Source organism: Lissotriton helveticus, chromosome 7 (assembly GCF_964261635.1).
Source record: "Lissotriton helveticus chromosome 7, aLisHel1.1, whole genome shotgun sequence".
In the NCBI taxonomy this organism is placed as follows: domain Eukaryota; kingdom Metazoa; phylum Chordata; class Amphibia; order Caudata; family Salamandridae; genus Lissotriton; species Lissotriton helveticus.
This window is the reverse complement of record NC_136068.1, coordinates 441,795,803-442,248,069: the sequence shown is the minus strand read 5'-3', so window position 1 is coordinate 442,248,069 and position 452,267 is coordinate 441,795,803. Positions and strand designations below refer to the sequence as shown.

General features: G+C 43.7%; 1 protein-coding gene across 1 annotated transcript; it reads right to left on the bottom strand.

The window, feature by feature from the left end:
* Nucleotides 1–16,887: 16,887 nt before the first annotated feature.
* On the bottom strand, nucleotides 16,888–370,508 carry LOC144769109 (sulfotransferase 1 family member D1-like). The gene is made up of 5 exons (XM_078653111.1): nucleotides 370,346–370,508; nucleotides 257,142–257,267; nucleotides 17,576–17,673; nucleotides 17,212–17,338; nucleotides 16,888–16,925 (listed from the first exon to the last, which is right to left on the bottom strand). The coding sequence occupies exons 1-5, from the start codon at nucleotides 370,494–370,496 to the stop codon at nucleotides 16,888–16,890; spliced, it is 540 nt and encodes a 179-aa protein (XP_078509237.1). The 5' UTR covers nucleotides 370,497–370,508.
* Between the last annotated feature and the right edge of the window lie 81,759 nt (nucleotides 370,509–452,267).

Below are 452,267 nucleotides of genomic sequence, written 5' to 3'. Positions count from 1 at the left end.
TTTCAATCCGTTATTTTTTGCTGAAAAGCAACCGCTATTAATAAATCAACAATTTTAAAGTTAGCTAGGCCATCCCATACTGGTGAAAGGCTGCCTAAAAAGATGGTGGTTGTCGAGAATGGGATATGTGTGCCCTGGCGCAATCCCCTGCCAAGATCAAAGAAAGGTGATACGAGACCATTGGCACAAATGGCAGCCTGAGGATTAGAATATAATAGGGATATTAAGGAAATAAAATTGGGGCCAAAGCCGAACCATTTAATAGTATAAAATAAATAGCGCCATTCCACTCTATCAAATGCCTTTTCTGCATCAAGTGCTATAGCTGCTAAGGGGTGATTCAGATGTGGAGCTTTAGATAAAATGTTAAAGAGGAGTCTAGTGTTGTTCTGTATGACTCGCCCTTTCACAAAGCCAGATTGTTCCTTGCCCAATACTTGTGGAAGATAAGGATCTAAGCGAAGAGCTAATGCTTTAGAACATTTTTTATAGTCTATATTGACAAGCGATATAGGTCTAAAATTCTTGCAGTATTTAAGATCCTATCCCTCTTTGGGAATTAAGCAAATGTGAGCATCTGAAAAAGAGCCTTCAGATGTCCCCAAAGAATAAAAAGAATCTATTAAAAGGTGTATTTTGGGCATTAATAAGTCGGAGAAGTGGAGATAGAATTCGACTGTGAAGCCATCAGGCCCAGGTGCTTTGTCTTTTTTAAGGTGATGTAATGCATTTAGGAGTTATGATTGCGTGACTTCGCTTTCTAAGAGTGAGAGTTCGGTGGGGAGTTGTTGGGGTGTGTACACACCCTTGCGGTAATGTATAGATGTGTAGAAATGAACACGTGTGTCCACAAGACCAAAACGTCAACACGTCGCAATGCACATCTGACGCTACTTTGGCCCACAACACTAGCCTTTGTTAACCACTGGCAAGGTCTACAGTCTGAGCACACATGCAAAAAATGGACATGAATGTCGCACGTGGACATGGTCCATAGACTACACATCAAAAATTGTACAGCATTCCGGACATGCCCTGACACACTCGTACAACTAAGAAGATTACATGTGTGCGGAGACATGCAGTGTGTGTACATACGCCATCTTTGGACGCCTTCCACCAACACAGCAGATGACCGATTACACAGCAAATATGCATGACATATGCTGTATGGTCAATGACCATCCCGGTTGCACCCCGCTAAATGCATGTGCGCACTACCGCGGCGGTGCATCATTTGAAATCTATCACTCACTGGCGCCGCTATGGTGGTGCACGCCTTCTGCAGTGGCGGTGCAGGCAAACACATACATTTGATGATGCAATCTGAAATGGCAGTTGAAACAACCCCGTACAGTGTTATTGCCTCACCCACCACCAGTCCAGGCCGGTCACCCACCGCCAGTCCAGGTCGGTCACCCACTGCCAGTCCTGGCCGGTCACCAACCGCCAGTCCAGGCCGGTCACCCACCGCCAGTCTAGGCCGTTCACCCATCACCAGGACTGGGCGGTCACCCACTGCCAGTCCAGGCACTGCCCAGTAGTGGCGGTGGGTGACCGGCCAGGACTGATGGTGGGTGACCGGCCTGGACTGGCGGTGGGTGACTGGCCTGGACTGGCGGTGGGTGACCGGCCTGGACTGGCGGTGGGTGACCGCCCAGTCCTGGCGGTGGGTGACCGGCCTGGACTGGCGGTGGGTGACCGGCCTGGACTGGCGGTGGGTGACTGGCCTGGACTGGCGGTGGGTGACCGGCCTGGACTGGTGGTGGGTGACCGGCCTGGACTGGCGGTGGGTGAGGCAATAACACTGTAAGGGGTTGTTTCAACTGCCATTTCAGATTGCATCATCAAATGTATGTGTTTGCCTGCACCGCCACCGCGGAAGGCGTGCACCGCCATAGCGGCGCCAGTGAGTGATTGATTTCAAATGATGCACTGTCGCGGTAGCGCGCACATGCGGTTGCCAGTGTGTGAACGTGACGGTCCGTGCATATGTAGTCAATGAGAACAGGTTACGCGTTGCGCGTAAGCGCATTCAAAAATTGCGGAAGACGTGCTCCGCCACAACAATGTGAGTCATTGGCTCTTTTTGAATGAAGCATCCAGGGAAAACCAATTGCTGCAGACGTGTGCCACTGGAATGAGGTCAGGGCCCTATATATATGTGAAGATCTCCTGCACACATTCACTGCTTCCAGCCACTGCTGCCTGCGACCGTCACCTCGACCTGCTGCTCCTGAGCTATCCAACAACTGCTGCCTGTGACCGTCACCTCGACCTGCTGCTCCTGAGCTATCCAACAACTGCTGCCTGCGACCGTCACCTCGACCTGCTGCTCCTGAGCTATCCAACAACTGCTGCCTGCGACCGTCACCTCGACCTGCTGCTCCTGAGCTATCCAACAACTGCTGCCTGCGACCGTCACCTCGTCCTGCTGCTCCTGAGCTATCCAACAACTACTGCTGTACTGCCACAGTTGTGAACATTGCCATGCAGGGAGTGCGAGAGACCCGGTCTCGTCCCTTCACCGCAGCGGAGCTGGATGTCCTTGTGGACGGTGTGCTCAGCCACTATGAGAGGCTCTACGGTGCCCCCGGACAGGTGGTAAGTGAAGTGTGCAACATGTTGGTGGACATGAGGTGGTCACTGACTCCTTGCTTCTGCAAGCTTGGAGGTGTGCTGTGGGACCTTCACATGTGTAGTACTGCGCATGGCTGCATGAAGATACGTGTTTATGCAATGTATATGATTGTCAAACAGTCCACTGACGTTCCCTTCTTGTCTCCCATCCTGGTAGGTGAAGCTGCACCTTCGCAAGGCCGTGTGGAAGACCATAGCACGTGATGTACGGGCAGTGGGGGTGTGCAATAGACGACACACACACTGCCACAGGCGCTGGGACGACATATCCAGGCTCAGCAAGAACGTTGCAGAGATGACACTGGGGATCATTCCGAGAACAGGCCGCCTTGAACGACGCACCATGACACCTCTAATGCACCGCATAATTGCTGTGACGCATCCTGACCTGTCCGCCTGGCTGAGAGGGGATCAACAGCAAACTAGCGGTAATCAGAATAGTATGTGTCTGTAACTTGTGTGAGTGAATGCATGTATCCGTGCTCAGACACAGTAGTGACATCCGTGGTGCGTATCTTTAGCATATATTGCATGTTGGTGGCATTAGGGGAGTGAGCGGTAGCACCCATGTCCGCCAGGTGAACATGCCAGTTGATTTGTATTTGAGGGTTTCAGGACATGCCGTTGAGGTCTGGTGTCCCATGGCATGACATGTGTGTTGGTCTGCATGCACTTGCCCTGTGTGTATGATGTACAGGTTTCACATACACCCACGGATCTATGATGTGTGGATGTGTGGTAGGGGTGGTTCGTGTACAGGATGGGTGCTACATTTCAATCGACTGTACGGAACGGTGTGACTTTGAAACCTTCAGTACGTGAGTGTGTCACTTAGGTTCATATCTCTTTCCTCTCTCTTCCAGCTTTGGCCGAGGGCACTGAGACAGAGACGACGGAGATGAGTGGTGGCAATGCATCCGGATCCGAGATGACACACACGCAGACTGACACTGAAGAGGGCAGCCACGGAGAGGGGGACAAAACCGTCCCTGAGGACTCACATGTGGAGACACCATCGCCCTCATCCTCAGAAAGTGTTGGTGAGTCAGCACTGTTGTCACAGACAAGGAGTGGGCAATCAACACCTTATGTCGGGACACAGCACACAGGGCCCACACTGCCATCCACTGCAACATGTACTGCTCGTGCTCGCCAGAGGAGGGGGAGCAGAGTTGCCTTTGGTGCAGGAACCGCTGCCCCTGCACCTGTGACACAAAGTGCACTTTGTGCAGAGGCTGTTGATCTGCTGCGACAGCTGTGTGTAGGGCAGACCAACATGATCAATGCATTCCAAGACCACGATAGGAAGTTGGGGCTGATGGTGGTATTCATGGAGGGGATGCATGGCGATGTTGCTGGTCTCCACAGAACAGTTCAGTTATTGGCAAACACTGTGTCCTCAGCCATTGTACAGTCGCATAGACAGGGTGCTACTTCTGTACCACCATCCACACCCTTGATGATACAGGGGAGAGTGAGTCATCAGACCAGGCCTCTTATTCAGGTTATTACACTAGGAGCAGCCACAGGCAGCAAGGCAGGGCACGGAGGGCACAGACACCATCCCCTATGACTGTGATATCTTTCTCCGAAGACGACGTGAGCAACACTGGAGTTGACACACAGGATCATCAAGGGGTGTTGGTGGAAATGAATTCACATGCTACACAGGCATCCCCCACAAAAGGGACTCCCAAGCCAAGGCCACATCCCAAGAGCAGGGACACTCCCAAGGACAAGGACAGTACCAAGGAAAGGGCACCTCCCAAGAGCAGGGACACTCCCAAGGACAAGGACAGTACCAAGGAAAGGGCACCTCCCAAGAGCAGGGACACTCCCAAGGACAAGGACAGTACCAAGGAAAGGGCACCTCCCAAGAGCAGGGACACTCCCAAGGACAAGGACAGTACCAAGGAAAGGGCAACTCTCAAGAGCAGGGACACTCCCAAGGGCAAGGTAGCTTCAAAGGAGAGGGACACTACAATGGACAAGTCTGCACCCAGAGACAGGGCACCGGCAAGGGATCAGGGACATTCCAGGGACAGGACACCTCCTACGTCCAAGGCACATCCCATGGGCAAGGGTTCTCCCATGGACACAAGCACCATCAAGGACAGGCATATATCACCCCTGGCTCCACTGAGGATGATGTTTAAGGAACGTACAACACATGTGTCAGCAGTGGAGTCCCCCCATACCTCTACTCCCATCCACGCCCCGCAGAAGCAGAGGATGGGGTACACTGTTGTTGCATCCCCCATTACACATGATGCAGAGGGCAGAAGGCAGGCCCACAGAAAACGGCAGGCAGGGTCCAGCACGTCCCCAGAGAGCAGACCACCACAAGCACATGATACACCTTTGATGTCTGATGATGCCACTCCACTTACCAGTCCAGTCATGTCCGGGGTGCCCCTACGTTTCACAAAGAAACGGAGACACACACCAGTGAGACCTGACCTCCCCAATGTCGCTCCAGTACAGCTGTCCCCAGCTCCCAGAGCCACCCTGCCTCCTGGCCCATACAGCCCTGTGGCTCATCATTTCAGTGGCCCTAGTGGCTCATCTGCAGTTCACTCTCATGTGTCAGATAGTGGCACTGTGTCTATTGTTCGCTGTCATGCATCATGTAGTAGCACTGTGTCAGTTGTGCTCTCTACTGTTTGATTTGAAAACATCAATTGTCTTGTTAAGTGTCCTAATTCTATTAATTATTAAAATACATAATTTTTTCTTAACTTCAAAAGCCTGATCAACAATCTTCTCTACACTTTTCTTTTTCTTATAAAAAGCAGCTCTCTGTTTACCTTTCCTAATGTTTTTTAACAAATATAAAACCACCCTATTGCGAAACATTCGTTTACGAATGTCTCTAAACTGATTCTGCCTTCTATTCCTATACATATTATTCTCTCCTGCTCCAGTTGTAGGATTCTTTGAGGGTCTCTCCTTCCTTTTCAAATTTACTCTCTCATTCTCTTTTTCTACATGCTGTCCAACATTTTTTTTTGATCTACATATGTTCCGTAAGAAAGACTTAGTTGTCTTACCAGGAGCTTTGTTCCTGTTAATTGGAGTATTTGTTGTGGAAGAGTGCTGTAATTCCATTGCTGTTTTTGTTTTTTTGCGGTTATCATGTTTTCTTCTCCTTTGCCTTGAGGGCATCTTTCCTTACTCTTGAAATCTTGATTTCAATCTGTGTTAAAGAAAAAAATAGCACATTATAGACCACTATTACCAAACAACAAAGCAATGACAAAAAGCAAACGGCCTATTCAGGGTTACAGATCAGGTGAGGATTCTCCAGGGGTGCAGAAGAGGTGAGGCCTGTATTGAAGAGTGTAGTGGAAGACAGCTCTGTCCACAGGTACAAAGAAGATGAGACCTGTGTCTAAGAGTGCAGTAGGGGATAGGCTTCATGAAGTCTAGTCCACTGCACTCTTACACACAGCCTTCACCACCTATGCTTCCCAGGAAAGGCCTCTCTCCCACTACAGTCTTGAACATAGACCTCACCTCCTCTGTCCCTCTGGACATGCCTCACCTCACCTGCACAATCTACTTCCTAATCTGAAGTAACACAGGTGACATTATTGTGAAAGGATGAAATATATGTATTTAATCATGCAGACATTATTTATTCCTTCTCAAAAATCTAAAACTCATTGATTTGCACCAAAATCGTTTTTTAAATAACATTTTAGACACACACTGCAGGTCCTATGTACAAGCATTCAGTGTCCATGAGTACAGTGGAGAGGACTGACCTCCTCTCACCCTTGGACAAGCCTTACCTCATCTGTGTCCTCTGGACAGGCCTCAATGTATTGAGTATAAATGATGAAACTGGGTGCAGATGAGGTGACGCATGTCCAAGGTTGTAAATAAGCTGAGGCCTGTCTAAGGATACAGATTAGTTGAAGTCTATTCAGGGTTGCAGATGAGGTGAGGATTGTCTAGGGGTGCAGGAGAGGTGAGGTCTGTATTGAAGAGTGTAGTGGAAGAGAGGTCTGTCCACGGGTACAAAGAAGGTGAGACCTGTGTTTAAGAGTGCAGTGTGGGATAGGCTTCATAAAGTCTAGTCCACTGCACTCTTAAACACAGGCCTCACCACCTATACTCCCCAGGAAAAGCCTCTCTCCCACTACAGTCTTGAACACAGACCTCACCTCCTCTGTCCCTCTGGACATGTCTCACCCCAACTGCACAATCTACTTCCTAATCTGAGGTAACACAGGTGACATTATTGTGAAAGGTTGAAATATATTTATTTAATCATGCAGACACTATTTATTCCTTCTCAAAAATCTAAAATCCATTCATTTTCCCCAAAATCGTTTTTGACATCACATTTAAGAAACACAGCACAGCACCTATGTACAAGCATTCCATGTCACTACTAAAAGTTCACAATTTTACAAAATACAATTCCTCTATGCAAACAAACTCAATGTGCTTCCTACACTGAGTTAACACAGGTAACATCATTGTAAAGAGTCAAATTGACGCCTGTGTCTAAGAGTGCAGTCAGGGATAGGCTTCATAAAGCCTAGTCCACTGCACTCTTAGACACAAGCCTCACCACCTCTGCTCCCCAGGAAAGCCCTCTCTCCCACTACAGTCTTGAACAAAGGCCTCACCTCCTCCGTACCTCTGGACATGCCTCACCTCATCTACACAATCTACTTCCTAATGTGAGGTAACACAGGTAACATCATTGTGAAAGGGGCAAATGTATTTCTTTAAGCATGCAGACACTCTTTATTCCTTCTCAAAAATGTAAAAGCCATTCATTTTCCCCAAAATCGTTTTTCACATCACATTTAAGAAACACAGCACAGCTCCTATGAACAAGCATTCCATGTCACTACTGAACACTTCACAATTTTACAAAATACAAATCCTCTATGCAAAAAAACTCGGGGCCAGATGTAGGTCGGTCGGTAACGGACGAAAATCGGTATTTTCGTCTGTTACCGACCGGTATTGCAGAAATGGTATGTAGGGCACTGAATTTTACAGAATCGGTAAATTTACCGATCGGTAAATTTACCGATTCTGTAAAATTCCGAATCGGTATTTTTACCGATTCGGTAAATTTGATTTGTAGGGGACTCTTCTGAGTCCCACAAGCCTTACCGAATTGGTATTTTACCATCAAATCCATTTTGATCGTAAAACACCGATTCCGGTGTGCATGCACATGTGTGCATGCACACCTATGCCATATGACAGGCAGACCTGCCCTTAGGGCAGGTATGCCTGCCACATGGCACCCGAGCCTCTTTTGGGGGGGCCAGAGGGTGTCAAAGTGACACCCCCTGCACCCTTGTGTAATTCGGTATTTACCGATTCGGTAAATACCGAATCGGTAATGCCCATTCATTCCTATGGGCTTCAAAGCCCATAGGAATGAATGGGCATTACCGATCGGTATTTACTGAATCGGTAAATACCGATTTTCCTCCGAATCGGTATTCCAGCACATCTGGAATACCTACATACCCACCCCTCTGATTTACCGATTCATAATTACTGAATCGGTAAAATTCGGTAATTATGAATCGGTAAATCAATCCTACCTACATCGGGCCCTTAATGTGCTTCCTACACTGACTTAACACAGGTAACATAATTGTGAACAGGTCAAATTTACTTCTTTAAGCATGCAGACACTATTTATTCCTACTCAAAAATGTAAAAGCCATTCATTTTCCCCAAAATCGTTTTTGACATCACATTTAAGAAACACAGCACAGCACCTATGTACAAGCATTCCATGTCACTACTAAAACTTCACAATTTTACAAAATACAATTCCTCTATGCAAAGAAACCCAATGTGCTTCCTACACTGAGTTAACACAGGTAACATCATTCTGAAAAGGTCAAATGCATTTCTTTCAGCATGCAGACACTATTTATTCCTGCTCAAAAATGTAAAAGCCATTCATTTTCCCCATATCGTTTTTGACATCACATTTAAGAAACACAGCACAGGTCCTATGTACAAGCATTCCATGTCATTACTGAAACCTCACTATTTTACAAAATACAATTCCTCTATGCAAACAAACTCAATATGCTTCCTACACTGAGTTAACACAGGTAACATCATTGTAAAGAGTCAAATTGACGCCTGTGTCTAAGAGTGCAGTTGGGGATAGGCTTCATGAAGCTTAGTCCACTGCACTCTTAGACACAAGCCTCACCACCTACGCTCCCCAGGAAAGCCCTCTCTCCCACTACAGTCTTGAACAAAGGCCTCACCTCCTGTGTACCTCTGGACATGCCTCACCTCATCTGCACAATCTACTTCCTAATCTGAGGTAACACAGGTGACATCATTGTGAAAGGGGCAAATTTATGTCTTTAAGCATGCAAACACTCTTTATTCCTTCTCAAAAATGTAAAAGCCATTCATTTTCCCCAAAATCGTTTTTGACATCACATTTAAGAAACGCAGCACAGGTCCTATGTACAAGCATTCCATGTCACTACTGAAACTTCACAATTTTACAAAATACAATTCCTCTATGCAAAGAAACTCAATGTGCTTCCTACACTGAGTTAACACAGGTAACATCATTGTAAAGAGTCAAATGTATTTCTTTTAACATGCACACATTATTTATTCCTTCTAAAAAATGTAAAAGCCATTCATTTTTCCCAAAATCGTTTTTGACATCACATTTAAAAAACACAGCACAGGTCCTATGTACAAGCATTCCATGTCACTACTAAAACTTCACAATTTTACAAAATTAAATTCCTCTATGCAGTAAAAACTTTTTACCAAGCATTATCAAAAAGCATGACACAAAGCAACATTTGCTTCCAAATCTTCTCCATAGAGTATACAAGTCTCTATGTATATTAAATGAATCATTACTCACCTTTACAAATGCTTTAGGAGATTGAGAACAGTGTCAGACACACACACCAATATTTCTTTAGCAGAGCAAAAGGTATGTACTCCAGGCACTGCAACCATGAATGGCACAGAGAACCTCTAATTCTACACACATATTGCACATGATAACCAATCAAAACTCTTCCCTCTCTATTTTCAAACCAACACCCTTCCCCCCCTCAGCCTTTTCTACCTGTTACCATAGCAACCCCCTCCTCACTAAGCTCTCAGGGTTAAAAGTTTATTCTACAATGTTGCAAATGAACTAAGCAAGGATGTTTGACCTCTCAATACACCAGCTTATCCGCTGTAATCTTTCTTTAAATGACTTTTTCTTAACCATTCAAATTGCTTCTTTCACAGAACAGAACCATGCACCCTAACTTCCAGTTTTCAACTATCTGAATCCACCAATCATTGCTTGTGATTGAAGAGCACTGAAACTCGACAGTTTTTTTTTCCAAACTCATACTGTTCCAACTGCCATTTCATTCCCACACTTCATCTGACTGCACCAGAACCTCCTCTTACCATGTATTCTGTATGGATTATTAGACATAGCTACATCCACTGGGCTCAAAGGTATGCAGCTACCAGAAATTTTCACAACCTTGACTTACCAAATGTAGACATAAAATGGATTGGCCAAAGAGGATTGAGATGTCATCAATTGATACCATTGGTGAAAACCTTTTTGCATCTGCCACACCCTAACCTCATAATTCTGCACAGTGGTGGAAATGACTTAGGCACTTTGACTGGGGTAGGTCTAGAAATGCTTTTAAAGGACACCTTTGAGCAATTGATGGCACTTTTTCCTCAAACTGCCTTGGTATATTCCAATATATGCCAAATACAGAAATGGAAGTGGTCCAGCCAATTTTGTCCACAATTTGAGAAAGCACGGAAACATGTGAATAAATCTGTTTCTGCTTACATGAGAGACTATGGAATGGGTTCAATATACAACAACAACTAGCGTTACAACATGCAAGATATCTACAGAGGAGATGGTGTGCACTTCTCAGATGAGGGGAATAGAATATTCCTCCTGAATATAAGACTGTGCATTGGAACCTACTTGTAGGTACCTAAATCAGCCACAGAACCCAAAAGCTCTTTTCAGAGCTACCCTACCTCTGATCACTCCAAATGATTATCTTTTTCTAAATTTTTTCACTGTTTTTCACTAAAGTACGCTCCCCGGTACGCTTCCCGGTGCGCGTACCGGGCGCTCCCCCCACGAAAAATAGAAAAAAATTTGGTTTTTTTGGGCCTATATGGGTCTCCTAAGCCCCCCTCAGAAAACCTAGGGGGTCAGGGAGTGTCTACCGTGCCCCCTTTTACCCATTCCCAACGTTGTTTGTCCTCCATCTTGTGTCTCAATTCTTCCGAAACACAAGATGGAGGATTCCCGTAGCGCACCGGGAAGCGCTCCCAAAATTTTTTAAAAGTTAATTTACATGAAAACCACTGGAGACACTTTCATCAAATATAGAATAGGCCCTACTACATACCAATCCCTACCATTGTCCCAAATTTGGTGGAATTCCATTGAGCCATTTGAGCTGTAGCATTGTCTAAATATCCTGACGTAAATTACATGTCAAAAACACATCTGAAGTGTTAGAATTTACAACCAATTAAAATGTTACTTTCATTTCCTACTTTTTTTTCCTGACATTTGATTGGTTATGTACATGAATATAAATGAAAAATGAGAGGGAAACACGGCCATTTTGACTACAACTACCTGAGGTACATCTTGAAAGGATTTTCGCATTTTTTCTTCTTCACCTCTCTGTAAAGTAAGTTGATAATTTGTAAGGGGCACTTTAAGTTAATTTGTAAAAACGTTTTCTGATAGTTATTTACTGTCCCTCTGCTATAGTTATAGATAGAGATAGGCTCCTCTGTTATATTTATGATTGACTTAGGCTTCTCTGCTATAATTATGAATTTACTTACGCTTCTTCACAGGCACTTTTTTATATTTCTACTTCCTGCCTGTTACCATACACTGCCCATAGTTAACTTCACTGTTAAAAAATCAGAACTACCTGTCTGAACTTAAACCCAACAGTGCCCTAACTCTACTGATATAGTTATTTTTTATGCAATTTACAGCAAGAAAATGGAAGATACACCACAGACCAACAATATTTCTTTCGAAATAACTGATGAGCAGATTCATTTCGAAATAACTGATGAAGAGATTGTTGAAGAAGATTTATTTGACTTCCTGGATGAGTCTCTTGACCAACAATTCATAGACTGTTTAGATAATATGGAATCATGCAGTACAAATTTGGAGGAGATTTTGGGTAATGAAATGTTGCAAGTGTTATTAAATTATGAAAATTCAGAATAATAAATTAATATTTAATAATTAAAAATTGTTTGAGACATTATTCATTTTTATATCTAATTCATGAAGCACTACCAAAATGATTATGTTTATATTATAGTATAAAGTGAAACTTACAGTATACTGTGCAATTTTAAAACATCATAAGGGTGTGTGTGTGTGTGTGTGTGTTGGGGGGTGTGAGGTGGGTGTGTGGGGTGTGTGGGTGTGGGTGTGGATGTGTAAGGTGTCGGTGTGGGGTGTTTGGGTGTGGGTGGAGGTGTGCGTGTGTAAGGTATGTGTGGGGAGTGTGTGGCTGTGGTGGTGTGGGGTTGTGTGCGTGTGGGTGTGTATGGGACGTACTTGTAGGTACCTAAAACAGCCACAGAACCCAAAAGCTCTTTTCAGAGCTACCCTACCTCTAATCACTCAAAATGATTTTTTTACACTACTATTTTCACTATTTTTCACCAAAGTATGCTCCCCAGTACGCTCCCCGGTGCGCGTACCGGGCGCTCCCCCCGCGAAAATCGAAAAAAAAATATTTTTTTTTTCACCCGCGGGACCCTTTTATGGCACCCACATCAAACCTAGGGGGTCAGGGGGGGTCTACCCTGCCCCCTTTTGGTTATTTCCCCCTTTGTTTTTGCCACCTCTTGTGTCTCGATCCTACCGAGACACAAGATCACGGCCGCTCCGGACTGTTTGGAATGTTTACAGACACCCGAGAGCCAATCAGCTTTCCGCGCGCGAACTCACATTACGCGCCGGGTGCGCTCCCCGGTACGCGTACCGGGGCGCGCTTACAGATATATATATTTTTTTTAACCTAAATTACTCAAAATCCACTGGAGCACATATCTTGAGACATAGCAAAGGCACATCGGGCTACCAGTCCCTACAATTTTGCCAAGTTTGGTGAAAATCCATTCAGCCGTTCGAACTAAAAGTGAGTCCGACCGCCCTATGGAAATTAACATGGGGAAAACACGTTTTGGGACCCCCCTTTTATCTCGGCCCCCGCTTGACGGATCCCCCCCAAACTTTCAGGGAAGGACCGGAGTGCCGCGAGGCACAGTTGAGCAAAATTTCAGGCAGATTCCTCAACCGGCGCAAAAGTTATTCCCAATAGAATGTTGCGATTTCCCTATGGAAAACAATCCTAACTATAACTACCTACTGGCGACCGCCAGTAGGTAATATATGGCAGGGGATCCTGCTGAAATACGTTACAGCCCTTCATGAATAAATAATTGTTGGAAACTGACCTTCAGTTTGCTGTGTCATCTTTCTGGCTGAGAAAAGTTGGAGACCGGAAGTGGTAGAGGCTATATATATATATATATATATATATTACCTACTGGCGGTCGCCAGTAGGTATATATAGTTAGGACCTAGTTACCATAGGAAATTCCGAACATTCTATTGGGAATAACCTTGGCGCCGATTGAGGGATCTGTTTGTAATTTTCCTTAAATTTGCCTCGCTCCGCTCCACTCCTTCCCTGAAAGTTTCGGGGAGATTCGTCAAGCGGGGGCCGAGAAAAGAGGGGGTCCCAAAACGTGTTTTCCCTATGTTAATTTCCATAGGGACATTCTGACACGGCTACAGCTCGAACGGCTGAACGGAATTACACCAGATTTGGCAAAATGGTATGGACTGGTATGCAGCAGTGCCTTTTGTATGTTTGGTGTAAATCCCTCCAGTAGTTTTTGAGAAAATTGAATTTGAAATTTTTCAAATGGCCTTTTCTATGGGACCTTTAGACACGGCTACAGCCTGAACGGCTGAACGGAATTACATCAAGCATGTCAAAATGGTAGGGACAGGTATGCAGTAGTGCCTTTTCTATATTTGGTGAAAATCCCTCCAGTAGTTGTTGAGAAAATTGAATTTGAGCAAATTATATATCTATATGCGCTCACCGTACGCGCATCGTACGCGTACGGTACGCGTACCGTACTCGTACGTGCGCGTACCCTTACGTGCGTGAGCGAGTTTCTGATTGGCTGGCAGTCGACTGTCAACATTCTAAATTGTCCAAACCAGGAAGTGTTGGCCACCATCTTGTTTTTCAGGAGAACAGAGGCACAAGAGAGCCAAAAACAAGAGTGGAAAACACGAAAAGGGGGCAGGGTAGAGACCCCCCAACCCTCTAGCCCTTCTCAGGGGGTCCCAAAAGGACCCCCAATGGCAAAAAAAAAATCGAAAAAATCGCGGGGTACGTGCACCGTACGCATACGGTACGCGTACCGTGCGCGTATCCCCGCGACCCCCTGACCCCCTGAGAAGGGCTAGGGGGTCAAGGGGTCTCTACCCTGCCCCCTTGTCACGTTGTCCACTTGTTTTGTGCTCTCTTGTGCCTCACTTCTCCTGAGAAACAAGATGGCTGCTCAGGTGGTCCCAGAAGGATAATAACATATATAAACGTTATCCGCTAATAGAATTAGCATTTACAAAACCTTTGAAATTTATTTAAAAAAAATATAGGTTTCACGCCTGATATAGTTAGGAATTAGCATTTAAAAAACCTTGCAAATTCACTGAAAAAAACATAGGTTTCAGGCCTTATATAGTTAGGAAATAGCATTTAAAAAACCTTGCAAATTCACTTAAAAAACCATAGGTTTCAGGCCTTATATAGTTAGGAATTAGCATTTAAAAAACCTTGCAAATTCACTTAAAAAACCATAGGTTTCAGGCCTTATATAGTTAAGAATTAGCAATTCAAAAACCTTGCAAATTCACTTAAAAAACCATAGGTTTCAGGCCTTATATAGTTAGGAATTAGCATTTAAAAAAACATTGAAATTGCTCCTATATAGTTAGTTGTACTAACTATTTTTCGCGCACCCGCAATCCACTGCTGATGATGTCACGTATTACATCATTCATGACATGGTCAGTGACATCACTGATGACATCACTGATGACATCTCAAATGACATCACTGATGACATCTCATTTGACATCACTGATCACATCACTGATGATATCATTCATGTGATAATACGACGCACCTCCTCACACTCTAATATAACCTTTGATACACCCAGTGTTAAATACAGACTACCATTCTTGAAACCATTGACACACCAATACCAGTTACTACATACGCACTCACTGATTCCTAGGTCTACACACACATTCACTCATTCACCCATAGAATCACTCATACATACAGTCACTCATCAATACAACACTATCATATGAACTCATACATTGCCACTCATCCATGGAGTTACTCACACACCTAGTCAGTCATGCAAAGAATCAATCACACTTCCATTTCCTCAACAATACAGTTATACACACAACACCTTACTTATTCAAACATATAATAACACATACTTTCTCTCTTATACAATCACTGATACAAGTACACAATGATCCATACAGCCACTCGCACATTCACTGGCTCTCATGTATAGTCATTTATATATGCCAACTCTCACATGCACTGTGTTTTACATATGTACTTACTTGGACATGTAGCACTGAGATATCCATTCACTCACCAACACACCCATGCACACAGTTAACCGCCCATGTAGCTGTTTCTACATGCACTCTTGAACTCATACACCTAGTGAATCAACTGCTCACACATCTATGCACAGAGTCACACACCTCCCAGCCACCCACACACACACTCAGTCTCCCATTCAAATACTTGGGCAACCAATCAATAACCCATACAGCCATTCATATAGCTACTGATCAACACATGCAGCAGCTTACACAACAACAGACATACTGATGCACACATTCAGACAGTTTAGTCACTAACCCATGCATTTAGTAAGACACATTTAATCACTCACTCATACAGTCAGTCACGCACCTACTAAATCCTTCATCCAGACACTTATACATCCACTCATTCTTCAATATGTAAAACATATTTAAACTTTACAGAAATACACAGTCACTGGATGATGTCATCAGTGATGTCATCAGTGATGTCAAATGAGATGTCAACAGTGATGTCATCAGTGATGTCATTTGAGATGTCATCAGTGATGTCATCAGTGATGTCACTGACCGTGTCATGAATGATGTAATATGTGACATCATCAGCAGTGGATTGCGGGTGCGCGAAATATAGTTAGTACAACTAACTATATAGGAGCAATTTCAATGGTTTTTTAAATGCTAATTCCTAACTATATAAGGCCTGAAACCTATGGTTTTTTAAGTGAATATATATATATAGCAATACATTTAAATTTAAAATATTTGAACATACGTATATAACATGTAATATATATGTGTATATTTACTTTTCATTTTCATTTATTTTATAATTGTATATATGAAAAGGTACAAATAAATATATATATATTTATATTTATTAGTACCTTTTCATATATACAATTATAATATAAATGAAAATGAATAGTTTATTAATTGTTTTAAAGTAAATATACACATATATATATTACATTTTATATACGTATGTTCAAATATTTTAAACTACATTTCTTTGCTATATTTGTTAAAATATATATAAAATCTCATTTATTTTTTAAGTTCATTTTATTATTTAATATATTTAATATTACTTTGTATACATTTATTGAAATTGATATTTTGTGCAACTATATTTTTACATTGATATTTTTTCTATATATTTGTTCTTACCATTATAAATATAGGGTGTCGATATTTTTGACATTGATATTTATAATTCAATATTTGTGTATAGGGATATTTTGGGGGTCAACATTCTATCAGTGACCCGGCCTCCTGCTAGCCAAGCACCTTGTGGCAATGAGATGGGCCCATGGTCCAACCCCCACAGTGGAAGACTGGCATGCAAATATGCTCTACTGTAAATCCCAGTCTAATACATACAATGACCTACTCCCACCCCAGTGCCGACCCAGAATCTGCTGGGACCCATATCAACTATACCTAATAAGCAAGGAGACAGGTGAAGAGGACGGGCGCGCCGACTGCGACTGATTGATATACACTCCCTTAGTTTAGGCCAGCAGAGATACGTAGAGGTTCCTACAAATAGCTATACAAAAACATATCTGCTCAGGATTGTTACTGAATGATGGGTTCCTTTGCTACTGCTATAATACTATATTGTTATGACTACTACACACTGTGAAGCATGTATTAGGATATGGTTGGCCCCGCAATCCCAGGTCACAGTCTATTGTCTAAATTTGATTGTTATATATCTATACTTACACTGGAGGATGTGACAGTAACACCCGGTTGTACTGTATGCTCATTGCATTGGTTTAAAATTTTTTTTTTTTTAAAACAGGCTCCATCAGGAGGCTGCAAGGACTTACCTTCTCCTGTCATGTATTTTTCCAGAAACTCATCCCAGCTCCCAGGATCTGGATGCACAAAAGTCATCTTATAGAAGTAGTAATAGGAGACTGCCACATCCTTTGTATTTCGTGCAACATAGATAATCTGCAGCAAGCAGAAAAGGAAGAGGTGTGTAACTTAACCGCAAATTGTTTAAACTGACACTTCAAGGAGATGCAAACACACAACAAAGAGCCTTCAGTAGGAAGCCCCCACTTAAAGTCCTTCCAGCTGCAAAGGTGGCGGTTTGGTATTGCTTGCTATCCCTATCGCAATCTCCCAAGTTACATACATCCTAACATTACAATCCCTACACATCTCTATCACCCCAGGGCATGGTACCTTGCAATTGTTCTCCCAGAAGGTCTTAGGAAGCAGCTTGACGGGCAGATGGGTCTTAATGATCCTGGGAGATTGGGATTTGACCAGAAGCTCTATTCCTGTGAAAGGAATGCAACAAAGTACAAAAAAGGTTAGTGTGTAAATGTGCTTGCTACAAGATCTTAGGGTAATATTCAGGTTACATGTTTTAGTCCCACTAAGATATATTTTTTGTATTACCGTTCTGTTTCACTAGAATGATAAATAATATGAGGCTTAGCAGCCCAGTGATAGCATCACTAATGGCATATCAAATGGTATCATTGATGACATCAATGAGAAGATCACAAATTACATCACCATTGACTTGCCATTATGAGCAACTACAATGGCATCATGCAGACAGTTTGCTCATGAAGCAAGCCTATTAAACAATTGGAGGTCACATAGTATTTCTCTGAGAAATCCAAAATAACCCAACAGTTCGTATATTTAATACTGGAGAGTAGGATTGAGATCCTAGATTGAGCAAGAAGAATGTAGTTCTTGCATAACATTGATCAAGTGGACTCTGTCAACATCTGTGTATTGAAGGATGATAATTTCCAAAACTGTTTGAATTAGTGTAACCTCAGAGTGTGATAGAAGGATATAATATTTACATACTACGCATCATGCACATGTACCATGACTGTGAAAGATGCAATGCAACTGTTACAATGCAAAGCATATGCTTGATGAACTTCCATATATGATACAAGCGGAGTTGCACTATATAAGCAATGCACTGTCCCACTCTGTGCATTGGTGAAGAGTACAGATCAGAACAGTGCTTGTACTCACCTACTTTGTGAGCAGTGTATTAATGAAAGGCAGACTTGCTGTTTAAAGTCACCAGTCAGCCTTTCACTGCAGGTGGAAACCTAGTCTCTCATTTAAAGTGGGGCGGGGATTTTTATGCAGGTGGGTGCAGTGAGCAACTTTATTATCCTGCTTTGTGGACCACGAGAGGCCCTAGGACCAAATTTCCCCTTCCAAGGGGTGAACCTCCAGGGGAGGGGCTATGGACGTACATACTATGCACCACCTCATATGTTGCGCACTATCACTGGCCCTCTGTACTATTTCTTTGCATTTTGGGCCTCTGGATAGTTTCTTTACCTTTTGATGATGTCCGTAATATGGCAAGGAAGAAAAGTCAAGGCATTATCTTGGTTGCATCCTGTTCGAGGTAATATTAAAAAATCTATACCTATTGGAACTTCGCTTTTAGAGGCAATATGTATTATTCTGATATACAGTGGCAATGAGCAGTGTGTTCTGCCTCCAGTGGGAGTGACAAAACTCTAAATGAAGTGCGACATGAAGCAATCCACAGAATACGGTACTAGCTTTGACAACTTCATGTATATTAAGAAATTGAACCCTACACAATAATGTGTACATAAGCCAGCCACAATTACCCTTGTGTGCATATGTATGCATAAAATAGTATATATATATAGAGAGATCCCCTATCGGGGATGAAAGCGTGTGCCTAAACTATGAGCTGAGTGCTGTAAACTGATGTGCTGTGGGCGCTGTCGCATACTGTACGAAGCAAAGTATTTACCCCTACTGGTGTGAAAGTTCTGTTTTGCCCACTGTGCGATGGTGCTGAGGTGAGGTGCCGGTACACTTGGGGATGAAAGCGTGCGTCTAAACCGTGAGCTGAGTGCTGTAAACTGATGTGCTCTGGGTACAATAGCATACTGGCTGAAGCAAAGTATTTACCCCTACCGGTGTGAAAGTGCTGTTTTGCCCACTGTGAGATGTTGTTGAGGTGAGGGGTCGGTATGAAAGCGGGTACCTAAACGGTGAGCTGAGTGCTCTGTAGCATACTGGCTGAAGTGAAGTATTTACCCTTACCGGTGTGAAAGTGGTGTTTTACCTAGAGTGAGATGGTGCTGAGGTGAGGTTTAGGTAAACTCGGGGATGAAACCATGCGCCTAAACTGTGAGCTGAGTGCTGTAAACTGATGTGCTCCGGGCGCTGTAGCATACTGGCCGCTGTAGCATAGATGTGCAGGTGGTGTTACTATGCGTTTAGAGTATAGCGGGAGTGGGAAGCAAACTACTCACTGGTATAGGTTTGAAGACTCTGGGATGAAACTGTGAGTCTAAGTCGTGAGCTGATTGCTGTAAAGTGATGTCCTGTGGGCGCTGTAGGATACTGGTCGCTGTAGCATACCTGTGTAAGTAGTGTTAGTATGCGTTTATACTATACAGGGAGTGGGAAGCGAACTACTCACCCCTACCGGTCTAAAGACTCTAATGCAGTGTTTTAGCAAGCAGGAATAAGGAAATAATTGTGAAGAAAATAATGCAGAATGTTTCAATGCCACAGAAGACAAGTGGTGAAATGAGGTGTGTATAAGAAAGTAGCTGTGTGTAATAAAGGAATGGAGTTTGACAATTATATAGAAAGTGTCTTTATTTAAGTGCCATAATTGGACCCACTGGTACAAGAGCTAGGGCATCCAGCTGATGCAAACTTGAACCGCTTCTGCTGTATTCAAACGTAAGCTCCTGCATTAGTGAATTCCATATTACATGTTACAGTTCCATGTGACATAGACAATTCCTATTAGACTTGAATGACTCTAAATTCTATAAGGAAAATAAAGGTGGGATACGTTTATAACATGTATCCTTTAAGAAAAGAAAGAAAAAAAAGAAATTGCAAAATGTAATCATCAAACTTTTTAGGTAATCTGGTACTGCTTTTTTGTAACACAAAATTATCAACAGTAAAACAGTCAGCAATGTGTTGTGTAGCAGATTCAATGTGGTGCATGTCAGAATTGGTGCTAGTTCCACCCACATTGGAAGTTTGAGGAGGAATAGAAAGATTGCGTTTCTGAGAAGCACATTTGGTACCTTTCTAGTCAAACCATACATTATTGTCTTCAGCTGTTTCGAAAAAAACATTCTTGTGCAGAGAGCTAAGGCATCAAGCTGAGGCAAACTCCAACCACTTCTGCTGTATTCAAATCGAAGCTCCTGCATCAGTGAATTCCACATTATATGTTACAGTTCCATGTGAAAAAATAAATGTCGGAATTTGTAAAGCGCACAGCTACCTCCACCGGAGGTGTCCCGGCGCTGTCCGTATACCGCTTAGGAACCCTTCCTGGCTTTCCTGGGAAATGTCCACTCCTGGGCACCCCCCAGGTGCAGCCAGGCATCCCAGCGCTTTTGGGGCCGTTGTGGAGACTAAGCAAGCTATTGCCCAGAGTTGCAGCGTGGGACCCATGATCAGAACAGGCACTGAGGCAAGAATATCCAGTCAGGGGAATTAATGAGCCGGAGACCCGCCGAGGCAGGAATCGAACCCTGGTCCCTGGCCAGAGCTCTGCATCAAGGTCTGCCTGCTCTAATCATTGAGCCACACTTCTCCACAACATGAACATGAACAATAGCTATTAGACATGAATGACTAAATTGTATAATGCAAATAAAGGTAGGATACGATTACCACATTGTGCCAACCAGTTCCAAAACAAAGCCGCGTTTTTTCATTTTTATCGTCAGGTTGTGAGCAGAGGCTGAGTATGGGTAAGTTTGTGTGAAAAGGCTTCGTGGATAACAGGCAAGCAGAGAGGAGTGTGCACAAAGAATAGACGTGGTTTCTAAATGGGTGTAAGGTTTAAGCTAATTTAGCAAGTAAATATCGTATTTGCATAGGTCGTACATCACCCATCCCTGGTTAGAGTGGAGACGTAAGGGGCAATAATGAAGACAGAGTTAAAATGTTTGAGTATACTTAGAAAGTTATTATATCAAAGTAGTAGAATTGATGTGTATTATAAAAAATTTAAAGGAAAAAGTAAAAAATGATGAAAAAAATGTATCCAAGAATAATCAGCCGCGGTCGGTAGGGGAGTTCCTTCCGGGGCGGTGATGTGGGGAGGGGCAGGGTGGGGTTAGTAATGTATGGATAATGGAGGTTTGCAGGTAAGTAAACATTTAACTAAATCAAATGAATTTCGTTGCGCGCACTGCATTGCATTTGGGTATGCAGTGCACGCAACGGAATTAATTTGATTTATTTATATGTTTACTTACCTGCAAACCTCCATTATCCATACATTACTAACCCCCACCCTGCCCCTCGCCTTCCCCACGTCACCACCCTGGCAGGTACTCCCCTACCGACCGCGGCTGAGAATATTGTGAGTTTCTTACAAGTCTTGGAGAATTGCAGTCCAGAAGTTCTTCAGCGGCTTGAGATACGTGATGTTCCAAGAGGCTATTGTTGTCATCGCGTGAGAAAAGTGAAGCGATCCAATTCATATCCTCGAAGGCACAGTAATGTTCCTCGAATGTTGGAGCAGCAATTTGAATTGGCAGGCAATCTGCAATGTTGTGAAAGGTCGCACGTTGCGGGAGATCTTTCGCGGCTGCGCAGAAATCCCATTCTGCCATGATACCTTTTTGCATTGCATTCGCCATTGTTCCACTGCCAATCACGTTCATGGTTTTCAAGATACTGCATTACCTGCTGGATATTGGGAGCGATTGTTGTGATGTTGGCAAGGCATAGATCCATTCGCCAGTCGAATGGGCAAGTTTTGCAATAAAAAGATGGTTAAACGCAAATTGCATATGTGTAAATAAATGTTATGTTGTAGCTGGTTTTCCGATGATCGATAGAGGTTGGTAGCCAAAAAGTTTTTCAATTTTTTTACAGTATTGATGTAGCTTGGTGTAGAGGCGTTTTCTGTCGGACAGAAAGCTGTGTGAATGTTGGTCTGATTGTGGAAGTTGGCATCCTTTTAAGAAAGGATGCAAGATTGGGGGCTGTAAGCTTAAAAGCACAGTGTAGTTGGACATTCTTGGAATAATGAATGATTGCCATTGTGGTTGCACTTTTTACCTGTGAGAAAAACTTCTGTATGCTCTTTAAGACGCGATATGTAAATGGGAAAAACCACTGCTCGTGAATAAATATGCTACCTTATATAATCACATATAACATGACAAACAACTTGTAAACCTAGGAAACACAACAACAGTACGTATTGTGGGGACCGTGGCTAGCTATATACACAAGGCAAACATGGCATGGCACCTCTGCCATGCAATGCAGAATGCGGGGACAGATGGGAGCAAAGTATGTGGAAAGGTGGCAAGTGATTCTCGATTACAAAAGTATACAAAGCAAAGTGTTGAGGGGATGTGTCGGACAGACTTGAGTATGTAGAGCACAGAAATGTATATGTCAACATACACTGATGGTCTTTTGAGTGAAGTGGACAGTGGACGCAAACATGATAGTACAGTCAGTAGGGAAGATTATGGAAATGTAGCACGTACGTGCTTCCTCCCCCCCCAAATGTTTAGGAAAGTGGGCTGGCTCGGCGTACGCAAGGCTAGCGTAGGGGTATGAATAAAAGGCACGTTTCTCTGGGTGTTGTCCTCTTCGGATTGGCGAACGTGTCTGATAAGTCTGCGCAGCTTCCACCACCACGAGGCTGATGCCATGAGTGAAGGTGGCTGGGTGAATTATGCTCTCAACGGGCTGGTATCCAGAAACCGTCATGGCCTCTGCGACGCACATATGTTCCACAGTTCACTTTTCGACACCGCCGTATGTGAAAGAGGGCCCACCATGTGCCGGCAGAAGCTCCTGGGCCGAGGTCTGTGAGCTTGGGAGTCTCCTGAGATTAACGCTGGCTACCGCGAGAGAGGCACACAGCGCCCAGCCTGGGGCCTAGGAGTGTGGAGTGCTCTATGTACTGCTAACACAGTCATCCAACAGGAACCAACAGTGGAACAGTGTATTGAAATCATAGTGGTCGATGCTAGAACTGTATCTGAGAGTGGGGATGGATGTACTGCCTTTGACCAGCTGCAACCAATTCTAGGTCCCAACGGTGGAATGGTGTCTTGATCCCACAATGGAAGATGTACGATATTACCTGTTGCTTGGTTTTCACAGAACTGCCTACGGTGAGGTGCTTCAGACTCTGTGCTTGTGTAGCGAACTGTTGCATATGATTATTGTGCTTGGTTGACACCAGCCGGTGCAGTGCAGTACACTGCCGAATAGCAGGTCCGAACAGTGAAACGGGGTCTTGATTCTATGATTGAGGATGTCAGAAGCTAAAGTCTGTGATGATTTCTGTGTATCCCCTCCGATCAGGTGCAACCAACTCTAGGTCCCAACAGTGGAACTGTGTCTTGATCCCATAATGGATGTTGTTAGAACTGCATATGAGAGTGGAGATAAAGGTACTTCTTTCGACCAGGTGCAACCTACTCTAGGTCCCAACAGTGGAACGGTGTCTTGATCCCACATTGGACGATGTTAGAACTGCATCTGAGAGTGGAGATAAAGGTACTCCCTTCACCAGGTGCAACCAACTCTAGGTCCCAACAGTGGAACGGTGCCTTGATCCCACAATGGACGATGTTAGAACTGCATCTGAGAGTGGAGATGAAGGAACTCCCTTCGACCAGGTGCAACCAACTCTAGGTCCCAACAGTGGAACGTTGTCTTGATCCCACAATGGAAGATGTGTGATATTACATTGTGCTTCGTTTTTCTTAGAACTCCCTCCTTTGAGGTGCATCAGACTTTATCTCTGACGTAGCTAACTGCTGCACATGATGATTGTGCTTGGTTGACACCAGTTGGTGGAGTACATCGCGGTACAGCAGGTCCGAACAGTGAAACAGGGTCTTGATTCTATGATTAAGGATGTCATAAGTTAAAGTCTGTGTTGATTTCTGTGTACCCCCTCCGATCAGGTGCAATCAACTCTGTGCTTTCAAATCCAACGGCACATGGCTGCGAGTCGTTAATGACCAGTGCCTCTGGCTTACACTGCGGTTAGCAGGGTTCACAATTTAGATTGAGTGGTGATTTTTTCATTACAGAATCCAGTAGTCAAGTAACTACAACATCTATTGAAATATACACAATATTGTTTTAGTATACTTGCTTGAAGAACTTTTTTTAGATGAGCTATAGGTTTAGTAAAGTGATCATATTCATCTTGCAAGTCAAAAGTAACAGTGAATAATGTTGACTGTGGACAGATGAAATTGCAATTCAAATTGTATTGATTTATTTATTGCTGAGTTTTCTGTAATTTATGTTATTGTATTTTGTGAAGAGGCAGTGAGAAAAAGTATTCATGGTTGTGTGTATGAGTACTGCCTTTAATTAACAATGCAGACAGTAGTGTTCACAATTCAGATCGAGTTGCTATTGTAGATGACGCAGTCCTGTAAGAAAAGACATTGCTGTAGTGCGCTCTGTCTGCACCACTCATACGCATCATTGCAGGCTCCGCATACGGTCTTTGTGGCTTCATGCATTGAAGACTGTAGAGCTCAAGTCAATGCCACATGGCAGTGGGCCCTTGCTGTATGCTCTCTCTGGCTATACTGCAGACTTCATTGTTCACATTTGAATTTGAGTCGGTATTGTAGATGACGAACTCCTGTAGGGAAAGCCATTGCTCCAGTGCGCTCTGTCTGCACCACTCATACGAATCATTGCAGGCTCCGCACACGCTTTTTTGTTGCTTCACGAATTGCAAACTGTGGAGCTCAAGTCAATGCCACGTGGCTGTGGGCCTTTGATGACCACTCTGTCTGGCCTACACTGCAGACAGCAGTGTTCACAATTGAGATCGAGTCGCTATTGTAGATGAGGTAGTCCTGATGGGAAAGGCATTGCTCCAGTGCATACTGTCTGCACCATGGATACGTATCATTGCAGGCTCAGCACATGCTTTTTTGTTGCTTTGCTCGTCACCTTACATGGCTGTGGGACCTTGATGACTGCTCTCTGTGGCCTACACTGCAGACAGCAGTGTTCACAATTCAGATTGAGTCGCTAGTGCAGATGATGCAGTGTTGATGGCAACAGATATTGCTCCTAGTACGGCCCACCTGCAGCACGCATCATCGCTGGCTGTGCACATGCTGAATGCTTTTGATGTGGCTATCTGAGTGCACTAGAACTGATGGAGCATTTATGATATAATATTTTTGTGTATTATTTTAGATCTTTTGATTGTGTCTCAGTATACTACAAGTTGTGGTTCTTTTACGATAGAATTTTTTCTGTATTATTTCACATCTACTGTACCTACCTTGGTGCAGCACACATTATCGATTCTTTTAATATTGAATCTCTGTGTGTGTTCCAATTATTACTGTTGTAGTTGATGGTAGCTGCAACTATTCCCTGAGGGCTGCTTTACACTCACCCCACATGAATCCAGCACAGACGTCACTGGATATGTGACCCTGGTAATAAAAAGGTGTTGAGCGCACGTGCCTGTACCCACTTCACTATCTATCTGTGTCGTTGTGTTCATTATCTATGCATGAAACTGCCCCTGGGCCGTACCACATTACATTGTGCTGTGGACAGCATATGCAACCATGTCACCTCTGGTAGTTGAGAAAACTTTGGTTATGTAACTTTCAGGTGTATAGCTACCACAGGTGGAAGGCTACTTTACAAACCATGAATATTGATGAAGATCATCGTTGCATGTTCTGTGTAGTGTAAGATATATGTACATAGCAAAACGTTTTTTTAAAAACTCTCTAAGCAGAAGAGGTGTGTCTCATCAAATGCAGTAGAGAGATTGACTAAAATGGGTGGCGTTTTCCAACTGTTACAATGGGAAATGTTATGAACTAATGAAATGCTTTTTTTTTTATGGTCACATGGCAATCGCGCACCCAGCGCGTAAGGAGACCACACCCGACGTGATTTTGAGAAAATATATTTACTATAATATAAGTTTATTACAGTTAGAAATATATAAGTGTTTAATATATTTTTAATTATCGCTTGTTCTCATATACACTTTAAAGTCATTTACATATAGTTTTGAGACAAAAAAAATAAGGGAATGGTGTAGAGGGCGCGACACTGTACATCTATGATGTAACACAGGGCGTGGCAGCGTGCACTTGCTGCATACGCAACGCGCAGCGGGCGCAACCCTATACATACATGGCGTAATGCGCAGCTTGCTAATGCGTACCGTTGCATATCAAAGTAGTAGCTGGCGTGACCTCATATGTATATGTTGTTACGCAGGATGCGGTGCCACAAACCCGGCGGATATGAAATGCGTATAATTTAAATGTGGTAGATAGGATTTGCATGCTGATCGGCCTGGTAGACTACCGGTACAGGACTGTAGTTTTCTAAAAGAATAAAAAAATATATATAAACATATTTTTTGAGGACGATTTAAAACATTACATAATTTTTAAAGTTAAACAAAGGATAATAGAATTGCAAAATATTAAAAAATTATTAGAAAAAATATAGGTGTTTATAAATATTACAAAATGAAATTAACAATTAAAATAACCTTCGAAATTCCCTGAAAAAAACATAGGTTTTACAGACGTTACAGTTAGGAATTAGCATTTAAAAAACCTTAGAAATTCACTGAAAAAAACCATAGGTTTCAGGGATGTTATGATTAGTTGGACTTTTGACTCATATAAAACCAGAGCCATTCGCCAGTTTTAGTTAGTTGAGCTAACTATAACTCGGAAGCCCGCAATGCACTGCTGATGACGTCACATATTATATCACTCATGACATGGTCAGGGTCATCACTGATGACATCAGTGATGACATCTCAAATGAAATCACTGATGACATCACTGATGACATCATCCACGTGATAATCTGATGCATATACTGATGCTCTAATATAAACTTTGATACACCCACTCTAAAATACAGACTGCTATTTTTGAAACCATACACACAACAATGCCAGATACTAAATACCACCGACTATTTCCTAGGTCTATACACACATCCCGTGACTTATACATACAGCTACTCAAAAACACAGTACTATAATATGTACTCATACACACATACATACAGTCACACTCTACCACTCATCCTTAGAGTTACTCACACACGTAGTCAGTCATGCAAAGAAGAATTACATACTCATTTACTCATGTATACAGTTGTACACACCAACTGAGTTATTTATGCACACACCACATCACTTATTTATGCAGATACTAACACATACTTACTGTCTATACAATCACTGATAAAAGCAGACACTCATTTATACACCCACTCTTCAAATAACTTACTCTCACGTATAGTAATTTATATACTCCAACACTCACATATATTGCCTTAAAACGTATGTAGTTACTCACACATATAACACTGATACATTGATTCACTCACCAACACACCCATACACACAATTACTCACCCATACTCACCCATACGGGCTTTCCCAGATGCACTTTTGAATCTAAAGAAGCAGTGAATCACCCACTGAGGCATCTGTGCACAGAGTCACCCCCCCCCACTGACCCACACACTCAGGCACCCATACAGATACTCACACAACAAATCAATAACCCATATACACAGTTATGTAGCTACTCACCTACCCATGCAGCCACTTACACACCAACTGAGAGACTAATACAGAGTTTCACACAGTTTAGTCACTAACCCATGTATTCAGTAAGACATGTTCAATCACTCACTTATACAGTCAGTCACACGCCTACTAAATAATCCATTCAGGCACTTGTAAATCAACTCATTCTTCAATACACCTTGGCATCGATATATATGAAAAAAAATTAAAATTTACAGAAACACACATTCACTGGATATTGTAATCAGTGATGTCATCAGTGATGTCATTTGAGATGTCATCAGTGATGTACGTGACCAAGTCATGAGTGATGTAATATGTGACGTCATCAGCAGTGCAGTGAATACATATATATATATATATATTCACTGAAAAAACCATAGGTTATAGACCATATATAGTTAGGAATTAGCATTTACAAAACCTTGAAAATTCACTGAAAAAACCATAGGTTATAGACCATATATAGTTAGGAATTAGCATTTAAAAAACCTTATTTTACTCACACAAAACCATTGAAATTCCATATATAGTTAGTTGCACTAACTATACATCGCGCACCCGCAATCCACTGCTGATCATGTCACATATTACATCATTCATGACATGGTCAGTGACATCACTGATGACATCACTGATGACATCTCAAATGACATCACTGATGACATCTCAAATGACATCACTGATGACATCATCTAGTGTCTGTGTGTTTTTGTAAAGTTTAAATATGTTTTACATATTGAAGAATGAGTGGATGTATAAGTGTCTGGATGAAGGATTTAGTAGGTGCGTGACTGACTGTATGAGTGAGTGATTAAATGTGTCTCACTGAATGCATGGGTTAGTGACTAAACTGTCTTAATTTGTGCATCATTATGTCTGTTGTTCTGTAAACTGCTGCATGTGTTGATCATTAGCTATACGAGAGGCTATATGTGTTATTAATTGGTTGCCCAAGTATTTCTATGGGAGATTGAGTTTGTGTAGGGGTGGCTGGAAGGTGTGTGACTCTATGCATAGATGTGTGAGCAGTTTATTCACTAGGTGTATGAGTTCAAGAGTGCATGTGGAAACAGCTACATGGGCAGTTGACTGTGTGCATGAGTGTATTGATGAGTGAATGGATATCTCAATGCTACATGTCATAGTAAGTACATATGTAAAACACAGTACATGTGAGAGTTGGCATATATAAATAACTGTGCATGAGAGCCACTGAATGAGTGAGTAGTTGTATCGATCATTGTGAACTTGTATCAGGGATTGTATAAGAGAGTAAATATGTGTTAGTATATGTTTCAATAAGTAAGGTGTGTTTAACTGTATAGTTGAAGAAATGGAGGTGAGATTGTTTCTTTGCATGACTGACTGGGTGTGTGAGTAACTCCATGGATGAGTGGCAGTGTGTGAGTGTCTGTATACACTGAGTGTATCTAAGGTTATATTAGAGTCTGAAGAGGTTTATCGTATTAGCACAAGAATGATGTCAAATGAGATGTCATCAGTGATGTCATCAGTGATGTCATTTGAGATGTCATCAGTGATGTCATCAGTGATGTCACTGACCATGTCATGAATGATGTAATATGTGACATGATCAGCAGTGGATTGCGGGTGCGCGATATATAGTTAGTGCAACTAACTATATAAGGAATTTCAATGGTTTTGTGTGAGTAAAATAAGGTTTTTTAAATGCTAATTCCTAACTATATATGGTCTATAACCTATGGTTTTTTCAGTGAATTTTCAAGGTTTTGTAAATGCTAATTCCTAACTATATATGGTCTATAACCTATGGTTTTTTCAGTGAATTTCAATGGTTTTTTAATAGCAAATATCATAAGCTGTCGAATGTCAAGTATGTGGTAAGTGAAAACATTTTCGTGTTTATGCACACTGATCTGCTTTGAATGGTGCCCCCCCCCCTCATTTCTATTAGGAGTACTCTCTCTTTGCAGATAGTGAAAGGTAGTTAACGCAGGCCTTTGCCCCCATTGTAATCCGTCGTGCCTGCTTCTCTCTCCATTTGATTGATTGTTATCCAAGTATTTACTGTTTTAGAATTAGTTCTCTTTGGTTCATTCTCTATTTACAAACAAACACAGAGTCGCAATACTCTGTTTAGTCTTTGCAGATAACGAAAAATCGTGTAAAAAAAAGAGAAAAGGAATCGAGCAAAATCAGTAGGCCACTAATGGGATCTCTTTTTGACCTCGCTAAAATAGAAACATTAGGAACAACCCCTCATGACAAATACAAAACTAGTGAGATGAACTGAACTCCACACAATGATGGCTGCAAAACAGCTCGGCTCCGCCACCCACCCCGCCCAAAATAACGATAAAGAACGGCTGCCATGATTGGTTGCGGAATGACCACGACGGAGCTACGAAATGGTGCTGCTCTCATGCTAACCCCAGCTTCAGTCTGAAACATCCAGAAACACTGTAGACTACCAATTCGATCAGTTCCGGTAGCGCCCCAATGTAACCCGGTAGAGAAGAACTAGCCCTCCCCTCTTTGACTGATGGTTCTTGTTGCCTGTCCCTTCTGTTGTCATTTAACAGAACTATTTAGCCTGCTGAAAGGGGTTGTGTTCCGACCGCTGGTTGGTGGAGACATTTTGACTATATTCTGTACCTGCGTTGTCGCGTAATGCGTCATATGACGCGCCGCGTTAGCGCATCCGAAAGTCATCCGGGGCGCGCAGCGCGTAACGTAAGCATAACAAGTCATGTGTCTTGTTAATAAAACTTTTCATTGGTTCATTTTACTTTTCTTATTGTAATGATGAAAGGCTTGGTCATATGACCTAAAAATTACGCTTTTCATTACTTCCGAACATTATTTTTTCTTAAATATATGTTATAATGTTCCAGGCTAATGTACTTTCCCGGAAATTTTACAACTGTCCTGCAAGTAAAATATATTCTTTTTTCGAGAAAAAGAGCGTTTCTTCGTCCCATGACGGAGCCGTTGAGCAAAAGAGGGTCGACTTGCTGTCTTAGTCGCCGATACGCCTGAATATGAGATTCTTATCGATCACTTTATGTTGCAGGAATAGAAAACACAACAGCCCTTGACCATTTATCTTTACTGCGTTCCTTCGTATTATACCTTTTACCCTTCATGTAATTGGTCTGCTTTATTTCACTTGCCTTTTAATGATTCTAAAACAGTCACTATTATTAAAAACTTTACCAATGTATATACTACTACCATGTTTTCTTTTAAAAACCTTTATTGTGAAAATTTCATTATACAAATACGAGCCTATAACCACGTGGGCCTGCCACAGAGCAAACTGTAATCGTATATGATGAATAGACATTTACACTGTAGAGGAACGTAACGGGCGGGCCATTAGGTTGCAAGAACTAAGGTGTCTAACAGTTACGGAATCGGTGGACGTACATTTTATAATTAAAATACGACAGGGCCAGTTACAATAAAATTATCTAGATATACATTTGCGGGCAAGTACCATGGGTGACGTTAATTCGAACTTTCAACAGTACAGTAATCAATAACACATCAGAACTTAATATCAATAGGGATGTCGAAATATTCAATCAATTCTCGTCCCCGCCCGCCATGTGCTTCAAAACTGCATACGTATCTCGTGATTTCAAGGTTCTGCAACCAGTACACAACAAGGAGTTACGAGTCCCATTTATTCCGGCGCCATTTTGGGCGAGGACGGGCAGGTCCAGGATATAGTCAAAATGTCTCTACCAACCATCGACTATGATGATGTTCATATGCTGTATTTATTAGAGTAACACTCATCTGTCCACATGAAATTAATTTGCCACAATCTAAACATGTCATTTTAATCTTTCCAAAGTTCTTCTAAATATTTGGGACCGTTTCCCTTGCCTCTGAAGCTCTCAGTGCCACTTCTTTGATGAATGTACTAGCAGGTCAGGGGTTCTCCTCCAAATCTCTCTTTTATGCAGCACTATAATTAATTGGTGCCACCTCTCCATATGACGATGCATGGTATAGTTACCACAACTATATTTTTTTTCGGTTCCTCTGGAGAGTTCATCGTGGCAGATGAAGCGTGTAACGTACCGGGCATTTACCTTTTTTTGCATGTACAGGAAAGGAAAAAAAAATCGAGCGTCCGAGTTCTAAGGTGTCCCAGGGCCATTTTAGTGGACCAGGCCCAAATCCAAAGAACAGGCCGCCATTTTGAGAGTCCTCTTGCAGCCGCCTGTCGCTGTAGCATCAAGAGCAGCCGAAACTCAGCTGAATGGCAACTGAAACGGTAAAGGGGCGCCCCACTACAGCAGACGAGCCTCCACCTAGGAAGGCCCATTCACGCCGGCTCCCCCCCCCTTCGGGCACCCCACGCCGTTATTCGGAGCAGTATTGTAGGATGGCCACACCAGTGCGGCAACTTGCTAGACATCACCTCGGTGGTAACCGAATCTCAACGCCTTGTGGTGTCTCCTATTCAGAAAACATTGTTATGCTGCCTTCGACCTATTCGCCGCAAGTGCGCACACAACTCAACTGCATAGCTTGCTAGACACCACCTCGGTGCCATCCGGATCTTGGAATGTCAGCACCTTTTGGTGTCTTCTCTTCAGAAAATATTGTTGCGCTGCCTTTGGCCCCATTCGCACATCGGTCCGCTACTGACGCCATCTCACAGGCTAATGGGGCGCCCCACGCCGAGTTTCAGCATTGTAGAATAACCACACCAGTACAGCAACTTGCTAGACATCACCTCGGTGCCATCCGGATCTCGGCGCCCCACTGCAGATGAAGTGCCTCTCAACTATGAAACCACCACGGTGACATCCGGATCTTGGCGCGTTGTGCTGCCTTCGGCCTATTCGCACATCGGTCCGCTACTGACGCCATCTCACAGGCTAATGGGGCGACCCACGCCGAGTTTCAGCATTGTAGGATGACCACACCAGTACAGCAACTTGCTAGACATCACCTCGGTGCCATCCGGATCTCGGCGCCCCACTGCAGATGAAGTGCCTCTCAACTATGAAACCACCACGGTGACATCCGGATCTTGGCGCGTTGTGCTGCCTTCGGCCTATTCGCACATCGGTCCGCTACTGATGCCATCTCACAGGCTAATGGGGCGACCCACGCCGAGTTTCAGCATTGTAGGATGACCACACCAGTACAGCAACTTGCTAGACATCACCTCAGTGCCATCCGAATCTTGGCATCTCAACGCCTAGTGGTATCTTCCATACAAAAAATATTGTTACGCTGCCTTTGGCCCCATTCGCACATCAGTCCGCAACTTAGACATCACCTCGGTGCCATCCGAATCTTGGCATCTCAGCGCCTTATGGTGTCAGTCAGAAAATATTGTTGCGCTGCCTTTGGCCCCATTCGCACATCGGTCCGCTACTGACGCCATCTCACAGGCCAACGGGGCTCCCCACGCCGACTTTCAACATTGTAGGATGGCCACAGAAGTGCGACAACTTACTAGACACCACCTCGGTGCCATCCGGATCTTGGCGCGTTGTGCTGCCTTCGGCCTATTCGCACATCAGTCCGCTACTGACGCAAACTCACAGGCCAACGGGGCGCCCCACGCCGACTTTCAGCATTGTAGGATGGCCACACCAGTGCTGCAACTTGCTGGACACCACCTCGGTGCCATCCGGATCTTGGCGCGTTGTATTGCCTTCGGCCTATTCGCACGTCGGTCCGCTACTGACGCCGCCTCACGTGCCAACGTATTTTCTCCGCATTTTATACCCTATGCCGCATAACAGGTCATGTGACTTGTTTATAAAACTTTTCATTGGTTCATTTTACTTTTGGTTTCCTAATGATGGAAGGCTTGATCATATGACCTAAAAACAACACTTTTCATTGGATGAAAACTTTTTTTTTCCCCCAAACGATGAAAGCCCCACCTTGTTTCTGGATGTTTCAGACTAAACTGGCGTCAGCATGAGAGCACCACCATCTCGTAGCTCCGTCGTGGTCATTCCGCGAGCAATCATGGCAGCCGCTCCCCACCAGAAGCCTGCAGGAGTCGGGGCCCCTAAAACTTTTGATGAATTCTCAAGGCGGAGGGGACGCTTTCGAGAATGGGGTCCAAGACCTAGCAGACAAGCGTCCGATTTCCAAGGTGTCCCAGGGCCATTTGAGTGGACCACGCCCAAAAAGGAAAGAGCCTGCCGCCATTTTGAGAGTCCTGTGGCAGCCGCCTATCGCTGCACCGCAAGAGTGGGCGCAACTCAGCTGAATGGCGGATTTTGACACAGTGGACCAAAAGCGGACGGAATGGCAACTGAAACGGTAAAGGGGCGCCCCACTAAAACAGATGAGACTCCACCTGGAGAGGCCCGTTCACGCCGCCTCCCCCGGGGCGCCCCACGCCGTTATTCGGAGCAGCATTGTAGGATACCAAAACCAGTGCGGCAACTTACTGGACATCCCCTTGGTGCCATCGTTCTGCTGCCTTGGAACTATTCGCACAACAGTTTGCTACTGATGACCCACCCCCCGCGACGCCCCACGCCGTTATTTGCTGGGTGGCAACTTACTAGACATCACTTTCGTGTCATCTAGATTTCGGCGCGTTCTGCTGCCTTGGAACTATTCGCACAACAGTTTGCTACTGATGACCCACCCCCCGCGACGCCCCACGCCGGAAATCTGGACGTTGTGCTGCGTTGGGACTATTCGCACAGCCGACCGCTACTTCGTTGTTTTTCCCTAAAAATGTTTATATATTATTACTATTTTTGTTTTCTTGTATATATTTATAAATTATTAAAGTTTTATAATCTTACTACTTTGTCGGAGTGCTATATATTTTTAATGTGACACATAATTGTAAAAACTTTGATGTACAAAGAGTCATCCCTGGAATCTTCCGCTTCACGCTCGGTCCCCTCCCAATCACAATACAGGATGGTTTTCAGATAATAGCAACGCTTCTGCTGTGACGGATCTCATCGAGTGTGGGCCTTGATCTACTATAACTCCTTTGAAGAGGGGTGATTCTTTACAGCTGTGGCCATAAACTACATCTGCAGGGCTAGCTGATAGCCTAGGACCGGCCTGGACAATCGGACACAGAGGAAAAGGAGTGTCAGAGGGTGCGGTAGTGAATAGGGCGAAAGGGAGGTGTCGGGCGGGCACAGGGTGTGATTCTCAGGGAAGAGCAGCGCAGATGGGGGGAGGTTTATTACCCATGCATAAGACAGAGAGCGGGGGTGACCACTGCCTGGGTGAGATGCTTGCGAGGGTGGGGAGCCATGCTAAGGATCGACAGCGTGCACAGAGTGGGTCTGGTCAAGGCATCTAAAATGGCTGCCGTGCACGACAAAAGTGTGGCATTTGAAAAAAGACAAGATGGCGCACACAATGTTTTTCAACAATTCCTGATTTCCTTCGAATCGAACGTTAACAGACGTTGGGGCATATTACCAAAGTTAAGCGATATTTATCCCTAACGATGCATTGCAAAGATTTTTTTACCGTCAGAAATTATCGCAGATAAACCTTGCTATTATCAAGGTTTATCGCAAATACGATAAAAAACGACCGCAATGCATTAATATCGCTGAAAACTCAGCGATATTCATGCATTACCGAGCTAATGCTCTTAGCCATGTTATCCACCTCCCATTGGATAACATGGCTAAGAACTGCTCAGGGCAGCTGTTACTTTTTGGAGATATTCGCGCTTATCTCGAATATTTCCAAAAGTTGATAGTAGGAGATAGCGATGTTAGCGACTGTTTCCAGTCGCTAACATCTTGGCATGCCCACTTTGCATGTCATTAGTGATAAATATCACTCACATGCAAAGTGGGACCCAAGATGGTCGCTATCTCCTACTAGCCGTCGCTAACTGGTGTTAGCAACAGCTAGGTAATACAGATATAATTTTATCTCCGCGAAGCGGAGCGCTGTTACAGATATATATCTTGTTTTTGAACGTTAATTTCTCAAAATGCACTGAAGCACATATATTGAGACATAGCAAAGGCACATCGGGCTACCAGTCCCTAGGAGATAGCGATGTTAGCGACTGTTTCCAGTCGCTAACATCTTGGCATGCCCACTTTGCATGTCATTAGTGATAAATATCACTCACATGCAAAGTGGGACCCAAGATGGTCGCTATCTCCTACTAGCCGTCGCTAACTGGTGTTAGCAACAGCTAGGTAATACAGATATAATTTTATCTCCGCGAAGCGGAGCGCTGTTACAGATATATATCTTGTTTTTGAACGTTAATTTCTCAAAATGCACTGAAGCACATATATTGAGACATAGCAAAGGCACATCGGGCTACCAGTCCCTAATATTTTACCAAGTTTCGTGCAAATCCATTCAGCCGTTCGATTATTATTATTATTTTTTTTTTTTGCCCCGCGGGGCCCTTTTAAAACCTCCACATCAAACCTAGGGGGTCAGCGAGGATCTACTATGCCCCCTTATGGTCATTTGCCCCTTTGCTTTGGCCTCCTCTTGTATCTCGATCCTACAGAGAGACAAGATGGCGGCCGCTACGTACTGTTTGGAATGTTTACAGACACCGGAGAGCCAATCAGCTTCGCTTCGCAAAGCTCCGTAACGCGAAAAGTACGCGAAGCGGTGCGCTGTTACAGATATATATCTTTTTTTGAACGTTAATTTCTCAAAATCCACTGAAGCACATATATTGAGACCTAGCAAAGGCACATCGGGCTACCAGTCCCTACAATTTTGCCAAGTTTCGTGCAAATCCATTCAGCCGTTCGATTATTATTATTATTTTTTTTTTTTGCCCCGCGGGGCCCTTTTAAAACCTCCACATCAAACCTAGGGGGTCAGCGAGGATCTACTATTCCCCCTTATGGTCATTTGCCCCTTCGCTTTGGCCTCCTCTTGTCTCACGATCCTACCGAGAGACAAGATGGCGGCCGCTACGGACTGTTTGGAATGTTGACAGACGCCGGAGAACCAATCAGCTTCGCTTCACAAAGCTCCGTTGCGCGAAAAGTACGCGTCCTGGGCCGCTGCCAGGTCCGCTGTTACAGATATATATCTTTTTTTAAACGTTAATTTCTCAAAATCCACTGGAGCACATATATTGAGACCTACAAAAGGCACATCGGGCTACCAGTCCCTACAATTTTGCCAAGTTTCGTGCAAATCCATTCAGCCGTTCGGGCTAAAAGTGAGGCCAACCGCCCTATGGAAATTAACATGGGAAAAACGCGTTTTGGGACCCCCCTTTTTTCTCGGCCCCCCCTTGACGAACCCCCCCAAAAGTTCCAGGGGCTGCTCAGAAACAAAATGTGCCATTTTCCTGAAAATTTCAGCCAATTCCGTCCACAAACGCCAAAGTTATTAGACATAGAATTTTCAAAAATCCCATAGAGAAAAAATCCTAACTATATATACCTACTGGCGACCGCCAGTAGGTAATATATATTTATTTTTTTCAACTGTACTGACTCAGCAGGGATGTACTAGCCCATTCAGGGCGTAAATTCAATTCAGGAGAATTTCCTGTAGGTGTTAATACTGTTATCTCAATACTATGAGATGAATACTACACCCATACTGTAACAAGAAGAGTATAATTGTGTTTGACGAAACTGAAGTATGCATGCACTGTAGAGACATTAATTCATTGCTTACCTAATGTTTTTAAATTGCACTGAGCACTTTATGTATTTATAACGCCATGAAATGTATACATTTTTGCGAAATTTGCACATTGTAAGATGGCCGCCACGGCTTGTATCTTGAAAATGGCAAACCGTCATTGATTTTCATGACGAGTCGGCTTTAAATGGCGTTTTGTATCTTTAGCACGGGTGAACACTGACGAAGCCTTTTGGTGAAACGCGTCTGTTGTGGGGGTAGGGGCCTGAATTAAACAACTTTGGAAACTGATGGTATGGCGTGCTGGTATTCTGTCTAGCTAGATTGGAGTGGACTGTTTTTGGGATTCGTAAGCGGCTCACCACCGCGAACTAAGCACCCGGGACGAAGAGGAGCGACGGCGGTGAGAACTCTGTTGCACAAATTTTGATGGCCGTTTGCCCCGAAGCGAGGAATATTCAATGGTAACGAGGAGCAGAATGGAGTGCTCAATCGTGAAGAAAACCGGAAAGTGAATTCGAGCGCCGCGGAACCCCTGGGCAACGGCGAAGGACTTGGACGTATCTGCTGGGATACGGCGGACGAACCGAGACACCCGCTTTTGACCTAGGTGAGTGAAGCGACGACGAAAAGTACGTTGATTTGTGAATGCGCTTCTGTCCCGATTCCACATACCAATGTGAACATTTCATAGCCCCTCAAGTGTGTACAAAATCGCAAACACCGCCTCCGAGAAAAGAACTGTGTGCTGTGCATGCTGAGAGCATATTAGAAACAAATACGAAACACAATGTCAAACATAGGAGATTTGATGCTTGAGAGACAATCTGCGGCAGAAATAATGTTCAAAACAAACAAAGAAAAACAAGCCAAAGCTGGGAAAGAAACCACAACTCCGGCACCGATGAGCAATTTAAGAATATTATTTCAAAGACTCGAGAAATTAATGGAAAGAGAAGTTAGAAAGTGGTGGGAAGTCACTTCCCTGCAACGCTATGTGGACTGCGATCATGTTCCAAGGGGCCTCCGCATATTTACAGTGCCATCCTATGAAAAGCTAAACCCAGCCCTGCTAAAGGAATGGGCTGAGTATACAGCAGAAAGCGCCAAAGGAATGGTGAAAATGTTAATAAAATATGCCTGGATAGACAGAGATGACTGTCTAAAAGAGATAGCAGACCTAGAACTAATAATCGCGAATGAAAAAGATACCAAAACTAGTGAAGATCTAAGAGCCACAATGATGAAAAGAGTCAAAGAATATGAACTAGGCATTAGAAAAAGGAAACAAAATAAATTCTTAAGAGACGAACAAGATTACTTGTCTGGTAGAATTTTGACTTTTGCCCGTAAGTTTGATGCGACCAGGAAACGCTTGGCACAAGGGGCTCCTGCAGTTAACAACGGAGATACTTCGGAATCTGATCTTTCGGATGAAGAACGAACAGGGGCACATGGGAGTAGTAAGAGAACCAGCGATGTACAAGACGAAAATGTTTTTTCGACGAGTTTCAAGTAATAAAAGAAACCAGACAGAGGCCACAACAACGCAACCACCCTCCAAATCAAAGAGGAAAACGAGGAGGGGCAAGAGGGGGAAATGTGGCTACCGCCTCACCAAGGGTAACGAGGAGTGCTTCCAGACGCATGAATTGGTAGAAGATAAAACCATCATCAATCTCTCTTCAAGAACACTATCGAGAGATGAGGAAAGGATACTCAAGAAAGGCTTGAGCTTCTGCCCTACCAACGATTTTAATTTGGTGGATACCAAAATCGACCTCTTTAAATTTATCAGGAAACTCAAATTCCAGAAAATCTTCGCCTTACATCCCACAGATCCAAACAATGGGAGTGATCAAATGCACAATGAAGTGGACGATAGTGTCACACTTACCCAATTTGTGGAGACACTGAATGACACTGCCCAAAACATGGTGAATGGCCAAGACACGGACGCACAAACTTTATCAAGTGCAGGGAAACAAATAAGGGATCCAAGCAATATGAAAAAGAAATCGAGGAAACTTCCTAAAACACAATACGACGCAATTGACGTTTTCAATGATGCAGTGCTTATGGACCTTGAAAAATTGGCAAAAGAAAAACTGGATGTGAAAAATCAAACATAACTAGAAAAGAATGGGAAGCGATAAAATCTTTAAGTAGTGATGAAACTATTGAAATCAAACCCTCCGATAAAGGTGGAAACATCGTTATTTTTTCTAAAGAGAACTATCAGGAGGAGGCCCTGAAACAACTGAGGGATAAAGACTGCTATATAACAATTAGCAGGCAGGAATACAACAAAAGCATTTTGGACTTCAACAAATTATTGGCAATTTGGAGGGAGAAAGGGATGCTGAGCATGGACGAACTGTTGTATTTACAATGTGATTCACCTATCCTTCCAACATTCTACCACTTGCCAAAAGTCCATAAGGACCCAAAGAGACCTCCAGGAAGGCCGATCGTCTCGGCGATTGGCAGTTTGCTGGAGAATGCCTCAAGATTTATCGATGGGTATATCGCACCAATTGTCAAAGAACTTCCTTCCTATGTGAGGGATACACAGGACTTCCTTCGATTAATAGACAACATTGCTTGGGAACCGGGTTTTCTTTTAATAACTTTGGACGTTGTCAACCTCTATACCTGTATTGCCCATGAGAAAGGTATTGCTGCAGTAAAATGGTTCCTTGATCGGAAACACGGTCAATATCGGGACCATAATGAAATGCTAATACAATTAACAACTTTCTGCCTCAACAATAACATATTTTTGTTTGCAGGCCAGCTATATAGACAGGTTAGAGGAACATCTATGGGCTCGTGCTTCTCTCCCAGCTACGCAAATCTCTTTGTCGGCTGGTGGGAGAAGCACGAGGCTTGGGGGGAGGCCAACGAACACTGGACTGATAATATTCTTCTATGGACAAGATACATAGATGATCTGTTTGTGGTTTGGCGCGGCAGTAGATCCTCGGCTGAGGATTATATTGCCGCACTCAACAACAACATTTGGAACCTCAAATTCACCTGTGAAATCAGTAACATCAGTGTATATTACCTGGACCTGGAGGTTTATGTAGACAATGGGAAGATACAGACCAAGTTATATAGAAAACCGACGGCCGGTAATGCTGTTTTACATGCAGCGAGCCAGCATCCCAAATGTCTCATAGGTAGCATACCTTATGGTGAATTCCTTCGCCTGAAAAGAAACTGCTCGGACGAGGAGGAGTACGTTCGGGCAAAGGAAGAAGCTAAAACAAGGTTCCAGATTAGAGGATATTCTCGGAACGTATTAACAAGTGCAGAAGAGAAATCCAAAAAGATCCAAAGGGACCAACTACTAATGACCAAACAGGTGTCGAAAAATGAGGATAATCCCAGAATGATTACCACATTTAATTCTAAATCAGGTAGGATAATGCACATTTTCCAAAAGAACTGGCATATCCTCAAAACAGATCAAATAATGAGCAAAGTCCTTCCAGAAAGACCCATTTTAACATACAAACGGAGTCAATCCCTGGGGGACCATCTTGTCCATAGCCATTTTGTGTCAAACAAAAGGAAGTCTGTCCAAATATCAAAATCTAAAGGATTCTTTCCATGTCGAGCCTGCAAGGCCTGTAAGAATAGCAAGATAATAAAAACTTACCCAGGTAAAACTGATGAAAATGAACCCGAGAGATGTATTAAAAAACTACTCAACTGTAATTCTGAGTACACCATCTACTGCCTCACTTGTCCCTGTGGGAAACGCTATATAGGCAGCACTATAAAGCCTACAAAAATGCGGATCCTTGAACATCTACGGGCAATAGTGAACAGAGATAAGGCTTACCCTGTAGCGAGACACTTCGCTGAGTTCCACAAAAGCGACAGGGACCTGTTAAGCTTTTATTGTATTGATCAGGTGGAACGCAGTGAAAGGGGTGGTGATAGAGAAAGAAGACTTTGTACTTTGGAGTCCAAATACATCATCGGGTTAAAAACCACAGTTCCCTGGGGTTTGAATAACAATGAGGAAATGTGGGTACATCTGGAATAACAACTAGATACTGTGTAACATCATACTATCTCCACACTTCTGAAACAGGCCTTGCTGTTACGCACTCTCATACACACTCTCTCATTTATATACTCTTCTTTTGGTTTTTGCCCATTCAGGGCTAAATCAACTGTACTGATTCAGCAGGGATGTACTAGCCCATTCAGGGCGTAAATTCAATTCAGGAGAATTTCCTGTAGGTGTTAATACTGTTATCTCAATACTATGAGATGAATACTACACCCATACTGTAACAAGAAGAGTATAATTGTGTTTGACGAAACTGAAGTATGCATGCACTGTAGAGACATTAATTCATTGCTTACCTAATGTTTTTAAATTGCACTGAGCACTTTATGTATTTATAACGCCATGAAATGTATACATTTTTGCGAAATTTGCACATTGTAAGATGGCCGCCACGGCTTGTATCTTGAAAATGGCAAACCGTCATTGATTTTCATGACGAGTCGGCTTTAAATGGCGTTTTGTATCTTTAGCACGGGTGAACACTGACGAAGCCTTTTGGCGAAACGCGTCTGTTGTGGGGGTAGGGGCCTGAATTAAACAACTTTGGAAACTGATGGTATGGCGTGCTGGTATTCTGTCTAGCTAGATTGGAGTGGACTGTTTTTGGGATATATATATATATATATATATATATATATATATATATATATATATATATATATATATATATATATATATATATATATATATATATATATATATATATATATATATGTATTCACTGCACTGCTGATGACGTCACATATTACATCACTCATGACTTGGTCACGTACATCACTGATGACATCTCAAATGACATCACTGATTACAATATCCAGTGAATGTGTGTTTCTGTATATATATATATATATATTACCTTCTGGCGGTCGCCAGTAGGTAGTTATAGTTAGGATTGTTTTCTATAGGAAATCCGCAACATTCTATTGGGAATAACTTTTGCACCGGTTGAGGAATCTGCCTGTAATTTTCCTTAAATTTGCCTCGCTGCGCTCCGCTCCTTCCCTGAAGTTTGGGGGGGATTCGTCAAGCGGGGGCCAAGATAAAAGGGGGGTCCCAAAACGTGTTTTCCCCATGTTAATTTCCATAGGGCGGTTGGACTCACTTTTAGCCCGAACGGCTGAATGGATTTCCACAAAACTTGGCAAAATTGTAGGGACTGGTAGCCCGATGTGCCTTTGCTATGTCTCAAGATATGTGCTCCAGTGGATTTTGAGTAATTTAGGTTCAAAAAAATATATATATCTGGGCGGAGCCTAACCACACATCTGATCTGATTGGCTGTCAGCACTTCATCCAAGAAGTGTTGGCAGCCATCTTGGGACCAATATACATGATAGCACCTCATTAAAAAGCATTGTAGTTAATAGAGGGTTTTAGCACTTTAGTTACATTATAAATCATTTGTTGATGGTACCATACTCATTTTAGGAATTGTGGTGTGTTCTAAGGTGATTTTACCATGTGAAAAAGCCTTCTGCTGTGATATCATGAATCATGTTTGAAAGAAAACTAATATCTCATGAGTTTCCCACAGTGGTTTAGAAGGGGATCTACAAGCTAAACTGAAAGCATATTTTCTGTAAATTCACATTATCTTTCTCAGTCATGTGAGAATGAAGTCTGACATTCTCAGTAAAACATGTACATCCAACAAGGACAGAGACTGTTAGTTGATTCCTTTGTGTTCTACTGCAGCCTCCTAGAGTGTTCTAAAGAACAACTAGAGCGCTAACAGTCCTACTTATTACAAAGGGATAGCACACCTGAAGCCATCGTGATGGGAATAAAGTGGTAACTCTTAAAACATTTCATTTAAAAAGGAACAAAATGAGGGGGTATATTATGCCATAGAAAGTATTATTAGTGCTGCAGAAAGAAAAATTAGGGCACATTTTGAGTGACTTCTTAAATCCTCTGCTATTTCATTAAAAAATTCTGACATGCAGTCTCCCAAGATGGCCACCAGAGACAAAAGAGCCCAAATGTAGCCCAAATATCACCCAAATGTAGCCCAAGTATAGCCCAATGACAGAATGTTCCAGAGTGTTCTAAAGAACAACTAGAGCGCTAACAGTCCTACTTATTACAAAGGTATGGCACACCTGAAGCCATCTTGATTGGAATAAAGTGGTAACTCTTAAAACATTTAATTTAAAAAGGAACAAAATGAGGGGATATATTTTGCCATAGAAAGTATGATTAGTGCTTCAGAAAGAAAAATTAGGGATCATTTTGAGTGACTTCTCAAATCCTCTTCTATTTCATGAAAGAAATTCTGACATGCAGAGTGAAACATGCACTTTGAATACCAGCAGCAGACTTCCCTGGTGAGCAGTAGCTTTACTACAGTGATCTAATGAGCAACTAGAGTGCTAACATTCAGAATTTATGGCAAATGTGTGACACATCTGAATGCCTTCTTGATGGAACCAAAGTAAACAAGCATTGAAAATGCAATAGATCTCGTCCTCGTTTAAGTTAAAGCCATTCTGTTTGTAATGAGGTGGCTTTTCAGCTTTGCTTTTATTAGTGTTTTTTAAACTTTCATGTAAATAACATGCATCTGTATGCATATATGTATATGTATGCATGCATTTATATTTGTATTTATATAGATATACAGATTATATATGTTTATATATGTATGTATATATATATATACATACACATACATATATATAAATGCATACGCATATATATGCATATATATATATGTATATGTGTGCGTGTAGAGAGAGGTAGAGAGGTAGAGGTGTAGAGGTAGAGAGGTAGAGAGGTAGCGGTAGAGAGGTAGAGACTAGTAGAGAGAGAAGTAGAGAGAGGTAGAGAAGTAGAGAGTAGAGAGTGAGTAATAGAGAGTAGAGAGTGAGTAGTAGAGAGTAGTAGAGAGCAGTAGAGCGAGTAGCAGAGAGTGAGTAGTAGAGAGTAGTAGAGTGAATAGTAGAGTGAGTAGTAGTGTAGTAGAGAGTGAGTAGTAGAGAGTGAGTAGTAGAGAGTAGTAGAGAGTAAGTAGTGGAGAGAGTAGTAGAGAGCAGTAGAGAGTGAGTAGTAGAGAGTAGTAAAGAGTGAGTAGTAGAGAGTAGTAGAGAATAGTAGAGAGTAGTAGAGAGTGAGTAGTAGAGAGTGAGAGAGAGAATAGTAGAGAGTGATTAGTAGAGACTAGTAGAGAGAGAGTAGTAGAGAGTGAGTAGTAGAGAGAGAGTAGTAGAGAGTGAGTAGTAGAGAGTAGTAGAGAGTGAGAAGTAGAGAGTGAGTAGTAGAGAGTAGTAGAGAGTGAGTAGTAAAGAGTGAGTAGTAGAGAGAGAGTAGTAGAGAGTGAGTAGTAGAGAGTAGTAGATAGTGAGTAGTAGGGAGTGAGTAGCAGAGAGAGAGTAGTAGAGAGTAGTAGAGTAGTAGAGAATGAGTAGTAGAGAGTGGGTATTTGAGAGTAGTGGAGTAGGAGAGAGTAAGTAGTAGAGAGTAGTGGAGAATATTCCAAAGTTTGGCACAGCACCACTTAAACAATAAGTCCAATCAAATCATATCACTTAGAGTCCTTATTGAAGTGCTGAATCTTGGTGTATATTCAAATGCTTTTATTTTCCTTAAGTTTATGTACCACAGCCAGCCGAAACGTTTCGTTCTGTACAACAGAACTTCTTCAGGGCGTTCTTATTTCCTTCAAGTTATGTCGGTATCCTGTTGTCATATAACTAGATATTTCTTCCAAATGTTAGACGAGACGTAAGTACATTCTTATTCAAAGTGACTAGGTATCAATTTTACCCACACAATTCGGGCAGACTTGAGTAATTTATATTTGATATTTGATATTTGTGGGTATTTATAAAGCGCGGACAATCGCTCCGGAGGGAGCATCTTGGCGCTGAGCTTGCGTGCAGTAAATGAATGGAAGATGATACGCGGTGAAAAAAAAAACTGGGAACTAGATGGCTGCCAATACAGAGGTGTCAGGTTGTTGGTACACCCATGTCTTGAGGAGTTTTCTAAAAAGGCTCTCCTTTTCAATTAGTCTAAGGTTGACTGGTAAGTTGTTCCATGCCCTAGCTGCCAGAACATTAAAAGTTTTCCCACCCTTGGTTTTGTACTTAAATCTAGGAATCGTGATGAGATTAGTCCCAGAGGATCTCAAACATCGCGAGGGATTGTAGCGCATGAGGCGATTAGTGAGGTAGAGGGGACCAGTGTTTCTCAGGGATTTGAAAACAGTGAGAAGAAGTTTAAAAAGAATTCTTTTATGTAGTGGTAACCAGTGCAGAGATTTTAGTGCTGCTGAAGCTGATGACCTTTTAGGGAGTTTAAGGACCAATCTAGCAGCTGCATGTTGTATGCTCTGCAGTTTTCTCAGGGTGGACTTTTTCACTCCAGCCATTAATCCATTGCAGTAATCAAGTCGGGAGAGTATTAATGCTACCGCAACTGATTTTCTAGCTGCAACGGGGAGGAAATCAAAGAATTTTTTTAAGGATTTGATAAGTCCAAAACAGCGTCCAGCCGTGATCCTGACGTGGTCATCGAAGGAGAGGGATGAATCGAATTGCATGCCTAGGTTACGTGCTGATGATACTGCACTGGGTGGGGCTTCAGATCCTATGGGCCACCAATCTTTCGGACAGAAAGATAGATCTTTGCCTAGCGGTATAATTTCGGTCTTGGCACTATTGCATCTTAAATGGTTTTTATTCAACCACTGAAATACATCAGAGAGGCAATTTTGAAATCGTGAGTCTACATCCGTACACTTTTTGTCGATAGTGACGACAAGTTGTGTGTCGTCAGCGTATGACGTGACGAGGATCCCATGAGATTCTATCACAGCGAGCAGGGGTGCCATGTAGATGTTAAAAAAGAGAGGACTTAATATGGACCCCTGGGGCACTCCTGATGTGATGGGTTTTTCGCTGGATAGATAGGGACCCAAGGACACAGTCTGGGACCTATTAGATAGGAAAGATGTGATCCAAGCCAAGACTGTGTCTGTCACACCGATCTCTCGCATTCTATCAAGCAGGATGGCATGCGAGATAGTATCGAACGCTGCTTATTTATAGCATCCTCAAAGTCAGTCTTTCAAAAATTCCAAAGTATAGGACATGATAATCCAAATCCAAATGTTTCTCAAGAAAAGTCATTTTCAATCGTTCGGAATATCGGTGTTTGGGCAGATATGACCCAGGGACCCCCAGTATGCAAGGGGAATTAGTCCCCCCTCTGCAAACGCGCCAGTGGCCTGCGTTGCAGAGAGGTGTAAAAAGGGGCATAGCCTCATTACACCTCTGTGTAATGCAGTCCCCTGGCGCATACTGGAGGTTCCAGGTGGGCTAGTTGGCCCCCAGGGACCCCTAGTATGCAAGGGGAATTAGTTCCCCCTCTTCAAACATGTACGGGGGCTGCGTTGCGGAGAGGTGTAAAAAAGGGTGTGGCCTCATTACACCTCTCTGCAATGCAGCCCCCTGGCGCATACTGGAGGCTCCTGGTGGGCTAGTTGGCCCCCAGGGACCCCCAGTATGCAAGGGGAATTAGTTCCCCCTCTGCAAACGCGGCAGGGGGCTGCGTTGCAGAGAGGTGTAACAAGGGACATAGCCTCATTACACCTCTGCAATGCAGCCCCCTGGCGCATACTGGAGGTTCCAGGTGGGCTAGTTGGCCCCCAGGGGCCCCCAGTATGCATGGGGAATTAGTTCCCCCTCTTCAAACATGCACGGGGGCTGCGTTGCAGAGAGGTGTAAAAAGGGGCGTGGCTTCATTACACCTCTCTGCAATGCAGTCCCCTGGCGCATACTGGAGATTCCTGGTGGGCTTTCAGGTCTTATATAGTTAGGAATTAGCATTAAAAAAACCTTTGAAATTCACTGAAAAAAACATAGGTTTCAGGCCTTATATAGTTAGGAATTAGCATTTAAAAAACCTATGAAATTCACTGAAAAAACCATAGGTTTCACACCAGTTATAGTTAGGAATTAGCATTTAAAAAAACCTATTAAATTAACTGAAAAAACCATAGGTTTGACACCGGTTATAGTTAGCTGGAAATTCTACTGACATAAAACCATTGAAATTCCCATGTTATAGTTAGTTGGACTCACTATAACTTGCGCGCCTGCAATGCACTGCTGATGACGTCACATATTACATCACTCATGACATGGTCAGTGACATCACTCATGACATCACTGATGACATCATCCTTGTGACAGAGTGACAGACCTCCTTTCAGTGTAATGTAACCCTTGAAACACATATTCAAAAATAGAAACTAACATTTTCAAAAAAATAGAGATACCCATACCAGTTACAACAACCAATTCAGTAATACCACCATCTATATACACATCCACTCATTCACCAACAGTTCTATATAGTCACTCATACATATATTCACTCATCATATGTAGTGAAACACCTATACATCCTGTTACACACCGACAGTCACCCAAAAGTTACTCACACACATAATCACACATGCAAATAAACTATTGAACATCCATTTATTTGCATATACAGCTATACACACACTACCACCTTACTTCTAAGGAAACTTACACATACTTACTCTCTTAAACAATCACGTATAGAAACACATACTTATTTAAACAAGAACTCTTTCAATCTCTCACTCTCACATATACTCACTTATATACATCAATACTCACATATACTAGATTAAAACATATGTAGTTATTGATAAAGACACTAGTGAGACAGTCATTCACTCACTAACACACACATATACACACTCATCCACCCATACAGTCCTGCACATATGCTGTCTTCAAAACACATACAAACAGTGAGTCAGTCATTGATGCATCTATGTGCTAAGTAACACCCCCACCAAACCATACCAGTAACTCATACTGATACTAAAAAAAACATCTAATAACCCATATACATACACACGTAGCTACTCACCAACCCATGCAGCCACTTATACACAAAGTGAAACACTGATACAAACATTTAAATATTTAAACAATACTCGCTAATATATGTATTCACTAAGATACACTTAATAAGCCAGTTAACCAATCAATTTTTTTTTTTAAAACATCCATTAAGACACTTATTTAAACATTTATTCTTCCATCGACCTTTACATATACATATATAAAACATATTTATTTTTCAGAAAGACACACATTCACTGGATGGTGTCATCAGTGATGTCATGAGTGATGTCACTGACCATGTCATGAGTGATGTAATATGTGATGTCATCAGCAGTGCATTGCAGGCGCGCAAGTTATAGTGAGTCCAACTAACTATAACATGGGAATTTCAATGGTTTTATGTCAGTAAAATTTCCAGCTAACTATAACTGGTGTCAAACCTATGGTTTTTTCAGTGAATATATATATATATATATATATATATTCACAGAAAAAACCATAGGTTATAGACCATATATAGTTAGGAATTAGCATTTACAAAACCTTGAAAATTCACTGAAAAAACCACAGGTTATAGACCATATATAGTTAGGAATTAGCATTTAGAAAACCTTATTTTACTCACACAAAACCATTGAAATTCCATATATAGTTAGTTGCACTAACTATATATCGTGCACCCGCAATCCACTGCTGATGATGTCACATATTACATCATTCATGACATGGTCAGTGACATCACTGATGACATCACTGATGACATCTCAAATGACATCACTGATGACATCACTGATAACAACATCCAGTGATTTTTTGTTTCTATAAAGTTTAAATATGTCTTACATATTGAAGAATGAGTGGATGTGTAAGTGTCTGGACGAAGGATTTAGTAGGTGCATGACTGACTGTATGAGTGAGTGATTAAATGTGTCTCACTGACTGCATGGGTTAGTGACTAAACTGTCTTAATTTGTGCATCATTATGTCTGTTGTTCTGTAAACTGCTGCATGTGTTGATCAGTAGCTATATGAGTAACTATATGGGTTATTGATTGATTGCCCAAGTATTTGTATGGGAGACTGAGTGTGTGTGTGGCTAGCTGGGAGGTGTGTGACTCTGTGCAGATCAATCTGTACTTGTATCAATGATTGTATAAGAAGGTAAGTATGTGTTAGTATATGTTTGAAAATGTAAGGTGCTCTATGTTTAACTGTATAGACAAGAAAATGGAAGTGTCATTGATTCTTTACAGGACTGACTAGGTGTGTGAGTAACTCCATGGATGAGTGGCAGACTGTGAGTGTCTGTATAGGTGTATGAGTGCATATGATAGTGTTGTAAAGATGAGTGATTGTATGTATGAATGATTGTATGGGTGAATGAGTGAAGGTGTGTGTAGACGTAGCAATCAGTGAGTGCGTATGTAGTAACTAGTATTGGTGTGTCAATGGTTTCAAAAATTATACTCTCTTTTTAACACTGGGTGAAACAGAGGTTATATTAAAATGTGAGGAGATGCATTGTATTGTCACATGAATGATATCATCAGTGATGTGGTCATTGATGTCAAATGAGATGTCATCAGTGATGTCATCAGTGATGTCATTTGAGATGTCATCAGTGATGTCATCAGTGATGTCACTGACCATGTCATGAATGATGTAATATGTGACATCATCAGCAGTGGATTGCGGGTGCACGATATATAGTTAGTGCAACTAACTATATATGGAATTTCAATGGTTTTGTGTGAGTAAAATAAGGTTTTCTAAATGCTAATTCCTAACTATATATGGTCTATAACCTGTGGTTTTTTCAGTGAATTTTCAAGGTTTTGTAAATGCTAATTCCTAACTATATATGGTCTATAACCTATGGTTTTTTCTGTGAATTTCATTGGTTTTTTAACAGCTAATATCTGTAGCTGTAAAATGTATTCTTCTTTAAATCCAAAAATATATTTTATATGTTTATGAATAAATTTTTTTTTAAATATTTTTTTTTCTTCGTTCCCGCTTCGCGAATCGGGAAGCTTCCCGTTAGCTGACCTTGATGCCGCGAAATAGACCGCGAGCCGGTAAACGTTTCTTTACCGCAAGTGCCGCGTTAGAAAACAACATCGTGACGCCTCCCGTCCGCATGACGTTTCACGTTGTCGCGTGATACGTCATATGACGTGCTACGTTAGCGAACTGGTACGCGAAGCGAGTCGCAAAGCGCAGGTTTCTGGAAGCAAACCGGGAGGCCCTGCAAAGCGCTTAACGTAAACACAGCAAGTCATGTGACTTGGTAATAACACTTTTCATTGGTTCATTTCACTTTTGGTTTCCTAATGATGTAAGACTAGGTCATATAATCTAAAATGAACACTTTTGATTGGTTGAGAACTCTTGTTTTTCCCAAATGATGAAAATCCCTCCTTCTTTCCTCACTCTGACTTTCATCATTGTGAGAGAAAGACCCTTTGTGATCACTGAGCAATGGCTTCTTTAGTAGCTTCAGCTGGTGCTTCCCCACCACCTCCACCACATCCAAGGAAGAGTGGACCACCTGCTCAAGTTATAATTCAACAAGAAGAAGAAGAAGAGGAACAGGACGACGAGCACGAAGAGAGGCAGTTTTTGCCTGAGCAGCCCAGGACGTCTCACCGGAAAGAAAACTTCATTTGGCAATTTTTTAAAATTCCCAAAGGTCAGAAAAAAGTAAATGCAAGATACGTAACTTGCCTTATATGTCAAGATAGACTGTCCAGAGGAACCGAGAAAAAATACAGTTTCGGAAACTACACAATGCATCGCCATATGACTAGGTGGCATCCTAACAACTACAGTGCTGCACAGTTTCGGAACGACCTAGATAATCTCCCTATTATGGCCAGAAGATCTGTTGTACCGGAAGTAACGGGACCAGAGGGCAGGGAGATGGTGCCAAATATACAAATGAAATTTGGTGAAGTAAAACACACCTGCGTATTTTGCGATGGATTCATTTCCTACTGAGAAAAAAGCATCACTCTGATCAACAGAGCTATTGACTATCATATGCAAGTTTGTACGAAACGCCCAAAATAATAAATACTTCTTTTTTTGTTTTGTTGCTCCTGTTGAGCCCTTTACAATGAATCGTTTTCATTGCCCCCTCCAAGAAAAACCCAAAAAAATATAAAACTTCAGAAAAATTCAAAAAAAGTAAAAAAATGTTCCGAAAAATAATAAAAAAAATATAAAACAACAAAAACAATTAAAAAAAAAGTTCTTTTCAGAACTACCTCCCCGTTATTAAAAAATTGGTACAATATTTGGAACTGTGCCAACCTCTATTTCTCTTAGTTCGCTTCCCAGTTCGCTCGCCGGTACGCGAACTAGAAGCGAACCAAAAACAGTAAGTATAAGGGAAGGAAACAGACACTTATGTTAAAAGAAAGACAGCTATAGGGGAGTAAACTAGAGATACTATTACCCGTAATCCACTGCTGATGATGTCACATATTACATCATTCATGACATGCTCAGTGACATCATCAGCAGAGGATTGCGGGTTTTTTGGCAACGTGCCTTATCCACGGTTTAATAACGCTGCCTTTTGCTTTATATAAGTTTTCAAATTGTATGAAATATATACCAATAGGTCGTTATGAACCTTTAGGTAGTGCTTTTCTTCATGAGGTCTGGTCGCTTCCATACACATACAGATGTTTCAAAGATGATCAAGAAGTTTATCTGAATGGAGAGGAATGCACTGAGACGCCAGATCATTCACTAATGTGTAGGCACATACAGTTACACGGTTCATGCAACAAACACCGACCAAATATGGCTTGCGTGTTGCAAGGCACGCCAGTTCCTGCTATCATCCCCACGTTCAAGTTGTTGGAAAATGGTAGTTATTTGATGCTCAATAATGAAGATTGTTCTGAGTTAATTGAAAAGGGTCTGCACCTCTGTACGGGTGTTCGCTATGTGAAGCACGAAAGTTTCACGGGCCGAACTCAAGGCCACCTCTCTCTGAGACAAAAGAGCTCTTATTCTTGCCATGCCGTTGAAATCTGTCCCAAGGTTGGTATTTGTGGCCAGATTGAAAACTCCCTATGTTCATGTGTGGGAGGAAATAGAACATTTCTGCAGCAAATAACCCGTTCACTTACTGTTACGATAAAAGGAATACTTTTAATTCAGATTTGCCTTTCAATTTCAGCAAGATGGTTCCGACTATCTTTAACGCATCCTCCACAAAGACCCTGGCGCACTTTTTTAAAGTTGTTACCAGTGGTCTCGTGACTTCATTTGAGAAAATCTTTGGAGTCATCCCTGCTTCCTTTCATTCCATTTTCTCCACTCCGGTTCGTGGATTGGCATTTTTACTTGCATTACCAGCGGACGCTCTTGTGCTTTTTTACATTTTTAAATATGGATGTCCCTCCTATGCAACCTCCCACCCTGCAGCTGCTGACACTGTTCCGCAATCGCATGCTAGAATATTATGGCACAATGCCGTTGGCGATATTAAGCACGGCATATGGATTATCTTTTCGATTCTCCTACTTCACCTGTGTCCAGCCTGTATTTCACTGCCTGACCTGTGATTTCGATTGGGCCATTGATTTGTGTCTCTGCGGACCGGTTTCTCCTGACGTCGACTTTAATCAGCTGATGACTCCTATCATTACTCACGAGTTGGTTTGTCCTGGCGAAAGGATTATGGCTGTGGCATTGATGCATGGACTACTTGGTCCCTGGAATTTACTGGCGGCAGCACAGTCTTTCTTGGAACAGAGCTTTCTTGAAAACCCACCGAGCTGTCCTCTGATGGTGATAGAGGATCCGGTGCTGGGAGAGCACGTATGTTCTTTTCCGCTTTTAAATTGGATGGCTGAACTGTTTTCGGATGAAGACGGTGACTTCCTATTGGAGGCTGTTGCAGCTTATTTTGCATACACAGTTATGTCATAGACCTTTTTCATGTTTGATATGCTGAGTACTAGCATTTCATTGACAATTCATTGACTTATTTGTCAAGTTTTTATTATTTACCTTGCCTATTGGCTTAAGACTCGATAAAGTACTTGGCTGTTTTATTTTTCTTTAGCATTAAATTTTCCTAGTTTTTAATGCTTTACCTTGCGGACCGTCCACATATAAACTTGCAATCTGCTCTCATGAGATGGCACTTCTATTATCTTATTCAGTTCGTTTCCGGATCATGGGGAGGTGTCATCTAGGTCCTGGATATCTTTACACTGTGTTAAGTTAGCATGGGCTCATTACCGGTTTAAACGCCATTTTTCCTTTTTTGCAACTTCTGCACACGACACTTAGTTGTTGCTTTAGCTTTCCACCTAGTAGTTCATCGTGGTTTACATGAGAATAATATGTTATTGCTCTACTATCTGCTTTGCTTGTTAAACTATATCTGTACAGCGAGTGCTAAAGTTTCAAGAACAACACGATACAGAATTGTTATGAGGTCTGATCTCCACGACTTCATACTCATAACATAAGTGCAACTTCTGCCAATTCTGGGCATGAGGCGAGTTTTATATTGCTTTGCCGAACACACATACACAACAGTTGATGCGGTTCACATGAAGAGAGAGCTGGTGTATGCTGATGTGATTCCTTCAAATCTAAGACACTAAAGTATGGGCACGCCCTAAACCAACACAAAGAGACCTTCTTAGCAAATAATATAATATGTGTATTAGGGAGGGTGAGATATAAGCAGCCGCGGGCCGTGGAGGGAGTTACGGTGAGGCAGGGAGGCGGGGAGGGGGAGAAGCAGGGTGGAGCCCTCTCTACCTTGCCCCTCCCCCTCCCCGCCTCCCTGCCCCACCGTAACTCCCTCCACGGCCCGCGGCTGCTTATAAGTGTTGCTAACTCTTATTCATTTACAGCATGTTAACATACTGTCACCATTCGCTTTTTATGTACTAGTAACTATGCTGGTAATTTTGCTACTGATAATATGTGTACTTCTATTATCTAAGATACTACGCCTGAGAAGACGGCATTAGTAAATAAACATTTCAAATACACATGTGTTCTTCTTAACTCCATGTTCTGGTTTCTAAGAAATATATAACGACCGACTGTTCATGAGTTCCACGTATCCTGAGGTACTATAAGTTCATATTCTGGATTGTCTAAACATTGAGAGTTTGTTATATCCAATGTGACACTGTACCTAGCTTGCTAAGGAGTTTTTGATTACTAACGTGAGTTTTGGGACACCCTAATTCGCCGAGGTTCCAATCCTCTGTCCACAGTTCTGTGTGAGAACAGAAACCCTGCGACAGGGGCACCCCCGACCCTTGCTGGAGCTTCATCACACTTGCGATACAACTCCAGCAATGCGCCACCTTTACGGCACAGATACATCACGCATCTGTGCTGTTTTTGCCCCATGATGCGCCGCATTGTAAATGCAGCACACCATAGGTGACGGAACAGCGGCACAGAATGACTAACACATCCCTGGTGATGCGCCAGTCATCATAAATGTATCCCTATGCTTCTTATCTTGTTAGAGATGAACCGCCATATGTATCATCAAAGTTTTTTGCATTTCCTAAATAGCGAACTTTAAGGAATAAATAGCGATTCTTTACCATTCCTAGTTTGCGATTAGCTATTTGCTAATTACAAATTACCCATTCATTTCCTTCATTTCCATAGGGCGGTTGGACTCACTTTTAGCTCGAACGGCTGAATGGATTTCCACGAAACTTGGCAAAATTGTAGGGACTGGTAGCCCGATGTGCCTTTGCTATGTCTCAAGATATATGCTCCAGTGGTTTTTACGAAAATTAACTTTGAAAAATATATATTGGGCTACATTGGCCTATATATATGTTGGAGCCCAAATGTAGCCCAATGTAGCCCAATGAAGCCCAATGTAGCCCAATGTAGCCCAAAGATGGCCGCCAGACACACAAAAAAACAAATGTAGCCCAAATATCAGCCAGATGTAGCCCAACTATAGCCCAGTGACAGAATGACCAATCAGCTTCGCAAACCTCCGTTACGCGAAGCGGAGCGCTGTTACAGATATATATCTTTTTTTGAACGTTAATTTCTCAAAATCCACTGGAGCACATATATTGAGACCTAGCAAAGGCACATCGGGCTACCAGTCCCTAATATTTTGCCAAGTTTCGTGCAAATCCATTCAGCCGTTCGATTATTATTATTATTTTTTTTTTTTGCCCCGCGGGGCCCTTTTAAAACCTCCACATCAAACCTAGGGGGTCAGCGAGGATCTACTATGCCCCCTTATAGTTATTTCCCCCTTTGTTTTGACCTCCTCTTGTCTCTCGATCCTACCGAGAGACAAGATGGCGGCCGCTACGGACTTTTTGGAATGTTGACAGACGCCGGAGAACCAATCAGCTTCGCTTCACAAAGCTCCGTTGCGCGTAAAGTACGCGAACCGGAGCGCTGCCTGGTCCGCTGTTACAGATATATATCTTTTTTTAAACGTTAATTTCTCAAAATCCACTGGAGCACATATATTGAGACCTACAAAAGGCACATCGGGCTACCAGTCCCTACAATTTTGCCAAGTTTCGTGCAAATCCATTCAGCCGTTCGGGCTAAAAGTGAGGCCAACCGCCCTATGGAAAACTCAATGTTAAAAACACGTTTTGGGACCCCCCTTTTTTCTCGGCCCCCCCTTGACGAACCCCCCCCCCAAATTTTCAAGGGCTGCTCAGAAACAAAATGTGCCATTTTCCTGAAAATTTCAGCCAATTCCGTCCACAAACGCCAAAGTTATTAGACATAGAATTTTCAAAAAACCCATAGAGAAAAAATCCTAACTATATATACCTACTGGCGACCGCCAGTAGGTAATATATATATTCACTGAAAAAACCATAGGTTATAAACCATATATAGTTAGGAATTAGCATTTACAAAACCTTGAAAATTCACTGAAAAAACCATAGGTTATAGACCATATATAGTTAGGAATTAGCATTTAAAAAACCTTATTTTACTCACACAAAACCAATGAAATTCCATATATAGTTAGTTGCACTAACTATATATCACGCACCCGCAATCCACTGCTGATCATGTCACATATTACATCATTCATGACATGGTCAGTGACATCACTGATGACATCACTGATGACATCTCAAATGACATCACTGATGACATCACTGATGACATCTCAAATGACATCACTGATGACATCACTGATGACATCATACAGTGACTGTATTTTTCTGTAAAGTTAAAATATGTCTTACATATTTAAGAATGAGTGGATGTATAAGTATCTGGATGAAGGATTTAGTAGGTGCATGACTGACTGTATGAGTGAGTGGTTAAATGTGTCTCACTGAGTGCATGGGTTAGTGACTAAACTGTCTTAATTTGTGCATCATTATGTCTGTTGTTCTGTAAACTGCTGCATGTGTTGATCAGTAGCTATATGAGTAACTATATGGGTTATTGATTGGTTGCCCAAGCATTTGTATGGGAGACTGAGTGTGTGTGTGGGTGGCTGGGAGGTGTATGACTCTGTGCATAGATGTATGGGTTCAAAAGTGCATGTGGAAACAGCTGTATGGGCGGTTGACTGTGTGCATGACTGTATTGGTGAGTGAATGGATATCTCAGTGCTACATGTCAAAGTAAGTACATATGTAAAATACAGTACATGTGAGAGTTGACATATATAAATAACTGTGCATAAGAGCCAGTGAATGTGTGAGTGGCTGTATGGATCATTGTGCTCTTGTATCCAGGATTGTATAAGTGAGTAAATATGTTTTAGTATATGTTTGAATAAGTAAGATGTGTATAACTGTATAGTTGTGAAAATGGAGGTGTGATTGATTCTTTGCATGACTGACTAGGTGTGTAAGTAACTCCATGGATGAGTGACAGTCTGTGAGTGTCTGTTTACACTGAGTGTATCTAAGGTTATATTAGAGTCTGAAGAGGTTCATCGTATTATCACATGAATGATGTCATCAGTGATGTGATCAGTAATGTCAAATGAGATGTCATCAGTGATGTCATCAGTGATGTAATTTGAGATGTCATCAGTGATGTCATCAGTGATGTCATTTGAGATGTCATCAGTGATGTCATCAGTGATGTCATTTGAGATGTCATCAGTGATGTCATCAGTGATGTCATTTGAGATGTCATCAGTGATGTCATCAGTGATGTCACTGACCATGTCATGAATGATGTAATATGTGACATGATCAGCAGTGGATTGCGGGTGCGTGATATATAGTTAGTACAACTAACTATATATGGAATTTCATTGGTTTTGTGTAAGTAAAATAAGGTTTTTTAAATGCTAATTCCTAACTATATATGGTCTATAACCTATGGTGGTTTTTTCAGTGAATTTTCAAGGTTTTGTAAATGCTAATTCCTAACTATATATGGTTTATAACCTATGGTTTTTTCAGTGATTTTCAATGGTTTTTTAATAGCAAATATCTATAGCTGTAAAATGTATTCTTATTTAAATCCAAAAATATATTTTATATGTTTATTAATAATTTTTTTTAAATATTTTTTTTGTTTCGCTCCCGGTCCGCGAACCGGGAAGCTTCCCGTTAGCTCAATTTGATGCCGCGACCCGGTCCGCGAACCGGTAAAAAATCAACTTAGTGACGGTGTCGCGTTGCCGCGTAATGCGTCTTATGACGTACTGCGTTAGCGCACCCGGAAGTGCCCCGGGGCGCGGACCGAGGCGCGAAGCTCAGCGACCCGGAAGCTAACCGGGGCGCGTTGCGAAAGCGCGACGTATCGCGTTGCCGCGTAATGCGTCTTGTGACGTACCGCGTTAGCGCACCCGGAAGTGTCCCGGGGCGCGGACCGAGGCGCGAAGCTCAGCGACCCGGAAGCTAACCGGGGCGCGTTCCGCAGCGCGTAACATGAGCGTGAGAGGTCATGTGACTTGTTAATAAAACTTTTCATTGGTTCATTTCACTTTTGGTTTCATAATGATGTAAGGCTAGGTCAGGTGACCTAAAAATAACACTTTTCATTGGTTGAGAAGTATTGTTTTTCCCAAATGATGAAAACCCCTCCTTCTTTCCTCACTCTGACTTTCATCATTGTGAGAGGAAGACCTATTTTGCTTGTTGGAAAATGGCTTCATTGGTAGCTTCAGCTGGTGGACCCCCACCACCACCTCCACCTCCTCATGGGAAGAGAGGACCACCTCCCCAGGTCATTACCAACACTGAGGAGGAAGATGAAGAAATGGATGAGGAGGGAGAAGAACCACAGTTCTTAGAAGAGTTGCCCCGGGTTTCCAGAAAGAAAGCCAGTTTCATCTGGCAGTTTTATTCGATCCCTCCTGGCCAAAAAAAAGTCAATGCGAGGTATGTCACCTGCCGCATATGCAAAGAACAATTGTCCAGAGGGACGGGCAAAAAATATAGCTATGGAAATCACACAATGCACAGGCACATGACAAGGAAGCATCCACTAAATTACAGCCGGGCGGAAATAAGGGATATGCAAGACAATCCAAGACCAACTCCTGTGGCCAGACCAACAATACCGATTTCTCTAACACCAGAAGAGGCACGGGAAACTGTGCCAAATATTCAAGAAAATTTTGGGCACATGATTCACTTATGTATGCACTGTCGTGCATTATTAGCTTGTGGCAACATGAGCATCAATGCACTCAACCTGGCGTATGAACACCATGATTGCCCTAACCGCCCCCAGTAATTTTTTTTTGCTCCTGTTGAGCCCTTTTCAACGCCTGTTTTTTGTTGTTTACCCCCCCCCCAAAAAAAACCCAAAAAAATATAAAATCGTTCAAAAAATACAAAAAAAACAACAAAAAAATATATATATATATATATAAAACAACAAAAATATTTTAAAAAAAGTTCTTTTCAGAACTACCTTCCCTTTCAAAAAAAATTGCTAGAATGTTTAGCACTCTGGCAAGCTCTATTTCTTTTGGTTCGCTCCCGGGTTAGCTTCCCGGTACGCGGACCGGGAGCTAACCAAAAAAAAAAAAAAAAGTGTAAGTATAAGGAAAGTAAACAGAGAGTGATGTTAAAAGAAAGACAGCTATAGGGAGTAAAGAAGAGATACTGTTTAATAGATCTATTTACCGAAGAAAAGACAGAAGAGGGTATAATTGTGAAAAACAAAATAGATAACGAAGTGAAAGAAAAAAAAAGAGAGTATAACATTAACAAAGAAGAGTTTCTTGGAGAATGTGAGTGAATTTTTAAATAAGATTAAAACATGAGGAATAACAGAGAGAAAAAATAGAAAACAGAAAACAAAAAATAACAGAAAAAGATTAATTGAAACAGCAAAGAAATGTAAGTAACATAGAGCCATATCATCAACATAGGCAATAAAAGTTTTGCAGCTTTTATTGGCAGAAATGTGTCGCTAAAGCTGCTTTTGTGGCAGAAAACTGCAGCTAAAACCACTTTTGCACCAGTTTTCTGCCAATAAAAAGAGCAATAATTTTATTGGCTGTGTTCATAATATTCCCCTTAGTGTGCTTCAACTACACAGAGAAAGCATTATGAACAAGTAGTGATAGAGTGATCAGTCAAAGACACTAAGAGTAATAGAGACGGAGTGAGTGAACAAGAGTGAGGAACTATGAGAAGAGAGGGACTGAGAAAAAGAGTGGAAGGAGTTGAGTAAGTAGGTAATAGAGAAAGGAATGAGGGAAGTAGCAAAGGCAGGAAACTGAGGGTTAAAGAAATGAAGCAGTGGAACTAATAGTAGTTAAATGTGATAGAAATGTAACGAAAAGAGTACAAAATATTTACCTTATAATTGTCGTTAAATTACTCACTTTTTGTTTTTATACTTTCAATCTGTGAAAGAGAGAACAAACATTTGAAAAATATTAAAACATGTATTTAAAAATTAGAAAAGACAAGGGAAAAGATTGAAGGACAAACAGTTTTTCAACAACTTTGACACTTACAGAAGCTTCTGCTTCTCCAGGCCCCCTACACAGTCCTAAAGATATACATTTTAAACTAACAGTATCTTGATGCAGATGAAGTGAGGCCTATCTTAAAACATGGTGCATCTTTTGCATTGCTGTTGTTTCAGAAAAGTGTCGCAAGACACTACAATTTTAAATAATTGCTTCAGGATGCCAATAAGATGTCTACTATCCAGAGGTTTGTTTGAGGTGAGGCCTACTCAGGGTTGCAGATGAGATTTACACTTGTTGAAGAGTACAGAGGAGATAATACATGTGAAGGTCTACCAATGAAGTGAGTCATGTCCACTGCACTCTTCAACAAAGTCCAAACCTCCTATGTTTCCCTGGACAGACCTAAACTTGATCTGCACAATATGATTCGTAATGATAGGAAACACAGGTGATGTAATTGAAATACGTGCAATTTATTTTGCTCATTTCACAATCACATCACTTGTGTTTCCTTTGCTTAGGTATCTCATTGTGCAGATGTAGTCTAGCATATGAAAGAATACGCAGAAGTGCAGCACTGCATGCAACAACTTTGACACTTACAGAAGCCTCACCTTCTCCATGCCTCCTACACAGTTCTACATATACATCATAAATGCAAACAGTACAGAATTAATTATACATGTTAAATCGTTTATTTTTGCTGTTCTCAGAATGTATCAAAATTCACTAAAAACAGTGACTTGAAGGTATTCATCATATAACAGCGGGGAAAAAAAAACACAATCAAAATGATTGTGTTTAAAAAACCCATACAACATAAGAAATCAAAATTCAGAACTCCTTAAAGTTAACTTACTTTCCATGACGTCCAAGGATGTCCTATGAACAGCTTACACTCTTTTGTGCTGTTATTACTTTCAGCCCGCCACTTTCTGAAAGAAAATCTCCATCGTTTTTAAAAACACGTTACATGCAATAAATGACTTCTTGCTCTCTACCACAAGTTTCCACAAGGCCAAATCTGGTCAGAGCCATTTATAACTCTTGGATTTCTTGTAAGCCAATCCCGTCATTTGGCATTTCCGCAACTTTCAGAATTAAAATGTTGAAGATCATTTTCACAATCCTGGAATAGTAATATCTTCCCCTTCTTGCTCAGTCATGTTCTACATTTCCTATGACACTGATACTGCTTACTATGAAGCAGACTTACACTACCTCTATGACTACTACAATTATTTAATTCTCTACATCACTTTTAATCACAAAGCAATGTAAAACAGTAGACAGCATTGCAGACTTACATTCCCTCTACTCCTTGTTTTGATTGGCTGCTTCAATTAGCTTATAAAAAGAAACAGTTTTTCTGAACTCATTCAAAGTGCACGTATTTCTCCATGACGTCCAGTCCTATGGTATGAAGTTATGTCTCTGAACTACACTTATCCTCAAGGCCAAATTGTGTAGGAGCCATTAGAACTTCTTGAAATTCCACAGAGCACATCCCGAGATTATTTCCCTAAAATGTTGGTTTTAAAAACACCAGGTAAGAGTTTTTAAGGTCATACGGCAATTTTTTTTTTGAAAATTAAAACAGAATCATTGCAGAATGACCAGCCATTTCTAGACTTTAAATAAGCTGTGTAATGTCCTGATGTTATTGAAGGGCCGTCATGATATATAATTGCTGCAGTTACAAAAGTCCTTCCTGATATTGACAACTGCGAAGCTACAAAATTTTTAATTAAAGTTGTCAATTTTGTTCCATCAGGCCTACATCGTTGGAACATTAAAATGACATACTGGCCATATGTTCGTATAAATAATGTGGACATCATTTCAGATTTACATTGGCTACACTCCATGTTGTGATCAGCTGCTTTTACTAGCTTATTAAAGGAGACTGATTTACTGTCTGGCAAAGTTAAATATATAAATCTTTCTGAGTCTACACTAGTAGTACTTGATACCATACAGTTCTCGCAGTCATGCTGCCATTGATAAGAAAGCCCAAACAGCTGATCTACATCTACACCTTCAGCATGTAATACATCAAGCATATACATTAAAAACTCCTGACAATCTTGCTGAATATTTTGAGAGAATTGTGTTTGGCCTGAACATCTGTCTAACAGATTTCGAATTTCAGACACACTTTCTATGTTTCTTCTATCAGTGCTACATTTCTCTAACACAGAATTTAACAAACTGCAAAATCTTTGATCAGAATTGACCACAATCTCTTCTTTTACATTTTCTAGAGAAAACAAAACATTAACCACTACATTAGCATAGCAGTTGACACCAGAACTGTTTTCAAATTGAAAACCAACAACATCTTCAACAGAATCCTTTTTGTTTCTGCTTGTAATTTTAGGTTCATCGACTTTTCGTCTTTTTGCTACAACCTCCCCAGTATTGGTCACATTTCTTCGTTTCCGGCCTACCACACGTTTCTCAAACAAAGGATACTGAGGCAAATGTGGCGCATACTCTCTTCTTAACCTATTGTATTCCTTAACACAATCTAGATCAGCACAAATGTTTGTGACATCACACTCAATCAAGTACAATCCCGATAAAGTTCTAACTCGTGACAATGCCACATATGCCATACCCTCCTTGAACACAGAACTGCCAATATTCACCAATGCACTGTCTACACTTAAACCTTGCGATTTATGGATTGTCACCGCATATGCCAAGCAAACAGGAAACTGCTTACGGCGAACATATAAGTCTTTTACAAGCAAAAATCTAGCAGAGCAACGACCAATTAGCTGTACTTCCTCAATGCCATCAAATTTAATTTTTAAAAATTCAATTCCATCTCTATTTCTGTATTTTACAAGATCAACAACATTACCCATTGATCCATTTACCAGACCTCTTTCAACATGTAAATTCCTTCTTAAAATTATACGGCAGTTCAAGCACACATTCAGAGTCTTTTCAAAACCTGCAGTTTTAGATATACTCCTCTCTAATGAATCCAATTTTGTTTTCAGATTCTCAGACAAAATAATTGTTGATCCCATATGCTCTACTCTGTCAATAGCTTCCAGTTTCACAATCTCTTGCTTTTCTAAATGCAACATTTTGTTGTTGAATTTGGCACATTCTGCAAGAGTTGGCATCAAACATATTCCAGATTTCTTATCAGTAATTTTCTGAAAAATATTCTCAGGCACAACATCTTGTTCTGGATATAAATTTGACAGTAATCATGCATGTAAAGCTTCTTTCCCATGCTCGGTCACTTTTCCAATTCTAACATCTTGTTGAATAGTCTTGTAAACTTCATCCTTCGCCTGACGCATATTTTCATGCAGTTCAGCATAATTGAAGTTTAACCATATATTGACGTTGCCAATGCTGCCTAGGCACTTCCTGGTATCTTCATGCGTGAGCATTTTGAACACAGGTTGCCCTTTCACTGGTGTCAGCTGCAGAAGATCTCCGAAAACAATGATGTGTTTGCCACCAAATAACACATCATACTCTGTTTTGAGAACTTCTTGCATTCTCAAATGCACAAAGGCAAGCATGACATTGGAAAGCATGCTTACTTCGTCAATGATAAGAAGTTTCATTTTCCTCAAGATTCTTGAAACTTCAAAACAAGCATCTCCAGATAGCTTGTGATATTGTAATTTGTTGTCATGCTCCACTGGCAGCATCAGTAAACGATGTAAAGTAATCCCTTTAATGTTATGTGCTGCCAGTCCAGTTGGAGCGGTGACAACACAAGACAGCGATGACTCTGTCCTTTCCTGCAAATAGCATGAAATTGCTTTAATGAGGAAACTTTTTCCAGTTCCCGCTTCTCCACTCACGTACAGTCGGACAGGCTTCAACGACGTACATGAGCACTCTTTCTTGTCATGACTTAATCCATGATCAATTTGCATGGTAACTTCGTCATATATTTTCCTCTGCTCAACGTTGAGTTGTCTTTCCAACTCTTCTAAGTTAACCGCATCCTCCTGAGCATGTGCCATGGCTCTTTCCACTTCATTCATGGCAGTGGCAGCTTCATTTTCGATAACAGGTCCTCCTAGTGGATCCTGACTCAATGAAGCAGAACTCTGACTGTCCTGAGAACTGTCTCTGGCAATCTCGGCTGCAATCGTTGCTTCCTGCTCAATTTCCGCATTCAACATTTCTACATATTTGGGAAAAGCAGGACATTCTATGGTCTCCTTGGCGGCATTGAAAGAGTCTTCGTAACAGAGGAAATCTCCAAGCAGTTCCTCTTCTGCACGCCAAGGCTTGAAAAGTTGCAAAAGTGCTAAATAGAAAAACTCCTTTTTTTCAGGAGATTCGCCACTCAATTTTCGATGGTTTACCAAGTGGCATTTTCTTTGCTTGACCAGACATCCCTCACTTCCTATTACAGCATACACTCCTTTCTCAGTATCTTCTTTGATGTTCCTCTTGAATATGTAATTTTGAAGAACCTCATACAGACAAACATTGTCGAGGTGACTGCTTCTATTTGGATAATATGTATCCAACATGTTGGTCTTCAAAATGTCGGTACTGTTTGGCTCCTTTTCCGCCAAATACTCAATTTCCCGCACAGGTTTCAGAACTCGATTACGCGTTGCAGCAAGACCAAGACTCGCCCAAACGATACTCCTGGACTTGGCATAGAGACTTGCTGAAGACAACCGGTCAGAGCATTCGTAAGCTCCAATTTCTCGATGCGACAACATCTTCAGACTGAAACTGTACAACTTCTTGCTGAGGCTCTTTTCATGGGAAATGTCCTCCCACATATCCTTCAATTCTGTCTTCTCTTTTTTGGTGATGTAAGACGTCACATACCGAGCCACAGCCATACAGTTATCAGCCACAAACTGTATATCCATGTTAGCATTCCACATGGACAAAATCACCGGGTTGTAGTCGTTGATGTACTTGGACTCTTCGTTCCTCTTCAAATTGTATGTGTTTTTAGGTGATTTCTTCATCACATTATGTCGCAGCGAAGACATCAAACTGTTTACTCTTCCTTTAGAAATCACCGGTCGTGGAAAACCGAAACGACATTTGGTGTAGAACTTGTCCTTGTTTCGGAATTTACGACGGCAGTACTTTCCACATCGATGGCTTTGGAAACGCAGAACTTTTTCTCTTAGGCTTTTCTTCTCCTTTGCGTTTGGAACAGCACACGTAGAATACTATTGGATGAAACTCATCACTGAGTCTTCTGGATCCGTTCCAAATTTAGGTGCATCCTTGATCCACAGCAACATATGTATATGAGGAGCACCTCTTGCTTGGTACTCCTTTCTCCAGAAGAAATCCAACACCTCTCCAAGAGGTGGATTCTTCTTATTCATGATGAAAGACATCATAGCTTCAAATCTATGATTGAAGTACCTACATACATTGACTGGATCCAAAGAGCACAGTTCTCCGGGTGTCTTGAATTCGATGCTATCTACGTTAGCATTTGCCTCTCGTAGAAATTCAAGTAAGTCTTCCCAGCCATACTCGGCACAGCTCAGAGTGAGGAACCATGTGGGAGTACCTAAGTTCCTCAGCGTACATTTTAAATCACCATGACGACGGTACCAGTACTCATTAGTACCACGCTGACACGCCATGAGATTAATCAGGTGAGAATCCAAAATACTGTCTTGGACATTGACTTTATCCATAAAGTCACTTGCCAAGATGTTTTGCATGTGTATACCACTTTTCAAGATGTGGTTCACTGCATATGACAGTCCAGATAGATCGCTTTCAAACAGGAGATGAAACAAATAGGGAATGCATTGTCGAAACCTAGCATCTCCTGCATACAATCGCAAAGTCCGGTATTCAGAAGCAGGAATTTGATGAGGTCGCTCATCATATCTTCCTCCCTGACCTGTTGGAAAAAGCTGTGGGAAACACCGAGCTTCCAAACTTTCCTCCCAAACACTAATGGGACTCCCTTTGGCTTGTTTCATTTGAAACAACTCAATAGCATTCCCCATGACTTCCTTGGAATGCAAAGGATGAACACTATAATGTTCATATATTTCTTCACTAGTAGAGGGTTCTACTTTCTCAATTTGACCAGTACACAAATCGCTATCCTCTTCCTCACTTACTTCCTCTTCTGCAACATATACATTCTTATAGTATTTATTATTTTTTTTCAAATACAATGTTGCCTTTTTAACTTTCCTAACATCTACTAAATCTTGCCATATTTTCTTATTCTTTGTCGGAACCCCATTAACTAAGATAACCAGAGGTTCCTCTTCCACTTTTTCTACTCCAATTGTGTTAATGTTTTTCTTCAAATCTAGAGGCAAATAAACAACTCTTCCCTTTAATCCTCTCTGTAAATCTGATGGAGGCAATTTCCCTGTCTTTGGCTCCATTCTTACAATAGCCTGAAAGGGATGGATACTTTGAATCAAAATAGATTCATAAGTATTTAAATCCTTCAATTCAGAAGGAATCTCAACCAATTCCAGATTATTATGAACTGCTCTAGCAGGCATCTGGTTTTGATTTAATTTGCAACAACAATAACTACACACACGTTGATCCAATCCCAAATCAAAACAATTTTCTACCATCAAGTATGTTGCGAAATCCTTCCATTCACTATTATCTTCCCTTTCACTTTTTGCATATAAATCCACTAACTTAGTCTGATTCTTATAATAAGTGCGTCGACAACACACACAAGTGAAATTAGGCCTCTCACTTGATTTCACCTCAAACGTCGCAATTTCCCTCTGGAAATTATCTGTACTGGAAACCTGTACACTATCTTCCACATGACATTCTTCTTCTTGCTCAATTTCAACATTCTCCTCTTTACTTCCAAAGTAACAAAACTCAATTTCTTCACATATATTCTTCACATCTATTTCAGAACCATGCAAAAGAGCAGCGCATAATTGTTTAAGCATAATTGCTGGACTCTTAGCATAATACAACATTCTAACTAATTTCCTCACTTTATTATGATGCACTGCTAGCATCCTGAAATGATGAAAAACACTCTGGCATACTCTCCTGGAAAGACAAGCCAGTGAATGACCATGCAAACCTGTCACTTCTCTTACTCTGCAAGGATCTAATTCTTGCAACAACCTTATTTTCTGCTTCAAACTTTTCTTATTAAATGACCGTACAAAATCACAAAGCAAATTGATGGAATCCTGTCGCACACTGCAAATACTACTACACTTCCAGGTGTACACAGGACCCTTAGCACGTCTTCCTAAAGCCTCATTACCTAACACCTCTTCTGCCTCTGTTGTCACAAGTTTTTCTTTTTCAACTGGACAACCATCTTTCACTTCATAAGCACGACCACTGGTGTCAACTGCATGCACCAAATCATTATCCTGGAAATAACTCTCCTCATTAAAAAATGCCTCACAGCTTGAACTATGCATCCATTCTCCAGAAAAAACTTCACAAAAATTACTACGATTAACTATTCTCTTCCATCTACTATTTCTTTTGAAATCATAAATTGCCTTGTTTAGCTTCCTAATTCTATTGATTATCAAAATAAATAACTTACGTTTAATTTCAAATGCCTGATCAATAACTTTCTCAACTTTTTTTTTTCTCTTATAAAAAAACAGTTTCTGTTGACCTTTCTTAATATTTTTTAACAAATTGCCAATTATCCTGTTGCGGAACATTCGTTTACGAATCTCCCTAAACTGTTGTTTCCTTCTACTATCATGCACAGAGTTATCTCTTGCTCTAGCAGTAACATTTTTGATTGGCCTTTCCTTTCCATTTGAATTCCTTCTCGTTTTATGGACTGAAACATTTTCTGTAGTAATATTTTTTTTACTACACATATTTCTTATGAAATATTTTGTGCTCTTACCCGGTGCTTTCTTCGTGACTTGACAAATCTTTTTGTTAGAGGACTGCTGCTTATTTTCTTTCACCTGCTGTCTTTGACGTTTTGCAGCCTTTCTCTGTCTTTCTATTGTTGGCATGGTGAAATCTTGAAATGATCTGCAGTTGAATCTGTGGTAAAATATAATAAAAAATGTTATTAACCATTATTACCAAACAGTAAAACAATAACAGTGATCAAAAACTTAACACACTACTTGACATTTTAAATAGAAGATTTTTTAGTCCTTGAAAATTTACAATACAGAAATAGCAGAAAAGAAATGACATTTATATTTATGTTACCTGTGCTATTTTATATGTGAATCTGATCTAATTTTATGAGCATATTTTAATATTTTATTGAAGACACTACACATAACCTGCTTTTGAAGGTGTCTTTATTTTTAAATTAAACGGTTTACCTTTTAACTTTTTATTAATTATAAATTTTAAAAATAAATGTTTATATTTCCATAGGCTCAAGCAGGTCAGCTTCCCATCCTATGTCATATAATTCGGACAAATCTGCATCCTCATCACGCTCTTCTTCATCCTCAGGATTTAAATCATCCAAGGGATCAACATCCACTGATGTTTCAATTACAAGTTCAATGATGAGGTCAAAATCAACTGATTGCAGATTGTCGCTCATGTTGAGGTTGTCTTTATCTTTAAAGAAAGATAACAACAATGAGATGTTGCAGAGTAAGAGACAAATCTCAGAGATTATAATAGTAAAATTGTTTAACAAGAGTAATATTTTGCAGCTATTATTTAGCCATGTCCAGCAATGCTGAGCAGGTGAAGACTATGTCTAAATTTTCAGTGAACAGGACTCATCTCTTCTTAACCTTGGATAAGCCTCACCGACTCTGTGTGTCCTGCACATACTTAAATGTAAAGGGGCAGATTTATGTTAAATGGCACATCCCCAGGCATGCACCAGTTAACGTGCACCACTACTCTGCCACCCATGGTGTGCCGTATTTACAATCAGATAGGAGAAAGCTTCGTCAAAACCCTGCGCCTGCTTTAAGCAGGCATAGGTCTTGACGCAACATTGTGGAGATGGGGCACCCCTGAGCCTTGCTTGAGCTGCATCGCACTTGCGATACAACTCCAGCAATCACTACCTTTACAGCACAGATACGTCACGCATCTGTGCCATTTTTGCCCCATGATGCCCCGTATTCTAAATGCAGCACACCATGGGTGGCGGAACAGCGGCGCAGGATGACTGACACATCCCTGGTGATGCACCAGTCATCATAAATCTATCCCTAAGCTTCTTATCTTGTTACAGATGAACCGCCATATGTAGCATGAAACTATTTTGCATTTCCTAAATAGCGAATTTTAAGGAATAAATAGCAATTCTTTACCATTTCTAATTTGCAATGAGCAAATTGCTAATTGCAAGTTACCCATTCATTTCCATGGGCTAGGAGGCTCATAGGAATGAAGGTTTAATTTGCGATTAGCAATTTGCTCATCACAAATTAGGAATTTTTCCAAGGGTGCAGGGGTGTCTCAAGAACACCCTGCTGCACCCCTGAAAAAGAAATTTGGGGGCATATGGCACACATACATGCCCTAAGGGCATGTGTTGGCGTCATATGGCACCTTTTGTTTTTTTGAAAAAAAGCTTTTTGAAAAGAATTCACAAATTACCACCAATTTACCACAATAGTTTCCAAATCCTTAATGTCATTTTTTACATATTTTTTGTTTGATACATTGCATTTAAGTAGTCACAAAATTTGCAAATCCTTCAGTGCAATTGCAAAATAAGGAATAGCAAATTTTGCTACTCCTTATTTTGCATCAAACTTGTTTGATACATACCATTTGTCTAATTAACATTCGCAAAGGCCGAAATTCGTAGAATTTTGATCTTTGCGAATGCTAATTAGCTTGATGCATATGGCCCCAAGTGAGGCCTGTCTTGCGACATGGTGCATCTTTTGCATCACTGCTGCATCGGTTTCATGTGGTACGTTTTTTTTACACCATGACATATCTGCCTAAATGCATCAATTTGTAATGTTGTCGCCTCATAGCAAATCTTTTGCACCGCCGCTGCATCATAAAAGTGACGCACAGTGGCACAAAAGAGGCATACACCTATCATAAATCTGTCCCTAGCATTTTAAAAGATTAATCCAGGATGACGATAAGGTGTGGCCTATCCAGAGGTTTGTTTAAGGTGAGGCCTACTCAGGATTGCAGATTAAAGTTACGCTTGATGAAGAATACAGAGGAGATAATACATGTAAAGGCCTACCAATGAAGTAAGTAATGTGCACTTTATTGCGCCAGTCATCATAAATGTATCCCTAAGCTTCTTATCTTGTTACAGATGAACCACCATATGTACCATCAAAGTATTTTGCATTTCCTAAATAGCAAATTTTAAGGAATAAATAGCAATTCTTTACCATTCCTAATTTGCAATGAGCAAATTGCTAATTGCAAATTAGCACCGCCGCTGCATCATAAAAGTGACGCACAGTGGCACAAAAGAGGCATACACCTATCATAAATCTGTCCCTAGCATTTTAAATGATTAATCCAGGATGACAATAAGGTGTGGCCTATCCAAAGGTTTGTTTAAGGTGAGGCCTACTCAGGATTGCAGATTAAAGTTACGCTTGATGAAGAATACAGAGGAGATAATACATGTAAAGGCCTACCAATGAAGTAAGTAATGTCCACTTTATTGCGCCAGTCATCATAAATGTATCCCTAAGCTTCTTATCTTGTTACAGATGAACCACCATATGTACCATCAAACTATTTTGCATTTCCTAAATAGCAAATTTTAAGGAATAAATAGCAATTCTTTACCATTCCTAATTTGCAATGAGCAAATTGCTAATTGCAAGTTACCCATTCACTTCCATGGGCTAGGAGGCTCATAGGAACGAAGGTTGCAATTTGCGATTAGCAATTAGCTCATCACAAAATAGGAATTTTTTCAAGCGTGCAGGGGTATCTCAAGAACACCCTGCTACACCCCTGAAAAAGAAATTTGGGGGCATATGGCACACATACATGCCCTAAGGACATGTATAGGCGTCATATGGCACCTTTTGTTTTTTGGAAAAAAATGCTTTTTGAAAAGAATTCGCAAATTACCACAAACTAGAAGTTGGTGGTAGTTTCCAAATCCTTAATATCATTTTTTACATATTTTTTGTTTGATACATTGCATTTAAGGAATCGCAAAATTTGCAAATCCTTCAGTGCAATCGCAAAATAAGGAATAGCAAATTTTGAATTAAGGACATTTTAAGTAATTTCCACATGTGCAGTGTTTTCAAATTATGATTTGAAAATCGTTTTTGGGGAAAAGTAATGGTTTGCAAATTTATGACAAGGACATAATGGTGTATGCTTCTCTATAAGGCATTTCAGTGTCTCTGATGTCATTTTTCCCATATTACATTATAAGACCTTTCCCCATGGAGCACATTCCTTGTAAATATGCTCCCACCTGTGCATGGTGAATTTAGATTTTGGCTGTTTGAGTCACATACCCATGTTAAAAGTCACCCCAAAAAATTGCAAACGCTTTAAAAAAACACATTCATGTGTCTTAAGGACATTTTAAGTCATTTCCCCGTGGACAGTGTTTTGTAAGTGGCGCAAAAGAGGCATACACCTATCATAAATCTGTCCCTAGCATTTTAAATGATTAATTCAGGATGACGATAAGGTGTGGCCTATCCAGAGGTTTGTTTAAGGTGAGGCCTACTCAGGATTGCAGATTAAAGTTACGCTTGATGAAGAATACAGAGGACATAATACATGTAAAGCTCTACCAATGAAGTAAGTGATGTCCACTTCATTGCGCCAGTCATCATAAATGTATCCCTAAGCTTCTTATCTTGTTAGACATCAACCGCCATATGTATCATATAACTATTTTGCATTTCCAAAATAGCGAATTTTAAGGAATAAATAGCGATTCTTTACCATTCCTAATTTGCGATGAGCAAATTGCTAATGGCAAATTACCCATTCATTTCCATGGAGCAGGAGGCCCATAGGAATGAAGGTGCAATTTGCGATTAGCAATTAGCTCATCGCAAATTAGGAATTTTTCCAAAGGTGCAGGGGTGTCTCAAGAACACCCTGCTGCACCCCTGAAAACGAAATTTGTGGACATATGGCGCACATAAATTTTAACAACATTCCTTTACCTCAAAAACGATTTTCAATTCATAATTTGAAAACACTGCCCACAGGGAAATTACTTAAAATGTCCTTAAGACACATGAAAGTGTTTTTTTATTGCCTTTCCAGCATGGTTGGGTCACTTTTAACATGGCTATGTAACACAAACATTTAAAATCTAAATTTCCCATGCACAGGTCGGAGCATATTTACAAGCAACTTGCGCCACAGAGAAAGGTCTTACATTAAAATGGGAAAAATAACATCAGGGACAGTCAATTGCCGTATAAAGAAGCATACACCATTATGTCCTTGTCATAAATTTAAAAACAATTCCTTTTCCCCAAAAACGATTTTCAAATCATAATTTCAAAACACTGCACATGGGAAAATTACTTAAAATGTCCTTAAGACACATAAAAGCGTTTTTTGATTGCCTTTGCAGCATGTTTGTATCACTTTTAACATGGCTATGTAACACAAACATTCAAAATCTAAATTTTCCATGCACATGTGGGAGCATATTTACAAGCAATTTGCGCCACATAATTCATAATTTTCTCCTAAAAGCACACTATTCTCTATCTAAATTAAAGAAATATTTTCTCACCTTAGCAAATACTTTGAGTTTGAAAACAGTCTCAGAAACACACCAATTTGTCTTCAGCAGAGCAAAAGGTATGCACTCCAGAGTCTGCAGCTATCAAAAGCACAGAAATGCTGTAATTCTTCACACATATCTCTCATGTCACCCAATCAAAACTCTTCCCTCACTTTTTTTCAAATGAAAACCCTTCCCCCCTCTGCCCTTTCTGCCTTTTCTGCATGGCAACCACCTCTTGGAAGACTTCTGGTGTTTGCAAGTTCACACAACTTTGTTGCAATTGAACTCTGAACTCTCAGTGCACCTGCATATCCAGTGCATTCTTTCATTTAATGATTTTTTATTGACCATTCAAAATACATCTTTCAAAGAACACATCCGTGCACCCTAACTTTCTGTTTTCAGCAATCAAAATCCACCAATCACTGTTACTGCTTCATGAACACAGAAACTCCACAGTTTTTTTCATTTTAAACTCTCATTTTTTCAACTGCCATTTCATTGCCACACTTCATCTGACTGCAGGAGAACCTTCTCTCACCATGTTTTCTGTCTGGATTGTTGGACATAGTTATATTCACTGGGCTCAAAGGTACGTTGAAAACAGGAAATTACCTAACCTCAATTTACAAGATGTGGAAATTAAGTGGTTTGGCCACAGAGGATTAAAATGTCACCAATTGATACCATTGGTGAAAACCTTTATGCATTTGCCCAAACCTGACCTGTTAATTGTGCACTGTGGAGGTAATGACTTGGGCACTTTGACTGGTGTAGGTCTGGAAATGCTTTTAAAGGACACCTTTGAGCAATTAATGGCACTTTTTCCTCAGACTGCCTTGGTATATTCAAATATATGCCAAAGACAGAAATGGAGGTGGTCAAACCAATTTTGTCCACAAATTGAGAAGTCGAGGAAGCATGTAAACAAATCTGTTTCAGCTTACATGAGAGACCATGGAATGGGCTCCCTGTACAACAATAACTTGCGTTACTACATGCAAGATATCTACAGAGGAGATGGAGTTCACTTCTCAGATGAGGGCAACAGAGTTTTCACTCTGAATTTAAGAATGTGCATTGGTACCTACTTATAAGTACCTAAATGTACCATAAACCCAAAAGCTCTTCTCAGAGCTACCCTACATCTGATCACTCACAATTATTATTTTACTCTAACATTTTTCACTAATTTCCAACAAAGTACGCTCCCTGGGGCGCTACCCGGTACGCGAACCGGGAGCTAACCTCGCGAATTTTTTTTTAAAAATGTTTTTTTTTCGCACATATAAGCCTCCTCAGCCACCCTCAGAAAACCTAGGGGGTCAAGATAACTCTACCGTGCCCCCTTCTACCCATTCTGAACATTATTTGCCCTCCATCTTGTATCTTAATTCGACCGAAACACAAAATGGTTGACTCCCGGAACGCTTAGGGTTCGCGAACCGGGGCGCTCAACGGTTCGCGTACCGGGTCGCTCTCTGGGAAGCGCACCATCAAAAAAGGTGGGAAAGTAGTTCACAGAAAAGCCACTGGAGGCAATTTCACCAAATATAGATTAGCTCATACTACATACCAATCCCTACCATTTTCACAAATTTGATTGGAATTCCATTTAGTCATTTAGCCTGTAGACCTCTCTAAATACCGTGAGGTAAATTACTTCACAAAACACATCTGAAGTGTTGGAATTGACAACCAATTAAAATGTTACTTTCATTTTCTACTTTTTTTACCTGACATTTCATTGGTTATATACCTGAATATATATAAAGGAAGAGAAGAAAACACCGCCATTTTGACTACTACTTCTTGCTGTACATTTCAATAGTATTTTCACTAATTCCTTCAACTTCTTTCTAAAGGTAAGTTTTTATTTTTAAAACTGAAGTATATTGTGCACTATAAGTTAATATGGTAAACTTTTTCTGATAGATATATACTATCCCTCTGTAGTAGTTATAGATTTAGAGAGACTTCTCTGTTATAGTTATGGATGGAGTTAGGCTTCTCTTGTATAATTATGAATTTACTTACGTTAAATCACATACACTTTTTTATATTCCTACTTCCACTCTGATACTATACACTGCCCAAAGATAAATTCACTGATAAAAAATGCCTATCTAAAATTATTCCCAACATTGCCCTATCTCTACTAATATATATTTTTTTAATCCAAATTTCAGGCAAAATGGAAGGCGAAAACCAAGTTTCTTTTGAAATGGACCTGCAAGAGAGCAGCCAAGAATTGATTGATACAATTGATCAAATTGACATTGAATTTTTCGATGAAACTTGGGACAATGAACTACTGCAATGTGTACAAGCAGTAGATAACCTCCTTGCAAATGAGGACATTTTACACCCTCAGAGACTACAATGTATATTCCATGATAATTATGAAATTTCTGACAATGAAATGTTAGAAAGTTTAATAAATTATGAAACACAATCACAATAAAAAAAAATGCTTAAAAAATAAAGAAAATAAAAAATAATCAACAAAAACAACAATCAATTAACATACAGCATTTGAAAAGTCTATCATTCATTTTTCATTGCAGTACGCTGCCCAGAACGCTTCCCGGTTCGCGGACCGGGCGCTCCCCACGCAAAAAAAACAAAAACATTTTTTTGTTTTTTTTGCCCCGCGGGGCCCTTTTAAAACCTCCACATTAAACCTAGGGGGTCAGGGAGGATCTAGTATGCCCCCTTATGGTCATTTTCGCCTTTGTTTTGGCCTCCTCTTGTCTCTCAATCCTACCGAGAGACAAGATGGCGGCCGCTCCGGACTGTTTAGAATGTTGACAGACACCGGAGAGCCAATCAGCTTAGCTACGCGAAGTTCCGGTACGCTTAAGGTCCGCGGACCGGAGCGCTGCCCGGAGCGCGCTTACAGATATATATCTTTTTTTAAACGTTAATTTCTCAAAATCCACTGGAGCACATATATTGAGACCTAGAAAAGGCACATCGGGCTACCAGTCCCTACAATTTTGCCAAGTTTCATGCAAATCCATTCAGCCGTTCGGGCTAAAAGTGAGGCCAACCGCCCTATGGAAAACTCAATGTTAAAAACACGTTTTGGGACCCCCCCTTTTTTCTCGGCCCCCCCTTGACGAAACCCCCCCCCAATTTCCAAGGGCTGCTCAGAAACAAAATGTTCAATTTTCCAGAACATTTCAGCCAATTCCGTCCACAAACGCCAAAGTTATTAGATATAGAATTTTCAAAAATCCCATAGGGAAAAAATCCTAACTATATATACCTACTGGCGACCGCCAGTAGGTAATGTATATATATATATATTGACAACCAAAGCCTCCTGCGCATCCGCCGCTTTCCCCAGCATGCGCAGGAACACCAAGCACGGACCAAATTTTCACGGTGGAATTATTTATTCACCAGTCGGTTCATAACGTTTCGGCACCCCTTGTGCCTTACTCACATGACAGCGAACTCTTGTGAGGGTGAACAATTTAAAGTGACAGTGCTCATTCAGGATTGGACGCTGGAGCAATTTTGTTCAAGGACATAGATAACGGACTCATGTTAAACTCCAACAATGTCTAATACAAAGTCATGCTTGTAGATTTTCATTTACAAGGGCTAGAATTTGTAATTTACACTTAAAATTCTCTTAGTATAAATTATGGCAGATTCCTGTAAAATACAAGACTATTTTGTATTATCAAATTCCATGTTGAAAACATTGACAGTCTTAATATACATAAAACAATACTGGTAAAATACCAAAACATGTATTGTCCAAATATCTAATAATGAATATAGATGTTCATTCATCTACTACAATTGCATTGTATTTCTTTCAAAGTCCATTCCTGTTCCAATTCTTGTGCAGTTACCTTGTGTTCCATGTCCAGCAGATCTACCTGCTTATATAATTATGGACATGTTTTTAAAGTGCAAATCTAATATTAAAGTGCATGGTGCAAAAAATACTTTTTTATTTTATTATTATTTTATATTAACATCGCCATTCATGATTCATCAAACCACTAACCATATTAAGATAACTGAGCCCAGTTAAACTTAACCTAGTTAATTGAATATATCATTTTCCATTTCAGATGTTATTAAGACACATATTTATTTCTCTCATAATACGTTCATTAGCTGTACCTTAAAATTAATAGGCCAGCCTTTCGCTATTGAATTTAATCAAATCATTCAAATACCACTGAGACAAATAGAGGAATAAATATGAAAGGGGACACGATTCGATCAAATATGTGCAAATAGGCAAGGAAATAAATAAGAAAGGATATAAACTAGAACACAGAAAAACCACTCTAGCATTTTAGTCTTCATTGCGGTACAGTTCACAAGGTTCAGTAATCATATCTCTCTGGAGTGTTAGACTGGTATGTTCCCCAGCTCAAGCTTGACTATATATATATTTATATTTATATATATATATTCAATTCACAAGTTCCGGTTGTAGAAATCCTGAGCTGTCAATGGTGGTCCGAGTTAGGAGACCGAATCTCCTCATAAATTCGCCACAGATTTCCATTAGTACCAGGAAAATACTCGGACACATAGGTTACTTGCAGTGAAAGTTTATTCGGCAAGTGAAGAAAACGACGCGTTTCACCTTTACGGCTTGCTCACGCTCGTTACCATCGTGCACTCTACCATTTTTAAAAGCATGTCAATTACATTGTAAGGACATTACCTCGTGTAAAACATAAACACCATTGGCAGCCATTTTGAAATGTCCGTCTTCCCATTATTTATCATGGAGAAAAAGGTACAAACCCTTGTATTATGCACTTATAAACACAATTCAATAGTAGGATTTTGTTGCATTAATAAAATAACATTAATACATTCATTATTACGGAGAAAATGGAAAAACTATGTCTGCAGGAGGAGGCGGAGGGCAAGGGCAAGGACAGGATCAGGCAAGCAATGCTCAGCCGAAAAGGAGAGGCAGGGGTCAATGGCACAAGAAGAAATAAGCAGCCATGCACAACAGACAATCATCAACCTTACACCTATGACCTTAACTACTAAAGAGGAAAACATCCTGAGGTTGGGACTATCATATGCTCCAAAAAAAAGTTGAACTATGCTGCCACTCGCACTGACTTCTATAAAGCAACACGCAAACTTAAACTGAAGAAATTACACATTTGAATCCTTCTTTAACACAGGAATTAGACACATTGTGGACCAATGAGGGTAATGACACTGTGAATCAAAATATGGATATCAGTGACATCAATGTATCTGAAGGAGTACCATGTCCTCCTATGGTAACAACGACGATAGTAAATGTGAAGCCCCTCACTCCATTCAAACCTTCGTCAACTTTCTGCCCAATTATGCCACGGGACTCCATTGACATGTTCCATGAGAACATTGTAAGTGACCTAAAGGAGCTATATGGAAAGATCAGCAAGGCGAAATACAGATATGACCAACAAACGAGTGATTATGAATCATTGGTTAAAAAATTCAAAGAAAACAACAATATAATTATCCGCCCCAGTGACAAAGGCGGTAACATCGTGCTTCAAACCAAGATTGAATATGACAAAGAGGCATTCCATCAGTTGAACAACAGAGAACATTATGAAAGACTAAAAGGGGATGAAGTAAAAAGTATGCAACAGGAATACCATAAACTTTTGCGGAAATGGAAATCGGCAAAACTACTAGCTGAACCTGAATATAAATATCTGAAAACGGATTTTCCAATAATACCATCTATGTACTTTATCCCCAAAGTTCATAAGGACGGAAACAACCCCCCTGGCAGACCTATCATCTCGGCCAGGGGAGGTCTATTGGAAAGACCGTCCATATACATTGATTACTTTCTCCAAAGTCATGTGAAGGGACTGGACTCCTACGTCAAGGATACGGGGGATTTTTTGTCCAAACTTGCCAATATACAGGTATGAGAGGGGGATTGGCTAATTGCCCTCAACGTTACTTCTCTCTATACTAGTATTCACCATGCAGATGGCATTGCAGCAATACAATACTATCTAGAGAGAAGGGAACCTGAGTTCTATGAACATAATCTAATGTTGATTCGAATGCTCCAATTCTGCCTTGAACACAATGTTTTAATGTTCAGTAATTTACTGTACAGGCAACTGCAGGGAGTAGCTATGGGGGCCAGTTTCTCCCCAAGCTTCGCTTGTTTGCACCTGGGAGCTTGGGAGGAACTGGTCCTCCATGCACATTTTCAGCAGGAAATGAAGAATCATGTCATCAGTTGGCATAGATTCATTGATGATCTATTTGTGGTGTGGAGGGGGAGCAGGGAGGAGGCTCTGGGATTTATAGATCGTCTTAACGATAACAATCTCAATATACACTTCACAGGGGAGCTGAGCCAGCAACAGGTCCCATTTTTGGACACCTTAGTGTATATACAAAATAACAAGCTGGAAACGAAGTTGTACCGCAAGCGAACAGCTGGCAATACAACACTCCATGCTGGTAGTTCACACCCCCGCCACCTGATTATGAGCATACCATACGGTGAAATGCTGCGACTCCGCAGACTGTGCAGCACTGAGAGTGATCTAATGGAAGCACAAAATGCCAGTGCCACAACATTCCGGGAGCGAGGCTACTCACAGAAAGTCATTGATGAAGCAATTCACAAAACTAGCAATCTAGATCGTCAGGACCTGTTAGTAAAACATAGCCCTCCCACTGTTATAGTAACTAATGTAGCAGCTACAGGATCCGCACCCAATCCTCACTTAGGAACCTTCAGAATTATCACGGGCTTCTCATCTCAGCACAGGGAGGTGAGAAGAATTATCAAAAAAAGTTGGCCCATAGTACTGAAGGACAGCATCATAGGGCATACATTGCCTAAACGGGCCTCAATAACATACAGCAGGGCACCCAATATGAGGGACAGATTGGTGGAAACAGGACCTGAAGTTCTAACGAAAACAGCATGGTATCACACTAGAGGAGGCTTTCACAAGTGTAAAACATGCAAGGCATGCACACATGGGATGAATCGTATGAGTTATCAGGACAGATTTGGTAACAGGGAGCACACAATTACTAAAACTCTAACATGTAAGACAGAGTTTGCTGTATATATGTTAGAGTGCTCCTGCCCACTCCAATATGTGGGCAGTACCAAGCTGCCTGTCCATAAGAGAATCCTGCAGCACTTGAGGGCCATAACATCACAGGATAATACTTATCCTGTGGCGCGTCATTTTAGGACCCACCACAATAGTAACAATAAAGACCTGAAGTACTATGTGGTGGACTCCATTTTACCTAGCACGACAGAGATGCCAACCTCAGAAATCTTGAGACAAAATACATTCTATAGCTTAACAGCAAACAGCCCAATGGATTAAATGTAACTGAAGATCTTTATACTTGTCTGCATTAGATAGACTCGGGTACCAGATACACAATAGTGAGGTGATCTATAATAACATCTAGGTCAGGATTCAAGTGTCAGTTTGGTTTTTATCTTATTTATTTATTAATATTTGATATTGATTAACCAAATATTGTAAGATATGTTTTATTAATATAAATGAGGATATAGTTAGTCTTTATTATTGGTCAACAATGAATGACATTTGATGATAAATGGTTCCGGTCAAACACTCATGGAATTAACAGGAACTTTGTTTCTGTTTCTTCAACAGAATCTATCATACGCAGATAAGAAAGAAAGAAGAAGAAATGAAACTCTGATGTTTACGAGGTGGTTTCTCTAAAGTATTAATCAATTAGACTTTCTAACTAATAGTGGGAGCAAGGATTTTGTACCTATGAGTCTTAAGGGCTATCTGTATTTTACAAGAACTAAAAATCGAACGAAGCCTATTAAAATGTATACCCGCAATGTTTTGATCTATTTAGGGATTATATCTGTGCCCCCCCCCATTTTTCACGATTATCAATCAACTAGGGGGGCAAATTGTCCAGTGTTATTTAAGCTATGGCACTCATACATGTAATGTTATTACTATTGTGAAGATGGTTTTAACTGGGTGCAAACAAAATCAAGTTTGTTAACTATAGCAATCATTGATTGTGTAAAGGAAGTACATACATGAGATGATCGTCTTTTCTAATATACAGACTGGGCTCAGTCAAGTATTTTAGAAATATGGTTTTGAGGAGCATATATGTGATTATTTTATGCACAATGCACTTTTTTATCACGATACTGCACTAATATAAATATACATATGCGCTATGTGCTGGTGGCTCTATACAATGTAATCAAATGGTTTGTTATAGAGATATTACGAGTGGCTAAACCAAAAACGAAAGCGAAGACATAATTATGAAGTCATTATATATTATGCAAGCATTTATGATAGTATTTGTATTTGTTGTTATTATTGCTTCTAAAGCGGCAGGCATGTTTATGAATGGACATCATGCATCAATTTAAACAAATGTATTTAACTTATGATTGAAGGGTATTGTACTGAAGGATTTTCAATGAAATGTATTTGACATGCAACAATACTAGGTCTGCTTTCTATCTCTATTGGAAAGAGTCCAATCACAGCACAGCACTGGCACTTTAAATAATTCACTCTCACTAATGTTTGCTGTCATGTGAGCAAGGCACCTGTGTGCCGAAACGTTATGAAGCCGACAAGCGAATAAAAGATATCTGAGCACCGCAAAATCTGGTCCGTGCATTGTATTCCTGGCGCATGCTGTGGCAAGCCGTAATCGCGCTGGAAAACTTTGGTTTGGAATATTTATATTTATATATATATATTCAATTCACAAGTTCCGGTTGTAGAAATCCCGAGCTGTCAATGGTGGTCCGAGTTAGGAGACCGGATCTCCTCCATAAATTCGCTACAGATTTCCATTAGTACCAGGAAAATACTCGGACACATAGGTTACTTGCAGTGAAAGTTTATTCGGCAAGTGAAGAAAACGACACGTTTCACCTTTACGGCTTGCTCACGCTCGTTACCATCGTGCACTCCGCCATTTTTAAAAGCATGTCAATTACATTGTAAGGACATTACCCCGTGTAAAACATAAACACCATTGGCAGCCATTTTGAAATGTCCGTCTTCCCATTATTTATCATGGAGAAAAAGGTACAAACCCTTGTATTATGCACTTATAAACACAATTCAATAGTAGGATTTTGTTGCATTAATAAAATAACATTAATACATTCATCATATTACGAAATTCAACTTATCTCATTTGATAAATTTGCATAACGTAAATATCGTTATACGATCAAAAAAGGCATAAGTGCGCAATTTAAATAATTGTCACTGCTGGTAAAGATGATATAATTGTGAAACCTGTATACATTGTCTTTGTTCAAGTTGAAATAACTTTATCGATACAACCACAACCAGCAGTGATACACCATAGGTCTGTACTTGGGTAGCCGTTTCATAGCACAAACATGTGAACCAACACATTTAATTAAGCTTAAGTGGGCAATATTACATTATTTTGTAATTAGTTTAGCCCCAGTGGGCATAAATGTCCATCATGAATAGGTTAATAGTCAAAGCTCCAAAAATCAGGGGAACGGAAGGACTTGTTACTGGAATTAGCTTAGCCCCAGTGGGCATAAATGTCCATCATGAATAGGTTAATAGTCAAAGCTCCAAAAATCAGGGGAACGGAAGGACTTGTCACTGGATCCAATGGAAAGCAGAAGAAAAATGCACCAATCTGTAAAAAACAAATTTTAAAATGTATAAAAAAAGACTGCTACATTGTATCAATGTCTTATTACATTATTCATATAGATAAATTGCCAGTTCCTCACTCATATTTAATCCATCGGGGATAGAGTGTCCAAATCAATAATATATCGGGATTCCAATTTCCTCAAGGATAATTCCCGATTGCCTCCCCTTACACCTAGGGATACAGAATCAATTACCACCATACGAATCAATGTTTCATCTTGCCTGTGTTTCTCAAAAAAATGCCGGGCTATCGGGTACTGTTTGTTGTTGTTGCGAATTGCCTGTAGGTGTTCCAACACCCGTTTTTAGCCTCATGTTTAGTACTACCTATGTACCATTTATTACATGGACAAATTATGACATAAATACTGAAAGGTGTATTGCAGGTAAATTTTTTCCAGATGACAAACTCTCTTTTGGTGTTGGGGTATTGACAATTTAGTGCAATCAATGCTGTTCCTACATGCTTTGCAATTTTTACAACACTGAAAGCCTGTGCATCCCCTGGTATCATTTACATGATCAGTTACATGGTTATGACTCAACTAGTCCCTTAACGATCTCCCCTTCTTGAAGGTGATTTGTGGATTGTTACTCAGAGTTCGTTTTAAATGGTCATCGGTTAGCAACACATGCCAGTGTTTTTTCATTATCTTTCTGACCTCACTGGCTTGTCCTGAAAAAGTAGTGATAAATCTAATCACTTCTGAGCCATCTGGCTTCTTTGTGGGATGCAACAATTCATTACGTGTTTTTAATTTTACTTTGGAGACTGCCTCAGCTATAGTTTTTTTTACTATAACCTCGCTCCAAAAATCTCTGACACATGATGGTTTTCTCGTTAAAATAGGAAGCTGTAGTACTACAATTGCGTTTTGCACGAAGAAGTTCCCCTAAGGAATACTGTGGATTAAATTCCGGGGATGACTGCTGTTGGCGCTCAAAATACTATTGCCTGCTGTACTTTTGCGAAACAATTTCGTATTGAGTTGTTTATTCTCTACCTCCAACAGTACGTCCAGAAATTCCATTTTGTCTCGACTGATGTGTTCAGTGAATTTCAAGTTGAAAGAGTTAATATTCAACTTATCAATAAAGATTTTCATAGATGTCTCATCCCCACACCATATAAAAAAGATGTCGTCAATATATCTCAGCCACAGTGCCACATTGTTGAATTCCGCCATTTTCAAGGAAACCTCCCACCAGCCCATGAATAAATTCGCGTAGCTGGGGGCGAAGCAGGTTCCCATGGCTGTGCCCTGTGACTGTCAATATAGTGTATCGTCAAAGATGAAAACATTCTTTTTGAGACATATCTCTATCATTGACACAATCATTTGTGAATGATAGAAATACGAAATGGATCTGTACTTCAAAAAATGTTTGATAGCAAGTAATCCCTGGTCGTGTTGTATACACGTATATAGACTACTAACATCGAGAGACACTAAGGTATATTCCTCCTCCCAGTGTATCCCATCAATTATTGTCAGAAAATGAGTAGTATCACGTCGATACAATGGTAAAGCAATCACATAGGGTCTGAGGTAATAGTCTATAAATTTGGAGATATTTTCCAATAATGATCCAATAGAGGACACGATAGGGCATCCAGGAGGATTCTCCCTGTCCTTATGCAGCTTGGGCAATAAATAAAGGACTGGAATTCTGGGATAGGCACAGTAAAGATAGTTAAATTCTTCCCATTCCATCAAACCTTTTTCTCTCCATTCGACAAGTGTTTCTCTGTACATAATCTTGGCCTTTAAAACCTCCCCCATATCCGTTTTGCAATAGCAGGCAGGATCACTGAGCTGTTTAAGACCTTCATCAAGGTACTTTCGTTTGTCTAAAACCACCACGTTTCCGCCTTTGTCTGATTGTCTTATGACAATGGTGGAATATGATTTTAATTCATCAATACATACAATCTGATCAGGGGTAAGGTTTTTACGGTTACTGGGTATCTTATTGTATCTAATCTTCCGGAGATCCTGTAAGACTCCTTTTTCGAAAACCTCAATGGCCTCACACTGTACATTAGGTAGAAAGACGGATTTAGTTTGAATTTGCTACCTGGGTTACCCCCAAGCTCCTCTCCCCAGGCTCCCCAATCTGGCGTAGATGTCACATCCCCAATATCCACATCAACAGCATGCAACATTTCAATATCCATTGAATTCAAAACACTTGGTTCTTCTCTATTACTTAGAATTCCTGATCCTTGTGGTTTAGTACAAAACCACTTTTTCAGTTTTAATTTCCTTGAAAACAGGAACAGATCGATTCTGGTCTGTGCAAAGTTCAAATTAAGTGATGGACAAAATGTAAGGCCTAAAGAAAGTGTCTCAATTTCCTCCTGAGATAGAGATCGTTGTGATAAATTAACAACAGTCATATTAGTTGTTTCTTGACCCTTGTTGCCATTCCCACTGGGGCTTTGTCTCCGTTTGCTCCTCCTCTTTTTTGCTTGTTTGTTGTGCCTATTCCTCCTCTCCTTCCTCGACCTCGACCTCTCGGGGTTCCCCTCTCCTGGTGCAACTTTGTCCTGTTTTGACTGATCATCTGGAAATGTAATAAAAAATTAGTTGATCTCTTTTGTCGATCACTCATGATTTCTTGATTGATTCCAGATGTGTATGCATCAGATAGGTTCCCATCGGAGACGTCACTCTCACTCACTTCTCCAATCGCTTGACATATATTTGTTGTCAGATTTGCTGTTCCCACCTTCTTTTCAAACATATGATCATACTTTTTTTGAAAAGTTAAGGTACGCCCAGACTGATAGTCTTTATAGTCTCTTAAAAATGTTCTTTGTTTTTTTTGCCGTGATTTCTTCCTCTAATTTTTCCATTTTCATCAATAAATTCTTGAAATAATCTTCCAATGCATCTTTAGTCATTAGAGCACTTATTTCTGTTGTTACTCTCTCAACTGCTTGAAGTAATTTTGCCCGACCTTTTATTGCATATTTCACAAGTATTTGCATCATGACTATAGAGCAAGATGAAGAATTATTTGACCATTCCTCGAGCATATCAGCATCTGGGTCTTCGTAGGTCGGTATGGTGTAAATGCGGAGACCTCTAGGTACACGTTTAACATCTATGCACCGTTGAAGAGACTCTGCCTCCCACCACTTTGTTAGTTCTTTACGATATAATTTCTCCAGAGTATTCAGTAAGGTCTGTACATTGATTCCTGCATTGATATTCGATACTGTCGCCGGTTCATCCCCACTCGATCCTGGCTGAGCGAAGAACAGCTTGTCAGCAGTCTGCTTTCGACGAGCTTCTAATCCACTTTCCATATTTACACAATTCCTGCCGTAAACCTGTGTGTGTATGCAGATCTTATCGTCTGCTGTCATATACACGCTCCTCTGCCCCTATGGCCAACTGCCCTGTGTGAAGCTGCACAAACATGGAAACAACCAAGGCCATTACCGACACGGCAAAAAGTGCTCCTCCCAGCTCCCCAGGTCTGCTCCTTACCCGCGTCTTCACGGCTTTGGCGTCTCCACGCAGTCCGTTCCACACCGCAGCGATATTTCACACAGTATACACCGGTGCCTGTCAGATTGCTCTTATTCCCAGTAAAATCCAAACATGTGCAATGGTCATATGTTACAATCTCCAATACACCGATGTGGTATGCCAATCCGGGGATCAGCTCGATTCCACCGTTTACATTCAATTCACAAGTCCCGGTTGTAGAAATCCCGAGCTGTCAATGGCGGTCCGAGTTAGGAGACTGGATCTCCTCCATAAATTCGCCACAGATTTCCATTAGTACCAGGAAAATACTCGGACACCCAGGTTACTTGCAGTGAAAGTTTATTCGGCAAGTGAAGAAAACGACGCCTTTCACCTTTACGGCTTGCTCACGCTCGTTACCATCGTGCACTCCACCATTTTTAAAAGCATGTCAATTACATTGTAAGGACATTACCCCATGTAAAACATAAACACCATTGGCAGCCATTTTGAAATGTCCGTCTTCCCATTATTTATCATGGAGAAAAAGGTACAAACCCTTGTATTATGCACTTATAAAAGACAATTCAATAGTAGGATTTTGATGCATTAATAAAATAACATTAATACATTCATCATATTACTAAATTCAACTTATCTCATTTGATAAATTTGCATAGATTTGCATAACGTAAATATCGATAAAGTTGTTTCAACTTGAACAAAGACAATGTATACATGTTTCACAATTATATCATCTTTACCAGCAGTGACAATTATTTAAATTGCGCACTTATGCCTTTTTTGATCGTATAACGATATTTACGTTATGCAAATTTATCAAATGAGATAAGTTGAATTTCGTAATATGATGAATGTATTAATGTTATTTTATTAATGCAACAAAATCCTACTATTGAATTGTGTTTATAAGTGCATAATACAAGGGTTTATACCTTTTTCTCCATGATAAATAATGGGAAGACGGACATTTAAAAATGGCTGCCAATGGTGTTTATGTTTTACACGGGGTAATGTCCTTACAATGTAATTGACATGCTTTTAAAAATGGTGGAGTGCACGATGGTAACGAGCGTGAGCAAGCCGTAAAGGTGAAACGCATCGTTTTCTTCACTTGCCGAATAAACTTTCACTGCAAGTAACCTGGGTGTCCAAGTATTTTCCTGGTACTAATGGAAACTGTGGCGAATATATATGTATATATATATATATATATGTATATATATATATTCACTGAAAAAACCATAGGTTATAGACCATATATAGTTAGGAATTAGCATTTACAAAACCTTGAAAATTCACTGAAAAAACCATAGGTTATAGACCATATATAGTTAGGAATTAGCATTTAAAAAACCTTAGTTTACTCACACAAAACCATTGAAATTCCATATATAGTTAGTTGCACTAACTATATATCGCGCACCCGCAATCCACTGCTGATGATGTCACATATTACATCATTCATGACATGGTCAGTGACATCACTGATGACATCACTGATGACATCTCAAATGACATCACTGATGACATCACTGATGACATCATCCAGTGACTGTGTGTTTCTGTAAAGTTTAAATATGTTTTACATATTGAAGAATGAGTAGATGTATAAGTGTCTGGACGAAGGATTTAGTAGGTGCATGACTGAATGTATGAGTGAGTGATTAAATGTGTCTCACTGAGTGCATGGGTTAGTGACTAAACTGTCTTAATTTGTGCATCATTATGTCTGTTGTTCTGTAAACTTCTGCATGTGTTGATCAGTAGCTATATGATTAACTATATGGGTTATTGATTGATTGTCCAAGTATTTGTATGGGAGACTGAGTGTGTGTGTGGCTGGCTGGGAGGTGTGTGACTCTGTGCAGATCAATGTGTACTTGTATCAATGATTGTATAAGAAAGTAAGTATGTGTTAGTATATGTTTGAAAATGTAAGGTGCTCTATGTTTAACTGTATAGACAAGAAAATGGAAGTGTGATTGATTCTTTACAGGACTGACTAGGTGTGTGAGTAACTCCATGGATGAGTGGCAGAGTGTGAGTGTCTGTATAGGTGTATGAGTGCATATGATAGTGTTGTAAAGATGAGTGATTGTATGTATGAATGATTGTATGGGTGAATGAGTGAATGTGTGTGTAGACGTAGGAATCAGTGAGTGCGTATGTAGTAACTAGTATTGGTGTGTCAATGGTTTCAAAAATTATACTCTGTATTTAACACTGGGTGAAACAGAGGTTATATTAAAATGTGAGGAGATGCATTGTATTGTCACATGAATGATATCATCAGTGATGTGGTCATTGATGTCAAATGAGATGTCATCAGTGATGTCATCAGTGATGTCATTTGAGATGTCATCAGTGATGTCATCAGTGATGTCACTGACCATGTCATGAATGATGTAATATGTGACATCATCAGCAGTGGATTGCGGGTGCGCGATATATAGTTAGTGCAACTAACTATATATGGAATTTCAATGGTTTTGTGTGAGTAAAATAAGGTTTTTTAAATGCTAATTCCTAACTATATATGGTCTATAACCTATGGTTTTTTCAGTGAATTTTCAAGGTTTTGTAAATGCTAATTCCTAACTATATATGGTCTATAACCTATGGTTTTTTCAGTGAATTTCAATGGTTTTTTAATAGCAAATATCATAAGCTGTCGAATGTCAAGTACGTGGTAAGTGAAAACATTTTCGTGTTTATGCACACTGATCTGCTTTGAATGGTGCCCCCCCCTCATTTCTATTAGGAGTACTCTCTCTTTGCAGATAGTGAAAGGTAGTTAACGCAGGCCTTTGCCCCCGTTGTAATACGTCGTGCCTGCTTCTCTCTCCATTTTATTGATTTTTATCCAAGCATTTACTGTTTTAGAATTGGTTCTCTTTGGTTCATTCTCTATTTACAAACAAACACAGAGTCGCAATACTCTGTTTAGTCTTTGCAGATAACGAAAAATCGTGTAAAAAAAAAGAAAAGGAATCGAGCAAAATCAGTAGGCCACTAATGGGATCTCTTTTTGACCTCGCTAAAATAGAAACATTAGGAACAACCCCTCATGACAAATACAAAACTAGTGAGATGAACTGAACTCCACACAATGATGGCTGCAAAACAGCTCGGCTCCGCCACCCACCCCGCCCAAAATAACGATAAAGAGCGGCTGCCATGATTGGTTGCGGAATGGCCACGACGGGGCTACGAAATGGTGGTGCTCTCATGCTAACCCCAGCTTCAGTCTGAAACATCCAGAAACACTGTAGACTACCAATTCGATCAGTTCCGGTAGCGCCCCAATGTAACCCGGTAGAGAAGAACTAGCCCTCCCCTCTTTGACTGATGGTTCTTGTTGCCTGTCCCTTCTGTTGTCATTTAACAGAACTATTTAGCCTGCTGAAAGGGGTTGTGTTCCGACCGCTGGTTGGTGGAGACATTTTGACTATATTCTGGACCTGCGTTGTCGCGTAATGCGTCATATGACGCGCCGCGTTAGCGCATCCGGAAGTCATCCGGGGCGCGACGCGCAGCGCGTAACGTAAGCATAACAAGTCATGTGACTTGTTAATAAAACTTTTCATTGGTTCATTTTACTTTTCTTATTCTAATGATGAAAGGCTTGGTCATATGACCTAAAAATTACGCTTTTTATTACTTCCGAACATTATTTTTTCTTAAATATATGTTATAATGTTCCAGGCTAATGTACTTTCCCGGAAAATTTACAACTGTCCTGCAAGTAAAATATATTCTTTTTTCGAGAAAAAGAGCGTTTCTTCGTCCCATGACGGAGCCGTTGAGCAAAAGAGGGTCGACCTGCTGTCTTAGTCGCCGATACGCCTGAATATGAGATTCTTATCGATCACTTTATGTTGCAGGAGTAGAAAACACAACAGCCCTTGACCATTTATCTTTACTGCGTTCCTGCGTATTATACCTTTTACCCTTCATGTAATTGGTCTGCTTTATTTCACTTGCCTTTTAATGATTCTAAAACAGTGACTATTATTAAAAACTTTACCAATGTATATACTACTACCATGTTTTCTTTTAAAAACCTTTATTGTGAAAATTTCATTATACAAATACGAGCCTATAACCACGTGGGCCGGCCACGGAGCAAACTGTAATCGTATATGATGAGTAGACATTTACACTGTTGAGGAACGTAACGGGCGGGCCATTAGGTTGCAAGAACTAAGGTGTCTAACAGTTGCGGAATCGGTGGACGTACATTTTATAATTAAAATACGACAGGGCCAGTTACAATAAAATTATCTAGATATACATTTGCGGGCAAGTACCATGGGTGACGTTAATTCGAACTTTCAATAGTACAGTAATCAATAACACATCAGAACTTAATATCAATAGGGATGTCGAAATATTCAATCAATTCTCGTCCCCGCCCGCCATATGCTTCAAAACTGCATACGTATCTCGTGATTTCAAGGTTCTGCAACCAGTACACAACAAGGAGTTACGAGTCCCATTTATTCCGGCGCCATTTTGGGCGAGGACGGGCAGGTCCAGGATATAGTCAAAATGTCTCTACCAACCATCGACTATGATGATGTTCATATGCTGTATTTATTAGAGTAACACTCATCTGTCCACATGAAATTAATTTGCCACAATCTAAACATGTCATTTTAATCTTTCCAAAGTTCTAAATATTTGGGACCATTTCCCTTGCCTCTGATGCTGTCAGTGCCACTTCTTTGATGAATGTACTGGCAGGTCGGGGGTTCTCCTCCAAATCTCTCTTTTATGCAGCACTATAATTAATTGGTGCCACCTCTCCATATGACGATGCATGGTATAGTTACCATAACTATATATTTTTTTGGTTCCTCTGGAGAGTACATCGTGGCAGATGAAGCGTGTACCGTACCGGGAATTTACCTTTTTTTGCATGTACAGGAAAGGAAAAAAAAAATCGAGCGTCCGAGTTCTAAAGTGTCCCAGGGCCATTTTCGTAGACCAGGCCCAAATCCAAAGAACAGGCCGCCATTTTGAGAGTCCTGTTGCAGCCGCCTGTCGCTGTAGCATCAAGAGCGGCCGAAACTCAGCTGAATGGCAACTGAAACGGTAAAGGGGCGCCCCACTACAGCAGACGAGCCTCCACCTAGGAAGGCCCGTTCACGCCGCCTCCCCCCCCCCCCCTTCGGGCACCCCACGCCGTTATTCGGAGCAGTATTGTAGGATGGCCACACCAGTGCGGCAACTTGCTAGACATCACCTCGGTGGTAACCGAATCTCAGCGCCTTGTGGTGTCTTCTCTTCAGAAAATATTCTTGCGCTACCTTTGCCCCATTCGCACATCGGTCCGCTACTGACGCCATCTCACAGGCTAATGGGGCGCCCCACGCGAGTTTCAGCATTGTAGGATGACCACACCAGTACAGCAACTTGCTAGACATCACCTCGGTGCCATCCGGATCTCGGCGCCCCACTGCAGATGAAGTGCCTCTCAACTATGAAACCACCACGGTGCCATCCGGATCTTGGCGCCTTGTGCTGGTTCCGGCCTATTCACACATCGGTCCGCTACTGACGCCACCTCACAGGCCAACGGGGCGCCCCACGCCGAGTTTCAGCATTGTAGGATGGCCACACCAGTACAGCAACTTGCTAGACATCACCTCGGTGCCATCCGGATCTTGGCATCTCAACGCCTAGTGGTATCTTCCATACAGAAAATATTGTTGCGCTGCCTTTGGCCCCATACGCACATCGGTCCGCTACTGACACCATCTCACAGGCCAACAGGGCGCCCCACGCCGACTTTTACCATTGTAGGATGGCCACACCAGTGCCACAACTTGCTAGACACCACCTCGGTGCCATCCGGATCTTGGCATCTGAGCGCCTTGTGGTGTCTTCTATTCAGAAAATATTGTTGCGCTGCCTTTGGCCCCATTCGCACATCGGTCCGCTACTGACGCCATCTCACAGGCCAACGGGGCGCCCCACGCCGACTTTCAACATTGTAGGATGGCCACACCAGTGCGACAACTTGCTAGACACCACCTCGGTGCCATCCGGATCTTGGCGCGTTGTGCTGCCTTCGGCCTATTCGCACATCGGTCCGCTACTGACGCAAACTCACAGGCCAACAGGGCGCCCCACGCCGACTTTCAGCATTGTAGGATGGCCACACCAGTGCTGCAACTTGCTGGACACCACCTCGGTGCCATCGGGATTTTGGCGCGTTGTGTTGCCTTCGGCCTATTCGCACATCGGTCCGCTACTGACGCCGCCTCACGTGCCAACGTATTTTCTCCGCATTTTATACCCTATGCCGCATAACAGGTCATGTGACTTGTTTATAAAACTTTTCATTGGTTCATTTTACTTTTGGTTTCCTAATGATGGAAGGCTTGATCATATGACCTAAAAACAACACTTTTCATTGGATGAAAACTTATTTTTTTTCCCCAAACGATGAAAGCCCCACCTTGTTTCTGGATGTTTCAGACTGAAGCTGGCATCACCATGAAAGCACCACCATCTCGTGGCTCCGTCGTAGTCATTCCGCGAGCAATCATGGCAGCCGCTCCCCACCAGAAGCCTGCAGGAGTCGGGGGCCCCCAAAACTTTTGATGAATCCTCAAGGCGGAGGGGACGCTTTCGAGAATGGGGTCCAAGACCTAGCAGACAAGCGTCCGATTTCCAAGGTGTCCCAGGGCCATTTCAGTGGACCAGGCCCAAAAAGGAAACAGCCTGCCGCCATTTTGAGAGTCCTGTGACAGCCGCCTATCGCTGCACCGCAAGAGTGGGCGCAACTCAGCTGAATTGCGGCTTTTGACACAGTGGACCAAAAGCGGACGGAATGGCAACTGAAACGGTAAAGGGGCGCCCCACTACAACAGACGAGACTCCACCTGGAGAGGCCCGTTCACGCTGCCTCCCCCGGGGCGCCCCACGCCGTTATTCGGAGCAGCATTGTAGGATACCAAAACCAGTGCGGCAACTTACTGGACATCACCTTGGTGCCATCGTTCTGCTGCCTTGGAACTATTCGCACAACAGTTTGCTACTGATGACTCACCCCCCGCGACGCCCCACGCCGGATGCCGAAATCAGTGAAATCTGGACGTTGTGCTGCGTTGGGACTATTCGCACAGCCGACCGCTACTTCGTTGTTTTTCCCTAAAAATGTTTATATGTTATTACTGTTTTTGTTTTCTTGTATATATTTATAAGTTATTAAAGTTTTATAATCTTACTACTTTGTTGGAGTGCTATATATTTTTAATGTGACACATAATTGTAAAAACTTTGATGTACAAAGAGTCATCCCTGGAATCTTCCGCTTCAGGCTCGGTCCCCTCCCCAATCACAATACAGGATGGTTTTCAGATAATAGGAACGCGTCTGCTGTGACGGATCTCATCGAGTGTGGGCCTTGATCTACTATAACTCCTTTGAAGAGGGGTGATTCTTTACAGCTGGGGCCATAAACTACATCTGCAGGGCTAGCTGATACCCTAGGACCGGCCTGGACAATCGGACACAGAGGAAAAGGAGTGTCAGAGGGTGCGGTAGTGAATAGGGCGAAAGGGAGGTGTCGGGCGGGCACAGGGTGTGATTCTCAGTGAAGAGCAGCGCAGATGGGGGGTGGTTTATTATCCATGCATAAGACAGAGAGCGGGGGTGACCACTGCCTGGGGGAGATGCTTGCGAGGGTGGGGAGCCATGCTAAGGATCGACAGCGTGCAGAGAGTGGGTCTGGTCAAGGCATCTAAAATGACTGCCGTGCACGACAAAAGTGTGGCATTTGAAAAAAGGCAAGATGGCGCAGACAATGTTTTTCAACACTTCCTGATTTCCTTTGAATCGAACGTTAACAGACGTTGGGGCATATTACCAAAGTTAAGCGATATTTATCCCTAACGATGCTTAGCAACGAATTTTTTACCGCTAAGCATCTTCAGAAATTATCGCAGATAAACCTTGCTATTATCAAGGTTTATCGCAAATACGATAAAAAACGACCGCAATGCATTAATATCGCTGAAAACTCAGCGATATTCATGCATTACCGAGCTAATGCTCTTAGCCATGTTATCCACCTCCCATTGGATAACATGGCTAAGAACTGCTCAGGGCAGGTGGTAGCTTTTGGAGATATTCGCGCTTATCGCGAATATTTCCAAAAGTTGGTAATAGGAGATAGCGATGTTAGCGACTGTTTCCAGTCGCTAACATCTTGGCATGCCCACTTTGCATGTCATTAGTGATAAATATCACTCACATGCAAAGTGGGGCCCAAGATGGTCGCTATCTCCTACTAGCCGTCGCTAACTGGTGTTAGCAACAGCTAGGTAATACAGGGATAATTTTATCTCCGCGAAGCGGAGCGCTGTTACAGATATATATCTTGTTTTTGAACGTTAATTTCTCAAAATCCACTGAAGCACATATATTGAGACCTAGCAAAGGCACATCGAGCTACCAGTCCCTACAATTTTGCCAAGTTTCGTGCAAATCCATTCAGCCGTTCGATTATTATTATTTTTATTTTTTTTGCCCCGCGGGGCCCTTTTAAAACCTCCACATCAAACCTAAGAGGTCAAGGAGGATCTACTATGCCCCCTTATGGTCATTTGCCCCTTCGCTTTGGCCTCCTCTTGTCTCTCGATCCTACCGAGAGACAAGATGGCGGCCGCTACGGACTGTTTGCAATGTTTACAGACGCCGGAGAACCAATCAGCTTCGCAAACCTCCGTTACGCGAAGCGGAGCGCTGTTACAGATATATATCTTTTTTGGAACGGTAATTTCTCAAAATCCACTGGAGCACATATATTGAGACCTAGCAAAGGCACATCGGGCTACCAGTCCCTAATATTTTACCAAGTTTCGTGCAAATCCATTCAGCCGTTCGATTATTATTATTATTATTTTTTTTGCCCCGCGGGGCCCTTTTAAAACCTCCACATCAAACCTAGAGGGTCAGGGAGGATCTACTATGCCCCCTTATGGTCATTTGCCCCTTCGCTTTGGCCTCCGCTTGTCTCTCGATCCTACCGAGAGACAAGATGGCGGCCGCTACGGACTGTTTGGAATGTTCACAGACGCCAGAGAACCAATCAGCTTCGCTTCACAAAGCTCCGTAACGCGTAAAGTCCGCGAACCGGAGCGCTGCCCGGTCCGCTGTTACAGATATATATCTTTTTTTGAACGTTAATTTCTCAAAATCCACTGAAGCACATATATTGAGACCTAGCAAAGGCACATCGGGCTACCAGTCCCTACAATTTTGCCAAGTTTCGTGCAAATCCATTCAGCCGTTCGGGCTAAAAGTGAGGCCAACCGCCCTATGGAAAACTCAATGTTAAAAACACGTTTTGGGACCCCCCTTTTTTCTCGGCCCCCCCTTGACGAACCCCCCCCAAATTTTCAAGGGCTGCTCAGAAACAAAATGTGCCATTTTCCTGAAAATTTCAGCCAATTCCGTCCACAAACGCCAAAGTTATTAGACATAGAATTTTCAAAAATCCCATAGAGAAAAAATCCTAACTATATATACCTACTGGCGACCGCCAGTAGGTAATATATATCCATCACAAAAGTTTTCCCCCAAAGAAAGAGCGAGCACACAAGTGAGTTCTGTATAGGGAATTCATTTATTGAAGGCTGCTGAAATGACGGGTGAAACAGATCACAGCTCCAAATTAAAACAAAAGCCTGACGCGTTTCGCGCCTGAAGCACTTTTTTGAAGGCAATGTTCAAAAGGTCAGCACCGCCACAGGTGCAACTTGAATTTAATATCTGAAGTCCTTCCCCAGCGGGCGTGGCCAAACGCACGGCCTCCTGGACTCTGTAGTTGCACTAAGTATTGCTACAGTGAGCTGGCGCGCTGTCTCTGTAATGAAATACTGAATCCATACCCCAGTGGGTTGCTGTGTTATTTCACTTCCTTCACACAGCTCGTGACTGCCTCCAGAATCCAACACTTGTCTCCCAATTGCACATGCCAGGTGACATGCACAGAGACTGCATCACAGCGGGGCTCTTTCACGGCCGGGACCAGCCGTAATTAATACATCACAAAAGTTTTCCCCCCAACGAAAGAGCCAGCACACAAGTGAGTTCTGTATAGGGAATTCATTTACTGAAGGCTGCTGAAATGACGGGTGAAACAGATCACAGCTCCAAATTAAAACAAAAGCCTGACGCGTTTCGTGCCTGAAGCACTTTCTCGAAGGCAATGTTCAAAAGGTCAGCACCGCCACAGGTGCAACTTGAATTTAATATCTGAAGTCCTTCCCCAGTGGGCGCGGCCTCCTGGACTCTGTAGTTGCACTAAGTATTGCTACAGTGAGCTGGCGCGCTGTCTCTGTAATGAAATACTGAATCCATACCCCAGTGGGTTGCTGTGTTATTTCACTTCCTTCACACAGCTCGTGACTGCCTCCAGAATCCAACACTTGTCTCCCAATACTTAGTGCAACTGCAGAGTCCAGGAGGCCGTGCGCTCGGCCACGCCCACTGGGGAAGGACTTCAGATATTAAATTCAAGTTGCACCTGTGGCGGTGCTGACCTTTTGAACAGCCTTCAGTAAATGAATTCCCTATACAGAACTCACTTGTGTGCTGGCTCTTTCGTTGGGGGAAAACGTTTGTGATGGATATATATATATATATATATATATATATATATATATATATTGTTCAAAAAAACAAACATGCCAGTGGCTGCCTCCAACAGAAGTTTTGATGGCTTTCACCTGTGAACAAGGTTGTGAGGACCAAAATGCATCAGAACTGCCAAAACGCTTTGAAATTATAAAGGACATCCAAATTCTGTAAAATCATTAAATTATTACTTCAAATTCTGTAAAGGAGGAGATTTGTAGGATATATATATATATATTATATATATATATATATATATATATATATATATATATATATATATATATATATATATATATATTACCTACTGGCGGTCGCCAGTAGGGATATAGAGTTAGGACCTAGTTACCATAGGAAATTGCGAACATTCTATTGGGAATAACTTTGGCGCCGATTGAGGGATCTGCCTGTAATTTTCCTTAATTTGCCTCGCTGCGCTCCGCTCCTTCCCTGAAAGTTTCGGGGGGATTCGTCAAGCGGGAGCCGAGAAAAAAGGGGGGTCCCAAAACGTGTTTTCCCCATGTTCATTTCCATAGGGACATTCTGACAAGGCTACAGCTCGAACGGCTGAACGGAATTACACCAGATTTGGCAAAATGGTAGGGACTGGTATGCAGCAGTGCCTTTTGTATGTCTGGTGTAAATCCCTCCAGTAGTTTTTGAGAATATTGAATGTGAAATTGAGACCAATGCAATTTTCCATAGGACCTTTAGACACAGCTACAGCCTGAACGGCTGAATGGAATTACTGCAAACTTGGCAAAATGGTAGAGCCTGGTACGCAGAAGTGCTTTTTGTATAGTTGGTGAAAATCCCTTCAGTAATTGTTGAGAAAATCGACTTTTTTCAAATTATATATCTATAGGCAGGACACAGTGCGCTCATGGGCTTGCACCGTCCTTGCATTGTCCTTGCACGTGCGCGGACCTTAGCGTGCGCGCACGGAATTCTGATTGGCTGTTGGACGTCTGTCAACATTCCATTCAGTCGAAATGAGGAAGTGTTGTCTGCCATCTTGTTTTTGTACCACTATACCAAAGAGACGTGCCTAAACTGATACAAAAATTCGACGTAAAATTTACTCGACAAGGGAGAAAAAACTCATTTCAACCTGAAATGTTGCTAATCAATAGCGATTTATTCATTCAATTTAACGTGATTATTTTTACAAATTTTTTTTTACATTTTATATACAAATACTACACCATTATTCAATGTAACAATAGTCATTCATACTTGTCAGACATATCACAATCATTCAACATCAAACATCCATATGTACATAAATCTGGTAAATAAAGATTTAGAAAGAATACCACAGGGAAACTTATTAGTGGAGGGGGAAAAAAAAGGAAAAGAAAAAAGACAAAGGTTGCTCAAACAGTCAACATGTGTGATATAATGTACATATATACACCTGGAGTTAGATCTCAATCGACTTGATTGATGAAACACAATGTGTGTGAACAAATTAAAGCACAGGATCAGTGCTTCGGAGACGCCGAGACGGGCGACCAGGAAATTTGGACATTAGGTAAGTCCAGTCTCTAGAGGGATTAGTTGTTGATAATCCCCGTTTTTTACACCTCGTTAATAACCTCCAGGCTCCCTTTGCAGGAGTCAACCAAATGAATGAAGCTTCCGCTCCAACATATCCGTGACGTCCTTCAATTGAAGTGAAGGCGCTGCCCCTCTGCAGGTACTCACTCGGATTTATCCGACTGTTGTTTTAGGTTTAACTCGGCAAGTTGCTTGAAATCCCTGACCAGTCGGCCTTGTGATTTAATTTACAGGGAACCCGTGAATCATTGTTTGACGGCTTTGAACATATGTGGTTTCTGATACATCCTTTGTCCCTTATAGGGCAGCAAGTTTGATTTCGCCCGTTTCAACATAGCAGTGAAACCCACTTCCTGATTCCCCGGTATTTGTGGGTTCGTCTGGACTCAGAGAGGTGAGGGACAGTCCAGTTTTCCTCGTATCCGTATGTCATTCTGTGCCGTAACGGAAGGTAATGTCCAATTCCCTTGCCTTCCAGTGTGAAAACGCCCATCCAAAGGTAGAGCGCCACCCGTTGCGCATCAATATTAGAGACGTCTTACATCTCTACACCCTTCAAGTGGCCTTGTAGACCAGTGGGGTAAGCTGTTTGAGGAATGGTGGTTCACTCTTTAGTGTCTTAAAGGGTCCCATAATAATGTTCTTACATAGAGAAATTTCTTTCTTTTCAGATACTTCATTGGCCCTGATGAGAGTCCCCCCTTCCAACTACTGATTGGGACTCGAAACGCGTAGGCCTATGTACAAAGTGTTGCTCTCACTAAATTTATAAAGTTGAGAAACCCTGTGCTTTAATTTGTTCACACACATTGTGTTTCATCAATCAAGTCGATTGAGATCTAACTCCAGGTGTATATATGTACATTATATCACACATGTTGACCGTTTGAGCAACCTTTGTCTTTTTTCTTTTCCTTTTTTTTCCCCCTCCACTAATAAGTTTCCCTGTGGTATTCTTTCTAAATCTTTATTTACCAGATTTATGTACATATGGATGTTTGATGTTGAATGATTGTGATATGTCTGACAAGTATGAATGACTATTGTTACATTGAATAATGGTGTAGTATTTGTATATAAAATGTAAAAAAAAAATTGTAAAAATAATCACGTTAAATTGAATGAATAAATCGCTATTGATTAGCAACATCTCAGGTTGAAATGAGTTTTTTCTCCCTTGTCGAGTAAATTTTACGTCGAATTTTTGTATCAGTTTAGGCACGTCTCTTTGGTATAGTGTTATAGGTGCTCAGCCTAACTGATTAGAGCCAACTCTTTATTGTTTATTTCATCTTGTTTTTGTGGCAGATGATAGTGGTTGTAAACAGAAGTGTAATAGTTGACAAGGAGGCATGGTAGAGATTCCTGAGCCCCCTAGGTTTTGTCATGGTGTCTGTAAAGGACCCCGAAGGTTGAAAAAAATGTTTAAAAAAAATTTACATCGCCGGGTCCGCGCACCGTGCGCGGACTGTGGCTCAAAAAGACAAAAAAGAAATACATTAAAATAACAAGTTTCAGTGTTTAGATGTTGGTTGAATGCAACATTGAGTGATGACTCTTTCACCTTTGGGTTTAGGTAGGTGTTTTGTGGAGAGTTAGTATGGTAATTGGTAGAGAGCATTGGGGGTAGGTTGAAGATTATGTGAGTTTGAATGTTTTGATAATTTGAACCAATTAAAATGTTACTTTGGTTTTGATTTTGTGTGTGATGAAATGTGATTGGCTGGGTATTTGAATGTGTATGAAAAATGAGAGGGAAACACAGCCATTTTGAGATTTTAGTGATTGAGGTATACCTCTGAGGTGTGAGATTGAGACAGAATTTACTGTACAACAGTTTTCTAGAAGGTGAGTTGTTAATTTTTAAGGAGAACTCTGTTGTTCACTTTAAGTTAATAGGAAAAATGTTTTCTGTTAGTTATTTAATGTTTTTCTGTTATACTTATGGACTGAGTAGGGCAACATCAGATGCAGTGCTTTATATTTCTAATTCTTGCTTGATACTATACATTGTCCAGGGAAACACGGCCATTTTGTGACTATAGTGTCTGAGGTACTTTTGTGTGGACATTTTGGTGTTCAATTTCTGGTGTGAGATTTACACAGTGGTAACTCTTCTTATAGAATTTAATAGTTTTTCTCTGCCCTATCTCACTCTTACCCTGCAACATCTCACTGTCTTTCTCTTTCTTTTAATAGTACACTTACATCAATAATGGTTGAAAATGAAGAGTCATTTGACATCGTTATAGACATTTTTGTGACTGTTATTGAGGATGTTCCTGTTGATTAGAGTAATCCTGAAGGAGAGCTTTATGATGGAGGAGATGGCATGGACGATTTCTATGATGAATCCTTGGATTCAGATTTAATGGAAGCTTTGGAGTTCATTGAGTTTGAGGATTCTTTTTGGGAGATTTTCAATATTGACATTGCTGATGATGCAATCTTAGACGATCATTTAAATTTTGGAAATTCCCAACAATAAATTAAAATTTAGTAAATAAATATTGTATGCGAATTTATACTTAACTAAATGTAATTTATGAGGTAGTAGCAAACTGATAATTTTTTGTGTTACATAGTAAGTTTACTCATAAATACTTCTGTTCTTCCCAAAAATGTTCTTAAATGTGTATTTGACATCTCTTCTTCATGTCCTGCATCCTTTCTCTCACTGTCTGTCTCTGATGCAGAAGATTGCAACATAAGTAAGTTTAAAGAACAGCAAATGTGTCTCACCAGAGCAGGAAATCATGCAGTAAGCGCTGTTTCTCTTTCTTTTAATAGTACACTAACATAAAATGATGAATGAAAATGAGGAGTCTACCAACATCTTCTTTGAAATAACAGCAACGTTTATTGAGGCAACTTATTCTGAGGGGTATATTGAACCTATAGATGAAGCAAATCATGAAGAACATGAAAGAGATACCATGGCAGATTTTTTTTATGAAACACTAGATATGGAATTAATGGAATGTGTAGACGTTGTAGAGTTTGACGAATCATTTTCAGACACTTTGATGGATGAAATTTCTGATGAAGAAATCCTACAAATTCTTTTATATTTTGAAAATTCTGATAAATAAATTTTAATTTAGTAAAGAAAAATTGTTTTGAAAATTATACTTATTTAAATGTAATTTATGAGGTAGTAGCAAAGTGATACAATTTTGTGTTCTTCATGTCCTGTATCCTTTCTGTCACCGACTGTCTCTGATGCACTAGTTTACAACATAAGTAAGTATATAGAACAGCAAGTGTGTTTCACCAGAGTAGGAACTCATGACCCCCTACGCCAATTCTGACCACACATTGAGAAAGGTAGGAATCATGTGAACAAATCTGTTTCTGTTTTCCTGAAAAACTACAGTATGGATTCCAAAACTTTATTTCGATTTCATATAGAAACCATAAAAGTATGCATAGACAATTTTAAAAGGGCAATAAAATTAATCAACCATAAAATCACAATACATGTTTACATAATTTTTCTTAAAACCAAATTCCATCAATATCTATTTCTAATCACCAAAGCTGGTCTAATAAAGTTTAAAACGGCATTACATATACGTGCAGTTGACAGGGATAACAAGCAATCATACGCTTCTTTATAATAACGCGTTTCAAACGATAACCCAAAATACTCAGATTCCCCCTTGTTCACCCGCTGTTATGGTGATTCGATGCTCGGGGACAAGGGTAAAAGTCATGCAGGTCCCAGATACGGATGGAGCCATCGCCACGTTTGGGCTGGGTAGATTGCAAGTAGGGGGCAATGTTCCTGTGTTTAAACTTAACCAAAATCAAGTCCCCTGGAACATTTTTGGGCAGAAGACCAAGCCACCTTCTTACGCTCAGTATCCCACCGTCTAGCGCAGAAGGTAATGGTCTATTGTTTTTGAGCCAAAAGATGGCTTTGTTCAGTAGGTCCTGATGAAGTTCACGTTTTCCTGGTCTGAGTGCGGGGACCCCAGAGAGAACAGTGATGTATGGGGCTGCTTCGGGGGGTAAATCAATGCGATGCTTTCTTTTTAGTGCGATCACAGGAGCTCTATGTGGGGGATGATCGAGATTAAGGATATCATTGCGACCACTTTGGATAGGTGGTATAACAGGGGAGTCACAAGTTTGCAGTATCGTGGGGGCATTGATCATAGACCTTTCCTGAGTGTTGGTGGGGGTAGGGCTTATAGGATTAACAGGGTTTCCGGTTTGTGGGTATGACCGAACAATAGTTTTCTCGATCCTGCTCAGTCTGTCCCCCAAATCATTAATTTTGACTACCAGTGGAGATAGAGCAGTGTATAACAGTCGCTCGATTTGGGCCAGTAGGGTCGATTGTAGAGGAGATCGAGTCTCAGCCTTATCCGATGGTAATGAGGCAGGGTTCGGGCCAGATACAGAGGGGCTGCAGTTGTTAGATGGAGAGAGAGTTGTATTGGGGGTTGCCTGGGGAGTACAAATTACTTGATCAGTGACTCTGGTCACTATGGGAGTGATTGGTGCATCCGGGATATAGTTTGTGCCACAGAGGGCATTCAGCTCTTCCCAGATGGACATTATAATTTGGAGATAAAATCCTGGTGGCAAAGGTAGACAACTCCAAGCGGTAGAGATATAAGATAGAACCTGGCTTTACCTTCTCCAATGATGATGCCAAGTGTGGTGGCCCGTCCCGTCCTCCTCGTGCCTCTGAGGGCCACAGAGGGCCCGCCCTTTGCCCGGGCTTAGCCCCGGGTGCTCTCCCGCACGCGATCCCGCGACGCGGGGGCTCGCGCTGTCCTTTAGCGCACCTCCGGGGGGCGGGACCGGAAGCACGCCTTCCAAGGCGCTAGGGGTATTGGGGGATGAAGTCCCCGATCTGCCGTCTCGTCGCGTCCGGACAGCAGGGAGCCTGGGAGCCTGGGAAGTGCTGGAAGAGGGCAGCGCTGAGGCTGCGGAAGTCTGGAGCCCTGCCTGAATGGCCCCCCACAGGTCAGTGAGCGTCTGGCCAAAGTTCCCCGCTCCCCCGGGGCTCGCGCTGTCCTTTAGCGCACCTCCGGGGGGCGGGACCGGAAGCACGCCTTCCAAGGCGCTAGGGGTATTGGGGGATGAAGTCCCCGATCTGCCGTCTCGTCGCGTCCGGACAGCAGGGAGCCTGGGAAGTGCTGGAAGAGGGCAGCGCTGAGGCTGCGGAAGTCTGGAGCCCTGCCTGAATGGCCCCCCACAGGTCAGTGAGCGTCTGGATACAATATACCACAATAACTTGCATTACAACATACAAGGTATCTACAGAGGAGACGATGTCCATTTCCATTTAGTTTTTTTTTTTTATTCCAATAGGTCCGCGCACCGTGAGTGCTCGGTAAATGCACGGTGCGCGAACCCTATCGCCACCATTTTGTGGTTTCAGAAGAGAGTGAAAAATATAACTTAAAAACGTGGGAAGGGGGTAGTGTAGAGTGGCCCTGACCCCTTATGCCTTCTCAGGGGGTTGTTCAAGGACTCCTAAGGTTAAAAATAATGTGTTTTTTTAAAAATAACAGAAAACACGATAGGTCCGCGCACGGGGAGTGCTCGGTGCGCGGACCTCGGTAAAAATGAATACAAAAAATGAAGTTCAAAATTATATTTGAGTGTTTACATGTTAGTTGGCTCTAAAAAGAGCCGTTGTGTTCATTGTGTTTTTTTTGGTACGTACAAGTAAGTACCAATGCAGAGTCTGATGTTACAGAGATAGACTCTGTTCCCTTCATCAGTGAAATGTACACCATCTGTCCTATAGATGCCTTGCATGTTGTAACGCAAGTTGTTGTGGTATATACAACCCATTCCATAGTCTCTTATGTATGCAGAAACAGATTTATTTACATGTTTCCTTGCTTTCTCAATCTGTGGACAAAATTGATTGGACCAATTCCATTTTTGTCTTTGGCATATATTGGAATAGACAAAGGCAGTTTGAGGAAAAAGTGACATCAATTGTCCAAAGATGTCCTTCAATAACATTTCCAGACCAACCCCAGTCAAAGTGCATAAGTCATTTCCACCACAGTGCACAATTATAAGGTCAGGATGTGGGAGATGCATGAAGGATTACACCAATGGTATCAATTGGTGACATCTCAATCCTCTCTGGCCAATCCATAAAATATCCACATTTGGTAAATCAAGGTTTAAAATTCCTCTGTTTGTTGCATACCTTTTAGACCAGAATACAAAACTGTATCCTACAAACCATACTGAAGGCATCTTCAAGGCAGGTCTGGTTGTACTCAGATGAGGGCTGTAAATGAAATGGTAGTTGGAAAGCTTGCATTGTAGAAAAAAAGAGGAGGACATTCACTGCACTTGAAGCTTAAGAAATGATTGGTGCTTTCTGAAAATGGAAAAGAGCATATTAGGGTGCATAGTTTTGTTTTTTAAAAGAAGCAATTCTATTGGTTCAGAAAAGGTAATTGGAAGGAACATTGCACATAATTAGCTGTTATTTTGAAAGCTCTAACAACCTTGGTGGATTCATTTGCAACAAAGTATAATGAACTTTTAAACTCTGTTCTTCCTTAGGTGGGAGTTACCATGGTGACAGGTTGAATGAGCACTAGGGGATGGGTGAATATTATGTGAGTTTGAAATTGTGGGAATGTAGAACGAATTGAAATGTTAGTTTAGTTTTGAAATAGTGTGGGAAGAGATTTCATTGGTTAAGACCTGAAATATGTGTGAAGAATGAGTGGGAAAGTGTGCCATTTCTGGTTTCAGTGTCTGAGGTGCATTTCAGAGATTCTGCTTAAGAAAATCTGCTTTGTGTTTGACACTGTTCTCTATTTTCCAAAGCGATTTTAAAGGTGAGTAATATAGAGAGAGTGCTGTTTGCAGTATTGGGAAGCATAACAAGCATAGTGGGCTTCATTCCTGTTGTATTTTGAAAATGAGTCAGTTTCTGCATTGTAGTGTAGTGTTCATTTAAATGGGTTGTGCTCTGTGTGTAAAATGATTTACCATGCTAAATGGTTTTTGATAACATGTGTGGCTTAAAGATTTTTGACAAGGATCACAGTGAGTGTCTGTGTGAATTAAGGAATTATTTTTTTACCTTTTTCCATAATGTTAGCTGTGTGTGGTTACAGTTTGTATTTTTTAGTTTATACGGTAGACTTCTTTTTAAATTGTTTTTTATGCTTGGATTCAATTCTGGTATAGAGATTATGTAATGGTTTCATTGGACTTGTAAATATGCTCCTTTTTTAGAAGCACCTTGTGCAACCTTTAACATGGGTGGAAGCAGTGAATGTATGGAGAGGTATAGGAATGGCAGATAGAAAACCATATGAAATGGTGTGCGAGATGCATAAAGGATTTCACTAATGGCATCAATTGAGATGGAATATAAGATAAAGAGGGGCATATTTACAAGCCACTTGCACAATGTTTGACATTAATGCTGGTATAAAGATAGTGTAATGGTTTCATTGGCATATTTACAAGCCGCTTGCGCAATGTTTGACAATAATGCTGGTATAGAGATAGTGTAATGGTTTCATTGGCATATTTACAAGCCGCTTGCGCAATGTTTGACATTAATGCTGGTATAGAGATAGTGTAATGGTTTCATTGGCATATTTACAAGCCCCTTGCGCAATGTTTGACATTAATGCTGGTGTAGAGATAGTGTAATGTTTTCATTGGCATATTTACAAGCCCCTTGCGCAATGTTTGACATTAATGCTGGTGCAGAGATAGTGTAATGGTTTCATTGGCATATTTACAAGCCCCTTGTGCAATTTTTGACATTAATGCTGGTATAGAGATAGTGTAATGGTTTCATTGGCATATTTACAAGGTCCTTGCGCAATGTTTGACATTAATGCTGGTATAGAGATAGTGTAATGTTTTCATTGGCATATTTACAAGCCGCTTGCGCAATGTTTGACATTAATGCTGGTATAGAGATAGTGTAATGGTTTCATTGGCATATTTACAAGCCCCTTGCGCAATGTTTGACATTAATGCTGGTATAGAGATAGTGTCATGTTTTCATTGGCATATTTACAAGCCCCTTGCGCAATGTTTGACATTAATGCTGGTATAGAGATAGTGTCATGTTTTCATTGGCATATTTACAAGCCTCTTGTGCAATGTTTGACATTAATGCTGGTATAGAGATAGTGTAATGGATTCATTGGCATATTTACAAGCCGCTTGCGCAATGTTTGACATTAATGCTGGTATAGAGATAGTGTAATGGTTTCATTGGCATATTTACAAGCCCCTTGCGCAATGTTTGACATTATGAGTCAGTTTCTGCATTGTAGTGTAGTGTTCATTTAAATGGGTTGTGCTCTGTGTGTAAAATGATTTACCATGCTAAATGGTTTTTGATAACATGTGTGGCTTAAAGATTTTTGACAAGGATCACAGTGAGTGTCTGTGTGAATTAAGGAATTATTTTTTTACCTTTTTCCATAATGTTAGCTGTGTGTGGTTACAGTTTGTATTTTTTAGTTTATAAGGTAGACTTCTTTTTAAATTGTTTTTTATGCTTGGATTCAATTCTGGTATAGAGATTATGTAATGGTTTCATTGGACTTGTAAATATGCTCCTTTTTTAGAAGCACCTTGTGCAACCTTTAACATGGGTGGAAGCAGTGAATGTATGGAGAGGTATAGGAATGGCAGATAGAAAACCATATGAAATGGTGTGCGAGATGCATAAAGGATTTCACTAATGGCATCAATCGAGATGGAATATAAGATAAAGAGGGGCATATTTACAAGCCGCTTGCACAATGTTTGACATTAATGCTGGTATAGAGATAGTGTAATGGTTTCATTGGCATATTTACAAGCCGCTTGCGCAATGTTTGACAATAATGCTGGTATAGAGATAGTGTAATGGTTTCATTGGCATATTTACAAGCCGCTTGCGCAATGTTTGACATTAATGCTGGTATAGAGATAGTGTAATGGTTTCATTGGCATATTTACAAGCCCCTTGCGCAATGTTTGACATTAATGCTGGTGTAGAGATAGTGTAATGTTTTCATTGGCATATTTACAAGCCCCTTGCGCAATGTTTGACATTAATGCTGGTGCAGAGATAGTGTAATGGTTTCATTGGCATATTTACAAGCCCCTTGTGCAATTTTTGACATTAATGCTGGTATAGAGATAGTGTAATGTTTTCATTGGCATATTTACAAGCCCCTTGCGCAATGTTTGACATAATGCTGGTATAGAGATAGTGTAATGGTTTCATTGGCATATTTACAAGCCGCTTGCGCAATGTTTGACATTAATGCTGGTATAGAGATAGTGTAATGTTTTCATTGGCATATTTACAAGCCCCTTGTGCAATGATTGACATTGAAGCTGGTATAGAGATAGTCTAATGGTTTCATTGGCATATTTACAAGCCCCTTGCACAATGTAGACACTCGTTATAGTTAGGTATTAGCATTTACACAGCTCTCACAGCCCACACAGCTCTCACAGCTCACACAGCCCTCACAGCCCACACAGCTCACATCCCACACAGCTCTCACATCTCTCACAGCCCATACAGCTCTCACAGCTCTTACAGCTCTCACAGCCCATACAGCTCTCACAGCCCACACAGCTGTCACAGCCCACACAGCTCTCACAGCCCACACAGCTCTCGCAGCCCACACAGCTCTCACAGCCCACACAACCCACTCTCACAGCCCACACAGCTCTCACAGCCCGCAAGCTCTCACAGCCCACACAGCTCTCACAGCTCTCGCAGCCCACACAGCCCACACAGCTCTCACAGCCCACACAGCTCTCACAGCTCACACAGCCCTCACAGCCCACACAGCTCACATCCCACACAGCTCTCACAGCCCTCACAGCTCTCACAACTCTCACAGCCCACACAGCTCTCACAGCACACACAGCTCTCACAGCCCACACAGCTCTCACAGGCCTCACAGCCCACACAGCTCTCACAGCTCTCACAGCCCACACTCTCACAGCCCACACAGCTCTCACAGCCCGCACAGCTCTCACAGCCCACACAGCTCTCACAGCTCTCACAGCCCACACAGTCCACACAGCTCTCACAGCCCACACAGCTCTCTCAGCCCACACAGCTCACAGCCCACACAGCTCTCACAGCTCTCAGAGCTCTCACAGCCCATACAGCTCTCACAGCCCACACAGCTCTCACAGCCCAAACAGCTCTCACAGCCCACACAGCTCTCACAGGCATCACAGCCCTCACAGCCCACACAGCTCTCACAGCTCACACAGGTCTCACAGCCCACACAGCCCACACAGCTCTCACAGCCCACACAGCTCTGACAGCCCACAGAGCTCTCACAGCTCTCACAGCCCACACAGCTCACAGCCTTCACAGCTCAGAGCGCACACAGCTCTCACAGCCCACACAGCTCTCACAGCTCACACAGCCCACACAGCTCTCACAGCCCACACAGCTCTCACAGCCCAGAAAGCTCTCACAGCTCTCACAGCCCACACAGTCCACACTCTCACAGCCCACACAGCTCTCACAGCCCACACAGCTCTCACAGCCCACACAGCTCTCACAGCCCACACAGCTCTCACAGCCCTCACAGCCCTCACAGCCCTCACAGCCATCACAGCCCTCACAGCCCAATCAGCCCAATCAACTCTCACAGCCCACAGAGCTCTCACAGCTCACACAGCCCACACAGCTCTCACAGCCCAAACTCTCACAGCCCACACAGCTCTCACAGCACACACAGCCCACACAGCCCACACAGCTCTCAGAGCCCACACAGCTCTCACAGCCCACACAGCTCTCACAGCCCACACAGCCCTCACAGCTCACACAGCCCTCACAGCCCACACAGCTCGCACAGCCCACACAGCTCTCACAGCCCACACAGCCCTCACAGCCCTCACAGCCCTCACAGCCCGCACAGCTCTCACAGCCCACACAGCTCTCACAGCCCACACACCTCTCACAGTTCTCACAGCTCTCACAGCCCACACAGCTCTTACAGCCCACACAGCCCACACAGCTCTCACAGCTCACACAGCTCTCACAGCCCACACAGCTCTCACAGCTCTCACAGCCCACACAGCCCACACTCTCACAGCCCACACAGCTCCCACAGCCCGCACAGCTCTCACAGCCATCACAGCTCTCACAGCTCTCACAGACCACACAGCCCACACAGCTCTCACAGCCCACTCAGCTCTCACAGCTCGCACACGGCGTTCCCTGAATTCGGCCTTCAACTTTAAAAATAAAGTCACATGAACAATTACAATCCAGTTCACGGACAGCAACTTTTTTCAGCAAGCCCTTAAAAAAAATTTCTATATATTTTTTCCCCGGGACACTGATCTTCTGCTTAAAGTAAGAAACTATTCCTAGAGAACTAAGATTTCTATTTTAGATACTTTATATAGACTTTAGCTGCCCGCTGGTATGTTCACAAATATTTTATTATGTGATGAAATGGTCTCGACCTTCCTTTCTGTATAGCTATATTAAGAGCCCTTTCATGTGTATTTCTCATATACCAAAAAGCAATAATGCATAACAATGCGTGTTTAATTTTGCATTTAATTCATAGCTTAAGTGCATACAATATATATGACTGCAATTTTTCAGTATATTTGAAAATTTCAAAATGCATTTATGTATTTTGGGGTGGTAAGGTATACACTATACTCTATAGTATGTTGTACTATGTTATACTATGCATAGATTAGTAGATATGACCATAGTTAGCGTGGAGTGGGTGTCGTGTATTTCTATAGGTTCTGAATCGATCCCCCTATTCCTGACCCTATTCTGGTTAAACTACCTAGCTAGTTAACTAACAGTCAGCCCATGAGGCAAGAAATCCCCCATGATGCAGATACCGTTATCTGACGCAGTCACACTACGGCACAGGAACGTGTTATCTGATTAGGTCATAACGCTTGAGATCTAATTAGACAAGCGACATTCCTCCAGCCCCTGATAAGGCATACGACGCTCTCATAACAAATCAAACCTATGACAACCTGGATAATCCGTGCGGCCATTGTTTTGATTTCACAGAGAACTTTAGTAAAGAATGTGCTAACGAGCAAGTCGTATGACATCTTTATTGACGTACCTATGTCCATCCTTACGTCAATCCCGGCACCTTTAAGGTATAAATATTGCCGACCTTGCCCTATGCAAACACACGCGTGGTGACAAGACGGAGCAGCCATACTTGCCGAAGCCGAGAGCAGAAGCAGACCCCGCTGGCAGCAGCCCCGCCTTCCTGACGCGCTGAGAGACGCGCTGCTATCTCAAGCCGAGAGACCCAGCACCGGCGCTTCCGGGTAGCCCTCGCAGGCAGCCTGGAATATCGAGAGCAGAGAAAGAGATACCATTCCTCATTCATCCTAAATTCCAGGTACAGAACTGAATAACCCCTCACAGAGAATTCTTTAGTTATTCACTTGGCAAAAACAAACTTAACTTAAACTGTAACTTTCTATTCCCGCCCACGCATTAGACTTAGGTCAGGTACACGGGGTAGGCGTATTTAGAAACACCAGTTGAGTACGTTTAGTCAAATGTATATGTGTATGTAAATATATTTTAATCATTTTAAACATCATATGGCTCAGAAACCATATCAATGTTTTTACAGTATTATTCTATACTATTGATTTTAATGTATGCACTTTACTTAACTATAAGTATTGCAATAATATCGATCCATTTCTCTTGTACGAGAAAAGAGACTGATCAATAAATAACATCTTTTATTGAACACGCCCGTCTCTTCCTTTTCTCTACATTCTGATGAGACTAAGAATGCACGTACTGACTGAGTAAAATAATTGCCTTGTGCTCACACGACTCTTGAGATTGACTCTTGATTAGGGGAGAGCAAAGTTGTCATGTTCTATGGTTGTCAGAAACTAAATCCCTTCTTGTCTAATCAGGGGAGTTAATCCTTCCTTGAACATTCGAGAAAGTTTCTAGCGAACTCTGAGCTTAGCTGGCAAACCCAAAAATTAAGTCTAGTATCGACAGTAGTAGACCTAGTTAACGTCTGGTCTAGGCCTTTACTATTGTAGGTACTATTCCAATGCGCAGAGCCTATTGGGAAAATAGGAACTACACTACACCCTCACAGCCCACACAGCTCACATCCCACACAGCTCTCACAGCTCTCACAGCCCATACAGCTCTCACAGCCCACACAGCTCTCACAGCCCACACAGCTCTCACAGCCCACACAGCTCTCACAGCCCTCACAGGCCTCACAGCCCTCACAGCCCACACAGCCCTCACAGCCCACACAGCTCTCACAGCCCACACAGCTCTCACAGCCCACACAGCCCAAACAGCTCTCACAGTCCACACAGCTCTCACAGCCCACACAGCTCTCACAGCTCTCAAAGGCCTCACAGCCCTCACAGCCCACACAGCTCTCACAGCCCACACAGGTCTCACAGCCCACACAGCTCTCACAGCCCACACAGCTCTCACAGCCCACAGAGCTCTCACAGCTCTCTCAGCCCACACAGCTCACAGCCTTCACAGCTCACAGCGCACACAGCTCTCACAGCCCACACAGCTCTCACAGCTCACACAGCCCACACAGCTCTCACAGCCCACACAGCTCTCACAGCCCACAAAGCTCTCACAGCTCTCACAGCCCACACTCTCACAGCCCACACAGCTCTCACAGCCCACACAGCTCTCACAGCCCACACAGCTCTCACAGCCCACACAGCTCTCACAGCCAACACAGCTCTCACAGCCCACACAGCTCTCACAGCCCTCACAGCCCTCACAGCCCTCACAGCCCAATCAGCTCTCACAGCCCACAGAGCTCTCACAGCTCACACAGCCCACACAGCTCTCACAGCCCACACTCTCACAGCCCACACAGCTCACACAGCTCTCACAGCCCACACAGCTCTCAGAGCCCACACAGCTCTCACAGCCCACACAGCTCTCACAGCCCACACAGCCCTCACAGCTCACACAGCCCTCACAGCCCACACAGCTCGCACAGCCCACACAGCCCACACAGCTCTCACAGCCCACACAGCCCTCACAGCCCTCACAGCCCGCACAGCTCTCACAGCCCGCACAGCTCTCACAGCCCACACACCTCTCACAGTTCTCACAGCTCTCACAGCCCACACAGCTCTCACAGCCCACACAGCCCACACAGCTCCCACAGCCCACACAGCTCTCACAGCCCACACAGCTCTCACAGCTCTCACAGCCCACACAGCCCACACTCTCACAGCCCACACAGCTCCCACAGCCCGCACAGCTCTCACAGCCATCACAGCTCTCACAGCTCTCACAGACCACACAGCCCACACAGCTCTCACAGCCCACACAGCTCTCACAGCTCACACAGCCCTCACAGCCCACACAGCTCACATCCCACACAGCTCTCACAGCTCTCACAGCCCATACAGCTCTCACAGCCCACACAGCTCTCACAGCCCACACAGCTCTCACAGCCCACACAGCTCTCACAGGCCTCACAGCCCTCACAGCCCACACAGCCCTCACAGCCCACACAGCTCTCACAGCCCACACAGCTCGCACAGCCCACACAGCCCACACAGCTCTCACAGCCCACACAGCCCTCACAGCCCTCACAGCCCTCACAGCTCTCACAGCCCACACAGCTCTCACAGCCCACACACCTCTCACAGTTCTCACAGCTCTCACAGCCCACACAGCTCTCACAGCCCACACAGCTCTCACAGCCCACACAGCTCTCACAGCTCTCACAGCCCACACTCTCACAGCCCACACAGCTCCCACAGCCCGCACAGCTCTCACAGCCATCACAGCTCTCACAGCTCTCACAGACCACACAGCCCACACAGCTCTCACAGCCCACACAGCTCTCACAGCTCACACAGCCCTCACAGCCCACACAGCTCACATCCCACACAGCTCTCACAGCCCATACAGCTCTCACAGCCCACACAGCTCTCACAGCCCACACAGCTCTCACAGCCCACACAGCTCTCACAGGCCTCACAGCCCTCACAGCCCACACAGCCCTCACAGCCCACACAGCTCTCACAGCCCACACAGCTCTCACAGCCCACACAGCCCAAACAGCTCTCACAGTCCACACAGCTCTCACAGCCCACAGAGCTCTCACAGCTCTCACAGCTCTCACAGGCCACACAGCTCACCGCCCACACAGCTCACAGCCCACACAGCTCTCACAGCCCACACAGCTCTCACAGCTCACACAGCCCACACAGCTCTCACAGCCCACACAGCTCTCACAGCCGACACAGCTCTCACAGCTCTCACAGCCCACACAGCCCACGCTCTCACAGCCCACACAGCTCTCACAGCCTACACAGCTCTCACAGCCGACACAGCTCTCACAGCCCACACAGCTCTCACAGCCCACACAGCCCTCACAGCTCACACAGCCCTCACAGCCCACACAGCTCGCACAGCCCACACAGCTCACACAGCCCACACAGCTCTCACAGCCCACACAGCCCTCACAGCCCTCACAGCCTACACAGCTCACATCCCACACAGCTCTCACAGCTCTCACAGCCCATACAGCTCTCACAGCCCACACAGCTCTCACAGCCCACGCAGCTCACAGCCCTCACAGCCCACACTCACAGCCCACACAGCTCTCACAGCCCACACAGCCCACACTCCCACAGCCCACACAGCTCTCACAGCCCATACAGCACTCACAGCTCACACAGCCCACACAGCTCATGTCCCACACAGCTCTCACTGCTCTCACAGCCCATACAGCTCTCACAGCTCTCACAGCCCATACAGCTCTCACAGCCCATACAGCTGTCACAGCCCACACAGCTCTCACAGCCCACACAGCTCTCACAGCTCTCACAGCCCGCACAGCCCACACTCTCACAGCCCACACAGCTCTCACAGCCCGCACAGCTCACAGCCCACACAGCTCTCACAGCTCTCACAGCCCACACAGCTCTCACAGCCCACACAGCTCTCACAGCTACCACAGCCCTCACAGCCCACACAGCTCACATCCCACACAGCTCTCACAGCCCACACAGCTCTCACAGCCCACACAGCTCTCACAGCCCACACAGCTCTCACAGCCCACACAGCTCTCACAGCTCACACAGCTCTCACAGCCCACACAGCCCACACAGCTCTGGCAAAGATAATACCAGCAGTGAACAAGCACTGGCAAAGACAATAACGGCAGCAAACAAACACTGGCAAAGACAATAACGGCAGCAAAGAAACTTTGGCGCCGATTGAGAGATCTGCCTTTAATTTTCCTTAGATTTGCTTCGCTCCTACCCTGAAAGTTTTGGGGGGATTTGTCAAGCGGTGGCCGAGAAAAAAGGGGGGTCCCAAAACGTGTTTTCCGGTGCGCGTACCCTCGCGATTTTTCGAAAAAAAAAATTTACAAGACAAGAATATGAAATGCTTTGAGAGATCCGTAAAGCATTTTACTAATGGCATAAATTGAGATAGAATACATAAAAAAGAGAGGCATATTTACAAGCCCCTTGCGCAATGTTTGACATGGGTGCAAGCAGAAAATGCATGCAGAGTAATAAAATTGGCACACAGACAAGAATATGAAATGCTGTGAGAGATGCGTAAAGGATTTTACTCATGGCATGAATTGAGATAGAATATACAAAATAGAGAGGCATATCTACAAGCCCCTTGCGCAATGTTTAACATTATTGCTGGTATAGAGATAGTATAATGGTTTCATTGGCATATTTACAAGCCCCTTGTGCAATTTTTAACATTAATGCTGGTATAGAGATAGTGTAATGCCAATTTTATTACTCTGTATGCATTTTCTGCTTGCATCCATGTTAAACATTGCGCAAGGGACTTCTAAATATGCCCCTCTTTTTGTATATTCTATCTCAATTGATGCCATTAGTAAAATCCTTTATGCATCTCTCACGGCATTTCATATTGTTTTCTATCTGCTATTCCTATCCCTCTGTATACATTTACTGCTTGCCTCCATGTACAGGAATTTATATAGCGCAAATCACCGAGCGGTTTCTAAGCGCTTGCTTAGGGAACCCGTCCTGGTATTCCCCTGTGAGATAACCCCGGTAGGGTATCCGCAAGGTGAAAGCCAGGCATCCCGCCGCGAGGGGCCATTGTGGAGATAAAGCAAGCTATTGCCCAGAGTAACAGAGTGTGAACCCGTGAATCAAGTTGGCACCGGAGCGAGAATTGTCGAGTCCATGGACATTTTAGGACTCAAGACCCCGCCGAGCCGGGAATTGAACCCTGGTCCCTGGCTGACGTCTGCTTCCAGGTCTGCCTCCTCTAACCAGTGAGCCACACTTCTCCATGTTAAAGGTAGCGCAAAGCGCTTGTAAAAAAGGAGCATATTTACAAGCCCAATGAAACCATTAGCACTATCTCTATACCAGCATTGAATTCAAGCATGAGAAACACTTTAAAAAGAAGTCTACCGTATAAGGTAAAAGATACAAACTGTGAGCACACACAGCTAACATTAAGGAAAAAGCTGAAAATATAATTCCTTAATTCACATACACACTCAGTATGATGCTTGTCAAAAATCTTAAAGCCAGTCATTTCAACAAAAAACATTTAGCATGGTAAATCGTTTTAGGCACAGAGAGTGAGATGACACATACACACAAACAGACAGATGGTGTAGGCAGAGATTGAGATGACACACACATACAAACAGAGAGATGGTGGAAGGAGAGAGTGAGATGAGGCATGCAAAGAGGGAGATAGTGCAGGCAAAGAGTGATATGAGACACACAAAGAGAGATGTGAACTAGTGTTTATAATGTTTAGTTTATGAATTTGCTATGTGTTATGTTAGCAGAGGTCTATAATATGTCATATTTTTCTTTTCAACAGATTGTAAATATCTACAGAGTCATAATAGATTATGCCTACGAAAGACCGCCAAAAGAGACATTATAAGAAAGTTTTATCGACCAAGAGGACTCAATTAGAAGATTCATGCAAAGGACAATCTTCAGAGAAAAGAAAAAATTCTCCTGGTAAGCAAACCAAGGAATTTTTAAGGAAATTGTTAAAATGCAGAAAAAGTCAAGAAAGTGTTTCTACGAATAAAAAAAACAAGTTGTAACTAGAAAGAAAAAGCAGAGGTCACCAAAAAATGGTATAATGGTACAAGGAGATAATAGTGTGTCTGGTAATCGTAGGAGAAATCCGTTTATTGACATTCGTAGACGAATGTTTCGTAACCGAGTAGTTTTGAATTTATTAAAAAATCTTAAGAAATATAATAGGAAAACAACTTTTTACAAGAAAAAGAAAAGAATAGAAAAGTTTGTTGATCAGGCTTTTGAAGTGAAGAGAAAGCTGCATATTTTAGTAATCAATAGAGTTCGTAGACTAGATAAGGCAATCAATGATTTGAAATCAAAATGTAAGTGGAAAAGATTAATCAATCGAACTAATTTGTGTGATATTTTTTTGGGAGAATGGAAGCATAGTTCAAGTAGTGAGCCCTTTTTTAATGAAGAGAGTTACTTTCAGGATAATGATTTGGTGCATGCAGTTGACACCAGTGGTCGAGCATATGAGGTGAAGGATGGTTGTCCAGTTGAAAAAGAAAAAATTGTGCCTAGAAATGCAGATGAGGTGTTAGCTGATGAAGTTTTAGGGAGACGTGCTAAGGGTCCGATGTATACTTGGAATTGTAGTAGTATTTGTAGTGTGCGACAGGACTCTATTAATTTGTTTTGCAATTTCTTACGTACATATAGTAAGAAAAGTCTAAAACAAAAGTTTAAGATGGTACAAGACTTAGATCCTTGCAGAGTGAGGGAAAAAACAGGTTTGCATGGTCATTCATTGGCTTGTCTTTCTAGAAAAGTATGTCAGAGTTCCATTTTAGGATGTTAGGAGTGCATCAAACTAAAGTGAGGAAAATAGTGAGAAGGTTGTATTATGCAAAAAGTCCAGCACTTAGGCTAAAACAGTTAAACAGTGTTCTTTTGCATGGTTCTGAATTAGATGTGAAGAAGATTTGTGAAGAAATAGAGTTTTGTTACTTTGGTGAAAAAGAGGACACTGCCGTAAATGATACAGTAATAGAAAGTTTAAGGTCATTTCAAGTGAAAGGCCAAATTTTTCTTGTGTGTGTTGTCGACGAACTCATTATAAGAATCAGACTCGGTTAGTTGATTTATATGTTAAAAGTGAAATGGAAAATAATAATGAATGGAAGGATTTTGCAACATATTTGTTGGTTGAGAATTGTTTTGATTTGGGTTCTGATCTGCGTATTTGTAAATATTGTTATAATAAATTAAATGAAAACAGAATGCCTTCTAGAGCTGTACATAATAATCTTGAGTTGGTAAAGATTCCGTCTGAATTGATGGGTTTAAATACCTATGAGTGTATTCTGATTCAATGTGTGCATCCTTTTCAGGCTATTGTTTGCTTGGAGCCTAAGACAGGGATATTGCCTTCTTCAGATTTACAGAGAGGATTAAAGGGAAGAGTTGTTTATTTGCCTTTAGATTTAAAGAAAAATATTGACACTATTGGCGTAGAAAAAGTGGAAGAGGAACCTCTAGTTATTCTAGTTAATGGCGTTCCTACAAAGAGTAAGAAAATCTGGCAAGAATTAGTGGATGTTAGGAAAGTCAAAAAGGCAACGTATTTAGTAAAAAACAATCAGTACTACAAAAATGTATATGTAGGAGAAGAGGAAACAGCTGTAAAAGAGGACAGTGATTCATCAGCTGGACAGATTGAAAAAGTAGATGTGCCTAGAAGTGAACAGATTTATGAGCATTATAGTGTTCATCCTCTGCATTCCAAAGAAGTAATGGGGAATGCTATTGAGTTGTTCCAAATGAAAGAAGCCAAAGGAAGTCCCATAAGTGTATGGGAAGAAAGCTTGGAAGCTCGTTGTTTTCCTCAATTGTTTCCAACAGGTCAAGGTGGAAGATATGATGACCGACCTGTTCGAATTCCTGCGTCGGAATACCGAACTTTAAGATTATATGCAGAAGATCCAAGATTTCGTCAATGCATTCCATATTTGTTTCATCTTCTGTTTGAGAGTGACTTCTCTGGACTATCTTATGCTGTGAACCATATACTGAAATCTGGAGTACATCTTCAAAATGTTTCGGCAAGGGACTTTATGGATAAAGTCCAAGTGGAAGACAGTATTTTGGAGTCTCACCTAATCAATCTCATGGCATGTCAGCGTGGTACGAATGAGTATTGGTACCGTCGTCATGGGGATTTGAAATGTATGCTAAGAAACTTAGGAACTCCTACATGGTTCCTCACTCTTAGCTGTGCTGAGTATGCCTGGGAAGACTTAATTGAATTTCTTCGAGAGGCAAATGGAAACATAGAAAATATAGAATTCAAGACACATGGAGAACTGTGCTCTTTGGATCTAGTTAATGTTTGTAGGTATTTTAATCATCGATTTGAAGCTATGATGTCTTTCATCACAAACAAAAAAATCCTCCACTTGGAGAGGTTTTGGATTTCTTTTGGAGAAAGGAGTATCAAGCAAGAGGTGCTCCTCACATACATATGCTGCTATGGATCAAAGATGCTCCCAAATTTGGAACAGATTCAGATGACACAGTGATGAGTTTCATTGAACAATATTCCACATGTGTTGTTTCGAAACGTACAGAAGAAGACAATTTACGACATCAAGTCTTATGCTTTCAAACCAATCACTGTGGAAAGTACTGTAGTCGAAAGTTCAAATCCAAGGAGAAGTTCTACACAAAATGTTGTTTTGGATTTCCACGACCAGTAATATGTATAGGAAGAGTGAACAATTTTACGTCTTCACTGTGACATACTGTGACAAGAAAATCACCGAAAAATACGTACAACTTGAAAAGAAATGAAGAGTCCAAATACATAAATGACTACAACCCAGTCATTTTGTCCATGTGGAATGCTAACATGGATATTCAATATGTTGCTGACAACTCTATTGCTGTGGCTCGATATGTAACGTCTTACATCACAAAATCAGAAAAGACGGAACTGAAGGAAATGTGGGAGGATATTTCACATGAAAAGAGCCTAAGTAAGAAATTATACAGTTACAGTCTGAAGATGTTGTCGCATCGAGAAATTGGAGCATATAAATGTTCAGATCGGTTATCATCAGCAAGTCTGTACGCCAAATCGAGATCCATCATATGGGTAAGTCTAGGTCTTGCTGCAACACGAAACCGAGTTTTGAAGTCTGCACAAGAAATTGAATATTTGGCGGAGTTTCAACCAAATAGTACAGATATTTTGAAGACAAACATGTTGGATACATATTATCCAAATAGAAGTAGTCATCTTGAGAACGTTTGTCTCTATGAAGTACTGCAAAGCTATACTTTTAAGAGGAATATGACAGAAGATATCAATAAAGGAGTATATGCTTTAATTGGATGTGAAGGATGTCTGGTGAAACAAAAAGTCGAGAAATTACAACCCCAAAACCATTTCAATAATCTTTCGTTCCGAGACAGGGAAATCGTCAAGAAACTCCAAAATGACCCTACTCGCATTATAAAACCAGCGGACAAAGGTGGCGGGATAGTCATTATGAACAAAAGCGACTACGACACAGAATGCCGCAGACTTTTAAGCGACACTCGTAACTACAAGAAATTACAGAGAGATCCATCTAAAGATCTACAAAAAAAGATCATAGAACTAGTGCAAGAGGCTTCTGATGCAGAATACATCTCTAAGCAAGAGGCTGAATATCTCAACACACGTGATGCGAAGGTACCCTACTTCTACATCATGCCCAAGGTGCACAAAGGGGTCACCCCACCACCGGGCAGACCTATAGTGTCAGGGATAAAATCCCTCCTAGAACCGCTGTCACGGTTCTGTGATCACTACCTGAACCCGTTAGTCCAGAAAACTCGATCCTACATCCAAGACACAAAGCATCTCCTTAACATCATCAAAGATGTTAGTTTCGACAGCGAAAAACACCTTTTGGTTGGATTGGACGTGGAGAGTCTTTATACGAGCCTCCCCCAGGATGCCACACTGAAGGTACTCCACGATGTCCTGATGGAGATTGACTGGCAACACCACACACCTCGTCACTTCATTCTGGACTGCGCCACTCTGGCATTAAAAGAGAACTATTTCAAATATGAGGACACATTCTTTCTACAAACTAATGGTACCTCGATGGGCAGTGTCTTTGCGCCGAGCGTGGCGGGGCTATATGTCCACCATTTTGAACAGACCAACATCGAAGCCCCCACGAACCCCTACTCAGCGAATATAACAATTTGGCGTCGATATATTGACGATATTCTCATTGTCTGGGAGGGCAATGAGGAGACACTGAAAGATTTCCTCACGTGGATCAATAACCTTGATCCATTCCTCAAGTTCACCTGCACTAGCAGCCCTACGGAACTAGCGTTCCTAGACCTCAACATAAGAGCTGATCAAGGGGGTTTGACGACAACCACTCATTACAAACCAACATCCAGGAACTCCTTGTTACGCTTTGACAGTTTCCACCCCAGACCCTTGAGGGAGAATCTGCCTTTTGGGCAGTTCCTGCGCATACGCCGGAACTGCAGCAACCTCCGTGACTTCAAACACCAGTCCAAAGCCTTGGTCCACAAGTTGGAAGACCGTGGTTACCCAACTAGAATCATTTCGAAATCCTGCAAGCGAGCACGCAACCAGAACAGGGAGGCCCTCCTTGAAACTGTTGTCAGACCACCAGAAACTCCCTTGATGACATGCGTCACCACCTACAATACCGCCTCAAACCAGGTCTCCAGTATAATTCGCAAAAATTGGAAGATCATCAATTCGGGCACAAGGAACTGGGATCCCCCCCGGTTCGCATACAAGAGAGCACAAAATCTGAGGGACCAGCTGGTTTCCACGAGACCCAGAAAAACACAACCTACAGGCCAGACAATTTTGAACACATGGGGTCTACCTGAACTAACAGGCCACCAACCGTGTTACAATTGCAGCGTCTGCCACCTGACTACCCCTTCCAAAACATTGTCACTTGAAATTGGTAAAACCTGGACACAAAGGCAATTTACTAATTGTAACTCGTCTAACTTAATATACCTCATCACCTGTCGCTGCGGTCTGAGATACATCGGTATGACTACCAGAAAAGTCAGAACCAGGATGACCGAGCACAGGAGCACAATGCGCTGTGGCAAAAATATCAGCAAGCTAACCCAACACTTCATCGTGCAAAATCACACTCCTAACGACTTCACCTGGACAGTCATCGAACAATTCGCACCTTCGTGTTGCGATGAGAAAACTCTGCTCTCTAAAGAGCAACGCTGGATTTATCGCCTTTCTACCCATACAGAGGGGCTCAATGATTCTATCCCGTGGAATGCTCTAGCAAGATAAACACTTCTATGTAAGTGGTCCGTGTCCCTGTCTGCGCTCAGACTCGTGGTCTGTCCCTACTCTGTAGTTGCCCCTTTTTGCCCAGATGCCTCCATTCGCTATTGTTGCTTTTTTAACTTCATTGGTCCCTCACGGGCCTTTTTAATTCCCCCGCATGGCGCACGCACTAGAGTGCACATGTTAATAACAGTGCTGTACCACTCCGGGTACCGAGGCACATGCGCGAATGAATAGTGCTAACGCCTCCCATCGCGCATGCGCTACAACCGCCCATTGCACATGCGCAGCGCTAGTGCCGCTAGCTACCAGCGCATGCGCACTACTAGCCAGCGCGACCGCACCCTCTCCCCTCTCCAGGTGATACCAATTGAACCGGCTACTTAAGCCCTTACCTGATCCATGCACAGTTCACTCGGGACACTGGAGCAGGACGATAGGTCGCAGGAGCACGCTGATCGGAAATACCGTGAGTAAACGAGTGATCTCTACACGACGCTCTGGGTAAGCAGCATTTTCTCCCCACAGGTACCATCCTAACTATGACCTTTTACAACGTTTAGGGTCTCCTCTCCCTCCCTGCCAAGTGACCCATGAGGCTTTAACAGCAAGTAGCAAGTGTGAGGAATTATGTACCATACTTACCTGTACCTCACGCTATGCTTGTTTCGCTGTGTAGCCCACCACTGCCACCGCGTTTAATATTCTACCGCCATAGTTCACCTTAGCCATGGCAACCACTCATGGCCAAGTTCTTTGCCGCTCTAGGTCGCTCACGCACACTAGAAGTCGGCCATATGTTGTGTTTTGGTATATACCATTCTCATTGGTTCTCCTTGTATGTCTGTATTGTCTTTGTGTTTTATGTACAGTAAAGTAGAGGGAATCCCCCTCTTACACGTACGGCACCTTAGCGAGTGCAACACTTTTTTACCACACACTGTCACTTAATATAGTTTAGCATCACTCACACATACTCATTGGTCCTGAGGAAAGCCAGTTTTAATCAAAAGGCCTGGCTGAAACATGTAGACCACAAGGACGTAGGAACTCTTAATACACTCCACAACGTCCACAGCCTTTTTATCTTGCTAACAGGGGCCCAGGTATTAAATTTACCTTTTACCCTCGGGAACTGGGACCACCTGTATAGCTTTTAACCTTTCACTCTCATTCTCACTAGCACTGCACACTCAGCAAGAATACCAGCTCCTCAGTAATCTGGAGTCGCAGCACACCCGGGACACATTCGGTGTCACTGTGGTGGGCCCGATGATGAAGCATGACACCAACTAGGTTGGTGTGTGAGGGCTTCATGTCCAAACCTAAGGGTTTGCCCGCAGATATACCTTCTGAGTTCCACTAAATACAACGTAGCTAGTCCTATATTGATATTTCTAGAAACAAAAAAAAGGACATTTGATTAATCATCATAAATAGAGTTGCGAATCTCCTGATAAAAGGGAATTTTACTATTTAGCTCTTTTGCAACTCTTTTTAAGCCATGGCGTTCAGAAGAGGAACTACTTGGAGATTTTCTCAGTTTTGAAGATTGTTTCAATGCAACTAAGGGTACCATAGAACGTCCTGTTTTTTCAAATTATCTGCAAATGTTGAACGATGAAATACAGCAAGAAGCTATCATTGCAGCAGAGATTGCTAGAGACAGTTCTCAAGACAGTCAGAGTTCTGCTTCGTTGAGTCAGGATCCACTAGGAGGACCAATTATCCAAAATGAAGCTGCCACTGCCATGGAAGAGGTGGAAAGAGCCATGGAACAAGCTCAGGAGGATGTAGTTAATTTAGAAGATTTGGAAAATCAACTAAACGTGGAGCAGAAAAAAATATATGATGAAGTCACAGAACAGATTGAGCATGGTTTACGTCATGATAAAAAAGAGTGCTCATGTATGTCATTTGAACCTGTCCGACTGTATGTGAGTGGAGAAGCCGGAACGGGGAAAAATTTTCTGATTAAATCAATTGCAAGTTATCTGCAGAAAAGAACAGAGTCATCACTGTCTTGTGTTGTTACTGCTCCAACTGGGTTGGCAGCACATAACATTAAAGGGATTACTTTACATCATTTATTGATGCTGCCAGTAGAGCATGATAATAAATTACAATACCACAAGCTATCTGGAGAAGCTTGTTGTGAAGTTGGTAGAGTCCTGAAGAAAATTAAACTTCTTATCATTGATGAGGTAAGCATGGTTTCAAATGTGATGCTTGCTTTTGTGCATTTAAGAATGCAACAATCAATCAATCAATCAATCAAGGACATTTATAGAGCGCACTACTTACCCGGAGGGTCTCAAGGCGCTTGGGGGGGGGGGGTGCTGCTACTGCTCGAACAGCCAGGTCTTGAGTTTCTTCCTGAAGGAGAGGTGGTCTTGGGTCAGGCGCAGGTCGGTCGGGAGGGAGTTCCAGGTCTTGGCGGCCAGGTGGGAGAAGGACCTTCCTCCTGTTTTCGTTCTTCGGATGCGGGGGACGGCGGCGAGGGCGTGACTGGCTGATCGGAGGTGGCGTTTGGGAGCATAGAAGTTGATGCGGTTGTTGAGGTAGCTCGGGCCTTGATCGTGTAGGGCTTTGTGTGCGTGGGTGAGGAGACGGAAGGTGATTCTCTTGTTGACGGGGAGCCAGTGCAGGTCTCTCAGATGTCCGGAGATGTGGCTGCGTCGGGGGATGTCGAGGATGAGTCTGGCTGAGGCGTTCTGGATCCGCTGGAGTCTCTTCTGGAGCTTGGCGGTGGTTCCGGCGTAGAGGGCGTTGCCGTAGTCCAGTCGGCTGGTGACGAGGGCCTGGGTGACCGTCTTCCTGGTCTCGGTGGGGATCCACCGGAAGATCTTCCGTAGCATGCGCAGGATGTTGAAGCATGACGAGGAGACGGCGTTGACTTGTCTGGTCATGGAGAGGGAGGAGTCCAGGATGAAGCCCAGGTTGCGTGCGTGGTCTGTCGGTGTGGGTGCGGTGCCCAGGGCGGGGGGCCACCAGGAGTCGTCCCAGGCGGAGGGCGAGGAGCCCAGGATGAGGACTTCCGTCTTGTCTGAGTTCAGTTTCAGGCGGCTGGTCGTCATCCACTCGGCTACATCTTTCATCCCTTCGTGAAGGTTGGCTCTGGAAGCGGCGGGGTCGTTGGTCAGGGAGAGGATCAGCTGGGTGTCATCGGCGTAGGAGATGATGTTCAGGTTGTGTTGGCGTGCGATGGGCGCGAGGGGGCTCATGTAGACGTTGAAGAGGGTGGGGCTCAGCGAGGATCCTTGATCCTGATTGACAAATTCTTAAAACAGAGTATTTGTCTTTGGAGATCTACTGCAGCTAACTCCAGTGAAAGGACAACCAGTGTTTAAGATGCTTACGCATGAAGATACAAGAAAGTGCCTATGAAGCATTGGAAATGTGAATATCTGGTTATATTTTATATATGCAGAACTGCTTCAAAACATGCGACAGGCAAAGGATGAAGATTATAAAAATATTCTGCAAGATGTAAGAATTGTAAAAGTGACTGAACATGGCAAAGAAGCTTTACAGTCACGATTAATTTCAAATTTGTTTCAAAAGGAAAATATTCTCCCAGAGATTATTTATCAGAAAGTTGCTGAAAACAAAACTGTAATATGCTTGATGCCAAGTCTTCGAGAATGTTCAGTCTTCAACAACAAAATGTTAGAGTTAGAACATCAAGAGATTGTGAAACTGGAAGCTATTGATAAAATAGAGCACAAAGGAGTTACTATTGTTTTGTCAGAAAAGTTTAAATCAAAGTTGGATTCTTTAGAGAAGACAATTTCTAAAACTGCTGGTTTTGAAAAGACTCTATATGTATGTTTAAATTGTCGTATAATTTTACGACGGAATTTAAATGGGGAAAGAGGTTTAGTAAATGGAGCAATGGGTCATGTTGTTGATTTTGTGAATTACCGAAATAGAGATGGAATTGAATTTATAAAAATTAAATTTGATGGTATTAAAGAAGTACAACAAATCAGTCGTTGTTCTGCCCGATTTTTGCTTGTGAAAGATTTATAAGTCCGCAGAAAACAGTTTCCTGTTTCTTTGGCATATATGGTGATTATTCATAAATCTCAAGGTTAAGTGTAGATAGTGCTTTGGTGAATATTGGAAGTTCTGTCTTCAAGGCGGGTATGGCATATGTTGCTTTATCTCGAGTCAGAACTTTATCTGGAATGTACTTGATTGATTTTGATGAGACAAAGATTAGTGCAGATCTAAATTCTGTAAAGGAATATAATAGGTTAAGAAGAGAGTATGCTCCAAATTTACCTCAATATCCTCTATTTGAAAAGCGTGTAAAGAAGAAATGAGAAAAATTGTAGCAAGGCTGTAGCAAAAAAAAAGAAAACTAGATGAACCAGTAATTGTAAGCAGAAACAAAGAGGATTCTGTTGAAGATATTGTTGGATTTCAGTTTGAGAACAGTTCTTGTGTCAACTGCTATGCTAATGTAGTGGTTAATGTTGTTTTCTTTCTCCAAAGTTTGCAAGTACAGATTGTTGAAAATCGGGATCAATGTTTTTGTTGTTTGTTGAATACTGTGTTTGAGAAATGTAGCAGTGATAGAACAAATATAGAAAGTGTTTCTGATATTCGAAATGATTTAGACATATGTTCTGGTATAACTCAATTTTCTCAGGATATTCAGCAAGATTGTCAGGAATTTCTAATGTACATGCATGTTGTATTGCAAGAGGAAGGTATAGATGTTGAAAATATTTTTGGCCTTTCTTATAAATGGCAACATGTCTGCGATAATTGTTCCTTTTCAAGTAGTACAACAGTAGATACCGAAAGATTTATATGTTTAACTTTACCAGACTGCAAATCAGTGTCTTTTAATAATCTAGTTAGAGCAGCTGATCAAAACATGGTTTGTACCCAATGTAACTGTGCAATGCTATCAACATTATTTATACAAAGTTATGGACAGTACGTAATTTTAATGTTCCAACGATGTAGACCTGATGGAACTAAATTAACAACTTTAATTAAATTTTTGTGGCTTCTCAATTATCAATTTCAGGAAGAACCTTTGTAACAGTAGCAATTATTTTCCATGATGGTCCTTCAACAACATCTGGACATTATACAGCTTATTTAAAATGTCAAAACGGTTGGACTTATTGTAATGATACTGTTTTGACTTTCAAAAAACGTTTGCCTTAAAAAAAATTTACCTAGTGTTTTTACAACCTAAATTTTAGGGAAAGTAATTGGCCTAGAAAGATTGGAGCAATTAATAAAAGTTAGTCATCAGGATGTTTAAGGTTTTATGGACATGATACACATCCTTGGGTGGAGATATAAATATTGTTAGGTGTTACGAAAGACGTTGGAGCTTTTCATGCAGAAGGTCGGGAAATGGAAGGTCAAGAGTATTATTAAGTACTAGCAGCCCGTCCCGACGTTGTCCGGGAGCAATCATGGCTCAGGGCCCCCGCCCGCCCTGACGTTGGGTAACCTGCCCACCTCACTGGTCACGTCACTTTTTCCTGCTGTAATGCCCCGTTTGGTACCTGCTCACGTCACTGACCACGTCACTTTTTCGTCCTGTAATGCCCCATTTGCTAGATGCTCCACTTTGTATGCTTTTGTCCCCTGCACACGTTTCTTTTTCCTCCTGTTAACCTGCCCACGTCACGGGCTGCGTCACTTTTTCCTCCTGTAATGCTCCATTTCACTTTTTCGTCCTGTAATGGCCCGTTTCCTCCCTGCTCCACTTTGTACGCTTTTGTCACCTGCACACGTTTCTTTTTCCTCCTGTTACTTTTTCCTGCACATGTTTGTTTTTCCTCCGGTACCTGTGGCTCGCTCACCGCTCCTCCCGTTTCTTTTTCCTCCTGTTAACCTGCCCATGTTACTTTTTCCTGCACACGTTTGTTTTTCCTCCTTTACCGGTGGCTCGCTCACCGCTCCTCCCCGCCGCCGCTCCTCCCTCACGTTGCTGACTGGTAACTTGGCGCCCTACTTCATCCGCCGCTGACCGCTCTTCCCCACCTCCGCTCCTCACTGTTTGCCCGCCGATCCTCTCCGCCCGTCCGCCGGTCATGTCCGCTGCTCCCCTGATCTCCGCCACTCCTCGTCGCGCTCCTGGGCCCCTCTCACCGCGCTCCTGACATGAGCATGCACGTCACGGCCGGCGCTACTTCAGAGGGACTACTTTTTTTTTACTGTAAATATTTTCAATAACGTTTTTTTTTTATTTATATAGCCTATAACCATCTACACACCCTGACGATTCCAACGGTGTATCGGGTGTGTGGATTGATGCTGTGGTTCTCGAGTTTACCCGCCTCAAAGGCTGAAAGTTCTTCCTTTATTATAGTAGTATTGATTTTCCAAAACAAGGAATTTTTACGTACTATTTGGCCATGTGGGAAAGTACATCAATGAAAAATGAGTTTCTCTGGTAAATGTTGATAATATATGTTTTTACATAATTTTGTAATGATACTCAATTGATTTTCAAACAACGTTTTCCTTTTGACTTAACAAATTCTTATCTAGTGTTTTTAGAACCCAAATTTTAGTGAAAATAATTAGACAATGAAGATTGGAGCAGTTAATAAAAGTAAGTGTTCAAAATTAATTTGTGTGTGAAAGTGCTCAAGATAATTAGTAAACTGGTAGTTGTCACAGAGGTAGTATAAGTGTATCACATAGTGAGTGATATCAGTATTATAGGAAATGTTTATCAAGAGTAAGTCAGAGGTTTAAATATAATTTTTGTTAGATGATGAAATAGATGTTGGACTTTTCATTCCGAAAGTCGGGTAAATGGAAGTTTAAAACTACTAATAAGTAATTTCCAAAAAGAGGACTTTCTGTATACCATTTGACCATGTGGAAAGGTATGTAAATGAAGATTACGTATTTTGGGTAAATGTGGTTAATATATGTTTCTATATCACCTTAGTTTGAGAGTATAATAATGAGATACTGTATCTTAGAAATTGCTGTTTGGAAGAAAACATTTAAGATATGCTTTTTCTAAGTTTTATGGGTTTTTTAAACACAATCATTTTGATTGCGTTTTTTTTTGCCCGCTGTGATATGATGAGTAGTATTGAACTCACTGTTTTTAGTGAAAATCAATATATTCTGAGAACAGCAAAAATAAACCATATAACATGTTGTACAAGTTAATTTGCATTTTGTATTGTGAAATATATATTATAACTGATTTCTTTACTCTCTTCTACAGATATTACATTTATAAGGTAAGTACGACTAATAAAAAATGCATTTTCATTACTTTTTTATTTCTGTTTCTCTCTATCCTTCCCTTACTGCCTCTCTCTTAACCTCACTGCTTTCATTCCTTCAGTTTCTCACTCACTTTCTCTTATGTTCACTCCCTTTAACTCATCCACATTTTGTCACCTACTTTTTTTGCTCTTTCACTCAGTCCCCTTCTCTCACTCTTTCCTTCTCTCCCTCTATTCCCTCACTCTTTTACTTTTCTTGTCTCATGCTCACTCACCATTATTCATCCTCTATCACCTCTGTTTCGTCAAACTTACTGTCATTCTTTTACCCTACGACACCCCTGTCCCTTTATTTTGCTTCCCTTACTTATCCTCATTCCCTATACTTCACTTCCCTTCTTCTTAGTCTTCTCACCCACTCATGTTAAGTCAGTCCCTCTGTTTCACTCCCCTTCACCTCTCTTTCCTTCCTTTGCTCACTCACTAATTCCTCTTCTGTCACTCACCTAACTGCACTTCAAACACACCTTCATAAAACTCCCTGTGTCCTCTTACTTGCTCTGTACTCTTCCATCACTCACTCTCTCTTAGACTCACTGTTGTTAACGCACCTCACTAATTCCCCTTCCCTCTCCCTCATTTTCCTGTATGTATTATAACTGATTTGTTTTTTCGTTTCCACAGATATTTCATTTATAAGGTAAGTACGACTAACCAAAAAAACGTTTTTATTTTCTCTTTTTGTCTATCCTTCCATCGCTCCCTGTCTCTTAGTGTGACTCTCTTCATCACCTCATTCTGTCACTCCTTTTCCCTCACATACACTACCTCATTTTCCTTTTTTTATCCCTCACTGAGTGTCCTTCTATCACTCCTTCATTCACTCTCTGTGTGTAGTCAATCACTCACTCCCATTGTCTCACACTCACTCGACTTTATCCACCCTCTATCATTTGTCTTTCTTCAACTTCACTGTCCTTCTCTCACTCACCTCTCCCTTGTTTCGTTAGGCTGCTTCGCTCAGTACCCTTTATTTCTATCCTTCATTCCCCTTCTCCTTTCTTGTTTCCCTCACTTACCTTTTCTCAGTTCATCTGATTTACTCCCCTTCACCTCTCTTTCCTTCTTTTGCTCCCTTACTCATTAACCTTTCCTCACTCACCTTACTCCACTTCACTTACTCCTTCTGTCACTCCCTTTGAACTCTGACATCCTCACTTCTCTTTCTTCACTGTCTCTCTGTTAGCCTTACTTCCTCTGTCCCTTCACTGTCTCACTGCCCTTCCCTTACACTCACTCTCTTTAACTCACCCACATTCCATCACTTGTCTTTCTTTGCTCCCTCACTCAGTCCCCTTCTCTCACTCTTTCCTTCACTCCCTCTGTGTCCTCAGTCCCCTTGTCTCACGCTCATTTGCCATCTCTCTTTTGACTGTACTATGTCTTCCTTTGGCTGTTCCATGTTTCTCTCTGTGTGTGCCATCTTACCCTTTGTCTGCACAATATATACTTGTGCCTGTGTCATCTTACTCTCTGCTTGCACCATCTCACCTTCTACTTGTTCTATCTCACACTCTGCCTGCACCATTTTACCCTCTACCTGTGGCATCTGTCCCTCGGCGTGTGCCATCTAACTTTCCCATCTTTTAATCTTCTTCCTTCTTTCTTGTATTGTGAAATATACATTGTATGCATTACAATTTATTTTTTTTCTTGTGTTTCACAGATATTACATTTAAAAAAAAATCCTTAACTTTTTTATATCTTAGAAGGTAAGTATAACAAATAAAAAACTTTTTTCGCAATAGTGTCTAAGTTTTTATTATTTATAAGGTAAGTATGAGAAAGAAAAATAAGTTTGTTATCACTCTGTTATTGTGACAGAATAACTGCCTCACTCTTTCTCAGTCCCTTGCTCTCTCTCTCTCTACATATCTCTCCCTGACACTTAATCTTGTATGTTTTCTCTTTCTACCACTCCTCCTCTTTAACTCAGTCAGTTTCCCTCTTTCTTTATTTTTTTGTGTTTGATCTTATTTTCCTTCCTTCACTCTGTTATCCATTTCTTACCTGTTAGTGAGCCTTCATTTATTGGCACTCCACTTTCCCCAGTGAACTTCCTTGGTAAATCTAGATGTAGGTGGCACTGAAAACAGTTCCACAGGCCCTTAAGTATTCGTTTGTTACCAACAAATACTATTCGGTGGTTAATAACGAATTCCTGTGTACATGCACATCTGTGCATGTACATTTGTGCCATGTGGCACACATACAAGCCGTAAGAGCATGTATGTGTGTGACATGGCACACAAGTTAGAATCAGGGGTGCAACAGGGTGTCAAAGTGATAACCTGTCCCCCTTGACAATTCAGTTATTTTACCAAATCGGTATTTACTGGTTCGGTAATTGCCATTGATTCCTATTGGCCTCAAGGCCCATAGGAATCAATGGCAATTACCGAATCGGTAAATACCGATTCAGTAAAATGACTGAATTATATAGATTTGGTAATTTCAAAAGAGAAATTAACTACATCCCATTTACCTACTCTTAAATGTTGAACAGGTATGATTTGGTATTTAAGAGTAGGTAAATGGAGATTACATACATGTGGCCCATTAAGTTGTAACATATTTATATACATATGTTACATTTCAGTGCTTTGGAAGTACTACAGTATACTATAGGTAAACACCCTATAGATTTATGCTGTACCACATCCTTATAGTTTTGCACTTTTACATTTACTATAACAAACTTTTACATACAAACATAGAAATATTGTTCTTTTTTTGACCAGTAGAGGTAGTTCTAAAAAGAACTGGTTTTTTTTGTATTTTTTTGGGTTGCTAGAAAAACGGTGTAAAAAATGGACTTTATAACCAAAACAATTGTTCAACATGAACTAACCATAAAAAATAAAGAAAACAATTATTTGGTGCACTTGTGGCTCCTGTTTTTCTGCAAAATAACTTCTACGGACTGTTGTCCAAAGGCAACTAATTTATTGCACTGTATGCACTGCATCATTAGATTTTTCAATTCCGGCTGGATATTGGCAATCGTGGAAGCTGGCATTGGTGGTGCTGTTGAAGTACTAGGAGCAGAGCCCTGCTCTTCAGATCTACGCACCACAGCTCTAGCCCAATTGTTGGGGTGCATATTCTTAACATGGCGTTCCATGCTATAGGTTCCAAAAGAGTATTTTTATTTGGATTGCCTCTTGACAATACTGTGTCAAGATTTTGCATGTGACATGCGGTGCATTGACTTTCTTCAAACCTTCTGGGAATGAAAAAAACTTCCAGACTACGGACTCTTTTTTAGATGGATGGGGGTCCTCTTCCACAAATTCTTCTGAAGAAGAATGTTCTGATTCCTACGTTCAGCCATTTCCAAACAAGCCAGGGGCTGTTGAAAGTAGATGTTGCTTCTCTGAAAGCCAAAGAAGAATGATGAACATGGGAGGGGTCTGTCTACAATTGGAGTAGGAAGTTTTATAAACCAATAAAATGTCTTGTTTTCAGGTCACATGGTTGAACGTAATCTTACGGAGCGTTTACGTAAGCTTGTGTAAGCTTACGGTGCGTTTACGTATTATTTACGGAGCGGTTACGTCATCTTACGATGCGCTTACGTAATACGCACCCTCGCGAGATTTATAATTGCTTTAATAAAGTTATATATGGTCTTTAAAAGTTTAAATTAACATGTTCTTTATTATCCCAGATAATGTGTACCTTTACATGTGCAATGAATACGTAGATATAACGATTTAAAGTTTATAAAACTTTCGGGGGTAAGAGCTTGAAGCTTTTACCTTGCGCGGACGGAGCTCTTACGTTGCGTGCACGTGCGACGCACCCTCGTGAGATTTGTTACTACTTTAAAAAGTAATATACTGTTGTTAAAAGATTTAAAAAACCATTTTCTACATTAAAGCAAATATTGTCTACCTTTAAAATCAACGTTAAAAACGTAGATATTATGTTTTAGAAATTTAAAAAAATTGTCGGGGTAAGAGCTCAGAGCGTTTACGGTGTGCTTTCGGAGCACTAGCGGTGCGCGGACCCTGTAATCATATAAAAAAAAAACTTGAAAATAAAAATATATATATTTACTGAAAAAACTATAGGTTTGAAGCCTTACATAGTTAGGTATTAGCAATTAAAAAACCTTGCAAATTCACTGAAAAACCCATAGGTTTCAGGTCATATATAGTTAGATATTAGCATTTAAAAAACCTTGGAAATTCACTGAAAAAAACATAGGTTTCAGGTCATATATAGTTAGGAATTAGCATTTAAAAAACCGTGCAAATTCACTGAAAAAAACCATATGTTTCAGGTCATATATAGTTAGGTATTAGCATTTAAAAAACCATTGAAATTGCTCCTATATAGTTAGTTGGACTAACTATATTTCACGCACCCGCAATCCACTGTTGATGATGTCACATATTACATCATTCATGACATGGTCAGTGACATCACTGATGACATCACTGATGACATCTCAAATGACATCACTGATGACATCACGGATGACATCTCATCAGCATCGCTCTCATCGTCATTACTTTTTTTTCACATTCCATTTTGTTCCTCTTGGACACTTTCCTATTCTATTTTTTTAGCTTTAAAAATAAAAAAAGTTGTTCAAAAAATACAAAAAAAATAGAAAGCTAAAAACACAAAAAACTGTTTTTTTTAGAACTACCTACACTGCTCAAAGAAAGAACTATATTTCAATGTTAGTCTGTAAAAGTTTGTCAGAATGAATGTGTAGTTCGTAAATGAATGAATGAATACATTACTGCTGTATGGTGAATGTGAAACTGCACAACTAAAAGGAAGTGCTACAGCATAAATCTATAAGGTATTTATAGTATAGTGTAGTACTTCCGAAGCACTTGAATGCAACATATCCTTATAAATATGTTACAAGTCTATGCTTCAAATTACACTGCTAGTGAAACTACCTGGGTGAATTTGTATGTGTTAGGAACGGATTTACAACGCCCTTGTACCTCTTTTACACATCTGTTGCGTCACTTTTGTGATGCAGCGGTGGTGCAAAAGATGTGCCATAGTGTGTGGTATTCACAATGACATGCATATGAAAGGTGCATCACATTCTAAAACCCTTCACCAGAAGGAGGCTTTCCTGCGCAGGGGGGGGGGTGGAGGTGTTCTGGTGCAGGAACGCCTCCTAAAAGTGACTAAGTGAAATTTATAAGATTTCATTCAGTCACTTTTATGCTTATGCTGCATCAAAACCCTGCATCTGCTTGAAACAGGTGTAAGGATTGACACATCATTGCAAGCATACGGCCCCAAGAGCACTGCTGGAGCTGCATTATGTTTCCAACGCACGTCAAGCAATGTGCCACCTTCACAACAGAAATACATCACATATCTGTACCGTTTTTGCCCCATAATACACCACAATGTAAATACAGTGCTTCCATGGTCGTGATGTCACAGTGCACTATAACTGGCATATCTCTGGGAATGTACCACTTATTGTACATCTGATGATTACTGTTTGAATGTAGTGAATGGATTACTACACACTGATTAATGAGTCACTGCAAACTATAACAGGAATGACAGAGTGTTTCGTGCAAGTGTAAGGATACAGACTGTGGAATTGAACATATAAAAGATAAATTTGCAGGTGCATACAACAGTGCATGCATAGTCTATAGAAGATTCAAGCAGTCCATGCCCTAAGGCCCACTTTGCACCAACAGTACTTACTGACTGAATTATTACAATTCAACAGGCAGAGTGTGTGGCTGAATGCATCGCAGCTTTACTTTTACAACAATGTATAGATAAACACATACTACTATATGGTTCACTACAATACTGAAACAGTAGTATGATAGTGTTTGCTGGAAGTGTAAGGATACGCATGAGGAATTGAAGGTACAAAAGATACGTTTGCTGGTGCATAGAACAGTGCATGCAAAGTCTATAGAGGTTTGAAACAGTCTATGGGCTAAGGCCTGTTTTAATCCATGAGTATCTAGATAGTGAGTGGATCATTACAGTTCTGCAAAGAAAGTCCTCACTAAATTTATAACAGCTTCAGTTTTACCACAGTACAATGGAAAAGAACATACTGCTGACTGGCTCACTACAATACTAAAACAGCAGTGTCAGAGTGTTTGGTGCAAGTCTAAGGATACAGACTGGGGAATTGAAGGTATAAAACACAAGTTTGCAGGTGCATAGAAGACTACATGTGTACTCCATAGGGATTTTAAGCAATCCATACCCTCAGGTCCACTTTGCATATTTTAAATCAATACAAAAATGTAAAGAATGTATAACTTAATCTATAAGTGCTTCACTTTTAGTACAATTAATACATTAGTAGCTAGTGCTCAAACCTTTATTATTTTTAAACAATACATGTATTCTTCTAACATCTCATAATTTAACAGACCTTCTAAAATAAGTTCATCAGGGATTTCATACACATCAATTTACTCGTTAGCAGTTTCGGAATTAATTTGTTCTAAAATTTCAACATAATTTAATGCTTCCAGAAAATCTGCATCAAACTTTCGTCTTCGAAATCATAGCTCATGTCTGCAGCACTAATTTCCCCTTCTTCACTCTCATTCCCTGTGATAGATACGATTAGTTCTTCAATTACACTCAAGGTAATATCCAAAATCTCCTCAATATGAGGCTGTTCTCTTTCATAATTTTTCCTTTAAGTTTTTGCTCCTTGTATAAAAATATAAACAGTTCATTTTATCAGTTTTTGTAATATATAATACAAAACTAGCGTTTTCACCTATTTTGGCCTACAAAAAATATTATATAAATGCCATAGTTTAATAACATTCCATTAGTAGAGTTTTACTCCTTTACAAAGTTATATAAATATAATTACAGGATATCCTGTTCTTAGGTTGTCTTACATTTTGAAACCAGTCACTTCTTATGACTATAGGAAAAGGCTCAGGCTGTTATAGTAAAATACAGTACTAATAAATGTAGAATATGTCTATTCACCTTGCCAATTCCAAAATACTAAATCTGTTTTAGTAAAATTCAAGAGATTCTATTGATTGTCCAGAATAACACTGTGTATCTGTCTATATTTAGATATCATTATCACACTACTTTTTGAATAATTCATCTGTTTTCATATAAATAAACACTTGAAGACCTATCCAGTACTCACCTTTTAACATAATTAGAAAGTAGTAATTCCTTATGTAAGTCAAAAATACTCACAACAACAGGTATAGAACACTGATACTGTCAGGAACAGTAAGCCCAGAAACTCTTACCGAATACTTGCACATGAACAGATTACGCCACTTCCCAACTCCCCCTCCAGGATCCTCCAGAGAAAACCTACGGGAGAAGGCGAATGGGAAAAAATAATAAAGAAGAAGAGACTGGCTCGCGACTTCTGCATTTCCTCCTTGGCACCTTCTCTCTGGCTGTCTTGTTTTACTCACAGACAATCCCTTGACATAGATACATAACGGAAACTAACAAAGGACAATTATTTAATAACCTACCCTACTCCATCTCTATTCCTTATCTATAATTACTCTAACGCTACTAATTACCTACCCCTTGTCTTTCGAAGTAGCCTCTCCTCTACTGTTTATCTGCAACCTTGTAGCTTGTCGTTCTTTATTTTTATTACTGCTGATAACCTATAATTACATAACATTCATTAACCTAGGCCTCTCAGTTTATTGTCTAATTTTTATATTATTAATTTCCTTGTGTTCTTCTACCAACCTTTCTTTATGCATTTGCTTGTTATCTATTCTGTCAATCCTTGAATATCTTATATTTTTCAGTAATGTTCCTTCTCAATTCTAGTTGCGGGCTCGATAACTAAGGTTAGTTTAACCGGGAACCTTCTTTAACTCTCTCAGAAATATTTGTGCTTTCTCTTCATGAATATGTATGGAGCAATTAAAACAGATCTGAACTTGGTAACGTCTTAGGTGAAGTGCGCACTTGTTAGGGAGCGCGCGCCTCACCAAGTATACCCCACAGGTGTGTGGTAAATGACTAGACCGCCACAGCATCTTTCCTCAAGACGGCCATCTTTGAATTCCTCTGTTGCACTAAAGCACTCCAAGTCTGTTTCCTTGCGGATTCTTCATCTCTCCTGCACCAGCTAGGGTTTAGATAAGTCATTATCATATCAACTGATTAATTAGGGGTTCTAACAGGAACACTCAGTATATAATTTTTTTAAATGTCTGTCTTTAAAAAATACAAACCATCTTTACACACTTATGTTCTCCAATCCTTGTTTTGTTACTTCAGCTCGGTTGAAGCACATTCCAGCGACCATTTTTAACAGTTATTTGTACTTACCTTAAGAACAATAAATAAATAAAAATTATATATTATAAAATTACCATCTGTGGAAGACACAAAAAAATACAGTTACAATATATCTTTTACAATAAAAAATAATTTGTAAAGTATTACATTTTTTGCTGTTCTCTGAATATATTGAATTTCACTAGAAACAGTGAGTTCAATAGCACTCATCACATAACAGCGGGCAAAAAAACGACAATCAATAAGATTATCTTAAAAAAAAACATTCAACATTCTCAATAACAATTTAAGAAATAGAAATAAAAAATATCTTAAATGTTTTTTTCTAAGAGCAATTTCTTACTTAAATTTGACACATCTCAAACAATCATAAAATAACAAAGCATACACTGTAAATAATGTTACTTACAAATATATGCTGACAAAATATACAACAAAAACTCGTTATTGCTTTCACATACTATTCCGCACGGCCAAATAGTATGCGTCAACTTCTTACTTTGCAAATTGTTCAATAGTAATCCTGAGCATCTGCCTCCCAGCCTTCTGATCCAAAACCACCGACATCATTTGCTCCGTCCGCCAGTGCTCACCCCTCAACCCGACGCTCTTCAACATCTACATGGCCACCCTCACACAAGTAGCCCACCATCACAATCTCAACAACATCTCCTACGCCAACAACACCCAGCTCATCCTCTTCCTTACCAAGAAGCCACATACCACCAAAAGCAACCTCCACGACACAATGAAGGACGTCTCCCACTACATAAAGAGCAGCTCTCTAAACATGAACTCGCACAAAATGAAGGTACTCATCCTCAGACCCACCCCCTCAGCCTCGGATGACTCCTGCTAGCTGACTACACTGTGGACAGTACCAACACCTACCAACCATGTCCATAACCTAGGATTCATCCTCAACTCCTCCCTCTCCATATGTAAGCAAGTCTACACCATCTCCTCAAGGTCACGAGGGAGTTGTTTCATAGTGTTAACACCATCTCCTCGTACTGCTATAACACACGCCACATACTCCGCAACATTTACAAGTGGATCCTAACCAAAAGAAGATGAACAGTGACACAGGCCCTCATCAGCAGCAGACTACACTGTGACAAAACACTCTACACAGGAATTTCAGCCAAACACCTGCAACAACTACAACAAATCCAAAACACCTCCTCCTGAGTGATCATCAATGTACCCTGCTGCAGCCACATCACCCACCACCTGAGGCACCTACACTGCCTCAATATCAACAAGACAAACACCTTCACGCTCCTCACCCTCACTTACAAAATACTCTACAACACCAGAATAATCTGCCTTAACAGCAGTAATCCCGAAAGGCCAAATTTTGATCTTAAAATTTTGGCTTTAAAAATATTAGGTAAGAATTTGGTAACTCTTTCGGCAAACGTTGCTTAAAAACTAATTGACTATCATTACAATGTATCCAACCTTTCAGACATTTTAAATGAACAGTGTAATGTCCAGATGTTGTAGAGGGTCCATCATGAAAAATAATTGCAACAGCTACAAAAGTTCTTCCTGATATTGAAACTTGACCAGCTACAAACATTTTTATTAAAGTTTCCAATTTTCTTCCATCAGCTCTACAACGTTGCAGCATTAAAATTACATACTGTCCATATCTTTGTTTAAACAATGTTGATGACATTTCTGATTTACATTGGCTACACTCCATGTTTTGACTTGCTCCTCTAATTAGATTGTTAAAAGACACTGATTCACAGTCAGGTAAAGTCAAATACATGAATCTTTCAGTGTCTATGTTAGTGCTACATGTAAACAAACAATTTTGACAGTCATGTTGCCATTTATAAGAAAGGCCATAAAGGTTTTCAATATCTATACCTTCATCTTCTAGTACACCAAGCATAAACATTAAAAATTCCTGACAATCTTGCTGAATAGTCTGCGTAAATTGACTGGAACCAGAACATATGTCCAAAACATTTCGAATATCAGAAACACTTTGTATTTTACTTTTATCATTACTACATTTCTCATAAACAGAATACAATGAACAGAATCTTTTGTCCCGATTTTCAACAATTTGCTGTTGCAAACTTTCAAGAACAAAAACAACATTAACAACTACATTAGCATAGCAGTTGACACCACAACTATTTTCAAACTGATAACCAACATTCTCTTCAACACTGTCCTTTTTCTTTTTGCTTGCAGGCGCAACTTCATCTTGTTTTTTTTCTTTCTCTACATTTTCACTACGGATATTCTGAAATCTTTATTTTCTACCTACCACACACTTTTCAAATACTGGATATTGACCTAAATTAGGTGCATATTCTCTTCTCAACCTATTACACTCTTTCACACAATTTACATCTGCACTAACCTTTGTTTCATCAAAATCAATCAAGTACAATCCAGATAAAGTTCTGACTTGAGACAAAGCAACATATGCCATACCCTCTTTAAACACGTAACTTCCAATATTCATTAAAGCACTATCTACACTTAAACCTTGAGATTTATGAATGGTCACCGCATACGCCAAAGAAACGGGAAACTGTTTTCTGTGAACATACAAATCTTTTACAAGCAAAAACCGAGCTGAACAATGACTAAATTGTTGTACATCTTCAATTTGATCAAATTTGATTTTCAAAAATTCAATACCATTTATATTTACTTAATTAATGAAATCAACAACATTACCCATTGGTTCATTTACTAAACCTTTTTCCACATTCAAATTACGTCATAAAATTACCCTACAGTTTACGCATGCATACAAATTCTTTTCTAAACCAGCAGTTTTACTTATCGATTTCTCTAAAGAATCCAATATCCTCTTCAACTTTTCACTCAAAATAATAGTAATTCCTTCATGTTCTATTTTATCAATAGCTTCCAATTTTAAAATGTCTTCATTTTCCAACTTTAACATTTCTTCATTGAATTTAGAACATTCACGTAGTGTTGGCATTAAGCAGATAACAGATTTGTTTTCTGCAATTCTCATGTATATTTTCTCTCGGACAACATTTTCATTTAGAAACAAATTCGAAAGTAAACGTCTCTGTAAAGCTTGTTTGCCATGTCCAGTCATTTTTCCAATTCTTATATCTTGAAGAATAGTTCCATAATCAACATCATTTGCCTGTCGCATATTTGTAATAAGTTCCTTATACTCAAAATATGTCCAAATGTTTATATTTCCAATGCTCCCCAAAGACTTTCTGGTATCTTCATGTACCAGTGTTTTAAACACTGGTTGTCCTTTTACAGGAGTAAGTTGTAGAAGATCTCCAAAAACTATGACGTGTTTTCCTCCAAATAATACGTCATACTCTGTTTTAAGAATTTGCTGCATTCTTAAATGCACAAAAGCAAACATTAAGTTTGATACCATGCTTACCTCATCAATAATAAGAAGTTTCATTTTCCTCAAAACTCTTGAAACTTCACAACAAGCTTCTCCAAATAGCTTGTGGTATTCCAATTTGTTTTCATGCTCTACTGGTAGCATTAATAAACGATGTAAAGTAATTCCTTCAATATTGTGGACTGCTAATCCAGTTGGAGCAGTGACAACACAAGACAAATGTGACTCAGTTGTTTTCTGTAGAAAACTTCTGATTACTTTAATTAAAAACTTTTGCCTGTTCCAGCTTGTCCACTCACATACATTCGGATAGGTTCAAATGATGAGCAAGAGCACCCTTTCTTCTCATGAAGTAATCCATGGTCAATCTGTTCTCTCACTTGCTCATATATTTCTTTCTGCTCAAGATTTAGTTGTTCTTCCAAGTTTCTTAAGTTTGTAACATCTTCTTGCGCTTGATACATTGCTGTTTCCACCTCTTCCATAGCAGTTGCTGCTTCATTTTGAACAAATGGTTCTCCTAGTGGGTCCTGACTCAACGGAGCAGAAGTTTGACTCACTTGAGAACTGTCTCTAGCAATCTCAGCTGCAATTGTAGCTTCTTGCTCAATTTGGTCATTCAACATTTTCACATAATTAACAAAAACAGGACATTCTATAGTATCTTTAGTTGCGTTGAAGGAATCTTCATAGCTCTCGAAATCTCCAAGTAATTCTAATTCTGAACGCCATGGCTTGAAAAGTTGCAAAAGAGCTAAATAGTAAAATTCCCTTTTGTCAGGTGTTTCTCAACTCAGTTTACGGTGATTAATCAAATGTCCTTTTCTTTGTTTCGCCAGACATCCTTCGGAACCAATCACGGCATATATACCATTATTGATGTTTTCTGTAATATTCCATTTAAAAATATAGTTTTGCAGCACTTCATAGAGACAAATGTTCTCAAGATGATGACTTTTATTTGCATAATATGTATCCAACATATTTGTTTTCACAACATCTGTACTTTCTGGCTCTTTTTCAGCTAAATATTCAATTTCTTGTACAGATTTAAGAACTTGGTTTCATGTTGCAGCAAGACCTAGACTCACCCAAATGATTCTTCTAGATTTAGAGTATAGACTTGCAGATGATAAGCGATCCGAGCATTCATACACTCCAATTTCTCGATGAATAACATCTTCAAACTGTAAGTATATAATTTCTTACTTAGACTCTTCTCATGGGAAATCTCTTCCCACATTTCCTTCAATTCCGTCTTTTCTGACTTTGTTATGTACTAAGTTACATATCGAGCAACAGCAATGGAATTATCTGCAACATATTGAATATCCATATTAGCATTCCACATGGACAAAATGGGTTATAGTCATTTATGTATTTTGACTGTTCATTTCATCTTAAGTTGTAGGTATTTTTTGGAGACTTTCTTGTGATAGTATGTCGCAAAGATGACATAAAACTGTTCACTCTTCCTCTCGATATTACTGGACGATGGCTTTGGAATCGTAAGACTTGTTGTCTTAAATCCTTATCTTGTGTACTTTTGGGTATATCACATGGATCACTGACATAATATAGAATGACAAAATATAGACTTACCAAAATATAGTCACCAAAATATAGAATGCCAGAATATCGAATTCCTATCTACAAACAGGTAAGTACAAAAATATCAAATCCAAAATATAGTCTGTAAAAAATATAGTCAGTCAAAATATCGAATTTTTTTAAATGTCTTAAAAGTAATTTAAAATTAATGAAATAATAAATATAATTAACTAAAACATACTTAAAAATACTCAAATAACCTTAAAATTAAGATATAATTAATTTAAGTTATTAATAAAAAATGTACAATATTTTACCGTAGGATAGCAGGAGGGTAACATTTAATATTACCACTCCAGTGAGTGCAACAGTAGGGAAAGCGTTGGATAGCGTAGGGGTAAAAAATACTATTCCCACTCCAGTGAGTGCAACAGTAGGGAAAGCGTTGGATAGCGTTGGGGTAAAAAATACTATTCCCACTCCAGAGAGTGCAACAGTAGGGAAAGCTTTGGATAGCGTAGGGGTAAAAATTACTATTCCAACTCCAGAGAGTGCAACAGTAGGGAAAGTGTTGGATAGCGGGAGGGTAAACATTACTATTCCCACTCCAGATAGTGCAACAGTAGGGAAAGCGTTGGATATTGTAGGGGTAAAAATTACTATTCCCACTTCAGAGAGTGCAACAGTAGGGAAAGCATTGGATAGCGTAGGGGTAAAAAATACTATTCCCACTCCAGTGAGTGTAACAGTAGGGAAAGCGTTGGATAGCGTAAGGGTAAAATTACTATTCCCACTCCAGAGAGTGCAACAGTAGGGAAAGCGTTGGATAGCGGGAGGGTAAAAATTACTATTTCAACTCCAGAGAGTACAACAGTAGGGAAAGTGTTGGATAGCGTAGGGGTAAAAAATACTATTCCCACTCCAGTGAGTGCAACAGTAGGGAAAGCGTTGGATAGCGGGAGGGTGACAATTACTATTCCAACTCCAGAGCGTGCAACAGTAGGGAAAGCGTTGGATAGCGTAGGGGTAGAAATTACTATTCCCACTCCAGAGAGTGCAACAGTAGGGAAAGCGTTGGATATTGGAAGGGTAAAAATTGCTATTTCCACTCCAGAGAGTACAACAGTAGGGAAAGCATTGGATAGCGTAGGGGTAAAAATTACTATTCCCACTCCAGAGAGTGCAACAGTAGGGAAAGCGTTGGATAGCGGGAGGGTATAAAATACTATTCCCACTCCAGAGAGTGCAACAGTAGGGAAAGCGTTGGATAGCGGGAGTGTGAAAATTACTATTCCCACTCCAGATAGTGCAACAGTAGGGAAAGCTTTGGATAGCGTAGGGGTAAAAATTACTATTCCCACTCCAGAGAGTGCAACAGTAGGGAAAGCGTTGGATAGCGTAGGGGTAAAAAATACTATTCCCACTCCAGAGAGTGCAACAGTAGGGAAAGCGTTGGATAGCGGGAGGGTGAAAATTACTATTCCCACTCCAGTGAGTTTAACAGTAGGGAAAGTAATGATTTAATATATTATTAAAAATAAATTAAATATCAATACCAATAAAACATTAATTGAAATGAATAACCAATTTAATATTATGTAATAATTAATTAGAAATACAACTACATATTAGTTATTAAAAATTAATAACCTATTCATAATTATTTAACAACTAATTAATTTTCAATAACAAAAACTAATTAATAATAAAATTAATACCAATTAAAAATTAACAGTAAATTAATTATCAATACACAAAAAGTATTTTTAATATGTAATTAATTACAATTACATAACTTCCCACCCTATTCCCCTATAAACCCACATCCCACTACAGAAAATACATTAATACAATTATCATAATTATCAAATATTTAATTAATACAAAATAATTACCAATTAATAAAAAATAATTGCCAATTAATAGAAATTAATTACCAATTAAAAATTAATTAACAATAAATTTAAAATCAATACCAATAAATGAGAAAAATTATTTACTTAATTACAATTAAATTACTTCCCACCCTATTCCCCTATAAACCCACAACCCGCTACAAAAAATAAATTTAGAAAATTAACATAATTAACAATTAATCAATGAATACAAATTAATTGGCAATTAATAAAAATGAATTACCAATTAAAAAATAACAATAAATTCAAAATGAATACCAATAAATAAATAAAAATATTTAATTAATTACAATTAAATTACTTCCCACCCTATTCCCCTATAAACCCACAACCCGCTACAGAACTAGAAAGCAACATTTAATTAAAAATTAATAATAATTGCTGAAAATTAATATTTAATTTAATATAATTAAATTACTTCCCACCCTATTCCCCTATAAACCCACAACCCGCTACAGAATTAAATTACGCAAAAATTAAATAACATAAAATTCATTACTTAAAATACATTAAACATACATTACAAAAATTAATATACACTTTTCACACATATACTAACATACAAAATACTTTTAAAAAATTGATATTATTAAAAAATCGATATATTTAATGCCTATATTGTATACTTCGATATTTTGACTTCTATATTTTGAAAATCGATATTACTTACCTTAAATTCGATATTTTTAACCACTATATTGTGTCCATTCGATATTTTGTCCATTCTATATTTTTACTTCGATATTATGTCCATTCTATATTTTGGAATCGGTATTATGACTGTTTACCATATCACATGTAGCATATTCGTCAATAAAAGACAACACAGTATCATCTGGGTCTGTTCCAAATTTGGGAGCATCTTTGATCCATATTAGCATGTGTATGTGAGGAGCACCTCTTGCTTGATACTCCTTTCTCCAAAAGAAGTCCAGAACCTCTCCAAGAGGAGGATTTTTTTTCTTGGTGATAAAAGACATCATAGCTTCAAATCTATAATTGAAATACCTGCATACATTAACATGATCTAAAGAGCACAATTCTCCAGGTGTCTTGTATTCAATATTTAGTATATTTGCCTCTCGAAGAAATTGAAGTAAATCATCCCAAGCATATTCAGCACAGCTTAGAGTAAGGAACCATGTAGGAGTTCCTAAGTTCCTTAGCATACATTCAGTTCTCCATGATGACGGTACAGTACTCATTAGTACCACGCTGACATGCCATGAGATTAATCAGCTGAGATTCCAAAACATTATCTTTCTGCAGTACTTTATCCATAAATTCCTTTGCTGAAACATTTTGCAGATCTACACCTATTTTCAATATATGATTAACTGCATCGGAAAGTCCAGACAAATCACTCTCAAACAAAAGATGAAACAAATACGGAATACATTGTCGAAATCTTGCATCTTCTGCATATAATCTTGATGTCCGGTATTCAGATGCACGAATCTGCACAGGTTGGTCATCATATCGTCCTCTTTTTCCTATGGGAAACAACTGAGGGAAACAACGAGCTTCCAAGCATTTTTCCCATACACTAATGGGACTTCCTTTTGCTTCTTTCACTTGGAATAACTCTATAGTATTCCCCATAACTTCTTTAGAATGCATTGGATGAACACTGTAATGTCCGTAGATTTCTTCAGTTCTGGACACATCCACTTTTTCAATTCGTCCAGATGGCAAGTCACTATCTTCTTCTACAGTTATTTCTTCTTCTCTCACATACACATTTCTGTAATATTGATTATTTTTTTCCAGATACAATGTTGCCTTTTTCACTTTCCTAACATCCACTAATTCTTGCCAGATTTTCTTACTCTTAGTAGGAACACAATTAACAAGAATAACTAAAGGTTCATTCTCTACATTTTCTACACCAATTGTTTCAATATTTTTCTTTAAATCTAGAGGCAAATATACAACTCTTCCCTTTGTAATCAGAAGGAGGCAATTTTCCTGTCTTAGGCTCCATACGAACAATAGCCTGAAATGGATGCACACATTGAATAAGAATAGACTCATAGGTATTTAAATTCATCAGTTCAGAAAGAATATTTACCAACTCAAGATTATTATGCACAGCTCTAGCAGGCATTTTGTTCTCGTCTACTTTGTTATAACAATATTTACAAATACGCTGATCAGAACCCAAATTAAAACAATTCTCTACCAACAAATAAGTTGCAAAATCCTTCCACTCATTATTATTTTCCTTTTCACTTTTTAAATACAAATCAACAGTCCTGATCTGATTTTCATAATGAGTTCGTCGACAACGGACACAACAATAATTTGGCCTTTCACCTGAAATCACCTTAAACTTTGTAATTTCTTGCTCAAAATTTTCTGTACTACAATGTTGTACATTCTCTTCTACATTTCCTTCTATTAATATCTCAATTTCTGCACTGTCTTCCTCAGGACAAAAGTAACTAACCTCAATTTCATCACAAATGTTCTTTACATTTGATACAGATCCATGGAAAAGAGCACTGTTCAACTTTTTTAACAGTAGAGCTGGACTTTTTGCATAATACAATCTTCTGACTAATTTCCCCATTTCAGAATGATGTACTGCTAACATCCTGAAATTGTGAAAAACACTTCAACATACTTTTTTTGAAACACAAGCCAGAGAATGACCTTGCAAACCAGTATTTTCTCCCACTCTGCAAGGGTCTAGTCCTTGCAACATCTTAATCTGTTGTTTAACACTTTTCTTAGTATAGTTACATAAGAAATTACGTAAAAAATCAATAGATTCTTGCCATACACTACAAATACTACTACAATTCCAACTGTACACTGGAGCTTTAGGACATCTCCCTAAAACTTCATCAGCTAACACCTCTTCTGCATTTCTAGGAACAATTTTCTCTTTCTCAATAGGACAACCATTTCTAACCTCATAAGCACGACCACTACTGTCAACTGCATGCAACAAATCATTACTCTAAAGATAACTTTCTTCATTAAAAAAGGGCTCAGAACTTGAACTATATTTCCATTCACCCCAAAAAAACTCACAAAAATGACTTCTGTTAATTACTCTTCTCCACTTACTTTTGGCCTTCATTAACCCTTTAGGTGCTGCCGTCGGCCAACGGTCGTCACGGGCACTACCTCCCCAGTGCTGCGTGCGACCGCTGGACGTCCAGTTCAGCACTGGATAATGGACAGCGCAGCACTGGGGAGGTTTGTTTACGAGCTCCTAAGGTGCTAAATGGATTGGCTTATCTAGTGCTCGAATTCTATTGCTTACCAAAATAAATAATTTTGTTTTCAATTCGAAAGCTTTCTCAACTACATTTTCTATAAATTTCTTCTTCTTATAAAATGCTGTTTTTTTTTACAACCCTTAATTTCTTTAATTAAATTTAACAGAACTCTATTATAAAACATTTTTTTCCTAATTTCCATAAATTGGTTTTTCCTCCTTTTACTGTACACTATTTTTTCTGCAGTTGACTTTCCATGATTGTTCTCTTTATTCTTCTTTTTCTTTTTCGTTGCAGATACACTAATACCATTTCTCACTTTGTGCACAATACTCTTAGTCCTGAATATTTTCCTCAGAAAAGTGTTCCTTCTCTTACCAGGACTTTTTTTTCTTTTTCTTAACACATGGATCTTCATGTAAATCTTGTGGATGACTTCTCTTCAAATAAACACCTTTCTTTCGTTCTTTCCTATTCTGAGACTTCGTAGGCATGATACAGTTTTTTCAGTATTGATAAACAGAATCTATTATAAAAAATACATATAACATTACAAAAATAAATATATGAAATATTCTATAATATTATTTATAAGAACAGAGGGAGGATTATGAGTACAAACGTAAGTCTATGAAAATAAAAGTACTTACAACAAGATAGGAAGGAGTATGAAACAAGGAAAAATATATAACGAAATAGGGGAGTATAAACAGACATTGCAATATAACAGGATAAAAGAAGTATGAATAAACTGGAAAGTATGAATAGGTAAGGAAGAGTATGAAAAGAAAGATAGAAATATGAGGAGAGAAGAAAGTGTATAAGAAGAAAAAAAGAGAGTAAGAGCACAGAGAGGGCACTATAAGAAGAGAGAGAAAGACTCTAAAGAAAAAAGAAGGAATATGTAAACAGACGCGCAACTATAAGAACAAAAAAGGAATACTAGCAAAGGACAGTGTGTATAAGGAGAGTGAGAACAGTACCAGAAGAGAGCACGGAGAATGTGAGAAAAAGTGGAGCATAAGAAAAAAAGGAGTGTACAAGAACAGAGGATACAGTCTGAGGAGAAAAGAAGGAGTATACACAGATGGAGGATTATAAAGAGTGAAAAGTGTATGACCAAAGAGACAGAAGTATGACAAGAGAAACAAATATAAAAAGAGAGGTCAGTATGAAAAAAGGAAGAATAGGAGGAAAGTGCTGCAGAGTATATGCAGGGAGTCAAGGAGGAGTAAGAGAAGAGAGAAAACAATATGAACAGATTTAAGAAGTATAAACATAGAGGACAGAAAATAGAAAAGAAATATGAAGAAAGAGAGGAAAATATGAACACAGAGAGAAGGAGTATAGGACAATAGGAAATATGAGAAAAACTTAGTAGTATGAGGAGACATGGAGAAGTAAGAAAAGAGAGAGGAGAATATGAAAATTGGGAGGAGTATAAGAACACGGGGAAAATGAGGAGAGGAATATGACAATAAGAAAAGACGGCAAAATTAGTAGAGAGTGCAAAGTATAAGAAAAGAGAGGAGAAATGTGAGTACAGAGAGAAGAGTATTAGAACAAAAAGAAAAGAATGAGAAAACAATAGGGAGTACCTGCAAAGAACAGCGAGAATAAGAACAAACAGAGAATATAAGAACAGAAGAGTATATATGAAGAAAGAGGAAGGAATGTAAAAAGACTCAGAGACAAAAATGTGGAGAAAAGACAAATATAAAGGAAGACTGACCGTATAAGGAGAGAGGGAGTAATATGAGAAGACAGTAACAACTATGACAACAGTGGTGAATATAAAGACAAGAGAGAATATATACAGGAGGACAAATATGCAAAAAGAGTATGAAAAAAATATATAAAAAGAGAGCAGAGTATAAGAAAAAGAAGATAGTATAATGAGAGAGGAAGGAGTAAGACGAGAGAGGAGGGAGTATGACAAGAGAGTGTAGAAAATATGCAAAAAGGGTAGAATATAGGGACATATTATCAAGGGCCGGTCTTAAAATTATCACTGTTTTATCTCCCGGAAACTGCTGATAAAACGGCGATAATGGACTTTATAATACGCCTTTGTTAATTCCCATAGAAGCCCATGTTAACACCAAAACATGGGCTTCTATGGGAATTAACAAGGGAGTATTATCAAGCCCATTTCGCCATTTTATCGGCAATTTCCTGCCGATAAAACGGCGATAATTTTAACACGGGTCCTCGATAATATGCCCCATAATTCCTTAATGTACACAGATGCACAGTGTGATATTACCCAAAAAATTCTACGACCATGCATTTTACCCAAACACATTTACTACTGTAAAACGTTTAAAAAGGGGCGAATATACAGGCATGTTATCAAGACAGGAGATAAAATTATCGCCGCTTTATCGGCAGAAAACTGCTGATAAAGCGGCGATAATGGGCTTGATAATATCCTCTATGGAATTCCAATCGAAGCCCGATAAAGCGGCGATAATTTTATTGTCTGTCTTGATAATATGCCCCATAATTTCTTAATGTACAAACATGCACCACATATATTCCCATACAACTTATCAACTCACCTTTCAAATTGATTTGTAGATTAAGAATGCCACTCACACAGTAGATATTCTTATACAGAATCTCTCTAGTTCAGTGTTTGCAGCAGAACCACGAAAATGGAAAATTTTCCCTCTCATTTTACACATACATACATATAAACAACCAATTAAAATCCTTCACTCATTAATTCAAAACGAAACACACATTTCTATTGCTTTAACATTTCAAACCTTTCCAACTGACATAACTTTCCACCCTACCCCCAACAAATCATGCAAAAGTCAGCTGTCAACAGAGGTCAAAAGTTCAGCACTGTATAAAACACTGCTCCTCAACAAATTTAGACTATGCATAAGCACTTACTTATAAGTACCAATAAAGAGAAAAGGTCTCATTACAAGCAACCAACACATAAACTTGATAGATATCTGTGAAATATATATTTTTAATTGATTTTTTCTTGCTTACGTACGCTTATGAAACGACTTTCAGAATTCGCACAGTACGCGTACACTAAATATACCGTAAAAAAAAAAAGTAGCATCTATCACAAATTTTTTACAATCCCCGGGGACCCCATCCCCCGTGACTCAAATATAACGTTCAGGACCATGGGGGGAGACCCAAAACACCCACGTCCCAGCCGGCTCCCTGCGTCCTTCGGGAGCCGGCATTGCTTTTTGTCAGAGAGACCAGTTACATGCTGCTCTCTCAGATGAAAAGCAATCTGCTTTCCTACTTGAAAGAGAACTCTTGCCCTACCATAGCAAACAGCAGTGTCCCAGGGATAGGCACCCCGTAACACTACAGGAGCCGGCCCTAGGAGGAGGTGGTCCCCAGGGCCATCAAAGGCTCAACAAAGGCCATCAAAGATTTTGACCTTGGGGACCATTGTAAACCCCCCTAAGCAGTCCTAGGACGGCAGGAAGTCCTATAGCAAATAGCAAACTTTTCCTGTCAATCTACACACTCAATCTACACACACTTATACAATTAAATAAAAAATCATATTTATTCCCTCATTAAATCAAAACGAAACACACTTTTATATTGCTTGAACTTTTCCACCCTTTCCAAATGACAAAACTTTCAACCCTTCCCCCATTCCACAATCTGCCAGTTACCATAGAAACACTTCACGGAACACCTAACTCAGCACACAGGTGAAAAGTTCATCATACATTGTTGCAAATTAAAACAGCAAGTCTGCTTGACTTGAGAATATACCAGCATATCTTATGTAACGTTGTTTTCTATCAGTTTTTCTTAACTAATAAAAATCAGGCTTTTAAAAAACAGAAACATGCATCCTAGCTTAGTGTAGAATGTTCTCGAACAACCAATCATTTCTTTTCTTTTTTCAAAACTGCATGTTGTCCACCATTTTAGAAAAATCTTACTTTTCACCTTCAGAGTGCATCCAGACCTCTCTTCAAGATGTTTACAGTGTGGATTGTGGGGCACAGCTATATTTTCTGGAGCCAAAGGTATGCACTACAGAAAGGAATTCACATAGACCTATGTTTACCAATTGTAGACATTAAATGTATTGGACAGAGAGGATTAAAGTGGCACCAATTAATGCCATTGGTGAAATCCTTTTTACATCTCCAACACCCTGGCCTCATAATTGTGCACTGTGGTGGCAATGACCTAGGCACTTTGACAGGGGTAGGTCTGGAAATGCTTATGAAGGACACCTTTGCACAATTCATGACACTTTTCCCCAAAACTTCCTTTGTCTATTCTAATATATGCCAAAGGCAGAAATGGAAGAGGTCCAACCACTATTGTCCAAAGATTGAAAAATCTAGGAAACATGTGAATAAATCTGTTTCTGCCTTTCTGCGAGACTATAGAATGGGGTCCATATACCACAACAATCTGAATTTCAATATGCATGACATCTATAGGAGAGACGGTGTACATTTTACAGATGAGGGAAACAGAGTCTTCCTCTTGAACTTTAGACTCTGCATTGGTACTTACTTGTAGGTACTAAAGTCTCCCAATAAACACAAGGGCTCTTTTTAGAGCCACCCAACATCTAAACACATACACTTCATAAATATCGGAAAAATATTCTTCTTTTTCTTCCTTCAGTACGCTTATTGGAGGACTTCCAATCTTCGCACCGTATGTCATCCATACGTGCTTGGTACGCGTACAATAAATCTACCATAAACAAAATAGCCTTTATCACTAATTTTTTATAATCCCCGAAGACCCTATCCTCGGGCCTCAAATGTAACGTTGCAGACCATGGAAAGAGCCTCAAGACCTCCACGCTCCCAGCCGGCTCCCCACTTCCTGCGGGAGCCGGCATTGCTTTTCGTCACAGAGACCAGCTTACATGCTTGCATTCTACTTTCAAAGATGATTTCAACAGTTATACATTTTATAAAATAATATAGTACTGCACGCTAAAGGAGAAAAGTCAGGACAATTATGATAGAATAGAAAATAGAAAGAAAAATACTTCTACACTCAACAAACTCGTAAACAGAGTACACACTTTAATTTAAAAACACCCTACCACAACTAGTTTTTGAAACGCATTATTCAATCAAATGTGTCACAAAATAAGCTACATACATGGTGACTGTATCGTAACGTCACATAGAAAAAAGAAAGCCACTCTTACGCTACCAGGAAAACACAACAACAGTACAAGCCCAAATTTCCATTGTAGTGATTTCTTAGTTGCAAGTCTAGTTGTCAGATCGACACACACACTCCCTCATGGCTGGTAGACACCCACACCACACCCTTTCAGCATATCCGTCACTACACACGTGACCCTATGTATAAGAAAGACGGAGCGCACGTGTTGTACGCCATTTTAGAGTTTCTCCCAAAGCACAGAAGAAGGGGCCCACTACTACATGCGTGGCTTCTTTGGTCACTGAGTTAGTGGTGCTCGAAGCACTGAGCGGGTGAAGAACCTGCGATGATGATGATGGGAGCATGAGTATGTCGTTAGCCATAGAGATATCAAGACTCGGCACCATATATGAGACTTCTTTGTTGGAGATCGGAACTACATCATGAAGAAGGTGTCTTTTCCACGCAAAGGTGAGCAGTGAGACTTGAGTATGCATCGGAAGGAGTCAAAGGGTTGTAGCTGACTACATACAAAAATGCGACTTACTATTTTAGACGAACGCATTCCTACATAATGTATTAATTTACATGTTTATTTTTTTTTTCCCCAATAGCAGTAACGTTTTTATAATCGCTGAAAGCTCCGAAATATATTCACAATACAAACAAATCGTAAAAATGTGACAATGACCGTCCATAAAAGCGCAATATTATCTAACTCCAAATTAATATAGCAACAATTACCAATCATAACATCTTTCTTTTAATATCTTTTAGATATACAGCTTCATGATGGATTATGTAACAAGCACAACGGCAATAGCACAAGGTGAGCAAAGAAGCTTGTTTCTGAAACAACGACAAGTTATCTGTGAAACGAGAGAATGTGTAGTATGCAGCAGGCGCGCAAAAAACACACATTGGGCTAACGGGGCTTCAGCTAGGATGAGATAGCTTCCTGGGCCCACACACCGTCGCACCCTAGTACGTCACAGCTCTTTTAAAGACATTTTGCTTGTTAATGAGGCTTTGATATCCCCCCGCTTACAGCCCCTGCAGCTCCACTCCTCTTTTTGCTTGAACTTAAGCCCCCTCCCCGAAAGTTTTTCTAGCCCCCCCCTCGATATTTTTGACTGTGGTTGCGCCTCTGGCTTCAGGTACCACCTTCCCTGTCGTGTGTGTCTCTCCCACGTTTAATGTCCTTTTTTTCTCTTTCTCTTTCTTACTCTCTCACGTCGTTTCTCTTTCTTTTTTAAAGTTTTGGACGCTGCTATCTCCACTCTGCTGTATACAACCTTATCTGAATTGAAATTATTAACTCTCTTGATTACAGTGAAGGCTTCTTCCACACGTAGAGCACCATCTTTCAATCACGCCAATGGCACTAGGTGACAAAGAATTTTGTTTCCGAAACAACAACAACTTATCTGTGAAAGGAGAGAGTGGGTAGTGTGCAACAGCTTGACTGGGCAGAAATGTATAATTACCTCCGAGCAGTGACAACAGATAGATTACAACAGTCTGAGAAACCGATCTACAAGCTTATTGCGCCACTTTTGTGTCACTTTTAACATAGGAAAAGTGGCGCAAGCAGCTGGTAAATCTGTGTCTCACTTTTCAAGAAAAAATCTCAACTCCAGACTCGGTGAGACACTTTTAATCTTCTTTTCTTTCTCTTTCTCTCTCTCGCTCTCTGTGACATCATTTCTCTTTCTCTTTTAAACTTATAGACACTGCTGTCTGCTTTGACGTGAAGAACAACAGTTGAACTCAAGTTGTGAATTCCACTGGCCGCAGTGTTTAAAGAAGGGTAAGCACAGAGGCCTAGATATACAATGCCTTCATTACAATGCATTAGAAATAAGTCAGCATATTTACAATCCCGTTGTGCCACTTTTGTGTCAGTAACGCAGTAGGCACTTCCATATACACACCACTTGAACACAGCACTATAACAGAACTGAAATGTACTATGCACACTACACACGTAAAACCGTAGTGTTACCTTTATTTGTAAAAGGAGAGAGTGGGTAGTGTGCACCAGCTTCACTGTGTTGAAATGTATAGTTACCTCCTAGCAGTTGCAACAGATAGGTTACAAGAGTCTGACACACAGATCTACAAACTTATTACGCCACTTTTGTGTCACTTTTAACATGGAAAAGTGACGCAAGGAGCTTGTAAATCTACGTCTGACTTTTCAAAAAAAAACTCAACTCCAGACTCTGCGAGACAGTTTTAATGTTGTTTTCTCTCTCTTTCTTTCTTTCTCTCTCACTCTCTGTGACATCATTTCTCTTTCTCTTTTAAACTTATAGACACTGCTGTCTGCGTTGACTTGTAGAACAACAGCTAAAGTGAAGTTGTGAATATCACTGGCCGCAGTCTTTGGCCGCAGTGTTTATACAATGGTAAGCACAGAGGCCTAGATATACAATGCCTTCATTGCAATATATTAGAAATAAGTCGGCATATTTACAATCCCGTTGTGCCCCTTTTGTATCAGTAACGCAGTAGGCACTTTCATATACACACCACTTGAACGCGGCACTATAACAGAAGTGAAATGTACCAAGCACACTGCACACGTAAAATCGTAGTGTTACCTTGACTTGACTTGTAATGCTTCAGCTCATTTACTCACATCTACATAATACTAAACTCTAATTTTTGGTTTTTGTTTTGCAGATTACCAATCGTACGTCTTTTGGAGTCCACTTCACAATTTGTTTATAATATTGTTAAGTTTCATATACAGTTATTGTTTTAATAAAACTTAATAAAAAAACTACATACTTCTTTTTGTTTGTGGGGGGGTGACGGTCCACAATAAAAATAATATTTATAATGTTGAAGTACTATAATAAGATATTCAAGAGTAGAATTGAAAAGTACTGAGTTATATTTTCTCTGGATAGACTACAACATGGTAAAGAAATCAAATTAATGCGAAACAATGTGTTCCACATTTACAAACCTCTTGCGACATTTTCCCATGCAAACCTACCCCCCTACAAAATTAAATGTGTGGGCCTCAATGACGCCCCTCACACCACGGAAACAATCACCCCACAAAGATTTCTATATTGTGTGAGAGGGGCTGCGTGCCCTCTGCCTGGTGCCCTGGAGTCCGCCACACCCAGACCCGGTTGCTGCAGTGTCCTGGGGGAAACAGCCATTACAACGCGGTCATAACCACGCGTGATCGTCACCACGAAGCCATTAGCACGCATATGGCTTTACCATGCATGCCTTTACCACGCATGCTTTTAAGACTAGTAAACATATTCCAAGCATGATAAACGCATAATCATAATAATGTCTTTGTGTTAACGAACACCCGTTGTATTGGCTGTGGCTTATGTGCTTTAAATTAGTTTTTAGGTATACGTGTGACCAAGTCTGATAACATCAGAGGACAAGGACAAACACCGTGGTGTCTGTGGCAGGAAATCTCATCGATCACAGAGAAGATAAGCGGAGGGTAAAATGAAAGTAACAGATATAATACAAATAACGGAGGAAAACTACTAAAATGGCACTGCACGGAGTATGTAATCAACGTTTGGCGCCTCGACACTACATTTCAAATAAATATGGATACAATATGTTTATTAATATATTACAAAAGTATATCAGCGGATGACACACACGGCCCGGGAAAAGAAAGCGGCAAATGTAATACCTGAAATGATGAGAGGTTTGCTTGGCGAACTTGAAGGAAAAAAAACGTGGGCTTGGAAACGAGGCTGCGCATGCGTAGAGAGTACAACTGGTGCACAACCCTGAAAGTTTTACATACTATCAAAGAAATATAGCTCTTTTTTTGACCACTAAACTTAGTTCTCAAAAAGAACTCTTTTTATTTAGCCCCAATGATCCCAGATGGCTCCCCGCGTCCTTCGTGAACCCGCATTGCTTTATCAGAGACAGCAGCTTATATACTGCTCTCTCTGACGAAAAACAATCTGCTTTCTTACTTGAAAGAGAGAACAGATTAACTTGCTCTCTTTTGCAATAGGAAAGCGGTTTGCTGCGGTAAAGTGGAAGCGGCGACGATACCGCCCTACCATACCAAACAGCAGTGTCCCGGGAGTACGCACCCCTAGGCCCTGGAAGATGGTGGTCCCCAGGGCCATCAAGGGTTCCAGTAAGGGAGCCGTGCGACCCCCTCCCAACATTAAAAAACCTCGGGGAGTGCAGGTACCCGGGGCTGGAAGGTCATTTTACATATTACTGCCCCAAGAAGGTGGCGGTCCCCGCGACGTGTATGGGGAGAGAGGGAGGGAGAGCTGAAAACATACTGTAAAAAAAAAAAAATTAAAAAGCCCCGACGGGGTGCCGGTCCCCGAGACTGAGGGGAGGAGGACCGTAACCCCCCGCATACTTCAAAATAAAACCACAGAGGGGTGGCGTTTCCCGGTACTCGGGCCACCTTACAAGCCCCCCATTATGGAAAAATATTGCCCCCGGAATTTGTCCCCCCTGGACCTAATGAATAAAACAGACTTGTAGTTTTTTTCCCATTTTCCACCGCGTACGAGTATGATACGCGTACCCGGCAATTTTTTTATTTAAAAAAAAAATGTTGGGCCTAAAGATCCATGTATGACCCCCCGAGCAAGCCTAGAAGGTCAGGATGTTTCTACCCTTCCCCCTTTCCTTATTTCTCAACTTTGTTTTACTGTTTTCTTGTGACTCGGTTCTAGCGACGAACAAGATGGCTGCCAACACTTCCTGGTTTGGAGTGTTGACAGACAGCTAACAGCCAATCAGCATGCAGCTCGTGCTCGTAATTGAACGGATTTCCGTACGCGTACAGTACTTCGTCTCTAGATATCGCTATGATTTTACTTTTAATTTTCTCAAAAACTACTGAACGGATTTACACCATTTAACAAAAAGCACAATCTGCGAACCAAATTCTACCTCTCTGCCAAATTTGGTGTAATTCCCTACAGCCGTTCGGGCTGTAGCCCTGGCTAATTGCATGGGGAAAACATGTTTTGGGACCCCCCCTTTTTATCTCGGCCCCCACTTGACGAATCACCCTCAAACTTTCAGAGAAGGAGCGGAACCGAGCAGGCCATTTTCTTAGAGAAATTTGCAAAGATTTGTCCACCTGTGCCAAAGTTATTCCAAATAGAATGTTGTGGATTTCCTATGGAAACTAGGTCCTAACTATTACTATATATATAGTACTCAACTCCGAATAGCAGTGGGTCCGACACTGTACGGGTACCATCCAAAGTGGTTTAATTGTTTTTTAAAGCACAAATTCAGTGAGCTGTGAAACGCCATGGCAGAAGCATTTCAGCAATTAGATTTCTTCAGTGCTGGTTTCACAGTGGGGATCATTACACCTGGGGATTCGTTAAATACGATGTCCATTACTCTCATTGGAGCACAGTTCTAGCCCCACCTATGTGTTAAAAGATGTAGTAGCCCAACCACAGGCTAAACAGGTACATACATATATATATATTCACAGAAAAAACCATAGATTTCAGGAGTTATATAGTTAGGAATTAGTTTTTAAAAAACCTTTGAAATTCACTCAAAAAACTATACGTTTTAGTGGTGTTATAGTTAGCTGGACATTTTACTCATACAAAACCAATGAAATTGCTCCTATATAGTTAGTTGTACTAACTATATTTCGCGCACCCCCAATCCACTGCTGATGATGTCACATATTAGATCATTCATGACATGGTCAGTGACATCACTGATGACATCTCAGATTAAATCACTGATGACATCACTGATGACATCATCCAGTGAATGTGGTTTGCTTCGTTATTTAAATATGCATTATATATATAGCAATTTACATTGAAGAATGAGTGGATATATATAAATAAATATTTGGATGGAGGATTTAGTAGCAGTGTAATTGACTGTTTACTTGACCAATTTATAATGTCTCACTAAATATAGTGGATAGTGACTAAACTGTGTGAATATCTGTATCACTTTGTCAGTTGTTGTGTGTAGGAGAGTAGGGTCTGCAATCCTATGATCACCCAGATTTTTGCTTTTTGCTTCACTGGTTTACGACTTTCCCTGGCTGTGGGCCTGCTAATCAGACCGACAGCCTAGCTGTTCTCTCTAATCCAAATTGTACCCAGGTACTGAATTGGCACTGGGCCCTCTCAAGTCCCTGTAACCAGGGCTGAGGTGCACCCAGAAGTCTCCCAGGGGCTGCAGCATGTATTATGCCACCCCTGGACTGACTAACTAAATCTGACACAACTGGCTGCACGACAGCTGGGGCAAGGAGGTGTAAACACCCTTTGCTTTAGATATAGTATTCCTATATCTAAACCTAAATGGACACACAGATCTCCTATCAGTCACTCCTATGGCAGGCCTTAACAATCCTGAAGGCAGAGTGCTTGGAATCGTGTGAGATAGTGCTCTGGCATGAGCTGAGCCTGTCTGCGGCTTTCGGGATCTATCCCTTAGCCGTTTCCATGATATCGCATACCATATACTCTTAAGTGCATTATAATCCTCGCGGTTATATGCCAACTCTGGTATCGCTTTATCAAAACATGTCGAGTAAGGTGTCATACGAATTGGAATACTAACCCCTCGCCAATTCTGGCGACGGGGTTAGCATTCCACCCTTCTAGAGGGACACGACATGGAGGTAACCTGTAACCCCGTCTGCCCTCCTGCTGCTGGGAGTCCTCCCAGAGCAGGAGGCAAGGACAAAGGGTTTCCTGCCAGGGGCGGTGCCAGCACCGTCCCAGACAGGGTTTTGTGTATTCCAGGTAGGCAGGGCTACAGAGGAAGGTGACTCCAAGTGGCACCCCGGTGCTCACTATGCATAGGCCGGCTTGAACCAGTTCCAGGGGCACACCAGCCCCTGAGCTGGGGAAAGCCCGCCAAAGGAGAGGGGTGTAACCACCCCCCTCCTGGTCCCACCCATAGGGCAGGACTTAGTCGCGTGCCAGCCCCCTTTTCCAAGATAAAGGTCGGAGCAGGCCCCCTTCCAAATTAGATCATCTTTGGAATCAAGACACGACTTTCTACAAAAGGACATCAAGATTTCTTCTTCAAGATTCTCCCTTGTGACTAAGGAGTAGTCACCCTGCATCCGCAGGCACCATCTTAAGAACACTGCGGTCTGCTGCAAGTCCTTCCTCCGGAATCTGACTGCCCAGCTCGACGAGAACTGGCTTCCCTGGCACCTCTGACCTCTACCCACCTCTACAGCCAAGCTGAGAACCGTGGGTGCGACGAGACCTCGAGGGACCGGCCATCTTCAAGACTGCACGACTTCTTTCCAGCACGACCGCCGAGGGATCCTCTGGTGAGTGCTTTGGGGTCCGAGAAGCCCCGAACTGAGCAGCCCCAGCACCGAAGTTCAGCCTCCCAGCATCTCCACGATCTGCGTGGGGCCCTTCTGCTTTTTGCTGCTCACCGCGTTGTTTGGCTACTAGCCCGCTGGCTTGTGGCCTTCTTAACGACGCCCGATGACATCACTGTTGCTGGTCTGGTTGCTCCAGACTGGCCCTTGCTCCCTTCCAAGAGAGGAGCACCCCGGACCCTCCTGGTCCACTCCAGACGCATTTTAGGTCCACCGCGTGGGCTTGAATTTGCCAAGACTTGTTGCCCCAATCCTGGGTCCAGCGACGTCGAGAGCATCATCCATCGTGGGACAGCTCGTACCTCCATCCTGGTCGCCGACAACGCCTCCTGGTCCGTGAGACTACAGAGCCCAGCGTCGCCCACTCACCTAGTCGAGGTGACTACCATCCGGTGCCCTCCTGGTGCCACCTGACTACTGGCTAGTAGTCACGAACTTGGTCCCCTCTGCTTTCAGGTGTCATCTATCTTCGATCCAGGCTTGGATCACCCGAACAATCTTCACTGGTCGCCTGCCAGCAACTCCTTTCCTTCAGGCTCCTGGTTCGTCAACGGAGAATCCCGACGTCTTTTCAGACCTATGCAGCTGCAGCCCCTGGGCTAGGTAACTTCGGCATTTCGGTGCCTCAGCATAGCCTCACTATCCAAGGGTCCAGATCCACTTTCGTTTTTGACCTACCTAGTCGGGTTCGCCCGAGAACCCTAACTTTGTCTTTACTAGCTTCCATAGACTTTGTCCCGCATCCCGCGTGAGAGTGCACACTCTGCACCCGAGTTCCCTAGGCCTCCTGCTAGAAATCTAAAGGTTCAGTAGTCCAGCCCTAGCGATCCCAAAGCCTCTGAGAATCGTTACTTACCTGCTAGTAATTCGCATTCCACTTTTGTAGTATATGGTTTTTCGTGCCCCTCGGGCATTTGTGTAAATTGTGCGACTTGAAGTATTTTTATAAGAGTTTTGTTGTGTGCTTAGCTCCCTGTCTCATAAAGAGCCAGGGTAGTCTTGTTATAAATAAATACACTGTTTATTTTCATAACAACTTGTGTGGTGTCCTTTCACTGGGTGTTCAAGGGGTAATGTGATGGTAAAACAGCTGGCTTAACACGCCCTCTAGAGTCTTAGCCTTAGACTGCTCGTATCCATGCTACTAGGATAGCTGGTCTATAAGGTTGACTTACAACCAATCATCAATAAGGGTTGTTTGGACTGATACATAGTGATCACTAGAATAGTGAGCACTGCATATCAGGCCAAATCAAATTAATGCGAAACAATGTGTTCCACATTTACAAACCTCTTGCGACATTTTCCCATGCAAACCTACCCCCCTACAAAATTAAATGTGTGGGCCTCAATGACGCCCCTCACACCACGGAAACAATCACCCCACAAAGATTTCTATATTGTGTGAGAGGGGCTGCGTGCCCTCTGCCTGGTGCCCTGGAGTCCGCCACGCCCAGACCCGGTTGCTGCAGTGTCCTGGGGGAAACAGCCATTACAACGCGGTCATAACCACGCGTGATCGTCACCACGAAGCCATTAGCACGCATATGGCTTTACCATGCATGCCTTTACCACGCATGCTTTTAAGACTAGTAAACATATTCCAAGCATGATAAACGCATAATCATAATAATGTCTTTGTGTTAACGAACACCCGTTGTATTGGCTGTGGCTTATGTGCTTTAAATTAGTTTTTAGGTATACGTGTGACCAAGTCTGATAACATCAGAGGACAAGGACAAACACCGTGGTGTCTGTGGCAGGAAATCTCATTGATCACAGAGAAGATAAGCGGAGGGTAAAATGAAAGTAACAGATATAATACAAATAACGGAGGAAAACTACTAAAATGGCACTGCACGGAGTATGTAATCAACGTTTGGCGCCTCGACACTACATTTCAAATAAATATGGATACAATATGTTTATTAATATATTACAAAAGTATATCAGCGGATGACACACACGGCCCGGGAAAAGAAAGCGGCAAATGTAATACCTGAAATGATGAGAGGTTTGCTTGGCGAACTTGAAGGAAAAAAAATGTGGGCTTGGAAACGAGGCTGCGCATGCGTAGAGAGTACAACTGGTGCACAAAAAAAACCCTGAAAGTTTTACATACTACCAAAGAAATATAGCTCTTTTTTTGACCACTAAACTTAGTTCTCAAAAAGAACTCTTTTTATTTAGCCCCAATGATCCCAGATGGCTCCCCGCGTCCTTCGTGAGCCCGCATTGCTTTATCAGAGACAGCAGCTTATATACTGCTCTCTCTGACGAAAAACAATCTGCTTTCTTACTTGAAAGAGAGAACAGATTAACTTGCTCTCTTTTTCAAATAGGAAAGCGGTTTGCTGCGGTAAAGTGGAAGCGGCGACGATACCGCCCTACCATACCAAACAGCAGTGTCCCGGGAGTACGCACCCCTAGGCCCTGGAAGATGGTGGTCCCCAGGGCCATCAAGGGTTCCAGTAAGGGAGCCGTATGACCCCCTCCCAACATTAAAAAACCTCGGGGAGTGCAGGTACCCGGGGCTGGAAGGTCATTTTACATATTACTGCCCCAAGAAGGTGGCGGTCCCCGCGACGTGTATGGGGAGAGAGGGAGGGAGAGCTGAAAACATGCTGTAAAAAAAAAAAAAATTAAAAAGCCCCGACGGGGTGCCGGTCCCCGAGACTGAGGGGAGGAGGACCGTAACCCCCCGCATACTTCAAAATAAAACCACAGAGGGGTGGCGTTTCCCGGTACTCGGGCCACCTTACAAGCCCCCCATTATGGAAAAATATTGCCCCCGGAATTTGTCCCCCCAGGACCTAATGAATAAAACAGACTTGTAGTTTTTTTCCCATTTTCCACCGCGTACGAGTATGATACGCGTACCCGGCAATTTTTTTATTTAAAAAAAAAAATGTTGGGCCTAAAGATCCATGTATGACCCCCCGAGCAAGCCTAGAGGGTCAGGATGTTTCTACCCTTCCCCCTTTCGTTATTTCTCAACTTTGTTTTACTGTTTTCTTGTGACTCGGTTCTAGCGACGAACAAGATGGCTGCCAACACTTCCTGGTTTGGAGTGTTGACAGACAGCTAACAGCCAATCAGCATGCAGCTCGTGCTCGTAATTGAACGGATTTCCGTACGCGTACAGTACTTCGTCTCTAGATATCGATATGATTTTACTTTTAATTTTCTCAAAAACTACTGAACGGATTTACACCATTTAACAAAAAGCACAATCTGCGAACCAAATTCTACCTCTCTGCCAAATTTGGTGTCATTCCTTACAGCCGTTCGGGCTGTAGCCCTGGCTAATTGCATGGGGAAAACATGTTTTGGGACCCCCTTTTTATCTCGGCCCCCACTTGACGAATCACCCTCAAACTTTCAGAGAAGGAGCGGAACCGAGCAGGCCATTTTCTTAGAGAAATTTGCAAAGATTTGTCCACCTGTGCCAAAGTTATTCCAAATAGAATGTTGTGGATTTCCTATGGAAACTAGGTCCTAACTATTCCTATATATATAGTACTCAACTCCGAATAGCAGTGGGTCCGACACTGTACGGGTACCATCCAAAGTGGTTTAATTGTTTTTTAAAGCACAAATTCAGTGAGCTGTGAAACGCCATGGCAGAAGCGTTTCAGCAATTGGATTTCTTCAGTGCTGGTTTCACAGTGGGGATCATTACACCTGGGGATTAGTTAAATACGATGTCCATTACTCTCATTGGAGCACAGTTCTAGCCCCACCTATGTGTTAAAAGATGTAGTAGCCCAACCACAGGCTAAACAGGTACATACATATATATATATTCACAGAAAAAACCATAGATTTCAGGAGTTATATAGTTAGGAATTAGTTTTTAAAAAACCTTTGAAATTCACTCAAAAAACTATACGTTTTAGTGGTGTTATAGTTAGCTGGACATTTTACTCATACAAAACCAATGAAATTGCTCCTATATAGTTAGTTGTACTAACTATATTTCGCGCACCCCCAATCCACTGCTGATGATGTCACATATTAGATCATTCATGACATGGTCAGTGACATCACTGATGACATCTCAGATTAAATCACTGATGACATCACTGATGACATCATCCAGTGAATGTGGTTTGCTTCGTTATTTAAATATGCATTATATATATAGCAATTTACATTGAAGAATGAGTGGATATATATAAATAAATATTTCGATGGAGGATTTAGTAGCAGTGTAATTGACTGTTTACTTGACCAATTTATAATGTCTCACTAAATATAGTGGATAGTGACTAAACTGTGTGAATATCTGCATCACTTTGTCAGTTGTTGTGTAAACGGATTCCACAGTTGGTTACTAGCTATGTGAAAGTCTATATTAGTTATTGATTAGTTAACTGAGTATTTGTATCGGAGTGTGAAAGTGTGTGTGGTTCGGTGTGGGGTGTGTGACTGTCCAAAGATGTGTGAATAGTTGATTCAGTAGATATATGAAGTTAAAACTACATGTTCTAACAGTTTGGGTGAGGGAATCTCTTTATGGGTGTGGTGATGAGCAAATATATTTCTCAAAGGTACAGGTCCAACAAACTAGAAAAATAAAAGGCAGTGTATGTGTCAGTTGTTGTATATAAATAAGTATACATAAGACACAATGATTGTGTGAGTGACTGTATGGATAACTGTATACTTGTAATAATGATTTTATAATTCACTAAGTATGACTTACTATCTAAATGAATAGAAGAAGTGGTGTTTTGTATAAGTGTTTTGCTAAGTAAATATGTAAGTATGATCCATTGTTTGCATAAGTGAGTAGGATGACTTCATATGTGAATAGGATGCGTGCTGTTGTTTAATGTCGATATAGATGTATAAGTATTTTTGATAGTGTTCTATTGTTCATTGACAGCATGTATGAGTGAATCCATAGGTAAGTGATTAGATGTGTGTATACATCTATGAATCACTGAGTGGATTTTTAGATACTTGTATTGCTGTGACAATGGATTTAAATATGATACTCTGTATTTTACAAACAGTGATGAAAAATTGTAATAGTGTATGAAAAGGTGTATGTGATGGTCACGTGGATGATGTCATCAGTGATGTCATCAGTGATGTCATTTGAGATGTCATCAGTGATGTCACTGACCATGTCATGAATGATCTAATATGTGACATCATCAGCAGTGGATTGCGGGTGCACGAAATATAGTTAGTACAACTAACTATATAGGAGCAATTTCATTGGTTTTGTATGAGTTAAATGTCCAGCTAACTATAACACCACTAAAACGTATAGTTTTTTGAGTGAATTTCAAAGGTTTTTTAAAAACTAATTCCTAACTATATAACTCCTGAAATCTATGGTTTTTTCAGTGAATTTCAAAGGTTTTTTTAAATGCTAATTCCTAACTATATAAGGCCTGAAACCTATGGTTTTTTCAGTGAATTTCAAAGGTTTTATAAATGCTGATTCCTAACTATATAAGGCCTGAAACCTATGTTTTTTTCAGTGAATTTCAAAGGTTCTTTAAATGCTAATTCCTAACTATATAAGGCCTGAAACCTATGGTTTTTTCAGTGTTTTTTAAAAAAAAATTGATTGGTTAACTGGCTTATTAAGTGTATCTTAGTGAATACATATATTAGCGAGTAATGTTTAAATATTTAAATATATGCATGAGTGATGTAATATGTGACGTCATCAGCAGTGCATTGCAGACGTGCAAGTTATAGTGAGTCCAACTAACTAGAACGTGGGAATTTCAATGGTTTTATGCGAGTAAAATTTCCAGCTAACTATAGCTGGTGTGAAACCTATGGTTTTTTCAGTGAATTTCAAAGGTTTTTTAAATGCTAATTCCTAACTATAACTGGAGTGTAACCTATGGTTTTTTCAGTGAATATATATATATATATATACAATTTCTATGGCAAAATGAAACCCCTCATTTTGTTCCTTCGCAAATTAAATGTTTTAAGTGTTAACACTTTATTCCAATCAAGATGACTTCAGGTGTGCCATACTTTTGTCATAAGTAAGACTGTTAGCGCTCTAGTTGTTCTTTAGAACACTCTGGGACATTCTCTCATTGGGCTATAGTTGGGCTACATCTGGCTGATATTTGGGCTACATTTGTTTTTTTTGTCTCTGGTGGCCATCTTTGGGCTACATTGGGCTACATTGGGCTACATTTGGGCTCTAACATATATATAGCCCAATGTAGCCCAATATATATTTTTTCAAAGTTAATTTTTGTGAAAACCACTGGAGCACATATCTTGAGACATAGCAAAGGCACATTGGGCTACCAGTCCCTACAATTTTGCCAAGTTTGGTGGAAAACCATTCAACCGTTCGGGCTAAAAGTGAGTCCAACCGTCCTATGGAAATTAACATGGGGAAAACACGTTTTGGGACCCCCCTTTTATCTCGGCCCCCGCTTGACGAATCCCCCCCAAACTTTCAGGGAGATTCCTCAACCGGCGCCAAAGTTATTCCCAATAGAATGTTGCGATTTCCCTATGGAAAACAATCCTAACTATATATACCTACTGGCTATTGCCAGTAGGTAATTTATATATATATATATATATATATATATTCACTGAAAAAACCATAGGTTTCACACCAGTTATAGTTAGCTGGAAGTTTTACTCGCATAAAACCATTGAAATTCCCATGTTATAGTTAGTTGGACTAATATGTGACATCATCAGCAGTGGATTGCTGGTGCGCGAAATATAGTTAGTACAACTAACTATATAGGAGCAATTTCATTGGTTTTTTAAATGCTTATTCCTAACTATATAAGGCCTGAAACCTATGTTTTTTTCATTGAATACATATATATATATATATATATATATATTCACTGAAAAAACCATAGGTTATAGACCATATATAGTTAGGAATTAGCATTTACAAAACCTTGAAAATTCACTGAAAAAACCATAGGTTATAGACCATATATAGTTAGGAATTAGCATTTAAAAAACCTTATTTTACTCACACAAAACCATTGAAATTCCATATATAGTTAGTTGCAGTAACTATATATCGCGCACCCGCAATCCACTGCTGATCATGTCACATATTACATCATTCATGACATGGTCAGTGACATCACTGATGACATCATCTAGTGTCTGTGTGTTTTTGTAAAGTTTAAATATGTTTTACATATTGAAGAATGAGTGGATGTATGGAAGACTGAGTGTGTGTGTGGCTGGCTGGGAGGTGTGTGACTGTGCATATCAATGTGTACTTGTATCAGTGATTGTATAAGAGAGTAAGTATGTGTTAGTTTATGTGTGAAAAGTATGGTGTTCTGTGTTTAACTGTATAGATGAGGAAATCGAAGTGTGATTGATTCTTCACAGGACTGACTAGGTGTATGAGTGCATATGATAGTGTTGTAATAATGAGTGACTGTATTTATGAGTGATTGTATGGGTGAATGAGTGAATGTGTGTGTAGACGTAGGAATCAGTGAGTGCGTATGTAGTAACTGGTATTGGTGTGTCATGATGTCATCACTGATGTCATTTGAGATGTCATCAGTGATGTCATCAGTGATGTCATTTGAGATGTCATCAGTGATGTCATCAGTGATGTCACTGACCATGTCATGAATGATGTAATATGTGACATGATCAGCAGTGGATTGCGGGTGCGCGATATATAGTTACTGCAACTAACTATATATGGAATTTCAATGGTTTTGTGTGAGTAAAATAAGGTTTTTTAAATGCTAATTCCTAACTATATATGGTCTATAACCTATGGTTTTTTCAGTGAATTTTCAAGGTTTTGTAAATGCTAATTCCTAACTATATATGGTCTATAACCTATGGTTTTTTCAGTGAATTTCATAGGTTTTTTAATAGCAAATCTTTATAAAAATAATACATTTTAAATCTAATTTTATATTTTATAATTTTTTTATTTTTTTTTAATATTATTTTTAGTGCGCTCCCGGGGCGCGGACAGGTGAACGCACGGGTAAGCGCAATCTGGCGGCGCGCCCCGAGGCGCGTACTAATGCGCGTCCCGGAAGCGCTATTGTCGAGAACGAAAACAACATCGTGACGTATCGCGTAGCCGCCACGCCTTGCGTCATAAGACACGTATCGCGTAGCCGCGAGATGCGTCTTATGACGCACCGCGTAAGCGCACCCGGAAGCGCATACGATCGCGCAACGTAAGCGCCCCGATGCGCTTACGATACACGCCCGGGACGCGCCCCGGGCGCGTAGCGTAAGCGCGTCAAACCATGTGACTTTAAAATAACACTTTTCATTGGTTCAGAACTTTTTTTTTTCCAAATTGTGTGAAACCCACCCATTTCTCTCACTATTGCTTTGTACTTGGAGAGAGCAAGAGCTGTTGTGTCTACTCTATCTCCTACTTTTCTGATCTCCAGCAATGGCTGCAAGAGAGTCATCCAGCAGTGATTCAGAGGGATTTTTGGATGAGGACCCTCCTCAGCAAAAGAAAAAAACCCATTTCATTTGGAAATTTTACGACATCCCAGAAGGACAGAAAAAAGTGAACGCTCCCAAAGTAACATGCAAAATATGTGGGAGTAGTTTATCCAGAGGCAATCCTCTGAAAAAATATAGTTTTGGCAATGCCAATTTGATCCGGCATGTCAAAAGAAGACACCCTAACAACTTTGCCAGGGAGAGTGTCAGAGAGCTGGCACGGAATGTACCAACAGATGGCGGCAGCACCTCCACTGGTGGAGCAACACCTTCGGGACCACCCCGTGGAAGAATGATCCCTAACATTCAGCCGGTGTTTGCGGGCATCAAATTTTTGTGCGCAGAGTGTGACGAACTGCTCTGCTATGGGGAGCAGAGTGTTGAACTGATTGCTCTAAAGAAACAGCAACACCGCTGCTCTTCCAGTCCCTAAATTTTCAATTTTTTTTGCTCCTGTTGAGCAGTTTTGCAATCCTTGTTTTTGTTTTTCCCTTGAAAAAAATACAAAAAAAATATAAAATTGTTTTAAAAAGTCTAAAAAAATATAAAACAAAAAAAACAAAAAAAAAATATATATAAAACAACAAAATGAAAAAAAAAGTTCTTTTCAGAACTACCTCCAATTTTTAAAAAGAAGCTTTATTTTTTTTAAAGTCTGTCATTTTTAATCTCCATGGTACGCTCCCCCGTACGCTCCCCGGTGCGCGTACCGGGCGCTCACCCCCGCGAAAATCGATTTTTTTTTTATTTATTTTTTTCACCCGCGGGAGCCTTTTATGGCCCCCACATGAAACCTAGGGGGTCAGGGGGTGTGTACCCTGCTCCCTCTTGCTCATTTCCCCCTTTGATTTTTGCCACCTCTTGTGTCTCAATCCTACCGAGACACAAGATGGCGGCCGCTGCGGACTGTTTCGAATGTTTATAGACACCCGAGAACCAATCAGCTTGCCGTGCGCAAGTCGCGTGGCGCGCCTGGAGCGCTCTCCCGTACGCGTATCCGGGAGCGCTCCAGGCGCGGATCTAGATATATATCTTTTTTTGAACGTTAATTTCTCAAAATCCACTGGAGCACATACATTGAGACCTACAAAAGGCACATCGGGCTACCAGTCCCTACAAATTTGCCAAGTTTCGTGCAAATCCATTCAGCCGTTCGGGCTAAAAATGAGGCTAACCGCCCTATGGAAAACTCAATGTTAAAAACACGTTTTGGGACCCCCCTTTTTTCTCGGCCCCCCCTGGACCAACTCCCCCCAAATTTCCAGTGGCTGCTCAGAAACAAAATGTTCCATTTTGCTGAAAATTTCAGCCAATTCCGTCCACAAACGCCAAAGTTATTAGACATAGAATTTTCAAAAATCCCATAGGGAAAAAATCCTAACTATATATACCTACTGGCGACCGCCAGTAGGTAATATATATATATATATATATATATATATATATATATATATATATATATATATATATATATATATATATATATATATATCCAAAAGAACATCCTACTCCCACAAATTAAGAAGAGGCACGCACTCGAGGTAAGTGGGAATAAGGCTCTTTATTTTTCAGGTCTCCCTCGACCCTGCAGTAGGAGAGATACGCGTTTAGGCTGCGCAGCAGCCTTTATCAATCTAATTGGCGCCAACAACAATCCGTGTTTAAATAACCACCCTGGCATAAACATAGAAAATAGACTTTACTATTGAAACAAACCGTAAATTGCAGCCTGCGTAGCCCATCATAAAATAAATGCAAAGTGCAATCAGACAATCTGTGTAAATATCGGCATAGTGCATATTAGGCATATTAACTCCAAAGATAGAACATATTCAGTCTATTGACTACACAGAAACAACGTGTCACTTTTTCTGGGTGGAAGTATTACATGTAAAACATTGTGGCACCAATACTCTCTACATCATCATGCCTTCAAAAATTAAAAGTAAAATAGAAATACAGGATATGTATTAAAACGTGCTGCATATATCGTTTACATTTGTAAAAGGCGACATCATAACCTGCGATACAACAGGATAGAAATCAGAAATAGCATGCAAGTGCATGTTGAATTCAAAACCACAAGAAAACAACTCAGTATTGATGGCAGTGTCTTCACTTCGGGGCTCTTATTTCACACATTGTGTCTTTATCCGACATGAATGCCAGCCTCCGGGTAATTACTGCTTCATTCAACAGTACTACTAGGCCCACAATCCTCTTGGATGGCCATGCAAATACCTGAGTCCGTATACAGAATCTGTGCGCCAGTTGAATATCATATGACCCTTGTGTATGTTGTGCCCTTAGCAAAAATAGTAATTACGTCTTTGCTACAATTGTATCTTTGGGAAGTCTATGAATGTCAATAAAGATAATATATATATATATATATTCACTGAAAAAACCATAGGTTATAGACCATATATAGTTAGGAATTAGCATTTAAAAAACCTTATTTTACTCACACAAAACCATTGAAATTCCATATATAGTTAGTTGCACTAACTATATATTGCGCACCCGCAATCCACTGCTGATCATGTCACATATTACATCATTCATGACATGGTCAGTGACATCACTGATGACATCACTGATGACATCTCAAATGACATCACTGATGACATCACTGATGACATCATCCAGTGACTGTGTGTTTCTGTAAAGTTTAAATATGTTTTAGATATTGAAGAATGAGTAGATGTATAACTGTCTGGACGAAGGATTTAGTAGGTGCATGACTGAATGTATGAGTGAGTGATTAAATGTGTCTCACTGAGTTCATGGGTTAGTGACTAAACTGTCTTAATTTGTGCATCATTATGTCTGTTGTTCTGTAAACTACTGCATGTGTTGATCAGTAGCTATATGATTAACTATATGGGTTATTGATTGATTGTCCAAGTATTTGTATGGGAGACTGAGTGTGTGTGTGGCTGGCTGGGAGGTGTGTGACTCTGTGCAGATCAATGTGTACTTGTATCAATGATTGTATAAGAAAGTAAGTATGTGTTACTATATGTTTGAAAATGTAAGGTGCTCTATGTTTAACTGTATAGACAAGAAAATGGAAGTGTGATTGATTCTTTACAGGACTGACTAGGTGTGTGAGTAACTCCATGGATGAGTGGCAGAGTGTGAGTGTCTGTATAGGTGTATGAGTGCATATGATAGTGTTGTAAAGATGAGTGATTGTATGTATGAATGATTGTATGGGTGAATGAGTGAATGTGTGTGTAGACGTAGGAATCAGTGAGTACGTATGTAGTAACTAGTATTGGTGTGTCAATGGTTTCAAAAATTATACTCTGTATTTAACACTGGGTGAAACAGAGGTTATATTAAAATGTGAGGAGATGCATTGTATTGTCACATGAATGATATCATCAGTGATGTGGTCATTGATGTCAAATGAGATGTCATCAGTGATGTCATCAGTGATGTCATTTGAGATGTCATCAGTGATGTCATCAGTGATGTCACTGACCATGTCATGAATGATGTAATATGTGACATGATCAGCAGTGGATTGCGGGTGCGCAATATATAGTTAGTGCAACTAACTATATATGGAATTTCAATGGTTTTGTGTGAGTAAAATAAGGTTTTTTAAATGCTAATTCCTAACTATATATGGTCTATAACCTATGGTTTTTTCAGTGAATTTTCAAGGTTTTGTAAATGCTAATTCCTAACTATATATGGTCTATAACCTATGGTTTTTTAAGTGAATTTCAATGGTTTTTTAATAGCAAATATCATAAGCTGTCGAATGTCAAGTACGTGGTAAGTGAAAACATTTTCGTGTTTATGCACACTGATCTGCTTTGAATGGTGCCCCCCCCCCTCATTTCTATTAGGAGTACTCTCTCTTTGCAGATAGTGAAAGGTAGTTAACGCAGGCCTTTGCCCCCGTTGTAATCCGTCGTGCCTGCTTCTCTCTCCATTTGATTGATTGTTATCCAAGTATTTACTGTTTTAGAATTAGTTCTCTTTGGTTCATTCTCTATTTACAAACAAACACAGAGTCGCAATACTCTGTTTAGTCTTTGCAGATAACGAAAAATCGTGTAAAAAAAAAGAAAAGGAATCGAGCAAAATCAGTAGGCCACTAATGGGATCTCTTTTTGACCTCGCTAAAATAGAAACATTAGGAACAACCCCTCATGACAAATACAAAACTAGTGAGATGAACTGAACTCCACACAATGATGGCTGCAAAACAGCTCGGCTCCGCCACCCACCCCGCCCAAAATAACGATAAAGAGCGGCTGCCATGATTGGTTGCGGAATGGCCACAACGGAGCTACGAAATGGTGCTGCTCTCATGCTAACCCCAGCTTCGGTCTGAAACATCCAGAAACACTGTAGACTACCAATTCGATCAGTTCCGGTAGCGCCCCAATGTAACCCGGTAGAGAAGAACTAGCCCTCCCCTCTTTGACTGATGGTTCTTGTTGCCTGTCCCTTCTGTTGTCATTTAACAGAACTATTTAGCCTGCTGAAAGGGGTTGTGTTTCGACCGCTGGTTGGTGGAGACATTTTGACTATATTCTGGACCTGCGTTGTCGCGTAATGCGTCATATGACGCGCCGCGTTAGCGCATCCGGAAGTCATCCGGGGCGCGCAGCGCGTAACGTAAGCATAACAAGTCATGTGACTTGTTAATAAAACTTTTCATTGGTTCATTTTACTTTTCTTATTCTAATGATGAAAGCCTTGGTCATATCACCTAAAAATTACGCTTTTAATTACTTCCGAACATTATTTTCTCTTAAATATATGTTATAATGTTCCAGGCTAATGTACTTTCCCGGAAATTTTACAACTGTCCTGCAAGTAAAATATATTCTTTTTTCGAGAAAAAGAGCGTTTCTTCGTCCCATGACGGAGCCGTTGAGCAAAAGAGGGTCGACCTGCTGTCTTAGTCGCCGATACGCCTGAATATGAGATTCTTATCGATCACTTTATGTTGCAGGAATAGAAAACACAACAGCCCTTGACCATTTATCTTTACTGCGTTCCTTCGTATTATACCTTTTACCCTTCATGTAATTGGTCTGCTTTATTTCACTTGCCTTTTACTGATTCTAAAACAGTGACTATTATTAAAAACTTTACCAATGTATACACTACTACCATGTTTTCTTTTAAAAACCTTTATTGTGAAAATTTCATTATACAAATACGAGCCTATAACCACGTGGGCCTGCCACGGAGCAAACTGTAATCGTATATGATGAATAGACATTTACACTGTAGAGGAACGTAACGGGCGGGCCATTAGGTTGCAAAAACTAAGGTGTCTAACAGCTACGGAATCGGTGGACGTACATTTTATAATTAAAATACGACAGGGCCAGTTACAATAAAATTATCTAGATATACATTTGCGGGCAAGTACCATGGGTGACGTTAATTCGAATTTTCAACAGTACAGTAATCAATAACACATCAGAACTTAATATCAATAGGGATGTCGAAATATTCAATCAATTCTCGTCCCCGCCCGCCATGTGCTTCAAAACTGCATACGTATCTCGTGATATCAAGGTTGTGCAACCAGTACACAACAAGGAGTTACGAGTCCCATTTATTCCGGCGCCATTTTGGGCGAGGACGGGCAGGTCCAGGATATAGTCAAAATGTCTCTACCAACCATCGACTATGATGATGTTCATATGCTGTATTTATTAGAGTAACACTCATCTGCCCACATGAAATTAATTTACCACAATCTAAACATGTCATTTTAATCTTTCCAAAGTTCTTCTAAATATTTGGGACCGTTTCCCTTGCCTCTGAAGCTCTCAGTGCCACTTCTTTAATGAATGTACTAGCAGGTCAGGGGTTCTCCTCCAAATCTCTCTTTTATGCAGCACTATAATTAATTGGTGCCACCTCTCCATATGACGATGCATGGTATAGTTACCACAACTATATATTTTTTCGGTTCCTCTGGAGAGTTCATCGTGGCAGATGAAGCGTGTAACATACCGGGCATTTACCTTTTTTTGCATGTACAGGAAAGGAAAAAAAAATCGAGCGTTCGAGTTCTTAGGTGTCCCAGGGCCATTTTAGTGGACCAGGCCCAAATCCAAAGAACAGCTATCTCACAGGCTAATGGGGCGACCCACGCCGAGTTTCAGCATTGTAGGATGACCACACAAGTACAGCAACTTGCTAGACATCACCTCGGTGCCATCCGGATCTCGGCGCCCCACTGCAGATGAAGTGCCTCTCAACTATGAAACCACCACGGTGACATCCGGATCTTGGCGCGTTGTGCTGCCTTCGGCCTATTCGCACATCGGTCCGCTACTGACGCCATCTCACAGGCTAATGGGGTGACCCACGCCGAGTTTCAGCATTGTAGGATGACCACACCAACTTGCTAGACATCACCTCGGTGCCATCCGAATCTTGGCATCTCAACGCCTAGTGGTATCTTCCATACAGAAAATATTGTTACGCTGCCTTTGGCCCCATTCGCACATCAGTCCGCAACTTAGACATCACCTCGATGCCATCCGGATCTTGCCATCTCAGCGCCTTGTGGTGTCAGTCAGAAAATATTGTTGCGCTGCCTTTGGCCCCATTCGCACATCAGTCCGCTACTGACACCATCTCACAGGCCAATAGGGCGCCCCACGCCGACTTTTACCATTGTACGATGGCCACACCAGTGGCACAACTTGCTAGACATCACCTCGGTGCCATCCGAATCTTGGCATCTCAACGCCTAGTGGTATCTTCCATACAGAAAATCTTGTTACGCTACCTTTGGCCCCATTCGCACATCGGTCCGCAACTTAGACATCACCTCGGTGCCATCCGGATCTTGGCATCTCAGCGCCTTGTGGTGTATTCTCTTCAGAAAATTTTGTTGAGCTGCCTTTGGCCCCATTCGCACATCGGTCCGCAACTTACACATCACCTCGGTGCCATCCGGATCTTGGCATCTCAGCGCCTTGTGGTGTCTTCTACTCCGAAAATATAGTAGAAAATATTGTTGCGCTGCCTTTGGCCCCATTCACACATCAGTCCGCTACTGACACCATCTCACAGGCCAACAGGGCGCCCCACGCCGACTTTTACCATTGTACGATGGCCACACCAGTGCCACAACTTGCTAGACACCACCTCGGTGCCATCCGGATCTTGGCATCTCAGCGCCTTGTGGTGTCTTCTACTCCGGAAATATAGTAGAAAATATTGTTGCGCTGCCTTCGGCCCCATTCACACATCGGTCCGCTACTGACGCCATCTCACAGGCCAACGGGGCGCCCCACGCCGACTTTCAGCATTGTAGGATGGCCACACCAGTGCGGCAGCTTACTAGACACCACCTCGGTGCCATCCGGATCTTGGCGCGTTGTGCTGCCTTCGGCCTATTCGCACATCGGTCCGCTACTGACGCAAACTCACAGGCCAACGGGGCGCCCCACGCCGACTTTCAGCATTGTTGGATGGCCACACCAGTGCGGCAACTTACTAGACACCGCCTCGGTGCCATCCGGATCTTGGCGCGTTGTGCTGCCTTCGGCCTATTCGCACATCAGTCCGCTACTGACGCAAACTCACAGGCCAACGGGGCGCCCCACGCCGACTTTCAGCATTGTAGGATGGCCACACCAGTGCTGCAACTTGCTGGACACCACCTCGGTGCCATCCGGATCTTGGCGCGTTGTGTTGCCTTCGGCCTATTCGCACATCGGTCCGCTACTGACGCCGCCTCACGTGCCAACGTATTTTCTCCGCATTTTATACCCTATGCCGCATAACAGGTCATGTGACTTGTTTATAAAACTTTTCATTGGTTCATTTTACTTTTGGTTTCCTAATGATGGAAGGCATGATCATGTGACCTAAAAACAACACTTTTCATAGGATGAAAACTTTTTTTTTTTCCCAAACGATGAAAGCCCCACCTTGTTTCTGGATGTTTCAGACTGAAACTGGCGTCAGCATGAGAGCACCACCATCTCGTAGCTCCGTCGTGGTCATTCCGCGAGCAATCATGGCAGCCGCTCCCCACCAGAAGCCTGCAGGAGTCGGAGCCCCCAAAACTTTTGATGAATTCTCAAGGCGGAGGGGACGCTTTCGAGAATGGGGTCCAAGACCTAGCAGACAAGCGTCCGATTTCCAAGGTGTCCCAGGGCCAATTCAGTGGACCAGGCCCAAAAAGGAAACAGCCTGCCGCCATTTTGAGAGTCCTGTGACAGCCGCCTATCGCTGCACCGCAAGAGTGGGCGCAACTCAGCTGAATTGCGGCTTTTGACACAGTGGACCAAAAACGGACGGAATGGCAACTGAAACGGTAAAGGGGCGCCCCACTACAACAGATGACACTCCACCTGGAGAGGCCCGTTCACGCCGCCTCCCCCGGGGCGCTCCACGCCGTTATTCGGAGCAGCATTGTAGGATACCAAAACCAGTGCGGCAACTTACTGGACATCACCTTGGTGCCATCGTTCTGCTGCCTTGGAACTATTCGCGCAACAGTTTGCTACTGATGACCCACCCCCCGCGACGCCCCATGCCGTTATTTGCTGGGTGGCAACTTACTAGACATCACTTTCGTGTCATCTAGATTTCGGCGCGTTCTGCTGCCTTGGAACTATTCGCACAACAGTTTGCTACTGATGACCCACCCCCCGCGACGCCCCACGCCGGAAATCTGGACGTTGTGCTGCGTTGGGACTATTCGCACAGCCGACCGCTACTTCGTTGTTTTTCCCTAAAAATGTTTATATGTTATTACTATTTTTGTTTTCTTGTATATATTTATAAATTATTAAAGTTTTATAATCTTACTACTTTGTCGGAGTGCTATATATTTTTAATGTGACACATAATTGTAAAAACTTTGATGTACAAACAGTCATCCCTGGAATCTTCCGCTTCAGGCTCGGTCCCCTCCCCAATCACAATACAGGATGGTTTTCAGATAATAGCAACGCTTCTGCTGTGACGGATCTCATCGAGTGTGGGCCTTGATCTACTATAACTCCTTTGAAGAGGGGTGATTCTTTACAGCTGTGGCCATAAACTACATCTGCAGGGCTAGCTGATAGCCTAGGACCGGCCTGGACAATCGGACACAGAGGAAAAGGAGTGTCAGAGGGTGCGGTAGTGAATAGGGCGAAAGGGAGGTGTCGGGCGGGCACAGGGTGTGATTCTCAGGGAACAGCAGCGCAGATGGGGGAGGTTTATTACCCATGCATAAGACAGAGAGCGGGGGTGACCACTGCCTGGGGGAGATGCTTGCGAGGGTGGGGAGCCATGCTAAGGATCGACAGCGTGCACAGAGTGGGTCTGGTCAAGGCATCTAAAATGGCTGCCGTGCACGACAAAAGTGTGGCATTTGAAAAAAGACAAGATGGCGCAGACAATGTTTTTCAACACTTCCTGATTTCCTTCGAATCGAACGTTAACAGACGTTGGGGCATATTACCAAAGTTAAGCGATATTTATCCCTAACGATGCTTAGCAACGATTTTTTTACCGTCAGAAATTATCGCAGATAAACCTTGCTATTATCAAGGTTTATCGGAAATACGATAAAAAACGACCGCAATGCATTAATATCGCTGAAAACTCAGCGATATTCATGCATTACCGAGCTAATGCTCTTAGCCATGTTATCCACCTCCCATTGGATAACATGGCTAAGAACTGCTCAGGGCAGGTGGTAGCTTTTGGAGATATTCGCCCTTATCTCGAATATTTCCAAAAGTTGATAATAGGAGATAGCGATGTTAGCGACTGTTTCCAGTCGCTAACATCTTGGCATGCCCACTTTGCATGTCATTAGTGATAAATATCACTCACATGCAAAGTGGGGCCCAAGATGGTCGCTATCTTCTACTAGCCGTCGCTAACTGGTGTTAGCAACAGCTAGGTAATACACATATAATTTTATCTCCGCGAAGCGGAGCGCTGTTACAGATATATATCTTGTTTCTGAACGTTAATTTCTCAAAATGCACTGAAGCACATATATTGAGACCTAGCAAAGGCACATCGGGCTACCAGTCCCTACAATTTTGCCAAGTTTCGTGCAAATCCATTCAGCTGTTCGATCCTACCGAGAGACAAGATGGCGGCCGCTACGGACTGTTTGGAATGTTTACAGACACCGGAGAGCCAATCAGCTTCGCTTCGCAAAGCTCCGTAACGCGAAAAGTACGCGAAGCGGTGCGCTGTTACAGATATATACCTTTTTTTGAACGTTAATTTCTCAAAATCCACTGGAGCACATATATTGAGATCTAGCAAAGGCACATCGGGCTACCAGTCCCTACAATTTTGCCAAGTTTCGTGCAAATCCATTCAGCTGTTCGATTATTATTATGTTTATTTTTTTTTGCCCCGCGGGGCCCTTTTAAAACCTCCACATCAAACCTAGGGGGTGAGCGACAATGTACTATGCCCCCTTATGGTCATTTGCCCCTTCGCTTTGGCCTCCTCTTGTCTCTCGATCCTACCGAGAGACAAGATGGCGGCCGCTACGGACTGTTTGGAATGTTGACAGACGCCGGAGAACCAATCAGCTTCGCTTCACAAAGCTCCGTTGCGCGAAAAGTACGCGTAGCGGAGCGCTGCCCAGTCCGCTGCTACAGATATATATCTTTTTTTTAACATTAATTTCTCAAAATCCACTGAAGCACATATATTGAGACCTACAAAAGGCACATCGGGCTACCAGTCCCTACAATTTTGCCAAGTTTCGTGCAAATCCATTCAGCCGTTCGGGCTAAAAGTGAGGCCAACCGCCCTATGGAAATTAACATGGGAAAAACGCGTTTTGGGACCCCCCTTTTTTCTCGGCCCCCCCTTGACGAACCCCCCCAAAATTTTCAGGGGCTGCTCAGAAACAAAATGTGCCATTTTCCTGAAAATTTCAGCCAATTCCGTCCACAAACGCCAAAGTTATTAGACATAGAATTTTCAAAAACCCATAGAGAAAAAATCCTAACTATATATACCTACTGGCGACCGCCAGTAGGTAATATATATATATATATATATATATATATATATATATATATATATATATATATATATATGTATTCACTGAAAAAACCATAGGTTATAGATCATATATAGTTAGGAATTAGCATTTACAAAACCTTGAAAATTCACTGAAAAAACCATAGGTTATAGACCATATATAGTTAGGAATTAGCATTTAAAAAACCTTATTTTACTCACACAAAACCATTGAAATTCCATATATAGTTAGTTGCACTAACTATATATCGCGCACCCGCAATCCACTGCTGATGATGTCACATATTACATCATTCATGACATGGTCAGTGATATCACTGATGACATCACTGATGACATCTCAAATGACATCACTGATGACATCACTGATAACAACATCCAGTGATTTTATGTTTCTGTAAAGTTTAAATATGTCTTACATATTGAAGAATGAGTGGATGTATAAGTGTCTGGACGAAGGATTTAGTAGGTGCATGACTGACTGTATGAGTGAGTGATTAAATGTGTCTCACTGAGTGCATGGGTTAGTGACTAAACTGTCTTAATTTGTGCATCATTATGTCTGTTGTTCTGTAAACTGTTGCATGTGTTGATCAATAGCTATATGAGTAACTATATGGGTTATTGATTGATTGTCCAAGTATTTGTATGGGAGACTGAGTGTGTGTGTGGCTGGCTGGGAGGTGTGTGACTCTGTGCAGATCAATGTGTACTTATATCAATGATTGTATAACAAGGTAAGTATGTGTTAGTATATGTTTGAAAATATAAGGTGCTCTATGTTTAACTGTATAGACAAGAAAATGGAAGTGTGATTGATTCTTTACAGGACTGACTAGGTGTGTGAGTAACTCCATGGATGAGTGGCAGAGTGTGAGTGTCTGTATAGGTGTATGAGTGCATATGATAGTGTTGTAAAGATGAGTGATTGTATGTATGAATGATTGTATGGGTGAATGAGTGAATGTGTGTGTAGACGTAGGAATCAGTGAGTACATATGTAGTAACTAGTATTGGTGTGTCAATGGTTTCAAAAATTATACTCTGTATTTAACACTGGGTGAAACAGAGGTTATATTAAAATATGAGGAGATGCATTGTATTGTCACATGAATGATATCATCAGTGATGTGGTCATTGATGTCAAATGAGATGTCATCAGTGATGTCATCAGTGATGTCATTTGAGATGTCATCAGTGATGTCATCAGTGATGTCACTGACCATGTCATGAATGATGTAATATGTGACATCATCAGCAGTGGATTGCGGGTGCGCGATATATAGTTAGTGCAACTAACTATATATGGAATTTCAATGGTTTTGTGTGAGTAAAATAAGGTTTTTTAAATGCTAATTCCTAACTATATATGGTCTATAACCTATGTTTTTTTCAGTGAATTTTCAAGGTTTTGTAAATGCTAATTCCTAACTATATATGATCTATAACCTATGGTTTTTTCAGTGAATTTCAATGGTTTTTTAATAGCAAATATCATAAGCTGTCGAATGTCAAGTACGTGGTAAGTGAAAACATTTTCGTGTTTATGCACACTGATCTGCTTTGAATGGTGCCCCCCCCCCTCATTTCTATTAGGAGTACTCTCTCTTTGCACATAGTTAAGGGTAGTTAACGCAGGCCTTTGCCCCCGTTGTAATACGTCGTGCCTCTTTCTCTCTCCATTTGATTGATTGTTATCCAAGTATTTACTGTTTTAGAATTGGTTCTCTTTGGTTCATTCTCTATTTACAAACAAACACAGAGTCGCAATACTCTGTTTAGTCTTTGCAGATAAAGAAAAATCGTGTAAAAAAAAAAGAAAAGGAATCGAGCAAAATCAGTAGGCCACTAACGGGATCTCTTTTTGACCTCGCTAAAATAGAAACATTAGGAACAACCCCTCATGACAAATACAAAACTAGTGAAATGAACTGAACTCCACACAATGATGGCTGCAAAACAGCTCGGCTCCGCCACCCACCCCGCCCAAAATAACGATAAAGAGCGGCTGCCATGATTGGTTGCGGAATGGCCACGACGGAGCTACGAAATGGTACTGCTCTCATGCTAACCCCAGCTTCAGTCTGAAACATCCAGAAACACTGTAGACTACCAATTCGATCAGTTCCGGTAGCGCCCCAATGTAACCCGGTAGAGAAGAACTAGCCCTCCCCTCTTTGACTGATGGTTCTTGTTGCCTGTCCCTTCTGTTGTCATTTAACAGAACTATTTAGCCTGCTGAAAGGGGTTGTGTTCCGACCGCTGGTTGGTGGAGACATTTTGACTATATTCTGGACCTGCGTTGTCGCGTAATGCGTCATATGACGCGCCGCGTTAGCGCATCCGGAAGTCATCCGGGGCGCGCAGCGCGTAACGTAAGCATAACAAGTCATGTGACTTGTTAATAAAACTTTTCATTGGTTCATTTTACTTTTCTTATTCTAATGATGAAAGGCTTGGTCATATGACCTACAAATTACGCTTTTTATTACTTCCGAACATTATTTTTTCTTAAATATATGTTATAATGTTCCAGGCTAATGTACTTTCCCGGAAAATTTACAACTGTCCTGCAAGTAAAATATATTCTTTTTTCGAGAAAAAGAGCGTTTCTTCGTCCCATGACGGAGCCGTTGAGCAAAAGAGGGTCGACCTGCTGTCTTAGTCACCGATATGCCTGAATATGAGATTCTTATCGATCACTTTATGTTGCAGGAATAGAAAACACAACAGCCCTTGACCATTTATCTTTACTGCGTTCCTTCGTATTATACCTTTTACCCTTCATGTAATTGGTCTGCTTTATTTCACTTGCCTTTTAATGATTCTAAAACAGTGACTATTATTAAAAACTTTACCAATGTATATACTACTACCATGTTTTCTTTTAAAAACCTTTATTGTGAAAATTTCATTATACAAATACGAGCCTATAACCACGTGGGCCGGCCACGGAGCAAACTGTAATCGTATATGATGAGTAGACATTTACACTGTAGAGGAACGTAACGGGCGGGCCATTAGGTTGCAAGAACTAAGGTGTCTAACAGTTACGGAATCGGTGGACGTACATTTTATAATTAAAATACGACAGGGCCAGTTACAATAAAATTATCTAGATATACATTTGCGGGCAAGTACCATGGGTGACGTTAATTCGAACTTTCAATAGTAGAGTAATCAATAACACATCAGAACTTAATATCAATAGGGATGTCGAAATATTCAATCAATTCTCGTCCCCGCCCGCCATGTGCTTCAAAACTGCATACGTATCTCGTGATTTCAAGGTTCTGCAACCAGTACACAACAAGGAGTTACGAGTCCCATTTATTCCGGCGCCATTTTGGGCGAGGACGGGCAGGTCCAGGATATAGTCAAAATGTCTCTACCAACCATCGACTATGATGATGTTCATATGCTGTATTTATTAGAGTAACACTCATCTGTCCACATGAAATTAATTTGCCACAATCTAAACATGTCATTTTAATCTTTCCAAAGTTCTTCTAAATATTTGGGACCGTTTCCCTTGCCTCTGATGCTGTCAGTGCCACTTCTTTGATGAATGTACTAGCAGGTCAGGGGTTCTCCTCCAAATCTCTCTTTTATGCAGCACTATAATTAATTGGTGCCACCTCTCCATATGACGATGCATGGTATAGTTACCATAACTATATTTTTTTTCGGTTCCTCTGGAGAGTTCATCGTGGCAGATGAAGCGTGTAACGTACCGGGCATTTACCTTTTTTTGCATGTACAGGAAAGGAAAAAAAAATCGAGCGTCCGAGTTCTAAGGTGTCCCAGGGCCATTTTAGTGGACCAGGCCCAAATCCAAAGAACAGGCCGCCATTTTGAGAGTCCTGTTGCAGCCGCCTGTCGCTGTAGCATCAAGAGCAGCCGAAACTCAGCTGAATGGCAACTGAAATGGTAAAGGGGCGCCCCACTACAGCAGACGAGCCTCCACCTAGGAAGGCCCGTTCACGCCGCCTCCCCCCCCCCCCCCTTCGGGCACCCCACGCCGTTATTTGGAGCAGTATTGTAGGATGGCCACACCAGTGCGGCAACTTGCTAGACATCACCTCGGTGGTAACCGAATCTCAACGCCTTGTGGTGTCTTCTATTCAGAAAACATTGTTATGCTGCCTTCGACCTATTCGCCGCAAGTGCGCACACAACTCAACTGCATAGCTTGCTAGACACCACCTCGGTGCCATCCGGATCTTGGAATCTCAGCGCCTTTTGGTGTCTTCTCTTCAGAAAATATTGTTGCGCTGCCTTTGGCCCCATTCGCACATCGGTCCGCTACTGACGCCATCTCACAGGCTAATGGGGCGCCCCACGCCGACTTTCAGCATTGTAGGATGACCACACCAGTACAGCAACTTGCTAGACATCACCTCGGTGCCATCCGGATCTCGGCACCCCACTGCAGATGAAGTGCCTCTCAACTATGAAACCACCACGGTGACATCCGGATCTTGGCGCGTTGTGCTGCCTTCGGCCTATTCGCACATCGGTCCGCTACTGACGCCATCTCACAGGCTAATGGGGCGCCCCACGCCGACTTTCAGCATTGTAGGATGACCACACCAGTACAGCAACTTGCTGGACACCACCTCGGTGCCATTCGGATCTTGGCGCATTGTATTGCCTTCGGCCTATTCGCACATCGGTCCGCTACTGACGCCGCCTCACGTGCCAACGTATTTTCTCCGCATTTTATACCCTATGCCGCATAACAGGTCATGTGACTTGTTTATAAAACTTTTCATTGGTTCATTTTACTTTTGGTTTCCTAATGATGGAAGGCTTGATCATATGACCTAAAAACAACACTTTTCATTGGATGAAAACTTTTTTTTTTTCCCAAACGATGAAAGCCCCACCTTGTTTCTGGATGTTTCAGACTGAAGCTGGCTTCAGCATGAGAGCACCACCATCTCGTAGCTCCGTCGTGGTCATTCCGCGAGCAATCATGGCAACCGCTCCCCACCAGAAGCCTACAGGAGTCGGGGGCCCCCAAAACTTTTGATAAATCCTCAAGGCGGAGGGGACGCTTTCGAGAATGGGGTCCAAGACCTAGCAGACAAGCGTCCGATTTCCAAGGTGTCCCAGGGCCATTTCAGTGGACCAGGCCCAAAAAGGAAAGAGCCTGTCGCCATTTTGAGAGTCCTGTGACAGCCGCCTATCGCTGCACCGCAAGAGTGGGCGCAACTCAGCTGAATTGCGGCTTTTGACACAGTGGACCAAAAACGGACGGAATGGCAACTGAAACGGTAAAGGGGCGCCCCACTACAACAGATGACACTCCACCTGGAGAGGCCCGTTCACGCCGCCTCCCCCGGGGCGCCCCACGCCGTTATTCGGAGCAGCATTGTAGGATACCAAAACCAGTGCGGCAACTTACTGGACATCACCTTGGTGCCATCGTTCTGCTGCCTTGGAACTATTCGCACAACAGTTTGCTACTGATGACCCACCCCCCGCGACGCCCCACGCCAGAAATCTGGACGTTGTGCTGCGTTGGGACTATTCGCACAGCCGACCGCTACTTCGTTGTTTTTCCCTAAAAATGTTTATATGTTATTACTGTTTTTGTTTTCTTGTATATATTTATAAGTTATTAAAGTTTTATAATCTTACTACTTTGTTGGAGTGCTATATATTTTTAATGTGACACATAATTGTAAAAACTTTGATGTACAAAGAGTCATCCCTGGAATCTTCCGCTTCAGGCTCGGTCCCCTCCCCAATCACAATACAGGATGGTTTTCAGATAATAGGAACGCGTCTGCTGTGACGGATCTCATCGAGTGTGGGCCTTGATCTACTATAACTCCTTTGAAGAGGGGTGATTCTTTACAGCTGGGGCCATAAACTACATCTGCAGGGCTAGCTGATACCCTAGGACCGGCCTGGACAATCGGACACAGAGGAAAAGGAGTGTCAGAGGGTGCGGTAGTGAATAGGGCGAAAGGGAGGTGTCGGGCGGGCACAGGGTGTGATTCTCAGGGAAGAGCAGCGCAGATGGGGGGTGGTTTATTACCCATGCATAAGACAGAGAGCGGGGGTGACCACTGCCTGGGGGAGATGCTTGCGAGGGTGGGGAGTCATGCTAAGGATCGACAGAGTGCACAGAGTGGGTCTGGTCAAGGCATCTAAAATGACTGCCGTGCACGACAAAAGTGTGGCATTTGAAAAAAGGCAAGATGGCGCAGACAATGTTTTTCAACACTTCCTGATTTCCTTCGAATCGAACGTTAACAGACGTTGGGGCATATTACCAAAGTTAAGCGATATTTATCCCTAACGATGCTTAGCAACGATTTTTTTACCGCTAAGCATCGTCAGAAATTATCGCAGATAAACCTTGCTATTATCAAGGTTTATCGCAAATACGATAAAAAACGACCGCAATGCATTAATATCGCTGAAAACTCAGCGATATTCATGCATTACCGAGCTAATGCTCTTAGCCATGTTATCCACCTCCCATTGGATAACATGCCTTAGAACTGCTCAGGGCAGGTGCTAGCTTTTGGAGATATTCGCGCTTATCGCGAATATTTCCCAAAGTTGATAATAGGAGATAGCGATGTTAGCGACTGTTTCCAGTCGCTAACATCTTGGCATGCCCACTTTGCATGTCATTAGTGATAAATATCACTCACATGCAAAGTGGGGCCCAAGATGGTCGCTATCTCCTACTAGCCGTCGCTAACTGGTGTTAGCAACAGCTAGGTAATACAGATATAATTTTATCTCCGCGAAGCGGAGCGCTGTTACAGATATATATCTTTTTTTGAACGTTAATTTCTCAAAATCCACTGGAGCACATATATTGAGACCTAGCAAAGGCACATCGGACTACCAGTCCCTACAATTTTGCCAAGTTTCGTGCAAATCCATTCAGCCGTTCGATTATTATTATTATTTTTTTTATAGCCTCGCGGGGCCCTTTTAAAACCTCCACATCAAACCTAAGAGGTCAAGGAGGATCTACTATGCCCCCTTATGGTCATTTGCCCCTTCGCTTTGGCCTCCTCTTGTCTCTCGATCCTACCGAGAGACAAGATGGCGGCCGCTACGGACTGTTTGCAATGTTTACAGATGCCGGAGAACCAATCAGCTTCGCAAACCTCCGTTACGCGAAGCGGAGCGCTGTTACAGATATATATCTTTTTTTGAACGTTAATTTCTCAAAATCCACTGGAGCACATATATTGAGACCTAGCAAAGGCACATCGGGCTACCAGTCCCTAATATTTTACCAAGTTTCGTGCAAATCCATTCAGCCTTTCGATTATTATTATTATCTTTTTTTTTTTGCCCCGCGGGGCCCTTTTAAAACCTCCACATCAAACCTAGGGGGTCAGCGAGGATCTACTATGCCCCCTTATGGTCATTTGCCCCTTCGCTTTGGCCTCCTCTTGTCTCTCGATCCTACCGAGAGACAAGATGGCGGCCGCTACGGACTGTTTGGAATGTTTACAGACGCCGGAGAACCAATCAGCTTCGCTTCACAAAGCTCCGTTGCGCGAAAAGTACGCGAACTGGAGCGCTGCCCGGTCCGCTGTTACAGATATATATCTTTTTTTGAACGTTAATTTCTCAAAATCCACTGAAGCACATATATTGAGACCTACAAAAGGCACATCGGGCTACCAGTCCCTACAATTTTGCCAAGTTTTGTGCAAATCCATTCAGCCGTTCGGGCTAAAAGTGAGGCCAACCGCCCTATGGAAAACTCAATGTTAAAAACACGTTTTGGGACTCCCCTTTTTTCTCGGCCCCCCCTTGACGACCCCCCCCCAAATTTTCAAGGGCTGCTCAGAAACAAAATGTGCCATTTTCCTGAAAATTTCAGCCAATTCCGTCCACAAACGCCAAAGTTATTAGACATAGAATTTTCAAAAATCCCATAGAGAAAAAATCCTAACTATATATACCTACTGGCGACCGCCAGTAGGTAATGTATGTATGTATGTATATATATATATATATATATATATATAGTTCACCAAAATGGCCTCGCGCTTCAGAAGGGCTCACAGCGCTCCGCTCTACCATCCGGTCTGTTTGCCTTGCAGATGCACGCATATGAGGCTTCCATTCACATTTCTCCACGTCCGACTCGTTTCAAGGCAGGTACGCCCCTTAATCATGGACTAGCTGTGCAAGGGGCAATGAAAGACTCACTTATTTTCATTCAGACCGGATGGTAGAGCGGAGCGCTGTGAGCCCTTCCGAAGCGCGAGGTCTTTTTGGTGAACTATTTTTGCACGGCAATCCTTAGCCGTGGGAAGGAGCTTCATTCTTACTCGTGACGGATGTCATCAAAGGAGTGAGAAGGCTGCAGAGTGGAACTAATCGCTTTGTAAGTAGCGCGCTGCTCAGGGGGAAACAAGCACGTGGATGAGACATTCCTCCCTACTTAAGGGTTAAACAAAAGCATTATAAGTACAAGGGAAGATAAACCTACTGAAGGAAAATAATGCACTCACTTACTAGGAACTCTAACTACCAGCATTCTGCTTGTTGTAAGCATGCCACGCCCACTGAAGGGCGGATTCATTCAATAAAATGCAGAATGAAAATAATTGAGTCTTTCATTGCCCCTTGCACAGCTAGTCCATGATTAAGGGGCGTACCTGCCTTGACACGCGTCGGACGTGGAGAAATGTGAATGGAAGCCTCATATGCGTGCATCTGCAAGGCAAACAGACCGGATGGTAGAGCGGAGCGCTGTCAGCCCTTCTGAAGCGCGAGGGCTTTTTGGTGAACTGTATATATATATATATATATATATATATATATATATATATATATATATATATATATATAATATATATATATATATTCACTGAAAAAACCATAGGTTATAGACCATATATAGTTAGGAATTAGCATTTAAAAAACCTTATTTTACTCACACAAAACCATTGAAATTCCATATATAGTTAGTTGCACTAACTATATATCGCGCACCTGCAATCCACTGCTGATGATGTCACATATTACATCATTCATGACATGGTCAGTGACATCACTGATGACATCACTGATGACATCTCAAATGACATCACTGATGACATCTCACTTGACATCAATGATCACATCACTGATGATATCATTCATGTGACAATACAATGCATCTCCTCACATTTTAATATAACCTCTGTTTCACCCAGTGTTAAAAACAGAGTATAATTTTTGAAACCATTGACACACCAATACTAGTTACTACATACGTACTCACTGATTCCTACGTCTACACACACATTCACTCATTCACCCATACAATCATTCATACATACAATCACTCATGTTTACAACACAATCATATGCACTCATACACCTATACAGACACTCACACTCTGCCACTCATCCATGGAGTTACTCACACACCTAGTCAGTCCTGTAAAGAATCAATCACACTTCCATTTTCTACTCTATACAGTTAAACATAGAGCACCTTACGTTTTCAACCATATACTAACACATACTTACTCTCTTATACAATCATTGATACAAGTACACATTGATCTGTACAGAGTCACACACCTCCCATCCAGCCACACACACACTCAGTCTCCCATGCAAATACTTGGGCAATCAATCAATAACCCATATAGTTAATCATATAGCTACTGATCAAAACATGCAGCAGTTTACAGAACAACAGACATAATGATGCACAAATTAAGACACTTTAGTCACTAACCCATGCACTCAGTGAGACACATTTAATCACTCACTCATGCATTCAGTCATGCACCTACTAAATCCTTTGTCCAGACACTTATACTTCCACTCATTCTTCAATATGTAAGACACATTTTAACTTTACAGAAACATACAGTCACTGGATGTTGTCATCAGTGATGTCATCAGTGATGTCATTTGAGATGTCATCAGTGATGTCATCAGTGATGTCACTGACCATGTCATGAATGATGTAATATGTGACATCATCAGCAGTGGATTGCAGGTGCGCGATATATAGTTAGTGCAACTAACTATATATGGAATTTCAATGGTTTTGTGTGAGTAAAATAAGGTTTTTTAAATGCTAATTCCTAACTATATATGGTCTATAACCTATGGTTTTTTCAGTGAATTTTCAAGGTTTTGTAAATGCTAATTCCTAACTATATATGGTCTATAACCTATGGTTTTTTCAGTGAATTTCAATGGTTTTTTAATAGCAAATATCATAAGCTGTCGAATGTCAAGTACGTGGTAAGTGAAAACATTTTCGTGTTTATGCACACTGATCTGCTTTGAATGGTGCCCCCCCCCCTCATTTCTATTAGGAGTACTCTCTCTTTGCAGATAGTGAAAGGTAGTTAACGCAGGTCTTTGCCCCCATTGTAATCCGTCGTGCCTGCTTCTCTCTCCATTTGATTCATTGTTATCCAAGTATTTACTGTTTTAGAATTAGTTCTCTTTGGTTCATTCTCTATTTACAAACAAACACAGAGTCGCAATACTCTGTTTAGTCTTTGCAGATAACGAAAAATCGTGTAAAAAAAAAGAAAAGGAATCGAGCAAAATCAGTAGGCCACTAATGGGATCTCTTTTTGACCTCGCTAAAATAGAAACATTAGGAACAACCCCTCATGACAAATACAAAACTAGTGAGATGAACTGAACTCCACACAATGATGGCTGCAAAACAGCTCTGCTCCGCCACCCACCCCGCCCAAAATAACGATAAAGAACGGCTGCCATGATTGGTTGCGGAATGACCACGACGGAGCTACGAAATGGTGCTGCTCTCATGCTAACCCCAGCTTCGGTCTGAAACATCCAGAAACACTGTAGACTACCAATTCGATCAGTTCCGATACCGCCCCAATGTAACCCGGTAGAGAAGAACTAGCCCTCCCCTCTTTGACTAATAGTTCTTGTTGCCTGTCCCTTCTGTTGTCATTTAACAGAACTATTTAGCCTGCTGAAAGGGGTTGTGTTCCGACCGCTGGTTGGTGGAGACATTTTGACTATATTCTGTACCTGCGTTGTCGCGTAATGCGTCATATGACGCGCCGCGTTAGCGCATCCGGAAGTCATCCGGGGCGCGCAGCGCGTAACGTAAGCATAACAAGTCATGTGACTTGTTAATAAAACTTTTCATTGGTTCATTTTACTTTTCTTATTGTAATGATGAAAGGCTTGGTCATATGACCTAAAAATTACGCTTTTCATTACTTCCGAACATTATTTTTTCTTAAATATATGTTATAATGTTCCAGGCTAATGTACTTTCCCGGAAATTTTACAACTGTCCTGCAAGTAAAATATATTCTTTTTTCGAGAAAAAGAGCGTTTCTTCGTCCCATGACGGAGCCGTTGAGCAAAAGAGGGTCGACCTGCTGTCTTAGTCGCCGATACGCCTGAATATGAGATTCTTATCGATCACTTTATGTTGCAGGAATAGAAAACACAACAGCCCTTGACCATTTATCTTTACTGCGTTCCTTCGTATTATACCTTTTACCCTTCATGTAATTGGTCTGCTTTATTTCACTTGCCTTTTAATGATTCTAAAACAGTCACTATTATTAAAAACTTTACCAATGTATATACTACTACCATGTTTTCTTTTAAAAACCTTTATTGTGAAAATTTCATTATAAAAATACGAGCCTATAACCACGTGGGCCTGCCACGGAGCAAACTGTAATCGTATATGATAAATAGACATTTACACTGTAGAGGAACATAACGGGCGGGCCATTAGGTTGCAAGAACTAAGGTGTCTAACAGTTACGGAATCGGTGGACGTACATTTTATAATTAAAATACGACAGGGCCAGTTACAATAAAATTATCTAGATATACATTTGCGGGCAAGTACCATGGGTGACGTTAATTCGAACTTTCAACAGTACAGTAATCAATAACACATCAGAACTTAATATCAATAGGGATGTCGAAATATTCAATCAATTCTCGTCCCCGCCCGCCATATGCTTCAAAACTGCATACGTATCTCGTGATTTCAAGGTTCTGCAACCAGTACACAACAAGGAGTTACGAGTCCCATTTATTCCGGCGCCATTTTGGGCGAGGACGGGCAGGTCCAGGATATAGTCAAAATGTCTCTACCAACCATCGACTATGATGATGTTCATATGCTGTATTTATTAGAGTAACACTCAGATGTCCACATGAAATAAATTTGCCACAATCTAAACATGTCATTTTAATCTTTCCAAAGTTCTTCTAAATATTTGGGACCGTTTCCCTTGCCTCTGAAGCTCTCAGTGCCACTTCTTTGATGAATGTACTAGCAGGTCAGGGGTTCTCCTCCAAATCTCTCTTTTATGCAGCACTATAATTAATTGGTGCCACCTCTCCATATGACGATGCATGGTATAGTTACCACAACTATATTTTTTTTCGGTTCCTCTAGAGAGTTCATCGTGGCAGATGAAGCGTGTAACGTACCGGGCATTTACCTTTTTTTGCATGTACAGGAAAGGAAAAAAAAATCGAGCGTCCGAGTTCTAAGGTGTCCCAGGGCCATTTTAGTGGACCAGGCCCAAATCCAAAGAACAGGCCGCCATTTTGAGAGTCCTGTTGCAGCCGCCTGTCGCTGTAGCATCAAGAGCAGCCGAAACTCAGCTGAATGGCAACTGAAACGGTAAAGGGGCGCCCCACTACAGCAGACGAGCCAGGCCCAAATCCAAAGAACTGCTATCTCACAGGCTAATGGGGCGACCCACGCCGAGTTTCAGCATTGTAGGATGACCACACAAGTACAGCAACTTGCTAGACATCACCTCGGTGCCATCCGGATCTCGGCGCCCCACTGCAGATGAAGTGCCTCTCAACTATGAAACCACCACGGTGACATCCGGATCTTGGCGCGTTGTGCTGCCTTCGGCCTATTCGCACATCGGTCCGCTACTGACGCCATCTCACAGGCTAATGGGGCGACCCACGCCGAGTTTCAGCATTGTAGGATGACCACACCAGTACAGCAACTTGCTAGACATCACCTCGGTGCCATCCGGATCTCGGCGCCCCACTGCAGATGAAGTGCCTCTCAACTATGAAACCACCACGGTGACATCCGGATCTTGGCGCGTTGTGCTGCCTTCGGCCTATTCGCACATCGGTCCGCTACTGACGCCATCTCACAGGCTAATGGGGCGACCCACGCCGAGTTTCAGCATTGTAGGATGACCACACCAGTACAGCAACTTGCTAGACATCACCTCGGTGCCATCCGGATCTCGGCGCCCCACTGCAGATGAAGTGCCTCTCAACTATGAAACCACCACGGTGACATCCGGATCTTGGCGCGTTGTGCTGCCTTCGGCCTATTCGCACATCGGTCCGCTACTGACGCCATCTCACAGGCTAATGGGGTGACCCACGCCGAGTTTCAGCATTGTAGGATGACCACACCAACTTGCTAGACATCACCTCAGTGCCATCCGAATCTTGGCATCTCAACGCCTAGTGGTATCTTGCATACAAAAAATATTGTTACGCTGCCTTTGGCCCCATTCGCACATCAGTCCGCAACTTAGACATCACCTCGGTGCCATCCGGATCTTGGCATCTCAGCGCCTTGTGGTGTCAGTCAGAAAATATTGTTGTGCTGCCTTCGGCCTATTCGCACATCGGTCCGCTACTGACGCCATCTCACAGGCCAACAGGGCGCCCCACGCCGACTTTCAGCATTGTAGGATGGCCACACCAGTACCACAACTTGCAAGACACCACCTCGGTGCCATCCGGATCTTGGCATCTCAGCGCCTTGTGGTCTCTTCTACACCGGAAATATAGTAGAAAATATTGTTGCGCTGCCTTTGGCCCCATTCACACATCAGTCCGCTACTGACACCATCTCACAGGCCAACGGGGCGCCCCACGCCGACTTTCAACATTGTAGGATGGCCACAGAAGTGCGACAACTTACTAGACACCACCTCGGTGCCATCCGGATCTTGGCGCGTTGTGCTGCCTTCGGCCTATTCGCACATCGGTCCGCTACTGACGCAAACTCACAGGCCAACGGGGCGCCCCACGCCGACTTTCAGCATTGTAGGATGGCCACACCAGTGCGGCAACTTCCTACACACCACCTCGGTGCCATCCGGATCTTGGCGCGTAGTTAAGCTGCAGCAGCTGCAAATAAGCTTCAGACAGTGTTACAACCGCTGCTCAGAACTCTCAACTATGACACCACCTCGATGCCATCCGGATCTTGGCGCGTTGTATTGCCTTCGGCCTATTCGCACATCGGTCCGCTACTGACGCCGCCTCACGTGCCAACGTATTTTCTCCGCATTTTATACCCTATGCCGCATAACAGGTCATGTGACTTGTTTATAAAACTTTTCATTGGTTCATTTTACTTTTGGTTTCCTAATGATGGAAGGCTTGATCATATGACCTAAAAACAACACTTTTCATTGGATGAAAACTTTTTTTCCCCCCCAAACGATGAAAGCCCCACCTTGTTTCTGGATGTTTCAGACTGAAGCTGGCGTCACCATGAGAGCACCACCATCTCGTAGCTCCGTCGTGGTCATTCCGCGAGCAATCATGGCAGCCGCTCCCCACCAGAAGCCTGCAGGAGTCGGGGACCCCAAAACTTTTGATGAATTCTCAAGGCGGAGGGGACGCTTTCGAGAATGGGGTCCAAGACCTAGCAGACAAGCGTCCGATTTCCAAGGTGTCCCAGGGCCATTTCAGTGGACCAGGCCCAAAAAGGAAACAGCCTGCCGCCATTTTGAGAGTCCTGTGGCAGCCGCCTATCGCTGCACCGCAAGAGTGGGCGCAACTCAGCTGAATGGCGGATTTTGACACAGTGGACCAAAAGCGGACGGAATGGCAACTGAAACGGTAAAGGGGCGCCCCACTACAACAGACGAGACTCCACCTGGAGAGGCCCGTTCACGCCGCCTCCCCCGGGGCGCTCCACGCCGTTATTCGGAGCAGCATTGTAGGATACCAAAACCAGTGCGGCAACTTACTGGACATCACCTTGGTGCCATCGTTCTGCTGCCTTGGAACTATTCGCACAACAGTTTGCTACTGATGACCCACCCCCCGCGACGCCCCACGCCGTTATTTGCTGGGTGGCAACTTACTAGACATCACTTTTGTGTCATCTTGATTTCGGCGCGTTCTGCTGCCTTGGAACTATTCGCACAACAGTTTGCTACTGATCACCCACCCCCCGCGACGCCCCACGCCGGAAATCTGGACGTTGTGCTGCGTTGGGACTATTCGCACAGCCGACCGCTACTTCGTTGTTTTTCTCTAAAAATGTTTATATGTTATTACTATTTTTGTTTTCTTGTATATATTTATAAATTATTAAAGTTTTATAATCTTACTACTTTGTCGGAGTGCTATATATTTTTAATGTGACACATAATTGTAAAAACTTTGATGTACAAAGAGTCATCCCTGGAATCTTCCGCTTCAGGCTCGGTCCCCTCCCCAATCACAATACAGGATGGTTTTCAGATAATAGCAACGCTTCTGCTGTGACGGATCTCATCGAGTGTGGGCCTTGATCTACTATAACTCCTTTGAAGAGGGGTGATTCTTTACAGCTGTGGCCATAAACTACATCTGCAGGGCTAGCTGATACCCTAGGACCAGCCTGGACAATCGGACACAGAGGAAAAGGAGTGTCAGAGGGTGCGGTAGTGAATAGGGCGAAAGGGAGGTGTCGGGCGGGCACAGGGTGTGATTCTCAGGGAAGAACAGCGCAGATGGGGGGAGGTTTATTACCCATGCATAAAACAGAGAGCGGGGGTGACCACTGCCTGGGGGAGATGCTTGCGAGGGTGGGGAGCCATGCTAAGGATCGACAGCGTTCACAGAGTGGATCTGGTCAAGGCATCTAAAATGGCTGCCGTGCACGACAAAAGTGTGGCATTTGAAAAAAGACAAGATGGCGCACACAATGTTTTTCAACAATTCCTGATTTCCTTCGAATCGAACGTTAACAGACGTTGGGGCATATTACCAAAGTTAAGCGATATTTATCCCTAACGATGCATTGCAAAGATTTTTTTACCGTCAGAAATTATCGCAGATAAACCTTGCTATTATCAAGGTTTATCGCAAATACGATAAAAAACGAGCGCAATGCATTAATGTCGCTGAAAACTCCGCGATATTCATGCATTACCGAGCTAATGCTCTTAGCCATGTTATCCACCTCCCATTGGATAACATGGCTAAGAACTGCTCAGGGCAGCTGTTACTTTTTGGAGATATTCGCGCTTATCTCGAATATTTCCAAAAGTTGATAATAGGAGATAGCGATGTTAGCGACTGTTTCCAGTCGCTAACATCTTGGCATGCCCACTTTGCATGTCATTAGTGATAAATATCACTCACATGCAAAGTGGGACCCAAGATGGTCGCTATCTCCTACTAGCCGTCGCTAACTGGTGTTAGCAACAGCTAGGTAATACACATATAATTTTATCTCCGCGAAGCGGAGCGCTGTTACAGATATATATCTTGTTTTTGAACGTTAATTTCTCAAAATGCACTGAAGCACATATATTGAGACATAGCAAAGGCACATCGGGCTACCAGTCCCTAATATTTTGCCAAGTTTCGTGCAAATCCATTCAGCCGTTCGATTATTGACATTTAGATACGTCTACAGCCTGAATGGCTGAACGGAATTACACCAAACTTGGCAAAATGGTACATCAAACCTAAGAGGTCAGGGAGGATCTACTATGCCCCCTTATGGTCATTTGCCCCTTCGCTTTGGCCTCCTCTTGTCTCTCGATCCTACCGAGAGACAAGATGGCGGCCGCTACGTACTGTTTGGAATGTTTACAGACACCGGAGAGCCAATCAGCTTCGCTTCGCAAAGCTCCGTAACGCGAAAAGTACGCGAAGCGGTGCGCTGTTACAGATATATATCTTTTTTTGAACGTTAATTTCTCAAAATCCACTGAAGCACATATATTGAGACCTAGCAAAGGCACATCGGGCTACCAGTCCCTACAATTTTGCCAAGTTTCGTGCAAATCCATTCAGCCGTTCGATTATTATTATTATTATTTTTTTTTGCCCCGCGGGGCCCTTTTAAAACCTCCACATCAAACCTAGGGGGTCAGCGAGGATCTACTATGCCCCCTTATAGTTATTTCCCCCTTTGTTTTGACCTCCTCTTGTCTCTCGATCCTACCGAGAGACAAGATGGCGGCCGCTACGGACTGTTTGGAATGTTGACAGACGCCGGAGAACCAATCAGCTTCGCTTCACAAAGCTCCGTTGCGCGAAAAGTACGCGTAGCGGAGCGCTAACCGGTCCGCTGTTACAGATATATATCTTTTTTTAAACGTTAATTTCTCAAAATCCACTGGAGCACATATATTGAGACCTACAAAAGGCACATCGGGCTACCAGTCCCTACAATTTTGCCAAGTTTCGTGCAAATCCATTCAGCCGTTCGGGCTAAAAGTGAGGCCAACCGCCCTATGGAAAACTCAATGTTAAAAACACGTTTTGGGACCCCCCTTTTTTCTCGGCCCCCACTGGACGAACCCCCCCCAAATTTTCAAGGGCTGCTCAGAAACAAAATGTGCCATTTTCCTGAAAATTTCAGCCAATTCCGTCCACAAACGCCAAAGTTATTAGACATAGAATTTTCAAAAAACCCATAGAGAAAAAATCCTAACTATATATACCTACTGGCGACCGCCAGTAGGTAATATTATATATATATATATATGTAGAGCGAGAGGGAGAGAAATTACAGAGTGGCAGTAGTTATAATTAAGATTTTGAGAGATAAGTATCCTCAGATTTCTGCTCACTAATAATGTTGTCACCGTTTGATGAATCAAAACACAAATACCTTAGGTAGGGTCAGAGGCAATATTTAGAGACCTGCCTGGATGCCTTGCCCCAACCAACAATACTCACATACCTAGAGTAACCAAGGGTCTATAACAGTATACTGAGCACTATAAAATCTAGAGAGAAAGCACAACAATGAGACAATTGCTGCAAAAGAAAGAAAAAATAATCAATACATTTCCGGATTCCCATCACTCACCAACCTGGTGACATGCTTCATCAACTGGGTCTCCTCATAAAGTCACTCTAGTGACACTAAGCGCTACAACCCTATCATAGTGATCGGGGAGCCAGAGGATGTTTTCATATAGCAGTTCTAACTTGCTAACCTACCAGATGAGACCAATTGAATGTATGGGAACTAAGGGCCCGATGTAGGTCGGTCGGTAACGGCCGAAAATCGGTATTTTCGGCCGTTACCGACCGGTATTTAGTAAATGGTATGTAGGGCCCAGAATTTTACAGATTCGGTAAATTTACCGATCGGTAAATTTACCGAATCTGTAAAATACCGAATCGGTATTTATACCTATTCGGTATTTTTGATATGTAGGTGGGACTCTTCTGAGTCCCACAAGCCTTACAGAATCGGTATTTTACCATGAAATCCAACTTCATGGTAAAAAACCGATTCCGGTGTGCATGCACATGTGTGCATGCACACCTGTGCCATATGACAGGCAGACCTGCCCTTAGGGCAGGTATGCCTGCCACATGGCCCCCGAATCTTTTTTGGGGGTGCTAGAGGGTGTCAAAGTGACACCCCCTGCACCCTTGTCAAAATCGGTATTTACCGATTCGGTAAATACCGACCGGTAATGCCCCATTCATTCCTATGGGCTTCAAAGCCCATAGGAATGAATGGGGCATTACCGGTCGGTATTTACCGAATCGGTAAATACCGATTTTTACCGATTCGGTAAAAGGAACATCTGGATGTTCCTACATATCCACCCCTTAGATTTACCGATTTTTAATTACCGATTCGGTAGGATTCGGTAATTAAAAATCGGTAAATCTATTTTACCTACATCTGGGCCCTAGTGCAGTGCATAAGTGATAAGTGAAGTTAAAATTGAGTTGCGAGAGACCCTATATTTATTATTGTCTCCCGCAATTCAAATTAAAAACAGTGCAAAAAGACAGTTTAAACACATAGCTTTCTATAGTTACAAAGTGGTCAACATGTTTCGACACACTCAGACACTGTTCTGTCTAGTGCCTTCGTCAGGACCCACCGAATAATTGCTACTGCAAAAGTGAAAAAATATTATATACAAACTAGTACAACAGAAATTGTTGGAAACGATACAACTAAATCAACTCTTATATTGGGTGTACATTCCTTCCTCGGCAAGAACCATATATCTGAAGGTATCTGCAAGAATAAAGAACAATGTGCATCTCATTGAGTGTTAATCAACAGAAAATAAAGTGTTACCAGAACTCCTTAGATGGTGGCATAAACATTACCAACTATCGTACTCCAACAATGGATCTAAGCCTTTTATTCTTACCTAGAAATTGCAAGGAGGCTACCTCACCTCACCTGGCAACCGCTCATTAAAAAAGGGGAGGCACCCCTCTAGAAAGGAAAGAACAAAACCTCAATTGATTTGATCCTCTACCTTTCCTAATAACCCACATCTTTATCATTATGCTCCAATCAACATAGATGGTGTTCTCGAATTTGAAAATATTCTATGGGAAGAGTTATTATTGGAATTAGGAAAATCATTTAACAGTGAAGCTTCATCATTATTTGCAGTGAGTCTTAAAGACTTGCATTTTGCAACCCTCCTTACATTCCATACTCTACCATCCTGAGTAATAACACTGTTCCTACAAACTTTAACAACTTTAATAGGATGACTGAACTTGGAAGAGCCTTTCACCAAGAAACCTGTTTTTTTTATCCAACAGCAAAGTCGGGAACTTTAACATTCATTTTGAAGTCAAACAACATTTTCATCTTGTCTTGCTTGCGTTCCACACGTTTGGCAACCAGATTCACATCAACACTGTCATCCACCTTAATAACTCATTTGATCCACCATGGACAAATTTCTGAAATAGGTTCTCTGCCCTTAAAAAGCCTGAAAGGACTTACCCCAGTCACCGTGTGGGGAGTGATGCAATACATCTACAACTTCTTTCTTACAACATCCCTCCAAGACTCACTGGACCTAACAGCTGATTGAATACCATCTTTAAGAACACGGTTAAACCGTTCCACTTGGCTATTTTCCCTCACCTTATATAGGGATGTGGTCACATGTTTGGTATTACACATATAGAGAAAACTTTACATCTCTTGTGACGTGAGTTGCACCCCATTGTCCGTTACAAGAACCTCGGGGACCCCTCACATGCAAAAACTTATTTGAAAAAAGTGATGATGACTTGACTAGAGGCATTAGCTATGAACTTAACCTCTGGCCACTTAGAGTGGTAGTCCAGCCATTTGAAGGTAAATGTTTAAAAGGGACCTTAAATATCAAAACGCCACTTTTTGCCACGGACAGTCAGGCCAAGAGACCGGTTTAAAAGGAGCAGAGGAGACTTGAAGCATTTTATCACTGCTGATGCATTCGGGACATTCTCTAACCACCCTATCTACCATTTTGTCAAGCCCAGGACACCAAAAATTGACTCGGATGAGCTGTTTCATTGAGGAAATACCCAAATGTCCTTGGTGGGAAGTAGTAAAATCTTGATCTGCATATAGAGGCAGGAGGAATGATCTTTCCTCCTTTGAAAAGCAAACCACCAAGGTCTTCAATCTCACCAGAGACACAACAAAAAGGAGCAATCTCAGCAGAAGTAGACCTTTCTGTGGGCCAGCCATTTTTAATGCATTCAATGATCCGTTGACACACAACATCATTATTCATCTCTGTCATCCACTCAGTCTCACATAAACACAAAAACTCCTGAGATACAAAATCCTTGACAGTAGCAACAATGTCCATTTCTTGTTCACTACAAGAACCACACTCATCCGAACATGGCAATCTAGAAAGAAAATCAGCCGTGACATTGCTCCAGCAGGGAACATACACAACCTCAAAATCATATTCCTATAATCTGGATGTGAGGCGGGCTATTCGGGCAGTAGAGTTACATCCTCCCCCTGGAGATAATATGCCAACAAGGAGCTTCTGATCGGTTCTGAGCATAAATCTGTTTCCCCCACACATAGTTACAAAAGTGTTCGATGGCCCAGATGCATGCCAACAACTCTCCCTCAATCACAGCATATCTCCTCTCAGTAACAGAAAGAGTCCTAGAAGCAAAAGCCACACACCACTCTTCCTTCCCCGAACACTGGCTAATAACTCTTCCAAGCCCATAAAGACTGGCATCCACAGTGATAATACATCTCTTATTAAGGCAGAAAGACTTCAGAGTGGGAGCATTAAGACTCTCATTTTTGATCTGTCTGAAAGCTGTCTTTTGTTTATCTGACCAGTAAAACTCAGTAGACTTTCTGATCAACTCCCTGAGGGGCTCCATCTTGGAAGCAAAGTTCTGTATGAATTTACTATAATATTCACACAGGCCAGCAAAAGAGAGAAGTTTCTCTTTATTGTCAGGAGCTGGTGCATTGATGATGGCATCAACCAAAGATTTCTTGGGCACCACACCACCACCAGACAGCGTATGGCCTAGATACTCAACCGATTTACATTTTTTTTTACATTGGCCAGCTTTGAGTGTCAAACCACAGTTACCTAAGCTAATAAAAACTTCCATTACATGATGGAAGTGGTCGTCCTCATTTTTGGAGAAAATTAGGATATCATCCTGGAAGCATTTAACAAAATTTCTGATATCTTTAAAAATTTGGTACATAGCCCTCTGAAACACAGATGCGGCCGCGGCAAGGCCAAAAGGCATCCTCATGAATTGAAAAAGGCCATGGGGTGTGATAAAAGCAGTATAGTGTTTGAAATCCTCAGTGAGTTCAATTTGATGGTAGGTCACCGAAGGTCAAGGGTAGAAAAATGCAGGCACCATCCAACATGCATACCATCTCACTAATAGTAGGAAGAGGGTGGCAATCACCAACCAAATTAGCATTCAAGGCCCTCAAATCAACTCATAACCTAATACTCTTATCCGATTTTTGGGCTAAAACGATGGGAGAAACCCACTCAAAAGACTCAATTTCCTCAATAATGCCACTCTCAACCATCTCCTCCATCATGTTCTTTAACTCAGTCCTAATGCTAATGGGAACTCCTCTTAATTTTTCACAGGAACAGAACCTTTTTTTTACTTTGATCCTATTACTGAAACCAATAAGTTTGCCATGATCCTCGGAGCATACATTAGGAAACAAATTTGTAAAATCAGTACTGGCAGAAGATAAAGTAGGAACAGAAAGAGGTTCTTTGTTCCTGGGGTTCAACACAATACCCAATTAGGCTTGGTCACACCAGCCTAACACATTAACACCTTTGAAAGCTACGTATAACTTGATGGTAGCAGAATTACTCTTGAATTCAATGAATACTTCCTTGAAACCCATAAAATCAATGTTGGAGCCATCAAAATTCTGTACCACAATATCAGGTTTGCATAATAAATTGAAGTCAATTAATTCTCCCAAGGACTCTAAGCAATAATCTTTTGTGATTATAGTCCAAGGCGATCCTGAGTCAGCCATTAATTCCAACTCCCCCCCATAATCTATACACTACATTTAGGAGAACACATTTTTTCAGCCTCGGAAACATCAAAGGAATCTTGGATCGAAACAACAATACCAGACTCTAAATCGCCTTGAGAATAATCACAAGAGGTAAAATCACAAGAGACACAAGAAACTTTCCCTTTGGAGAATTTGGAAGAAGATGGAATAGACTTCTTTGAGTTCGGGGTTCCCTTCATAGTAGTCTTACACATTTTTGAGAAATGTCCCAAACGTACGAATTTACTCTACTCTTTACCAACAGCAGGACAACGTGATAAAGAAGCTACATGGTCAGGATTGCCACATCTATAACAGTAAAATTGTTTGGTACTAGAGTCACTTCTGTCATTGGAGTAACTCTTTGAAGTGCCAGGGTTAAGTGTGTTGACTTCACTGGACGTGGGAGATTTGGTTTCTTTGTTAAGTGACTTCATCCACTTATCGGACTGCTCTAAGGCCTTGGCTGTGCTGATGGCAGTCTCCAAATTTGGGTCGCCCATTATCCATAGTTGCTCCTGTACCTTCTTATTTCTTATGTGAACGATGATTTGGTCCCTGATCATTTCATCAGTTATTAAACTTAAATTGCAATGTAAAGACAACACGCGTAGGGCGGTGTGAAATTCATCAAAGCTCTCTCCCTCTTCTTGAGCCCTAGTATAAAATGTAAAACTATTATGGGCAACACTTGTCGTTGGTTTAAATTTACCCTCCATACGGAAAATGGCTTCATCATACACATTGTGATCACCTCCTGATCTGACAGGAGGAAGAGTCCTATAAACTACCGGTCCCTCAGAACCTAAGCGTGAAGAAAGATATTCTTTTCCTCTCAGCCGACATGCGTTCTCCATCAATAGCCTTTAAGTAGGTGATAAATTCCTCTTTCCATCTTGTCCATGGAATGGGAGGTTCTCCTTTTGTTTGTAAAAATTTAGAGGGTGGATCAAACTGCATTATGATGTGACTGTAGTAAAATAATGGGAAAAAAATATACAGTTTATAAAAGAACGTACAAGAAAGGAAAAAGAAATGAAAAAAAGAGAAAGAAAGAGAGAAAGAAAGAAGGAAAAGAAATGTAAGTCACAGGTAAATAATCCTCACAGTAAACATTAATGAGGAGGAAAAATAAGCGTGTGTCTGTCACTCCTGTAAAATAAACAATGAGTAAATAAAGTACAAGGTGTTCCTGTCACCGAAAGGAGGAAGGCTGTAAAGCTTAGGATTGTAAAATACACAAAGTAAATAAAGTACAAGGTGTGCCTGTCACCGAAAGAAAGCAGGCTGTAGAGCATACGATATGACAAGGTGTGCCTGTCACCAAAAATGAACAGGCTGTCCTACCTGTAGAAAGAATGAAAGAACGAGGATATGCTCACTACCGTAATGGGAAAATACGGAAGAGCATTCAATGAGCACTTGAATCTTCGGGTGAAACAGACACAGTAATGTTTCCGTTTCTGAAGATAGACTTGCTCCAAAATGGCCTCTGACGTAACAAAGCACAACGTAGCCAACGAGGAGCAGAAGTAGCGTTGAAGAGCGTGAGCAGGAGCTGCTAGGCAATGGTGAGAAATGAGGAAATAAAACACCACCGATAGAATGCAGGCAGCTCGTCAGCAGAAATCGCCAGGGAACAGTAGAGGTAAACGTCACAGCTAGTATCCAGGCAGCGAGTCAGCCGTAGTAGCCAGGCACAGTTGTTGGCCGTTGGGGTGCAGAAAATGTGCCAAACAGGATCAAAATGCGTTGGAAATACAGCGAGAGAGCCAGAAATCTGCTGTTTTCAGCCTTGAACGCAGGAACAATGTTTGTAGCACGCAGAGAGGCTCAAACAGGCAAAGAAGTCGAGAACGAGGAAGCAGGTCCGGAAGACGTTGCAGCACCTGTGCCTCATAGGAAGATGTAGCATTCAGCCAATTTGTAAAGATGAGGCTTCAAACGGTGAGTAAAAATCCAAGATTTATTTGAAGAGAGGCACAGTACATGCATAACCAAGCAATGCTAAAGCAGTAACTGACAAACCAAGAGCTCTAGAACATGGAATCTAAATTGTACAACGCAGGTACAGAGTTCCCTGTTCCAGGCTAGGAAGGGGCAGAAAACAGGGAAAGAGGAGAGAGAATGCAACATACTCTTTTTTAAAAGCATAGGAAGGAATGAGGCAGTTTAGCAAAGTCTGAATTGTTAGGGAAACGTATTTATATTGCTTTATATATTTTTTAGAAAGTTCAAGATGCATATATATATATATATATATATATATATCCATACTAATATAATAAAGAGAGAGCCCAAACCTTAGAGGCGGGTAATCTCAGGAACCACAGCACCAATCAAAAACCCAATACAGCGTTGGAAAGGGCAGTTGCAGCAGAAGGACATAGGCTATGCAGACGCCCACCATATACATTTAAAAGGTAAAAGAACCGTGCCAGCAAAGTAGTCCCTGGTATGCGTGTCTATGTTGTGCTGTGGGCGTGTGCTGGGGGAGTGACAAACGCTGGGGGCGTGTGGTACGTTCCGCCCTTCATGCCATGTCTCATATCGTGTGCTAATCCCACACTGCTCCCTTTAAATACACCTGCACCCCATAATCATAACCCACCCTTACTCCTTAAAATACCCCAACACCCTTAAACAATAACCTATCTTAACGCTATAAATATACCCTGTACCCCAAAACCCAAACCTATCCCTAAACCCTAAAAATACTCCTGTACCCCAAAACCCAAACCTAGCCCTGAACCCTATAAATACCCCTGTACCTCAAAACCCAAACCTACCCCTGAACCCTAAAAATACCCCTGTACCCCAAAACCCAAACCTAGCCCTGAACCCTAAAAATACCACTGTACCCCAAAACCCAAACCTACCCCTGAACCCTAAAATACCCCTGTACCCCAAAACCCAAACCTAGCCCTGAACCCTTAAAATATCCCTGTACCCCAAAACCCAAACCTACCCCTGAACCCTAAAAATACCCCTGTACCCCAAAACCCAAACTTAGCCCTGAACCCTAAAAATAACCCTGTACCCCAAAAGCCAAACCTACCCCTGAACCCTAAAATACCCCTGTACCCCAAAACCCAAACCTAGCCCTGAACCCTAAAAATAACCCTGTACCCCAAAACCCAAACCTATCCCTGAACCGTTAAAATACCCCTGTACCCCAAAACCCAAACCTACCCCTGAACCCTAAAAATACACCTATACCCCAAAACCCAAACCTAGCTCTGAACCCTAAAAATACCCCTGTACTCCAAAACCCATACCTATCCCTAAACCCTAAAACTACCCCTGTACCCCATAACACAAAACTGTATCTGAACCCTTAAAATACCCAAATACCCCAAAACATATACCTCAGTACGCCAAAACATATACCCCTATACCCATACTGACCTTATCCAAACATTAAAAAAAACATGCTTTTACCATTCATGTATTTACAACGAATTTCGTTGTAAATGTATGCGTGGTAAAAGCATATAAAATGTAATGCCATGCGTTATAATGGCATTGCGGAGTCATGGTACTTTCGTAATGAAAGTATGCGGAGTGATGGTATGCGGAAAGAAAGTTGTGGAATAATGGGTGTTTACCCTCCCCTGGTAAGTACATTGGTGGCACGGCGGCCCACATCTCCAGCAACATACTCATATTTTTTCACCACCCATTTGAAAAATGCACAGGTCTCTCTCATTGATGGCCAGCACCGACATACACTTTTAGACACACCTCCCGCCACAAGTTCTAGAATTACGAACTTTAGAGCTGGGGAGCTACGTTCGAATCTCGGCATCAGCTCAACATCCTGTGATTCCAGGCAAATCGCTTTGTCTCCCCGTGTCGACCACAAATGAATGTGTTCTTCGGTAATGTAAATTGTGCTCATGCCATGTTGTCGAGTTCGCGCTATATAATATTGCAAGGAAAAATAAAGTAGGGAAACTCGAGTTCACACACTACTGAACGCGCACTCGTAAGTGCATCAGCAGTGCACTGTGAATCGGAGCGTTTCACAGGCCTGTCACAGATAGGAAATGCTATCAAAACGAAATCCTACAAAACAATATACTACTGGCCGTCAGCAATTCATACCCAGACAACGTCGGGACGGCTGCTAGTATATATATATATATATCTATATATATAAAAACAAAAGTATGTCCGTTTGACCTTTATGCATTACTACACCATTCATCCGATCGACATGAAACTTTGGGAAGTTGTTGAGTACACTCCCGCGAAGGTTTCTGGCAAAAAAAACTTTTTTTTTAATATTGGCCCCCCCGTCCTCCAGGGCCCTCATAATCTTTCCAATACTGAACGTTTACAGTTTCCGGTGCGACTCGCTTTTGCAATGACCATCAACAAAGCACAAGGACAATCGCTGCAAGTATGTGGACTAGATTTGGAGAATCCGTGCTTCTCACATGGACAACTGTATGTGGCCAGCTCACGCGTCGGAAAAACTTCTGATTTATTTGTGTACGCACCAGACGGAAAAACAAAAATACTGTATATCCACAAGTACTCGAATAAATAAACAGAATTAAAACAACACTTTAAAATGTTTTCCATATTAAAATGAATAAGTTTCAATAAAAATGACACAATGTAAATTGAATGTTATCATAACAAGTTTCCTTAAATTTCCTTTCTTCTGAGATCGCAGCAATGCGCGACGGGTAAGCTAGTATATATATATATATCAAACAGCGACCACTCCGTGCAAGAAGAGATCAGAGGACTCAGCAAAGCTTTTTTGGAAGATTCTTTAATGATAATTGCAGGGCATAATGCATTTCGGCGTGTGTGCCTTCGTCAGACGCCCTTCGCAAAGACCAGGATTACATCTCGCCTTCGTTTGTATTGTTGCGGTCCTCCCCTGGGCGGAAGTCAGCTAACTCCATCAAATTGATTGCAGCTGTAGTGAAGTAAATGAAAACTACAGCTCCCATCATGCAGTGGTCCGGTAAGTACCCACGGTAGAGTCCGTGCTTGATGGGCGCTGAAATACCAAGCAAAGGAGGGGGTAATAGTCTTTGATGAATCCTGTAATAATTGATTAGAGCCTTCCTTGGGTCCCCACACGTTCTGCCACATTTATACATGTATATATATATATATATATATATATATATATATATATATATATATTACCTACTGGCGGTCGCCAGTAGGTATATATAGTTAGGATTTTTTCTCTATGGGTTTTTTGAAAATTCTATGTCTAATAACTTTGGCGTTTGTGGACGGAATTGGCTGAAATTTTCAGGAAAATGGCACATTTTGTTTCTGAGCAGCCCTTGAAAATTTGGGGGGGGTTCGTCAAGGGGGGGCCGAGAAAAAAGGGGGGTCCCAAAACGTGTTTTTAACATTGAGTTTTCCATAGGGCGGTTGGCCTCACTTTTAGCCCAAACGGCTGAATGGATTTGCACGAAACTTGGCAAAATTGTAGGGACTGGTAGCCCGATGTGCCTTTTGTAGGTCTCAATATATGTGCTCCAGTGGATTTTGAGAAATTAACGTTTAAAAAAAGATATATATCTGTAACAGCGGACCAGGCAGCGCTCCGGTTCGCGTACTTTACGCGCAACGGAGCTTTGTGAAGCGAAGCTGATTGGTTCTCCGGCGTCTGTCAACATTCCAAAAAGTCCGTAGCGGCCGCCATCTTGTCTCTCGGTAGGATCGAGAGACAAGAGGAGGTCAAAACAAAGGGGGAAATAACTATAAGGGGGCATAGTAGATCCTCGCTGACCCCCTAGGTTTGATGTGGAGGTTTTAAAAGGGCCCCGCGGGGCAAAAAAAAAAAATAATAATAATAATCGAACGGCTGAATGGATTTGCACGAAACTTGGCAAAATATTAGGGACTGGTAGCCCGATGTGCCTTTGCTAGGTCTCAATATATGTGCTCCAGTGGATTTTGAGAAATTAACGTTCAAAAAAAGATATATATCTGTAACAGCGCTCCGCTTCGCGTAACGGAGGTTTGCGAAGCTGATTGGTCATTCTGTCACTGGGCTATAGTTGGGCTACATCTGGCTGATATTTGGGCTACATTTGTTTTTTTGTGTGTCTGGCGGCCATCTTTGGGCTACATTGGGCTACATTGGGCTTCATTGGGCTACATTGGGCTACATTTGGGCTCCAACATATATATAGGCCAATGTAGCCCAATATATATTTTTCAAAGTTAATTTTCGTAAAAACCACTGGAGCATATATCTTGAGACATAGCAAAGGCACATCGGGCTACCAGTCCCTACAATTTTGCCAAGTTTCGTGGAAATCCATTCAGCCGTTCGAGCTAAAAGTGAGTCCAACCGCCCTATGGAAATGAAGGAAATGAATGGGTAATTTGTAATTAGCAAATAGCTAATCGCAAACTAGGAATGGTAAAGAATCGCTATTTATTCCTTAAAGTTCGCTATTTAGGAAATGCAAAAAACTTTGATGATACATATGGCGGTTCATCTCTAACAAGATAAGAAGCATAGGGATACATTTATGATGACTGGCGCATCACCAGGGATGTGTTAGTCATTCTGTGCCGCTGTTCCGTCACCTATGGTGTGCTGCATTTACAATGCGGCGCATCATGGGGCAAAAACAGCACAGATGCGTGATGTATCTGTGCCGTAAAGGTGGCGCATTGCTGGAGTTGTATCGCAAGTGTGATGAAGCTCCAGCAAGGGTCGGGGGTGCCCCTGTCGCAGGGTTTCTGTTCTCACACAGAACTGTGGACAGAGGATTGGAACCTCGGCGAATTAGGGTGTCCCAAAACTCACGTTAGTAATCAAAAACTCCTTAGCAAGCTAGGTACAGTGTCACATTGGATATAACAAACTCTCAATGTTTAGACAATCCAGAATATGAACTTATAGTACCTCAGGATACGTGGAACTCATGAACAGTCGGTCGTTATATATTTCTTAGAAACCAGAACATGGAGTTAAGAAGAACACATGTGTATTTGAAATGTTTATTTACTAATGCCGTCTTCTCAGGCGTAGTATCTTAGATAATAGAAGTACACATATTATCAGTAGCAAAATTACCAGCATAGTTACTAGTACATAAAAAGCGAATGGTGACAGTATGTTAACATGCTGTAAATGAATAAGAGTTAGCAACACTTATAAGCAGCCGCGGGCCGTGGAGGGAGTTACGGTGGGGCAGGGAGGCGGGGAGGGGGAGGGGCAAGGTAGAGAGGGCTCCACCCTGCTTCTCCCCCTCCCCGCCTCCCTGCCTCACCGTAACTCCCTCCACGGCCCGCGGCTGCTTATATCTCACCCTCCCTAATACACATATTATATTATTTGCTAAGAAGGTCTCTTTGTGTTGGTTTAGGGCGTGCCCATACTTTAGTGTCTTAGATTTGAAGGAATCACATCAGCATACACCAGCTCTCTCTTCATGTGAACCGCATCAACTGTTGTGTATGTGTGTTCGGCAAAGCAATATAAAACCCGCCTCATGCCCAGAATTGGCAGAAGTTGCACTTATGTTATGAGTATGAAGTCGTGGAGATCAGACCTCATAACAATTCTGTATCGTGTTGTTCTTGAAACTTTAGCACTCGCTGTACAGATATAGTTTAACAAGCAAAGCAGATAGTAGAGCAATAACATATTATTCTCATGTAAACCACGATGAACTACTAGGTGGAAAGCTAAAGCAACAACTAAGTGTCGTGTGCAGAAGTTGCAAAAAAGGAAAAATGGCGTTTAAACCGGTAATGAGCCCATGCTAACTTAACACGGTGTAAAGATATCCAGGACCTAGATGACACCTCCCCATGATCCGGAAACGAACTGAATAAGATAATAGAAGTGCCATCTCATGAGAGCAGATTGCAAGTTTATATGTGGACGGTCCGCAAGGTAAAGCATTAAAAACTAGGAAAATTTAATGCTAAAGAAAAATAAAACAGCCAAGTACTTTATCGAGTCTTAAGCCAATAGGCAAGGTAAATAATAAAAACTTGACAAATAAGTCAATGAATTGTCAATGAAATGCTAGTACTCAGCATATCAAACATGAAAAAGGTCTATGACATAACTGTGTATGCAAAATAAGCTGCAACAGCCTCCAATAGGAAGTCACCGTCTTCATCCGAAAACAGTTCAGCCATCCAATTTAAAAGCGGAAAAGAACATACGTGCTCTCCCAGCACCGGATCCTCTATCACCATCAGAGGACAGCTCGGTGGGTTTTCAAGAAAGCTCTGTTCCAAGAAAGACTGTGCTGCCGCCAGTAAATTCCAGGGACCAAGTAGTCCATGCATCAATGCCACAGCCATAATCCTTTCGCCAGGACAAACCAACTCGTGAGTAATGATAGGAGTCATCAGCTGATTAAAGTCGACGTCAGGAGAAACCGGTCCGCAGAGACACAAATCAATGGCCCAATCGAAATCACAGGTCAGGCAGTGAAATACAGGCTGGACACAGGTGAAGTAGGAGAATCGAAAAGATAATCCATATGCCGTGCTTAATATCGCCAACGGCATTGTGCCATAATATTCTAGCATGCGATTGCGGAACAGTGTCAGCAGCTGCAGGGTGGGAGGTTGCATAGGAGGGACATCCATATTTAAAAATGTAAAAAAGCACAAGAGCGTCCGCTGGTAATGCACGTAAAAATGCCAATCCACGAACCGGAGTGGAGAAAATGGAATGAAAGGAAGCAGGGATGACTCCAAAGATTTTCTCAAATGAAGTCACGAGACCACTGGTAACAACTTTAAAAAAGTGCGCCAGGGTCTTTGTGGAGGATGCGTTAAAGATAGTCGGAACCATCTTGCTGAAATTGAAAGGCAAATCTGAATTAAAAGTATTCCTTTTATCGTAACAGTAAGTGAACGGGTTATTTGCTGCAGAAATGTTCTATTTTCTCCCACACATGAACATAGGGAGTTTTCAATCTGGCCACAAATACCAACCTTGGGACAGATTTCAACGGCATGGCAAGAATAAGAGCTCTTTTGTCTCAGAGAGAGGTGGCCTTGAGTTCGGCCCGTGAAACTTTCGTGCTTCACATAGCGAACACCCGTACAGAGGTGCAGACCCTTTTCAATTAACTCAGAACAATCTTCATTATTGAGCATCAAATAACTACCATTTTCCAACAACTTGAACGTGGGGATGATAGCAGGAACTGGCGTGCCTTGCAACACGCAAGCCATATTTGGTCGGTGTTTGTTGCATGAACCGTGTAACTGTATGTGCCTACACATTAGTGAATGATCTGGCGTCTCAGTGCATTCCTCTCCATTCAGATAAACTTCTTGATCATCTTTGAAACATCTGTATGTGTATGGAAGCGACCAGACCTCATGAAGAAAAGCACTACCTAAAGGTTCATAACGACCTATTGGTATATATTTCATACAATTTGAAAACTTATATAAAGCAAAAGGCAGCGTTATTAAACCGTGGATAAGGCACGTTGCCAAAAAACCCGCAATCCTCTGCTGATGATGTCACTGAGCATGTCATGAATGATGTAATATGTGACATCATCAGCAGTGGATTACGGGTAATAGTATCTCTAGTTTACTCCCCTATAGCTGTCTTTCTTTTAACATAAGTGTCTGTTTCCTTCCCTTATACTTACTGTTTTTGGTTCGCTTCTAGTTCGCGTACCGGCGAGCGAACTGGGAAGCGAACTAAGAGAAATAGAGGTTGGCACAGTTCCAAATATTGTACCAATTTTTTAATAACGGGGAGGTAGTTCTGAAAAGAACTTTTTTTTTTTATTGTTTTTGTTGTTTTATATTTTTTTTATTATTTTTCGGAACATTTTTTTACTTTTTTTGAATTTTTCTGAAGTTTAATATTTTTTTGGGTTTTTCTTGGAGGGGGCAATGAAAACGATTCATTGTAAAGGGCTCAACAGGAGCAACAAAACAAAAAAAGAAGTATTTATTATTTTGGGCGTTTCGTACAAACTTGCATATGATAGTCAATAGCTCTGTTGATCAGAGTGATGCTTTTTTCTCCGTAGGAAATGAATCCATCGCAAAATACGCAGGTGTGTTTTACATCACCAAATCTCATTTGTATATTTGGCACCATCTCCCTGCCCTCTGGTCCCGTTACTTCCGGTACAACAGATCTTCTGGCCATAATAGGGAGATTATCTAGGTCGTTCCGAAACTGTGCAGCACTGTAGTTGTTAGGATGCCACCTAGTCATATGGCGATGCATTGTGTAGTTTCCGAAACTGTATTTTTTGTCGGTCCCTCTGGACAGTCTATCTTGACATATAAGGCAAGTTACGTATCTTGCATTTACTTTTTTCTGACCTTTGGGAATTTTAAAAAATTGCCAAATGAAGTTTTCTTTCCGGTGAGACGTCCTGGGCTGCTCAGGCAAAAACTGCCTCTCTTCGTGCTCGTCGTCCTGTTCCTCTTCTTCTTCTTCTTGTTGAATTATAACTTGAGCAGGTGGTCCACTCTTCCTTGGATATGGTGGAGGTGGTGGGGAAGCACCAGCTGAAGCTACTAAAGAAGCCATTGCTCAGTGATCACAAAGGGTCTTTCTCTCACAATGATGAAAGTCAGAGTGAGGAAAGAAGGAGGGATTTTCATCATTTGGGAAAAACAAGAGTTCTCAACCAATCAAAAGTGTTCATTTTAGATTATATGACCTAGTCTTACATCATTAGGAAACCAAAAGTGAAATGAACCAATGAAAAGTGTTATTACCAAGTCACATGACTTGCTGTGTTTACGTTAAGCGCTTTGCAGGGCCTCCCGGTTTGCTTCCAGAAACCTGCGCTTTGCGACTCGCTTCGCGTACCAGTTCGCTAACGTAGCACGTCATATGACGTATCACGCGACAACGTGAAACGTCATGCGGACGGGAGGCGTCACGATGTTGTTTTCTAACGCGGCACTTGCGGTAAAGAAACGTTTACCGGCTCGCGGTCTATTTCGCGGCATCAAGGTCAGCTAACGGGAAGCTTCCCGATTCGCGAAGCGGGAACGAAGAAAAAAAAATATTTAAAAAAAAAATTATTCATAAACATATAAAATATATTTTTGGATTTAAAGAAGAATACATTTTACAGCTACAAATATTAGCTGTTAAAAAACCAACGAAATTCACAGAAAAAACCATAGGTTATAGACCATATATAGTTAGGAATTAGCATTTACAAAACCTTGAAAATTCACTGAAAAAACCACAGGTTATAGACCATATATAGTTAGGAATTAGCATTTAGAAAACCTTATTTTACTCACACAAAACCATTGAAATTCCATATATAGTTAGTTGCACTAACTATATATCGTGCACCCGCAATCCACTGCTGATGATGTCACATATTACATCATTCATGACATGGTCAGTGACATCACTGATGACATCACTGATGACATCTCAAATGACATCACTGATGACATCACTGATGACATCTCATTTGACATCAATGACCACATCACTGATGATATCATTCATGTGACAATACAATGCATCTCCTCACATTTTAATATAACCTCTGTTTCACCCAGTGTTAAAAAGAGAGTATAATTTTTGAAACCATTGACACACCAATACTAGTTACTACATACGCACTCACTGATTGCTACGTCTACACACACCTTCACTCATTCACCCATACAATCATTCATACATACAATCACTCATCTTTACAACACTATCATATGCACTCATACACCTATACAGACACTCACAGTCTGCCACTCATCCATGGAGTTACTCACACACCTAGTCAGTCCTGTAAAGAATCAATGACACTTCCATTTTCTTGTCTATACAGTTAAACATAGAGCACCTTACATTTTCAAACATATACTAACACATACTTACCTTCTTATACAATCATTGATACAAGTACAGATTGATCTGCACAGAGTCACACACCTCCCAGCTAGCCACACACACACTCAGTCTCCCATACAAATACTTGGGCAATCAATCAATAACCCATATAGTTACTCATATAGCTACTGATCAACACATGCAGCAGTTTACAGAACAACAGACATAATGATGCACAAATTAAGACAGTTTAGTCACTAACCCATGCAGTCAGTGAGACACATTTAATCACTCACTCATACAGTCAGTCATGCACCTACTAAATCCTTCGTCCAGACACTTACACATCCACTCATTCTTCAATATGTAAGACATATTTAAACTTTATAGAAACAAAAAATCACTGGATGTTGTTATCAGTGATGTCATCAGTGATGTCATTTGAGATGTCATCAGTGATGTCATCAGTGATGTCACTGACCATGTCATGAATGATGTAATATGTGACATCATCAGCAGTGGATTGCGGGTGCACGATATATAGTTAGTGCAACTAACTATATATGGAATTTCAATGGTTTTGTGTGAGTAAAATAAGGTTTTCTAAATGCTAATTCCTAACTATATATGGTCTATAACCTGTGGTTTTTTCAGTGAATTTTCAAGGTTTTGTAAATGCTAATTCCTAACTATATATGGTCTATAACCTATGGTTTTTTCTGTGAATATATATATATATATATATATATGTATATATATATATATATATGTATGTATATGTATATATATATATATATATATATATATATATATATATCAACACAGTTCAGGAAGCACATGAGAGAGGACCACAGGTAGCTTTGGATAGGTTCTTTTATTTGCATTCGAGCACTTGCCAGCAGTTAAATTGTCAGGTTCAGGCTTTTCAAGTTCATCTGCCAGACGCGTTTCAGGTTGCAAAGACCTTTCTTCAGTGGCAATAGTCAGGAAATTAAAACATCGCTTCGTTTTTTTTCTACTTTAAGTACCTGCCCTTTAGGGCGTGGCACACCCCGTGCCTTCTGGTACATGTAGTATATAATTCCCAAGTGGGTGCAATGTTCACTATTTCATAATGTACTCAGTATTCTCCCCAGTGGGTCAAAGCGCTTTACCTGGCAAATGACTGCCTCGCTTTTCAGTGGTCGAAAGAACTCAGCGCACGATGCAGTCCTGAATTGAACAGTGCGCAGCTGCCTCTGTTTTCTTCGTGCTGAAGTGAAAGCTCGAACAGACCCGCAAGGTAGCAGTGAGTCCTCTCTGTTAGGCGTGCAAAGCCCCTGTGGTCCTCTCTCATGTGCTTCCTGAACTGTGTTGATTTACTGGGGCTTTGCACGCCTAACAGAGAGGACTCACTGCTACCTTGCGGGTCTGTTCGAGCTTTCACTTCAGCACGAAGAAAACAGAGGCAGCTGCGCACTGTTCAATTCAGGACTGCATCGTGCGCTGAGTTCTTTCGACCACTGAAAAGCGAGGCAGTCATTTGCCAGGTAAAGCGCTTTGACCCACTGGGGAGAATACTGAGTACATTATGAAATAGTGAACATTGCACCCACTTGGGAATTATATACTACATGTACCAGAAGGCACGGGGTGTGCCACGCCCTAAAGGGCAGGTACTTAAAGTAGAAAAAAAACGAAGCGATGTTTTAATTTCCTGACTATTGCCACTGAAGAAAGGTCTTTGCAACCTGAAACGCGTCTGGCAGATGAACTTGAACTGAGTACATTATGTAATAGTGAACATTGCACCCACTTGGGAATTATATACTACATGTACCAGAAGGCACGGGGTGTGCCACGCCCTAAAGGGCAGGTACTTAAAGTAGAAAAAAAACGAAGCGATGTTTTAATTTCCTGACTATTGCCACTGAAGAAAGGTCTTTGCAACCTGAAACGCGTCTGGCAGATGAACTTGAAAAGCCTGAACCTGACAATTTAACTGCTGGCAAGTGCTCGAATGCAAATAAAAGAACCTATCCAAAGCTACCTGTGGTCCTCTCTCATGTGCTTCCTGAACTGTGTTGATTTACTGGGGCTTTGCACACCTAACAGAGAGGACTCACTGTTACCTTGCGGGTCTGTTCGAGCTTTCACTTCAGCACGAAGAAAACCGAGGCAGCTGCGCACTGTTCAATTCAGGACTGCATCGTGCGCTGAGTTCTTTCGACCACTGAAAAGCGAGGCAGTCATTTGCCAGGTAAAGCGCTTTGACCCACTGGGGAGAATACTGAGTACATTATGAAATAGTGAACATTGCACCCACTTGGGAATTATATACTACATGTACCAGAAGGCACGGGGTGTGCCACGCCCTAAAGGGCAGGTACTTAAAGTAGAAAAAAAACGAAGCGATGTTTTAATTTCCTGACTATTGCCACTGAAGAAAGGTCTTTGCAACCTGAAACGCGTCTGGCAGATGAACTTGAAAAGCCTGAACCTGACAATTTAACTGCTGGCAAGTGCTCGAATGCAAATAAAAGAACCTATCCAAAGCTACCTGTGGTCCTCTCTCATGTGCTTCCTGAACTGTGTTGATTTACTGGGGCTTTGCACGCCTAACAGAGAGGACTCACTGTTACCTTGCGGGTCTGTTCGAGCTTTCACTTCAGCACGAAGAAAACAGAGGCAGCTGCGCACTGTTCAATTCAGGACTGCATCGTGCGCTGAGTTCTTTCGACCACTGAAAAGCGAGGCAGTCATTTGCCAGGTAAAGCGCTTTGACCCACTGGGGAGAATACTGAGTACATTATGAAATAGTGAACATTGCACCCACTTGGGAATTATATACTACATGTACCAGAAGGCACGGGGTGTGCCACGCCCTAAAGGGCAGGTACTTAAAGTAGAAAAAAAACGAAGCGATGTTTTAATTTCCTGACTATTGCCACTGAAGAAAGGTCTTTGCAACCTGAAACGCGTCTGGCAGATGAACTTGAAAAGCCTGAACCTGACAATTTAACTGCTGGCAAGTGCTCGAATGCAAATAAAAGAACCTATCCAAAGCTACCTGTGGTCCTCTCTCATGTGCTTCCTGAACTGTGTTGATATATATATATATATATATATATATAATTTATTTATTTTTAAACAAAGTTTGCGCTGCACTCAGGATTTAAAGTTCTTTGGTTTTTATTTATAATCCACCATTAAGCCTCCATCTGTAAGACAAACGAACACGTTTCAGCCACAATGGTCTTGCTCACGGCTGTATTTCAGACATACTTACAAATAGTAAATCAAAAAGAAAAGAAAACAATGTTCATGCAGAAATTCAACACAATGCCACATTTACTCAGTCAGTCAAAAGATGTTTCTTCGGATATTAAATGATCCATAAAAGATATTTTCTATAAAAAGTTATCATAAAAAAGTTGTCATAAATTCATTATAAATAGGATACAGTACTATTTAACTAAGCATATAAGACAGTATATACAATATATACAACATCCAATAAAAGGACAATATGCTCTGGTTGACATCTCTTATAGTCAAACAGTGGCAAGATTTCATTCCTTAAAACAGCTGACGCAATTAATAATTCTCCCACAAATAATACATACTTTATAAAACATTTGTTAAAGAATGAGCATTTAGCCTGTTCAAGACAAAGTCGCGACAAAGACTTAATTTTCATATCTTATCTCATCTAGGGCTGTTAAAAGTTTCCTTCTTCCTACTATATGCTCAATGTAATTAGAAACTGGGGACAAATGAATGCATTCTCCAGATTACATAAAAACCTAAACGCATCTTGATGAAAAAACTATTTCTTGGTTGAGAATAAGGGACGTAACAGATCTTTTCTAATATCTTTATGTAGCCCACAAATTAGCATGAGATGGACAGTGGAATTTAAGGCTGGCCATCAAAGGGGCCTTTTGGTAAATTTTTGTCCAGGCATCTTTCTTGGGGCATGCTTCCAGCTGGTGCAAAATGCCCAGTCACAGTTGTGTAAGATAAAATGTCTGCTGGATATTAGTTACTGTAGTTAGATATATGGGTAATCCCAGATGTTCCTGACATGACAAGTATCTAGCTACAGAGGGTTTCTGACTTTCCCTCATCTCTGTTGCACTTTTTATATAGGTATTAAACATTGTTTTAATCTCCTTTTTTATGTATGCTAGCAATGAGATTTTTTAATAATGTTTAAGATTTAGACAATCAGATACAACTTATTTTGAAAATGTTGACCATTTCTTTCTCCAAATATTGTGCCAGCGGATAATAGAGTTCAAATCAGTTAAGTCTTCGATATATGGCGTGTCTAGCTTGCACTGAGAGTCAACAACTTACGAATGCTGCTGCCGTCAGACGGGGGCACACGAGAACTACCGGTACGAGCGCAAGTTATTTGGTGGTGCGAGTGCTATGACGGGGGAGCCCCCCCTCGTCTCCAAGAGCACAGACAAGCCCGCCTTCCAGGAAACAGAGGTTTCTGGGAAGACCTCATGGTATGCAGACACCTAGAGCATTTGAAATCTACAAAACATTAGGATCCACTACTTTCTACAAAGGTCACTGGGAAGATAACCACAAAGACAGAGCAAGGCCGATGTGAACCGGGAGCTCAAAGTGAAACTCTTTAAGACTTTAACTATGAGACCTCAGACTTCGGTCCCAGGATCGCACTCTCCCCGGCAACACCGCTGTGCTGTGTGTCGCCTGCCAGCCCCTCTGTTGCAGGGTTTGATTCACCCTGTTACTGGTCTTGTCTTTTGGCTAATTGTGCTGCTTTGTGTCTGACTGTGCCTAGGTCTGTCTGCCAGTTCTCTCGAAGTTTGTGGACTGTGTCAGGTAGGTTATTATATCGTTTTTTATAAGTCAATGATATGGCTTTAGTGAGAAGCAGTCGGTCAAGTAACCGGTCCTCCAACGGGGATGACTCTGGTGTCATTCATGTCAGGAATGGCTTTTGTGAGGGCATGTCTAATTTGAGGGTGACTAAATACCTCTCCATGGGCCATATCATAATTCTCTCTCAATTCCTCAAACTTAAGGACCAAGCCCTTTTTGATCAGATCCCCAATAGTGGAATTCCCTATGATATCCCACTTGTCGAAACCAGGCTGGTGACACAAGTGTCCCAATCTTTGGGTATACCACAGTGGCGTGGCTTTTGTGAGGACATTTGACCATCAGAGACGGGAGTTAGCCTGGTGCCAAATTGCGACGGTATGAGCTGTGGGGCCAAATTATCTCCCCCTGCAAGCTTTTGAGTACAGCGCCCCCAAGTATCCCACCATTCCCGTTTGATATTTGTCAAGTAAATAAGCGGGATCTATAGAGGACAAATTCACCAGCATCAGTTGCGATGCGCAATAATAGAGCTTCATGTCCGGGAGGGCTATGCCCCCGTCGTACCATCCCCTAGTTAGCTTGTTTAACGTTATACGAGGAGATCCACTGTCCCACAGCAACGTCCTGATTTCCCTCTCCAAACCTGAAAAATAAGCATCTTGGACCCGATATGGACAATTCTGAAGGATGTAGAGAAAATGTGGAAGGGCCAACATCTTAAAGAGAGCCGCCCGGTCCACCAGAGAAAGGGGCAGGGATCTCTAATGTTTAACATCGGCGCGCAGCTGGGCCAGTGGAGCGGCAAGATTATGATCATAACAAAATTGGGAATTTGGGGTTATGTAAATTCCCAGATATCGGAAACCTTCCATGGCCACCTCTACCTTGCAGCCCGGGTGGAGTCGAGGAACCTGGCCCCGAAGAACAAACAACACCGACTTGCTCCAATTAATAGCATATCCCAAGTACTTCCCATAGTTTGTAAATATATTTAATACCCCGTGTATAGATCTATACGGGGAGGCAAGATAGAGCAGAATGTCATCAGCATATAGGGATATTCAGTCATCATGTCCCTCCACATACTTCAATCCCCTTACCATAACATCACGCCAGTCCCAGAATGCCAGTGGTTCCAACATGAGGGCAAAAATCAGGGGGGACAGAGGACCAACCTGTCTGATGCCCCTTTTTAATGAGAATGTTCAAGACGTATAGTTGTTCACTCGTACTTGGCCCTGTACCCCCATGTAGGACAGTTTCACCCAGCCAAGGAACTTAGGGCCAAAGCCCATATGCTTCAGGACTTCAAATAGGTATTGCCACTCAATAGAGTCAAATGCCATTGAGGCATCAAGGGATAACACCACTGCGTCTACCTCTATAAACTCTTGGCATGGAAGCACATTGTGAAGACGCCGTATATTGAGAGCTGTATTCCTTCCTGGCATAAAGCCAGATTGGTCGGGATGGACCAATGAGGAAACAACCATGACCAATCGTGAGGTGAGTCATTTCGCAAGGATTTTTGCTTCTACGTTAATTAATGAAATTGGTCGGTATGAGCAGAAGTTATCAACCAGCTTCCCTTGCTTACGAATCATGACTATGGATCTGTCAGGCGTTGATCTTCTGGTAGGATCCCTTTCTCGTAACTCTCATTGTACATGGCTCGTAAATGGGGGGGCTACCTGGAAGGCAGCCACTTTTAGGAATTCGATGGGAGTCCTATTGGGCCCCATCGCCTTCCCTGACTGGGTGCAACTAATGGCCTTCTGGATCTCGTCGTCCGCCAAGTCTTCATCAAGGGCATCTCTATCAAAAACAGAAAGTGTCGGCAGGTCACTATCTAAGAGAAACTGGCGGGAGTCCTCTGTCGTACATGGAGTGGAGGGGGAGTAGATTTGCTCCAGATGGCCCACAAAGGATGATGCTATGTCTTTTGGGTGTGTGATTTGTGTTCCATCTTTAAGTATCAACCTGGGCACCCACCTCTCATGCTGATCTCTCTTCTCTATCCAGGCCAAGATTTTACCTGCCCTATCCCCCAGTTCATATATTCTACGTTGAGTGCGGAGGAGTTTTGCCATCGTTTGTTCCCTCGTCATTAGCTCATATTCCTCTTGTTTAAGCGTGAGGCAGTGTATAGCCTCGTCTGAAGGTGCATTGATACTTTCAACCTCCAGTTGCTGAAGTTTGCCCTCTATTTGACTAGCTGTTGCTTTTTTTTTATTGGTATAGCCCACCTTAAGAGACAGACCTGTCCCTCCAAAACTACCTTAAAGGCTTCCCATATGATTTGCGCCGAGTCCAGTGACCCAACGTTCTCTTTAAAATAGTTGATGGGGGTGCGTGGCCAAGATGGCGGCGTGAGCAGATGTGTTGCTCTGTCGCTCCCGCCAACGGCCCGCTACAGCACCGGCTCTCAGCCATCTATAGCTTCAGCCTGACCGAGCATCAGAGCTGGCATGATCAAAGGCACCACTATGACCCTGTACCGACGAGAGACTGCCTGCCAGGAAGTGCTGTATCACCGCAATCGGAGGCAGCGGGCCGTAGGGAGCTCCCACGCAGCCCGACAGGGCACGGCATCAGAGAGAGGCTGGGCAGTGGCGGGGACACTGGCCTCCAGAAAGCTGGCTGGAGCCACAGCCTGAGGAGACAATCCTGCCCTGGTGACACAGCGGCCCGCGCCCGACCTGTTGCAGCCAGGAGGGGAACCCCGGCTTGGGCAGTAACCAGAGGTGAGTTGCACCAGCCCACCATCTTGGGGCAGCCTAGCGCGACGAAGGCGGACCCGGAGCGGAGGGAGGGCCCTCGAACGTGACCAGGACACCCAACCAGTGGGCATTGAGGCTGAGACGGATTGGGCAGCGACAACAACGACAAAGCTGGCTGCCGGGGTGTGCTGCGTCATCACATACTGAGGCGGCAAACTCACAGGGAGCTCTGGCACGTACTGGAGGAGCGCGGCGACCGAGAGGGGCTGTATGCCGGCAGAGGCGCTGCCTCGGGGACAGCTATACGGAGCCGCTGTCTGAAGAGAAGATCCCACTTTCAGCGCCACAGCGGCCCGTGGCTAGCCTGATGCGGCGGGGATCAAGCCCAGATTGAGGGAGAGGCCGGAGGTGAGCTGTACCCGCCCGCCATTTTGGGGCAGCCTAGCACGACCAAGGCAGACCTGGAGCAGAGGGAGGGCCCTGTGGCACTACTGGGACCCCCGCCCGTGGCTTGGAGGCTGAAGCGGTTTGTGCAACGAGGACAACAACATAGCCCACTGCACCACCCAGCGGGGAAGAGGGCCGTGGAATCAGACGACAAACGGCCGTCGGGACAGAGGGGCCCCCGCAGAAAGGACGGAGCAGGGACTGTCGCCCATTGGGCACCTTGCATGGTGAGGGGGTCGGCCGTGGGCCCGGGGGAGTTGCGTTGTCCTGCCAGCTTCGCCTGTGGAAGCGGAAGCAGAGGAATCTTGACGTGGTTGGCAGGGCAGGGTCTGGGCCCGCTGGGAGGCGGCAGACACGGCAGAGGGTAAACTAACCGCCATTTTGGAACTTTGGACAGCAGTGTGGAGAACACAAGGTTGGTCAGGGGTCCAGTGGCCGGGCGAGTGAGCCCCATGGGGAGCCCCGAAGTGGGGGAGGTGAATTGAAGAGACGAACATTGATCTGAGCTTCACTCCGTTCCCGGGCCCTGGGTTCCCTGCCGAGGTACACCTGCATGCCTTCTGGGGGCCCGCATGAGTAGTGCTTACCCACTCCATAATCAGGCTACAAGTAAACCGCCGTTTTGAGCCACAACTCGGTGGTGACTGATAGCTCTAGAAGCCGTGGCTGCAGCTACGGAGAGACTGTTGAAGTAGTGGCGGAGACGTCGTGGTGGGCGGTTGGACGGAGGGGTGCAGCAAGACCAGGAGGAAGAGTGAGCCCAAGCGACTGGCCCAGGCCCTGACTGAGGCGGGATATGTCCTCTTCCCGTGTGCACAAGGCTAAAACTCTTAAGGACTTATTCGCAAAGGCGCAGGCCGCTCAGCAAGTCGGCAACATGGCGACAGGCCAGAACACACCATCCCCGCAGGAGGAGATGGTGGGGAACCGATCACCAAATCCATGTTTGTCGTGCTACAGGAAGATATGCAGACCCTCAAACGGGACCTAACGGCAGAAATCAAGGACGTCCAAAGGGAGATGGACGGCATTGGGGAGAGGGTTGCCGAGCTGGAGGAGAAGAGTGACGGGAGAGACACGAAGATGGCTGCACTCCAACTGGAGGTTCTTTGGATCCACGATCAGCAAGTGGACCTACAGTCGCATCTAGAGGACCTGGAGAACTGCTCTCATCACCATAACATTCCGATTCACGGAGTGAAAGCAGACGAAGACACAAAGGACCTCTTCAAGTACACCAGGGAACTTTTCAATCATATCCTGGGCCGACCCCTAGACACGGATCTCCACCTGGACAGAGCGGACAGAGTGGGCCCGCCACATGCCTCGACGGCCCCACCGTCTGACATTTTGGTATGCGTACAAGTCTTTCGTAACAAAGAAGAGATCCTCCAAGAAGCAGGCCACATGCATCCACTGTCGTTCAAGGGCCAGTCCCCTTTCTATACAGGACCTGGCAGCACTTACCCTGCAAAAACTTAGAACATTCCCGTCACCTCCTACCTTCGGCAACGCAACATATCATATAGCTGGGGCCGCCCATTCCAGCTGGTATTCAGCATAGACAGTAAACTGTACTAGCTGCGCTCCCTCTCAGAGGCTGTTGACTGCTCGGGATAGACCCCCTGCAGATGAGAGTGGAGACGATGGTCCTAAGGTGGGCATGGACGATGACAAACCCCGATGGTGGCAGCAGGGCCAGAGACGCCATCCCAAAATAGCTCCCTCCAGCTAAAAGTTCACAGGGCTAGAGGTTGGCCCTCGAGACTGTGTCCGCGGAACTGGCCAAGTCACGCCCTGGATGAAATGCACAACCTAGAATGTCGGCTCTGATTATCTCCATTTGTGCCTTGGCCTGTTGACAGGGAGGTGACTCTTGACCACACACTTCCCCCATGTTGACTTCTTTCCGACCATTGAGGGGTGATGGACTACGTATTAATGTTCTTCTTTTTGAGTCTCGCTGGCAATGCATCCGCAAGGATGCATGTGTCCAGCTGGAGACGTATAGCGATCAGTCTGGGGGGAAGGAGGACAAGAGGGTGTACGAGCTTTTTCTCCTGGATTCGTGTGCGCGAACGCGCACGTCGCGTCCCGCGCCGTACACATGCGCGCGCAGACAGACACTCGCTCACACACACACCCCCTCCCCCACAGTCACACACACGCACTCCAAGACACATACACACACACGCACGCACGCACACACACATACACAGCCCGCCCCCCCCCCGCACGCGCGCGCGCACACACATGCTCCCCCCCCGGCAGCTCAGCAACCCACTCACCGGCTTCCTTCGTGCGGCGGCTCTCCTCAGCTGCAGGGCCCGGCAGCAGGACTCTTCTTCCCTCCTTCGGCACCGGGGCGCAGGGTAGGCTCCTGCCTGCTCCGGTGCTCCAAACAATCGCGGCTCTTCCGTGGGAGGCGGGGTAGGCTCCCGCCCTCCTACTTCCTGTTTCCGGTTGTTGCGCCGGCCTGCCTGACTTCCTGGTCGCAGGCCGGCAGAGTGACGAGGATGTTTGATTTGCGGTATTTATTTATTTATGCATTTTTATATAGCGCGGACTTTACCCGAAGGCGGTATTTATTTATTTATGTATTTATGCATTTTTATATAGCGCGGACTTTACCCGAAGGCGGTATTTATTTATTTATGTATTTATGCATTTTTATATAGCGCGGACTTTACCCGAAGGCGTCAGAGCGCTTCACATTAGGAACAGAAATGAAACATAATGAGAAACATTACAAAAGAACAGGTTGCAAAAACATACGTTACTTACATAAGGTAATAGTGACAAGTGTGAGCAAACAAAATACATGAGGTAGTAAAAACTATGAGCAACCAAAAATACATGAGGTAGTAAAGGTAATAGTGACAATCGTGAGCAAACAAAATACTTGAGTAAAAATTGTGAGCAACCAGAATACATGGGTAGTAAAGGTAATAGTGACAATCGTGAGCAAACAAAATACTTGAGTAAAAATTGTGAGCAACCAAAATACATGAGGTAGTCAAAAGTGCACAAGAGGAAATGAAAGTGACAAGTGTGCAGTTATAAGAGAAAACAGAGTATAATTAGAGGTATAGTCCTGCAATAAGTGCTAGACACTCAGGCTCAGGAACAAGTGTTACATGGGCAAGGTGGCACTTGTGCAAGTATCAAAGGCAAAGACATGTGAGAGGTAGCAGCCGTGTGTTGCAAGGGCAGAGTGGTGTGTGCATGTTACAAAAGGGCACCGAACACCAGTACATGGAAAATGCTGCAAAAAGGCAGACCCTCCAATCACAGGCATACACTGGGAAGGCACTTCCATGGTCATGGAAAGTAGAAATTATCAGTAGTGGGAAGTCTTCCTCACAAATAGCAAGAGGACGTGAATTACTTTTGGAGGTGTCTCTGGAGGAGGAGAACTTTGAGGTCCCTTTTGAAGGCCTGGGAGGAGGCGGTGGTCCGGAGCTTTTTTTTGTCCTCTCGCGGTTTGTAAATACAAAACATATTGCATTACAAATGCTATAGGTATCACATTTGCGAAAGTTATAACTATTGGCATTGTAAATGACGAAGCTATTAATTTAGCTATTTAAAAAAAAAGAAACATAAATAAAAACTTTGCCATTTACAATACCAATAGCTCAAACTTTTCTAATGCGAGACCTATTGCATTGCAAATGCTTGTTCCTTTCTTCAAGGTTCAGTCCTGTAGAAGGACGTTCAATAGTTATTGTGTTGGGCTCTTTGTTTTTCTAATAGTGAGGTTTTGGGGTTCCTTGTCCACCGTTTTTTATCCACTGCACTTTGTTGCCCACAGCAGGCCTCCCTAAATGACAGACGCCAAACACTTACGATTTCAGAGGTCACGGATCTCATTTAAAGCCAGCTCCCCCACTCTTCCTGCATGACCCCCAATAAGCTTAAGACACTCACTCTGAATGTACGGGGCCTCAACAACCCCATAAAGCACAAAGCGGTGCTGTCCTGTCTGGACCACTCTGGAGCGGACAGATTTCTACTCCAGGAAACACATCTGTTACCTAAGGATTGTCACTGCCTTAAGTCACCTCGGTTCCCGACCCAGTTGTTCTCCTCTTGTCCCACTAAATCTGCGGGCGTAGTCATACTCGTGGTGCTGCTATTCCGTGGAGATATTCTCCACAAGGCGGCTCCTTATTTACTGATTTGCCCTGGGGGGTCTCACACTGACAGTTGGTTCAATCTATGGCCCTAACGATGGTCAAGAGTGGTTCCTACATACAGCCCTCACCGAGGGGACAGCCACAATAGAGCGCGAGTTACTACTGGGGGGTGATCTAAAGGTAGTCCTTGACAACTCAGCAGATAGATCCAGCCAACGCACTACTCAGACAGACTCACTCTCTGCGACTGGCCTAGCCCTACTATGCGACCTAGATCTTCAGGACCTCCTGCGCTGCGCACATCCTCACAGCCGTGAATTCTCTCATTACTCCAATGCACACAAAACATACGCACGGTTGGACTATCTGCTAGCCTCCACGCCTCTGCAGGCCATGGATGTGGATGTGGAGATAGGGATGGCCTTGCTGTCTGACCACTCACCAGATATCGACCGCAGAAAATGTAGAATGCTAGCGCAAGAGGGAAGATCTTTCGCAGAAGACGAGAGAATTAGAGCAGATACATCAGCGCACGGGTGTGCCTCGAGTCTGGCGCCAGCTCAAAGCAGTGCGTCAATAGCTATCCACGTTAGACCAGGACAGAGGGGAGTTCGCAGCCCTTTGGCTGCGGAACGCTTACTATATGGGCAGGGACAAATGTGGCCGCCACCTTGCCCAGAAGTTGAGAGAGAAGCACCAAAAACAAGGGGTGAGAGAGATCCAACGGGATGATGGCAGGCGAGTCTCGTCGGACGTGGATATCGCTGAGACATTTCGGGATTTTTATGCCCGCCTCTACTTCGGCACCCCCTTTCCCTCGAGGACGGTGCCATCTATCTAGCTCTCGATGGCCTACCGGGCCTGATGAAGGCTCAGGCGGACCACTTAGATCGCAGCATTAAGGTAGAGGAGGTCATCGTGGCTATTCTAGGCTTGAACCCACCAAAGCCCCTGGCCCGGATGGCTTTTCAGCAATATTTTATAAGACCTTTTTGAACGATTCTGGCCCCTGAGCTAACCAAGCTTTTTAATTTGTTCGCAGACCCGGTGCGCTAGTGGTCATCCCAAAACCGGGAAAGGACAAGACGGTTTGTGGAGCGTACCGCCCTTATCCCTCCTCAATATTGACCTCAAGCTGTACACCAGGATATTGGCTGCACGCCTCTTGCCCTATATGCCCGAGCTCATTGAGCCGGATCAGGTGGGGTTTATCTCCTAATGGCAGACAAGCGACAACATAAATGGGTACCACATCTTATCGAAAAAGTCTCCCGGTCACGAGAGGAATATATGTTCCTTACAGTCGATGCTGAAAAGGCCTTTGAACGGGTCCAATGGCCATATTTGGAACAGGTTCTGACCTGGGCAGGTTTGGGGGGAGCGATTCCGTACGCTTATCCTCAACTGCTATAAATTCCCATTGGGGACAGTACGAGTTAACAGCTGCACGTCCTCTTGTTTTCCCATTGAGAGGATGCCCCCTGTCGCTGCTCCTTTTTGCCTTCTACATGGAGCCAATGGAGCCAATGGCCCACCACCTCTGCACACACCCAGGGATCGCGGGAATTCAGTTCCAGGGCTACACCCACACAGTTAGCCTATAAGCAGACGATGTCCTGATTTCCCTTTCGGACCCTCTCCGCACTCTATCAGTATGCATGTCAGAATTGGACATCTTTGCACTGGCCTCAGGGTTCATGGACAAATCAGTCGCGCTCAACCTCACTCTCATGACCCACACCCAAGCAAACCTGTGATGTGATGTGAGATGGCACTTATAAAGCGCGCTACCACTCCAGGGAGTATCTTGGCGCTTGATTCCTAAAAAACAGCAGGCAGTAGAAGATGGAAGAGACTACCTGTCTACGAGGCATATCATAGAAACCCCATGCATTCGGAGTTTGACAAGGAATAGATCCATGTTTTTAAAAGCTTTCTAAATTTGTGTTCAGTTGTAGATTGACGCAAGAATGGAGGTAGCATGATCCATGCTTTAGCGCCAATGACTGCAATGGATTTTCCTCCTCTTGTTGTCATTTTGAACCTAGGGACATGGAGCAAGTTGGCTGTAGAGGACCTAAGTGATCGTGATGGTTGATATTGTCTGAAGTATTTGCCCAAATACAGTGGGCCATGATGGTAAAAGGCTCTGTAGGTGATGGTAAGAACCTTAAACAGGATGCGCTTATGTATTGGGAGCCAGTGTAGTGCAACCAAGCCCATAGAGGACGAAGATTTCCTAGGCAGTCTGAGGACCAGTCTGGCAGCTGCATGCTGGACCATTTGAAGTTTGTGCAGGGCTGATTTATTTAGTCCCGCATAGAGGCTATTACAATAGTCCAGCCTAGATGTTATAAGGGCTACAGCTAACGTACGTCTGGCACTCAGAGGGAGAAGATCGAAGAATTTTCTAAGACTCCTGATGATGCCGAAGCATATCCCTGCTACTACTTTGGCTTGCTGATTGAATGTCAGAGTATTGTCAAACTTTATGCCTAGGTTTCTAGCAGCATTGATGGTCTTAGGGGGGGCTTCTGCCTTTTCAGGCCACCAATCTTGGGGAGAGAAGGAGTTATTAGGACCAAAAGGAATAATCTCAGTTTTTGCCGAATTACATTTTAGATGGTTTTGTGACATCCTTTCAAAGGTTGCTGACAGACAATCTTTCAGTGTTTGTTCTGCGTTAGATTGATTTTTATCAAGGGTTAGAACAAGCTGAGTATCGTCAGCATAGGCGATAGTACTGATGTTATATGAAGAAATTAAATTTTGTAGGGGGACCATATATAGGTTGAATAGGGTGGGGCTTAGGCTAGAGCCCTGCGGGACCCCTGTTTCAGTAGTTTTTTCTTCTGAAGAGAAATCGCCCAGCCTGACAATCTGGCGCCTGTGTGCTAGATAGTTTTTGAACCATTCGAACACGGTTCCTGCTATGCCTGCATTGGCAAGGCGATGTAAAAGGATGGCATGGGATACCGTGTCGAATGCTGCAGAAATATCTGATAGGATCAGGAAAGCCAGTTTGCCCTGATCCAATGCAGCACGGATGGTTTCAGTGGATGACAGGAGTGCAGATTCGGTGGAGTGATGGGTCCTGAAACCTGCTTGACAGGGATGCAGAATATCATTGTTTTCTAAGAATGCCATTAGTTGTTTGTTAACAAAAGATTCTGTAATCTTGCAGATGGCAGGGAGAAGAGAGATGGGACGTAAGTTGGACAGGATAGTGGGATCTTGTAACACCTTTTTCTGTAAGGGTTTCACAATCGCTACCTTCCACTGGGGGGGAATCTCCCCTGATTGGAGGGACGAATTGATGATGGCGTTGATACAAGGGTTGACCTCCTGTATTATGGATTTAAGGAGTGTAGGGGGGCAGGGGTCAGAAGGGGATCCTGATTTCAGAGCAGAGATTCCCTGAAAAGAGTCATCAAGACTAATATGGCTAAATTTTTCCCATCTGGGTTGATGGGGTTTAAACACAGTTTCACTCGCAGGTTCTGCTATTACAAGTTGGGGAAAGTCTTTAGTAAACGTATCTATTTTTTGGGTAAATTAATTGGCTGTGTCGTTACACAAAGTCTGTGACGGAGGAATCTCTTGGGTTGCAATTTTAGGTTTAGTGAAGCTGTTGACGATTTTAAAAATGTCTTTTTGTTTGTTATTAGCTGCTTCAATAAGGGAAGTAAAATAATTAATCTTTGCAGCTTTAATGGAGGAGTGATATAATCTCCTAGCTTTCTTATATATCACTTAGGCCTCAATTTCATAGTTCAGTCGCCATTTACGCTCTAAAAGTTTGACTTCCACCAATTGTTCTTTTAGTGTATCTAGGATCCAGGGAGCTGAGATTCTCCTTTTTCCCATGGAATCTCTAGTTCTTTCTGGATTTCTAATTTTATTACCGATCTCGGTCATCCATCTCTCAAAATTTTGGTAGTCTATTGTGGTATTTCCTGATAGAGTAGGTGTACTTTCTTTGGCCCAGTTAGTGAGATCAGGATGTTTCATGATTTTTCCCCAACTGGGTAAAGTATTTCCTTTATTTACTGCCTCCTTGGACATTATTTGACTCCCTGTAAGTTCAATATTGAATTCAATGAAGTAATGGTCCGTCCAAGTCTGTGGTATAGGATCATTTACCGTCATTTTATCCAGGTTAGAACTGATAGAATCAAGGGAGTGTCCTGCCTTGTGAGTGGCTTCGAAAGTCCTGTGTGTAAGTCCCAGGACCTGTAAAATTTCTTTTAAGCTAGAGGCGTGCTTGTTATTGGGATCGTCTAAATGGATGTTCAGATCGCCAACAATGGTAAAGTTGGCGTATCTGAGAACCAAATCGCTCAGCACTTCCCCCACACTGGCAAGAAACTGCGTGGGATTGCGGGGGGGGCGATAGAGCAATGCTCCAGAAAAGGTGAAAGTGTCATGCACTTGGATGCAGAAATACAGGCTCTCAGCTTCTTCAATGTCAGGAAGCTCTCTAATTGAACATTTGAAGGTGTCTCTATAAATAATAGCCAGACCACCTCCACGCTGTTCTACGCGATCTTGTCTGCAAATAGAGTAGCCAGGGGGTACAGCATGTACTATGTCTGGGTTAGACCACTCACGAAGCCAGGTTTCTGTGATGAATAGACAGTCTAACTTATTTTCGTTGACTAGATCAAATATGTGAAGAGAGTTTTTACACATTGAACGAGCATTTATCAGACCACCTATCAGATAGTTGGGTATCGGTTGATTGACCATAGAGTGGTAAGGTTTTAATGTGTGTCTACAAACAGAACAGCAAATGGGGCCTGCCCACTTGTCAATGTTGAGGGCATTTTGGCAGTTAAAACGGGAATTATTTAAGGCTAAAATCCTATTTCTAGATAAAGGGGTCACCTGAGTATATTGAATGGCCCTTGGCACGTCCTCGACGCGGACGAGCGCAGACGGGCTAGACTCAGGCTCGATTTAAAAGCATGAACAGACTATCACCCGGCTTCCGCCTCAGGTGCAAAGGAATATTTAATGCGCAGTAGTCAGAGGCAATGTGGTCGAGTATTGCCGAGCTTCTGCTGCCGATGGAAAGAGGAATCTCGCGACTGAGATGCGACTCCTCCCTTTGTAGTCCCTTCGATAGCGCAAGGGCGCTGGGACTTGTAGTTTATACCTGAAAACGAGCGGGGGCTAATCACGCGTCCCGGCCACAGAACCTAATCGTCTGTGAGCACGGAGGAAATACGCGCTGTCAATGCGGTATGTATTTTAACAAATAGGCAATATTAAAACACAAGTTATGCCGCAAACTATACAAACAGTGACAGAGTGATTTAAAAGCACGAACAGGCTATCACCCGGCTTCCGCCTCAGGTGCAAAGGAATATTTAATGCGCAGTAGTCAGAGGCAATGTGGTAGAGTATTGCCGAGCTTCTGCTGCCGATGGAAAGAGGAATCTCCAGGCTTGCCATCCCATATAGTGGGTGACTGAGGCGATTCCATACTTAGGGATTCAACTGACACCCTCCCTAGCAGACACAGCGAACATCAACTACACTCATTTATGGCGGAAGATTTGCAAAGAGTTGAGTCGGTGGAAGCACTACCCACTCTCTGGCTTGGTAAAATTGTGGCGATCAAGATGTCCATACTGCCCCAAATTCTATATGTATTCCACACCTTACCTTTCTGACCCCCCACGGACTGGAATATACAGACCCAATCTGAACTTGCACGCTTTATCTGGAATGGCTGCAGACCCCGGATGAAGCAGGTCCTGACGATGCTTCCCCCTGAAGCAGGGGGACTTGGCGTCCCCGACCTCCTTCTCTACTTTCAGGCGGCCCAGCTACGTCACTTGGTGGAATGGAGCCGCCTAGAGTCGAAGAAACACTGGTTCTTCCAGGACCAGGCCATAGCATCAAAGTCGCTGCAGGGCATCCCCTTCTTAAGCCGGAACCACAGACCGCCCTCTCTTTATGTGTCCCACATCACACGGGCCATCCTAGACACATGGGGCCATACCAACCAAAAACATAACCTCACTACCTTCCTCTCACCGCTTACTCCGCTGTTTGAGAACCCTGACTTCCAGCCGGGGATGGACGCGACATCTGCCACTAGATGGAGATCCTCGGGCTGCAGTGCGGCGGGCCACCTATTTGACTTGAACAGAATTATACTGTTCCATCAGCTCAAAATAGATTGTGGACTCCCAGAAACTGGGAGATTCCGGTATGGCCAGATCCGACATTGGGTTCTCGACCCCCAGATGCATCCAGGTGTCATTAGGCTCCTAACTATATATGAAAAGTGGTTGGTCACCATCACATCCGACAAGAATCTCATGTCTGACCTCTATAAAATGCTCCTCGGCCGAAACAAACACACATACAGCGCCAGCTGCGCAAGGTGGGAAAGAGACTTAGGTAGAACACTCGCTCACAAAGAATAGGAGGGGGTATATGACAAGGACCCACCACTCTGCATACCACATGGGTCTGACAGAAACTCTCACCAAACTCGTTTCTTATTGGTATTATACCCCTGAGATACTCCACTCCATGGATTCCTCCCAGGATCCCACCTGCTGGCGCGGATGCGGGGGGGGGTGGGCACTTTGGTACATCTGCTCTGGGACTGCGCGCACAATCAGGGATATTGGTCTCAGATTCTGGATGAAATAGACATGCACCTGGAAACACAGATACCGCACTTCCCGGCTTATGTCTTTTTAGGACTCCCAAACCCTGTGACTTTCCCGCTTAAGTCCCGACGGGGCAGGCTAATGGCCATAGCACTGGGCTCGGCAGTGCAGAATGTTTTAGCACATTGGCGCTTCGCCCAGATCACCACCCTTACAGGCTGGTTGCACCGGCTATGGCATGTGCCAGGGATGGAGAAGCTACCATTGACCATGGCGGGGAGGGGTTCATCATTCGCGGAACTATGGCAACCCTTTTTGTCTCTACTCTCCTCTGAGTTTAGGGAAGTCACCTGCTCAAGGTACCTTCGTATTTTGCGGATCTTTGATTCCCAGGGTGACGGGGAACGAAGCTAGATTTTTTTTTACGCAAGACTCTAACAGTGAATACACTCTTTTTGTTTGGTGGACAAGGATGGGGGGGAGGGGAGGGAGGGGTTGGCTTCCCACATAGGTTGGGTCTTGTTCTGTTTATACGTTCCTTAGCCTCTACAGCATTTTAGCAAGTGTCTACAGTATATCGCATGAGGGCTGTTTCCCGGCCCGCTAATGTGGAATGTATTGTTTGATGATAAAATCTAATAAAAGATTTAAACCATAAAATAGTTAATGGTCTGTGTGAATAGTTCTCCTTTAATAGCAGGAATTTTTAGCAGCCAGGGGCTGAGGATTATCGTGGCCCGTGGTTCACTGTTAAAATTTGTAAGTTCAACCCTTACTGAGGAGTGATCTGAGCTGCCCCTCAGCAGGGTGTGGGGATTACAGAAGTGTTCAATAGAAGCCGAATGTGTTAGTAGTCAATGCGGGATGAGCTCCTGTATGTGTTAGAAAAGTAGGTATATTGAGTGCCATCTGGCTGAAGGGTACGCCACACGTCAGTCAGTCCCATAGCCGTAGTGAACTCTGTCATCAGTGTACTGGGTCTTGTCTGCGGTCATTGCGTATACCTATCCCTTCGATCATCCATAGTCATGTTAAAATCTCTCCACAGGATCAAGGTGCCCACTGGTCTGCTAGTATTTTACCCAGAACAACCAGTGCTTCCTTACCTAGTGCTGGCGGAAGATATAGTGAAACAACATTTAGCGCTCTTCCCTCCCACTGTGCCTCTAGAACCACAAATCTGCCCCGTGGGTCTGCCCATGTGCGTGTCACTATGAGTGCCAGTTTTTTTTTAAAGGATACCTGTCCCACGAGAACCCGAAATATTCAGCGTGTATCAGTAGTTTATAACCCCACCGTGTAAGGGCTTTACATTTGTTTCCCACCATATGTGTCTCTTGTAATACCATGTCATGTGCCTGATGTTTAATTTTGTCCCCATCCCGTTTACTTTCCAAGTGAGCACGGAGAGTGACGTTTGCTTTTTATCCTCCGCCATCCGACGCAAGGACAGATGAACCAGCACCTCCCGGGGCTCACCAGGGCTCAGTGTCTACAACCTGCACGTATGGGTTATGGCAGTTCTTCCCTATGATGTAAATATGCTCATATATACCAACACGGTTTGTGATTGTCTTCCTTCTTCTGCTTTTTCTGATAATGGGACATGGACATGGCATTATGTGATCTGTGACTTGCAAACTCGAAAAATCTTGAAACTCCAAATCCCCCTTTCCATCCTCTCATCCCACCACCCCCTCCCTGCCCCCCTGCCCATGGATTTAGAACTACCCACACCCCAACTAGGCAGAGTGCCTCTTTCACCCCCTAGAATACTCAAAGGTGCGGGCTGGCAGCCCTCCCACCCTCGCTTAAGCACATTCTACCTTAACCCACAAATATATCTGGGGCTTGCAGTCCAGCCTCTCTCAGGTCCATCTGTACGACCCACTATTTCCAATCTGTAGCCATCTCAGGCTCCAAGTAAAGTCTGCAATCGTCCCTCAGTCAGGAGGAACTTTCAGAATCATCCTGTCAACCCCCATCCCCCAGGCCACTTATCTGTGCACACATCATGTGAGTCTTAGTCCCAAGTCGAACTCCACTCAGCTACACGCTGTCTCTCCCACAGCAGCCATGGATGATTCGTCGCCCGACTCAGTCCCATGATTGGCCCTGTGCGATCGGTGTCCTCCATTCTGGTATCTGCACTGACCACCTAATCTGCGCAAGACCTCCAGTCAGTCCCATGCGTCTTCCGGCGCAGTGAAGAACCACGTCTTACCCTCTGATTCCACCCTGAGCTTCCCTGGAAATAGCATGGCATACTTCACTTCACGATCCCGGAGCTCCTTTTTTATTGTCAGAAAACGATGTTGTTGGGCTTGGACCTTCGCTGTAAAGTCCGTGAAGAATGTGACCACGTTTTTATCCAGTTTGAGCGGAGGATTCGATTTTGCCATTTGTAAGATTGTATCCCTGTCCCTATAGCTGAAAACACGTACAATGAGTGGCCGTAGGGGGGCCCGTGGTTTTGGGCGTCCCCCTGGGACTCGGTGAGCCCTCTCGATGGAGAAGTAGCTCAACCGTCTCTTAGGCTGTAGATGTTTCAATATCAATTCTTCTACATAGAGGTCTGCTGCTGACCCCTCCACATGTTCCGGCACACCCAGTATGCATATTGTTCCTTCAAGCCCTTCCTTCATTCTCATCCAGTTGTTTTGCCATCACAGCTTGTTGATCTTGAAGTTCGATGACTCGTTTCTGGAGTTGGGATGTTTCCTTTTGTAGTGTAGTCGTCATGTCTCTGAGATCCTTTACTTTGTTGTCCATCTTGCGAAAGTCTGCGCGGAGGACGGACACCTCTATATTTACTGAGTCTATGCAGGCTTCCAGGGAGTTGTGTGCCCCGGTTATGGCTTCCATGATGTCTTGGAGCGTGAGGTCACTTTGTTGTTGAGGAGTGGTCCGTTTATCCGGAACCTCCATCTGCACTTGTTCTTGATCTTCCCCTGCTTTGTTCCAAGCAAATTTGGCTAGATTGTTATGGGCAATTACTTTGGAACCCTTGCCAGTTGCCATGGTCGGGTCGCGGTATGCTGAGGTTGATCTTCCTGTTGAGACCAGTCCTGGTAGTCGGCGCCGCCTGCCCAGCGAGGATGACAGTCTCACTGGCGGCCTGTCGGGTTTCCCTGGGACTGGCCCCCAATTTCGACCCCCCTTTCGGCATCCCAACCGTGCTCCTAAGCGCTAGGATCACCCCCGTGTCCAATCGAATGTCAAGCAACCTCCCGTCTATTGGACCCCCGATGGCAGAGGTGCCGAATCACTACTCCTTCAATAGCCCATCCAACCTTGTGATTTCCTTTTTCATTCCACCTCCGCAGCCTCTGCTCTAATATTGCTGCCCCGGGTCTGACCACTCTCCTAGGCCTGGCAGGTGTCATCACTAGTCCCTCCCAGCACTCACAGTAATAAGGGTGGCCTAGTTGTGAGCACTGGCTTGTCTCTCCTCTTAGCCGTGCAGTGGCTGTATATGTGCCTTTGATGGAAGGATCGATCGATGCAACCTGGATCCTCTTTATCTCTCGCTGCTGCCCTCTACTCCAGATGGATCGTGTGGAAGTTGCCAGGCACACCGGGGCCAGTCCAGCATCAGCTGGTGGGGTGGGGGGAGAGCTGGCTTATGGTTTGCACTGTTTGTTTCAAGGGTCCAGGGAGAGGTCTGCCTTGCTGGGCCTAGCAGATTGCTCCACCGGGACCTCGATTTTGGCTGCTGCGGTGCCCCGTCCCCAGCGCTGCTTCTTTTCACTCACTCCGATCAGGTCCCGCGTTTACTGGAGGGTCATCCCGGGCGGCTTGGGTAGTGAGCGCCGGTTACATGGACCTCCAGATCTTCTGCAATGGGTCACTGCAATGCCGCCATTTTATCACCGCTTAGTCGGGGTGGCCCGATTACTTCGTTGTTACGAGCGCTAAGGAGCTTCCGTTTGCTGCTTTCATATCCGACAAGTTTCGAGGCTTGTAGACCCCTTCAGACCTGGGTCTGTAGCGCGGATTTGTTCAGGATAAGTGCAAGATTGGTGGCGAGGGTACGGGAGCCTCGCTAGAGAGCCGCCATTCACCACAGCTGCCAGCTATGACAATTGGCGGTTCATTCTTGAGTTTTTTGTTGCCCACTCATTTGAGATGAGGAATCAGTATCCCAGTGATCATGGTCTGACTTTATTTGTGAGTGGGACCCAATCTACTAGGATCTACCACTTCCTCAGTTTGTATCTCGAATTAGGAGTGCTGGTGTCTGTTTAATTTCGAGATAGAGTCCGCCTGATTTGTAAGCCTGACCAGCTTTGGATCCACACTGGGGGGCATACTTGTACCCACCAGGAACGTCTGCGCAGCAGTACTCTGAGAGCCCTGCGGGGTTGAGGTTGGAGTGTCCTGTACCTTCTTCAAGGCCCTGGACCATGCCGTCTCAAAGGAACTGGAGACCACCTCGTCAACCATTTCAGCAAGCTCCAAGGCCATGTCAAAGGACTTGGATTGAAAGTGTTGCCACAGTGTCATGGCCTGGCATGACCAGTTGCCACACCCCACACATTATCGGAGTCTCCTATGCTGCGACTAGTAACAGCGGCGCACTTTCTCCGCACCCTTTCGGCTGTAACTTTCAACAGCACTAAAACATTGCACATGGGCTGGGCCTTTTAACAGCACCACCCACCTACATTTATACTCACCTTGGTTATCCTGCATTTACACTCACCTTGTTTATTAGGACACAGTTTAGGGACTAAAAGTCAATTTCGCTCATACAAAGGGCACATAGGCATAGGTCAAATCAGTGATAGGACAGTGCTACATTACCTGTTCTTGCTGCACCAAGTTATTTTATTGTCTGGTCCTATGTTTCCTGCTAATCTAACCCTTTTCTGCATTTAGTATTTACTTACCTTGGTGCCAAGTGAACTCTCGCAGGATACTTTGGAGTAGAGAGATCTCGGAATATTATGCGAAACCATAGCTACCATCTTGGACATATTCTACCCCTATAATAGAACTGTTGCTTCTGCATTACAGTGCTCATTATTGTTGTGGTTTGGAGTGGAGCTGTCCCCAGAGGTGGATGCTCCAGAAGACAGTGATCTATTGGCACAGTGATTTAGTGAGAGTCAGGTAGCGCTCCCCTGGTGCCACACTATTCCTTCTGCAAGTGCTTGTAAGATTGCCCGTGCGCCTTGAGTCATGGAGAAACCCTTACCCGATATTTATTGTGACACATTATAAATTAAGCAGAGTTGATTGTTAAGAACCGGAATCTGTACATCCGTATTGATCTTCTTGAATTCATACCAGGTGGATGCTTATCTGGTAGACAATGTCATTACATTAAACTGGTTTTTACTTCTGTTGCTACTCTAAGGCGTTTAGCTCCACCATAGATTTTAAAGAGAAACTTAGAATGTAGTTCTTGCGATGACTGAAGATTTCTAACCCAGAGTCTTGTAATAGCCATCCAGTGTGCCGATTGCAGCTCACTCATGTGTCAGAATATACATCAGTGAGTAGGCTATTTCATAACTCTCAGAACAGTCCAGGCTCAGATTTACCAGAGGAAAGAAACCTATCAGGATATAAGTGTACAGATCATCCATTTATCATTTTTTTCCAAATCCTCGCAGTACCTATCCTCAAACCCTTCCCCTTGCCTGGCCACTCGCAACCTCTGCTTTCTTTAAAAGTTGCAAAGACTGTGCTACCAGAGGTTGGCATCTGGAAGGTACTGCTCCTGGGAAACCTTGGATTGTGGCACGCATGTAACCATGGCCTTCCACCATTTCGACTTCCAAAGAAGAGGTTAAAGGAAGTGTAATCTCCATTATCTCACTATTTCCCACTTTTGCTTTGGTCATCTGCCAGGTGAAGAGAGCCTTACATTACGTTTTCTGTGCCTTTGCGTGGTGTTCTTGAGGTGCCAACCACGTACTATTGCCGCATGAAGAAACTGGTGAGGCTTTTCCATTTCCTGATCAACGGTTTCCTCAACACACATTTTCACAACGTGCAATTGCCTTTTACCTGTGCTTGTATTTAGTTTAGAATCCCATCCTTGTCGCCAGTGTTGCAAATAAACGTATTTTCTGTGATGTCACAAATCCGTCCTGGAGGGGGCCTTCATGGATTTGCTTTGGACACCGATGACATACATGAATTACGTTAGCCATATATATAGTGCACACCTCAAACTGAATAGTTTCTCTGATCGTTATTAAGTTTTACCTAACATAACAGATTGTTTTAGCTTGTGAATACATAGCCGCTTCTTGAATGTGTGAACCACCACGTGTGCACATATACACCTCTTGCTGTTGTGCAGTTGGTGCTCTAAAACCTTTCTTAACTAAGTCTTTCTCACTTGTGTGCATATTTCTGCCTACATATTTTGTGTGTGTGGGCACAGGGCCCACTCACCTATGTGCCTCTTACCTGCGTGCACCTAGGCACAACTCCCCTTTACAGACATTGTCCCTTTTGACTGTATTAAAATATTCATATCACCTGCATTCTGTTGTAATCTAGTAAGTGATTAATGCATCCTCTCTGTTGCTGCCTTTGCCTTGCTGCTCAGTCTATGTGATGTCATCAGAATGTTGAGAGTGTTTGAGTGGAAGAAGGAATCAGTTGGTGTGGAAGGGCTGAGCGGCAAGGAGACTGCTCCTGGTGGGGCATTGTATGAGGCCTAGCATGAGACTTAATATGGATCCTACTTGAAGAATAAAGATGTGATCCTAATATACATCTCTGGACTACGTATCTTCCTTTCCCCCTGGGCGGCAAATGTCTTGTCGAATGAAATCGCCTTGACTGAAAAGAGACTTTCATTGGAATTAAATAATATCCCACAGACCCCAGTACCCCTCAGTGGCACCTTGTTAACAGATGAGCAAAGCAAGATTGAGCCCATTCTGGGAGCAACTACCAGTTCATCAGAAGGAGCAGTGGGCAACCAAGTGGATGGTACTTTTATGCTGGAGCTCCCAGTTAAAAAGAAAAGAGGCAGGGAAAAAAAGCCCTGCAGGTTTCAAAAAAGCCGGTGGAACTAGTTGTGCTTGATTTAGACAATGTGGCCCTGAACCAGACTTTGATTAAACTGTTCCAAAAATGGATGACATGCTAAAGACACATCTAGCCTTAACTATCTCATGGTTTGAAAAGATGGAAGCTCTGCTTTGTCAGTCTAGTGAGCTTCACTTCTGCACTATAACTAGTAGCTATGGGTCAGAGCTTGTTGGGAGGAAGGGAGGGCCAGGGCATACCCAGGAGGGTATATTTTGACCTGCAGTTCCCTCAACCAGTAATGGCCCGCAAATTGGTAGCGCCCCGAAATTAGTACACAGGGGAAGTTAACAGCCAGCTCCAGGGTATAACAAACAACCCATAGGTAGTACGGGCCCACAAGGGAGTCGGAGATCCTCAAAAAATATCAGGGAGGAGGAAGATGGTTTAGGTGTAGCCTTGCAAAGATTACTAGAGGCTGTCATAACAGACCCCCAAGTAAACCATGGGACTGATTTACAGGGTTTAAAACCCTCAAACTTCCTCTACAGTTGGAAGAAAGAACTGATGTTTTTAATCTACCCCCTGAGTCAGTTCCTTTAGTGGCCGTACTGACGGGTGTGCCACCAGTCACAGGGGGATCGAAGGAGACAACAGATCTGATACACAAGCTGACTCATTGGTTGGACAGTTCATTGGTAAATGGCCGTCTTCTAGCCGCCTCATGTCATCATGGCCAGAAGAGGGGGCTAGGTGGGGCAAGCCACAAAAAACGATAGGTGTGTCCTTGTGACAACAATTGGCACAAGGGTGCTATATGACATATTTGCATTTCGCATAATTAGATGAAATTTCACATAATTTTCCATACATTTCATGAAAACAATGACAATTTTGCATAGCCTTAATCAAACTTGAAGAGCAGGGTTAGGATAGACACTTTCAGGGGGAACATGGGATTGTGAGAATATTTGTGTACATCCATTGTATTTCTGGTTATTATCATATTTTGCTTGGTAGTGTTAAGAACGATCTAATACTCTTTTGTGAGAAATAGAAAGAGGACCTAGGTTAGCCAGTATGTATAGGATGTATCTCCCTCTCTATGTATATTATGATTCCGTACTTAAAAGAGGCCAATATTTTTCTACAATACTTTATCTTTCGCTTGGTTGGAACACTAAAATGTGTATCCTGAATGACGACTGTCCTAAATGTTAAATGTTAATTTTTATGAATTAGAACTTGCTCATCTTCAGAAAAATTCTGTATACCTATTTGTTTTAGGCTAAGGGGAATCTATTACCTTTTAGTACGTGGACACTCATGGACAGTACAGCACTGAACAAATAATAAATGTGATGATGAAAAGAATAATGTCGGCAATTATGCCCCCCAGATATTGTATTTTTTGGGTCATGACTGCAATAGGTCCTAATAAACAGCCCTTTGTTTTCTCTGTCTGGCAATTGCCGGAAGCACCGTAGTTAAGGTGATATTGAACAAACTCTCCTCTCAGTCCATATCAATACATTTCAATCAATCAATCAATCAATCAATATAAACTTTATTCAGATAAATGTGCATATCCATAAAAGTACAAAAATAGAGAAATAATTAAGACAGCCACTAAGATTAAGATTAAAATTGGACCTCCAGTAATACAATGCACAAACTGATAATGGAACAGATCATTAAAAACATATGTCATACAGGTTAAAAACAATGAAGTAAAGTGCTGTAATTCAGCAGGGGCACATAGAGTTACGAGTGCGCACTGCTGCCTTCAAGAAGGAGCCAACCCGAAAGGTTAGTTCATCATCTTTTAGAGCAATGACCTTCCCATAAACTGCCTTCTAATCAATCTCGGATGAGGTTTTAAAATAAGGGATCAGAAACCTTTTAGTAAATATTAAATATTATGATTAAAAAAAAGCAGCATCGATTGTTTATGTTGATTATTGCATGAACATGGCAAGAGATCAAGATTAGGAGTAAAACCCACGGGGAATGAGAGCATAAATTTCATGGTGTCAGTCCTCAGCCGGAAGAGTAAACCCCTTTCCCAACGGCAGATCGGTTTTAGCAGGTAACTGGAAACCGCGCATGAGACATTCTCAATGTGCATATATCTAACGACTGACTTTTTTTTACGCTCTATGACAAGTCTATCATTCTTGTACGATGCATAGAGGGCCCTTGAGGAGATTTACTGCTAATGGTACCAAGGTCTGAAAGATTTAAAAATACAAATATGTGATTCACACTAACTAAGCTTTTGTGAACCGCAGCCAGCCATGGTATATCCATCCCCCTATCACATTTCAGATAGTCTGATATTATCTCTCTGGTGAGTTCAGCCGCAGGATTTTTCCAGATTCTCAACCAAAATAGGCCTGGGCGAGCCTTGATGTAATCTTCATGGCAGGTTAAGTTCACAGTGACTAGCGTATTTGGATGATGAGATGGGTGCACCCAGGATTTTGTGACAAAATCTACTCTCTTCACCCTGGATGCTGCAACTCTTAGCATGACACCAAACTTTGGCACCATAGGTTGCAATTGGTATGCTTGGGAGTCTAAAAATCTTAACAGTGGCGGATACCACCTCTGTGTTACTCGGCTTTGGGAGCCCAGGTATCATATTAGTAGAGTTTGTAAACTTCCTCCTACAATAGGCCACATGAACAGTCCAAAATCCATTTGATACAAATACCAAACCAAGATATGGGAAAGTGTGAGTGCTCTGTAAACTATTGGAATTTAAAACTATTGATGAATTAAAATACTTCTTAGACCCACACGCCATTAAAAATGATTTTTTTAAATTGGTGCATAGATCCAGGGCTTCCATAAACTCTACGAAACACGCACCAAGATACGGAGAGCTTTTGGGGTACGCCCCATCAGCACTGCATCGTCTGCATATAACAGTGTAGAAAGTTTATTGTCATTGATGTATGGGAAATCCTGAGTTAATGTTACCAGAGACTTGTTTAACTCGTTGATATATAAGATAATTAGGAGGGGGCCAGGACACAGCCCTGCCTGACCCCCCTACCGACCTCAATGTCTTTGGAAACCTCACCATCCCTGCTTATGCGTACTTGGGCATGTAGCTCTTTATGCAAATAAGCTAAAAAAGATACAAGGGACTCTTACAGCTGCAGGATTTTTCCAGATTCTCAACCAAAATAGGGCTGGGCTAGTCTTGATGTAATCTTCAATATATGGCAGGTTAAGTTCACAGTGACTAGCGTATTTGGATGATGAGATGGGTGCACACAGGATTTTGCGACAAAATCTACTCTATTCACCCTGGATGCTGCCGCTGTTATTATGACCTCACACTTTGGCACCATAGGTTGCAATTGGTATGCATTGGAGTCTAAAAATCTTAACAGTGGCGGATACCACCTCTGTGTTACTCGGCTTTGGGAGCCCAAGTATCATATTAATAGAGTTTGTAAACTTCCTCCTACAATAGGCCACATGAACAGTCCACAATCCATTTGATGCAAATACCAAACCAAGATATGGGAAAGTGTGAGTGCTCTGTAAACTATTGGAATTTAAAACTATTGATGAATTAAAATACTTCTTGGACCCACACGCCATTAAAAAGAATATTTTTAAATTGGTGCATAGATCCAGGGCTGCCATAAACTCTACGAAACACGCACCAAGATACGGAGAGTTTTTGGGGTACGCCCCATCAGCACTGCATCGTCTGCTTATAACAGTGCAGGAAGTTTATTAACATTGATGTATGGTACATCCTGAGTTAATGTTACCAGAGACTTGTTTAACTCGTTATATATAAGATAAATAGGAGGGGGGCCAGGACACAGCCCTGCCTGACCCCCCTACCGACCTCAATGTCTTTGGAAACCTCACCATCCCTGCTAATGCATACTTGGGCGTGTAGCTCTTTATGCAAATAAGCTAAAAAAGATACGAGGAACTCTTCCAACCCATAATTTAAAAGAGTAGTCCACAGCCGAGACCTGTTGACAAAGTCAAAGGCCGACGTAAGGTCCATGAATGCCAGATATACAGCTGTTTTCTTAGCTATATTGTATTTGCCAATAATCAAGTTGAGGTTAAGGCATTGTTCCACAGTGCTGATGTTGCTCCTGAACCCCAAATGACACAAATGTAAAATCTGACATTCCTCGGCCCATGACCTAATCTTATTGTACAAGACCCTCCCCAAAATTTTCTGAGTATTATCGATCAGGGAGTACATTTCAATATAATGACAAAGTCACTGATGATATGATCTTATATTAAATGGCATTCTGACACTCTTGAAAACACAATATATAAATGTGTTATTCTTTTTTTTGTGTATCTGCTTTGTTATTAGGAAATCCTAAAGGAATATGCTACTTACCAGTATGCATCTGTTCTTGGCATGTAGGGCTGCTTACATTCATATCTGTGCATAGATCGCTGCCTAGTGTTGGGTCCGGATGATTGCACATTGTTGTCCTGGAAGAGTCTTCGAAGTATGACGAGATAGGTGGCTCCTCCCCTGGACTACAGTGCGCACGGGCATCCTCTCCATCCTTAGATTGTTTTTTGCCATTGTGGCAGAGGTGGAGTGTTGTACAGTAAGAGATGTCCATGCAAGAAAGTGAGAGTTAGAATTAATGGTACAGCTGCGACAGGCACCGGGGAGGAGGGTGGGCAATATGGATGTCAGCAGCCCTACATGCCAAGAACAGATGCATACTGGTAAGTAGCATATTCCGTTCGAGGCTTGTGGGCTGCTGAATTCATATCTGTGCAAAGAATGTATAGCAGTCTCTCCCTTAGCTGTGGCTACCTGTGCCAGCTGCAGCAGTCTGAAACAGAGTTTTTAGAACAGCCTGTCCTACAGCAGCTTTCTGTTTGGAATGTACATCTACACAATAGTGTTTTGTGAAAGTATGTATGGTAGTCCGTGTGGCTGCTTTACATATTTCCTCTAGAGGAATGTTTCCTAGGAAAGCAATGGATGCCCCCATTTTGCGTGTTGAATGCGCTCTTGGGGGAACTGTTAAAGTGCGTTTTGCCTTAAGATAACATATTTGAATGCACTTAACAATCCATCTGGCTAACCCAGATTTAGAAATGGGGTTGCCTTTGTGTTGTGGTGAAAAAGCAACAAACAACTGTTTTGTCTTCCTGAAATCTTTTGTCCTGTCTATGTAATATAGGAGAGCCCTCTTAACATCTAGTGTGTGCAGGGCCCCTTTCAGGTACTGACTGTGGATTTGGGAATAACACTGGCAGTTCTATTGTTTGATTGATGTGGAAGTGGGACACCACTTTTGGCATGAATTTAGGGTTTGTCCTAAGCACGACCCTATTAGCAGGGATTTGGAAGAATGGCTCTTGAATAGTTAGGGCTTGCAGCTCGCTAACTCTTCTAAGCGAAGTAATCACCACTAGAAATGCCACCTTCCATGTTAAAAATTGTATTTCACACGAGTGTAGAGGTTCAAAAGGTGGTCCCATTAGTCTGGTTAAAACGATGTTTAGGTTCCAGACAGGTGAAGGTGGGTGTCTTGAGGGGATCACTCGTTTGAGTCCCTCCATGAATGCTTTAATTGCAGGCACTCTGAATAGGGAAAGGTGTTGCCTGTTTTGAAGGTAAGCTGCTATGGCAGCTAAGTGTATCCTTATAGATGTATAGGCTAGATTGCAGCGGTGTAGGTGCAAAAGATAGCATATGATATTTTGAGTTGATGCGTCTAGTGGGTTTATGTCATTGTTGTTACAGTAAATGACAAAACGTTTCCACTTTGCCGCATAACATGCTCTTGTGGTAGGTCTTCTTGCCTCTTTGATAATGTTCATGCAGTCAGGAGGTAAGTTTAGGTAGCCAAACTCTATGACTTCAGGAGCCAGATTGCAAGGTTCAGCTACTGTGGATCTGGGTGCTGAATGTCTCCATGGCTCTGCGTTAAGAGACTGGGTGTTAGTTTTAGTCTTTGATGAGGCACCACGGAAAGTTCTAGAAACGTGGTGTACCACGGTTGCCTCGCCCATGTTGGAGCAACTAGGATTAGCGTCATGGAGTGCTGGCGCAGTTTGCGTGCCACTAGCGGTATCAACGGTGCTGGTGGAAAAGAGTAGGCAAATTTGCCTGGCCAGTTCATCCATATCGCATTGCCCTGAGACTGCGGGTGTGGGAACCTTGCGGCGAAGTACCGGCATTTTGCGTTTTGTTTCGTGGCGAACAGGTCTATCTCTGGTTGTCCCCACTGTTGGAAGTATGGTTGAAGCACTGTGGGATGCATCTCCCACTCGTGCATCTGTTGGCTGTGTCTGCTGAGCAGATCCGCTATCTGATTGTCCTTGCCTGGGAGGTGTTCTGCCATGAGAAAAATGTTTCTTTGAATGGCCCACTTCCGCATGCTTTGAGCCAGATGTGACAGCTGTGGAGAGTGTGTTCCTCCCTGCTTCTGTATGTAGTACATCGCAGTCATGTTGTCCGTCCAGATCAACACGGTCTTGTTGCACAAATGTACTTTGAAAGCTTTCATTGCCATCAGCTCCAGTAGGTTGATGTGCATTTTTTCTGCTGCGTGGTCCATAAGCCCTGTACTGTGTGGTGGAGGACATGGGCTCCCCACCCTATCAGGGATGCGTCCGTTGTCAAGACTATTTGTGGTACAGGCTCTTGGAACAGTCGTCCTTTGCAAAGGTTTTGTGGGTTCCACCAATGCAGAAAGTTGTATGCACGACTGGTCACCAACACTAGGTCGTTTAATTGTCCTTGAGCCTGGTTCCACTGACGTGCTAGGCACTCCCGCAGCGGACGCATGTGTAGTCTTGCCAGAGGGACTATGAAAATGCATGAGGCCATCATACCTATTAGTTGCATAAACACTCGGGCTGGGAGCGAGTGTTGGGGCGTGAACCTTTGGATTAGCGTCTGAATGCTGTTTATTCTGACAGAATTCAGCTGTGCTTTCCCTGCCAGAGTGTCTATCGTCGCTCCCAGGTATTGTTGTATGTGGGCAGGCTGAAGATGGGACTTTGGGTAGTTCAGGGAGAAACCTAAACTGTGCAGGAGGTGAATAGTGCGTGACATGTGGCTGGCACATTGCTGGGCTGACTGTGCTTGTATTAGCCAGTCGTTCAGATATGGATAGACATGAATATGCTGTCTTCTGAGATGTGCAGCTACTGTCGCTAGGCACTTGGTAAATACTCTTGGGGCTGTTGTCACCCCGAAAGGAAGGACTTTGAATTGATAGTGCTGATTTTGTATTGTAAACCTGAGATATTTCCTGTGTGCTGGGTGTACCGGTATATGGAAATATGCGTCTTTGAGGTCTAGTGTTGCGAGGAAGTCTCCTTGACGCAACAGTGGTAATACCTGCTGTAGAGTGAGCATGTGGAAATGTTCTGATAAAATGTATTGGTTTAAGGGCCTGAGGTCCAAGATTGGCCTGAGAGACCCGTCCTTTTTGGGGATTAGGAAGTATAGTGAGTACACCCCTGTACCCTGGTGTTCTAAGGGTACTAGTTCTATGGCTCCCTTTTGTAGCACGCTGATGACTTCTTGCTGCAATAAGTGTTTGGTGTTCTGCGGACATAGGACGGTGTTTTGGGGGTATGTTGGGTGGTGTGGAGATTAATTTTAGGCAATAGCCATGCTGGATAATTTGCCTCAATCACCTGTCTGTAGTTATGTTTTCCCAGACTTGTAGGAACTGCTGTAATCTTCCCCCGACCGGTGTTACATGGTCTGGGGGCAGTGACAAGAAGTCACTGCTTGGTATTGGTAGAGGATCTGGTGGTGTTATTCCCTCGTCCTCTACCTTTGCTGTTATTGCCACGGTATCCACCTCTACTGTTTTTGTTGTAGGTGTTTTGCATGTTCCCCTTGTTGTATGAGGTTTGCTGTGCTGAGCCTCCTCTTGCAGCTCCTCTGTTGCCGGAGCGACGAAAGGAGCCGCCTCTGTATTGTTGTGAATGCAAGGCTCCCATAAACTTGGCTGTCTCGGTATCCTTCTTCATTTTGTCTAATATTGTGTCCACATTAGGGCCAAACAAATAATCAGGGTTCACTGGCTGATTAAGTAAAGTGCTCTGAACCTCATTTTTAAACCCAGAGATGCGGAGCCACGCATGTCTTCTGAGCATGACACCGGTATTGATAGCCCTGGCTGCTGTGTCTGCTGCGTCTAGCGCACACTTGATGGAGGCGTTAGATATTAACTTTCCCTCCTGTATTAGGAACTCTGCCTGTTCCTTATAAAGGTCAGGTAGATGCTGGAGAAGGTGCTCAAGTGTGTCGTAGTGTGCCCTGTCATACCTGGCTAACAGGACTTGTGTGTTTGAAATTCTCCATATGTTAGCTGCTTGAGCAGCTACCCTTTTGCCTGAAGCCTCCAAAATTTTAGACTCTTTGTCTGGAGGTGGAGCCTCGCCAGTAGTTTGAGAATTAGCACGTTTGCGTGCATTGGATACTACCAAAGAGTCCAAGGGCAGCTGTCCCTTAATGTATGTAGGGTCCACTGGTGCTGGCCTATATTTCTTTTCTATCCTGGGGTTAATGACTCTTGCCCTGGTTGTTTCCTTAAATATGTCCCCTGCGTGTTTAAACACCCCCTTTAGCATTGGCAATGTCTTCACTGATCTTTCAGAAGTGTTGAAAGTGTCAAAGAGGATGTCTTCCTCAATGGGGTCTGCATGCATTTCCACGTGGTGGTTGTATGCTGCTCTTTCGATTAATGCATTGAAAGCAGCTGTGTCCTCAGTAGGCGAAGTTTTTACAGGGTATGCAGTATTATCTTGCATGGGCTGCGAGTCTACAGGATCTACAGGATCAGACCATGGTTGATTTTGGTTGTCCTGGTCATTGTCCACAGGATAATTATACAGTTCATTATCCCCATATTCCACATCCTCATCTGTGCGTGTGGGAGAATATGTATAAGTTTCTTGCACATGTGTCCTGATAGGCTCAAAGAGAGTTGGAGATGTAGAAGAGTCTCTTTTCTTTTTTAGTGGTATTTGGTAGGTTTCAGCATAAGTGTCTGGTCTGATTTTCCTTTTTAATATGGTAAGTTTTTCAGTATCTGGGTCCACATACAGTTTGGACTGCTCTTCTGTGGAGGGCTCTTGCTCTTCATGTGCTAGAGCTCTTTTCCCCGTTATCGCCTTTCTTGTTTGTGTCGGTTCGATTTCCGTCGTTGGTTCGACCGATTTTTGCCGTATGTGCATCGGAAGTCCGAATTTTATCGGTCCGAGGGACTTTTGTGCTTCAACAGTCTTTTTAGGCTGTATGACCTTCTTCGGTGCCGTGATTGTTATCGACCCGAATGTTCTTGTTTGTTCGATAACCACTTTTTGGCCTTGTGTCGTCTTCGGAGCTTGGTGCTTCGGAGCGATGTTTTGCCTCGGCTCGACCGACCCCTTGGCCTCGATCCTTGCCTTCGGCTCGAGTGTTTTTGTTTGCACCGTCTTTAGCTTGTCGACTTTTTGCTTCGGTTCGACAACCATCTTCTGCTGGAGTCCTTTGTTTGTGTTGCCTGGCGTCGACATCGAACTTGTCGGTTCGACGGCTTTTAGCTTAGGCATGTCCCTGGGCGTATTGGCTCTTGGCTCGACAGCCCTGATATGCGACCCAGCCATGTCGACGGCCATTTTGTGTTTGCTCGGCGCCGATGGATCCGCACCTTTCGGTCCGAAGAGTGGGAAGTCTATCAGTTTCGGTTTCTGTTTTGCTTCTTTAACTTTCGGTTTCGATATTACCAGGGAATGGTAATGTTGCACCGATGGCTCTTGCCTTATGTTCTTAGCCGGGCTGAATTGCGGGGCTATAGAATCGATGTTTTGATCTTGGCTAAGGCCTTTCCGGCGATGCCTCGACCTGAGCCTTTGGAAGCGTATCAGTAAATGTACTGGGCTCCGTACTCACGGTTGGCCCCGTGTCCTCGCCGGAGTCGTCCTCGATGGCTCCGATGCCTGGATCGTCGTCCCCTACCTCGACGATGTCGTCTTCTTCGTCGACGTAGTAGTTGGAGTCATGTTCCGACCCCGGCTCCGACTGCTGGTCTGAGTCCTCAGCTTCGACGACCTCTTCGTCGTCTTCAAAGATGTTCTCCGGGTCAGGCGCTGGCTTCTGCATCGTCTGCCTCGCTGCTCTTCGAATCCGAAGTGTTTTCTTTGAACGAAACTGCGCACAAGCTAAGCAGTCGGCTTAATTGTGTTCAGGAGATAAACACTTGTTACACACAGGGTGTTTATCTATGTGTGGGAATTTCGAGTTACAATTGGGGCATCTTTTGAATGGACTTCGTTCCATCGACGATTGGCCCTTGGTGTCGAAAAGGCCACGCGGCCCGATTCGACGATCTGAGTATAAAACAACAGAAATGAAGTTGTCGTTCCCGATCAAATTGGCCTTTTGGCCTTTTAGAAAAGTTTTTTATCGATTACGAACTCCGAGTTGGAAAACACATCTGAACGCAATAGCGGAAAAAAACAATCTAAGGATGGAGAGGATGCCCATGCGCAGTGTAGTCCAGGGGAGGAGCCACCTATCTCGTGATACTTCGAAGACTCTTCCAGGACAACAATGTGCAATCATCCGGACCCAACACTAGGCGGCGATCTATGCACAGATATGAATTCAGCAGCCCACATGCCTCGAACATAACATTCTGGTAATAGTTTTTATTTTTCACCTATTAAGTATGATCTTTTTTCCTATTCTTTCATTATTTTGGGGGTTATTCTGATAATGTTTATGAGGTCCAGCCGCCGGATGTTGCTGCGGTGAGACCGATGCATTACAATGCGTGCCATCAGAGACAACAGGCAAAGGGACATTCCGATGCTTAAGGAGCCAGTTGGACCATCGGAGGGTCAGTAATCCAATAAGGGCGTTTCCTACTCAGGCACTTCCTTAGGGAATACCATTTCCCTTACCGCCTGCCCTTTCATGGCGGTTTGCCCGCCATGAAAAGGTAGGTGGAAAGTGACTTTGGGGGTCCCTAGCAGGCCCCCCTTATCCCTGGACCTCCGCTATGGAATCTAAGCATCACTGCACAATGTGGCAGGCACAGCATGGCGCCTGCCACACGGTGCAGGGATGTTTTTCAAAGTGTACAAGTTTGTTTGAGGCGTGTTCTGCAGCCCACAGCACAAGCCACAATGCAAAAATATACACTTCATCATCATCATCATCATCAGTAAAACTTTATGTGGCCACATTATGGCCATAAAAGTACATTTATACAAAGAGTAACCCCAAAAATACACTGCAAATGCATAAAAATAAAAAGAGCAGAGCTACTTTTACCTATACAATTGTTTTTAAAATAGTTTCTTTGCCATTATGTATATTTAGTTTTTCGGGACAAAACCTATAGTATCAGCAAATTCCTACATAAAATGATAATTATACAAATTTAAAACCATTTCTTCCTTCAGGACTGCAAAACCCATTCCAGTTCTACGACTGATCAAATTTTTTTCTTCTGAGTACAGCCCCTGCTCAAAAAAACTCGCAACCCCATAACATATCAGGGGTGATGACAGCATTTGCAGATATTGCAAAAAACACAGTTGATGGACAGAATGTAGAACAATGTCATACATTCACCCCAGTACAAGGATCTGGGCCTAAATCCATTGTTTTTTTGCACTCCACACCACCCTGGGTTAGACACTGGCTATATGCAAATCAGCTCTGACCCTGTGCCTCATGGGAACAGTCCAGTCCGAACTACCAAGCCATGTCTTTCCCAGACCGGAATCAAGCATCCAAGGACCGGTTTCTGGCTATCAGCCTTCATTCAGCCTGGATAGCTTGACTCCAGTGGTGTGGAGAGCCTGGGACTCACGTCTGAGCATACCCAGCCCACTCGGGGTGAAAATTGCAAAAAACACAGTTGATGGACAGAATGTAGAACAATGTCATACATTCACCCCAGTACAAGGATCTGGGCCTAAATCCATCGTTTTTTTGCACTCCACACCACCCTGGGTTAGACACTGGCTATATGCAAATCAGCTCTGACCCTGTGCCTCATGGGAACAGTCCAGTCCGAACTACCAAGCCATGTCTTTCCCAGACCGTAATCAAGCATCCAAGGACCGGTTTCTGGCTATCAGCCTTCATTCAGCCTGGATAGCTTGACTCCAGTGGTGTGGAGAGCCTGGGACTCACGTCTGAGCATACCCAGCCCACTCAGGGTGAAAATTGCAAAAAACACAGTTGATGGACAGAATGTAGAACAATGTCATACATTCACCCCAGTACAAGGATCTGGGCCTAAATCCATTGTTTTTTTGCACTCCACACCACCCTGGGTTAGACACTGGATATATGCAAATCAGCTCTGACCCTGTGCCTCATGGGAACAGTCCAGTCCGAACTACCAAGCCATGTCTTTCCCAGACCGGAATCAAGCATCCAAGGACCGGTTTCTGGCTATCAGCCTTCATTCAGCCTGGATAGCTTGACTCCAGTGGTGTGGAGAGCCTGGGACTCACGTCTGAGCATACCCAGCCCACTCGGGGTGAAAATTGCAAAAAACACAGTTGATGGACAGAATGTAGAACAATGTCATACATTCACCCCAGTACAAGGATCTGGGCCTAAATCCATCGTTTTTTTGCACTCCACACCACCCTGGGTTAGACACTGCCTATATGCAAATCAGCTTTCAGTAAAGTACCTGGCTACTACTAGGTCAGGCTATGCATCAACATTTATCATAGGCATGAGCAGAATCATCTCCTGGGGACTCAGGCACATTTCAATATAGGCCCATTTAACTCCCTTTTTCATAAGAGCACAGGTAAGGAAATCATTAAGGAAGACCTCAAGCCTTATGTCATCAAACAGGAGATAGTAGCCAGGTAGTTTACTATGAAATGTTGCCTGATTTCCAAAGAAATGTTTACTCCTACCTAATGAAATGTTGAATGAATGCCTACAGTTATCTAATCAAATGTTTCCTTTGCTTCCCTAATGAAATGTGCTATTGGATTAATGCTGAATTGAGTAATGGATTATCCTGAATGATTTGCCAGCCCTGATTTTGATCTAGATAAAAGTCTATTGATTTTAACAGACCAGCTGGTGTGGTGTCAGTTATTGTGTGCATTTCCTGTTTCAGTGGGTGTGTGTGCTGTGCAGCTGCATTACACCTTAGCTTTTGGGTGCCTACCTGCTTGTGCCAAGCTACCCCCCGTGGAATTTGTGACCCCAGTTCTCACAATGACATGGTGGGGCTAGAAGACAGCTATTTACCAATGAACCGTCCAACCAATGAGTCACCTTGTGTATCAGATTTGTTGTTGTCTCCTTAGAGCCCCGTTTGACTGGTTTAGGCTACACCTAAAACATCTTCCTCCTCCCTGTTATTTTTTGAGCATCTCAGACTTCCTTGTGGGTCCGTATTACCTAAGAGTTGTTTGTTATGCCCTGGGTCTGGCTGTAAACTCCCCCTTTGTAATAATTTCAGGCTGCTACCAATTTGCGGACCATTACTGGTTGAGGGAACTGAGCAACATCTACACGAGTGCTGACCATTCGTAGTATTCCTGTGTGCTTGTGGTAAAATTATGACATAAGCATGCAGAATTATGTAATATGGCGTAATGGCATGATTTTGGTAATTTCGTGTAACTTGCAGAAGATAAAATTCTTGAAATCATGCGAATTCCATGACATAATTAACATTTTTCCCAGGCCTAGATATTTTCTTACCTGAATATAACTAAAAAACATTCATGCTTTGAGACACTGAACTTTGTCACTTTTCACTTTTCAGGAGTGAAAATCCTTTTGAGATTCAAGAGGATGGCCAGAGTCCTTATTCACATCTCACTCCACATATTAAAGATTAAGAGCCTGATTTAGGGATCAACAAACAGGCTAGTGTCTGTCAGGGTGGTGGAGGACATTACGTTCACCAAAAACTAATGACCCACCCTCACCCAGGCAGATATATCCCAGAGTGTAGGGGTCATTATTGTTTTTGTCTTGTACCTCACGGACAGGTTTTCCAGGAAGTGACAGATGGGGGAAAAAGACTTTACATTGTTCACCCTTAACAGATCCTCCAATGGACCCTTCTCCTTCAGATGAAGCCTTCCATTAATGGAGGCACTGGCTGCTCTGACATGGAAAAATGATGGCCCTCACCCTCTCCCCCCCCCCCACACTAAATGAGGCAGATGGGAGGACTATTTGACAGACAAGGTACTCTGTCATGAACGGGGGAAATGCATAACCCCTCTCTAGCTGCCAACTCTGGAGGAAAGTGTTGGTCGCTCCCACATTGGGGTCTGGCCTCCAACTGAAATATCTGGGGAGCTGAAGATCCAAGTGAGAGGCAAAGAGCTCCATTGAGAATGGAACTGACTTGTCCTGAAAAGCCAGGAAGACGGAGGGGTGCAGTTTACAAAGGCTCAGATCTTACAGATGGCGGGAGTGCCAATCCGCTAACCGATTAGATTTTCCCAGGAGATGTTCCGCTGTCACTGCGATCCTATTTCCGAGACAGTAGTGCCTGAAACTCCAGGCCAGATATGAGAGGGTTTTTAAACTGGTTTCTCCCAGGTGATTGATGTAGCGCACTGCGACTACATTGTCCATCTTTAGCAGAATGCAGCATTGCGCCATATCCTTGGTCCGGCATTTGACTGCAAATGAGCCTGCCATCAACACTAGACTGTTAAATTGGAGGGATTTTTCAAGAGATTACCACTTTTCTCCGGGGGAGAATTCTCCACATCTGGCTATCCAGTCTATGCCACTGACCTCGGATTCTATTACCATATCCAGGAATAAACCAAAGATTACCTGGCCATTCCAAGACTCCATGTGTTCTAGCCACCATTGGATCTCTTCCCTGACTTTGTCTGATAGAGGAACTACTTGAAATTCCGTGAGTCTCCATCGAAGGTGAAAGGCTTTGAGCCGCTGTAGTGCCTGGTAGTGAAGAGGCCCAGGGAAGACTGCCTGGTTTGAAGAGGACAATTTATTTATTTATTTATTTGCGGGTTTATAACGCGCTTGAATCAACTCCTGAAGGAGTATCTCCCCACTCCAGAAAAACCAGTAGCATAAAGAAGGGGCAGTTAATCCTAAACAGAGATCTGGGTAAAATAAATCTTGGTCTAACCCGTAAGATTTGAAAACATAACGGTTTCAATTTTTTTCTAAAGCTAGAGTGGTCCGCACATTGTCTTAACAGCAAAGGGAGTTTGTTCCATAATGTAGGGCCAACCACTGACAATGCTTTACCTCCCTGCCTAGCCCTTCTAATCAAGGGCACCTTCAGGAGCAGCTGGTTGCGTGACCTTAGAGAGCACGTGGGGACATACGGAACAAATTTCTCTGCCAAGTAAGAAGGTCCTAAGCCATGTAGTCCCTTATGTACTATACAGCATACCTTAAACTTAACTCTTTGGCGAACAGACAGCCAGTGGAGTTTTTCCAACAGAGGTTTAGTAGGGGATCTGGGCGGGGCATGAAAGACCAATCTGGCCGCAGTGTTCTGCACCACTTGAAGTCTGTCTAAAACCTCTTCATTTGCAGATGCTAGTAGGCCATTGCAGTAATCGAGTCTACATAATCACACTACACAGGTGATTGGCCATTGAGAGGTGGAAGGTCTGACTGTCAGACTGCACAATTCTTGTCTGATCTTGTTCACCTTGCATGAAGTAAGACTTATGGTGGCTCGCACCGAGTCCACCGTGAATCCTAAAAACACTATAGACTATGTAGGACTTCTTGTGGCCCTGCTATGGAGAAAACGTGAGAACAATACTTAGCCATACTTTAAACAATTATAATACATTAAATAAGCCCTAGGATAGCAACATTACACATGAACAATAAGACTTGGAGGCCGGAGGCACTTATCTCTGCTGCTGGAGCAGCGAAGAAAGAGGAGGCAGCAAGAGGGATAAAGGACTGTGAAAGAGCCCCCGGATGTGGATTGGACAGTTGTCTGTGGACCTTCTCCCAAGGGTTCGTGAAAAATGAATTCTTGGTATTTGTTTTAAAAAGGCTGCTGTTAAATAAAGAGTGAAGAAAGTACAACATAATCCTCACCTCCGGTCCTGCCAAGATTTTATAAATTACTCTCAAGCCATGCAAAATCAGTATGATGTATTCACATGAATTATTCAGTACAGATTTTCTTCTCCTTCCAAGACAATACAGGATCAACTTTTTACAAATTTAAACAATTTCTCAGAGGAGACATGGCTTGGATTGAGGCTAACTGAATAGCTTCTACCTTGGTATAACTGCATATCTGATATGCAGACTTCAGTTAATCAAAAATGCAGTGGCTAGACTAATTAGGACATCTGCATTGGCTCCCTGTTGAAAAGCACATTGAATGTAAAGCTCTGGCGGTGACTTTCCAAGCTTTCCATGGTGAGGCCCCTTGCTACTTGTCGAACAGGCTGTCCACATACACCCAAAAGAGGATACTCAGACCCAATAACAGTCGCCTCCTACAGATCCCAAAATTCTTGAATGTCTCGCAATGGAGGCAACTCTTTTACTGTTCTTACTGCAATATTATGGAATAGTCTTCCACCCAAGCTGCACTGGGTTGAGTCTCTCCCAACTTTCAAAAAGCTACTTAATACCTTCAAGCTTCAAAGTTTACTTGAACTTGAACACCTTAATACCTTATCGTTTGACACTGTTTAGCTTTTATGTCACTCCGGCTTGCCAAATTTGTTCTACTTGAAAGCTGGCATGCTTCTTTTTGAAGCAGCCACATCCTTTTCAAGTGTCATTGCTTGATTGATTGATTGCTTGATGTGCAATCAATATTTGAGAATGTATGTTTAATTACAAAACATCTGAAAATTTCATTTTAAAGAAAGATGAGCTCAAATAACTAGAGAAGTGTAAATATTCTTTGTATTAAAAAGTGAGCAGAAATTTTCATGGAGTAAATTCAGAATTTAGCAAAAAAAGTTTAAAGGCTTTATCAGAGAAAAGGCATAAATTGTTTAGCAAAAGTGGGAAATTCTTGGTAAAAATTGAGCATTATCAATTACAAGATATTTGAATATTCCAACTTAAACAGTACGTAGAATCATTCAAAAAGTGTGCAGTACTGATTACAGATATGGGCAGGCATTATCTAGAAATAAATGCATAGACTTTATCAGAAAATGTGTTCAGGTTTTCCTAATCACCTTAATAGTAGAGCCTAAGCCTTAAGGGAAACTTAGCCCCAGCCACAAATTACACTAGGAGTGAATCAATATTTTCAGATAGTGATAGTGAAGGGGAAGTTATTTATGAGTTTACCTGACGGAGAGCCTGGGCATGCATACTCCAGGAAAGGGACTCGATTATAAATGACATCACGCTTGGTTTTCTCTACATCACCATTGTTAAGAATGCAGTCCACTATTTCACTGATCCAGGTGGTGCCTGCAAAGATGCCAAACAAAGATAAGATAAAGGGAAACAAAATGTAAGTATTCATTTATTGGAAAATTCCCAAATCGATCCTTAAAACCGAAGAAGATACCTAAAGAACACCCTAAGAAACAGGGAGGTATAAGAAGACACATAGGACCTGATTCAGAAACTGCTTTTTGTAGTAATTTAGTAGTATTACGGTAGTACCACTAAAGTACAAAAAATACAATTCACAGCCCTATGTGCAGAGACCTCTACTTTCTCCTCTTCTATCATTTATATACAAAGAAATTAGCACTGGTTATCCCACGATTTACTGGTATTGTGGAATGGACTAGAAATTAGGGAATACTTTCTTCTAGATTGGAAGGTAATATGGAGGAGTAAGAAGGGGTTTGGGGAGAGGTAAGCAAGAGTTTGGAAGAGGCAGGCTAGTAAAAACACCCACCCAAAAAACAATAAGACCATTGCTATTCACAAACTACACTTCTAAAGTGACAACAGTCAAAAGGTTCCAAAACAGCAGTACATGTACTCCAGCCCAGCCCTGGAGTAAATCAATTAGATCACATGGCCATTCACAGGTGCGGCAGACTCTCCCAGAATAAACAATTGAGACAGTGGCTTAATATAACACCCTAATTGGATATAATATAACATTAATTTGTTATTTCAATTTTAAAATGAAATATATACAAACATTGTTTTAGTGTTAAAAAGTTAGATTGAAAAGAGTAAATATGTTAGGATTTTCAAATTTGGTAATTAACACATTTAAAAAAAATCTAAATAAATCTTTTAAACTTCATAAACATTGGAAAATATTATAGAAATTTACAAGACCCTAATTTAATGTACTAAACATTCATAAATAATAAACAGCTAGGATGGTGATTTTGCACTTTTGTTAAAAAAAGTATAAATTAAATTAATTTATTTTATTGTATTTATTTAATAACGCATTAAATGTAGTTTGATGATTTAATGTGTTGTAACATTATATTTCTAGGTTACATTTTTTTATTCAATTGACTTTTTTTTACATGTTCTAAAATACGTTTGTTGTTTCAAAAGAAACAAAACTTTATTATTTTCCTTATACTTTACCACCTACTAGTCATACCTTTACAGTCCTACATTCAGTGTGAATATTAAAAAAAGTGTAGAATTATGCCTGGCTGTAGTAGTAAATCTACACAAGGGTAAATCTTCACATGAATATTACCTTTGTGAATAAGTGGAAACATACTTAAGCTAACCGAATCAGCTTATTTTGTGGATAGATACCCTTATCTGTATACTATTGGTGATATCAAGATTCTCTTGGGAGTGCTCTAAGTGACAGAAAGATATATGTCATAACTTATTTGTTAAGCCTCCTGGTTAGACACCTTGGGCAATCCACTGATATCAAAATCCATTTGTAGGTATTAGCAATTCAGAACTCCATGGGGAACATTAGAAATCAAAATTTAGAAAATTATAAATAAAGAAAGGCAGTAAGGTGTGGTTGAGCTGTGATGCAGAGGAAAAGATAGAAGTTAATTGGTTTCCACTCTACCCGGGGTAAATGGCCTCAGTGAAGTGTTGGAGTAGATGCAGTTGAATATGTGGCTCCTCTCCCTGGTTTTGAGGGGCAGCGGGGTAGATGCAAATGGTTCCTTTCTCTGGATTAAAGTGACATCACATAAATCTTTAAATAGTTAAGGATAACAAGTTATTGTTATTTTGTTGGTCATAGTAACCTCGTTAGAGCATTATGGGTCAGAGATATGCAGGTGTTCCACTCTCCTTGGTATAATAGGGCTAGAAGTATCCAGGTAGGGAACAATGAGAGTTGTGTAGATTAATTGGGTCAAGATATGATCACAGTAACAGATTCTATTTTAAGATTCCCCACCAGCCCACTGAAACACTTGCAGTTTTATGGTAATCACTTACTGAACTTGTTAAGGTCTGCAGAGTAAGCACAGAGAAAACTGAAGGTACAATCAGTTGCTATAATCTACCAAGCATTGGCAAAGACAATTGGTTTTGGCAATACAAGAGCTATTGCGTTGTCAATGTTAAGGTCTTTTAGCCATGTGTAATGGAGTGGAATTGGATGTATGTGACGTGCAATTATGTGGGTTAGAGTGGAATTGCGTGGTGTGGAATTGTGTGGTGTTGATTGGAGTTATGTGTAGTGGAATTATGTGGTATGGTGTGCAGTGGAATTATTTGGATAGCAATTGCGCGGTATTGAGTGAAGTGGAATGATGTGCTGTGGGATTGTGTGTCATGGAGTGTAATTATTGCAGAGGTATTGGGTATTGTTGAGTGGCATGTAGTGGAGTGGCATTATGTGGCATGATGTTGAGATTTGTAGCATGATGTGGAATTCTGTGGTGTGGATTGGATGGATGTGTGTTGTGGAGTGGAGTGAAATTATGTGGTTTGGTATGGAATTATGTGGTGTGGAATGGAATTGTGTGGAATGAATTGTATGGCATGGAACTGTATGGTGCTGAGTGAAAATATGGTGAGATAAATTATGTAGAGTTGAATGATGTGGTGTTGAGTGGTAATATGTGGAGTGGGATTATGTTGCATGGTGTGGAATTTTGTGGCATTAAATTGTATGGTGTGGATTTTGTGGGGTTGTGTGGAATTATGTGGCATGGTGTGGAGTGACATTATGTGGCATGATGCAGAGTTGAATTTTGTGTAATATAATTATGTGTTTTTGGGTTGAGTAGATATATGTGGAGTGTAATTTGTAAAGCAACAAGGACCCCCTGATAAGATTCAACTTCCTGGGTCAGGGCAAATAATATATGTAAATAAAACACCCAGGCAAATTTCCAATACCTACTAGCACATGAAAGGTGGCATATGCCACACAACAATTAATAATAATAGACTACTGTTTTTACACATGGAATACACTTTAATTCCTTATACAAAACATGATATTTGATAAAATCGATACATGATTATAGACAAATGAAAAAATATTTCAGCATTATAGCATATGCATAATTTCATACACACAATCCAATAGTTTTTTATATAAATTATTAATTGTTGTGTGGCATATGCCACCTTTCATGTGCTAGTAGGTATTGGAAATTTGCCTGGTTGTTTTATTTACATATATATGTGGAGTGTAAACATGTGGCATGAACATGGGCTGCAATGGAGGCTGCAGCAGGCCACAACCTGAGGCGTCGGTTGTAACAAAGGCCTCAGGGCGGCAGTGGAGAACATAGGAACGGGGGATCTGAAGGACTGAATGATGTGCTAAAACAAACATTAGGAGGGTCATTAGGATAGTGGGCGGATCGCCACCACCCGTATAGCGGTGGCGATCCGCCCGCCAAAAACCACCACCCGCATATAAATTTCCCCCACCACAATACCATGGCGGGGGGACCCCGGCGGACGGAAAGACCGTCCACCAGTTTTCTACCGGTAGGCAAACCGCCTGATTGCCTACCGTGCAGAAAAGCCCAGGAATATGGTGGCTGTGCCGGGACCACCATCCATATTAGCATTATGCAGGTGGAATGCCTTTCGGAAAGGCATGCGGTCTTCAACTATGGGGGCCCGTAGCGGGACCCCAGGGACTCTGGGGGGGTGCGCATTGGGGGTACCTATGGTACCTCCCTGCATTTCAATGTACAACGTGGCTGGCACCGCACGTGCCTGTCATGTTGTGCAATGAAAAGCACAATTTGCATTTGTGGCATTGCAGCGGCGCCCGCCAGTGTGGCGGGTGCATCCTAATTGTTGGTGCAGGACCGCCACACGCATTGCGGGCGGTCCTGTTTCACGGGGCTATGGCCATAATAATGAGCCCCTTTGTGTCTAAAGACTCATTGGCCAGCGGTCAGCATAATCCTGCTATTACATATGAATAAAGAGATGACCTTGCTGTTTAAAAGATGTGTAATGAATAGCCCGTACAGTCCATACACCCTTTCCCCCAAGATTCCACTGTGCTCTCAGAGAGTGTGCTAAATCAGTGTATAATATCGGAAATGTGACAGTGATTGTTTTTCTTCACAGTTCCACTGCAAACACACGTACGCCAAGCCTCAGCAAAAGGTAGACCCCAGAGCAAAAGGGGGGCCGGACCCTCAGCGAGTACTGGAGGGGTCGCAACCCCATAAAAAAAATGTTGGTGGCCTATAGACGGACCACCTACAAAGAAAGGGGTTTCACAAAGGAGGAAATCAGGTGTGTTTTACAAAATGTGGCGCCAAACGAATTCTAATGTATTTTTGTCTCAAGCATCATGTTCCTCCAGCCTCTAGTAAGGGCTATAAAAAATGTAAAGCAATAGTTACACAGGTGGTTACAATCATAATGTTTAAAGAGCTGTTTAGGCTTTTATTACTATTAATGTGCTTTTTTGTTTTTGTTTCCATTGTAGAACCAACACAAAAGACCGGCACTGGAGTACCACAAAATGCAGAAGCCAACGCTGATAAAGGGCATCACAAAGAACCATCAAAATGACCCTATGCCAGCAACCTGTGAGATATGTGAAGTGCGTCATAACAAACTATGTGCAGACTCTGTAGACGCATGCCTTAGAGACACTTGTTAACTTATACACTGCTTTACCAGCAAACCCACAATCAGGACAGTAAACACACATACAGGAAGGCCATTTTGGATAGGGGTGGAAACCTCAAAGGGGGCACACTTTCAGCACCAGACACACAACAGCAAGGGTCATGTAAAAACCAGGGAGTATATCTCATGCTACACAAACAAAAATCAAGTTGCCTTTTTTTAAGGAAGAAGAAACCATCCCTTTAGATCTATCCCTAAAAACATAGTTACCGCGCAGCAATGTCCCCATAATCTTCATGCATGTAAATGTTCACCTTCTGAAAGGGTGAAGGTTGATGTGCTCCACAGATGATCCCCAAAATGGATTATAAATATCTCACATAGCCTTTGGGACAAAGGGCTTGAAAACGATCATTCAAAAGCGAGGACACCTATAAAAATTACACATACTCTATTTGACGAAGGGGTTGAAATCGATCATCCAAACTAGGACCCATACCCTGCATGTATAGGGCTTCTCAGGGTGCTAACCAGTAAGCCACAATCATATATAAAAATCTCATGAACTATAGATGATGATGTGCTTGAAAATGATCACTCTCAAATGGACACCTCTTATGTTGTTACAGGGTTTCTCAAATGCCTGACAGGAGTGCAATTGACTTCTGAAACATAATCCATCACCTTCTAATGCAGACTTCAAGGGGGACTTTGAGGGGCAGCAGCCACCTGTTTCCAGTCCCAGCACTTCCCACTCCTATACTGTTCAGAGCTAATATGACCAACATTTAAATTCACCATATCCTATGCCACTGGTAACACCTCCAAGGTGGTGTATGATCCCACCAGCCCCACGTCGAGTGTAAAACCTCCATCACCCACCTCAACGTACCCCGACAGCAGTACAGGATGGAGAGGTTATCATAATCAGAACTTTGCACCAGATTATAGCTGCGAGGCGTCCCCAGGAGCAGCCATCGGATACTCTGCGGGGTGTTCGGATTGGGAAACGCTTTTTTTTATCCTCTCAATTCCAGACCTTCAGAACGGTGTTAGTGGGGTAGCCCGAAAGCAGTGCTTGAGGTGATTCAGAGTAATATATACCCCACCTCTATTGAACACAGATAATGCCCTGAAATATGTTTTTTTAGCCCAAAAAGCTGTACTAGGGTCATATTTAGACTGACTGACAAGGAGAGCATCTTCAGGAAACATCTTAAAACATGGATCTACCAGCTATCCGACAGCTTTGTAATGGCGGCAATCTAGAGCTCTACCCACTAACATACACATGCACAGCGCCAGGATGCCCCTTCCGGAGCGACAGGTTGCGCTTTACAAATACCCACATACAATACAATATTTGAAAGATATGCACCAAGTTGTCAGAAAACTAAATTCCAATCTGAACTCTAATGCCATAAAACTGTGGCAGACAGAAACTGAGAACCGATCCTTAAGGGATGTACCAAGGGCAATAATACAAAGGGTACACAGATGTAGATGAGAGGTTTTACAATCTGTGAATCAGCTGTTGCAGACGTAGAGGGTATTTCATCTTGATGAGGTCTGCAGAGCTCCCTAAAGAGGGCGGTTCCGTTTTATTAATAATTCAGCCAATACTCCAAATATAAAAAGAAAGTACAAGACAGCCTTACTAAAGAGTGGCGATTCTTATGAGTCGGCATGGCCAAACAGAAGTTAGAACCCCGCAGACAGGTCCTAAAAGTTCCAAATACCATGACAGCGCATCCTAGTAAAAATACACTGCCTCAGAGTCAGCCCCTCAAAAATGATTTGCCGAACAGCTCAACATCCAACGCAAACTCCTGAGGATTCATAGATGGTGTTTTTAGACAGCGTCAGAAGGCACCAGCAAAATGAAGAGAGATTTAATGCTACACCAGCAAAATGTAGAGAGATTTTATGCTACAGAGTCTTACAAAGAATTCTAGTTTGTTTACTTAGAATGCATGAACTTATCTGATCATGGGCTTTTAGCTAGTCACCAGGTAGTACAAACACTTGTATAGCGGTTATTGCATGACGTGGGCTGACTGATTTCTTTCAGCTACGCTTCCACTGGCAGGTTATTGACAGCCCCTTGTTCACCAGACTAACTCCCCACAATGTGTTTGGTGCTGAGGAATTTTTAGAAAACCCTTCTAAACTTTTACAGAGTAAAGTAAAATAGCAGCATTTGGGACCTTCAGAATAGTCACCGTTGTTGTTTGGGGCTGTGAGGTGGTGTTTCTAGACCTTTAAAGAGTCAATCAATCAATCAAAGCATTTGTATAGCGCGCTACTCACCCGGAGGGTCTCAAGGCGCTTGGGGTAGGGGGGTCCGCGACTGCTCGAACAGCCAGGTCTTGAGTTGCTTCCTGAAGGCGAGGTGGTCTTGGGTCAGGCGGAGGTGGATGGGGACGGAGTTCCACGTCTTGGCAGCCAGGTGTGAGAAGGATCTTCCTCCCGTTGTGGCTCTTTGGATGCGGGGGACGGCGGCGAGGGCGTGGCTGGTCGATCGAAGCTGGCGGGTGGGAGTGTAGAAGGTCAGACGGTTGTTGAGGTATCTTGGGCCTTGGTTGTGGAGAGCTTTGTGTGCGTGGGTTAGGAGTCGAAATGGGATTCTCTTGCTGACGGGGAGCCAGTGCAGGTTTCTCAGGTGTGCAGAGATGTGGCTGTGTCGGGGGATGTCCAGGATGAGTCGTGCTGAGGCGTTCTGAATGCGCTGGAGTCTTTTCTGGAGTTTTGCAGTGGTTCCGGCGTAGAGGGAGTTGCCGTAGTCCAGTCGGCTGGTGACGAGGGCCTGGGTGACCGTCTTCCTGGTTTCGGTGGGGATCCACCGAAAGATCTTACGTAGCATGCGTAGGATGTTGAAGCAAGACGAGGAGACGGCGTTGACTTGTCTGGTCATGGAGAGGGAGGAGTCCAGGATGAAGCCCAGGTTGCGTGCGTGGTCTGTTGGTTTGGGTGCGCTGCCCAAGGCAGGGGGCCACCAGGAGTCATCCAGGCGGAGGGTGATGATCCCAGGATGAGGACTTCCGTCTTATCTGAGTTCAGTTTCATGCGGCTGTTCCTCATCAACTCGGCTACGTCTTTCATCCCTTCGTGTAGGTTGGTTCTGGCGGTGGCGGGGTCATTGGTGGGGGAGAGGATCAGCTGGGTGTCGTCGGCGTAAGAGATGATGTTGAGGTTGTGTTGGCGTGCGATGGCCGCGAGGGGGCTCATGTAGATGTTGAACAGCGTGGGGCTGAGTGATGACCCCTGTGGTACGCCGCAGATGACTTCGGTGGCTTCTGATCTGAACGGGGGGAGGCGGACTCTCTGTGTTCTTCCGGTGAGGAAGGAGATGATCCATTCCAGAGCCTTCTCCTCGATTCTGATGTTGTTGAGGTGCTGCACGAGGGTGCGGTGGCATACCGTGTCGAACGCCGCGGAGAGGTCCAGGAGGATGAGGGCCGCTGTTTCTCCGTTGTCGAGCAGGGTTCGGATGTCGTCGGTGGCTGCGATTAGGGCGGTGTCGGTGCTGTGGTTGGCCCGGAAGCTGGACGGTGAGTGGTCTAGGGATCCATTCGTCTCGAGGAAGGCGGCCAGCTGTCTGGTGATGGTCTTCTCGATGACTTTGGCGGGAAAAGGAAGGAGCGAGATGGGGCGGTAGTTTTTGAGGTCGGTGGGGTCTGCTGATGGTTTCTTCAGTAGGGCGCTGAGTTTGGCGTGCTTCCAGCTCTCTGGGAAGGTGGCGGTGTCGAAGGAGGCGTTGATGATGTCCCGTAGATGGGGTGCGATGACGGAGGCGGCCTTGTTGAAGACGTGGTGAGGGCAGGGGTCGGTTTGTGATCCGGAGTGGATGGAGTTCATCGTGCGGATGGTGTCTTCGGTGTTGATCGGGGTCCAGGCGCCGAGGGTGGTTGTGGGGGGCGTTGGTATGGTCGTAGGGTGCGTCGGCTGTGTGCTGAAGCTGTTGTGTATGTCTGCGATCTTGCTGTGGAAGGACGAGGCAAGCAATTGCAGAGGTCTTGCGATGGGGTGATGTCGTTGTTTCCGGCGCTGGGGTTGGAGAGCTCTTTGACGATGTTGAAGAGTTCCTTGCTGTTGTGGGCGTTGTTGTCCAGTCGTTCCTTGAATGCGGTTTTCTTGGTGGCGTGGATCAGTTGGTGGTGTTTTCGAGTAGCGAGCTTGAGGGTGGTCATGTTGTCTGTGGTAGTGTCTCTGCGCCAGGCTTTCTCGAGGACCCGGCAGTTCTTCTTCGAGCTCTTGAGTTCGTCGGTGAACCAGGAGGCTTTCTTGGTGCCGGGTCTGGCAGGGGGGATTTTCAGTGGAGCGAGGTCATCTGCGCAGTTGCTGATCCACCTCGTTAGGTTGTTGGCGGCTTGGTTGAGGTTCGCTGAGCTGGCGGGAGGGTTCTGGCTCAGGGATGTGGCAAGCTGGTCGGCTGTGATCTTGTTCCAGCTTTTGCGGGGGACCTGTTGCTGGTGGTGGTGGAGCGTGGTCCTCCTGAAGCTGAAGTGGACGCAGCTGTGGTCTGTCCAGTGGAGTCCGGTGGCGTGGCTGAAGGAGATGTCCTTGCTGGAGGAGAAGACGGGGTCAAGCGTGTGGCCGGCGTAGTGGGTGGGGGTGGTCACCAGTTGCTTGAGTCCGAGGTTGCGAGGTTGTCCAGCAGGGTGGTGGTGTTGCGGTCGTTGTTGTTCTCCAGGTGGAAGTTGAGGTCCCCGAGGAGGATGTAGTCAGCGGAGGGGAGGGCGTGCGGGCTGATGAAGTCGGCGATGTCTTCGCTGAATTGTGTGCGTGGTCCTGGGGGTCTGTAGATGAGGGTGCCTCTGAGGGTGGTCTTGGGGTCGGTGTGGATCTGGAAATGCAGGTGTTCGGTGGTGGTGAGGGTGTCGTCGGAGTTGGTCGTGAGGCGGAGGGTGTTCTTGTGGACGATGGTGATGCCTCCTCCAGTCTGGTTGACGCGGTCCCTCCGGGTGATCTTGTATCCGTCCGGGATGGCGATGTCGGGCGCTGAGGAGGCGTTCATCCAGGTTTCCGTGAGGAAGGCGACGTCTGGAGCTGTGGTGTCGAGGAGGTTCCAGAGTTCTACGGCGTGTCTGTGGATGGAGCGGGTGTTGAGCAGGATGTATTTCATGTGGTTGCTGCTGGTGCTCATCTTGGCGGGTGCAGTGCAGGTCCGGATGCAGGAGAACTTGCAGGTTTGGCAGGTGAAGGGTCCGTGGGTGCGTCCTGGGGTGGCTCGGTGGCAGGCGGGGATTCGGACGGTGTTGGGAGCATTGAGGGTGGCGTGGTCGTAAGTCCGGCGGGTGGGCTGGCTTATTCGGGGGCCAGGGGGTCTGGCGCTGGGTGCGGTCCAGGCACGGATGGGCGCAGACGGGCTTGCCTTTGGCGCGCCTTCGGTGCGCAATCGGCACGCCCGCTGCACGTCAATGCTGCGCGTACGCATCCACTCTGCCATAATGGAGAGTGGGGGTGGCGAGGGAGGAGCAGCTGGGAGGCGGGAGCGGGGTGGCGAGTGGGGGGGGGGAGCGATGCGGTGATGCTAGAGGGAGCGGGGGTGGGGCCGCGGGGGAGCAGCGGCAGGGAGCGGGGTGGGGCAGCGGCACAAGGGGCACAGAATCAACACGAGGGGGAGCACAGAGAAACGGCACAGAGACAATACAGAGTGCAATTAGAGACAAGCAGGCACAAAGGGAAGTCAGGGGCAGGGGGCCAGAGAAAAAAACGGCAAAGATCAGTACGGAATACAAATAAGCGGAGCAGGCACAGAGGGAGAGTCAGGGGCAGGGGGCCAGAGAAGAAACGGCGAAGGACAGTACAGAATACATCTTCTACAGTAGAGTAATTGAATAAAAACAGCGGTGGTTGCTCAACTCTAACACCGGTGTAAACAACACATGTCTGGCGGCTAGCATCACTGGGTTACTTAAGGATAGCAGCACTACTGATACAGCTGTCCTGTCTAGAGTGGTTGAAATCCATGCTGCGCTTCAAACATCTCTCGGAGACCGGTAGGCTTTGGTGAACTGGGTCTTTTTGAGAACTATTTTGCCTACACAGTAAAAGTTCTTTACTACAGTGGATTGTGGAACTACTTCACATTCGGAGAGCCTGTGAAAAGTAAGGCGGTTTACATTCTCCATCATGAAAATCACTTTTACGGTATCTTGAACCTAGGGGGGTTTCTATAAGCCAAGTATGTGTGCACCCAATGTGATCACATCTACAACACACAGACAGCTCATCAGTTTGAAATGCATTGTAAAATGTGTCAAAGGGACAGATGCATTGTAGTCGCGGATCAGGAGGTGAGATGTCCTGGATGTAATCTATTCTGTTGCTCATAAAACTGCTTGAGTATACACAATGGGGTTATTCAGTGCATCCCTAAAACCTAGGGTGCGGGTGCTACACAGTTGCCGATCACGAATGCAAAGGTGTGAAATGCCCCCGTTGAAAGGCGCCTTTTCCTCGAGAAACAGAACACATTTGTTACATGACTTAAACCCGTTCTCGGACTAAAACAGAAGATTACATAGAGGCCCATAAGTATATCGGGCAGATCGCCACCGCCCACATGGCGGTGGCGATCCGCCCGGCATTTCCTCCCGCCCGCTTGTAAATTCCCCGTCTGCCGGTATTCCGCCCGGTCGATAAGTCGACCGGGCGGAAAAGCTGTTAATATGGTGGTGGTGTCTGGTAGACACCGCCTTCCATAGTAAGATACATGCGGGGTTATGTGTCGCCGCCACGGAAAAGAATGTGGTCTTCTACATTGGGGGCCCATAGCGGGCCCCCAGGGACTCTGGGGGGTGGGTGGTGCACATGGGGGTTACCTATGGTACCCCCCTGCATTTCAATGTACAACCTGGCAGGCACCGTGCGGTGCCTGACACATTGTGATTTGTAATGCAAAACTTGCATTTTTAGCATTGCGGCGGGCAGTGCTTTCAGCACAGCCCGCCGCAATGTTAGAAATGCGGGATATGGAAGAGACCTGGACCGCGGTGCGTGGTTAACCACGGGAGGAAAGCGGAATCGGCCGGACCAGCGAGGAAGAGGGAATATCGCAACAAGGTCAGTCAGCTAAGCCCCTATATTTACAATGGTAAGTAGAAAAATATCGGAAAAAAATTACGATGCTAAAATATAGATGTACAAGATGTCGATTCATTTATATATATGAAATAATGTTAAATATATTAAATAATAAAATTAACTTAAAAAAACTTATTTAGATTTAATATACATTTTAAAAAATATAAGAAATAAATGTAATTTAAAAAAAATTAAGCATACACATATAAGATGAAATATATATATTTACTTTAAAACAATTTATTACCTATTAATTATCATTTCTTTTTACATTTTATAACTAGATAAAAATTACACAAAAATAATATATATATATATATATATATAAATATATATATATATATATATATATATATATATATATATATATATATATATATTTATATATATATATTACCTACTGGCGGTAGCCAGTTGGTATATATAGTTAGGACCTAGTTTCCATAGGAAATCCCCAACATTCTATTGGGAATAACTTTGGCGCTGGTTGATGAATCTTCGTAAATTTCTCAAAGAAGATGGCTCGCTCCGCTCCTCTCCTTCCCTGAAAGTTTGGGGGGGGTTAGTCAAGTGGGGGCTGAGAAAAAAGGGGGGTCCCAAAACGTGTTTTCCCCATGTTAATTTCTATAGGACCTTTAGACACGGCTACAGCTTGAACCGCTGAAGGGAATTACACCAAACTTGTCAAAATAGTAGTGTCTGGTACGCAGATCACGCTTTTGGTAAAATAGTGTAAATCCCTCCAGTGGTTCCTGAGAAAATTAAAAGAGAAACCAATTATATATCTATAAGCGCGCACCCGTGCGCGCACCCCCGCGATTTTTCCCCAAAAAAATGTGGGGGGGGGGCTTGCGGGGCTTCTCTCTTTTATTTTTGTCTGTTTAATTTCAATTTCGAGGGTGCCCACCCCTCGTTTTACCCCCGAGATCACCGCCGCGGCCCGAGCCGCCTCATGATGGCCGCCGCCGCCGCCTGGTTGTGGGCGGGGCCGGGAGGACTTGGTTTCCGCTTCCCCCTGCCTGGGGGAAGCCTTCGATGTGTCCGCCCGGTCTCCCGTGCCGAGGGGGAGACCGGGTGATGACATTTATCTCTGACATTACTCTTAAGCATTCATCCCTGACACAGACTGCCAATTGTATTTATGCTTGAAGTTTCCGCTGGCATTATTTGGATGTAGAAGTGACTGCTACTGCTGTCGTTAGATCACAATGTAATTATAAATGCTGTTCATTAACCCTGATATGTGCCTGTAAAGCACCCTTGCTCCTGGGTTATCAGATGCCCCCCGCAGCTCTGCAGCCACGGTCCTGTCAAGCAGAAGGGGGTGCTACTGCTAACGCGAGCAGGGCATTCACTGCTCTTTGAAAAAAGACACAAGGTCTTGCCCTGACTACTGCACACACAGCCCTCGCTGTTTCTAACATCCAGAACCTGCAATTATCCTATTTATTTTTTTCTGAATTCATCGTCTAATTGGTTCCCGAGTGAAAGCGTAATTGGGTGCCTCTGAGGTTCTCTGGCAGAATTCACAAATTGTAGTATTTTTATACTTTCGTTTATTAGTGGTTGCTTGTGAATTAGTTACTTTAAGAATAGCGTTCTAAGTGAAACCCCTGGAAAGCTGTGCCACCCCACTCCCCCCTCCTGCCCCCCAGATGCGAGCACGAGTGAGAAGGGGGTACAGTTCCGGCTAGTAATGCAATAGTAAATTCAGTTACTGCTATGCTGGGTTGTCCGAAGTTTTGCTGTGTAATGTTAGGCCGTGTTATGCATTCACATTTGAATAGCGCGTATCACTATTGTTATGGCGTCGTAGCGCATTCTCTGGCACCCTTTCCACATATGCTTTGGGCTTTCTTTTATGCAATATATAGTCTGTTGGAAATGTTGTTGATCAAGGGCACAATTTATGTTAAACCATGGTTGTGAATAGTTATTATTGAAACACAATAAGTCCAATAATACAAAAGACTCGATTACCATTCAAATCGTTGCCATTAGTATTTAAATATAAAAATTGGTGACATGATAGCTATTTGACGGGAAGGTTAAGTGCTTCGTTTCCTCGCCTCGCTGTGCTTGTCAGCACCTTGCAGGTGATAAGCGCTTTGCAGATGTCTCTTTAGATATTTCTCATTTATCACGAGTGTTACATTGCATTTAATATTCCAATCGATCCTTCCATGCTTGGGCGTGATTTGTGTGGCGTAGCTCTACCCGCCTAAGATTTAAATGCCTTCTTTATATCTTGGAGTCAATTTCTCACTTGCTGTCCATGACTACTGACGGGAGCGGTAAGGTAAAAATTCCTGCTGGAATGTGAAAAACGCGAGGGGTTTGTAAAGCTGCTCAAGGTTATTCCTATCGACAGTAAAGTTATTTTCTTCTATTTACCGCTCGAAATTTGGCTGAACAAACGTAAGCGAAAGCCGGCGGTTATATGCTAATAATGAAATAAATTAAGCCAAAACCACTGGTTCTGCCCTACACGAGCACCTACAGTTGAGTGCACTGATTTGGGACCACATTGTTTGCGATTAAATATATATAGCTATATATATGTATATGTGTGTGTATGTATGCATATATGCATACATATGTGTATATGTGTGTATAAATATGTGTATATATGTATTTGTGTGTATATGTGTATATATGTATGTATATATAAATGCATATGCATATATGCATATATTTATATAAAAATGTATATACACACATATATATTTTATGTATTTATATATATACTTATATTCACTGAAAAAAACATAGGTTATAGACCATATATAGTTAGGAATTAGCATTTAAAAAAACTTATTTTACTCACACAAAACCATTGAAATTCCATATATAGTTAGTTGCACTAACTATATATCGCGCACCCGCAATCCACTGCTGATCATGTCACATATTACATAATTCATGACATGGTCAGTGACATCACTGATGACATCACTGATGACATCTCAAATGACATCACTGATGAGATCACTGATGACATCTCATTTGACATCAATGACCACATCACTGATGATATCATTCATGTGACAATACAATGCATCTCCTCACATTTTAATATAACCTCTGTTTCACCCAGTGTTAAATACAGAGTATAATTTTTGAAACCATTGACACACCAATACTAGTTACTACATACGTACTCACTGATTCCTACGTCTACACACACATTCACTCATTCACCCATACAATCATTCATACATACAATCACTCATCTTTACAACACTATCATATGCACTCATACACCTATACAGACACTCACACTCTGCCACTCATCCATGGAGTTACTCACACACCTAGTCAGTCCTGTAAAGAATCAATCACACTTCCATTTTCTTGTCTATACAGTTAAACATAGAGCACCTTACATTTTCAAACATATACTAACACATACTTACTTTCTTATACAATCATTGATACAAGTACACATTGATCTGCACAGAGTCACACACCTCCCAGCCAGCCACACACACACTCAGTCTCCCATACAAATACTTGGACAATCAATCAATAACCCATATAGTTAATCATATAGCTACTGATCAACACATGCAGCAGTTTACAGAACAACAGACATAATGATGCACAAATTAAGACAGTTTAGTCACTAACCCATGCACTCAGTGAGACACATTTAATCACTCACTCATACATTCAGTCATGCACCTACTAAATCCTTCGTCCAGACACTTATACATCTACTCATTCTTCAATATGTAAAACATATTTAAACTTTACAGAAACACACAGTCACTGGATGATGTCATCAGTGATCTCATCAGTGATGTCATTTGAGATGTCATCAGTGATGTCATCAGTGATGTCACTGACCATGTCATGAATGATGTAATATGTGACATGATCAGCAGTGGATTGCGGGTGCGCGATATATAGTTAGTGCAACTAACTATATATGGAATTTCAATGGTTTTGTGTGAGTAAAATAAGGTTTTTTAAATGCTAATTCCTAACTATATATGGTCTATAACCTATGGTTTTTTCAGTGAATTTTCAAGGTTTTGTAAATGCTAATTCCTAACTATATATGGTCTATAACCTATGGTTTTTTCAGTGAATTTCAATGGTTTTTTAATAGCAAATATCATAAGCTGTCGAATGTCAAGTACGTGGTAAGTGAAAACATTTTCGTGTTTATGCACACTGATCTGCTTTGAATGGTGCCCCCCCCCCTCATTTCTATTAGGAGTACTCTCTCTTTGCACATAGTGAAGGGTAGTTAACGCAGGCCTTTGCCCCCGTTGTAATACGTCGTGCCTGCTTCTCTCTCCATTTGATTGATTGTTATCCAAGTATTTACTGTTTTAGAATTGGTTCTCTTTGGTTCATTCTCTATTTACAAACAAACACAGAGTCGCAATACTCTGTTTAGTCTTCGCAGATAACGAAAAATCGTGTAAAAAAAAAAGAAAAGGAATCGAGCAAAATCAGTAGGCCACTAATGGGATCTCTTTTTGACCTCGCTAAAATAGAAACATTAGGAACAACCCCTCATGACAAATACAAAACTAGTGAGATGAACTGAACTCCACACAATGATGGCTGCAAAACAGCTTGGCTCCGCCACCCACCCCGCCCAAAATAACGATAAAGAGCGGCTGCCATGATTGGTTGCGGAATGGCCACGACGGAGCTACGAAATGGTGCTGCTCTCATGCTAACCCCAGCTTCAGTCTGAATATCCAGAAACACTGTAGACTACCAATTCGATCAGTTCCGGTAGCGCCCCAATGTAACCCGGTAGAGAAGAACTAGCCCTCCCCTCTTTGACTGATGGTTCTTGTTGCCTGTCCCTTCTGTTGTCATTTAACAGAACTATTTAGCCTGCTGAAAGGGGTTGTGTTCCAACCGCTGGTTGGTGGAGACATTTTGACTATATTCTGGACCTGCGTTGTCGCGTAATGCGTCATATGACGCGCCGCGTTAGCGCATCCGGAAGTCATCCGGGGCGCGCAGCGCGTAACGTAAGCATAACAAGTCATGTGACTTGTTAATAAAACTTTTCATTGGTTCATTTTACTTTTCTTATTCTAATCATGAAAGGCTTGGTCATATGACCTAAAAATTACGCTTTTTATTACTTCCGAACATTATTTTTTCTTAAATATATGTTATAATGTTCCAGGCTAATGTACTTTCCCGGAAAATTTACAACTGTCCTGCAAGTAAAATATATTCTTTTTTCGAGAAAAAGAGCGTTTCTTCGTCCCATGACGGAGCCGTTGAGCAAAAGAGGGTCGACCTGCTGTCTTAGTCGCCGATACGCCTGAATATGAGATTCTTATCGATCACTTTATGTTGCAGGAGTAGAAAACACAACAGCCCTTGACCATTTATCTTTACTGCGTTCCTTCGAATTATGCCTTTTACCCTTCATGTAATTGGTCTGCTTTATTTCACTTGCCTTTTACTGATTCTAAAACAGTGACTATTATTAAAAACTTTACCAATGTATATACTACTACCATGTTTTCTTTTAAAAACCTTTATTGTGAAAATTTCATTATACAAATACGAGCCTATAACCACGTGGGCCGGTCACGGAGCAAACTGTAATCGTATATGATGAGTAGACATTTACACTGTAGAGGAACGTAACGGGCGGGCCATTAGGTTGCAAGAACTAAGGTGTCTAACAGTTACGGAATCGGTGGACGTACATTTTATAATTAAAATACGACAGGGCCAGTTACAATAAAATTATCTAGATATACATTTGCGGGCAAGTACCATGGGTGACGTTAATTCGAACTTTCAATAGTACAGTAATCAATAACACATCAGAACTTAATATCAATAGGGATGTCGAAATATTCAATCAATTCTCGTCCCCGCCCGCCATGTGCTTCAAAACTGCATACGTATCTCGTGATTTCAAGGTTCTGCAACCAGTACACAACAAGGAGTTACGAGTCCCATTTATTCCGGCGCCATTTTGGGCGAGGACGGGCAGGTCCAGGATATAGTCAAAATGTCTCTACCAACCATCGACTATGATGATGTTCATATGCTGTATTTATTAGAGTAACACTCATCTGTCCACATGAAATTAATTTGCCACAATCTAAACATGTCATTTTAATCTTTCCAAAGTTCTTCTAAATATTTGGGACCGTTTCCCTTGCCTCTGATGCTGTCAGTGCCACTTCTTTGATGAATGTACTAGCAGGTCAGGGGTTCTCCTCCAAATCTCTCTTTTATGCAGCACTATAATTAATTGGTGCCACCTCTCCATATGACGATGCATGGTATAGTTACCATAACTATATTTTTTTTCGGTTCCTCTGGAGAGTTCATCGTGGCAGATGAAGCGTGTAACGTACCGGGCATTTACCTTTTTTTGCATGTACAGGAAAGGAAAAAAAAAATCGAGCGTCCGAGTTCTAAGGTGTCCCAGGGCCATTTTAGTGGACCAGTCCCAAATCCAAAGAACAGGCCGCCATTTTGAGAGTCCTGTTGCAGCCGCCTGTCGCTGTAGCATCAAGAGCAGCCGAAACTCAGCTGAATGGCAACTGAAACGGTAAAGGGGCGCCCCACTACAGCAGACGAGCCTCCACCTAGGAAGGCCCGTTCACGCCGCCTCCCCCCCCCCCCTTCGGGCACCCCACGCCGTTATTCGGAGCAGTATTGTAGGATGGCCACACCAGTGCAGCAACTTGCTAGACATCACCTCGGTGGTAACCGAATCTCAACGCCTTGTGGTGTCTTCTATTCAGAAAACATTGTTATGCTGCCTTCGACCTATTCGCCGCAAGTGCGCACACAACTCAACTGCATAGCTTGCTAGACACCACCTCGGTGCCATCCGGATCTTGGAATCTCAGCGCCTTTTGGTGTCTTCTCTTCAGAAAATATTGTTGCGCTGCCTTTGGCCCCATTCGCACATCGGTCCGCTACTGACGCCATCTCACAGGCTAATGGGGCGCCCCACGCCGACTTTCAGCATTGTAGGATGACCACACCAGTACAGCAACTTGCTAGACATCACCTCGGTGCCATCCGGATCTCGGCGCCCCACTGCAGATGAAGTGCCTCTCAACTATGAAACCACCACGGTGACATCCGGATCTTGGCGCGTTGTGCTGCCTTCGGCCTATTCGCACATCGGTCCGCTACTGACGCCATCTCACAGGCTAATGGGGCGCCCCACGCCGACTTTCAGCATTGTAGGATGACCACACCAGTACAGCAACTTGCTAGACATCACCTCGGTGCCATCCGGATCTTGGCATCTCAACGCCTAGTGGTATCTTCCATACAGAAAATATTGTTGCGCTGCCTTTGGCCCCATTCGCACATCAGTCCGCTACTGACACCATCCCACAGGCCAACAGGGCGCCCCACGCCGACTTTTACCATTGTAGGATGGCCACACCAGTGCCACAACTTGCTAGACACCACCTCGGTGCCATCCGGATCTTGGCATCTCAGCGCCTTGTGGTGTCTTCTATTCCGAAAATATTGTTGCGCTGCCTTTGGCCCCATTCGCACATCGGTCCGCTACTGCCGCCATCTCACAGGCCAACGGGGCGCCCCACGCCGACTTTCAACATTGTAGGATGGCCAACCAGTGCGGCAACTTACTAGACACCACCTCGGTGCCATCCGGATCTTGGCGCGTTGTGCTGCCTTCGGCCTATTCGCACATCGGTCCGCTACTGACGCAAACTCACAGGCCAACGGGGCGCCCCACGCCGACTTTCAGCATTGTAGGATGGCCACACCAGTGCTGCAACTTGCTGGACACCACCTCGGTGCCATCCGGATCTTGGCGCGTTGTATTGCCTTCGGCCTATTCGCACATCGGTCCGCTACTGACGCGTCCTCACGTACCAACGTATTTTCTCCGCATTTTATACCCTATGCCGCATAACAGGTCATGTGACTTGTTTATAAAACTTTTCATTGGTTCATTTTACTTTTGGTTTCCTAATGATGGAAGGCTTGATCATATGACCTAAAAACAACACTTTTCATTGGATGAAAACTTTTTTTTTTTCCCAAACGATGAAAGCCCCACCTTGTTTCTGGATGTTTCAGACTGAAGCTGGCTTCAGCATGAGAGCACCACCATCTCGTAGCTCCGTCGTGGTCATTCCGCGAGCATTCATGGCAACCGCTCCCCACCAGAAGCCTACAGGAGTCGGGGGCCCCCAAAACTTTTGATAAATCCTCAAGGCGGAGGGGACGCTTTCGAGAATGGGGTCCAAGACCTAGCAGACAAGCGTCCGATTTCCAAGGTGTCCCAGGGCCATTTCAGTGGACCAGGCCCAAAAAGGAAAGAGCCTGCCGCCATTTTGAGAGTCCTGTGACAGCCGCCTATCGCTGCACCGCAAGAGTGGGCGCAACTCAGCTGAATTGCGGCTTTTGACACAGTGGACCAAAAACGGACGGAATGGCAACTGAAACGGTAAAGGGGCGCCCCACTACAACAGATGACACTCCACCTGGAGAGGCCCGTTCACGCCGCCTCCCCCGGGGCGCCCCACGCCGTTATTCGGAGCAGCATTGTAGGATACCAAAACCAGTGCGGCAACTTACTGGACATCACCTTGGTGCCATCGTTCTGCTGCCTTGGAACTATTCGCACAACAGTTTGCTACTGATGACCCACCCCCCGCGACGCCCCACGCCAGAAATCTGGACGTTGTGCTGCGTTGGGACTATTCGCACAGCCGACCGCTACTTCGTTGTTTTTCCCTAAAAATGTTTATATGTTATTACTGTGTTTGTTTTCTTGTATATATTTATAAGTTATTAAAGTTTTATAATCTTACTACTTTGTTGGAGTGCTATATATTTTTAATGTGACACATAATTGTAAAAACTTTGATGTACAAAGAGTCATCCCTGGAATCTTCCGCTTCAGGCTCGGTCCCCTCCCCAATCACAATTCAGGATGGTTTTCAGATAATAGGAACGCGTCTGCTGTGACGGATCTCATCGAGTGTGGGCCTTGATCTACTATAACTCCTTTGAAGAGGGGTGATTCTTTACAGCTGGGGCCATAAACTACATCTGCAGGGCTAGCTGATACCCTAGGACCGGCCTGGACAATCGGACACAGAGGAAAAGGAGTGTCAGAGGGTGCGGTAGTGAATAGGGCGAAAGGGAGGTGTCGGGCGGGCACAGGGTGTGATTCTCAGGGAAGAGCAGCGCAGATGGGGGGTGGTTTATTACCCATGCATAAGACAGAGAGCGGGGGTGACCACTGCCTGGGGGAGATGCTTGCGAGGGTGGGGCGCCATGCTAAGGATCGACAGCGTGCACAGAGTGGGTCTGGTCAAGGCATCTAAAATGACTGCCGTGCACGACAAAAGTGTGGCATTTGAAAAAAGTCAAGATGGCGCAGACAATGTTTTTCAACACTTCCTGATTTCCTTCGAATCGAACGTTAACAGACGTTGGGGCATATTACCAAAGTTAAGCGATATTTATCCCTAATGATGCTTAGCAACGATTTTTTTACCGCTAAGCATCGTCAGAAATTATCGCAGATAAACCTTGCTATTATCAAGGTTTATCGCAAATACGATAAAAAACGACCGCAATGCATTAATATCGCTGAAAACTCAGCGATATTCATGCATTACCGAGCTAATGCTCTTAGCCATGTTATCCACCTCCCATTGGATAACATGCCTTAGAACTGCTCAGGGCAGGTGCTAGCTTTTGGAGATATTCGCGCTTATCGCAAATATTTCCAAAAGTTGATAATAGGAGATAGCGATGTTAGCGACTGTTTCCAGTCGCTAACATCTTGGCATGCCCACTTTGCATGTCATTAGTGATAAATATCACTCACATGCAAAGTGGGGCCCAAGATGGTCGCTATCTCCTACTAGCCGTCGCTAACTGGTGTTAGCAACAGCTAGGTAATACAGATATAATTTTATCTCCGCGAAGCGGAGCGCTGTTACAGATATATATCTTTTTTTGAACGTTAATTTCTCAAAATCCACTGGAGCACATATATTGAGACCTAGCAAAGGCACATAGGACTACCAGTCCCTACAATTTTGCCAAGTTTCGTGCAAATCCATTCAGCCGTTCGATTATTATTATTTTATTTTTTTTTGCCTCGCGGGGCCCTTTTAAAACCTCCACATCAAACCTAAGAGGTCAAGGAGGATCTACTATGCCCCCTTATGGTCATTTGCCCCTTCGCTTTGGCCTCCTCTTGTCTCTCGATCCTACCGAGAGACAAGATGGCGGCCGCTACGGACTGTTTGCAATGTTTACAGACGCCGGAGAACCAATCAGCTTCGCAAACCTCCGTTACGCGAAGCGGAGCGCTGTTACAGATATATATCTTTTTTTGAATGTTAATTTCTCAAAGTCCACTGAAGCACATATATTGAGACCTACAAAAGGCACATCGGGCTACCAGTCCCTACAATTTTGCCAAGTTTCGTGCAAATCCATTCAGCCGTTCGGGCTAAAAGTGAGGCCAACCGCCCTATGGAAAACTCAATGTTAAAAACACGTTTTGGGACCCCCCTTTTTTCTCGGCCCCCCCTTGACGAACCCCCCCCCCCAAATTTTCAAGGGCTGCTCAGAAACAAAATGTGCCATTTTCCTGAAAATTTCAGCCAATTCCGTCCACAAACGCCAAAGTTATTAGACATAGAATTTTCAAAAATCCCATAGGGAAAAAATCCTAACTATATATACCTACTGGCGACCGCCAGTAGGTAATATAAAAATATATACACATGTGTATATATATATATATATATATATATATATATATATATATATATAATACGCTAGTTTGCTTCAGCTGGAGGAAAACCAGTGCGTGTAAATAGAGCTGGATATCGGTAGCTGACTGAATCTGTTTTTGTTGTTGGTGGGCAAATGGCTTACTGTTGACAGGCAAGCATAGTTTTTGGGGTGTTCATGGCGGACTGTGTAAAGGCGAGCATATTTTTTGGTGAGTGAATGGCGTACTGTTTAAAGGCGAGCATATTTTTATTGTGGGAGACTTGCGTACTGTTTACAGACAGCTTAGTATTTGGTGGGTGAATTACACGAAAGGTAGTTAGTCACCTCTCATGACAGGGAGTCCAGCTTCACCTGAGGGGGTGGAGGGGGGGACAGGCCATTAACCCACTGTGGAATGAGGCGTCATTGATAATAAAGCAGTTTACTTTATTTTATGTGATTGAATGAGCATATATATATATATATATATATATATATATATATATATATATTACCTACTGGCGGTCGCCAGTAGGTATATATAGTTAGGATTTTTTCCCTATGGGATTTTTGAAAATTCTATGTCTAATAACTTTGGCGTTTGTGGACGGAATTGGCTGAAATTTTCTGGAAAATGGAACATTTTGTTTCTGAGCAGCCACTGGAAATTTGGGGGGAGTTGGTCCAGGGGGGGCCGAGAAAAAAGGGGGGTCCCAAAACGTGTTTTTAACATTGAGTTTTCCATAGGGCGGTTAGCCTCACTTTTAGCCCGAACGGCTGAATGGATTTGCACGAAACTTGGCAAAATTGTAGGGACTGGTAGCCCGATGTGCCTTTTGTAGGTCTCAATATATGTGCTGCAGTGGATTTTGAGAAAATAACGTTCAAAAAAAGATATATATCTGTAAGCGCGGACCAGGCAGCGCCCCGGTACGCGTACTTGACGCGTAACGGAACTTCGCGTAGCGAAGTTGATTGGCTCTCCGGTGTCTGTCAACATTCTAAATAGTCCGGAGCGGCCGCCATCTTGTCTCTCGGTAGGATCGAGAGACAAGAGGAGGTCAAAAGCGAAGGGGCAAATGACCTTAAGGGGGCATAGTAGATACTCCCTGACCCCCTAGGTTTGATGTGGATGCTTTAAAGGGGCCCCGCTAAGCAAAAAAAAAAAAAAAAATTTTTTGTTTTTTTTCGTGGTTAGCGCCCGGTACGCGAACCGGGAAGCGTACTGGGGAGCGTATCACAATAAAAAATGAATGATAGACTTTTCAAATGCTGTATGTTAATTGATTGTTGGTTTTGTTGATTATTTTTTTTTTTTTTAAACTTTTTTTATTGTGTTTCATAATTTATTAAACTTTCTAACATTTCATTGTCAGAAATTTCATAATCATGGAATATAGATTGTAGTCTCTGAGGTTGTAAAATGTCCTCATTTGCAAGGAGGTTATCTACTGCTTGCACACATTGCAGTAGTTCTTGGTCCCATGTTTCATCCATAAATTCAATCTCATTTGGATCAATGATTTCTGTGTTGGACTCTGGAAGGACAATTTCAAATGAAATGTTTTGTTCACTTTCCATTTTTCCTGAAATTTGCATAAAAAAAATATATATTAGTAGAGGTAGGGCACTGTTGGGATTAATTTTACATAGGCAGTTTTTATCAGAGAATTTATCTTTGGGCAGTGTATAGTATCAGAGTGGAAGTAGGAATATAAAAAAGTGTATCTAAATTTATAAGTACTACAGAGGGATAGTATATAACTAACAGAAAAAGTTTGCCATATTAACTTAAAGTGCACAATATACTTCAGTTTTAAAAATAACAACTTACCTTTAAAAAGAAGTTGAAGTTATTAATGAAAATCCAAATGAAATGTACACCAGGAAGTAGTAGTCAAAATGGCTGTGTTTCCTTCTCTTCCTTTATATATATTCGGGTACATAACCAATCAAATGTCAGGTAAAAAAAGTAGAAAATGAAAGTAACATTTTAATTGGTTGTCAATTCCAACACTTCAGATGTGTTTTGTGAAGTAATTTACCTCACGGTATTTAGAGAGGACTACAGGCTAAATGGCTAAATGGAATTCCAATCAAATTTGTGAAAATGGTAGGGATTGGTATGTAGTATGAGCTATTCTATATTTGGTGAAATTGTCTCCAGTGGCTTTTCTGTGAACTACTTTCCCACCTTTTTTGATGGTGCGCTTCCCAGGAAGCGACCCGGTACGCGAACTGGTGAGCGCCCTGGTACGCGAACCTTAAGCGTAACGGGAGTCCACCATTTTGTGTTTCGGTCGAATTATGATACAAGATGGAGGGCAAATAATGTTCAGAATGGGTAGAAGGGGGCACGGTAGACTTATCTTGACCCCCTAGGTTTTGTGAGGGTGGCTGAGGAGGCCCATATGTGCGGAAAAAAAAACATTTTTTTTAAAAATTTCGCGAGGTTAGCTCCCGGTACGCGTACCGGGTAGCGCACCAGGGAGCGTATTTTGTTGAAAATTAGTGAAAATAGTTAGAGTAAAAAAATAATTGTGAGTGATTAGATGTAGGGTAGCTCTGAGAAGAGCTTTTGGGTTTATGGTACATTTAGGTACTTATAAGTAGGTACCAATGCACATTTTTAAATTCAGAGTGAAAACTCTGTTGCCCTCATCTGAGAAGTGAACTCCATCTCCTCTGTAGATATCTTGCATGTAGTAACGCAAGTTATTGTTGTACAGGGAGCCCATTCCATGGTCTCTCATGTAAGCTGAAACAGATTTGTTTACATGCTTCCTCGACTTCTCAATTTGTGGACAAAATTGGTTTGACCACCTCCATTTCTGTCTTTGGCATATATTTGAATATACCAAGGCAGTCTGAGGAAAAAGTGCCATGAATTGCTCAAAGGTGTCCTTTAAAAGCATTTCCAGACCTACACCAGTCAAAGTGCCCAAGTCATTACCTCCACAGTGCACAATTAACAGGTCAGGTTTTGGCAAATGCATAAAGGTTTTCACCAATGGTATCAATTGGTGACATTTTAATCCTCTCTGGCCAAACCACTTAATTTCCACATCTTGTAAATTGAGGTTAGGTAAATTCCTGCTTTCAACGTACCTTTGAGCCCAGTGAATATAACTATGACCAACAATCCAGACAGAAAACATGGTGAGAGAAGGTTCTCCTGCAGTCAGATGAAGTGTGGCAATGAAATGGCAGTTGAAAAAATGTGAGTTTGAAATGAAAAAAACTGTGGAGTTTCTGTGTTCATGAAGTAGTAACAGTGATTGGTGGATTTTGATTGATGAAAACAGAAAGTTAGGGTGTAGAGATGTGTTCTTTGAAAGATGTATTTTGAGTGGTCAATAAAAAATCATTAAATGAAAGAAAGCACTGGATATGCAGGTGCACTGAGAGTTCAGAGTTCAATTGCAACATTGTTGTGTGAATTTGCAAACACCAGAGTTTCTCCAAGAGGTGGTTGCTATGGAAAATAGGCAGAAAGGGCAGAGGGGGAAGGGTTTTCATTTGAAAAAAAGTGAGGGAAGAGTTTTGATTGGGTGACATGAGAAATATGTGTGAAGAATTACACCATTTCTGTGCTTTTGATAGCTGCAGACTCTGGAGTGCATACCTTTTGCTCTGCTGAAGACAAATTGGTGTGTTTCTGAGACTGTTTTCAAACTCAAAGTATTTGCTAAGGTGAGAAAATATTTCTTTACTTTAGATAGAGAATAGTGTGCTTTAAGGAGAAAATTATGATTTATGTGGCGCAATTTGCTAGTAAATATGCTCTCACATGTGCATGGAAATTTTTGATTTTGAATGTTTTTGTTATATAGCCATGTTAAAAGTGACGCAACCATGCTGGAAAGCCAATCAAAAAATGCTTTCATGTGTTTTAATGACATTTTAAGTCATTTTCTGATGTGCAGTGTTTAGAAATTATGATTTGAAAATCGTTTTTGTGGAAAAGGAATTGTTTTTAAATTCATGACAAGGATATAATGGTGTATGGTTATTTATAAGGCAATTGACTGTCCTTGATGTTATTTTTCTCATTTTAGTGTAAGACCTTTCTCTGTGGCGCAAATTGCTTGTAAATATGCTCTTACATGTGCATGAAAATTTTAATTATCAATGTTTGTGTTACATAGCCATGATAAAAGTGAACCAACCATGCAGGAAAGCCAATAAAAAAACGCTTTCATGTGTTTCAATGACATTTTAAGTCATTTTCTCATGTGCAGTTTTTTGAAATTATGATCTGAAAATCGTTTTTGGGAAAAAGGAATTGTTTTTAAATTCATGAGAAGGACATAATGGTGTATGGTTCTTTATAAGGCAATTGACTGTCCCTGATGTTATTTTTCCCATTTTAATGTCAGACCTTTCTTTGTGGCGCAAACTGCTTGTAAATATGCTCCCACCTGTACATTGAAAATTTTGATTTTGAATGTTTATGTTACATAGCCATGTTAAAAGTGACCCTACCATGCAGGAAAGCCAATCAAAATACGCTTTTATGTGTCTTAAGGACAATTTAAGTAATTTTCCCATGTGTAGTGTTTTGAAGTTATGATTTGAAAATCGTTTTTGAGGTAAAGGAATGTTGTTAAAATTTATGTTCGCCATATGCCCCCAAATTTCTTTCTCAGGGTTGCAGCAGGGTGTTCTTGAGACACCCCTGCACTTTTGGAATAAATTCCTAATTTGTGATGAGCAAATTGTTAATCGCAAATTGCACCTTCATTTATATGAGCCTCCTAGCCCATGGAAATGAATGGGTAATTTGCAATTAGCAATTTTCTCAAACAAATTTGGAATGGTAAAGAATCGCTATTTATTCCTTAAAATTCGCTTTTTTGGAAATGCAAAATAGTTATATGATACATATGGCGGTTGATGTCTAACAAGATAAGAAGCTTATGGATACATTTATGATGACTGGTGCAATGAAGTAGAAATCACTTACTTCATTGGTAGAGCTTTACATGTATTATCTCCTCTGTATTCTTCATCAAGCATAACTTTAATCTGCAATCCTGAGTAGGCCTCACCTTAAACAAACCTCTGGATAGGTCACATCTTATTGTCATCCTGATTTAATCATTTATAATTCTAGGGACAGATTTATGATAGGTGTATACCTCTTTTGTGCCACTTAGAAAACATTGTCCATGGGGAAATGACTTAAAATGTCATTAAGACACATGAATGTTTTTTTTTTAAACGTTTGCAATTTTTTTGGGTCACTTTCAACATGGCTATGTGTCTGAAACAGTCAAAATCTAAATTTGCAATGCACTGGTGGGAGCATATTTACAAGGAATGTGCTTCATGGGGAAAGGTCTTATAATGTAATATGGGAAAAATGACATTAGAGATACTGAAATGCCTTATAGAGAAGCATACACCATTATGTCCTTGTCATAAATTTGCAAACCATTACTTTTCCCCAAAAACGATTTTCAAATTATATTTAGAAAACAGTGCACATGTGGAAATTACTTAAAATGTCAATAATTCAAAATTTGTGATTCCTTAAATGCAATGTATAAAAAAAAAATATGTAAAAAATGATATTAAGGATTTGGAAACTACCACCAACTTGTAGTTTGTGGTAATTTGCGAATTCTTTTCAAAAAGCATTTTTTTTTAAAAAAAAAAAAGGTCCCATATGACGCCCATACATGCCATTAGGGCATGTAGGTGTGCCATGTGCTCCCAAATTTCTTTTTCAGGGGTGCAGCAGGGTGTTCTTGAGATACCCCTGCACGCTTGAAAAAAATCCTATTTTGTGATGAGCTAATTGCTAATCACAACTTGCAACATTAATTCCTATGAGCCTCCTAGCCTATGGAAATGAATGGGTAATTTGCAATTAGCAATTTGCTCATTGCAAATTAGGAATAGTAAAGAATCGCTATTTATTCCTTAAAATTTGCTATTTATAATATGTAAAATATTTTGATGATACATATGGCAGTTCATCTGTAACAAGATAAGAAGCTTAGGGATAGATTTATGATGAGTGGCGCATCCCCAGGGATGTGACAGTCATCCTGCGCCACTGTTCCGCCACCCATGGTGTGCTGCATTTACAATGCGGCGCAGCATGGGGCAAAAAAGGCACAGATGCGTGACGCATCTGTGCTGTAAAGGTGGCGCATTGCTGGAGTTGTATCGTAAGTGCGATGCAGCTCCAGCAAGGATCAGGGGTGCCCCATCTATACAATGCTGCGTCAAGACCTATGCCAGCTTCAAGCAGGCGCAGGGTTTTGAAGCAGCTTTCTCCTATCTGATTGTAAATGCGGCACACCATGGGTGGTAAAGCAGTGGTGCACATTAACTGGTGCATGCCTGGGGATGTGCCATTTAATATAAATCTGCACTTTAACATTTGAGTATGTGCAGGGGACACAGAGTCGTTGAGGCTTATCCAAGGTTAAGAACAGATGAGTCCTGTTCAGTGAAAAATTAGACATAGGCTTCACCTGCTCAGCATCGCTGGACATGGCTAAATAATAGCTGCAAAATGTTACTCTTGTTAAATAATTTTACTATTATAATCTGTGAGATTTGTCTCTTACTCTGCAACATCTCATTGTTGTTGTCTTTCTTTAAAGATAAAGACAACCTCAACATGAGCGACAATCTGCAATCAGTTGATTTTGACCTCATCATTGAACTTGTAATTGAAACATCAGTGGATGTTGATCCATTGGATGATTTAAATCCTGAGGATGAAGAAGAGCGTGATGAGGATGCAGATTTGTCCGAATTATATGATATAGGATGGGAAGCTGACCTGCTTGAGCCTTTGGAATTATAAACATTTATTTTTAAAATTTATAATCAATAAAAAGTAAAAAGGTAAACCGTTTAATTTAAAAATAAAGACACCTTCAAAAACAGGTTATGTGTAGTGTCTTCAATAAAATATTAAAATATGCTCATAAAATTAGATCAGATTCACATATAAAATAGCATAGGTAACATAAATATAAATCTCATTTCTTTTCTGCTATTTCTGTATTGTAAATTTGCAAGGACTAAAAAATCTTCTATTTAAAATGTCAAGTAGTGTGTTATGTTTTTGATCACTATTACTGATTTACTGTTTGATAATAATGTTTAATAACATTTTTATTATATTTTTCCTCAGATTCAACTATGCCTACAAAAATAAGAGAGATGAAGGCTGCAAAACGTCAAAGACAGCAGGAGAAAAAAAAAATGCAGCAGTCCTCTAACAAAAAGATTTCTCAAGCGATGAAGAAAGCACCGGGTAAGAGCTCTAAATATTTCATAAAAAATATTTCTAATAAAAAAAATATTAGTACAGAAAATGTTTCAATCCATAACAACACAAGTAAATCAAATGGAAAGAAAAGGACAAATGAAAATGTTACTGCTAGAGCAAGAGATAAATCTGTGCATGATAGTAGAAGGAAACAACAGTTTACGGAGATTCGTAAACGAATGTTCCGTAACAGGATAATTGGCAATTTGTTAAAAAATATTAAGAAAGGTCAACAGAAATTAGTTTTTTATAGGAGAAAAAAAAAAGTTGAGAAAGTTATTGATCAGGCTTTTGAAATTAAACGTAAGTTATTTATTTTGATAATCAATAGAATTAGGAAGCTAAACAAGGCAATTTTTGATTTCAAAAGAAATAGTAGATGGAAGAGAATAGTTAATCGTAGTAATTTTTGTGAAGTTTTTTCTGGAGAATGGATACATAGTTCAAGCTGTGAGGCATTTTTTAATGAAGAGAGTTATTTCCAGGATAATGATTTGGTGCATGCAGTTGACATCAGTGGTCGTGCTTATGAAGTGAAAGATGGTTGTCCAGTTGAAAAAGAAAAACTTGTGACAACAGAGGCAGAAGAGTTGTTAGGTAATGAGGTTTTAGGAAGACGTGCTAAGGGTCCTGTGTACACCTGGAAGTGTAGTAGTATTTGCAGTGTGCGACAGGATTCCATCAATTTGCTTTGTGATTTTGTACGGTCATTTAACAAGAAAAGTTTGAAGCAGAAAATGAGGTTGTTGCAAGAATTAGATCCTTGCAGAGTGAGAGAAGTGACAGGTTTGCATGGTCATTCACTGGCTTGTCTTTCCAGGAGAGTATGCCAGAGTGTTTTTCATCATTTCAGGATGCTAGCAGTGCATCATAACAAAGTGAGGAAGTTAGTTAGACTGTTGTATTATGCTAAGAGTCCAGCAATTATGCTGAAACAATTATGCGCTGCTCTTTTGCATGGTTCTGAAATAGATGTGAGGAATATATGTGAAGAAATTGAGTTTTGTTACTTTGGAAGTAAAGAGGAGAATGTTGAAATTGAGCAAGAAATAGAGGGTCATTTGGAAGATACTGTACATGTTTCCAGTACAGATAATTTCCAGAGGGAAATTGCGACGTTTGACATGAAATCAAGTGAGAGGCCTAATTTCACTTGTGTGTGTTGTCGACGCACTTATTATAAGAATCAGACTAAGTTAGTGGATTTATATGCAAAAAGTGAAAGGGAAAATAATAGTGAATGGAAGGATTTTGCAACATACTTGATGGTAGAAAATTGTTTTGATTTGGGATTGGATCAACGTGTGTGTACTTATTGTTGTAACAAATTAAAACAAAACCAGATGCCTGCTAGAGCAGTTCATAATAATCTGGAATTGGTTGAGATTCCTTCTGAATTGAAGGATTTAAATACTTATGAATCTATTTTGATTCAAAGTATCCATCCCTTTCAGGCTATTGTAAGAATGGAGCCAAAGACAGGGAAATTGCCTCCATCAGATTTACAGAGAGGATTAAAGGGAAGAGTTGTTTATTTGCCTCTAGATTTGAAGAAAAACATTAACACAATTGGAGTAGAAAAAGTGGAAGAGGAACCTCTGGTTATCTTAGTTAATGGGGTTCCGACAAAGAATAAGAAAATATGGCAAGATTTAGTAGATGTTAGGAAAGTTAAAAAGGCAACATTGTATTTGAAAAAAAATAATAAATACTATAAGAATGTATATGTTGCAGAAGAGGAAGTAAGTGAGGAAGAGGATAGCGATTTGTGTGCTGGTCAAATTGAGAAAGTAGAACCCTCTACTAGTGAGGAAATATATGAACATTATAGTGTTCATCCTTTGCATTCAAAGGAAGTCATGGGGAATGCTATTGAGTTGTTTCAAATGAAACAAGCCAAAGGGAGTCCCATTAGTGTTTGGGAGGAAAGTTTGGAAGCTCGGTGTTTCCCACAGCTTTTTCCAACAGGTCAGGGAGGAAGATATGATGAGCGACCTCATCAAATTCCTGCTTCTGAATACCGGACTTTGCGATTGTATGCAGGAGATGCTAGGTTTCGACAATGCATTCCTTATTTGTTTCATCTCCTGTTTGAAAGCGATCTGTCTGGACTGTCATATGCAGTGAACCACATCTTGAAAAGTGGTATACACATGCAAAACATCTCGGCAAGTGATTTTATGGATAAAGTGAATGTCCAAGATAGTATTTTGGATTCTCACCTGATTAATCTCATGGCGTGTCAGCGTGGTACTAATGAGTACTGGTACCGTCGTCATGGTGATTTAAAATGTATGCTGAGGAACTTAGGTACTCCCACATGGTTCCTCACTCTGAGCTGTGCCGAGTATGGCTGGGAAGACTTACTTGAATTTCTACGAGAGGCAAATGCTAACGTAGAAAACATCGAATTCAAGACACCCGGAGAACTGTGCTCTTTGGATCCAGTCAATGTATGTAGGTACTTCAATCATAGATTTGAAGCTATGATGTCTTTCATCATGAATAAGAAGAATCCACCTCTTGGAGAGGTGTTGGATTTCTTCTGGAGAAAGGAGTACCAAGCAAGAGGTGCTCCTCATATACATATGTTGCTGTGGATCAAGGATGCACCTAAATTTGGAACGGATCCAGATGACTCAGTGATGAGTTTCATCCAACAGTATTCTACGTGTGCTGTTCCAAACGCAAAGGAGAAGAAAAGCCTAAGAGAAAAAGTTCTGCGTTTCCAAAGCCATCGATGTGGAAAGTACTGCCGTCGTAAATTCCGAAACAAGGACAAGTTCTACACTAAATGTCGTTTCGGCTTTCCACGACCGGTGATTTCTAAAGGAAGAGTAAACAGTTTGATGTCTTCGCTGCGACACAATGTCATGAAGAAATCACCTAAAAACACTTACAATTTGAAGAGGAACGAAGAGTCCAAGTACATCAACGACTACAACCCGGTGATTTTGTCCATGTGGAATGCTAACATGGATATACAGTTTGTGGCTGATAACTGTATGGCTGTGGCTCGGTATGTGACGTCTTACATCACCAAAAAAGAGAAGACAGAATTGAAGGATATGTGGGAGGACATTTCCCATGAAAAGAGCCTCAGCAAGAAGTTGTACAGTTTCAGTCTGAAGATGTTGTCGCATCGAGAAATCGGAGCGTACGAATGTTCTGACCGGTTGTCTTCAGCAAGTCTCTATGCCAAGTCCAGGAGTATCGTTTGGGCGAGTCTTGGTCTTGCTGCAACGCGTAATCGAGTTCTCAAACCTGTGCGGGAAATTGAGTATTTGGCGGAAAAGGAGCCAAACAGTACCGACATTTTGAAGACAAACATGTTGGATACATATTATCCAAATCGAAGCAGTCACCTAGAGAATGTTTGTCTGTATGAGGTTCTGCAAAATTACATGTTCAAGAGGAACATCAAAGAAGATACTGAGAAAGGAGTGTATGCTGTAATAGGAAGTGAGGGATGTCTGGTGAAGCAAAGAAAATGCCACTTGATAAACCATCGAAAATTGAGTGGCGAATCTCCTGAAAAAAAGGAGTTTTTCTATTTAGCACTTTTGCAACTTTTCAAGCCTTGGCGTGCAGAAGAGGAACTGCTTGGAGATTTCCTCTGTTATGAAGACTCTTTCAATGCCGCCAAGGAGACCATAGAATGTCCTGCTTTTCCCAAATATGTAGAAATGTTGAATGCGGAAATTGAGCAGGAAGCAACGATTGCAGCCGAGATTGCCAGAGACAGTTCTCAGGACAGTCAGAGTTCTGCTTCATTGAGTCAGGATCCACTAGGAGGACCTCTTATTGAAAATGAAGCTGCCACTGCTATGAATGAGGTGGAAAGAGCCATGGCACATGCTCAAGAGGATGCGGTTAACTTAGAAGAGTTGGAAAGGCAACTCAACGTTGAGCAGAGGAAAATATATGACGAAGTTACCATGCAAATTGATCATGGATTAAGTCATGATAAGAAAGAGTGCTCATGTACGTCGTTGAAGCCTGTCCGACTGTACGTGAGTGGAGAAGCGGGAACTGGAAAAAGTTTCCTCATTAAAGCAATTTCATGCTATTTGCAGGAAAGGACAGAGTCATCGCTGTCTTGTGTTGTCACTGCTCCAACTGGACTGGCAGCACATAATATTAAAGGGATTACTTTACATCGTTTACTGATGCTGCCAGTGGAGCATGACAACAAATTAGAATATCACAAGCTATCTGGAGATGCTTGTTTTGAAGTTTCAAGAATCTTGAGGAAAATGAAACTTCTTATCATTGACGAAGTAAGCATGGTTTCCAATGTCATGCTTGCCTTTGTGCATTTGAGGATGTAAGAAGTTCTCAAAACAGAGTATGATGTGTTATTTGGTGGCAAACACATCATTGTTTTCGGAGATCTTCTGCAGCTGACACCAGTGAAAGGGCAACCTGTGTTCAAAATGCTCACGCATGAAGATACCAGGAAGTGCCTAGGCAGCATTGGCAACGTCAATATATGGTTAAACTTCAATTATGCTGAACTGCATGAAAATATGCGTCAGGCAAAGGATGAAGTTTACAAGACTATTCTACAAGATGTTAGAATTGGAAAAGTGACCGAGCATGGGAAAGAAGCTTTACATGCACGATTACTGTCAAATTTATATCCAGAACAAGATGTTGTGCCTGAGAATATTTTTCAGAAAATTACTGATAAGAAATCTGGAATATGTTTGATGCCAACTCTTGCAGAATGTGCCAAATTTAACAACAAAATGTTGCATTTAGAAAAGCAAGAGATTGTGAAAGTGGAAGCTATTGATAGAGTAGAGCATATGGGATCAACAATTATTTTGTCTGAGAATCTGAAATCAAAATTGGATTCATTAGAGAAGACTATATCTAAAACTGCAGGTTTTGAAAAGACTCTGAATGTGTGCTTGAACTGCCGTATAATTTTAAGAAGGAATTTACATGTTGAAAGAGGTCTGGTAAATGGATCAATGGGTAATGTTGTTGATTTTGTGAAATACAGAAATAGAGATGGAATTGAATTTTTAAAAATTAAATTTGATGGCATTGAGGAAGTACAGCTAATTGCTCGTTGTTCTGCTAGATTTTTGCTTGTAAAAGACTTATATGTTCGCCGTAAGCAGTTCCCTGTTTGCTTGGCATATGCGGTGACAATTCATAAATCGCAAGGTTTAAGTGTAGACACTGCATTGGTGAATATTGGCAGTTCTGTGTTCAAGGAGGGTATGGCATATGTGGCATTGTCACGAGTTAGAACTTTATCGGGATTGTACTTGATTGAGTGTGATGTCAGAAACATTTGTGCAGATCTAGATTGTGTTAAGGAATACAATAGGTTAAGAAGAGAGTATGCGCCACATTTGCCTCAGTTTCCTTTGTTTGAGAAACGTCTGGTAGGCCGGAAACGAAGAAATGAGAACAATACTGGGGAGGTTGTAGCAAAAAGACAAAAAGTGAATGAACCTAAAATTACAAGCAGAAACAAAGAGGATTCTGTTGAAGATGTTGTTGGTTTTCAGTTTGAAAACAGTTCTGGTGTCAACTGCTATGCTAATGTAGTAATGAATGTTTTGTTTTCTCTAAAAAATGTAAAAGAAGAGATTGTGGTCAATTCTGATCAAAGATTTTGCAGTTTGTTGAATTCTGTGTTAGAGAAATGTAGCACAGATAGAACAAAAATAGAAAGTGTGTCTGAAATTCGAAACCTGTTAGACAGATGTTCAGGGCAAACACAATTCTCTCAAAATATTCAGCAAGATTGTCAGGAGTTTTTAATGTATATGCTTGATGTATTACATGCTGAAGGTGTAGATGTAGATCAGCTGTTTGGGCTTTCTTATCAATGGCAGCATGACTGCGAGAACTGTATGGTATCAAGTACTACTAGTGTAGACTCAGAAAGATTTATATATTTAACTTTGCCAGACAGTAAATCAGTCTCCTTTAATAAGCTAGTAAAAGCTGCTAATCACAGCATGGAGTGTAGCCAATGTAAATCTGAAATGATGTCCACATTATTTATACGAACATATGGCCAGTACGTCATTTTAATGTTCCAACGATGTAGGCCTGATGGAACAAAATTGACAACTTTAATAAAAAATTTTGTAGCTTCGCAGTTGTCAATATCAGGAAGGACTTTTGTAACTACAGCAATTATATATCATGACGGCCCTTCAATATCATCAGGACATTACACAGCTTATTTAAAGTCTAGAAATGGCTGGTCATTCTGCAATGATTCTGTTTTAATTTTCAAAAAAAAATTGCCGTATGACCTTAAAAACTCTTACCTGGTGTTTTTAAAACCAAAATTTTAGGAAAATAATCTCGGGATATGATCTGTGGAATTTCAAGAAGTTCTAATGGCTCCTACACAATTTGGCCTTGAGGATAAGTGTAGTTCAGAGACATAACTTCTAATCAAAGGATTGGACATCATGGAGATGTATGTGCACTTTAAATGAGTTCAGAAAAACTGTTTCTTTTCATAAGCTAATTGAAGCAGCCAATCAAAACATGGAGTAGAGGGAATGTAAGTCTGCAATGCTGTCTACTGTTTTACATTGCTTTGTGATTAAAAGTGATGTAGAGAATTAAATAATTGTAGTACTCATAGAGGTAGTGTAAGTCTGCTTCATATTAAGCAGTATCAGTGTCATAGGAAATGTAGAACATGACTGACCAAGAAGGGGAAGATATTACTATTCCAGGATTGTGAAAATGATCTTCAACATTTTAATTCTGAAAGTTGCGGAAATGCCAAATGATGGGATTGGCTTACAAGAAATCCAAGAGTTATAAATATCTCTGACTAGATTTGGCCTTGTGGAAAATAGTGGTAGAGAGCAAGAAGTCATTTATTGCATGTAACGTGTTTTTAAAAACGATGGAGGTTTTCTTTCAGAAAGTGGCGGGCTGAAAGTAATAACAGCACAAAAGAGTGTAAGCTGTTCATAGGACATCCTTGGACGTCATGGAAAGTAAGTTAACTTTAAGGAGTTCTGAATTTTATTTTCTGATGTTGTATGGGTTTTTTAAACACAATCATTTTGATTGTGTTTTTTTTTCCCCGCTGTTACATGATGAATACCTTCAAGTCACTGTTTTTAGTGAATTTTGATACATTCTGAGAACAGCAAAAATAAACCATTTAACATGTATAATTAATTCTGTACTGTTTGCATTTATGATGTATATGTAGAACTGTGTAGGAGGCATGGAGAAGGTGAGTTTTCTGTAAGTGTTAAATTTATTGTATGCAGTGCTGCACTTCTACGTATTCTTTCATATGCTGGACTAGTCAAGTCAAGTCAAGTCATAGAATTTGTATAGCGCACTACATACCCAGAGGGTTTCAAGGCGCTTAGGAAGGGGAGGGGGGTTATTTGTCGAATATCCATGTTTTAAGCTGCTTTCTGAACGCTAGGTGGTTCTGGGTGAGGCGAAGGTAGGCGGGGAGTGAGTTCCATGTTTTAGCAGCCAGGTATGAAAAGGATCTGCCTCCCATGGTGGTCTTGTTGATGCGAGGAACAGTGGCGAAGGCTTGGCTGGAAGAGCGAAGTTGGCGGGGGGGGTGTAGAAGGACAGTCGAGAGTTGAGGCAATCTGGTCCGATGTCGTAGAGTGATTTGTGTGCGTGGGTAAGCAGTCGGAAAGTGATCCTCTTATTGACGGGAAGCCAGTGGAGGTCTTTAAGGTGACCAGAGATGTGTTCGTTGCGTGGGATGTCTAATATCAACCTGGCTGAGGCATTTTGGATTCGTTGTAGTTTCTTCTGGAGTTTAGCGGTGGTACCTGCGTAGAGGGTGTTTCCGTAGTCCAGTCGGCTCGTGACTAGAGCGTGGGTGACTGTTTTCCTTGTTTCGGGGGGGATCCAGCGAAATGTTTTTCTGAGCATGCGAAGAATGTTAAAGCAGGAAGAGGATACGGCGCTGACTTGTCTATTCATTGAGAGTGAAGAATCTAGGATGACGCCAAGGTTCCGTGCGTGGTCTGTTGGGATGGGTGCTTTTCCGAGGGCTTCCGGCCACCAGGAGTCGTCCCATGCAGAGGGGGATGTACCTAAGATGAGGACTTCTGTTTTGTCTGAGTTCAGTTTCAGACGGCTTTGTTTCATCCATTCGGCGACTTCTTTCATTCCTTCGTGTAGGTTAGTTTTGGCGGTGCTGGGGTCCTTGGTGAGAGAAAGGATCAGTTGAGTGTCATCCGCGTAAGAGATGATGTTGAGGTTGTGTTGGCGGGCGATGGCTGCGAGGGGGCTCATGTATACGTTGAAGAGGGTGGGACTGAGTGAGGAACCTTGAGGTACGCCGCAGATGACTTCAGAGGCCTCGGATTTGAATGGTGGGAGGCGGACTCTTTGGGTTCTTCCGGTGAGGAACGAGGTGATCCATTCAAGTGCTTTTCCTTGGATTCCGATGTTATTGAGGCGTTGTAGAAGGGTGTTGTGGCAGACTGTGTCGAATGCTGCAGAGAGGTCAAGGAGGATGAGGGCGACTGTGTCTCCATTGTCCAGTAGAGTTCGAATGTCGTCTGTTGCTGCGATGAGGGCGGTCTCAGTGCTGTGTTTGGCTCGGAAGCCAGATTGTGATGGGTCAAGGGATTTGTTGGTTTCGAGGAAGGCGGTGAGCTGGTTGTTGACGGCTTTCTCGATGACTTTGGCCGGGAATGGAAGAAGCGAGATGGGGCGGTAGTTTTTGAGTTCGGTGGGGTCTGCTGTTGGTTTTTTCAGAAGGGCGGTGAGTTCAGCATGTTTCCAGTCTTCAGGGAAGGTGGCGGAGTTGAGGGAGCCGTTGATGACGTCTCGGAGGTGCGGTGCTATGATGGAGTCAGCTTTGTTGAAGATGTGGTGGGGGCATGGGTCTGTGGGGGATCCAGAGTGGATGGAATTCATCAGGCGGATGGTGTCCTCAGTGGAGACTGGGTTCCAGGCGTTAAGGGTGTTCACGGGGGGAGGATGGTCAGCAGATGGTAGGGTGGGATGACTTCCGGGTTGGTTGTCAAAGCTGTTGTGGATGTCAGCAATCTTGTTGTGGAAAAAAGAAGCTAGGGAGTCGCAGAGGGTTTGAGAGGGGGTGATGTCGTTGGAGTTGGCCGATGGGTTGGAGAATTCCTTGACGATGTTGAAAAGTTCCTTGCTGTTGTGGGCGTTGTTGTCAAGTCGATCCTTGAATGCTGATTTCTTGGCTTTTCGGATCAGTTGGTGGTGAGTGCGGGTGGCGCTTTTGAAGGCGTCCTTGTTGCTGGTGGATGGGTCTTTTTTCCATGCCTTTTCAAGGGAGCGGCATAGTTTCTTGGACTTCTTGAGATCATCGTTGAACCATGAGGCCTTCTTGTTTCCAAGTTTGTGTTGACGTTTTTTAAGCGGTGCTAAGGAGTCGGCGGTGTTAGATAACCAAAGGGTGAGGTTGGAGGCGGCTTCGTTGGCGTTAGAAGAGAGGGCTGGGGAGGTTCGAAGGAGTGATGCGGAGATCTGATCCGTGGTGATTTTGTTCCAGTTTCTCTGTAGGGTTGGTTGGAGGTGGATGATGGGTTTCGGCTTGTTGTAGGTGAAGTGAACGCAGCTGTGGTCAGTCCAGAGGAGATCCGTAGTGTGGCTGAAGGAGACATGGTTGCTGGAGGTGAAGATGGGGTCGAGTGTGTGACCTGCGATGTGGGTGGGGGTAGTGACAAGTTGTTTAAGTCCGAGGTTGGCGAGGTTGTCTAAGAGGGTTGCGGAGTTGCGGTCGTTGATCTTTTCGAGGTGAAAGTTGAGGTCTCCCAGAAGGATGTAGTCTTTGGAGGGGAGCGCGTGTGGGGTGATGAAGTCTGTGATGTCTTCACTGAACTTTGCGCGGGGTCCTGGTGGTCTGTAGAGGAGGGTGCCTCTGAGAGTAGTCTTGGGGTCGATGTGGATCTGGAAGTGAAGGTGTTCTGAGTTAACGAGGTTGGCGTCAGAGCTGGTAGAGATGCGGATGGATTTCTTATGGACGATAGCGATTCCTCCTCCTGTGTGGTCGGTGCGGTCTTTGCGTGTGATCTTATAGTCATCAGGGATAGCGATGGTGATGTCTGGGGTGGAGGAAGCGTTCATCCATGTTTCCGTTAGGAAGGCGACGTCTGGAGCGATGGTGTCTAATAGATTCCATAGGTCGATGGCGTGTCTGTGGATCGAGCGGGTGTTGAGCAGGATGCATTGTAGGTGGTTGGGGTCAGGAATCTGTGGTGTGGTCGTAGCGGAGATGATGTCGGTGCAGCTGAATTTGCAGGAGTAGCAGGAGAATGGTCCATGGGTGTGTCCAGGAGCGGCTTGGAAGCAGTTGAGGGAGCGGCCGGGGTTGAGGGCTGAAAGGGTGGCGGCATCGTAGGTAACGCGGGGGAGCGGGGCAGTGCGAGGGCCAGGGGGTCTGGCGCTGGGCGTGGTCCAGGCGCGGACGGGCGCAGACGGGCTTACCTTTGGCGCACCTTCGGCGCGGGTTGGGCGCGGTCGCTGCGCGCGGGAACTACTGTCATATATGGTGGCGAGGGGAGAGGGGCGAGGGCGGGTCAGCTGGGAAGGCGGGAGCGGGGTGGAGACTAGGGCAGGGCGACCAACAACAACAACAACAAAATGGCCGGTGGCCTCGTAGGGTCGATCAGCTGCACTTTTGAACACAGTAACACGCACTACATCTGCACAATGAGATACCTAAGCAAAGGAAACACAAGTGATGTGATTGTGAAATGAGCAAAATAAATTGCACATATTTCAATTACATCACCTGAGTTTCCTATCATTACGAATCACATTGTGCAGATCAAGTTTAGGTCTGTCCAGGGAAACATAGGAGGTTTCTACTTTGTTGAAGAGTGCAGTGGACATGACTCACTTCATTAGTAGACTTTCACAGATATTATCTCCTCTGTACACTTCAACAAGTGTAAATCTCATCTTGAACTCTGAGTAGGCCTCACCTCAAACAAATCTCTGGATAGGAGACATGTTATTGGCATACTGAAGCGACACTTTTCTGAAACAAGAGCAATGCAAAAGATGCACCATGTTTTAAGATAGGCCTCACTTCATCTGCATCAAGATACTGTTAGTTTAAAATGTATATCTTTAGCATTGTGTAGAGGACCTGGAGAAGCAGAAGCTTCTGTCAGTGTCAAAGTTGTTGAAAAACTATTTGTCCTTCAATATTTTCCCTTGTCTTTTGTAATTTTTAAATACATATTTTAATTTTTTTCAAATGTTGGTTCTCTCTTTCACAGATTGAAAGTATAGAAATAAAATGTGATTAATTTAACGGCAATTACAAGGTAAATAGTTGTACTCTTTTCGTTACATTTCTATCACATTCACCTACTATTAGATCCACTGCTTCACTTCTTTAATCCTCAGTTTCCTGCCTTTGCTACTTTCCTCATTCCTTTCTCTATTACCTATTTACTCAACTCCTTCCACTCTTTTTCTCAGTCCCTCTGTTCTCATAGTTCCTCAGTCTTGTTCACTCACTCCATCTCTATTACTCTTAGTGTCTGTGAATTACTTTCCCAACTTTTTTTTTTTTGGGACCGCTTCCTGGGAAGTTGCCCGGTTCGCAAACCAGCAGCGTTATGGCAGTCCACCATTTTGTGTTTCGTTCGAATCAAGATACAAGATGGAGGGCAAATAATGTTCAGAATAGGTAGAAGGGGGCACGGTAGATGTATCTTGACCCCCTTGGTTTTCTGAGGGTGGCTGAGGAGGACCATAGTTCTTCACTCTTGTTCACTCTCTCTGTTTCTATTAATGTCACTGTTTATGACTGATCAAAAAAATGTTTTTTAAAAAAGAACAGTAACTATAAGGGAAGGAAATAGACAGTTATGTTAAAAGAAAGACAGCTATAGGGAGTAAACTAACGATACTGTTACCTACAATCCACTGCTGTTGATGTTACTGACCATGTCATGAATGATGTAATATGTGAAATCATCAACAGTGGATTGTAGGTAACAGTATCCTTAGTTTACTCCCTAGAGCTGTCTTTCTTTTAACATAACTGTGTATTTCCTTCCCTTATAGTTACTGTTCTTTTTTAAAAAATATTTTTTTGGTTAGCTTCCGGTACGCGTACCGGGTAGCGCTCCGGGAGCGAACTAAGAGAAATACAGGTTGGCAGAGTTCCAAATATTCTACCAATTTTTTTATAATGGGGAGTTAGTTCTGAAAAGAACTTTTTTTTTAATGTTTTTGTTGTTTTATATTTTTTTTAGTATTTTTTGAACATTTTTTTACTTTTTTTGTATTTTCTGAACGTTTTTAAAAATTTTTTGGTTTTTTTGGGGGGGGGGGGAAACAAAAACGATCCATTATAAAGGGCTCAACAGGAGCAAAAAAAAAAAAAGAATTTATTTTTTGGTGCGTCTTGTGCAAACATTAATATGATTTTGAATTGCTCGCAAAATCAAAGTGATGCTACTTTCTCTGTAGCAGATGAAAGCGCCACATTCCACGCACACTTGTTTTACGTGCCCAAACAACATTTGGATGTTTGCAATCACCTCCCTCGCCTCTGGTCCCGACACCTCTGGAACCACCGATCTTCTTGCCATTTGGAGGGGATTTTGTTGTTGGTCACGTAGCTGGGCAGCACTATAGTTATTTGGGTGCCACCTACTCATATGCCGATGCATAGTATGATTGCCATAACTATATTTTTTATCAGTGCCCCTTGACAATCTGTCACCGCATATGCGGCAAAACACGTAACGAGCATTCACTTTCTTTTGCCCCTCAGGAATTCTGTAGAATTGCCAGATATAATTCTCCTGTCGATTGTACCTCCTGGGCTCCTCTGGCAAAAACTCATGCTCTTCCTCCTCTTCCTCCTCTTCCTGTTCTTCCTCTTCTTGCAGAATTACTTCTGCAGGTGGTCCTCTCTTTCTTGGATTTGGTGGAGGTGGTGGGCTAGCACCAGCTGAAGCTACTAATGAAGCCATCACAAAGTCTCAATAAAGGGTCTTTCTCTCACCAAGATGAAAGTCAGAGTGATGAAAGAAGGAGGGGTTTTCATCATTTGGGAAAAACAAAAGTTCTAAACCAATGAAAAGTGTCCATTTTAGATCACATGACCTTGTATTACATCATTAGGAAACCAAAAGTGAAATGAACCAATGAAAAGTGTTATTATCGAGTCACATGACCTGCTATGTTTACATTACGCGGTCGGCGCCGCGCCGCGGATCGCTTCCGGTTCGCGTACCGCTGCGCTTCCGGGTACGCGAACGTAGCACGTAATATGACGTATTACGCGAGAACGCGAAACGTCATGCTGACGCGAAGCGTCGCGATGTTGTTTTGTAACGCGAGAGGTGCGCTAAAGGAACGTTTACCAGTTCGCGTACCGGGTCGCGCCTCCGGATTGAGCTAACGGGAAGCTAACCGGTACGCGTACTGGGAGCGAAACAAAAAAAAATGCAAAAAAAATTGTATAAAAAACATGTAAAAAATATTTTTCTTTTTAAAGAATAATACATTGTAAAGGTTTTGATATTAGCTATTAAAAAACCAATGAAATTCACTGAAAAAACCATAGGTTATAGACCATATATAGTTAGGAATTAGCATTTACAAAACCTTAAAAATTCACTGAAAAAACCATAGGTTATAGACCATATATAGTTAGGGATTAGCATTTAAAAAACCTTATTTTACTCACACAAAACCATTGAAATTCCATATATAGTTAGTTGTACTAACTATATATCACGCACCCGCAATCCACTGCTGATGATGTCACATATTACATCATTCATGACATGGTCAGTGACATCACTGATGACATCACTGATGACATCTCAAATGACATCACTGATGACATCACTGATGACATCTCAAATGACATCACTGATGACATCACTGATGACATCTCAAATGACATTACTGATGACATCACTGTTGTGATAATACGATGAACCTCTTCAGACTCTAATATAACCTTAGATACACTCAGTGTAAACACAGACTCACAGATTGTCACTCATCCATGAAGTTACACACACACCTAGACAGTCATGCAAACAATCAATCACACCTCCATTTCCTTAACTATACAGTTAAACACACCTTACTTACTTATTCAAACAAATACTAAAACATATTTACTCACTTATACAATCCTGGATACAAGTTCACAATGATCCATACAGCCACTCACACATTCACTGGCTCTTATGCACAGTTATTTATATATGTCAACTCTCACATGTACTGTATTTTACATATGTACTTAATTTGACATGTAGCACTGAGATATCTATTCACTCACCAATACAGTCATGCACACAGTCAACCGCCCATACAGCTGTTTCCAACATGCACTTTTGAACCCATACATCTATGCACAGAGTCATACACTTCCCAGCCACCCACACACACACTCAGTCTCCCATACAAATGCTTGGGCAACCAATCAATAACCCATATAGTTACTCATATAGCTACTGATCAACACATGCAGCAGTTTACAGAACAACAGACATAATGATGCACAAATTAAGACAGTTTAGTCACTAACCCATGCACTCAGTGAGACACATTTAATCATTCACTCATACATTCAGTCATGCACCTACTAAATCCTTCGTCCAGACACTTATACATCGACTCATTCATAAATATGTAAGACATATTTTAACTTTACAGAAAAATACAGTCACTGGATTTTGTCATCAGTGATGTCATCAGTGATGTCATTTGAGATGTCATCAGTGATGTCATCAGTGATGTCATTTGAGATGTCATCAGTGATGTCATCAGTGATGTCACTGACCATGTCATGAATGATGTAATATGTGACATCATCAGCAGTGGATTGCGGGTGCGTGATATATAGTTAGTACAACTAACTATATATGGAATTTCAATGGTTTTGTGTGAGTAAAATAAGGTTTTTTAAATGCTAATCCCTAACTATATATGGTCTATAACCTATGGTTTTTTCAGTGAATATATATATATATATATATATATATATATATTAGCTTTTAAAAAACCAATGAAATTCACTGAAAAAACCATAGGTTATAGACTATATATAGTTAGGAATTAGCATTTAAAAAACCTTGGAAATTCACTGAAAAACCCATAGGTTTTAGGCCTTATATAGTTAGGAATTAACATATAAAAAACCATTGAAATTCCTCCTATATAGTTAGCTGGACATTTTATTGATATAAAACCAATGAAATTCCACATATAGTTAGTTGCACTAACTATATATTTCGCGCATCCGCAATCCAATGCTGATGATGTCACATATTACATCATTCATGACATGGTCAGTGACATCACTGATGACATCACTGATGACATCTCAAATGACATCACTGATGACATCATCCAGTGTCTGTGTGTTTTTGTAAAGTTTAAATATGTTTTACATATTGAAGAATGAGTGGATGTATAAAAGTATGGATGCAGGATTTGATTGTATAAGTGAGTAAGTATGTGTTAGTATATCTGTGAAAATGTAAGCTGTTCTGCGTTTAACTGTATAGATGAAGAAATCAAAGTGTGATTGATTCTTTACAGGACTGACTAGGTGTGTGAGTAACTCCATGGATGAGTGGCAGTGTGTGAGTGTCTGCATAGGTGTATGAGTGCATATGATAGTGTTGTAATGATGAGTGACTGTATGTACGAGTGACCTTATGGGTGAATGAATGAATGTGCATGTAGACGTAGTAATAATTGAGTGCGTATGTAGTAAATGGTATTGGTGTGTCAATAGTTTAAAAAATGATACTCTGTATTTTACACTAGGTGTAACAGAGGTTATATTACAGTGTAAGGAGGTGCATTGTATTATCACATGAAGTATATCATCAGTGGTGTGATCATTGATGTTAAATGAGCTGTCATCAGTGATGTCATCAGTGATGTCACTGACCATGTCATGAATGATGTAATATGTGACATCATCAGCATTGGATTGCGGATGCGCGAAATATATACTTAGTGCAACTAACTATATGTGGAATTTCATTGGTTTTATATCAATAAAATGTCCAGCTAACTATATAGGAGGAATTTCAATGGTTTTTTATATGTTAATTCCTAACTATATAAGGCCTGAAACCTATGGTTTTTTCAGTGAATATATATATATATATAAAACATAAAATCTAATAAAAAATTCTATTATAAAGTAAAACATTAAAATATTTAATAGTTTTCCAACTTATATTTTGTACTCCATTGAGTGCAACAGCAGGGAAAATGTTGGATAGCGAAGGGGTAAAAAATACTATTGCAACTACAGTGAGTGCAACAGTAGGGAAAGTGTTGGATAGCGGAGGGGTAAAAATTATTGTTCCCACTCCAGCGAGTGCAACAGTAGGGAAAGTGTTGGATAGCAGAAGGGTAAAAATGTATATTCCAATTGGAGTCAGTTCAAAATTTAAAAAAATACAAAATATCAACTACAACACAAAAGATTTTAAAAAACAAAAAAAATCATAGAATTTATTTATAATCGTAAACATTAATTATTATAGAAATGTAATCCTTTTTATTACCTACCCTGTAACAATACACAATTCATAACATGCATCTAAATAAAAAAGAATGTACCTCCATTATTAAAATAATCAATTATCAATTAAAGAAATATTAATAATTAAAAAACAAATAAAAAAAGATACAAATTGATTTACACCCCAAACTTTACCCCTATAAAACCAAAAACCCACACACAAAATAAGGATAAACAATTACCATAAATATTTCTGAATTGATGAATTAAGATTAATGTATAATTATTCTTAATTAACTAAACATAACAAACTAAACATAAATTACTTTCCACCCTCTACCCCAATAAACACCACAACCCACACCTAAAAATGATTATACAATTTCCTTAACTAATTTTACATTGATAAATTATCATCAATTAACAACAACTTATTAATTAATTAAAAATAATGTATTTCCCACCCTTTACCACTATAAAACCCACAACTCACACCTAAAATTAATTACACAATTGCCATGTTTACATTTTTATTAATTAATTAGCTTTAATTATTAAATAATTATAGAAACATTACTTCCCACCAAATTCCCCTATAAAACCCACCACCCGCTCCTAAAAAACCCACAATTAACATAATTAATTATCAATCAATTAATTAATAATAGCAAACACGTAATTAGTAAATATTTACTAATACATTAATTCCAGAAATTCACACTATAAAATGACTTAAATAAATATTAATAAATAACAATATTAATAAATGCATTAAAATTAAGAACAACTAGTGCGCTTGCCACCTTCGCAAGAACAACTAGTTCCCTTGCCACCTTCGTAAAGAAGTTGGGTAGGAAGCCACCAGGAGAGCTCCTACAAATTTATAAAGGCAAAATGTACATCAGTGACAATGTACGGGGCAGGGGTGTAGGATTTTGCTAAGACCCTCCCTCTACAACTTGTGGAAAATGCGTTTTTGCTTTATATTCTGTCTGTCCCCCAAAGTACACCTTCCTTTGTCTGTCATGCGGAGTTGGGTCTTCCTTACCTATCGGACCTTATTAAACTTGAACCAATACATCTCTGGTATAGGATATTGTCAAAGGTACAGACTCAGTTAAATAGAGAGATAATGTTAGAAAGTCTGAGACTCGAAGTGGCCTTGCAGATTCCTGGGTCAAGTATGTGCAGAGCTTGGGTGTGTGGCTTCGCCGTACTGCGAGATGGCCGTATATTGAGGCGGATCCGCCGGCCGAGCCTAAGTAAATCCGGCGAAATCCGGCAAAAAAGACGAACCCCAGGGTAAACATATAAAGAAAATCATTCTGAATACATCTGTATACCAGCGACTGCGGAAAAGAGATGCGACTTGAGGTATAAGCTACCCCGCGATCCGAAGTGAACTCGGAGCTCCCGAGCGGCCTGGTGCGTGGTTAGCCGCGGGAGCAAAGCGGAATCGGCCGGACCGGCGAGGAAGAGGGAATATAGCAACAAGGTCAGTCAGCTAAGCCCCACAACGAAACGTCCCCACAACGCTTAGAGAGATACACAACACGGGCTACCCGGGAGGAAAATTAGCAGTGGTGCACGATGACACTGAGAGCTGAAGCACTCCCCAGAAGCGGTTGCAGAGGTGAGCGGCGGACATATAGCCGGGGTGGCGGCATGCACACTGAGTATACCGTCCTGTGGCAGGACGGGAGACGAACTAGTAGCGCCTAGCAGTGTATGAACTGAGACACAACAACAGAGGTCAGAGCCGCCATTTTGAAGCAGGCGATAACGCTCAGTGGAACAGTTGGGGAGGCCGTCCGACAGCCGCGGTTGGTATAGCACATTGGAATTCAATCTGAACACCGAATAAACAGGCCCACCTGACCGCTGATTCTTGTTCAGACGGCAAACACCTCAAACGCCGCTGTACGGGTAGAAGCGGCATATACTATCAGCTGCGGGACGCACAGGGACAGCACCACCCCACTTGCACTACCTCCTGAGGGGACAAAAACGGTCATAGCCAAGGGCGCTAAAGATGAAAAAAACAACTGGGAGCCGATAGTCCACCTCCTTTACAACAACTCCGCCAAGAACACGGTCACAACCAAGAGTGGAGGAGTTAAAAATAAAGACAAAGAGCCAGCGGATCACATAGTCTGCGGTTCCCCTCTGCCCAAGAGCGGTAGACAACACTGCTGTGGCCAGGCACAATTCAGACTTGGGCGTGACGCAACTCCATATTAAGTAATCCTCAAGCAGCCACTACCACAATGGGAAAACTGGATACGAGCCAACCCAGGCTCAATTTCGATAAAAAAATCAAACAAAGCAACAGAAGGGGACCCAACCCTGCAGGACCACACAGATGAAGTGGCCGCCAGCCACACATTCGATGAAGATATATTTGCGATGTTCAAAGAACTGAAAACTAGTCTCCATGGGATAGACTCAAAGATGGACACGCTTGTCGACCTCATGGACAGGATGACGCAACGAATGGAAAAACAAGAGGGACGTCTGGACTCACTGAAAACTAGAGTGTCGGAGACAGAGGACAGACAGACCACAATGATCGCAAATATGTTGAAAATGGATGAGGTGTTGAATGTCATTAGGCAGAAGAATGAGGAGTTGGAAGCCAGATCGAGGAGAAACAACATACTGATCACAGGAATTCCAGAAACAACAGACATTCCCAACATGGAGAAATACGTAGAGAGCATGATGACCGAACTTTTCGGCCCAGACCTATACGCAATGTTCCTCATTACACTGGGTCCAAAGCGGCCGCCAGGTGCGATGGCGAGACCAATACTGATGACTGTGTTGATCCACAGAGACCGAGACACTATCCTCAGACTGGCTAGGCAAAAAGGTTTGCTCCACTACCACGGCAACGCCTTCGCCATGTACACCAATTTTACCATGCAAGTACAAGCGGCTCGCAGAGAATTTATCCCAGCCCAAAAAATATTTCAACAACTGGGCACTAAATACGCCCTCATATACCCCGCCAAGCTTAAGGTTCAAGGTCCCAGCAAGCCGACAATCTTCACAGACGCAAAAGCAGCCCTGACATACGCGAAACAGATGGCAAAGGAACAAAAACAATGCAAGTCAACCACCGGGAAAAACACAGAGATCAATCTGAGTGATAATGACTGAACAGCTAGAGGACAAACTCGCTGGAGGGGCAGATAAGTCACTGACTAAATCTTTTGGCACAGGCGGTAGCAATGCATGATGCTTCAGGACATATGCACAGACTTTAAGTGATTCTTAGTGCTAATGGAATAACTGCCAGTAGCCCTTTTGCCCACCACGTGTGGGTACAGTGAACTGTGCGGACCTCTTGGCCATAGTCATACACTGAGTGCTCACCCACCCTGCCATATGCGCAGGGGTGTCTGCCGGCGGCCCCACGGTCCCCCATGGGATGATTTCCTTAAGTCCTAAATTATGGGTAAACGGGTTGAAGTTAAGGGAGGGCTGGGTGGGAAGTACACAACCTATTTGGGGAGCTGATGTGGGAGGGGGGAGAGGGGAAATGTTATGTTTTGTTGAACCGCCAACACCTGAACAATCACACTGCAAGCAAGCATACACTCATCCACATACCAATACATTGACTGTCCCACCCTTCATCTTGATTAATCACCATACAGTAACGCCATGACCTCTGTCACAAGACTAACCTGGAACGTACGGGGTCTAAATGATGGTAGAAATGCCAGGCTTGTTCACTCTTACCTCCTTAGACATGCAATAGACATATGCCTGCTCCAGGAAACACACCTGACGACCGCCACAGCAGGTATGCTTAAGCATAATAGATGGTGGGAGATACACGAATCTGGGTATTCCAACTACTCTAGAGGAGTTGCGATATTAATACATAAAGGGCTTCATTGGAAAACACACCGCGCTATCAGCGACAGGGAAGGCAGATATATCCTACTACACGGGGAGCTATTTAACAACCAAGTAATAATAGCGAACACCAAACTCAGACAGCCCAGCCTTTTTCCACCAAATATGGCACATGATACAAACGTTTGGGAATGCTGCAATCTTATGGGGTGGGGACTTTAATGTGGTAGTCTCGACGGCGGCAGACAGACAGGGAGTGCCCCGGGAACATCACCCTAGAGCTGCTGCGACGCTGTTGGAAATCATAAAGGAGCTCCAACTAATAGACTCCTGGAGAGCACTGCACCCGACAGCCAGGGTAGGTACATGCGTAACACACCATCGCACTGTTTGATCTAGATTTGATTATTGGTTGTGGTCCGGAGAGCTGCACACCTGGGTGACAGAAGCAACACACCACCCGCATGCACCCACACAACTAAAGATTAGAATACCCAAGCCCTACGTTCAACCGTTCTTCTGGAGATTCCCGACAGGGGCCCTCCTGGACCAAGTATTTTGAGAAGGACTAAGTTAAGATAGAGGATTATTTTACCCTAAACGAAGGTTCAATGAACTCTCCGGGTATGCTATGGGAAGCATTCAAGGCAATTACAAGAGGGGAGTGCATCACACTGAAAGCGGGGGTACTCAAAGACATTCGCAATACGCTTACCCGTATAGAACGAGAACTCAGAGACTTAGAACACTTGCAGCTCACTGACCCCTCACCTGACACAATAGCAAACATCAGGTCCAAACTGACAGAATTTCAGGAGGAAGCTGAGAGAGAAACCAAATACATCCACAAATACGCACAGGCGCACAGGTACGGGGAAGGCGAGCAGCCAGGGAAAACACTAGCAGCCCTATTGAGAGCACCGAAGGGTTCGGCGTACATCACCAAACTCAGAGTGAATGACGACACACACTCCAGAACACCTGGAGAAATACTAGACAACATGACACGATTTTACTGACAATTATACACATCGCAAACCAACCCGTCACAGTCAGACATAATTGACTATATAGATACACTCGCGTTAGCATGGTTTAACAGAGGGGCACGGGAATATATGGAATTGCCTATAACGACGGAAGATATCTGGCAAGTAATCAATGGCATGCCGGAGGACAAGGCCCCAGGTGCTGACGGCCTAACCACAGCATTTTACAAAGAATACGTAGAGATTATTGCCCCTAGACTGCTGCAGGTATATACGGAAGCGCAGGAGACCGGCATGTTCCTCCAGACAATGCACAAAGCCACTATAATCGCCCCATTGAAACCAGATAAAGACCCGACACAACCGTACTCATATCGTCCGTTGTCTTTAATAAATCTATGCTAAATTAATAGCAAATAGAATGCAGCCGATGGTCCCTTTCATCGCTTTACCTGACCAGTCAGGTTTCATACCAGGCCAGTCGACGGCTCATAATCTGAGGCCACTTTTCGGCCTGCTACATTACTTAGCCCCACATTACTAGCAGTTGCTGCATTGTTAGATGCCACGATGGCCTTTGATTCGTTGGAATGGCAGGTCCTATTAATTTTATTGACTAGTAAGGGCTTAAGTCCATTGTTTATAAAGCAAATCCAAATACTATATACAACACCCCCAGCGAGATTGCGGGTAAACGACCACAATTCTGAACCTTTCAATATCACAAGAGGCACACGGCAGGGATGCCTTTTATCGCCGCTGTTATTTGCGATAGCAACTGCACCACTAGCGGCTAGACTCCTCCATCATAACACGCAAAGTAGTATCGGGTTCACCTCTAGGGGCCTTCTAATCTCCATGGACGCAGATGACATGACCATCTACCTAATAAACCCCAGAGACAATTTTGCTCCAGTGATGAGAGAACTAATCCAATATGGCGGACTAACGGGCATTCAAATAAACTGGGTAGCAAAAAAGGTACAAAGTTCCCCAGGGGAAGGGTAGACTGTATGTGTGTTATACGGAGGAGAGCAAAGGCAGGGAACGGGATGTTCCCTTGTTGGAACTAGAAGACCTCACACACCCAATAAGTTAGGTGTCATGCTTCATCATTGGTCTCCTGCTCCTCGTCAGACTGTCGCTGCAATGTCCGACGGGCGCCAAAAGGCGCTCTTTGTTGGAGTTCTTTTGTTCCAGCCAATGGTTGAGTGTGTGTGAGGGGTCTGGTGAAGGTGTAGTCGTGAGGGAGTGGTGATAATAACAGAAGGTGGGTCAGTCCACAAGAGTTTTTATTCACGTGGCTGACTACCTCGGTTAAAAAGGGTGGGAGGGGAGATAGGGACTGTAAGGGGCACAGTAAACTACCTCAACCCTCAAATAGGTTGACATGTTTCTTGCCCAACTGGCAATTCTTCAGGACCTCGAGTGCTAAGTACTACACAGTGAGAAGACAACAAAAGGAAAAAGATACAACCTCTCTGGGTCAGTAAAAAAGGCAGGCCAGGTGGTCCTGCTCTAGCGGGGGGACCGCTTCTGTTTTAGTAAAAACTCTTGATTCTCAGAAATCTCCTGATTAATTTCAGCCAGTTTGGTGGTAAACGGGGTCTTAGTCAGAGTACCTCTAATTGCTGTGATTTTGAGAAGTAGTGCATCCGCCAGTCTCTTGGCCATTTTGACAATCAAGAACAGTAAGTCCTTCGTGCACTTCCATGACACTTGACACCAGTCTCCCTTGAGATCTCCTGGAGACGTGGGCTTGACTCGTCACGATTTCGGAGGCGGTGACAGGTACATCAACGAGCCAACTATCGCCAACTATGAGGCATTCCCATATCTACCGCCTCACAGCTGGCTGTCTGAACATTGTGTGTCTCTTTCACATTATGTGTCTCTCTCACCTCGTAAACTGACACTCAGCGCACGATACATATGCATCTGTGTGTGTCTCTCTCTCTTACAGGTACTTTACCTTTTTGAGCAGCCCCACGGGAACAGACTGCGGGGCCTACTAGGAACACGCCTAGGGTAAGGATCTGCCCCCTGTAACCTTTACCGGTTGACAGCTTGCGACATCTTCACATTTCAATTTTAATTGTTTTTAATTGGTTCTAAACTGTTATACTGTATACATGTGGCCATTCACATACCCGTTTGAGATGTCCACCAAATGTATTACTTGATACATTTTCCTTTGTTTTAAAACAAGTTGTATGTGTGTAATATGGAGAACTGCAGTGATCTAGGGCTGTTGAGATAATGCCATCATCTAAATGCTCTGCTTTTGTCTACGCCTTTCTTCTAGGTCTCCCCGCTAGAGCAGGACCACCTGGCCTGCCTTTTTTACTGACCCAGAGAGGTTGTATCTTTTTCCTTTTGTTGTCTTCTCACTGTGTAGTACTCGAGGTCCTGAAGAATTGCCAGTTGGGCAAGAAACATGTCGACCTATTTGAGGGTTGAGGTAGTTTACTCTGCCCCTTACAGTCCCTATCTCCCCTCCCACCCTTTTTAACCGAGGGAGTCAGCCACGTGAATAAAGACCCTTGCGGACTGACCCACCTTCTTTGATTATCACCACTCCCTCACGACTACACCTTCACCAGACCCCTCACACGCACTCAACCATTGGCTGGAACAAAAGAACTCCAACAAAGAGCGCCTTTTGGCGCCCGTCGGACATTGCAGCGCCAGTCTGACGAGGAGCAGGCGACCAATGATGAAGCATGACACCTAACTTATTGGGTGTGTGAGGTCTTCTAGTTCCAACAAGGGAACATCCCGTTCCCTGCCTTTGCTCTCCTCCGTATAACACACACACAGTCTACCCTTCCCCTGGGGAACTTTGTACCTTTTTTGCTACTTGGTTGACTGGACATGTACACTGGACCCCGTTAAATATTGTCCACAGGTGGTTCCCACTTTTGTATTGAATTCAAATAAACTGGGCCAAGTCCACATTGCTGCCTCTCACAGACGACAGCACCCACTTCGAAACAGAATTCCCACTGCGGTGGGACTCAGGAGAAACGAAATAGTTAGGGATTAGGATAAGTAGAAACATGCAGGAGATATGGTTAGCCAATTATGGTAAAGTGATCGACTGGTTAGAAAGTACAATACAACGTTGGAAAACATTGCCGCTCTCCCTTAAAGGACAAATAGCCATCACGAAAATGGTCATATTACCGAAACTATTATACCTCTTTGTCAACATACCAATGCTCCTAAATAAACATTTCTTCAAGAGGCTCCGCACCAATATATTGGAACTGATTTGGGCTGGCAAACAACCTAGAATATCCTGGCAAATACTGACACTACCATTTACACAAGGGAGCCTAGAAGCACCAGATTTTGAATTATATGCATACAGCCCTCAGGCGCAATTCTTACAATACTGGCACCACCCCACACCATATCAACCTCATGTAGCTATAGAAATAGACAGGATAGCCCTCCTCCCATTGAATACGGCCCTGTATCAGCCATATAAGCAACCAAATCAAGAAATCGATACAGTTCCAACATTGCACTGGGCATGGCAAGGGATTGCTAAGAGGGCACACCAAAAGGTTTTATTTGCACCCTTCATGCCAATAGGTGGGAATCCGCTCCTCGCACCTTAACTGGACAAGGCAGCAAAAATGAGAGCGCCATCTCATGGGCAAGAAACAGGAAGCGATTTATTTCCAGATGGCACATTTCTTACCCTACAACAGATGTGTAAAGCACAAGTGCCCACGGCATCGGACCTACTGTTATATTATCATATAAGGGCGGCTTGCCTCCTAGATATGAGGAGTTCCCTCAAATACCACCCACATTACCAGCGCTACATTTTATCCACACAATCTCCCCGCAAATTGATAACACATATTCAAAGTATCACCCAGAGGGAATCTCCAATTGTCACTGCCACATCCAGGAATACACATTTCAGACGACCAGTGGCTTTTCTGCTGCCCTCAGCTCGAAAATCTCTCAACAAATTACCCACTGCGGCTAATTCACTTCAACTACCTGCACAGGCTGTATCACACACCCCCTCAACTACACCGTATGGGACTACACATGGACACATGGTGATGGAGATGTGGAGCACACACTGCTACATTCAATCATTTAGCCTGGGTGTGCAGACCGATAGCACGGTTCTGGCAAGAAGTGTTTTTACATATCAGTCATATAACCAACCATCCATTAAAATGCACACCGCTGGTAACACTATTGGGGTATGTGCTGGAGGTGCCAAAAGGTCAGCGTAAACTCACTGCAATGCTGCTGCTTTTAGCGAAAAGACAGGTGGCAATCCATTGGAAAAAACAATCCCCGCCGACCACAGCGAAATGGGTAGGGGCAATTACATACTGTAAGGATCAACTGTCCAATTACTGGGAATTAATGCCAACCAGATCTAGACCGAAAGATATATGGGAACACTTTACGACGTGGTTAACAGCGGGTGGGGTGGCTCTTCGGAGTGATTAAAAACTGGACGAATAGCCACTACAGCTGGGAAACAACACTGTGCTGTTACACTGAGGGACCGTTCCGTAGGTTTGCAACACTCCTCAGGTTACAAAAGGTGGAGGGTACGAGCAGAAGTGACTGTATAGTTTGAAGGGTTAAAAGGGAACATGTAAAGCATACTATGGATGTATAAAGTGATATGTGGACTTACAATGCTGGGGTGCAGCGGTTTCTTTGTTTTGCAGTTAAAACGTTTTTGTATTAAATTGATATTACCATGTGGATTGTACATACACGAGATCTGCCGTTATCTGATACTGTTGATGCTATCCTAACGGACAATGTGGATCTGTAATAGTGCCAAAACTCAATAAAAACAAAACAAAGTGTGTGCAGAGCTTCATGACTGATCAAGGTCATCCGGAATACTTTACAAACCCAAGTTCTATGTTATCGACGTCTAGAAAGGGCTTAAAATCTGAGGGTCTTTTATTATTGGGAAAGATAAGAGCACCAGATGAAACATCTAAACGCTGCCTGACGCAACACCAGTTAACACTTACTTGTTTAGGGATGGAGCCATACCTGACTTTTGTACCCAGTTGCTTTAACAGAATGCTGTTAACTATATTTAGATTGTGATTGTCCACAGATTATTGTCTATCCCTAAATTGAATGATTGGTCACGAATTGTGTTGCCCTGCCCTTGTGACTCACAATCTGCCCAGTCCACAATGTTAATGTAATTTTTTTTAACATTTTATGTGTCGCTAAGGAAAGTCTGGATACTGCGCTCTAAAAAAAATCAAGGTTTTAGACAGCATCGCCCAGCGTTAATCCGACTCCAGTTTTTGGAGAATGAACATATTGCCTGGAGGATAGCTCTGTATCTGAAGAAAGTGCTCCAGCTTAGGAAAACTATGGTATTTGAGGATAGTTGGCAGCTGGGTTTTCATTGACTGAGGACGGTGGTTTTAAATTTATAATGTTTGCTAGTCTATCTGAAATTTGTGAAAAATGTCTGCTTTAATTTTTTGCTATTTGTAATGTTTATAGTTTATATGTTTATATGTTAAAATGAATTTTAACTGTGTGTTTTATGTGATTGTCCTACAAACAGTCGAATAAAGCTTTCCTTGATCTTGAACTTGTATTAAAATTAAATTACTCCCCACCCTATTCCCCTATAAACCGACAACCCACTCCTACAAAAATGACACACTTAACATAATTATCAGTTAATTATTTAAAAATAATTAACAACCAATTAATAATGAATTAATAATAAATTAATTCCCGCAATTCACAATATAAAATCTAGATTAAATAAATACTAATAGATTAAAAAAACATTTAATATAATTAAATTACTTCCCACCCTATTCCCTTATAAATCCACAACCTGCTACAGAACTAAAAACTGCAAAATGTAATTAAAATATTATTAAACCTACTAAATCATTAACACATATATTAAAAACAAAAGCAATTCTTACACAAAAAATTGTTCACGTACTTTTAAAATGCATACTAAAATGCATAACACTAATTAAAACATCAATATTTTAAACACATATATTTTTGCAATCGATATTAATAACTTCGATATTCTTGACCACGATATTCTTGCTGTCGATATTGCTGCATCACGATATTTCCAACTCGATATTTATGCATGACATTTTCAACTCGATATTCGGTCTGTGCACCTGAGAAAAGCTTGCAATCTCTTCAGAGACATTGCTGTAGAGAAAACAAAACAAGAAAATGTTCTGAAACCCATTACTGCCAAGACGACAAAATCTATAGAGTACATTGACCCTTATCAATACGTCACTCTAGCTTCCACATGTATGTCTATTTACAAGCACATGTTTTTACAACCTGAAAGCATAGGTCTAGTGAGAGAGAATCGGTCCTTGTTGCAGTTAAGTTTGATCTTAAGATCAATACTATTGAGCAGTTTATCTTGAAAGAAAAGGTCTGACTGTATATGCCTGAGGTGGTCAAACTGTCTGCAGCCGGCGTCAAAACTTGTTTTTTTGCAGAACCTTGAATGTCACCGTCCAGCTTCTTGTGTTTAAAATGTGCATAAGTATCCATGTAAAAGAGCCCTGCTAAAAGATGGGTGTCCAGACTGTTGCAGGTGTAATTTTCAATACTCTTCATGTAGGCTCTGTTATTGCTTTGAGTGATGAGCAGATGGCCGAGGGTCATGTCCACCTAAACAAACATGGTCGCGATGGGGTAAGCGATATTTGCCGGTATGTTGCTACAGTCTGCTTTTACGTTTTTACAAACACATTGCTGCAGAGTACTGTAGAGATTTAGATACATATCTGTGGACCCTGACACAAAAAAACTCTATAGACGCCAATGGCGTCAAAGTGGCTAGAGGTGATACTTCAGGATTTGGTGCATTCTCCCGATGCGCCATGTATGAAGGCCATGTTCCAGGTTGTTGCATTAAAAAAAATATTTACACTAGCAGGTGTTCTCTTGATCTTCTAGGCTCTCTTCTGACTTACGGATCTTCTTTTGTGAGCACTTTTTGAAGAGTGCCTCCTGTTTTATAGGGAGCCAGGTGACCCCCAATGTCTTCCAGACTTTCACTTGCTTTTAATACATGTGATTGGCCTGTACACAAGTCTCACTCCTTCTTTGGGTTCTTTTTTCATGCGTTTAGCGACAGCAGTAGTCACAGATCTCAACACATCCTGAGCAGTGTTTGAAGCCGCCACTTTAATGTGGGGTTTTGCAATTTCATAGCCTCTTCTCAAGAAAGGCATAGCTCTTCTAAACAAACTACATAAAAAGTTTCCAAGTCCTGCTCCATACTTAACAGGGCAAACCAAAGGGGATGATGGGCGGAGTGTTGAACATTGGAAGCACTCACCCCCAGTCAATTGATCTGGGTTTAATCCATCATCATTCATTAGCTCACTCTGCCACCCCAGTTCCTACATGGCCATGTGCAAATCAGTCTGACCCTGTGCCTCATGGGAACAGTCCAACCCGAACTGCCAAGCCATGTCTTCCTTGGACCGGAAACAAGCATCCTGGAACCAGTTTCTGGCTAATCAGCCGTCATCAGCCAGGCTAGCTTGAATCTAGTGGCAAAGTGAGCAAGGGACCCACTTCTTGGAATACCCTGCCAACTTAGGGTGAACAAAGTAAAACCAAAGGGGTTGATGGACGAAGTGTTGAACATTGCAAGAACTCACCCCCAGTCAACTGATCTGGGTGTAATCCATCATCATTCTTTAGCTCACTCCGCCACCCCAGTTCAGACATGACCATATGCAAATCAGTCTGACACTGTGCCTTATGGGAACAGTCCAGCCCAAACTACCAAGCCATGTCTTCCCTCGACCGGAAACAAGCATCCTGGGACCGGTTTCTGGCTAATCAGCTGTCATCAGCCAGGCTAGCTTGAATCCAGTGGCAAAGTGAGCAAGGGACCCACGTATGGACGTACCCTGTCAACTTAGGGCAAACAAAGCAAAACCAAAGGGGATGATGGACGGAGTGTTGAACATTGCAAGCACTCACCCCCAGTCAACTGATCTGGGTTTAATCCATCATTATTCTTTAGCTCACTCCGCCACCCCAGTTCAGACATGGCCATATGCAAATCAGTCTGACCCTGTGCCTCATGGGGACAAAATCCTAATTTAAGACACAATCCAAACTTAAGACAAAGTCCTAACTTAAGACTACTAAATGCCTTCTGTGAATACCAAAAGTAGTAAGTTTAGGATTTTGTCGTAAATTAGTTCTGTGAATCGGACCCCCTGTGTGAATCATCCAGAATCTTTTGTAACTCTATGTTGTAAAAGGCACCTAACACTATTTCACCTTTGTAGTCCTTTAACCTGTACTATAAGTACCTTATTTAAGCTTCACATTCTCCACTATAAATATTTAGGGGTCTATTATAATGTCGGGCGAATCGCCACTGCCCGCATACTGGTGGCGATCAGCCCGACATTATCTCCCGCCCGCCTCCCATTTCCCCCGCCATAGTATGATGGCGGGGGGCACCGCGGCGGATGGGAAGACCACTCACCGCTTTTCTGCCCGGTTGACGAGTCGACCAGGTGGAAAAGGGTTGAATAAGGTGGGAGAGTCTGCAAGACACCACCATCCATATTACTATGCAGGCAGGAAGCAGCCTTTCCGTGGCAGCATTGCCGCCACGTAAAGGCATGCAGTGTTCGCAGTTGGGGGCCCGTTACGTGCCCCCAGGATATTAGGGGGGTGGGGGGTGCACATGGCAGGTACCTATGGTACCCCCCTGAATTTGTATGGACAACGTGGCATGCACTGCGCGGTGCCTGCCATGTTGTGCATGCAAATACACACGTGGCTTTTTTGCACTGCGGTGGGTGCTGCTGACAGCACCGCCCGCTGCAATGTGAAAAATGGGGCATGCGCCCACCAGTGTAGCGGGCGCATCCTAATTGTATATGCGGGACTGCCGCACTCACAGCGGGCGGTCCCATTTCGCGATGCGATGGTAAAGGACAAAGTCCACCCGCCATCGTAGTAGACCCCTTTCAACTTTGAAATCCTAACATGATAACCTTCTTTTAAAAGAGGCTTCTTTACCTTGGCAGCATAATGGCTCCCATACACCATTCTCCACATTGCTAAGGAATTATCAGTCATTAACTCTACGGAAAACATTTGGATGGTTCTGTGAAAATTGGTTTTATTAAAGCATCTATAAACGACTGTAGAACATCCACATATCAGTAGGTGTTGTAGCCCGTGAAATATCTCCACATCTTAGATTTTAAAGTTCTGTTAAAACCATCTATAACAGCAGCTTTTACCTATGTGTGCATTACGAAATGATGAACAGCATGCTGTTTTAATCATTTCTGAAACAAATTGTTTAAAAAATATTTCTGCCGTCTGTTTGCAGTTTTTGAGGGGTTCGGCCTTTCTGGATGATGGCTTTAAGGGCTGTGTTGATGCTAGTACCACAAAGGTGTACTTAAACAATACATCTATGACCATTAATATATATCGAGCTCCGTTAATATGCCTGGTTAGATCTTGAAGACTGATTTTGTCCACCTGCCATTAATAATCTAGCTGCGCATTAACGATGGTCGTTCTCCTCTTAAAACGCCTCCTGGCTGGCTAGTGGAACGAATATGCCTCTTCCACAGATATCCAGTTCTTCACCTGCGCACTGTTTAACTGCTCATTCTCAACTATAGTCCTTCTACACAGATCTTCTGCACTTCTGAATCTTTCAACCCCACTTGTATCGCAATAAAGCTTCCATAACCTGTTGCCTGACATGTTAACAGCCCCCACATTCCATGAAATGAAAGACAATGGTTTTGTGTAAGGGCATTTTACTAAAAATAAAAAATCTTAGCAACACATAAACAGGGCATACTTTTCAGTTTCATGGTACACGTCTTGTCATTGTTGTTGGACAGTTTGGTGACTTTTCACTACGTATACATAATATGACACATTCTACATACATTAATAGGGGCCTGGCAGATAATTCGCCTCAACGTCAAATCTTTTGATATTTTTGCAGCTAAAAACTCAATGGCTTTAGACAAGACTTCCCGCTCACCCCTCCTATAACTTTGTACGCTTAGGATACTGATGGCATTCATAAGATTGCACAATTCTCTGTCGTACAATACAAAACTTTGATTTTTGAAATAATAAGATTGCTTCAGGTGTGCCAGAAAGTCAACACTGTAGTTGTTCATTAGAATACTGTGGCAATGTTGCCAGATTGTGCTAGTTCCTGCACAATTGGGCTATTTTTCACAGTTGTGCGAGAAAATAATGATTTGTGTGAGTTCCCAAACACTGGGCTATTTTAAAAGTGACTGTGCGCTATATTTAGGTTATTGTGCTTCAGATGTGCACTGGACAGTTACATTTTGAAAAATCAACTGACCACATTTTTACTTAATCAAGAAAAGCCACAAAGGACAAAAAAGTTGCAATAACATTTTGATGACCACCCATTAAGCGGGTGCAGCGCACCTTATACTTTTTTAACCATTTGGCCATTTTGCACCACACTTTGCAGGCTCTTAAATGACCATTAAGATATTTTATTTTCCAGTTTTGGTGCATATTGAATTGCTTCAGAGGGGAGAAGGTTATTTAGGATCCGAAATTTAAATTTCCTATGGAGAGAGGTTAAAACCTTGAGTACAGAAGAGTTACGGTGCCTCTGTAACACACGTATATTAAACCTAAGAAATACCCTTACGATACACATCTGAAGTTAAGCTACGGTTACTAAACAAAAACAAAAAATAATTAAATTGGCCATTTATGTTTAGTTGAGCAAACCTTAACTCACTGTCCTCCAAAGCAAACCATAACTCACACTCTGAATGCAATGCTTATTACCTCACAATAATTTTGTCAATAAATAACAGTACCTAATAACACAAAATTATTAAATAATACATATCCAAACATGAAAAAGGGTACTGTGTCCATAATGATTTTTAAAAAAAAACATATTTTATTGGCTTTATATATTCATCATACACTTAAACATTATCACAGATCATCAGCATGAATCAACTCTTCAATAGCCTTCTCCCTCCTCGCATCCTATAATCCATTCGGTATTAATGCCATAACGTATCACAATGAGGATTTATACATGGTCATACTATAACCCTTAAACTGCCAAACCTAATTCCCAACTAGAATGCCTCCAACCTTCAGTAAACCCCCTTCCTCCTCACCGGTGTGTGTAACTGCACCCATTACAGTCCATCTTGCGTCGCGAAGCAGATACGATTGACAACATCCCTCCATGTACCTGTAGTTGCCAGGGGACCCCATCCAGCTCAGTACCCTCCGTTTACTCTTCCTCTATCCGGTGCTCCAGTAACGCTTGTACCAATGTTTCCCATGCGCTTGCTGAATCTAGTTCTTTTCATTGTTAAGCCGTCTCGCCTGCTGATATCTAATCACACTCTCACTTCCTGCCCATTTTAAAAACTCAGTCTTCCATCTCCCACCCTTAAGGACCGTCTTTTGCCTTCCAATGTCTTGTTATTTCCCTTTTTGCTAGTAATAGCCCCATGTCTATAAATTTGCTTGTCACCTTGGTTTTAGATGTGTGAGGAAACCAGTGCAGTATGCATGTAGCTATGTCGAAAGTCAGCTGTCGCTCCGTAATTGTGTTCAGCGTGTCTCCCACTTCTTCCCAATATTCTCCTAATTTAGGGCATGACCACAGCATATGTTCCAGCTCTACCCCTTCACTCGCACACCGTGGGCACGCTGCTTCTTCTATTTTAAAATATTTCCTCATTTTCCCTGCGGTCAGATACGCTCTATGGAGTATATAGGAATGCACCAGCTGGAATCTTGCGTTTCTCGTGCTTTTCTAAGCTTTACGCATTATTTGTGCCCAGACTGTTTCCGGTATGGGTTTCTCTATACCTGCTTCCCACTTCGCCTTCAGGGTGTCTAAGGGCGCTAGCCCTTCATTCAACATTCTGGAGTAAAGGCAGGTGACCACCTTAAAAGTCCCAGCTGCTATCATTGTGTATTGACACCCCATTGTCGTCTTGGGTTCTACAAGCCCTTCCCTCCAATGTGCTTGTAGCGCACCTGCCAGCGCAGCGTGTATTGGAAACCCTCCTCTAGGCAGACCGTACCGCTGTTGTAACGCCTGATAGGGTAGCATTTCCCCGTCCTCATAGAGATCTCCAATTACTTGAATCCCTTCCTGTTCCCAAACCTGTAATGGCGTCCAATCGCCTCCGTGGGGTAGCACAGTAGCCATCCCTAATGGGATTTCAGGCACCTAGGAATGCAGAACCCCTGCCCTGCGCTGGGAGAGATTCCAGCACAGTCTCAGTGTTTTTTCCTCCAGAGAGAGATCCCTGAGGTCTAGCTTTTGTTGCATGACTATTAAGGAGAGGACATGGCGTGGGATCCCCCTACCTCTTAGATGCTCGGGCCCCTAAATTCCTTGGCTACTGCTTGCATTAATACCTGTTGTTGGGCCGCCAAGTAATACAGTTCGAAATCACGGACCGCTAGCCCGTCCTCTGCCTTTAGTCTAATCAGCGTCGCCTGCGCTACTCTTCGCCTGCCTGATCCCCACAGGAATCCCACTATCAGTGATTTCAACAATTTAAATATCGAGCACGGCACCCATATAGTGAGCGTTCTAAACAAATATAGCAGCCTGGGTAGTGCTACCATCTTTAATAGGGCTATGCGGCCGGTCACAGACAGCAGGAGCGCAGCCCAAAAGGCCATACTACCCTTCAATGCCCTCACGCATCTCCCAACATTCCCCTCTAGCATATCAGTGGCACTATTATAAATATGAACCCGCAAGTATGCCAGGCAGGTCGGTTCCCATCGCACTTCCCTAGGCATAATACGTAGAGGCTCTCCAGGCCTCGCCAGAAACAGACATGTTTTTGACCAATTCACCCGCAGGCCTGATATATCTCCAAATTCCGAGAGCAAGTTCACCGCTGCCTCCAGTGCCCTCCCTGCATCCTCCAGAAACATCAGCAGGTCATCGTCATATAGCAAAATATACTGCCGATCTCTCCTGTACCACAGGCCGTCATATTTCGCTCCCAATCTGGCCCTCGCTGCCAGCGGTTCTATGGCTAGGGCAAACAGTAAAGGGGAGAACAAACACCCCTGCCTCGTCCCTCGGCCACTGGGTATTGAGATGATATCAGTGAACCAACCCGCACACTAGCCACTGCGGATGTGTAAAGCACTTTTGTACAAGCCACAAAGTCAGTTCCCACTCCAAACCGTCCTAACGTCTTATACAGGTACAACCACTCTAAGCTGTCAAAGGCTTTCTCGATGTCCACAGATAGCACCACAGGTTGTCGTGCTCCTGGTCGATCCTCTTCTCTTATCCGTATTAATCTCCGAACATTAAGGGATGTATTCCTAGTCGGGATACACCCAGCTTTATCCTCATGGATCATCGTGGTCATATGCTGCAATAAGCGAGTCGCCAAAATCCTGCTCAAAATTTTGGAGTCGGTAGTTAGCTTTGATAACGGGCGATAGGAGGCTGTGTCTGTCCCCGCTCGGCCAGTTTTCAAAAGTGGGATCACAAGTGCTTCCCGCATGGAGCTAGGGAGTCAACCTAATTCTTTCGCCTCTTTGTAGACCTCCAATAGCCTCGGGCCAGTAAGTCCACATATTTCCCATAGAACTCAATAGGCAAACCGTCAACCCCCGGTGTTTTATTTCGAGCCATATGTTTGATAACACTCCTAATTTCCTCCAACTTTATGTCCTGACCTAAACATTTCGCTTGCTCCTCCTCTAGTTCTGGGAGTGTTATCTCATCCAGAAAGGAGTCAATCTCGAGATCCCCTGCCACCAACAAACTTTCATATAGTGTCTCATAATACTGCAAGAATCGGTTTAGAATTTCACTCTGAGTAAAAACTACCTCCCCTTCACCGTCCTCTAGTGCCAATATATGTGAGCCCCTTTTTGTCGGATTGGCCAGCCAAGCCAGCAGTGTTCCCGCCTTGTCCCCTTCCGCGTGTGATTTAGTAATATAAGTTTTATGGTCAAAGCAACGCAATCTCTCCATCTCTACTGTCACCCCTTCTTTCGCTGCCATTACTTCCTCGTGCGCCTCGGGGTGCCCCAGCCGCGCTAGTTGCGCCTTCCTCAATCTACTCTTGGCCCGATCCACATCTTGTACTAGTACTTTTCGCATCCCTACATATTTACCTATACAGAGCCCCCGTATTACTACCTTGAAGGCATCCTATTCCAGCGCCCTTGTGGGGCCGTGCCAGCATTCTCGGTAAAGTAGTGTGTTATCCCTTTGCTTACTTCTCTCTGAAAAAACGGGTCTTCTAGTATCTCAGGTCGTAGGCACCAGGTTGGTTTGGCAGACACCGCCGTCATCCAATGCATAGTAAACAGCAGTGGATTGTGATCTGACAGTGTCCTGGTGAGATATTCAGTACGCACTACAGAAGGCACCACTGAAGGTGAACATAATATTGCATCTAGTCGGACATGCAGGTCATGCTTCGTCAAGAAGTATGAATAGTCCCAGTCAAGTGGGTGTTGCGTGCGTAACACGTCTACTAAGTCCCATCTGTCCTGACAGTCCAGCCTGCATTTAGTTAATCTGTGTACAGGGGAGTCCGCCAGCAGGGGGTTGCGATCTATCTAGAGTCACATCTGCTATGGAATTAAGATCCCCCCAGCACCTCAGAGCCTGTAAAGTAATGTGCTAACGTGCCAGACAAACGTTCCAAGAAATGTGGTTGGTCAGTGTTTGGTGCATAAATGCTGCAGAGCGCTATATCCCTACCCCGGAGCCTACATTCTATTGCCACAGACCTGCCTTCTGGGTCTATTGTCTGCCTCGTCACCTGGAAAGGAACTCCAGCCCTGATCCATATCAATACACCCCGTGCGAACGCTGAATATGTGGTGTTAAATACCTGACCTTTCCATCTCCTTTGCAAAGCTATACCCTCCGTCTTAGTAAGGTGAGTCTCTTGCAGCAGCGCTATGTGAACCCTGTAGGAAGGTGGATATCTGACTATGGTTACCCCCAAACTTTTTGCCTGGTGTTTAGCTGGTTTTTTACTTTAGTTGGCCTGGGATCCTGATATTCAGGGCCCCAGGCTAATTGCTCTCTCCTTAAAATGGACTCCATGTACCTTAGGTACATACACAATTGGAACTGGTTCACCTTATTGGCCCCTGTAACAGTGTACCCAGGTACCCAGGGCATAGGTGTTTCCAAGGCCTACCAGGGGCTGCAGCACGTATTGTGCCACCCCTGGCCTCCATATTTGACACAACTGGCTGATCACTCAGCTGGGGTAAGTCGGTGTAACCACCCCTTACTTAGGTGTAGTATGCCTATACCTAACCCAAAATGGACACATATGTTCCTATCAGCCTCTCCTATGGAAGGCCTCATCAATCCTGGAGGCAGAGTGCTTGGAAATATATGAGATGGTGCTCTGGCATGAGCTGAGCCTGTCTGCAGCTTTTGGAACCATGTCCTTTAGCTGTTTCATGATACTGCCATACCATATACTCTTAAGTGCATTATGAACCTCTCGGTTAAATGCTATCTTTGGTTTGGCTTTATCAAAACATGTCGAGTAAGGTGTTATACGAATTGGAATGCTACCCCCTTGCCAGTTCTGGCGACGGGGGTAGCATTCCACCCTTCTAGAGGGATACGACATGTACCTAACCTGAACCCCGGTTAAAGTTAAACAGAGCCTCAGCATCACAAAATGGATGCTGCCACCACAGACACAAGTCTGACCTCCTGCTGCTGGGAGTCCTTCCAGCAAGGGCAGCTTGGACAAAGGGTTTCCTGCCTTGGGAGGTGCTAGCACCACCCCAGACAGGGTTTTGTGTATTGGGTAGGACAGGGCTGAATAGAATCAGACATGCCTGGGGCACACAAGGTGTCCCTGTGCATATGCCAGTTCAAACCGGTGCTGGAGCTCTCCATCCCCAGTCTTGGTGCGAAGCTGGACAAAGGAAAGGGGGTGTAACCACCCCCCTTCCTGGTCCCACCCAGAGGAGGGACCTAGCAGGTAATCCGGCCCCTAGATTTGGAATAAGAGTAGGAGCTGTGTCCCAAGACTTCAGATCATCCTGAACTCGACTTGAAACTAGGAAGAAGACTGGACTTCGACATTCTGCTGCACAGAAGACTGAAGAGAATCTCCCTTGTGGCCAAGGAGTGACCACCCTGTGAATACAGGCACCAACCAGCAACTCGACGTCTGCTTTGCCGCCGCCTCCCGCCAGAGCCCGAGTCCAGAGCCTGACAAGACCCAGACTCCCAGACATCTCAGAGCCCGATCCACAGTCCTTGAAAAGAAGAAACCCGTGGAGGCACCGAGAGAAGTGGGACCGGACATCTTGGAAGACCCCCGAAGAGCTGACTGCGCAGCACCCTCGGCACCCTCGACGCTGTGCTTTGGGGTTTAAGAAGCCCCGACACCGAGCAGCATTTTCACTGAAGATCAGCCCCCCAGCATCTCCACGATCTGTGTGGGCCCTTTTGCACTTTGCCACTCGACGCGCCATCCCGGTCACTTGCACGCGGCTAGTGGCCATCTTGGCGACGAAAACTACGACTTGCACTGCTGGTCTGGTTGCTCCAGACTGGCCCTTGCTCCCCTGAAAAGGAGCACTCGCTCTGACCTTGCTGGTCCGAGTGTTAAGCTTTTTCCACTTCCTGCGTGGCTTGCATTAGCCAAGGCCTGTTTGCTCCAATCAAGTTGCCGACACCGCCATCAGCTAGAGCCTTCATGAGACAGCTCGTGATCGACTCCTGGACATCCTTGACCTCTTCGTCTCCACGTGGCTGTGGAGACAAGCTGCACCTCTTCACCTGTTTGCACCCGACATTGCCTGGTTCCATCCTGGTTCCACGGTAGTCACTGGCTAGTGACTTTGAACATTGTCCCCTCTGCTTTCAGGTCTTCACCTCTTCAGATCCACCCTTGGATCCACCGGAACTCTCCTCGACGACCCGCCTGCAGCATCTTCAGCTCCAAGCACCATCGACCTGCGTGACGAAACCCGACACTACTTCGCACCTGTGCACCCGCTTCCTGTGGGTGAGGTAACTCAGCAACGCCGGTGTTCCCACACTGGTATACACCTCTAGTGCCTGTGTCTAAAGTTTTATCCTTGTAGGTCCATCGGAAGGTTCCTTAAACACTAACTTTGTAACTTTTACTCACCATTGACTTAACATTGGTGAATGCGTGCACTTTGAGCACTGCACCCGAGTCCCGCGGGCCTTTCCCGACTTCATCACTGTTAGTCCCGAACAGCTCCAGCGATTCCCCAGGCCCTAGGCCTCTTTCCTTTCCCCATAGTGGTTCTTATACCACTATTTTAGTATATGGTTTAGGTGGCCCCTAGGGCTCATCCATATTGTGCAACTTTTGTATATTTAAACTGTGTTTTGTTTTAACGCATTTGCTTCTGTGCTCATAAAGAGTATAGGGGATGTTTGTAGAAATAAATCTATATATATTTTCAATATATATCTGTGTGGTGTCCTTTCATTTGGTATTCAAGGGGATTGTGTATGGTAAAACAGCTTGCTTCACATGCCTTTACAGAGTTTAGCCTAAGACTGCTTTGTCCACGCTACTAGGATAGCTGGTCTATTAAGGTTGACTTACAACCAATCATCATAAGGGTTGCTTGGCATGGTACAAGGTGATCACTAGAACTAGTGAGCATCATATACCAGGCCAACTTCTCACATTGGTGAGCAGCGGTGGGATTTGAGCTTGCTGTTGTTTTACCATTACAATCTTTGGAGAGTATCATTTGAAAGATCATACAGGTACCTGATAGGTACATTAAAACAAGACTAGTATACTTAAGTTCTACTGAACTTAGTTGTTGTAGAGGATAGGGAGTAGCACACCCTGACTACAACTACTAGATAGGTTTGGTAGGCAAACACCAGTGTAGGTAGATTGCAACATATCCACCCACACTAGAGCAATGTCTGGAGCAGAGGGATCCACTGGACCTATCTCTGTTGAGAGTGATCCTCCAAGGGCACCATCCAAATTTGCTATCTTTACTTTTAAAGAACTGAGGCAGCTGTGTCCCTTAAGAGGAATCAAAACGGGTCCTACCCCTACAGCAGGTCACCTCCGAGAGCTTTTAGACCAGTCTGAAGCTCTAAAGACCTCCAAACCAGGCCCCTCAGGGAATGGAGATGGAGGCTCTCCCACAGAAGATGACAACACTGACACCCCTGCCCCTGTCATCCAGATAGATGAGGAAGACCAGGTCACTGGAGATACTCAGCCAGAGGATGAGGAAGAAGAGGAGGAGGAGGAGGAAAGTGGGTCTGATGATGAGAGAAATAGTCAGGTGCTAGTCAGCAGGCTTAACCAGGCTAACTTAAGCACATTTGGGACTGAAAGTGGGTCCAACCACTTCAGACCCCCAAGTGGACTTAACCAGGAGCAAAGGAGGAGAATGAATCACTCAGGTGAGTCCAATGCCTCCCAAGTTTCTAGAGGTTCTCATGGACACTCCAGAAGGGAGTTGTCTAGCCCTCAGAGAAGGGAACATGAGGCCAAAATGAGAGAGGCTGAACTTAGGATCCAGAAGCAAGAATTAGAAGCTGCCCTGGCCAAAGAGAAACTTGCTAGAGCAAGGCAGCCTAGAGAGAGTGGATTAGGATCCATTGGTGGCAGCAATATCCAAAATGATAAAGACAGGTCCTATGACAATAGAAACTTGAGTAAGATTGTGCCCCCCTACAAAGCTGGGGATGATATCCACAAATGGATGACTGCACTTGAGAGAGCCTGCAGAGTACAGCAGATCCCTCAGGAGCAGTGGGCAGCAATCTTGTGGCTCTCCTTTGAAGGTAGAGGCCGAGACAGACTCCTCACAGTTAGTGATGGGGATTCTAGAAAATACCTGGTCCTGAAGAGTGCTCTGATTGATGGGTTAGGCTTAACCACTGAACAGTACAGGTTAATGTTCAGAGACACCCAGAAGACACAGACTCAGGTCTGAATTTGTTGAATGTGCCACTAAGGCTCTGGAGGGCTGGTTGCTGGGAAGTAAGGTTACAGACTATACAGGATTGTATAATTTAATTATGAGAGAGCAAATCTTAAGTAATTGTCAAAATCAGCTTCTACATCAGCACCTGGTGGACTCTGATTTGACCTCTCCACAAGAATTGGGTAAGAGGGTAGACAAATGGGTCAGAACCAGGATCAGGCCTAAGAACCAGGGTGGTGACCAAAAGAAAGAGACTACCAAGCCTCAAGAGAAGGGGGGGGGGGTCAATCAAAAGAGAAGACTTCCCCAGGGCCCCAAAACTCCAAGGATGGGGGTGGGTCCCAAGACACTTCCTCTACAGAGAAAAAGCCTTATTGCCATAACTGTAAAAAGCCTGGCCATTGGAAAACTGACCCCAGTTGCCCTAGGGCCTGCAATAAGGAAAATATACCTCCAGGCAAAGCTCCAACACCTCCTGTCACTGTTAGCAGTGGTCCCCCAGGTGGTGGGAGCACCCCCAAGAATTTGGGTGGATTTACTTTTGGAACACAGGTGGATTCTGGCCTAACCAGGTCCCCTACCTCAGATACTCTTGTCTATGAAACTGGCATTGGGTTTGCCAACTTCACTGCTTGCCCAAACACTTTGAGCAAGTACAGACAGGAGCCCCTCATCAATGGCTTGAAAGTTGAGGCCTTTAGAGACACAGGGGCTAGCATCACCATGGTGGCTGAATGTCTAGTCCCCTCAAGGCAACTTTTACCTGATGCCACATATCAGGTGACAAACATTGATGGAATAGAGACCAAACATCCAATGGCAGTATTCAATCTTAGCTGGGGAGGTGTCACTGGCCCAAAGAGAGTGGCAGTGTCAGCAAACTTGCCTGTAGATTGCCTACTTGGTAATGATTTGGAAATCTCAGCCTGGGCTGAGGTTGAACAGGAAACCCATTCTAGAATGTTAAATCTCCATGGAAAGGTTAGTGGGGCTGTGCTGGCCACAGCCCCAATACAAGATGTCCTTCCTGAAAAGGTTGGTAAGGCTGAGCAAACCTCATCCCCATCTTCAGTAGAAATTCTTCCTGAGAAAGTTAGCAGAGCTGTTATGGTAACAGCCCATATCCAAACTGAGTCCCTTCCTGAAAAGGTTGGTGGGGCTGTGCTGGCCACAGCCCAAACTCAAACTGATACCTGTGTTGTGAAGCCTGAAAAAATGGATCACTCCACACAAACAGAGAGCATTGAGGAGGAAGAGAAATCTCCCTCCCACCAGACTTTAGGAAAGGATCAGCCTCCTCAGGGAACTGATCTTACCCCTGATGAAGGAACTGCCCCAGAGGTGGTTAGGCCTAGCCTGACAGAGCCCCTGATGTCAGTGGACCCTTCTCAGGTGGGACCCAGTCTGGAGCAGGTAACCTGCCCCTCTCTACCTTGCCTTAGTCAGCCCAGGGCTGCAGAGGACAAGAAGGACAGTGAGCCCCAAAGGGCCCCCTGTCAAATAAAGCACCCCATCAGCAGATTAGGGGCACCAAAGCTAGCAGCCCTAGCCAGGTGAAAACTTTAAAAACTCCTGAGGGATCCCCCTTAAAATTAGTTAGGGACCTCCCACAGATGGATTCTGTTGGGCACAGCCAAAAATGGGTCCCAAAGGGCCCAAACCTGAACTGTCCCTCCAGTAAGCCAACCAAAGGGACCCAGCCTCCAGCTTTAGGTAGCCAGAGGTTGACCCTGAGAGCACAGTGCAACTCAGTCAAAGAAAGAAAGGCCTACATGGTGGAGAGTGATTGGAGGAAGCTGAGTCCTACAGAGGAATCTCACTTCAGTACTCCATCTCAACATCAGCCTTTAACTTTGCCAAGACACACCACAGGTAGAGATTCCCTATGGTGGAGACTCTCAGATACCCTTAGGGTGAGGGATTGCTTAGTGGACCATGAGACAGGGGGTAACCAAGCCAGAGCTGGTACTTCCTTATATGGCCACTTAGGTAATATAGGCTTACCTGGTCAAGGATAGCCTTATCTCCTTTCGTTTGGGGGGGGGTTGTGTAGGAAGGTGGATATCTGACTATGGTTACCCCCAAACTTTTTGCCTGGTGTTTAGCTGGTTTTTGACTTTAGTTGGCCTGGGATCCTGCTATTCAGGGCCCCAGGTTAATTGCTCTCTCCTTAAAATGGACTCCATGTACCTTAGGTACATACACAATTGGAACTGGTTCACCTTATTGGCCCCTGTAACAGTGTACCCAGGTATCCAGGGCATAGGTGTTTCCAAGGCCTACCAGGGGCTGCAGCACGTATTGTGCCACCCCTGGCCTGGCCTCCATATTTGACACAACTGGCTGATCATTCAGCTGGGGTAAGTCGGTGTAACCACCCCTTACTTAGGTGTAGTATGCCTATACCTAGCCCAAAATGGACACATATGTTCCTATCAGCCACTCCTATGGAAGGCCTCATCAATCCTGGAGGCAGAGTGCCTGGAAATATGTGAGATGGTGCTCTGGCATGAGCTGAGCCTGTCTACAGCTTTTGGAACCATGTCCTTTAGCTGTTTCATGATCCTGCCATACCATATACTCTTAAGTGCATTATGAACCTCGCGGTTAAATGCTATCTTTGGTTTGGCTTTATCAAAACATGTCGAGTAAGGTGTCATACGAATTGGAATACTACCCCCTCGCCAGTTCTGGCGACGGGGGTAGCATTCCACCCTTCTAGAGGGACACGACATGTACATAACCTGAAACCCGGGTAAAGTTAAACATGAGCCTCAGCATCACAAAATGGATGCTGCCACCACAGACACAAGTCTGACCTCCTGCTGCTGGGAGTCCTTCCAGCGAGGGCGGCTTGGACAAAGGCTTTCCTGCCTTGGGAGGTGCTAACACCACCCCAGACAGGGTTTTGTGTATTGGGTAGGACAGGGCTGAATAGAATCAGACATGCCTGGGGCACACAAGGTGTCCCTGTGCATATGCCAGTTCAAACCGGTGCTGGGGCTCTCCAGCCCTAGTCTTGGCGCGAAGCTGGACAAAGGAAAGGGGGTGTAACCACCCCCCTTCCTGGTCCCACCCAGAGGAGGGACTTAGCAGGTAACCCGGCCCCTAGATTTGGAATAAGAGTAGGAGCTGTGTCCCAAGACTTCAGATCATCCTGAACTCGACTTGAAACTAAGAAGAAGACTGGACTTCGACATTCTGCTGCACAGAAGACTGAAGAGAATCTCCCTTGTGGCCAAGGAGTGACCACCCTGTGAATACAGGCACCAACCAGCAACTCGACGTCTGCTTTGCCGCCGCCTCCCACCGGAGCCCGAGCCCAGAGCCTGACAAGACCCAGACTCCCAGACATTTCAGAGCCCGATACACAGTCCCTGAAAAGAAGAGACCCGTGGAGGCACCGAGAGACATGGGACCGGACATCTTGGAAGACCCCCGAAGAGCTGACTGTGCAGCACCCGAGGCACCCTCGGCGCTGTGCTTTGGGGTTTGAGAAGCCCCGACACCGAGCACCATTTGCAGCGAAGATCAGCCCCCAGCATCTCCACGATCTGTGTGGGGCCCTTTTGCACTTTGCCACTCGACGCGCCATCCCGGTCACTTGCCACGCGGCTAGTGGCCATCTTGGCGACGAACACTATGACTTGCACCGCTGGTCTGGTTGATCCAGACTGGCCCTTGCTCCCCTGAAAAGGAGCACTCGCTCTGAACTTGCTGGTCCGAGTGTTAAGCTTTTTCCACTTCCTGCGTGGCTTGCATTAGCCAAGGCCTGTTTGCTCCAATCAAGTTGCCGACACCGCCATCAGCTAGAGCCTTTGTGGAACAGCTCGTGATTGACTCCTGGACGTCCTTGACCTCTTCGTGTCCACGTGGCTGCGGAGACAAGCTGCACCTCTTCACCTGTTTGCACCCGACATTGCCTGGTTCCATCCTGGTTCCACGGTATTCACTGGCTAGTGACTTTGAACATTGTCCCCTGTGCTTTCAGGTCTTCACCTCTTCAGATCCACCCTTGGATCCACCGGAACTCTCCTCGACGACCCGCCTGTAGCATCTTCAGCTCCAAGCACCATCGACCTGCGTGACGAAACCCGACACTACTTCGCACCTGTGCACCCGCTTCCTGTGGGTGAGGTAACTCAGCAACGCCGGTGTTCCCACACTGGTATACACCTCTAGTGCCTGTGTCTAAAGTTTTATCCTTGTAGGTCCATCAGAAGGTTCCTTAAACACTAACTTTGTAACTTTTACTCACCATTGACTTAACATTGGTGCATGCGTGCACTTTGAGCACTGCACCCGAGTCCCGCGGGCCTTTCCCGACTTCATCACTGTTAGTCCCGAACAGCTCCAGCGATTTCCCAGGCCCTAGGCCTCTTTCCTTTCCCCATAGTGGTTCTTATACCACTATTTTAGTATATGGTTTAGGTGGCCCCTAGGGCTCATCCATATTGTGCAACTTTTGTATATTTAAACTGTGTTTTGTTTTAACGCATTTGCTTCTGTGCTCATAAAGAGTATAGGGGATATTTGTAGAAATAAATCTATATATATTTTCAATATATATCTGTGTGGTGTCCTTTCATTTGGTATTCAAGGGGATTGTGTATGATAAAACAGCTTGCCTCACATGCCTTTACAGAGTTTAGCCTAAGACTGCTTTGTCCACGCTACTAGGATAGCTGGTCTATTAAGGTTGACTTACAACCAATCATCATAAGGGTTGCTTGGCATGGTACAAGGTGATCACTAGAACTAGTGAGCATCATATACCAGGCCAACTTCTCACAAACCCCTCTTCTTACTAATTATGCATGGACCTTGTAGCGTTGTGTCATTGTCTGGAACCCCTCACATTCCAGGTTATACAATATAGATCAGCTACAGCCCCCATCGCTAATATGTACTGTCCTCCTCCCAATTCGTGTTACAGAAACCCCACCGGTGACCCCCTGGACCCAACTCCCCTCCCAACATCCCAACACCCCCCCCTCCCCCCAAGAACAGGACCTAGAACCAAACAGCTAGACCCCATCCAAACCACTGCAAGAAATAGCACACATCTAAGCCCACCAGCCATCTCTGAGGGCATGCCTTATGGGCAACGAGGGGAGCTCAGTGCCAACGGTTTGCTGCCTATGCTCTGTTCATATCCCGCCCTGAAAACCCCAAACAATTGAACGCTTCATACATTCCCACCCCCCAATCACCACCTGAAGTCTCAATGAGCAGCAACAAATAGTTCAAACATGTCCCAAATCTGCCTGATCAAAAGTATTCCGCCTCCCCGCTCCACATTCAACATTATCATACACCCCTCATCATCCGTGTTCCCAATATCTCTCATCAGCCCCAGCTACAATGTGTAAACAGCCCCAGCTGCAATTTGTCATTCATCCAATATCCCATCTGCCGTCGTTGGTGTGATCTGCGGCATCCGTATGCTATCCACTTCTGAGTTCCCAGTATCGGAGTGTTTCTTGTCCTTTTCCGAATCAGTGCCTCCCCGGAGAATGCAGCCCCTGTTCTCCCGATAGAGGGGATACCGCCTCCAGCGCCCCCTGCCGCTCTGCCTCGGTCTGCGACACAGAGTACCTCCTCAAACCTCGCCCTCTCTGTCGGAGCCTTTGAAATTTGTGCAGTGGTAACCCCTCCGAGGCGTCGTGAATCCTCCATCCTTGGCCATCTTTCCCAGCTCTGTAGGATTCCAACCATGCGCATGCTTCATCTGGAGTTTCATGGAAGCATGTCTTGCCATCCACTATTATTCTCAATCTGGCTGGAAACAGCAAGGAGTACTGCAGCCCCTCTTCCCTCAGTTCTCTTTTAAGTGATAGGAAGGATGATCGACGTCACTGGGTTTCAAAGGTATAGTCCAGGAACAGGTTGACCCTGATGTTCCCAACGTGATAGGGGCCGTCCGTGCACACCTTCTGAAGCAGCAGATCCCTGTCCCAGAAGTGCAACAGGCGGGCTACTACTGGTCTCGGGGGTTACCCCTACTGTGGAGGTCTGGCTGGCACTCTGTGCGCTCGTTCCAGAGTATAGGAGGAAGAAAGTCCTTCCGGCGCCACTACCGATTTCAGCCAGTTCTCAAGGTACTGCACCATGTCCGACCCCTCCATTTTCTCGGGCAGACCTACTATGCGTATGTTGTTCTGCCGATTCCTACTTTCGGCATCCTCGGCACACTTCTCAAACGCAGCAATCCGATCCATGGCATTCGTTACTGTGGCCTTCAGCGCATTCTGCGCCGGTTCGCCTACTTGAATCGCCCCTCTACTATATTCACCCTGTCCACCAATTTAGAGTAGTCTGCCTGTAGGAGTCCCAGTCCCGTACGCCACCTGTGCTATGTCTTGCTGAAGAGCAGTGCAGGAGTCTGCAATTGCTGTCAGGATTTTGTCAAACTGCTGCTGCATGTTAAGGTCTTGAGGCATTCCCGGCACGTCTTGTTCTGTCTGGTTAGGGGGTTCGCTATCCGACAGCAGCTGAGCACCCTCCTTCTTCCCCATCAACTTCCCCATGTGAACGACCGTTGGTGGCGATCTTCCCAACTCCACATGATCTGGTGGAAGTTATATGATTCAGTGTGAGAACAGTGCGTTGCTACCACATTCTATTGGGGAGATTTAGCCGTGCGATTGTTCTCCTGTAGCAGTGGTGCCACGTCCCAGCATAAGAGTATAACAACCCCCTATATATCCTTGATGGTCCCGATAGCTATCCAATCTCGAGGTTGTTAATGTTGCATCTCAGTTGAGCACACTGTTGAGCTCTGCCAGTCTCACAGGTTGTGCCAGTTGCAAAGGCCCATCCCAGGACTCCCAGCGTCAGCGCCAGCCACAAGGTATCAGGCTCCTAGGGCCCAAACGGGATCAACTCGCAGCCCGGCACCGTCCAATCAAGCCCTCACCACCTCACATCAATTCCGAGGTGCCAACCAGAGCAGTTCTTAGTTGTTCTCGGGTCTCACCAATTGTTCGGACCCCCAGCTCCAGGCAATGCTTCCCTGTTAGGGGGGCTACGCAAGCAGTGTCGCAACAACTCCAGGCTCGCTAGTGCTCCCCCTGCTCATGGGTTCAGGGTCCTTTCTATGGCTCTCTGCGTCCCAACGCATTCCAGGTACTGGCTCCTCGCCCTCAGCCGCGTCTGCCGCCAGAACTCTCCCCAGGTAGCAATGGGCCCCCGCAGGCGCCTGTACCCTCCCGCGCCCCGGTTCACAGAGCGCGGCGGCCCCGGGACCCCGCGCCCACCTACGCAGTCCACGGGCCCGGGTCCCCCTACGCCCCACTCACCAGTGCAACTTCGGGCCTCCTTCACGCCCCCAATCCGTCTGTGTCCTCCGTCTCAGTCAGCCGAGGTCCACACCTTTGGATGTCACGGTGATCCTGGTCTCCGCGGCGCCGTCCGCCTCCTCGCTGCGCCACAGGCAATTTTCAGAGTGCCGCAATCAGCGCGGGTCGGTGACCCGCCTCGCGCCCACCACCGCCTCTTCATTCAAGCTGGGAGCCCCCAGCCGCTGCTCGTGCCAGCCCCACCTTGCTGGCAGTCCTCCTCTGGCAAGCGGCAGACGCCGTGAAATCTGTCCCCGGGGCTATCGTTATCACTTGGCCGCCATTTTGAGGCTGCCTTCCGTCTCCTCTGCCAGCCAGAGGATCAGCAGATAACTTCAAAGATCTGAGCTGTCCTGCTCTCAGAACGCACCCAGATAGGCGCGCTTCGTTCCCCAGCACATTGGTGGCATCAGGCGGTGCGATGCCTCCTGAATCAGGATTAAAGCGGGTTTAATGGCGGAGCCCGTCGCCTATGCGGCTTCCACCATCGGCCTCCAATCCACGCCCCCTCCGGTGCCCATAATGATGTCACTGATAATGTCAAAGTTAAGTTGATATGTAGTGTCACTAAATATGTCATTCATGTAATTTGGGATGTCTTGTCACATCATGTGTGAGGCAATGACCATTGCATTAATGGCGCATGTTATGGCTATATGTAGATACCTGCAATGTAGTAACCCCCAATGGATGGCCCTCATGATGTAGTGTTTTTCAATGCGGTGCATATGAAAAATGATATCTCTTAGTTAATTATTCGATTTGATGAGTGGGAAAATACCATTTCAGGTGGGAGCCATTAAATATTGTCTTTTTCCTCTTAACCCCTTCCATGCGCACAACGGCCGGGAGCCAGTGTGTGCCTAAGTGTTCCAGAGTGTAGGACGGGTCTTTCGCTTGGGTGGGTCAAGTACCCGCCACAGACTTGGGCCCAAAACGTATTGAGGAGACATCAAAATTACCTATCACAAAACAACCTGGTTTTGCAAGGGTGGTCACCTGGGTTTTTGGCCTCATGCTCGGTGGCCATCTTGAGAAAACCTACCAAACCCACACATTTCTGAAAACTAGACACCTGGGGGAGTCCACAGAGGTATGGCTTCCGTGCCCCTTAACGTATTCCTACCCAGAATCCTCTGCAAACCATCAGATTTTTCTCTCATTTCTGTGTGGGAAAGTTCTGGAATCTGCCTGGATCCACAAATTTCCAACCATACAGTGTTTCCCCAGGTCACTCAATAAAACTGGTACCTCACCATGGCGGCACAAATGTCCTACCCCACGGAGTTCCCCTCAGTCTCTCAAGTAAAATGATACCTCACTTGTGTGGGTGGAGCAAGGGTCTGTGACTGGAAACAGCCAAAAACATAGGGATTAAGGGTATAGCACTGAGAATTCTAAGCACTACATTTTAAAAAAATATATTTTTAGCCACTTTTGCATTGGACACCCACACACGTGAGGTATCATTTACTTGGGAGAATGAGGGAACGCTGTAGGGTAGGACATTTGTGACAGCATGATGATTCCACACAAAAATATGTGAAAATTTGTTTTTTTTCAGTTAAATTTTAGGTTTGCCATGGATTTTGGGTAGGAAAAAATTGAGGGATCCACGCAAGCCATACCTTGCCAGACTCCCCCGGGTGCTTTGTTTTGAGAAATGTGTGCGTTTGGTAGATACCCAAGGTGGCTGCCAAGCCATGGGCAAAAACCCAGGTGACCCCCTTTTAAAACCAGGTTTTGTGATGCAGATTCTAGAACTTTCCCACACAGAAATGTGAGAAAAAATAGATTTTTCTCAGCTAAATTTGAGGTTTGCAGTGGATTTTGGGTAGGAAAACGTTGGGGGGGTCCACGCAAGCCTTAGCTGGCTGGACTTCCTGGGTGTCTAGTTTTCAAAAAAGTGTGGGTTTGGTAGGTTTCCCAAGATGACCACTGAGCTCGGGCCAAAAACATCAGGAAACACCCCTTGCAAAACCAGGTTGTTTTGTGATAGGTAATTTTATGTCTCAACAATACGTTTTGGGCCCTTGCCTGTCACTGGTACTTGACCCACCCAAGCGAATGAGGTACCATTTGTTTCAGGAGACCTGGGGGAAAGGTGGGTGGTAGGGAATTTGTGGATCTACGCAGATTCCAGAACTTTCCCACACAGAAAGTTGAGAAAAATGTGATTTTTTCAGTTAAATTTGAGGTTTGCAGGGGATTCTGGGTAGGAAAACGTTGGGGGACCCATGCAAGCCATACCTCGCTAGACTCCCTCCGGTATCTAGTTTTCAGAAACGTGTGGGTTTGGTAGGTTTCCCAAGATGTCAGCTGATTCTGGGGCCATAAACCCAGGTGACCCCTGTGCAAAAACTGGTTGTTTTGTGATAGGTAACTTTGTTGTCTCCTCAATGTGTTTTGGGCCATTGACTGCCGCGTGTATTTGACCCACCCACCCGAGTGCGGAACCATTTTATCGGGAGACCTAGGGAAATGCTGGATGATAGGAAATATTTGGATCCATGCAGATTCAGAAATTTCCACCACAGAAATGTGAGGAAAATGTGGTATATTTGACAAAGGTTGATGTTTGCAAGGGATTCTGGGTAACAGAACCTGTTGAGAGCCAGACAAGTCACCTCATCCTGTATTGCCCTGGGTGTCTTGTTTTCAGAAATGTATAGGTCTGCTAGGTTTCCCCAGGTGCCAGCAGAGCTAAGGTTCAAAATCTACAGCTAAGCACTTTGCAAAAAAAGGGTCAGTTTTCACAGTGAAATTGTGGTGTGTTCACGTGCGTTTAAGGCCATTTCCTGTCGTGGTCACTAGGTCTACCCACACAAGTGAGGTACCCTTTTTCTCTGAAGACTCTGGGGAATGCGGGTGTGTGGAATTTTGTGGATCCAGGCAGATTCCAGAACTTTCCACCACAGAAATGTGAGAAAAATGTGGTTTATTTGACAAAGTTTGAGGTTTGCAAGGGATTCTGGGTAACAGAACCTGTTGAGAGCAAGATAAGTCACCCCATCCTGGATTCCCCGGGTGTCTAGTTTTAAAAAATGTATGGGTTTGCTAGTTTTACCAAGAAGCCGGCAGAGCTAGGGTTCAAAATCTACAGCTAGGCACTTTGCAAAAAAAGGGTCCGTTTTCACTGTGAAAATGTGGTGTGTCCACGTATAGTTTTCGGCCATTTCCTGTCGCGGTCATTAGGCCTACCCACACAAGTGATTTACCATTTTTCTTGGAAGACTTTGGGGAATGTGGTGTAGGTTGAAATTTTGTGGATTCACGCAGATTCCAGAATTTCCACCACAGAAATGTGAGAAAATGTGGGTTTTTTTTACAAAGTTTGAGGTTTGCAAGGGTTTCTGGATATCAGAATCTGGTGAGAGCCACACAAGTCACCCAATCCTGGATTCCCCTGGGTATCTAGTTTTGAAATATGTATAGGTTTGCTAGGTTTCCCTAGGTGCTGGCAGTGCTAGGGTTCAAAACCTACAGCTAGGTACTTTGCAAAAAAAAGGTTCATTTTCACTGTGAAAATGTGGTGTGTCCACGATGCGTTTTGGGCCATTTCCTGTTTCGGGAATTACACCTACCCACACAAGTGAGGTACCATTGTTCTTGGAAGACTTTAGAGACCGCAGGGTGGGTGGAATTTTGTGGATCCACGCAGATTCCACTTTGAAAAATGTCCAATAATTCTCATGCTAGTATGGGTACTCACAATTTTGGAAATGTGCAAATAGCTACTGTTTCTAAATGGAATATTTTGTTCCAATTTCCGAAATGCACAGGTGTCTTTCATCCCGATTTTTTACTGTATATATTTTCCCAAATAAGTTGCAATATCCCCGGTACATAATATTAAATCATTGCAAGACGCTGCTTAGTTATTGGCTCTGGGTTCATTGGGTTCTTGGTGAACCTACAAGTCCTATATATCCTCACTACCAGAAAAGGTCCAATAAATGTAACAGTATATTGCTTTCAAACATCTGTCATAATTAAAAGAAGTTACAGGTGAAAACGTTGGCACGTAGGGCTGTTTTTTTCAACTCATTTTCAATTTGTCCTATTTTTAACTGTTAGTTTCTATAAAAAAACCTTAAAGGATCTACACAATTGAATCCTTGCTAAATTCAGAATTATGTCTACTTTTCCGAAATGTCTAGCTTTCCAGGATCCATTATTGCTTTCATACCCATTTCTATCATTAACTGGAAGAAGTTTGAAAGCACAATAATAGTAAAAATAGGCTATGTCCCAGTAAAATGCCAAAACTGTGTAAAAAACTGTTGGTTTTCTGACAAGGGTCTGTCAGTCCCTGAAAGCTGGGAAAATGGTGATTTCAGTCCCACAAACCCTCTGTTTTACCATTTGCAGAGGAAAAATCAGAGGTTTTTATTTGAAAATCTTTTTTCCCATTACAAAAATAAGAATTTAGCTGTATTGTAGCTACTTTCTATGCCCAGTGGAATCCACAAACCCTGGGTACCTTCCGAATCCCGATGATGTTGAAAGAGAAGGACACAAATTTGGCATGGATACCTTATGAGGTCAAAAAGTTACAGGGGCCTAAGCACAAACTACTACCAAATAGCTAAAAAAAAGACTTAGTACGGGGGGGAGGCCTCGCAGCAAAGGGGTTAACTTATATTTTCCCCATTATCAATATTTTGTTCCTATTGTTCTTGGGCTAATATGTTTTATTGAACAGAATGACTAAAATGACAATAATAAATGTCATTCAGCGTTTGATCAAATGGTTCTGCTGTTAGATACCTTTGACCTCAAGACCCGTTTATTGCAGGGATGTCAGGTCACAGAGTGAACTGCCATTCTATATTGAGGGTAGTAAGACTGGCACGTGTTGTCCCAACCCAGGACTACCATTCTTGTTTTTGTTCTGTAAGAAGAAACTTTTGCTTCTGAAGCGTGTTCTTATAGAACAAAATACTTCGCCAAGCAGAAGCATCAAACTGGTATGGCCCATGGTAAAGGATCAGTGCCTTCAGTGGAGCCACCACAGCAGTGGCTTTATTGAAAGCAAAGGTATCCTTGCCAGGCAGTCGTAAATCTGTGAATATATGCATAGTACTCCACCAAGGAAGTGAAAGCTTTAACCTCCACTGATCAGCAGGATGACCCCAGACTCTACAACAGGATCTTGGGAATCTATAAAAGGCATTTTCAGGTGAGTTGCCAAGTTTTGAGTCAGGTCATGTGTGGCATTTTTCATGTTTTTGGAGTGCTTATGTGTGACATTTTAGTGCCATGTGTGACAAGTTTTTTGCGTGTAGAACAAACCATTAATGCCTAAGGAATTAGATAAATATTACAAAGAACACCCAATTGGGCAATGTTATGGTCTACAATTGGCCAGAAAAATACAGACTGCAGAGTGACCTTAGTTATAAAGCTGAAACTGGCAAAGATATTGGTCATACTAATCATAGGTCTAAGCCCCGGTTCTGTATTGGGCTTACTTCTTTCTCTTAATGAACTCCCCATCCACAAACGTCAATTTTAAATGTATCATGTTTTTTGTCAAAAACAATTATTTTCTTTATCTCAGATGAATGAAAAGCATAGTGGGCTCTGCCAAGAATGTAGTTTGACACTATGTGGGTATGGACAACTCTTTGGTGTGGTAAGTGGACTGTGGCAGCGTCCCTACCGCTTTTAAAACTAAAGCGCATCAGCGTGCAGCTCGCCTGCTTAGCGGCGCGTGAGCATTTTTTTATGCTATTTTAAACTCTGCACATTATTTTATTATTTCTCCTCACCTTGCTGGGAAGCACAGCGTGTTGGCAGCGTGTTGTGTGTGCCCCTTGTTTTAGCTCGGCTGAGCTCGGTTAGACGGATCACGGAGGACTGGACTCGCCCCTCCCTCCCGCCTCGGTCTGACGCCGGCGATTAGCGCCGTTTGAGCAGAGGGCGTGGAGGGTCCGAGCCAGGCACTTCCGGTAGGGAACAGCAGCGCTCTAGTTGTTGAAACTGTGGGGGGGATATAAGGCGGATGTGTTGTCGACAGCGCAGCGGGCGAGCGCAGCGGGCGCGACGAAGGCGCGCCGGAGTTGCGCCAGAGTTAAGCCCGTCTGCGCCCGTCCGCGGCTGTCCGCGGCCCAGGGCCGTAACCTCTGCCTCTCCATCCTGTCTAGTCTCCTGGAGTCGAGATGATTTACTTCTCCTCCGTAGAGAGCTATACGGGCTATGCCCCCACAGCATTGATGCAGGGACCAACGCAGGCTGTAGCCACTGTGAGTACACCTTTAACACAGGTAAGCCGCTAACCGTAGGCCAACATACTTTGGTATGTGGTCTACTAAATGTTCGCTCCCTACGGAAACACTCCCTGGATATTCATGATCTCCTTACGGGGAAACAATGGGATCTGTTTTTCTTCACGGAAACCTGGCTTGACCCGGATTCCATGCCGGAGATAATTGAGGCCATCCCTGAAGGCTACTGCCTTCATAGGCTAGATAGACCACGTGGGAGAGGGGGCGGCATAGCCATTGCTGTGCGGCAGGATTATCTATGTCAGCTGGACCGCACTGTGATTGACGACAGTGAGGCTGGCGCCTTTTCCATCTCTATTAATGGCTGTCTCACCTTGAAAGGCTTGTTAATCTACCGTCCTCCAGGCTCTCCTGCAGCCTTCGTTGAAAAGTTGATAGAAGGTGTCACAGAAGCCGCTCTACGCTCGGACAAATATCTGGTCCCAGGGGATCTCAATTTACATCTAGATACCCCTTCGGACAGAGTGGCGAGCGAGCTATGCCACATGATGGCTAGCTTACAATTTGTGCAGAAGGTACTGCAGCCTACCCATAAGTTGGGTCACCTTTTGGATCCAGTTTTTGCCAACTGGAGTCAAGTGGACGCTCAAGCCCCGATTCCCATCGCATGGTCTGATCATTTCCTCGTCCCTTTTACCATCGAAATACAGGGACCTCGCCCCAATGACCCTCCCGCTGATAAACATCCGAGGCGCAGATGGTCAGCTTTCTCCCAGGCCAAATTCAACCTGGCACTCATCGAGAAAGGTCATCCTGGGGGTGACGGGGCTGATGAAATCAATTCCAACCTGGACCAGCGGATCTTGGAAGCCCTGAATCAGGTGGCACCTCTGGGTGTGGCGAAATCAGGCGGCCGAATACAACGGTCGGCGCCCTGGTACAATGAGGATTTGCGAACGGCCAAAGCTGCATGTAAACGTGCTGAAAGGCAATGGAGGACTGCTTACTCCATGCAGGCCAAAACTGTTTACACTAATTGCAGACGTGCCTATCACATGTTGATTAGGAAGGCCAAATCAACGTACTATTGCAATAAAATTGAGGAAGCTAAGCAGTCCACTAAGGAGCTCTTCTCTATTTATAAATCCATTGCAATAGGTAAATCCGCCGTAGTACCGAAGAAACTTTGCACCATGGAGGGCTGTAATCGTATTGCGGAGTACTTTGCAACCAAGGTCTCCAACATATACAACTCCTTCCCCCAGAGGACCGACAGTGGCCTTGCCCCCTTGGAACTCCCAAGAAGGGAAGGGGAACATTGGCTAACCATGTTCGTTACTCCTCCCATTGCGGAGCTTCTCCGCATTTGTGGATCCATCAAATCTGGTTCCCCCAGAGATCCGACCACCCCCAGCCGGCTCAAGGACAGTTTGCCAGTGCTAGAGCCCTATGTGCGTCAGCTGCTGGACATCTCCTTTGAGTCTCAGGTGGTCCCGAAGGCTTGGAAACAGGCGGTGGTACTTCCCCTGCAAAAAAAGGCCAGCGTTAGTTTTGAAAAGCTGGACAACCTCCGTCCTATTTCCCTGCTTCCCTACATGGCGAAGGTGGCGGAAAAAATAGCCAACATACAGCTCATGCAGTTCGTGGACACGGCTTCAATACTCCACGACTCGCAGTTTGGCTTCCGTCCCCGCCACTCGACGGAGTCTGCCCTCCTCGTGGCGGTAGAAGCACTCAGACAGGGAGTAGACGAGGGCCAGACGATGGCACTGATCCTTCTAGACTTAAGCGCAGCATTCGACACTGTAGCACATTCCACCTTGCTACAGTGTCTGAATGGAGGTGGGGTGACAGGAGCTGCGCTTGGTTGGATTAAGTCCTTCCTCTCTGAGAGGTACTTTCAAGTCAGATTGGGTGAGTGCTATTCCAGGGAGATTGAGCTGGGCCAGGGCGTACCTCAGGGTTCGTCCCTGAGCCCAACTCTATTCAATATCTACGTCTCCCCCCTGGCGGCCATTGTGGAGGGGCATGGCCTCCGCCTGGTGTCCTACGCCGACGACACACAGTTGGTCATCTCCCTATCGCGCGCGCCCGGTCTTGCGGCTGACATCTTCAGGAGCTGTATGAAAGACCTTGCTGCCTGGATGTCTGCCAACTGTTTAAAGTTGAACGGGAGCAAGACCGAGGTGCTCGTGGTGGGGGGTGTACCGTCGGCGTGGTCGTCGGCGTGGTGGCCACCTTGTCTGGGGGAAGTCCCCGCTCCCTGCCGTGAGGCCAGGAACTTGGGCGTGTGGCTCGATAAGGACCTCACCTTTGGCCCACATGTCGGCCGGGTGGCGGGGGTATGCTTCGGTGTTCTGAGAGCCCTCAGGAAAGTCTTAGACCTGCTTCCCATTTCTGCTCGTCAGACGCTGGTGCATGCCTTGGTCACCTCCCGACTCGATTATGGGAACCTGCTCTATTTGGGGGCCACAGGAAAGGTCATCGGCCGCATGCAGGTTCTCCAAAATGCGGCAGCGCGGCTGGTCCTCAGACTCCCCAGGAGGTCATCTGCCAAATCAGCCTTGCAAGCGCTACATTGGCTCCCTATCGAGAGGAGAGTGAAGTTTAAGGCCCTTGCCACCTGCCATCGTATTCTGCACGGCAAGGCACCTCCTCCGCTTCAGAGCCTAGTAGCCTATTACGAGCCTACACGCAGTCTTAGGTCCTCGCAGACCGGGCTGTTAAAAGTTCCAAGAATATCTAAAGCTCGTATGGGAGGCAGATCCTTTAGATACCTTGCTCCCAAGTGCTGGAATAATCTTCCACTGGAACTTCGGCTTGAGCCCTCCGAAATCCAGTTTAGAAAAAAACTTAAAACGTATCTTTTCAGTAGATAGCTTGGTTTGGGAGGAGGGGGGACAGTCACTCCACTTGTCATAGCGCGGGGACACGCCACTGGCGTAACCAGGCGCTTAATAAATGTCCAATAATAATAATAATAAAAGCTCAAACTACTGAGATACCTTTCCATAAATGGTTATCGGGTAAATTAATTTGTCAAAGCATCATCTCCACAAATCAGAATCAAGTACTAAGCCATACAACACATCTTCGTGAAAGAGACACCAATAGACTGAGTAGCAGCCCCTGAATAAGAGCAAATTAAAGTGCTAATCTACTAAATCAACAGACCTCCTATGCCCAGGATCCCTATTTACTGGACGGATCGCTGCCCAGTTTCCTTAATCAAATGGAGGACTATAGGCATCCCATTAGGCTCTAACTAGTTCGGACTTGAGCCTGCAATTTTCCAGATTAATAGTGTATTATTCCTTTTTTCAACGGTTAGCTAGGAACCTCATCCTTGCAATTTACTCAGATATATTCTAGACAGTCTACCTCAACAAGAATAGCTGTTTGAGCATCACATGGGCTTGGTGATGTTGGCACACCACAGCGAAAAGTAGATTAGAATGGTAAACACAAGATGGAAATTGGGGGTCTGATGTTTTCAATAATTTTGTTAAATCTGAGGTTTTGCAAATGGTAAACCTCCATTATATTCTTTACTTCGTAAATCGACTTTCTAAATATGGTTACATGAAGATTGGCTTTCACCAGAAAATGGGAGACTTGAAATTTGAATACAACTACACCTTTGCTCACATATATTTCCCTCAAATTTGAAATGGCCAGTGGAGTGAGGATTGAATTACTATTTGAACTACTTACTAACAGGTCTAAAGGAACATGTTGTTTGGAAGCTAGATATACATAATGAAAGTGTGATTCCAAATTTAGTATGTCAATAACCAAATAACAATTTAACAGTTCTATTTAAAGACGGTCTCTTTTTCAGTGGTGCTGGAGACCTTGGCATTTAGAAAATCTTTTTACCTAAATGATATTCCGACTCTCAATTGCAGTCAACATCTCTGGACCCAAAACCAAAGGATAACATTGTTCAACAATGCAACTTTTAATTCCGGTAACCCCACCCCCATAGTGGGGACTACTTTCAAGAAACCTATCCTATGTAATCTTTCTTTTGCAACCAGTTATTATTTCTATTAAAAATAGGTGGTTTATACATTGCCACATTTTCCTATACAGACTTCGAGAATCTTGATTTTTAGTTGTAAGTTTCAGAAGTGGCCGGCAACCTTTGAAAGAGGTGGGGCGAGTGAGGTGCCCCACAACTTCCCCCCATAAAATGAAAATAGCCCCTCCCTTCAAAATCCCACAATAAAACATATCCTCCTCCTAAAACCCCAAATAAAACACTCTCTCCCTCCGAAAGCCCATAATAAAACAACCACTCCCTCCACCCAAAATAAACCTACCCTAACATTTTAAATAAAAAAATCTTTCAATAAATGGTGCGTGCCCATTGCCACATGTCCTACTTGGTGAAACTGAAGTTTGCCTTGGAGCTCCCGTAACCAAGGTGCTGATCTCATGCTGTTAACCAGTATGAGACGCGCCAGGATTGGCTGGAGCAGGTTGGAAGGACGCTCTTTCAGGCCCTAGTGCTTGCTGTCCACCCATCTGTCTAAGACCGCTTGGGTTGGAGAGCTCCAAGGTTTGCACATCAGGCTGGCAGTTGCAAGACAGCCGGCCAAACTGACAAGGCACTTTGGAGCATCCAACTTGTCACTACTTCTGGCCTCTATGCTGCCGATTGTCAGCAGAGGACTCACCCTTGCATGCCTCTTGGTTCAGGGTCACAGCGGCGCACACATAGGGAAAAAATAGCATGCTCACAGTGGGCGGGGGACAACGCTCCCCCACCCTCATGGAGAAACCACCGCTGGCAAGTTTGGGATGCATGATTTACCTCATACAAAATATTTTTCTGGTCGAATTTGGCTAATTTGTCAACGGGGCTGTGAGGTAAGAACATTCCAGAGCAAAAATGTGGTAACCCAGTAGAAAAAAACCTTATATATGTGAGGGCAATTGATTGAGTATGTTCTGTGGATTAGTAAAGGCAATTTGGCTTTTGACCAAATGTAATATTTTGTCTGATGTGCAGTAGAGGCTTGTGGGAGCAATGACCAGCCTCTCATTTGCAGAGTGAGGGATATTCAGAACCCTCCACTCAAGGCAACAGAATGCATATATGTGCACAGTGCCTAACTCTTTAATATTAATGTGGCAGAAGTCAACTTGCATCTCCTTACAACCTGTTGTGAACACTGGATAGGACATCAAACATCCATGCCAGCATTTAAATTTGCATTGTGCTGATTTTGTGATGCAATTCTTTAAAACGCCAGGGACCACAAAGCCACAACAAGTGGTACACTGTGATTCCTACATTAGGGAGTACATGCATTGTGGCAGGTGGGATCACTGCCTGCTTCTCCTGGTGTCCCTAACCTGCACAAGCTGAGTGTAAAGCACTCAAATTTGGGCAGAGTACACATTTGAAAATGCTTGGCACCTGCCTTCCAAAGGCACTAAACATTGTGTGCCTAGGAACTGCAAAAACGGTCACAAGTAATTTGTGCATACCTTTTGAGAATTGCAAGAGATTGGAAACACCCCTCTGTCTCCCCTTTTCTCATTTATTAGCACTTGGAGTTGCCAGACTACTGGGTCGTGAGGTTACAGACTGAGCGTACGCAGTGTGAAGAGTTCCGCATCATAAAGTCCTGAAGCCCCTGTTTTCTGAACTGTTGTCCTTTTCTCAGTTGGAAACCATATGGAAGGGGAGATAATAAGGATATTGGAATGGGCAGGAAAGCAGGTGCTTCTGCAGCACCAATGGTGTGCCTCGTTAGGTTACACACTAACTATGGTAGGAACATTCCAACCTAGGATATCGTTTGAGATATACTCCTGGTAAAGGGAGAGGTGAGCTCTGACCAGGCTAGAAATTCGAAAGGAGACCCCCTACAATTAGTGTAGAAATAGGCGAAGGGCAGGGGCACCTGCTGCTAATCCGAGGTGGAGGGCCGGGAAAAAAAGAATAATATTAATAACAAAAATATACACTTACCTTTCTTGACAGACGCCATGATCTTCTGCTCCTGAGCTGCGCTGCTCCTCTACTCATATCCCGGCACTACAATTCCCATGGGCACATGCTCCCTGACCCCACCTGATCCCAGCACTTCTCCCAATATGAGAGAAGTGATGGGATTGGTCAGAGCCCCTTGAACACTAGGATAGCTCAAAGGAACAGCCAGGAGATATCCAACTGTAAATGTTGGTTTGGTCTGCCAAGGACAGCCGGACAAACCGACATGTGCACTTTTAGTGCCTACCACCACTCCCCTACTTGGTGGTTGAGGCTGCGTCCTGACCCCACTCGCTCTACTCCATGGACTTGAAATAAAAATAAAATGAAAAACATAATTGTATAGTCAAGATATTTTACATCAGACCGTTGCATTTCAGCGGTGTGGCGAAGCTCCTCCGCCATAGCAGAGGAGCCGCCCCTAGTAAATGGATTTCTACATTGGGGAAAATATTTCCTATGAAGAAAATAAAGCTTTTCAGGTGGAAACACTTATTGCATACTTACTCTATGTGTTGTACTGTAACTGCATGTAAATGCATTTATATAGAGCTTACTAACCCTGACGAGGTGCTTAAGTGCTTTACGGTTGGTAGCATACTGCTACGTAACCTAAAGTGCTTTATTGTTGGTAGCACACAGGTCAGTAACCCAAAGATGTTATTTAATACAGTGATTATTAATTATTGCTGTAAATGTGTTGGCTATCTGGTTAGCGTGTGCTCTAAAAAAACTGGAGTATTGCATTCAGCTTCTAGTGTTGGATTAAGGTAAAAAGAGTAAGGTGTAAATATTAGAGTGTGTTCTTGCGCTCTGAGAAAAATGGGATAAGTAAATATAGTAGAGAAAACTAGATATTGTGAGATTGTAAGGAGAAGTTATACGAAAGGGGACACTGTAATTTATGGTAGGGGGATAAGTACATACGTAGAAAAAGTATGAAGTATTGCATGAGTGATTACTCAGCTAGAGAGTTCATGATTTGTAAGAAGGGGATATGGTTCATTTACTGAAGTATAGTACAGAGCAAGTATGCAGGCATGTGATAGATTAGGGTACCCTCAGAGGTACAAAGGGGGGTAGAGGCAGGAGTATAATAAGTGTATGATTCAAATAGAAAGGTAGGAGGAGGAATACTTTCTAGATATAAATCAGGTTAATTATATATATTCTTTATTTGATCTAAAGTATGATCATTTCATCATAGAAACAATTCATAAGCATAAAAACTGTTAAAATTACAAAACAAAATTTAATAAAATAGTTCATGTAAAAAACTGCCTTTCACATCTTCCAGAATGAATATAAAATGCATAAGTCCGTTCCCTGGGGCCAGGTTTGGATGCGTTAACAAATTAAATTCTCAGAGGCAATTTTTTTTTTTTTAAGACCTTTATTGTATCTCAATGCAAGAACACAGCATTATGCCTACAACCCAGTGAGGGCCGGCCGCGGAGTAGTCCAATGCATATACATCCAATGACCCTAACACAGCCTTTCATCCGATAACCAAAGGGCCGGCGGCGTAACAATTTCAAGATGATATACATATATCCTGCATTACTAATGTAAAAGATACCAACAGTCTCATTTTTGTTCATACGTTAGAAACAACTGTATAATTTAACACCCCCCTCCCCAACACCCCCAGGGATCCGAACAGGTCATCATTCAATAGTGAATAAAATCAGAGGACAACAAGAGTGTGAAAGACATTGATGTCCAGTTTACTCTTGGTTCAGGCATCAGTCTCGTCTTGCTCACGTACAGAATTCCTATTGTAAGAAAAAGCGGTACAAAAGGGGGTGGTGATGGACGGAGCATCTGAATCAATCAAACACTCACACCCAGTCAAAAGATCTGGGTTTAATCCATCACCGTTCTTTGGCCCACTCTGCCACCCCAGTTCAGACATGGCTATATGCAAATCAGTCTGACCCTGTGCCTCATGGGAACAGTCCAGCCCGGACTGCCAAGCCATGTCTTCCCTGGACCGGAAACAAGCTTCCGAGGACCGGTTTCTGGCATTCCAGCCGTCTTCAGCCCGGCTTGCTTGAATCCAGTGGCAAAGTGAGCAAGGGACTCACGTCTGAGCATACCCTGCCACACTTATGGTGGCCAAAAGCGGTACAAAAGGGGGTGGTGATGGACGGAGCACCTGAATCAATCAAACACTCACACCCAGTCAAAAGATCTGGGTTTAATCCATCACCGTTCTTTAGCCCACTCTGCCACCCCAGTTCAGACATGTCTGTAAGTCAATACGTAGAAAAAGTATGAAGTATTGCATGAGTGATTACTCAGCTAGAGAGTTCATGATTTGTAAGAAGGGGATATGGTTCATTTACTGAAGTATAGTACAGAGCAAGTATGCAGGCATGTGATAGATTAGGGTACCCTCAGAGGTACAAAGGGGGGTAGAGGCAGGAGTATAATAAGTGTATGATTCAAATAGAAAGGTAGGAGGAGGAATACTTTCTAGATATAAATCAGGTTAATTATATATATTCTTTATTTGATCTAAAGTATGATCATTTCATCATAGAAACAATTCATAAGCATAAAAACTGTTAACATTACAAAACAAAATGTAATAAAATAGTTCATGTAAAAAACTGCCTTTCACATCTTCCAGAATGAATATAAAATGCATAAGTCCGTTCCCTGGGGCCAGGTTTGGATGTGTTAACAAATTAAATTCTCAGAGGCAATTTTTTTTTTTGAAGACCTTTATTGTATCTTAATGCAAGAACACAGCATTATGCCTACAACCCAGTGAGGGCCGGCCGCGGAGTAGTCCAATGCATATACATCCAATGACCCTAACACAGCCTTTCATCCGATAACCAAAGGGCCGGCGGCGTAACAATTTCAAGATGATATACATATATCCTGCATTACTAATGTAGAAGATACCAACAGTCTCATTTTTGTACATACGTTAGGAACAACTGTATAATTTAACACCCCTCTCCCCAACACCCCCAGGGATCCGAACAGGTCATCATTCAATAGTGAATAAAATCAGAGAACAACAAGAGTGTGAAAGACATTTGATTACTCTTGGTTCAGGCATCAGTCTCGTCTTGCTCACGTACAGAATGCCTATTGTAAGAAAAAGAGCATACTACAAGTAGAGGAAGGTGGGATCAAGTGGAGCCCGGGGTCAGTTATGTTAATATGTTATGTTAATATGTATTTATTAAGCGCTCGTACGCCCAAGGGCTTCATGGCGCTATAGAAGAGAACACAACACAGCAGTTAAAAGTGGTAATAATAAAAGTCAGCAATATGCCTGTGAGAATAGCCAGGTTTTAAGGGAGTCTCTGAAGCTGAGAAGGTTACCGCTCAGTTTCAATTGAAGAGGAAGGGAATTCCAGAAGGTGGCTGCAAGATGGTCAAAGCAGCAACCACCTAGGCGCTTCCTTTTGTAAGATGGGATAATCAATAAAGATTTTTGAGCGGAACGAAGGTTTCGCGATGGGTTATATCTGAGGAACAGATCTTTTATAAATTTAGGGCCAGAGTCTTGTAAAAATTTAAATAGGATACACCCTGTTTTAAATGCAACTCGCTGCGCAACAGGCAGCCAATGTAAGTGTTTCAGCCCAGGTCCAATAGATTGCCTTTTTGGAAGTCCCAGAATCAATCTGGCAGCCCGATTCTGGACCAGCTGAAGACGTTTTAACTCTCCAATTTGGAGCCCCAAATAGAGACTATTGGAGAAATCCAGTCGAGACAGGACCAAGGCAATTATGACCTGGATGAGGGCAGCCTGTGAGAGAAAGCAAGCAATTTTTCTTATTTTTTTTAACTGAAAGAAACTAGAGGACACTACCGCGCCTACCTGTCTTTTCAAAGAGAGATCCTCACTAATTAGTACTCCCAGACTTTTAACTGAGGACGATCTAGAAGGTGGAGCCCCCATGCTAGATGGCCAAAAGCATGGGCTCCAACTTAATACGCTCTGCCCAGGCAAGATCAATTCAGTCTTGCCTGGGTTGAGTTTCAGATGGTTGCAACTCATCCAAACCTGAATGTGTGACATGGTGTTTTGGAATTCCTCCACCGAGTCCTTGGTGTTCAGAGGGAAGATGAGTTGCAGATCGTCCGCATAGTTAAAGATGGTAACTTTCGCATTTCTTAGGGAGTACAGTAGCGGGCGCAGGTACAAATTAAAAAGTAAAGGTGACAAAGATGAGCCCTGAGGTACTCCACATGTGGTGGAAATAGTGGGGGCTGTAAAAGGGCCCAGTCTTACGGATTGAGTGCGGCCAGTAATAAATGAACGGATCCAACTCAACGCAGGTCCTCTAAGGCCAGCTTGTTCGACACGGTTGACCAAGATGGTATAATCAACCGTGTCGAACGCTGCCGAGAGGTCCAATAAAACCAGGGCCTGGTGAATCCCGTTGTCCGCATTCCGCCTCAGGGTATTTTGTACCGCCAAGATGACTGCTTCAGTTGAATGACACGAACGGAAGCCGGCTTGATTAAATTCAAGGTATTCTGTTTCTTCTATGAATTTAGACATGTTAGCGCAGACGTGAGCCTCCAGTAGCTTAGCACAATACGGCAGCAATGATATAGGCCTATGATTTAGCGGGTCAAGCGGGTTAGCTCCGACTTTCTTAATCAAGGGGATGAGTAAGGCCTTTTTAAGGTTATTGGGGACTTTACCCTGTAGAAGAGATCCGTTTAACAGAGAGAGTACACCCTCAGGAATAACTGTTCCCACCTCTCTCAAGATGTGCGGGGGGCAGATATCATCAGGTGAACCGATTTGACCCTAGTAAACAGCTTGGAAAGGGTGTCACCATCAATAAGGGGAAAGGATTCCAGCGTCAAACAGTTATGATACGCATCATCCAGAAGGGAGGGGGGCAAAGCAGTAGAAATACTTTGTTTTATGGTGCAGATTTTATTAAGAAATAAAGAGTTCAATGAGTTGCAGAGGTCCTGAGTAGGAGTGACCAATGGTGTAGTTCTGTCACTGTCACTAAGACCATCTACAATATTGAACAGTTCTTTAGATTTATTCTGAGAGTTCAGAATTTTCTCGGAGAAATAGTCAGTTTTATGTTTTAGGACAAGTTTCTGATAGTCCTTGCGGGCCTTACAGTAGTTGACTTTATCTTGTGCCAAATAACCAATTCGCCATTTCCGCTCTTTTTGACGGACTTCAAGTTTTTGAGACTTCAAGTGAGGTGTAAACCACTTATGTGCGTCATTAGGGCGGGAGCGGGGAATGTTTGAACAGGGGGCATGAGCGTCGGCTGCCTGACGTAGCCAGTTGGAATAGGCTTCTTCAATGCCATCAATGTCCTGAGCCATGGGGGGAAGAGACAACCTCAAAGTGTCCAGAAAAGCTGAGATGTCAGTGTTCTTCCATATTCTAACTTTCCCACCTGTCTGGAAAGGCTGCTTTCTGCTCTTCACAATGGCGAGTGTAAAGTGTATCAGAAAGTGGTCCGTCCAAATACAAGGAGTGATGGAACAAATAGCCAGAGGGATATTCTGAGACCATATTTGGTCAAGGCTATGCCCTTTTTCATGAGTTGGCGAGTGAATCCGTTGAGTTAGGTTCAGATCTAATAATGCCTCTTTCAATGCAGCTGCCTGGGTGTCTAAATCAATGGCATCAAGCCAAAGGTTAAAATCGCCCAACAACACAATTTTTTTATAGTTAATAGTAAGGGGAGCTAGTTGTTCGGCCAGTGAAACAGCAAATGTAGGCATGGTTTGGGGGGGGGCGGTAGATGAGGATCATTAATAATGATCCACTGTCAGTGTCCATTTTAAAAACAATATTCTCTAACCCTGTAAGGTCAAGAGATGGTAGTAATGAGAACTTATAAATGTTGCGGATAATAGCTGCTACTCCTCCGCCCCTTTTATCAGCAGGTCTATTGACATTTAAAATGTAATAAACAGAAAGAACGGCCGCCAGAATATATGGTAGTGAGTCAGCATTGAGCCAAGTCTCCGTAAGGAGCAAGATGTCAGGTTGTTCAGCTTGCAGCATAAAAAATATGTCCATATGGTGTTTGGCCATTGACCTAGTATTCAAATAGTAGCATTTAAGCATGGTCTCTAGTTCTAATGAGGGTTGAGGAGAAAAACGGGGGTTAGAATGCATAACTTTACCAGCTATATACTTAGGCTTAAGGATGCCATAAGTGGCAGCGCGATTTAGTACATACGGTGGTAATAGTGGGCATAAATTATCTGAAGGTCTTAACAGTATCAGGTCCTGGGAAGAGTAAGTGTAAAATCGACCAGGGGTACTAGCCCCAGGCCCCAGTCGGCCGCGGACGGGCGCAGACGGGCTTGACTTAAGCGCGACTTCGGCGCGCATACGTCGCGCCCGCTGCGCTCGTCCGCTGCGCTCCCGGATACACATTTAGTTTTATGCCCTGCCTCCCGGAAGAACTAGACCGCTAGCTCCGGTCCAGCCCCACCCAAGATGGCGCCTCGCCCTCCACACAAACGGCACCAGCCGCGGTGGAACGGGGCGGGGTACAGATGTAAAACACAACACAGTCGGTAAGTTTTAGTGAGTGCTATCGATTTTTGAATTAAAATTGCAGGCATAAAATAATACGCAGCGCTGACATCTCAGTCATGCCAGTACTGCAGCAATCACAAACATTAACTGCGCGTGAAGTTTAGCAAAGCAATAGGTTCCCAGAGAGCTAAGTTGCTGCCACCAACCTTTCGTTCTCGAGGGGCCCTGGGCGCTAGATCGTTTTATGCCCTGCCTCCCGGAAGAACTAGACCGCTAGCTCCGGTCCAGCCCCACCCAAGATGGCGCCTCGCCTCGCCCTCCACACAAACGGCACCAGCCGCGGTGGAACGGGGCGGGGTACAGATGTAAAACACAACACAGTCGGTAAGTTTTAGTGAGTTCTATCGATTTTTGAATTAAAATTGCAGGCATAAAATAATACGCAGCGCTGACATCTCAGTCGTGCCAGTACTGCAGCAATCACAACCATTAACTGCGCGTGAAGTTTAGCAAAGCAATAGGTTCCCAGAGAGCTAAGTTGCTGCCACCAACCTTTCGTTCGTCAGTGTTACAGTGTTTCGCCACATGGTATCAGCACCACAATTACAACAAGGCAGAGGGCAACGGTCCAGTCAATAATGGCAGGAGAGTACCAGCCAGGGAGTACAAAGATGTGCAGTGGTGATCATCAATCATCAGCGAGCTTAGACAGCATATAGGCAGTGTAAGGGCCCCAAACATCCCACGGGCGTGAGGTAGAGGGGAGTTCCTCATAATAGCAAGTCAGCTGATCACGGCAATATGCCAATTCCTGCAACCAGATTTTCACATCAGGCGCTCGTCTCCCACCCCAGCAAACTGCCACTCTGCGCTTGGCAATCTGCAACGCTATTACCACCAATCATCTCATTCCCGCCCGCACACCAGAGGCCATACCAAGCAAACATATGCGCGGGTCAGTAGCTATTTCCACTGACGTCATTTCAGATAACCTTGCCGTCACAGCTGCCCAAAAAGCAAATACACGTGCGCACCCCCAAGCCAAGTGCATAAAGTCAGCTCCATACAGCCCACAGCGCATGCAGACAGCCGAATCACGGAGACCATACTTGGCCAGTTGTGCCGGTGTATAATACCATTGCTGCAAGAATTTATAGTGTATGAGTCGGAAATTACCATTAGCTGCAAAGTTGCCAGTCATAGAACAGCATTCAAACCATTCATCATCCGTCAAAGGTTCAGGCAAACATGAATCCCATCTAGCTCTCGCAGCCACACCACCTCTCCCTTCATCTTTCTGTGATGCACGGTACAACCGTGAGACTAATTTCACACGAGTGGTCGTTGTATATAACAACTGTAATGCGCCCAGTACAGGTGGTTCTGCAGGGAAAGAAGGATATAAAGCGCGCACCGCAGCTCGCAGCTGAGAAGGTTACCGCTCAGTTTCAATTGAAGAGGAAGGGAATTCCAGAAGGTGGCTGCAAGATGGTCAAAGCAGCAACCACCTAGGCGCTTCCTTTTGTAAGATGGGATAATCAATAAAGATTTTTGAGCGGAACGAAGGTTTCGCGATGGGTTATATCTGAGGAACAGATCTTTTATAAATTTAGGACCAGAGTCTTGTAAAGATTTAAATAGGATACACCCTGTTTTAAATGCAACTCGCCGCGCAACAGGCAGCCAATGTAAGTGTTTCAGCCCAGGTCTAATAGATTGCCTTTTTGGAAGTCCCAGAATCAATCTGGCAGCCTGATTCTGGACCAGCTGAAGACGTTTTAACTCTCCAATTTGGAGCCCCAAATAGAGACTATTGGAGAAATCCAGTCGAGACAGGACCAAGGCAATTATGACCTGGATGAGGGCAGCCTGTGAGAGAAAGCAAGCAATTTTTCTTATTTTTTTTAACTGAAAGAAACTAGAGGACACTACCGCGCCTACCTGTCTTTTCATAGAGAGATCCTCACTAATTAGTACTCCCAGACTTTTAACTGAGGACGATCTAGAAGGTGGAGCCTCCATGCTAAATGGCCAAAAGCATGGGCTCCAACTTAATACGCTCTGCCCAGGCAAGACCAATTCAGTCTTGCCTGGGTTGAGTTTCAGATGGTTACAACTCATCCAAACCTGAATGTGTGACATGGTCTTTTGGAATTCCTCCACCGAGTCCTTGCTGTTCAGAGGGAAGATGAGTTGCAGATCGTCCGCATAGTTAAAGATGGTAACTTTCGCATTTCTTAGGGAGTACAGTAGCGGGCGCAGGTACAAATTAAAAAGTAAAGGTGACAAAGATGAGCCCTGAGGTACTCCACATGTGGTGGAAATAGTGGGGGCTGTAAAAGGGCCCAGTCTTACGGATTGAGTGCGGCCAGTAATAAATGAACGGATCCAACTCAACGCAGGTCCCCTAAGGCCAGCTTGTTCGACACGGTTGACCAAGATGGTATAATCAACCATGTTGAACGCTGCCGAGAGGTCCAATAAAACCAGGGCCTGGTGAATCCCGTTGTCCGCATTCCGCCTCAGGGTATTTTGTACCGCCAAGATGACTGCTTCAGTTGAATGACACGAACGGAAGCCGGCTTGATTAAATTCAAGGTATTCTGTTTCTTCTATGAATTTAGACATGTTAGCGCAGACGTGAGCCTCCAGTAGCTTAGCACAATACGGCAGCAATGATATAGGCCTATAATTTAGCGGGTCAAGCGGGTTAGCTCCGACTTTCTTAATCAAGGGGATGAGTAAGGCCTTTTTAAGGTTATTGGGGACTTTACCCTGTAGAAGAGATCCGTTTAACAGAGAGAGTACACCCTCAGGAATAACTGTTCCCACCTCTCTCAAGATGTGCGGGGGGAAGATATCATCAGGTGAACCCGATTTGACCCTAGTAAACAGCTTGGAAAGGGTGTCACCATCAATAAGGGGAAAGGATTCCAGCGTCAAACAGTTATGATACGCATCATCCAGAAGGGAGGGGGGCAAAGCAGTAGAAATACTTTGTTTTATGGTGCAGATTTTATTAAGAAAAAAAATGTTCAATGAGTTGCAGAGGTCCTGAGTAGGAGTGACCAATGGTGTAGTTCTGTCACTGCCACTAGGACCATCTACAATATTGAACAGTTCTTTAGATTTATTCTGAGAGTTCAGAATTTTCTCAGAGAAATAGTCAGTTTTATGTTTTAGGCCAAGTCTCTGATAGTCCTTGCGGGCCTTACAGTAGTTGACTTTATCTTGTGCCAAATAACCAATTCGCCATTTCCGCTCTTTTTGACGGACTTCAAGTTTTTGAGACTTCAAGTGAGGTGTAAACCACTTATGTGCGTCATTAGGGCGGGAGCGGGGAATGTTTGAACAGGGGGCATGAGCGTCGGCTGCCTGACGTAGCCAGTTGGAATAGGCTTCTTTAATGCCATCAATGTCCTGAGCCATGGGGGGAAGAGACAACCTCAAAGTGTCCAGAAAAGCTGAGATGTCAGTGTTCTTCCATATTCTAACTTTCCCACCTGTCTGGAAAGGCTGCTTTCTGCTCTTCACAATGGCGAGTGTAAAGTGTATCAGAAAGTGGTCCGTCCAAATACAAGGAGTGATGGAACAAATAGCCAGAGGGATATTCTGAGACCATATTTGGTCAAGGCTATGCCCTTTTTCATGAGTTGGCGAGTGAATCTGTTGAGTTAGGTTCAGATCTAATAATGCCTCTTTCAATGCAGCTGCCTGGGTGTCTAAATCAATGGCATCAAGCCAAAGGTTAAAATCGCCCAACAACACAATTTTTTTATAGTTAATAGTAAGGGGAGCTAGTTGTTCGGCCAGTGAAACAGCAAATGTAGGCATGGTTTGGGGGGGGGGCGGTAGATGAGGATCATTAATAATGATCCACTGTCAGTGTCCATTTTAAAAACAATATTCTCTGACCCTGTAAGGTCAAGAGATGGTAGTAATGAGAACTTATAAATGTTGCGGATAATAGCTGCTACTCCTCCGCCCCTTTTATCAGCAGGTCTATTGACATTTAAAATGTAATAATCAGAAAGAACGGCCGCCAGAATATATGGTAGTGAGTCAGCATTGAGCCAAGTCTCCGTAAGGAGCAAGATGTCAGGTTGTTCAGCTTGCAGCATAAAAAATATGTCCATATGGTGTTTGGCCATTGACCTAGTATTCAAATAGTAGCATTTAAGCATGGTCTCTAGTTCTAATGAGGGTTGAGGAGATAAACGGGGGTTAGAATGCATAACTTTACCAGCTATATACTTAGGCTTAAGGATGCCATAAGTGGCAGCGCGATTTAGTACATACGGTGGTAATAGTGGGCATAAATTATCTGAAGGTCTTAACAGTATCAGGTCCTGGGAAGAGTAAGTATAAAATCGACCAGGGGTACTAGCCCCAGGCCCCAGTCGGCCGCGGACGGACGCAGACGGGCTTGACTTAAGCGCGACTTCGGCGCGCATACGTCGCGCCCGCTGCGCTCGTCCGCTGCGCTCCCGGATACACATTTAGTTTTATGCCCTGCCTCCCGGAAGAACTAGACCGCTAGCTCTGGTCCAGCCCCACCCAAGATGGCGCCTCGCCTCGCCCTCCACACAAACGGCACCAGCCGCGGTGGAACGGGGCGGGGTACAGATGTAAAACACAACACAGTCGGTAAGTTTTAGTGAGTGCTATCGATTTTTGAATTAAAATTGCAGGCATAAAATAATACGCAGCGCTGACATCTCAGTCGTGCCAGTACTGCAGCAATCACAACCATTAACTGCGCGTGAAGTTTAGCAAAGCAATAGGTTCCCAGAGAGCTAAGTTGCTGCCACCAACCTTTCGTTTTCGAGGGGCCCTGGGCGCTAGATCGTTTTATGCCCTGCCTCCCGGAAGAACTAGACCGCTAGCTCCGGTCCAGCCCCACCCAAGATGGCGCCTCGCCTCGCCCTCCACACAAACGGCACCAGCCGCGGTGGAACGGGGCGGGGTACAGATGTAAAACACAACACAGTCGGTAAGTTTTAGTGAGTGCTATCGATTTTTGAATTAAAATTGCAGGCATAAAATAATACGCAGCGCTGACATCTCAGTCGTGCCAGTACTGCAGCAATCACAACCATTAACTGCGCGTGAAGTTTAGCAAAGCAATAGGTTCCCAGAGAGCTAAGTTGCTGCCACCAACCTTTCGTTCGTCAGTGTTACAGTGTTCACATGGTATCAGCACCACAATTACAACAAGGCAGAGGGCAACGGTCCAGTCAATAATGGCAGGAGAGTACCAGCCAGGGAGTACAAAGATGTGCAGTGGTGATCATCAATCATCAGCGAGCTTAGACAGCATATAGGCAGTGTAAGGGCCCCAAACATCCCGCGGGCGTGAGGTAGAGGGGAGTTCCTCATAATAGCAAGTCAGCTGATCACGGCAATATGCCAATTCCTGCAACCAGATTTTCACATTAGGCGCTCGTCTCCCACCCCAGCAAACTGCCACTCTGCGCTTGGCAATCTGCAACGCTATTACCACCAATCATCTCATTCCCGCCGGCACACCAGAGGCCATACCAAGCAAACATATGCGCGGGTCAGTAGCTATTTCCACTGACGTCATTTCAGATAACCTTGCCGTCACAGCTGCCCAAAACGCAAATACACGTGCGCACCCCCAAGCCAAGTGCATAAAGTCAGCTCCATACAGCCCACAGCGCATGCAGACAGCCGAATCACAGAGACCATACTTGGCCAGTTGTGCCGGTGTATAATACCATTGCTGCAAGAATTTATAGTGTATGAGTCGGAAATTACCATTAGCTGCAAAGTTGCCAGTCATAGAACAGCATTCAAACCATTCATCATCCGTCAAAGGTTCAGGCAAACATGAATCCCATCTAGCTCTCGCAGCCACACCACCTCTCCCTTCATCTTCCTGTGATGCACGGTACAACCGTGAGACTAATTTCACACGAGTGGTCGTCGTATATAACAACTGTAATGCGCCCAGTACAGGTGGTTCTGCAGGGAAAGAAGGATATAAAGCGCGCACCGCAGCTCGCAGCCGGACGTAAATGAAAGTTGCCATGGTTCCATTAGTCACCTGTTCCAATAAGTTTTGTAACGGAAGAAACTGAGCAGCCGGAAAAGTATCTCCCATAGTGTGCACCCCGGCAGCTTGCAACAGCTGCAGAGCCCCCACTTTGCTCGTCATTGAGATATCCGCATGATGTAATAACGGCATGTCCGGCGCATACAGCAGTAGTCTGTTCGAACGTTTGCCCAGTTCCCTCCAGGCTTTAAAAGTACATTGTACCGTGTCCACTTCACCCTTCTCATATACCAAATGCGGGTTTACTATCATCGCCTTTAAGGGTAGCGGATATACTGCGCCTGCTTCAAGTGCCACATGAGGCGTGTATGGTGGTGCCGAAATCCAGTAGGAAGCAAAATGAGCCTGGGCACATAGATAGTACAATCGCATATCCGGCACGGCAAATCCACCCATTGCATAGGGCTTGGTCAAAGTGTTCCACTTCACACGTGGCTTCTTCCCCCCCCCCCCCCAGGCCAAAGTGACTAACAAAGACTGAAGCTGTGCAAAAAAATGAGAGGTCAGGGCAAGAGGGATATTAACAAAGTAATACAGAAACTTAGGTAGGACCACCATTTTTATCAGGGGGACCCGGTCAGCAAACGAAAGTGGCAGACGAATCCAGCGAGTCACCTGATCTTCCAGTTTCGAAATAGCTACTCCATAGTTAGCTCGTATTATCTCTTCGGAATCTCTGTGCACCCAGAGCCCCAGGTACCGAACAGGTTCCGTGGCCCATGCCAATGGGAATTCCAACGGGAACGGCTGTGTGACGTCCGTTAGAGGCAACAGTATGGATTTATCCCAATTAATGGATAGACCAGAGAAGTGTTCGAACCAGATATACTCCTGAATCACTCCTTCCAGATACCTAGTAGGCTCCCGCACATACAAAACCATGTCGTCGGCATACATGGAAACCGCAAGTGACCTGAGAGGAAAACGTAACGCTGTGTCCGCATGTCTCTGCCGCAATATACAAGCTAGGGGTTCTAAAACAATGGCGAATATTAAGGGCGAGAGTGGGCAACCTTGCCTCGTACCTCTCTGTACAGAGAAGGGTGTTGACACTTGACATGCGACCATTAACCATCACCTGTGCAATCAGGTTTGTGTAAAGTAGGGTGACCCAGGACGTGAAGACAAACGGCACTCCCATGCGATGTAACACCGCTATCATATATCGCCAAGCAACGGAATCAAACGCTTTGGCAGCGTCCAGTAGCACCGCCACCGCGGCAAGATCCGGCTTAAGTAGATGGAGAACCGCAAATAAAGCTCTCAAATTATGTGTCGTGGAGCGGAGGGGGACAAAACCGGACTGGTCCGGTAGCACCATAACGGGCAATATCAGACGCAGTCGCGTTGCCAGCACTTTGGCAAGGATCTTTACATCCGTGTTCATCAGGGACAGAGGACGATAAGACTCACATTGATCCTGTGGCTTGCCTGGCTTTGGAAGTGCCACCAGCAGGGCCTCCCTCATCGTCGCTGGAAGCTGTCCCTGTTCTAAGGCCTCTTCCAATACTAACGCCAGGTGGGGCAGAAGTAAGTCCACATACTCCTTATAAAATTCTGGCGGCAAGCCGTCAGTGCCTGGCGCTTTACCGTTCGGCAGAGCCGCAATTGCATCCCGGAACTCCCCCTCTGTTATGTAATGCATTAAAAATTCCTGTTGCCCCTTCGACAGCCAGACCAACGCGATGTCTTCCAAATATTGCGCTAACTTGTCCTCACCAGCCGTCTCTCTATGCCCATACATTTGGTCGTAATATTGCACAAAACAATTTAATATACCATCCGCACTCGTCACAGTAGCATCCCCATCCTTAATTTCTTGTACTCCGCAGTGCTTGGCCCAGGCTTCCTTAATTCTATCTGCCAGCCCTCGTCCCAGACGTCCTCCCTCACCGTAATACCGTGCCCTAGCACGCTTGGATAAAAATTTGACCTCCTGCTCAGCCAATTCATTATACTCAGAGACCTTCGACCGTATTTCAGCCAACAGAGATTCCGCCGGTTGCAGCTATTTTTCTGCCGTTCCAGCCATAACAGCTCATGCTCCAGTTTGTCCATGGAGTCCCTCAATGATTTGAGCACACCAGACTGCATACCAATACACGCAACGCGCACCACCACTTTGAAGGCCTCCCAGACAGTACCCATGTCATCTACAGAGCCAACATTCCTGACAAAATAGTCTTCAATTATTTCCCTCAGGCTTTCACGCAGTACCTGGTCCGATAAGGCACCAGGTGGCAAGTGCACGAAAAAGGTGCAGGTGCATGCGATGGGAACCCCACCTCCATAAGTACAGGTGCATGATCTGACAACGTGCGAGGCAAATGACCCACCCTCACCATCCAACCGCTAACATCCCTCGTGACCAGGTATCATGCGCTGACGTGTAACATGTACCCTCTCTCACTCCCGAGTGCCCCAGGCGCCACACATCTACCAAGCCAAGTCCACTCATACCGTCCCGCACCGCTCCAGCCGCTCTCTTAGCTGTGTAGTGTCGGTCATCCTTTTTATCCAGTGCACTATCTAACGTCACATTCATATCCCCGCCACACACAATTGCTGAGGGAGGTAGAGCATACACTTTGTTCCATAAGGCGACATAAAACTCAGGGTCGTCAATATTCGGACCATAAACATTGACCATTGTGATTAGCGTACCACACAGTTTTCCATGCAAAATGATATATCGACCTTCTTTATCAATATCCTCGTGAAGCGTCACAAATGGTATGTTCTTCTTAATCAGTATCATGGCCCCACGAGCATATGAGGAATAAGTTGTCGCCAATCTAGTACCCGCCCGCTGTCTGGCCACTGTCTCCGCTGCCCGTCCCCGAAGGTGCGTCTCCTGAAGGAAGACCACCTGCACTCCATGCCTGTTCAAGTATGCCAATACCTGCCTAGTCTTTTGTGGGCGGTTCAACCCCCGCACATTCCAGGTGACCCAAGTAACCTTGCCTCCCTTATCCATATGACCCTCCAGTAGTTAGACCTTTAGACATAGCTATCGAGCCCACCTCCCAGTACCAAACGCTGAGCTCACAACAACAAACCAAGTAGGAGCATGCGGTAACCCCCCCGGGGTCCAAAAAGTATGTCAGCCAACAAGCCCCAAGCCCACCGTCCACCCCTTCTGACCCCCTACCCACTTCAGCTGTAGTCCCGAACCAACCCTGGAATCCCCCAACCGCCCCCACCCACCCCCCACCCACTTCAGCTTCCCCAACCTGCCAAAGCCGTCTCCAACCCCCCAAACTCCCCATCACCGACCCAACTTCGAATAGATTGTGGGGTACTCCCATATGTGGGGGCAAAGAGGCTTTAAACTCCCGTTAATGGAGAAACGGGAGGTGACCAAGCCACAAGTATGGACAACCCACCTCTACCACCATGGATCTGTGTCCCGCCGCCGCAGCATCTTCTAAACCTCACAAACGGAGGAGCTAGGCACAAGCATACATCAACACAGCACCATTGTAATCTCACAGGAGCATAATATCATAAGGTCAAACTTCGCTTCTCAGAAGGCATTAACCCAACAGGGCACTCATTCTACAATACCATCACAACAACATGGAAGTATAATATCATAGTCTCAAACTGAGGGCCACATAAGAAATCATCCCCAATAGTGCATAAGTTCCGCAACACCATCAGCAGTGCACATAAGCATAATATCACAATTTCAACTTTGAATCGTACAAAGCCACAACCCCAACAGTGCATAAGCCATGTAATGATCCAGTGCAAGTACGGTGAGTAGTACAGTGAAGGAAAGCAGTTAATGTCAAACTTCGGTTCTCAAAAGGCATTAACCCAACATTGCGCTCATTCTACAACACCATCACCACGACATGGAAGTATAATATCATAGTCTCAAACTGAGGGCCACATAAGAAATTATCCCCAACAGTGCATAAATTCCGCAATACCATCAGTAGTGCACATAAGCATTAGAGCACAATTTCAACTTTTAATTTTACAAAGCCACAACTCCAACAGTGCATAAGCCATGTAATGTTCCAGTGCAAGTAAGGTGACTAGTACAGTGAAGGAAAGCAGTTCCAACTTGAAAAGATTCCAGATATCATCAGATAATTCGGTATGCTCAGGAGTACATTCAGTTGTCTTCATTCAGCTCCCCATCTCCCTCCTGCGCCACAGCAGAGTCGCGCTTGCTCTTCTTCTGTTTTTTAGCATAATCCATGGCAGCTTTCGGTGACGTGAAAATGTTATTATCCGATGGCGCTCCTTTCCGCAGCCGAGCAGGATACAACATGGCATACGGTATGTCCTCTGCCCGGAGGAGTTGTTTCACCCCATTGAATTCTTTCTGCGCTATTTGCACAGCCACAGTAAAATCAGGGAAAAACTTCAATTTGCTACCTTGGTATTCTATGGTGCCCTTTTCTCGTGCCAAGCGTAGCAGTACATCTCTGTCTTTGTAGTTTAGGATACGAGCAATGATGGGGCGGGGCGACGCACCAGGCACTGCCCTTTTCGCTAGGGAGCGGTGCGCACGTTCAACAATGAACACTCGAGACAGTTGGTCAGAACCAAATATTTCCACAAATAATCGCTCCATAAAATCTTCCATCCTGCCAACATTTGTGGACTCCGGCAGCCCCGTGACGCGGATGTTGTTGCGTTGGGACCACCCCTCCAACTCCTCATTTTTAGCCTGGATAACTGCCAACACCCGCTCCATGCTAAATACTTTATCAGTCACTGTGGCAAGTCCATCCCCCGCAGCTGACACCCTCTGCTCCACCTCACCCATCCTCTCGTTCTGCCTGTCAAATTACGTGGACATGTGATCCAGTCTGTGGTTCACTGCCTCCATGGTTCCCTCAATAGACTGCAATGTTTTCTGCATAGCTATGAGTGTGGCCTCCAAATTTGGCGCTCTCCCCGATGCTCCCGCCGTCTCAGCGTCGGATGGAGCTTGTGAAGAGGACATTGCAGTCTTGCGCGTATCAAAGTTGAGCTTCGGTTGGTTCCGCTCAAGTCTGCCCATGTCGCCAACAGTCAAGAAAAACTAAAGCCAAATGTAACCGGGCCTCTGTAATGGCGACAGAGCTGGCAGTTGAATGTCAATGCCAAGCAGCTAGAGACAGAGCGCCACGTGCTGGAATGTTATAGCATAAGGAGAGAAATGGAGCACTTCCAGAGCTAGTTACTAGAAACCAGAAGTAGCCGTCGGCCCTAGTACCCTTTAATAGCGAAAATCCCTACGCCGAGTGGGCACTCTCACAGGCGAATCAATGTCGACCGGGACTAGGCCCCAATGTCCTTCACTACCTGGCCCCCTTTCACCGGCAATGTTCAAACAATATAGCTCTTCAAGGGGCCCCTTAGCTCAGCCGATCGCGAGCGCCCCAAGCGCAAGGGGGGCGCAATCACCCAGCTGCCCCCGGCCAGCCGCTTCGGACCACCCTCCGCCCCCGCTGAGCGCAGCTCACACGGCACGGCCCAGACCAGCCCAGCGCCACCTCCTCCCCTAGGCCGCTGCCCCACTCACCGCCACCAGCCCAGGCAGACGCCGCAGCCCTTCATAGCCAGCCGGACTGCTCCGGAGGGCAGAGCTGCCACACGCCATCAGAATCACCTCCGGCTCCGCTCCAGCAAGAACGGCAGCACCCTCACGCGTCCGGGGCACAGCTCCACTCGCCGCCGGGCCGCTCCACCCACGCCAGGCTCCAGGCAGGTTCGGCAGTCACAGGCCAGCTCCGGGCGTCACGAGGCAAAGATCTCGGCAGCGGAAGGATGCACCAGTGTCTGCATCCAGAGGGCTCCGACGACCGGGAACGGTTCGAATCAGTGCTGCAGGTTGTCAAGTACAAGCAGCCATCGAAAGATTAGGTGGCAGAAGCAGGATGTGGCGCATATTAAAAGGATGTGTGCTCAGTCTGGCAGAGCCTCACATAAGTGCGGCCATCTTGCCGTGCGCCCTCTAGCGCCCCCCTTCTCAGAGGCAATTTTAATCAGTTTTGACCTCTTCCACCAGGCAAGGAGCAGATATCTCGAAATTGCAAATACGAGTCACCTTGTAGTGTCAGACCTAAGACTACGTAAAGCATCGTATGAATATTTTTTGATGTGGTTCTTCTTAATGATCAATTGAATATAAGTGACACCTCATGTCTAACGTCAAAGCAATGGTAATTTCGAGTATTTTTGTGATTATTTAGTAATATGGTCCAATCTACGCTTTAATTTTATTTTTTTGCATGTGGGCTAGTCTTTCTTATTGTCCTTATACTGTTTCAGGTTGTGCTTTCTTCCCCGGGTTGAGCGGCTCTTTTTAAGGCTCTATATCTGGCAGGTCCTGAGGAATGTGGCATCCCATCACTCTGCAGCCACCGAAACGCGCCGACCTTGTTAGATTCTGCTATATGCAGTTGTTGTATTTGGTCATCTATACTACAATATTACTCTGTAGTTAAGCTCCCCAGATATATGTAATTAGTGTGAAGGTTGGTCTCGGATTGTGAGAGTGTGGTATGAATGGTGGTGTGTGAATTTGGTTTGTTTCTCTACCTGGGGATTTTCTTTTTTTATTGTGTTTCCACTGAGATATGATTATATTATGTTTTTAAAAAAAATCTTTGTGTTGAATTATTTATATATAGCTAAAAAACGTATAAAAAGAGTATGATGATGAAAACATTTTTGATAAAAGAAATGAAGTAAAATATTATATTTTTGCTAATTATTTGAGTTTTTTGGTTATTGTGGATTTCTTTGAGCTCACGTTCTGTACTTGTTTAAATTAAGTGAATAAGGAATATAGGTCAAGAGGGAGACTTTTCTCATGTTGTGTTCTTATTTCCCCTCTCCTCCCTGACCTTGTAGATTTTCCAGAGGGGGTCCCCTTCAAATTGCGTAGTCTCCTCGGTTATTACTGAATCTAGGAGTCTCGTTTGTGGGGCTCGGTCGTATGGAACCCAATATCCAGCATATAACTGCTCAAAATATTCCGCCCACACATGGGGCTGTAATGGAAATCAGTTTCTACTTCCATGTTGGGTGAGCCTTTTGGCTATTCTTTTGCTTCGAGGCTTCTACAAGCATGCTCCAGTTTTCTGACTCCCAGTCCCTTTTTGCCTTTGTTTGTACCAGTTTATATAGCTTCCTGCTATTTTTTATGTCTGTAGGAGATTTCAGCCTCACTGCCACAATTAGATCGTCCTTGTCTTTTTTACATGGCTTATTAAACCAAGGTGCTACTTTTCGCTTAGGTCTATTAAATTGATTATCAAAAATTGTCTTATTGTGGTGGTCAATTGCAGAAATGTGGCCATGATGTCATCTAAAGACAGAGAGACAGCCTGTTCGGAACGATCAATTTCTCACAGAGTGTGCACCCCCTCAGAGAGAACAGCGTTTGGGATATGCAGTACCCGTCGCCATAAAGAAAGAAAGAAGCTACTTGGACAGTAAAAAACAGTGGACAATTAAGATTAATTCCCTCCATTCTCAAACAGTCAGAGGAGAAATGGGTATATAGGAATTGAGTTCCTGTTGTACATTTCTCCCGGCAAGAATTATTCCCCGAGAGGATTTGACTGTGTATCACACGAGCGTTATACAGCCCCTTAAGGGCCCTGTGGCCAATTTCGGCAAGGTGGCAGTGGGATTGGTCCCCACCAGCTGTTTGGTCTGAGAGAATTGCCTTCCTACTCAGTGATGCTGATCCCCCAGTCCTGATGAGGCCAATAGAATTTACGGGCTGAAACGCGACCGCGCCTGCATCGACATTTGCAAAGGAGGTCCATCATTTGGAATTGTAGGAACGAAAGAAAGCGCCTTGTTAAATATTCTTTTTGAGGTGTTATCTCTCAGGTGCAAAAGGGTTGACCTTATAGTGTACTACACTGAATTATAAGTGTACACTCTGATTGCTTTGCTCTCAGTAGGGGAACTATCTATTGATTTTTTTATATATCTTTGTATTTTTTATATTTGTATGTTTGTATATGTTGTATATATTGTATATATGTAGTGTATCAATTATATGTGTGTGATTTTTGTAATGAATTGTACATGGTGTATATATGAAGTTGATATATGTATCAGTTTATTGTGATTATATTGTGTTTTGCCCCGTCACCTGACATATTCACAAGTTATAACAGTGGACATTAATTTGTTACAAATAGGTTTTAAGTGCAAGCAGGGTGATTAATTGTACTGTTTGAAAATAAATGTTTGTGATTGATCCCTTTACACCGTTTTTTCTTCGATTCCACATCGCTGATGTCCTTTGCCCAGGTATAAGAGGGTAACTGGGGCATGACCCCTACTGTATATATACCTGTCATCTATCCTATAGGCAGTATTTCTCAGGTCTATGAGAGCTTCTGCTCTACCTCCAAATGGGCATGACCCCTACTGTATATATACCTGTCATCTATCCTATAGGCAGTATTTCTCAGGTCTATGAGAGCTTCTGCTCTACCTCCAAATATATTCCAGGAAGGGCATTTGGATCAGCCAATATCCTGGGCCATTTAACTCTTTTGTTGTTATTGTTCGTAATTACTGGACCAAGAGTGTTCATGTAATAATGCTGTTCTGGACAGTGTGAAAACTAGTGCATTATGGTTGCTGTCTTCCCTGATTAAAACAACCATATCTTTAACACTAGTCCAGAGAGTTCCAAATCGACGAGGATATAGTTAATCCTGATCCTAGTTGTCCCCCTCTTGAATGTGTGACATGCTTCTCTGTCACAATCTATCCGGCCATTGCAGGCTCAGACCCCCAAAACTAATAGTAAATTATAGAACCTGTTGCCCCACCCTAGTACATTTCTTAATGGGTGGTATCTGGAGCTTTGCAATCCCCCTGGCTTTGTCTCCATCTGAATTAAGGTCCTCCATGTAGTCAACAGGTTCAAATGTTGTATTAAAGTCGCCTGTGACTACGAGTCGGTGATTGCCCTTGGCTGATTCAAGGTAATTAGTTAGCATTGTTACTGTGCCAGATGGTTTATGGAGACTATTAAAGCGATTATAAATGCTGAAGAACCTAACTTGAAAGTTACCTTTACAAGAGGATAATTCCAGCCCAAGTATTTCCTCAGAGCCATGGTGTAGGACCTTGATTTTGCAGGCTAGAGTGTTTTTAACCCAGGTGAGGAGGCCACCCGCTGGGCCGCCAACAGTTGACTGCTTGGCTTCAATACTGTATGTAGTGAAACCCACCCTATGAACACAACCAACCACACAGGTTTCTTGCAGTAGGCATAAATGGAGGTCATCCACTATCTTACACCAGTGGGGGGTCAACTAACTTGGATTTTATACATGCAACATTCCAGGATAATATTTTCAGATCCTGGAGTTCTATTATAGGTTCCTGAGTGTGTCCTAAGCTGTTAATTCCTCCCTCAGACTCTAATTGGTGGTGGTAGTGGGAGTTATCAATTGCTGGGTCGCTTGGGGAAGAAACGTTATTAGTGTGGTACTCAGGGGTTTCATCAGACTGCATGGCAAATGGTTCCTCCGAGGTGGCTGATGGAAGTGAAGGTACTATGAGTAGTCAGTCTTGTGAATCTACGTTGCTCAAAAGATGGTATCAGGTTCATTTTCATGCAAGGCTTTTAGGAATACTGAGATAGGATACAATCTGGGAAGTATACAGAGTAGAAAAGAAAGGTTCAGTGGCGGCGGCCGCCTATCTAAAGTTGTAGGAGGGCTGTGAGGGAGGAGGGGGCAAAAATATTATCAAATCAAAAAAGACTTACCTGCCTGTCTCCTCCAGCTGCCGACTGCCTCGCTGCTCCTCTCATCAGGCTGGAAGCGGATGGGCCTTCAAGGCACAGGTTCCCCACCCAATCCAGACACTGCCCTCATGCTAGGAGAACAGCGCCAGAATTGGTCTGAGCAGCCTCTTTTGCTGCTCAGACAGTGCATTGGAGCCTGTGGCTTTTCTGCTCTTTTCTCCAACCCAGCTGTGCAACACAGCTGATTTGGAGAAACATAAGTGCACATGTCTGCCTTATAAGTGCACACTACTCCTCCCATCCAATTCTCACTGCGCGGCTTAGACAGCATAAATAAAATGATAATAACATTGTGGTATTAGCAATTTATTTATCATCGGCTGGCACTGGGCTGTGGGGCGATGCTCCTTCGCTATTGCGGAGGAGCCACCCCTGGAAAGGTTGAAACTTAAATACTGGTTGGTAGGTGAGATAAGTTATAGGTCGTACAATGTTTATTTTGGCTGTTGATGGTGATGATACAGTATGTTAGTTTTCTACTGAGATACTGAACATTACTGGAATTGTTTGACTTTTTACCTCTTTTTTAAATCTTGGTAACTAGGTTAAGTGGTATGCCCAGATAGCGGGTCATTTGGGTTTCTCTGGTGCAATTTTGAGAAGAATATATTCCCTGTGGTTTGCCTTCATAATTACATTATTTATTTCTTTGAGACAGCTGCGTGGGACAGATGCGTGGGTTGTAAAATGCATTTACTTTTGAGCAACTTGGATTTCACAGAGAACTTACTCCTGGGAATATATGACTGTTGCAGCTCGCCAGGATTACTCTGAGAATTCTGAAACAAATCATAAATGTACTGAAATAGCAAAATGCAGTCACATATCTCTTAAGTAAATGTACAACATTTTTGAGAATCTGGCCCTCATTTGGTTGGAGTTTAGCATCTCAATAGGTAAGCTACGCCACAGAAAAACAAAGCTGAGACTGTGAGTGAGGTGGTTACCCAGAAGTCGTGGGATTCAAAATATTGCATAAGAATGACCTTTCCTAATTACAGAATGAGCTTTACTCCTTTAGCTAGTGTGACAATGGAGGAACTCACCTGCTTTGGGATAGGTACAGATAAGCAGGTCATCTGGTCGAGCCTGGAAACTCTCCACTTGGGCCCAACCATCAGCAAAATACTTGAGGAACGGGACACCTTGGATGATCTTTAGTGGGAGCCGTGCTATGAATGTCTCCTGTTTCTCCATCTGGATGCAGAGATGGCTGAGAGAGAAATAGGACATTATAGAACATGAAACGTTTCCTAGGTTTCCACGCAGATGTTTCCTAGGAAGTGTCCAAAACGTGTTGTCCACTTGTGTGATCTGTCTCCAACAGACCCTAAGCATCACTGTGCAGATTTGATATTCAGCTGTGAGAAGTTGCTTGAGGTTCACAACCTTGAGAATGTGCAAAGTCTGAGGGCTTTGCATAGCTTTGTATATGGGAGGCATTTTTGACCAAATCATTTTTTAGTACAAGACTTTTCCTGGTACAGGTAGCCCTTAAGTGGAATTTCTGCATTAAAAACATTTTGTATATATTTTTTTAAAGCTTTCCCAACTTTGAGATACAATACATTTGTGAACTATATTTTAATTTCAAATAGTCAGAATAAGCAAAGTTAGGCAATGTCCCACCCATCTGGCTGTGAGGTCTAAGGATATAAGGTGTCCTATAACGTCCAACCTGCCTCTATTAAGCTGTATGCTCTTTAAAAAGGTAGTGAATGCATAATAGTAACCTGCTTGCAAAGAACTATACATTATATTGAAATCAGGTGTATAATGTGTAACTTATATATATATTGAAGTAAGGCATCTGTTTTTTATTATTAACACAAAATACAAATTGATCATGGCAAACAAATAGAAATTCCAATATTACAGTGGTACTGTCACTATCACCAGTCAGGGAGAGGGATGTAAAGTAAAGAACCATAACATGCTTTAGGGAGAAGATGTGGCCTAAACGCTAGTGTCGACCGTGATATTGGAGACCCGGTTTCGAGTCTCGGTAGGGATGCTTAATATCCTGTGATTCTTGGCAAATCAGTAATCTCCCCGTACTTAACAAAATGAATGTGTTTGTGTGTAACACAACTGGTGATCATGTGAAGGCCTCTGATACTTTCTGGTCAAGTTTGCGCTATATAAAACTCCTGCGGGAAAAATGTGTCAAATAAAAATACATAAAACTGTCATATCATCAGAAAATATCCATTTAATGCCATCAGTCTTAACAGTGATGACCAGCCAACACTTCAGACATCCACCCACTAAGTGAGTACCAAATATGATTTAATCTGGATCAATATCTGTCATTTTCTAAGATGGACATTTTAAGAGAACAGACATTTAAAACTTCTTGCCACCATACCCCTGAGCCCAGTGCTTTACTTAGCAGTCAATGTCATGCCAGAACCAGTCATGCAAGAGAAATAGCAAAAAAGTAAATCCAGGCTACTTTATATGGAATCATAGGGGAATGCCTGAGTATTATAAAAGAATGGTACCAAATAATATTGATGAGAAAGATTCATTCAGTTTCTGAAACATATTGTCCAAAACCAGCGTATACTTATACAAGCAGGAAAGATATGAGGAGTTCCCACCCGTCAACCACACACCAAAAGCATTGACCATCCGGCCTAATCTACATTTTGTATAGACAAATGCGGCGTATACTAAAACCATTCAGAAATTTGAATCGGTGGGTCATGACCCAAAAAACATACACATATTATTGCTTTTATTTCCACTATATGTTCAGATGCCAGTGGGTCCATTTCTGAGTCAAACCGAGGACAGGTGGCACCTGTGGAAATAGGGAGCCCTGAGGCGCGGAGGGCCGCACAAAATACAGCCCATGCGAGTGGCATTCAAAGGGGGGCACGCTGAGTTCTGCGATAGGTAGGTCATCGCCTAAAGGGCACGGTAATAGGACATTGAATAATAGAGGACCTGATAAAACAGATTTTCTAAATCTTCCACCAGCTGCCTGCCCATTTGAAATGGTTATGGTAAATGTACCGACCCTTAGCGTAGAGCAACAAGAAACAACCACCCAGTTGATGGATAAATCGAGGCATTGGTTAACTAAGACTGCCACATTTCCACTGTTCACCTGTGAGCACCTAATCATGGCCAGAAGGGTACCCAGGATAGGAACATCTGAGAAAGCTATTGACGGTGACCGTGTTGTGTTAAATTTTTATAATCCATCTGTTGTAGGCGAACTGCTAGCCCATCTCTCCACAGGTCACACTTCTAGCTCAGAAATGTATGTAGTCCCATTGGTTTTTTTCTACCAACCCTTACATACACTAGGACCCTTTTCCAACAGAGTACACAATCAGAGGAACATAGGGAAGAACTGGTTATAAAGGATGGAGAGACAAATCTTCACTACTAATAATAGATATTCGGCATTAACAGATCTAAATAGCTGTGACTGACTATCCCTGACTGCTTCCCCCGAAATTAGCTCTGAACTAGAAGGTAGTAAAGGGCCTGATTGTTGGTGAGCACTCTATTAATGCACAAATGATCCCCACATTTTTTAGAGCAGGGACTTCCTCGACTATTGACCATATATTAACAACTAAAACTCAGGGAAATACCTCCACTAAAATAAACATCACGATGACGGAATTCAGTAACCATGCAATTATCTTTACTACACTCCCATGGAAAGACCAAGGTCTACCAGAAAGAGCGTCATAATCCCCAAACCCATCTTGGCTAGGCGGAATGAATATTCACTAAGGTGGAATAAAACTGATTAAAACCTTTTTTTACCTGGTTAATATCCACTAATTATAATGAGATCCTGACCTGCTTAGATATGCCAACAAACAACAAACAGTTAGTCAAAGCATTCATAAAAATTCTAGACAGCATCAAAATACAATTAACTGGCCCATCAGGCATACGAAGTAAGCAAAATCATCGCTGGTTTGATAAAGTTTGCTCAAAACAATCAAGCAATTTGCTTAATGCTCTTAAGGAAAAACCCAGAGGTAAGCTACAAATTAAAAACCTGAGAGAAATGTATAAATCATCTATACAACAGCGGAAAAAACAACTGAGATCGAAGCCTGGGAGAAATTAAGGGCACCTGTCAATAGCAATGATAGCAAAACATTCTGGGAAGTTGTAAACATCCCGTTCTTGCAAGAGAGGAAGTCCGTCCACAGATGTGTTTATAGATAAGGGAACCTGAGTAAATCATTTAAAAAATATATTTTTGGGAATTAAGGAAGGTAGCATCGATGAATGGCCCTAACTGTCTGGAGTGATTCCTCCCTTGATCTTTGAAATGAAGGAGGTGGCGCTTGCTCTGTTTCAAACAGTGTCTCTAAAAGCAGCTGTTCCAAACGGTGTCCCGGCAAATCTCTTTGGGTCCCCCTCCTCACAGTTGTTTTTAACTCTATTAGCACTACAGGCCCTCTCCTGTCGTGGAAAGAATCAATAATTGTGCTAAAATACAAGAAAGGTGACGGCTCAGACCCTGCAAATTATCGACTGATAGCCTTAATCGACAGTACGGCTAAGGTAATGGGACGAGTACTATTAAATAGAATGGAAGAATGGGCAGCCGAAAAGGGAATACCTACTGAGGTGCAATATGGGTTCAGGAAGGGCAGAGGAATGGTGGACCAATGCTTGAATCTGGCTCTTCTAGCGGAAAAATACACACAGGCTAAGCAAGAAAGTTTTTACAAGGCATTTATAGATCTTTCATCCATTTTTGATTGTGTTAAACACAATAAGTTGTTGCATATCATGGCGCTAAAGGGGGTGGACACCGCAATTATCTGTTTTATTAGACAAATATACATAGGAGCCCCTGCAAAGGTCTATCACCGTAAACAAGGGGAATGTACCAGACCTTTTATTATTGCAAATGGTGTTAAACATGGTTGCGTACTTGCACCCTTTTTGTTCTTGCTATATACAAAGAGCCTAAATAACACCCTGGGAGAAAACACGTGGAGCAAGCACAACCCAATTTCCAATTTTACTGTATGCAGATGATGCTGTTTTACTTGCAAGAACACCCCTATCCTAGCATGACAGACTATGCACTCTTTATGAACAATCTGGGCTTATATGTCAATAAAACAAAGTCTTTTGTCATGTCTGTTGGGAAAAGAAGCAAACAAGAGTCAATTATAATATCTAGGACAGTGTAGAGAATTTCTTATCCATGGGCTTAGTTTTTTAATAATCCAAAACATTAGATGGTTAAAATTGACTTGGCCAAAACCGTCTCTGTAGCAACATATGGGGCAGCAATCTGGGTACAAACCGAGTGGATAGCGTACAAAAGATAAGAGTACGGCTTTGCCAAAAGATTATTGCCTGACCTAAAGGCTTGTGCAAATTGTATTGTTCATAAAGAGTTAGCATTGCCATATACTACTGATACAATTAAACTGGCCCCTTTGTTATTATGACTGTCTATTTGGAAATTAAAGGTCGTCCAGGCAAATCAATCTATTCTGAGGGACATATGAAAATGGAGTACACCTCAAAAATTATATGATTACAATATGTAAGGCGTACCCTGGAGTCGGTGGGGCTGGGGGATATCTATGCCCACCCTGACCTGTTATGAAACCTTCAGTAAGACAAGATTAATAAAGCTCTTTTTTAGAAAAATGTGCATGAGACAGGTGAAATAGATATAAAGAAAAAGCCCCACCATTGTATACAATACTATTCCCTCTACGTTACATGGACCATCTTTACATCTCACTATTGTAGAAAATATTCACCACCATTTGATTTTAACACGATTCTGCCTCAATTATAAGACAGTAGTCTTACCCATAATCAAGATCTATAAATCGCATTGCATCCCCACCGCCACATATGGTGCTGAAGTCTGGGGCTTTACAAAGAGAGGAAAACAGATTCTGTAGGAAACTTTTAGGGGCTCAAATCTCTTCCCAAATTTTGAGTGTCATAAGGAACTAAACTTGCACTACATAGAAGATTTTATTAGGTCATGTCCAGCTATATTTTGGTTAAAAATCTGGAAAAACCCCGCAGCAACCCTAACAAGGGAGATTATCATAGACTGCCTTAACTGCGACAAGAGAGGGTGCATACCCTGGCTTTCCGCTGGTAAAAAAAAGTTTAACCAGTGTGAACCAAAAGCATATCTTCTCAAATCCCTCGGACCTAGAGGGCATGAACAAAAGAGTCGGTACAATAGGGGGTGGTGATGGACGGAGCATCTGAACCAATCAAACACTCACACCCAGTCAAAAGATCTGGGTTTGATCCATCACCGTTCTTTAGCCCACTTTGCCACCCCAGTTCAGACATGGCTATATGCAAATCAGTCTGACCCTGTGCCTCATGGGAACGGTCCAGCCCGAACTGCCAAGCCATGCCTTCCCTGGACCGGAAACAAGCTTCAGAGGACCGGTTTCTGGCATTACAGCCGTCTGAAGCCCGGCTTGCTTGAATCCAATGGCAAAGTGAGCAAGAGACTCACGTCTGAGCATACCCTGCCACACTTATGGCGGCCAAAGTGGTACAAAAGGGGGTGGTGATGGACGGAGCATCTGAACCAATCAAACACTCACACCCAGTCAAAAGATCTGGGTTTGATCCATCACCGTTCTTTAGCCCACTCTGCCACCCCAGTTCAGACATGGCTATATGCAAATCAGTCTGACCCTGTGCCTCATGGGAACGGTCCAGTCCGAACTGCCAAGCCATGCCTTCCCTGGACCGGAAACAAGCTTCCGAGGACTGGTTTCTGGCATGACAGCCGTCTTCAGCCCGGCTGGCTTGAATCCAGTGGCAAAGTGAGCAAGGGACTCACGTCTGAGCATACCCTGAGACACTTATGGCGGCCAAAGCGGTACAAAAGGGGGTGGTGATGGACGGAGCATCTGAACCAATCAAACACTCACACCCAGTCAAAAGATCTGGGTTTGATCCATCACCGTTCTTTAGCCCACTCTGCCACCCCAGTTCAGACATGGCTATATGCAAATCAGTCTGACCCTGTGCCTCATGGGAACAGTCCAGCCCGAACTGCCAAGCCATGCCTTCCCTGGACCGGAAACAAGCTTCCGAGGACCGGTTTCTGGCATAACAGCCGTCTTCAGCCCCGTTTGCTTGAATCCAGTGGGAAAGTCAGCAAGTGACTCACGTCTGAGCATACCCTGCCTTGTTTCTTGTCCCCTTTTGTACCGCTTTGGCCGCCATAAGTGTGGCAGGGTATGCTCAGACGTGAGTCCCTTGCTCACTTTGCCACTGGATTCAAGCAAGCCGGGCTGAAGATGGATTTATTGTAAGGCCTTGCAATGATTGGTCATGGCCATCAGCCCCGCTCTCTCTGCTCCGGGTGCTCCCTCTCTCCTCCGTGCGTATGTCACGACGTGCCATCCGTTTAATTTGCACACACTGAGTGAGAGTCAGCCACTCGAGCTCTGCCTGACCTCGCTCGTTGCCCCGGCTGGGGAGGCCTGTCTCTCTACTACATGCCACCAGGCCACCATTGGAAGCCCGGCTGCTGCTGAAGAGCGGAGCAGTGCGTGCCAGCCCAGCCAGGTGCCACTGCCATCCTCATCATCATCGGCAATTGCAAAGCGCAGATCGGCGACATCGGACACAGCAGAACCAGTACTTCGACACACACTCAACAGTAGTGAGTAACTGTGAGTATGAGTCTACACGAGCCTGCGCAACGCTATTTATTATGTGCACATATAAAATATATATATATTTGTTGTTGCAATTGCAACTGACCAGCAGGCAGCACTTGACTGACTCATGGCAGTCACTGAATCTTGTGTGGTCTGGCCCATCTCTGCTCTGGCCTGGCCATTATTGCGGCGGTCTGAGTGCAGTGCTGCTGCGTGTCTACTTGTCTGAATTTGAAAAACTGAAACTGATGTAGGTAAATATCATTTACCGATTCTAAAATACCGAATTTTACCGATTTGGTATTTTAGAATCGGTAAATGATATGTAGATAATGATTAGGTAAATTTGACTGAATCTGTAAAATTTGGTAAATACCAATTTGGTATTTACCGAATCGGTATTCCCCATTCATTCCTATGGGCCTGAAGGCCCATAGGAATGAATGAGAATTACCGATTCGGTAAAAACCGAATCAGTAATAGGGGGTAGACCTACAAGAGTGGCAGGGTGTTACATTGACACCCTGTTGCACCCCTGTATAGTGCATGGGTGCACATGTGGCACACATACATGCCCTAAGGGCATGTATGTCTGCCACATGGCACTGTTAAAAAAAGCACAAAATTGCTTTTTTAATGGTTTTCGTTATTTACCACCAACTTGTAGTTGGTGGTAAATAACGAATCCTTACAAGTGAAAAGCACTCACTTGAGTGCTTCCTACATTAAGGATTCGTTAATTTACCGAATCGGTATTTAAGAATTCGGTAATTTACTGATTCCTTAAATTACCGATTCGGTAAATTACCGAATCCTTAAATTAGGCCCCTACATCTAAAAGCCTAATACCGGTCGGTGATGGCCGAAATTTGGTAATTTCGGCTGTTACTGACCGGTATTAGGCTTCCTACATCTGGCCCTAAATCACTACAATGTGAATATGTGAATGGTTGGCAATGGGCATTAAAAGATGTAATAATTTTGCAGATTCACCTTTTAAAAGAGCAGGTAAAGGTGGAAATGTAATTAGTTTGCGCATAATGGCCGAACGCATATTCAGCTTCTGCGTACATGAGGATCTCTCTATTCCTTGTTTGAAATGAGCAGGGCATTTACATCCAGGACAAGACAATCTGTCTCTTAGATAGTAGCAGAGCCAAGTCAACAAACCATACTCTAGCCTTCTTAGGTCTGTGCATCAGGCCAAATAGGAAGGTTTTTGTTGTGTGGATGTTCAATCTGTTGGTGGGGGCTAAATAGGTCCACTATCATTTTCCACTAGTGATTTATAGGAGAAGTATTCTCAAAGCATGTGGAAAAATCAGCTTGCATCATTTGCACATTTGGAAGAAGTCTGTTACTCCAAAATAAATTTGTGCACACGTTGCAGTATTATGAATGTTTCTGCAGTATGTTGTTATGTTGTATTTATTAGAACCTGTTGTTTCTAAAATCATTTGCAGCAAATCCAGTTACAATATGCCTGTTCCAAATTTGTCAGTTTTTTCCCTAGATTGGCAGGCAGGGGCATAGCTTCAGGGGGTGTTTTAGGTGTTGCACTGCCCTAAAAAATTTATTTTCTGGTAAATAGTTGGTCTCAGGTGCTTTCAGTCGGTGTGGTGAGGTATCTGTCGGATTTAACCAGGACTAGCAGCTACCATGTTATTGTAATAACTGCACTTTCACAATTGCTTTATTAACCTTCTTGCTTCTCAAATTTGCTTGAAAATGCACCATTTGCCCACTCATTTTTCAAAATTTTCTCAGGGTTAGTACCCCCCGAATCCCCCTTTAATTGCTAAGGCGCACTTGCTAGGCGCATCAGCCACAGTGCTATCCCACAGAAAGTTTACGCCTCACCACTTTCAAACCTCACCGGCCACCACTGTGGTCGGCGGCGGTGGAAAACACTCACTCATTCTGATTACGTCTACTGTGCATAACAAATATTCATGACCTACCCAGTCTCCATGATCCCAGAGGTAAGAATTCAACTCTGGCAGCCCATATTTAAGATTACATAACAGCTGTAACTTCCCGACCGTATGACACGCCATAGACGGAATCACATGATCCTGGTGTCCCGACTCCTGAGGATTGGGCACTTCCCAAAGAAATTGACCAAAATCATGCAACATGTTGGGGCAGTGAAAGCAAGCATGTTTATACAAAAAATTTCTCCCAGTATACCGTTGCTACAGTGAACAGCCTGTTTTGATAAGAGGGTAACATGGATCATGGATGTATAGACCTGAAAGAGGGTAACTCCGAGCCTAATTATATATTAACTGGCTTGAGTTAGAAACAAAACACATAATTATATATGTACTCAGTTTCTGAAAAAGGAACCAATTCTTTTTCAAAGTATAGGACTTCACAGTTATCTCGTGCACGTTAATACAGATACCAATTCCTGTGGAGTCATATAGACATCGTCATTAAACCAAAACCAGAGTCGTAATTACATGATGAAAACATCACGTTTACAGATTGTTGCAAACGAGCCACTGGATTGGCAATTGTGACCTTAGAGCAGAGGGTAAAGCCCAGCAACTACTACGCTCTAACACAAGTTAATTCACTCCATGGAATGTCATCCTTTAATCCCATGCATTTTCAAACAAAACCCCCATCTTTGTTCTTTTTTAATAGGATTGACTGTACATTGGTGTTCCCTTCTATGGATTCCAGCACAAATCACTCCATATCGTCTTCAGTGTGTTGGACCTCAATATAATGTGCATTCACCTGTGTCATCATTCTCTAGCATCTGATGCCACTTCCGTGTTCACTGATGCGTGTATTGAATGCTCTTACCGTTACCCCTACATATCTCAATCCGCAGGCTCATTTAATCAAATAGGCACAATACTTAGTGCGTCGTTAGTGTGTCTAAGTCCCAATTCCTGTCATTCTTTAGTTCAGTAATTTTTTGCGGTTTCATATACCTACATACATTACAATGACCACATGGGTGATGATGCGTGACTGGAGGTAACATCCGCTTGCTATCGTTTTTCTGGGGTACTTTATGTCTAGGTCTAGTGTGGACCAAAATGTCTTTCAAATTCCTTATGAGTGTAAACACTGTGGGAAGCCGCCTCTATGTACATTGTACTAAAATCAAGTACACTATGTAGAGAGTAAAAAGATATCCCCAAAGGTAAGTAGAGGTAAAATTAGATTATACTAACTCTCTTTTTGAGGTATTGAGGGCAAGCAGTTAGGCTTATCAGAGGGTAGTGTTAAGCATTTGTTGTTCCCACGGAGGCAATAAATAAGACACACTCAAGAATACATTTGAGACCACTTAGTAAAAATAACATTGTTTTTATATACTTTTTTAAGACTATACACACAAAGGTAGGTACTTTCGGAGTTGCGATTTTTTAAAGTCTGGAAAATATATCACTTCTATACGCAATTATACACCATGGAAAACAATGAGGAAAAATCTGAAAAATGCATAGAAATTCAGGCAATGCTCTCACGAAGTTCACCTTCTGGCTTTAGGTCGATATCTGAACCAGGTCCAAAGTTCCAGCAGGAGAAGTTCAGGCACGGAGGTGCTGAGTTTTTTTTTGCCTATCAGTAGGCCCGGAGAGTTAAGGTGGCTAAGTCCACATCCCCTACAAGAGTCGCCTCAGGGACTTCGCTCACATGGTCAGGGCTCACCTGAGATCCCATCTGGAGATTTGCCACTGTATTTACTGCAGGTGAACTGGAAGCATTTGGTTTGTTTTTACAGCCAGGGTCTCATGTTTGATGTCCAAGTGCCTTACAGTCATGACACCAAGCCTTTTTGGGATCCTAGTTCTTTCCCTGGTACCGTCCCTTGGGCTGAGATGAGTTTCTCAGCCTACCCTACTGAGCAGGCTTTTGGGGGCCTGAAGAAGACAAATTTTTGGTTTTCCCTTTCTGATCACCATCTTTTCTTTGGGAGGGCTTTTTGGCCTCTTTCTTTTAGTCTCCACCAAGCAAGTGGTAGTTCTGGTCACCCTGCTTTGACCCCGTGGTTTGCCTTCTTCCCCAACTCTAGAGGAGAAAGTGAACCTAGGTCTACCAGATCCCAAAGTAACTTCTCATTGTAACACTTTCTCAACAGATGCTCTTTCATGATTAAACTGTAAAGCATTTCATAATCATTCACATTGTTACCTGTTAATCAACCATACAGTGTTTTTACTGAAAAGTCTATGAATTGTACCCAGGACTGTCTCTGGGTTTATCGAGTCCAAAGCCGTAAATCCGAGTACCCTTCCTGAGGCCATACGACTTAGCATCTTTTTCACGTAACGTCAGGAGTCTATCCCTGCATTTCCCTAAGAATAGTTCCCACAAGAGAGGAGCCTAATTTGGTCTAGCTAATTTCCTTCCAATATAGCCTCTCTCAAATGCAGTAATCCTTTTGGTGATGTCGTCACCTTCTGAATAGTGAGGGACAATCCCTTTGTGTAGTTTTGAATCATAGGTACTGCTATTCTCCCTAATTAAGTGTATGCTGCCACCAGAAATTGGACAAAAGCCCATCTCTTTTCTTTGCTTTTCTAGATCCAGGAGCTGAGCCTCTAGTTCGGTCTCCTGGTCAATCTTTTCAGCATGAGGTCCTCATCTGAGGGGTCTCAGCTGTGCTTGAGGGTACCGACTCATGTACTTCCTCAACACTATCTTCATTGGTATTATCTTCATCCTCAGACTGGTTTACCAGTTCTGGGTGATCTCTCAGTTCTCTGAGATATTCCTATTAAGGACTTTTGACTGGTTTGATAACATAAGTCTTACAAAGGACTATCATGTGAGCATAGCTTTGGTCCATGTAAGGGGTTAGGTCAAGCTTCTGCACCTGGCTATTGGATTCAGACATTATTTTACTAAAGTTGGAACCTTTTTAGGCAGTTAGAAAACATAACTATCACTACAGACTTTTACATTTCTAACCACTTGGTTTCAGGGACTTAAGCAATGCCTTAGCAGTTAATTTTAGAAATTTAGAAAAAAAGACCAATCAAAAAGTAGACTATCTAGAGACAATTTGTGGATTTTTCATGTGGCCATTTATTGTTAAAGTGGTCCAGCAAATGCAAAGTCATGAACCCCACCGCTGATCCACCAATGTGGGAAACTGCCTTTATGTACAGTGTACTAAAATCTAGTACCATATGTAGAGAGTGCGAGAGATCCCCAAAAGGTGGGTAGAGGTAAAAGTATATAATAGTAACTCTCTTGTTGTGGTAGTGTATGCACGCACTTAGACTTATCAAAGGGCAGTGTTAAGCATCAGCTGTACTCACAGAGAAAATAAATGAGACACACACTTGAGAATAAAGCCTTGACCAATTTGTAAAAAGAATATCAATTTTTATATAAATGTTTTGACCATAAACACAATTGTAAGGTAATAACTTAAATGGGTTAGGATTTTTCAATTTTGGAAAAGATATCACTTTTTTGCATAATTATGCACCTTCGGAAACAATAGGGAAAAAGCAGTAACATGCATAGACATTCAGGCAATGCTTTCAAAGGTTTTCCTTCTCTTTTTAGGTTAATGTCAGGACTAGGTCTAAAGTTTTAGCAGGAGAAGTACAGGAGCATACTGGATTGACCTGGAGCAGAGGTGCTGTGGTCTTTGAAGCTGGTGCGCAAAGACAGAGGAGGTCACTTGAAAAAGCACTGCATAGAGGGACTTACAGGTAAGTCCAGTGGGTCTCCTTAAAAGGAGGAGGTTGCAAATCAGGGCTGGTTAGCTGGTGCTGGGGCCGGGTGCAGAGCGAACAGTTCATGCGGCATTGTGCATCTTGAAGTCCTCACGGTCAGGAGTAGGCAACTTGGAGAGGCAATCTGGGGACAGCTGGGCCACTGAGGAAGTGAGTCATAGGTGTCTAGATGTCCCTCAATGGGTTCTTGCTTTTGGTGCTTCAGGAGTCCGGTGTGGACTCTTCTTCTTGGTTTTTACCAATAGGGTCCGGTACTTCTGGCATTGATACACTGCAGCTCCGGTAGGTCCTGGTTCCTCCTGACTTGGTAGGAAGGCAGATCTGACCCTCTAGAGCTGTTGTCCTTCTTTTTTCTCTGGTGCTGTGTCGAGGTTGTTGGGGAGCAGCAATTCAACAAACTGGACTTCATGGGATCAGTGCCTGCGGTGTGCGGGCAGTGGTACATTCACTCCAAGGAAGCCTACCAGCAATTTCTTGAAGGCAGGAAGGGCTCCAGGGTTCTCTGGGTCCTTTCAGGTTTAAGGACGACACAGCAGCAGTGACTGTTGAGTCCTATGAGCAGCAGCCAGGGTTTGGTATCTTTTTCTTCTGCAGCAGGGCTTCAGTTCTTGAGCAGTGGGTCTTCCTTTGTCCTGGTCTTCTCTATTCTGTTGAATCTGATGTTCAGATCTCGGGGTGCCACCTCAATACTGAATTTAGGAACGTTACAAGCAGAGACAGGTAGTAGCCAATGAGCTACTTACTTTAGGGTGTCTACACCTTCTAAAAACCACTTCCTGTAGGAAAAGGCACTACCCTAGCCCTGATTGGAGGCTTCTGCACCATTCCAAGATGGTGGAATTACTGAAGAGGGGTTCATATCGCCTGCCCCGTTATAGGCATGCTGTAGGCTAAGTGTGAACCCTCCTCCTCATCTAACTAATTTTTCTGCCTTTCCTCCCACCAAAAATGAAGCAGAAAAGAGGGGTTGGCCTCTCCCACTACCTGGACATTCCTGGGTTGGATTTCAAAGGCGGCATTGCCTTTGAAGCTTACCGTCCATGAAGCCCTCCTGTCCTGGAGTAGATGTGTAAGATATATGGGGCTGGTGGTGAGTAATAGGTTTATGGCGCTCTCAAGTCATTCACACATTTAATCTGATTGTGTCCTGAAATCTGGAACGGTGCATAAGGTAGGGAAAACTACCAATCCCCAAACCGTGGTCACCAGGCCACTTTAAGAAAATGACAATCCTTTGCACACGTATAAACAATAGTACATAAAGTTGCATGTATGAGTCAAAATACGGATTGTCTTGTCTTTTTCATAAAGATTTAATAGGTTTCTTCAGAAAGTGAAGTTCGTACTGCGCTTTACAAGATCAGTTTCTTAGCCAACACGTGTTTCATCGCTTTTACATGGGATTACCCTGAGACTTCCTCAGAGCTCAGAAAATATACAAAAGTGTTTGTTCATATGTACAAGAGTAAATTGCGCAATCATATTTAAATTATTATCAGGGTGACTGTTGTGACATATGTGGGCCTATGATTTATACAGTGTTATTGTGAGAAAATCCATGCAGTGATTGTCACTGCCAGTAGCATATGTACATATTTTTTATAATTTTTACATAGTTTTATAGGTAATGGAGCAGTATAGGCGGGGTAAGAAAGAACGAAACAGCCACTACTGCTCAAACTTATCATTACTTTTCAGTTGGTGAAACTAGTCACAATTTCTTGTTTAGTGTTCCCTCATCGGTAATCCACCTAAGTAGGTAATTGCATTGGTGAGCATGCAATTATCCGATATAGTTTTCCGATTTTAAGAACATAGTGCACCTTCACGTTGTTGGGATAAGTATATGCATTCTAGCTAAAGTGATTGTTCACAAGTGAGGGTTTCCCATAACAATAGGGATGAAATACGATATCTATGCGCAATCTGTTGAAGTTTCTACGTATCAGAAACAAGAGTGAATTGGTACTACCAAGTATGCCAAGTATAAAGCTCACGAGTAAGCTGGCATATTTAAGGTTCCTTACTTTTTTCCCGGTGATATTTGCAACCCGGAAGGGTTTCAGTCAGTATGGTAAAAATGATATACAATATTCAGGGTTCCTTAACCATCTAAGAAGGGTGTTTTTTCTATCTTTAACCGCTGCCCCAATCCTTTGTAGGAATGAAGATGATATGACATTGTTAGCCCTGTAACACGGTAATTCCACCTCCCCCAGGCCGTCTCGGTCGCTCCTTACCGGCAGGTTACCTGGAGTATAGGTTTACCTTCTCCCCTTGGCATGTGCGCCAATGGAGTCCACATCGTTCTGGGGCACTACTTCCCACACGTTGTTTTATTGCATGGAAATCAAGAGCGGACTTCACCAAGTAGCGTCCCTTGTGTCGACGCCATCTTTTTGTAGTGTTTCGGGACCCCCGGGGCATCGCTATTATACGTGGAGATTATCTGGATTTGTTATTAGGTTTTAGTACCATCATGGCAACTGCCCCCCCCCCCCCCCTTAGTATGCATCCCGCAAATAAATACACACCACACAAGTATTAACTTGGGAAAAACTGCAGCAGGTTTATTACATACAACTTTATGTAATCTTGTGGGTTAGCTTACGGGCGATCACAGGGCAGGCAGCATTCTCACCACCTGCCAGTCTGATGAGCCAAGCAGCACCGTGGCGAACCACCTATGTACTGCACCTTCTGGTGATCCCCTTCCAGGATGACATGACCATTGGTCCCTTATACTAACGTCCCTTTCATGGCGGAGCGGAGCTAGGCAAGCACCAGGTTGCTCAGGCCCACAACCGCCTGAAGGACTAACGGGGCGCCGACACAGGTACCCTTCTGTACCCATATGCTTCCAGATCGCCCTGTAACTCCGCCTGCAATGATAAAGTAAAACATTACAAAGTTCATGCCATGTCTCATTACGCCAACACGCTGGGTAAGCGGTAGGGTGGGAGACAGCGTGTCCACCCCTCAGGCTTCCGCGGCGCGTCTGGTGCATCAAGAGGCAGAAAACATGGCGAGGGGGACTTATGTACCCCTCACCCTGCCTGGCGCACAGACTTGACGCAGCACGCCCATGACCCCAGAGGAGACTCCTCCCTTGGCCAACCCCCCTTGATGGAAGGTGGGGTAAAGGGGGGAGCCCAATGCTACTAAAGGGCCGCCCTCCTGAGTGGCCCCCTGCGGTGGCCTCGGGCAGCCGCATAGTACCATGATGACAACTGGCCGACCCCCTCTTAGCATGCATCCCACAAATAAATACACACCACACAAGTATTAACTTGGGATAAACTGCTGCAGATTTATTACATACAACGTTATGTAATCTTGTGGGTTAGCTTACGGGCGATTCAAGGGCAGGCAGCATTCTCGCCACCTACCCGCCTGATAAGCCAAGCAGCACTGTGGCGAACCACCTTTGTACTGCATCTTCTGGTGATCCCCTTCCAGGATCACATGACCATTGGTCTCTTACACTCACGCCCCTTTCAGGGCGGAGCGTAGCTAGGCAAGGCCCTGGTTGCTCAGGCCCACAACCGCCCGAAGGACTAACAGGGCGCCGACACAGGTTCCAGGAACCTCCCTTGAGGCCCCTGGGGTTAGGCTATGGCACCCGTATGAGCAGCGCTGAGGTACCCTTCTGTACCCATATGCTTCCAGATCGCCCTGTAACTCCGCCACAGCCCTGGAGGCGGCCAACATCGCTGCCAGGGCTCCCCACTAAACCGCTCTTGCTTTACCTGGAACCCTTTTGCGCTAACGCTTCCTGTAAGTCTAATAGGAACAAGTCCCTCCCTACTGGTGATAGGTGTACCCCGTCTGCTTCAAAGTATCCTTTGACCCTTTCTTGGATCATTTTGTCTCTAATGAATCCCAGGCCCCTCTGCTCAGTGAATTTGTGCATGGAGCTGTCTCCTGGAGCGCTCCACCGACTCGCAAGACTTCGTCCCCTGCCACACCCTTCGTGGCACAATCTCTGACCACCAGAACTCACACTGCCCCATGCCCTTGCTGACCTCCCCCAAGTCGGATTTCATCGTTTGCAGGAGTAAAGTCCTCCCAGAGGTAGTGAGGCCATTGCCCCCCAGGTGTATCACCAAACAATTGGGCGGGGCCCCTAGCGTAGCTTACGAGTGCTCAAGTCTGTTCATGAGGCTACTCCATCTCATTCCAGGGTAACCGAAACACTCAAACTTCGTCCGTGAAAATCCACACCACCAGTTCCTGATCGATCCCCAACGGGCTAACCTGGAGATGGCTGAGTGCCCAATGACCCACACTCTGGACCCTGATAAGTGGTGGAGTCTAGCTCTCCCCAAACTACTGCTGGTGTAACCCACAGACACGCCTCCTGTTCAGTTCAATTTAGTAATTCATGGCACTGACAACCACGATGGCCTGCTGCTGGGCTGTGTAAATGCGTCCCAGGGTGACCTTAAACAATCGGCTTAGTGAGGATGGGTGCTACCATTACCCGGTAAGTGCAATCCCTTTGACAATCACTCCTGACAAAATGTCCCAATGCAGGTAGAAGCAAGAGTTATCCAGCCCGCCTTACTTCCTGTCTCAGTTATCTGACTAAATTAGTGATAGATGCACGTTTGAACTGGCAGCAGAACTGTTACTTACACCTGCAAATGGTCTACTCAGAGCAGCCCGCTAGGCAATGGCTTCCATTGAAAGGCGGTGTCAAGAGACTTCCAAGCACTCAAGGCGGTATCTCTGCGTAGGGCTCTAATCTAACAGATGTCCCTTGCATCGGATACCGCCTCTGGCTGTAAGCCGCTCAGTGCTACTGATGCCTTGGGGCTTCCTGACCCACAGCCAGCTGACCCTGATAGGATCCGCTCGTGACTGGGACTCAACAGTGTAGTGAAAGCACGAGACATCCTAGCCTGACCTTAGCTTTTTACCAGGCTCCCACACATTTTTAATTACGCTTCGTATCGTCCATACAAGAGAGACTTAGTACCATCTGCCCCTATTACCCTATGCTACCAAACCTCATCATGACATCACAGGGGTTACATAACTCACTAGGTCAATCGGGCCACCGTCCTACAGCTCAGGGGTGAGAAAAGTATTTCTAACATGGCCAACCGACGGTTTATACTTAAGTGACTGCCCCCCTTATGGACGACCAAGCCAGGGGTGAAGCAATGGGAACATGAGGCCTTAAGCAACGGGTGTCTTTGTGTACTGGACACATTAACTAACCACGCAAAGAACCATGGACCTCCCCTTTAAATGCGAGTCACTAGATCGTCAAATAAATATTGCTGGATTTGAGGCATAGGAGCCATTCAAACTACTGAATTAAAATTGGAGAGAATAGTTATTTGAAAGACAAGCATTGACGAATCGCTCATCAAAGTAAAAGGACATATCAAACCGCTTTGGTCTACCTTGCTGAGAAGGATGGAGCGATGCCCATTATTGGTATAAGTGAATGAAGACATTATTCATTCAAGTGCAGCCAAAGTGAGAAACACTGTCCTCAAGTGGCCTTCCCACTTTATGGCACTCTTGCCATACAAATTGGTTAACGCACCAATAATCAACCCAAAACTGATATACTGTTGTGCCGCACCCAGGGCACCCTGTCCGGTTACTGCCAAGGCAGACGACTACAACGCAAAATGAAATCAAGTCTGAGATGTCATAGTCGCTACCTATGGCATATTCTCATAAATCGCCATATATGACTGACACCGCACTCTCATCCTACGCTTTGTGCGATCTAGGCCCACTTTAGAATGAGCAGAGCTCCGCACTGCATACTTTGCTTCATGGTCGATAATGCACACTAAAACTATGCTAGCTGCTCCTTGCTGCTGGGTCATCCTACCCTACGGAGCACTTCAAAAAGACCAGGGCAGGGGGAGGAGCCAAGATGGCGATCGGAACAGTCGCATGAACGCATCGCTCTGAGGTCCCCTCCTCCCCGCTTGCCTATCCTGTCGATAATCCTGACCGAGGCTTCGTGTTTTCTGTTGTGGGAGAAAAACGCTCACTTACCGTCTGATTTTGGGGCTCCGTCGTGCCGGGACTCTTGAGATCTGCCCCGGTCTGCTTGCTGGCCTTCCCGGCCCCGGCGCCGGGGCCTCGAGTGCGGTGCCCGCCCGGCGGTGTTCGGAGTGTTGGCAGCCCTGTTTCGGAAGAGAAGCCGGTCGATGTGAGCCTGGGAGCCGCGAGCCGGGAGAGATGGAACGGACCCGCTCCCAATAGTGGGTCATCCCGTATACCCAAGCGCTGGTGTGCCGGAGAGAGGCTGTGTTGCCCGGTTCCCCTTGGATGTAACGCCCCCTCATGTTGATGGTCCCGTCTGGGAGCCGGCGCCTGGCTCCCGGAGAGCTGCGGAGAGCACGTCTGGCCTTCTGGTGACTCTCCTTTCCGCGCCGGATGCCGACCGCCGCTGATCGACTGTGGGACCCGCTGCCTCTGGCGGTCGGACGTGACTCGGAGATGGAGGGGATGATGGCAGAGAACGATGTTGTTAAGATGGCGGACGACCACTTGAATTGCATCCCTCCTGGAGACGGAGACGTTGCTGCATCTGACACCTCCGGCCCTCGGCTGCATGAGTCGGTGTTTACACGTAGTCATGTACTGGCTGCACTGGTTCACCTGCGAACTGCTCTGCTTCGGAACTCCCGAGACTTGGAGGTGCGGATTGCTGCCGTTGTTGGTCCGCCATTTTGTGGTGTGGTGGCTTCCCTCCGAGTTGCTACCATCGCATCTCCTCCGGTTGTTGTGCCGGGTTCCCCGGATGATTCTGCGACTTCGAGGGTGCAAATGGACCAGGCGCCTGTGCTGCACTGCCTCCTATATCCTGTGCCTTCCTCTCCAGGCTTGGCATACCTGCTTTTGGACCTGGCCTCGTTGATGTTCGGCGTATGGTTGCACTCCGATGGCCGCCATGTATCGTTGGCTGCTTCTTGGTGGCCGGGACAATGTTGTGCGAAGGTGCCACCTGACTTGCCTGGCTGGTGTGGACTTTTTCTGTCGGACTGTCTCTTGACTACAAGGCCGTTTAGCAGTTCTACTATTCACAGGAGTGGCCAGGGGTGATCTCGCTTGGATCCTGGCGGGACTTCTTCCTAGTGGATGGCGACTTTGGGACCCATTTTGTAAGACGGCTGCTGTTTTCATCCTGTGCAAGGGCTCTCTGTGTTTTCTCTGGCCTCGGTCTTTATGCTTTTAGCTGCGGGGATGGAGGGGTCCGGGTGTTCGCTCCTCTCCTCATTCTTATTCTTTTTCTTTTTCGTTTTCTCCCTTTCTTTTATTCCTTCTTTCGGGTGACTCTGGGGCGACAGGCACGCTGTTAGTGGGGTAGGCCATAGCCATTACGGTGATGTAGGGTGGTGGGTGATGGGGGGGGTTTGTTATTTTAATTTGTTTTGTTCTATGGTCCCTTTTTCTTTTTTCTCCTTTTTCTCTAGGGGGTTGGCTGTGTCTCTTCTCTCTTTTTCCGTCCTTTATCTATCCTGCGTCTGCACATGCTTTTCTTTATGGTCTAATGTGGGTGGGCTCATTACACGACTTCTCGTTAACTTACATGTTATTGTTTGACCCCTACTCCTGGCCTGCCTTCGGCGGGCAATGGGTGTATATGGCCCCGTCACTTCTGATTGCTTTCTGCTTGTACGGAGGGGCATGCCTCTCCCGTCTCTTTGGTCCGACTGAGTTGTGTGACGCCTTTGTTGATATAGCCGCTGCCCCCTCTCACTATTGTAAAATTATAAAAATGTAACCTCTTTTATCCTAGCGCTTTCTTGTGTTGCGATCACGTCTTCTGATTATGTTGTGCCTCCTCCGTGTATCGTGCACATTTAAACTGCTATGTTTTGATTTCCTGCTTTTGCGGCCGGCCCGTGTGGTTGTAGGCCCGCGCGTGTATTGCTCTGATTGCTTAATAAAGGTTTTCAAAAAAAAAAAAAAGACCAGGGCACATGATATCACCCTCAACACTTAAGCTTAAATCTTTGCTTAGCATAGGTGCTGAAAGCGATGTGTACACCTTCCCCCCGGTCCCGGACACATCGGTCAAGAGTTCCAGAAGGACCTGGCCAATTTAAAAGACACCAACAGAGCAGAGGGACCCCTGAGCAAGCTTCAAGGATTGTCTAAGAGTTCAAACTAATATGCAGGGCAACCCAGCTTGCTCAGGCAATGACTATGGCATTCAGACCAGCCACCGGCACACCTTGCGCATTTACTAGGTATTCCGCTCCCTGAACAGCCTGACCGATCCGCCATTCATAGCGTTAATCTGACGTGCATTGAGAATTACATATTAATTACACAATTGTAACGTGTATGTGAATGCAAAGGTATTGAAACGCTATGCATGAGCGCCAGTTACATTACATATTCAGTACATGTCATTGCATCCATACATTTACTACAACAGGAGTACTACCTACAACAAGCCCATCGTATTGGCTAATCAGTGCTTCTATTTGCATAACGTGAAATAAGCAACAATTGTAGCTCAGTTGCATAGTCAACTGAGAGCTAGCTGCCCCCATCCATAGCTGCCCCCATCCATAGCTGCCCAAGTTTCAGATTGCCATGTGTGAGATTTGATCATTTCAGTACAAATGTGAGTGACATTCAAAAGACTATATGAATGACACTTTCTTGGAGCAAAATCAAACAATGATACGGTGCATATCCAACCCACCCATGCAAGCAACCCCCACAGAACACAATGAAGGGGAATTCAGTGATGTAATGTGTTTTGGAGTTCATCAACACTATTGAAAACTTTATTAATGTCATCGTGGACCTCAGACTCACCATCATACCTCACCGACGACCTATGCTACCACTGGGCTTGAGGCACCCAACACAAAGCAGGGAACAACAACGAATCCAGTGAGACCAAGGACCGCAAGGTCACCCGCAACATGACCTGATGGCGTAACCAGGAGGAAACAAAGGGGAAGGGGGGGGGCGATGTTTTTTGAGAAGCTGGCCTGAATAAGCGATCCCTCCCCCATGGCGGCGCAACTTGCCCGACCCATGCTGATTGCTTTGGTGGAACATGTGCCTGCGTCCCTGTCCTGCAGCAGCGGATGACTCCAACCTCCCACGTGTCCCTGGGCCCTCACCTGGTGAAGGGCCTGGTACCTTGAGAGGACTATTCACGGGCAGCCACTTCACAAAACACACCAGGTGACGTGCCTGGCGTAAACCTGGACCCAAATGGCGGCAAACCCAAATGCGGGCGTAGGGTCATCGGCCAAATAATTAACCCACACCACATCAGTGGAAAACGCGCCACAGGCCTTCAACAACAAACCCCACATGCAATCGCAATCGCTACGCTCAGGATAAATGCCATCCTAGCTGAACCAATGGCTGCACACAAATGCACGGGCATTGCCACACATCCTTTTGATATTCATTACGCAATAAGACTCAGGCTTGAAATGAGCTCATAGGAACACCCACATGGAGAAGTGTGACTCACTGGTTAGAGGAGGCAGACCCTGATGCAGAGGTCAGACCCGGGACCAGGGTTCAATTCCCGACGCGGCTGGGTCTTGAGCTCAAAATGTCCACGGACTCGATAATTCTCGCCTCGGTGCCTACTAGAATAATGGGTTCACACTCTGCAACTCTGGGCAATAGCTTGATTAATCTCCACTATGGCCCCACTGCGATGGGATGCCTGGTCTTCACCTTGGGGATGCCCAGTAGGGGTTATCTTGCAGGGAAAGCCAGGACGGGTTCCCAAAGCAAGCGCTAAGAGACCTGTCGGTGATTTGGCGCTATATAAATCGAAATTAACATAACATTAACATAACGGGCAACACGACCCACAGTGCAAAGAAACAGTGAAAGGATTCGAGGACAAACTCACTGCACAATAGGCCAAGGCTTGAAGGAGCACGTGGGGACAACCCACAGCGGCTGCGCGACCCACCAGGCAAAGGCAGAAAGCCGGGCCAGAGGAAAACTAGCAGCAAGGGACAGCCCCACCTGGGGTGCCATGAACTGGTCTCAAAAGCAGCAGCACTGTCGTAGCCGCACATGAGCAGCAGGAACAGCCAGTTTGGCGACTCGCCCGTCTGCTTTAATCCTATATTCGGTGTGCCAAGCAAAGGTGGTGGAAACAGCCAGCAGCGGACGTCAAGTTCAAGATCAAGTTCGGCATTTGTATAGCGCCTTATATACCCAGAGGGTCTCAAGGCGCTTGAAGGGAGGGGTACTTTATTTATCGAAAATCCAAGTTTTCAATTGTTTTCTGAAGGAAAGGTGGTTCTGAGTAAGGCGGAGATGGGTGGGGGAGAGAGTTCCAGGTTTTGGCTGCTAAGTAGGAGAAGGATCTTCCCCCCATGGTGGATTTGTGGATGCGTGGGATTGCGGCAAGGGCTTGAGTGGATGATCGCAGTCGGCAGGTGGGGGTGTAAAAGGACATGCGCGTGTTGAGGCATTCGGGTCCTAGGTTGTAGAGGGCTTTGTGTGCGTGGGTGAGGAGACGGAATGTAATTCTCTTGTTGACGGGGAGCCAGTGGAGGTCTTTCAAATGACCGGAGATGTGAGCTTGGCGGGGGATGTCTAGTATGAGTCTGGCTGAGGCGTTTTGGATGCGCTGGAGTTTTTTCTGTAGTTTGGTCGTTGTCCCGGCGTAGAGGGTGTTTCCGTAGTCCAGTCGGCTGGTGACTAGTGCGTGGGTGACCGTTTTCCTTGTTTCGGAGGGGATCCAGCGGAAGATCTTTTTGAGCATGCGCAGGATGTTGAAGCATGAAGAGGAGACGGCGTTGACTTGTCTGGTCATCGAGAGGGAGGAGTCGAGGATGAAGCCCAGGTTACGTGTGTGGTCCGTGGGTATGAGGGCGCTTCCCAGGGATGGTGGCCACCAAGAGTCGTCCCAGGCGGAGGGTGAGGAGCCTAGGATGAGGACTTCAGTTTTGTCCGAATTTAGTTTTAGCCGGCTGTCCTTCATCCATTCGGCTACTTCTTTCATCCCTTCGTGTGGGTTGGTTTTGGCGGTTTTAGAGTCATTGGTGAGGGAGAGGATCAGCTGGATGTCGTCTGCATAGGTGATGATGTTGAGGTTGTGTTGTCGTGCGATGGTTGCGAGGGGGCTCATGTATACGTTGAAGAGGGTGGGACTCAGTGATGATCCTTGTGGTACGCCGCAGATGATTTCGGTGGCCTCTGATCTAAAAGGGGGGAGACGGACTCTCTGGGTTCTTCCGGCGAGGAACGAGGTGATCCAGTCCAGTGCTTTACCTTGTATTCCGATGTTGCTGAGGATGAGTGATGAGTGATATTAAATCCTGAGGGCAAGAGAAGTAGCGGCCCCACATGGAAATGATTCCTGTGTGTAGCAGACACCCGATGGGCAGATGCCCTGCCAAGCACCTACTCTAGCTTTTGTATTTGTATCTGTATATTGAGTCATGTAAGAATCCTGAACTCAGGGTCTACATTACTTATACTTGAAGCTGAAGCCAGACATTATCTGGACCTGGTCTGTACTTGAACTCTACCTCTCCCCTGCAAAACAGGACGCCTTCTGAAACTTTCAGTTTCAGCTATACATATAAAATCACCACACACCCCATACAAAGCTATGCACCAGGGATTCACCGCTCTATGTCCCCAAAGAGTACTCACAGGCCCCCCCATTGTCCCGTCCTCGCTCAATGCAGGGACCTCACTCATTGCTCCGGGTAACACGCCATGCATGCCCTCACTCTTTGCACACAGACCCCCCCACTGCTCAGGGAAACGCTGAATACCGGCTGTCACCAAAGGAAGGGGGGCGGTGCCCACAGACAGGGTTGGAAAACAACGGAACACAAACCCTCAACCGCAGCAGCCTCAATGTCCCCCTCCCGGGCCCGTGGGAGACGCGAGCCTCCACTCTAGGCCCGAACTCCGACTGCGTGTCAAGCGTCAATCATTAAGCAGTATTTAAGCGATGACCGCGGCCCACGTTGTATTTGCTTACACACCCATTCCGTACTTCATAATAGTGTTCAAGTGAGGCCAGCCTGAACCACATACCCGGCATATCAGTCAGGGCCAAGGCACTCTCTACAACCCCAAGCCCCTGCCCTGGCAGCCACTCGGTCAGATCCAGTGTTGAAGCGGGACAGCATAATGCCTCACCCCCACCGCAGCCAACCCGACGCCCTCATATCTCCGAACCCTGTGACACGACCGCACCAGCAGCAAATCTAAACCGGGCGCAGCCACACAGTTGTCCTGCACAGCATGTCCAAATTAGTGAGATAAATCGGCCAGGCATGAGTGAATTGTTAAAGTACTTGACTGAAGACAGTGGGTGTCTAGATGACGGTGACGTGGTCAACTTAGATTTGATGGCCTCAATGCATTTATCAGCTTTAACCATTGGTGCCATCGGAATACATTAGATTGTTGAACTCACCCAAGGTAACAAAGCACTGCATCCTCAACGCAATTGCAGCTGTAGTATCTGGTAAACATACCTGTAAGTCCACCTTGATACATGTAGAGTGCACTCCCACCCCGAGCTATCTCTAAACGGTGTACACATTAACTGCTCTGTAATTCGTCGACACCGAAGCAGCACAGGGGCACGTCGTTCATGCAGTTTTTTACAGCTATTATTGTGCCGGGCCTTTCCGGTCCCGCGAGCCTCACAAACCTTGAAATATTGTCCTTAGCCAGACAGGGGGAGGGGCATACTCCTTCGATGTTAGGGACATGTTCATATTTAACTCGTTCCCCGCCTGGCTGAGCCCCTTCTGTAGTGATAAAGGGAGTAATCAGGACACAAACCCCGAAGCATCTGTCCAGACGGGCCACTCAGCACCCGGTCAAAAGTGAGCGGGGCCACTGTAAGGTGTGACCACTCCGCCGAAAGCAAACACCAGCGGTAGCCCGCGCGCTGTTCTCTAATATAGTGGCGCTCTGGTTCTCACCAGCGCCCCAGGAAGGGGTCGCGCTGGTAGCATTGCCAGCCACATCTGTTGCGCCCTGCGGCGCCAGGATGCCCCAGTAATGGAGTTGCCACAGGATGCCCCTCCGTACAGCTGGGAAGGTAGAAGTAAGCCCAACCAGAGTTTTGTGTGGGCACGATGGTGGGCCCCACCACTGGAACCGGTGTGATGCCCACCGGCCAAGTCCAGATAGGATCAGGCGGAGGCAGGACGTCCGGCGATAGGCATATCACACTAAGGGCTGCCTGTACACATCCGTGCCCTGACCAGACATCGCCCCCTTCCCCTCATGTGATGGCGCTGCATAGTCGTGCCCACCTTGCCAGACGGGCGGAGGGGGGATGCCTAACCAGAGGAGAAAGCATGGCCCCCAAACCAAGCAAGCTCCCTGCTATCGCCGTCGAAGCCTGCAGCCGGACTTCAAGCGACAATTTCTTTAGCTGCACTGTGCCGGACCGCGGAAGCAGCATGACCATTGTGGGGAAATGAGGAGTGCCGGGAACAAGTGTTCTCAACAGCAAAAACCAGCTGCCCCCAACCAGAGTGCCAGGCTGTGGCTCGCGAGCTGGCCGGCACTCCAGGGCCTGCGCCACCCAAGGCACCAGTGCTCGCTTAGAGGGAGGGGTGGGTTGGAGTGGTGGTTTGGGCACGACTAACCTCACTTCCAACTCCGGCCTAGAGATATGGTGGACCCGAGAAATATAATGACAGGGTCAGTAGATAGTGACAACCCCATATCACCCGCCCTGAACCGCAAAGTGACCTGCGGTGCAACAGCTGCATGGCTGAGGCAAGGGACACATCTACTTCCCCTGAACTAGAGAGATTCGGGGAGGCCGTGCTGAGGAGATCGATGGGGAGCTAGGTAGAGAAAACAAATGGATGTTTCCCCCGGCCACCCGCAAAGGTGTTGGCAGATCGGGTAATTTGCACACGAGGCATTCATCATTTTAAAACATGCCACGTCGGGGAAGGCCAAAGTAGGGATGAAGGAGTGCGACTCACTCCTGAGTCCAAAGTACATGTCCCTAGGAAGGAAAACCTAAAGGGTGCAGCTGCCCACTACTTGCTGGGCAGATGAGGACAAAACTGCGACATGGGCCCTCACTGGCCCTCTGGAGCAAAGACTGCGCAAAAGGTTGGAGCCCTCTGGCTCTAGAAATATATATTGCGCATTTTGGAGCCCTCTGGCTCTGAAACAACTGTGAGCATGGGGGCAATCTGGCTCCTTGAAGAAATAAATGCTCCCCAACGGTGGAGCCCTCTGGGAATAATGGGGCCAAAACATGAAGGAGCACTGTAGCCTTGAAAGTGAGAGGGCCTCCGGGGGCGGTGCCACACACAGGCTCCTGCCATGCCTGGGGCCCAATAACCAATGTCACCCACGTTGGAGCGGCCCGCTGCAAGACGGCCGCTCTACCTCGGTGCCTCATTCGGGCACCACCTGCTCCCTCTGCTCCTTCGGGGAGCAGAAACAGGACTGTCTACCCCGTCCCCCGGCCAGCCCTAACTTACCGGGCTGCTTGCTGGGGGACCGGTCTACATCAGGCGGCGGGGCTCCCTTGCTGGGGAAAGGACTCGACGGGGCTCTCTCTCTCTTCACTAGAGGAGCCCCGCACACTCACAGAGACGCTTGCGGCGCGGGGCTGCCCTTCGCTCCTGGGGGCCCCGCGCTGCCGTAGCTGCCTTTGTTTTTCACCCGGGTCCCCTCCTGGGAGCCCCGGGACTCAGCACGCGAGGAGGCGGGGTGGGCTCCCAACCTCCTCTCTTCAGAAAACAACCTCTGGCCGTACTTCCTGGTGCCAGCGTCACTTCCGTCCGGCGGCCCCACACACAACCAGGCGGGCCGCGGATGGCGGCGGCAATCGGGCGGCAAATGAGTGGTAGGCTTCCTCGGAATTTTAAAAACAAAGCAGGGTGGGCTCCTGCGGAATCACTGGCACTACAAACGGGGTGGGCACCCGTAATTAACTCCAAATAGGCGGGGTGGCACCCGCAATCCCAGCATGACGGGGGAATCCCTACGCTGGGGATTCCCTCCCGGCGAGAGGCAGCCCGGCGCTGCGAAGCCTGCGCTCTCCTTCAGCTGGGTCTGGTTTACATGGAAAATAAAGCACTCCCAGGGGCGCTGGGGGCACCACAAACACCCAAAGGCCCCCGGAATGGCCCCTTAAGAAAACAGGGCCCCAGCAACAAGGTCCTCCTAGGTGCAAAGGGCAGGAGGGTCCAAAAGAAGTCATCCAGGGCATCCAGGGGCTGGACAGGGCCCAGGGAGGCAAGCCTTCCCCTGGGCCCCAGCAGCAGCACGCCTCTGGTAGATTCTAGTCAGGAAAAACAAGAACATTTAACATGAGGTCACAGCCTCTTTTTATACACTAAAATCCTTTGTTGTCAAAGGTGCAGGCAAGGGGCGAACCAGACGCAACTGGTTCCTGAGCACTTTGTTTTGCTCAGCCACTCTGCCTATTCACAGGGTGGGTCAGGGACATCAGACACACCACAGGGGGTGGAGCCAGCATTGTGGATGGAAAGCCCAGCCCTATTCAGGTCCCAGGTGCAGCCCTCCCTCACATCAACATGCAGATCTCTCTATTCACCACCGGGGCAGACCCATCCTGACTCCTGGAGCCAGGCACACCAGCCAGCTCCAGCCAATCACCAGCCAGACAGCCAATTCACATTTATGACACAGACATGCCAGCTTCTAGAAGTGGCACTTCCACACTAGACACATTAAAGCCGCATACATCATCGCGCAGCATTCAACCTCACGAGTTCGCACATACCAAACTCAACCTTGCACTCCGCACGCATCAGGAATTACCATGGACACACATATTCCCCATGCATTCCTATGTTGTAACATTAAAAGGTAAAAAGTTCAGGGGTGAACCTGCCAGAAGGGCCAAGTCCAACACAGTTGTAGTACCATAATGGTTAAGTGGTTTGATGAGGAGGTAATGGGATTGCAACGTTCCACATATTATGGGTTAAAGCCCTCTTGGCACTAATCAGCATGAAGGTGCACTGTGTTGCTGCCGTGACATTTGTGACAGAAAGCTCATCATCTGATATATACCAGGTACAGTCTAAGTAAAAGTTTGGTTAATAGGCAGATGGGGCGATAGCATACGCAGAGACAAGTAATTGTACAATTTAGGTAAGCATCATTACGTCGTACATATTCAATTCATTGTTGAATTTTATAGAAAATTCACGTCTTTCCCTATTATTGTGTGTACAGCATAAAAGGTGTCATTATTATTTTATTTTTTTGCGTGACATTTATTGCACTCTATGTGGTAAGACGAAGGATGGTCAAGTGAGTTGTACTGATATCATGTACTCATTCAAGGTCGTTTTACAATTCATTGAATTAGTGAAATATTTAACAGTTCAGTACATTGGCGACACGTTTGTTCCCAATGGGAGATTCACGATGTGACACATGGCGAGGCACATGGTTCTCATTCAAGTTATCTCCTATGCCTAAGTTGCTGTCTGCCACTGCAACACCTATTGTGACATGTATATCTGAGGCTAGTCCATCAGTATCCTGGATCTGTACATCTAGAAGCCACAAGAGCTCTTTTTCTTTAGGGTAATTCTCATTTGATACATTGTTAGTGTAAGGTATGTTGATGTCATATTATGTGACTTGGTGTGTACGGTGGTGGTAGTCCCGTAGCTCACTAGTCACTATGATATCGTGATCAGTGTGGAGGCCCTGCTCCACACTTTTAAGTTTCATGATCCAAATGGCCTCCCTTCTCCTTAGTAGTAGTTCCCCGTTACCGCCCCTCGGTATTATATCAAAACCATAAAAGGAGAAGGTTCTATGAGTGTTTTGGGATTTACATTCTGCTATGTGTGCAGCTATTGGGTACCTGATGTCTCCTTGCTTAACGGCCCTCATGTGTTCTCCAATGAGTTCCTTGAGACTTCTGATCGTGCTACCAATGTATCTTAGTCTACACTTACATTCAATAGCATATACCACAAATTTAGTACAACACATGTTAGTGTCAATCCTATGTATCTTGTTGTTGGGTCCCAGGAATTGTTTTTGCTTCTCTGCGTCCCATCTGCACTTGAAGCAGTGGCCATATTTGTAAAAACACAGAGTCTGTCGGGTAAGCCAGTCCGGTGCATGTTCTACTTTTGGGTAACTGGGGCTGAGAAAAGTTCTCAGACAGAGACCCCTATAGAAAGTAATCTCAGAGCTGGATGCTGTGAAATTCTGTCGAGTTTTGTCTGCAGTTAGTAGGACACGTGATCTTCCTGACACGTTAGTCCACCTGAGAGAGGCAGCAGGTATGCAGTAGAGACGCTGCCCCCAGGTCACAATAAGACTTATAGTGGAATTGAGAAGCAGAATACCCCTGTTTGCCCTGACGAAGTTGCGTAAGATTTGGCAACGAAACATGTTGGCGACCTAGACTCACATTGAACAGGGTCTAACTTGAGTCTGTTTTAATTTGAAGCACTCTCAGCCCAGAATAAAAGTACGAGTGGCCAGGGAGTGCTGCAATTTTATGTTGTGAGATTCACTTTTTGTTTTCTCACTGGGGTGTATGGTGAATGTGCACACTTAACAGCGATAGGTAATTGGCATTCACTGTTTCACGAACACACAATATATTGTTTGAATGGTGTGAAGTAAAAGGACTATTCTACGGTGTTTTTCCTTTTCTTCGTTGTGTTTGTTTCTTTCCTTTCCACTTTTATGAGAGTGAGCTACCTATGATGACAAGTGGGCATACTGGTAATCATTGACCAGATAACCCCATTGGCGGTTCTACCGTGAGGGGCTCACTCTCTTTCCCCACAATTGTTTGTGATATGAGTGATGGGTGTTTGACGATTTTTAATGTCTACCTTGGGTGTACGTTGACAAAGATTTGACACGCATGCATGAACCTGGATCCTCTACAAAATAAGGAAGGGGAACTGATACTATTGTGCACACACCCATCGGTTCCTGCATTTAAGTTGTAAAATAGAGTGTCTTGAGGGATAGGCCAAAACTTGTTTTGATGCAGTTAGTAGGTGCCAATGTTTCTGCATACTGCGTGTTAATGTATGTGTGTGTTTGTTAAAGTCTGTGATTAAACGTATTGGTTTGGAGTCTTTCTTCTCTGTTTTGTTTTTAAGGGTACTGTGTCGGCTCATCTTGGAGATTCTCTCTACGGCATTATGAATAGTTTTCTTGGCATACCCTCTACGTGATAATCTTGTTGCCATGCTCTGTATACAGTCTTTCAAGTCAGCTTCAGTGCTGCAATTCTGTCTTGGGCACATACATTTGCCATAGGGGATAACATTTATCTGATGGCCGGGGTGTGCGCTTGATGCATGGAGAGTCGCATTACAAGCCATGTGTTTTCTAAACAGTCTGCTTTGTATCTTGTTGTTTAGAATAAACAGTTATAAATCTAGAACAGATATATTCTTCTGGCTTTATTGGAAGGAGAAGCTTATTTTGTGATCATTGTTATTCAAGTGGGGGAAGAATTCATGAAGATTTAAAGTGGAACTTGTACAGATTATAAGACAATCGTCTATAAACCTACCCCAAAAGAGGATTGAGTCATTCCAGTTGTTACCTAGTGAACTCCAAATCCATGTTTCTTCCAGTCTGCATTAAATAGATTGGCATAAGAGGGTGAACATTTTGATCCCATCGCCACCCCATTTTTCTGTTTGTACCAACCTTCCTTGAAGAGCAAGACATTATTGTCAAGAATTAGGTTAATCATCTCCAGCAGCATATTTGTGTGTTCCCAATGGCTAGCCTACCAATGGTTAAGGATGTGGCATAAGGCTTGTAGTCCAAGATCATGTCTGATGCTTGTGTACAGTGTTGTGATGTCTAACGTAACCAGTGTCATGCCGTCCTCCCATGTGAAGTAGTGTGGCTCACTGGTTAGAGGCGGCAGACCCGAGAGCAGAGGACGGCCCGGGACCAGGGTTCGATTCCCGGCACGGCAGGTTTCTGGACCAGGGTCAGCGGACTCGATAATTCTCTCGCCTCGGTGCCCACTCTGATCAGCGATCACACTCGGCAACTCTGGGCATTAGCTTGCCTCATCTTCACTAACGGCCCCACCAGACCGCCGGGGATGCCTGGTCTCACCCTGGAGATACCCATTAAGGGACCATCTCTCAGGGAAGCCAGGAAGGGTTTCGCAGCGGTCGAAGCGCCTTGGGACCCTACGGGTAAGTAGTGCGCTATATAAATGCCTATACATTTACATGTGATGTCAGTAAGTGTACTTGGGATATGCTTTGTGTCTTTTATGTGTGAAGGTAAGTTGTGGACCAGTGGCTGGAGGAATGTGTCTATCAATCAATCAATCAGGTGATTGTAATCACGCTACTCACCCGTGAGGGTCACAAGGCGCTGAGGCGGGGTACGCAGCTCTGTTTAGCCAAAGAGCCAGGTCTTGAGGGTCTTCCTGAAGGTTTTCAAGGAGGGGGCGCGTCTGATGTCTGCCAGTAGCTCATTCCAGGTCTTGGCTGCAATGTGAGAGAAAGATCTTCCACCTGCTCTGGCTCTGTGGATGCGTGGGGTTTCGGCCAGTGCAAGATCCAATATTTCTTTTAGGTACGTGGAAGTTGATTCTGTCGTTGAGGTATTTGGGTTAGTTGTTGTGTAGGCATTTGTAGGCGTGAGTGAGGATTTTGAAAGTGACTCTTTTCTCCACAAGGAGCCAGTGGTGACTTCGTAGGTGTTGGCTGATGTGTTTATGTCCGGGGATGCCGAGGACGAGTCTGGCGGCGGTGTTCTGTATTGTCTGGAGTTTGTGGAGTAGGGTCTTGTTGATGCCGGCATACAGGGATTTTCCAAAGTCCAGTCTGCTGGTGATAAGTGCATGGGTGACTTTCTTCCTTGACTCAGGGGGGATCCAATGAAGGTCTTGTGGATGAAGCGGAGGGTGTTGAAGCAGCTGGAGATGACCGCGTTGACCTGTCGGTTAATGGTGAGTGATGAGTCGAGTACGATGCTGAGGTTCTTGGCGTGGTCTGAGGGGGTAGGTGGGCTTCCGAGGGCGGTCGGCCACCAGGTGCTGTTCCATGCAGAAGGGGTGGTACTGAGGATGAGAACTTCTGTCTTCTCGGCGTTGAGCTTCAGGCAGCTGTTGGTCATCCAGACTGTGATGTCTTGCATTCCTTTCTGGAAGTTGACCTTTGCATTGGTGGGGTCTTTGGTGGGGGAGAGGATGAGCTGGATGTTGTCGGCGTAGGATACGATGTTGAGGCCGTGTTGTCGGATGATGGCTGCAAGGGGGTCATGTAGATGTTGAAGAGCGTGGGGCTCAGTGATGAACCCTGTGAGACTTCACAGGTGATTTTCGTGGGGTCAGAGAGGAAGGGTGGGAGTCTGATCCTTTGGCTTCTTCCTGTGAGGAATGATCAGAACCAGTCCAGGGCTGTTCCTTGTATGTCTGCGTCGTGTAGTCTGGCGACTAGTATGTGGTGGGAGACGGTGTTGAAGGTTGCTGATAGGTCGTGTAGGATGAAGGCTGGGGAGTGGCCGTGATCCAGGAGGGTGCGGATGTCGTCTGTGGCGGCAAGTACTGTGGTCTCCGTGCTGTGGTTGCTTCGGAATCCGGATTGGGACGTGTCGAGGACAGCGTTCTCTTCAATGAATTGTGTCGGTCTCCTATTGACTGTTTTCTCTGCAACTTTGGCTGCGAAGGGGAGGAGTGAGATGGGCCAATAGTTCTTGAGGTTGGTGGGGTGAGCTGTGGGCTTCTTGAGCAGGGGTCTGACTTTTGCAGCTACCAGTCATCTGGGAAGATGCCTGTTTTGAAGGTGGTGTTGATGGTGAGTTGTAGTTTGGGTGCGATGGCGGCCGCTGCTCTGTGGTAGATGTGAGGGGGGCAGGGGTTGGTGGGGGCCCCCCGAGTGGATGCTTTTCATGGTCAAGGCGGTATCTTCGGTCGTGATCGGTGTCCAGTTGGAGATGGTGGGCTGCTGGTGTTTCTAGGGGACGGGGGGCCATCTATGGTGCCTGGTGGATGGTCAATGAAGGTGTTGTATAGGTTTTTGATCTTGAGGTGGAAATAAAGTAAAAGTCCACATTTGTAAAGCGCACAATCACCCGTAAGGGTCTCTAGGCGCTGGGGGCCGTCGGGAAGATTAAGCGAGCTATTGCCCAGAGTCACATGGTGCTGGGCTAACCTGCCGCCGGAGCCGGGGATCGAACCGTGGTCCCCAGATTCCAGCGTCAGTCGCCCTGGCCGCGGCGCCACACCTCTTCCACAATAGGTTCCAAGCTTGTTGCAGAGGTCTTGGGATGGGGCAATGTCAGTGGCTTCGCTGCATGGGTTGGTGAATTCTTGATTGACACTGTAAAGTTCCTTGGATTTGGTGGAGTTGGCCGAGATTTTGTTGTGGATGAAGTTCCTCTTGGTTGCTCTGATCTGGTTGCAGTAGTCTATCATGGCATCCGTGAAGGTGGTGTGGTTTTCGGTTGTCTTAGTGTTTCTCCAGTTCTCCTCCAGGCGTCTGCAGGTGTGTCTGGCTTCTTGGAGAGCGGTGGTGAACCAGGCAGCTTTCCTTGGGCGTTGTCTGTCGGGGTTGCGTAGCGGGCTTGCTCGTCTGCGCAGTTGTAGATCCAGGTGTGGAGCTCTCTGACTGCGTCGTTTGCGTAGGGTGCCCTGTGGGGTTGTCGCGGGTGAGGATGAAGTTAAGTTGCTCGTCGGTAACCTTGTTCCAGTTCATTCGTGGTGGGCGTGGGGCTGGTTTGGGTGCCTTGGGATTGTTGTTGGCGAAGTGTATGCAGTGGTGATTGGTCCATGGCGGCTGCATTTGTGTGGCTGAATTGGACACTGTTTCCTGCCGCGAAGATGGGGTCGAGGGTGTGTCCTGCTCTGTGGGTCGGTGTTGACGAGTTGTTTAAGTCCGATGCTGGCGAGGTTGTCACAAAGGATGGTGGAGTTGGGGTAGCTGGGGTTGTTGAGGTGGAAGTTCAGGTCTCCAATGAGTATGTAGTTTGTTGAGGCGATGGCGTGGGGTGCAATGAAGTAAGTGATGGTGGTGGTGAAGAGTGTTCGGGGGTCAGGTGGTCTGTAGACAAGGGTTCCTCGGAGTGTGGCTTTGGGGGTGGTCTGGATATGGAAGTGCAGGTGTTCGACGGAGGGGAATGTTTCGCTGGAGGTGGTGAGGCAGAGGGTGCTCTTGTGGGCTATAGCGAGGCCCCCTCCTTGGTGGTTGGGGCAGTCTTTCCTCTGGATCTTGTATCCGTCTGAGATGGTGGTGCTGATGTCAGGGCAGAGGATGCGTTGGTCCAGGTCTCTGTGAAGAAGGCAATGTCGGGCGAGAGAAAGTCAAGTAGGTTCCAGATTTCCATGGTGTGTTTGTGTACGGAGTGTACGTTGAGGAGGATGCATTTTAGGGTGTCGCGGTGTTAGAGGCCGGGGTGGCGGTGAGGGTCTGGCGGCAGTGGAGGCTGGAGGACTGGCCATGGGTCATGTTCGGCGAGGCCTGTTGGCATTCTCTAAGTCTTCCAGGGTTAAGTGCGAGGAGGGTGGTGGTGTCGTAGCGATGGGTAGTGAGAGGTCCAGGGTTCCTGGCGCTAGCTGCGGTCGGGTAACGGACGGGCGCAGACGGACTTGCTGTTGGCATGCCATTGGCGTGCGGGCGGCACCATTAAGTAGGGGAGTTGGGAGGGAGGAGAGGCTGGGAGGCGGGAGTGGGGGAATTCCGGGGGGAATTCCAGGGGGAGAGGGGCCGCAGGGGCAGCAGCAGCGAAAGGAACAGGCAGGCATGAGGAAATAAAAACAGTGGTGGAATTAGAGCAAGACACAGATGGGCACAATAACAGTGGCACAACGGGTACCAATTAAGAAACAAAACAGCTGAGAAAGGTTATGGTGGTTGCAGGCAGTCTAGTCCCAGTTGGAGCGGGAAGCAGGCACAGGAGAGGGCAGCAGCCTTGAACCTCCCAAAAATGTGGTCGGGTCTGGAGGCAAGTGACGGCACAACGGAGCTGAGGGGTGAGAGTGGAGCTAGACTGAGGGTCAGAGGTCTAGGTCTACATACTCTGTCACCAACTTGTACATGAGTGTGAGAAACAGCATGTCTATTGTCAAAGTAACTTTTCCTCTTTATGCATTTAGACTTCTGTGAATTATCATGATCTTCACAATTTTTTGTTCCAGAAGCTCTCTCAGATTTGGAAGCAAGACTATTGTCTCTCATCCATGACTGAAAAAGATGAGTATTAGGACTGCGACCTCTAAACAGCACAAAAGGGACCAGATTGGTGGTGGAGTGAAGAGTGAGTCAAAAGATTTTTACACGTTCAGAAATTTCTAATTTCCAGTCCTTTCCCTGAGCTTTAGCCAACTGTATGGTATCTTTGAGTACACGGTTGAACCTCTCTACCATCCCGTTGGTTTCGGGATGATAGAGAGAACATTGATTGTGTTTAATTCCATTTTTAATTAACTACTCTTCCATTGTTTTTGAAACCAACTGGACTCCATTATCGGTCAATATGGAGTCAGGAAGACCTTCTCTTGAAAAGATTTCTTCTAGAAAAGCTGATAACATCTTTTGTCTCAATGCTCCTTACAACTTTTATTTCCGGCCATCTAGAAAACATGTCAATTAAAACACAAAGTATTGAGCTGAGGAACCAGAAATAGGACCAAGAAAATCAAGAGCAATCTCTTCCCAACACTTGGTGGGTGTTTCTCGTATTACCATTGGTTGAACTCTCGTCATCAAAGTCTTGTCACATGTATTGCATGTAAGCATGGGCGGATTTTGCGAATTGGCAATCCGCGAACTTGCGTATTTACGGATTCGCAATCCGCAAAATCCGCGAACTCTTGCGATTTTTTTTTGTGTGTTCGCAAGGGTTTCTGCCAGTTCGCGAGGGTTGTGTACCAGTTCGCAATTGCGAACTTACTTGTCGGCTCGCAACGGCCGCGACTATGTTGTTTCTATGTCTGGTTCATCATCACAGGTTCACAGCACCCCGTTTCACCACTGCCACCCTCTGGTACACCCATGCCACCCTCTGGTACATCACTGCCACCCTCTGGTTGGTTTATCACTGTAGATTATGGGGGTGAAAAAAAGCAAGCACACCTGCCCTGCTTCAACTGACATAAATTAATTTGGGGTTGATTAATGTGTCACTGAATTTAAACTTTCAGTCTGGCTGGCACCTGCTTCCTTATCTGTAATTTGCTTTCTGTTGCAGTGCAATTTTTTTTCACAGGACCTTTGTGGCCTACTTGTAGCTATTCTCTGAGCCCGCTGTGATGGTCAGAGCAGGGTCATAGAATAGTTGCAAGTAGGCAACTGAACTCTGAAGGGGCCCCTCAGGAAGCACTACAGGGAATGGTTACTAATGATAAGATTGAACTTTTGCACCTGCTGAGTGCTTTCAGTTTTGTCTGTAATTGCTTTCTGTTGCAGTGTAATTTTTTTAACAGGACCTTTGTTGTATACTTGTAGCTATTCTCTGAGCCTGCTGTGAGGGTCAGAGCAGGGTCATAGAATAGTTGTAAGTAGGCAAATGAACTCTGAAGGGGCCCCTCAGGAAGCACTACAGTGAATGGTTACTAATGATAAGATTGAACTTTTGCACCTGTTGAGTGCTTTCAGTTTTGCAAAAATCCAAATATCCAGCAGCATCCACAAAAAGTAATCCTTCCAGGTCAAGATCCAAATCAAAGTGACCAGCACATGAAGAAAGCACTGGGAGGAGCCTGCTGGACAGGAACAGGAAGTTGGAGACTGTGGGGCACTTCCTTCCTCCCCCCCCCCCAAAATGGACTCCTTGCAAAGAAAAAGTGCAGGCAAATGTCAACCTGAGGAGTTATTCTGATAAAAATCATAATTTTCAAGGTTTATGCTGCCTGCTGGTGGATTTCTTGTGCGAAATTGCAAATTTTGCAATCTCGCAATGGCGAGATTATCGCTGCCTGCCGCATCTACGTGTTCGCAAGTGTTTACTCCCGCGAAATTGTATAGTATTCTAGTTGGCAAGTGCGACCAAGCAAAAAATCCGCTTTGCACGGATTTTACGAATTTTCGGCAAGTTCGCGAAAGTTCGCGGATTGCGAATTTGCCGAAAATCCGCAAGAGGAACGGATTTTACACTCATGCTTAATTGCATGTTGCACAATCTCTCACCACCCGTTCAACTTGCAGATCAATACCTGGCCACCAAAAGTGCATACAAATTCTTTCTTTTGTCTTTGAGATACCAAGATGTCCTTCATGAGCCTGATGGATAATTCTTGACCTAACGCAGGTAGGAGGCACAAGTTTCGTACCCCTCCATAAAACTCCTGAGCTGATAGATAATTCATCACAAACACTCCAATACTTACAAACATTCTCGTCAAGACATTTCATGCTCTTCCACCCTTCAGTCACTAGTTGTGACACTTTCATAAGGACCGTATCATCATTGAGAGAGTCTTTCCACTCTTTCTCACTCAACACATCCGTAATGATTTCACATACATTGCACCCATCATCATCCCACAAATCACCTAGGTTTTCTGAATCAACATTAGAATTTACTTGAACAAGACGAGAGAGACAGTCTGATACTTTATTTTCAACACCAGGTATGTAGTTTACCACAAAATCATCATCTTGGAGAGCAACAATTCAAAACAAATTCTCGAAGAAACAGCTTCTAAGCTTTTCTTTGTAAAAAGAGCCTTCAACTGTTTATGGTCGGAGCGGACAACAAAAGAGTTTCCCCAAAGAAATTTTCCTAATAGCCCAGAATATGCATAAAGTCTCTCGCTCGATGAAGGAGTACTGACTCTCAGCTCCCACAAGAGCTCTGGAAAGAAACATAATAGTTACCTCTTCATCACCTCTTATTTGTTTGAGTACTGCCCCAAGACCTTTTGAGCTAGCGTCTGTAAGCACGATTGACTTGGCAGAAGTGTCAAAACTGTGAAGAGAAGGTGAACTATTAAGAGCTTTCTTAACATCTTCGAATTCAGTCATACAATTTGGAGACCACACAAATTTAGTACCTTTTTTTAAAAGCAATCTAAAGGCATGTGTGCGTGAAGCAAATAGAGGAATGAACTTATTGTAATACTCTGCCATGCCAAGGAAAGTAACTAATTCATCTCTATTCTGGGGCTCAGCAAGATTATCAATAGTTTTTACCAAAAGATCTCTAGGTCTTACACCTCCTTTAGTCAATTTGTGTCCTAAATAATTCAACTCTGCAAGATTAAACTTGCACTTGTTCTCCCGAAGTGTTAAACCACGAGATTTAAATCTGGGCAAAACGAATAACAAGCATAGGCTAACACAAATATAAGATATTACAGTGACCACTAGCAAATATTGCTTTTCTTTATTCTCACATATGAGTGCACCTTCAAATATGTCAGTTCAGCATTTCTGCTGTTCAAAACAAAACTCTTTTGTTTGATGGAATACACTAAATGTTAGATCCATGTGTAATAAGAATCTAGTCCACATATAGACTACACGTGATACCTGACTAGGCTCATTGCCATCAGGCCAGGAGTGTTCATCAATTCATGTTCAAACACTTACTTTTAATAAATATATTACTAAATCGTGATGTGGTAGCACACTGTCATTTACAGACAGTACATTTCCAAGAAATGGCCAAAAACATTTCCACAACCCTGAAGCTCTACTGATAAAACTACATAGTGTATTAACAATAATTCTTGAAAATTGGGTTTCAGAAAACATATTTATCATTTGCACATCACCAAGTAAAGTTTCTGATTTGTTTTTCATCCCATTAAAATATATATATTTTTTTCATTCCACAGAAGTTCAACAAATGGCTTTCACAACTACTGAAATATATTTTGAAATGTTTGTATGGTTCACTTATTAGCTATTTAAATGTGTGTTGGGAAACATCTGATACCCTACAGCCTTTTATTTCACATTTCGGACAGTAGGTCAGACAGTTCACTTTAAAAAATCCTGGAACTCTGCAGTCAGAGAAGGAAAAGTATTGTATTCTGAACTCTGTCTCTGAACCCAGAGCAACTGGGACAAGATAAAAACACGATTTAAAGGCATCTTTATTGGTCCTTCACTTTCTAACTGAAGAGAACACCTGTTCTGTGTCAACTTGGGAGAACAGACAAGTAGCTCCTAAATATAACTCGGTCTGATAAAATCTAACTCGCTGTTTCGAGTGGATGAGTAGATTTTACAAGGCTTGGTGAAATAACAGGTAAAAAGCTCAAATTATGGATTTTGCCAAGGTTACACTGCTAGGAGGATTTGTGAATAAGGGCTATTCCCCCTCTTGCATTGTGTATGCAGTTCTATGCTGTAGCCTTCAAGTAATTGATATCCTACCATGAGTGCAGATGTCAGAGTGATCAAATCTCTGTGATGAAGAGTACATCTAGGTTGTGCTCTGTGAAGGTGTCAGCTGCGTCAGGTGCCATGATGACCGCAGAGTGTTAGCTGATGAATGTAATAGGTCGTGTTGGTGGATGTGTGTATATGCTAGGTAGTCGTATGTGTATGAGGTCATTGGCTCCGAATGTGCAAGAAGCGTGCGTCTGTATGCATGGGCTGGAAGTGAGTGTTGGTATGTGGAATGCTGTGTCCTGCGTGGGGCACATGATACTGTAGGCTTATCTTAAAAACAGGGGCCCCATGGCCAGGTGCCATTCCTGGTCCAAACAGGCCTATATAGAACATACCCTCATCTTCAGCCAACCTTACTTAAATATTTGCCAATATCGCCTGGGTGATGGGATATCCTGGAAATGAAGCAGATGTAAAGGAGAGGGAAGAAAGCACAGGGAAGTCCCTATTTGCTGAAGGTGGGGCGAAGCACCAGGAATCATCGGTTGGAGATGCTCTGTTGCTTGCTGGGGCAAGACTTCAGATTGGATTTCTATGAGTGACACTTTTATTATATTGTTGAAAGGCAGGGCCGGCCTTGGGCACAGGAAAGCTGGGCACAGGCCCAGGGCGCCTAGATTTAGAGGGGCGTCCAATGAGTTGGCCTAGGTAATAGTTTTTTTTAATTATTATTATTTCAAGCCACTTGCACCTACTAATATTGCCTATAATTCTGCATTCTCTTCCTCAGTATCCCTACATTGCCCTATGTCCCCTTTCCCTCTTACCCACACCCACGTCCAATTTAGAATATCAACAGGTGGTTCAGGTGAAGGGGGAGAGGTATATTTGTGTTCAAATGCCAGTCACTACTGAGGAAATTATCCAGGACCTGGCCTGTAAACACAAAAGCACCCCCTACCCAAACCACCCCACTAAAATAATCACCAGCAACAAGGAAGATTAGGGAAGATGTTAGTAGCACATTCATGAATAGCCAGCAACAGGCTCACTCGACAACATCCTCGGCTAGAGATCTGCTGATAAAGTTAGTGGTCCCAGCTAGAGAAGCAGCAATGAGTATTATAACCATGAATGAATAATGTTAATAAAGCACACAGTTACCCCCAGAGGGTGTCCTGGTGCTAGGCAAACATACTGTGTACAGCACACATCAGTGTTAAACAGCAGAGCAAGCTTTTCTCATTCAGAGGGGAAACCATAGCACAGAAGCAGAACTATTAAGTTGTTTTTTAGTGATGACGGTTATATACTGCACTTAGAAAAGGTAGTAGTGTACAAATGATGGTAGGGAACTAAGGGAGGGTGGAATAGGTGGAACGCTACATTTATTTTTACCTGGGGTGCTATTTAAGCAAAGATCAGCCCTGGTTGGAGGGCAGGAAGCTTGAGGAAGGCCCAGATTATTTGACAACAGCTGTTGATTCCACGCTGCTTGCAGGGACCAGGATTCAGCCTGAAATCTGTGGAAAGGCACTCTTAAGGTTGCTACAAACAGGAATCTTTAAGGTAGGCTGTGATTGGCGAAGGCAGGTGAGACCATCGACTTTCCTCAGAGGTTATGCTGTGTTGCTTGTGTTTTGCTAACTGATAAAATAGCTCAGGTGGTGAATGCACTTGTAGGAAAGATCTGTGTGTAGCCTCCAGCTAGAGGCTTGAATCACCATAAATTAGTTTTGAGGATTAAAATGCCTGCTGCATGAATCATGCAAGATGTAAGTTTGAATCGTTTCAGTGGTGAACATAATCTTTCATGATTGAAAGACTGATCAAATAGGACCCATTAAGTAGTAATATACACTTAAGGGCCGATTCCGATCTGTGTCGGAAAGCTCTCCGACCGAGCCGGATCCGGAGTGTTTTCCGACCGAGCCGGACTACTGCAGTCTGACCGAGTGAGTACGATGCGGTCGCATGCTGCCGGACTCGGTTCGGTCGGACTCCCATAGAAGTCAATAGGAGCCGGTCGTACGACACATACATGGGCTCCCATTGACTAAATGGGTACATCTCGCACAGGCACGCCTCTTACAGTGGGTACGCATCGGTGCCATCTGCACCGTACATGCCTGTGTTGGGAGAACCTTGGGTCTCCCCCTGTGTCCGAGTCGTAAGGCTGCGGGTGACGGGGGTCTGACGCGGACCCCAAAGGCAGCTTCCCGGACGTTTTGCGAGCCGGAAACTTCGGCTCGATCCGGCTGTCCGACGCATGCATCATACTGGCTCGGTTGGAATTTGCCTCAATTTCACGGCACAGTTTGCTTACGGATGAGGCATACGGCATACGGGAACCTTCCGAACGAGATCGGAATCGGCCCCTTGTTGTCATATTTATCATTATTTCATGCAATACAGAAAGACACCTTGCTGCACTTTGCTGCATAAAAGGTAGAGGGCAGAAATGCACCATATCTATTAAGATATGGGGCATTGCTGCTGTCTGCCTGCGCTGGATTACAAACTGCTGCCTAGCGCCAACACTGTCACCCATAGTGCCTGCAACTACAGGCAGGATTGTTTTTGTGCAGGAAGGCACACCTTCCAGCACAAAAACAATCTAATGATTTTTCCTCTTTCTATGTGCGTTGCATCAAAATCAATTGGTGTTGCGGTGGAACATCCACTGCAACACCAATTGCCTTCCCCTTTCATGGCTTAATGCTGCCTTGTAAATAAGACAAAGCCCCTAGCACCATAAAAAAGTTAAGAAAAGTGACGAAGTGGTGGCGATAGGAGCTTGTAAATATGCCCCCAAGTTCTTTGGTATGACACTTGACTCTCAGGGTAGCTACGTTTAGCGGTCCAGAGGTATTGCGTCTCCAGCAAGCAGTTTACTCACACTACTTTGAAAGATACACGCAGAATCACCCCATTTGGCAACTTGAGAGGAGATGCCACTCCCACTGGTATGTGAGTGTGCAAACAGGAACTCTTGGATCAGCAATGCTAACTCATCCCCAGCCCCACTGGCTCATACGAGATAAGGATATTTTGGGCTGACCTGCCACATCAGATCTTGAAACTGAAAAGCTGAGAGAAGCGTGATCACAGCTCTGCTGAGGATGCACTCATTCACACTCTTTTCAGGAATGGAGAGTTTCACTGTTGGATCTTCCTCAGGCTCAAACAAAAGCACACCACCTAAACAGGTGAAGAGTCCACCCCAGGTCACAGCAGTGATCCTGGTCATGCACAACTGCTGCCTAGAGTTGTTCCAGGACTAGGCTGTCACAAGAGCATCTCCTTCTTTTAATTAGATCTTGAACGTGGCTGCAATCTTCTTTAGCATCAAGCAGTCACAGATGATTCTGCTTCTCTCAAGCAGTGAGCCATATCACTCCAGCACGTTGCAGGAGGACCAGGATCACACGGTCTAAGCAGTGTCTGGTGGCACAAATCCTTTCCTGCACTACAGTGGGCCAATATACTGTTCCTTTTCTTCAAGGCAGTGTTTCCTTCATGCAGAGTTACCTCCAGTACACCTCTCCAGCAGTTGGTGAGCTCTTTCCATCAAGGTCTTTGCAAGGCAGATCTTTCTAGTAGGATGCACAGTTTCAGGTTCTTGTGCCAAAACAGGCAGAGGGAGGTGGCTGATACACCCCAACCCTGGAGCTCAAAAATATTTGTCAGTCTCTACTGTTGTGTGCCTCCCCCAGATAATGGCTGATGAGAAATTCTGGCATAAAGTCTGGTGGTTCTGCACCCTACTGACTTGTGCTTGTTCTTACCAGGCTGTTCCCACCACAGTCTTTAACCTCTAGTGTCAGCAGGGAGGTAGGTAGGGATGGGAACTCTATTTCAAGGGAAACAAAAAAATGCTCAAAAGAGCGAGAGGCTTCATCATCCAATTACTTCTCAATTTGTTGGGGTTACTTGCATAACTTTCCAGGGCAGGTGACAGTTTAACATGTCTGCACTGCAGATATTTTCTTTTGTTGCTATCACTGTCAGTCCATTGTACTGTAAGCTGACTGCTGTCACATGCAGGACAAAAGGGTGGTGCAAATAGTGTGCCTTTCCAGACGATAGACCAACTCTGGGCGCATACAATGACAAAGTAAGCCCTCAGCACAGATGCACGATTGCTGTTCGCATTAATGACCAAAAAAACTAACGTTACCTGAATCTTGTAGCCTGGTAAACTTGGTACTAGGTGCACCCTCCTCTGAGTGATGAACAGGAATTTGCAGTCTCAAGAAATGGTGTTGGGATGGAAAAGTCCTCTGCATGCCTTCACCAGCATAGAAGCACACGTGTGGTGGTGGCAGAACACCATGTAGTGATCAGTAGGAGTGAACAGGTCCTTTTTAACCTGTGTCAGTGGAGTAAAAGACAGGAAGAGTTGGTGCTAAAGCCAATTTATTCCAAGGCTTTGGAGGTCAACTGGTGTGGGCCCTACAAGGAAGTGTGGCAGGTTTCTGAGATAAACCACTTGTTGAACATAGGTGCCACAAGGCAACCCAAGAGTATGTTCCATGTGAACGGGCTGAAGCCTTTCCTCCAGAGAGATTACACAATGAATATCATGGCTGTAGCAGAGGAATTAGTGGAAAACAGTGAGCCTCTTCTTGATTTGCTGCATAGAGACATGAAGGATGGCACCATGGAAGGGGTACAGTTAGCCCCTTAGTTCGCGTCTGGTAGCAGAGAGAATGTGGAGAGCTGTTGGGACCATTCACCAACCTCTTTTCGCTGTCTTAAGGGTCACACCTGTCTGTATGCACAAATTTGGGGAGAGGAGTTGGCCTAACTGCTAGGTCGGTCGACCTTGAATCTTGAATCTGGGGAACTGGGTTCGAGTCTCGGCAATGACCCTGAACATCCTGTGATTCTGGGCAAATCACTTAATCTCACCGTGCCTAACCCAAAAAAATGAATGTGTGTCCTCATGTAATGTAGTTGGTACTATGTAAAGCGCTCTGATACCCGATTCGGGTCAAGTTTGCACTATATAAAACTCTGCAAAAAAAATACATAAACTTGGGTGACAGTCTTCCAATAAAGAACAGAATGTCTGATCAGTTATGGGATGCATTAAGCTCAAAGTTGAGAGACGGAGTGCATCAGTTTAAGGCGATGCTCTCTGGGTTGAAGAATCCTCCTGCCACGTTTTTTTTGCATCTAGGGAACAATGTTCTCCCAGGGCTGGAAGAGTTCTGTTTGGCATACCTGGATGACATTGTAGTGTTCAACAATTCATGGCAGAACCACCCGAGACAACTAGGACAGGTGTTGCCGAGAATACAGGAGGCAAAACTGACCATCAAGGTAACCAATTGTCAGGTGGGGCAGTCCTCTATAGTCTACCTTGGGCATGAGGTGAGGAACTGGGAGATTAGCCTGTTGGATGTCAAGATTCAGTCTGTGCTGGAGTGGGAAGTTCCTATTATCCAGACTGTAGTAAGGGACTCTTTAGAACCGACTTGGTATTACAGGAACTTAGGGGAAAGCTATGGGAGTATAGGTGCCACATTGACTGCTTTGCCATCTGGGAAGCAGCACAGGAAAGTGGTATGGACTGAGGAGTGTAAGAAAGCATTTGAGGAACTGAAGTAGGCACTGTGCACTGCACTAGTACTGAAAGCATCTGACTATAGTCAAGCTTTCATTGTACAGATGGATACCTCCTATAAAGGAGTTGGAGTGGGGTTAACTCAACTGGATGACACATGTAATCCTAGCCTTTATTAGTATCAGATTACTACCAAGGGAACAGAACTGGATGACTATCGTGGAGTGCTCTGCCACAGTGTGGGCCTTGCTGTTATGCTCTTATTTCTTTGGCACTAAAATTGTGGTACAAATGAATCATAAGCCCCTTAAATGGTTGATGTCTATGAATGGAGAGAATCCCAAGTTGTTGGGATGGTCTTTTTTTGCAAGGGTTAGACTTTGTGCTGTAGCACAGTGCTGAATTGAGCCACAGGACTGCTGACAGACCTTCCCACCAGTTTTACCAATCTGACCACCCATCCTCTCGCTCTCGGTCTTGTGTACCTGGGAAGGGTGAAATACAAGGATAGTGCAGTAGTGTGTAGTGCATCCATGGTGTATGCATGTACTGGGCGTGCATGTGACTGAGAGTGGTACAGTAGCTGAAGTATGTAGTGCAGTCCAGTGCTTGCAGGATAAGTGCATGTGCTCGGTGTACGTCTACCTGTGAATGGCACAATACATGAAGAATGCAGTGCGTGCAGGATAAGTGCATGTGCTGAGCGTATGTGTTCCGCTGAGTGGTAGAATACAAGCAGGGTACTGTGCTGAGCAGTTTAAGCATGTTGAATGCAAGTGTTGGATGTATGTGTGCCTTTGAATGGTACAGAACATGGAAGATACAGTACTGTGCAGTGTGTGTATTTTGTATGAATGCACTGGATGCATATGTACCTGTGCATGGTACAATACATGGAAGGTCCTGGGTTCCATTCTGGGAGACCCTGGCCTGCATGGTGAATCATCGAGTGGAGGTAGATAGCTCCTCCCAGACAGACTTGTGGATTGCTGCATTCCTGTAAGCTGGATGGACACACACTTGGGCGGGGAGGACCAGGCCTCCCTTGGTCACCTCAAAGGGCGCTCTTGAAAAGGGGGGGCCCTCGGCCCCCCCGCACGCATGGCGGCGCGGCGACCGTCACCCCCACTGTCTCCTTGGTCGCCATTCGGCGGTGGGGGCGTGCCCTGGGGGGCGCGGCCCACCGCCGATTGGCTGGCGGCCTCCTTGACCCGGATCCTGGGAAGTGGGTCCGGGTCAGGGGGGGCGGGCTATAGGAGGGGCCACCTGGCCCCTCGGGAATAAAGAGATAGGGAGCGCCCAGGAGACCCTCTTGTCCCTGGACGCTCCCTCGCCGAAACGGTGTGCCCCGCACTCGGGGCTTCTTTGTTTTCAATTTTCTCCTTTTCATTTTTACTTCAGGTCCGGAATTAGTGATCGGAGTTGTGCGGAGAGTCAACCGGTGGCGGAATTGGCGATTGACTGCAAACTGAGGCAGCCTCTGAGCCAGCTGTTGCGGGAGCGAGATGCGCCGGGCACTGCAGCGAGATTGCCCCCATCCGAGGACCGCTTGGGCTGGACTGTGACTCGCCGGGCTCCTGTGCGCTACGGCCTGCCTCGTCCAGCCTCTAGGAGGCTGTAATAAAGTTTCTTCTTTTCCCACTGCAGGTTAGACATCTGTACATGGCGCGGAGGATCGGCGCCAACGCATCGGGAAGTATTGCTGGAACTGAGCGCCGTTGGCGAGTGCGGGCCAGCCTGAGGATCGTAGAGCGCGGCACCGGATCTGCGGTGTTGGAGTGATCAGTGCGGGCGCCGGTCTTCGGGGGAGCAGTGCAAGCAGTCTATTTAGGACCCGTCAGCCTCGCTAGGAGGCTGTCTTTCAATTTTGTTATTACTTTTGCAGGCCGAACCGGGAACAGTTGGTGGTGAAGGACCTGCAAGCGGCAGAGGGAGCAGCCATGACCGACGTAGCAAACAGCGCGGCGGATGGGTGGTCCGTCGGACTGTGGGTCTGGATCGGCAAAGAACTGCGGATGTGCATGGGCGGTTCACGTGGGAGTCGCAATGCTCGGGGCAGCAACAGTTTATTCACAAGGTCGTGCAAACCAGGAATCCTGCTGTCGTCATGAGGGCCAGCCAGGGGTATTGGACCAACGCCGAATGCTGCAGTCTCTCGTGCTCGACACCAGAAGGGTGAGTGTACAAGATGCCCCTCGAAGCATTGTGGGGCACGCCTATACATGGCTTGGCGCCGCGCACTTACTGCACTGGGTATGGGGTTTAGTGGGTTGCTACATCCGCCGTGGCAGAAGTTGTTTGCTAGATGGTAGAGCGTATGAAGTGCAAGTATAGGGCTCAGGGTTCAATACCCGGCATCGCCAGAGCACTGTTTACTTTCTTTCGAAAAGAGGGCGAAACGTGTGGCCCGACGCAATGCTTATGTTATGACCCGCAATGGGAGTATAATTTTGTGGGCAATATTTAGGAACACATATTGCTGCCAGTCGTAAAGCATTATTTCACACGCCCCAAGTGACCGCAGAAACAGGCGTAGCACAGAAACGGAGAAGCTCCTGTCTGAGGTCTTCACATCTGGGCTGTTGGGGAGACTAGCTGTGGCGCATCCAGTAGGGCGGTTGCCTTTGGTCCGGAGGATCCGGGTTCGAGCCTCAGGGTAGGCGCGCCGTGAAATCCACTTTGTCATTTAAAACTCTTGCCCCTGATTTTCTTTTCTTTTAAAATGTGCTTCACGGCGTTTACCGTGCCTATTGTCCGAGGCGGAATGGTAACACATGCAGTTTTTCCACACGGACAATTGACAGTGAGCGTAGCGGTCATTTTATATTCAATATTCTCTAGAAGCGAGGGTACCATCTGCCCTGTATTGACGATTACTTAACAATTCGTTTTTCATATTTACCTGAGCAGTTGTAGGCGATATGAATTAAATCAGAAAAGGTAGCAGAAACTGTCACGAGGGGTAAAACGGCGCTGACTGTGAGTAGAAACGCCTCTGTGCGCCCTTTCATTTGTGAATCAAAAAGCGACAAAACTGCGTTTGTGGCCTGGGGTCTTCACTTTCATCTTGCTTCGTGCTTTGCTGCCGCTCTTAGTGTATCGATCTGGAAGTGCGTTTGTCTTTTCTAATTTCCAATGCAAGCTCGTCAGGTAGCATAAAGGGCGCAGGGGTAAACAGTGACAGGTTTAGAGGTTACAAGAGAGAACACGGGACAATTAGAGGTATAATACTGCAATATAGGCTTGACACACAGACGCAGGAACAAAAGCCACGTAGGCAATGGTGGCACTTATGCAGGTATCAAAGCCGACAATAGTGTGAGAGGTCAAGCCGTGGCAAAGCCAACAGTTCTGCCTTTACAGCAGTGACCCTAGCAGAAGCACACATGCCAGGAGACGATTGCACGCAACTGCGTGTTAAAGCTAGATATTTGGTTGCTAGGAGGGTTGCATTTCAACCCCCGTAGGGTGGTAGTCTGTCGCGTGTTTCCCCAAATAGGCACATGTCCCTTCAGGCAATACGGTTTCAGCTAGCAATACTTCAGTTTCACGCACCATGGCTACCCAAATAAATAGAGGCCAATTAATGCAAAAGTATTATTCATTTATTTATTCAAAGTTTTATATAGCGCGAACATGATCCTTACAGATATCAGAGCGCTTCACAATGACAGGGAAGGGGCAGTAGGAAAGAACAGGGGTAATGGGAGCAATGTAGTAGTCACTAACATGAAAGGATAATAATAACATACATAAAACGTATCAATGTACAGTCGGGTAAACAAGTAATATAAGACGGCACAAGTCATTGATCCCACTACAGAGTGTTGAATAAACACACACTGGTCTACTGGGGGCCTTATACTGTCGGATTTCGGTCCTTTATGCCCATTCTAGCGCACAGTACTGTAGTGCAGACCGTGAGAATTGCCCATGGCACTAGAAAATTCGTACGTAGGCATTGGGGCATTTAGGCACGTATCAAAGGCAATCAGAATGCGAGAGGTACAAGCTTTGGCAAAGCCAAAGTTCCGACTCCAAGGGAGTGACCATGACATCCCACCTAAAGCCCAGTCCGTGGGAGCGAGGATGGGACTATGATGCGATACCACGGGTGGTAATACCACGTGCAAGGTGCGTCATCATGGCACTGTGGTCCATGGGTTGTTTGTTAGGGAAGGTCACACCTAAATAGGGGCTTGAAGGCAGTTAAGAAGATGGTATCACCACGCTGATAGGCCTCTCCTGTCCGTTGCTCATTTGGTGCTAGGCTTCCCGGATAGCAATTTGGGCAAGCACATCTTTTATTAGGGGTGTTATGGTTAGTCGCTAGCATGGGTTTGTGATATTAACCCCTAACATCCTAGAGATGAGTGCGCCTCAGTGCTGTATGTTCGTTTAGGTGAAGATAATTGAAATGTTACATGATAGTGTCTCATTTCTGCAATAGGCAGTAGTGTTAAACTTGGTTAGCCACAGCATCGTCAATGCCTGAAACAAATGCATGAACTGACAATGATGAGCAATATAGACTCACCTTTGCAAGCGGGTCAGACAAACAGCCACGGCCTCAATTAATTTAAATTCACATGAGCATGGCACTGGGCCGTCCGCAGCCTCATCTGGCGAGCTTTAGGCATGTCCATTCCTCCATTGCATGCCTGCCTGTGTCCCCATAACAGGATGGTGGTAAGTTTGGGGTTGGGGGACCACGACTGAGAGAGACCGTCCTCCCATGGTGATTCTATTGAAACACGGGCAGATTGGGGGTGCCGTCTAGGCACATAGGACTTCGAGTGCCATTCCAAATTAGGCTCTATGCGCAATGCACAGATCCTGGAACCTGACCCTCTGCCTAATAAGGACCTGGAACAAGTGTTTAAGCAAGGGGATGGATGCTCCCTGGGGCTAGGACAGAGCTGTACCTCACCGAGGTGGGTAATGGCAGGGAACACAGGCCAGGGGTGGTTTGAATAACGTCAGGTGAAGTTTGGACAGTGGGTAACTTCGTAGGGGCCCTGAGTGTTTTCTTGTTTTTGTTTTTAGCAATGATAGGATTAGTTCCCTCACTGTGCTGGTAGTGTGTTTGGTATTGACAGTAGGTACCCATGGGGGAGGGGGGGGAGCTATGGCATTTACTGGAGCATAATGGCTTATTCTTAGCCAGGGTTATACTAATAGGCACCACACGGAAGCATGGAGTTAAATGCGCTACGGGTGTCACAGGCTGATGCTGCTGACCACTCGCAACGGAGAGTAAGGTGGGGAGTGTACCTGGGGTTCATCTCAGCTAAAGCTGGGTATCGGAGGGCATTGAATACAGACGGTTGGGTCAGCTTTCGTTAAGAAGCCAGAAACATTACCGAAATATACAATAGGTGGCACGGCATTTCACAATGTGGATTGTCCTAAGGTAACAATAGACGAGCCATTACATTCACGGGGGACCACAGGTCGACGCTTTCATGTAGGTCATATTACCAGACACCCTTAGATAGCCCTAAATATAAATGTCAGCAAGTGGCATAAAGCCTAACATCTGAGTACGTGGAATGCAATCATGTGTGGATCAACGTGGGGGGTGAAGTCAGGAACATTACCTAAAGATACAGTGCGATTCATGGCATTCCACACCGTGTATGGTCCTGAAGTAACAATGGTTGGGCTATCGCATTCATTAAGGACCACAGGTCTAAGCTTACATGAAGGGCTTTCCACCAGGCACCCGTAGGCAGCCATAACGTGGATGTTCGCAAGTGGCACAAGCTGTCACTTTACTAAATACGATTAAGTAGTCATCTGGCGCGAAGGTTATCTAAAAACTTACTTAGCAAGTAAGTGATGCTAATGTAAGATTAGCGCGTGTACAGCAGTTATCGCCAGAAACACTAATGGTTTGTGTTTATCTTTTCCACTTATGTATGGCCGGGTCCATGGGGGACATCTGGAGTGCTCCACATCACAACAGCTGCAACAGGTGGACAGCTCAGGGGATGCTGGCGTCAGTCACGGCCGGGTCCAGGGCGGATATTGGAGGGGTGCTCCACATCGCAACATCAGGAGCTGGTGGACGTCGAAAGGAAAGCATACGTCGAGAAAGAGGACACCAAGGGCCCAAGTGTTGCTGGCAGGTGTAAGTGCTACCCATTCCCTAAGGTGGAAGTGGGAATTGTCACCCAGGTTTTCTTGATCTTTTTCTGGTTCCGGCAGTTTCTCCAACCTGTGACGCAGGGGAGGAACTCATCACCTGAAGGGGAGGTGCTACAATGTGCCAGCGCAAGCAACAGGCTGGACGCGGGACAGGGAAGAGTTGAAGAGTTGGTTTGGGGGACTGTGCCTTGGTCAGTTCAGTAACTTCTTTCAGGGACTCTTAGCTCAGCAGCCCGACCCCCCGCCAGTGGTGATACTTCACCTAGGGGGAACTGACTTGGCCAAACTTGGGAGGTTAATACTCATTGATGGGTTCATCTCCACTGTGGGTGGGTCTTCAGGACTTGCTCGGGTGGCACAGTAGTAGGGTCTCAACCTATCCCGTGGTGGCAGGGGCGAGGGGCGGACTCGGTCAGGGCGTTGGATCACTCGATAGAGAGGATCAACACACAGTAAAAATAAAAATTAGTTCAAGCCCCCCCTCGGATGCAGACGATCCACTATGGGTGTATTTGAGGTGCATAATTCTACCTGGTGAGGGGAGTCCATTTGTCGGAGGAAGGAAGGGTCCTGTGATCTGATAATATCAGGGCCTAGTTGAAAGGTTTTGATAGAGTGAGAACTTGCTAGGATAGGTCTAGGCAGGGGGGGGCCAGATCGTCGGTTAACAATGCTGGCCTGTGGCGGTAAGGTCATTATCGGTGAGCACATATTTGAGGTCTGAGGGGGCGGGCATCATCCTATGGAGGTTCCCGCCCAGGGGGAGGGGCCTGCGGGCCACTCCCAGAACTCCAGGGGCAAGGTAATAGATGCTGCAAAGCAAAGGAGCGCGGGTAGGAGTAGTTCACGCTTTCCTTAGGCTGGTAGCCACCCCGCGCGCGTGGACTCATGACGCCACCGGCGCAGAGTAAGGGCCCTCCTTTAGTGGGTAAATGGAGTTCAGGGCGTAGACCGGGCAATTCCCGGGGTAACACTGCGCATGCGCACATCCAGAGGGGAGGCGCAGCTTGTAGGACCTGACACCGGTAGTGACCCTGCCATATGGCCAGAAATGTACAAAAATTCTAGATGAGGATGTTTAGTCTAAGTTAGGAAACAACATGTATTAGAGTTTTGTTAAAGTCAGGCTCTCAAACTTGTTGCTAAGAATTATGTACCTAAATGTCCTGCTGAATTTTTGTATACATTGTTGATTATGCAATTAAAACCTTTTTTAATTTCATACTTTAATAAATACGGCCGGGCGACTAGCGCCCGCCTTCCAAAAAGTAAAGACGTCTCGTGTCCACGTTCCTGGGTATTGGGTGCCGGATTGGGGGGGAGGCGGCAGCCAGTCGCTGACCATGTGAAAAGGGGGGGCCCTCGGCCCCCCCGCACGCATGGCGGCGCGGCGACCGTCACCCCCACTGTCTCCTTGGTCGCCATTCGGCGGAGGGGGCGTGCCCTGGGGGGCGCGGCCCACCGCCGATTGGCTGGCGGCCTCCTTGACCCGGATCCTGGGAAGTGGGTCCGGGTCAGGGGGGGCGGGCTATAGGAGGGGCCGTGGCCCCTCGGGAATAAAGAGATAGGGAGCGCCCAGGAGACCCTCTTGTCCCTGGACGCTCCCTCGCCGAAACGGTGTGCCCCGCACTCGGGGCTTCTTTGTTTTCCCACCCACCATCCCTTGAATCAAAAGTTTGTAGCAGTTCTTATGTCTGGTTGAATAGTAAGTTTTGAAGGTACGGTCCACGGGTCTCACAGGGTAATAGAGATGGAATTATTGGTATATTTTGTTGATGCTTTTGTCTAGGAATTTTTTCCCCTTTTAGCAAGTCATGTGTGAAGTGAATTGTATGTGATGCGAAGTGTCTTTAGGCCTTTTTTCCCTTTGTAGCTATACGCAGGTCTCACAGGGTAATAGAGATGGAATTGTTGGTATATTCTGTTGATGCTTTTGTCTAGGAATTTTTCCCCTTTTAGCAAGTCATGTGTGAAGTGAATTGTATGTGATGCTAAGTGTCTTTAGGCCTTTTTTCCCTTTGTTGCTATACGTTGATACTGTTATTTATTAGCCAGTGTAGCTGTCCTTTAGAATTTTTTCCCATAGGTCGTCGTATTTATTAGGTATGGGGCATGCGGTAAGGTCATTATCGGTGAGCACATATTTGAGGTCTGAGGGGGCGGGCATCATCCTATGGAGGTTCCCGCCCAGGGGGAGGGGCCTGCGGGCCACTCCCAGAACTCCAGGGGCAAGGTAATAGATGCTGCAAAGCAAAGGAGCGCGGGTAGGAGTAGTTCACGCTTTCCTTAGGCTGGTAGCCACCCCGCGCGCGTGGACTCATGACGCCACCGGCGCAGAGTAAGGGCCCTCCTTTAGTGGGTAAATGGAGTTCAGGGCGTAGACCGGGCAATTCCCGGGGTAACACTGCGCATGCGCACATCCAGAGGGGAGGCGCAGCTTGTAGGACCTGACACCGGTAGTGACCCTGCCATATGGCCAGAAATGTACAAAAATTCTAGATGAGGATGTTTAGTCTAAGTTAGGAAACAACATGTATTAGAGTTTTGTTAAAGTCAGGCTCTCAAACTTGTTGCTAAGAATTATGTACCTAAATGTCCTGCTGAATTTTTGTATACATTGTTGATTATGCAATTAAAACCTTTTTTAATTTCATACTTTAATAAATACGGCCGGGCGACTAGCGCCCGCCTTCCAAAAAGTAAAGACGTCTCGTGTCCACGTTCCTGGGTATTGGGTGCCGGATTGGGGGGGAGGCGGCAGCCAGTCGCTGACCATGTTGATAATGTTAGAGATCACAAGGAAGGGGCCTGGGCAAATTTCAGGAAGGAACTGGGGCTGACAACAGATTCATAAAGACCTCAGAGGAGTGTGTGTGCATGTAATATTCTTCCTTTGTGTGGATAGCATTAGAAATAAATATATTCTCTTTGTTATAAAAAAGAGTATTTGGCTGGACAATGATTTATTACTGCTGCTGCGCGCATGTTGAGTTTGAGCGTGTGCTCACTAATCTGTATGCACCACCCACCACCTATTCAGCTGGGCTGGAAGTGAGTAGAAAGGGTCCAGCGCCTGACATAAAACCTGTATGCCTCTGCATGTTACAAGGGTCAGCACAGTGCACCAGGACACAGTCCGGGAGAGTCGCTGCTGTTAGCTGGAAACCCGGCGATGTCATAAGACAGATGGAGCTTTATAATTTGTAAACTACTGTTAATGTGTGACCTTCCTGTTTCTGAGGCGTACTTGCAGGGCTGGTAGAAAGTGCTCTATAATGTGTTCTGTGCATGTAAAGTGCTGTGCGGTCTCATGGTAGGTGCTATCAGTGTAACACGACTGAAAAGCGCTGTGCGGTATGAGGGAAGAAAGTACTGTGTAATGTGTACCCTATTAAAGCAGTGTGAGATACGAGGACAGAAAGTCTACTGTATGTAAATGATGGTGTCCTCTGTGGTAAGACCGTGCTACAGAATGTGTAAACTGTGCTTAGAGCGCTGCGAAGACTGATAAATTATACTGTAAATCAGCCAACCAATTTGGATTTACCGTGTGCCATCCAGCGCCTTAAAGCCGTTACCAGGGGGCAGATTTATGCTAACTGGCGCATCCCCAGGGATGCGCCAGTTAATGTGCGCCACAGTGCGCCACAGCTCCGCCACCCATGGTGCGCAGCCTCACCATGGTGCAAGGCAGGGAAGGTGCGTGACGCATCTTCCGGCGTACGGGCGGCGCATTGCTGGAGTCATGTCGCAAGTGCGACATGACTCCTGCAATGCACAGGGGCCACCCCTACAATGCATGGTGCGTCACCCTTACGCCTGCTTCAAGCAGGCGTAAGGAATTGACGTAGAAAGTGACTGAGTCAAATCTCATAGATTTCACTCAGCCACTTTTAGGAGGCGTTCCTGCGCAGGAACGCCCCCCCCTGCGCAGGGACGCCTCCTTATGGCGCAGGGCTTTCCAACGTGACGCATCTCCTAGATGCATCACGTTGTAAATAGGGCGCATTGTTTGCGCCGCCGTTGCGTCAAATTAAGTGACGCAATTGCGGCGCCAAGGCGCAAGGGCCTCATAAATCTGCCCCCTGGAATCTGAAGGAAAGTGGAAAGGTCCCTCCCTCCCTCTACGCCCTCGGATGAGTGTTACTCAGAATTAAACACAGCCCGTGGACTATCATGAATCCGCCACTCACCTTTTCTTTAGTTCGTAATCGGTGGTGAAAAGAATAGAAGAGCCGGCACAGTGGGAATAGACAGCAGGAAACCTGGCCGCCTGTTTATAGGCACCGCTTGGCAGAAGAGCAGGGCCCCTGGGCGTGGCCAAGAGAGGCCGGTGTTGTGTAATAAGCCTGAGCTCCGTTGTGTATCCGGTGAAATCGTGTATCCCTGCATGCAGTCAGCCCGGGCAGAGAACTGCTTCCATCTGATCCTGCCCGGGCTAAATTTATTCTCCAAAGAGCCGAAGAGCAGGGGATACAAGATCCCAAGGGGGGTACCCGATATTAATTACCGACGTTTCTTTAATATAGGAGTCAATGCTGTAAATGAAGAGACCGGAAGCAGATCTCGAGTAGAACAAAGAAAGACACGTGAAATAAAAATATATATATATAGCATGCACGGAGTGAAAGAATGGAATACATTTCGAAGCATGCACGGAGTGAATGCATGGAACGAGGCATGCACGGAGTGAAAGAATTAAATACATTTTCAAGAGGAAAAGGAAGAGATGTGACAGTGTATAGATGCGCAGTTAATGGCTACATTACATAAACAAACTCATTACATGGATTTTACATTCAATTTACATTCTAATTTTTTTTATCTCAAAATATTTTTATTGAAATAAATTTGACATATACAAAGATAAAAACAGTTGTCACAATTCTTGGCTGTTACGACAAAGTGTGGTATGTTACACCTACAACGCAACTTTTACGTAGCATTCCGTTACAACGCAGATTTTACAACGCGGGATCCATTACATCGGATGTCATTACAATGCATGGCATTACATCGCAGATGCTATTACAACGCATACTATTACATCGTAAGTATTGATAAGTATTTAATTTTTTTTTTATTTCAATTAATATTATTTAATTGATTTAATTATTATTAATTATAAAAAAATATTTATTTTTGTTTTTAAATATTATAAATTAAATATATTAATTTAAATGATTTTTTAAATAAGTATGAGTATAAGAGTATATGTTTTGGGGTACTGAAGTATATGTTTTGGGGTGTTTGGGTATTTATAGGTTTTAGGACAGGGTTTGGGTTTTGGGGTACAGGGGTGTTTTTAGGTTTTAGGGCAGGGTTTGGGTTTTGGGGTACAGGGGTGTTTTTAGGTTTTAGGGCAGGGTTTGGGTTTTGGGGTACAGGGGTGTTTTTAGGTTTTAGGGCAGGGTTTGGGTTTTGGGGTACAGGGGTGCTTTTAGGTTTTAGGGCAGGGTTTGGGTTTTGGGGTACAGGGGTGTTTTTAGGTTTTAGGGTAGGGTTTGGGTTTTGGGGTACAGGGGTGTTTTTAGGTTTTAGGGTAGGGTTTGGGTTTTGGGGTACAAGGGTGTTTTTAGGTTTTAGGGCAGGGTTTGGGTTTTGGGGTACAGGGGTGTTTTTAGGTTTTAGGGCAGGGTTTGGGTTTTGGGGTACAGGGGTGTTTTTAGGTTTTAGGGTAGGGTTTGGGTTTTGGGGTACAGGGGTGTTTTTAGGTTTTAGGGCAGGGTTTGGGTTTTGGGGTACAGGGGTGTTTTTAGGTTTTAGGGCAGGGTTTGGGTTTTGGGGTACAGGGGTGTTTTTAGGTTTTAGGGCAGGGTTTGGGTTTTGGGGTACAGGGGTGTTTTTAGGTTTTAGGGCAGGGTTTGGGTTTTGGGGTATAGGGGTGTTTTTAGGTTTTAGGGTAGGGTTTGGGTTTTGGGGTACAGGGGTGTTTTTAGGTTTTAGGGCAGGGTTTGGGTTTTGGGGTACAGGGATGTTTTTAGGTTTTAGGGCAGGGTTTGGGTTTAGGGATAATTAAATTATATTTACCATTTTAAAATTAATTGAAATATATTTAATAAATTAAAAATTAATTGAAATATATTTAATAAATTAAATTAATTATTTTAATTAAATTAATTAAATTAAATAAATTAATATTATTATTTTATTTTAATTTCATTATAAAAAATATGTACATTAAACTAAATAATGTTTTAATTAAATTAAATTAATAACAATTTTTATTATATTTACATTTATTAAATAGATATTATTTTATTAAATTAAATTAATGACAATTTTTAAATGTCTTTTAATTAAATTATTTAAAAAAAATTAATTACAATAAACTAAATAACATTTTTAAAAAAAAGTCAACTTACCTATACTTACGATGTAATGCCATGCGTTGTAATAGCATCTGCGATGTAATGCCATGCATTGTAATGACATCCGTTGTAATGGATCCCGCGTTGTAAAATCTGCGTTGTAACGGAATGCGTTGTAATACAACGCGTTATACTGACACCAATCCCAAAGTGTACTGTCTGGCTTGTGGTGGAGCACGACGAGAGACATTTCATAATGTCAGAGTAATTATGAGCGGCATTTGAACGACTATGGGTGACACTTTCTCCCAGCAGAATCAAGCAATACAGATGAGGGACCGCCACACTGAAAAGCGTTACACCTGGTGAATTGTACTAGGCTGGAATCGTTGACTAGGAAAACAGATTGGTATTTCTGTCCTATGATACTGTCTGTCTGCGTCCATATTTGATTTTTCTTGCAAATGAACATGCGGTGCACTTTATTGCCTAATCCCATCTACGTGCACCTGTTATTTCTCAAATTCCATTCCTTTCCAATTAATTTATTCTATAGATTATCCATTCGCCCTGATTCATTTATCACTATCGTTGCAAATATAATTGTCGCTCACCCGTAAACAAACCATACTGGGTGTCCTTAACTTATATTATATACCAGTGCGAGCAGTTGGTGCTGCTAGTTTGACATTATATAATTTCCATGTAAAACTATTGTTTTTCACCTTTATCATTCCTACATTTTGTTAAATTATGTTAGTTTCTTTTATTGTTATTTATTACTACCACTGTTTTTTGGAAAAGTAAATGCCACCTTTAACTTGACCTCCAGTGCTTGGGGCAGGGGTACTAAACTGAAATAGGCACCAGGTAATATGGCTAAGTAGGTTGAAGCCCCTGCTGCAAGGATCTGTGTGAAATCTGCAAGGCCCATGTATGGATATTTATTTATTTATTTATTTTATAGTTTTATAGAGCGCGAACCAGACCCGTGAGGGTATCAGAGCGCTTTACAGGATTAAGGTGTAGTATACAAGCCTAGGGACGGGGGGATAAATTGGGACAGGTAGGGTGTGCATAATACAAGAAAAGCACACTGCACGTTTAAAGTCCAGGTTACATGATATAAAAATTAATAAAAGTCGATACAATATATAAGAAGGTATGAAGTCGCAAGTCTAGGTGGGATGTCCAGGAGTGCAGAAAAGGTATCCTCCGTCTAAGCCAGGGATATTGCCGATGTGGAGAGTTGGGTAAGTCACTGCGGTAATTGTAAAGTATTTGTTAGGCGAGGTATTTTCTCATTAAGAAGGTTTTGGTTTCCTTCTTAAAGTGTGCCAAGGACGGAAGTCTTCTGATGGAGGATGGGAGAGAGTTCCAGATTCTTGGGGCGGCCCCAGAAAAGGCCCGATTGTAGGTTTTGTTCTTCCGGAAGCGTGCTGGTTGCAGCAGCATGTCTTTGGCAGATCAAGAGTTTCTGGTTCCTCCGGATAACACACGTTTTTGTGCAAGAAATGAAGGGGAATTGGAGAAAAGGGCTTTGTGAGTAATGCAAGCCAGTTTAAATTGGATTCTGGCCTCTAGGGGAAGCCAGTGCAGGGCTTTGAGGTGGGGGGAGATGTGGTCGAATTTCCTTGAGCCAGTAAGGAGTCTGGCGGCAGTGTTGAGGCAGGCTTTCAAAGGTGCCAGGGAGTTCTTGGGTAGCCCTGCAAGAGTAGAGCATCCATATTCTAGTCTGGAAATGACTAGTGCCTGAGTTGCTGTTTTAAGGTCGGCCACATCGAGGAAGGGTTTTAGGTTTCTTAGGTAACGCAGATGGAATCTGGCTGTTTTGGCCATCGAGTTGACATGGCTGCGCATGTTCAGGCTGCTGTCAAGGGTTATTCCAAGAGATTTCGCTGAGTCAACAATAGTAGGAGGGCAGTTTAGCGCTGAGATGGTCTTGAAGCTCTGGCGACACCTCGGGCACTGTAGAAAAAAACATTTTATTATTACTGATACCACAAATCTGTCATTTAATGTCAATTGGACTTAAAGGCATGAGTTACATTTCTTCATATGTGGATGTTGTCCCTGTTTTTACTTATTTCTTACAAGCATGATCTATGGTGACTGTGTGTTAAACAAAATTTGTGCAAAGTATGGCTCCGGGCCCACAGGGTGAATATTGTCACATAGAAACTGCGCTCCTAAAGGGCAACAGTTCTTGTTAAAATAAAATCCTTATTTTTGAACATGATGTAAAGTGGAATGTCTGCTTGGAAGTGTATAAAAATAATTCAGAGCGCCTTTGACCAGGGAGTCTGGAAGTTGTTGACTATGACAGCGGACCCCACGCACAGCTCGTCCGGGGGCAGAGGTCCACCAGGGGCTTACTATGGTACACATTTCTCTGCAGCCCCAAGGAGGAACTGCCAGTTCTTTAGCCGTGGATGAAATGCCGCTGAGGGCAGATCACCTATTAGATGTCCCACTGGATGGAGTCTAGCCTTCGTGCCATTAGCAGTTACTATACTTTACTTAGGCACACTTCTTTCAAGGGTGGCCAGGATTCCTCACGCAGCTTGATTCTGGCTCAGCCGGGACCTGAGCACATACGTCTCAGGCGCGGCCAGTGGGGTCGGGTTCGCCACTGGGAACCTGCCATGTGGTGCAAGGGGCCATCTACACTGCCATTGCCCCAGCAGCCCTTAGTGCAGGCAGCAGCCCATGAAAGCTTTGCGAAATGCCGCCCACCCAAGCTGTATGCCTCAAACAACACAACGTCTTGGTAGCCATTGTGCTGGGCAAGCACTGACTTCGACATCCTGACGTATGTATGTATGTATGTATGTATGTATGTGTCTTGTCAAGCGCACTGCTGCCCTGAGGCGTCGTGGCGCTGTAGCCCGCTGGGGAACCCGTCCTGGCTATCCCTGTGAGATGGTCCCTACTGGGTATCTCCAAGGTGAAACCAGGCATCCCCGGCGAATGTGGGAGGCCGTTGTAGAGATGAGGCAAGCTAATGCCCAGAGTTGCCGAGTGTGATCCCTGGCTAGAGTAGGCACCGAGGCGAGAATTATCGAGTCCGCAGACCCTGGTCCACGACCCTGCCGCGTCGGGAATTGAACCCTGGTCCCGGGCCGTTCTCTGCTTCCGGGTCTGCCGCCTCTAACCAGTGAGCCACACCACTCCACCACTCCACGTCAGTGAACCCTAATGCTGCACTCGTGTCCTATGAGTTACATTGTAACACTGTGCAGCTCTTGGAGCTGCGGCAGAGCCCACAAGCCTGCCAGGAACAGCATGCACTGTGCAATGCCACTTAATCATGTATAACGCTACATTATTATATAGCAGCACTCCGGTTTGAAAGCTAAGGGAGCACTGTAATGCTTGACTTCGCATTTCAGTGCGATGATGATGGCGCATTCACATGAATCCTTCTTGCATATGAGTCTGGAGGATGCTTTATAGACTGGATATTCCATATTTGAGTCTTTTATCAGTTGGCAATAGCCATTAATACTTTGTAGTTATCGGTTGTGTATATAGTCAAAGTTCCTGCGATGGGCAGAAGAAAGCATATTTGCACTTTGCTTTCCTAGCTAATACCGAAGCAGGCGTATTTGGTTGTATGCACACCCGGTTAATAAGAACAGCATGCATCTGCACATACTTCATGAAAACGTCCTGCAGCAGGCCAATAGATGACAATACATGTTTTTTTTCATGATTCAAGTGCCGCTCTGTCCCTGTTTTAACAAGCATCTGCAATGCAATAGGTTTCACATTTATGCATGTTTGAGCTATTGGCACTGTAAATGACAATGCCTTTTATTTATGTTTTGGTTTTTAATACATTAAAAAAAGGGAATTTGTCATTTACAATGCCAATAGCTTCAACTCTCGCAAATGCGAGACCTATTGCATCCCAAATGCTTGAACTCATCGCTGAGTTGCACACTTCTGACTCCCATGGCCCCTGAAGAGCTCCCCGTTTGCTACGAGTTTAGTAAACAAGCCATTGGTCACTCTTGCAGTAAGAGAAACTCATTAAAGAAAATAGTGCTTACAGACTAAAGAAGACGTACAGTGTAACAACCGAAGTAAAAGGGCTAGTCCTCATGGGAGGTTTCAAATGAAGACAAGGCGGTACTAAGGAGGGACCACAAGCCTAATAGCAAATCGGAAGCCAGCCTTTACGGAGGTCAATGACAAATATCGGCATAGAGTGGGCGGGGCTTCAAGTACTTCCTCCAATACAGCATGGCACACAGAGCAGCGCATGCACTGCCTAGGCTTGACTTAAAAAGGCACAGAATACTCAGCTGTGCTCCTCTGTAGTGCTTAAAGTACGAAACTGAATAAGTAGTGTTTTGAGGTGCAAAATTAACGCCTTTTCAATATATCAACCACTTTAATCAGGGTTAGATTTCTTGTCTTTGCTGCTGTTCGGATTAAATAAACAGCAAACTCTTTTGATTCCCCACCACAAATCCTTTCTATCGGTGCAATTGGATTATTAGAATGCTATCTGTGAAACTATGCAACTTTGACAATTGCAACCAGCAGATTCTTGGTCAATAGAGATAATGCCGTGGTGGACGAGAGGCTGTGTTTAGCCAATACCTGAATGCTGGCAGAACTAAAGTAAAACAGCACATTACTCTTGAGATTTTCAAATTGATCCTCTTCTTACTCTTAAAAAAATAAATATCATCCAGTTGCGGGACCTTGTGCCTTTTTGTGTGTTCATAAGGATTAGAATACAACTCAAGAAATATCTAATGCATTGTTTTATGTTTGTATATTTTGACCATGGTTCATATTTACTGTTTGTCTTTTGCGATTTAAGTTAATTAACAGACTAGTGCAATTGGTAAGTGGATCTGATACCGCAAACACCTGCATTTTCTAGTTTGAAAAAAAATGCATTAAGTGCAAATAAACAGTAGTGTTGGACCGTCAAATGTTCCAGCCATATGATGCTCAAAGGAACTACCCAACCAAATGTAATAATTTATGGAAATATCACAACTTCCCACTTCATTCTACAGTTTCACTGTTAAGTTGTTTTTATTTTTTATTATGAAACAGGCTTCATTGCTCATCCCATATGGTCAAACTAAAAAATAAAAAATTTGCTTTATTCGATTCAGTGATTCAAAATCATAAAAGCGTACATGTTAAAAACACATATTACAAAATACATCTCCTATTAAAACCAGTCCAATTCGAGACAATTAATTATACCAGTAAAAAATTCAATATTTCACATCAAGTAAATTGCACTCAGCTCATAGTGTTGCGAAACTTTACCACACGTTTTAAAAAACAGTTCAGTGCATGAATGACATGATCCTCTTCCAGCCGTTGCAATTTAAGGAAGGCTGGCTTACAGGTTTGAATCCCCCATGTCTTGAGAATAGGTAGTAAGTACGCCCTGCGAGGTGCCTGATAAAATTTACAAAATAGCACACAATGTATGTTAGATTGATAGGAAATATCATCGCAAGGACATACAAGCTTTAGCATGGACCAATTGTTACGATCAGGGAATGTAACCAATCGAAAAAAGGTATCTAACCTAAAACGGGTAAGCAACATGTGGGCATAGGGGCTGCTAACTAATGTTAGGTATTTTTGTAGCCCTTCATGAACAGTGATTTGCTGGTATCTAAGAGTAGTGTGTTTTTCTCTTTCGATGTTCCACCTCGAGGTGACAAGGTGCTCCAGGGCCATCTTTTTGAGCTGGCCTCTTGAAACCATCTCCATAGTGCTTGGTCTTAGGAAAAAGTCCAAATGGCCAATCTCCTTAAACACGTTTCTCACAGATTGTAGCCATTTGATTTTAAAAGCTCCATCTAAAGAAAGGCAGTCAGTTATTAGTTCTCTGTTTAGAGAAGTTTCTGGAGTGACCCAGACCTTATGCCAGAGGAGCATCGGGGAAATCCTGATGGCATCTGTAATGTAAGAGAGACCTGCTTCTATGTGCAACATATACGTAGATGTGGTTTGGGCACCCCCAGTTAATAGGTAAGGAACTGATTTTCACAGCTTTGTATCGCCTGTGCATTTTCGATGCCCCATAAGCCAGCACCGTAAGAGGCAGTTGAGACACACTTGGCTTTACAGATATAGATTAATTCTTTGGCTGGCTTCCCCCCCAGTTTACTAGCAAAGTTTCTCAAAGCGCCGACGGAGCGTAAAAAAGCTAATTGCCTTGCATTAACCACTGATTGCCAAGAGCTTCTCCTGTCGAAATTCACCCCTAAGTAAGAGAATCTATCTGTAGTTTCAATTCTCTTATCTTCGATGAAAATTGGAAGGGGGTCCTTTTTCTGCCATTCCCGCAGACCATTGCATTGGATTTGGATATGTTTATTCTTAGACCACGGAGCTTCATATAGATGTTAAATTTGTCTATGGTTCTCTGTAGCCCAAGTCTGGTCCTTGACATTAATGCCGCATCGTCGGCGTATAATAGTAATGGAATGGGGGTCCCTTTAATTGTGGGGTAATCGTGCTGGAAGTCCCTAAGATATAGTCCAATAGAATTAATATATAAGGTGAATAGCAGGGGTGCCAGAATGCACCCATGCCTAACACCCCTTTCTATGGGGAATTTGTCTGAGCACTCGCCCCAGTGGCCAAACCTCACCCTTGCACCTGCATCTCTGTAAAGTTCCTTGATGTATGTTATAATTTGACTGTCGATCCCCATGTCGCTGAGTGTTGACCATAGGAATTTGTGATCGACGCAGTCGAAAGCAGAACTTAAATCTATAAAAGAAATAAAAAGGTGTCCGCTCTTTGCCTGAGTGTATTTTGCGATAAGGAGGGCCAAATTTATGCATTGTTCCGTGGTTCCCTTTCCTGTGCTGAAGCCGTATTGCAAGTTGGAAAAGATTTCTTTTTCCTCCCCCCAGTTTTGTATCCTATTTAAAATAATTCGGCCTGCCACCTTTGCCAGTGCATCCAGCAATGAAATTGGCCGGTAGCAGGTAGGGTCGTTCCTGTTGCCCTTTTTATAAATAGGTATAACTATTGCGTCGGACCAGGTGGATATAAAGCCTTGTTGATTTGCTTTGTTTAAAACATTGGTGATCATTAGGGCCCATAGATCTATCTCAGCCTTGTAGGCATCTATTGGCACGCCGTCCGGGCCCGGTGCATTGCCCGACATACTGTCCTTTATGCCTTTAATAACTTCCTGGCAGCTGAAAGTTAAAGTTAGTGGAAAAGAACTGGAGTGGTTACCTTCCAAGGGGTTGTTTACCCCATCGGTGGGAGCAGTTCCGTTATTACAGGAGGTAGATCTACCATACAACTTTTTAAAATGAGCAACCCAGAGATCACCTGTGATTGCAATATCAATGAGATCAACCTCTTTAGTTTGTAAGAAGGGGTCATTTACCACCTTCCAGAATGCCGTGTTATCTCTTTTAGACGTCTATCAAAGCTGCCCATACCTTATTTTTCAGGGTGGTTTTTCTCATTTTATTGTACTTTTATAAGCTTTTCTTGCTAAACGGATTAAGTCAGAGTTTTTTGGGGTGGTCTGCAACGCCTTTTTAAGATGTGCTAGTGCTTTAGTACACTGGCTGTCAAATCACCTGTGGGGATTTGGGACCCCATTCCGATGTTTTCTTGTCATTAGTGATTTTGCTGTAGCTTGTATTTTAGAAAAGGAGTTCATAACTCTTTCTGGAGCCTCTTCTTGTGTTAGACAGATCGTTATGTCCTCGGTGTGTAGAGCAACTAATTTTTTCAAGAAGCTCAAGGGCTCCACCTTCTCCCATTTAATTGTATAACCATTTTTTGAGGCTAATCTTAACTCTGGGGTGTATAGCGTATTGGCCACAGCCCTGCCCGTCAATTTTTTTATTTTGATGCTAAAAACTACGGGATAGTGATCAGAATGGGGAGCCTGACCCGTTTCCCAGGTTACTACCAGCCCAGCATGTGATCTCGGAAATTAATGTAAAATCGATTATAGTATCGCAACCCCTCCCATTAAAGGTAGGTTGAAATGGTATACTCGGTCTACAGGTCTCATTAATGAAAATTAAATTCAAGTAAAAAAGTATGTTGTTAAGGGTAGAACCGAGTTTTGTATGATTAAAGTGGGTAGGGGAATCTTCCTCATGATCGGATAAGCCGCACAAACCCATCGCATCATGAGGACAGATCGTGCAGTTAAAATCTCCCACCCAGAACATGACGTTTTCTCGGATGTACGTTGTTACAACGCAGGTTGTAACAACGCATACCTTTACCACGCGGCCGCTACAACGCAAGTCGTTACCACGACTTGCGTTGGAGGGTGCGGATTTAGGATTTTAATAATTTTATATTCCAACACCAGTCCCCGTGGATACTAGGGAAGGTGTTGGAATATAAATTTATAAAATTCCTTATCCCACAGCGCCCTCCAGCGCAAGTCGTGGTAACGACTTGCGTTGTAACGGCCGCGTGGTAAAGGTACCGCGTTGTAAAAAATTTGTGGTAAACGTTGTTTTTCTCCTACCAAGTAATCATATAGGGAGATTAAGGTCGACAGAAGCTTATTAAGTGTAGGCTCCCTCATATCTGATGGTATATTATTGTAAAAATGTAATATTATCGCATTATGTGAAGGGCCCAGTCTTAACCTCAATATCTGATAGTACTCGGTCGCCAAAAATGTATTAACTTCCATTCCCCCAGTAGTGTAAACAAAAGTGCACAAACCCCCCTTATTACGGCCTTGTGGACTTGGCACTGCTGGGGTATGAAAGGTTTGATAGCCGCTATTGTGATGTGCCTCCAAAGACCATGTTTCTTGCAGGCAAATAATGTTGTGCCCGATAACAACATCTAACCAATGTTGATGTTGATGTTGATAGCCGTTAATGTGATGTGCCTCCAAAGACCATGTTTCCTGCAGGCAAATAATGTTGTGCCCGATAACAACATCTAACCAATGTTGATACGTCACTTTATCGGCTAGGCCAGCCACGTTCCATGAAAGAAAGCTATAATTAAGATCTCTTTGTTTGAGGGTTTCGATTAATGGGGCAGATTTTCCTTGCTTTTCTATTAATTTTTGTGATGGATACAATTCAGAAACATTCTGGGAGAGTAAGGATGGGTCGTCCTTGGTTGCCAGAGTGACTGATTGGTCATCGTGTGATGACAATTTATCAGTGGGGGAGGATGAGACCAGAAGCTCCCCTGTCGCTGAAACTGATCTAAACCTCCCGTGCTGACTGGGATTTATCAACGTTGGTGGACATGATCTTTCCATATTATATACCGTGATGCTTCTCTGGGGTCAATCTATGTCATTTAAATCCGAGAGAGCATCATATCGGTTTGTTAGAAAAGGACGCCAATACGGTAAGTTAAGATCTATCTGGGTTGTCTCTCTCAGGCGTGTTAGTGGCCCTTCAGCGTACTCAGAGATCGGATAGGTGGGGCGCCGTTGAATCCCATTCAATGGGTGGAAGGGGTAGGAGTTATCTCTGTGGAGCCTAGGGGCACAACGCTGTCTACGTGGAGCAATCAATGCCTCAGGATAAAAATAGGTCAGGGTTCGGGACGTTATGCTACTGCACCCCTGTCTCTGATACCAGTCGGCAATGTGTTGGACCACCCTTCGATCTCTAAAATTAATAATAATTATATCCCCAGGGATGTCTTTGGGTCTAGATCCTACCCATGCTAGTCTTCTAGTGAACACTATCCCTCCATCTATACGGGGGGGTAGAGGCCTATTTTGTCTAAGCCAATAAATGGCTTTGTTTTTTAAATCAGAATAGCCTTCCTTCATTCCTTCTGTGAGTTCTGGTACGCCTGTTAGGACCACTACATACGGGACTGCCTCTGGTGGTAAATCAATGTGGGGTCCTTTAGATCTAATGGGTTTATCTGAGGGTTGAGGCTTATCTGTGTCGGCGACCTTAGTGTTTAGTGGACAAATTCCTGCTATGTGACTATTATATGAAATAGTAGACGTTATGACCACTTTCTCAGCATTCTCTCCAGGCTTATTTGAATCAGGCCTTACTTTCCCAGATGGCATTTTGGGACCGGATATAGTATCTTTTATGATGGTCTTATTTGTTCTTTGGTGTTCACTATTCTTCGTGTTCACATTGATGGCTGCCAGTCCTTTTAGAAGTTGTGAGTTAAGGGTAGTTTCTACCACTAAGTTGTTTAATTGGTCACCCAACCTTTTTACCCTCTCTAATACTGGGAGAAGTAGGGATCTTACTAGGTGTTCTATATCTTTCACTGTGCAATGATTTGAGAGTGGTTCAATGGATTGATTCTTAAACAGATTTTGCATTACCTGGGGCTTTGGTTTTGGCTTTCATGGGGGTGGATGTTTCTGTTGTGTTTCTTTATGGAGATCAGTTAACGGGCTTGAGCCTAGTCTGGGTGCTTTAGTTAGTCTGCCCCGATGTGAATTTCCCCCTCTCTTCCTTTTCAGCAATATAACTGGCCTTGGTGGTTTTTGTATAGGTATGCTCTTTTTATTTGCAGGGGTCGCTTTAGGCAGCTGTAACAGGGAGGGTTCCTCTAATGAGATGTCCAGGGACGGATCGAGGTTTAAGACATCATGATTGGGACTCCTTAATGGCACTTGAGATAAAGGTGGGGAATTATCTTGGAAGAGCAGGGGAATACTATTATCCCTCGGTGAGAGAAGCCCTGTCCTCTGGGAGGGGAGGGTATCTGTGTTAGTGGGCCTAGTGAGGAACGCTTATGTTGTTGCAGCTCAAAGGACAAGCGGGACTCTACAACAGAAATTTCGTGATCCAGGTTCGAGACCGCCTTAGATAAAAAAGCATCCAAGGTGCCTCTTGCCTTCCCCCCAGAAGAGTTTTTCCACCGTTACCAGACTACGAAGTCATTCTCAAGTTTGCCAGGTACAGTTAGTCTTGGTGGATAAAGTAAAATAGCACTGACAGGACTCAAATACTAGAAAAATAGTTGGAAATGGGAAGATTAGGTCTCAAAGGCGAGGGGCAAAGAGGGGGGCCCAGCCCTACCTCGATCAACCTCGGACGGCGTCAGACGGCCCGCCCTTTGCCCGGGCTTCACCCGGCGCCCGCCCGCGCACGTTCCGCGTGCGCGGTTATGGGTGGAGTTAAGTAGGAGGAGGCGGTTTAAAGCATGGCGTAGGATGATAGTCTCTGTAGCGGACTCCCACACTGTGCTGAGAAATCAAGAAATATGACTAGAGTTCATTCATTTATATTCAGAAGTTGCCACCTGGACTTAAGTACTTTGTGTGTTATTAAAATATGTTGTAAGCAATCCTTTCTTGCTAGTCCACCTTTCATCCAAGGTGTAGGATATTGGTAGCATTGTAAATAAGTAGTAAGTGTGTGAAATGAGTCCAATGCTCAACTGACAGTTTTCTCTTAAGCATCACATGTTTGGTTGTTTTGGATACACATGTATTGAGTGCACGTAACAAGATGCTGCTACATAGTCTCATTCATCTCCTAGGGCATGACATTCCTGTCCCTGATGACATTATGCTGAGCTGCAGGCAGCCAGGAGGACCTGCAACTCCTCCCTCCTCTACACCTCCTGGCTCACCCCAAACATCAGTTTACTACTAGGATCGCCCAAACAACCCTAAAAAATTCTTCCTGGTGTTTTCTCTCCTTTGACTCATTCTAAACCTAATTGATTATTTCTCCCTAATCCCTTCCTACAGGCTCTTCCCTCCTCCATCTCTCCTTTACTCATCCCAGACCTCAACTAACTACTATGATCTCCCAATTTCTTCCCTTCTCTATCCCTCCATTACACTATTCAATCCAACTAACCGACTCACATGTCCTTTGCTCAAATTAGCTCACACCTTCGAGTACTAATACTAATGCTAATACTAGTACTATGCTCATATTTCTCTATACTAATCCACCACTAATCCTTTGGGTTCCGGAGTAGCGTGCTACTTGCCGAAAAGTGTTTTGACTCCTCATCAGAGGTAGTAAGCACTATATAGATATAAATACAATTACAATTGCAAGAGATGGAATCAGATTATAAACTAAACATCAGGAGAGAGAATGACAGAGAAGGGAAACAATGGCAGAGATTAAAAATCCTAAAAGGGTAAAACACATAAATACGGGCAAAATATTAAAGTGTGATGGATAGAAAAAGGCAATGAGAAAAAACTAGGAGAGGAAAATGGAGAAATAAAACATTGCTAATTTTATAAAATGAACAATTTACAAATCTTTTTTCAAAATGTCACTCGCACTGTAAGTGCATAATAGTGATTCTTTCATTTTATACATACAATAATAAGGCTGCCACCTTACTGACATATCAGCAGCCTGCATTATATTTCTGTGCCCAATAAAACAAGCATTGGCAAAGCCAATATGGTTTGCCTATGAGAGAGTTATTTGTGTAGTAGTAGTAGTAGAAAAGCTTTATTCGATTTTAGAACAGGATAAAATCATAAAAGCAACGATCATAATATACATTTTCATATGCAATCATAAATACACAGTAAAAATAGTATTAAACAATATTTATGTATATACACATGATAAAGCCTTTCATCACTACTCATAAATGGTATAAAAAAGTTTGGATTCCATCTGCTAATTATATGAGCTCAGACATGACAACCCATAATGGTTCATTTTTCACTATGAATCGCCATATGTCAATCGGATTTTCAAGCAGGTCTTAAGAAACATGGCTATACATTTGGCATTTGATATTGTATCTAAGTATTGTAAGGCCATAAAAGCAGGGCGGCATCTTCTCAATCCCAGGGATAACAGGATTGGAATGATCCAACCTTTGCGTGGTACGTCATACAGTTTACAGAACAGCAATACGTGAATATTGGACTGTTCTGAGGTACCATCGCAAGGACACCTGATGATAGAGGTTGACCAATTCTGTCTCCTTGGGAAAGTAACCAAGCGGAAAAACAAATTAAGCCTGAGCCGAGTTAGCAAATATTTTTCATAGCTGGTCAAACAAAAAGTAAGGTACGGCTGGATGCCCAAAGTACATTGGATAGTTAAAATATGGCGATTGGTAACTTTGTTGATTTCTTGAGCCATACGTAATTCTCCCAAGTGAGATAGACAAAGCGATCTCAGGGCCTTTCTTGTAACATTAGTTATGGTTGCAGGTTCTTCAAAATATTTGGAAAGACCCAGATCGTTGAGAAAATTATGTACATGGTACAGCCACGGAACGTCTAGCCAATTGTCTAAAGCCAAGCAATCTACAATTAGTGCACAGGTTAAGCTACACTGTTCCGTTGACCAAATACGATGCCACAATAATATGGGCTGGATTTTTATATAATCAGCAATATAATCCATGCCCAGTTCAATATGGCAAGCGAACGTTGGAGAGCTCTGTGGAACGGCCAAAAGATAGCGGATAACATTATTCTCTGCCCTCTGCTGTGGCACTTGGCATGGTATATTTGCATGAGTTCTTTTGGGGGCGGCTTCCCTATTTTACGAGAAAAAGCAATCAGGGCAGAGGTAGCTCTTAGAAATAAAAGATGTCTACTATCCATGGCCAATTTCCAGGAGGAAATGTTATCAAATAATATGCCTAAATAGGGATATGTCCTAGTGCAATCCAGCTTAGCTTGTTCAATACAAATTGTTTTTTTCTTAGATGTCTTTTTGCCTAAGTGCATAACTAACGTTTTTTTAATATTGACCATTAGATCCAATGATGCCATGAATTTACAGTATGAGTTTAGCTGAATCTGAAGTTGTACTGGGGTTCGCGCCATAATTACCGCGTCGTCCGCGTAAAGTAACGCGGGGATTGGACGACGGGCAATTGTTGGGAGATCCTTACTCCCCTCTAACATGGCCTTCTCGAGGCCGTTTTTATACAAATTAAATAAAAAGGGAGCCAGGACACACCCTTGTCTGACTCCCTTTGTTACTGCAAAAGGGTGGGTGAGCTCCCCATTCACCCAAAATCTCACCCTTGCCGACGCTCCCGAGTACAGCTCTCGTAAAAAGGATATTATTGGAGGGTCTACTCCCATTTCAGTTAGGATTGACCACAGCCTAGAGTGTGAAACACAGTCGAAGGCTGCGGTCACATCCACATAGACCAGATGAAGAGTGCCTTTCTTCGCCTGGACATACTTTCCAATTAGAAGGGAGAGATTCAAAGCCTGCTCTACAGTGCGCAAACCCTCCCGGAAACCGTATTGCAGGTCTGTCAAGATGTTGTTGTCCTCAGACCAGACCCGCAATCTCTCCAGGATCAGGCGACCTGCAACTTTGCCAAGATATTTGTGTATGTTTTTAAGTAATGTTGTGTAGCAACATGGCTGTAGAGCAATATGAAAGAAAGTAAAAGAAGCATTTGCACTGCAAAATGGTCTCTCATTTGTGAGAGTTAGAGGTATTGGAGATGTAATTGCCAATGTCTTTTTCCCTTGTGTTGTGGATTGGCGTGGAGTGGATATAGGTGGTGTGGAGTGGAATTATGTGGGATGGGTTGGAATTGTTAGATGTGGAATTGTGTGGTGTAGAGTGGTTTTGTGTAGTGGAATTAAGTGGAATGGTGCTCAGTTGCAACATTTGTATAGTGATTATATGGTATTTAGTGTACTGGAATTATGAGTGTAATTGTGTGTTATCGAGTGCAGCTATGTGGAATGGCATTTTGTGTTGTGGAGTTGAATGTTGTGGATTTTAATTATGTGGTGTTTTGTTGAATTTGTTAGCATGAGGTGGAATTCTGTGAAGTGGTTTGGATGTATGTGGTGTGTTGTGTAATTGTGTTGCTGAGTTGAAATATGTGGTTTGTTGTCAACTTATGTGATGTTGAATAAAAATGTACCCTGTGAAGACGTGCATGCCTGGCGTGTCTCGACTTCAGAGTTTTATGGAGGCACTTGGGCTCACTGACGTATGGAGACGGCACCACCCCATGGCAGGGCAATATACTTTCCACTCTGAGGTATATAATAGTCTATCCAGAATAGACTACTTCCTAGCCTCAGCAGATAGTCTCAGGAACATTGATAGTATAGAGATCAGGCTTAGAGGTATCTCCGACCATTCTCCGGTGCTATTAATATACACAAATCACCACAAAACACGGAGGCACGCAACCTAGGAATCATACTCGACTCCTTCCTCTCCATGTCGAACAGGTCAACGCCGTCACCTCCTCCTGCTACAACACCCTCTGCATGCTCTGCAGGATCTACAAGTGGATCCCCACCGAAAGTAGAAGAACAGTGACACAGGCCCTCGTCAGCAGCAGGCTGGACTACGGCAACGCACTCTACGCAGGAATCCCGGCCAAACACCTGCAACAACTGCAATGCATCCAAAACGCCTCTGCCCGACTGATCCTCAACATCCCTCGCCACAGCCACATCACCCCCCCACCTGAGAGACCTACACTGGCTCCCCGTTGACAAGAGGATCACCTTCAAGCGACTGACCCACGCACACAAATCACTCCACAACACCGGACCAGCCTACCTTAACAGCAGACTCAGCTTCTACACCCCCACCCGCCAGCTCCGCTCCGCCAGCCTCGCCCTCGCCGTTGTCCTCCGGCGGAAGATCCTTCTACTTCCTTGCCGCCAAGACCTGGAACACACTCCCTACCCACCTACGACAGACCCAAGACCAACTCACCTTCAGAAGACTCCTCAAGACCAGGCTCTTCGAGCAGTAGCGGCACCCCCTCCCCCAGCGCCTTGAGACCCTCAGAGGTAAGTAGTGCTCTTTACAAGTACTGATTGATTGATTGATTGATTGAGGCGTATTTACCCCATTTACCCTGGCTATCTACAGGTCCCAAAGATCAAAAGAGCTCTCCGACTACCCTATGGGAGGCATTTAAAGCTGTCATTAGAGGGCAGGCCATTGTTTCTATTGCAGGGCACAACTTGGAGAAGCAGAAGGAATTGCAGGATTTAGAGCTAGAGTTGCATGTTGCTGAGGCACAACACTCCAACAACCCCACGCCTGCTACATCCCAGACCTTGAGTATTAGCTGGCAACTGCACAGAGAGTATTTTAGTGAGGCGACCAAATTGCGGCTCACGGCCACACAACATAAGATATACGAAACCAGTGACAAAGCAGAAAAGCTTCTGGCGTGGCTAGATAAAAGGGAACGGGGTAATATATGGATAGAACAGATTCAGCCGGGGGAGAGGCAAACAACAACAGACCCGCAGACAATAGTACACACACTAGCACAGCATTTTCGACAAGTGTATACATCGTCCTCCACGATGACAATGGAAGAAGTGCTGACTTATATAAAAGATATAGCTATGCCTAAGCTCACCTTGGAGGCGGCCCTGGCGCTTGAGACGGACCTCACGGTGGAGGAACTACAAGTGGCGATCCGGTCACTGCAATCTGGCAAAGCGGTAATACCTAACGGTATGCCTATTGAGCTATATAAAAAGACGGCAGGGACTATTGCCCCATACCTACTGCACATGTACTCCGATAGCCTTTAGGTAGGCGAACTACCGCTAGATCAGCAACTCGCCACCATAGTAGCGATACCTAAACTGGGAAAGCCTGCAGCAGAATGTACCGCGTATCGCCCGATATTGCTGATCAATGCAGAGGCTAAAATCCTCACAAAGTTACTGGTGATTAGACTAACACCGCATCTTACGACCTTGATACATCCGGATCAGTCCGGTTTTATCAATTTGAAAAAGGTCTATAGCTAAAAACACAAATAACAATACGCAAACTAAGTTAATAACCTACACAATAATGAAAAAAGGCCCACATGAAAACAGTAATCACCAAATAAATTGAGAAAATATTACATTTTTTATTTAATTTTTAAGTCAATGTTTTTAGTTTACAATTCTTTGATAAGTTTCAGGCTGTTTATTATTTTGTGAATATTGATCATTTATAAATACAACAGCAACATAGAAATTCATAAAAAACACATAACACACATGAACATAGCATTAGACATGAAAAAACGATGGAGGCAAAGCGGTAGATAGAGAACTACGCGCGTTTCAGCTTGTCAGCCTTCATCAGGTGACCGTCTATTGCACTACAATTTAAAATAGGTGATAATTATTAATATACAGGGGCATAACAGAAAAATAATAAATCCGCCTAAAAATAAAACCACACTCAAAAGACATATATATATATACATATTTACACAATCTGTTTCCGTTGAAATTCAGGAGCCACATGGTGTATACAGTGAAAAATAGGAAAATATATACATTACACATAAAGATATGTGTGAGATGAGAACATAAGAAAAAACATGAGAAAAAACCTTAATCTACTGTTCTAAGGCCACACAAAGTATATACATGTGAAGAACTAATGAATACATAAGATATGAGAACATATATAGAGAACAAATATTACAATACATGACTTTGCTGCACTTTATGATTTCATATATAAACAGATATTGTAAACAGCAGTTAAACTAAAGAGTAACCAAGAAACCACATGGGCTACTACGCAACTGATAAAACATATCTTTGATTGTGTAAATATGTATACAAGCCGAAACGTGCGTAGTTCTCTATCTTTTTTCATTATTGTGTAGGTTATTAACTTAGTTTGTGTATTGTTATTTGTGTTTTTAGCTATAGACCTTTTTCAAATTGATTGTTTCTCCCTATGTATAGCTAGTATATCTAAGATATAGGGGTCCCCTACTTCCAAAACAAATCAGTCCGGTTTTATGCCAGGCAGAAATACGGCACTGAACCTGAGACGCCTGCATGGGGTGATGGCCCGTATTCCATGTCTTCAGGAACCAGCCGTCATACTCTCCTAGGACGCACGAATGGCGTTTGATATGGTTGAGTGGCCCTTCCTGTTCGCAGTGCTTCAACCCCAAATTTTGCGAATGGGTTTGTCTCCTGTACACTAAGCTGGTGGCGCATGTTCCAGCCAATTAACACATTTCTGACGACTTTCCACTGGCACGGGGAACACCCCAAGGCTGTCCCGTGTTGTCACTGCTTTTTGCCCTGGTGCTGGAGCCTCTGGCAGCGTGGATTAGGTGGGAACCAATGATAGGGGGACTCAAGTGGGCAGAAGGGTGGGAAGACCGCATCTCTCTATATGCAGATGATGTACTGTAATATATGACCTCCCCCAGGCGCTCCATACTGATTCTCCTAAATATCTGCGGGCTCTTTAGGCGGGCATCAGGATACACCATAAACTGGTTCAAATCTGTCTTATATGTACTACACGGCCCCCCACAGCAACTCCATGAAGACTGCTCGCTCCAGGTCACGGACCACACATTTAAATATTTAGGTATATACATAACAGCCAATCCGGATGATTTCTTTAAAAGAAATCTGATGCCCCCGTTAGAGCGCCTAAAGAGAGATGCAACACACTAGGGATCATTGCCGCTGACACTGTTGAGAAAGGCAGCTCTTTTTAAAATGATGGCACTTCCTCGATTTCTGTATGCGCTGGAAAACACACCACTCCCAGTACCTCCAAGCTACTTCAAAACGATAGAAGCCCAGGTTTTCAACCTGTTGTGGGGTAACAAACCGGAGCGCATAGAGCAGAACAAGTTGACTCGTGGATGGAACGACGGTGGGATAGCACTCCCAAACATACAATTACACTACTGGGCGGCGCAACTAAAGGTAATCAACCAGTGGATACATGCCCCACAGGTAGACCCCGCATATAAAGCGGACAGGTTCATATTAGGAACCAGAAATATGCTCTCTGCTCTTTACAACAAGAGGCAAACCTCTGCATTAATAGGTCCACAAAACACAGTCACCATATGCCATGCTGCACAGGCTAAAATGGGCTGGCAAGGGGTTATAACCCAACTCACTCCTCTTTGGGGCATGAAGCAGCTGGGAAGGCTCAGGAATAGTAAGGGCTTTGAGCAGTGGAACGCAATAGGCATATCCACGGTGGGTGACATCATGTGGAATAAGGGGGAAGTAATTACATTTGAGCGTCTCCAGCAACAGTATGAACTGGCACCCTCCAAAATCTTTAGATACATGCAGATAAAACACTCACTGACAGCAGCCATACCACCTGGCACCGAGATACCGGAGGCCTCTCCTTTGGAGGACAGGTTACTGACAGATTGTATGCATGAGCAGGCTACATTATTCACTTACCGGAAGTTAATTAACAACCTTCCGGACCCTACGGCGCCACTCAGGGACAAATGGTCCCACGATGTGGGCGACCTTGACATCACAGAATGGCAGGAGGCATAGGCCTCACCGCAGGAGGTAGGCATACCTTCACGACTCAGACTAGTGCAGCTTAAAATCCTACATGGAACCTACTACACTAGGCCCACCCTGTGTAAGATGGGCAAAACATTGCATCCATATTGCCTCAGGCGCTGTGGGGAGGAGGGTACTTTTTACCATACCATATGGCACTGCCCGAAATTTGCTGACTACTGGAAAAAAGTGATGAGAACAATATCGCAGACAGAGGGGGTGTCGTTGGTACCGGAGCCCAAGAGGTGTTTGTTAAATATATGGGAACCGAATGACCATACTCACCCGGCACAAGACTGGGCCACGCTGGGGATAATGGTTGCTAAACGCAATATCGGGCAAAAATGGGGGGCGGCGGAGGTACCGTCCCTAGCTGCATGGTGCAAAGATATGGACACGGCTATGGTGGCCAAGAGAACAGTGTTCATAAATCGTGGATGTCCCCGGAAATGGAGAAAGATATGGGGAGCGTGGAATAAATTCAGGGGAGACATTTTTGAACTACTCCGGGAACAGAGGGAGGAAAGTACGGATGAGGAACACTAAAGAGGGTAGCATGAACAACATGAGGGGTATTGTTATAGATTCTGACAAAATGTATGCCAATGTATTAATGATGTGGGAATGTGTAATGTTGATTTGCAGTGTGTTTGTACACCAACCGGAGGTCTTCGGCCTTGCTGACTATGAATATATTAATAAGAATTTTTAAAAAAATGGACACCACAACTGTTTAGAAAAATAAAGTAACTTTATCTAAACCAAACAACACCTAAACAACAAAAATCCAATCTACATTTGTTAAAATACGACTTTAAAACAATTATCTCAAAAATAGAACTTGCAGAAAACAGCTCCACCTGGGTCTATTATGACATTGTGATAGGCAATAATTCAAAGAACGGCGCCAAATGCGTGATGTGCGGCTTCAGGCACAGAGTCACATGGGCCCCCAAGCAGCAGTACCTTAGAACGAAGTCTTTGGATGATGCATGGTGTCATGGAGGTGAGGCACCGGTGCCAAGGTTGAGGACCATCTTCTGGTTGCCATGGGGGGGAGAAGCGTCATGTTCATGAGGAGGCAATGCGTTGAGTCCAGGACAGGAGAAGTCAGTTGAGTCAGTGGTGAGGCTTCTGTTCCAATCAAGCGATGCAAAGTCGAAGACTCCTGACCTGAACTCACCCTTGTCCGTTATTAGCTCCGCGATAATGGGCTACAGGCGCCGGTGTTGGTGGCATCGGTGTGAGCATCGGAAAGACCGATAACTGCAGGCACCGAAAGGGCATCTGAACTGAAGTGTAGACAGGGCGGTGCATCGTGCACTTCATGGGTGGTGCCCCAGGCCTCGCTGCTGGTCGGGGTGGTGCCGACGGCATCAGAATTGGTTTTCTTTGTGTTGCAAGACCAACCACACAATTCTCAGGGCCCTGGAATTGGAATTGGTGCTCTTATGAATGCAGGTGTCCACACAGGAGTCCAGGTGCTGGTCAGTCAGTTGCAAGTGAAGTCTTGGTGTCCCTGAGTCTTCAGAACAGGAGGCTAGCACACACAAGTCCAGTTTTTGTCCTTTCCTTGGCAGAAACAGCAACTGCAGGCCAACCCAGCAAAGCAAACAGCAAAGGGGCAGTAATACTCCTCACAGCCATCCAGCGCTTCTTTTAGGCAAAGGTTCCTCCTGAATTCAGAAGTGATCTAATTCTCTGGGTTATAAGGTTCTCTACTTGTACTCCATGTTGTCTTTGTGACAAGGGTCTCTGAGTCCAGTCTAATCAGTTCTGTCCTCTCTGGTGCAGCAGGGCCGCAGGAGAAGGAGAGAGCATTCTGCAAAGAAGACACAGCCTATTCAGGTGCAAGGGAAACTCTTCACACCACTCTAAAGGCAGCCAAGGTCTATTCAGCGAAGCAATGCATCTCCCAGGAAAGGCATGACACACCTCAACACTCCCTCCCCGATGGCTGTCTGCAGTGAATGCACATCTAGACCCTGTCACTCCAAAACCAGACAGTCAATGCACAAACCAGCACAGGCACACAGAATGCCTACTTTCTAAAAGTGGCAAAACTGGGTTGGCGAAGTGAGTTAAAGAATGATGATGGATTCAACTCAGATCTGCAATTGGGTTGAGTGTCTGAAAAGTTTCAGCGCTCTGTCCATCATCTTTTTGTGTTTGCGCTACTTTCTAAAAATGACATTTTCAAATACATAATTTAAAAACCATCCTAACTAAAAGATGTGTTATTAAATTCTGAGTTCAGAGAATTTAAACTCCATTTCTATATCTTGTTCCAATGGAAAGTTATGCTTCTAAGATGTTATGAAGCAACTCTTATGTTAATCTATGTGACAGATAGCCTTTCAATAGTGAAAAATTAAATTGGCAGTATTTCACTATCAGGACATATAAAACACACCAGTACATGTCCTACAGTTCACATACACTGCACCCTGCTGACGGGGGTACCTTGGGCCTACCTGAGGGGTGATCTTACATGTAAGAAAAGGGAAGGTAAGGGCCTGGCAAGTGGGTGCACTTGCCAGGTTGACATGGCAGGTTCAAACTGCACACAGACACTGCAGTTGCAGTTCTGAGATACCTTTTCTGGGCTACTTCTAGGGGTGGCACAATCAGTGCTGCAGGCCCACTAGTAGCATTTGATTTACAGGCCCTGGGCTCACATAGTGCACTGTACTAGGGACTTACCAGTAAATCAAATATGCCAATCAGGGATAACCAATTGCAATAGCAATTTATGCAGGGAGCACTTGCACTTTGACACTGATCAGCAGAGGCAAAGTTTTCAAAGCATCTAAGACAGCAAAAACAAAATCTAGCACATCATCAAAAATGCAGGCGGTTGAGGCAAAAAATCAGGGAAAACCACGGCAAGGATGCCAAGTCTTACAACCACATTGGGAGATCCCCCACGTGACTCACAATTGCCGTCTGTGAAAAAGAAAGGAAGCCTAAACTGCTTGAGCAGAAACATGCCTAATAAACAGAGAAACATGCAGCGGTCAATATGTGTGTCTGTTTGAAGCATACAGTTTATAGTGAAAATGCGTCCATTCTTTAAGTTGACGGGCCATGCAGAAGAATGCATAAAGTGCAGCGTGCTGCTCTGATCAAGGGGAAAGAGCAGAGGAAGTGGGCGTTGCAATGTCCGACCAGGAGGAACCATGAATGCATGTTGGCCAATCTGAAGGAATAATTAGTGAACTCGCCTGGGTGTAAACCAACTCTCTTTCTATGTGGATATCAAATATTAAGGTCCATGCTTTGCCATAATATGTGATATCTCCTACTTTTCAAAGTTTACCTTTTAGCAATTGACATGTTCAAATTGTTTTTTTATTTAACACCAAATTACAATATCTTTTAGTACTTTTGAATGTATTTCATAAGCTTTCACATTAAGTTAATTTTGGGGATACCAAATATAATGGTATATATGGAATATGCTGTTATGACAATCGTCGAATAAAGCTTGCTTGACTTGACTTGACTTGGTACACACAGACTACAATATTTAGTATCATCTAGGATTTTAGGGTTAAAAAATACCAGGGTTCAATTGGACATGGTCTTATGTTGGCTCGGTGGCCACAGTTTTGTTCTGCATACTGGCACCCTTCCTTGAGATTTTTAACTTCTCTTACTATGGGAATACAAAATATTATGCTCCATGCTTTGTTGTAATATCTCGTATCCACAGTGTTTCATGGGTCATCTTTTAGCCATTGACCATTTGAAGTTGCCTTTTATTTGATAGCTGACTTTTCACATGTTTAATATCATTCTGCAATATTTTACAGCCAGTTCCCTTAGGGGATACCAAATATAATGCCTCTTTTGCCCATCATATTTGATATAACTTGTGTTTCTCTGGTTAGAATGTACCAGGATTCAATTTGATATGGTCTGATGTTTGATGGATAAGCACAGTATTTCTGGGCCAAATAGTACCCTTCCTTTTGCTTTTCAACATTGTTTACTTGGGGGATAACAAATACTATGGCTCACATATTGCTGTAATATCTTGTATCCCCTACATTTCATGGGCTACCACTCAGCCATTGCCCAGTTGAGGTTGACATTTATTTGATAGCAGATTACAGTAGCTTTTCACATTTTATACATCATTGCACAAGATTTTATATCCGGGGTCCTAAGAGGATACCAAATGTATTGGCCTATACCGGCTACAATATTTAGTATTGTGTGTTTCTCGGGTTAGAACTTACCATGATTTAATTAGACACTGTCTGATGTTGGATGGGTGATCCCAGTATTTCTATGCCAAATAGCACCCTTTCTTTTGCTTTCCAATATCGTTTACTATGGGGATACCAAATATTATGGCTCATGCATTGCTGTAATATTGAGTAGCCCATGCGCTACCCTTCAGCCATTGACCAGTTGAAGTAGCCATTTATTTGATAGCAGACTACAGTAGCTTTTCAGATTTTCTTTTTTAAATATCTTTTTATTTCAACAGAGCAGAAATGACAACTTGATATTTGTGAGCATACAGTTATAGACCAAAAATTATTACTGCACAGTACAGAGTATGTCTCAGTCCTTCTCAAAACCGTACAGCAATCAAACCTCTCCTTGCTGCAGAATACAATCCGTCTATGCCTGAATCCTGAAAAATAACATTACTCCTAACGGAAGAGTACATGGACTGCCCCTGTAGTCATTACATTTGGACCATATTTCCCCCCATTTTTTCGAGGACCCTCTCTTAACATCGATAGCTTTATCTGGTACCATACACCAATCCATGTCTTTATTTTTTAAACCGGAGCCTGGGAAGCAAGGCTGCCCCCCATTGTTGTGCTATGTTGCGTTTCGCCACCATTAGACCTAAAGTAGCCCATTTTTGCTCTGCTCGCCCCAGATTGGAGTCCTCCCACACATTTAGGAGGCACCATTTGGGCAAAGGTGCAAGTTCCTCCCCCACCACCTCCAACAAGCAAGATATTATCGCCTTCCAATAAACCTGGATCTCTCGACATGCCCAG

Excerpts from the sequence above, each read along its gene's own strand:
- LOC144769109 (XM_078653111.1), bottom strand. The coding sequence starts at position 370,496 with ATGGAGAAACAGGAGACATTCATAGCACGGCTCCCACTAAAGATCATC. Across the intron at positions 17,339-17,575 it reads TCTGGGAGAACAATTGCAAG|ATTATCTATGTTGCACGAAA; the intron begins GTACCATGCCCT and ends TGCTTGCTGCAG. Across the intron at positions 16,926-17,211 it reads AAAATACATGACAGGAGAAG|CTATTTGTAGGAACCTCTAC; the intron begins GTAAGTCCTTGC and ends GTTTTTGTATAG.